This window comes from Accipiter gentilis, chromosome 2, assembly GCF_929443795.1.
Source record: "Accipiter gentilis chromosome 2, bAccGen1.1, whole genome shotgun sequence".
Taxonomy (NCBI): Eukaryota; Metazoa; Chordata; class Aves; order Accipitriformes; family Accipitridae; genus Astur; species Astur gentilis.
Window position 1 is genome coordinate 8,564,921 of NC_064881.1, and position 576,716 is coordinate 9,141,636.

General features: G+C 40.3%; 7 protein-coding genes and 6 non-coding genes across 19 annotated transcripts; 6 read left to right on the forward strand and 7 right to left on the reverse strand.

Moving 5' to 3' along the window:
* Positions 1–3,638: 3,638 nt before the first annotated feature.
* LOC126050131 (ethanolaminephosphotransferase 1-like) lies at positions 3,639–62,970 on the reverse strand. The gene is made up of 10 exons (XM_049827619.1): positions 62,891–62,970; positions 44,181–44,249; positions 37,978–38,086; positions 35,793–35,867; positions 30,921–31,189; positions 22,672–22,780; positions 12,304–12,352; positions 9,918–10,098; positions 5,821–6,003; positions 3,639–4,647 (listed from the first exon to the last, which is right to left on the reverse strand). Exons 1-10 carry the CDS (start codon positions 62,945–62,947, stop codon positions 4,582–4,584), a joined length of 1,167 nt encoding a protein of 388 aa, XP_049683576.1. The 5' UTR covers positions 62,948–62,970; the 3' UTR covers positions 3,639–4,581.
* Positions 62,971–72,029: 9,059 nt separating this feature from the next.
* On the forward strand, positions 72,030–281,186 carry SPIDR (scaffold protein involved in DNA repair). 2 transcript variants are annotated; one of them, XM_049827826.1, is made up of 20 exons: positions 72,030–72,188; positions 80,368–80,523; positions 81,555–81,633; positions 83,146–83,328; positions 86,143–86,300; positions 126,589–126,845; positions 138,928–139,028; positions 153,362–153,581; positions 208,413–208,623; positions 210,841–211,091; positions 252,261–252,419; positions 262,068–262,155; positions 264,506–264,649; positions 264,744–264,803; positions 268,397–268,595; positions 269,559–269,711; positions 275,637–275,730; positions 277,220–277,334; positions 277,838–277,891; positions 280,524–281,186. In XM_049827826.1, exons 1-20 carry the CDS (start codon positions 72,174–72,176, stop codon positions 280,653–280,655), a joined length of 2,829 nt encoding a protein of 942 aa, XP_049683783.1. In that variant the 5' UTR covers positions 72,030–72,173; the 3' UTR covers positions 280,656–281,186. The 2 variants fall into 2 exon arrangements, with proteins under 2 accessions (XP_049683783.1, XP_049683793.1); XM_049827836.1 differs by lacking the exon at positions 252,261–252,419.
* A 1,507-nt stretch (positions 281,187–282,693) lies between these two features.
* Positions 282,694–284,710, reverse strand: CEBPD (CCAAT enhancer binding protein delta). The gene has a single exon (XM_049827869.1). The coding sequence runs from the start codon at positions 284,345–284,347 to the stop codon at positions 283,256–283,258; it is 1,092 nt and encodes a 363-aa protein (XP_049683826.1). The 5' UTR covers positions 284,348–284,710; the 3' UTR covers positions 282,694–283,255.
* Positions 284,711–291,064: 6,354 nt separating this feature from the next.
* On the reverse strand, positions 291,065–379,090 carry PRKDC (protein kinase, DNA-activated, catalytic subunit). Of its 2 annotated transcripts, XM_049827806.1 has the most exons (86): positions 378,921–379,090; positions 378,241–378,317; positions 378,038–378,130; positions 377,127–377,201; positions 376,059–376,167; positions 374,123–374,235; positions 373,338–373,437; positions 372,745–372,800; positions 372,622–372,652; positions 370,857–371,014; positions 370,573–370,719; positions 368,484–368,648; positions 367,445–367,613; positions 365,152–365,201; positions 363,819–363,956; positions 363,384–363,533; positions 362,814–362,929; positions 361,935–362,094; positions 360,895–360,981; positions 360,402–360,521; positions 359,853–360,012; positions 359,308–359,414; positions 358,226–358,316; positions 356,655–356,818; positions 355,832–355,984; positions 354,496–354,603; positions 353,461–353,687; positions 352,944–353,038; positions 351,894–351,993; positions 350,798–350,931; positions 350,046–350,300; positions 348,792–349,018; positions 347,706–347,914; positions 347,434–347,566; positions 346,195–346,353; positions 345,676–345,879; positions 343,710–343,895; positions 342,629–342,733; positions 341,486–341,653; positions 341,067–341,194; positions 339,833–340,040; positions 338,522–338,700; positions 337,277–337,445; positions 336,668–336,733; positions 336,161–336,233; positions 335,790–335,938; positions 334,424–334,561; positions 334,107–334,226; positions 333,011–333,154; positions 332,644–332,795; positions 331,888–332,019; positions 331,335–331,446; positions 329,768–329,892; positions 329,526–329,675; positions 328,931–329,104; positions 327,932–328,030; positions 327,043–327,253; positions 326,272–326,461; positions 325,681–325,896; positions 324,268–324,380; positions 322,204–322,335; positions 320,877–321,056; positions 317,316–317,524; positions 316,725–316,863; positions 315,949–316,137; positions 315,214–315,438; positions 314,483–314,591; positions 313,661–313,772; positions 311,886–312,072; positions 310,575–310,749; positions 310,297–310,487; positions 308,447–308,627; positions 307,770–307,930; positions 306,015–306,226; positions 304,799–304,886; positions 303,957–304,100; positions 300,154–300,358; positions 299,527–299,594; positions 299,042–299,262; positions 298,635–298,727; positions 296,588–296,677; positions 295,262–295,333; positions 294,975–295,176; positions 294,390–294,578; positions 293,671–293,810; positions 291,065–292,622 (listed from the first exon to the last, which is right to left on the reverse strand). In XM_049827806.1, exons 1-86 carry the CDS (start codon positions 379,060–379,062, stop codon positions 292,418–292,420), a joined length of 12,408 nt encoding a protein of 4,135 aa, XP_049683763.1. In that variant the 5' UTR covers positions 379,063–379,090; the 3' UTR covers positions 291,065–292,417. The 2 variants fall into 2 exon arrangements, with proteins under 2 accessions (XP_049683763.1, XP_049683769.1); XM_049827812.1 differs by lacking the exons at positions 291,065–292,622; positions 293,671–293,810; positions 294,390–294,578; positions 294,975–295,176; positions 295,262–295,333 and having other exon boundaries at positions 296,641–297,619.
* Positions 379,091–379,181: 91 nt separating this feature from the next.
* On the forward strand, positions 379,182–392,111 carry MCM4 (minichromosome maintenance complex component 4). 2 transcript variants are annotated; one of them, XM_049827854.1, is made up of 17 exons: positions 379,182–379,357; positions 379,934–380,037; positions 380,270–380,428; positions 381,134–381,297; positions 381,385–381,480; positions 381,631–381,726; positions 381,814–381,909; positions 382,350–382,488; positions 382,937–383,157; positions 383,665–383,785; positions 385,601–385,860; positions 387,780–388,145; positions 388,490–388,617; positions 389,942–390,149; positions 390,684–390,912; positions 391,023–391,156; positions 391,543–392,111. In XM_049827854.1, the coding sequence occupies exons 2-17, from the start codon at positions 379,965–379,967 to the stop codon at positions 391,633–391,635; spliced, it is 2,583 nt and encodes an 860-aa protein (XP_049683811.1). In that variant the 5' UTR covers positions 379,182–379,357; positions 379,934–379,964; the 3' UTR covers positions 391,636–392,111. The 2 variants fall into 2 exon arrangements, with proteins under 2 accessions (XP_049683811.1, XP_049683804.1); XM_049827847.1 differs by lacking the exon at positions 379,182–379,357 and adding an exon at positions 379,365–379,784.
* A 6,890-nt stretch (positions 392,112–399,001) lies between these two features.
* TRNAA-AGC (transfer RNA alanine (anticodon AGC)) lies at positions 399,002–399,074 on the reverse strand. The gene has a single exon. It is a non-coding gene; the product is annotated as a tRNA-Ala (tRNA).
* A 491-nt stretch (positions 399,075–399,565) lies between these two features.
* TRNAA-AGC (transfer RNA alanine (anticodon AGC)) lies at positions 399,566–399,638 on the reverse strand. Its single transcript has one exon. It is a non-coding gene; the product is annotated as a tRNA-Ala (tRNA).
* Positions 399,639–402,404: 2,766 nt separating this feature from the next.
* Positions 402,405–402,477, forward strand: TRNAA-AGC (transfer RNA alanine (anticodon AGC)). The gene has a single exon. It is a non-coding gene; the product is annotated as a tRNA-Ala (tRNA).
* Positions 402,478–403,398: 921 nt separating this feature from the next.
* On the reverse strand, positions 403,399–403,471 carry TRNAA-AGC (transfer RNA alanine (anticodon AGC)). The gene has a single exon. It is a non-coding gene; the product is annotated as a tRNA-Ala (tRNA).
* A 6,690-nt stretch (positions 403,472–410,161) lies between these two features.
* Positions 410,162–447,050, forward strand: UBE2V2 (ubiquitin conjugating enzyme E2 V2). 4 transcript variants are annotated; one of them, XM_049827891.1, is made up of 5 exons: positions 416,854–416,974; positions 435,081–435,226; positions 438,449–438,574; positions 445,699–445,756; positions 445,930–446,006. In XM_049827891.1, the coding sequence occupies exons 1-5, from the start codon at positions 416,959–416,961 to the stop codon at positions 445,977–445,979; spliced, it is 396 nt and encodes a 131-aa protein (XP_049683848.1). In that variant the 5' UTR covers positions 416,854–416,958; the 3' UTR covers positions 445,980–446,006. The 4 variants fall into 4 exon arrangements, with proteins under 4 accessions (XP_049683840.1, XP_049683848.1, XP_049683837.1 ...); XM_049827883.1 differs by lacking the exons at positions 416,854–416,974; positions 445,699–445,756 and adding an exon at positions 410,162–410,289 and having other exon boundaries at positions 445,930–447,050; XM_049827880.1 differs by lacking the exon at positions 445,699–445,756 and having other exon boundaries at positions 445,930–447,050.
* TRNAA-AGC (transfer RNA alanine (anticodon AGC)) lies at positions 414,593–414,665 on the forward strand. Its single transcript has one exon. It is a non-coding gene; the product is annotated as a tRNA-Ala (tRNA).
* Positions 447,051–456,144: 9,094 nt separating the features above from the next.
* On the forward strand, positions 456,145–538,000 carry LOC126048203 (chloride channel protein C-like). Its single transcript, XM_049822865.1, has 16 exons — positions 456,145–456,395; positions 457,298–457,427; positions 463,880–463,960; positions 464,940–465,115; positions 467,243–467,335; positions 470,088–470,331; positions 473,510–473,704; positions 478,592–478,689; positions 482,101–482,201; positions 482,700–482,871; positions 484,464–484,635; positions 501,511–501,677; positions 519,694–519,873; positions 533,654–533,750; positions 534,748–534,843; positions 536,973–538,000. The coding sequence occupies exons 1-16, from the start codon at positions 456,145–456,147 to the stop codon at positions 537,222–537,224; spliced, it is 2,505 nt and encodes an 834-aa protein (XP_049678822.1). The 3' UTR covers positions 537,225–538,000.
* A 4,861-nt stretch (positions 538,001–542,861) lies between these two features.
* On the reverse strand, positions 542,862–542,930 carry LOC126051292 (U6 spliceosomal RNA). Its single transcript, XR_007509782.1, has one exon. It is a non-coding gene; the product is annotated as a U6 spliceosomal RNA (small nuclear RNA).
* Positions 542,931–576,716: the final 33,786 nt, after the last annotated feature.

The window sequence follows — 576,716 nt, forward strand, 5'->3', positions numbered from 1 at the left end:
TACCCCCTGTGAGTAACCCATTCTTCCGTTATGGTTTTAATATGCATTTGTAATTACCTTTACTAAATAGCACACCATAAAGCTTTGGTTATATATTAAATGTAAACTGAAAGGAATGTAAACATATGTATTGTTAATTATAAATAGATAAGTAATGACATAATAGATACAAAAAGTCTTATTCAGATGTATCAGTCATTTTACATTATCCACAGATTGTCGCATGGTAGAGTAGATTTTTGTCTGAATATGTGAATAACTTGACTTGCGTTTATCTTTTTACATATTTAATAAAAAAATATATGTTAAAATCTGTCTAGCTCTAGAGACTATTCAAAACATTCTAAAATAATACTTTTCCGGTTTAAATATATATTTTTGTTTCATTAGTGACTGCATATGGGAGCAGGAAGAAAAAGGCAGCTGCTTTAAAAAAAAAAAAAAATTCACTGATTCTGTGTATGCACGTAGTATCTGTTTCCCCAAGAGCTCAGCAACAGTACCCCTTCTACAAATCAAAACCAAAAATGCATGTATGTATGTGCACATAAACACAACATTCTTCTTTAGGGTAAATGCTTTCCAGTTTCAGAGTACTAAATCTCTTCTTGTATCTCAGTTTTGATGCAGCAAAAGCAAAACTCGCAGCAGCCAGGAGGTGAAGAGAGTATTATAGCAAGGACACTGAAGCTCCCAGTGGACTTTTCTTGCAATGGCCAAGTATTCAGGGATGAATCTTCAGTGCAGTGCTTAAAAGCCACCTACATTTTAGATTAAAATATTAACTTTTTTGAAGAAAAGGGGGAAACTTAATTGTAATTTCACAGCTTTGATCTTTTGCAGAATTGAGCGATGTTGCTGCTAAATCTCCAAGGATTTGAGCCTTGGGTCAGGACCTCTTTCTGCCATGGGTTGAAGCTACCTGGTTGCGTGCCACCACCAGGAGGTCAGCCTGGGCCCCCCTGCTGCTTCCAGGTATCCCTGGGGCTGAGTCACTGCCCAGCCCCACTTAGGGAAGGTTTGTGGTAGGGGGGAGAAGGCTGAAGCAGGGACCAGAGGAGACCATTTCCAACCCAGGCACTCAAACCTGGGAGAGCAGTGCTAGTTTAGTTCTCTTCATAAGACTAGGGTGGAGGCATGTCTTTGGGCTAGTGTTAATGCTCAACAGCATAAAAAAAGACGTTATATACTTTGCAGTTCAAATAGTTGAAAATTTCCTGCCATAATGTTGTGACCAAAAAAAAATTGTTGTTAGACTGTTAGGTCATCTACATACCGTTACCTGACTTCACAAAATAAATCTGTGACCATGCAGCCCTATGAACAAAGCATTTTTATTCTTGTTCATTGAACCGGTTACCACCTAAGATGGCTAACAATTTGATATATACACTGTGCAATACATGATCTGGTTTTATACTTGTCTTTATAGAGATTGTAGTGACAAGTTGCTTTAAAAAGGAAGAAGAAAGTTATTTGCCATGTCTTCATAGGGAACGTGAAAAAGCTGGCCGGAGCTTAATTTCCTTTAAAAGTGATAGCGTATTTCTCCTTAGAAAGGTACAAGTGCAGGCAGGTTGTGGCAGTTCAAGTTTTATAATTCATTTAATGAAATATTTCAAAATACTCCATTACAGTGCATCAAATCATGCCACTTCTGTGACCCTTATTTCCAACTGTTCTGTAAATAAGTGCAAGGTAGAGGGAAAAGGGAAGCCTGTCCACAGAGTTCCAGTATAACCACACTCAATCCAGGGGTATTTTTGTATATTGTATTCTAATTGTTATCTCGTCAGGACTTCAGATACTTTTGATGAATGGGTTAAATATAAGCTGCTGAAATAGGTGAGACTTTTGTGGCAGCGTATCTGGTATTAGATGCAGTATTTAACTTCATCAAACAGTGAGACTGCTGGGTGCATGCCTACATCAGAGTCGTCATTCCCCTTTAAACACAGTCAGAACTGCCTTTTTTAGCAACCCTCATTAAATAAGCAGCCGTCAGCCTTACTCTAAGAAAGAGAGTCCTCAGGCAGTTAGGGAGCACCTCTGCGGAGACCCCGTGTTCCCTGGGCATCGTGCAGAGCAGGGGGACGGCCACCCCGCTGGTGGGGAGGAAGGCTGGAGAGATGCCTCTTGTTGCTCCAGCTGCTGCCCTGGAGCTGGACCGCAGCAGTGCCGGAGGGTGCAGGAGCCCTCCCTTCCCTGCCTGAGTCTGCAGGGCTCAGCAAAATCTCCAAACCAGCATTAACAGGGTGACCTGGGACCTCTGCCTAACTCAAGCCTTAAGCTGCCTGAACTGTGATTGTAGTATGATGTTTATTTGGGGGGTGGGACCCCCCAAGAGTCAGCCTTACTGACATTGTGGTAGGTCAACTATTGTAACAGGTAGTGCAAACTTAAATTGAAGCTGTTCACGAAGATGTGACTGGTCGGTCCTCAGCTGAAAACAGAAGTTACTGATGTAAGGGTGTGTTAACTGGGGAAAAAAACAATCAGGCCAGTGATAAAGCTGGAGAAATGGTCCAAGAACTGAAAAAGGTGAACTGAAGGCTCAGCAGCTCAACAACTACGCTTCTGCCCTGCTTCTGGCAAGCAAGATAGTTAACTAGTTAATAAACATGCCAGCCTGTCAATCACATCCCTCTGTGCAAGAAATGTAATCTAATGCTTACCTTGGGAAAAGTGGACAGATTGTTTCATTAGTGCTTCAAGGCCACAAAGTCCCTCTGGCTAGGGCAGTGTATGAAAAGAGATGAACCTCAAATTCCTACTCCTTCCTCCAAGGCATGCAGAAAATCTACATATATTATAGATGAAGTGAGCCATTTACATCTGCATGCAAATGTGTAATGTTTAAAAAAAAAAAGCTTTTCTTGTCTCTCTTTCTTTTGTTTTGTCATTATCTAAAACCACAAGAATTTGTTTCAAGCACACAGGCAAATAATGATTTGCTTAGCATTCTGCACTTACAGATGAGGTTTGACTAACTAGTTCACAGTGAAATATGAGAATCCTCAAAGGTTTGTTGGCCAAATTTATTCTCAGCTGGTTACCTTTGTAGGGTTGTTTTGGGTTTGTGTGGCGGGGTTTTGGTAGCAGGGGAGGGGCTGCAGGGCTGGCTCCTGTGCGAAGCTGGTAGAACTTCCCCCGGCTCCAAGTCGGACCCACCTCTGGCCCAGGCCGAGCCCATCAGTGATGGTGGTAGCACCTCTGGGAGAACAGATTTAAGAGGGGAAACCTGCAGTGAGTGGGGGGATTAGAACGTGAGAGGAACCCCTCTGCAGGCACTGAGGTCAGAGGGGGAGGAGGTGCGCCGGAGCAGGTGGATGCCCCCGAAGATGGCCGTGACTCCATGGGAAAGCCCGTGCTGGAGCGGTTCATGAAGGACTGTCTCCCGTGGGAGGGACCCCACGGTGGAGCAGGGGAGGAGTGAGGAGTCCTCGCCCTGAGGAGGAAGGAGCGGCAAAGACAACGTGTCATGAACTGACTGCAACCCCCATCCCGTCCCCCCGCACCACTGTGGGGCAGGGAGTAGAAAATTTGGGAGTGAAGTTGAGCCTGGGAAGGGGGGGGGGGGGGGGGGGGGGGGGGAGGCGTTCTAAAGGTTTGGGTTTATGTCTCATTATCCTTGTTTTGATTTGATTGGTAGTAAATGAAATTGATTTTGTTTCTTCCCCAAGCTGAGCCTGTCTTTTGCCCGTGACCATAAGTGGTGAGTGATCCCTCCCTGTCCTTGTCTCAACCCACAAGCTTTTCTTTATATTTTCTCCTCATCCCAACCAGGGCAGGGGGAGTGAGCGAGTGGCTTCATGGCACTTTGTTACTGGCTGGGCTTAAATCACAAGGGTATATTGCTTGTTGCTACCAAAACATCAACGATGTGCTAGAAAATAAATATAAAGGCCAGCTACTGCTGTACGGAGCCTGCATTTCTGACAGATACAGGTCAGCTGAGACTCATCTTAATGCTGGGGAAAAAAAATGAGAAGTTTCAAAACCACTTTACCCATAGCTTTCTGAGCTCATTCTCTTTTCTTCACACATTCATTTGAGGTGAGGAAAACACTGAATGTGCATAAGCCCTTCAGGAGGTTGTATGGAAGAAATGAGTTGTAAGAAAATAAATACGGAAAATGAAGCAGGCACAGATGTCAGAGTGGGAAGGACATACAGGGAGGGTTTGCATTGCTGGGGTCCCACTGGTGACTAGGCCAGGCAAAACCAGTGCTGGTTATAAACCCTCAAGGATCTCATGTAACCTGGCATGGATTTACCCAGGACTTCGGACACAGTGAGTGAGGAGGAGGAAGACAAAAGCTTCAGAGAGGGTAGTAACACAGCATTAGTGAAGAGAATAAATACTAGCAGCAGAACAACTTGGTAAACACTTCTCTGCTGGACGGGAATCTTCCTCTGAGATGAAGCATCTTGCTGCATAGCTCATTGTTGCAGTGGTTTGGGTATCTGCAGTATTCTATTCTTTGGTTACTTCAATCAGATTAATTCCAACTGTTTATTACACCAGAAGAGCTGTGAATCTCCACGTCAAGTGTTACAGTCTGATCATAGTGCAGGTGTTCACTCTTGGACACGTTTCTTCAGGGAAAAGATGTAAATGTTCAAGTGCTCACTCAGCTGCCTCCCCTAAATAGAAATCATGGAGATTAGCAACCAGTTTTCTGCATGCTTCACAATTCACTATCTCTCTTCTCCTGGTCAGAGAAAGGAGGACCCAACCACACTTCTTGTGTACTTGGGGACCTACGAGTACATGGGGACCTACAAGTATTCAAGCAAGAGAGCTGTGGTCTTTACATTCCTCTTGCAGCACACTAATGGGAAGTTAAATCACTACAGACCAGATTCACAGGTGACATAAACTGTGATGGAGCTGGGACCCCTCAGTTAATAGCGAATTTTGACCATTCTGACCTCCCCTGCCTGGCCTGTATCAGTGCTGGGGTAAAATCTACTATGATGCCAATGTCTGCTGACAAAAGGCTTCTTTCAAAGAAAAATCCTTACATCCCAATGGTGTATCTTAAATGAAAAAATGTTGACCAGCTCCCTGTGAAATGAGATCTTTGCCATGCAAGGTGTTTTATCTAAAAGCAAACCCCCATTAAGATACTTTCCTAAGGATTATTTGACAATACTCTTTGGAAAAGAGGGCATTAACTGAGGAAAAATTAATTTAAGCAGTAATTCAGATGACAATAAATGACAAAACAGATACCTAGCAGACACAAAACTGTGCTGATAAGACTGAATGAACTGGAAAACAATTCATATCTCCAGCTTGGGAGATGCTAATAGAGGGCCAAGAAAAGATTAGAAATTGGGATGCCTATTTTACTTGTAGATTCAAAGCAAAGTTAACATTATTTTATGAATTCTATTTATTTCACTTTGCATTTTACCTTCTTTTTTTTTCAGTCAAGTAACCTTAGGAAGGAGAAAGGGGAAAGGGGTGGGAGGATTCATGCCATGTGGGTCAACTGCTACATAAAACCAGTCCATAAATATTCTGATTGTGATGGGTTTAAAGCTGAAACCAGTCAGCTACATCAGAATAATTCAAGCCACTGAAGCTGCTGCATGTGCGAAAAGGCCTGCAGTAAACTGACTTTTTTTTTGGTTGGTTGGTTTTTTTAAAATTCATACTGAATAAAACAATACACAGAAAGCAAGCCATAACTGAACATTCAGACTCCCGGACACTGCCCCAACTAGACAGCATAGAAACCGTTCCCAGACCCCATCTTCCCCCCACCCCAGTGCAGCTCTCCCATGGCCACTTTGAAGGCGCCCACTCACCACGCAGACCCCGTAGTGCACGTGGGCGGCCGTGACCAGCGCAGTGAACACAGCAAGCACCGCTTCTTCCATCCAGCCCAGCAGCCCGGAGATGGCTGCGTAGACCACCAGCGCCAGCGGGAAGAGGAACCAGTGGAAAAGCTCTGGCCGGGTGCTGCTCATCTGGCAGATGATCATCTTGCACTGTCGGAGCAAAAGGCGTTGGGTGAGAAGCGCTGGGTCAGCCCAGGGGTCTAAGCAAAAGTAAGTCCATTTTCTCTCCAGGTTGCTTTTGATGAGGGGAAAGCAAGGCTGGAGTTCAAAATGGAGCTTGTTTCTGATGAGAAAACTGCTATAGATACACCTTTATGCTTCACTCTCTGTGAGTCTTAAAGGACTTTATTACAAGTAATTTAAAATACACACTCCTTTTCTGGGGACAGTGTTTTGACACACTTTGCTTTATAAGCTGAAGCACATCTTCACAAAGGGGGAGTTTGTCTGACACCTCATGCTTTCACACGGGCTCATAAAGTTGTGATCCCAAATCAGATGTGCCACCACTTAATCACTGGGAGAGGAGCAGAGTGGTATTTTAATCACATGGTGTGACAGAAATATATTCTGGTTCATTGTATAGAAGGGAGGGGAGGTAGTATATGCCACTTTTAAATCCTGTTTTTCTTTTCTAGCACTGCTTCGTGTACTAAAACACTATTTTCTTGGCTTGATCATGGCAGTGGACTCCCTGGAGGTGTAGCTGGGGGCCCAGTGAAAGGGATCCCACTCAGAATGGCAGAAAAAAAATTAATATATGATGCATGGTTTAACTGAAAGCAATTAGCTTAATTTTACTGAGTTCTTGAAACGTAATAAGATGAACTCACTTGAAGTTCAGATTTTTAAAACCAGTTAAGCACAACTAAGTGTTTTACCTGGTTTAGACTCCTTAAGAAATGTGTTTCATATACACCATGTCCTTTACAAAAAAAAAGGGGGGTAGGCACATCTGAAATATTTTATCAATTTAAGTTTCACTCAAAATCTAAACGTGGTTAAAAACAGATTTTATGTATCCTGAAAACAGTAGAAGAATGAAAAATTCATTCCCTGTGCAGTGCCTGAAATCCAATGACAGTAGCAGTAGGAGTCTGACCGTAGGGGAAAAAATACTGGCTTTACTGTCTCTGCTGTGGAAACTGAAGAATGCAAAAATAAACCATGAAAAAATAATTAACTTTCAATAATGCAAGAAGTAAGCATTTGTACCTAATGTAAATATTTTTACTTAGAATACATTATCAGTATTGATTATGAATTTTTGAATAACACCAGTTTTACGAGTGCTTTGGGAATCATTCCAGAGGGTATCAGAAATTGCTAAAGCAACCTATATGCTATAATTTTTCTGGCTGAATAATTGCACCTGTCCAGACGTTGGATTTCACATAGTTCTAAACCATTATTACACCATGTCAAGTATGGTACTTGATTATTCATAAAGATTGCTTATTAGTATTTGGACCAATTCACCTTCGGTGTATCACAGGACTGCAAAACAGACTATGCTCTGCACTCCTCCCTCAATTCCTTATTCCCCCTGGTCCTGACGCACTGACTCATGCTACAAGTGAGGCAAAAACAGCATTAGGAGGTGAAAGAGCTGGCGTCTGGAGACGCAGACTGGAAAGAAAAGGTAAGGCTATGGGACTATGCCCTGTGCTTTTCCATCCCCCTCGCCTACACCTTGCAATGCTACCCTGGCCCTGCTGAATTTAAACCTCCAGCAGCTCTGGTTTGTGCCCCAGGGTAGGTCCTTAGCATCTTCTCTCTTACCATCTCCCCTGGGAGGTTCCTCCTGAGTCTGAGCTGCCCCTGCTCATCAGCCGGCCGCTATATTGGCCACTGCGGTTGTGCTATGTATGGTGATGGCTGGAGGTCCCCTCCAAGAGACTTACCCACTCCGTCCCCTCCTCCTGGACTCAAAACACGCGCCTCTGAGGGCTTCCTAAGTGGGAGCTGTGACAGTTGTGCTCTGTGGTGATTTGCTCAGACCTGGATATTTCTGAGACTTGCCCCTACGAGCAAATCTCAAAGCAAGGCCTGAGCTTCTCAGGCAAGAGTGGTTGCCAACCCGTCGGCAGTCCCACTGCTGGCCGTGGGGACTGGGAAAAGAAGTCCTCCTCTCATGGATAAACAGCTTTCCTTTCTTAGGCCTCAGAGGCATTTTTGCCTTAGTTTAGCCAAAAACGCTGGAAATGGCCTGTCTTTCTGCCCACTCCCAGGAGGCCGTCGCCTTCCCTACTTGTCCTGACATTGCACGGCTATGAGGCCAGGTCTGAGACCAGGCATTTAGCCCAGAGGATCTGCTGGGCAGCTAAATATGTTGTGAAAGGCATAAGAAGTTAAGATACTGGCAGGTAGAGAAACGTGGGCTGCAGTTTGTGGTCTACAGAACAGAAAATGGAAACCCGATGTGTCAGACTATCATGGAGAAGAAAAGCGTTGCCATGACAAGCCTTACTCTGATGCTGGAGGAAACGTGCGTTCAAGGGACCAGAGGAGGTGAAAGGAAATACAGGCTTGTTTTTCATTTTTAAAATGTTATAAATTCCAACTAACACCCATACATTTTTAATGCTTGCTTTTAAAATGTTAAAAATTTCAACTAACACACATACATTTTTAATTCATGCGAGCCTCTAACACTGCAGTAGATATTTTAGTAAAAGAAAAAAACAAGGCCTGAAGAAATGCATTGCACTCAGTGTCTAATAAACTGCAGTCTACAAAGAAACTTCTGGTTTGCCTTACTATTTTTCTTCTGCAAGCATCCTGCCACAATTGCTCTCGGTTGGTTAAGATGTATGTGCAGAACCTGCCAGCTGCCAAACTCTGAAAGCACTTTCCCCACTGGTATGAAATAATTGTATTTCTCATTACGGAATCTACACTGTTCTCTTAAGAAAAAGGGGTAGATTAGGTAATGAAAAATGCATACAATAAGATTTATACATCTGAAAATAACCAAACTTTTGTGAGATTAAGCCCCTAAGATGGAACTGTTTGTGACCCTCAGAAACATACATTTATAGGGTACATCTAGCAAACATCACAATTATGATTTCTTTTCCATCCCTGAATACAAACTTCTAAAGGGGTTATGGTTTCTCTTTTAAAATCCCACATTTCTAAAGATATCTCTCATAACGCAAGGCATTTCAAGCCTTTCACTTCTTAAGTTGGCTGTAGCATTGCTCAGTGACACAATTTTAGATGGCATTGGAGACTATTTTCCTCAAATGACACGAGTCACTATCCCTTAGGGTATCTTAGCATTAAATGGACGAACACCTTTCTACTTGGCTGCAGCTCCCTTGCCTCTCTCCTGGCAAGAAGAGAGACAAAGGGCCTCCTCCAGAGAGGAAAGCCCTGGGTTAACTGCAGTGCTCAGCATTACTGTCTGGCTCCCCATGTTGTTACTTCAGCGAAGTTTATGTTGTCTCATAGGCATTAAAGGGGGGAAATCGGTCACAATGATATGGTATACGAGAACTGATCTGTGGGCAGAGAGCCATCGCAAGGCCCCTGCACCTCTTCACATCTTTCCCTAAAAAAATGCTGTCAGTGGTTCGGCCTTATTCTGACCGGTGAAGGGAAAATGTGGGATCAACTGAACTGCAGGATACAGGAATACACGTACCACACTAATGGGCACAGCAGCAGCGCAAGACTACAACCCCCCTACTCTTGCTGGTAAATCTGTGCCTGTGTTATGCTGTCTTTGCCTTAGACAAGTCTGCATTTCGGCCTATATGTGGGGGAATATCTGTTATATTTCTGGAAGTAAGGCCTCCCTAGGGTTTTTGTAAACCCTCAGAAAAAAAAAGAACCCTCATAAAAATGTTATGCTGTGGTAGAGTAGGTATTGCAGTACTGTAAGTGTCCCTAGTCCAGACAACCGCTGTGGTGTATTTTTATAAGACAAAGCTTAACATAGAGGTAGAAGAGCTGTGTAATACTGCAGAGTTTTAGCTACAGTTTCTGTTCCCTTCTGCTTATTCACATAAAAATAGAAAGCTATCTCTAAATAGTACCACCACCACAAACATACTTACAATAACATTTGAGAAAGCAACCCCAAACATCCATAAAAACAATCTTGGTTGCTTTGCTAATATGTTGCCTGGAGATAAAACCACCCAGACTGTAAGAAGAATGAACAGCAACAGAGGTGACACAAGAGGTAGGAGTCCTTCATACAAAGAATCGTTCTTCAGTGTTTTCTTTAAATGTGCTCTGTAAATAAATACAATGATTTTATGGAGTAAGAAAATTTATCCATTCTATTTCTGCACAGTAACTTCATACTCTAGCCTAAACTCAGCCCAAGAATTCATCTTGCAATACAACTACCTGTGCAAATGCGCTAGATACCCAGACATTTTACAAGAAATTGTAGGATACCCAAGTAACGTTTATTTCTGGGGTAAAATTATACTGGCTTATTCACATAGCTTCTGGTCAGCTTCACCCACTCATCATTGCCTGGCAATGGACAACTAAGCTTACACAAAGTGAGCTGCAGTACTCTGTTGTAGTTGTCATCCAAATGCACAGCATGCAGGCTTGCTGTGAATTCAAAATATATATTTTTTAGAGGACGAAACTTCTGACACGAGGCATGAAATTACTTTAGCCAATATGCCCCATGTTTTCAGTGGCAACAGAGTCAAGCACATAGCTGGCAAGCGTTGCTATTGTTTAGGTCTAGAGGTGATGCTGCTAGAAAATTCTGTACTGTTGCCAAAGTACAGCCTAAAAGGGAGGCTTTCTTTGCTAATTACAGTACAGGAAGATTAATGATGCGTTGTGTTTTCTTGGATATTTTAAGCTGTCTTTTAAAGGTAGTACTATTAAAGGTAGTAAATGAGTATTTTCTGTCAGCTAGGAAAAAGGTAACTGGAAGATCAATAGCTTGTGCATATATCTTGCATCTTTCTCATTCAGGCAAAACTCATTGAGAGGTTATAAAAGGAGTAGGAGGTTTAATTTACTGAAGTTCACTATCATTAAACCATTCTTCATACCAATAGTTCAGAAGAGCAATTCTGTGTTTGATGTGTACTGGGAAATGTCCTGTTTAAAGTATCTGAACATCTGTATTTATAGAAACAGCTACACAAAAATCCAATAAATATCTTTCTCATTCCAAAAAAGAATATTCTTCTGATAAAATAGCAACTGAGAACAGGCAGCAGGATGAAGAAAGAGCAGAGATGATCGGAAAACTCAAATCCCTCATCACCAAATAGCTTGTGTATGAATCCTTCAAGCAAACCTGACTGGATGTTTAAAATTACTGTGCTCTCCTGTTCAGAGGAATGATAAACCCACCGGAAGACTTGAGAGAAACTATGTTGAATGATGACTTGAAAAGGAAAACACTAAACAAAAGTCCTGACATCAGAGGAAAGAAAGCAAAAACTAAAAGTTCATCAGCGTAAATGCTGCTACTGCCAGGGGCTGACATGCCCAAGCTGCTGTCCTCCTTCTTCCAGTCTTCCCTGAACCAAAGTCCCTTGCACCACTGGTCCCCAGCCCCCTCCCACTGCTGCTCCCAGCACCCTGCCCCAAAGCCCAGCCTTTCTGCGGGTTCTCAGCCTTTCCTGCCCCACAATCTCCTGACCCTCCACTCTTCCTGCCCCAAATTTGGGGGCTATTCATGCTTTTATTAAGTACACTGAGTACTGCAACATGAAAAGGGCTGTGTAGGAGCGAGGTGTTATTGTCTTATAGTCTCTCCAAAATCTGAATGTTAATATTAATTTCCACTAATTCCTCAAGACAGGCAGTGATAGTCCCTCCTCCAGGACACTTAGGACCTGAGAGACCTGATGTGACAGATGAGTGAAATGAGCTAGCAAATACTAGTGGAAGGCAGGCAGCATTAATCAAAATAGGCCATCAGAGTATAAACTGGCCACGTATAAAATTCCTAGGTGCAGCAAGCCAGCTCTTAGATGTAATCACAGCTTGCCACCTGCCTAGCTTGTATCTGACAGCAATTATCTGCAGACTTCATACAGAGAAGAGTTTTACAGAAGGATCTGGAAGACAATAAAGTACTTCATGGAGTGCAGGCTGATAAGCTACAGAATTTTACCTAGGGCAGGTAGAACTTACAAATCACATTTGACTGCAAATAAAATTCAGTGTTTTTAACTACAGAGCCTTCATCAGTTTACTATGCAGGACCAGTGAGTGCAGTGTGAGACTGTCTGGAGAATGGCAAGTGAAAGGAAAAGGAGAGGAGTTACAAACATGGAAAAGAAACCAGTTAGATTCTAAAAATTGACCAGAAAAAACTTTTACTACATTATCAAGTGGCTGAAAGAAGCTAGGCTACTTCAAGCATTACATTTATTTCTCAAGTGAGGAAACCATTAAATATGTAGAATTAAATGGGAAGGGATAGAACTTATTTAATGTTAATTAACTTACCTGTGAATGTTGTATAGTGTTTGTGGAAATGAAAGAAATAAACTGAAGCCTGGAAGAGAAAAAGATTAATATGTAATGATTTACAGTCCTGCTACACTGATGACCTCAGAGTTTTCCCATATGATAACAGAGCTAGTGTGCTATTTTAAAAATGACTCAGTATTACAGAGACTCATTAAAGGATACGAACTGAGTTTGGAGGCTTTAGGCAATAATAAAACCTTCCTCATTTTTCCAAAAGTTAGCTCCTAGAAATAGTTGCTGATACAGATTTTCTTGGGTAATGAGTGAGAAGACTGGGAAGAATTTTAAAAAGGATGATGTAGGCAGTAGGTAGGATCAGTTATTTGTCATACAGGTTCCTCTGCTGCACCCAAGAAAGATCACGGCCCCATTTTGCATGAGCTGCTCTCTGTTTATGTAGAAAAAACCCAAGTCTGACACCAAAAGCTTTGCAATGGAATATATAAAGACAATTAACCTCAAACAGTGCTACCAGGGAAATAACAGGTTTATAGTTCAATATACTAAGGTCCAGTTAATGATCTGCTTTGCTGATACAATGGCTGAAATTAATTCACTTTCACGATATGGCCATCATTTGAATGAGTGAGGGGTTTTTAACTGTTTTTTTTAATATAGCTGTGACCTTTCTGGAGCTCAGCTTTAACCCACCAAGGACAAGGAATTCACCTTTGGTGTGTCTCTCTGCACTGTTGCTGGTATTACCAACAGAGCAGCCAGCAGCCCTAGAGCTCCCTGAAGTCCCAGTTGTACCCCGTCTAACACCCACACCCAAAATACGTTGGTCCACCCAAGGGTCAAAGACCTCCAGCAAGAAGTGGAAGTTCAAGGTTTAAACAAAAAAGCCACAGTATCAGTCAGCCTAACTGAGTGGAAATACGACTTTTTTTAATCTCTGTGTTTCCCTGCAGAGCTTTTTGGTTTGGGTTTGGGTTTTTCCCCACTTTCTGTCTATTGAGGGCTTTTCCCTGGTCTGTTTGTTGCTTGGAGATTGCTCTGCATGGCTTTTATATTATAAGGCATGACGATTGGTCTTGGTGCACTAAATTAATACATAATTCCTATTTTGTTATGGGCAAGAAAAGCACTCTGATGTTGTAAACCTTCTGATTTTACCTTAAAAAAACATCTCATTTAAGAAACACAGTGTACTGTTTGTACTAGAAAAGTAGCAAACTTTAACCTCATTATTAGAAATAAGGAAAAATAAGAATGAATAGAGGAAAGAATTGATTTCAGATGACTTTGTACTGGGGCTAACATGGCATAGCAGAGTCTTGAGAAATGTCAGTGTTTACCATTCAGTCCTCATCAAAGACATATCCAAGTGTTTAGCACGCTCTGGCCACAGTGGCAACTCAAGAGAAGGAAAACTAAAAAAAGCAAGAATAGTGGAGATCAGGATTGTTGGAAAACAGAAGAAATAAAAAGGGATGCAATAGGTAATCTATTTCTCCAGTCTTTCTGGTTATCTTTTAAAGAGGAGGAAACAAAGAATTGGAAAAAAAGAATATCCAGCCTGTAAATAATTTCAGGTATTGCATTTTAACATGTTTACTTCTTGGTTTTGCTTTTTCAAACAGGTAAGATAAAGAGCTCTGCTTCTTTACCATGGCAGAAACTCCATATCAAACAGCTGAAGGATATGCAATTGAAGTAATATCGCAAGTATTTTGTAAATATATTTCTAAAATTCACAAGCTTAGTGCCTTCAGAGTGATCTGTGTTTAATGTGCACTCCCGTTTTAGCTATGTTTTCTATTAGGCAGGGAGGGCTAGTTCAATAAAATCTTGAGTTACGTACAGCAGTTCCAACATCTGTATCACATTAGAGCAGACATGAGACAAAACATTGACTCTTGAGGTTAAATCTAAATTTCCTGCTGCAATCCTGAAGTTTGATTTGTTAGCAGCAAAGCAACCGAGAGGAACAGAAATAGAGACTAGAACTAGAAATAGAATTCAAAGAGCAATGGTTGCCAACAATTTGTTATTTTTATGAAGTGCCATTTTAGTTAGAAATAACACACTGACCACAAACAATCCCCCAGCTAACTAAAAGCCACTTTCCGAATGGGGCAGTTACACCACTTACTCCTCTGTATTTTTATATGACTTCGCTTTTAGCAGAGCAAGAGCTGAGGATGCAGTATGGAAAGCAAAGGGTGTTCCCCTATTTCTTATGGGATTTTCAAAATTCCATCATTTCCTACAACATGTTGCTTTCCCATCTTTTTTTAGCTAAGGAGGCCTGGCTTGGGGGCTGCTTTTAGTAGTCATTAAGTCTGCTTTTTAATTGGCATTAAGGATCCCATTGTGCCCAGGAGCTAAACTGCTGCTTCTGCATTGCTGCCATTCCCTGCTGGTCTGGGGAACAAAAGGTGCAGGCTGGAAAGCAAACCCACTGCTGTCTCTTTGGCGCTCAGCCACCCAGGCACTACCCAAGTGATGATGATGGAGCTTTTTTTTTTTTTTTTTTTTTTTTTTTAATGTCCTAAAAGCACTTATTTTATTTTACAATCATTAAAAAATCAAGTTTAGTGCATTAGACATTTTTAACACATTACAGAAAATATAAGTACTCAAGTGTTATTAGAAGTATTACTGCTGTTCCAGTACTTTTTTTTCTCCTTTAATGTTTCCCCCTGTTTTCCAGCTGATTTAAATTCTGAGACCCAACTGTAAGCACACAGGCCTGTATTAAAGGCAGAAATACTGAAGCACAGATGGGTGGCACAGATACACACAGGAAATTCTTGTGTCACACTAGGCTGAAGGTATCAAGCCCAAATCCTTGGATTTAGGTACAATCCTATGGTCAGTCCTCTGCTTTGCACTATCTTGGCTCCCTTTTCAGAGAAATAAGCATTTGCAAAGCTCTTTATCAGGAATTATTTTGTCCATATAAAAAAAAGAAACAAAACCTAAAATACAATGCATTCAGAAATTCAGGATTAGAGACATGTCAGAAATAAAGGCATTATTATCTTGTTTTCCAAATATATATATATACATAAACACACAGATACATACATGCACATGCGCAAATATATATATACACACGTGTGTAAAAGGCATCAAAAAGATAATTCCCCTCAACTTTAGTGAGAACTTCAGATTTCATTTGGTGCTTTCAAATTTAATTCCAAAACAGTAAGATGTTGTGTGATATTGTTGAGTGAATTAAAAAAAAAAAAAAAAAAAAAAAAGCTAGCATCTAATGGATACCATGGTACATTTGTCCCCTATGTTAGTCTAGACTAACAGTGTTGTATTTAAGCTTAGTTATATGAGGGCATCTTAAACCCTCACATAACTAAACTTAAAGACTACTGAAGACCTGCAGACAGGTTGTTCCCGTGACACACTGCAGTTACTTTGTGTGGCTGCCATACCTGTGTTAATTTAGGCATTTCTACAAAATACAGACTTGCTTATTGCAGAGAAAGAGAGGGTACAGCCAGAAACAAACTGCTGACACTATTGTTGTTCTAGAAAATTATTTCAGTAGCCAACAGAAGAGCCCCAGACTGGCGGTCTGACAAAGGTAGAAACCCTACCACAGGTAGCCAGCTTCCTGAATACAGCAAACTTCACAGACTGTAAGCACGACTAAATAAAGAAGCAACTCCAAGTAGGTAGCCAAGACACCTAAACCACTATTTTTAAACAAATCATACTGCTTCAAAGGAAAGACATTTTTCTTAGCTGTTTATCTCCTCCGCACCTTTGCTATCATAAATCGCATTTGTTGGTAAGTTCCTGAGAAGTGAACCATCTTTACACTGTCCTAATAAAAGCACTGAAATATTATCTGTTAAGAATTGGCTTTTCCTGATAGTTAAAAGTTTAAAAATGAGACAGTACAATACAGGGATGTAATTTTAGGTGAACACTGCACTGGAAACTGCGGTAATTCATTCAGGAAAGTACCCTTCCATCCCTTATGTGCTCCCCCCCAAAAAAGACTCCCCAGAGCATTCCTCCCATTTGGGAGCAGTGAAGAGGTCTGTGCAGACCTTATCCTGGGCGTATTGCAGAAGTTGAGCTCCATAAAAATCAACTCTTTAAGACTAGGCAGTTGTGGTTGCCTTTCAGCCTACAGATTAAATACTATCACCCTCTTCTATCGTTCTTCAATTGCCCACACCTCCACATGGCCTTCCTCAGTATACTGTTTGGCCTTTCTTTTCCCACACCTCATCATAGTCAATGCTTGCCTTAAAGAAATGGGATGTTATCATTTACCTTTTTTAGCCACCAGACAAAAAATTAAGATTAAAAATCTTTAGGCCTCAATATTAGCTTGGAAAAATCTTTAAATACTTTTTCCATGTTTTTTCCAAATTTCATCCACATTTAGAGCATCTAGACACATGAAAATATCTTAACACACTGAATGTTTAGCACACTGATCAGTGCCTGGAAGCAAGCTTCATCAAAAGGTGAACATTTAGAAGTACTTGTAACTAGAACAGCAGCTTTTTATGGAACAGTGTGATTTTCTCAGGCATGTCTTCAGAAGAGAACTCTTTTAATTGTTTGTGCAAGCAAATAACTGCATATTGAGCTGTCCCCTAACTATAAAATCATGTTTTATTATTATATAAAATGGCAAACTTAGAACCACTTAGTAAATGGCGGGGGGGGGGGGGGGGAAGCTTAGAAAATGAGTATATAATTTTCAGACTTAATTGAGCCTGTAAAGTCTGAAAACATTAAGCAATTTAAGGACAGATGAAAAATGCACCCAAACAGATCTACACTGTATGAAATGATTTTACAGGGATTAAGAGCACAGTGTAAACATGAGCATTGTCTTCAGGCACAAAGTTGATGTATGTTTAGCATCTAAGATACTTCTTGAGTATAAAGGTTGTAAAGGGATGCATTTATCATCCTTGTTGATTTTCTACTTATTTTCAGTGTCTAAGGAAGCACACACTGCAAGTATCTCTCTTGAACTGAGCTGTAAGCGAACAGTGTTTGGAGGGATTTAGTACAGGCTGAGAAATTAGTTTATGGATGTAGACCCTTCTTTGATGTAGTTCTGTTCACACGTCATGTACACATCATTCTCTTTTTCTGGGCACAGCAAGAATTGAGCACCAGAGAAACAGCCTTTATTTGAAAACCCCAGGCTGGCTTCCAGAAGGGCTGTACCAGGTGAGCTCTCTTGATTGACTTTCTTCTGGAGCTCCCACTGCCCGTGAAATGACTCCTCACAGCTAACATCACTGAACCCACTCCCATTTGTAATTAGCATCCTGTGACACTGCTCTGCCTCTGGCCTTCAGCGCTCTGGTTTTCTGGGTTATTGTTCTGACTGGTTCAGATGAGTTACTCCAAACATGAACTCAACTGCTTTTTATATATATCTCAAGTGATAGGTGAGTATTTCACACCCTTTACTTCAACGAATTCTCATACAATCTGTCACAGCAATGCTTTAATAAATGTTAAATTGGTGACAGACACATAGAAGCCAACTCATGTTAACCACGCATTTCAAGCAAGGCTAGTCAAAGCCTGTCGGAGCGATAACATTTTGAAAACATATCACTTAACATTTAATCATTCAACTATCCATCAGTAAGGCAGAACCATCAGCCACTTTGCAATGGGAACTATAGGAAATCACTACAGAATGATTTATCCGTACAAGGCAGAAACAATTTATGATTTGACCGTGGCCTCCTAAACATATCTGACACTGAAAAAAGGACAGGCTGCTGTATGATTACCCACTGCAAGGACTTCTGTGCCCTCCTTTGATACTTAGGATACAGGACACAGCGTAAGGACAAGGCACTGTTTTAGATGGGTAACTGTGCTTTCCCGTTATGACAGAATACAAATATTTGGCATGTTTCAAATGTTGTGGCTTGGTCTCATCATCAGTTTTTTGCTGCTATTATGTTTTGATTAATGTATTTACTCCTCATTTTATATACTTAAGTAGCTCAGAGAAGGAATGAACATCAAGGAACACACACTCTGCAAATCAGCACAGAACCCAATCCAATACAAATCATAGGAAAAAATTCTGAATGCTTTGGCCCCATCTCTAAAAGAAAGTTCAAGTTTCAGATCTCTGACAGATGTTAGCACTTCATTCACATTTCATGTTCAAACCTGTACTTTGAAAATTTGTCCCAGCTCTGCCACAGGCTTCAATAGCCAGATCTGGGCACTATTGACCACATAGCGTGGACTCAAATGTGCCACCATGTCTGGATTACAGACCTGTTTGCCCCATGTGCCACACACTGATGAAGTACAACATATCCACTCCATGCTTCAGTGGTCCTTTAACCACAAAGCCTATTCTTGTGGTTGCAATTAATACAGAGGAGGAGCAGGAATCTTTCTGTGCATCCAGGACTCATTTTTCCAACCTGGCTTCCTAAGGCATAAAGCTGACGTGATAACATTTTGCTTGTTTGTGTGCATCCTACCATAACTTCAGAGCCCTCTGGTCAATTCTGAACAAATTTAATAGATTGAAAGAGATTTCCAGTAAGTTGCATGGAAATGAACAGGCAAGTAGAGGACAACAGACCTATAAATGTCTCCAATGAGGAGAGGATTGCAGCCTGAACTCAAATTTTATTAGACATTATAAAATCTATCTCATAGAGAGCAAGTATGAATGTCCCAAGAATAGGAAAAGCTTCAATCACAACATGTACCTATTACAGGTCATTTAATTGTAATGTGAGACAGAAAGTATCATCAGTTAGTCACTCTGCTCCCTGAACTACTGATGTTTACTTGTCAGTGAAAATCTTCTTATGAAGTCTATACCATTATTTGTGGTACTAGACTTTATGTGGGGAACTGACTGTTTTAAAATGCTTATTGTAAATATTTTATATTGCGCTCAACCTGACAGCACAGTGACAGGGAAGGCTAGGCATTCGTGATACCCTGGAGGGGTGAAAATAAATGATAGCTCTCACCCCAGTGCTGCCCTTTGAAGGGACCCTAGTTAGCCAGATAATGCCATGGGACAATTGTGGTTAAATCCCAAGAGAGGTTTTGGAGTGTCATCCACAGGAGCCTTCCTGAGAGCAGAATTAATTAGCTCCAGCTGAGGACACAGGCACATAACTTTAGAAAGGTCTGGCTGCTTTCATGCTAGGAGAGGAAAGACATTTCTGTCTAGCAGCCAGGACAACACACTCTGGAAACAGGAGAATGGCCTTCTTCGTTTGTTTGGTATCCAGCTAGGTGTGCGTTTTGAGGCTTCAGGGTGGAATTGTGTTCACTGCCTGTGAAAATTACAGGTTTCTGTTTGCTGGGTAGCTGAAAAATTCCCATAAAATACTACGCAGAAGTTTCTGTGCTTCACAGAGGAGTCCTCCAAGGTCACTGTTCAGCAGCCCAAGACTTGGCCTTCCTACAGGTGTTCACAGTCTGCTAGACAGTTCCCAGGGACACGCATAAAGCTCTGTCTTGGGAGGCCTTCCTAAAACATCTAATCTAAACACCGGTATTGCTGCACTTTTATGTATATCTTTGTGTGTTCTGGCACTTGATAAAAATTCCATTATTTTCAGTGAGTGAGCATCACCTGGAGATACCACAGATTCCTCTGAGGAGGTGCTTTTGCAGAGTTCATCCTTAGGTTATATGTGGGCTATTCTTTTTGTTTTTTTCCCCCAGAAACTCCAGGAAAGACATCTGAAAAACTCCACTCTTGTACATCTCATCTGGATATCTTCCCACTACAGAAGGTACTAGCTAAAGCCCAGCTGTTCTCAGAGAAGTGATGGCTCAGCAGCTGAACTCCTGCTGTGTACAGAACAGTAAAAGCACGAAACAAATGCCAAGTATTGATGGAGCAGCTACAGGTTCATTGTTAGAAGGACCACTAGTGACTACTAAATGCCATCAGATGGTTAAGGACAGCCAGTTACAGTTTAATAGCTCCTCTCGGGGTCCTGGGAAACTAACTCGTAAAAAGCATCAGAGTCTCACTACATTGCTTTGGTTTTTAACTAGCCACAAAGGCATGTAACTGAGCATGCCAGAGAGTGGGCTCTGGCATGGATCTGGCTGAGCAAGACACACTTGCTGCAGCCTCTGTAAGGAAGAGAATAATTTCATCTTCTTGGCTGCTCGGCCCTTGGTGTAGGGTAGACCAATATTTTTGCTACAGTCACAGTGGGGTCCTGCAATTTACTGCGAGCTTCTAAAAAGTTTATATATCCATACTCACTGCACACAGATTAGCCAATGACAACCACCTTAATCACTACTGCTGAGCTGAGAGCCAAACCTGTGGCGAAATGGCAGTGCTTTCTGGATCAGCGTGATCCTCAGTGGAAGGATTCTACTTTTTTAATATTTAAATGTAGTGTCTGTTTTTAAGAGGTTGACTAAGCACTGTGCCAATTTTGTAACATGGAGTCAACCAAGATAATTTCTTGCAGACTTTAAACCCATATTTAACTATAATTAAGATGCAAAAGTTGCCTTATTAATGGCATTGTGGATAGTGTACGTAAGACAATTTTTTAAAGAAATCTTTTGGCTCTTACTTATGCCTACTCTGCTTGGGACAATGATGGAAGAAATACTCAATTCTCTGCTCACGGATCCATTCTTCCAAGTGTACCACATGAGACAGAAGCAGTACTTCTTTCTAATGCTAATGGCATAGTCCATCAAACCTTGCTTTGCAGATGTTTTTGATAGACTATGAAAAAGGATGCTCGCTTCTGCAGATTTGATGACATTGACATGCTTCCCTACCACAAACCTTCCTAATATGTTGGACAGTTTGAATTAAACCTTCATCCATGGCTTCCCAAGCACAAGGGAAGCCATCAATGTACTCACTGAACGGGCTGTCGTGCGCCTTAGTGACAGGAACAAAAGCAGCGATGTGCACAGCACAGAACGAGCCTGTTCAATGGACTAGCACCTAATGCCAACGCAGGCCTAAGCTGCTGCTTCTGGGCGAGCCAGCACCCATCCCTTCTGGACCTGTGGTGCTCCTTCGAGAGCACAAATCAGTCCCTACCCCTCAGTGCCCTGCCAGCCACCAGAGGGCATGTTATAGCTACACCTCTGGCAAGCTGAATAATTCGTTGACTACTGAAGAGGCAACCACTGTCTTTTTCTCCCTCCTTCCTTTCTTTTCCTCTGAGTGCCTAAAACAGGCCTGACAAGGAAAAGACTGTACAGTCTTGGTCACACACGGTCAGTTTTATACTCTGGGTAAAGCACAAAGGACTGTCAAAACCATGTCCTTGTACACGCTGCTCATTAGAAAGCACAGCCTGAACGCAGGGTCCTTTCCAACCTGGGAACTCCGCGAAGCACTGCTGAGGCTGGAGGCGGTACCTGCTGAAGACTTCACCATGGGGAAAGGGTGGTGAGAGCACATGTCAATGCAGTGGATTCAAAAGTCCCCCCTGAAATCCTCAGACGGCTCCTAGTTAGAGTTGGTGCTGGGTAAGCACCTATATCCAAGTCCTCCATTTGGCTCAAGGACTGAAGACATTTCTAGACGTAAGTCTAGACTGTCTGTGTCAAACAGGTTTTTTGGTGTCCTCATCACTTGTATGCTCATATAAAAATCCCTAAAATTTATATGCTAATTCCTTCACCTTCCAAGCAACACATCAAAGCCGTTTTGCATACACACATTTTTAGCTAAGACTACCATGTCTTTAACTCATTAAAATGTAACTGCTCTTGTTCTCAGTCTAGCTATAGCAGTTGAAAAATGTTCAAGGCTTATTTCAAACTACACTGACAGTATCAAATAATGAGCAAATAGGCTATTGCTGTGTATGAAAAATGCATCACTTCTGTTCAGAAAGTAATTCTAAAGAAGAGCTTAGAAACCACTTGGCTTTTTTTCAGATTTACAGTTGTGCCTCCTAAGATTATTTAAATAATACCTTTATTCCTTCTACCCATAATGTTTTGGAGCATGGTGTGCTGCAGGCCAAAACATTAAACTTTTATTATCTGTAAATGTGAGCAACATTTTACCCAAGTGATATGAGGAGTTCCTGAGACTTTGAGAGCCAGCCAGCCAGCCAGCCAGCACACAGCACTGAACTGCACACGCAGATAAGGAACATTTTCTATATTATTGTGTACAACATATATGTGTATATGTGTACAACAGATAGCAATTTGGTAAGGAAAAAATTTTCCAAAATTATCTGTTTCCAGTATTAGGTCTTTTAAAGAGCTATTCATGTGGGTTTTTGGACTAGCCAACACTTACAAAAGGAAAAAAAATATATGAAGGAAATATAAGAAATATCTAATAAAAATAATTAAAAAGCAGTGCAATTTTGCATGGATCTGGACACTTACCTATAAGCAAGATTACTAATGCATCTGTAATGTAATAACCAAACAGGAAAGGCTTCTGCCAGACTTCCACACCAACAGCACCAGTAAGCAGATATGCTGCTATTAATACCTAGAGAAAAAGGATAACATATTTTCAATCCTTTACTTCTAAAGGTACAGAATTTTGCTTATCATCTTAATACAAATGCAAAAGTAATAAACCCCTGTTATTTTCCTCCTCTCTCCACTTTACAGGACCTTATGCTGTCATCCCAAAACAATTACTTCTAAGCAGTGAAGCAATTTCCAGGGTCACCAACAAAATTATTTAAAACGTAGTTCATACGATAAGCAAGTAACTTCCCTGCTAATGTGTGCACCTGTTTGAATGTGGTAAGTCTTACTGACTTACCTTTTCAAAACACCCAATTTCTAAATCCCTTCTGAATTGCAGGTCTCCCCACTGCACATGCACTTTCTTGTATTTCCATACAGACTACAGAATTAGCAATATGTGGTTAGTTTTGTAGCTCAGCCTCCTGAACGGATCGTATCAGAACAACTGAGAGGGGGGAAAAAAACATCTAAGCTCACCTGAAATAATAAAAAAATTCAGTTGAATGCGATGAAATAAAAAGAAGGGGCGGGAGCTGAAGTCTTCCCTGATTTTTGACACATAACATTGTTACAGGACACAGAAAGAAACAAGCAGTCAAAGGTCATTAGGAGCAAAGGACTCAAACACGACACTCGTGAGTCATTTAACATGCCGAAGTGCCACCAGTTTCAGTAGTGATGTAGATGTAGTTTCTACTCTCTCGTCAGAGTTAATTCTGTGATGCAGCTGAGGTCAGAAATCTTAATGCAGGCAAAACCGTATTATCTCCTATCACTGTAACCTTCACACCCATCATATTGCTTGCAGCAGCACTGCCTACTGACAGTTTATGGCACAAACTGTTGAAGCTTTACCACGTTAGGTGTGTAACGTGCAAGTGCAGTACTGAACGTGATACAGCGATTCCCAAACCCTTGCGCCCTTGACCCCACCTCCTCAGGGGACCCCCTCTCCTTTGAAACCCATTCCCTGGCTTAGCCCAGGCCACCCACTCCCTGCAGCCCCTTCTGCTGCTGGCACCCAGCTAGCAGGACTGCTGCCCCGCTCTTTCTCTAGGCTATTTTGTTTTCAGCTGTTTAGTTTTGCTATAGGACTCGTAAGGAGCTGTGTGTTTCATTTTAGATGTCTCAGCCTCCTGAACTATTCTAGACTTGAATTAACAATGAACTGCAAACATTTACTTCAGCTCTAAATTATTAACTATGTTAATTATAATGCCATTTAGAAGACTGCATGTTCATGTATCTATTCCCAGGTAACATTCAGTAACTTTTATTTTTTCTGTTCAATACAGCTTCTCACTCTGGGATGACAGATATTTTACAGTTTTAATTGTACAATAGATCTTAATACATTTTTTTTTAGAATACTCATTTTTTTACTCTATTACAGTTTTTCTTCATTTTTAACTTTAACAAACCCATTTCCAGTCTTCTAAATTAAATTAATTGCTTTAATTTAAAGGTACACTGAAGATCTTTTTTCTAGATAACAGGTTGCTTAACATCACAGGTTAGTAGCAGAACACTGATGTCCATTAAACTCCCTATTACACTTAAATATTGCTATATTTGACTTCACTTACTTCTCTGTATCTAAAGTCAAGATTCTTGCCCTATCAGTACATAACTTTAAAAAAAGTTTTGCTTGAATGGGGCACTGCAGAACTGGATGGTTGAATTGCCTCTGCAAGAACAAGCAGCACAACAGATCTGCAATGGAGAACAGCAGGTACTAGCATGAGAGTTACATCTTGGGCCACTGAAGACAGTGAGTCAAATTTTGGTCTAAATGAAGGATGTGTATAATGGGTTTTACAACTGACTACAACAGAGCTAACATTTGGCTTTCTGAAGAAGTTGCATTATGTTATCCATAAGACATGACGGATGGACTCCTGGCCCCATCAAAGTTGATGGCAAAACTCCAACTGGCTTTGATGGAGGCTGAGTTTACCCTCACACGTTGAATTCTGAACAGACTTTTTTTGTCAAGTGATAAAAGAGGAACTTCAGTATCATCTGTTAATACAGTCAGTACTTTTGGCAGTGCAGTCATGGGTATCGCTGCCAGATGTCAGCACACCTCTAGGAACAGGAGCGTCTGTGCAACGGGCTCTGTCAGGGGAATGCCCTGCACTGGGATTTGGTGATGCAGCACTCAGAGGTTGAGATTGCCTCTTATCTAACAGATGTTATGATGGAAAACACTCTTTGGCTTCAAGTTTTTGGTGTGTTGTTTTTTAAGGACTCGTAACTGAGATCCTGCTATCACTGAAATCAATAACAATAACCACTTTGACTTCACTGAGGCAGTCTCAAAGACCTCCTTTAGAAAGCTGGAAGGACGAGAAAATGGCTGGGTCCCTTGGTCTAAGGTATATTAGCAAAAATTGAAGATTGCCAAAATTATTAGACAAAAGCTAAGTATGTTAATTAGCTGTACAAAATTGTGACTGTTTTTAAAGGCACTGCTGGTAAAAAAAATAATTAAAATGTACAGCAGTCTTCCTAAGTGCAACTGAATAATTCTGCTTAAGAAAAGCCAGCCAAGTTTTTTATTCATCTCTCTGGCATCAATCAGTATTTTTCAGATATAAATCTATTCTTTAGCAAGTAAAAATAATTACAACCTTCTGTAAAATGAGAAGTCCAAATTAAGTAACACAAGTAAGGATTGTATAGCAAGTTAGTGTCAGATATATACAATCTTGGATTCCAGCTCACTGCAGCATCTGACCAGGCAAATTTTTGGCTTGTCAAGGCCTTATCTATGAGGAGGCAATATTACTTAATGCAGACAAAAATCCAGCGTGGTGTTAATTTGTAGGCGCTTTGATATGGCAGCCTATGGCTGAGCAGCAGGACAGCTGGCTTCTGAGCAGTGGCTCCCTGCATTGTCATGGCTTTGTAAATCACAACAGTCACTTTTCTCCCCCTGTGAAATCAGAATATTACTTCTTTAACATGGCATTGGGAGAATTCTATATAACCATAAGGCAGTACAACTCCTGAAAATCTCCTAGCTTCTAGTCTTTTAACTGTTCTCTAAAATACCTGACTTTTTAAAACCACCATCTCTTTCATCTCTTTCCACTACTGCAGGTGTAAGTTTTGTGACTAAAATGTTCTAGACTGTGTGTGTATCTACATACATTTTTTTCCTCCCTAATGATTTACCCTTTCTGTTTTACAAACAGGCACATTGAGTATGCTGTATGATGTACTACACGGGTTCTCATCTTTTTTTAAAATATACTGGCTATGCTTTTAAATTCTTTATGATTCTATAAAAAAATTACATTAATTTTACTGTAATATTCAATTTCACTAGCATATTCCAATAGCATTAATTGTTCATGTGTTGAAATACTTTCCATTAACACAGTGCTCAAACTGAACATCTAGAAAGCAAAGTAATTTTAAATACAAGGTTACTTTTTTCCTCTGAAAATAAATACAATGCTTGCCTAAAAAAAGTAAAACCTGACAATTTCCTACAAGTCATTTCAATAGGAGTTAACTTTAGCATGATGTGTAATTTTTCCATGTTAATTTTTTCTTAGTATTTTTTCTTTCAATTAATAGTTAAAGGTGGCAAATTTAGCCTATAAAAATATGGGGCTTATATGTTTTAAAAAGGTCATTTTGCATTTAGACATGTAGTATGTGACAGGTAAACAGCTAAAGCACCTGGAAGATTAATTAACCAAGAAAGGTTTGAGTAGAATCATAATTGAGTGGTTAAGAATGAAGCAATCTGATGCAGAAAGAGCCTGTGCACCGCAGGTTCTTCTGTTTAAATTTCATATGGATACACTATGGGGTTTCCCTCCGATAACTGAGTACTGAGTTCGGTTTCCAGATGTGTCAGGAGGTAGCTGGAAGCAGGCACCATGGCCTGGCCAGCACTGCTTCCACACCACTATCGGTTCTTTTACTTCAACAATTCCAGTACGCTCCTACCTATTGCACTGGATAATAATCAATATTATTTATTCACAAGAAAGGCTATGCTTTCCACAGACACCTCAAGTTTTCTCAGAAAAACTCTGAAATTGAGTATTTTTTAACTAAAATAAAAAGATTCTGAACCTTGATAATGTGACCAAAGAATGACACATTTGCATCTTCATTTTTCTTCTTAATAGAGACTTTTTTTTTTTGTCCTTCAGAGGAGAAAGAAGTTTTTTAAAGACATGATATGCACTTGCATTGCTTGGGATTTCTTTGCCGGTTCCTGAAAGACTGGCCGCCGCAGTACTTCCCAGGAAAAGGCTATACAAAACATATTTCAGCATAAGCTTTGTAAACTGCTTCTCAAAAGAAAACCTGGTATATGACATCCAAAAAAACCTCTTCCCCTGTTTTGACTGAAAGGAAGGAGAAAAGTAAGTTGTACAGTGCTTAAGTTGCTACCTACATCATATACTTCATTTATTTGGAGTTTCAAGGCAAGCAGAGTGTTCTCCCTGAGAGCCTAGATGGGACCATCCAAAGCCACCGGGCAGAACAGGCTGGGAAAGCATCTCAGACCGAAAACCTGGGGCTTATGGTCCAAGCATCCATGCCTTCAGGCATGACTGTATATAGCATTTCTGATCCTCTTCTTCTTATAGGGCTAGGGTAGGGCCAGAGAGAGCTGCCTGTTGCCTTTCACATTTGAAGCTTGTGCTTTTGTGCCTTTTTCGAGCTTGCCCTCTTGGCTGTGGAGAGTGAGAGGAAGGAGTGTGGAATCATCTGGGTCACTCCAGCTCTCACACAGCTCTTATTTTCACTTTTAAACTTTTACTTAAGAATACAAAGGGTACCTCCCTGTTACGCTTAAGGCAGCACCGATGTAAGCAGAGGTATCACCACATCACATTAAGGAAAAATTAGTATTTTGTTCCCTTACTATGAACTCAACTGCAGTGGCTTATGAAAAGCAACAGAAGGATTAGGGGAGTATTTTATTAGGAGAATATTACATTTTTCAGGAGGAAAATAGATTTTCTTTAAAAAATCAAGAGGATGTCTGTGAAAATTAACATATGGCAGGAAGTCTAAAGTTTTAATTTCTCAGGAAAGCTTTGTCTTTTTTTTCTCCAAGAAACTTAATTTGCAGATATTAGCTTTCTTCAGTTGGGCTTGTAACAAAAAGAAAAGTGTTTTCACAAGATCTATCCAAGAGAATTTCTCACAGAACACAGCAAAGGTTTCTTTCTTAGCCTTCTCTTCAGCCCATGACTTTTGGGGCTTCTAATAGGTGCGCTTACCCAAAAGTGTATGACAATTGTCTAGATGCTATGGTGTAAAGAGGCTACTCTCCCTGCATCTTTTTCTGCCCACAGAGGAGTCAGCAGGAGATGATAAATCCTTGTGCTGGAGGGAGGAGAGAGAGGAAGAATTTTCACTGCTGCAGATGCCTCCTCCTTGATTCTGGACCCACAGACATAACAGTCCTCTGACCAAGCATCTCTCAGACACATTACAGCCATTTTTCAAGTTTACAAACCACAGCTTCCTATAAATGTCTGTCTGCTGTAATCAAAGCTAATTGGAGTGCCAATTACAGCCCAGCTAGCATAATTAGGTTACCAATTCTGACGAGCCATCAAGTCACAGAAAAATGTGATCTGCATAAGTCCCACAAATTTCTCTATTTATAATGAGGTATTTTTTCACGAGGAACAGCAACTCTTTTTATACCATAATTAACACAGAGCCAGGGCTGTCTGTGTTTATATACAGCGGAGCTGACTCAGCAGTGGTGTCCTGGGAGCTACATGCCAGTTAAGCTTTCATTAAGGTCAACAGTTATCTGTTTGCACACTTACATCAGTTACTGAATTTCCTGAGCTTTGTGGGGATAATGAAGTCCAAAGTTCCTGGCTACCATCTATTTTAAAAGCAGAAGCAGGGGACTAGACTACCTGAATGTCTGACATGCCAATGCAATAGCATCATGTTACCAGTGAAATTATTTAAGACAGAGCAAAGAGGTACATTCATGTGGCAATCCAGCTAGGAACACCACAGAGGAAATAGTGAACTAAATGCCAGGAATCAGTCTGAAAGCAGCCTGCGAGTGCTTCCACCCTCTCTGCCTCTGAATGTGACTGTGGGAATATCTGGCAGAGAACTGGTGGGAAAAAAACAGCAAGGAGAACATCATCTTTCTTACTCATCATCAGCCATTTGTTAATGTCCTCGGTATCCTCTCCTCAAGTAGCTGAAGAGCTACCTTTAATAGTGGACACATCACACAAGTTTTGCTGAATGGGTTTACAAAACAAGAGCAAGGCAATGTTTGTAGGGGCATTAAGATCTTTTACTAAACTAGTTAGTACAGCTGGAAAAAAAGTACGTTATGTACTTTCTGGTGTGCGTGAAATGTAGTTTGAACTAATGGAAAAATACTACCTTGATCTACAAGTCCTGTCTTGTCTTTGTTCATAGGCAATCACAACTACAAAAGCTAATTTTTACAGATGGAAAAACTGACACACAGACATTTCAATAGTACAGTCTTCCACCACTGTTGATGAGTGCACTATATAGCATCAAAAAATCCTTACATCTATATGCTTATCATTTTGACTGTAGGCCAATCATCACAGAAGTTACTAGAAAGCAAGCATGCAGGACAGCAATTCAGCATCAGAGGGGAACAGGAAATAGCACTTGTTAGCACCTTGCATCCAAGTTAATCAAAGCAGTTTACAAACTTTACTGAAATTCAGCCTCACCACAGATCTGTCAGGCAGGGAAATGTTATTGCCATTATTTCCCAGATGGGAAAGCAGTGACAGAGGCATAGGTCACTACAAGGCACTGACAGAGTTAACAGTACTGCTCTGCTAGTTGATACCCACTCCCATATTTAACCACTAATACAGTTTGAGTGTTGTAGCAATCCAAAAAAGCTTTCTAAACATTCACGTGTAGATCTACAGTGATCATCTGAGCAACAAGTGAAATTGGTTTGAACATAGCTATTCCTCTCCTGCTGGAAGAACATCACTAAGAAGCCTTGCACAGACATGGCTGAAACTTGCCGACCAGCTGGCTGCCTAATGTCTTAGTCCTGAGCCAACTTCTTCTCCCAGAACCTATTTTCTAAGGGATGAAACAGATGCACCACAGCTGGACCACCACCTCTGAGTTGTTCTCAAACCACTGGATTCTGATTATGTTTACAGCAACACATCTGCAGTCATTAATCCAAATACTATATTTCCATTAAAACACATATTTGAATATTTGTCAAACTTCTTTTCAATTATGTATATTTGGCTGTACCTTTCCTCTCATGCCTGTGACAGGAAGCTCAAAAGGACTGGGACCGTGCTCTTCAGGCTGCAAGAGCCTGGCCATCTAAGAAACAGATAAGCTAGCCCAGAAATCCCAGCGCTGGGCCTTTGGCAGCGCTATGAGCTTGTTACTGCTGCTATGCATTTGTGCACTGAGGCCACCACTCACTGTGGTGCCTTGGGCGTGTTTCTGACAAGGTCCACCTCAAGGTAGGGCTGTAAGGCAGTGAAGAACTCAGCTGGGGACTGGCTGTGGGCTGATACATAATTCACGTTACTGAACACCATTCCTGGAGAGGAAATCTCTAATGGTACAACTTTGACTTTTTTCCAAGGGTAAAACTCACTTGACAACAGTCAGTGCTCACTGTATAGGTACAATCCTATTTCCACTATCACATTTGATGTAAGAGGTGGTAGAATTGAGAAGGTCTGGTATTGTATAACTGTATAACTGTTAATAAATACTACTTGGACTAATTCACGTCGTGCCTCGGAACCTAGTGTTGGTGGGAAAATTGCTTATGGCTTCAGATAGCATAATAATTTTTGTTAACACCACAAATCAAATACAGTTAAATGACATTCTCATGGGCACTATCTGACTGCTAGGCTTGCTGCAAGCCTTTTTCTTCCTGCAAGGCAATGAATCTCTGATGCTGACAATTTGCTCGAAAGCGTCCCTTCTTTGCAAATGCAGGAAATATTTCTGAATTACATTTAGGGTTATGCTATTTCACATTCAAAATCTTGGCCAAATATATTTGCTTTGAGCTCTGTTTTTCTATTTCTGTAATATTATGAAAACACTAACATAGTTAAAAAAATAAAACCAAAACAGGAATGATAAATACTTACCACTTGGCTTATATCATATCCCCAAGGAAGAAAAAGAACTCCTGTGTTATATTTCTCCCAGTGTGAACACATAAAGTTAAACAAGACAATGCTTAAATATATATACATTGTATATACAGAAACTCCAGTCTTCCCATTGTCACAGGAACAGACAGAAAAAAAAGAAAGTACAAAAATGGAGGTAGCCCAGCTATCCAGCCCATGGTCAAATAATTCTCCCAGAGGAGTACTGGACTGAGTCCTTCGAGCATGTTTCCCATCTATGGAGTCTAGAAGGATTGGGAAATGAAAAGAAAGAATTAGAGCACAACAAAAGGAGTAACTTTCTTCACATACACTTCTCTACTGCCATCTGTAACATATGGGAAAAATACATGACATGACAGCAAACTGAAGCACAACAGTCCCTTCAATACCAACATGTTAAGATTGCTTATACGATATTTGATTCAGTTATCAAGTAATTTTTCTGTCGTTACCTCAGCTCTTAAACTAAATGCCACCTTCCTTACAAGCTTTAAAAAAAGACATTAATAATTAGCTGTCCCCAGTGGTCATTAAACACTTTTATGTCAGTCCCTGCAATCACTTTCTCAAAGAAAGTGCTGAAAAATGTCCATAGGGCTTCTCCTCCGTCCATTGGTGTTGTGGACCCTCTTGACACTTCAGACCGCTTGTGGGGTGGATTCACTAAGGCATTTAGGTTGCCTGATGTTAAATGCCTCAATGACTAACAGTTACATGGCAGACCAAGGAGGAAATTTCACAACATTTATTTGTGTGTGTGTCTACATGAGGTACTTTAAAGAGTCCTTCAGCTGAAATCTTAGGATACAAGAGCCAGCCGTGTGCCCAGGTGGCCAAGAAGGCCAACAGCATCCTGGCCTGTATCAGAAATAGCGTGGCCAGCAGGAGCAGGGAGGTGATTTTTCCCCTGTACTCGGCACTGGTGAGGCCGCACCTTGAGTACTGTGTTTGGTTTTGGGCCCCTCACTACAGGAAAGACATTGAGGTTCTGGAGCGCATCTAACAAATAGCAATGAAGCTGGTGAAGGGTCTAGAGAGCAAGTCTCATGAGGAGCGGCTGAGGGAACTGGGGTTGTTTAGCCTGGAGAAAAGGAGCCTGAGGGGAGACCTTATCGCTCTCTACAACTACCCGAAAGGAGGTTGTAGTGAGGTGGGTGTCGGTCTCTTCTCCCAAGTAACAAGTGACAGGACAAGAGGAAACGTCAAGCTGTGCCAGGGGAGGCTTAGATTGGATATTAGGAAAAACTTCTTCACCGAAAGGGTTGTCAAGCCCTGGAACAGGCTGCCCAGGGAAGTGGTTGAGTCACCACCCTTGGAGGTATTTAAGACATGTAGATGTGGTGCTTAGGGACATGGTTTCATGGTGAACTTGGCAGTGCTAGGTTTGTGGTTGGACTCGATGATCTTAAGGGTCTTTTCTAACCTAAATGATTCTGTGATTCTATGATTCTAAGAATGCTTTACTGTTAAGGTGAGGTATGTGTTGATCACTTTTAATACTTAAGTGCTTGAAAGATGCCCAAATACTGTACTGGATCTCACTCTGAGGATGCCTTTGGACAATATGGTTTGAGTTGAGCTTAGAGTTCACTGCTATTGAACAGGGGAGGACCTGCAGCCTGCTCAGCTGGTGGAAAGACAGTGAACATTAGGTTTTCTTCTGGGCAACTGAACAGAATTGGCACTGTGAATGGTACGAAAAGCAAAGGAGATGGCACAAGGGAGGGACAGTGAATGCAGGGAGAAGGAGAAGAAAGGGGGTCTAGCAGCTGTAACCTTTCTTAGTTGTATTGTCAAACCATACCCTTAGCCTCTTCTCTGAGACTGTGCTGGTGCAAAATGGAAATATTTCCTTCTTAAAGTCAAGTGTAAATAAGCAGGACGAACCTCTTAGGAAAAAGTACACAGAACAAACCTTACAGATTACTTATTGTTATCCTGAATCTCAAAATAACATGGAGAATTTTCTTCTTTTTAATGTTACCTGGAAGGTACTATAGCTAACAATTATTAGCTATTGATAGCATTAGTAACCCAAAACTGACTAGAGATACAACTCAGCAGAGTGAGACCAAAGACTCCACAGCTGCTATACATCATATGCTACTTCTCCAGATTATTTGGCAGTACTCTGAGTTTTGTTTAATGTAAATATACTTCAGGGATCTAAACCAGGAAAACATGGGATTTCATTTTGTACAGATTTTAGACTATCTCCCTATTGTAATACCTAAACAGCTGTGAGATATCCTCTGCTCAAATACAAATCACTTGAGACATTTCTCACAACTCTAAAAATTAAAGATCTCATAGAGGATTTCAAATATGGCTTGCCCCCTTCTAGAGCCACATTCTCTCTCTGTTAACATTACCATTGAATTGTCCACATCTTACTGAAATGTGCAGAAAGAACACTGTATAAGCTTGAGGTTAGTTGAATACTGTTGCTATAAATTTAGAAATTCTTTAGTCTGTTAAATGATGCTCCTGAAACTTAACTAGCAAATAGGTATGCAAACATTCCTTAACAGTTTATGGTCTTTTATATTTCAAGAACATCTATCCCAAATCAGAGAGAATCCTGTCGTAGAGGTAATACCTTTTAAAAATGAGAATGATGGAAGATTTGTCTGTTCATAAATTATTTTAGGGTGTTACAAAAAAATATTCACATTAGATACTAAAATATGTACAACACAGTGAAAGAGTGGTTTTCATTTTGCAGGAACCTTTAGTTTTACTAAAAAGAGTTAGGCTTATAATGATGTCATGAAATACAGTACGTCTAATTATAATGGGCATGGAGAAAAATACAGGAATTGTATAACACAAATGTAAAATTCAATTTTCACAAATCTTTACCCACATTTTCCATGTGGTTTCACTAGCTTTTTAAGAGTGAAAATATGTTATGTTTTAGGTTTCAGTTTTAAATCATTCATGCCAACAAAGGTGTATGTTCAATAGTGGACATACACTGTCCCACACTTGATTGCTTTAGAATGCTTATGCTATGATTTTGTCTCATAAAGGGTCATAAATCTTCAGGTTTTTTAAAGTTTAGATAACTTTTAAATAGTGGAATTCAAAATAACAGCAAAGAGCCCTCCATTTTATGGAAAGGGAAAAGATACCAAACCACCTTAACAAAGGGGAAAAAAAAAAAGAGCAGCATGCTAGGGAATTTGGAGAGAGTAACTGTGTCATTAAAAAGAAGCTGAGAGAGATTAAAGCTGCATATTTGGTTAGTTATTATGGCTCTTTGCAGTCTTCCAAAGGGAAAACTTTGGCCATGCAGAATTAAATCTGAGACTAAATATTTCATGAAGTGGCTTGGACAGCAGACATAAAAATCTACATATACATTAGTTCATTATAGCTTTGACTGTCAACATCATATTCCTTGTCTTCCAAGTATTAGGAACTATAGGCCTCACTGGCAAATAACATCTACATTAAGAATCTCAGAAGCTGAATTTCCAATGAGCTTTCTAGGGTGTCATAGACTAACAGCTGCAATATGTAATTCCTGTTTATGAAACAATAGCCATTTCATTAAATTCCATACAATTACATAAAGAATGGTTTTTCACAAAAGAAACTGTTGCTTCTGCTAATGATTATAGAGAGCTGTTAGGGAAATCTGACTGGTAGTCAGCTTCAAGGGACAGTTGTCCCAGTGATTTTTATGGTACAAATACAAAGAAATTCTGGACAGAATAATTTTGGCACAAATTCGCCACTTGAATAGAAATGTCAAGGCATTTACAATGCAGAGGGAGATGTCTGCACAAGAGGATATCCTCAGGTTAATCAAGATGGCTCTACATGCATGGGTCTGATACCAAAAGTGGCCGGCATCTCTGTACAACACCGCAGTGTACATCTAGAACACATTTATATCTAGCCGGGTATCTTAGGTATGGCACACAAATGTATGGCTACACTCTGCAATGCAGGGCCTTATAAGAACTGGCTCCAAAGAGAGGGTACATTTACATAGCACAGTGCAGTCCATATAAATATACTACTGTGAGTCCCCCTCAAATTAACTCTGTTGCACCACATTGTGGAAAGACTAGTTTGGAATGAGTTAGCTTTGGAAGAGCAAGCAAAAATGCCATGCTAATGTGGATCTCACTCCCAGATATGCATCAGTTCAGGTCTATGTCTTCACACCACTGCACAGCAAGGTGCAATGTACCTAAAAATACAGTCATGGTATGACATAAAAAGTAAAAATAGAATACAAAACTGCAACTGAAGTATAGGTGTTATGGGAGAAAAACAGCAACAGGAAAGAAAAAAAAAAATATTTCATCTCCATAAGAAGCTCAGGCCTGTCACCACATTCATACCATCTCTCCTGACACGTGCCATAAGCACTGAAGCGCCTAAGAGTTTAAAACACAATGCTACGCTCATTTTCCTTTTTCTTGGCTTTGCCCTTTATTCTCCCTGTCTTTGAAAGCACACTCTGCTAATGCTGGTGTCAGGGAGCTTTTCAGAATGTCATCACTGGGGGCCCAAGATTTCTACGAAACCCACCAGCACTGACTGCTGCTACGTAATGATTTCCATTGTTCCTCTAAAACAATTTGAACTTTCAAGAGGGATAGAGCTACAGTCACAGAACCTCTAATTTATAAGAAAAATGCTGTTATTTGGGGTTTTTTAAGTCTTATGAATGTTTTTGGTGTTTTTTTTTTAATCTCAGAGAACTGTTTTAGAGAGACATCAATAATTTATCCATGAGGCCTCTTCATCTCAGTATCAGCACTAGAGAACTAGTAGATAGAACTATATGAAGACATTAGACATGTAAATAATTTCATTATACTTTACCTAAAGCGTAAGCACAGAAGGTGGTAAAAGCACTGAACAGCCACACCCAGGTAGGAACAAGTCCAGGACTGGTACCTAAAATAAATTGGGTAGTGAGTCAGTGTAACAGTGGTTAACATTAAAGAAATCCACCGAGATATGCATATACGTATGAACAAGCTGCCACTGATTAGCCCACTACACCAGACAGATTGAAATAGTTGTTTTTGATCTTAAGTCATCAGTGAGCTCTATCAAAGAAGCAGTGAGCAGGCTTGAAGCGCTTACACCATAAAGGAGAGAAGACAAAGTAGAGGTTTTTTGGTCTTGAAATGACTCTAGTATTGCACAAAATAATGATAGTAACTAGGCAAAAATTTTCATAGGTCATAGGGAGACTATCCATCTACAAAGCAGTTAATGTTTATGTAATACCTAAAGACAAAAAAATGTAGTTTTCAAGCATGATCATGATTATTAGTGCCAACGTGGGGTTAGTGTAGCACTTTTACCATACATATCTGAACAGGAAATTTTTGTCTTTAGGCTAGGACAGGTATTAGCACCCTTTTTTTTTTTTTCCTTGAAAAAAAGGAGTAGAAAGCTGAATTGGACAGAACCCAGAGTTCTGTTATTGCTCTGCTGATAGCAATAACACACGGTTATTGTTACTCTTTTAAAGCAATTAAGCCTTTTTCCAAAGAGCATTCTATTTAACTTAAACATAATCCAATAAGGACTACACCAGCACTAAACAACTGTATATGCAAAGCCCTCTCAGGTTTCTGGCACTTGGCACTGAACACAAGGAATACTTGGACTCAGAGGTGTGTCCTTGCTGAACAGGGAGATGCCAGTACCTAAAGCAGTTCCCTGACCACCTTTCTCCCAATGCCTCATCTTGCCACTCTGAAAGAAAAGATGGCAATTCCTGACTCCTAGCTGCAAATTTTCAAACTGTAGAATGAAAACCAGCTGTCCAGGAAATTAAGTCTTTTATTTCTGATCCTAGGTATGGGATTGATATATGATACTCAAAAGGCTCATTAGGTTGCATGAACGTTTTCAATCAATTGAGAAATGATGGGCACTGCTCTCGTGTGAGATCGAGAAGAGGCTTGCAAACTACACATCGAGGTTTCAACTTTAACAGACTTAATCAGCATTTCAAATGTTTTTGAGTTCAATGTGTATCTACTGGGAATGTGTCAAGATAAAATTATCCCATTGGAAGATCTGTGCTGGATGCTCTTTTATTACAGAACTTAGTAAATATCAGCTGCTTTGATAAAAACCCAAGTGTTTAAGGATGAGGCCAGATAACTACATAATATGCTGGTCCTGAAAACTTAATGCTCATACAGGATTATTTTTTAACCAAAACTGCTAACAAGTATCCCTGCCTCTAGAACTGTTGTGATAAATGTACAAACAGCTCACGCCAAAGGGTACCTCCTGAACCTAGCCACAGGCATAAGAAATTACAGGCAGCAAAAAAACCTCAAATGTAATTGTTTCAGGAAATAAAAGTGTTAAGTCTTCACCAAATTGTCTAGTTTAAAGAAAAACAAAGATTTTTTTTTTTTTTTTTATGTTAATCACCTGGGAGATGCTTACTACTTTCTGTAGGCTCCAACGGCTGGTCTAAGAAGCCCAGAACTGAAGCTGCCCGGCGCTCAGGCGCAATCACCTCCAAAAAGCTTTTGACTTGGTCTGCCTTGAGAAGCAATATGGACTTGGACTTTGAAAGTCATAATTTCAAGAGACATTTATTTAGAAACTATTTCTTCTTTGTCTACAAGCAGTCTTGAATGGGGGGGGGTAATGAAAGGGAAATTAACTTATTTAGGCATCAATTTAGGTATTAGGAAATGTGAAACCAATGAAAATTGTATGAGGAACATCAGGGTGGGTTTTGGCTGTGCATTTAAACACTGGAATACACTTTAAATAAAATGAGATATTATCAGAGACTTCAAGCAGCACATGCTCAAACCCATATTTAGGGATGAAATTAAATAAGATTTAAGATAAAATTATCTAAATTTATAAAGCCATGTGTGAGGTCAGATCCTCCTATATGCACATGGAACCTCATTAAGGGAATTAGTGCAAGATTCGAGTATCTCATACCTCCCTGTATCATTCAGAGTTATGACATAAGCAGTTCACTAATTCTGAAAAATTACAGCATGAGGATATTTACCTGAGGCAGTGTAGTCCCAGTCATAAAAAGATATTAAAAAATAATTAACTAAAATCATGACAAATCCAGAGAATGTTAACAGGTTGGGAGCAATCCACAAAGGCACTATCTGTTAAAAAAGAAAGAAAAAAATCTAACAAAAATTGTATTTCAAACTGTAAGTCCTATTTTAATTAAATACTTTGTATTTTTTATCAGGAAAGGAGAATACTGTATATGACATCAGCAACATCCAGATTTGTGCATATTTTCCCATTTTCAAAATAAAATACAACTTTCATTTCTGAAATTTATTTTCAAATGTAATACTTCTGCCTGATCTTTGTGACTGCAGTAAAAACGTCATTTAAAATGTTGTATTTCCTATGTTATACATTATCTTTATTTTCCAAGCCACCAAGGAAAGCTTCTCGCGATTGTGTGTATCAACCGAAAGAAGACTGCAGCACCCCAGTGTGGTAATTCAGCATCCATATGGCAGGTTTTTTAAAGCATTCTATTCCCATGCTATAACAAGGAACTTTCCTCTTCTAAAAAATGTCAATAAGTTCCAACTCAAAATGTCCAGACAAAATCAGACACTGAGTGCATTACACTTTTAGATTCAGAAGATCTCCCTGTTACAAGCAGCTTCCTACTTCTCTAGACAGTAACTTTCTGTAGGGTCTCCCTCTTTAGTCATAAATTATAAACACTCCATTAATTCATTTTACTTTGTAAGAGTGCTGAAAAGGACTCTCTGTCTTCACCTAAGCCTTTAATTCTTTGTCCCATTAACTGTTTTCAGCTATTCATTCCCTGCGGCTTTAAGGTATTCCTTACACTGCGACAGGGATCCATCCTTTTTGGTAACACTCTTCCCAAGTAACACAGTTTCTCCACAATATTTGCAGAAATAGCGTACACAGCTTTCTACATGATTTTTAGACAGAACATATTTGCAGAAATACTAAGTATCAACCACTAGCATCACTCAAACACAGTATCAATAAATTCAAAATATAAAAATATTGGAGGCTTATAATCAAATTCTTTGAAGTGTCTAAGGACTGAAAATGTACATAAAGTACTTTGACCCTATAAAATATTACAAAACAATATTAAAGAAAAAGAAGTTAAATAGTTTCAGATACTAATAATAGTTTTGAAATAAAATGTTTTGTTAATTTCTTTGGACTAGCTAGATGGACAGATGAATACATATTAATTTATATACAACTTTACATTTCCTCTATCCTATTACTACATGAAAAATTTGCATATGAAATTTGAATGCTTGGACTGATTAATTATCCTGACTAGATCCTCTTTTTCTACTATAGCACAATTAATAATATTCAGGAGAAATTGTGCAACTGATGCTGTACAGTTCAAAAATCTGATTCAAAAATCAGATGAAAATTCCTGACTATTTTTCAGTTATATTTCCTAGATGTTTTCTTTAATAACAATGGGGAAAAAAATAAATCTGATAGTTGCTTTCCTTATGACCAGGATTTTAAGACTAATTTTAAAATACTATATGTCAGCTCTTACAGTATTTAAAATACATCACAGAATGCACACAGCTACAATAAAGTTTTTTTAACATATCTACCATTCTGAGTCTTCAAAAGCCCAATTCTAAATCCCCAAGAACAAGTGACAGCAAATGCTCCCTGAAGCTCCTTTAGAAGAACTTCTACGGAGGAACACCTCACTGCATGGTCCCCTCTTCTTACACTGACGGCATGCTCAGCATGCAGCAACAGTGGCACTTCTCCTAATTTTGCTACCTGGGGATGCAGAAACCTTGTAAGACAGAGGCTTGGTATGAATTGCCTGCTGTGGAATTCATCTGATGTCTATGACCTTACATGAAATAAGGACAGACGCTGAAGAAATTCTAGATTGGTCTCTTTTAATCTAAAACATAGATCAAAATAGTGCGTTAAGACAACCTGTGGATGAACGATTTACATGGATACACAGATGCCATCCAATGTATTGTTTTAAAATGACTGATTTCTCCCATATGATTCATAGTAATTGTTGACTATTAAATAAAGTGGGGCGCCGTAAATGTCTGCTTTCTAATTAGGCTCATCATTCTAAATAGTCACAATGTCATTATTAAGTTATTACAGGAAATAATTTATGCTTACACAGTGTAAACATGAAGACATTACTTTTACCCACTTTCTTGCTAGCATCACGTATTTTAAGAAGAAAACCATCTTGCAATCCCTTTGGCTAGTAGACACACTATGAAAAAGTTACAGGAGATCTATCCTCAGGAAAACAGCCTCTCCTGCAGTTAAACCCCTAAGCATACTCCTTTGATCCTTACCAAACCTAATCTCTCTAGGTATTTGGAAAGTATTCCAGCTGAAAAATCCCTTTTATTATATTTAATGCCCCTTATTCTTTTGGTTGGCATTACACTACCATCATCCTGTTTCACAATTCAAAAACTACAGGGTGTTAAAGATTAACTGCTTACACACATTGGAAAAATACAGCCTGAATTTACTAGTATCCTATAGAAGGATACATTGCAATCTTTATTATCTAATTAACAGACAGTAGAAGTCTAATACATCAATGTGCTATGTGAATAATAAAACTGGAGGTGCCACTGGGCAGAATCATGTCTGCTCTCTGGCAAAACCATTGCATGCTTGAACCTTTTAAAAAACTTTCAGTTCCACAAAATACTAACAGATTTCTGTTATAATGGGTCTACAGCCATTCATGCTAAAAGCCTTAACAAAAACAGTAAATGTTTTAATATATCAACTGTCTATTTGGATAATAAATGGTAGAGTACACATATTTATGTAAAGCTTACACATATTTACATAAAGCTCTGCTCAAACTCGAAATACGCCTTAACTAAGTCACTTGAGACCACTAAAATTCTACTCATGCCCAATTCTAGTGATAAAATCAAAGTTCATAAGGCAACAGAGGGGAGGTTAATTGACTTCAGTGAAGCTGGCACACACCTGTGTATCCAAGTGGGACTTCCTCCTTTTCCTGTCATTGTCCTGCACAAATGTGATTTCTCATGAATAAAAATAGAGCAGGAATGTTCAGTTCATGTACTAGCTAAGTAATACTTTCTGTTATCTGTCAGAGAGCACATGATTGTGCTTTACTATAACATACAAATCTTAATTAAAGGCAAAAAGATGGAGCATTGAATTAATTAAAGACAAAATACCTATAGTTGCATATTCAGAACAGTTTTAAATAACATGGAGAGAAAGTTAATCATTACTCTGTAGTTTCATATAGGTGTTACTACAGTTTCATACAATATGGAAAAGCTGCCACAGACAGGAGTATCTCAGAGTACTTCACGCCCAGTATGGAATCCAGGCACGAAATACTACCCTTCACTTTCTGCTTTAGCACCAGATTCAACACATTTCTGAAGCACATAAGCCAAAAATCACACTCAAACTGACACAGGCACATCATACAGTACATAAGAAAGATGTCCTTGGAAGAGGAAAGATAGGAAGGTAATGCTCAGGATTTCCAGGTGAATTTCTAACTTAAATGCACGAATTCTTTCTTTCCTAGCATCCCCACCACAGGTAAATGAGCTGGGTTATGACAAAATATTTTCAGTTCTTACGTATGTCAACATCCCAGCTCATAAATTCTCATATCTTCTCTAATGTCAGGGTCTTCTTAATTTCTTGTAACATGGGAAATAGATCTTACAATGAATGATAATGTCTCATAACATAGGAAACACATCTTCCAAAGAATTCTGTGTTACGGAATACAGAGAAACTTGTGTTGCAGTTAGAACTAAATTGACATATGAAAGGCCAGACCCAAATCCCAAGCCTCTGTTCTCATAGATTTATTTTTTTTCTTTTTTTTTCTTGGCTCTGCTTGACTTCTCTAGAATCTGGTAAAAATAGTCCCTGTGGAATATTTATTTTCACCAGATTAGAAACTAAAAGATAATTGATTCATATCTGCAAATGGATGTATTAGGATGTCTGAACGGGGAGAAATTACTTCTCCCACTCATTAAAAAGCACACTTGTACTGCCCAGTTTTGAATTAACATATTAGGTGCAATGTTTCTTCTGCATAAAAAATTATCCCAGCTTTACTATATCTCCACATTGCAGTGCACTTTTATTTAAATAGAAATAAGATGATATATTGTAAAATGTAAATTCAATATTATATTCTATATCACAGAATATTATAGTCTAGCGCATGCTCATAACCCAGTTGTAATATGCTCACACCAGATACAAGCTACAAAAAATCAGTGATGAATAAATGCATTCAAAGCTTCTCCTTCTGAAAATAAGACTTGATCACATTTATTATGATACCACTGTTTTACTTACACTTCAAGAGAAAAAAAGTACTTTTTGGTGAACAGATGAGCAGAATTTTCTTGGACTGAGTTTAGGACAACAGTTATTGCCACACCTGGTTTCAGTATCAAGCCAGGAACAAAACCATTCCAGCAACTTCTGTTCCTACTAATATTTTACAAACAGTTAAATATTGGCCAAGAAGTTTGGTGTTCCCCTAGGTCTCACTTTTATCTCTAGGAGCAACCAAGACGACTCTACTGCAACCTCCATTACATACTGCTTTCCCCTCTGCAGCTGTGCATTCCCAGCTCCTCTGCAGGACTCTGATTTGACCTGGCAGTATCTTTTAACGTTAGAACGACTATTTCTACAAAACCTGAGAGCAATATAATTTCCCTTTAAATCCTTGTGATACATCACTGAGAATTATCCTGCAATGTGCTTGCAGCAGAAGGCAAAGCAGAACATTCATTGCTGTATCTATCTACAGTGTTCAAACCAAACCAAATGCCAAAGTACAGACAGCATCCACTCTGGTACTCAGATCTCCCAGCTTTTGAAAGAGGTTTTCAGTCCTGTGCTCTGGTTTGGGTTCTCCTCCAGCAAGAAGTGAACAAAATCATGCTCACCTAAAATTTGAGGTTTAAAAAAAAATCTAAAGAGGTCACATTTTTTACAGTATCTATCACCCTATGCTACACGGGGACAGTCAAGAATGTTCCTTTTCTTCTGGGAAAACCCTGCAACCATTAGAAGACCGTATCTCCAAAGGAAGTTTTTTGCTGATAATACACTCCCTTCAATCTGATAGCAGATGAATACCCATGGATCTCCTAAACCAAAGTGCAAGTGCACAGTAAAGCTTTTGCTCATCGACCATGCCGGACTCCGGAGCGCTGGGGGGGGGCTTTTCTACCTCATTGTTTTCCTCAGTATTATGATGGGAATGAAAACAGAGTCTCTGAACTGAATTATTGAATTCAGTTTGACATCTTTGAATTGCTTAAGTTAGGTCATATAAACACTTCCATGAAATTACACTGAGGCTATGAATGAGAGATTATGATTTTCCTGCTATATCAAGCATAAGCAATACCTGAATTATAGATCCCAAAGATGGCAAATCCAACAGCATCCTAACCACATACACCCTTTTTTGTTTGTATAAAGGTTTGTTTTCAAGTCTGCTCCAATCTAAAGATTTCCTCTAAAGAGGCAGATGCAGAAGTCATTGCTTGCTTGGCAGATCAATAAAGTTCATGTCTATTTGAGATACAGCCTTTTTTTTTTGCCCACAACAGCAAAACTAATTGTGAGCAGCTTTATTTTTAAAAACTGCAGATCATAATGCATTCAAGAGATGCCATCTTCCAATTGTTACGGTGATCATGGTAACCACTCTCATTTTCAGCTTCTTAGAGAAATGCCTAGCTCCGTTGAGCAAGCACCCTTGGGAGAAAATGAGACAGCACTTGCATAAAATCATGTGCACAGCACAGAGATAAAGCCATGCTGCTGTTAGGCAGCATATGCTGCACAAAAATAATTTGTACTAAGTAAACCCTTCAATGTCAGCAAAGCAGTTTAATGAAAGACGTAATAATGAAAGATGTAAAAAAGAAACAGATGCCTTTTGTATAGCAATCAGAAAAAAAACCCACCTTGTTTTTCTAAAAAAGCCCACCTCAAAATCCAAACATACTCATCTTAAATATAGATATATATCCTGTAATGTTTGTTTTCTCTTATACAGATGTCTTAATTTCAGCTTTATTAATCAATATGTATTTTTAAATGAAAATACATGCTGTATTTAAAACAAATTCTTACATTATCATGTGACATGTCTATTAATAAAATTCTTACCTTAATAATTTTGTTCCAGATGGGCTGCATAATATACACAGATAAAGGATTTGTATCCACAGCACTGTACTGTGAGGAAAAAAGGCAAACATGTTAAACAAAGCACTGACAAAGCATATTTTTCCATCACTGTATATCCTTCAGCATCTAAGAACAATCACTCTGAGTGTGACTGGTGTAAATTTATTTTACTCTGATGACCATTCATACAGTTTAAATTTAATTTAAAAGCACTGGCCTGGTTTACAATTACCTTGTTAGCAGCTCTATGTACTAACACAAAGGTTTAGGCTGGTGAAATGGCAAACAGTTCTGTAGTCACATTTTACTTTTAAATTCTTATTACTTTTACAAGTTATCCTATAAGACTCTGAATTTCTACCATATTTTTTATTTAATACCTTTTTTTTGCACTACCAATAATGCATAGTCTGAGCAGCAGTCCATTGCTAGTATGTGGAATAGATAGTGCCTATGGAATATGGTCATAAGTGGAATATTATCTCGCAGAGATACACAGCTTTTGATATAGTAACACAGTTGCATTTGCACTATGCTAGTTAATGTAAGGTGATGTTATTATAAAAATAAGCTAAAAATAAGCTCTAAAATAGCACAGTTCACTACCACAATGAAATTTCCCTATTGGGCAGACTTATAAAAATATTATGTGTTTTAGAAATTCCAATAAGTACATACCTGTATCTTTTGCAAACAAAATATTTCAGAAATCCGAGCCTACCCTGAACTGATGTTGTCAGCTTTCTCCTCAGAGGACAGCATCAAGTTTTATCCTGCCTTGAGATTGCAGAACACAGAACAATCTGCAGAAGAACGAACTTAACTGATAATACTACTCACAACTACATTCTTGAGCCCTGACGGGTCCACAGTGGAAGAAGAAGTCAGTCATCATTGGGATGGTACACATAATTATTGCAGAAATATTTGGACTTTGAAGGTGCATATATGGCTTATGTTGCTAGCATGATGCATATGAGTCACACAAAGATTCAGATATATCTATATACAGCATTGTCCAAACATCGTGTGCGGGCAATGGGAATAAGATAGGGATGTGTGAGACCACAATTTGTTGAAGATGTTCACATGCAGAAGAGGTCATGACAGAGAGGCTTTCATTTCACCTAACTTCAGCTAACAGCTAGTTGTTCTCTCTATAGTTAATTTAGCGACCTCTCTTAGCCATTTGAGACTGCACTCTGGAAGTACCTGTTTCAAGACATTAATTATCAAAGGAGCCTAGATACTTGTCTTAAACTTAGGCACCTTTTAGGTGACTGAAGTCTGGCAAGATTAATCTCAGTTTCAGTATCCCCATTCACCAAGCTTTTACACACACGCTTAACCTGCACACATCTGAGCTAAGAGCTTTCTACTGGACAAGTGCAAGCAGGACAAAAGATTAATGCAGCATGCCTCAGGTTTTGAATGCACAGTCTATGACTTTTCATCTAATCTTTCTGAGGAGATCAGGCTACAGAGAGCTTAAGAACTCTTCCACACATTTCCTCTCTCTATCTGCCTACAAAGGATATGTTTTAATTACTTTCTGGACAAAACAAAGCATTTGCTTAGTTATTTTGTAGTTTGTGGTTAAGTTTTAATCACAGATAATAAATGTAGTATACTTGTAAAATTATTATAACACAACTACATGCCGTGAATACATATTGGCAAATATCCAAGAGATCACCTATCAGCTACTGGTCAGACCGGGCAGACTAACTTTCCACAGGGAACAAAATGTACAGTTTAGTGAAGTGTACATCACTGATTTTTTTTCTAAATATATTGAAAGTGTCACTTAAGTGCATCATTTTTCTCTGCTTCTGCCACCCCTATTATTTAAAACATGAGACAATTCTGCTATCAACAGCTTTTCTGCCAGAACATTTATTAGAATTCTTAAATACATTACCTCAGAAAAAAATGAATTTGCAGGTAAAACTAAAGTTTCACTATTCCGTACATATTTGCAGCTCCAGATGCTTTATTTTATACTGTATCTTTCAAACATTGATTATTACAACTGATTGATCTTTTGATGGTCAAGCTTGCATGCGAATTAACCCAGTCTGAACAGTCCATGGGCTTTGCTTATATTTATGCCAAAAATAACAATAATACCAAGCCATACAATACCTCTGCCAATCAAATAGTCAGCTAGTGTTAATTCTCATGAGAACTATGGAAATCCTCTGAAAATGAAGAAAATTCAAAGTATCCGTTAGCACTGTTGAGGTTCCAGGTAATCAGGAATCTGACCAAAGTTTCTCTGTAGCTGTTGTCCATTTCCTTACCCCAACCGGTATTCAAAGACTATGTGAGGTACATGATAATTTGCTGACCAGCAAATTCAGTGAATTCAGCCATACCTGGATAACAATGCATAAAGCTCAAAATATGTGACCTTCCCTCCTGCTCCTGCTTTGGCTTTCTCCTTCTCCACCCTAACCCAAGCCTTCAAAGTCATGAATAAAATCACAAAATCCTAGTTAAATAACAACAGTAAAATGAGGCTTTCTACCCAAAGTACTCACTGGCTGTCCAGAACTATTACTTGGTCCCAGGAGAAAAAAAGGAAAAACAATCTCATTTCTTTAAAACTATTTTCTTAAATAGAAAATGTAAGAGATTATATAGGAATTATATAATTTCTGTATTTTCTTAAATGGAAAATATAAGAGATTATGTAGTTTTCCAACATAGCTCTGCATAATAGACACAAACATAAGACACAGTCAGCTTTTTGTTTGCTTGACAGTTTCCAAAGTCAAGCACCAAAAATCAACAATCCTTATTAAAAAGAAGTAGAATTACAGCCAGTTTCTGTCACCTAAAGGCGTTTCAAGACCCATCACACTCCATCCTGTTCATTCCTACGCCTGTGGCTGAACCACAGTCCTCTGGGCAGGGAAGGAACATTCAGCAGATGTGCAGAAGAATGGAAATTTGCTCTTCCCTCGTCAGTAATCTGTTTTAGCCAGACCAAAGGAAACACCCATGGAAAAAGCATTCTGCTAGTTTTCTGCCATGGCAAAAATGAAACTTGACAAATGAAATCTGCTATACAGTTTAACACCCTGCTCCCAAGAAGCTACTAAAGTAAGGCCATGAAATCCTCAGGAGTTTAATGTTCATGGCTGCTCAGAAAAGCAAATTACTGAGTAACATGCTCACATTATGATCAATGAACATGAATGCAAGAGTGCACTGAACCGGATGTAAAAAAAGTACTGCCACTTTCTATTGCATAATTCTTTCCTTTTTAGGGCACTTTTACATTAAAAGACAGAAGCGTTGGAGGTTTTTAAGTGCAAGATGAGTGCTAATCAAACACTTTCGGCAGTAGAAACGGGATCTTGGTTGTCTTATGCAAAGAAGAAGGGCTTGGATTATTCAGAAAGCTTCAGTTAATTATTTTTAAAAGAAGTTTTAATAGTTGGGAGGGAACGGCAGTAGTGAGGGAATAGGAAAAAATGGCATTAATTGACTCCATCTTACTTCCAAGCTCAAAAATCCTTCTGCTGCTTTTTTAAATAGCTGATATCTCCTTGAAAGCCATCTGCTTTCCCCCTCTGTGTTAATAATGGCTTCTAGCAGAGCTAGAAACGAGAATACAGATAGCAGACACATGCGCACACATGCATGTTGACTCAGGTGGCACATGAAGTTGTCCTTTTACTCTGCGTTCCTGTGTCACAGAATAGAATCATAGAATCGTTTAGGTTGGAAAAGACCTTTAAGATTATCGAGTCCAACCATCAACGCAACACCACCATACCCACTAAACCGTGCCCTGAAGTGCCACATCTACACGTTTTTTGAACACCTCCAGGGATGATGACTCAACCATTTCCCTGGGCAGCCTGTGCCAATCAATGCCTGACAACCCTTGCAGTAAAGAAATTTTTTCTAACATCCAATCTAAACTTCCCCTGCTGCAACTTGAGGCCATTTCCTCTCGTCCTATCACTTGTTACTTGGGAGAAGGGACCAGCACCCACCTCACTCCAACCTCCTTTCAGGTAGTTGTAGGGAGCGATAAGGTCTCCCCTCAGCCTCCTTTTCTCCAGGCTAAACAACCCCAGTTCCCTCAGCCGCTCCTCATGAGACTTGTGCTCCAGGTCCCTCACCAGCTTTGTTGCCCTTCTCTGGACACGCTCCAGCACCTCAATGTCTTTCCTGTAGTGAGGGGCCCAAAACTGAACACAGGACTCGAGGTGCGGCCTCACCAGTGCTGAGTACAGGGGAACAACCACCTCCCTGCTCCTGCTGGCCACACTATTTCTGATGCAGGCCAGGGTGCCGTTGGCCTTCTTGGCCACCTGGGCACACTGCTGGCTCCTACTCAGCCGGCTGTTGACCAGCACCCCCAGGTCCTTTTCCACCAGGCACCTTTCCAGCCCCTCTTCCCCAAGCCTGTAGCGCTGCATGGGGTTGTTGTGACCCAAGCGCAGGACCCAGCGCTTGGCCTTGTTGAACCTCATACAATTGGCCTCAGCCCATCGATCCAGCCTGTCCAGATCCCTCTGTAGAGCCTTCCTACTCTCAAGCAGATCAACCCTCTCTCCCAACTTGGTGTTGTTGGCAAACTTACTGAGGGTGCACTTGCTCCCCTCATCCACATCATTGATAAAGATATTAAAGAGAACTGGCCCCAAAACTGAGCCCTGGGGAACACCACTTGTGACCAGCCGCCAACTGGATTTAACTCCATCCAAGGGATCCAGCACAGCACCAAGTCTGTAATGGTCAGCTCTGTTACAGGGAAGAGGAAAGATGAGAGAATTAAAGTGGAGGAGGAAAAAGGGTTAAACAATAAGAAAAGTAAGAGTAACAAAAGAAAAGTAATTGAGAAAACAAAAGAGAGAAAAATGAGCCAAAGCAAAGGTTTGGCTACACAGAAGAAAGACAACTGTTCTGGAGTGGCAGAGCAGAGCCAACCCACTCATGGGTCAAAAGCTCATTCACAGTGACCAAGGTCTGCACTGCTAAATACAAGACGAATGGTACCTTCTGGCTCACATCCACACAGCTTAGAAATACCTCCCCTTATTGCAAACTGGTCACATCCCCACTTCACAGCATCTGCTGGAGGGGTTTTGGGCTTCATTATCTAGCCCTGCACACCTAACACATTATTAGCGTTGAGTATGTTTCAGTTCAAAGTATCTGAAGCAATCTGGAGACTACGTTGTAACCCAGTAATATGGCATTTTCAGAGCATGGAAGTGAGCATTGCGTGCTGTGCATGTTCAAAAATCCAAATGCCCTTGTTGGGAGAGTGCTGAAGGATGGCAAAAGCCAAAAAATGGTGTGTACTGCCTCCAGAGTGGAATATTTCAAAAACAAAGCCTAGCTATTGTCTTAGAGAGACTGACCTTCTCCGAAAGAAAAAAGAACCAGGAGTAAGCTATCAATCAGAGCAGACAGCTGGATCTTCACTGGGGTCCCTGGCCCTCTCCAGCCTTGCACTGTGGAGGTATCCCAATAATAAAATTTTGGAATGACTACAATGAAGAGAAGAATGCAAAGCATGTCTATACAAATTCAGAGTCAGGAGAGAAAGCAAGTGGCAAGAAATGTAGTTGCATTAACTGCTGTAAGATAGTTCTTTCAACTCAAGCTGCTCCTTACACTAACAGACTATTCCTTTCCTGTACTTAAATTATCTTATTCCAGGTAGCACCATACTGTGCCATACAGTCATATACATTCAGAGATACAGAGTAAAACTGTTGTGAATTATTTACATTTGAATTGTTGGCATCAAAATGCCCCCATAGGTTTTAATTTCATATTAGTAGCAACGAATTTGCAACACTTCACATTCCTGCCCAGAAATCAGAAAATTTTAATTTTTCATTAACTTCATGAATCAGCACGATTTATTATCTCCATTGTACACACTGGAAGACTGAGGCACAGATGGGCTGTGATTCACCCTAAGAGTATATAGCAAAGGATACTGCCACAATATTGATAGAGGTGTCATATTTATATACATAATTTAAGTATAAGCAATACCAGCGTATTCAAATAAAGTCGGCCCATATTAGCTCAACTTTATACTTGAGTGCACTTTTACAAAAGGAAATAAATAAGTCTGTTAAAAATGTAGAGGCTGAAAAGCTTCTTTCCCAGACAAATGAAAGTTTAAAACAGCTATATATCAGATAGTAATCATGGTTTAGGTTGCAGTATATTGAATATATGGTTCTATGATCCCTCGAATATTTCACGTGAAGTTAGATGCCTGTTATGGAAGAAGACACTAGTTGTTCCCACATGGAAAACATGAGAACCATCTAATGATATAAGGACTTGGTTGAAGAACATAAATATTGTGATACCTGCCCTTTTCCTGCAAGCAAACTCAGCCAAGTTGGGCATAGGTATGGAAGAGCCACAAGTGTACCTATGTGCTGATGTTCTAACAACTCAATGGTCCTGCAGGCTTGGGGAACTTCCTCTTAAGTCCAGCGTTCGTTGTATTTACGTTACCCATGCGAAAAAAATCTCCATCTTTTAGTAAGCAATACCTGGCAAAAGAGCAAATGATGGAAAAGGGTGAGAACATGTAAGGAAGTTACTACGAGATAACCAAGTGTTTGCCTCACAATGCACCACAGCAGATATGCCTGTGCATGTTGTTACCTCATGATGAGTATCTGATGAATTGAGGTAACCTCTGCCTAAATGTGAAAGGATAAGGTACTTCATATTTTCTGTGGGGGAAGCACCAAAATGAGAGCAGCTGAAATGCAGTAAGTTTCCCCACACCTTATTCCACATAAATTATCATTCTAGAATTAGTTCAAACGGTTACCAAACTTTTAAAGTGCTAGCAAAGTTTTAAATTACCTTTGAACCTGTAGTCATTTACATCTGTTCAAAATGAATGAAAAAGGAAGGGGGAAACAAATAATTTTCTCCTCCTCCTCCTCAATTAACTTTTCATTAAGGTAAAATTATGTTCTTCAAACAAGTGATCTATTGAAAATAAAAACTCTGCAAAGCGGTTTTCCACAATATTTGCATGATGGCACCTGGGCATCTTCTGATCGCTTCTCCAACACATATAAATGTGAGCTTGTTGTCATTTGGCCTATACTTATACACAGGGACCTACACCACAGACGGAAAATTTCGAGGGATCTGCTGATGGAAAAGGTTTGAAAAATTGATCTTCCACAGCATATATTTGAAATAAAATAAGATTTAAGCAAATGATGAGGTTTTACTGTCTACCATCTATGTCCCAGCTATCCCTCCCAGGGCCAGCACAGCACGGGTGGCCCCTTCCTTGGGTGCCCATGGGCAGAGGCTCCCAGGTGCTGAGGGCAGCAGCTGGGTCCCAGCCATGGTCCCTGGGAGCTTTCGGCCGAGCCTCTGCTGGTGGGATAGGACAGGCTGCCAGGCCCTGCCCTGCTGCCCCCAGCCGTCATGGAACCCTGACAGCTACCAATACCTTCCTACGGCTTCTTTTACCACATTTCCTCTCTGATTATGCAATTTCACAGTACCTGTGTTTCATAACTGACAGACAAGGGGCTAGGAGGAATGACGATGGATTGGGCAAGGGATATTCTCTTTTGCATTAGATGAGGTTTTTTTGTGGGTTTGAAGGCTGCAGAATGACCCTCCCAATCCAGGGCATAAACCAGTTGCTATTCAAGAGAGCTCAGTGGGAACTCTCCCTTCTGGGCAAGTTACTTCATACGTATGCAACATTTACTTGCCTTCTGTGGTACCTTACACTTCTGGAACCACACAAAAATTAAAGAAAATACTGAAATACTGACAAATCTGGTAACAATTTTCCATCCACCTTTCAGATTCCTAAATACGTTAAATAAGTCAGGTTTAATTCTACTTTATATACTTTTTTACAGCTTTGTAGATGTTATGGGACACAGTTTTGGGTTTTAACAAAAGCTTCACAAAGTGAAAGGTACGCTATAAACAATAACAGACCTATACAACGTTGTGCATGCCAAATGAATTCCAAATGTTCAGCAGTTTGAAAGTGCTGATGTATTCCGAAACACAGCCCTGTTACTTCTAATAATAAAATTACTTTATGTTGTATCATCATTTAGTTAATTATTCATAATAATGGCTTGGATTTTGTATCTCCTATTGCTTAAACAGTTTGGACTACCCTGCCTTTCCCCCCATCCATATATATATATATAAAAATTTTTATTAGGTCACCAATACCTAAGTCCAGGAGTTATAAGCGCCTAAGACACCTAAGGCTGAAGCATATAATGTATGAGTAGAAACTAAAGAACAGGGTTTGTAATTTAGCCTGGAAAAGAGTAGGTGGTAGTGGGCATGTAACTGCATCCTCAGGTGCAAATGCTTGTCTCTTTGCGGGTCTGAGGCTGTGGACTCTATTACTGAACAACTGCGCTGTCTGTACTAGGGCTGGATATAGCTGCACTGTGAGGGAAGAGGCTGCCTGAGTTGGGCTCCTGAGCAGTTCTCTCCCAACTGATTTTGCCCCCTTCAGTTCCATTAGCCTGTGCATACCTATAGCTAGGAAATATGGTTAAATTTTCCTTCTATCTTAAAGTATTCTTAGTAAAATATTCGAAACCCAATGTCATGGTTTGGGAAACTCAACCATTCTGGTTGGTATTACTAACTCATCGGGAAATTATTGTTACATAAACCGCTGTCCTGGGGATGCTTCTTCGTAAATGTATACTTACCACTCAGACCTCCCCATTTTCAGGAATCCTGACACACGCACTGGGCCACACACCACAGCCTGTCACTTAATGGAGTTATATACAATCCTAAGTCCATGAGGTCATGGGGCACATGGAGTTGTGGGTCAGGATAGGCTGCTCTTAGGGAGTCATGCCTGCTAGGGGAGCATCCCTTTGCTTGCAGAGCAATGTCATCGCCTCAAGATCACAGAATCATGGGTTAGGATCACAGGATAATTCAGGTCAGAAGGGACCTCAGCAGGTCTCTAGTTGCTCCTTCTCAAAGCAGGCTCAGCCAGGAGCTCAAATGAGGTGCTTAGTGCTTTATCCAGCTGGGCCTTGAAAAGCTCCAAGGATGGTGACCGCACAACCTCCCTGGGCAGCCTATGCCACGGTCTCACTGTGTTCTTGAGGAAAATTTTCTCCTTATATCTTTATAGCATGAAGATGTCTTGTTTCAGCTTGTGCCTGTGTCTGTTGTCTTCCCGCCATTATAAAGAGCCTGGCTCCATCTTCTCAAGAACTTCCCCATAGGTGCTGGGGGGCTGCTGCTAGATGCCCCTGAAGATGTCTCATCTCCAGGCCTGTATTGGCTTTGTGTGGCAAGGTTTTGGTAGCAGGGGGGCTGCAGGGGTGGCTTCTGTGAGAAGCTGCTGGAAGCTTCCGCTGTGTCTGACCAACTGGCTCTAAGACGGACCCGCTGCCAGCCAGGCCGAGCCAATCAGTGATAGTGGTAGTGCCTCTGTGATAACAGATTTAAGAAGGAAAAAAGTTGCGGGGACAGACAGAAACAGCAGCTGGAGAGAGGAGTGAGAAGATGTGAGAGAAACAACCCTGCAGACACCCAGGTCAGTGAAGAAGGAGGGGGAGGAGATGCTCCAGTCGCCGGAGCAGAGATTCCCCTGCAGCCCGTGGGGAAGACCCTGGTGAGGCAGGCTGTCCCCCTGCAGCCCAGGGAGGTCCACGGTGGAGCAGATCTCCACCTGCAACCTGTGGAGGATCCCACGCCGGAGCAGGTGGGTGCCCGAAGGAGGCTGTGACCCCATGTGAAGCCCAAACTGGAGCAGGCTCCTGGCAGGACCTGTGGACCCATGGAGAGAGGAGCCCATGCTGGAGCAGGTCTTCTGGCAGGACTTCTGACCCCGTGGGGGACCCATGCTGGAGCAGTCTGTGCCTGAAGGACTGCAGCCTGTGGAAGGGACCCACGCTGGAGCAGTTTGTGAAGAACTGCAGCCCATGGGAAGGACCCACATTGGAGAAGTTTGTGGAGGACTGTCTCCCATGGGAGGGACCCCATGCTGGAGCAGGGGAAGAGTGTGAGGAGTCCTGCCCCTGAGGAGGATGAAGCAGCAGAAATAACGTGTGATGAACTGACTGTAAACTCCATTCTCCATCCCCCTGTGCCACTGGGGGAGGGGGGGGGGGGGCAGGCAGAGAATCTGGGATTGAAGTTTTGCCTGGGAAGAAGGGAGGGGTGGAGGGAAGGTGTTCTGAGATTTGGTTTTATTTCTCATTACCATACTCTGTTTGATTTGTAATGAAGTGAGTTAATTTTCCCCAAGCTGAGACTGTTTTGCCTGTGACGGTAATTGGTGAGTGATCTCTCCTGTCCTTATCTCGACCCATGAGCCCTTTGTTCTATTTTCTCTCCTCTGTCCAGCTGAGGAGGGGGACTGATAGAATGGCTTTGGTGGGCACCTGGCATTCAGCCAGGGTCAACCCACCACAAGGCCAAACAAGCCTCAGTTCCTCAGCCTCTCTTCACAGAAGTGCTCCAGCCCCAACTACCCTAGTGGGCTCCACTGAACTTGCTCCAGTTTGTCGACATCTTTCTTGTATTGGGGTCCCAAAACTGGACACAGTATTCTAGATGTGGCCTACTAAAGGGGGGATAATTAATCCACCCTTACTTAATGGGCTGTGCTACTGTTAAAACAACCCAGGATGCTGTTGACCTTCTTTGCTGCCAGTGCACACTGAGGGCTTGTGTTCAGCTTCCTGCCTACCTGTGCTGGTTTTGGCTGGGATATAGTTAATTTTCTTCACAGAAGCTGGTGTGGGGCTGTGTTTTGGATTTGTGCTGGAAACAGTGTTGATAGCACAGGGATGTTTTCGTTCCTGCTGAGCAGTGCTGACACAGCGTCAAGGCCTTTTCTGCTTCTCACCCCACCCCACCAGCGAGGAGGCTGGGGGGGCACAAGAAATTGGGAGGGGACACAGCTGGGACAGCTGACCCCAACTGGCCAAAGAGGTGTTCCAGACCATAGGACATCATGCTCAGCACATAAAGCTGGGGGAAGAAGGAGGAAGGGGGGACATTCGGAGTGACGGCATTTGTCTTCCCAAGTCACCATTAGGCGTGATGGAGCCCTGCTTTCCTGGAGATGGCTGAACACCTGCCTGCCCATGGGAAGTGGTGAATGAATTCCTTGATTTGCTGTGCTTGTGTGCATGGCTTTTGATTTACCTATTAAACTGTTTTTATCTCAGCCCACAACTTTTCTCACTCTTACCCTTCCGATTCTCTCCCCCATCACACCATGGGGGAAGTGAGCAAGCGGCTCTGTGGGGCTCAGTTGCCAGCTGGGGTTAAACCACAACACTACCACAATCCCATTTGCCAGGAGTAAAGGGCTGATGGATCGCAGATCCGCTGACTATCTATGCTTGAAATGTGGGATCTATGAGAGGCATCAGAGCAACAATACAACTGAGAGAGAAGCACATTTTGGGGCAAGAAGTCGTAATGCACTGGCCTCAACAGTGACATGCTTGCTCACTATGTGAGACTAGATAGATCTTACTCTTTACTGACAGGACTGTAAGAACCCAGACCAGGGAGAGCTGGAGAAGGGATAACACTGGAAGTCAGCAACCATTTTTCAAGCAATGGTAGTTATATTAGGGATGCTGCCTAACTTGTCCTCAGGAAAAGGTTTTGTTTAGTGGGACACATTCAAACACTTAACAACAAAGCCAAAATGATGGAAAAGAACACAGAAATACAATTAAATATCAAGTAAGGGATAACAGAAGGCAGATGCACATTTGCTGCTATAAAGGGACAAAGGTAGAGAGGGTGGCCCAGATTGGCAAAAGTACAAATCCTGCTAAAAAACAAAACCTGCACACTCCTAAGGAACTGCACAGAGATCCTGAACCATCTCTATTCAAAGAAGCTCTAACATGGCAAGGAAGTTGATTTCTACGTATTTTTTGTGCAGACTGCTCTTCTACAGTTGGTAAAAGGAAACGACAGCAGGATTCTGTGCTACAACTATTTGTGTGTGTGTACAAATGTGTATTCAGAGGTGCCAGCAGCCCTTTAAAGATCAAACAGTAGACCAAATTCCCACGCAGCCGGAGCTCTGCCAGGGCGTGTACCTAAATGTCTAGGGAAACCAAAGGAACCGCTCTAGGCCCAAAAGGGCAGACATTAAAAGTGGGTTGCAGTTTTCATGAGGGATGCTAAACAGGGGTTCTGTACCACATACACTAAACAGTTGTGTTATGTAGTATCCCAATGCACCAGAGATGAGATATTTCTCAGAAAGACGCAAAAATCCAGCTCCTGCCTCTACAAAACAACCCTCATAAGAATGGTTCCCCTAGATTTATAACAAATAATCCACATTCAAATCACAGAAACATCTTTGCAATTAGTCTTCTATTAAAACATAGATAAATAAACAAAAATACGTATGAATACATAAATGTGTATACATGCATATCCTACACATAAAAATCCAATAAGCATTTCAGAACACTAACATCTCTTGATAAAGCAATAAAATGAAATTGTGGTTGTTATTTGCACTTTTACAAGACTCAACAAGGCATACAACTATTTATATCCAGCGTATTTGTCCCTAAAGTGGTCTAATGAACCTTGGTAAATCCATGGGCGTAATGCTGCACATCATTGGGAAAAAAGTCCTTCAGCAATATCAAATGCAGCATCTCTGTGATGTGATTTCATTCTGTTGTTGGATCATTAGCATATGATATGTAGAAGGAAAATAATGATTACAGAGCTCTTGAAATGCTGTATTATGTCAGCTACCATTACAACAGGATGAGGAATAAGAAATAACGTGTGCACGAAGGCTGTCTTTCAGAATTACGTAATTCAGTTGGCCCACAACTCTTCTACACATGAATACGCTGACAGAAAAGGTAAGGGTAATAAATGATTTGTTTTATTTCACAGCTTTTAATTACAATACCAGTCTTCCAATCCATCAAAGTACTATGAAGAAGACTGCAAGATTTTATTTGTAGAACAGTGGGCTGTTGTGTCACCAGTTTTATGGAAGGTAGAAAATGTTAGTTTCCATTGCCTCAAATATTCAAGGGTTTTATTAAACTGAGGTGGTTTGAAAAAACTAACTACAGCAGATAAAACTGATGATAACTGCTTTTAAGTAATACTTGGAATTAAAAATTAGGGAAAAAACCTAAAAATACTGTCTGCAAAAATACTATATAAGAAACATGGAATGTATGTACTCAACATATATAAAATTGTCCGTGTGCAATCATGTACAGTATTAACTGTCTCCTAAGAAGTTCCAGATAAATAAGCAAATGAAAGTCTCATCCTAAATTTTCAAAATCATGCAAAATCCTTGTGTTACCAGAGTCAAAAGCAAAACTCACGTTCAATCAATGTGAAGCAGAACCCTTTATGTTTCTCAATCTCATAGTTACACAGGTAGCCTTGGAAACGCACAAAGAGTTAACAGAAATCCAGTCTTCTACCTGGACCGCTCCTGAACTTCCAGAAAGTAATTGGCTAGATTATACTCGACACACTTTGCTCTTCTAGTATAAGTCCGTATGAGAGAAACAATCAAGCCTTGAAACGTGATCATCATACATCTGATCTTGTTTCTCTAACGTACCAAAATGAGGTCTGGGATGTAACCTGAGAGGTCTTCTAGTCCATCGCGCTCACCTAATGGAGGATCACGTTTAGCAGACATGCAGGAAGCAGATCAAGTTACCATGAGGTAATGAGCCAACTGCTTGCGATAAATGACGATGTCGGCAGATTAAAATAGAACACATTATCTAAAACTTTGCTAAAAGCAACTGTTTATTAACACTCAACACTAGATTATAGATCCTCCTTCAGAGAAATCGAATCATTTCTTAAGACTGGTAAAACTATTGCACAATCCCCCTTAGTACCTGTTCCAGCGACCCTTCTCGATACAAGACTGACAGAGCACCTGCCTTAAATTTCTCTTTGAGCAGGTGAAACTTACGTATTGTCTTTCTTTAAAAGGGTATGCATGAAGACTAACTGGCTGTTAGGTTCTTAATCCCACAGTACTCAGACTCTTTCTCACAGTTCATCTTTTCTAAGCCTTAATATTCCTAATGCTGTTCTGTGGATTGTAAACTGTGTGCCAAAGCAAGCACAACACGTTATTATACCTGATCAAGTACATCAGCTACAGGAGTATATGTAACCCTTTGACATATCTATGACACTTCACACTTAAGAGCTTTTTTTTCTTTATTACAACAGCTACAACGCTGCTGACACTCTGATCCCCAGGTATCTTTTTTGCAGTCTGTTGTCTCTTATTTTATGTTCAAAATGTTGATTTTGTTTCCCCTAAGCATTGTACCTTGTTTACTGCATTTCTTTGTATTGATTTCTGGCCACTATATCCCTTTTTCAAGAACATTTTAAATCATAAGCCTATTCTTCAAAGTGCTTTAGTATCACATGAAAGTTTCACAAGACTAATCTCCCTTCTGTTAATCAATGAAAGTACTGAGCAGCAGCAGAGCTGGGACAAAGAGACAGCTCTGTTAGGTAGAATCCCATTTGATAGAACCTCCTACTTTGACAGATAAATTAAAATTACTCTTTAGGGTAATGTGTTTCCATTTTACACCAATTTTGTCTTACTTACCTCTACCTACTTTTCTTACGAGAATGCAGGACAATAGCAGAAGCCTCACTGAAATCAAACCACACATACCTCATTTACTGGCCTCCCTTCTCTGCACAGGGAGTTAGTTACCATCTAAAAATGGCTTAGAGGATAGAAACAGTGTGGACATACCAAGATGAAAATGTGGAACCTTAGACCTTACTTTTTAATGTTATCTCTGATTTTTTAAAACATATTTTCCAAGGCCTATTCTTTGAGTCAAGCCTCTACAGTTTGTCCTTAGATCTCTTTTATTCTGAGAGAGGACAAGGTGTCAGAGTTTTCTGGCTTTGAAAACCTCCACGCACATATGCTGTAGAAAAGCTGATTCAAGGCAGATTTGCAAAGGAAATCCTAAGATCTCAGTGATGAGAAGAGGCAATGGCAACAAGAGCTCATCATTAACATTATTGCATTCTGGTGAGGAGGATGAAAATAAACTAAATTCTGCTTTCATTTGTACTCATCACCTAGCTGTCTCAGAACTGCTGGTTTCCAACAGAAACCCAAACAGGCGGAAAAAATGCAGCTGTGTAATTCCACAGGTGCTCCCCTAGAACTGCAAAAAGCTGATAACAGAAATATAAAAGTAGGAACGACAAGACCCAAGCCCTACAATTGCAGTCAGTTGCAGCTTTTCAGCTGTGTCACTCCAGATCCCAGGGAACAGCACAAAATCCAAGTATCAGCTGCTTCTGCACTACGGTTGCAGCAAATCAGCCGAGCATACAACTGTCCTGAAATTAGCACCTGCACACCTGCCCCACATGCAGAAAGACAGCAGAATTACCACAGCAGCAATACCCAGGGTTGCATCTGAACTGTCTCATCATTACATCTCCACCTGTTCTCAGTGCACTTTTGAGCAGAAAAAGGAAAACTGAATCTGAATCTCCATTAACATGCAGAACAAACAGGAATAGATTGGTAAAGTGCAATAGCTAAGCCCTAAGGATCCGATGCCCATGCTGTAAGGATTTCAGAAGGTTTTACACTGAACTGGTTCCAGTATGATACCATGGACTGAATGTATTGGGTGTTCTTGTGTGTTCCTAGTACATCTGGTTTAGGCTCATTCAAAGGGAATGCATTTTGTGTGCTCTGGAGCCACTCTGTGATGTAAACCAAAGTTTGGTAATTGGGGAAAACTTGCTTCAAAAGCATAATACGCATGGACCTGACGATGCTAAAGGGTGCTGAAGTCTTTGCATTCATCAGGTCTGCCATTCCCTTTGCAAAGAACTGCACGGGTTTTGTTGCCAAGGCCCTCCTCCAACTGCGAACAGGAGACAGACAGTGCCTGAGACATACAATTGGGGCATTCATGGCAGAGAAATGAGTTCAGCTGCGTGAAAATTTTGAAAATCGAACAGTATTTTTTTCAGGCCAAACTTACCTTTATGAAAGGAGTTGATTACACAAATTATTCTTTTAAGCTGCATTATGATCAGCTCCAGATCAGCTCAGTGAATAAACTGCGCAAAGTGTGGAGCATATTAAGCCACTGATACTAGCGCAAATATAATCCTGCAATGTCATGCACAATGGAGAGATGGATGCCCCTACCTAGTTTCCTTGGCACACTTCAGGTCTGGAAGCAATACATTGTTTTAGCTCAATATTGAACATGTGCTAATAAATCCTTTATGAGATTATCTAGCTCTTCACCCATGTATCCCTCCACTGTACTCTAAGCTGGGTCCACCAGGAAACACACTACAGAGATAGCCAGGTGGTTGCAAAAAGAGGTAACCTGTGTCTGCTGGGCACAGGAATCCGAATTTACTGCCAGTCCTGTTGAGTAGGCAGCAAAGGCGGCAGCAGCAACCTCCTCAGTGGGGCTGGGAAGCTGGAGAGGCAGGATGAGGTGAGGCCCTAGGCTGAAGGGGTGAATGGAGGAGATGGCAGCCAGAGGGCAATAAGAGGTTGAAGAGCATGTCTCAGGCCTGGGAGGTGGTGAGAACAAAGCTGTGGTTGTGGTAGCAGCCCTGGGCATGGGAGGGTGAGGCAGGCGAGGAGGCAGGGAGTCGATTATGGCAGCGATTAGCATCTCCTTGCCTCTCCTTGCTGCACAACTTTTGCATTTTTGGAGGACTTTAACCCATTGTGAGCAGCACTTCAGGAATGGGCAGAGCTGCCATCACCTGCCACGTCCTGCAGCAACCTGGAGCACCATGAAAATGGTGCAGATACTGCACCAGCTCGACAGCACTGACCTCCCACAGCTGTATTTCTTTGGGTGTAACCTGAGTCATTTGGGTTTATTTATTTATTTCCGAGATGTCCCTGTCCCAAGTCACCTCAGATAATAAAGAACTGAAGATTTGATTTCACCTTTCCAAAACCTGTACTTACCATAGTTTTCCAGAACATAGCTGAACGGATACTTCTTAAGTGTACTGGCTGATTCCTGTAGTTAAGAAAACTACCCAACATATTTTCCGGCCTTTGCAATGCTCCCAAGAAACCAAAGTAATTTTAATACACTCAACTAAAGTGTTTTACTATGCGATTCTGCCTTTTGGTAATCATTTGCCATTCGTAAGTACTACACAATGATTACAAGTTTTAAAAAAAAAGTTATCTTGATTCTTCCCCATCTGCACTTGTTCACAGCTACTTTCATTCCAGTGATAATGAAGAAGGTAATACAAGTGTTCCTTATATTTGTACTACAAACTCAAATATTTTAGAAAAGTTACTTAAATAATAATGTCTGTTTATGCTAAAATTAGCTTTTTATTTTTCCTCTGGTAATCTCAGTCAAGGCTGCAGTTCCACCGCTCAAGCACAGACCTGTGCAACTTTCGCCCAGTGGCCAGATGCAGCTTGCAACATGTTTTATCCCACTCAGGCTGGAGACACGCGAACAGGTTGGTACATTTTAACAAGCTGCTGTGCATAGCAAGTTCCTAGCAACTGACCTGGAGAAGGCTCTTGAAACCACAGTTACTCCACCATCATTCACTATGCAGCGAGCAGGCAGAACTGCCGGCCTGGGCAAACGGCTGGGCAGGAGCCCAGAGAAACCGAGTCCCATGGCTGGAGGCCAGGTTGGGAGCGCACGTAGTAAAAGCAGTAAGGCAAGAAGCATGGGGAGCATGGGGTAGGGGCTGCTTTAGGAAACTGAACGTCAAATAAAAGGTTGGGCGTTGTGCTGGTGGAAGCTGGCGTGCCTCCCATGCTTTCACCAGGGAGCAGGGTGAGGGGGTGTGTAGAGGGTGGCATGGCCCGATTCAGACACCTGCACCTCAACTACAGCAAGTCTGGATAATCCCCGGCAACACATGCGCAATGTCCTGGGAACAAAACGCAGGTATCTCATAAGTCTGCAACATACCATTGGTAAATCAAAATATCTAATGATCCACCCATTCATTTGAGTTCTGTAGGCCTGTTATTTGCAAACACGAGGTTTAGTTCAGACTACTTAAAGTAAGCTTTTTTCCCCGGCTTTCTTATTTATTCCTCAAAGCCAAAGCGTTCCTGCGTAGGACTAATTTGCATAGAGCCAGACAAGCACCATCGGTGCCCACTTTCTTACAGAAATACCGAATTACTCCTATCCCGTGTTTCTCTTTTAAAACGTGCAGGGTTTTTAAAAGTGTTGCTACTCACTTAGAACCCAGTCAACTTTGTTCCCACCGAGACGTGCCACTTCGTAAACACCCCGTTCCCATCCTCACGCTCACTTGATCTTGAGCAAGACCCCGGCCAGGCACAGGGCACCCTCCCTGCGGCTGGCCGCTGACCGAGCGGGCACAGGTGGGAGCCCGGCGGCCCCTCCAGCGGCGCAGGGATGGGATGGGATGGGATGGGACGGAATGGGATGGGATGGGCCGGCCGGGGCCGCACGCAGAGCAGGGCCGGGCGCTCAGCCGCCCCGGAGCGGAGCCAACTGCGCCCGTAAGCCCGGAGCCCTCCGGAGCCCCGCCACGCCAAACCGGGAGGACCAGCCCCAGCAGGGGCGGCCGCACACCGCTGCCCCCCCGCACCGCCCCCCGGCCGTTACCTTGTACCGGCGGAAGCCGTCCAGCTGCCGGCCGCTGACATACCGCCACCGCCACATCGCCCCGCCGTGCTCCGCGCCGCGCCGCGCCGCGCCGGCAGGGGAGGCAGGGGAGGGGAGGGGAGGGGAAGGGAGGGAGGCGGCGGGGCCGGGGGCGGGCGGAGGGCGGCTCCCCGGCCGCGCCCCGCGGGCTGGGGCCTGCCGCCCGCTGCCGGGCGTCCGCGGGGCCCCCCGCGTCCCGGCGCGGCGGCGGTACGCGGGGCAGGGGTGCCCCGCGGGGCCGGGTGCCCGCCGGCGGTGGGCTCTCCCCGGGCGGCTCCCGCCGCAACCGCCGCGCCCCTGGGACCGGGCGCTTCCCCGCGGCCCCGGTAGGCTCCTCCGGCCTCGGTGCCAGCCCGCCATTAGCGTCTTTTATAAACCTTTCATTTCCTCACGGTACCCGGTAGCGGGGATAGTCTGCAGCAGCCTCCGTGGTCACAGCGAGCCGTCACCCAAGTAACGTCGCGGCATCGGGCCCCTGAAACTAGTTTCCTGGCTAAAGGTGTATTAAAGATGCCGTGTTTATAGAAGGCGCGAAGGTCTGCCTGTGGAGACGGGATACAAAACAAGGTTATTTAAGTGATGTGTTCTAGAAACGGGTGACGCTGAGGATCGAGGGGTTTACTGGCATTCCTTTCCAGCAGTCGTCTGCCTCTTGCATCTCTTTATTAAAACACCTGTACCGGAGCCCTTCATACCACATCAGTTTGCAGTACGTTCTGCACCTTCTGATTTCCGGGGAAGCGAGGCTCTGGTGTAGGCAAAAGACTGGAAGACATCACGAGTAACGTTTCAGCTGCAAATGCATTTAAGCATACGGCATGACAGCTTGTCTTACCTTCACTGTACACTGTTAGAGGGAGAGTTGAAATCAGACACATCAGGGTCTGAGACCTTATTGACCAAATGGAATCTTATCCAGAAAGGAAATCGATTAAAATCCATTAATCGCAACCCACGAGCTCTTCCAGGCACCTAATGCATTGTGAGAGCCAGTGTTATTTTACAAACTGTGCAGGTTTGATAGGAATTATATACAAGTTAAAATCGCTAAGTGCAAACTGTATGCAATGGTTCTTGTTCTGTATTATTAGCTACACATTAATCACTTGAGATGTGCTTACACCTACATTCTGCTTCCAGCAGCAGCATCTAAACTTCTGCTCTTGAAAACAACCCAGAACTGTAGCACTCGCCTTCAGGTTGCCAAGTTAAAGCTTGATTCCAGTTAGGAAAGCTAAAGTGTTGGGAGCTCATATTTTTCAGGAGCCAACTCTAATCTTAGTTAGTGTTCATACCCTGGATTTTTATCTGGGATCCCCTTCACCTCTCATTGTTACTATTGCATTTTTAAGTTGTATTATGCTACTGAATTCATCTACAAGGGAATCTAAGAAAAGACGCGTGACTACTACTGTACTCGGCGCAATTTTTTTATGCAAGTAAGTTACTAAAACTGACCAAACTATTTTATAGTTATCACTTTCATTTCTTATCTCCAACACTCATAAGCCTCAAACACAAAAGCACAAATTTGGGTGAACAACTATTAGCAGCGTGATGGACAGTGGTAGAAAAGGTGCTTGCTTTTCTGAAAGCTAGAAGGTCACAAAGTATTTTTTCTCTTTGCAGGCCTCTAAATTTTTGTTCAAAGAAGATGTGCAGTCATGAAGATACAGATATAGAATATATAGAAATATAGCAGATACAGAGCACAGTTTTTATTTCCTGTTCTTCTCTCAAAACTGTATTGGTCATGAATGAAACACTTTTTGAAAAAACTGTCATAAATACTCCACTAAACAGAGAATGTAAAAGACTGCATATATGTAAAAATGCAATTTCATGATTCGTACATCAGCATGTTCTGTGTCTGCTAAGGAAGACGTCAAAGGAGGAGGCAGTGTTAGATAAGCTATACTGAAGAAAGGGAAACAGAGTGGTGACCGGGTATGGAACATCACAGAGCAAGCTATGACACAAGTAACACTTGAGAATGCTGTGGAAATTATACTGACATGTGTTAGCCTTTGAATTAAGAACCTTCTTTGATTTAGGCATCACGATTCATATGAGTGGTTGGCCCTTAAGACCAAGCACGCAGGCTAGCGAAGCCCAGGTGCGAGCAAAACCCACAGCCACGTGGTTTACTGCTACACCCGATGTTCTCTCTGTTTCCGTGCGTACCCATGTATATGTTTAGAGGTTATTCTATGGTTATATTTTTCAATCTGAGATGTTTTAGAGTTCTTTTCCGGAGAATTGTTTAAGCTGTGATCCAAGCTGTCCTACATGCAGGATTGTGGGAAGAGCAGTGAAAGCAGCCTTAGTGCTGGAGCACATTCTCTTCTGTCTTTTCAGAGTTGTAGCCTGAGTAAAGAGGAGCTCTAACTGGCACCAGCACATGCATATTATAACCTGAACAGACTGCCATTTCATGAGCTTGAATGTGGATGAGACAAGCATTAAGACAAAAGCCCAAATCAGAGAACAGTTAATTTTCATTATAGAAAAAGCTTAAGTTTTTTAACAACTGTGGCTGGGACATTTGTGACAGTTCAGACTTTACTAAGTAAACGTCCTGAACACAGCTTTCTGCAGCTCAGGGGAAATAGCTCAAGGTCAGATTTTAATCCAGTGAAATCAGCCAGGGAATTCTCAGGTCTTCAGTGCTGTTTACTAATGATGCGTAGCACTGAGAGGAAAGCAGTGATTTACTATTTTGAAAGAGCGGGCATATTCTACCACTGGTACATGCAAGAAAAAGTTAAAAAGAGCTGTTTCACAGATCCAAATGGCATTTAAAAAGAAAAAAAAAGAAACCAAACATCAAGACAAGTTGTATTTTCAATCCATCAAAGTGGTAGGCAAAAAGATGAGGGCTCAGGACGGCTTAGAATAAATGCTTGGCTTTCTGTTTTCACCCTCTGTTACACGTTATATTAATAAAGTAATAATGATGGAGCTTCTTGCATAGGGGAAACTGCCTAGTACGGCAACTTTGGCTTGTAATAATTTATGACAGTGTCTTGTTTATTCCCCAACTTAAAGCTGCCTGCTATGCAATAGCCTTTATCTGGGAGGCATCTATCAGTACATTCCTGCCTACTTCAAGAAGTAAGAAAAAGCAGAGAGAAATCATGCAGACAGCAAACCCAAAATGATCAGCTGCCAAAGCAGCTGAAGAAGGGACTAATGTGCTGGGAGGAACAGGTAAAGAGGGAGCAGTGTGGGACACCTCAGATTCCCCTCATGTGCGTTAACACAATAGGACTCAGGCAGTGCTTCCCTCCCCATCACTGCATGGGCTAGCATAAATCTATTAAAATCCAGGATGTCTATGCTGTAAAGTTCTTCTAAGGTGGCTAGAGTTTAGAGGCTCAATTTAAGTTTCAGGCTCTTTGTAAGTTTATCTTGGTCTCTTAACCTGGTTTATAACTCATGGCTATTTAACCTAGTATTAGTACTGAATGCTAGAAAATGATCACATCTATCCTCAAAAATTGCTGTATCAGTTCCAAAGCCAGTTGTCCATTTGCAGTTTCAGTTTGCCCATGGGCAGGTAAGCTCTGTGAAGGTAGACTTCTACTGGCAGTTCACTAAAGGACCTTACAGATGACGTCCAATTTTGTTTGAATGAGAGCTACTTCTACTACATCAACAACAGTATTCAAAAAACAGTTTGTGAATTTCAGAATATGGCTAGAATATGGCTAATGATTAGAAAACAAATGAAGCAACTTAAGTAGTGTAACCAGATTACGGCTTGTTAGCTATTACAGGGCTTGCAATCAATGCAAATGCAGCGAGCCACTGCTGCATCCCACAGTCCTCCCTCTGCCTTCGTTCTAGAGCACGCCTGGTGCAGGGGAAACGGCCACCACGTCAGTGGGCACTTGGCAGTGAGACATGTAGGATTCTGCAGATACGGGACATATGGCCTGGCCATAGTGGCAGGTCTAGTCCCCACAGCCTGTATTTGAGTCTCTGTGATGCTGGAGTTAGATAAAAGCGATGGATATTACGGTGTGGAGGATCACACAGCTCAGGGACAAGGCATGCCGAGTATCGTAGGGTACTCCTTGTGCTGGATGTGTCTGGGTGCCACCCTACAGCAAGGGGACAGGTGATTCTGGGCAGGTACAAGCTCCCATGTTCCCAGAAGATGCAGTCTGTATGGGGATTCTCATGATGACTTTCCTACCTGGAAAGGAAAAGTCATTTGTTCTGAAAAGAGTTATGTGTCAAAATAGAGTGAGCAGATGCTGTTGCCTTGTGCAACAGCAGTGTTTCTGCACTGATGCATGGTAACTTGCTCCTTAGCAAGTCAGCTCTTCCCAGTTCTGGCCTGTTCAGCGCACTGAACAGACTGTACAACCTTACTCTCAGAGTAAAGCAGGCACATAAAGGGAAAGGAAATTTTTAAAGATGGAAGGAGTACCAGGAAAAAAATAGGGTCTTGGTTTGGGGAAATGTAGGTAGTGGCAGGACTGTACTTTTTGGTTCTTAGCTGCTTTATGGCAAATTTTGGAATTTGGAGGTAGCCACTCCTGAGATTAACCCGTGAGACTCATCATCACAGAGGACCCTTTAAAAAGACAGCTTAATCCCCGTTTCCTGTGCTGCAGATCACAGCTCCTTAGAGGTTTGCTCTGTATTGGCACAGTGATGAAAGAAAATGTCAAACAAAATATCGCGTAAGTGTCACTAGTCAATATACTATACTAATAAATAAAACAGGCTTGAATCCATTGTCGGGCTCTGAGGGCAAGTGGCATGGTACATCTTGTGACCATGTAATTAAACTCTTTTCCAAGTCAGGGCAGCCTTGTCCATACCACCTATGGAAAACAAGTCCTGGCTTGTCCTATCACCTCCTAAACAGTGCCAGGGGCACTGCTTGGGAATACGCCAGCTGGGAGGGCCTGATCGAGGCCAGGGAGCCTGCTGGCAACTCAGCAAGGGCAATCACAGGGCAGTACTCAAGCCTGTGCCCTGGCTCCCTCCAGTCTGCTAATGGGAAAGTCTGCTGAGCACTGGAGCCAGCTCTCCACACCACTTACATGTTTACCTTCTTCCCAGCTCTGCTTTGGATTATGCCAGCTCCCTTCAGGCTGCTGTGGAGCAGCTAGCCTCAAACAGTACAGATGCACATGAATCCATGCCAATCATTAGCCTTCTTCCCCTCACTAGTATAGATATGCTGGGCTTAAGCGATGCTTAAGATGAACTTTTCAAACTGAAAAGATCTTGACTGTAGACAGCAGACCCCATCCACTTTTCAACATACTCTTCCTTCTTGGGCATGGCATTGCTTCAGGTTTTTCAAGAACAGTCTTTGTCAAGTCTTCAACACAAGGGTACACCATAGTCATGATAAAACCAATTATGCTAAAGGAGTATTAATACTGGACCTAAAAGAGGAAATTCAGTTCCTGAAGTTACTAAAATGTATTACGTGCAGTGTTATCAGTACCTCAGTAATCTTAAAATCTTGTTGAATTAAACTAACAGGAAGAACTTGGGTGGGAGTAAACTGGTCTAATGACTGAAGTTTAAAAAGTGCCATTTTTTCCAGCTCTCAATATGTGCCTGCAATTTTTTTTCACCAGTTAGAGCCAAAACAGAGTACTGTGATAATAGATATTCAGCTTCAGCTTGGAAACTCTTATTTTATTTGCGTTTATCTCATTAAACTAGAGAGACATATTATAAAAAGCAGGCAAATATGTTTCCCAAATGTTACTGTCTGCCAGAAAGTTACATACTCGTATTTCTTTTATAGCATTGAACACAAAGACATAGCAGGAGAAGACATAAAAATGTCAGCGATCATAAGATGCCATAGGCAGCAGCTTGGTGGTGAGATGCTGAGACGACGGGTCTTGCGCGCAGCACGCAGCCACCTTGTGCTGGTCGGCAACCGGGAAGCCCCTGGGGCTGGAGCCCCTCGTGGCTTTATGGGCCAGGGGCAAGGGCTGGTAAAAAGATGCTTCCCGGGTATGTTGATCCATTTAAAACCTATTTTTGCTTTTGATTCTTAAATGATCTGTTATTAATTTTTAATTTGCATGAATGTAAGAACTTGACTCTGTTTACTTCACTAAAATCTGGCATCCCCTGAGGGTTTTGGGGTTTTTTTAAATTTTTTTTCCGCAAGTTTACAGCTTGCCTTGGCATAGCCATGCATTGTACTGTGAAATGGTACAATTTAATTTATAGCGGAACTGACACTACAGCTTTGGGATTAAGAAGTCTGAAGTGTTTCATGTTGTTTCCTAGGAAACCTTAGAAAGCCTGGAATCATCAAACTGTAACACAGTCTAAAGAAGAAAATGTTATTTTGGATCTAGGCTAGGGATCTGCCTGTGATCTAGCCTAGGGCTTGGGATCACCTCTTGCCTGATAGATTCATAAAAATCCAGCTGACCCTGAAAGACAAACTGTAAAATACTTAACGAGTTTTTCCTCATCTGTCTCATCCCAGTTAAGTGGCTGGGATGTTTGTGACTTTTAAAACTTTACTAAGGAAATGACTCAAACCAAAAACCTTTCTCTATGTTTGAATTTGACATTGTCTGTACCAGGCTTTATACACTTGAAAGCTTTTAAAGCTGTAACTGTAACTTAATGCTCAGCAAGAGGAAATGAGTCCATAAACCCATGTTAGAATGAAGGACGGGCACATTCAATCAAGATGAGCAAGGTCTCCAAACTTTTTCAGTAATTTAAGCCTCCTTGTCTTTTGATTCATTTGTATAAAATACATTTTGTTTCTTTGAGGGAGAAGTTCCTTCTACACATGGATTGAGAAACATCAATGCAATCAACAGCACACCCGACCAATAAATGCTCTTTTTTCTGGACTTCACTAAAGAAATCCAGTTTTATTGTTAACAGGAATTCTATATTTTTTCAGTGATTTTCATGCAACAAAAATACAAGAAGTATAAAATTTCTTAATGTTCCCTGAGCAGCAGTAAATTTGATCTTGACCACCCCCATGGTCAATCAGTGTATCAGATAAAACAGTGAACTCAAACTATTATTTAAGCCTGTGAGAACACAGAGATGCTTGTGTTATGCAGATGAAAAAACAGTTCTTAAAAAATTAGCGAGCCAATTGCATTAATTCTGACTTCCAAAAGTATAATGCACAGAAATTTTTAACAGACTTGAAGAATAATGTACTGGCATTATGAAAATTGAGATTTTGTCAAGAAGCTCAGCATCTATTCTTTCTCCACAGAAACATTATTTTAAAAAACAATCACAGCTTTATTTTAATTCCTAATATATAGGGTGGTTTTCTGTCCCATTTCCTCTATTTCCATGTCATTTCAGTACTTCTTTGTGAAGAACATGAGAACAAATAAAGGAAATCTATTGATTGGGTCACCACCTTGGGATTCTACACAAGTAAGTTCCTCCCAGGTGTGAGCACCCTGGAGTCCTCAGAAGGAGATTATGTACAGAAAAAAAAATACAGACTCACTAAGCAGACCAGACTTCTGTGGTCCATGTATTTCTCTGAGGTTTAGCTCTAACACAGAGTGTTTAACTGAATAGTGCAATAACATACTTGTTCAAATACTAAAGAAAACCACTTTGATGGTACATAATAGAATTCATTTGTCAGTCTGGTAATTTCGGAAGAAATGCCGCAAATTTTTGGAAGGATGAGAACACTGTGCTTTTAATTCTGTTTTGAACATAACAATCAAAGGCAGTATGGGGTTTGGATCATGATGTTTCTGGCTCTCCTCTCCTTGCAAAATCCACTTTAATTAGTGGCAGTTTCATAAAGGGAATGCGAGATGGGTATTGGCCACAGGGCGCCTTGGAAAAAATACAAACTGTAAACTATAGACATAGATACGTGTAATTAGGGTTTAATAATAAAAATGCAGTCATACAGTACCTTCTATCAAAATATAAGTGCTTTATAAGTTCTAATTAAGCTATGAGATACAATTATCTCATTTTACAAAGATTTATTATTCTTAACAGCAGCCCTGACAGCCTAAATGACCTTCTTGAGAACACACAAAAAGCAGTCAAAAATAACCTATCATCTGTCCCTTTCCTGTTTCCACTGCTATCGGAAAAACCTTTTCAAAGGTCATCAGCCTTTTCTTCCCTCAGTTAGCTGCAATTACCATTTTATGGAAGAGAAGGTCTATTCAACGCAGTTTCAATTCCAAGTCCCTACATCCTGGCACTGACACTACCCTTTTTTCCCTGTAAATTTATCAGCAAAGTGTCTCGTGTTCAGACGTTCTCAGTACTTCGTTTATTTCCTTGCGGTGTTAAACAGCACCACTCTTTTTGAGATTTATTTCAGAGTGAACGTGGCTATCATGAAGGATGCGGAAGCAAAACGCAGGTTGGGGAACTCCTTTCACCACAAATACAGGCCAGTCACCGCTCTCCACACCGCCCCCTTGGAAACCAGGGCTGCCAACTCACCCAGAGCCCAGGGCAAAGGAACAGGCGACCTAAGCGGCTGCCCCCCCCCAGCTCCGCGTTGAGGCCGCGGGGGCAGCTCGGGGGGGGAAGGGGCCGCAGGCCAAACCCGCCCAGCACGGAGGGACGCGGTGCCAGCGATGGCGTTTCCCGCCGAGAAAGCCCTGAGGGCTCCCGCCGCCGGGCCCGCCACTCCGCCGAGCCGAGCGGCGACCCCCGACACCCCCCGCCGCCGCCGCCGCCGCCGGGGCTTCCGCGCCACGGCAGGGCCGGTGGGCGGGCGCGCGGAGCCCCTGAACGCCTCCCTCACAACCGCTGCGCCGTGAGGAGGGCCTATCCGGCGCCGGGGCCGGCGCCGGGGCCGGGAGAGGTGGCACCCCGCCCTCGGCGCAGCCTGCGCCTCGGAGCCCCGCAGGAAAGGAGGGAGGGGAGCGGCCGAGGAAAGGCGAGAGAAGGGGGCGGTGGCGCCCGCTCCCTCACGGCCGCCAGCCCCGCCCCTCCCCGCCCCTTCCCTCCCCTCCCCCGGCCCCGCACAGAGCGCATGCGCACATTGCACCCATCACCTCCTCGGGAAGCCTCTGCCTTCCCCGCGACGTCACCCGCGGTCCGCCACTTCCGCCCAATCGGGAGCCGCGGCTCCCGCGGCGCCAAAGCTGGAAAGGGCGGGGGAGCAGCCGCCGGCTCGGGGAGGGGAGCGGGCTGGGGGGTTCCCCTTTGCCCCGCCCCCCGCCGGGGGCTCCCCCGCCACGTGACAGGGGACGTGGCTGCCTCGTCAGGGGCGATGCCCAGTAGGAAGGTACCTGCTTGCGCGCGGGAGAGGAGAGGAGAGGAGGGGAGGGGGCTGCGGCGGGTCCCGGCCGCCCTGGCCTTCCCTCAGGGCCGAGCCGCGGCCCCCGCCGCCGGGGCCCGGGGAGGCGTCGTACGAAGGAGCGGCTAGCCGGCTCCCCGGGAGAGGGCGGTCCCGGCGGCGGGCGGCGGTGTGGCCGCGCGCGCCCCGGGCAGGCAGGCGGGCGGCGGCTGGGGCCGCCGAGCCCAGGCTGGCAGCCAGCGGCTTGCGGGGAGCGGGGCCGGCGCCTCGGGCCCCGCCGGCTGCCGGAGGAGGAGAGCTCGCTCCGGCTCGGTCCGAGGCAAGGCTTGCGTACCGGCAGCCCGCCGCGCTGGAGCGGGGGCGGGAGAAGGGGTCCTTCACCGCCTTCGTGGCGTTCTCGATGGCGCAACGTTGACCTTTCGGTCACCGTTGCGCAGTGGAGGCGCAGCTGCGCTGAAGGGAAGGCGTACTTCAGCCTTTTTACTAGGTGACAGCCGGGGGAAAAGCGCAGGGCAAGGAAAAGCATGAGAGGAAAAGAGACTTGTCAAGATTGCCGGGCTTAATGTTCTTTCGAGTAGCTTGGCTGCTTGGGGCATGAGTGGGAGCAGAGGGCGGAGGAGCGCGCCGTGCCGTTTTTTTGTTTGTTGGTTTTTTGGTGTTTTTTTTTTTTTGTGTGTGTCTCCTTAGTCTGGTAGTTTGCTCGGTGCATTTGGTGGTACCTGCAGCGTAGTAATTAGGATGCCGTCTCTGATAGGCGGTGTTTATGCTAATACTGAGGTACTGCTGAAAGACAGGCTACCAGGGTCGTTGTTTGCTATAGAGTTCCAATGGCAGATCTGGATTCTAAAGCATTTCGTTTTCCATTTAGCGTATGGATAAAATGGTGTGAAATTTTAAATATAACCACACTTAAAATCAGTTTTTATGGAAGAAAATGTCAACAACAAGCTTAAAGCAACCTACTATACTTCGTTTAAGTTACCTTCTAATACTGACACTACGCATATTTTCTCCTAAAAATTTTTGAAGTTCTTGACTAGTGAAAAGCTGCGCACCTCAGCTGCCAAAGTTTAACCAACTCTTGTTGCAATGTGACGACAGCTTTTGATAATAGTAGTTTCTTTTGCAGACGAAGATAATGTTCCTCGTTTTTACATCAATGAAAACTATACTGGCCAAGTGAAAAGACAGCAGTCCTCTCCACTTGCTGACTATTAACTAAACTGTTTAAAAAACCAAACCAACCTGATACAATAACAGCATCATACCTTTTTGTTATGTATCCTAAACATTTTGGATAATTTAATCTTGTGAAAGTTTTTCTAAAATAGTTCTGTTTTAACCATTTTGATAGAGTGCGGATTTCTATCTAACTGCTTGGCATCAGTTATTAATACAAAGAGCATTTCAATGGTATTCTTATTCCATGAGGGTTTTTTTTTCTCAACGTAAGCACATAGTAATTTATATTCTTGCTTAAATAAGCGTGTGTAGGTTAAAAAAATCCTGATGTTCAAATGGTAATGTACATCTCTCAGTCAATAAGAATAGCCTTTCATCAAGAGTAGTAAAAATCATGAACACAAAGGAAGATTTTAAATCAGTGTTTTAAAAATATCAGTCTCACACATCAATATCAACAGGAAAAGTATTTTGAGATTTTTTTTTAATTCTTTTTTTTTCTTTCCCACATGCATGCTGACAGTGTGGAAGGAGGTATGTCAGGTCATTGTGACTGTGGCCATACAGTTTAGATTTTTTCACAAATGATTATAACTTGATGAGGTCCTTTCTCAGGATCGTATGTATTCTTGCGAATCGTCTTTGGAAAATATGCAAACTGGTTTTCATAGGAATAAAAAAAATAATCTTGCCTTGAAAAAAAAAAAATACAGACTATGGTTTTAATTCTGCAACCTTCACTTAAATCCTCACTTGATGGTTTAAAATGCAAGGATGTTTTAATATTAAATTAAAACTTCACTATCTGTCCAGGCACTAAAACCAGTAATTACGCTTTCAGTAGCTCAGTAGCACAAATACTGAATTTTGCTGAAAACGAGATGCCCGTTTTCAAATTCAGTTCTATGCTGTCTTGAAATTGGGCTTTTGAAGCCCGAGACTCCTTTCCCTTAGTTTATGAGTACTTTTATGTGAAGCCGATGAGGACAGAGGTGAACGATGAGGATGGCTGTTGGTCAGTATTTGATATTTCTGTGTACTGTTATGTGATTGTTCCCTCCAAAAGTTTTTGGGGTTTTTTTAAACACAAAAAGTCTCTGGAAACTAGAGCTGCGATTTTCAGCACTTTATTGTTTGTTCTGCTCTGTTAGGGAAGAATGCAATAATTGTATTTGAATACTTTTGAGTGATGCTGAAGTGACATAACTAGCTTCTGGATTTGCATGTCAGTAGCAGGAGGAGTTCATGTAGTAAAACATTTTATTGGTGTTTTTTTTTGTCCTTCAGCTTATGTTGCTTTTTGTGTTAGAGAAGGTGAAGTGTCAAAGGAATGCCACTTGCATGTGAGGTAGATAATATATTGGTCATGTTTTCCTGGGGGTTCATTCTGTGGTTTCTGGAGCAGCCCCACGAGAGTGGGATTGTCTGGAGTGTAAAGGGCTGTGTAGTGATTAGTCTTTGAACATACAGTCCCAGTGACTTCATATAGGGTACTTCTGGGTAACAGGTATTTGGCATAAGTAACAATATAGATTGATTGAATGGAAATGTTCTAGATAGGACCATCTGTTTAAAAATCAAATCCAACCCCTTGGCCTCATACTTTTAGTAGTCTGTTGCATAATTGCTATGTATATTTATTGAATTTTCAGAGTGTGTCTCCCTTTTCCTCACAACCACACCCACGTAGGCTGATGTACCCTTATCTCACTGGAAATAACTAAAGAAGTAATGGGGGCAGTGGGGGGCGGGCATGTTTGCTTGCTGTGCCTTTTATGTGGAGGGCTTTATCCTGATTCCACTGACACCAGCAGGAGTAATTTAATTTTTTTTCCCCACTCCTTTAGAAGGACCGGCTGCAGAGACAAAATGCAATGCTTTCATGAACAGCAGTCAAGAGACAATTTCTACATGAGGTAGCCATCCTAACCTCCCCTTTTTTAACTCAAAATTTCAGAGGTCATATTTTGTCTTCAGACACTCTACACAATTTACAAGATTCTTTGCGTGACTCTTGTTTTTGTAGGAAGTCTTGATTTTTATGAGGTACGCCAGGTCTACATGCTCTAGCTCTTTTGAGCCTGATTCAGTGATCTTTTTTTTTAATACCAATATCTTGTTTCTATGCACTTAATGCATAACATTAATAAATTACACAAGATATTTTTTGTGCGCCCCATTCTTACACCAGAGGGTGTGAGATGATGATTAACCTTGTGACTCAAGATTAAGAGAACTCGCTGTTGTTGCTGCATTTCTTTGGGAATAGCATGGCCTTCAGATTAGCTTAATTATAAATACTTATTCCTGAGAAACAAGTTTCTTAAAATACTAGTTTCTCTGTTGCCTTGAAGCAGGCTGGAGCAGAAGCAAAGAGCCTTTAAAACTTTGTATTTCTGCACACCAGCCAACATATTCGTGCGGCAAAGGTTCCTGGACACCAGAACTCTGTGCCAGGGTGTCGAGGAGCCGCAGCCCCGAAGGCTCTGCAGAGGAAGGGTGGTGGAGCCCTCCCAGGCACAGGCGCCGTCCCACTTCGTGCAAAGGTGAAGAGCTGAACAGAGGCCCTGCAGGGCTGCTCTCAGCTCGCTTGCACCCGCTCCTGGGCCTGTGGCTGGCTGCCTCGCAGCTGGCCTCCCTGCTACGACAGTGCATTTGTAATTTGAAGCGCAGCGATGCTAGCTGCGTGTGAAAAGTGTGGTCACTGTGTTTCCCTTCTATGGATGGTAGTCTTCAACCAGAGGGAACCCTCTGGTGTTGTTTGTGTCCTTGAGAATTTTTCTTCTGAATGGCATGTCTCATAACTTCGTATCTATGTATATCTTTAACTCTTTTCTGTTGCACACAGTGTTCATATTGCAGATTTTTAATAAAAATGCAGTTGTGTGCTTTACATTTATATTTGCACATAAACATTACTTTATGCATGTTGAAGTGATACAGTTTTTACATGGCTTATTTTTCTTTAAAAAAAAAAAGTTTGGGATGTGTATGTATGTGTATACATGCACCCATACATGCATACAAGCAGTGCTATGACAAACTCCCCCCTCAGTAACTGTGCACTGAAGCTGTAGGTCCAATTTCCAGAGTTCACATCAGGTATTTATATGTAGAGGTTTATATTGTCAAGGAGTTTGGGATGAGGGGAGTTGTCTTCAGTGTTGTTTTTTTCATATTTTTTTTAAGGTTGTGTAGGATGTGGGAAATGGTGGAAAGGTATCTACATTAAAGGCATGGAGCTGTAAGTCACTGCTGTCAGTATCAACAATCATGAAGTCCTTTTCTTTTTCTTCCTTCCAAATGGTGTCTGCCAGAAGTTTGCAGTAGCTAAAGAACATCTTGTCTGGAGAGTGTATTTCTTTACTTTCTTGTTCTGGGACTTCAGGAACTGCTTTCAGTTTTTCTCAGTGACTGTAGTGGCTATACTTTTCTGTGTGGTGCTAGCAGAAACTCTCAGATTTTCCTGTATCTAGGGAGCAGGACGCGTGGTGAGACAAAGAGGTAATTAACCAGAGCTGTCAGCAGTACTGACAGTTCTTCAGGTTGTAATTAAGCTGACATGGTGTCAAGCAGCTGCTGGAGTGGTCCCACTGGTCCTTGCATACTTTCTTCCACTGCTGTGCCAGCTGTAGATAACTAGTGCTTCTTCCCAAAGAAGTTTTCTGCTGGTTTGGTTCCTTGTCACTGTGTCTGCACAGAGTCTGGTGAGTACCAAGTGCTTGGGAATAAGGGGGAGAGGGGACTCCAGTTGTTTCTGGTTTGTCGTGAGACCACCTGCACTGAGACATCCCCGTAGTGCTGCTCTAAAAACCTGAGCAGCCCTGCTTTTATCCAGGCTAGGGAAGTGGAGGATTAAATAACACTCTTCTGTCATTAACACTCATTAACTATTAAAACTATCTTTTTGCCTGTCACAGGCATGCTTGTGTAGTGCCTCTGAAAGAATATTCCCAGCTGTTTAAAAGTCATTCCCAGAGCCACTTCACATTGCACTCTTAAATACAAGCATAACCATCTATGCCATCTAAGCATAAACCCAGCTATGTGTTCTACTCATATTAGCATTTTTTAAAATCTTGTCAACTGTAAGGATACCTTTTGTATATGCACCCTAACTCTTCTTACCTAGGGAGAGGGAGTTAACATGTAGCTTTTATCCTGCCCATTATTATATGGCATTCCCTTCCCAAATCTTGACAGATGGGTACCACTGGTTGTACCTCAGCTGCCACATTCTGCTGTTCGTCTCCTGCATCTTATGCTGTGCTCTTTCTTCACTCTGTTGGTATTGCGCAGCATAGAGAAATAGAGGGATTCTGTCTCCAGGGTATGTAATGGTTTTAAGAATAACATGGATGAGAAATTTAACAGAGAGTAATTCTCTAGTTCTGTGTTTACTGGGCTTCCTAACAACAGAAATACATTACGAAGCCTGTTTTATGTAACTCTTTGTGGATGCGTTTATGTGGCTTTTTCACTTGTTTGCAACTGTTTCTACTTTTAATTGACTGTCAAAAGCAGTGTATTGTAAACCTATGTACAAGTTGTAATGCTGTTATTGGCACAGATACACATTCTTCAAACTAGGGTGTCCCATTTAAGAAATACGCTTAGATTAACTGCATCTTACACTATAAGTTTTTGTCTGCAAAAATATATCTTGCAAAATCATCTTGAAGCTATGAAAACATTTGTATAAACAAGGCTTCCAGCACTGGCTAAGGTTTAAAAAAACCCCAAACAAACCCCAAACCAAACAAAAAAAAATCCCAAAATTGAAAAACCAACTAGAGCCATGGCATGATTTTGAGCCTTGGTGCACTACTGATCATACTGTTAATTCTGAGCCTGGCAGAAGTCATCCATTCTGGGGGACATGGAGGTGAAGCAAACATCTCCAACTGGAGTGAGGCCTTGCTGTGACATTTTGCCACAGAACCAAAAAATGAGTCCTGATGTGTTTCAGTTATTAGTATTTTCCCTGTCCATACTTTCCTCTGTGCAGAGGCAGGAATACTTACCAAGAGGATACCACAATCTGGAGGTTCGTGTCTAAGCTCTGTGGAAATGGAAGCTTGGGCCAGCATCTTCACTGGGAGGAAAGCAGGATTTAAGTTGTGTAATAATGTTAACCCTTCTTGTTTAAACTGCCATATCCTCCTTACTTGACATCATGTTCTTATTAAAGTACTTTTGATTCCTTATTTAATACCACGTCAGATTCAAGGTTGTGTTTGTTTATATATCGATGGGAATAGTTATGAGGCCAGTTTGACTTTAGTGATAATGACCTCTTGTAGTAGCGGCTTTCTGCTGTAACTGCCCCCAGTGATTTTTAGAAAAGGCTCTTGGCAAGGTCAGCTGCCATCAGAGGGAGCTGCAAAGCCCACTTGTTTCCTCTGCCTTCTCACCATGTGACTGTCAACGCGGAAGTTACGGACACTGCACACAATCAATATGATCTAGGCAGATGCCACTTTATTGCCCAAATAGCTCAGTTTATATAAGCATTTTAGTTCCTGCTCAAGCATAAGCCATCTGTTGATTGGTTAGCATGTGCTGTCCACGCACCTAAAACAATAATTTGATAGGATAAGGCCTTCTGATCACGCAAATGGTTCCCTCCGCCTGTATCTTGTCTTGTGTCCTGTTTTCAGTCACGTAGGCCAAATTTAGTTCAGCTTTTTGTGCTTATTTCGTCAAACTTTGTAGCAACAGTTAGCCTTGTTCTACTTTTCTTGTTCGCTTCATCAAACTTGTAGCAACAGTTAATCTTCGCTACCTCCTTGAGGCCTGCTGCCTGCAGAGGCCTCTGGCTCACAGAATAATCAGTTCCATTGTGCCTGGATTGTTCACTATATGCCCATTGTTTTCCAAATACCCCACATGTGACAATGGGACCAGCTGACCAGAGGGGATGCTGCTCACTGTATGCTTTTGGAAAGTACTAGAACAAGTACTTGCGAGCACTCAAAAGGTGTAGAGGAAACAAATACACATTATCAGTTACAAAATGGACAAAAGTTGCCAAAGACTTTTTTTTTTGCATATGTTTCTTAGTTTAAAGCATATGTCACAGGCCTGATGGACCAGCCTGGCTGAAAATGTACATGCTGATTAACGTAACTTTGGAGTAATTCTTAAATATAGGTAGCAACTGCAGTTGATTGAAAGTGTATCAAAAGAAGAAAGACTTATTCAGGCAGTATAGTCAACATTTTGTAAGATAAGTTTCAGTAGCAGAGTGCGCTAAGATGTTTATCGTGCTTAAGATCAATTTATATGTATAAACTGGTGCAGAATCTTAAAGATAACTGTGGATGTGATAGCAGGCAATTCTCTCAGCTTCAGCTGTTCTCGGATGTTAAAATCTGTTGCATGAAATTAGCACTGGATGCTAATCAGCATCCTGTTTCGTGACTTATCTAATAGTCCAAATGACTTCTAGCATCCCATGCAAGGGGAATGGAACGTTTTGTCTACCATTTTGGGGGAAATGGTTGTGAAAACAAATGTCATTCTTAAAGCTGAAAGAGTCTGGAGTTTTCTGGTTGGTTGGTTTTTAATGAAGAGTTGGATAATGATTATCTAGTTTGACCTTCTCTATAACACAGAATTCAATCAGATTAAATGTGAGTTTGAAGGAATTATTTAGTTAAAATGTATTTTACTGAGCTGTTCCTGTTCAGGATAATATTTTCAGCCTCACTGGGCAGCTAACAGTTACTACAAATGTAACTTAGATCAACAAAAACTGGTGTACTTATCAGAAATTAAATTTACCCAAGACATTAGGTTTGTTATTATATGGTGTTGCATAAAAAAATGGTTGCAAGTGTTCAAGACTTTTTTCCCCCAGCTCATTTAAAATTGCAGTTTATATTTGTGAGTATTCAGAAAAAGGAGCGGTCTAGATTAAGTAAAATTCACTTGAAAAGAATTATGTGTACAGTGTTTTTAATGGGTTTGGTTTTCCATGTAGCGGAAGCGATTGTGGAACGCAGAATGCACACCCTTCCCAGATGAGACACCCCTACAGCTGAAAAAATCGAATGTCAGGACATCAGTAGCTGCTGCTTCGATTTCGGATGCGTGGCTTAGGTGTGGGGATGGTTTTCAGAGCACTTCAGTGCTGGAGGTAAAATGCTGGCTTACTTAACGGTGTAAGAAAGAGATGCAAACTGACAGTTAAACCAATTTCCATGCTTGACTGATTTATAAGATGTTGCCCTTTTTTGTGTTGTTTCCCAATTAACAGCATATTGTTGTAACTGTTACAGTAGACAAAAATGGAAAGCAAGGTTACATAAGGACATTGTCTTAACTTGTTAGTGTAATTTTCTGAGCATAATTTAATATGTTTTAGGTAGTACTTATCACTTGGAAAATTTCAGTAATACACTAAGGGATACAAAAGTAATTTGACATTTGGGGTAGAGTATTCCATTTCCTAAAAAATATGGAACAAAAAGACTAGTTTGCATCTGAAGATTTTTTGCTAGATCTAAAGAGTATGTTTGCAATAATGAATTCACTGTAGAAAATCCTGCTTTTTGATTACCCTGCAAATATGGGTCTTGATGCAGATGCTCTTTTGTATGATACATGGAATTGTGCTTGATTTTCTTTGTGTGTGTTGGTCTTGCTGGTCATGAACAGAGATGTTCAGCCTGCTCTGAGTGAGAAGTGATTTGTACTGAAAATAATTTTCAGCCAAATTGCTCTTCTGTTTCTTCTTCTGGTACTGAGCAGTCACACTGTCGCATAGTTTGTGGGATTTAATAAAATCAGAGACGGGGCCACTGAGTGCCTCTTTCTGTAACCTTTGAATAGGGCACATGCTTTATCAAGCATGCTTTTCCTGCCCACTTTTGACATTTTAATGCTGAAAACACTGGCTCTTGTTCTTTGCAAGGTTGGATGTGATTCCTTTCATAGTCACAGTAAGTTTTTATTTTCCAAAATAATGAAAAGTCACCTTTTATGTTACTGTTCTCATGCTTTATTACCTCACTCGCTATATCACAGTCTAGTAGAAGATAGAGAAACTGATTTGAAATTGCGCTACTAAGTTGTGGTGGGTGCATAGAAGTTTTGACTGTATTTCTACATGTTAAAATTGCCTTTAATGTCTTGGTGATTAAATCTCTCTGCCTCTTTTTAATATAGTCCCTGAGAGCTACTGATAAGAAGTCTAGGATTAAGAAGCATCTTGGACCACTGTTAACATCTACTGAAAGTGCAGCAGGTATAACTATTTCATGTTAGTGTTGTCAGAAGATTGTCACTTTGCTTTGCCCTTTATCAAGGTAGAAGTTGGCTCAAAATACTGGTTGCTTTCTTCTTCTGTTGCTGTAATCAGAAGCTAATCTTGATAAGAGACACAGTCGTGATGTTATTGTGATTGGGCTCCTCTATTCATCTAGAGTGCCAGAAATATATTCTGCAAAGCTGGAGGCACTTCAGCTATTGCTCTTGAACAAATGAAAGAAGCATCACTAGTGCTGTATATATTGCGTGTACTAGCAGGGACAGTATATTGAAATTCTTCACATTTTTAAGAGGAGGGAATGAAAAACAACCCTTAGCTGTCTAGATAAAGGGTGAAATTGTTCTCTCTTCTGCTAGGGACAGACAAGCAGGCATGAGAGAAAACATGTAAGTATGAGCAATAGATACAAAACCAGACCTTTGTCAACCTCCTGCTTTCAGAGTCTTCTATATGCATCTGAGTCTGTTTAATATTGTGATTAAAAAAAGAACTCTAGGCATAATAAAGAGGAGGAGGAGGAGGACTTACTGACTCCTGCCAGTTCTTTCCCTTTTTGAGTCCAGAGGAAGGGAAGGAAAGAGGGGGTTGTGGCTTGTTCAGTCTTTGTATTTCTACTTGCTCCAGCAGCTGGGCTGCTTCTGTTAGAGCTAAGTAGGTGACGTGCTACACACCTTTTGTCTACCTTTCGGGTTTCGAAATCATGCTTCTCTAGATTTCTAAAAAGAACCTCTGTGTGTTGCAGGAGGAGGGAGATGTGGTTGTGTTTCTCTCCTCTGGGCCCTCCTGCCTAATTCCAAATCCCTAGTAATTGTCTAACTTCCCATTTACCTAAAAAGCTTTAGTAGTGGTAGAAAGTGGAAAGTTCTGCCTTCCTATGATTGCTAATTCTTTATGTTCTTTGCTAAGCATTTTCTCCTTGCTTTTATTGTTAAAAATGATGAAGAAATTTATTTTGAATTTAATGTCTCACTTCAAAAACACAACAGCTATTCTTTGTTAGTCCTGAAAAGTTTAAAATTTTTTAATCTCAGGACAAAACTGGAGAGTAATTTCTACTGATGGAATACTTTTATTCATTTGTTATTCATTGTATAAAGTCAGAGAAATCCCAAACCCAGAATTCTAAGGACAGTCTTTATTTAAACCACTTATGATTTTAAAAGGTCACATGTGGAAGCATTAGGACTGTGTGTAGAGGACTATATGTCAGACAGTCATTACTTGTCCTCATTCTGCTGAAGGACAGAATGATAGCCTTGTGTAAAATGAAGTGTTAGCATTCATTGTGGAGAACCAAAATGAAAATAATGTATACATGTATAAGAAATACATGTGAGTTAATGCTCCAGTATTAATCTCTGATACCTCACAACAGAATTGATAATTTTTTTCCAGTTCAAAAATATTATAGTTTAATTTTTAAGAATTTTAAATTTAACAAAATTACATTTCTGTAACAATCTAACACTTTACAATTCTTTTCATTAGAATTTGCTGCTGCTGAAAGCTCTAAGGAAGCTGAGGGCATAATATGGACCTCTAGTGGCAGTGATTTTTCAGATGATGAAAATAAGACATTGATTCCAAGGTTACACAGCAAAAGTCAAGCTTCCGAAACAGAGGAATCACCTAGCAGACATGATTTATTGTTAGACGACAGTAGTAGTGAAGGTAAGTTCAAATGCAAGCAGATTTGTCAAGAAACCTTCTGTCAGCTTCGAGTGCTTTAATGAAAATTCTTTGAGGTCATTCTGACAAAACGACATGATTTAATCCTGTTTCAGTTAAATCAGCTGGTGGTTTTTTTCATCAATTTCATCCAAGTATGGAATAAGCTCTTAGTATAAATCAATGTACAAAAATTTTAAACCTTGGAGTAAAGGAGCATAGTTAGGCAGGTAAAGCATGTCAGTTCATTTCAGTATATTATAATTTATTTGTACCATTTCCTTCTCTGTGCTGTGGTACCGGTACTGGGGTTGTGAACAGCTTTCTCTGCCCGCTGTGTTCTGCTGGTGATACTGCTGTCTGCATCTACTGTCTAGACGTGGCAGACTTTGCAGCTGCAGATAGCATCATGTTCTGTAGCATGAGTTTTCATTTCAGTACACAGTATTCCTTGTTTCCCCTGTTAGCGGTATTGTGCAAACAACCCTGAGTTTTGTTTTTAGGATTTGCTTTTTAATTCATGGAGCAGGGGATGGCAGAGGGGAGAGAAACTGATTAAAAAGTACGGCTGAAGACAAAAAAATCTTTACTTGTGTGCTCTATTATATAAGCATTAATTAGGATAATGTATAATTTGCATTAGAACTTGTTAGAAAGTATTTTCAATGTGAAAAATAAATCAGGTTAGGTTTGTAATACATCAGCTAGATCTGAAGCATTACAGCTAGACTTAACATCCTAGATGTCTGGCAAAGTGTTCAAACACCACTGTGAGTTGAGCAAATGGATTGACTGATTTACTTTTTGTTTTGTGTGTGACTCTAGTTAAACATGCTCCCTAGGTTTAAATAAAAAATTCAAAATCTTCCTCCTTTCATCCTATTTTTGTCATTGATTTAACAGTGTCATTATCTGATCGTCATCTTTTGTAACTCCTAGTAATTTTCCTTCCTTCTTTTTGAAATGGAAGGACTGTCTATTTTCTAGACTGCAGTCTAATGCTTACTAGGAATCTTTCTAACCTGCCATTAATTCATTCTATTGCACTTGTCTCCTGCAAGTATATCCTGCAGGGTCTAATCTTTAATTATCTTTTTTTTTTTTTAAGAGACAATACACAGACTTGTTTTTACTCTTGTAAGATAGCAAAACTTGGTTTCTCTGTGTAAATGAAGAAACCCTGATGCATTATGTATCTGCCTGAAGGTACTTGAGGAAATCCAATCATTTCCTGTTTTTCTTCTAAACTCCCAAATACACTGAAAGCAGTTATTGAAAGAAGCAGGGAGGGAAAGAACTGTAATGTCCATGCTTTTTATGTAACCATCATATACACTAATTACAGTATTTTACACATGTATCTGTGTGAGTGCATATATAGGTACAGTTGTAAGTATGGTGACAATACCTGAAAAAGTATTTTTGAAAGTGACATGTCCTTTCATGTGAAGTTCACCTTTAGAGACAGAGTGTTAGTACTTGAGTGTGACAAGACAAAACTGATTGTCTTGTATTTTATTAAGGAATTTACACTGCTGTCACAAGTTGCATGCAGCTTGCAACGCAGCTTCAAGAGAAACCTTTTTGTGCTACCTGGTCACCAATGTCTGTGTTTAAAATTTCTGATGAAGCTTTCTCAGTTAGAAACAGGAATGCATTCATGTGTGTGAAAAAGCAGGCAACACCGGAGCTGTGTGTTTATTTGTCTGGGTGACTTAAAAGCTTGGAAGTTCCACGAAGAAACTAGTGATTTAGACGATAGTAGCACTGCCAATTCCAGAAGGTACTGTCACAGTTCCATGGATCTGTACAGATGCCTGGAGTGTTCTGTGGGTGCCTCCTTTCTCTGCTGCCTCTCCCTTATACATGATTCTTTTGGTGTTAGAAATGCGACATTTACAAAAGCAAAAAATGAAACCCCAAAAAGCTTTCATCCCTCCTCCAAACATGCTCATTTGTACAAATACAATGAGATTCTTCCTCTCAATACCTTGGGGCATTTGGACCTGAAAAGTGGTGAGGCTGCTACGGCAGCTCAGGCTTCCACTGGCTTCAGGAGATCCTCGGAGGTATAAGTAGACTTCTGGCGTTGCATTAAATACCACCTGGTCATGAGGATGGTGGAAGAACAGTTCTGCACCTTTATCTGCATGTCTTTGTTGATTGCCCTTTTGTTGTGGTTTTTTTGACCAAAAAAAAAAAAAAATAATTCTTGTGCCTGTTTCTATTAATTTATCCTAAACAAGCCTTTATCTCATGTGCTTAGAGGTTTGATTTGCAAACCTGTGTATTTAGCTATGGTCTTTTAGGACATGACCATTTCAAGTAGCTTTTTTCATTTCTCTGTGAGGGTTACCACTAATAGCAGATGTTAACTTACACCAAATTTTCAGCTGTTCCAGGTCGCTGTCTGAGGTATTTGTTTAGAACAGTTTTTTCTGAACAAGCGCACTTGAAAATCCAACATAACTGGGCAAAAAAACCCCTAATTAAACCCTAGGAAAACTATCAATAACTGAACTAAAAAAACCCCTACCTTCCTAAGCAGTTAAATATACTGCCTCTTTGCATTTGAATTTTTTTTTAAATGTAATTTTTATACCTTTCTTTGCAGAAGATTGTCTGCTAGTAGGATTAACTTTTATGAGAGACAGGGTTACAAAATAGTTAAACATAAAGATCAGTTGAACATACATAAAAAAAAGTTGCTTTTTTTTTTTTCTCCCAAGTTCAGGATAACTGTAGTAGTACTCTGACTTCATGCTTATGAATAATATATGGTGATTAAGAAAAACTCTTTACAATATTTTATTTTAGATGAATCGGAGCTTATTGATTGGGAGAAGGGTAGTGATTCCACCGATAGGTGTGATGAATCAGAAAAAGATGACAGCTCACTGGAAATATCAGACTCGGACTCTTGCACAAATCTTAATTCTCTGCCTGTCAAAGAGGAGAATGATGAACTTTGTAAGGTAAGACACTGTTTCAAGTTTAAGGAAAAAAAAAAAGCTTCTACTATAATTATGGAGTGTATTCATATTTGATTTCATTTAATTTGGAGGAATGTGAGGCTTTTGCTTACCTTATCTCTCCAGAAGAAATTCTGTACACAAGAATTTCAGGGCATTTTCTCTGATTACCAAACCTCAAAACCAAGCAGTGCCCCACACGTAGAGCTTGGTAGCGTGGTCACTGAATCACGGGGTGACTGAGGCAGGAAGGCACCTCTGGAGGTGGCCTAGTCAAACCCCTCTGCTCAAAGCAGGGTCAGCTGGAGCTGGTTGCTCAGGACTGTGTCTGGTTGGGGTTTGAGTATCTCCGAGGTTGGAAACTCTACAACCTCTCTGTGCAACCTGTGCCAGTGCTTGGTCATCCTAGCATAAAGAAGCTTGTTCTTATGTTTAAATGGAATTTCTTGTATTTCAACGCGTGTGCAGAAAGGGACCAAGTGGGTAGGCTTCTCGCCAGAGCTGTGAGGATCTGGAGTCTCTACAGCCCAGGGCTGCCTGTAGCCAGTTGATGTCCGAGTGTCCTGTAATGTGGTGGGTGAGACAGGTACCTGTTTCTCTTAAGAACTTTGAGATCTTGAGTATATAAAATCCAGGTATTGTGAACAGAGTGTGTTCTCAGAGCGACGATGAGGTAAGGGACTAACTACAGGACTCCCATTTCAGTGATGAGGATTGCAGGGCTCAGCAAAGGTACAGCAGTAAATACTGAATCTTATCAGCTAAGATTTGGTGGTTGGGTTTGGTGTTTTGTTTTGGTTTGGTTTTTTTACTGTAGCAAATATAACTTTATTTATAAAGAAGGCATGCTGTATCAACTATAGAAAAAATAGCAGAAATCTTTATTTAGTGTCTTACAGTGAAATGACTTGTATCGAAAGACTTCAGACTTGACACTATCCTAGGCGAAGTTAACATTTAACCTCTGGTGCTGGAGGCTGGCTGCATCCACAAGCACCTCACCAGCGAGCCCCCGCACCTGCGGCGCTCCCCAGGATGCGAAGGAGAGGCGGCCAGCCGGGCTGCCCAGCCAGCCGGGGCTGGCACGGGCGGGCGGAGTGAGGGACTGGGTTTGCCCGGCCTGGAGGAGGCCGAGGCGGGCTCTGACCCTTCTGAGAGGAGCCCAGCGAGGAGGCAAGGGGCAGAGCAGGGGAAACTCGGCTGGTCGAGGGGAGGCTCCGGGGAGCCTTGCTCGAGCAGCCCTGGCGCAGCGAGGCTGCCCTGCCGCCGCCGCCGCCGCCGCCGGGGCGCAGAGTCCGCTGAGGACACACGCTCCCTCCCGCCTGCGGGCCGCCCCGCCCCGAGCCCGCTCCTTCGGGCGGCGCCGGCCTGCCGCGGCGGCGGCCAGGCGCTCCCGGCGAGGCTCCGGCAGAGGGCGCCGCAGGCCCGGGCTGCGCGGCCCCGGCCCCGGCCGCCGATCCGGCCGCGGGCGCGCCCCTCCGGCGGCTGCTGTGCCGGCGGCGGGGAGAGCTCCGGGGCCGGCCCTGGCACGCAGGCTGAAGCCGTGCCACCGCCTGCCGACGAGGGAGGGAAGCGGGCCGCACTTCGGCCGGCGGTAGAGAGGGGGACGGGGAAGGCTGTCACGGAAGCGGATTAAAGCCTTACTAAACCCGTTTAATTTGTGTATGGATTCTTTACCAAACTCGCCGGGAGAGAGTATGGGTGGGGTGCGACAGTGAGTTCCGCTGCCGGAGGTAGAGCTGTTCCCGGTCTCCCCGTGGATCAGTCCCGCGGCAGGGTCCTGCTGCCTTTGCGGGGACGCTGTCGCGCTGCGGCCGGAGGGTCCATAAAGCGGGTCTGGACGTAGCGCATGGCAGCGTGCCGGCTGCTGTGGCGACACGTGGGAGCCGGCTTTCGGGTCGCTCGCATGGGTGTCGGTGGCAGTTTAGCGCCTGTACTTCGGAGTTCGGCAAGGGTTAGTCAAGTGTTTTTCAGGTTCGTGAAGAATTGATTTAAAATAGCTCGAGTCCTGGGCAGCAGTGTCAGAAGAGGCTGCACGGTCCACATAAACCTGGGAAAGCAGAACTGGGATTTAAGCAAGCAGTAAAAGTGGTTCTGTTTTTATTATACCAGTGTGACCTAGCCCAATGTAGAAGGAGAGTTGGATAAATGTTGTGAGACGTGTTCGTATCAGTAAGTGGTGCTCACAAGAGGGCTTTTTCGGATGCAACCATACTGTAATAAAAAGTTTTTAACCCTAAGCAGAATAGTTACGCTACTACAAAGGATGTGGGTACACTGGGAATCTGAGGATGCCTCTGCAGATTTCCCCTTCCCCCTCCCAGTTGGAGTGCCATGCTGTGGGAATTTTCATGGGTGGTCAGCCTCACCAGTAAACTTTCTTCCGGGAATTTGGTGTATGCAGGAGGGTGAATCCGCAGCGATCGCTGTGCCTGTTGCAGTCTTTGTTTTGCTTTACTTGGGATATGCTGTTTTCCTAGAAAAATTGCAGGCAAGCTGTTTGAGAGGTTTCCAAGAGAGAAGAGAAAAGCAGTGTTCACTATAGGAGGTCATTTGCTGTATGAGTATTCTTTAAAAAGGCCTGTTAATTTTGTGGCCTACTTCATGGAAGAGGAAGGAAAAAAAGCCAAATGTTGATATATCATCATTTTTTGCGGTGTTTACTAAATCTCTGGAACCTAATGGAGTGTGTGGATAATCAAAAGACCATGAAATTTATTTTACCCCACTTCAAAATATGCCAAATACCAAGAGGTTCTGGAGGTTTAGGATTGCTGCCAAAATATCTTTATGGTAGTATTTACCCATGGTAGGAGCGTAGTAGGTTTCTAATGGGAAATCTCAAAAGATGAATAACTTAATGGCTTCCCCCCCCCCCCCCCCCCCTTATTTAACAACAGATGTAATTTGAAAATTACTTTTATTCAGTGATAATTAACTATGTAGAAAGACTTCATGTATTGTTTTGGTATGAAGATAAAACTCTTGCTAATCTGTAGAGCTACAGTCGGGATTCAGTTTATGTTCAAAGTCCCTGTGCTGTGTCTTTCCTATCAGCTAGCCACCTCTGACGTGTAAAGCTGCTTGGTAGAGAATAATGAGGAAGGCAAGTTGAAGCTGGTCTTGTGGTGAGCAGCTGCTAGCTAATTTTTGGTTTTGGTTCAGTTCAGAATTTTTGAAGAAAACATGTGCAAGATATGACGTGGTCATGCTTTACTTTCCTTTGTATATTTTTAGGGGATGGGAGAGTTATTTTTTAATTGTTAACTTTCCTTTGACCTGTAACTGGTTGAATTTTTGCTTAAGGTGATGCAAGACAAAGATCTGGCAAGGCCTGATCCCAGGTGGTTTTATTCTGAGAGTTCCTCTGCTTTCAGTTGCCTGTGGTGGATGCCTAGTTGACCTTTTTCTTGGAGACTATGGTGCTAAAATAAAGATTAACCATTAATGTCAATTTTGCAGTGTATGTGTTTTCTAGATAGAGCACCATGTAATCACCTCAAAATTGATCTAACATATTTTTATGCATTGGTAATGACTACTTTTTGTCTGACTTGTGGAGAGACCTTGTCTCATGAGCTGAAGTTCCATTGTTCATCTCTGAATTATTTTCAACTTCTAAATATTTTAATGCTAGGGATTAAATGAAATCTAGTGCTCTTGTAGGTGAATTCATGTCTTCTGCTACATTATCTCCAAAACTGGGAACTTTCTCCGGCCATGTGCACTGAGTGGCATCATCTTCCGTACTAAGATCCCTCCTTAAAATACTTTCTGTAACTTAATCCCTTAAAGTAGGCCAGTTTTTTTATGGACTACATAATTTTGGTATCTCAGAGAATATGGTCTTTTATTTTTGTCTTGTGTGTTAAATCTATGTACCAGTTTCTGTTGAGTAGCCAGATTTGCTTGCTTTATAGGCAAGGCAAGTGAGACTTATCACAGAATGGTGTGAGGATAATTTTTTGCCCTTTATATTGCTAATGTGTAGGAATTAGATAGTCATCTGTACTTGCTATGCAGCATTAATAAAGCTTAACTTGTTATAGCAGACCCTCTTTATTGCAGAGCATGCTAATAAGCTTGTCTGCTGATCTTAACTTCTAATTTGGCTGAAAATTCATCAAAAAGCCACCTGGTTAACAGCTTGTTTCCTTTAAATACATATAGAATGGTAATATCCCCAAAGTATTTTGCTGTATGATGATAGGCAACTGAAAAAGACAATTGCCATATTTTATATGTTTCAAAACTCTGTTAAATGGATCACCACCATGTTCTCAGCTCTCTGTTGTGCTGCAGTCTGTGTGCCCTGTCAGTGAGCGATCTGATGTGATGTTGTTGCATCTAGTGCAAAAATCATTGTAATGTTGTGCAAAAGGTTAATTTGGGGGTTTTCTCTGAGTGAAGAACACATTATTTGAGAAGTCTTTCCTGCACATGGATGTATGTGTATGTCTTTTACCTGAGGCCTTCTCATCTATCAAAATAAGGTTCACTCAGTGGCTTAGTTCATGGATTTATTACTGTCTTGTCTTTGCTTTTAAAAAAAACCCCAACTGAGTCCTTCTGTGGTACTACATTGAGGGGGATTCAACATACCGAATGAAGTTCTGAAGAGATCACTTAAAAGATGAGTAGTCCAAGTTTTTGCTGTTATTTCTGGGTCTGCTTTTATGTTCTTGCTCTCTTGATCCATTATAATGGTAATTATAACTATCATTGGTTTGGTAATTAGAACTGAATCTAGAACTATTGTTGTGTAACAGAATTTAAAATAGGTTATCTCAAGGTAGGGAATCATTATTATGGCAAATGGAATTTGTGTCATCCTGTCAGACTGATGACTTAACACTGATAAAGGGTGATGATACGACAATGTTATTGCAAGCACTTGTCGGTCCATTACCAAAGGAAGCTTATTAGAATATGTACAAGAATACCCACAAGCTTACTCTTATTTCTAAATGTGTACTTCATGCAATAGTTCAGGTTGGAAGGGACTTCAAAATGTCTCCAGTTCAACCTGCAGAAAGCAGGCTGAGGTGCAAGGTCAGACAAGGTTGCTTAGGGCTTTATCCAGTTGGATCTTGGAAAACTCTAAGGATGGAGACAGCATAACTAGTCTGGGCAACATCCTTCTTCCTTCCCTGCCTCTCTCTTCTCTGTCTCCCCAAAACCTGGAACCTTACTTTTCTGGGTAGAACCGGTCTCTTCTAGCAGGGCGCTTCAGGTGGGCTTTTTAGGCAAGACCTATTAATCAAAAGACTGCAAGTCAATAGTGGTACAGAAGCAGATGACTTTTGCGTTCATGTCAGCAAGGTGGAATGATTTATACCTGAACTACTAGACAAAACTGAACTTGTGCACAAGCTGCTTTCTGCTGCATCCTATCTGCGGGGATGTCTCTGCATCTTCTGATCCAGAAATGAAGAGTCGAAGCTTTTTTACTTAATCACAGACAATAGTTCCCCTCTCAACTTTCTGTTTCCATGATTTGCTCAGATTATCAGAATAGGAAACAGCACATTTCTGGGTGAACTGTGGCTGTCTGTATTAAAACTAGCTTCTCTTAAGTCTCCAGTTAAACAATGACCCTGTAAATTTTAAATCGGGATCGAAGATACTAGTTCAGCTAATACCTAACTGGTTCAGATGTTCCTTGCTTTGATGGTTTAAAGTATCTTGGGAAGACTTTTCTTTATAATTCTGAGAGATAGGAGTTGAAATCTCAGTGTAGCTGAATTGGCTCATTATCCTCCTGAAGAATGACGTAGTCAGTCATATGAGTGTCTTGACACTCATTAAGTGTCTTTTCAGTGGTGTAAAAATGTTGAAAGTCCATGGTGGCTATTTTGAAGGAAATTTCTTTGATCCCAGTAGTCATACTTCCAGGTGCTTGCATGTACGTGTGTGTGCTCTTGTAGGTGATCCAGAGTGTCACTGAGGTAGCTGTACTTCTTTGTGCCTAGTTTATGAAATTTGCTGGATGTCTTATTAGCTAAGTATAACAGACTCCTGCGTACCACTTTCTGGGTGTACAAAATCTGATGGATCGCAGGAGCTACCACAGTGACATAAACAGACATTAGACCTTGCTGCCTTGTGCTGTCATTACCAGACTGTATTTTTATATGGTTTGAAGCACCGGGCTGTTTGTGCATGCTAATCCAGCCCCTCTGCTTTGTTTAATTTAAGGCTTCAGCTGAGCTCCATGTTCTTTCTTGCACAGCTCTGGAGAACAACAACTTTAAGTGCAGCTGACAGCGTTGCTATCTCGGCATCTGCATATCGAATGCCCCCTCTTTGCTGTCTTCCCTCCTTCTCCCCATGTTTGCCTGCTGTTTTTAACAAGATTCAAGTGGCCTGTGTTAGTTTTCTTGTGGCTGTGTGCCGCAGGAGGCATCTGCATTTCCTCAGGCCTGGCACCTCTTGGCGGCATGGGTCTCTTCACAGCACTGCCGAGAGTCTTCAGGAGTACTAGGGAGAAGAAAAGTGATATATGTTTTCCCTGTCAGGGCCCTGACCTCCATCTTGAGAGGTGAAGCAAAGAAAAAGGGTCTTGTCTGTCTCCTGTTGGTAGCCTGCCTGGTGCTACAGCAGAAGAGGCCCCAGGAAAGAGCAGAGCATGCATGTCTGGGAGTGCAGTGCTCTCCTCTGAAAGGAGAGAAAGGATAAAGTCAGAAGAGTTAACAACATTAATAGGAAGTTGAAGGCTTTTGTCTTTCTTGTTTCCCTGCCTCTGCTGAGGTGCTCTGTTGTTTGCCATTATGGATAATTTGCTAATAGTTTTGTACTCTGCAAAGAGCCGTGAGAACAGTGAGAAAGCTGCTGGGTGTTGATTTGTCTAACTTTGTCTTCCAAACTGTCTTGGGACTCCCCAAGCCAAATTGGAGGAGAGATTGGTTTGAATTTGGTTTAAATCCTTTTTGAAGGAAATGATGGAGAAGTTTTAGTGGAATACATAGGACCACTCTTAATCATTTCTTGTTCTGATAAATGTGCTTTCTAAATACTGTGTTCTGGAAGGAGTTCTGAACAGAGTTAGATTGGCTAATGACTTGAATTCTCTAAAAGCCTTTGGTTCAATCTTTCTTGTGGGTTGTCACTTTGTTTTAGAAATAATTTTATGATCTTTTAGTGGCTGGTTCTGTCACCCATCATGCCAGTTTGTTGCATCAGGTGAAGGACCGAACATATCAGGGAAAGTAAAATGCTTTTTTACTACCAGGCATGTTTGTTGCATCCAGTGGTGAAGAAAACATTTCTTGTCCTTTTAAGGTACCTACTGCAGTTGCAGCTTGCATCTTTTCACAAGTGAACCTTACTAGTCTAGGGGTTTGTGGCAGCAATACAAGACAGAAATACACATGGCTTTCTGGAAAAAAATACACGTGTGTAATATTGCTTATAGAATGGCTATTAAGTGAAAGTAAGTTATTTGCATGTCCAAGGTCATCCAATTCCTGGTAGAACAAGTAAAGCATGAGGTGTACCAGAATCATCCAACTACCCATGTATTTAGGCTTCATCTTAAGAGTTCATTGTTACTTTTCACAAAACAGAACTGTTCCTTTGGTGGTAAGGTGTAGTGTATACCGGCTCTTTGTAGAATCTACTGAATTGTGAAGATCTGGAAATAAGTTTAGAATACCTTAGAAAACACAGGGAGACCAAAGTTTAGAAACTATTCTATACTAACCTCGAGGTTATTAAAAAACCCCAAGGTATTCTAGTGTGCTTCTCCCTCTCTTTAATGGATGAAGCTCTTGTATATCTGTGCTTGTTTTTGTCTCATGTGGAAGAAGGCAGCTGTGTGGTTTGGTGTTGTTTTTTTTTTTTTTAATTTTGTGGGTTTTTTTTAAAGTCATGCCACTGTATCTTTTGCTTTGAAAGAATGCAGTTTGGTGGTATGGTATGGGAAGCAGGACATTAGTTCCTGGCTTCCATCAGAATGTGGAAGTGTGTTGGACAGATAAGAGAGGAGTAAATGGGAGTAGAACAAATGGAATAAAACTGAGAATGTTTATAATAAAACTTAAGAAATTTGGAGGTGGAAACTTTTGTTAGGCAGGAGTTTGGCTTTCCTGGGGACAATGAGATGGGACTGGGGTGGGGTGAAATCCCAATGTCTCTCATATCCAGTTTGGCAGGGTCTGTGTCATGTTCTGTTGGTCTTGCTTTGTGATAAACAGTTTCTATACAAATGTCTGAATCATCTGTAGATGACAATTCAGATTTACAGTTCTTTGTTATCAGGACACTTACATTCCAGACTAATAACCCTGGTGACTCATTAACCCTTTCTGTGGAGGTGGTCTGTATCGATGGGCTAGAACTCTGTAACTGTAACATGATAAAGAGGATTTTGCCTGCTCTGCAGGAATCTGTTAACACACTCTCATGTATATGCCAGCTGCATACAACCCTGCTCCCATGCTTTTTTTTTTTTTTTCTCCTTAGCATATTGCTCTTTGCCTTCAGACCAGGGCAGCAGCCTTGACTACTTGATGGTTTTGTCTTTGTCTGTCCTTGCTCTCTCTGGAAATATGCTCATAAATTGTTACTTCATATGATACCTCTCCCACTACTCACAGCTTCAGCCCGGCTTTGCTATTCCTACTTCCTGGACACATGAAGAAGCTCTTGCACCTGGCTATTGATTCACTGCTCAGTCCCAGCACAGTGGCATACTTTTTGACTCAGTCCCAGTCATTCTCCTCCCACTCTGTCTCCTATTGCCAGCATGGTCGCTATTTCACTCGGTTGTCCTTATTCACCCTCATCTGGTCATTGCTCGGTCTCAGTTTACCAGTTCTCTCTTGCCTAATAAATTTAGTTCTGTGCCACCAAATAACTCTTACCTGGTTGCAACTCTTCAGAAATGGTGGCTGCGGCAGCTCCTCACATTAGGTGTCTCACCAACGCAGTGCTGTTGTGGCAGCGTCCAGCGTTCTGCACACAACTCTTTCTCTATGTGTATTTTTCTTGTTGTTACACCAGTAGAGGAAAGCCTGGTTCTCCCTTTGTAGGAATCCCAGTGGGGCTGCTGGGAAATTTGATGCTTCTGAGAGGAAATGACTTGTTAGTATTTTGTGGACACCTTGATACCTTCCTGTGCATGGGAAAAGGACCATTGAAGCTAAGCGAGAAAAGCAGACTGGAACTGTCTGCTTGCGAAGGCAAACACGATGGGCAGAGAAGCTTCATCCTGATACAAAGTAGTCATGGATGAGAAGGGTTGAGGTTTTTATTGGTGTTTAAATACCCTGAAAAGCTGCTAAAAACACTGCAACTTTAAAAATCCACTAAGTTTTCACATCAACTGTACTTGTGGGTAGTGGTTTTGATCCTCCCATTCACAAAAAAAAGGTGCAGTGGAACTAGAAAAGCTTCAGAACAAGTTGGTAAGAGTGATCAGATGTATGGGATGTTTTCTGCATGAGAAAAATTCTGTAGAATAGAAGCCTTCAACCTCAAAAAGAGATTGCTTTGGGGAGGACAGGAAAGAAACCCATGAATCGCAAATAGGAAGAAGTAAACGAAATGACTAGGTACTGTGCAGAGCTAGGAGACATCAAGTGAAACTAGCAGGTTGATTCAACATTAAAAAGGAGTTTATTCATCCCACCATATGAGCTGCAGAGCTCCTTGCCACAGGATGATATGGATGCTGAAAGGTTACATGGATTCAAAATGAATTGGACAAACTCATGGAAGACAAATCTGCTATGGATTAAATACAAAGATCTTGCCTGTAGTTGAAGCCACAAACTGAAATCAGGGAGACTGTTCTGTGGCAGCATTGCCACATGCTTGTCCTGTTTTAAACTCTTCCGTAAACATCTGACATTAATCATTGTTAGAGACAAAAGTAAGGGGCTAGAATTATTGTTGGTAGATTCCCCTACAGCTATTCCCATGTTTCTATGCTGTGGGCTTTTTCAGTGTGTATGAATTTTGTCCTCTTTCTGTTGCCACCCTCGGTGCTTTCTCTGCAGAGGAATTGAGAAGTCGCATACCAAAAGCTGATGTTGCACATGGCTCTCTACTTGGTGCAGTGCAGTGGATACCCTTTGTAGCTGTAGTTATCTACCACCTGCTGCTCTGTCTGGCTTCTGCAGGGTTTTTTTCATGTAGTCTAGTTTATGCTTACCTCATGTTTTTAATAAAGCTTTCTGAACAGACATAGGGATGGAGAGGAGCCTTTGAGACAGCATAGATTTTGTAGAGGGTGATGGCTGTAGCCAGACTTGCCTAGAGAAGCATTTACCTTCCCTGGAGTGAGTTGGTGACATGCTTCACAGACTAAGTTTCTTTAACTTGCTTGATTGGGTGAGGGAGAAATACAAAGGTATTGGGTTTTTTTAATTGAAATCTTTCATTTTTATGAGTAATTGGAAAAGCAATATGGTTTCCTTTTTTTAAACATACGCATTTGTTGAAGTACATTTAAGCATCATGACATTCAAAAAATAAATCAGTGTTGCTGAGTTTCATTGTTAATCTGGTTTGTTCCAGTAATAAAATGAGTTGTCTAGGATGTGAAGCACTTCAGGATCTTTTGGAATGGGAGAACAGTATAACTAGCAGTATAAAAAGAATAAATAGTATAAATCCACCATACTAAGCGCGGTAATTGCAGCTCCCTTTTGGAGCATGTATGTGAATGCATGAGTGTATAATGGTGTGGGCTGAAGTTGGAGATAGGTGCATAATGCTAAAGTAATAAATAATGTGTTATTCATAAACTGATGATACAGGATTATTATACTGAAGGTTCATCTAGCTCAGGTCCTAAATTATAATAGCATTGGGAGAAAAGTGTAAGACTACATTAAATGTTGTGCAGTGGAATGGGGAGGATCTCTATTGCTGTTTAGGTGCTTTCTGAGCCACAATTTGCATTGAGATTATTAAGTCTGAGAGAGATTTTGAGTATTATCCTTCAGGAAGCAGCTCGGTCGCTTTCTGAACCAATTTAAGTTCATGGTCTCCAGACATTTGGTGGGGGTAGATACCCCAGTCTAATAATGCATTATGTGTTTAAGACAGAATTAGAAAAAAGACCTTTTAGTTGTAGCAATTGTAGATAAAGCATCATATTTCCTTTCACTTTGATCTTTGCAGACATGTACAGAGAAAAGAATTAACAATATTACAGACAGTAATGTAACAGTTTTACAGAGGTGCTTGTAAAATCAGATTATATACCAGGAAACTTCATCAACAGTGAGTTTTGGCTAATGTGTTCCTCCTTTATGTGACTCAGCAGGATCATCCTTATAATATAAGACACTTGTGTGTTGGGAGGATATAGGAGTTTTTGTATGGTGTTTACTTGCTGGCTTAGAAAGGAAGGATTAAGGCAGCTCTTTGCACTAAGGAACTTTGTCATTAGCCTCAGCTTGTAGTTATTGGAGGAGGAGGTAAGGAGAGAAAGAGATGTATTGTTCTCTTACATAGTTTGTGGGGGAAGATTGAATTAAAAAATATCAGGTTATGCAGACTTTTCAAAGAGTACAAATTTAGGATGAGGAAATAAAATGGGACATAATTGCCATGCTCATATACCTAAAAAACAATGAGCTGGACAGCAGAAAAGATCATCAGTTTAAACAACAACAAAATCAATGTTTTTACAAGTCTGAAAAAAATACAGGAGGGTGATTATTTCCATCTACTTTTTAACCTTTAGGTGCACTTCAGTCTCATTTTCCACAGTTTTTTGCCATGCAAACAGTAGAGCTAGATCTGTTTCTTACAGTATTTTTGACTTGTGCCTTATATTACTTATAATTTAAAGATTCTGTGATTACTTTTCTGTAAGAACATTTCATTGTTAAAAGCTTAGCACTAATGGGCGGGGGGGAGAAGTAGTTAAGTGGGCATCAGAACAGGGCAGAGAATTCTTTTCTTACATGGCTTTACAATTTTAGATAAATAATTCCCATACATATTAATGGCTTCTTAAATCTCATGAGCTCAGAGCAGAAACTAGGTCTGGGAAAATAACTGTTTTGGTTTCTTCAGTGTTTAAAAAAACAAAAACCAAAACCAAAACAAAAAAAAGTGAATGCATCACTTTTGTTGATAATGAAGATGCTGAGTTGATTCATCGCTTTCATATATGAGTTTAAGTGAAAAATATTCCACTTACCTCCGCGGTTACCATAGTGGATGCTGAGTAAAAATATTTAAGTTAGTTAATATCATCATAGTTCATTGTGTTGGGAGCTATGTGGAAGAAATAATTGGGGAAGTGATGGAAAGGAAAATTAGAACATGATTTTATATAATACTGGAAGGCAACATAACTTCTATGCCACACTTACATGGTGCAAGTCATTTTATGAAGACAAATTTAGGAGGGGGCAGGAAGTTGTACTATATTATTATAAAGTACTTCACATAATTTTTTGTTTTATGTATAACTTCATAACTACCTTTAGTGTTCTCAGGTTGGCATTTCTGCACATTTAATGCAGCAGTTGCTTGTGGATCATGACTTTAAAAATTTGGTTGTGAAGAAGCAAAACTTTAAATTCTCTGCATGTGAATTGCATGGGGTTTTTTTAATGTTACTCAGCTGTTACTTAATTGCCATCAATTAATCTGTAAGCATTTTGGAAAGTGGTGGTGGAAGTTTTCTCTCTGCCTTGCATGCTCCAGACATTCTGAACAGTCAGAAGTAATAATGTAGACAATAATCATTTGGCTTTGACACAGTCATGATCCTTGTCATCATCACAGAGCTGAAAAAGTAAGACTACTGGTGATATAATGTGTGGTGGTTTATTTTCACATTTTGAGCAGGGAGGGTTGATTTAAGAGACCACTGAATGCTAATTTCTGTTGCTTTGTTACCGTGCATATTTTAAATGGAAGAACAGCAAATGGATTTAATTTTTATGAGATTTGCAGCCAGTAGATCGTAAAAATTCTCCATCTGCTTGTTAGCAGCACTCTGCTCCACTTTTAAAAAGAAGAAAGAAGATGGTAATGTAGATTGTGTTTTCCTGAACTGGAATGAATGAAATGTCCTGAAGGAGATCCCCAAGTGTTGGTGGTATTATAGGATTTAATTGCAAGAAAAGTATCTTTCAATGTACTTTTTCCTCCAGCACTATGGCTTTTTTAAAATGCACTTCATTGCTCAGGCTTTTTAGCTGGCACAAAGTCATTGAACAGAGGTTGCCACTTTTTGCATTTTTTGGTACAGGTCTTAGCATAACATTCCTTAACTTTTCTGATGCTTCTTTACGTGTTGTAGCAGTAATACACCACAATGACTGGATCGGAAACCTATGGCTGGTGACCCACCTGTGGCCCCTGCCAATTACTTTCTTTGCTGACATTAAAAATATTAAGAAGTTGTACAATATTACCAGACTTCTGCAGAGTTTGGTTTAAAAGTGTTTGGACAGGGTTTTTTTTGGAGTAAAATCCATTAAGCTAATAAGTCAAATGAAGCTCCCTTGTGAAGTTCTGGAGTTGCAAATCACTTTACTGTGGAGAAGTATATCAGGGAAGAAGTATTCGCTTGCTTTGTACTTTGCTTTATGCATCTCATATAGGCCACTGTCCCAGATAGGATGCCGAGTTCAACAGGTCTCTGGCCTGACTTGTTCTTGCTGCTCTTACTTTATTTCCTTGATCTCCACAATTTCTTAATTGCTGCTTTATTGTGCATTTAAGTCCTTGGCTTCCAGAGTCTGGTTAACATGTTATCTTATGTGGCATTATGCCAATGTTTATGGGATTAAAGCAAAAGGAAGTTCTGGTGTGATGTTTACATCTAAAATGCAGAATGAATCTGATAGGTTACTGCTCTTTAGCAAAACTGAAACTTCATACCTGGTGCTTCAATCTCTCTGGCGGGCGTTAGTCCCATTATGTTCAGTTTCTAAAAAGAGTAATGCTTTAATTTTTGCTAGATAAAACCAGACTAATTGCATGCGTAGAAATATAAACAAACAATGCTGGAGAAATTTAGAAAGGAATTCTTTTGTTTGATTTTATGACCTTAGTGTAGTGTTGTAAAGAGAATAAACTGTACTGTGGAAAATCAATACTTGCTAAAACTCTCAAAAATCACACAGAGGTCAAACTAAGGCAAACTAGTGCATAATGAAACGGAAGCATAAAACTAAAGTGAAGAAAGTGGTAGTTACAGATATAAAGGAATTAATAAAAAGAGAGTAAAATTAAGACTGAAGAAACAGACTTGAAACTTTATTTAAATAAGATGTGAGTACAAATCTGTTTTAACATTGTGAAACTCTGTAGAATGCAGAAGCCTGATGGCTTGTATGACATTGTTACTGTGGTTAAAATGTGGTCAGGACTACAAGTTTGTGTGTTTGTTTTTAGAAAATACGTCAACCTGCACTAGCTTTTGAAAAAGAAAACACATGCACACACTCCCCAACCCTAAGCTGGCATTGGTAAAAATAAAAACAAGTATCTAGAAATATGTTCCTATATGTAGCTGGCAATAAACATAATCTCTTTCACTGCAAACAGTACTAACTGATATTTGATAAATTGAAAGGTCTTGAGTTTTGTATGCATAGTCAGATAGGTGCAATTTGTCTGACTCTGTCTGCATTTATTGTAACCACAGATCACGTAAATCCGGTTGTGTTGCCCTATAGGTAGCTAGACATTTTTTCCTTTCACCTATTTTCTGTGCTTTTCATCTGGTAACAAGTCATTTCCAGACCAAAGTGCTATGACGACTGACAGATCAGGTGTTATAAAACAGCAATAGAATTAAAACGCTTCAACTTTGAATATTCCAGAAACTCAAATGCAACCCTAACCTGATTCTGACATTATCCTGGTTTTACTCGCCTAAGGATGTGATTGTATTTCTCATGTGCAATTGCACTTCCTGCTCCTCTGAAGTCATGTTTTTATGTTGCTTCTGTGCTTACGACTCTTGTTTTTGATCTGTCCTAGATTCTTTTCTCTGACCCTCTAAATGGATATTTTAACTATGTTTAAAAATGGGGGAGGAGAAAGTAGGCAAACCTGTTGGATTGTCAGGTTCTGCAACATTACTGACAGTAAGTGCTCTTTATTAGCAAATGACCCAACTCTCAGATGAATAACTTGACATGTTAACAGAGCTACGAGGTATTGCTTGTTTTAAAGGAAGGTGACCCATCTGGTATAATCTTCCTTCTTTTAAATTGACAAACGGTGTTGTATTTAAGAAAATAAAAGTATTCCTCTCACCTAGATTCCCCCTCCCCCCCCCCCCCCCAATCTGGCACCTATGTAACTAGCTGTAGTTCTGTGCTGTTGTGGCTGCTTTCATATGTGTGTAGTTGAAGATTGTTAGAGATGCATTCATGGCTCAGGATTCAAAACTGCTTTGAAAATGGGGCTTTACCATTAAAATTGTTGGTGGGTTGGTGGGGTTTTCTTTTGTATGTTAAAGAAAAACATAACATGCTGCAACTGAAAGTTTTAATTCAAACAGTATGTAGTAAAGTCAGGGAATGTGTTACTCTGGTTTTGGTTCTGGTGCAGCTAATTGCATCCAATCACTTGAGATTCCCTAAACCACAGATGGAAATATTCCAGAAGTTAACAAACTGAAATACTTCCTGTTCCAGAGTGATGAGGTGGTTTAGGAGAAGGGCAGTGCAGCACAGGCCTTGCTGGCTTTTGTGTTCGGCTACAAAATATGACAACTCGTTGCTTTATCTTTTAATTGTAAGATATCCCAACTCATGGGGTTTTTTTTGGTTTGTTTTTTTTTTTTAAAGCCCCATTCACAGTCTTAAAGGGTGTAAGAACAAATGATCTTCTTGAATACATACTTTAACAATACAATAAAAAATTAATCTCGCCCTGTTTGAGCTAATAGTCCTGTGCATTTGCTTAGAGGCCGTATGCCACGCTGCGTGTTAGGAAGACAAGTAGCTTGCATGATTGTGGTAAGTGTGTCACATCCAGCCCTCAACTTTGCCCTCCTTGGAGGCTCTGGCAGTCTCCCTGTGGTTTGCCTACTAGCCAGCTGGGAGTGGCTCGAGAAAACTTCTCTAACCTGTGGATCTGGTTCTCGAGCAAACTTTCAGACTTAACAGTATCTTGGTGCTCCTTGCCAAAGCCAATTAGCAGAGAGGCGAGGGTACTGGGGCAGGCTTTCAAAGTTTGGCAGAGAACTCATCTGTAATTTTGTGACAAATTTAATTGTGTGTGTTCAAAACATGTTGCATGGGGATCACTGTGGTTTATTTTTTTTTTTTTTTTCCTTGACAACCCAGTAAACTCCTTTGTAAACATGAGACTACTGAAGAGCTTCCCTCTTCTGTGAAAATCTTCCCCCCATCTCTGCTGCAGGAGTAGGGTTTCTGGCTATGCTTGGAAGGGAATCTTGGCAGGAGTTACCTTGACAGGTAACTGCTTTGACGTTAGATGCGTATGGTGTGAACACCAGCGTATCTTTGTTAAATAAGTACGAACTGCTCCTTCTATAGGGATTTTTAAAGATAACCTATCAAGTCAAGGCATGTCGTTGGAAATTTACGTGTCTTGATATGAATTCCCTGTCATCTGTGTCATCAGCAACCTGTGTATTTCTTATTTGAATGCCTTTTCTTCCTGTAACTCACCTAACTCTGACTATGCTTTATCTCGGCTACTTACTTATTTATGTGCCCTTTTTGATCTGGTGCCTGACCATAGAAAGACGAGATTAGAAATTATTATCTCCACTGTTATTTCTCCTGCTCTGTGAAAATTTTCACTTATACATGGTTGTGTCAAATGATCGTTAATTGTTTATGGAGAGCTTTTAAATTATTCGTTCTTCAAGTAGTCCCATTCTCTACTTGGTCCTGATCAACTTTTGTGGAGTTTTTTTCCATACGTGAATGTGTCCTTGGTGTGTCCCACAGAGAGGCAAAAGAAAATGGTGTAAAATTGTATTTTTTGTATCTCCCTACTTTTTTTTTACTTTAGGATGCAGTTAATCAGAAAATGGCATTTTAAGCATCAAAAAAATATATCCACAAATCATCAAACACGTGACTTCTTTCTCATTATTTTTTTTTCATCCTTGGGGCATTAAAGCAGACTTATTTTCCCCACTGTTATAGTATTGGAGCTAATACGATTTTAATTTGAAAGGCATAAGCAGGGTTCTGGTTGGAAGAAAAGGACTTTTGAAAAGATTTTCTGTGATACTAAACAGGGACTACTAAAAGGGCCTAATCGCTTCCTTTACAAGTTTTATTGTCTCTTTGGTTAGCAGATAGTTTATTTCTATAGTCATAATAGTAGCTTGCAGTGTGTAATAGTGAAAAATAATCAGTGCAACTTTCACATATAATACGGGCTCCTGATGTTGGAAGAACTGGCCAGAGACCGTGGATCGTCTCCCAGATGCATGTGTTGCGTGTCCCATTGGAGAATCTGTAACTAGGCAGAAATGTTGTCATCTTTCGGCTGATGGATGAAGAGTGGTGGAACACTGGATCAGCTGTTAACTGATGTAGCTTTTCAGGTTTGCACTGAAATGGTGGAAGCAGCTTCAGTGGGCTGTTCAGGTAGGGAGCACGTTTGCCTTACTGTCTCTTGTATATCCCTCTAACCGTGTGGCCTGAGTGCTAGGCTGAGGATGTGTGTGCAGAAGGTAATGAGGATGAAACCGGATCCATCTTCCTGTTGTCGTGGCTGATGGCCTGGCTCGAAGGCGTTGCTGGAGGCTTGCACCGTCAGGACACTGGTGGGGTTGCAGGTGGCAGGTATGGGCCCTGAATAGGTGAGCGGGGAAAGCCCTCTCGGGAGGTACCTGTGAGCTGGTTTTGATCCTGCACCTACGGGTGTCAAATGTCTTGGTCAGTCACTGAAGAAGAGGATAGGACATCAGAGAGAGAAGAGGTAACAGATGAGAGGAGGAAAAGGGACTTGAGGCCAGGCTTTGGAGAGAAAGAGGGGGAGTCCCGGAGGGAGGAAGGGCAGAAAGGGGAGATAATAGCCATATGGTATATGGAGGAAGTACATCGAGTTCATGGTTCATTAAGTTTATTTTGCCTGTCCTCTTTCTACTTGTTTGCTTTTCATCTCATGACAGAGCATTAGCATAATCCATTTGTGAATGACATAACTGTATAACTGATCATCCCCTATAGAAGTATTGCATGAGATGCCTGCCGTGTCGCCTCTGCGCAAGGGCTGGGCGAGGAAGTGAGTCAGGGGCAGCCCTGGTGCAGCAGCCGGTGTCTGCCCTTGCTGCCTGGCTGAGTGCTGCACTGGAATTTTCCAGGTAGGGCACAGATAGAGGTGAGAGGGAGAGCGCGTGGGACGGGATTTGGACAGGGAAGGGCTTGTCCTGGGGAGAACTGCCTGTGCACCAAGCTTCTGGTACACAAGGGAGCACCAAATGGTATGAATAAATCAGGGAAAATGCAGCGGATGCATTTAAAAGTATCTAATGCTGCCGTTGCCTTCGTGTTTTATTACCTTTTCATTACCATTTTCTTTTATTAATTTGAAACATACACTGACTTTTTTTCTCTCTCTCTCTCCAGCATGGATTTCAACACATTTTTGTGTGGGTGCCAAGAACACTGTGTTCTGTTAAGTCACGGGGTGACGTAGGGTGCTGGCCGGCTGCCAACCTGGGTCAAGTTCATTCAAATAAGTTTCAGTGGCAGCTCTTGCTGCCTGAGCCCTGTCAGTCCTGCCTTCACATGATAGGTGGCTCTGTTGCGTTAGTTTTCCGAAGAGCTTGGGATTTCAGGGCTTTAAATTTTACAGGCTTTTGAATTTTTTTTAATGTTTGTGAAGGGATAAAAGAAAGAAAAAAAGCCCAACCTCGCATGAATCTGTGAGGAGAGAAAAGGAGATGTCCATGGGTTTACTGAGCAGAACAAGGTCCACAAGCTGTAGTGTGTTTAAGTGCTTTCCTTTCTCTGCCCACTGATTTTTTTTTTTAATAGTTTTTTTTTTTACCCCTGTCCTTGTAATGGCCTTTAATCATAGTGTATGCTTTGAGTCTTTAAAGCAGGCGCTACTTCTGAGGCTCCAGTGACAAAAATCCTGCTCGTAACAAAAATACATGAAATGGCACATAGTCTGTGAAAGCAGCAATGGCTGTGCTAGGTTAATCACTTCCCTTTCCTACTGGATTTTGTGTTTTGCTTTCTTAGTCCTGGAGCTTTGGACTGGTCTTAAAAATGTGTTAAGTAAAGAAATCTCTTCTTCAGGGTGAGCTTCCCCCATACAGGATTGTCCTGTGTCATGGTGTTGAAAAGTCAAACCAGTTTTCTTGGTCTCTTTATTTCAGCTTCCCTTTCAGGGGAACTGTGTTGTTGCTACTTTGCATAGTAGCATACTTTTCCTTCCTGTAACCCTACCAGAAATCACACTAGATCCCCTCCCCTTCAATTCCAGTAACTGCTCTGTGAGCAATAATTTTGGAACTACTGGCAAAATAAAAGTCTTTGACAAGCTCATAAAATCCTTACAACAGGATAGCAGTTATAATGCCAGAGACATCACTAAGAGGTCTCTAAGACAACTGTTGATATTTTAGTATTTGATGAGAAACCCATTCTTCCCGTTTGCTTCTGGGATATATATTTTTAATTAAGAATGAGCTCTCTGGGAAAACTTGGTGTTTCTAGAGAGAGGTGATTAGTTTTGAAGAGAATGGAGAAGTGAATTTACAGGTCATGATTCAGATCTGTATTAACTGTCTCTTATTTGGACAGATTAGCCATTTTATTTTTACTCTTCTTAGCTGTGCACCAAGTTTCTAGGTCTTGGCTCACTTGATGTTTGGCTTTTAAGAGAGAGAAACATAGTAGTGTCAGGTTCCCATGATTCAACACCCACTCCTGAGTTACCTGTTGGTGCTTGCTGGCTTATCTTCTCTGTGTGGGAGAGTGGAGGATGATCAGATTTGTGTTCATCACTAGGTGTCACTCACTTGCAATTACTTAAAGTATGTTTCAGGGCAAAATTAAAAGAAACAAAAAACTCTTTTGCTTCCTACCTCACCCAGATTGGGTGTGTGTGGGGGAAGGAAATGGTGTGAAATCTGGAAAAGAATTTTTTCCCATCCTTCTTTCCAATAAAACTATTGTATGTGGTGTTTTGTAGTTTTATTGCTTTATAGTGTATCTTGATCTGTATTTGTGTTATTCTTGTATAGTTCTGTTGATGCAAGATAAAACTTTCTTGTATATTTTCAATGATGTTTTCTTCACTCTATTACCAACTGTGTAAAAACATAAAGAATAGCAGATAGCATTGTAAAAGATATGGAAATTTAGCTCAAGGGAAGTGCAGTGATGGAACTATGGGATCACTTGAGAGAATGCTTGGAAGAAAAGGAGGTGACAGGACTGATAAAATTGTTCTTGGGACTTGACCACTGAGCTATGTTGGGCAAAGGATGGTGATTAAAAACTGTGCACATATAAAGATGATTTATACTTATGTTATCTAACAAATTACTTGGAATGTGTGGTGCCTCAGCTGGGTCCTGGTCAGCCTTCTTCCTCGTCAGGTGATTAGTATGGGGTATGTACGTTCAGTTGTTGAACTATAGAATTTTTCAAAATTCTAACACCAATGCTGAAAAAATAAAAGGGGGAGAGGAAGAAGGTTAAGCAGTAAAACTCAGAGCTGTTGAATGCACACCAAATGCTCTAAATATTTTATTCCAGAAGGAGAGTTTCCAGAGAGTGTACAAGTGTCCATGCGGATAACTGGAAACTGTATTGGCAAGGATGACAATTTCCTTCTGCTGTATCTCCTGCCCTTCCCCTTTCTTTTTCCTTTGAAATGTGATGTGTCTTTTATCCAGCCTGGTTCTGTCATTACATTTGGGGGCTGGGACTGCTGTGGATGAAGATGTTGCGTAGACCCTGCCTCCCCTCCTTCAGGTTCAAATGAGCTAGGTCTGTGTTGTGTCTGAATTTGTCTCTTCAGGGAACTGAACCTTCTGGAGGGCCACTGGGAAAGATTCTCTGAATGGCTTCAGTGGTGTTAAACATGGACTTGAGTGTCAGTAAAAAATTGGTGAAAAACTAAAGCTTGTCTATTGTGCATTTTCTTTTTCGCCCTCTCTCCTGTGTAACCAGAAGCGTTAGTTTAAAAGGTATAGCTATATACAGAAATTACCTTCCCTCATCTTCTCTGTGGCTATTTGAGATCAACTACTTTTCTGTGAAAGGTGACCTAAGCCAAGGAAAACCCTCCTAGACAAAAATCATTATTCCTGTAGACAAGGAGTGATGATTTGCTGAAGGTAACAATAATGAAGCAAATCTGTTGCAGGGTTGAAAATACAATGAGAAGCAAAGGAAAAGATTTCTGTTTTGTGTGTGCTGAATAAGATTGTCAGCTCCAGCCTACCCCTCTGTGCAACATATATGTGGTTATCCATAGAAGTTATGCACTAACCTATAAACAAGTACGTCTCTTAAGTTCTGTGTCAGACCCCATATGTTTGCAGTGTCTTTGTTCATATTTAGGCCCTCAAACCAGCATGAATTTCTTATGACAGCTGAGAAGAAAACATACAGCCTCCACTGATACCTGCACAGATATGACAGAACTCTTAATCATAAGATTTAGTTTCCCTTTGCAAAGATTATAGGTTGAAAGATTCATCTCCTTGTTCTATCTTGGATTACTAAGTGTTTGTGGCTGTGTGTCACTGTATTTATCTAGTCCACATGTTGTATTTGACTTTAACTGAGAGTGTGTTTGGATGAATAAAGTAGCATAATTTCCTTCCCTTCCCTTCCCCTGAAGGAGAGGTGGGTTTCTTTTAAAGTATGGCAGCTATTATGACTAACTATATAATTACACCTTTAATCAGAGTAAAATATTTTAGATACACAGTAGCCCCATTTGGCCCCTCGGTGTTGAATTGAAAACCCTCTAAAGATGCATAGTATGGCCTGTAGTCATCATTGTCACCTTTAATCTCTCAGCATATTAAAGCCACTGTGCAGGAGTGTACATGGTTGCATGATTTACTTTGGGGGGGTGGGATGGTGTGAGGGCAGGGAAGAGAGACGTTTCCGTAAATTCCATTTTCTGCCTCTAAAGCTGCAAGGGAGCTATTGCATGTCTCTTCTTACTGTCTCTGATCATCATTTTGCCAACATTCAGTGGCTTTCTTCTACTGTTGTCTTCTGTTTGAAGGTGGATGTGGCTCTGAAGATGTGGGGAGCAGTTTTTAGTTCATTCAGGCTACTGAAGGTTTTGAGAGGCTGATGGCTGTGGAAAGCAACTTGTTCAATGCATGGTTCAGAGTCACGGCCTCCAGAAAGCCTCTCTTCCTCTAAAAAATGAGCTAGGTGAACTTCTCACAGCTCCTCAAAGACCCAGTTCAGCTACTGTCTGTCCCATTTTATGCAAGCTAAATGCAGATCTCTGATTTCTGGCGTATTGGGATTAATCCTCAAAATAAGAAAAATGTACTGCTACAACAAACATATCAGTTCTGTAATTTACACACTCCACCCCTGGTGTTAATCTTATAATTTTAATAAAGACTAGTAAGTGCTGTTTCTTGCAGACCTTAATTATGCTAGCAGCTATTTTTGAAAGAAATCTTTTGCTATAGTTGAAATACAGTTACTTCCAATAATTACTTCTGCTCTGTTTCATGTTTTGCCTGATGTGTTTATTTTGCATCTTTTTTTTGTGCAAGGAGGATGAATAGAGGAGGAAAGGAAGGGGCAGATGTCACATAGTGAGGAAGAAGGGACACCACCAGAATGGCAGCTCTGTCAAATAGAGCCAGATGCATGGATTTCACAAGGTGGCACACAGGGTTCATTTTTGGTGTCATCTTTGAAACTAATGTAGGCTACATTTGGGCTAAAAGGTTAAATGTTGTTGGGAGAAGAATTGAAAATGGCTGAGAATACTATTTGAGAAGGTTAGAAAGAGCTTAGGGTTGTGCCGTAGCAACCGATCTCACACCAAAAGGCCCAGAGTTCAGATGAGCAGATATGTGGTTCCAAGACACATGTGCCTGACAGTTTTCAGGCTTAAATATGCATGGTCTATTTTACTCCATGAGGAGCAAAAAATTTTGAGCATCATATTTGTAAAACAATCATGACAAGGCTAGAGTTTGTTGCCTGTTACTGCATGTTTTCTTACAACTTACTGAATATACAAACATGGCATAGGGATGTTGGTACAGCACTAAGATAAGGTCAGTAAATTAAAACAAATATAACAAATGGGAAAGCCTTTGTAAAAATGTGCAGACAACTGCATTCAGCACAACTGTTGATGGCTTGGCCTTGAGCTCGGTGGAGCTGCTGCTCCCTGACTGCTAAGATAATGTGTATGATGTAATCATGCCAAGCCCACACTATCATGGTATTACAGCAAAAGCTGTGTCTGTGAACTGGGTCCGTTCCCATTTACATTCAGGTACAATAACAAGGTAATTGGAACGGTTTTGCCAATACTATATATGTAGAGTTACAGCTTGAAGTGAGTGTTCTGGGGCATGAAAGGCAAAGTAAGTCTCTTTTGCTGGCCAGGTACTAGAGAGCATTGTATTAAATGACCATACAAGCATGCACCTCTTCACCAGCTGCAGAAGAATGTTTTCTGATGTGATGTAAGAATGGCTATATATGATAGACCGAAGATCTGTCTAGCCCATTGCCATTTTGTGCTTGTGGCCAGACACCCACAATTTGGACATTGGATATAAATGTAGGTTAAACTAAATGGATTCATTAGCCAAATCATAATACCAGTTGCTTTGCTGCTAGCTGAACTTGCATTAAAATAATCCCTGATCTTCAGAGAAGATTAGATATTTGGATGCTAGAAAGTTGTGAGAGATAGGGAAAACTTCAGCAAAATATAGCAAGCGTTCTGGTTTTAAATACATTTATGTATTACATAACTGAGAAGGTGCATAATATAAATGTCTTTGTATTAGCCAGTTTTAAGCATCTGCATCTAGCCAGTCCAATGGGTAAATGAATAGGTCTGAATGTGACAACTGCAAGGATATCTGTTATGTCCTTTCAGAAATATGTGCAACTTGATGGGAGATTTTTGTTTGCTTTCTTTTGTTGTTCTTCGGTTGTGTGTTTGTGTTTTGTTTTTTTTTTAATCAGAGACATATTCTCAAGATATTTACATAGTCCTAAACTCAGCTTGTTTATGTGATTGCATGCAGTTTCTTCATGCAACCTTCACAAACCCTTCCTGCTTTCTGAAGTTTTTGGAACAGTTAGTTAATTCTAACTCTCCATCTTCCTCTTTGACTGAAATTTGCAATTTCCTTTCAAGAAACAACTTCCTATTGAGTACTAACTTATCTGACCGCTTTGATGTATTTGAAATTTTTTTTTTAAGTCCTGAATGCATTGCAAAATCCAGTGCTGTCTTCGCAGCTTGAATTTCTGCACTGCCTGAATTGAGGAAGTATAGAAGTGGATAGGAACTCATCTAACTAACAAATGAAAATCCAATTAAATTGTGCTTGGTCATGCAGTGTCATTGTAAAATTCCAAACTGCAGTAATTGAAATCTGGTTAGGCAGCTAAAGAGGACTGAATTGTTGCATATTTGCTGTGATCAGTATTGACTTTGGGAGATCTGCCTTCTGGGAGTTGTGTGGATTTCCAAAAAATGCTGTAGCATATTTGGAGGCAGATACAGAAATGGGCTGATTTCTGCAGTGCAGCGGATCATCATGCCAGAACTACAGGAATCTAAGTCCTGGCCTGCAAAGTAGCCATTAAACTTATTTAGATGCCTGTGTTCTGTATACAATGAACAGATGAGCTTAAGTGCTAACACCCAGGTTCCCAGCTACTGTCTTTCTGACCAAGGAATGCTTAAGCTCCCTGGTGTTCCTGGATTTTATCTAATGCCTGTTTGATGTGGAGCAGGGACTGGAGCTCTTAAGGATCCTTTGAATCTTGTGGGTTTTATTCCCTGCAGTGGCCCAGCCTTTGAGGGAGACGTAGACATGACCTCCTCATTGCTTTGTTTGGCGAGTTGAGTGCTTTCCTGAGAGGGAAGGATTTAAAGTCTCTTAAGCCAATGATTGCCTTACTAGAATTTGGGTTTCTTGCTGCTTAGGCTGAAATGTCTGGAGTGTTACAGAAGACTTACGTGTTTACTGTGGTGGATGTGTTTTTCAATGCAAGCAATGTATACAGCATGCTGTGACTGGAAATGTCTGCAGAGCATAAACCCACACCTACCGAATCAAGCCCCTAAACAGGCTTAGGTACCAACGTTGTGCTCACAGGCTTAAATGCAACATAAACCACCAGCCTGCAGAATTGCATTGCATCTGAATATGTCAAGAAGGAGTGCTTTAAGAAACTCTTGAAATACTAGGTACTCAAAAAGCTGGGTTGGTCAGGAGGCTTTGGGGACGTAAGTGGAAGATTTTGTGACTGACCTCTTGGACTTTGATGTCTAAATGCCATCAAAGTGCCTCCTGGAGTCTGAGTCTTAGCTTTTAGAGCTGAAGATGACCTTATGTATTTACATGCATAGAACACTTTTAACAGTTTTTTCTTTTGCAGTCTCCCTGAAGTTATCAGTGATCAAGAGTCTCCTGTTTTGAAGAGTTAAACAATTAAGTGCAGACTTTCAAAAGTCTTTTAAATTTGAGTGTCTGCTTATGCTGAATTCAAATGTAGATGCTTTGCAGTTCTGCTTTCCTCATGTCTGGATGCTAAGCCTTAGTGGTGCTCAATGCTTTTACATGGGACGCATGTATAAGCACCTGTGCAAAATAAGCTTGAGAGCCAAGCTGCCAGATACAGTTGAGAGTCACTTAGGAAATTTTGTCTTAAACAGCATCTCCCCAGACCACAGGAACTGCTGTTAGATCCAGTCTTAAATGTCAGGCTTTCTGACTCAGTTCTGTGCTTACACCATTAGATGACATTTTATTGTGAAGGTTCACGTGTTCAGGCAGTACTTCATAAACATCATGTGCTTTTTAAAGTAGATCCTTGGGTTCCTGTGACAGCTATGGTTTCCTCTTCTGTACCTGAAACAGGGAATTCCCCAGATTTCTCCCAAGAGCAGTTTTTTGTTTTGTTTTGGTAAGTTCTGGGTTGTGCTCTCTCCCTAGAAATCTTCTAGTTCAATTTTACTTCATCAGTCACGCGCAAACTCTTGGTGGTGGTTGTCATCTACAGCAAATACTGTTCCTCTGCTTCCACTGAAGTGGTTTTATATATCGTCTGTCAAACTACTTTAGACATCTTCTGTGCTTCTTTCTGCCAGGGTTGTATGCATAGAGAGGCTGCGTTTGTGCACTCAGTCTTCATAGTCTTGGCCATGATATGTGGTAATATTATAAAATCTAGAAAACCCATGCACATAAATCCAGTGGTATTGCTTTCATAGAAAATCTGATTTATATGCTTTTTGGATCCCTCCCTGCTTTTTAAACACCGTGCTTTTTAAACGGTTGTCAAATGAAATAGAGGGGCTTTTCTGATTTGCCTCTGGTTTTTTCCTGGACTTCCATACTTGCTGTTCAGGACACGAATAAGGCATTGATTTAATGTCATCAAAGTCCTAGTTTATCAGTATAGCATCACTTGAAACTATAGAACACCATGGAATATCGGCCTTAAGTTTTGAGGTTTTAAGTATAAGAAAGCATTGCTGCTTTTGCTCCCTATTTTTGTGCAGTATGTTTCTGTAATCCTTCAAATGTGAAGTTAGCTGCCATGAGAGTCCTACAAATATTTTTCTACATTTGAAACCAATTTGTAGAGTATGTATGCATGTGTAGCGGGTTGTGGAATGACGTGGGGTTCAGTTTTGGGGTAAGGAGGAGTGAATGTGGAGGTGCATGCATCTGCTTTCTTTGTATGCTGTTCCTCCTTTTCTGTTCAGTAAAATTTATGTTGAATTATTACAGCCTTACATAGAAGAAGTTAGTGGAGATAACTTCAGTTGCTGTTCTGCAAAAAGCAGAGTGAATTCAAGAACACCTTTAGAGCCAGAGTCCTCATAGTTTAGGCAGAACAAGCTAACAGGTTAACATTAGGTGTATAAAAATGCACACAGACAAACCTAAAATTGGGGAGAAAGGCATGTGACGTTTCCTAAATAGAAAATGACAGGTTTGTTTAAATATAAACAAATAAATGTAAATGCTTGTGCTTAGGATATAGTGGGGTGTGTGCATATACACGTGCATTGTTTCACTGAGGTGTTTGAGAGCGTGGCTGACTTGTTAATTGAATTTTCAATTTCTTGAGCGCTTTTTCTTGAAGAAGTGGTTGTCTCATCAGGTAGTCTGAATGTAATTGTACACTTCTATTTTGCATAGGGTAGGCTTTGCATTCCTTCTATAAATGCATTCCAGGAAGAGTAATACTTATATTTGGCTGTAGTGATGCAATTTTCCAGGAATTCTGTTAACATCAAAATGGAGAAAAAATGAAATAACAATAAAAAAATCACTTGTTTGATGGTACTCTTGCAAATTGGCACAAACGGTCAACTTTTGATCTAGAAACTCAGCTCCTTTTCCCTCCTAAGTGATTAGTGCATAACGGAATCTTTTTGCTTTTGGCAATTTGGGGGGAAAATGCATTTAAAATGTCTAAGATTTCCAAGTGTAAATTTGGCTGTAGTAGATGTCAATAAACATGTCAAAAGGATTTTTATCCTGAAATTTTGGTATGTGTTATATTAATGCTCTGAATCGCAGTAGCTCCAGTGGAAATCTTAAGTCAGCGTTTTGGAAACCAAGGGTTTAAATGATGCACTTGTGAGTGTATTTTTACAGTATTTTGACAGAGGAGTTTAAAACTGAGAAACAATCTTTTCTACAAGAATTAAAGTTTTTTTCTGAATCCTGAAGTTATATTCTGCTTTATGCCTAGACTAAATCATTTTGCACCATTATATGACACAGCAGCATTTGTATTTATTCTGAATTTTCTTAACTGACTGAATTTTTTGCTTTATTTTAATAACATTTATAATTAGTGTATAGTTTGCTTTTAATGAATTCATAACTCTAGAAAAAAACATTGTACCTACCATTCTGCCATTGTCTAAAAGCTTCCTTTAACTTTGGCTCTCCTTATTTGAGAAGAGTTATCATACGTTGATGGATCAGTGTAGTTACTGCCCTACACACTGAACGGAAAATACTGTCTGAGTTGGAGTTTAAATCCGTAAAATAGCAATATAGATAAACTGATTGGGGTTTTGGCAAGTAGGAAGCAAGATCTTGCTCGACTGCACTCTGCCTTATATTGTATCCTGAAAAATGACCCTTGAAACATGTGAAATTCTTTGGATTTTAAAAAAACTCGTTTTGGTTTTTTTGGTTTTGTTTTTTTTTGTGGCGGTGGTTTTGGGGTTTTAAAATTTTTTTAAAAGAACAACTCTGCTGCAATGTTTTGCCTGTCTTTCTGACAAAAATGAAATTACTGTTGTTGTGAGCTGGAGAATGCAGATCATCCAGACATCAGTTTAGGTTACTATATGCACAAGTATCTCTTTGGTGATTTGAAGCAGGGAATAGAAAATGTTGCAGTGTTTTAGCTAGTTATAATAGACTCTGGGGACCGTTCATTGCTACTGAAGTAATATGACTGCATGCCACATTGCTGTCTAACCACTAAGAAAAAAAATTCTGATTAAAATAGTTGCTAGTAAGACAAGCACAAAATTGATAAAGTGGATGCCAGCATTTGCACTTCTGCATTTAGGCAATAAAGCTGCCTGTATGAGACACTTCCTAAACATGGTGCAGCTGGACGCCCAGAACTGGTTGAGCACTTTCTTCAAAGCTGCTGTTACAGTCCCTCTCTTTTCTTAATTTGGCTTTTTTTCTCTTCCCCCACCCCAACTTCTCAGTGCTGAGTTGAGAGTTAACTGCTGTTTAACAAAAAATATTTTTATTCTATTTAGTTTTAGAACAAACTTTGGGCCAGGTTTGTGGCCCCAAACATTTCAGGAAATTGCAACTTGCACAGTATTTTTAGTTGCTTCATCCATAACATGTTAGTTTTTTATCAGAATGCTAATAGGTCACTTACAAGTTCAAGAGAAAAAGATTTGCAACACTTTTTTAAAATCCTGCTAGCTGTAGAGTTCAGTGTGAAGGACAAATATCACATAACTATTTTTACTTTGGGAAGCGGAAAATAAGGAGAGAATGTTTAACAGTATCTTGAAGGACGATTTATTTTTAAATGCTCTTCCTAGAAGCTGAATTAACTTTTGTATTATTTTAGCATTATCTTGTCAGCTTTGAGCTTCTCTTATTTTTAAAAAAAAAGAAAAGGGGGGGGACAGGACACCACCCTCTGAATCTTGCAGAGGTTGCATTTTCCATGTGTAAGTATACACTGACGTGTGCTAACCTAATAAAAAAGAAAATGACAGTTCTACATTATTTTTCTCCCCCCCTTCCTGAAGTAAAGCAAGCATTGATTTGAGAATGGAAGTGAAATTGAGCCATCACAATCTCTTGAGCTGGGTTGAGATAGTGGAGGCATGAAGCCAAAAGATACTGGTGACTGCTGTGGAAACCAACTATTGCTTTTTAAAGTGTGTTAAAGTATTCAGTCATGCATTGAGGCTCTCTTTTTCTCTTTGCCTGTAATTGAGAAGCATTACCTTAATTCTTTTTAATCTTCCTACTTTATGCAAGCTTTATAATCCTTATAAGGAATTGCTTAGTACAAATTACTGATGTTTGTATTTCAGGGCTCTTTTCTTTGCAAGTTCTCTGTGCCAGTTGTTAACCAGTTCTTAAGAGACTTGCAGTCCATTGAGTTTAATTGTTTAAGGATTGTATTTGGTTACTGCCTTACTGGGACATTTCAAGTGTGTTTTTCCTGGTATGTTTATGTGGTATGCTTATTTACTAATAAAAGTTTTAAATATCTGTGTTTTAAATATCTCCATGTGTCCTGTAATGTATGTTATACCCATATTATGGCAATCATGTCACTGTATGTAATGTAACACACGTATTACAGCACATGTGTTTTTATTCTAATCTAGATCTCAAAGGAGTTTTAACTGGCTTTCACTTTGAAATTTTTTCATATACTGTGAACAATCAGCACAACTCAATGTGTCAAACTTAAGACAGTATTGCAGCAGTTAGCACCTCTGAATCTCTCTATAAAATGTGTATTTATAACAACATTACAATTTTCAATTACAGTGCCTTACCCAATTGATGGTTACTTTATTTTCCTTCTGCTCCTCCAAAGTTTAGGCACATGATCTAAAAGAAAATCTGTAAACTTAGTGTTAGGCTCCTTTTTCTTTGTTCTTTCTCCAAACAGAATTAATTTTAGCAGAGTACATTTAATGTATTTTTTTTTAACTAGTTTTCTTGTTTGGTGCTCTTTGGCTTGCTTGGAAGAGCAATTAAATGAATCTTCTGTTTCTTCAGTCTGCATATAGGTGCTCTCATCATCATTAAAAATCAGCTTAGGTGAAGGTGGTGCTTTTGTATGTGTACACATGCTGTCATCACTAGGACAGTATTTCAGACATGGTAAGACATTTCCTGCCCTGAAATGTTTGCTGTTTAAAATAGTTTTAACAGTGCAAAAATGTGAAACAATGGTCTAGAAAAGGTAGGCTGTGGAAGGACTTCTGGAGAGAAGGGAAGGGGTTGGAAGAAGTTAGAAATGAAGAGGAGGGAAGAAACAAATAAAGTGACTATTTTAGGCTTTGGGGGCAGTACCGCAGGCGCTGTGAAGCAATAAATGGGGCAAAGGGGAGAACAGTCAAGTGAGAAGAATGTGGAGTGAGTGGGAGTAGAAGAAAATGAATGTAATGCGCTGCACTGCCCAGCAGCCTGGTGTCTCCTTAAGCTGCCAGTGCTGTAGCTGTGAACACCAGCACTGCTGGAGCTGGAAGCTCAGAGTCTGAATTTCAAGATGTGTCTGTGTACCTCTGTGGAAATTATGAAGAAAAAAATTTTCACTAAATGCTGAGCATCGTTGCAGAAATGATGCCTGTATTGCATTCGTGTGTTATATAACGCTGTGCCAAGTTGTGTTTCCTCTCTCTCTCATTTTCTTTTTTTTCCTCCCATTTTTGATAAGTGCTTTTCTGAGAGGTTTCACAGGAAACTGCAGGCAGATCAACCAAAGATGAGAAGTCAGTGTGCATAATTTGTACTTCACTGAATATCTGTGTGCGATCTCTCAGTTAGTTAGTTATTCTGGCATTACTTCCTTTCATCTCAAAAATAACATTTGCAGTTATCACCTGCTTTTTCAAAGAGAATACGTAATATGACAATCTTTGACTGTTCCCTGTTCAGTCTAAACAGTGACATTATTGTGAGAGCTATTTTCTCATGGTTTCTTTTTTGGAAAGAATTTTTTAAAAAGCTTGCAGGATTGTTATTCATAACTGTATAGGCTAAAGATATGAGAAAAACTATTTTATAAGGAAGGATTTAATTGATTTAGACCAAATGACCTATTTGGAGTAAAAAAATTTGACAAACTCTTCAGACCTATAGAAGGGCTTAGTGCTGAAAGCTTGTCTGTTTTCCCACAGTTATATCTGTTTGTCTAGTAAAAGATAATACCTCTCATTACAAGTATTTGTTCTCTCTGAAGGCTTGGAACAAAACAAAAGAGTTGCTTGAAGATGGAAATGTATTTCCTCCCTTAACAGTTTCTACTGAATCCTGCAGGTGTTTAGTCTATGTGCTTCAGGATTTAGGCCATAAATAATAATTTGGCTTTTAATCATGCCTTTCAGTGGAGTCCTCTTGTTACATCTAAGCTGGATGATTACCATAGCATCACCTAAAATAGAGACAATAAAACTGAGGTTTCATGGCCTGAATCCACTAACTTTAATAAATGAAACTAAGTGGATAACTATAAACAAAGAATGTGAAAGTAGGTTATCAAACCATGTGATAACATCTGTTTCTTGGAAATATGAAAGTAACTATTTCTGTGTCAAGAACTAAACCCTGTTTAAGTGGTATTGCAGGCTGACTACAATTGTCTCGTGTGCCCAGACTTCAGTGCATAATGTTGAGGCTTCTGTGCGAAATGATGTAATTATCTGTGTGCCCTATCAGAGTCAGGTATTTATATTTGAAAACCTGTGTCTCTATCATCTGGTGGATCCTTATCAAGATGAGAGCTCAGCTGCGTGGGATAATATGCAGTTGCGTGAGAGGAGACCTGGTTCTGTCCCTGAATAGTTTGCAAGATGCAACACGTGAAGTGGTGTCTCCCCCCTCCCCTCCCTTTTTAAGGAAGGAATGGAGAGCAAGGGTTACGGTAATTCACTTGAATGTAACGCTGGCTAACAGTATGCATAAATTGGTCCAAGTTGTCTTTAACAGCCAGTCATTTTCCCTGGGAGAAACTGAAGATGTTCTTGTATGATGGAAGAAAAGATTAGACAAAGCAGAAAAAGCACTTGTAGGTTTTTCTGTATTGACATTTTTCAGCATTGTTGGGTCTATTAGAAGTTGGTTATTACTCCAGTCACAGACTGATAGAGAGATCAGTGGTAATGAAGAATATTAGGAAGTGGTAGATCGACTTCTTAATGCTAACGCTTCATTAAACTACTAAAATGATGCTTTTAAGAGGTGCAGTTGCAGTACAAATGCTACAGATGCCAAGATTGCAGCAAGGTTTTTCTTATACTCCATAAGGTACAAATCTGTATCCCTTAACTGCTGTTGGTTAAACTTCTGCTTTGTGTCCATTTTGTAACTTAACAGCACACTGTCCCCTACTATTCTTCCCTGCCCTTGTGCATAGCAGACAACCATTTTGTTCCATCTTACCTTCAGAATGGCTATTTGATTCTACATATAAAGAGTACACTTAGAAATAAAGGCAGTGCTTCTTGCTTTACTGACTTATCTTGTATAAAAATGCACTTGGGCTGAGAAGAGAGCCTCACCTGTTTCGGTCGGCTGATCCATGCCTTAGAACAACCTGTTCTGGGAGAGGCAGGCTGGAACAGCTTGTGGATGTATCTCCAGAGGTATAGCCTGCTAAACCTGTTTGCCTTGTAAAAGCTGAGGTTTCTGCTCAGGATTAGAAGTTATGGCTTCGATTTCATCTTCCTTACCACTTGTGTATTCTTTACCTGGCTTTAAAAAAAAACACAACCAAAACAACAAAAACCAGTCGCTAAAATACCATCTTTTCATCATGTCTATAAAAAGTCCATTTTGTTTTGATTTAAATCACTCCTCTCCCAAAGTTTTTCTTTCAAAGATCAGATCTTCACGTTGGTGGTTTTTTTGTGTGTGTGCAAAATCTTATTCTAGTGTTATTTTTTTCTATTCTTGTTTTCTAAAACGATTAGTGCTGCGTGCAGGATACTGCCTGCCAGTGATGTATGTGTACAGGATTATGTGTGAGACAGCTCAAACCAAAGAAAAACATGCACGTCTCCCTTTACGGAAGAGAATGCACAGCCAAACATTCTGCCTGTAATCCTAATCATCACCTCATTTTCCACTTCAAGGCAGAATTATCTACATAAGATACGGGAGCTGATAAATGATGATACAAGTTATTTATTTCATTAATTGTTATTTCATGTGTGATATAAAACACCATTTTGTGGGCTTGGGTACTGTACTTCAACTTCCTCACTCTCTGAAGTGTAAGAGGGAGTTTTCCTGTCCGTGTCACCCTCCACACCTTTTCTTGGCTTCAGAAATCGTGCAGGAAGCCCAGCGTCAGAGGATAACTGGCAGTCAGACTCGACAGCAGCTGTATCATTCCATTAATTTCTACAGAGTTACATCAAAGCCCTTTCAACTCCTTCAGTCCATGAAAGCATCTCTGAAACTGTCCCATTTGCTTTTCTTTTGATAACAGCTATTGGTATTTTTCCTTTGAATTGAATCATACTTGGGGTGATCTTTTAAGACAGTAGCTAATGCAGCTGTAATTTTTGACTGAGCTTGCAGAATAAATGGGGTCAAACATGGGTAAGACTTCCCCAGGAGCTCTCCAAAGGGAAGCCCAACAGTGTAAGCAGTGATGCTTAAGGTTTAGTAGCTGGCCTCCTTCCTCCAGAGATAATCATGAATCAATTTCCTTTACAATAAGGCAGCACTGGGCTTCTGGATGCAATGAATCCTTTTAATTAGTCATAGAAGAGAAGTCCTAACCAGTTGTTTAAAGGTCTCAAAACACCATTAAGAGGAGATGAGGGTGCAGTCTGTGACCAAATTCTGCTTTGAATAATTACAGTGTTGCTGCCTACACTTCTCCATATTCAAGTAGATATAGCATTCTTCCTTGCTACTTGGCATAAATGATTTTGTATGCTAATAACTACTGCATTCCAGCCTAGAGGTGGTGGCATGTAGGAGATGGCAAAAATTCATTTCCATATCTGTGTGAAGGGAGATGCTGCTGGCGTTTAGCGATGGCCGAGCAGGGAGAAAGAAGCAAACCCTTTGTCAGCTCAGTGGTAATCGCTCTTGCAGAGTCCCAGAGATGCTCAAGGTGGCCGTTCTCATGCCCTTGAAGAGTGTATAGCTCTGTTTCCTGTAATGGCAGCCACAAAATGCTACTGTGTGTGCAGCAGGACAAGTCATTTCCTAGTGCACTGAACCAACACCACTGGTAAATATTTAGGACAGATCAGATGGTCTGAGCGCATGTGCTGAGGAGGAATGCTGTACTTAGCTAGGTATTATCTGAGATCCATTTTAAATATATGCTGTCTCTGTGGTAACACTGGGTGGTTGTTCCAGATACAAAATTTCGGTTAATCTGCTGTGTCAGTTTGGGCTTGCAAGTTCAAAAATATCTTATTAGTGATTTATGTCTTTCATTGTTGTTCTTTTTTGTCATATGGTTATCTCTGCCCACGCACTGCTACCTAATCTTGTAAGTTTTGCGTTCTGTTCCTGTGGTTATTCCGTGAGCAGAAAGCGTGGTGTCACCCACAGAGCGGCACACGCCTAGCTCTGCACTTGAACATTAAGTTTCTTGTGTGAAGGTATATCTGAATTTTATCTCTCTAGAGTGAAAGTAGCTTATATCTTTAATTATCTTTATAGAGCTGAATAATATCCTGTACTCTCTGTGCGCACAATGTTTGACTTGATTTTGTGTTGATTAATTAAGGAGAAACTTCTTTTCTTTTACCTTTACCCTATTCCCTATAATCCTGCACGCCAGCTTCTGGTGGAGTTAGCTTCAAGCACTCATTAGCATAGCCTGGGCCTTTGACATACTGCAGTGGTGATTTATGCTTGTGAATATTCATTGTAGCAAATCCAGTGGCTTTTCTGCTCACTCTGTTTTTTTGGAGAGTACCATGCAAGATACAAAAATATCCTTGCAACTAACTCCCTGGGGTAGAAGTTTGCTGTGTTTGAATCCCTTTGCGTTTGTGACAGCAGAGAGTACCAGTACTGCAAATGTAGCATTGCTTATCAGAAAGGAAGACTGTATAAAAGGAGAGGTGGTAGGATAGTCGCCTAAGTTCACTGTGTGTGTTTGTTAATACCAGTCAGCTTCCACCCTTCTTGAGAGCTGTCATGAGAGGGCAGTTAGGAGAAATGCAAATTAATTCTGAAAAGAGTAAGGGAATCAGAAAAGAGAAAGATAGTCCATGAGAGAACAGGCAGGGGATAATAGAAAATGCTTCCAGAGTTAGAGGCAAAGATATGTGAAAGAACAAGCAAGAAAGGAGATGCCACAAGATTAATTTTCCTCTCTATGTACAGTGATCAAAGTCTGAAACTCTCACCTACTATTTCAGTTTCTGACATAACTTGGCTCCATGACCTTGAGAAAGCCTGCTTCCCTAGGGGTGCCATCTGAGCAACCCTATTAGTTCTTCTGCCATTTGAGCTAAGCTGTAGTAAGATAATAGGAGGGAAGAAATTTATTATTCTTAGGGAAGGAAATGACAGCCTAATTGACCTCCATCTGCAAAAAGTTATTTCAGTGTCTATGTAAAATTTGATGCCACTTTTTTGTCCGTAAGAGGAGATCTGGACATACTGCAGCGTGCTGAAGCATCTTGGTTACAGCTGATGAACTTGTTCAGAATATCTGTGAGCTTTTATCAAGCATTGTATCTGCAAAGTATCTTCATACCAACTGGAAAAGATTTACAACATTTTCTGAATGTACAATAACTGAACAAGTGAAAGTGTTTGACTAATACAAAAGTAGGGTGTATATACTGACATTTTTCTGCAGAAAAGTTTCACTGAGTGATGTGTCTTGGGACGAGAGCCAAGGGGGATGAGAAACTCTCCCAACTGCTCATCTCCTTGCCTCTAATTAGCTATCACTGTATGAGAGCGCCTTTTTTAAAAAATACAGATTTATTATTTTTTTAATAGGATTGATATGTTAGCTTTCTTTTTGTACAGAAAGTTTTGTACAGTTCTGCTTTCTGTGCTGAAGCTGGAAACTTCAAATGGAATTTTAACACTTCTCATATTAACTTATTGCTGTTTTATTGATAAGAAATATTGAGTGCTTATGAAAGTCATCAAATACAGATATTTCTTGCTTCCATTATTATTGAAGTGAAAAAGTAATTTATTCAGACCTTTTAGAGGCAAATGCTATGCAGATTGCAAAGGTACTCCCAAAGAACTCACAAGGTGTTCAAAGCGAAGCAACAGGCAGCTGAAGCAAATGTCTTGAGGGGGAGGGAGAGAGTACTTTGTCACAGAAGTAACAGCATGGTATCTTATATGCTGCCTGCATGCAAAATCTATGTGCTTATGGAATGCCGTCTTCATTTCAGTGAAGTCAAGAGTTTTGTCTTTGAACAATTTGGGACAGGATTTTTCCATTTCTGTGGTTGCTTTTTGGTAATTTTTTTTTTTTTTAATAATTTAAATTGACACAGGTAATCATGTATTCTTTAGCAATCTTAACTGTTTAGCCAGGGGCAGATATTTGCTGTTCCTCATTCTGCTTTCTGTTTTTACATTTGTACCATCCTCTACATTAGCTAGTACTGGTGAGTGCTGTCAAAAATACATCATAAATTAATTTATCTTGAGAACTCTCCTTTGATGCATTTTGGTTTAAAGATGCTTGTCTTTAAAATACATGCTCCTGGATGCTCAGCTACAGTACTCACTGACTTCTTTGTTTTTCTGTAGCCAAATCTTATCAGAAAAAATGGCAGTATTCTGTGCATTTATACTAAAGTAATTTTTCCTTAAGAGAAGGAGCCATAAAAGGGGAGCATTTAGAACCTTTCAAATGAAACCAATCACAGAACAAATCAATATTCTACAAGTGAACAAAATGAGCCATGTTTGTCATTTTAGTGAGAGTGAGATTGGTTGCATTTTTTTTTCCACTCACACCTTGGACATGGAAAAGTGATTAGCGTGATATAAAAGAGGGTGTTGTGGCAAGGTCATCATTGGAAATGATAGGTAAATCTTAGTGAACAGTCTACTACCAAGTATTTGGAGTGACTGGGATGTATAGGAGACAGTCATGGAAAACCCCAGGATGGGGATGATTAAATTGGGCTCAGGGGTTGGAGGAAGGGATTGAGGTGGGGAAACTGAGCCTGTGTGTGTTGGGGAACATTGTACCTTCAGCCACCATAACCAAAAATGACTATATTTTGAAATAATAAGTGATGTGGAAAAGTCAACTACTTTTAATTTGATGCTTCTCTGTGCTTAGCAATGATGCTCTTCAGAAAATCTTAAGTGATATTACTGGGGATATTTTTCTAAAAAAACCCTCCACCTCTTGAAAATTCAGCTTCATGATGTTTAAGATATTGATAGTCGATAAACAATTTCTTCACTATTTATCAATGATTGTTTTAAAGTGAACCTGAGAAATTAAATGAATTTTTTTTTTCCAGCTGTCTACCACCATAATGTTGGTGGACATGCCAGTTCATTTACTGGATACTTGAAAAAATTATGCTTGTATGTTTTGAAAATATTTTTCTCTTCAGACTGTATTTCTGGTGGTGGCTACAGTTAAATATTGTATGGAATTAGAAGGTTGAGGGTTTGTTCTTTATTTAAGAAAATATTATTTAAGAAAAATTTCCAACTGACCAATTTAAAAAAAAAAACCACAAAACAACAAACTTCTAACAAGCAAACAAACCAAAACCAAAAACCCCAAAGTACGGTTTCCTTGGGGATGTTAAGTCTAAACAAGTATACAATAATTAATCATTTATTAGACAATCTTTACTTAGGAAAGCTTCTTAACACTTACAACAGTCAGTGGGATGAAAAGGTGCTTAACTTGAAGCACATCCCAAGGGCTTTCCTCATTTGCATTTTACTTGCTCAAAGAACTTTAGGTTTGCTTTTTTTTTTAGGTGCAGTGCATATTGTAGCAATTTGAGCAAAATTAAAGCATTCCTAAAGCAAAAGAGTGCATCGGAATGGTGTTTTAAGAATGAAGTGCTTGCTTACTGCTTTCACGCTGTTTGAAACCTTTTATTTCTGGCTCTTACCCAATGTGGAAGGAGTTTGTTTTCAGAGAAATATTGTTGCCAAGGGACGAATGTTGACTGAGTTGTGTTTAAAACAGGCTGATATTAATTACATTCTTTTAGCTATTCTCCTTCTCTGGATAACTTTAAAAGGTCCTTCCAATTTCCAGAATGCTGAGGTAAGCTCTCAGAACATGAACGCTGTGTCTCATCATTTACGTGAAGAATGTATTAAAGAACTGGCAAGAGCTGAACTCATTTTTGTGCACAGTCAAGAAATGTTGGTTTCAGATGATTATACTAATTAATAACATACAATGGCATTAGTGAATGCAGTGATTTCCCTCCCTTTCCTCTTTTATCTTTAAAGTCCTTATCTGAGCCAGTTATCAGCCAACCTGTGTGGAGAGCTGCTTACTGCATTAGACCAGAACAGGCTAATTTTTTTCAGGACCTATTCTGTGATCGGGGCAGCATGATCTCAAGCAAAGTCATTCTTTGGGGTATTCCAGTTCCCCGTTGATAACATGGACCTAATGTTTTGCATTGGATTTTGGTTCTTTCAAGGATCAGGCTGCGTTACTTATCTTGCCTCTTCTTACAGAACAGTTTTGTGCAAGCCTCCTTGAACTGGTGGTCCCAGTGATGGGACTGTTAAAATGCTCACCCCACCAGAACTTGCACAGTGTGTTGGTTTTTTTCCCAACTAGCTCCTGAAGACTGAGCCCAGTTCATGTTTTTTAGTCTTCTGCCTATTTCAGAGTTTTAGATCACTTTGTTCTGTACTAGGTAAAATGCCACTTACCAAGTATTTTTGCTTAATACTCAGTACTTTAAGAAATACTGGGTTAAGAGAGCATAATGTACATAACTGCAGAGCTTGCCTCAGGGTGCCAACCCAGCTGCCTTGCTGTGCTTGTGTGGGAGCCCTAGAGGAGAGTAAAACAAGCTGAGCCAAAGCAGGTGAATTTTCCCTGCCAGCCCTCTCTTCAGCCTTCCGTGTCTCTTCGCAGACTTGTTTTTGGGCCTTCTCATCCTCTCCTCTCATCCCTCCTTCAGTGGGATGAGTTCAGCGTGTCCTGTGAATTTCTGGGAGAAGAGCTCCAACGAGGTTTTCTAAGTCTGAACTCCTTGTCCTCCTTGTCCACCTCCAAGTCCTGCTTGCTCTCAGCCCTGGCTGCTGACCAGTGGTCAGTCCTCCCTGGAGCTCCCTGGATGTAACCTGACAGCTTATGCTCAACTTCTGAAATCTGCCTGGGAAGCTATAGGCCTGCTGGACATAAGTGAAGGCCAGCTTTAGTGGTCAAAATCTTGTTTTAACAAAAGGTTACGTACTTTTTGCCAGCTATGAGTTCTCAACAGAGGCATGTGTTTCTTCCCTTCATTCAGACGATGGAAGCCAGCTTCCTACTTACTTGAATCCCAACATGAAAGCTCCCTTTCTCTCAGCTTTTCTGCCAGTCGCAATCCCTGTCACTCATTAGCCTCTTTCTACTTTCCTGAAAACTTGCTTTAATCCTGACACCTGTCTAGAAACATCTTCTGATAGAGATAAGCATTGGCTTATTGTTTTGATAAATTCTCTGGATCTATTTGTTTGAAAAAATAAATGTTACACGTCCCAGTTGTCCCTCAAGAGATAGTCCTTATATTCAGGAGTTCATGTTGACTTACAAAAGATTAATGTGCATTTACAGTGAAGTTGTCCAGGTTACATTAATCAATAAATTGGCAATCAATTTATGGATTACTAGAGAACATTTATGACTGCCAACATAAATCCATACTATCTCATTAGCATTCTGTTTAAATTATATTTTTATTTCTTTAGACAACTTCGACAGAAATTTCTGAGTATTCATCGGACAATGACAGTGTGGGAGAAGGAGAGATGGGCCTGGCGACCACTACTCCAGGATTCACTAAGACATTACGGCCGAGGTCAGGAGTGGACACAGGGGAAGTTACAGTACGACCGGCCAGCGAGTGGCTGAGGTCTGCGCAGGCCCTTCTCAGCACCCCCGGGAAGCAGGCGGGCAAGGCCCCCCGAGCCCCCACCGATTCCACGAAGAAGACGAAGCTACTGAGGTAAATGCAATTTCCACCTTAAGGAAATTTTTTTTTTTCAAATTGTAAGTAAAAGAATACTTACAGAAGAGTAGGCGTGTATTTCAAGGATAAACATTTTAGAGATGCAAATTCCAAAAAACTTAGAAGAATGTCATTTATCTGTAAACAAGCAAACAAGGCAAGAAAGAACTCAGTTCAGTTTTAAAATCTGTGGTGAAAGCTCTTGATCTTGAACTCCTGCGTACAAATCAATATGGTTTTTGCACTTCTAATAATGCTTCTAACAACAGTGCCTTAGATGTGTGAGTGGATATACTTCTGGTTTAGTTTGTAATCATTTCATTGCTTTGTCCCTCTCCAGATAGTCTGCAAAAATGCTGTACCTCTTTTTTTTTTTTTTTTTTTTTCTCGTTGTCCTCCCCAGATTTGTCAGGGCAAAATTATCCAAAATACTGTAGGAAGGGGGTGGATGAGCAATTGTACTGAATAGTGCAGGACAGAATGATATTTAGGCAAAGGTGAGATGTATTTGTTAATCTGAAATTTAAATGTCTGTGACTAAATTAAATACATTAGAAAGATATCTAACTGCTGAAAGAAAACAGCCTGAGCAGTGGAAGCCTGTTGTTCATGATTCGCTACTTCTAGCTAATTACAGTGCAGAAATGGTCACTTCCTATATTGAATTAAGGTATGCCTCAAGCTATGGAGACTACAATGACAATCTTCACTTTGGTTAAACACCCATACCTTATTTTTCTCTTAAAATGTTCTTGGCTATTTGAAAATGCTTACAGATTTGAAAGTCCTAATTATTGAGGATCTTGTGCAAGCAAACTTTATTTCTTGTTACTTTAAAAACATAAAGACACAAGTGTACTAGGTCAAACCAAAGCTGTAACCCCCAAAAATGCCTGTTAGTGGACAAAACCAAGTATCTGTGAAGGTAACAAGAAAAGGACAGCTTCATTTGATGACCTCTACTTTCAATAATCTTAGTGCAAAAATTTTATTTTACAGCGAAGATACTCTGAAACAAGCGTATAAGAGAATAAATAGCTTTAAAAACAAACAAAACCAAGCCAACCACAACAATACAGAATGTAATCTGTCCAGAGTGGCCAGAGGAGCAGAGCTTCAGGGTTTTTCACTCCTCCATCCTGTGGTTCCACCTTGGGTTGCTTTGGGAACAGTGAAGCAGGCAGGAAATTCCTCAGTTATGAGTTTTGTTTATCTAGTTATTTTGCTTGTCCAGGTAGTTGTCATCTTTTCACTCTTCCTGTTCAGGGCATTAATTCCATGTGTCTCTCTTTCCCATTCCTCCTTTTACTGTTGATGGAGAACATTTTCATTGGTGTGCTAACAGTGGATATAAGAGTCTGCATCCTCGATAGGAAAGCTCTGGTTTTCAGTGCTGTGGATTGAAGGCCAGTTTGGGGAAAGGTTTGTCACCTTCTCGACTGAAGTGACAACCCCGTCTTTCTGGTTATATAGCTAAAAGTTACATGGCAGTCGTTGGCTTGTCCTTTCTCCTTCCTTCCCACCTTTGCTGCAGATTGAGGTCAAGCAGAAAAAGCAGTGAGCAGGGGAAATCATCCTGCAAGCTGGATCTGGCCCGCAGGCTCCCACTCAGACCATTTGGAACTTCGCAGTAGGTGGAAGAGAGCCGAAAGCCTCTGCTTAGCTGGGCTTTCTTTTTCCAGGCTGATGCCTAGGGAAGCATGGGTCGAGCGGAGATGGGGCAGGTGGTAGAGCTACCGTCTTTCTATGTGAATTCCTGCGAGAGAGGTTCTACTCCAAATCTAGACCGTATTAAATATGCTTACTTCATGGAAGAGTGCTGATGTAGGTAGAATAGACCTCCTGTGGGTTTTTTTCCACTTTAAAGACAATAGAAATTATTTCTGTTTTCATCTTTCTTTGCTGTTTGAGATGAATAAAGTCGTCAAAAACAGAGAGATTATTTACAAAAAATTTTAGCTTATATTTTCTGAAAAAATCTTATACCATGTGTAACAGTCTCTTCCAAATTCTTAAAGCACACTGCAGTCTGCATTTATATTTGCATTACCTGATTGCAGCTATGCTTCTATTACCTCAGTGGCTTCATTTTTCTATGCAACATCACAGAAAACCTCCTATCATCTCCCCCAAACCCCAACCAAACCCAAACAAAAAAACAAAGAAAAGAGTCGTAACAGTCTGTGGAAAAATTCAAATAAGCTACTTTCTACTGTCCTCTCCTCCTGGAATCCTCCTGAGGCTAAAATAGAAATGAGTAGTTGCCTGGATGGGAGGAAAAACTATTGTTTGTTTGATCCTATTACGGATGTAATTGTCATACACTACAAAAATTAAGATGTAACCAAACCAACAGAAATCTTCAGAAGTAAGCTGATTATGGATGACTGAAATAAATTCTGCTGATCCTAGTGTTAGAAATTTCGGTGTCAGTTCAACACCTGTGAGTGGAAGTAAAATGAGAAATCTATCTATGTCCCCAAAAGAACATGCACAATATACAATGTTGCTTATGAGGAGCGAAATTTGAAGGGGCATCTTGCAATCCTTCTGTTAGGAGTTAAGTTGGGTTTTGGAAAGTGATTAGCATCTCCAGACAAGAAACGGGTGACAGAAGCAGTTCCTCCCCCACCACGCCAACTGACTGGTCTATTCTGTGCCCTTTTGCCAAATTCTCATATGTATTCATGTATCCCCTGTAATGTTAGGTTTTGTTTTCAAAATTGTCCTAAGATTGTTCTTTCCGCCACGGTCCACAGGGGAGAGCAGGTAGTCTGTATGGTGCTGTTTGTCCTTCAGGGGTGTAGGTAGTCCCAGGCAGGTTCTGAAGCAACCCGAAGGGCAGTACTGTAGGAGGTGCCAGTCTGTCATGCTAGTGGCAAAGTATCATCTCTTCATTTACAGCCATCAATACCACTGTTCCTGGACGTCCTCACCTCAAACATTGGTTTTATATGCCACCTTGGGTAGCTGCCTTCCTTTATTTAAACAAAATTGGTGATGGATGAAGCGGGAGTAGTATAATTTTCCCAGTTACGCTGAGAGATAAATGTCATCGTACTGCATGCATGAGCTACTAAGAGAGTTGATAAGGAAGTGCTACTGGTGGTACTTGATACTGAGGTGAATTGCCTTGGTGATCAGGCCAAGAGGTGTTGGGTTAGACGTTCCTGCCCTTTTATTCCACCACAAAGTTTCAGTTTCTCAGCTTGAGTCAACAATGCATGGGAAAATATTGCAAGTGATTTGCAAACCTGAGGGAGGAGACTATATACTGCAGATAAGTTTTCAGGAAGCTCTTCTTTTTAGATTTGGAATTCCTGTTAATGGTACAGGGTGAAATGTCTAAACTGCACTAGTTCCAAGTCTCTCAAGGTTCCCTTGTGAAAGAAGGGAGAAAGGAAGAGTATCAGAGTTTGTTACATAGGTTAAACAGATAACTGGGTTCATTCACTATTTATAAAGAAGAAAACCAAAATGCACACACTCAGCTTTTCTTGTCTACAAGTAAACCTTTCTTAAAGGTTTTATGAATTGTTTGCTTTTTGTAGTAAGATTTTATTTCCATCAGGAAAAAAACAAGTCTGGGTTTCAGTGCAGGAAATAGATATCTTAAGTTATATAATGTTAACCCTACTTTTCAATCTGTCATGTTGCAAGAGATTTTAGCTGTGAAGAATAGCTGCTTTAGCTTTTTGTTTGGTTTTTTTTTTTTTTTTAATTTGAGTGGCTGGTTTTAGTTTAATAGTAGAAAATTGTGGGAAACTGTTTAATTATCTTATATCTACTTGTATGCAGACCACTTACAGATCTGATCTGCTAAAATTAACTTTTGTTATCAAAAGAGGAGAAAATTACAGAATGTCCTGGTGCTACGTGCGGTAAAATGAAACCCAGTTGTCACATGAGGCCAACTGAGGTCCTGAAAATAAAGGAAATTGCCAAGGGAGGAAGGAGCTGGCACAAATGAAGCAGGCTTTTAATCTAAAATTGGGTTTGTTCTTTCTTACATCCATCCACAAGTAACAGGAGGGTGTAACAGCAACATACTAGCCCTTTTGACCATCATGTTCTTATGGTGATTTAAACTATTGATTAAGTTTTCCCTGCTAGTGAATTTCTTGTTGGATTAGGAGAATATAACCTAAGAATATCATGGCTGCACTACAGATGTACCACTTGCAATCACTGGCAATGTACACGGGCAAATTATTTTGCGCTTATTAAAAGTTAAAATGTCTTTCTTTTTTTAGAAAGTGTGGATGGTTTCACTGGGTCAGATGTTTGGTGTTAACAGGCAAAAAACAAAACACATTAAGTAAAAAAATGCCCACTTTCCTTAAAATGACAGATTTCTCCAATTTACTGTATTTTACTGATTGGAATGGTTTAGCAGGGTACAGTTGTTCCCCATCAGAGAGAAGTCATTTTGGTGCCATGTTTAACCATGGATCTTGCTTTTCTATGCAAGATCTCTGCTCAGGCAAGCCAAAACCTTCAGAACTCTGAGGGGAAGGCTCTTCCCTTATCTTGTGGGGCGTGGCTGTTCCTCCATCAAAACTGGTTCCTGCAGAGTCTTGATCTTAACTTTGTTACTCTGCTCTATGATAAATTGTGCATGTGAGCCTGGCACTTGATTTTTCTGATTTTTTTTTTTAATTATTTTTTCTTTTTTACAGATATATACTGGCCAAAACCCAGATAACTTATTTCTGGGAAGACTCTCCGTATTAAATCATCTAACTTCTGCTGAGAGTCTCTGCTGTAAGAGAAGTAGGACAATCTGAAATTTTTTTTTTCTATTAAGGAGTCTGAAGAGCCAGAGAGCTGTGGTAAACTTCTGGGTTTTTTTTTCAGTGGCTGGTAAGAAGGGGTGGTCAATGTTTTGAAAACTATGAAAGGAGCAGGCCCCAAAAGCTTACATATTTCCAAAGATGTTCCTAAATTATTTCAAATATTTTCTGTGAGATAATTTGGCTAAGCAGAGGCATGGGAAAATCAATCACTTCTAAAGTTTTACTTAAAATCTTTCACTGGAGTGCACCCTCCATAAGTTCGCAAATGGCACCAAGATGGGCGGGAGGGTTGATCTGCTTGAGGGTAGGAAGGCTCTACAGAGGGATCTGGACAGGCTGGATTGATGGGCTGAGGCCAGCTGTATGAGGTTCAACGAGGCCAAGTGCCGGCTCCTGCGCTTGGGTCACAACAACCCCATGCAGCGCTACAGGCTGGGAAGAGGGGCTGTTGGGGAAGAGGGGCTGGAAAGCTGCCCGGTGGAAAAGGACCTGGGGGTGTTGGTTGGCAGCTGGCTGAACATGAGCCAGCAGTGTGCCCAGGTGGCCTCAAAGGCCAACCGCATCCTGGCCTGCATCAGAAATAGCGTGGCCAGCAGGAGCAGGGAGGTGGTTGTTCCCCTGCACTGGGCACTGGTGAGGCCGCACCTCGAGTCCTGTGTTCAGTTTTGGGCCCCTCACTGCAGAAAAGACATTGAGGTGCTGAAGCACATCTAACAAATAGCAATGAAGCTGGTGAAGGGTCTAGAGAGCAAGTCTCATGAGGAGCAGCTGAGGGAACTGGGGTTGTTTAGCCTGGAGAAAAGGAGCCTGAGGGGAGACCTTATCGCTCTCTACAACTCCCTGAAAGGAGGTTGGAGTGAGGTGGGTGCTGGTCTCTGTTCCAGGTAACAAGTGATAGGACAAGAGGAAATGGCCTCAAGCTGTGCCAGGGGAGGTTAAGATTGGATACTAGGAAAAACTTCCTTACTGAAAGTGTTATCAAGCATTGGAACAGGCTGCCCAGGCAAGTGGTTGAGTCACCACCCTTGAAGGTATTTAAAAGATGTGTAGATGTGGCGCTTAGAGATATGGTTTAGTGGTGGACTTGGCAGTGCTAGGTTAATGGTTGGACTCGATCTTAAAGGTTTTTTCCTGCCTGAATGATTCTATGATTCTGTATGGGATGTAGAAAGTGCTCACCCACCCTGTTCTCAGCAGTTACGACTATAATCCCTCTTACATCTCTTCCTCTGCACTGTCTGAGGCAACTAGGACCTGGAAACCAAATCTCACTACACAAGAATGATGAAGCTTTGGTGCCTGTGACAAAGAGCTATTTCTGATTTGCAGGAGTAGTTGTGGTATAGTGTCCAGACCTACTTGGAAGTTTAATTGTTAAAGGTGGTATTGAGGATGTCTCTAGTACATGCTGGTTGGAATTCACAGCTGAATACTGTGATTTCTCTAGATAGTCACTTGTGTCTAATGTGGTTGCTGAAATATACCTCTGGCTCTCGCTGTGCTATGGGGTCTCACAAAAATCTATCTTTGTTCCACATATGTTTTATGGAGATGACCTCCTTTGTGGAATGATTGAAAAAAGAGTGGTGAGAGACTACACAGACTCAAAAAGACTTTGGGCTTATTGAATTCTTTTAAGAGAGGCTCCAAATCCTTGAATCCTTAAGACTCTAGAACAGGCTTGCAGTATGTCTGCCTTGTTGATTTGGCTAGTGTAAAAGAAACCTCTCTGGATGGGTACAACAGCTTAGAGCGTTGAACTGTGAGCAACTAGTGTGCAAGAAAATCCAGCATCCCATGCAGTTTACTGAATCACTGCATTGCCTGTCTACTTGGTATTTTTTTCAAATAAATGTGGAAGGTCTTTTCTCTCTGTTTTTTGTGTTGGCAGATGCAAATGGCCCTTGATAGCTGTCTGTTAGAAATTATCATTTGTGTTATAGTACAGATCTTCCATTTTCCTTTCATTTTAGGTGTGTATCTCGGATGCCATTGATTTGACATGGAAATTGTGGGTTGGCAGAAACACTGATTCCTTTCCAAGGGAAAGACCCCAGAACTTATAGCAGAGTATAACTACTTGACTTAAAATTATTGCTGTCTACTTTGGTCTGTGCTTATTCTGTCACATAGGAAAAGAAATTGTGTTATGCTTTGATTCCAGAAAAGTAGCCCACATTTAACAAACAGAATAATGCCAGCTATCATGGTAGTGGTGGTTCATCCAAGGTAAAAGTTTATAAATCTAATTGTTGAGTCAGAGCTTGAGTGGAACTGCTCTGTAAAGCTAAAATTACTCTTTTGGATCCCTTCTTACTGCATGAAGTCAACAGCTGCTCTTCTGCACTGGAGAGGAGGTAGGCCTCTGTAGAGGAGACTTTTGCTTGTGTGGCCAATGTCCTTCAATCGCGTCTTTCATATGTACCCATGCTATTTTGTACACTAAAGGAGTACTTGCTAGTGACTGTCATCATTCAGTGTTGTGTATTATTTTGGAAGTTGTAAAGTAGCTGATAATAGCTGATGGGTTTGCAGTGTTGACAAATTAAATGCCACCATACTTAGGGATTATTTTTTCTTCTTTAGCAAGCACCCCATGCAGTGGAAATGGACAGCTGAGTGTTGAAGTCAGTTTCTTTACCAGTTAATTTGGAAATATGAGAGGAGTTCTGTCCTTGCTTTGAAAAGAGAGAAGGAGAGAAATTGCCCACTCCTGAGATGGGGGTATATATTTGTGTAACCTATAGTGTTCTGAAATACATGGAGTACTGAATATAGTGTATGTGAGGAAACAACTCAATAATGAGATGCTTAAGTGTTCACTGTTCTTAAATTCAAATGAAGTCTGGAAAGGAATAAAGTTGCATGAATGTTTGTTGCACTTACTTTTGGTAAGTACCCTGCTGAATGAAAACCTTAATAAATAAACACAGATCTCCAGCACTTCAGAAAGAATGAAAATTACTTTTCAAAACACAAAAATTACTTTTCAAAACACAGCCTACTCACTAATGCTCTTTCTCCCCCCCCCCCCCCCCATTAGCCTCATTGGAGTTGCAGGCTAGGGACCAGCAGCCTGAGAGTCACAGATCAGGCTCAGTGTTACCTTTTGGTGATACTTGTCACATGGTGGCACAAAACTCTTCAGTCTTGCTGTTGAAGTTTGTGGAAGTGGGGGGAAGGGGGCAACCACCAGAAACTGAGCTTTTGTACTAGATGCCGAGTTTTCTTATGGTCATAAAAGCTGTCTTTCATGTGGATGTTGTTGGACATGGACAGTAATAGCAATGTATTGTTTTAAATACAGTATTTCAACAAGCTCAGATTTATTACGGAAATAGGACGTGGATTTTGTGCTTGTTAAATCTATCTGCCTTCAGGGATTTAAAGGAACAAAATGGTTGTACTGAAAGTTTTGTGATTAAAAATAAAAAGGTTGTGGGCAGTGGAGATTGTATCTGAGCAGTTTGGCTTCACTGAACAGCTTTTGCATTAACAACTTGCCAAATGTGTTCAATTTCCTCATATTAAAACATTTTGGGGGCAAGTTTGAAGTGCTGGTCAGTAAAGTATGCATCTCAAATTACAGTTTTTGTTATTTAAATACAGTTTGTCAGTTCCCTTGATTACAGAAATTGTACATTAGTAATCAAAATATATTTGCCAATTATACACACACACACCAGATGTTGGGTTCATCACGGAGGACAATTAAATGCATCATAAGGGCTAGATCTGTGCAAAAGAGGGAACTGAATATCTTTTTCTAAACTTTTTGAAGCGGCTGGATGCAATAAATAAATACAGACTGCAGATTAACCAAGACCTGGTACTGTAGAATTCAGTCTCCACCCTTGATGCCAACAAACCTCCCATACCTGGCAAAATTAAGCCAAACAGTTTCTGCAGCCTCTAAAGCTGAAAAGCCAGGAAAGCTAGGGTTTTTTTCAGAGGGATAATGTGTAGACAGTGAAAAGTGAATATTATTCATCTCTACCTTGTATTACCAAAATAAGCAAAAAGTTAATTCCATATGATAGAATCTATGCCAAAAAAATGACTGTTAGTCCCAGTAAACCCAGTTAACTACCAAAGGCTGAATATAAAAGCTCATTAGGTATTTAACAAGACACAGATGTGCAATTGGGAATAAAATAATAGTAATTTTAACCATTTAGTTTTTTTCAAAACATGGAGTTGGTTCTTACACTGAAGCCAGCATCTGCTTAACACCACGCTCTGCTTTGTGTAAGCTTTGTGTAACTCTGTCTTAGTGCTCTCTGCACAGCCAGGAGTGGCTCTGGCTGTAGAGTTGACAGTATATCACAGCACATACACAAGTGTTTTCAGCAGTGTGGGCACCTGTACTGTATGAGGAGGAATTAGTAGTTTTCAAATACCATTGTCATCAAATGTTAGAATATGTAACAGAAAGCAAATTTTTCTTTGTTTTATGTGTTTAAGCTGAAAACGGACTTAATCCTCCTGGGTTTGGGGTTGTGTTTAAATTTTTTGTTTCTACCTTTTAAAAGAAACAAACCATAAACTACCAACTCTCTCTCTTGCCAAAGAAATTGCTTTTGTGCATGGCATGTCCTTGAATTGTATTTACAATTTCAAAATGTATGAAACAGTCATTATAAAAAAAACAACAACCAAACCAACAACATTTCCAATGACCAGCTGAGAACCTCTCATAAATACATTCTTGCTTATATTTTATATTCTGCAACCAAGCAGATGCAAAATGCTTTATGATGTTTTTCTGTTTAAACTATTTTTAACTGCATTTGGAAAGTGAATGGAAAGATGATGATTAATAAATATCAGTGAATTTTATTAGCACAAAGGGCTGCTAAGGAAAGGCACAGTTTTACTTTTCATGGACCTTTGTGATAACTATTATCCTAATACAGACATGGTTAGTAAATTAGTAATAAAATTGTGTCAGTGAGACCCTCCCTGGTAGGCATATCAGGCCTGAAACAGGAATGGTGTATTACTGTTGTGTCCAATAGCCACAAAACCAGGAACTTGCTTTCCTTCATGCTATAGGGTGTTTCTGCCATAGGTGAAACAGTAGTGGGCTGACAGAAGAGTAGAAACTGATTGACTGGACACAACCATAGCCTGTTCAGGGAAAGGGGGGGAAATTAGGCTGTGAGCCAGTAGTAGCTGCTCTCTTGTGCAGGTACCTTAAGGCTTTCTAGCATTATTTGAACAAAGAAAATTTTGTTGTCTGTGGAGGGAATAGAGGAGGGGTTTAGAACACTTCTGTTGAACAGTTTTCTTTCAGCAAAGCAAGTTTTTGAGCTACTAGCCGTTTTGTGTATGGCTATAGTCCAACCATGGAGTTCAGTTGCAGACTCATGCATGCAAGACTTAAGCAAGTGAACTGAAAATGCATTTAACTGCTGCTTTTCTAAGCCTAGCTGAGCTGGCATCTACCTGTTCCACCACGGCTTGTGTAGACCAGGCAGCCGAGCTGAATTACAACTGCATCTGAGAACAATTCCCTGGCAAGAAGAGAAACTGGGCAGACTATGCTGGAGTTTGTATAACTGTCTTGCCCACAGGTGTTGCAGGGCAGTAATGCTTGAGTACTCAAGTTTTGGGGGAAATGTGGCTGAGCAGAGTGTGATCAGCAAAATAACTTATCCTGTATGAAGTTCTGTGCTTGACCGTGCTGCTTTTGGTATCAAAGTTTCCATTGCACTTCTCTGTATTAGTTGCCCTTGTGTCTTAAAGTTCATGTTGAAAGCACAATTAAACAAGGTTGTTAAGCTTACCTGGAAGCTCGCTGGAGCCCAAGATTTCCTAAATATTTTTGTTTGTTTTCCTCCTTAATATAGCAGTTTTTATAGGTTCTTTATTCTGGTGGTTTGGGGATTTTTTCCTCCTCTGAAAGAGTCTGAGTTTCTTTCTTCCCTGCCTGAACCACACCAGCCATACAAAAGAGATGCAGTAATGTAAACTACAAAACTTTTATAGATCATTCTAGGTCAAATGTGGCTCTTGTATTTCAGAGCGTTCATTCTGTGATCTTTACTAGCAAGATGTTTAGCCATGCCATCTAATAATTCTTGTGATAGTTATGATTTTGCAAAGTATATAGTTGTTCATTAGAACTTCAGCTGAGACTGCCAGCTGCTTTTCATATAACCTGTTGACTTGTCTGCAGGTGAAATTGCTTAGTAACTGCTAACCAAAGAGAGATTTTTACAGCCTACCTGAAGTGCTGCTTAGTCCTTTTAGCTCCTTTTTGGTTTCCACAGGTGTGAGTCTTCTCAGTTTCACATTTGCAGTGTGAGCTTTACCAAGCTATTTGGCTTTTTTTTCTAAACCAAAAAATTCTATTCATGTGCACAAATAACCGTAAGGTGATTGTATATGCTGACTCCTAAACCAGTTTAACCCAAGAACACATTTCACCTTAGTAGAAATCTTTATCGATATACTTGATAGTACTTGTTGTGGAAAAACTTACGCTATAAGGAAAGAATGAAGTAGGTTTTTATGCATATAACTTCTTTGAAGCCAAGGAAAAATGCTGAAATACTCCCACAGTAGTCCAAAGCTCTTTGTAGTAGCCCAAAGACAGCTTCCAACACATTTGTCTTTTTGTTCTTGAAGTGAGAAATTATGTCTTCTGGCTTTGAATCCAGGGGTAGGAATTGCTTTAGTGTTACCTTAAATGTATTTGTGCTAGATGCCACTCCTCTGCTCCTCACCTTGGGAATGCTAAATTAATTTCATCTTGGAGAGTGTTCAGACCACTGAAACTGCACACTTGACCCAGCTTGTGAAATGAATCATAGGGTCAAGTATGGGTAAAAGAATATTTTTGTGATCACTCCTTGCCAATAGACAAACAAATCTGTGAGGAAAAAAACCCTAACCTGTTATAACTGGTGGTTACGCTGGTTTGTTTTGAATTCGCAATTGTCTGTAGTGCTGTCAGGATACATGCATAAGTGCAAAGAAAAGTTGGGAACTTTCGTTAAAATCCTTGTGTTAGAGACAGGACTGAAAACATGAAGGTTTTGGACATCCAGATAGTGAAAACTTTTTATTGTGTGTATTGACCCTAAGTGTATGTTTTATTGGAAGTATATCCATTGGAAAATCAAAATTAGGATAACTAATCTGCAAAATGTAATTTTACTGTATGTTTCTGTCTCTAAGGGTCAAAGCATACATATTCCATCTGTCCTATGGCTTGTCACTTGGTAAAACTGAATACTAATTCCTGGCAAAATTGAGCATTCCTTTATTCTCTGCAGGGGCGGGCTAGCTGAGAGGTTATATCGACTGCAGAACAGAGAAAGATCTGCCATTAGCTTTTGGAGGCATCAGTGTATATCAGATGCTAAAACTGCATCAGGTAAGAAGCACTATATGTGTACTACTATGTGAAAGTGTACACTTACATGTGTGTATATATGGCCCACATAGGGCTACAACTGAAGTTTATATTCTTTGTGGGTTTTTTTGCCTGACTTGGTTTTAATACTCTCTTGATTGTCTGCTGAGCTAATATTGCATTTCAGCTAAATATGATGGTTTATAACTTCTCAGTCATCAAAGTGTTTAAATGTAAGGGCTAAAGACCTTGTTTTAAACAGCCTCCATCTAGACTCTTCACAACTTGATTTCCAGCATCACCTGGGGAATGGTGTTTCCAGCAGGTTGTAGGACAATTCAAGGTTTAATTTATGGGTGTGCAGATGGGTTTTTGGTTCTTGTTGTTTCTTTTTAACCACCTTTTCCTCTTTCCTTGTTCATTTTTCTTTGGTTTGAAGTCAGCCGTATTCATGGATAAGTGCTGAAATTGTGAATGACAGCAAATATGGACATACAGAACACAACCATGAAATGAGTGTGAAGCGTAACTACAGTGGGCACTTCACTTAAGAAACAGTGGGAGTTACGCAAATTAGAAGTGACTGATAGCACCACCTTTCAGTAGTATTTCTTGAGAGATAATGGATTCATAGAGTTTAAGTGTAAAGAAATGGTTAGGTTTTTTTATCAACTTGTGTGTGTGTGACTGTAGGCTACAAAATTTCAAGTATTTATTCTGTACTAAGCTGACTACTTGTTTCTGAGCACATATTAACTTCCATTTATTTTTCAGAAAGTCCTCTGGTCTTAATTTGAAAACATGCCCATGAGGGAATCTATCACTTGCCTTGAGAGTTTGTCCTTAATTCCACTCCCAAATTTCTAAAAGTGGGTTTTCTTCCAAATCTGAGTTTGTCTGGCTTCAGTTCCCCTCTTTTGTTTCTTGTAAAGCTTTTCTCCATTAGATTAAAGAGCTCTTCAGTATGTGGTGTTTTCCTTCTCTGGCACTTGCATAGCAAAATCATGCTGCGTCACAATTTTCATAAGCTAAACAGACTGAGCTCTCTAAGGCTCCCTAAAGCATTTTTACCAGTCTTCAAGTGATTTGCATGGTTTTTCACTGCACCGTCTCAAACTTTTCAGCATGGTCTTAAGGACAAGGAAGCTACTCTGTATGCATTCTTCTAGTTTTACTGTCATCAAAACCATTGGCCAGGTCCAGTTCACTACTCAGCCTCCTGTATGTTCAAGGCCTGTAATAAGTGTTTGAATCTGGTTTGGGTTTGGTCACAGCGTGATGCTGGGACTTCACGTTGAATTGATTGTCCCAATATGATTTCATAACTTCTGTAGCTGTTGTTTTCTGAGATCCAGTTTCCCACTCTCCAGCTACCATTTGTGTTTCTTCTACCTAAACACAGGGAAGTATTTGTGCTGTATCCAGGTCTGCTTCATTTGAGTATGCCCAGCTAACCATGCAGTTCAGATCATTGTGTATGTCAAGCCTGTCTTCTTTTAGTTGCGAATTTGCTTGAATTTGTGGTATCCACACAGTTTCTTATATTATTTTTTTAACTTGTTTTTATGTCATTGATGAAACCATTTAATAGCATGAGTGTTTACTTTCAAATCCTGCTGGAACTGCTCTTACTTAGTTTTTTTTCCACTGATAAAAAGCTCAACTGTAATTCAAAGTTAGTTACCTTGTCATGGTTTAACCCCAGCCAGCAACTAAGCACCATGCAGCCGCTCACTCACTCCCCCCCATCCAGTGGGAAGGGGGAGAAAATCGGGGGAAAAAGGAAATAAAACTCCTGGGTGGAGATAAGAACGGTTTAATAGAACAGAAAAGAAGAAACTAATAATGATAACACTAATAAAATGACAACAGTAGTAATAAAAGGATTGGAAAGTACAAATGATGCGCAGGGCAATAGCTCACCACCTGCCAACCGACACCCCGCCAGTCCCCGAGCGGTGATTCCCCGCCCCCACTCCCCAGTTCCTAAACTAGATGGGACGTCCCATGGTATGGAATACACCGTTGGCCAGTTTGGGTCAGGTGCCCTGGTTGTGTCCTGTGCCAACTTCTTGTGCCCTGGCTGGGCATGAGAAGCTGAAAAATCCTTGACTGTAGTCTAAACACTACTGAGCAACAACTGAAAACATCAGTGTGTTATCAACATTCTTCGCATACTGAACTCAAAACATAGCACTGTACCAGGTACTAGGAAGACAGTTAACTCTATCCCAGCTGAAACCAGGACAACCTGAAATACTTTTTTTTGCATTCCACTTAAAGGGTACACTACTGGTAGTGAAAATGGTTGTTTTTCCGTAAGAAGGTTGTATCATTTTAAGTTACACCCAAACTGTTGGCTAAAGCTAGTCTCACAGTTTCTCACTGGAGCTTTAGAGGGCTTACATCCCGTGGCCACTTGCACGCTATGTGTTCAACATGCCATCCATGTGGAATGGCACATTATATTTCTGACTTTAATTCCTTACTTATTTTTCCAGTCACTTTGCCTAGCTCTGATGTCAAGCTAGCTGGTCTCCAGTTATTGTAGGTCACTTTGTTCGCCCCTTCTGAATACTAGCAAAATATCATCATCCTTTCAGACTTCTGGAATTTCCCCAGTATTTGAAGACTGACCAGAAAGTAACATCAGGGAACCAGAAATGTCTTCAGCCAACTCTTTTCAGAAGTGCCGTGTTGAAAATTATACAGGCATGCTGACTTAAAACCACTCAAGCCTTTTGCATGTTGTTGATCCTCCACCTGAGTTACTAATGGATAGGAGGTTACTTCGTCATTCTTAGGACAAGGACATCCTCTTGTTTCTTCTGAAATATGGAACAGAAATGGATATTGAATAGGTCTGTCTTTTTAATAAAATGAAAATTTTTTAGTGTTCTCTATAGTAGTGGATCTGCAACATTGCTAATACGCTAATATTCTTTTTGTCCGAGCTTCACATGTGTCAGTACAAAAATCTTGTGTTTGCATGGTCACCATTTTGTTAGACTTTAACTCCTAGGCTGAACTATTCCGTGCTAAACATCTGCCTCTGGCTGAATTCCTTTCTTTGATGATGCCTCTTTCTTTCAGAAAATGAGTCAGAATTCATTAGCATTTTATGAGAAAAAGGCGATGGGAAAATACCTTGTTCTATTCTGAAATACATATAAAAAATTCTGATGAGTGTCTTCAAGACAATTTAGTTTTGGCAGAAGATGAGCCATTTCTGGGATATGCCTTTTGTCATCATGGTGAAAATCTACAAGAACTTGGGCAAGTTAGAAGTCTTTAGGACAAACTACTGTTTTACTTACCCTGTGAGCATTTGCTAAAATTTCTGAAAGATGCTGAACATGCCATAATTTAGGAATACACTTCAACCTCACAGCCTGAATTTAATTTTCAATTCCCAATCCTTATTCCAAAGGATGAGGATGATAAAATAATCATTAAAATAGCTGTGATAATATTTGGAGGATATTTTTTCATTTAGGGCAAAATTTATTTTTGATGCTTTTGTTCTTAGAATGGCCATACTGTTTCATGTCACCAAAATAAAATTGGTGTTTGGTTTGGAAAATGTTAGTCGGAATGGCTGAAATTTTAGTAATGTTACTAGATAACCTCGTAATTGCTTCTAGTGTGGAAATGTGAAGTTTCAGCACAGCAAATGCATACCACTTTTAGCTTTCATCTTTTTAGGTTCATATTAAGGGTGTCTCACTAATTTGAGATTCTTCTTGGATTTTGTTTCCCCTCTGTTTTGCCCAGTAATATTTCTAAACCACATTGTTTCCAGGACTGTTTCTGACTGTGGCAGCAGCAGTAGAAGAAAGAACTTCTCAAATGACAAACTCAAATGAGTTATCAAAGGAGCCTGAAGTTTAATGCGGAGGATTGAAGTAACTTGCTGGGAGAGCTGTCATGTCGTTTTGGACATCCCGTAGACATTCCCGTAGAAGTTCATTGCTAAGGCAAAGGGGAGCAATTTCAAATGAGATCAGTTTGAAGTCCTCCTTCTATTTGAGAATTAAGGAAAAACATTTCCAGAAGTGTGGGCTGTTCCCCCCATTAGGCATTTCGTGTTACAGAATTTTATGCCTTCATTTTGCAGTTGTTTACTTTTATGTTGTATCAATGTCCATGTTATCCAAAACCCCCTTGTTTTGGTTTTATTTTTTAAAAATTCCTTTCTGTTTGCTCCCCTGACCCCTTTCTGTAAGTAACCATTGTGGTTTGGCTGCCTCTGGGTCACTGGGATGAATCACTACTCCAGAAAAGAGCGCCTCCTTTCAGCACGCACTTTCTGGTTTTTATACAGTGCAGGGGGGGTCTCACTTTTGGCTGACTCACTCTGCAGGGTAGAAGATATCTTTGTGCTTTCTCCATTTTGACAATTTTGGGTCAAAATTGCGTTCGGTAGTTTGTCCCCGTGTTGTGATAGGCACTCACTAAGGATGTGCGTTTTTGCGAGGTGATTGGTATTTCCACTTCTGTAATCAAGCTAACCATATCAGACAGAGGCCTGAAAGAAGAGAAGACCAAAGCTTGCCCATGCTACACAGTGTTGGTTGGATGCTTGCTGTGGTTTAGTTCTAATGGAGACAGATGCCAGGCACATTGCCACAAATCCAGGTGTTTTTTTTCTTGACAGATGTAAAAGGAAGGCTGAGAGGTGTGCAGTCCCCGCAACAGCAAGTCTCTGCTCAGTCAGGCTGATGGTTTTGAGAGTACTATGTGCAAGGGCTTTTAGACCACTTGCAAGCTTTTTCGTGTATGCAGGGCTGCAACTTCCCCATGAAGTTTCCTGTTTGGGCAAAGAGGAGATGTGGACAGTTGAGAGAGAGAAAAAAAAAAGCAAAAAAAAAAAACCAACAGAAAACCAAACCTTTTTCCTGTGAACATCTGCTGGTTATATGGGGATTGCATGATGCAGAAGAAAAGATAGTGCTTTTCTGAGTTACATTCAGACAACTTTCCTGTCTATGGGATAGGACACTAAAAATATTTGAAGCAAACTCATCTAGATTCCTTCTGTAACTTCTGAAGTTTTACTTTCTATAGATTTTATTTTCTGTTGTTTTTCCTTTCCTTGCAGTTATCATCAAAGCAGTTTTTTACCTGAAAGCATGTTATTCTTTAGCATTTGTAATCTGATACAAGATATTTGGTATTTGTTGGCCTGAGATTAAGATTTGGGATTGGATTACAATTGAGTTTTAGTAATAAACCGATAATAAACCCAAACCATTGATGTTTCCTTCCAAACTGCTCCTTCCTGTCAGAGGGAAGTGACCTTCAAGGGGCAGTAATTCTTCAGTTTGCTGAGGCAAGTGGAACACACACATGAGGGGAGGAGGGTGAAGCCCTGGAGATGAGGACAGGGTTTCACATGTAACACCACATTTTCAGGAAGGCTGAAAGGCTTACAGAAGAGGACATAAAGAATCACTCCCTCCTTCCAGTTCAGTGACTAGTTAAGGTGATGGGAAGAAAGGATTTTAGCAGCTTGAATGCCATGAGACCTGCACAAAAGTTTCTCTCTGTGAATGAAGAAAACAAGGGTAGTACTTAACAGGGTTTCCTTTCACCATGCAAAAATCTTCTATACACACGAAAGTCTGAGCTTTGCTAGTTGTTGCTTATTTTCTTAGTTCTTGATAGTTTGTTTTATTACTTAAGAGTTAATCCTATAAATTAGAGACATGGCAAGTGGCCAGATTTATATTTGGTGGTTTTTTGATTTTGTTTTTATTTTTGGGGGTTTTTTTGCTAGCCAACTGTCTGAAATTGTTACAGCATTGGGAAGGAAAAAATCAAATGTAAACTTGTCTTTTTCAAACAAGAATTCTTTCTATTGTTTTTGTTTTCTTATGAGAATCAATAATGGCATGCACAGTCAATTTAAGTAGTTTACATATGTTCTTACAAAGAATGTATAATGTTTAAATCACAAATTCAACAACCTTTTAAAAATTAATATAGATGAGGCAAGAAGCCATCATGCCTGCAAGACTTCGTGTGTTTTTGAGAAAAATCTTTTTGAATGGCTTCAGAAGTTACCAGCCCAGGAAGAATAACAACATGTATAGATCAGAATATCAACCAGATGGTTTTGTACAGGTTGTGAAAATGCTGGAATCTTCACCTGGTTTTCAACGTTGACTTTGGATTGCAAGGGTCTGCTTGGTATCTACCTGCTTCCCAAGTTTGTTATGCCTGCACCTGCAATCTTTTACGTGAGGTAGGAGGAAGAACAATAATGGGATGCCAAGCAAAAGCATGTTGTCCTTTTGATTTATGCCTGTAATTTGACATTTTATACCTTTTATACTTGAGAATGAAAGTAAAATTTTGTGGCCTGAGCCAGAAAATGTAGGCTTGGCTATTCTTCCACTGCAGATAGTAAGTGCTGTCCCAGGAGGGTGTCTAGCAACTGCAGTTTTGGAATCCACATTAGACAATTAAAAGTTAAATGATGTTAGGATGAAATAATGCCTCTGAAAAAAATAACTGATGGAGACTAACATGGAAGTGTGTTGCTAGTTTGCTTTATTAAACAAGGTGTAAAGTAGGGTTTTCTTTGTTTACTTTGTACTTCCATAATGTGTATCTGATCCATCCATCAGAACCAAATGCAGAACTTGACTTTCATTCTTAGTGCAGTAAGTACTATTCCCAATGTCAATTGCTCAAGATTCTTTGTACTTTCCCACTATACTTTGAAACAGTGGGAAATGTTATTTTATAAAAGCTTTTAACTAGGATTAGTAGAAATTTGACTTGAGTGTAACACCTGTATTTCTTATAGTTCATATTTGTAAAGAATTTGCCAGTTAAGTAAAAGTTAAATTATAACTTTTCAGCCATGTTCTTTAGAAATGTCAACTAATTATGTCAGATACAGTACAAATTTGCTTCTAAACTGCAGTTCATATATATGATTTGTTTGATAGCTCTTTGAGCAAAAGTAACAGTAATTTGTTTTTCTTAAAAATATCTATCCTTCTCCCGTATCATTCAGATATCATTAAGATCAAGAATTGTGCATTGTGACTGTTTAGCTGGTAAGAACAAATACAGGTTGTCCTGACTGCCTTTGCACAAAACAAATATTTGTTAGCAGTTTTGCAAAGATTAATGTGACTTCAAGCAACCTCATCTTCCCTTGGGTTTTCTTATACGTTTGTCTTGGTTTTTTTCAGAAAGATTTACTTGCATGAGTATCTTTTTTTTATTATTGATATAAAAGGAAGGTATTGAGGTACTCTTCCTTTTGCCTCTTGCCCTGCTTGTTTGGTTTCTTTCATCCATGTGACTTATGGGGTAAGTCTTGTGGCTGAGGAGTTTCTCTGTTATTTTGTCATTCTTGCTTTGCATGATAGTCCACATGTATATTACTGGTAGATGTGTGTGTTCTCTATTACTGGAGACTTTTTACTATCACAATAATAATAATTTCCATTCTGCTCTTCCATGCTTGCATATGAGTAGGGGTTTCCCCCCCTCCCCCCCCAGAATGCTCAGTGGAGCAGAGCTGTACACTGCTTGGCATTTTACTAAACTCCAGTTTTCTTCTGTGTTTGTAAGATCTGTTCTGTATGCTTGTAGTTCACTGTTTTCTGCATTGGTACTGTGGCCTTTATGAAAATTTATTTCTACCTTGTGTCATGTATGATTGTTACATTCAGATGCACATATCATGTCCCTCAGCCCTGTGGGTGAGATGCGTTCCTTCAACATTGCAAGATTTTTAAATTCTCATGAAAGAATAGAAAATTGAAGAATTCAGGAGTACCCACTGTCATAGTGTCAGCCTGCCTTTGGTTTGCTCTTGTGGTGGTGTTACTGTTGTTACTTATGCTGAGCTGATCTGCATGGAGGTGCACTTGCTATCCCAGCTAACACATTCAAATCATGCAGAACATGGTAAATTACCCTCTGCCCTAGCTTCCTCTTCAGGACCTGGGAGGTGTCGCATACTCCAGTGCCTTGTCCTGAAGCACTTTTCCTCACCCTACAGGTCTCATAGGCACTGCTCTGCTGCGGGAGTCCTATCAACTGACTCTAAAGAGAGTTGTTCCCTTTGAGAGCTTTCTGTTCAAGGCTACAGGTGCTCTTTTGGAACACTTGAACAGTAACATTTTAGTAAAAGTCACTTGAGTGAGGTGAAACTGCATGTAGTCTTATTGATGTCAACATTTGATGGATTTCTGTATATCAAGTCCCGTGGATCCTCTCCCTGCAGTGTGTTCAGCTTCCTGTCACTGTGTAGCAAGAGAAACATGAAATATGCAGTACCCAAGAGATTATAATTTCTATATTTTCTCTTCATTTGTCTTCCTTATTGGTAGTTGTGGAGTTACTAAAACAAACTTTAGAGTTGTATTTCAGGCACTGAAGCCAGAATGTCTGAACTTTTTTTTTTGTTAATTGTGCTCCTTGATATTTTTCCTTTTCTTCTCTCCAAACTACTTTTTGGTAGTTAAGAGTCAAAGCAGACTGGCTTTCTTCTTAGCCTCCCTCTTAGGCTGCCCATGGCATGGCCAGTACATCATCTGTGACTATGTACATTTGGTATTGGTGTGGCTTATATATATGCATTTGCTGTGAAGCCACTTTGTTAGATCTGAAGATTAAGGCCTTCACTCTGCCAGAGACTGTAGAGTCATGCTGAAGTTTTCAAAAGGCTCAGGATCTCAGGGTCCATGATCTCCAAAGGAATGGGGACTTTTTTTTTCTTTTTCTTTCTTTTTTTTCCAACTGTCCTGGAATTCACAGTAATGCAGAACATCTGCAAAGTACAGTGTCAAAACGTGGTATATGACATGGTGTATGACTGAAGGGCAGCATCACCCTATGTACTGAAATAATAAACAGAAATGAAAAGAACTAACCAGGGAAAATGATGCATTCAGCATGGAGTGTGTTTGTTCATCTCCCGTGTGCTTGAAATATCTTTGTGGACTGAGCTACTTCATGTCTGGGTTGCAAATTGGAGTGAGAGACTGACATCCCAGAGGTCACCTGGAATTAAATAATTAACTATGGACATAAGAGCAGATCTGGTAGGTGGTCATACCAAAAGTTCCTCTAGCTTACGTTCCTGTTTCTGGCAGTGACAAGGGCTACCAAAATGCCTAGGAAACATTATAACAGGGCTAACACTTGATGATATTTCCCCAAAGTATTCTCCCAACAGTCTCCCAAAGATCACTGACTTGGGAGCTTTCTGAAACAGAACTAGTGTCTGTGTTCTTAGTAGTTCTAAATATTATTTTTTTCTCCTACCAAGTAGTTAGTGGTTGTTTTTCTGAACCATGCATACAATATAGACCTGTTTTGATTGCACAATTGTGAAGCATCAGGCTTTTTTGGAAATCATGTCCAAGGTCTTCGCCAGGTTTATTCCATTACTGCTGTAGCCAAAAAGACCTTTCCCTGTGATTTCAAAGGTTCTGCTAACAGTAGCAGTGAGATGTTGATGTCCCATTTGCCTAGGTTTGGATCAAGATTTCTTCATCTGTCTCTGAGGAGCCTGAAGATGTGGCTCCTGTGTGTGCTGGTGGGGTGGTGCTGAATCTGCCTGTCCAGCCCCCTCATGGCAGGGCTGCTGGATGGCTTTTGTCAGAGCTTTCTGTTTCTTGGCAGGGAGGTGAGGGAGGTTCTTGTCAATCATAGAGAGGCTTCACCAGAGATACTTCCCTGCTTAAATGGCTTGTTCCTCCCACCAGTCAGTCTCTGCTGCTGGTTTCACTCATTGTAGACCACTTGTGAGGTCTGAAGCAATTAATTTGTTTGATCACGGTCCATCTAGCTATGATTTCTGTCTCTTGCCTTCCAGTGGGTGGCATTTACCACAGCCTTTCTGCAAAGGGCTGATGTGACCTTTACGGGTGGAAACTAACCCAGCTCATCACTGGTACCTGATTTTTCTTGTACTCTGACCCTTCTGTGACCAACGTTTTGCATCACTGGTAGCCAGCATGTTGCTGCATGTCTTTGTGAAGGCTTTTCGTATGGAAAATTCTGTTAGAAGTGAGGGAGCATCACAGGCCCTCGTGGCTGATTTCCCCTCCTTTTAAATGGTGCTCTTTAGAGGAGGCACCTTGTACATCCCCAATACCTCTTCAAAATTCACGCTCAACCAGATTTATCAGTGCCTTTCTATCTCTCTTTGTGGCACCTCGAGCCTTGTGTATCAGGGACTGAACTTATACTTCAAGCCCCTGGGATGAATAAGCTCTCTGTTTATACTCATGGAGCCAGATCTTTCAAATGATCCTTGAGCCTGTGTCAGTGGATGTTTTCTCTGACTTTCCAGCTGACTCTGTGTGAAGGCTATGGAGAGGTGCTGGAATGGGCAGCTGCCCATGCCAGGCTGCGTTCCAGGACCACCGAGCTGCAGCAGCTCTCTGTCATCAGGAGCTCAGAGCGCCCAGGGCTTTGCTGAGAAATGCACCTATGTCTGACACTGATCAGGCAGCTCTCTGGGTTTCCATCTTTATCTCCGTCAAGCATTGTGCTGTTGCAGAGGCATCTGGCACCAAAGAAGAGCTTTGTTAAGCAGGCCTCAAACTGCTGCTTGAGCGGAAGATTTCTAAATGCATTCAGGCAGCTGTATGCTCACTCTCGGTGAGTGTGCATGTGGACTTGTGTTTCAGTGGGAGAAGAAATGTTACCTTCGAGTAAGTAAACTGAAGGGTTTTTTTAAACAAGCATTCCATAGGTGCCTGCAGTTCTTATTCCTTCTCTTTTTCTCAGGGTCCTTCCATTATATAGCGTTAATGCCTGGAGTCGGTGGTTGAAGGATAACACTAGGTATGCTCTGACCCATATTTTCATTACCATAGTGTGGTGCCTATCTATTGTGGACGCTGAGGCTCAAAAAAGATGACAGAGAGTCTGGCCAAGAGCTGTAGAACATATATACTCTTATTGTATCAAATGTGCCTGTGGACCATGCACCTTGAACAGCCAGTATCTTGGTTCAGTGACTTCATCTTGCCTGTCTTTCCTATGTGCTGAAGGAGCTTCTCCAGGAAGGTCCGGCCTGGGCACTGTAGAAGTAACTGGATAGTGTTTGAAACTGGCATAATCCAGCCTGGCTGGGCTGTCACCAAAAAGAACCATCCTCCCTCAGCCCTTCCTGCCCCATCTCTCTCCATCACTTGTTCCTTCCTCTCCCTTGTATCTGCTTGTGTGCTTTGGTAGCTTTGCAATTAGCTGGATTAGCTCATTGATTTTGTTAAAAACTAATGCTGAAGAAAGAAATTCATGAGAGCTCTAGACAACAGAATGGGAAATGAAGGAATATGCAGTGTAGGAATGGGCAGGATTGCAGCACAGTTATTGCTTGCGCCTTGTTTAATACGTATTACTGTAAGGTATTCTTCCTTGTTTAAGATTACTATGTATTGCCATGAAGCCTGCACATCTGCAGGTTTTAATTTCTTGGGCTGTAATTCTGTTTTGCAAGTGAAATTAAGTGAATGAAGACTTCAGCAAGGACTGAGAACTTCTGTTAGTTATCCAAGGGTGAAGGAGAACATTGTAAAACCTTGAAGTAAGCTTTTCACACGGATGAACAAACAAGTAAACTTCTTTGGAAACTGTAGAAATTGCAGTGATCCAGCCCATCTCCTCACCCACAAATTCTCCCTTCAATGTGCAGCCACGTATGTTTGATTTATTTTTGATTGACATAACAATACAAGAGCCAAATGAATTAAAAATGAAGCTACATTCTGAACTTCGGTGTTTCATCACATGCCAGGAATCCAAAGTGCTTTGCCATGTTGTTCGAGAGAGCATTCTATCATCAGCAGTAATAATAATTTCTGAGTAATTAAATTAAACTATCTCTGTGCATCTAAATAAACAAATAGATTGTGGTTCTGTAGAATGTGCATGTGTGCCAAGTGTGAGACTTCACTAGTTGTTGAAATTGTGCTGCTTTTAATGTAGGAGCATTTGGCTTCATTTAGTATCAGCTCCCAGTGTTTCCACCAACTTTAAGGCTGGCTTGCAAGACACTCTAGTACCCTGGTAGGGTTTTTAGCACCAATATCTTTTAGAAGCTTTCATATAGTTACAGTTCTTGATTTACCTACTATTTTTAACTGTTTTATAGTCAGAGATATTTAAAAGAAAAATGTTACTAGGTTTTCATTCATTGTTTTCAACCTGCTTTATCAGCTGAGTAACGTACTCTGCTGACCACTAAGAATTGTCATAAAATTCTGTACGTAAGAAATGCGTAGTTCGGAAGTGATGAACAGTCTGTCTCGTGAGCTGTCTTGGTACTTTTTTTTTTTAATAAATTGTTGGTGTGTTTCAAAATTGAAGTTGATTTTTTTTCTGACTTGGTTTTTAAAGTGGTTGAAAATGCAAATGTGCAGTATGTCTAGAGGGGTGAGGTAAATGCTCAGTTACTTTGAAGGCTGAGAATTTTTGTGGTTGGGAGAATTTGTTTATGAGTGCCAGATGACTTGGGGTTGACAGAGGACTACAACTGTAGCTAGTCAGGCAAAACAGAATTCAAGTGTGAATATTCTAAGTCCTTGCCTTTAGGCACAGAAAACTAGTCCATGCTCACACTTGGCAGAAGTTTGCATGTAAGCAGACCTTAACAGAGTGCAGTGAGTATTTGGAGTGGCACTGTAATGTTACAGCTTTCCCTGAGAAAGTGACAGGGGCAAGGACTAGTAGCGGTGGTAACCATCTCTTTTCATCAGCCAGTCTCAAAGGATTTGGCAGAAAGGATTGGTTCTCCTACTCCTGCTTCTCAGATCTGGAAAAGGAGGTTGGGCTGTAATGGCTTGGACAGAAATGGCTTGTGTACATCACATGGGGAACTTTCTGGTGGAACCCTTTATCCTGCTGGAAAATACTGTTTCATGGGAAGCAGGATGCCTTGCAGAAGCATGTACATGTGATGAAAATTGGGTTCACATAAAAGGGGTTTTGAGAACATTTCAGTTTTATATTTCAAAATTACTTTATTTCAGTTTCAGTATAAAATGTAATAAAGACTGGGGAGTACAAAACAGTGACAAAATATTTTCTGTTTTTGTAGATTTTAACTTTATTTAATAAATCTGAAAGGATTTAGGGCCCAATTTCTTTGGTTTGGGCTTCTTAAGGGTTGGGTTAATTTTTTTTAAGTTTCTCATAAACTAAACCTAAAATATTTTGATTTATTTTCCAAGGGAAAGGCATTCACAATTGTGAAATGGGCCTTAAAATAAACAAACAAATAACTAGTACAGCTCTGCCGTTAAGTTCCAGTATCACGTTCACAGTTCCTCCCCTGCTTCTTCTTTGCTGTGGGAAGACAATAATTTATATCAGCTGTTTTTCTTGGGATGCTGTGTTCTTCCCAACAGAACTTGTGAATCCAAATGGGTAGAATTGGGGCTCTGTTGCCCCTGTCCTCTGGCACCCTGTCTTTTCCCACTAACTGCTTGTAGCATTTGGCAGGCAGATAATGAAAATTCTCGCCTCAGTGACCAGAGTGAAAATCTGAGCGGAGCTAGGTGAGAAAGAGAAGAAATCTTACATAATCTTACAGTACAGACTGAGGTCTGTCTGAGTAGCTGTTGCCCTGTGCAGACTACAAAGGGAGATAGGAGTAATTTTATTTCAGTGCAAAGCTGTTTCTTGTTCAGCATTGACAAAAGTGCTTAGAGCTGAACTGTGGGGGTGCTGGTATCTGTTCATGTTGCTTTAAAACAGGAGACCCTTCTGCATCCTGATTGCCTACTGATAAAATAGATGATCATTTTTGCAATAATTAATTTTAGGCAGTGCATCTATCTTACTCCTTCTTTCTCCACATTCGTCTCTACGTGAGTCATCAGCTTTTAGATGCTCTGTACCTAACAGGTACTCTTCTAACTTGGTCCCTGACAACTGTTGGTTTGAGAAAGTTCAAGGAGGGCAAACACAGCTTCACTTTTAACACAGTGTGATTATTCTGTTTTAAAAGAAATTTATTTTGTGCAGTAGCTAATAAAAAAAGACTGAACAAAGTGAATGAGTTGCAAGATCAAAAAGTTCAAACATGGTGGGAGAGGGCTTCTTGTAAGTTTGTGAGTTCATTGATGTTTGGAAGAAGTGCAGGTAGGCTTTTGTCTGCACAGTTAATAGTATCTATAAAGAAAAGAAAAATGACCAGAAAACTTTAATGTAAGTCTTTTGGTGGGGCAATGTATTCCACTCATATGTGGATTTTTTGCAGTCAGACAGATCTGCAGAGAGCAGAGGGATACACATCTTCAGAGTGCCAGAATTTCTTTCTCCTTATCCAGACTTCGCATTTTTATTTTTCTCTTCAATTTACTTTCCAGATAAATCTGGTGTCTTAATTGTGAAGATCTTAGAAATGTTTGAGGAGTGTACAATACAAGTTGCCATCTGCCAGCAGCTGGAACAGTCTCCTGCTATGCTTTCGTCTGAGGATGTTGTCATCAATGCAGGAGAACCAATACTCAAAGTCCTCTTTGCGAAAGAGACAGCAGCTCACCTGAAGAGCATGCCACAGGATGTCATCCACATCTACCCTCCATGGTGAGTAGGAAGAACCAGCCATGCTTGCTGTAGCACTGTAGAACAATGTGGGGTTGGTAGAATGTTGGCTGCATTGTTGTAGGGAAGACCTTGGGGGCTAGGGGGAGAGCAGGGCTCTCCTGCGGTCATCTGTCTCTGGCAGCTGGAGAGACTTTGACAGATGCCTTAAAGATAGCTCAGATAACAACTAAATGTGTATCGTGATGCCTCTAGTGTTGCTCAGGGCCTCAGTTTTGTTTTCGCTTAATATTTTCATGTTTAGAGGGATAGAAAGGCATGAGCAATGTCTTATCAATGATAAGGCCAATAAAGTGCATACTTTCTGGTAGCAAAGTAGTTCAGGAATGCTCATCTGTTGCTGTGAGTATGGGTATAAAGTTTCAGTGGAAAAGTCTGTATTAACTGTATAGTATTCAGCAAAACCAACATGCAGCTAAAAAAATGGGGAAAAAAACCCTAAGAAAAGAGGGACTCACATTATTCTTAAGGAATCAGTAGACATCTTTTTGGTAGTTCTGTATTGCTGCTGCTGCTGCTCTCACTGTCTTCACTTCCCCAAATCCCTCTTCAGTGCAACCCTTTTTGGAATTTTTTAAAATGTCTGGTCTACATTTGTAATTTTTTCTGAATTGGATTTCTTTCCTGATTTTAAGGGGTAGCATAAAGTGATGAGATCTCTAGTAAAGCAGCTAGCTGTTGGTGGCTGTAGGTTGGAAGGTCTACTCTTCATAAAAATTAAAGAGAACTTTGAAGTGGGAATATTACTCCTCTTTTCACTCTTCTCCATCCAAATTATAAAAGAGGAAATACTTTCTTCTTATGTATTTCAGCATTCATTACCTGAGTTTTAGCCTCCAGCTGCAGTAGAACCCTGCCTCTAGCATTTGACCATATCCTTTTGCAAAATACTTTTTCCTGTTTTGCAAAGGTCTATATCTGGTTGTTATCTTCATTGATAGCTGCAAATCTTTTCAGGGTTCCCCAGTTTGTAATCTTTTGCTTCTAAAATGTTGTTTAAGTCTTTCTGGAGGCGATTCAAAAAATTAAGGGAGGATACTTAATTGTGTTTTATTGTGGCTACAGATACAACTATTGATAGTGTAGATGTAAATAGATTGGCAGCTAAGGGAAATACAGTTGAATATTAATTAAGTCCTAGTCTGATATGAAGTAAGTCACTGCTTTTTTTTTTTTCTTCCTCCCACCCTTAAGGTACTAATGTTTGTTCTTGTTTACATTTTCCTTCAACAATCTTCTTTTCATGCTTCACATTTGCTTTTGTTTCCCCCTGTTTTCTTCTTGTTTCTCTCTCCTACAAACTTCCATCTTAGTTCTGTTTTTCTCTTCAGGTTTCCTCTGTTGTTTTTAAACCACAAGGCATTGCATTTATGCTGCTGTATCTTTCTGTATAGACCCTAACCTACACAAAGATTTTTGTACCAGCAAACCCGTTTAGTTAGGGTATGATTCAACTTTTTTTTTCTTATCCTGAATGGTTACTGTCAGTATGCTTAGCATGTCTAAGTCCCAGACTGCTCCAGCTTGTTCTGTGTCTGCTCTGGGAAGATGTTAACTCTGCACTGATATGATCCTTTCCAGACTACAAGCATCTGTAACTGTACTAGTGTAGTCTTCTCATTTGTTTAAATTCTAAGATGTTCTGGACATAAAACTCATTCCTATATATATGTAAACTGACATTTCTTGAGAAAACTTCATAGCTATCTGTCTTCCCAGAAATATCACTTTTTATTTGCTTTTGTTTTTTTATTTTAGTAGGATGCACTTTTCATGTAACCAAAAAGTTATTTCATAAAACCAGAATGTTTGGGCAGAGGATATGTCTGCGTTGTCAGAGTTGCTTTCCTTACCTATGTGGCTCTCAAGGCACTTTATAAAGACATTAGTCAATAGTGGCAAAATTGCATTATATCTCATCTCTAGTCCTATTTTCTATCATTTTGGAATTAATCTTAATGTCATCGTCTCCTTGTTTAGTCAACCAGAAGTCAAAAGAAGTTGGGCTAGATACTGTTAAACTAAACTTACTGGAGGCAGGGAGGGGGGAGGATGAGGGATGTTTTTGTTTTAGATTATTATTTGGCACTTTTAGTTTACATTAATTGGAAATTGGACTTGTACACTTAATGGAAGTTTCCTCTGTCACATTTCCAAGCTTCTATTCTGTTAAGCTCTTACTTGAGAGCTCTGAATGATGAAATGTAGTTTCTCTTACTCTGCATTGAATTAGTACTTTTGTCTTTAAAAACGAATACTGTTTGTGATAAAATGCCTTCTTGTCAATTCAAATGTGTGACTAGCGTAAAAACAAATTAACTAAAACTAACCCTGACATGGTGAAATAAGCATATTTATGTATCTTACTGGTATCACCAGTCAGAAGCAAAAGGGAACAAAAAAAGAAGTAGCTGCGAGGGGAGACAATCCTTGAATGACCTGTGTGTACTTGGGACACACAGCACACTATGCATTGTTGTCCTGCATTTTGAGATACTTGTATGGTAAGGCAGAATGGGATGAGATGGAGTGATTTATAAGTAGACTGCTTCTGCTGCTGTAAAGTAATGTCCTGAGAGTATAATTTCTCAATATCTTTAAAATAACACCCCAGAATTATGTTCTGACTTTGGTTTTTGCTTTCTGACCAGGCAGCTGAGTGAGTAGGTAAGATGCAGACAAACAGGCTGCTGGCTTCTGCGTGTAACTATTAGTGAACAAAATTTGAATGCATCATTTTGGAGCCTTTGTAAAATTAGACTTTGCTTTTGTAACTGTATTTGTATGTGTTTTGAACTCAGTGCACAGCTTGGTACGTGAAATGTCTCTGGCGGTAAACTTGCATAAATACTTTGGGAAACAGTTTTTAGAGATTTGTTGATACGTTTGTTGGTATTTGTTTGCATACAGAATCCCATGATACTTCAGCACTAAAGTACAAGCAATTTAATTTAAAAAATAAAACATTGACAGGAGGCTGGTTATAAGAATCTTATCAACCTGGGCATTGCTCATGAGAGTGGTCCCACCAACTTTCAGAGGAACTTTGTGTCAGAGTAAGAATTTGCAAGACTGAGCCCTGATTTCTTTACAACTGGATATGGATTTCTTTGGGTCTAGTGTCTTAAGGTATATATTTACAGTCTTAAATGAAAGGGTTTTCCTGTGAGAACTGTCACTTGCTATAGCAAAAGCAACCCTGATAAGCTGATTAACATTTTCAAACCAGCATGTCCAGTGGAGGAAGGAGCTCAGCTGCCTGGCCTCTGAGCCATCTGATGGGAGCCTGCTCTGAGGTTATATAGAAGTATTATTGCAGTGTTGTATCTAAATAAAGCCTATTAACTTGGACACATCACATGAAAACGGTTGCGTGTTTTGGGCTGGAGCTGGTTTGTGTCTGGGCAGCTGGGAACACAACAGGCAAAAGAACTCAGCCCTGCCTGTCCCTGCCTGCGTAGGCTTGCCTTCAGTTGTCTTTGCAGTACCTGAGCAATTTCTTGGATAAAGATTTTAAATGAGCACCTCATAATTTTTACAAACTGAATCTGAATCATTAAGTGTTTTGAACAGCTGGAAAAGGAAAAGATCATTACTGAGTGTAATTAAATCGATTACTAAGTCTTTATTTACTTTGCAGAAATACATATCCAGCAAAAAGTGAACACTGCTTGATACTACAAAGACATGAGAGAATGGGAACAAAGGCTTCCCAGTTCTACTGGTGGTGATTTTGTGGCTTCAACTTACCTGGGTTTTTCTTGTTTGTTTAATTGTAAAAATGATAGAAATAATTTATCATACCTCACAGAAAGTGATAAGAGTTGATATTTTTAGACTTCAGGATTCATTTTTCTGCTGATAGCAGGGCTTTTAGAATAGACAGTTTCCTTCAGATACTCCTGCCTCCTGCTCATAGTTATGCCTGCAGTTGAATATTCAAGATAAATTAACCTGAAGAAAATGATGCAGATTTGAATTCTTTTCCTTGCCATTAAATTTAACAACTTTGAAATTTTTTTTATGTATTTCTGAAGTTAAACTACTAGAAGTATGTTGAGACTAATACAGTTGTTGGCAATAGCAATAAACCACAGGTCACATTTGATCTGGACAGGCTCAGAGATCAATCCCTACTTATTGAATGTGATGGTCTGGTATGAAACCTCTAGTTCAGGAGGTTCATATGCTGCTGATGACTGGAGGGCTGGGACAGTATGAAGGGGACAGAACCACTTTGTGTTCTGTTCTTACATTGCCTGTAAACATTGGCTGTTATGCCCTGCAGAAGACAGGATCCTTGGCTGGATAGCCGCTATTTCCTATGCAACTTCTCTGTGCTTTAAAAAAAAAAAAAAAAAAAAAAAAAAGAAGAAGTTTATTTTAGGAACTCAATATGGTAAGTATATAAAACACAGCTCTGTGACATCAACAAGCAACTTCAAAGTTGTTATTTAGTTTCTCTTAACCTATGAAACCAAGGGGAATCATAATTACTCAGCTTGGAAAGTGTTCTAGTGCCTGGTGAAAGTGTTTAATGTGGACTTCCCATTTCTACTTGCATTATACTGGATTCGGACCCTCCTTAATGAAAGAGGTTTAGAAGAGTTTGAATTATTTACTGCCAAGAAGAGCTCATACAAAACATTGCTGCAGATCAGCTGATATACAGTGATGAAACCTTGTGTCTCAAGTCCTTTAAGGTGGGCCAGTGGTGGAAGTTGCTGTAGAAATATACAAGCAAGCTCTGAACAAGTTTATGTACAGGAAGCAATCTAGCTTTGTGGACTTATGTATTCTTCTAGTTTAGAATTACCCTGGACATGCCATAGTCTGTTTTGTTGGCTCAACAACAGGACTTAAATAAATGGATATGTTACTGTGATTTTTGCATTGTCTTACTTAATACACTGTCTTACCTTGCATGGCCTTACATAATCTTGGTGAGCAATAAGAGTACCAACACAGGGAGGTAACATGAAATAGGTGTTCTGAACTAGTGTGACTGGTGTTAAAGAGGGTTTGCCTTCCATTTGATGAAGACAGAGACTTTTTATCACTGTTGCTCTCACCAGTCAAGGAAAGCATTTAAGAATATTGTTACAGAATACCTCCCTACCACAAGAAAGATCATATGAAAAAAGGAGGATCTTGGGCTTCATGTATTAACGAAATGCAGAAATGACCTATTGCTGCTCTGTAAGAAGGAAAGCATCTATATCCTTTAAAATTTTCTCATTCCATAGAGGTAAAATACAAATATGAATTCAAGACATGTATGGAACATCTTTTGCATAAATTCAGTTTCTCTACTTACTCCACAGAGAGGCAGCTTCTTTGAATGCTTGATTGATCAGTTGGACAAAAATGATCTATGTTCACCATCTTCCTTTCATGAAATCCAAGCATTTATAAATAAATATATATATACATACGCATACGAATATTCAAATGGATGGAAGATGGGGGGGGGGGGGTGGGGGTGGGGGGGGGGGTAAGATCACCAGTCAGATTGTTCCCCTTGGAAAGATGTTAGCTCTGCCTTTGCATTCTTTCTTTGAAGATGTTACAATAGCAGAGTGGGAAAACCCTGATAAGAAGGAGGAGGCTCACTCAGGAGATAAAATTCTACAAAACTTAAGAGCTGTAAAGCCAGTGTGGGCACTATTTCTGAAGTACATACAGGAATGGCCTTGGAGCCAAAGATCAGATCATATTATCTGCTTCGAATTGTTTCTCAGAGATCATGCAGTTGTGAAAATTGAAGCTCCTTTCAGAAGAAGCTGAAGCAGCTGCAGGTTTCTTGCAAGTGTTTATATTTTTTTTGTTAGGATATACCTTTCTTAGTGCATTCACTTCAAAAGAGGCGAGTTGTCTATTGAAAATAGGAATACATATACTTTTTGTGAACTGAAAGTTTTCTCTAACAGCTTTTAATGTAATTTCTTCAATACTTCTGTTGCTTTATCCATTTTGACAGAGCAATCCTTAGGGTTTTACTAATTTTTCTATTTTTAAAAATAAATTTGATTTTTTTGTCCATCCCCTCATGTAAAGGGAGAAGGTTGTATGTGTAGAGCTGCTCAGCTGTATCCTATTTTATGTCTCTAGAACTAGAGACATTAAGCCATTAGTATTATTTGTGTTTGTTCACCTTGCATGTAGAAAATTGAAATAATACCATTTCTTAGTAATCAAATGAATGAATAATTATGCTCCTTCATAGGTGGATGACATAACTGGAAAAATACAGAATTACAAACCTTTGATTCCAAGAGAAGAACAAGTCATTTATGCCATTTCTGTGATTTGTCAAAACCACCTGAAGCAAGAGATACCTGGTATTTCGGATATGGGCTATGTCTAATAAACATAGTAACATGATTACACTTCTACAGTGAGATAGACTTGTTTATTTTTATAACTATGGTATAGATAGATGTATTATATGAATGTCATACATAATATGTTAGTACCCTGAAAAACAAAGATGAAAGAACTGCTCTCTGTGAAAGGGGTTTTCTATGGAGAAAAGAATGGAAGCATATTTGGGGAAGATGGGAGCCTCAAGATAGTAAATCCAGAGTTCTGTAGAAGAATAAAACTGGATTTTTAAACATGACCGTCTCTCTTCTGGGCTAATAGCTGATGGTATCTCGACATGCTGAAAAAGGGGACTTTCCACTGTATTGTACCAATGAAGTGCTGGGTTTTGTTGATTGTTTGCTTTCCACCAAATCAGAGGGGTCAGAAGTGAGTGGTGTGTTTGTGAAGCAGAAGCTTGGTTTTTAGATCAAGGTTGAAATGCATTGTTGTCAGCACAAAAACCTCCAGCAGGGGTAGAATACGTCTCTCTGTCCAGATGGATGTCTGAATTGGGTATATGCAGTCAGTTGTTACTCTCCTGGCTCACGCAAGCAGCGAGGGCTACCCAGGTAGCCTGCACAGAGCTTGCCTAGAAGGAGCATTTAGTATTGTTCTTGGGAGGTAATTCTGTGTTCTGGAGGGTGCCTTCACCAGGATGACTTTCTTCAATATGGGCTCTTTCACTTTTAAGAATAAAGGAAGTGTAGAAAAGAGGCAGTGAATGTAAATAGCCTGGTTTATGCTGGGGGTGGTGGTTTTCTACATTTTTGTTAAATACTGGATACCATCCAACATTAATCCTACTGCAATTATTGTAGTATCCAGTTAATGGAAGAATCTTAATCACTTCACTGTGGTGCTTATGTATCAAGGAATTAGCATACATTTTAGTCCATGGGTTTTAGGAACAGAAGAGGAAAATTATGTTTTTAAACATCTGTTCCTTACAGTCAGTGATGCTTTTTACATTTGAATTCTTAAGTTACTGGAAAGAATATTCAGTGAGAATGAAAATGTCCTTTCCTAATAATCACAAAATACTGTCATCCTGAAAATCTAATAATGTGTACTTTTTTTTTTTAATGAAAGGTCTGTACTTGAAACTTTCCAGCTTTTGTAAGTGAGGAAATTCCAAGCATTTTGTAGTGACAGATACTGTTAGTGGGTAGTTGACCACTGACGTCAAAAACAGAGGATGGCAAACAGCTTTGTTCAAGTCAACGAAAAATGTACGGTCTTGGATAAACTCTGTGTTAGCAACGGAGCTATCAATGATATACGAGCAGCTTCACATGAGTTCCCATGTGCATTCAATCCAATGCTAAATTCCAGATCTTGTTTAATGAGCAACTGATGGAGCCAAGACCTGGCACTGCACAAAATCCTGCAGTCTGCTTTATCCAGTCATGAAGGAAAAACAAGCTAAATAAGTTCAGATGAACAAGTTCAGAATTACTGCAAGGTTATTAAAAAGTTGTGATTTGTATTCCTCTGCTAATGTTTATGACTAACACATTTGGGACATGTAAAACAATACTTAATTTGTAAAAAGACTATGTGCCAAAATTCCTGCAGTAGTTTAACCACTAAAGAGCAAGTTCTGACTGTGTGAATGGGTTTGTTTAAATGTTTTTAAGATTATCAGTAATCAGCTAATATTTTTTAAAAAATTTGCTTTTTGAAAAATGATTTCTTCTTGTTGGATTGCTGTTCAGCACTCTTACTTTGTGAAATACAGTGTATTTCCATAGTTCATGGTGGAGAAACAATTTTAAAGTCAAGTGCCATACTCTTTAGCAGGTGTGATTTGCTACTGCAATGGTGGGTGTGTAGTTATGGTAAGATTTTTACATGTAGTTCTGTATGCAGTTATGTTGGGCTTTGAATATGCTGGATATTTTATACCACAGTGGTTTTTCATGCTAAGCACACTTGTGTCCTTATGCAAATTTGAATAGGCAAAGAGATAAAGTGTGAATTTACCAAATTGTCATGTCTGGTGATTCCCTTCAACATGAAGATATGCTTTCTCAGACTCCTCCTCCTGAATGTCATATTTAAGTGTAGGTAAGCAAACGTTAATTACTATACTCCTAGCAGAAATAATAATTAAACCCCCAAGTATTTCAAAAGGGGAATGTTGCTTTCAAATATTTGGAAAAAATTGGAATGTTGCTACCCAAAATGCAGTATTTAAAACATCTCTGCTATCCTGGGGGGGCAGAGGCATGGGGGGAAAGGGGAGAACAAATTTTGCTGTTGCTTCTTCCAGGCAGATTGCTTTCCTTTCAGTAAAAGCTCATGGAAAAAATGCCCATGGTTTTATGTATTTTTGGCAGTAAGAATGTACTTTGGTATATAAAGCAGTTCAGCTGTGAAAGATTCAGTGCAGCCTTTTGTGTGTTTGATGAAGCTTCTCTTCCTACCAATCTTCTGAGTCAACATTAACCACGCAGATTGCAATGTATTACTTCTCCCTGAGTGGTAGGCTCCTTTGACAGCTTCCTGAGATGTCTTGAAAAAGTATTCCTCTTGTTACTGTCCCAGTATGGCCTTCTGGCAGACCAAGTTTCTCCCAGCAGAAGTATCAGAACAGTATCCGTGACATTAGAAGTGGTGTACAACCATTAATTTTACCTTTGAGGGATGCACTGTGTGTTTTGAAAGCTAGATCACTGATGCAGCTCCAAAAATATCATACTTGGCAGTATGCGGGAAGGGGGTTTTGTGTGTGCGTGTTTTTTTGTTTTGTTTTGTTTTCCTCGCTTTCACTTCTTTGGACTCTTTAAATGGTATCTGTCGTCTCTCTCCCTGATAGAGTTTAGAAGCCACTTTTCTGTGGATGGTTCTGGTTTTGCTGGTTCTTTATCTCCCACTTTTTTAAGTCTTGGATTTTTATTTATTTTTTTTTTAATAAGTGGTACATGTTTGTTGTAGTGCAGATCATGATGATGGGCTTTGCATCATTGTCCACAGTTAGTCTCCATGGTCCTTGGCAGGTGTAAAAGAGACAACTGCATGTTTACCTTGAAGTGACTGCTGCTGTTCACAGCACATCTGTTAGTGCAAACCCAAGCCTGTCAGCATCTTCAGATAATACCTTGTAATTTGAACTGAGGCTGTGAAGAAATACCCCCTTTTGCCATCTTCAGAGTATTCTTGGGATAGACATTGTAGATCATAACTTTACTTAACTACTGCAGAGAAACCTGGCAGAATATCTACTAGAATGCTGCATGCTAGAACACAGTGAAAGCACCGAAATTGAAAACGCTTTCGATTCAGTAGAAAATGATAAATTGCATTGATTGTATTTGTGTTTTCATTTGTCTTCCCAGCATGGCACAGCAAGTCTGCCTTTTGTGTTTCCCGGAAACAAATTACTGCTCCAAGCTGAGGTTCATTTTTGAGAAACGTGGGCAATGCAACTATGTGAGATTTGTACATTACATTTGTGCCTCAGCAAGTACTGCTTGTCTTCTGGTTCCCTGAGCTTGTCACAAATACTAATTTAATAGGGCTGGTACTATTTTTATGCATTGTGAATGTACAGATTGAGGAAGAGATACATTTTATTGATATGGGCTGTTGCTGGAATTTACAGGGTTGGTCGGCTTAAAGGAGCCCAGATTTACAGTATATCTGTATCATAGTTGGTCTTCAAATTATTTGAAAACTTTTTATATAGAATAGCATAGTTCTTTATTATCTTCCCAAATATTTCTTACCTTCCATCTCTCACACAAAAATAAATAAGCTGCCCAGTATTTTGTCTTTTTGCAGCCTCCTTTGGCTGACACTCATGTCTTGTGGTTTGAGAAGTTGTGCATGAGGTGATTGTTTAATTTTGCTGAGAGGTATTTGACTCCAGGAGTTCACTTTCCAATCTTGCTGTATAGCAGGGAGCCATTTGCTAGCTATACTCAAAACGAAACCTATTTTAAAAGTAAACATCAACATACCACATTATCAACTTGTAGAACAGTCCACCTAAGCCTTGAGAATTGCCTTTGGCTGCTGGTCTCTTCAGATATGGCTGTAATTTCCTGATTTTTGAGGACTGCTGCTCAGAAGGAGTAGAATCCCATAAGGTTTACTGGTTACCCGGAAATTGCCCTTAGCACCAGCTCAGCTTAGAGGAGAAAACAAGGGAGGGGAAATTATTTCCACAACCTAAATATAAATTACACCTTTTTTTTTGGGGGGGGGGTGGGGGGTGGGAAGGGGGGGGGGGAGAAAGGCAACTTTTAGATCTATTTATTTTTTAGATTAGACTACCTATAAAAGTATTCTCTTCCTGTGTCTTCCAGTTGTTAATTCATCAGGATCCTTACCTGTGATCACAAATCTTTTTCTTAGGCAAACCCTACACATTGAAGATTGCCTTCATGAAGGGGTCTGAGATTTGGAAATATATGTAATCTTACATGTAAAGTCTCTCTGTGTCTACTTAGATTAAACTCTCAACACCCATTTTCTAAATTCATATAGGTATTACTTGGTTGTAGTGTTGATTTTTTGGAAGCTTTTCTTGAAAAGTAATTTCCTACCCCACATTATTGGCTGCGTTGATGTACTTTGGCTATGTCTAGGTAGAGCCATTTTCCATCCAGAATGTGGACTAAATTTATTAGTTAATGTATTAAATTTATTATTAGTTGTAGTTTGTTTATTTAACTGCTATCATAATGCTACTGCTTTATTAACTATACATGTATTGTGGACAATTCGGAGGAAAATATTCCCGGCAAGCTACCAAGACAAAATCCAGCCTTACTGTAGAATGCCATCAGATATTAAAACTTAGATAAAATGCACATATTGACATGTGTAAATCCTACATTATGAAAACATAGAAGCCAGAGTAGCACATGTGGTTTGTTATCACCCTTGACTGAAAGTGGGCATGACCGGAATCAAATGTGCTAGGGCTGGAGTCTGGAATGAGAGGTCCTCCGTCTGGGCATCGAAAGAGTGGTAATCTTCTCTTAACTTCTGCTTTGGCTTTCCTCAGCTTCCTAGGCTATTTTGGAAGTGATGCTAGCGGTCGCGTTGGCAATGCACTCAATACTATCTTTATTTTACTATGTGGTGCAGAATGCTTTCCCTTGATTGTATTTCCCTTCGGTGTTCTGTGCTCGTTGTCCCTCGGTGGTACCAGACCAGTTGTTCTTGGGACTGTGCTGTACACTGAATCAATTACATCCTTTGCTTTGAAAATAAAATATTTTAAGTGAGGGTCGTTAAGCAATATGGTTTGCAGCGTGGTCTTGCAGTGGCAGCGAAGACCCAACCAAACAGGCGTGCAGCTGGGCAGGGGCTGAGCCTCGCAGGGCAGGAGTGTTCCAGGTGGCGTGGTGAGCATTATGGAAAGACGTCTATTTCTCCTTGAGAAATCCCTGCCGACAGGAATCACTGCACGCAGCGCAGTGGTGGGCAAACGCTTTTCTAAATAGCATTTCCGCAGTCATTCCCAGGTGCGGGGGAGGGCTGGCCGAGTCCCAGGGTGCCAGGACCCCAGCTGGGCTCGGTGCCTCCCGCCGCGCCCGCTGCCCTTCCCTTCCCTTCCCTTCCCTTCCCGCCGGCTGCGGAAGGTGGCAATGTTGTCAGGAGAAGCCCAGGTAAAACTGGTCTCCGGTGACTGATCTCTCCAAGATAGCCTCAGCGCTTATGTGTCCAGAACTTTTTCTGGAGTCAAAGTTTCACGGCCGCGAAGTAAGGGTCTGCAAAAGGGGGATCTGTTTAGGTTTGTGCGCCGTCACTTTTGCACAACTTTTAATAACTCGGTACATTATCTGTTCTGAATGTAGGGATGTGCCTGATACGTTCATTGCACTGTTTACACAGCTTTGTCCTCCATAACACTGAAGAAGGCTGCGCGACATTTAGTGTAACGCTCTTAAAGACTTCTGCCATTGACCTTGCATGCTGACGAGCCATCCTCCACCCAGAGAGCGAAACTAATCTCATTAACTGAAGTTTCATTTCTGCAAAACACTTGTAAATGTTTCTGAAACCCACCGTAATTTTCTGCACCACCCCCCACCCTCCCCCCCCCAAGATGCTTACCAACTTTGCTTTGAAGCGAGCTTGCTGGGGAGAAACTGGAGAACTTCCCTGGATGTCATGAGTTTTGTTAAGAGCTACCTCCTGGCTGTGACAGGCTTTTAACCTGTTGGAAGCCTAGCAGACCTGTTTGTGGGGATGTTTTTCCCTCTCCCTCTCCCTCTCCTCTCCTTAACTACTTCAAATTAGCCTCTCTAACTTTTATGTCTTGTGATTTTTAATATTTTATTCTGTCTAATGCTAATTCTCTACCCTCCAGGGAAAGTACACAAGTTCTTCGTTTATGTTATCCCATTCCTTTCCTCTTGACTCTCGTCTCTTGATTCTGCTGTAGTAAATCCATCACTGATTTTTAAATTATCATGGAACCTTTCAACATTTAATTACTCGGTTCACCTCTCGCTCTGTGTTCCTTACCAAGCCTCTCTGACAAGATGTAATGGATTTAATCCATTTAGGAGGTCACATGGGGCAAAAAATACAAATTCTTGATGTACTTTAAGGTAAGCAGAGAGCAAATAGGATGACATTACCTTGTAATCCCCCACCCTCGTACTTAACTTTATTTGCAACAGAGATAACAATTTTTGTTGGACGTCTTATCTAGTTACTTGTTGTTTTTCATAAGGAAGGATGGCAGAGTTTAGGTGCGTAATGCTGTACAATTTCTAGGAGTTCAATTAATCAGTCTGTGAAGTTGTATCCGTGTATATCTCTGTGTGTGTGTGTGTGTGTGTGTGTGTCCCTCCTGACTGGTGTATTTCTTGGGGATGTTACTCACTGCATTAAATATATGCTGAAGGCTTCTGGTATTGCTTTGGTCTCTGTTAAACAAAGATTGTTTTCTGGGTAGCAAAATCCGTAGCTGTATGGATACTTTACCTTTCAGAAGCCAGCTGGGGTTTCGAGCAGTTTGTCTGGCAGAATCTGCTATATTCTGTCCCTCCAAATCAAATGACAAGCCAGTGAAAGCTTTATTTGAGAAATCTGTTTTGCTGAGCTGTGTGGGAGACTTTTCCTTTTCAAAACTGAAATTGGAAAACCAATAATCTCCAACTCCAAAAAGTAAACAATTTAAGATACGGTGGGTTATTACCACCATAATTTTTGTAATTACTTCTTTTTGTAGTAATTGCAGTAGCAGTCGTCTTATTGCTTTAAGAATAAAGTGAATATGAAGAAGTACTTCATCTTGGGACTTTTCTTTCTTTAAGCCCTGCTTAAGTGATGTGGTCTCATACTGTTGTGACAATAAAAATATGGCTGTCCAAGCAGTAAAGCTAAACAAATTGAGGCAAAAGCTTCGTGTTCATAAAATTTTCACATTAAAGGAAGTAGATGCTACGTGCAAATATAAAATGTGGAAATAAACACATTTAGAATTTTTGTTTTCTCTTTCCAAACCAAAGGGAAAGAGACTTCCCTGTGATTTCAGAGTATTGTTAACAAGCCCTCATAGCTATTAGGAGCCTGTAACAGTAAACAGCTTAGTAATGACATAATTATATCAATAAACCTAACATCAAAATAACTCCCAAAATTTATGTACAGATGGTTCCATTTTACATTACAAAAGAAGTTTTCTGAAGTCCATTTGCCTAAACCAAAGTTTTTAATAGAACAGTGTAATGATTTGACCTCAGATCTGTGTATCCTTTTTTTGAATGTAAATATGAATACCAAGGCAATTAACTTGGTAATTTACCCAGTTGGACTAAGTTGAAGTTCTGTAGGTAGGTATTGCTTTAAGCGCAGTTGGCATGCTGTCTGGTGCATGCTGATGGGCTCTTGCTCAAGCGTGTATCAGCCCTCAAAGTGTCTTAGTCCTAGGGATACTTCACCCTCAGGAAGTTTTGTTTAGATAAGTATCTGAATTTTTTTGGGTACCGAAATCTGGAACGCGGCGGTGAAATCTGATGAGCACAGGCTCTCAGATCTGAGTCAGCAACAGGGCTGGACCCGCTCCTGTTGTTCAGCACTTCCACTGCCAGGTCCAGCCAGCAGCAGAAAACAGAGACTCATGAAAAGAAAAACCAGAGGGAGCATACTACAAAAAAGTACGGAGGACAGACTTGAAAACAGAGTTTCTGTAGGTTGTGTGTGAAGATGAGGACCTGTGAAGAAATTGCTACCTTCTCCCAATACAGCCTTCCAAAACCTCAGGGAGAGTTTGGTTCTCAGAGGGCTCTGCTCTTAGCCCTGTGTAAACAGGGCTGTGCATCATTAGCAGCTGGTGTCTGGGGGGCTGTTTTGCTTACCAGATGTAAAAGTGAACCTATGAAGTTAAGGTGTTGGGGTTTTTTTCCCCCTGCTTCTGATCCTTTGCAGTTAAAAGTATTTCAGGTGTTACAGGGCACACTGTTACCAACTGAAATTTTAGTCTTGGAGAAAAAGTGTTATCCACTCAAATGGCAGTGTAAGCAAGAAAGGTACAGAAAAGTAACCAGGCGAAGAGAGTCAATGTATTTTTCTTACTGATGTCTGGGTATTACTCAATTTTTTGATCTCTTTTTCTCTGTACCCATTGTTTTCTAAACCTTGGTACTCATGACTGAATCCCTTTTCTGTAAGTTCAAGAAAAGAAGGATGCTTCTCCCTCTAAAACTCAAGTAAACTGCTGTGGTTCTGCCAATTGGTAGCAAACATATATATCACTGTGTTACTCTGTGTTACTCTTTTGGTGAAAAATAATCTTTTCATTGAAGTATCTGTAGTCTTTGGAGGCTGAATTTCCAATGGATGGAGATAAAATCTCTTGCTAGGTTTTGCCAGGAGAAAGTTGGCCATGACTGAATGGCAGTGCGTTCTTGGTACAAGGCTTGTGAGTCACAGGTTCCTGAGGCGGCCTCCTGAAACACACCTGAAGCCTAATTCTGTGTACCATGCATAGAAGGAAGTTCTCACTGTGACTTCATTGATGCTTTTGGCATCCCAGTGTTATTGCTGGTGATAAAAGAATAATAGAATGAATAAGCAGCTAAAACACAGGAGAAGAGAATGAATTTAAGCTTCGGAGAATTTAAGAACACACCCCCCTTCTCAACACTTCTGTATGCTGTGCCTGTTGTAATCCCCATCCAAACTTCAATACTAGGGATTAAATAGTCAAACATTTTAAAATGTTAATATTTCAGAAGTTCTGAAGTCTGCTTTTCAGAAGTGACCTACTATGATTTGCATGTATTTACATTTTGATAAGATAAAGTTTATTTAAAAAAAAAAAAATTCTGAAGAAAAAATGGAGAACTTTTAAATCCCTAATATAGAGCTGAAAAAAACCTGTGTGTAACTATCTCTGTGTGTGGCGTAAAATGAAAAATAGAAAATGGAGAAAAAATGTCAAGAACCAAGAAGTGTATAATATTCTTCAATGGCTGCAGGCCACCTTAGCTTGTGCTTAATTTTAGAAGGTACTGAGGACATATTTCACTTTGCCTTTTAGCTTAGAAAATCAACTAGTTCTACTGAGCCACTACTTTTATTTTATTTAGGCGATAGGATATTTTTCTTATATTTCCTCCTACTTCTGTTTTTCAGTGATAGAAACTTCTTGCACTTTCCTTTTCTCTCATTTTGTTGCAAAACATGAAAAAAGTTACCATTTTTAATACTCCTGTATACTGATGGCTGTCTGTTGACATCAGTGAAATTCAGTTAAATTGATATATGTGTATCTAAAAGCAGAGATCAGCTGGTTTTTTTCAGTAGCCACTGGCTGCAATGGCTGCAGGAAGCTGACTAGTGCTTTTCCAGGTCCCCATCAAGTTTTATAAAATAAAATGAATGAATCTTCTTGTCACGTTCTCCAGCAACACTGATTTGTTTATATGATACATCATTTGAATATTAGTGACCTCTGGAGAAGAGGGCAAAAAAGGTGGTTTTGGGTTTTCTAGCTGGTCAGATGTGGCCGGCTGGGGTAACCAACACTTGCAGGCTTCCTACCAGGAAAGCAATGTGTTTACTTAGCATGCAGTTCTTCAGAGAGCAGGTTTCCTTAAAAAAGTTGTAGATGGCATGAGGCTGGTCAGAGGGTAGACATTTGTTTGGCCTTTTAGTAACAAGTCCTTACATCAAGAGAAAACCCAAACATTTTTTATTTCTTAAATTGCAACGGATGGAGTGAGAAGCTAGGGAGCTGGGACTGACAGATGATCTGCAGGTTCTGAAGCCATCTGGATCTTGATGCCTAAGACTACAGCTGAACAGATAACCCTAAAAGCACATAGCTGCTTAATTATGATTAATATTGAAAATGATGCAACTGTCTTGCTTAGTGTTTCCAGATTATTTTTTTTTCATTGTGGTAAGTCAACATTGAGAAATTTATATCTATTATGTAAATATTTTGGGGGAAAGTGATATATGCGAACACTTTACTACCACCAGTCATACTCCTTAGCTGTTCAAGATGAGTTTTGGCTTCCTTTGTGTTCACTGGAAAATAATGATTAAACTAATATCCATACATTAGGGTTTTGCTGGTTTTGGAGTGATGAAATTATGTATTTTAAACTTCTTGTTATTAGAGACACATGAAATGGAAAAGTGGTTCTTGAAGAGCTCTTTCTTCACATCCCCTAGAAATGAAGATTCTTCCACAGTCTCTTTTTTTTTTTTTTTTTTTTTTTTTTTTCATATTCCCTAACCTACCTTCCTGCTCCCTTAGTGTGGTAGAATTGGGGAACTCTCCTTTAGCTTCATGATGGATCTGGTAACCGCTACTGTTTCTTCTTACTCTTCACTGTCTTTGATACAGTTATTAATTAAAATATACAGAGACTTTTTTTTTTTCCCAGGCAGGACATTTTATAGAATTTTAAAAATTTATGTCCCAAAAATATCAGACTAACTGGACTAAACATATTGAAAGGAGTAAACTCACTGACTGCAACTCAACCAAGAATCTCTCTTGTATAATTTTAGCTAACAGTTAGTTTAAGAGTAGAACAAAATAATGCCATTTATTGTTAATGTGTTCCGATAAATGAAATTAGAGATGTGCAGAGTTGAAATCCTACCCTACCTGTCTCATTTTATTATGCATTAGAAGGTAGATATTGTATAAGAAGAGAAAAAAACCTGAGAAGTTCCATGTTCCAGAGCAGCCTCTGATGAAGGCTGCCTGCCTAGGTATCCTTATCACGTCACAATCTCTTGGGAATGTCTTTAAAAAGTGAAAAAAACAAACCACCCCGCAACAGTGCGTCACTGTTTTCCTTGGCAGGCTTCTGCAGCATGCCTTCGTGTGAAGAAGCGAGAAGTAAAATGAAAGAATCATAGAAGTCGGTGTCTAAGCAGATTTAAACCTACCAGGGACCTGAAGTTTATCCAAAGCAGAACCTCCTCTTTGAGGGCAAGACAAAGGGGTACGTGGAGCGGCTCTGGAGTGGCTTGAGCCCACGTAAGGACGCCTGGCTGGGGCCCCATCGCCCCTTCCTAGGTTTATTTAAGCTCTGTATTTCTGGGGAAAGCAAGTAAGCACCAGGAACGACATGCAGTCTCTTAAATAAGCGCCCGTTTTTGCAGGCCCGAAAGCTGGGTGGCTGCCGTTGCCGCCTCTCCATCCACTTGAAGGGCGAGGAGCTCGGGGGGTGACTCAGGGCAGGCCGCAGCTGCCGGCAGGGCCCCGCCGCGGGGCCGAGGCCTGGACTTCACGGGCCGGGCGGCGGCGGCGGGCCGTGGCCAGCGGCAGCAGCAGCAGGAGGAGGAGGAGGAGAATGAGGAGGAGGAATGCTCCCGCCCTGACGTCAGGAGCTGCTCCTGGGAATGTTTTGCATTCCTCTTCCTGGCAGTGGTCAGGTGGCTTCCAGCAAGAAGGAAGGAACAGCCGCTTCCAAAAAGAAAAAAGAAAAAAAAAACCCCAAAATTAAAAAAAAAAAAAGGGGGTGGGGGGGAGTGCGCGAGGAGGAAAAGAACACTTTATAATAAAAGTATTGTGGGGGAGGCACTTTTATTAAAAGCCAGATTGGGAATTGGAACCAGATGTTCTGCATTCGAAAGCTGCACGAATGTTAAATGCGTTTATTAATGACTGTGATGGCTGAGGTATTTGGCTGTCTGCCTCACTTTAATCTCATTGCTCTGTATTTAAAAACAGTTGAGAAAAACATTTTTTTTATTTTTTTTTTTTTTTTGTACCCAACTTTAGGCAGCTTCCTCTATACAAATGTTAATTTAAAAAAAAAAAAGAGACAAGATTTTTCTGGGAGAATAGCCACATGTATGAAAGCAAGAAGCAAGTAGGAAAACAGTCTACATTTGTCTTGTTCTTCTGTTAGTTTTAACATGCGTTTTGTGCTGAAAATTAATGTCTTTAAATTCGGTTTCCGTCTTGATTTGTGGTTGTTGGATAATGCATATGATGTAAGCTGGAGAGGTCAGAACATGCAATTACTCTTGTTCACAAAGTACTTCCTATTCCCTTAACACTCTCTCTTTAATGTCCCTGTCAGAGTGTGTGTTTAAAGCAAAACAAGAGTAGATGCTCAGTCTGAGGTAATGTAGGAACGGCATTCACCACAGACAGTACTTGTGAAATAACTGCTTTATATCTAAAGGCAGACCCAAGTGCATGTTAAATCCCAGTTTCAAGAGCAGCGTCTCCACCTTGGTGGTTGTACGCATTTGGGGTGTTTGAGCACTGAGAGCTTCCGTGGGGGCTTCTGCTTGGTGCCCCAGTGGGGACAAGATGCCTGATAACACCATAGCCTGTACAGACACAGGCAGATTTGGGGTGTCTCCCAGGCAGGCGTGCATCCTTCTCCCATCACAAGGCTCAGGTTGTAAGATTTTCTGTGTAAAGCAAGGACTGCTGGAGGGAGAGAGGGAGCTGCGGTCATGTCTCCCTTCAACTCACAGGCATGGCGATGCCCTAAATCTGTGGCTGCTTCATAATCTTGATTGGGGAAAGCAATCACTTTCTCCGTACCCCACTGGAGAACTCCCTCTTTACCTCGTGGGGCATGGCTCTGGTTTTCAAGAATTCAGACTTCCTCAGGCAGGGGACAGATCCTGCCCAGGGCTGGTGGAGTAGAGCTGCTTCAGGATTGGGCTAGGAAAGCTCATACGATTTAAATTGCACCATAGAGACTTGCCAGCATCCTTGTCTGATGTGTTTCGTTTTGTTTTGTTTTTTAATTTTTAATAATTTTATGTGTTCCTATTCATTGGCACTGCATGAAGTTGTATTTGTCTGCCAACTGAGGAGTTAGCCGAGCTTATTCCCTGGCGTTGTATTCGGGGGGAGCTGGCGGAACGGGGGGCGTTTGGTAGTTTCTGTGAAGTTTTCTTGAGCTGTGTCCCCAGCTCAGGTGAGGCCCGTGACCGCCTGCCTGTTTCCTGGTACAGGCTGAAGTGGGCAGGCGGCTTCCTGCTACAGGGTGGATGCTCTGCTGAGGAATTTCCAGAAATGCTGAGAAGTGCTGACTCACAGCTTACAGCCCGTCTGGGCTGAGGGGAGGTTTTCAAGTCCTTGGCTGAAGCCAGCAAAAAATGTTGCTGTAATGTACTGTTTTATTTTTAGCAAGGGGGGAGGCTGTGTTGCTTAGGATGAAATGCTTGCAAGTGGTTTCAAAATGACAGACACTTTTAATATTTTTTTTATTTTCTATTTTTAGAACTTGGAAAACAGGTTGTTTTGCTAAAATACAGACACTTCTCTGTTTCCCCAGTAAACGGGTTGTTGTAAAGGAGCCTTAAGGAGTTCATGCATGAAGGCTTTTAACACCACTGCAGTTCAAAATGCCTTTCAGGGTAGGAGATACTGAAGTATTTGAGACTGAAACTCGCTTGGCACCTACTTGCATGTATTTCTCACTTCTGCTGAGGTGGGATTGCAGCTCCAATTGTTGGAGCTGAAATGTAGCCAGGTATTTGATTGCTGCTATTAGAAGATCATTGGAAGAGCCTGGTGCTTGGGTTTCGTCCTCCCTTGGTTTTAGCAGTCACTTCACGAGTAATTGGCTGTGCGTTTTCTTTCTTTCTGAACAGAAAATGCCCTATACTGTTTTCTGCTAATGTTAGCCAGAAACTAGAGTGAGGGAGGAGTCATTTTCAACTGTACCACCTCTCAAAATATAATTTTGGTGATTAGATTGCAGGGGCGAAGTTCAATTTTTTTTTTTTTTTTTTTTTGCATTCAGTATATTTTTTTAAGGTATTCTTGTGTGTGCTTATTGTTTTTCTGTGGAACAAGCACTGAGGACTTTGGGATGATCTCCAATGTATGCACTGTCCCACAGAGTGTCATAAATGGAATACAAATTTGTGAAAATTCTTTTACACTTGCTTCTAATTTCTAAAATTTTATATTGGCTATTCTTCATTCACAGCTCTGTACCTCTACTTATAGAGATGTTTAGAACCCTTTTTTACATCTTACTAGTGAACTATGTAACAGTGAATGATCTGCAGACTACTTCTAACCACAATGCAAATAATTTTTGAACCTATAGTATAAACCAGCACATTTTGCACACAAAACACGAAACCCATACCTCTTATACCAAACCTACAGCATCTGGCTTGAGAATAACTGATGCACAGCTTCCCTGAGGAATTATGTTTCCCTCATGTAGGTGGATCATGTTTAACTGTTCTTCTCAGTTTTTGCCCTGGGCCTGAGTCATGTTAGGTGTCCAGCAGGGTCCTCATCTGACAACAGCAAAGAGAAAAAGGATACTTCTGTGCAGGAAGTATAGGAACATAGGAGAAGGCTGTTTCCATGATGTGCAGTGAGCTCATTTATTAGCTCACCACTGTGAAAAAGTCCCAGTCTTAGTCATTTTAATGGAAATACAGTTCATGAGAGCTGATGATGATTTTTGTGGACAGAAATAATTGTAGGCTGCACATGTATCACAAAATTTCCCAATCAAATCCACTTTTACTAATGACTAACTTTGCCAGCTACCTGTCTCCAAGAGAAAGCTGTTTTCCTACTCGTATCTGCCAGTTTCCTCCAAGATTTTATAGCAGCTGCATAATCTCTTTTAAGAGTTGCATAAGCATCTTTTCTTTGGTTGTGTCCTGGCACCCACCACTGTACTGGGAAAAATGATATAGGCCTTACATTATTTCTAGCCACCTGTCGGTAAATTCAGGACAAGAGCCATGAACTAATAGCCTTGCTTGTGCCCCCTTTAGATAGATGTGTCATCTGACCTGGGTGGACATGCCTCAACTGGACTGCCTGACTCCAGATAACCCCTTCTACAATCCGCTGCTGCTTGACCCTTTTCTAGTTTGGATGAGGCACAGAATGTACCTTTTTGCGAAGATTCTGTCCCCAAACTTTAAAAAAACATAAATTATGCATGAATGTTGTCCAGCTTTCCAGGAAACATGTTGGTATGACATGTGTCAGCGTAGTAAGAACATCTCATTTTACGGTCAGCTTTTTGTAATTGAATCTGCCCTAGTAGAATCCAGGAGTCCTTTCTAGTAATATCATACTTCACAGACTGGTTCCTGTCTTTAATACAGACATGCCCTGCAAAGAGCTTTCTGTTTGTGGCAGTGTAAGCTTGTGCCTTCTCAGATATCTTGGTCTCCTTGTGCTACCTGTTCTGGCATAGCTTTCTGATCTCTCCACTCTATGATACGTTTTGCTGCTAGTTGCACTGCAGTCTTGGTAGCTGTGTGAAATCTCAGCGATTCGTGTCTATGCTTCGGTTGTCATGCTACTTTTTGTTCTTGTGTCATTGTCTTAAATTTTGCTTTTGATCTTGAGGAATTTCCTACACCCTTCTTGTACCTTCACTTAGGGTCATCATGACGACCTACTTTGTGATTATAGTGGGTGCCCAAAAAGAGCAAGAAAGCCAGATTAATGGTAAACCTTGAGTAGTCAGCTGCTTTATCATTATCATCATTTATGTGATAGCATTATCATTAATTGTCTCTTGCTCAGTTTGTCCATAGTAGTCTCTGTTGGTGTTCAGAGCAACTCAGTTCACAAACTGTACTGCTTATTACTTCACTGTTTGCTGGGTAGGGTGGATCGTACATTGATTTCTATGTAAAGGTGAGATTACAGTGGTAAAAAATAAGGCATTTTAAAAATTAGTTAGTCAGAATTTGAGTGTCCTAAGTAGCACAATTAAGCCAATCCAATTGTTTTAGTAAAGATTAGAGGAACCCTTTGTGAGAAATTTTAAAGAATATGCACAGTAGACACAGGTATGTGTGTGTCTCTCTATATAAATGATAAATTTCAAGAATGTAGACTGATAACTTGGTGTACTGATACTGCAGTTTGAATCAGCAAATAGAAATCAGCCACATTTTGTTTGAACCAATAAATAATCCAGACAGACTGAGGACAGAAAGATGGAACAGGTGGTTAAGAAAAAAATAGCTTACCATTATTTCGTGAAGGTCTCCAGCTCTCTCAGCCTCATCTCAACTCCTGGTAAGTCTCTGCAGTTCTCCTAGTTCTAAGTCTTCTCTTTGAGTTTTAATCTTTTTTCTCTTATTTTCTTTTGATTACCATCATGATTCCATGGTGTAATCAAAATTAGAAGCCGGGTCACAAACTTATCATTTAAAACTTAAACTAAATCAAGGTTTGTCTCTTCCAATGTAAAAAATGTGATGTTAGTCTACTTCGGGATTCCCATATGTCTGTCGTGGCCCCAGTAATCAATATGTCAAAAAATTAATACATCTTCAGCTGTCAAGAAGACTTCTGCCAACATTGCTGGTTGTAGGCTGGTAAGGGCTTCAGTATTAACACATATTCACATTGAGAGCCTTGTGGAGTATGGAGCTTCAATGCATAGCAAAATCTGATCATCTCTGTGCCTAGCACTGCTGGGTACCGTGAACATCATAGTTTGGTGATTTCCTTCTTGTGCCATTGATTCCAGAGTCCATTTCAAAATGTCTGCGCTGCTGTATAGCTGGGAAAACTTGTCTGTCTTTCTGCCTTCTTGGCCTTCCACAGTAATACGTCCTTCTGACATAATGAACCTGTCAAAGGATGCAGGTGGGATCGCGTGTATAGAATACAAACTTGCCAAGGAACAGGAACATGGTTTTGACACAGTCATGTCTGTACTAGCATGTAGTGTGATGTGGTAGGAGCAGCTCTGCGGAGTAAAAGTTGGTGTGGGAGATTTGGTCCTACTATATGCATTGTGGGCTTTTACTCAAGACAGGCTGTAGGCTGGTCATGGTGGACCAAATGCCTTTTATCAGTGCGACCACATCTTCAGGTTTAGTTTCATCCAAAAAGAATCCATTATGTGAGCTCAGAAGGCTGCTCCAAAATCCAAACCAAAGCACAGGGAAGATTGAGAGATTTGCCTCAAAAGCGCACCACTGATCTGAACTGCAGGGCTGGTGTGGACACACCCATGGATGACCAGACATCAGACCAATCCATCTTGCTCAGTTTGGCTTGGTCTGAGAATTCCTATTGTCATACATCTACACAGATGCACAGCTGTAAACAGATAAAACCCAGACAATAAGCTGCTTTTTTAACACTAAGAAGAAGAAGAAAAAAAAAGTGGATGTTCAGCTTTGAAATACCTGGGTGTTGCTCAGTCTGGTGATGGTGACTGTGTAGCCATTGTTGCAGCTGACAAAGTTCTGGACCTTGTCCTGTCGCATCCTTTCTCTTCTGGGGTCTCTAAAACTGTGCTAAAATACTAACATTGTTCCCTTGTAGCTGGTATGTATTAAGTTGAAAAGAGGTAAGTTTTCATTCCCATGGCTACCGTAGAAATCTCTGACAACTTGTGCTGTACCGTGTACTTGATGGTACAGCAAACAGATACTTGGAATGATAAGTGGGGAAACCAGTCTTAAATACTGTAACTTTTTATAGAGGAACAAGTTCGGAACTTACCACAACATGGACACCTAGAAGAAACTTGTGTATGTTAGCTAAGGAATGTATGATGGTGGTCCTTTACCCTGTTAATGTAAATAAAGAATTTCTATTTTTTTTCATGCTTAATTTCGGTGAAGTGATAGGATAGAGCTATCACCTAGATAGAATAAAGTGCACACACCACAGCAATTGCAAACTCTTGATCTCCCCAGCATCCAGCTTAGGTGCTGAGGTTTCCTTCCAGCAGAAGTAAGCAGGCTGGACTTCTGCCTTGTTCCTCTACAGGGCCAGGTTAGAGCTGGGAAGTATAAGCAGGCCAGAGCAACAGGTTGGTCAGACCCAGTCCCGTTTGGGCATCTTTTAGCACACTGTTACAGCTTGCTCTTCTGAATAGAAGCTGCAAATGGCCAACTTGTAAGTAGCAGGTTTTTACAAACATTTTTTGTATACAAGTGAAAAACTGAGCTGTCAATATGTATGTCAGTATATAATTGCCTGGAGACAGGGTTGCAGTAAGCTTAGGTAATAAAAACTGAGCTGAGAAAACAATTGGTGTACCATACGGAACGGATGGTTCCTTTATGAATTTTTCCTTTTCCTGTTTTCCTCTTTCCATAGAGAATACGCATTGCGTTGAGGACAGAGAAACAAAGTCTTGGAGCTTCTAGTATGCCAGAGACTTTGTTCTGCTCAGTGAGGAGGGGTGCAGTTCCCAAGAGAGAAATCAAATACAGTAATTAATGTTCTTCCTTCATGTGATGGATACCGTCTGTATTTAGAAACATCTGAGCTTGCGCTTGAATACAAGTCACGTAGCATTTTTATTGGTATAGTGAAGAACTTGAGTGTTTTTATTCATGATACTTGAGGCTTTGCTCCCAGACATAGTTTAGAAATGCGTGACATTCCTTTTACGTTCTGAAGTGAAAAGTGAGCCAGGGTGAGCAGGAAGGACATTCCGTAGCTCAGTGAATCTTTTAGCAGTTTTTCATTGTGTCATATTTGTTTTTATAGAAGCAACTTCAAACTAGGGCAATATGAGCAGCAAATTAGTTTTTGCCTCATATAAAACCAAACATGATCAGAATCTGCTCATCTGTAAGGGGATATTCATGGAGTCAATCATTGTCAGGATATACAACTTTCCTCTTTTGACACCCTTACCTCAGACTGGTAAAAATATAGTACCTTCAAAACAAACAATGCTTTTAGTTTTCCTTCCTTCTTAGCTTCCCCTATTTCCCTAACAGTGAAATGCTAGTAACCTCATTTCAAATAATCTCTGTGTTTGTATCCGTGTCTCTTACGGATGGGATGTGGCTCCAGTAATTCTGCTATGTAGCAAGTTACTTCCTATAGAAGTCATGTAATATATCTTCTCATATTTTTATTTCCCTTTGTTTCATAATATAAACATCAGCAAATACTATCTTGATTAATCCTCTCCCTGTCCTCCATCTCCTCTTTCCCTCTCCCTGTTTTGAGGAAGAACGATAAAATGCAAGTTTATTCTTTTCCAGCCAAGGACTATTAGCTTCTGTGAGGAATAATGTTTCTTTTATCTTAAACATACTTGTTTTGTTTTGTTTAGTTTTGACCTGCGTGGAAATAATTGTTATCTGAATTGATACACCTTTTCTGTAACCTCTCTGAATTGGTAAGAAAGAGTTAGTGGCCTGGAACAAAGATTTTGGGAGATAACATCAAATTTCTTAACAATATAATATTGCAAATGGACAATTCCATGGTCTAGCAAATATATGTTAAAACCCCCCGATTTTGGGGTCGAGAAAGGAGATGCCAGCTAGCCCAGATACCTAACTGTGAAAGCACGGGGTCAGAGTTTTCACTTTAGGCAAACCTAAATTTAAGACAATGCATGTAACCTCAACTCTGCCAAAGCCCTCCTGGGTTCACAATTTGTCCAGGGACAGAGGAGGATCGTATGCTGTGGCCTCATACGCTACCACTGTGCCCTGCTACTCTATGTCATACAGTTGAATGTATGCCAGTCACATGGTCAAAATCTTATCCCCTTCTCTGCCGGCTCTTGACCTGACACACACTTGAATGTCTTGTAATATAAGGAAGGAGCATAATCAAAGACTACTAGATGAGGAAAAACAGACTTTGTGTTCAAAATATCCTTTACATTCCTTACTTCATCTGGTTTATGCCACAGGCTTCCCATAAAACCTCCAGCAAGTTATCTGTTGTGAGCCTTGATTTGGCCCATAAAAAATGAAAATAACGGTGCTTCTCACTGCATTACTAGTAAATAAAATCAATGTCAGTGAAACACTGGCCTACTGGGTTTGAGGGAAGGCCAGAAAGGGAGGAAAAAAATGTCCCCTTTCCTTAGGGAGTTTGGATGAGCTGTGTCAGAGGCTGCTGTAGTTCTGAAGAGCAGCAAGACACTGAGCAAGATGCTTCTGGCTACTTCTTTATGAGCTCTGAATCTTGTGCTTCTTCTCTCTAGTGGCGTGTGCAGCCATGTCCTTAGGAGGTATTTTTGTTTATATGGAATGTGAGAATATAGGACACGTCTAAATTTGTTTACTGCCAACTAGCCAGAGAAATTCTCTTTGGATTTAAGAGGAAAGAGGAGAACTTCAGCTCAGACCAAGCAATTTGTGTTGTAAGCAGCTAAAGAGAGACTAATTAAGGAGAGGGTAGGTAGAACATAAAGCAAATTGAATGTAGCATGTATGGTCTGTGTCAAATGGGTAAATAAGGATGTGGTTGAAGACAGCCAACATAGCTTCACTAAGGGCAAATCATGCCTGACAAATTTGGTGGCCTTCTATGACGGGGTTACAGCATTGGTGGATAAGGGAAGAGCAACTGACGTCATCTACCTGGACTTGTGCAAAGCATTTGACGCTGTCCGGCACAACATCCTTGCCTCTAAATTGGAGAGACATGGATTTGATGGATGGACCACTTGGTGGATGAGGAGTTGGCTGGATGGTCGCACTGAAAGAGTTGCGGTCAATGGCTCAATGTCCCAGGTGGAGACCAGCAACAAGTGGTGTTCCTCAGGGGTTGGTACTGGGACCAGCACTGTTTAACATCTTTGCCGGCAACATGAACAGTGGGATCGAGTGCACCCTCAGCAAGGTTGCTGACAACACCAAGCTGTGTGGTGCAGTCGACACGCTGGAGGGAAGGGATGCCATCCAGAGGGACCTTGACGGGCTTGAGAGGTGGGCCTGTGTGAACCTCAGGAAGTTCAACAAGGCCAAGCGCAAGGTCCTGCACACGGGTCAGGGCAATCCCAAGCACAAATACAGGCTGAGTGATGAGTGGATTGAGATCAGTCCTGAGGAGAAGGACTTGGGTGTATTAGTGGCTGAAAAACTGAATATGAGCCAGCAATGTGTGCTCACAGCCCAGAAAGCCGACCATATCCTGGGCTGCATCAAAAGAAGTGTGGCTAGCAGGTTGAAGGAAGTGATTCTCCCCCTCCACTCCGCTCTTGTGAGACCCCACCTGGAGTACTGTGTTCAGCTCTGGGGTCCCCAGCATAAGAAGGATGTGGACCTGTTGGAGCAGGTCCACAGGAGGGCCACGAAGATGATCAGAGGGCTGGAAGACCTCTCCTATGAAGACAGGCTGAGAGAGTTGGGGTTGTTCAGCCTGGAGAAGAGAAGGCTCTGGGGAGACCTTATAGCAGCCTTCCAGTATGTAAAGGGCACCTACAAGAAAGCTGGAGATGGACTTTCTGCAAGGGCCTGTAGTGATAAGACAAGGGGTAATGGCTTTAAACTGAAAGAGGGCAGATTTAGATTAGATGCAAGGAAGAAATTCTTTACTGTGAGGGTGGTGAGGCACTGGAACAGGTTGCCCAGAGAGATTGTGGATGCCCCATCCCTGGAAGTGTTCAAGGCCAGGTTGGATGGGGCTTTGAGCAACCTGATCTAGTGGAAGGTGTCCCTGCCCATGGCGGGGAGGTTGGACCTAGAGATATTTAAAGACCCTTCCAACCCAAGACATTCTATGATACGTTTTAAAGCAGAAAATCAATACACTGTGAACTTTGAGGCTCATGTATAAATATCTGTTTTACTGGCTAATGCTGCATTCATTTTCTTTCTCTAATATTTTCTGAGTATTTACCAATAACCACTTTTTTACCAAAATCTTCAATGTAAAAGCCAAATATTTAAGATAACATGTAATATTCAGAATACTGCTGGATGAAATCATCATAACAAACCAAAACAAATAGCTCTTAAACAATTTTTGAAGCTTCTTCAACTGGAAAGCCTTTCTTGTGAGAGAACAGCTTTAATAGCCAGGTGTGAAAAGTGCATGAGGGGATAGCCCACCCTTGGTTTTGAGCTAGGTTTCCTGTTAAAGCGGTGGTGGAAAGTGTTCTTCCCGGAGGAGGATGTATGCCGTTCTGCTATGTTTGCCTGAAAAAGCTGAATCCAGTCATTGTGTCTCTATTTTGGCTTCTTTCCCACTGTGAAAGTACAGAGCAAACTCCTGCCTGCTACTCCCTGTGAGCGCGATATCCTCATTAAAGATCAGGGAAAAGAAAGGGGAAAACCCAAGAAGGTGACCAAGTTCATTTACATATTGTGCCAGGGCCAGCACATGGTTCAACACGTGATACAGTAGTGAATCTTTTTGGTGAACTTGCTAAAGCCATTGAGAGGCATTTCAAACTGCAGAGATCGAAGACTGAAATTTCTTATTCACAAGCAAGAGTGAAAGTGCTTTATAACTTAATTACATAACATAAATAACATGTTTTGCATTTAGGAAAACAGAGAGCTGTGGCAATATTTGATTTTTATTGTTTTGTTCCTGTTCTTGTTATTACTATTAATGCTTGAAGTATTTGATACTTGTTATCACTCTTGTCTTAAAGGTCTGTGTTCCTGGGAGTCTTATGGTCTAGCTGATGACTTAGCTAGGTGGAAAGGGCACTGAGAAGCACCTAAAATGAGCTCAGTCGATGTTCATCTTGTGCTGTGACATCTGCTTGGACACTTTTTTTTACCTTTGAAACTGGATTCTTTTACAGTGCTGTTTAACTCCATTCCTGAGTAGAGAGCCCTGGCTACTACCTGGAGGTGGACTACATGCTCTTGCCATTTTGCCTGTACTGTCTCCAGCACACATCACACCCTTCTGGGAGCAGTTTCCATTCACCAGCTCTGCACCAGTGTTTTCCTGGGTTGGTGAACTGAACCAGCTCACAGACAAGTGCGGAGCAGGTCATGGCCCTCCCTTCATAGAATTATCTAGCCTTATGCTTTTGTCTAGCCTAAGAATTTTTTTCTGGATGCAGAAAGGATTTCAAGAAAACATTCGTATCTTCTTTTCTGAATTTACTCACATCCTTTTGACTGAAAGTTGACTAACCTGTTAACAACTGGGTGACACAGAGGTGGAGTAACCTCTTAATATGGCTTAACATCAACCAAGCCAAAAAAAAAGGCCCTGTTATAAAATATGTTGCTTAGCACTATAGCAGACTTATACTTATGAAGACTGTAGTTGTAGTTCACCCTGTTTAAGAATATATTGCATTAGAATAATAAGCATACTCACACTGATATAACTATGTCTGTATAGTGAAATACAACATTGGTAACTGAAGTGGTAAAGGTACAAGTTCATGTTGACAGATAAGAGGTTGAAAGGCATGCTATACAAGCATACTGAGCCTCAATATAGGTATAGCAGTTGTTCATGCACCCAGATCTTACAAGGTCCATAGTGGGTTTGAGGGCCTTCTAGAGAAAGAGGGTAGTTTTGTTTGAGCTCAAGGAAGATGGAGCTGAGAGAAAAAACCAGCAGTATCACACATGATGGAAAAAAGTTTTCATATGCAAGTTTGGTGAAGCAAGGTAGTTCCTAACTTTTCTGTCCTCATAATTTTTTACTTTCAAGGATACCTTCAGGGGACATACATCACTAAAATGATTGTTTCTGTGTAAGAAATCTCCCTAGTTTCCTGGAAAAAAATTAAATTCCAGGTCTTGCATGGCTGCACATAACTATTGTACTGTCTGGTCTACTCTACTCTCAGGCTGTTTTGCATGTTTTTGGTGTTTCTCCATATACATAGTTAATTTTCAGTATCAGTTCTTTTCTAATTTGGAGCATATATGAGAGGGGGGGAAGAGTGAAAATTCAAAGTAAAGGAACTCTGTTCTCCACGTATTTTTAGTTACTTTGAATGCTAATTGATTTTATACATCCTTTAAGAAACTGCATCTCCTGAGACTTTTCAAAGAGCTGTGAGACTTCCCTCTGCTTGGACTTAACTGAAAATATGAGACGTGTTTATTATGATCTCAGTTGTTCCTTAAAGGTCAGAGCACCAGTTTAATTTATGACTCAGCACTCTAGTTACTAGAGTCTAGGTAAAATGGAGACTGTAAATAATTTTCACCACCATTTCTTAATTTAGAAGCTATGCGTTCTATTTGCACACAAAAAATGCTTGTTTTCTGCAGATGTGTTAAAATTTCAGTGAAGAAACTATAATTTTCTCCACTTTGTAACAACTAAGTAAAGAAGAAAGGAATTCAATCACTGCTTGTTTTTCTTTGTGGCCATATACTTTAAAATAAGTCATCTAGGAGGTTGTATTTCAACAGATGGATTTTGTTTCTGGTTGTTGGAAAGCTGAATTTTTATCTTCTTTTTGGGAAACTGTGTCTGAGTTTAAGTAGAACTAAAAGTGTATCACAAAGATCAAAACTTGGACGGAAAGGTTTAATCACAAAATGGTAAAATACAGTTAAAAAAAGTCTGTGTAGGCGGATCACAGAATCTCAGAATTTTTGTTTGTTTTACGGTTACCATTAAAGCAAAACATCATCACATTTCTGGGAATCTTGTGTGATCAAGGATTATAACACTGAGACCATGTTTATATTAATTTCTCATTGAGACTTTTAAAAGCGAATGCTTATCTGTTATACGATTAAAGTTCCTGTTGCCTGCTACCAACCAAGCACATGCCTAGCAATTTTTGCTCTTGCTGGATTCTTTACCATTACCATGAAAGGAGCTCCCTTCCTTAATATCTTTGTTTTGAACGAAGAAGTTCAAAGCTGGTGGCTGGATGACAGTGAAATGAAGAAATAGCTTTAAACCATTGTAGTTGACCCAATTCCAAGTTAAAGATAAACCTTTCCGATTTACAAAGTATTGCATTTCAGCTTGGTCTGCTTTTTCAGGAGTTTTGTCTGAAAAAAAATAAAATGTGAAGTATAAGCTCAGCTTGGTTTTAAGTAGAAAAGCTCAGAAACGGCAGTTGTCAAAGCTCACTTTGGCTGTACATGGTTTTGGCCCGGGCAAATAAGCTTTCTGCTGAGGGGAAAAAAAAAGAAACTGAAATCCTTACCAGCGTTAGCAAGCCCCAATATGGGGCTAATATGTGTCAACCTCAGCAGTGTCAAGGGTGCTTGCTCAGAGAGAGATGGGGGTTTGCCCAGTCCTGATGCTCTGGCTGATGGTTTTGAGAAGCCAGGCTCTTCATTTCCAGAACAGAAATCCCTCTTGCAACACAGCACTTTTCTACTCTCCCTTGAAAACTTGGACTCTGTAATAGGGGCGTGCTATGTTGCTTGTGAGGTATGCAATGCCATGGTTTGCTCCTTCACCACAAAGGTGGCTTGAGAAAAATCTGTCCTTGTATATTGTCTCCAAGGCTTAAAGTGTCTTTAGATTTAGTAAGTCCGTCTGCTAGGAAGAAGCTGATGGAAAAGTTTGTGTAATAAACTGTCAATAGCCAAACTGCAACATTTGCAATATGCAGCTATTTGAACAATTTCACTGTTCTGTCTTTTTTCCTTGTACTAGTGAGGGAGGGATATTATTTTTTTTTTCCCTGACCCAAATGTTCTGGAGTTTTTTCAGCACATATTGAACATTTGGCTTCAAAAGGACATCAGTCACTACTAGAGGTGTAAGATGGATTCCAATGATAACTATGTGCTCTCAGACCTTTAAAAAAAAATTAAAAATAAGGCATTTTTTTTAATCCAAATATTTTGTAGATGTCTCACTGCCTGATACTGGACCTTGAGGCATCATGTTATCATGAATTATCATGTTAAACCTTTGGGTTAAAGCTTAGAAGGATAAATGACCATGCCTGTATGTTGGATAATTATCTTAGTGGAAATATATGTGAACACTATATATGGACTTAATGACAACAATGTAAGTTATACTATTGCAACTTTGAATATAAAGCAGCACTATTTGTCTTGCACCCTTTACTCCCCATTTCCACTGGAGCTGACTGATTGATTGCTTTTTGCCTGCCCTCGATTGTTGGTTTGAGGAGCAGTCTGAAGCTTGCTTTGTTTTCCTTGCAACTTCTCCCTTGGGCTGCTGCATCCCTTTGTGCTTTATTTATTGCCAACTTGTTTGATTAGATTAAGGAAGGATTAAGGGATCCAGTACCCTTAACAAAAGGCAACCCATCATTTATAAATGTGTAAACTTAATGTAATTACTTCTTAATTCCTTGTGTTAAATAAAAAAGGGGATTCTTCAGCAGATAAACCCTGACAGGTTTTTTGAAACTCAAATGAAGGTAATTTGCTGACTCAAAGATGTGTATGCCGAAGATGCTGTCCCCCACAAAGCTCAGGTTTTAGTTGATATAAAGAACTGCGGCTACTCTGATCTCCTTGCAATCCAGATAATACGCCTTGTTAGTCAATCTGAACTAATTTCTCACTATTTCTGACTTCCCATAATGAAAGGAGGTTTTGTCTCTGCTTGGACAGCTTAGGATTTGCCATTAATTGATAGGTCAACTCTCTTTACATTAGCAGTGGTAAAGGATATAGTAAGGAGATTATTCGGCTTCTATTCAAAAAGCTAATGTTTAAAAGCCCTAGCACCCATTTTGCTTCTATCTCTACCACTAGCAGAGCTGTACTAGTAGTAATTCTGGTAAAGAGTGGTCATAAAAGCCTAGCAAAAAAAAAAAAAAAAAAAAAAAAAGGTAACTTCCTGCCTGTAGGCTCAGTTGGCCTCCTTGCATTTGGGGTTTTTTGGTTTCACAAATTAAGGTAAAAAACTCGTCAAAACAAAGGAGTAAATTCGAATCTGTTAGACATTGAGGTAACATACTGTGTGCATCTGTGTGCAGTCTATTCTGTAGGTGATTTAGCAGCATCTCAATGAGCAGAACCATTTCTGTGTAAGTCCTGTCAGTTTCAATTTTATAGTATTTTACTATTTGAAAGTTAGCATCTTGATTTCTAGATTTCTTGTAAGTGGTTTTTCCTGCCTCTCACGTGGAAGAGGAGTTGAGAAGCATTTCTCTGGACAGCACCATCCCCTTACAATTTAGTAATGCATTAGCAGTAGAAAGTTTCACCTACTTTATTCTTTTGTGGTTTGGCATGTGTTATTTTTCTTCTTTCTTTCTTTCTCTGGCATTGTTGTCTACATTCCATATTGTGATTGGGACTGTTTATTTTTATGATACCTCACAGGTCTGTAACTGGCTAATTCTGAGCTGGCTACCTGCAAGAAGCTGTCTGTGATGATTAGAGCAAACAGCAGGGCTTTGCTTACATGTCTCTGCCAGGCTGGTGTCAAAACACTGGTATCAGAAATGACGCCAGTTCTGTGGCAAAGGTTTCTGTTGTCTGTCTTTTTTTTTTAAACCAAAGACTGTGAACATGATCTGCTAAGAGGCCATCAAGCTCTTGCTATGATCACTCACTTTTTACCATGGAATAAACATGTACAGCTTCTCTGTCATCCACAAGGCACTTTAAAGGAGTTGCTGAAAGGTTCAGAGCACTGCCTTGGGTGTAATGATGAGTTTCCTTATATCGAGTTCTATTTTAAAGAAGAGAGAGTGTAAATCCTTGCTGTAAGAAGACTGAAATTAACTCTGGATAAATTATGAATGACTTACACTGACTGGAGATTAGGCAGAACAGTTGGAGAAAAGTACTTAGATTGCAGTTTTAGTGTTTGTGCTACCTTGCTTCTGTGACTTTTGCTAGCTTGGGATTGGGACTATTTGGTGCTTCAGTTTTCACAGGAACTAGGTTGCATTAGAAGAACAATGATGGAAGCAGCTATTGCATGCACGGGCAGCTCTTGGCTGTCTACCACACCTGCAAAGGAACAAGTTGCAATTAGCATAAGCATTGAAGAGCACGTTTTCTTTGGAAGTTGGCTTTTGAATGTATTCGTCGGTGTGGCGGTTTTTAAGGCAGTAAAGAGTATGAGGTAGAGGACAATACATTAGAGGAGTTCACTGCTAGACAGGCGCTCTGACACCTGAGGCGGAGGCCTGTGGTACACCCTCGCCTCGGCTGTTCCAGCCTTCTCCGACTGTTCCCGCTTGTTCCTGCTCCTGCACTACGGCACTTCTGCCAGCCTAACGATGACGGGGCTCTGCCATGACCTGGATCTGACCGGGGGACTGCTCCAGCTATAAGATTTTCTCTTTTTTCTTTCTTTTTTTTTTTGAAGGCAGGGTTTTTCATTTACTTTGTTTTTCAAGTTGGATGAGTTCTTCATCTGGTTTGCAGCACAACCCACAGACACGTCAGCCTAAAATAGAGATGGGGGTGGACTACAGGGTGAGCGTAATTGTGAAGCCAGAGCTTCCTTTTCTGTGTTGCTTTAGACAAATTACCATCCTCTCTACCTTCATTTCTCATTTCATGAGATAAAGGGAGAAATACTTTAATTAAAGCAGGAGTTACGACACCTGTTTATTAAAACCATTGCGTGAGTTTTTTAATTTTTGCGCAATACTCTAAAATCTTCAAGGAAAAGATACTGTTAAAGAACTAGGTATTGCTTTCAGCTGGCTTAGCACCTGCATCTTTAGATGTTGATGCAGTAACAGTTTTAATTTTATAAAGTGCCTTTTTCAGTAGAGGAAACATCCTGCATTCTTGGACACAAAACTACCCATGCTGGGTTTCCAGTCGTCATGCCAGTAACTCATTCTTGTCCTGAGGACTGAAGCTACATGCTTAGAAAAATGTTCAAGTGGTTCAGCAAATCTATCTGTTTAGCAGAGATTCAGAGAAGTCATTGATGTTCTCCTTTCTGTTTTGAATGTACACTAAGCATGATTGCCCTCTTAAAATCTGTAGGACTAGCTTAAAAAACCCTCTAGTTCCCTGATTTTCTGTGGCATATCAGCTACAGTGCAGCAGTAACATTGGTGAGCAAAAAAAAATATTGTTTAATAGCATGAGATACAAGTTTTTGGAGTTAAATTGCCCATACCTTCTTAAAACATTGTTTCAAAGTGAATGGCTGCAGTACAAGTTTATTGCACTTTGGAAATGCAGTTCCTGAGCTGTACTGCAGCATTTTTTATTACAGTGAGTTAAGTGAAAGCATTGGAACTAATAAGTGTTTTCAGTCCTAAATGTGAAAGTCTTTATTTCAGTTTATCTTTACCTCAGTTTCCTTATGCACTTTCTTTGTCTGGTAGAGGCCAATACACCCACGTATGTCTACAAACAATCAACAAAACGATGAACTGATGAAGGCGTTTCTCTTGAAGGCGGGGAAGGGAGAGATTGATATAACCAAGGCACACCGATACTAACAGGCTCATGGAGCCATATAAATGTGTAATTAGTGAAACGTGAAACTTTATGCTTAACATTTGGCAACTAATATATCTAGTGTGCATTTCAGTAGACTTTTGTTGAAAATAGGCGTTTTAGATTTTGTGGGGTTGGTTTCAGTGGGGAGGAGAGAGTTGGCAGAGTGTAGGCGATTAAGACTCTTGCTGTGTGAATAATACAGAGCAGAGGTAGTAGTTTGATAAGGGTGGAGTTAAAATTCTCCTTAAGCTGTGTACTGGGCTCTTAAATACTAAAATATGACTTATGTTATACTCATGGTAACTTTCCCTTTGATGTATCCAGCTGAAGACTTAGACTTAACCCTATCTTTGTGACTTATCTACTTGCTAAGTTGCGCGGGCTCAAGAGCAAACACTGTCAAGAGCCATGGGAAAAGCACTGTGTTTCGGTTTGTGCCTGCATATCTTTCTCAACATTTATTTCTGTGAAAGCTGCAATTTCAAAAATAAGATTATCTGAACAAACACTGACAATTGCTTTTCTTCTTTGTTGCATTGTAGTGGCGTGAACCTAAATAATTCCCCCTCAGTTCAAGAATCAGCCACCCTTGTGTTGAACAGTCAGTGAGAATCTGGAGCCAACCCCAAAGTGAAACAGGCAGCTGTTATTTTCTTCACAACATTAAGTTTCAGTCATACAAATATAGTAGGATCAAAAATGAAGAGAAATTGCAGAAACAGTCATAATGCACATCCTGAACTTCTGATTTTTGTCAGATGAAAAAGTAAAGAAATTTCTAGTTCATGGTATTTGCTAGCATTCCCAAAAGCAGACAAGGAAAGACCCGGTTCTAGGTAACTAAATGAAGGTACACATGTAATAAACCAAGCCCTCTTCTATTTTCCATCGGCTGGTACGGGGCTTATCTGTGTTAAAAATTCAGGTTTCTTTTTTGCATTGGAGCAGTGAAACTCTTGATGCAGCCTCTCAGTTTGACTGCCCATGGTTGTAAAAAAGGCAGCATAGTGGTGGAACCTGGGGCTGAATTAAGGCAAAGCACCCTTACCTGCATTGTGTATAGCCATACTAGTATAAAAATCCCTAGGGATAGCTATGCCTCCAAGACTTAGATTTTATTGCATTATATTAATTTTGTTCTGTAAAGTAGTAATTTTGTGGCTGATTTACGTTTTGTTTATAAAGTAAAAATAAATTATTTTTATTTTGTTTCTTAGGCACCAAATAACTCAAATCTAAATCTTGCCAGCCTAACTGATTAACATTGTAATAGCGTCTTTGGGATATTAATGTACGCACTACCTTATCTTGTGCTTTATCTGACCTTTATCTGTTGATTTTAATATGCTTTGTGGTTGCTAGTGACGTGTTTTTGTTGTAGACAGTGAGGGATTTTGGCTCCTGTTTATTTCTCTGGTTTATCCCCATTCACTCTGTTCTGTCCTCTCAAAGAAATAACTGCATTAAGTGGAAAAAAACCAAGATAAACTGTAGCCCAGAAGCACGATAGGAGTCATGTCTGCTTGAAGTGTTCAGAAAGCATTCTGCGAGTACAGTTACCACTCTAATGTGGATTGGCAGTGAAAAAATGAATTGCTTAGCCTAAACAAATGCCGAAGAATCTTTTTTACCCCTTTCCAGCATAATTTACATCTCTGACTTATGTAAAGTATTTGCATAGGGTAAAGTTTAGCTGTTGCATATGCTTGCAGCATTGTATCGTCTTGCAAGGCTTAGGTTCTCGTGATTCATATCACTAAACCAGTAGAAAACTAATCAAAAGCTGGGGAGGGGGAAGAGTATGACTTTTTGTTGTTCTACTCATTAAATTGGCTCAGCAGGATCAAGTACATCCTAGAGTGGAAGGGAGGCAAAAGGCAGAAAGGGAGCGAGGCGACCGGTTTCAGGGGATCGTCACTCGCCGCTGCCCGCTCTGCGGGTGGCAGATGCCCGCTCACGCCTGCCGTCTTGCTGGAGATCATTGCCCCGTGCCAGCAGATAGTGGAGATGGATGTGTGAAAGTCCTGCATGTATATTAGTGTGAAATCTGAGAGCTGAGTGGAAACTGATGATTTCAGGCAGTTCATGCTAACCTGGCTGGCTTTGCACTGAAAGGATTAGAGCTTGGCGATGGGGGTGGTAAAGTCCTGGCGGTACCTGGTGCTGAGCAGCTGTGGGGGGCAGGTATCCTGTTCAGCCACTGCAGCTGCGTCTAGAAACAGCACACCATATGCTCCTGGCTGTATTACAGTTCTTGGCTGTATGGCCATGACTATAACCTCTCTATAGCTGCCATGCTGTTCACTTCTTCAGAGTCACTTGTCTGCGTGGGGCTGTGCTGAGCACCAGCGTTATTCCTATTTGTGCAACCGTTTGTCAGTTTAGCTCCCGCAGTTTGGAGATGTGTAGGAGAACGTGGAGTGTAGTTCTTCTGCACGATAGCATGCTAGTTTCTCAGTGCATGTTTTCATTGATATGTGTGACATCTGATTTGGCTTTCAGGGACATGGAAGAACCCGTGTGGTTTCTCTGAAAGTGATTTAGTTCAATTTTCATGCAGTTCTACTACAGTGTTCTCACGGTAGAAAAGTAAAAGGCAGCAGAAATAGGAATGGAGATCTCTTCTCTTAGCTGTGTCTCTCTATCCGCAAAAGTAGGTGATGAGAAGACCTCCCTCGTCTCAGCGTCAAGGAGACAGAGATGTGGAAGATCTCCCTCTTAGGCAAGAGGTACTTTTAATTACAGGAGGCAGGGAGCAGCTTGTAGTAAGGTTTCACTATCATTTTTTACAACCCATTGAAGCCTCCCGTGATGTGATGGAGCTTGCGATGCTGAGAGAACCTCTGCAGAAATGACCTCTGCAGAGCTCATCTCTCCTGCTTTGGCAAGGGGATCGCTGGGTTACAGATTGCCTCTGTGCTCTGTGGGCCCTGCCTGAGCAGCATGGCAGGCAGCATACACCTCCAGGCTGTGCAAGTATGGCCCCCCAATCCTTCTGTAGGAAACGGAGAAGGAAATTGGCATTTCTGGAGTGTATCTCCTCTCCTCTTAAGGACATCAAATGAACCCCTTCCTGAAGTGGTTTGTTTCTGCTTATCAACCGTAAAGAGAGTCTAGGGGACCGGTTGATAAAGTTAGCCAGATAAATCCCAGTCTTAAAATGTCTGATAAATGTTTTAGGCTTGGAACGTCTCCAGCTATTTACTGGTATCTAAGTGTCTAATGTAATAATTTACCTTTCCCTGCAGACTGTGTCACTCTACCCACCCATGTGACATAGTATATTTTAAACATTTAATTTTGTGAGTATACTGTAGCTGAAGTGAGCAGCAAACATTCTTACCATATACCTAGTATACATGCTGTATTTTATTTTAGATACACAAATAAATTGCTATTTTTATAAGCAACCATTTTCTTTCTTGGTACAAATTACTCGGGTGAGCAAGGCTTCTAAGATTGCATTTGGAAAGACTGCTCCTTTGTTTATATTACCTCTTTCTGTTTACATATGCTCCCAGATTTAAGGTATTATAGCTATAGAGAAAGAACGGGCTAATTGTAATGAAAAAAAACGATAGGACAACTGTCATTTGTTCAGCTGGCATGTAGTATATGTGCTACAGATCGCTTTATCATGCAATTGTGATGTTAGCAAATTCTCCTTAGCACCCAGCTTGAAGAGTTGGCAAACTATAGAATAAACTTATTAATGTAAGCATTTTTTGTTTGGATGCAATGATTATAATTTGTTCTTTTGAAGAATTACATTCATGTTACATCCTGCTCTTAGCAGAGCTCATGGCAGTTGCAATTTGTCAAAATTTGCCTTCTTTATGAACTTTGGTTTTGCTGACAAATTAAATTCAAAATTAAAACAAGAAATTGAGTTTACACTCTTTTGCTGCCAGGATCCTTCCCCAAAGATGGTTAGCCTAAGCATAAAGTTCTCAGGAGAGACTCATATCCTCTTTCTTTATAAGAGGTGTTTTAATGAGCCACCTGAAGGCAGAGAGTAAGCAAAATTGCTTCCTTTTTTCCATCAGGATTATCACTTAGGGCAAGCATTTTCAAACAAACATTAGAAGGCCTTTGCTATGTTTACGGTTAGGGAGGAGGGCATCCACAGGTACTGTTTTTTCCACATGTAACTTTTATATCCAGTTTCTGTGAAAAGCATAGAGATATTTCTGTGGCTTAAAACATACTCATATGTATATGCCAGTAGACAGAATTGCTTTTATCAAATAATGTGAGCCCTGTAGCAACCTTCATCTGGCAGCAAGGAGCACTGAAAGTAAAACTAACTGAATTGATTTTCAAGGTAAACAGGTGAGGTTGAGGGACATAGCAAGGGAATTTATTTATTTATTTACTTATTGTAAATTATACTAATCTAAATGGTAGTAATTAATTCAAAAAACTATGTGAAGAATGCACCGGCCTCTGGAATATATTTTCTGTATTGAGCATGAGATACTGTGGTTACGCATACCTGTGGTCCTTGTCCTGCTGGTCTCTGTCTGACCTGCATTTGCCATACACAGGTTCCCTGTGCATGTATCAGGATAAAGCTGAATTGTGTCCTTTGACTGGGGAACCGGGCAACGCTCATACGTCTCAATGTCGAAAGCCCTTTTGTCATCCAAGGGTGGCTCTGTGTTCTGTTCTTTCTGGAAGTGCCATCCCTTTCCCTGGCTCGGAGGGGAAGAGTGTGAAGATTGCAGTGCTCGGGGGGATCCCAAGTGGGACCATGAGCTTTCAGCTGCTGAGTCTGGTTTTGTGGCTGTGCCTGTTCAGCTGGTGCTTAATCATAACACTGTTAATCATAACTCTGCCTTTGAGATCCGGTACCACGGGGTGATGTTCGCTCGTTGTTGGAATACTGAGAGACAGCAAAACAGCTGGCAAGAATCTTTCTGGGAAGAAAGAAAAAAAGCAAGAACAAAACAAAAAAAGAAGGCAGCATTCAATACTGAGTCTGTGTTTAGATGGATTTTTTTTAATTTATTTTAAATTTTTTATAATCTTATCACCTGCACTGTTCTCTATATGTCTGCATCTGTTATGGTAGTGAAAGATATAATTACCCTTTCAGAACGTGCAGCGCACTTGATACTGTCCAAGCTAGGTGCGATAGAAGCATGGTAAAGGTTCAGCCTCAGAGATGATACAAGTGAGCACAGAGGCAAAGTGTTTGCTTAAAATTTTACCAGCCATGCATTCTGCTGCATGAATTACTAATTTTCAGTATTCTGTTGCTATGTTTTCTGGTCTAGCATATCTTTTTTTCCTATCTATGCCTACTCAAATAGTTGCAACTATTTTTGCCCTTCAGGTGGACCTTGTTACCATTACAATGTTACTGAAACGCAACAACGATCTTCATGCATCTGTATTATCTAAATAGAAGTAAGCCAAACTTGTGCATAAGCATATATTTTGTAATGGATGTGTAATTTTACCACATTTTGAAAATTGTTTGATGGCTGTTAGGCCTGGGTTTTGGTGATTTAAGAACCTGAAAAAGGTAGCTTGGAAAAGTCTGTATGAATGACTGCTAAGCTGCCACAATTGTGTTTAGTGTGTGTCCTTAAGCCACATACTCTCTGACAGCATGGAAGAGAAACTCCCTGCATGACTTCAAGAGGCTTTCTAAACTAACGTGTGCTCTCCTAATCAGACATAGCCAGACATTCAGGGCGCCCTGTAAAGGCCACCTACCTTCTGAAGTGAGAGGGGGAGGGTTTGGGTTAGGAGGGTTTACGTTTACGGAGAGCTATTGTGGGTGGTATGTATTTCGGTGCTCTCTATTGGGCAGACACTCTTGGGTTTATTAGAGTGTTGATTTTTTTCAAAACTTTTTTTTTAGCCTTTACAGAGTAGACTTAAGTAAAAATGGCAGTCCCAGATCAAGTTTAGAAGAAAATAAAGTGAAATCCGCTTGCATCTCAAGCCTTTCATGCATTCTGTGACACGTTTAGAAAATTAAGGTATACTCGTATACATAGCCATGCAAACATACATTTAGTACTGTCATTATGCGGTCAGTTCTTGCCATGGTCTGTGGCAGCAGAAGGTATTATACTGAACACTGTCATGAAGGGATGAGCTTGAGACATGCTAAAAATGCACATAGTGCTTAACTGCTCTTCACGATCTGCTTTTCTGTTAGGCTATGCCTTTATTGGCATGGAGGCAAAATGTGGTGGGTGTGATGAACAGATGAGCCCTATCAGATGAGATAGTAGTTCTGCCTATCTGGGTACCCTATCTCCAGGAGTACATGTTGGTAGGAGAATAGAAGGATTGGGCAAACACAGACGGATTCTTCCCTGGATTAACCTGCCAGCTTTCAGCAAACTTTAGTTCAAGGACTTCCAAGGGCAGAGGTTGCATTTCTGCACTTGGCAACATTTATTTTAAAATGCACTTAGGCAAGTTTTTATGGGAAGGACAGTAAGTTAGAGTCACTTTAAAATGAGTGCTCCTGTAGTTGAATCAGGCTTTGAAATGAGATTCTGTAATGCTGTTTGGCTCCATATAGCTGGTTGCCCAAACAATATCTGAACGACGAAGTTGTGTTTAAATAAGGTTCTTTGTAAGATTTTCAGCCCACATGTACGTGTAACCACAATGTAGAAAACAGATATGAATGTTTTGGCAGATACATAAAGAGGGTGGTGGTGTAGGAATTTGGAGGACAACAATGATAAAGAAGAAACGGAAAGACAAGTGATCGAGGGGTAAGATTCTCTGAAGAAAAAAAACAATATTCTCCCCCCAGATTTAGGACACCGACGGTTTTGCTGTGTACGTTCAGTATCACAGGTGTAAGGCTGTGGAAGGCGAGTCTCCCGCGCGTGCCATTCACCTTCTCAGCAGTTAGCCGGTGGGACTGCCGACAGCATTAGCCAAAGGCCGAGGGATCTGAGCCTCTCCTCCGAGACGGCAGCTCTGTTCTCTGGCCGGCGTCCCAGGGGTGCTGGAAAGCAATGCGGTCTGCACAATCTCTCTGCCTCTTGACCAGAGACGGTCAGGGTCATAGACGTGAATATTATCTTTGTGACGCTTCAAGCAAGCAAACAGATAATATTTTTTTTTGAAAGGAATGTTGCACGCAGTCAGTTGAATGTAAAAACGCCGTGTCAGATCTTTCACGAGCTGTTCCCTTGAGGGGATGTTGCGCCAGCTCACCCACCCGCCCCGCCGCGGAGGGGCAAGGCAAGGCAGGGTGGGGAAGGGAGCGCACACGCATGTGGGTGCACTTTTGTGTGCGTGTGTGTGCGTGTGTGTGCACGCACATACTAGAGTCACGGAACGGCCTCTTTTCCCTTGATGAGTCCCTTGTGTCTTCCCTCTGATGGTAACTAAGCCAGGGAACTCCTCTTTTTTCCTGTATCGTAGTCCGGGAATTGTGCCCTGGACGTTTTTTCAGCTGAGCACATTTACATACAGGAAATCAGCCCAAAGGCTCCAAACAGTATTTGTACTAGGCAGTTTTGCGCTGGTTTCAGGTGTACTTTTTTTTTTTTTTTAAGCGACTGATAAAGGGGAAAATCCAGAACACAGGTAACTTTGCTTTAAAAACAGGTGTGTAAATAGGTGTTAAAATACAACATCCTAAATATATTTACTTGCACAACTTAAAGCAAGAGTGCGCTAGTATTATTGCATTTATGTATGTTTTTTACATGTCCTGTTTAGTGATGCGGTTGAGCAAGAGAATCATTTTTATTTAGGGCCATCTTGAATTGCACATGAATATGAGCGTGAAGCTCTCTCCTCCCTTGCAGAGTGCCAGCACCAGGAGGAGCAGTGCAGGAAGGGCCTGGCATGGTGGCTGCAGACCAGGGCGTGCTCCTTGGGAAAGGAGGCTAAGAGAAGCTGGCCCTTGACCTGGCTGAACAAGAAGAGGACACTCTTTTAAATAAAAAATAAATTAAATAAATAAGCAAGCAGGGAGGGTCTTGCCACCAAAGTGGGAAAAAATGAAGAATTTCAGCGTATGTAGGGATGAGTAAGAGCTGGCACAAACATGTTTCTGTGGAGTTAGAAGATGGTTTCTTACCAACAGTACTTCAGTTGTAGTCAGAACAGACAGGAGGAAAGGCAGGTAGTTTTGCTGGAGCCTGATCGTTTTGTCGAAGATTTTTTTTCTCCTGGTTTTACCTGTGATAGCATGTGACTCAACTCAAAAACAGGGGCTGGTTTGATCCTGTGTACATAGCACAAAGCCCGGCATATTGTACAGTGATATTGTGTTTGCTGTTATTTTAGTGAAGCTACATGTAGAGTGAAAATTATAGAAAAGAAAACCAAAATGCATGATGATTCCTTTATAAGAAGTCAGTCAGCAGTCCTTCTTTAGGTTCATATTTCTCAGGTTTTCAAATTTGGCTGAAAAATCCCTGCTTCTGAAATTTGGTATGCAGTTTCTAGGCCTGAGAATAGGGATGCCATCCTTTGTTAAACAATATGGGATATATTTAAGCCCCTGATTAGATTACAGTTGTTTGCTTGGGAAATATGTGTGTAGGGGAGTTGGCTCACCCTTTATTGTATAAACATTTCTCTGTACTGGCTAATTTTGCTATTGTTCTTGGAACGTCATTCTCACTTTAAACTTCAGGGTTTTTTGCTTTGCCAGGGCCAAGATTTCCACGATGCCACACCTTCTCCCTTCTGTCTCTCTCACAGGTTTTCTCCAAAATCTGTATGTTTTCACAGGTGTTTTCCCACAACTTCAAAGGCTTTGTTTCTGCTCTTTTCAGGAGGGGACGGCTGGGTGCAGTAGTGAGAGATACCCATGCTCCAAAATGCTCCTTTCCCTTGGAAGTGTGTTGCTTCTGCAGAGCTCTTTAGCTGAAGTGGGTTTTCCAAGAACCAGCCCTTCATGTGTGACTGTGTGTCACAACCTCATTGCTGCCAGGACTCTTCCCAGTTTTTAAAGATTATTGATGGCCCCTTGTTTTGGTGGGTGTGTTTGTATCGCGGTTGTAGAAGTTTTACAATGTTTATGATACTGCTTCAAGCAATGACTCAGGTTGCAATTCTGTTTTCGTAGGTCTTCTAGGAAAATACAGATCTCATTCTTGTTCTGAAAAAGTTCTTCTTAGGTTTTATTTCTGTAATGATTTGTCTGGTATTTTCCCCTTCTTTCAACTTGGTTTATAATTAGTTTCAAGGAGCTGTATTCATATGACTGTGCAACACACAGACCTGTGGTAGGTAAACTTGGCTTATTGGGCTGGTAGATGTTGAAGTATTTTAAAGAAACATAGAAGTAGAGCTGTGTGTACTTTTTTTTTTTTTTTTTTTAAATAGTAAGGGCTTTCATCTTTCCACTATACCTCTGTAATTTTCTTCTATCTGAAGCAGAAAAGACTGTTTTCTTCTAGAAATAAATATTCTTTGAGACGGAAAAGTAAACCTAGAACATGCAGAAGCTGTGTAGCCTCTGAAGGCTAATGGGATCACAAAAAAGCAATCCAGGCGTTCATCCATCTCATTGCATTATTGAGTCTGCTCTGCCAAGTCACCAGCCCTCTTACACAAATCCCCAAAAGAAATTCAGGCACATAAGAATAGTGTGATACAGTACGAAAATTCTCCCAGACATGATCTGGTGACTAATTGTCATTGCAACTGTTCAATGAAATAAACCAAACCAAAAATCAAGCAGTGATCTGGAGACCGGCAGCATAAGATTTCAATATTAGAATTAGAAGGTTTTACTTGTTCTGTAGAGTTATGTCTTTAAAGTAATGCAGGAATATTAAGATTGCTCTTGATTCAAAAAAGAAAAAAAAGACAACGTTAAGGAGAATGTTGAATTTAAATGTTATTTCTCAGAGGATTTTCCCTTGTTCCAACTGTGAGAGAGCAATGCCATGGAATCCATCTATTGCGATTTAATGGAGAAGACATGTACTGTTACATAGAAGCAAAATGCAGCTCTGGAAGTAATTCTTGTGAGTGAAACTTTGAAGTACATACACTATTGACAGCTGTTTTGCACCCTGAAAAGAAGAAAGGTATTCTGTTTATCACTGAAGAGCAGTGTTTCCATGGCAGGATGAGCCGCTGGGCTTCCCTTGCTCAGGAAGTTTCACTTGGGCTATATCTACACCAGGATGTTTCAGTAAAAAAGCTCCCACTCTGGCCACTGGTGTTGCTGTCTTGTCACTGATGACTGTGGTGGGTGGGTTACTGCAGGCAGGACTTTGCCTAAAACAGATTTCTGTGGTACCTGGCTTATCCACACCACCTTTACCTTTGTCACACAAAGCAGCAAATACGGTGAAAAAATTTATTTTTCTCAGCTCAGTAAAGCTGAAGCAGACCACAGGGCAGGTAAACTTGGTCTACAACCTGCCTAAGGACCTCTGGAGCTCTGCATGGTAGCTCTCTATGCCAGGGGTCCAGCCATTTCCCTTTGCGTGGTGCTGTTCACTGAGACCTCCAGGCTGCTGCCCACCTTCTGGCTGAAGCAGAGTTTGACCAGCTCAGAGAGAGTCTTCTGCTTTGCTCTTGCACTCTCTGGCACTGAGCAAGCTCTTGCTACCTTTTGTGATCCCCTTTGTGTTACCAGAGAACCCACAACTACTGCTACTTTCAGCTACTCTCCCTGTACTAATGTGCTGATAGCACTGGACTTGTCTGTATAAGAAGTGACCTCACCTGGCCAGACCAGAATTTGGTCTTGCTCCATGTCCTGGCCAAGAAACAATAGGTAATGCCCAGAGGTGAGTACAAGAGCAAGAGAAGAGTACAAGAAACAAGTCTGATGGGAGTTTTGGTTGCTTTGTTGTTGTGCTGTCATTTGTTTTGCTGGGGTTTTTTTTAGTATTAGGTTTAGTAATAAAATACTTAAATAAAATCAAGCATATGCATATATTGAGCTGTCTTTCTGAATACTGGAGTTTGCTCAGGGATAGGTATTTGTTCTTGCTATTGTGCATGTGAAGACACTTGTGAGCATGTATGCAAGCATGGACTTGTAAAAAGTCTTTGCCAATAGCAAATGCCAAACCTCTATGGGAGACAGGGCTACTGTTCTTAATTATTAATCTCTAAAAAACATTGAACAATGTGTTCTAAAATGGAATTTATTTGTTAAAGTTTCTCTGATAATCCTCCAGACTTGAACCAACCAACCAAGTACCCTGACTCTCTATACCTCGGTCAGAAATTCTGAGCTCAAGTTCTTCACTCTAACACATGGCCCTCAGCTGCTTGGGTGGATATTGCAGAGCTCTTCTGGCCTGAGAAGCAGCTTCTCCTGATACCTCAGGAGTGGTGATGCTGTGTAACGGTGGCAGACTGGCCACACTCCTTACCTTTCCACCGCAGGCAGAGGAGTTGTTGGTATAACCTGTTGCTTCAAATCTCCATTGCATCATGGTGCCTACGAAGGAAATAAAGAATTGGACACGTTCTGTACAACAGAATAATATGCGTGTTTCCTTCCTCTTCAACGGCACACTGTGGTCCTCACAATCCTGTGGACCCGGGAGTATGTTCATCCTCCCATAAAGTGCTGTAGAACTAGGGCTGGAGGAAGGATTTGACCTCTCTTACTAGGAAATTGGAGGTAAATGCAAAGTGCACATATAAAATGATGGACTTGGGATTGTTAGTATATACGACTGTGTTTTTAGTGTTCTGATAGCTTCATTAATTTGTCAGCTTAGTTTTCATCTAGTGATCAGAAAAAATCTATAGAACGGTAGGACTTACTAGAAATGGAGTCAGAAACATCATGATGTCACTGTAGAAATTAATGGTGCATTTTTAGGTTGGAATTTCAGTCTCCTGAATCAAAAATATGTACCAGAAGTGGAAAAATATCAGAGAAGAGTGACAACGAGAGGTATGGAGCAGCTTCCCTGTGAGAAATGACTAAGATGACTAGGGCTCTTCACCTTGAAAAAGCAGTGGCTGGGGGAAGATGTTATAAAGGTCTGTATGAGGAAGTGCATTGAGAAGGATAATTGTTCGCTGCTTCTTAAAAGCAAGAAGTGAGGGGGCAGCAATGTAACCACTAGGTGACAGATCAAAACAAATAAAAGGAAGTGGTTTCTCACATGCATGTAATTAGACTGTAGAGCACTGTGGATGCTGCAGGATGTTGTGGATGCTGTAAACGTACAAATGGTCAAAAAGCAGGCACATAAGTTCCTGGAAAAAAAGTCTGCCAAGGACTGTTAACTACAAAGATAATACTTCTGCCTTAGAAAGTCCCTAAGCTGAAAGTTCTTAGAAGTTATTAGAGAGTGTTCTGGAGAACTTTCACTACATGCTTGCTTTTATTTTCATAGTCTTCATCAAACATCTGCTGGTTGCTGCTGCAAGCTAGAGTATGGGGCAGATGGGCCTCTGATTTCACACCAGTATGGCCATTTTTGTTATCTCTGACATTCACCACAAGTTTTACTATGATGTCACTTTACAGGTTGCTTGCTTCCCTTTTTTCTCTCCTTTCAGAATCCCTCTGACATATCCTTGGACTTTCTGGTGGCTCCAGCCATCCTCCCTCAGCCACCTCAAACCCTACGTGCAGTTTAGCACTGTGAGCAGAGAGAAAAAGTCGTGTGACTAATGAGCTCGTGGCTAGTCAGACACAAGTTGATATATGGGGTAAACACACAGATTGGAATTCTTTCATAACATCTTGATTATGAAAAGATAACCATGATATTTATATCTCCCTAGTTACTTGTAACACCCTCATACTGGGGGGGGTGGGGGTGGTGGTGTTTTGTTTTGTTTTGTTTTGTTTTTAAAGCAACTTTCTCATTTAATGCTTTATTGTGTGCAGGTTTTTTAATAATAGAACTTTACATCTTTTAAAATTTTTTTTTGTGCCTGACGTGTTAGGTATTAAAAATATCTCAGCATCACAGTTGGAGTAGATTTTTAGGAGATTCTCTCAAAAGTAGAGATTCCCCAAACAAGCTCAAGAGATTGTTTTCATGTCAGTTTGTATGTAAGCGCAGCCTGTGAGTGGAATTTTATGTTTGGTGGTGCCAAAGGTCAAGCTTTGTCATGATAAATTGTGGTCCAGAATGCTAGAAATTTCAGGTGCTTTCTTCGTAGCTGAAGCATGTGGCTGGAGAGCTCCGAGAAACTTCCCTACTTTCCAGTCTTGGTAAAGCCTGGTATTACAGTAATTTCCTGGAGGTGGATGAGATCTGCTTTGATATCCATCGGTGCTTTCCTACATCAGAAGACCTGTACATCCTCTTCAGTTAACACACGGTGCACCTCCCTGCGGAGGTGAGAGCACTGGGTGTGTGATATAATAGTGCATAATGTTAACCACAAGCTTTTTATAGCAGAGCTCTTCTTAAATGTGAAAATTTCCATACAACTTTTTTTCATGCTACAGGGTGTCACATTTCAAAAGGCAGTACTATGGCAAGCCAGTGGTTAGTTCATATGATTACTTCGAAATTAGTAAAATGATACAGTGATAAAAGTGTTGGCTTTCTGTACCATAATTTCTTGCTGGAGTGATTTCTTAGGTTTACAAGTAATGTTGTTGCAAAATACAATATTATTTTGCAGAAAGAAGTTGTGCTGCAATAGAGAAGATTTTTTTTTCATTACTTGTGTTGTTTTACTAATTCCCTTAGTGTCTGCTTTTTACTTATGGTTGAGTGACAAATGGTAACAGATTGGGTTATAACAATATGTACATTTAATAGGTGTGTATTCTTTTCTTTGTGTCTTGTGTTCATGGAATAAGTCCTCAGACAAAATATTTTTCCATCAGGGTAACAAAACAAATATCTAGCTATTCACAAATAAAATGCATCATATTCTAAAAGTAGACATTTTAGACACAGTTTGAGTAGATTTTTATTGTTACATCTTCTGCAGACCTGCTATTCTGAGGTGCTGAAGCTACATTTCTTTGGAAACCTGACACAGTTTAGAATTGTGTATTTGACATATATGACTCTGGACATTGGTCTCGATGGTTAATATTATTTCTTCATGGAGAAAAGAGTACAATCAGCCTTGAGAACTTGTCCCACAATAAGCTGTTGCTTTGAATAAGATAATTTCAAAGAAAGAGATAACCAGCTGATTTTTGGTTTCTATCTTCGAGGTTGGGGCAGTGGAAGAAGTTTTGCGTTATGAAAGTGTGAGCTCGCAAACACAGTATTCATACAGATCGTTCAAGTGATGGTAAATGACGCTGATGGAGTCTCACATATGAGCGGTGAGATTACTCACTCATGGATGAAAATTCTGTGTTTGGGCAATCTCTAGGCATGGCAGAAGGTAGATCTGTTCCAAATGGCTTTTTGATTTGCACTACATATTGGGGAGATCGTTATTATCCTTGGGTGGTAGGTGGGCAGAGATCTGTCTGGACCTGGGAAATTTGTTGGGTTTTTTTAATTACTGTCATTATTAGGTGCTCAGGCATTTCTTGGACATGTTACAATTTTTCACAGGTAAAACATTGCATATGGGACTCAACCCCAAGCAAGAGGCAGCATGAGCAACTTCCTCCGTATTGGACAAAATAAGCAATTCCTAGGAAGTTAGGGATGGGCCCTGTATGGTGTCCCTATGGGGAGGATTCGTTATGCTTCTGGGCAGCAGTGTAAGGCTCTGGCACGCTCTTATCCTGCATGTACTACTACTGTTCTACTTGGTGGGTGTTAAATCTTCTTTACGCAGAGATCATTGTTCTGAGACTTGAAATTAGCCTGTTTCATAACTACAGTGCATGTTGTAGGTCGTTGAAATGCTAAGAGTGTTCAGTTAATGCAATGTACTCTTCAAAAAGATGCTCTAGGCATTTTACACTTTGTAAAAGAAAAGAAAAAAAGTCCAATAAAATACCCAGGGAGAGCAAACAAAAAAAATGCATTCTCTAATTTAAAGTGATCCAGAGTCATCTCAAGTTCATGAACCAGCACCGCTGTCTGATGTCAGCAGAACTGAGCGGAAGCGTGTGGTTTGTGAGCTAGCTGCTGCCATAGAGTCACAACTTCTCGCTGGCGGAGCCTGTGGATAGGCTGTGCGGGGCAAACCGCAGTGCAAGCCTGCCGACTATTCGGCAGCAGGATTAGGACCCTGCCTCAAGTTGAAACTTCAGCTACTTGACACCGTGCCGTGCTGTAGGTTTCTGCAGTGTTTTGTATTGCGAATGGTGTGATAGACCACGATTAGCAGAGAAGTAGGCAAGGACATCTCCTGCTTCTCCTCTGCCAGATAGCCATTTCATCACAGGAGGGAGGAAGAGAAAAAGCAAGCCACGTCCTTGGAGAGAGAAGCAAGCTGCTGCTAGAAAAGAAAAAAAAAAAGAACATTATTGCCTCATGTTCCTGCAGCATGTGACCAGTTACAGCAATTGCTGATTGTCTACATACCAGGAAAAAAAATGCCCTGTAGTATAAAATGTTCACAGTCTCTACTTCAGGTCATTACAAATGACCTTTCCTCTAAAGGCAGTTATTAAGGAAGTCAACTACTAATCCAACATTTAAATGTACTTTGCTGACCAAGAAGAAAATCAGAGAGTACACGAGAGGTTCTTTTTTTTTTTAAGTCTGTAGTGAACTTCATTTTATTTCCATTGTCTCTGTGTGCTTTGCTGAATGAGGTGATGTTTCTCATTCTTTGAAAATAAGCTTTTAAATATAATGAAGCAGATAGGAAAGAAGAAATTTAAGAGAGGTCACAGAAGACTTGAAATGCCCATTTAACGCTTTCTCTGTTAACAGGATGCTACAGAGTGTACTCTGTGTTGTACGGAAGAAGTAGGGCTACTTCTGGCTGTAGAGAATCTGCAGCTGGTACAGATACAGGAGGTTGAGGTGGTCAGTTATGGTGTCTCAGGCACAGGGGCAACACATGCAGTTCAGGACCATAGGGATTGCTTGGGGAAATGATTTTTTTTTCCCAAACTGTTCCAGCTTGATTGGCTTTCTTTGCCCTAGTCTGTATCTTTCAAGCAGACAAAAAGAATTAAGGCATGTGTGCGTGTGTTGCTAACATGGTTGCCTTTGTTGCAAAGAGAATGGTATGAGCAATATACAGTGGCAATGCAGAGTTTTCTGCCATGGTCATGATCAAAGTTCCCATCCTGCAGAGCTTGTTTGAGCTAAGCAATACTAGAAAGAATTTCTGGAAAAGGGTAGAGTTTTCATTCAATTAATTCATATTATATTAATAATTATATTATTTGTATTGAAGAATATATATATAAAACTTTTGAATAATATATATCATATTATCTTTATTACGTATTATATATCAATAATATACATTATTTTATATATTATATATTTATATGTATACATAAATATAAAATACTTACGTTTAGCCACCCACCTGTACAAAAATAGTGAGCTTATTACAAATGGTTTTGCTACTTCTTTCATTTCAATTGGTTATTGTTTCCATTGATTGCTGGTCCTTTTCATTTCCTATTGGGAGGAATCCATCCATTGAGAAATAGGGGCGATTTAAGTAGACTGCTGTGATTATTCTTCTGACCTAGCTGAAGAGTAATGCTAAGTCTGTGGATACTTATGCAGGTCTAGAACAAATGATTCCTTAAGGAGAGTGTTTTTAGTGAACTCATTGCAGGTAAGAAATGGAGGGCTTCTCCTCAAAGTGTATAAATGTCCCTTTTTTTGCTTTGTGGAAATGCCAAGTAGACATTAATTTATGCATGAGCCAAGAAAGCTCTTGGTGGTTAGAAAAGTACTCGAGGCATGTGGAATGCATGGGCATAGCAAAACCATGGAACACGTAATTTGGGTATCAATAAAGCCTACCTGCCTTTAAAAAAAAAAAAAGCTGATCACATATCTGCACAGGAAAATAAAAATAAAACCATAAACCTCAGAGTTCCTGCGAATGATTTGCTACTAACGTCAGTATTTTTTTAGAGAATGAGATGATTTAGATCAAGCAAACATTCTTCTGACATTAGTGACGTAACAGTCTCGTGTTCAGAGAGATTTCCTGTTTACTTTGGGTCTGAACATAGACGTCTCAAGAAAGTAGGTGCTAAAATTTTCATTCCACATCTGCATATAAAGACAGCCCGAACTGTTCTGAGATCTGCAGCAAACTTTATATAAATTTTTGTTCTTTAGAAAAAAGGGGGTAGTGACAGTTTAAAAATCTCATAAGAACAGAGATGTCTTGGTTTGCTCATGAAGTTAATTCCTCAGTTTTAATCCTGTAATGCAGAAAATTATCAGGCAATGTCCATTTGGCAGCCTTGTGAGCTACTGTCATGCTCTTCTTAACTGGGACCTTTGTTAGCAAATTCACCTGCATTCAGGGGACTCGGTGTACCTTGGGGATGACTACTGCTCGCTTAGATCTGAAGAGCTCACCGATGGCAGTAAGGCATTGTAGTGAAGTTCAGTGCTCAGTTTTATGCTGTAACTTTTCATGAATTTTCTATTTCAAATCATAACTTCATGATTGTTCACAGATAGAAGTAATAGATCTTTTTTATAATTTAGTGTATGATTCATAGTTTTAAGTTGCAAGCTTGGTTTTAGATGTATATTTTTTTCTAAATGGCAGAGATCATCTTCCCGTTGCATTATTTTCCTAATTATAAAAAACAGGGATTATATTTAGTAACTTGCTGCAACTCTTCCTATGCTTTTGAAAACATGAATGCACTCATTTCCGTTTAGCTATCCATTCCCTAGAGAATGAAGGAGTCTATTATAAAACAGACCATGGTCAAGATCTTGTATGGACTGATATCAGAAATAAGTATTTTTGTGTGGTTTGTTTTCGTTTGTTTTGCTTTTTAACTTTGTATGGTTGCATTTTGGCAAACAGTGTCATAGATTTGAAAACTTGCTTCATCTCTGTAATACGACTGTTGAGCAGTCTAGAGACTGAAGTCCTGAGGTTACTTCTGAACTCAGGTCAACTCAGCTTTGTTGCCAAGGCAGGAGGCCTTGTTTTACTCCCAAGCGATAAAAATCTAATAGTAGAAAAAAACCAGCCTGCAATAAAGTCACTAAGTGAATTTTGTTTCTGTTTTGATGGTCTCTAGAAAATGAGATTACTTGTTGTTTTTGTTAGCTGACTTCATTAGATTTGTATCCTGTGAGCATAAAAAGCGTATTTCTAAATGTACGATCATGATACTAGCGTATGAAAAAATCCCAACATCAAGACATGCTTTGGCATTAAATTATCATGTGTTTAGAGATTCTGCAGTTGTTACCTTAACCTGCTAGGTGAAAAATTGCTGCATGTGAAGCTGTTTGGGAATTTACATTGGCACTAGAAACCAAAACTGGGTCTTGGAGAGCACATTTATGACAGCAGCAAACACACAGGCAGAATAATATACAGCATATCATAGGAAAAAGCATAAGACTTTGCTTTTAGAAAAAGAAAGGAGAAAGTGGAAGAATACTACTTGCTGCTGGCTGCAGTGAGGATGAATTCGGGTTGGTGGGAAGCACTCACCAGAGGGCTGTCCCAGTCTGCAAGGGCCAGGTTGGGTCTAGCAGAGCCATCGCTCTGAATTAACACAGAGCAGGGTTAATAATCTTTCTTTCATGGCTTTTACTTCAGTAACTGTATTCAGGGGTTCCTGGTGCTCTTGGTTCTGCGCTGACAACGCAGAGACACCAAGTAGCATTTGTGTGAAACCAGATGGGGTTCATGGGGCTCATCAGCTCAGCCGGCTTCCAGGTGTAATTTGTCCCTGGATGCAGTGGAGCTCTGCTCACCCAGGGCTATGCCTGAGCTAACAGGGCTGATCCAAGCTGAATATATCTATGGGGTGGGTTATTTGCAATTTGGATAATACACCTTTTGAGTGTTTTAGTGATAACTATAGAAAAAAGGGGAAAGAAATACAACACACGTTTTAAAATAGTGCTTATCAGTAGTTTAACTTGTAATGGATCTGATGCCACTTAAATTATTTTTTTCCAGGCAAAAACTGCTTCTCAGAAATGCAGATGTTCCTGTTATCATGCATACATATTTTAGTCAGAAGGTGATACTCAGTGAGCATTCAGAAACAAGAGAGAAGACATACGGTCTTACAAAGATGCTTATTAGGAAGAATATTCCATCTTTGGCACAGACATTCAGTCTAGATGACCCTGATGATGAGTTACGCCAGGAATCTTCAGATAATCAGGTAAGGTCCGTTTGGTTCACAGTTTAGCACTTGGTAAGAAGTTGGTGAGCAGATGTTCGGGAATCATAACAACAACAACAACAACAAAATTCTGAATTACTGACCTGTTCAGTTTCCACTTTCATTTAACCAAGGCTGAATTATATGCAGTGTTTATTTTAATAATATTTTCTTAGTGGAGGCTTTTGGCCCATCCAAATGCTGAACTGCTGTGAGGTTATTTTGCTGAAGTCTCACTACTGTGCTAAATAGTAATTGTAGCTTGTTTTTTCATTGATTTTTCTCTTATTCTTTATAGCTGAATAGCTAAGCTGTATTTGAAAGAAAATCTGTTTTCTGCTAACTCACTCAACTTATTATTTCAGAGAAATATTCCCTTTTCCCACTCCTATTTCTTAACTCATTTCCTAATCGATCCTATGCTTTCTTTAAAGCATCAATTGGTAACACCACCCCCCTTTCCCGCCCCTTCAATTTGTTTTCTTTCCTATTTTGACTTTGTTTATATTAAAATGACAACTGACTGTGCATCTCTCTAGCTGCTGTTGTACAAGCTGAGGTATTTTAAGGGATCTGGTTTTCTGACAGTCTGTGCCAGCACTTTCTGAAAGTAAGGCTCTTGTAAAGGCTCTATATTAGCCACCCAAAATCATTCTTAATATTTGAGAAGCTTGACCCTACAAGTCTGATGAACAACACTGAGTGTCAACATTTGTATTTGTCTTATAAATAAGTCCCATTATAGGTCTGGGAATGAAAAAGTTACATAAATCAAATCCTAATCTCCTTTCTTGCTTCAATTCTACCTTGTAAAATGCTTCTACTGTGGTATTAAAAAACCAGAACAATTTACTTGTTCCCCTCATGGTTCCTAACAACAAAACCACTTCATTTAGATCTCAGTAGACAAGTTTTATTGCAACCGCTTTGTAGACAAAGGGTAGTGTCATACCACAATTTTCTTTTAAATAATGCAAATGCTCACTTTCTACTGGTGGATAATGCTTATGGCACAGTCTGTAATACTCTGAAAACCTTTCTTGGCGCACCCAGCTTTCTATAAAAACAGGTTTCATTGTGAAAATAGAAATTTGGCTCGTGCTGGGAAGGAGCCTATATATATAGACTATGTTAGTCTATACTTGCATACAAGTTTTACTAAGAGAGTTTTATTTTAAAATCAAAATTAATGACATTAATTTACTTCTGGAGGAGGCTCCAGGGAGACCTTATAGCAGCCTTCTAGTATCTAAAGGGGCCTACAAGAAAGCTGGAGATGGACTTTTTACAAGGGTGTGTAGTGATAGGACAAGGGGTAATGGCTTTAAACTGAAAGAGGGCAGATTTAGATTAGACATAAGGAAGAAGTTCTTTACTGTGAGGGTGGTGAGGCACTGGAACAGGTTGCCCAGAGAGGCTGTGGATGCCCCATCCCTGGAAGTGTTCAAGGCCAGGTTGGATGGGGCTTTGAGCAACCTCGTCTAGTGGAAGGTGTCCCTGCCCATGGCAGGGGGGGGTGGAACGAAATTATCTTTAATGTCCCTTCCAACCCAAACCGTTCTATGATTCTATGAAATTACTCATTTAGATTAAGGCAAAATGTAGCATAATTTTATTCATAAAATTTATTTCAAAAGTTTGGAAGATTTTATTCACAAAATATGTTTTGGAAGTAGCAAAAGAATAAATTAAGGTTGGTACTTCTAATGTTTTATACTTTTCATTAATCATCTAATTCTTTTACACTGAAACATTTTACATTGAAATGTGTAAGTCTGAGGACTAACTTACTGTTCTATAAAACTAGACACCTGTTATTTTCAACTTAGTCTGAAAGTCCAGAAGCATTCAAGATGGATTTTACCCCTTTTTTAGAAGAGAAAGGAACAGAACTTCAAAGAACTAAAAATGAAACTCAGTTCAAGGGGGAGAATCATAAATACTAGTATCAGTTCTGTTTTCCTGCTGGTGTCACCCTCATCTCTCATGGATTTAGCTCAATCCAGAGCACCAGTTAAATACAAGAGAGCACTGTGTGCTTAGTTCTCTTGAGTGTTCGTTAAAAATCCACAATAAGTTAGTTTAGGTGCAGTAAGTATTTTGAAATGGATTTTGCACTTTTTTGCAGTGATTTTTCCTGCTGAAGTTTTACTCTCTAGCACTATATAGTTTCCAGGTCCCCTGAAATGTTTCTGTTAATGGGTTTTCCTTCACCAGGTTGCTTGTGCTCCGCAAATCCATAACAACTGTGATTCAAAACAGCATCCCTTAGCACGGAGTGCTGTTAATGATTCTCTGCTTGAAATGGTGGAAAGCCAGGGAGCCGTGGGATGGAGAGAAGCACAAGTACGAGTCGTTATCCAAAGGGTGTACTGTTTGCCTGCAAGAGAAGGTTACACAAGCCATGTTCAAGGAAACAAGCCTCTTTCTGCAATACCCATCATAAATTCAGATCCACCAAATGTTAGGTGAGTAATAAGTTGCATGGGAATTTTCCTGTTGAGGTTGTGATATACGAGAAACCGAAGAGGAGGGAGTTTGGAAATGTTGTTCTTAGTTGTCAGCTCGCAGGGAATAAGCACACTCAGCAAGGCGCTGGGCTCTTGCTGGAAGTGGTGTAGTTTTTTAATAGGTATAGCATGACACACAAGTAGTCCTGCCTAGAGGAGGGAATTATCTGGCTATAGTTTATGTCATCAGCAGATGATAGGAAGATTTAAAACAAATTAATGGGAGGTTTATTTAAAACCAGTGATGATCATCAACATCTTACACTGTTCCTTGAGTTTCACAGAATAACTGTTACTTCCCACTTACCTATTTCAGTCTCCAGTATGCTCTGCTAGTAAGTTATGCTTGTAGAGTGGTCTTTTGAAACAAAAGAGAAATACATAGAGACATGGAGAAACGAATGGCTTTTCTAAAATGGGGATTTTGCACAGGTGCCATTAGAGAAACAGGTGTACACATGCAAACTTCCATTATGAAGCCACTGGAAAAAGCTCCTGTTGACTTCTGGAAATCTGGAGGTCACAGCAGTTCAGCTCCTCTGCAGTAAAAGGTGATCTGGTGTCAAAACATTAACACCAATGTAGAAATCTTATATGCAAAACTGATGAAGCATACAGCTGTGGGTTCAAACCAGTGGGTTTAGCCTCTTCTGTTTTAGTCTTTGCATCCTAACACTGGTCTGGTTTTGGTGTAGGGAATCAAGAATGGGACCTTGTTTTCTTAAGTACAAAAGATGTGCCAGACACAGTTTTCCCTTATGACCAGTACTGAACGGTTGAATCCTTTCCTTCTCCTTTTATGATTCTCAAGGTTTGAGACCAAAGACTGATTTCAAAGTCTTTCTCGGCAACTCTGGGTCTGAGATGACTGTGTCTATTATTCAGTTCACTTCCTTTGGTTTTGCACTAACTTTTGGTTCATGCTGGCTTAAAATTTTGAAAGGTGAGATACATTCGATTTTGTTTTCACACAGGAAGATTATTAAAGTGAGTTACAGTGGCAGAGCTTATATAAAGCTTCTACCCTCAGCGTTTCAGGACATTAGGAGATCTCTCTTCCTGCAGAGTTTAGGACCTGAATGGAGATGTGCAATTAGTTTAAAAGGTCCCATTGAGAACTCTCCAGATGTAATTTGCAATAGGCTTTGAAGGGATTCTTCAAAGGTTTGAAGAATTTGAGTTCCTCTAAGCCACCCTGCTGGTTAGTAGTAGCACACTCACAGGTCCTTCTTCCTGAGGTTTTGAAATACTGGAATTCTCCCAATTCTTGCTACCCTGTAAGCCACTGGATACTTTACAGCACTCATTGATCAATAAAATTCCTCCAGAAGGAATTTAGGAAGATTGTTCTTTCCTAAAATGCAAGCTCAGTTATCACCCACAGGAAAGTAATTATCAACAGCCTTGTTCCCAGTGTTCTTTAAAAGCTTCTTTACATATAATAGTTATATTGACCTTAGATTGCATTATTTTTAAAAAAGTATTTGGTACATCTTGTTGTGTGAACTCATTGCTTTATATTTAATTCATTCTTGTTATAATACGTATTTTTTAAAAGAGTGAGAGGAAAAGTACCTTACCAGCCCCACATCAATATGTGATTTTGAGACAGTATTCCTCCATGGAGCTTTTCTTCCAGAGGGCTACATTTTACCAAAAGTCAGGGCAGCTGACAGTCTATTATTCAAGCTGATTTTTAACAAGATCAATTCTAGCAGAGTTCAAATGGTAATACCATCTCCATATTTCATTTCCAATTTTAACCAAAAGTACACTTAACTTGCAATCACACAATTTGAGGTAATTAACCTGCCTGAGCCCACACCCTTCAGAGGAATGGGGTGAAAGAAAACAGAAATCTCATATTGCACTTCTTATGTCAAACTTGAAATAGAAATAAAATAAAAAATTGAGAGTCCGTTGCTTCTGAATACGTGCTGTAGCTGAGTATTCTCATGTGCAGTTGTTAAACTGGCCTCTTGGAAGTTCCTCAAATTTTATAGATGTCCCAGCTCAGAAAAGAGCTTGGTTGCTGTTGTTCGCAGCTATCAGACTGTCTTTTGGATCCTGAGGAGAAAAATCAACTCACTTTCTCTTTTGCAAAGAGGAGAAGGAACACTTCTTTTAAAGACGGAGGAATGGAAAACACTTCATACTGCTTTATCAGCTGCTATTTCCATGGCTGATAAGCATCCACATGAGACTTTTCTCCTCTATCAAAAATGTCTCTGTCTGTCACCTGATAGTGAGCTAAAGGGTCCAACGCCCTCTGGCAGTCCTTTGAACCAACTGATGGTTCATTCTTTTGTAATTAAAATACCCTCTTTTTTTCCTTGCAAACTTCGTTTTGTAAAGTAAAACTGCCATGAAAGTTTGTATTTTATAAGGCAAGATGAGTTAGATAATTCATTGTTTCATAAACAAAGGTTGCTAATTAGATATCAAGGTAGATGAATAGTTAATTGATTTGTATTTTAGATAGGCTGTTTTATTGTGTATCTTCTTTTGTAGCACTCCCCAATAACCTAGATGTTGTTGCCACAGGGAAGCATAAAAAACACAGTGAGCTGAAAAGAGGCATGAAATTAAATGTGGAGCAGGGGAAGTGATGCATTTTGTTCAAGTTTCTAGGAGGAGACTGGCAAACTGTGGGAGAAACCTCTATTTTCATTGTAAGGAAATGGATTCATTTAACTGGTTAGAACTAACACCAGTAAAGCATAGAAATTACAATAATGCCTATATGCATCTAGCTTTTATTGTTCATAAATATACATTTATAGAATACAGCCTTTTACTGATAGACAAATGGATACGTCTGATGGGTTTAAGTCTGTTTAGCTGAAGTATGTAAAGCATTTTCGGAGGACGCTGAGAAATCATTACAGAGACTGACAAGTTCTCCAGCTTCTGTCGTACATAAATTGGTCCCACGTGCCCTGCATTGTTGTTGAATTATTTGCCTTGCCCCCCATAATTAACTGCTCTCACAAATGGACGTTTCGTGCTGAAGGAGTTTATGGGGGGAAAAAAAAAGAAGAAAATATGACTCGCTGTGACTGTCTGCCCATTTCCAGCATTCCTGGCATACTTTTTCCTGCCTTTTCCCCTCTGATGAGAGAGATACTTTTGCTAATGACACAACACATGTTTGTCTAAACCCGATTATTTTGACTCTTTTTGACAAAGGCGTGGCTTATACATACGAGGATCCCAAAGAGACTCCTGTCAACCTGAGCTCACTGGCGCTGAGGTGTCTGACTCACTGCGTCGGCCTTGTACTTTGTGTTCCTGGGATAAAACAGTGTATAATTTGGATTTTGCTCTTGCCAGTATCTGTTTGTTTTGAGCGGGCCACGTGAGTTCAGTAAAAAATAGAGCTGGTCAGTTTTATGACTTAAAGGACAGGGCTGGCTGTGTGGTAGTTGGTGAAACTAAAATAGATGTATTTTTAGGACTATTAGGCAGTTAAACTGGTCAGACTGCTCAAAAGATCTGGGTGAGGAGGCTGGACTGAAAAGGGTGTTGTCTATTAAGGAGGAAAAGCTAACCACTGCTAATATAAAACAATGCCAGCTATAGCTGTGAATCCACATTTTAAAATCTTTGTGGGTGACTAGAGAAATTTTCCATTCGCTTCTCTTGGCATATATTTTGACCTACTTCCTACCTGAATGTTAGCACTCTAGCCTGCTGTAACTTCTATTCCAAGAACAAAAGAAAGACTGTACTTAACTTTAAAAAATAATGTGATCTGCCTCTATGCACTAGTCATCAATAGTTCTTTCGGTTTTTCTCTTCATTTTGTTTTCCATTTGCCAGATCTTAGAGCAGGGAAAGGCCTGCTACCATGCAAGCAGGACCCTTGGGGAGCAAAACATTTGTAAGAGCCGAGGATTTGTTTGAGTGGATGGAAGAAATAGAAGTGTGGGGAAAGTCACATTTCTCTTTCTGAGCAGGCCCCCAGAAACATGATAGTCAGTTGCTGGGATTCATTACACTCTAGCAAGTTGTTGCAAGTTTCTGAGTAGTTTGTTCCTACGTGATTCTGTGTAAAACAGTTTTATTGGCAAGTGGTAATCCTGTAAAACTAATTCATTTCAAAGTTGGATTTCCTTTTCTCCTCTTTTTCTTCATCTAATGATCTTTGCTGTTTATCTTAACACAAATCTAGTCAATGGGTTAACCTGTCTGGCAGCATGCACAGCTAAAAGTTGAGTGTCAGGTGCTGCAACTAGCATTCCAAGTAGGTGGACTAGTATATTGAAAAGTCACCCTTCTGGTACGGAAAACCTAGATTAAATTTTATAAAGCATATTGAACTAAAACAACAACAACAAAAACACCCTGGAGGTCATCTTATTTGAAAAGAGCCCAGATTGGAAAGGACTGTCATGAAAGATCCATGTTCACAGATGCTAACATCTGTCAGAATGCTTTTTGTGGCTGACTTAAATCTGTTTACAGCATTCCATTTGTTTTTTGTGTTTTTTCAACAAAACATTTTAACTGGAATGGTCATAAATGCAAGTTTTTAAATATTACATTATGTTTCTGGGATGTGATTTTTCAAGTGGGAAATAAACAGGAAATAGGTAACTGAAGTGCAGAAGAGAGTACTCCGTAAGCTAGAAGTTTTCTCTGATTTCCCCTTTTCAGATACTTCTCAGAAGTGAAGATACAGATACGTGCTTTTAATATTCTTGCAAAGTAGTCTAATTGCTACTCGACAGACTTGTAATAGTTCTCCTAACAGCTGTGGTTCAAGGTCTAGTAACCTGTTTCTGCTTTGAAGTCTCTCTCTTTTTGTTGGTTTTTTTTTTCTTAGCAGTTAAGACTCCCTGACACTTGGATTATTCCTTTTTGTCCCCACCCTGCTCTATTTGTAATTCTCAAACTGGAGCCACCAAAACAGAGTGTAAGGACAAAAGGCTGTTGGAGAAACAGCTTTAGTATCACATTGTCCAGCTGAGATGTTAAATTATATTATATATTTAACACTGTAGCTTCCCTATGCTGTTGCCCAGATAACCCTGAAAGTCTGTTTTCCTTGCTGCTGATGCTGCAGACGGATAGATGGAACTTGGGCTTCTTCCAGTGCCACTGTAGTATAACAATTTGTTCATTTGACATTACCGTTTATTTTTCAGTGCTAAATATTTACATTATCTTATTCTGTCCAAGGGCAAGGTGAAAGCACTGTTATCTGATATACTCTGTACAAAGAAAAAAAAGGACCCCTCAACATACACCACCGTTTTTCAGCCCTGCACCAGGAATAGGTGATTAAACAATTTGCCATTGTTCTAAAATAAGTCAGGGCAGTGGTAAAAGCTGCTGATATAGAAAAGAGTCTCAAGAAGACAGTAGCCAGCGTAGACCACAAGTATGACAGGGATGCAGTCTCTTTGGGAAGCAAATGGGCAGGAACAGAAACCAACTGTGAGGTGGCCAGCACTGTGTGTGCAGACTCCTGTATGCGTCTAGCAAAAAGGAGACGCTGGTTGCTAGCTTGTATTTCCTCCATATACTCAAGTGCTTAGACTGATCAGTGAAGTGCCCATATGTTCACAGAAGATAGTCACCCTCCCCACCCCCCACCCCGCCCCCCAAGCCTGTTGTTGGTCAAGAAGGAGGAGTAGCTCTACTTACCAATGCATTCCTCACGATAGAGAAATTGCAGAGATACGTAAATAACATAGAGAGACAGATAAATGGTATGGAAGCATCATTATGTAGAGGTGTGTATTCACCACCACTTACCTTGTAAGCATACCTTTTCACACCTCCCACATCTGATGATTGCATACAGGGCTTTAGAAAGCTGGGGAAGCTTTATTGCACCTGAAAACCTCATTTCCCACTGCTTTCTGTTTTATGGCTGTATCCACCCGATTGTTTTCAAGGGAATATGTAAATGGGGGGAATGGGAAGAGCAACGTGGTCCCCATATGTTATCTTATAGTGGAGACCAGTCTAGGGAGTAGAAAGTGAACAATTTGAAAAGGTAATTTTTTCCAGCCCTTGAGCCACAAGCAAGGTATGTGCTTTTGTACATTTTCTGGTTTAAACCAGGAATAGTAATTTTCCAGCACCTCTTATTTGTCAAGAAATATTCTAAGATGGCCTATGTAAAAGGTATGGAATCTTTCCCTTGGTTTCGACCTTTCTTCCTGTTGAAGTTTTGTATCTCTGAAAGTTATGTGATTGACAGAACTGAAAGCAGAAATCCTCCGTGTGTGTTTTACACCTCCACCTTTCACTGACTACATGACTTCAGTCCTGACCTGGAGGAAATATTAAAGTCATGCTGGAGCTCTCTGAAACTTTTATAAAAGCCAGATTGTGTCTCTGGGATTTATTTTCCTGCTACTGTGGAACAGAAGACAAGGACCATGAGCAGTGATAAATGTTATAAGTGTCTAGATGGACATACGTTGAGCTAATTAACAGTTGGGAGAGAAATTTAACCACCCAAATATTGCACATAATTTCTATGCAACTTGGGCAGGTAAACACTCTGTGTATGCATAACCTTAAGTATCTGCATAGATCAGCAGATGTGCAAAGAAACATCAGCATAGATTTAATACAATAGCAGGTTTCCGAAAAGGAAGATTCTTAGAAATAACTTTTTGTCATCAGCTTTGTAAAAGCTTCTGTTTGGATATAACAAATCAGTAGTCCTTGGAAAGTTGTTATGAAGATACTCTTACTTTTTTGGGAAGAAGGAGGTCTTTTGTCCCAGAGAGTATAGAGTCAGGAATACACTGTCCTATGTGGTTTTAAAATTATGGGCACACTGAAATCCTCAAACTCGCTTCAGTTAATGCCTCAACCCCCTCTTTGGCTAAAGAGGGCTTCACAAGCTTTGGAGAACATCATACTCCTCAAACGAGAAAAGTGATGAGGAAAGGCCTGGGATGAACTTACTGTGTATTACACTTCACTTGAGTGGAGTGGTAGTTAAGAGAGATTTAGTTATTTCTGTAATTTTAGTCCTACAGTAAGAAAAAAGGAAATGATTCACCTGATGCATACTGCCTGATATATGTTCAAAATAGTTTCATAAGTCACTGGATTTAGATACTTGATTTGAGGCCAGTGTTTGGCTGCAGTGTGAGCTCCTCTGGACAACTTGCTTTACAAGTGCTTAAGGCTAGGACTGAATGCAAAATATATTTCAGAGAGGTTTCACGTTTAAATGGACCGAGAATGATGTCATGAAGTTGCAGAGTATAATTTTTGGTCATGTTTGTATTGTGGGCTGTGTTTCGTTCAATATCCATGATAGCAGGATTTTATATACATATTTTAAAAATTGTTTCTCTGTATCAGTGGTTTCCCAACTCTGGCACTCTTACTTTTGGTGACATGCCAGTCATTGAGAAGGATCTCACAGAAGCAGCTCCAGATCCTGCCCTTCTGGAGGTGCTAATCTGAGCCATCAGGCAGTTACCACCAGCCAACTGTAAATATCTTTGTGCAGCTGCTTACTCCAGCTCAGAGGCACTTACTGATCTGTGCAACTAGAGGTGCAAGGGCTACCTCTGAAAGCTGATTTCATATGGCCACCAGAGAGTGGGGTGAGGGTATTGACTACTCGAGTAGCCTTCCTTGTGTCTGCAGCAGTGGAAGGAAGGAGGCAGGATGGAAGTGAAAGCAGCAGGCAGGCTCTCCCTGGCTTTGTGCTGGGTCCTCTGCCCAGGAAATTGTTGTCCGCTGTCTTTCACGTACACATGAATGTAGATAGCAGGTGGGAGCGAAGTCCCAGTGCAAGATGCAGTGAAGTCTCTACAGCGTTTCCACTTTCCATGCATTTGTGCTGCAACTTGACACTTGGAACTTGTGCTGTCACTTGCATGATCTCATCTTGTCTTCTCTTGTACAGCATCATCATCCTGACCTTGGAAGATGGCTTTAAGGAAATTATTATAAAAGTATAAAATTATTCCATATTTCTCAGTAGTTTCCCAACTATTCTAGACCAAGGGCAGCCACATACTTAGGAGTGCCTGCCTGGCAGGTGGGGTACGGTCCCTTCCGCAGCTGTGCAGCCGTGGTCCCGATTCAGCACGTGCTGCAGGAACTCCACCAGCAAGGAGACGTTCACTTCTGTTTCTGAGTGAGTGAACAGGGGAACTGCAAAGAACGCACCATTAGTGAGGTGGAATAACAGATCGCACTGGAGGCCCAGCTTCACAGAGGTGGGAAGTGTAGTTGGGATCATGGAAGTAGAGTCCCAGGTGTGGGAGTGTGTGGTAGGTCATGGGAGAAGGAAGTAATGTGTGGAGCTGAGGTCCTCATAGGAGGAATATGAGAGCAGTCATAGTGTATTAAAATACCATTTTGTGCGAGTTACCCTTCTGTCTGCTCATTAATTTCCCTTGAGCCTATGTAGTTCCTGCTATGGATTTCCTCTCTGAGGCAGCAACTCTCCTCACTATTGAACTCAAATATGATCTAGTCATGATGGCTACAGATGTTCTTGTCTTTGTCCTATAATGATGGGATTATGCATTTTCCCCTGCCTCTGAACAAATGCCAAAATTTGTAAATTCTGTTCGATGTGAGGAAAAATGTGCAAGGAAATTAATTTGATTGGAACAAGTAGTTATGTCACATCTTGAGTACAGAGCTATAAATTCACTGACCATAGTAACTTAATGTAAATGGGAAGTAGAAGAGCTTGTTAGCTAAAACATTCAGTGCCTAATCTTTGCAAGAGTGTTTTTAATATCTTTATTTCTATTTAATTGTAAGCGTGTATTTCCTTTGCAAGGGAGCTGAAAACTGCCAAAACTTTCTTGCTGCAGCCTGGGCTGTTTAGTCACGTTTAAAAATATCTGTGATAGGAGCTCATCTATACCTTGGTGCTTCTGTGCATCTGAGCCATCATCCATATTTGGACTACCAGGGTTTGGGGGAGAATTGTAGCAATAACATCCTGAGAAAACAGGCATTTGAAGTAGATGCCTCAACAGTCAGGAAAATCAATGGCTCTCAGACTGTTTGCACTTCAACAGTGTAAGTGGGGAGGGACTCTGCTAAGCTTGTGGATTTGTAAGAAATTAGTTGGAAATCAGGTTATACACACTGAGGAGAAGGGGGAGAACTCAAAGGAAAAAGAGGTGCCATGTCTGATTTAGAGGTTGTCACTTCAGGATATCAACAAACTGCAATTGGATAATTTATTTCTAAATACTTGCAAAAGGTTGCATCATGCTGGATAATATCTCTATGTTAGAGTTAGGAAACTCCTGCATAGACAAATAGATTCTATTCTAACCTTCGTGTGATCCCCGTTAAATACGTAGAAGCTGGATTTGAGGGTGGCCCACCTGGTTGCAGTTGCTGTTTGGGTAGTGCAAATCAGAGGAAGTTAAAAAAGTCGTGCATTGAACAAAATCATGAGAATTAAGAATCATGATATTTGGGAATAAGATAAGCTTTTCAGAAATGTACTTTTGAGTGTTTCTAAGCTTTTCGGGTGAATAACCCAAAATTTCCTGTTCAGCCTCGTGTACAAATGGATTTCCATTATAAAAAGGAAAAAGGAAAAAAGCTAGGTATGATTCTTACTTATTGGTTGGACTTCAGAAGCTGAGTTTTTAACACACACACATCCAGTATTTTGAAGTGGAAAATAAATCTGAAAACAGGCAGTACTGTTGTGAGAGTTCTTAGGAACCAGCAAACATGGGAATAGACGGAATTGCGATTAGCCTAGCAGAGTGGATAGCAAGGACAGCAAAGACCTGAAGGGTTTGTCTCTCTGAGGTCACCTGCTGAAATACATAGAAGCAAACAGTGACAAAGTAACTGCTTTCAGGATGAAACTGACTGTTTTAAAATAGCAGCTGAACAGTCCAATAGTTAAAGAATAATGAAGAATGTGTGTGTGAGCAGCACGGTTGAATAAAAATTGCCGAGTGTTGTAGCACTTCAGTATCCTGATGTTTTGGTCTGAATTTGCAACCCTGGAGTTGCATGCATCCTTTTTTCCACTGAGTAGAAATAGCTGTTTTTTCCTGTTCTGTGTATGTATTGGATAAATCTGAGTCTCTTTCTTTTTTCTGCAACTTTGTTTTATATTCGGCACAATAAAAGTCTAAATCCTGTAGTAAGCTTCGAGCGCGTGCAGCACTGAAGTGTAAAGTGTCGTTTCTCTCTTCTGTGTGTGTCGCTGCACGCGTTATTTATTTACTGTAACTGAACTCATACCAGCAGTAGGGCAAAGCACAGTAATATTGCAGCAAAACACAGTAATACATTGTAAGAATCGGGCCGTGTTCAGCTTCAGTGCGGACTGACATTTTTACGCCCATAGGTCAGTCCCTTGGTTAAGAGATATTTCCTTCCTTTATCCGAGCCGTCACTAAAAGCCCAGGGCTCCGGGTTGTGGGAGGATTTTCTGGGCGAGCCGGGCGGCCACGTGGTTTGTCTCTCCCCCTGCGTCCCCCATGCTCAGTGTGTCTCTGCACACGCTGTTCGGTAAACAAACTTTGGAGAACCAGAGCAAGCTGGTTCAGAGCAGCAAGTTCATTCACACAGACCACTTGGAAAGTGATGCCTTTGCGCAGCCTTGACGTACGGGCTGAGGGAAGTGGAGAAGTTAGTATTTATGTTTTCATTAATGCTTTTTATAGCTGGGAGCCAGCTGTAGCTAGTTAGCATTAGCCTAGGACATCTATTAGCGTGCAGATCTCTTACGCAGGATAAAGGGCTTCTGATGGAAACAGAGTTGTTACTCATGGTACTCATGCCTGTGTGTTTACATGAAGGCTGTTTGTGCTGACATAGGATATATATTAGAACAGCATGCACCTTTTTAATGAACTAATTTTCCAGGATTCAGGAGCATTTTGTGTAAAAACTTTTAGTGTAGCAAATCATGAGATTTGCCTCTTTAAATGCCGTTTTGCTTGTTTAAAAGCTATTATTTTTAAATAATGCTTTGCAGCTATGCAGATACAAAAAGTATTTACTGTTTAGATTTTGGGATGAGTTGGGAATAAGCAGTGTTCCTACAAGGCTTGAACACACCAGTTTGGACTGCTAAATTTTTTGCTATGAATGATGTAAGCGGCTGGCAGTAGCACAGGATGAATTGGACCTAAGGGTTTGGCCCAGAGGAATTGATGGCTCAGCTATCCTTCTCTGGTTTCTCCCAGTTCTTGCTTTTTCTTTTTTTTCCCTCTTCTTCTGGGAGATAGTTAGTCAGAACGGTATTTAAAAATAAATAACAAGAGCAACTGCAAAACAGAGAATGAGGAAGGCAGAAGAAATGTGGGTTTTAGAGCTCAAGTATGACAAGCACCGTGGTCTCTGGTATTTGCCTCAATACAACACTTTCCTTTCCTGGTCAGTCAGTGTTCCCCAAACAATTCTGACAGCTCCACTTGTCCAGGCAACAGCAGAGGTGCCTAAAGAAGTAGGAAATTTTGTCTTATCCTCTGCTTTGCATTTCTGTAGAAGGTGTGGAATGAGCTTATTTCTTTCTCATAGCTAATTTAGTAATTTTAATAGTTAAAGCTTTGGAATGGAAAGTTTCAGGACTGGCTTCCCTCTCAAGTTTTCTTCTCCCGAGGAAGGTAGATTGCACTGAAGACCATCATTACTATTCCTCTTCTTCCCAGGTCTTTTGCCTCTACTTGCACTGTGTTTTACAGAGACTAGAGAAGATTCTTGAGCCATTGTAAAATGGTCTAAGCATGAATTCCCATTCCTCTTATCTTTGTCACAGTCCCACCGATTGTCAGTGATGAACTCTTCAAGTTGAGGGGAATTCAAGAAGTTCATTGTAAAAAGCTTTAGTTTGCCTTGTTAAGCCTAGCCTCTTCATGAAAAACGTTGATTACATCAGCCATCATCATGTCAGAATTATACCTTTACGGTTCACAAAGAGAAGCTTTATAATGCTGTTCTTTTTCATCTGCACAACCTATCTGTATGTGAAACTGCTGAGTAGTCCGATGCCAGTGTCAGCTCACAAGGCTGAATTGCAGTCTTACCAAGACAAAAAGTCAGGTTATCTCCCAAAATTGAATCACTTCTACTAATCTCCAGTTCAGATAAATTTCCTCCACCCATCCATTTAGGTACACCACCCTTAATGATCCACTTGAAAAGAATGTGACAAGCTCTCGAAGGCCCTGTGAGGCTGTGGAAGCACAGCTCATGAGTTAAGCGTGTTCAGTGCCTACAGCTGTACCCTCAAAATACAGGTGAGAAAACTTGTATCAGCAGTATCTAGACTTCCCCACAGAGCATGTTCTGTGATTTGGCTCCCTATTACCTTTACAAATGTGGGTCAAGGCTCAATTCATTCCAGTTTCAAAGTCAGTTAGTCTTTTGAAGGCCAGAAGAATAATTTCTTACTCGGGCAAAGTCAGCTAATCTTTTGAAGGCCAGAAGAATAATGTCTCACTCAGGCAAAGTCGAACTTTGATGTGCTTACATTCTTCCTTTTAATGCAAACCAGAAAAATTGTGCTGGAATGTTTTGCACCATTCGGTAAATCTGCTGGAAACTTTTGTTCATTGTGATCTGATAGAAAACATTTTTGTTCATATTTACTATTCTCCTAAATGCTTCATAAGCTTTTTTTATTATGTATGTGGAAATGACCTATGTGGTGTCATCACGTGCTGGCCCTTGGGCTTGTTTGAATTGACTGTTCTGCCATTCAGGGTCCTTTCTCATTTGTTCCTCATGCTCTTGTGACTGAAACTAAAACCTCTGTGCAAGAACTTAGCTAGAGGAATGCAGAGAATTGGGAAAAGCAGTTTTATCCAACAGAGTTTTCCCACAAAGATGGATGGGACAATCAGCATTGTGCTGCTAGCTTTGGATATTGTGAGCATAGATCAGTGTATCAGACACTGTATTACAGGACCGTGTAGACTAGAAAGCAATGTCTTTCTCCTCCAAACATTTGGCAAAGGTGTTTTTAGTGTTTTCTCAAAGTCCATGCTTCTGTGACATCTAATTTAATACAGCCAAATTAAACATAGCCAGATCTTGACTGACCAATCCTTTCCCTGAGTCAGTTGTCTGTTCTCTTTAATTTATGTGTCTTGCTAGTTTTTCCAACACACAAAGAACATGTGTTTGGAGGTAAGGAGGCATTTTTGACCCTGACAAGGCACCTGGTTACAGCACGGATTTTCCCATTCCTCAAATGCTGCGATAGTGTAGGATAGTACCTAGTTATGCCCTGCAACCAAGCAATATCTTTTTGACCAAATCTGGCAGGAGTTTTTCCCTGATTTTTTTGATGGCTTTTTCTGATGGCTTGAGGGTGGTCTTTTTCTTGTGTGTTCTGTCCATAGCATCCTAATGAGGCAAATGATATGTGGGAGGCATGGACAGGAGAGAGATAAAGCTGCAGTTTCTGTCATCAGGCAGTACTGGGTTGACAACTGCTAATTTTATCTAATCTGTTCACCATATACCTTACTCCTTATGCTGAGTAATTGCCAGAAAACTCCCTTTTCTTGGCCCCTTTGCAAAAGAGCTTGATGCATCTTTTCTCTTTCTATATATGTATTATGTTAGTATATTTCAGATCTCAGAAATAATCATGTTGCCTGCTTAAAAAAAGGAGATGGTTGTCTTGGCCTGCAGATGTACAAATGAAACGGATGCTGAAGAAGAGGGAGCTTTAAGGAGGTACTGGAATCGGAGACCTTGTTGGTGTGGTTGGGAAAGCCATCTATACACACTACAACATTAATAAAGATAAGAGACAGCAGAAAAAATTAACACTGATTTCTGTAGATTATTTACGTGGCCTATCGTTCTCCTGGCCCCGATTTGTTTCATTCATCTGTTAAAATTTGCTACAGAATGTGAGCAGTCTAAGCAAACTGCTGCATATCTCATGTGCCTAGTCTGATGGGGCACGAACCTGATGAAGGTTTCTTGACATTTTTGTGATAATTATCATGTGTACCGTATGGCAGAAGAGTGAAAAAAAGTCTCTATTATTATTCATGTGGTGCCATTTACCAGTAACAGTTTTTCCTTTCTATTTCTATTTGGAAATGCTGAGCTGATTTCAGCTTCTAGACTGATCTGAATTGATGATCTCTGCTAAAATGTAAGTTACAGTGTCTGTAAACCAATTGTCACTTCATGTTGAGCACTGAAAACTATCAAATGGAAACAGTCTTTATATACCAGTCTTTATATCTTTGACAATATCTTAATTACTCTTTTTTTTGTCCCAGTTATCAGTGACCTTTAACTACCAGTTTCCTCCACCAGTCTAAGTCCCATTTTCTCAGTCCTGCACGTTAAAATCTAAAAACTTGGATGTTTTGTTCTCAGCAGTACCTCTTCTAGCATATTTGAGTGTGTTCTTGCAAATAGTCAAACTCACAGGTTTTCTTCATCCTCTTGTGAAGAAAGGGTTGGCTGACCAGGCTTTTCTAAGTGGGGAAGGAGAAGGGAAGGTAAGATTGGAGGAGTGTTTCCATACTGGGCACTTTAGGTCAAGGATGAATGTACAGAAAGGTGTTGAAATCTTGGGAGAAGCTGCAGGCAGTGAGAGTGATGGTCTTGTTGGGCAGCTTCCCATGGGAGTTGGCAGGATGGTGATATGTTTAAAGGTGGTAGGGTTAATTCTTTTAATGAGCAAGTGCTCAACTATGCTTCCAGTCACCAGCTCTTCTGGCTTGCGTCTGCTAAACTATCCAGTAGGGGAGTGGGAAAATAAAAAAAATCTAAAGCAAGCTCTTTTTATTATGAAATTATGACAGTTTTGGTTTTCAACATGAGTTGTCCTGAAAATTCAGACCCTTCAACCCATGTCCCCACTCCCTTCCTTCACTGCCCCAGCAATGCAGAAACATGCAGATAATCGTAGTTTCCCTCTTTGCTGAAGGCATACCTATATGCAGAATTGGCAGGGAGATGAATGCCAAATAGCTGGGGTGCACATTTAAACTCTGTTATTTTCCCACAGGAAAATTATTTTGTTATGCACATCTGAAGGGATTTTAGTCTAGCTAAGGGTTAGTGCCAGAAGGTTGTTCAGCGACAGCTTGTCCAGTATTTTTCCCACTAAATGCTTCTTGAGTCACCTTCCATCGGTGCTCTTGGTCTAGGGACCGAGAGTTCACTATTTGTCTTCACAGCAGCAGCACTCAAACTGGGTATCGCAGATTTCCTGCCGAGCCCCCCGCTTCTGAGAGGCAGGAGAGAGGGAAGACCACCGGAGTGTGCTTGTGGAGGAGGCAGGGGTGCCAGTGCCGTAGGGGAGTGGAATGGAGGGGACCTTTGGGCGGCCAAGGCCAGGGTGGCCATGGGGGAACGTGACCCCGTGGGAGACTGCTGCGCTCGCGGGGCTGGGCACACGCACAGGCAGAGAGCAGGAGCCCAGAAAACATGTGGCTCCTGCTGTTGCTGAATCCCATCTTGCCAAGTCTCCATGGAAGCCTCTAGTATGGGTTCAGTAGCTCCTGGCAGCCAAGGGCTCTCTGCATTGCTCGTTTGTCCTTTGGCTAGAGCTTGTGAAGCACAGCTCCATCAACAGCTTATCACGTGCTCTGCTTGTCTCCATGAAGCTCTCCAGTAGCACATGCCCTTTCTCCTTTCCCCTACTTTGCGAACTGCTATTTCAGAACACCCTACAGTTTGCTTGGCTTCTTACCGTATGTAAGTGCATTCCCTTCGCAAAGAAGTAAAAATCTATTATTTTTAAGACGTGACAATTAAGGTGATTACAAAATAGCTGGAGGGAGAATGAATTCATGTTACATCACTGGACCATGCAATATCTCAGCAAAGACTAGTTCAGTCAAAATGAAATGTATTTGCAAGCATGTGTAGTGTTTGTGAGCTGGAAGCAACCCCTGCCTGTAGGTAGTCTGATATTTTCCATTATGAAAAATTCTTGTGACCTTTTATTTGCAAAGCTGTTTCAACTCCATTGTTTGCTATAGACTTTTGATGTTCAAAGGGGAATGCCCTCAAGGTAGGAAAATGCCTTGTTTTCTTTGGCAGCAGCTATAGCTGGCTCTACCATGGAAACAGTTGGGTTTGGAAAGGGAGAAGGGGGAGAGAAATAAGAGGTAGACTTTCCTTCTCCAGCCCAAGAAGTTCATGCCACCCGAGGCAGGAAATATTTCAAGACGAGAGACAGAGAGCTGAAGTAAAGCTCTTCTCAAACCATCCTCCAAATTAGGGCGTAGACCACGCTGGTCCAGCTGCCTCTGTGGGGGCATCACATGATATTTCCCATATGTGTGAAGCAGCAGCTTGGGTGGCACTTACCTATAGTCGGACCCAAGGCTGACAGCTTTCCACTTTTACACAGCAGTGGGACTCAAATGTCCCCCACTTCAAATGGTAACAGACTGTTCAATCTACAGACCCTGCTAATACAAATAGATATTCTCTAACCATATGTTGAGAAGCACAGGTGCAAAATACTCAAAGGGGATGTAATACCAGATTTTCTACAGTGCAGAATACATATACTAAAAACTGAATCTGTCATCTGTTGATTTCAGAGTACTTAACCTTGCCACCTTCAGATTCCTAATGCAGGAAGGTTTAGTAAATTTTATTTATATTTGCCCTATGGATAAAAAAAAAAAAGTACTTAGAATGTGTGGGTTTATATGTATATCTATATATATGAATGATATGTATAAGCTGTGTGTTTATTCTTTCTAGACCCATATTTTCTCCCAGAGCAGCACAGCCCCTAGCAGTTCTGATCTTTCAATCAGGCTGCTCTTTCCATTTTCTGCTGTTTTGTCAGCCACGGATTTCTGTTCTTGCAGTGCAAACCTGAGATTTCTATACTAGTTAAGTTTGCAGTCAGTATAGTATTTATCTGTGGACTTTAAAGTCTTATCTTTCTCTCTGTCTCCCCAGTTCAGTATTATACAATAGAAAGAGATGAATATTGCTAAATAGTCACTATTTGTTTGCAGAATTGATGTGCCATGTAAAGCAAATAATTGCACATACAAATAGTACTGGTGCTTACAGCTATTTCTCTTGCATACGCAAATAAAGGATTTGCACACTTGTAAGGTCATATTTTGCTTACATAAATGATCTTATCTTCTTGCACCCTGTGTAGTGTGGTATTCCAAACATTGCAGGGAACATAAAAAATGTCAACACTATATGCAAATCATTTTGGCATGTGGCATACAATATGTACCACTTACAGAGCATGTGGAATAGGGCAGTACAGTGATTAAAATTTTATTCAGGAATTTGTATTACTTTTGACTGTTTCATGTTTAAAGCAGTTTGTTCATTCAGGGTGAATAAAAGTTTTCTCTGAAAAAATGAATGAGGCTGGGCTAAGGAGCTGCTTCTCTGAAAGGAGCTGAGAGATTAAAAAGAACCCCCAAAAGTAGCATCGGAGTAGTAACAAGAGTCAAGGGATGTTGGGCAATGTGGGACCACTTTTTGAGGAGTTCTGCTGGAACTGAAATGCTGCAGCAGTCACTGACACTCTTTAAAAAGGTGAGAGCAGAATACTCTGTGCAGAGGGTAGGCTTGAGATCAGCATCTCCTATTCACCCTGTATTGAAAAGGTATAGAGGACTCTCTAGTTCTTGGGTCTGATACAGGAAAATAAATCCCAGAGTGTGTTAAACTGGGAGGAGTGGAAGAGGGAGGAGGGGAAGGAGAAGGTGGGAAAAGAAGAGCAAATGAACATTTTTTTTTTTTTATTGTGGTTTGACAGGTGTGCCTAGGATTAATTGATGCGGATTGGGTTAGTGGTAATTGAGTAACAATTTATTAATCAGATATTAATTAATTCTGACCAGATAATGAGGGATGGTAGGAGAAACTGTGTATTTAAACAGCATGGTTTTGGTTGAGAGCAACTATCTATTACTTAAGGGGGCTGGAGAGAGGGGGCTACTGGACATTGCCGTTTCACTTTGTTTGTCAAGAAATTCTTCGAACTCTGGTTTAGCCATTTTTCATGGTGGATTGACCTGAGATTTGACCTTGCTTCCTTTTTGTCCCCTCATCTACTCTTTCGGAGGTTGTGTGCCCCTTCATTGCTCATGTCTGTGGGTTGCTGGGATCTTCCCACTTTAAAAACACATCTCTTCATGTTACTCTCTTAAGTTGATACAAACCACTGGCCAAGAGTGAGTAGTTCTTTATGAGTAACTGAAGAAACCCTCCTTTGAATAAAAGAAAGTGTTTAAGCTTATGTAGGTGTGTCATGAGAGGAGGGGAAGGAAAGGTAAAGTGACCCCTATGTGAAGATACTTTCCTCTTCTTAAAAAGAAAAACAAACCTTTCATCATGTAGGCCTTTTTAAGTCTTGATAATATTGTCAGGGTCTTTTTACTTTCTTCATCTTTCCACTGGTAATTCTGCTAACAGTTGATGTTACTGATAGAGTGTCAAAATACAAGAATTGAGGCAATTGCATTAAGGGAATACTAAAAAAAATAAATCCTTATAATTAAGTTTTTCCTGCCATGAAGACTTATAGCTACCTTCTTGCTTTAATCTAGCATAATGATAGTAATATTAAGCTTTTCTGATTGTATTTAAAACTGTCTGGTGAATGTTGTAAACAAGTTAAAAATTTCAGCTTGCCATTAGCTTGTTAGTACATTTAGCTTAGGTTGGCTATTTAAAAGAGAGGTTAGGGAAGAAACTGAGGAAGGATGTTGCTATTCGAATACTTGAAGTAATAATTCATTTCATGCTCTAAATAAATGAGGAATTTTTAACTAGTGTACATTTATTTAGGTTCAGATTATCATTTATGAGTTGCTTGACATTCCAAAAACCAGGGGACAAAAGACTCCTTATACATAATTTTAAAAGGTGTGGCAATCAGGTAGGACTATCTGTTTCACTGTGTCGTAATATCTTGATGTTTTGTTAGAGCATTTTACCCTTTTATTGTTTCCTAGAAGAAATACAGTAAGCCACATGTAAATAAGCTTTTCATTTTTAAAAAAAGACTTCATTTTGGCTATATTTTAGATATATTAGGAAATAGTTAACTGGGTTCTGGAATCTTCAATAAACTGAAGTGGAATGTAGCATTTTATCATTCATCAGTAAGAAGCTGCAATTACTGCACCAACTTTTTTGAACAAATATGATTAATGTTTGAAGTCACATGACTAATAATACCATCTAATAAATACCCCCAGTTTCCCTGGGAAACAGGCGACAGTTTGACTAGTGCAACAGTCAAACAAGCATGGTACTTGAGTTTTTTTGAGAAGGATCAGTCATTTAGCATAGCTCAGTTCCCAGAAAAAAGCAGTTTATTTTCCTCCTGTCAGTTCTGTTCTTGAATTATTTTGTGCTCTCCTCAAAGGCCAAGCTGTATGGTATCTTGATGCATAGCTGTGGTGGCACACAGTGCTGTGAAACTAATTCTGCCATACAGTTCTTGTCTGTTCTTTGGGAAGCTTAAATATTTAGCATATTGTTCAATTGGACTTCTGAGGAGCAAAATTTGCTTTGTAGTTACTGGCTTTCCTTTTCAGGTATGACACCATTATCCACAAACAGAAATCTTCTAGATGTTTGCCTAACATTTCAGGAAAACGTACGCCCTAGGTTTTGCTATACTGCTGGTGCCCCAGAATTATTTTTGAGCTACATTGGGGATAGGAGATTGCATCAAATATTGGAAGTACTAAGAGAACTTTGGCCCTACCACAATCATGATAAAATTTGGAAAAGCTGCCTCGTCTTTGCAGCCTGACTGGAAGGAGCTATGGGGTTGCTTTCAGAGATTTGCCCATTTAGTGCAAACTCTTTTGACTTCAGTCTTGACAAGTTGAGAGGGATCAGGAGAGGAGCACCCTTTCTAAGGAGCCAGAGAAGAGCAGCTTTGAAAATTATTTGCTGCTGGGGAAAGCAATGTACTGTTTGGTGTATCCACGCGCTCTACATTCAGGAACTGCTCTTGGGTTAACTGCATGTTTGGAATAGGTCTGTTTCATGGGCATCCTACCCTACAGTTGTTGAATTCAGGAGGTGTAAATGATGCAGGTTTAATCCTGGAATAATAATGTGAAAGCCGTTAATTTAGTGATAATGCAATCCATCTGCATGCCCAGAAAAGCAGGACATGGCATTTGGTCTCTCTTAGCTGAGAAGCCATTTGGCATGCATAATTTTGTAGATAAAAGGAAGAAGAGGAGGCAATCTTCTAATTTTTTAATAGTTCAAAATCACATAGGGTTTAAAGTGCAGCAGGGGTGCTGTATGTCTGTTTGGATTTTCTGTAGAGAAAGTTTGTATCTTACTTTGGTCAGAGGAGGAAGAGAGGTTTGATACCCCTGATCCACATGCAGTCAGGCCAACATGTTCCTGCTTGTAGTTAGAGTAACGTTCTGTTCTCTGTACACACTGATCAAAACATATCTGATATATGTTCTTAGGTGTCCCTGTAGATTTCTCAAACTTAACTTAGACAAATGAGCTGTAGTGCCGAGTGCTAAAGCCAGGAGAAAAACCTGTATTCTGCCTTTTGCTACAACTGTGCATATTGTCCTCTTGAGCCTCAGACCCATCTGCAGGATGACTTCTTTCACCAGGGTGAATAAACTGTGTTTCGCATTTGTTTAAAATTCTGAAATCTTCTGCAAGCAGAACATGTTTCATATTTAGAGAGAAAATCTTCAGATGGGCTTCATCTTCCAAGAGTCTTTTGGAGTAAGAACATTTAAAACATTGTGTCATAAACTGAATTGCAACAAACAGCTCTCAAAGGCTACTGCAGTTCAGTGAGAGGTTTGGGAAGTGACCAGTAGTTATGTATTACATCAGGTGTTGTAATAAGTATCATTACCCTTGTAAGTATTTTCACTTCCTCTGTAATGCTCAATCTAAGTGCAAGTGTACATAGGACCAAAATAATTGCTATTATCTCCATATGATGGAGCAGCCTATTTGGTATGCATATTCACATATGGATAATGCTGTCCCTATCAGAAAATAAACATAGTATTAGTTTGTGAAGGATAAACGGTGGAGGAAAGATTAGTCTCCCAATAATAAAAGGTCTGAGTGCCTGTAAAAAAGAAGCATAGATATCTCATTTGCCTTGCTGAATTTGATAGTTAAAGACCACCTTTAACATTCTGTAGAGGGGTTGTTTTTGTTTTTATTTTGCGTGCTACCTTTGTGAAAGGAAATATTTAATAATTTTTTCCCATAAATGTTTACCCGTAGCTCTCCCAAATTAAGAATGTCTCACTCTACAGGAATGTGAACTAAAAACCAAATAAAGCTTGTAGGCTTCACAACACAGTAATTCGTGCCAATGCTCTGGCCTATGCTTAGTGATGACCCAGAGTCTGACAATTTATATCCATTTAGTTCTTTAAAAACAGCAAACGTTATTTGTGTTCTTCTTTTTTCCCCTTTAAATCAGCAAGAAAGATGTTGCTGTTTTGTCACTACATCCTGATTGTAAAACATTCAAATAGGTAGTATTTTGCTTATTATGAAAAAGTAAAATAAAAATTTAACTGTAATTCTTGCAAGTACAAAGTGATGAACTAAAGGAAATGGTGTTTGCAACAGTCTCATTTACCAGCTGATCTGCCTCGGTCTGAGAAAAGGAAATGCTAAAGTTAATACCTTAATTTTAACACAGTAATTTTTCACTCTAGCATGTTTCAACAGTTCCAGATATCACTAGAGGATTTTTTAAACAAATTTTTTGTAAAATTGATTTAGAAATAAAATAGTAAGTCAGTAAAGCAGACCATTAAATAGCATCCACATTTGAAATTTTAGGTGAGTTGAACAAATTCAGTAAACTATATGGAAGATACATCAGAAGAAATATGAGTCAGAAGTATAGTGGCTGGCACTTGAACACAAATTGAAATTCGAGTTTGAAAGCTTGGACTTCACATTTGAAGACTGTGTTTTAAATATTCAGTGTTAGTGAATTAATTCTACTAGGGGAAATTAGGTTATGTGTTTGTGTGGTTTTGTAGAGTATAGCTGCAAATGCATATTGGCACACCGAAAAGACTAAATGAACTTTAAAATATGCAAAAGAATAGACTTTTTGTAGGATTTTAACATGTTTTCCATTAGACTGGCTTTCAGTGTTTTTGAAGTGTTTCTGCTGTTCCTTTTAGGTAGCTTACATTTTTAAACTGGTCTGTCTCTTCTGCAGTTGTAAAATTAAAATGGGATATTGTTTCTAATGATACATTGTATGCTATAAATCACGTAAATATTCTGTGTAAAAATCATTCTTACAAGAGTTATTCTTACAAGGTGGGGGATTTAGACCAATGTTTCCATCAAAATCAAGCCAAAGGACAAACACTTGAGGCAGAGGGGTAGTGATCGACCTTCAACCAGTGGCAGAAGGCCCATTTGGTTTTCTGCTTCATCTCGGGTATGACCGAAGCTGTGATCTCTTGTTGAGGAAGTCTGTGGTAAATTATTCTCTCTCCCTCTAAACTGGCTTAAAATTAGTCTCACTCCACGTCCATCTCCCCACCTCTCCTCTCCCTGGCAAGCTGTCTTGTCACCACTACATGCCAAGTTGTCCGTTCAGTTGAGCTGGAACAGCTGTTTGTGATGCTACGTCAGCAAACTGATGCAAAAGAAAAATAGAATCATAGAATGGTTTGGGTTGAAAGGGACCTTTAAAGGTCATCTAGTCCAACCCCCCTGCAATGAGCAGGGACATCTTCAACTAGATCAGGTTGCTCAGAGCCCTGTCTAGCCTGACCCTGAATGTTTCCAGGGATGGGGCATCTACCACCTCTCTGGGCAACCTGTTCCAGTGTTTCACCACCCTCAATGTAAAAAATTTTCTTCCTTATATCTAGTCTGAATGTACTCTCCTTTAGTTTAAAACCATTACCCCTTGCCCTATTGCAACAGGCCCTATTAAAAAGTCTGTCCCCATCTTTCTTATAAGCTTCCTTTAGGTACTGGAAGGCTGCAGTAAGGTCTCCCTGGAGCCTTCTCTTCTCTGGGCTGAACAACCCCAACTCTCTCAGCCTTTCTTCATAGGAGAGCTGTTCCATCTCTCTGATCGTTTTTGTGGCCCTCCTCTGGACATGCTCCAACAGGTCCATGTCTTTCCTGTACTGAGGACTCCAGAGCTGGATGTAGTACTCCAGATAAATACCTTTATTTTTGCATCTGAGATTTGTTTGTTAAAGCCAGATCAGTTCCCTGATCTGATTTCTCGTGCTGCCTCAACCTGTTTTGCCATCACATTTATGAGGGAGGAGGGGGGACAGCGTACTACAGCTTAGGACTGGGGAATCAATTGTGTGGGGCAGATACACCTTGCTCTTGTATCTCCACTGAATACTTCCTGACATGAAACTGGTTTTTAGTCTGTGGATGCTAAATTTGTGGTCTTTTTAGTTTGTGAATGCTAAGTGTTGTTACCACCTGACAAATAGTATTTTCAGTCTGCAGGTTTGATGTGGAGATATATATATGTGTGGAACTATATATATATCTACAGTTGCATATGGAAAAAATGTTTATTTTAAAATTTTGCAGTTCTTGCAGAGCATGAAAAATACAGAATTTTATGATTTGATAGAAAAATCCTTCAGTGAACATAATTTCAAGTCATAGTTAAGAAGACAAACTACAGAAAACAAAAATTATCTTGAAATCTACAAAGCACTCAAATGCATGTCACGGGAAGCTGGACATTTTCCTAGCTGAATCTGGTCATTAAAAAGTTTAGTTTGTGGGGACGTGTAGGTGGAGATGTTAATATTTCTTTCATTACTCAACCAGAAATTTGAGAACAATGTAAAAAGTTTGCTGTTTCCTGAGATTGCCTATGTTAAATTTCAGCCCAGAACCACTTTTGACATCACAAATCTTACACAAAGCAAGTTGAACATGAAAGGTTATTTTATCTGTTTCTAGGCAGACCAAGTATTCTGACCCTGAGCACTGCAAATTCTGATTTCTGTTTTCTTTGAGCAGTTTTACTTAGATTAATATAGCCTTATGTCATAGTAAGATAGTAAATGTCTTTATTTCTTTTCACATGGCATTCTTCTGTGTCTTACCCACATACTGCAAACTGGCCTCGTCACAGATTGTGGTATTTTGATTTGATTATATGGAGGTGTTGGAAAGGGCTTGGAAAGACAATAGAAGGGCATTCCTTGCCTTCTCCTGCTGGCATGGTTGCATCTCGGGAAAACTTCTGGCTAAAACCCGGTGAAGTGCAAAGCTTGTGTGGAAGTTTCTTACTGTACATTAAAATGCTGCTGCAGTGCTGAAAGATAATATTCTTGCTTTCTGGGACCATCACTTTGTGAGCAGCCATGATAAGATTCTGAGTAATTTTGTGTGGTGTGTTAATACGTGGTACTTTATCACTGCCCAGTGTAGGCTTCAGGTAAATTATTTTGAAATTTCCATCTATATGATGTATGTTATGTGAGAGTTGGAACTCTGAGAGGTATTTCTGTAGTGGAACAATCTCTTTACCTGTATACCAACATGCAAAGTAAGGAAAGCATGAAGCTTCTTGTGATGAATTCTGGAGAAATCACTGATGCTCTTCTGGCAACACACAGCTTTGTTGGCTACCCAGTAACCATTCTTGTATAATTTTTATAAACCACAATTTACCATTTCTGATTTTTCCAGCTAGGTTGTACACTTGTAAAACTATGTGATGAGATACTTTTAATATATGCCAGATAATTTCTAGCAGTTTTTACTTTGGGTATTTAAAGTATCGAAGGTAACCTTTAATGTCCTTGGAGATTTTATGGCCACTAAAGGAGAAGTAAATAGGTAAAGAACATATCTTAAGATTCTGATGTAAATACAGTCTATTTTAATATTAATTATTCCTCCCAAATTGTGTAGCCTGGTCCCTTTTTGCACAGTGAACAGGACAAATGAAACATAGTCTACTGATGCTTTAATTGTTTACCAATTTAATGTTAGTCAAGTCAACCTGCAGGTAAGAAAACTAGGAAGGACATAAAGTCCAGAGGATCCATTCCCCCTTGCTCCATTTCACCCATCGTGATACTGAAATCATGCAACCCGTTCCACAACTGCAAATACTCAAATTTTGAACCACTTCATAACTCTTAACACAGTGATCAGGGTTAGGCAATCTTCTCTGGCAACTTTAATAAACTGAGTCAGTACAACAAGAAGATCCGTGTGGTAATTATCATAATTTAACAGTTGTAACAGTAGTTTCTATTTGTGTGTTTCTAAACCTGAATAAATAACACATCATAAGCATTGTTAAGTAGATGAATTGACTCTTTTGTTCTTCAGGTAGGCAAAAATAGAGGTGGTAAGGACAGTGCTTTTCCCAAGTGCTTGTCCTTCCAGGCCAGCATCAGCACCCTCTGTCTGGGTGTTGAAGTAGTTGTTCAGAAGTGATGAGCTGTTCCTACGATTTCATTTTGGAATAACTGCAGACAGTGTTTCTCCCTGGCACCTGGCAGCTGCTTGCTTTCTTACCAAGGTTTATAAGCACTGACGCTATAGAAGTTAACCAGAGTCCCAAGATAAATCTGTATCGATGCTTTAAGATTTCTGTAACTCTGTTGCTGACTCATGCATGTAAAGCAGAAATAACCTCTGTTCACTTTCAAGTTCTTTTCCTACCCTGCTTACCATCATCTTCTGTTAACAGGTGTATTTTAGCTAGAGAACAATATTGCCCACTAGGGAAATATAACTGCCTTCTACAAAACATTCTTGCCACTTCATCGATCGGATGTTGTTCATATACCTGTATTTGCCCCAGCTCCCTGTCGCTTCATAATAATAACTAAATAATAATTAAAAATTATATTATAAAATATACAAAGAATACACTTTTTATGTAAGTCCCAACATTTAATCTAGTAGGATTAAAACTAGTGTCCACACTGTGGTGTGAAAAAATGAGGAATACTGGGAATGTTTCATTGATAGCTAATATTGAAATTTGGGGTCAGTATGTGCAGCAGTGAAAAACACGTGTAGTATGGCAGATTGGGGAGAAAGGGGAAATGAATGTGGGAAGACAGGGAGAGTTATGAATTCAAATTAAACAACTGTAGGATGAAATTAAATGTTCTCTTGGTGCCTCATCCAAAATCAGATGATACCACATTTGTTTGCCCTACAAGAACATAAATCTTTGTCTGTGCTGTAGAGAAATAACTTTTTGGAGTACAAAAATGTAATTTTTCAAAAAACATTGAATATGTGGTATATGATTTTCAGCATTAATTTGGCTGGCAACTGGGAAGGCATTAGCCTTCCTAAAGAAAGCCAGTTCTTCCTACTGCCTTGTTCTGCTACTTTTCAATGCTTTCTCAATCTTCGAGCTTTTCCTTGGACATCCTGTCTTGTCATATCAAGTCACGCTAAGCTGGGAATGTACCCCTGAAGCAAAATGCTTTTTTTTGTGCTTTTGTGATTACATATTTGGCTTAACACTATATGAAAAAAAAAAGTGTATTTTTATACATGTGTATTTGTTTACAACTAACTGTGCTTACAGAGATGTCTTTTGGTCACGAAAGGAAAGTTTGTGGTGAATTAGACTTCCGTACAAATTTTAAAAAATCCAAAATCTACTTCTGTGTGTAGAACATTTTTATCATATTTTGTGGGACTGCCATTAAACAAACCTGTTTAGGTAACTGGCTTAAAAAGACCAGTGAAATACGGTTCATGCCTGTTGCCATTTCAGAGTTCAAATTAGTGATAATGACGCACCCAAATGGGGTACAGGTTGTAGTTACCACCTTTTCTCCAAGAAAATTCTCACGAGTGCTTCTTCCCCTTTGCATTGGAAATGCACGTAAGCCACCTTTGAAATCCATAGGTGCAGTTACACTGTAAGATTCAGATCAGATCCTGCGGTTGCTGGTGGGAGTCAGCACCGCTTCCCGCCTGGCAGGGAGTCCAGGTAAGGTCAGGTCAGGTAGGGTAAGGCAGCAGAGGAGGCTGGAGTAAGCCCCTTTTCTTAGCGAGGTGCAGGATCCTCACTGGACTTCTCCGGCAGCTGCCCCCAAATACCCAGTCGCTTTCAGGTGCCTTCCTCTCAGGTGCATCCGGAGGCAGCAGTCTCTTCTCGCGTTACCTTGTTCAGGGTCAGGGCCTGGACCCCACCAGGTAGTCCCCCAGGAGGACAGCCATAGTCACGTTGGACCTCCAGGGATGGCGCTGGCAGTCTGAACCTCTGGGTTTTCTGTAGAGACCCAGGCTTTTTTATTTTGGCTTTCTAAATTTAAAAATTACCTTGTTTCCACTAGGTTTCCACTTTTCCTAAGCTTTAATAGGCTATTTTTAGCAACCAGGAGGAGATGTAAGCACAGAAATTCACTTCTGTTTTGTGTAAGTTCTGTAACTTAAAATCTGCGCGCAGGAGAGGTTTTCTTATAGCTTTCCCTACAGTTTTGCTTTCGCTTAAAAAGAAGTTATATGTTCAAATATATTTCTTCAGCTATTGTGAGAGAAGGGGAAAAAGATACATATTGCATTTCCATCTCTCATCGTCCAGCATTGCTTCTACTTACAGGCATACTGGATAATTACTCTTTGGTATGCTGGATGATTATGTTTTGTCAAAACAAAGCCTTGAAAATTAATGAATAGTTACTGCATTACAGTTTCAAAAAATATTTCTAGGAAAAAGGGTTGGAAATTTTTCAAAGAAATAATTTTCTGTCAGATCATCTTGTAAAAAAATGAAAACTTCTTAGGAATAGCTTGTACAAGCAATTGAAAAATTGTGACGTTGCTGAAATGCTATGTTTTGAAACAATGCCATTTTCCTACTCTGAAACCACTTGTTTAGAAATTCCATTTCAGTTATGATTTTTTAACTTAGTTTTTTTTAAATTGGTAAAACAAAGTGCTTAGATTGATCCAAGTGGGTTTCACTTACTGTGTTTTCATTTATTTTATTTTTGTCTTCTTAATATTTTCACACTTCTTGCAGTGGTGGAAGTTAGGAAACATGTTTGAAAAATGGCTGGTCAGAAAGCACATTTGTTTAAAACGTAGGCATTTTGTCTCCTATTCTTGAGAATATCATTTGGAGGCTTTGTCTCTTTTGTTTTAGCATATTCCCATGTTTTAAATTTAGGCTCTTTTTGTGCCTCATTTTAGGAGTCCATGAGTTACGTAGTGTCACGTGATCCAAAATCGAGGGTGTCTGACATTACCTGGCAGTGGAGATAACACCAGGGACGTTGTGTCCCATGACATGCGTGAAAATGTGGCCCTATATTTGTGTGAAATATCATCATTTTTACATGCTGGTGGTTCTCTGCATCTTATATCACACGTCTAGTAGGAAGGAACCCCCTTGAAAGCAACCTTCAGACCTCCTCCTGATGGTTCCTGAATGCTTCGTTCTGGGGATGGGGGTGAAGCCAGTTTGGAGGAGCAGCCTAGTAGCCTGGTTTGAGACCCTTTGATGCAAAGAGATCCTACTCAGTGGAGAGCCTGAGAGGGAAAAACGCAACTGCTCATGCTGACAGTGCTCTGAAAATAAAAGTGCTAACCCTGTTGCCCATGGTTAAGAAGGTATAAGCAGCAGCGACTGACATTTAAATGGCTACGCCAAACCTTTGGTCTGGTTTTGTGACACTGATGCTCCAGTGAGGATCAGGGCTTGTACCATGGTGTATCAGATGCTCTACAGGCATGCAGAAGAAGTAATTCCTGTCCTAATGTTTCCTCAGTGCGGTACTGTGAAGTCTCAATTAGAGAAGGACTGTGTGACAGGAAAAAGAGGATGAGACAACAAGCGTGACAATACAGAATACTATCAACAGGAAACTGCATGTTTTAAAGACAAAAGGTATCTTGTTATCTTGGCTGAGATGTTGTATCTCCTGCTGGCCTGCAAAGTGTGACAGCTCAGGAAAATCCAAACGTTTGGCTGTGCCTCTCCCTTCAAGTCTGTGCTGAATCACATCAGAGGCTGTAACACCAGCATGGTGGTAGGAGAACAATGTGCTATTGTTGATATTCTTTTGGATAAAACACAAAACCAGAATCTTAACCACAGAATATTAAATCACCTCTTTTGGCATGAATAGATAGGTTTACTAAGGGCCCTAATCCAGTTCTAATTTACATGATTATCTTTTGTCTCTCTAAACTCTTCCTGTAGTTCTGTTTAGATTTGGTCCTCTTTTTTCTTTCCCTTGGAATATAAACAATGAGAACAAACTATGCTGTATTTCTATTTGAACAGATTCTTACTTTCAGGACTGTTTTCTTTTTATAGGGGAAGGGAAAATCAGAATCAAGTATACCACACTTCTAGTTTCTCGGTATTTGACCAGGGTTATTATATGAAATCCAGTGTAACGACTGATTATGTCATTACAATAAAATAGTATTCCACATGCATGAGATATAATACAAAGACTATCATCTGTGCAGGGTTATGGTGATTAAGGTGCTGCAGTAGAGGTTTTTTTCTTTTAGGACACTTCCCACTAGCAGACGTCGTATTTGAAATCTCCATATGCACCCAAAGATAACCAAAGTAATGAAAGAAGTGAGACATTCTCTATGTGGGTTTTAAGATTACCCAACTAAATGCAAAAAGGGGGAAAAAAATCAGAATATGGCAGATTTAAGATTCTTTTTTTTATGTACTGTGTGCTGTGTTCCAAGTTCTGATCCTGCTAAAAATGATTCCTTGAAATTATGGGAAATTTTGAGTGTGATGTTTATAAAATTACTCCAGTGTTTGATGCTTGACCGGTGTTCAGTTTAGATAGTTTTAAAAGAGAAACATGGAATTTGCATGACTGATGGAATGACATCAAGGTGGAGGAATGCTACCGATGCTGCCCAGGTGTTTTCTCTGCCTACTCTATGGCATGAAAGGAAGATCATTGAAATCAATGGAAAGATGTTAATTTGAGTGAGGTTTGGGTAATGGCCGAAATCTACTGCTTATTTAAAAGTAATTTATAAAGCTTTGCTTGACTTATAATGGAAAATGGGATTTCCCATTTTGAAAAGTTCAAATGGAAGCTTAAAAGGGTAACAGAACTTTATTTTTTTATTTTCAAATTGGAAAACTATTGCCACCTGCACTTCCCTTTCAGCAGCACTTGTTGTGTCCATAAATTCCGATATTAAAAATCTGAATGTGTCTGGGGAAAGTGCACCATCAGTAATGCCATCCATGGGATTATACTAGTGTTGCCACAAGCTGGCATTTTTCCCCCTAATCTCTAACTACCAGAGATACGGAGGACAGCGAGGTGTAAGAAAGGAAATGGAAAAGAGGTAGTATCAGAGACCATTTCCTCCTGATCTTTGTTTTCTTCACCTTCCACGTTTTTCTCCTGCTGTTGCTTCATCTCCCAGTGATCTCCAATCGATTCATCTCTCGTCTGCATTCCTCTTGGCTGATGCATTCCCTCCTGAAGTGTAGGGCGTGATGGTGGCCAGCCACCGTGGGGTCAAAACTTGGGGAGCCAAAGGGAGTCCTCTTTTGTACATGGATTATAACTGCACCCTAAACACTTTAGGTTTATTGCTTTCTTCTCCTACGCCCCGGAGCTTCTCCAACAAGCAGAGACCGTAGCACTGCCACATTCACCTCTGGCTTCCTGAGAGAGAGGTTTTACCAAAGTATATTGCTTCTCCCCTGCAGTCCTGCAGCTAACAGCCACTCTGCTCAGAGCCGCAGCACCTAGGCGTAAGTTGGGTCCTTCATAGATAGCGCTGTGGACTGCCCATCAATTTGGGGACAAATTTAGCGGGCCAAACCCACGATCCTAAGAGAGCAACCATGCTTTTCTCATGCAGGTGCAGCACTGGGAGGGAGGGGGTTAAATGACAGGGTGCACTTGGAGCAAGATGAAGTGTTCAACAGCAGTCCTGTCCTGCCAATACTGGCTCTTCCAGTCTTGGGTGGAGGCATACTCGCTCTTCCAGTCTTGGCTGGAGGCCATGGTGGGCGAAGTGGTGGACTAGGGGGGATAGTCCTGAGGCTGCTCCTCTGGGGTTCCAGCCCCAGCCTGCTGACAGCTGCCTCCCCAGCCCAGTTTCTGCAATGGGAAATAACGCTGCTTTGTCCTGTTCTGTCCCTTTAGAGCTCATGAGAGCAATGTAAATTCTGCAACTGCTGTAAAAGATTTGAAAATAAAGGCAAAATAAATTAAGATCTCAAGGCAGAAAAAGGATAACAAATATAAAAGTTTTGCATGTAAAATGTTTTTAAAAAATAAAATCTGAAAATCAGACTTTCGTTCCCAGACCTGAATTTACATTTTTGCACTCGATGACATCGGTTGCACAGCAAACCCAGAATCTTAGAGCTTGCAAGATGAGTAAAAATAAAACAGGGAAATATTTTCCTTCTCCTCTTTCAGTTTTTCAAATCATGTATTTTTATGATTATAAATAGCTAAATCAACAAACTTTTACTGACTGGGCATGTTAAGCACACTTTCGTTGTTGACTTTCAGAACTATTTAAACTCCTGAGTGCTAAAAATTTAGAATTCCCTTTGGAAAAGCTTGTAGCTTTCAGTGGACTCGGTTGGAGTCCCCAGTAAGAAGTAGTTAATAGGTAGACTGTGGTGACTCCAGCAAAACAAGATAATCAATTCCATCTGCTTTTCTAATTAATCAACCTTAATATTGAAAGTCAGAGACATCATGAATTTGCACAGCAAGCATATATTTTGGAAAGGAGGGTAACAGTTTGTTACCTCGGTTGCAATCAATTAGTCTGACTCCTCTCTTCTCACCTCCCCGAGAAAACCTGGGAACAGCCCCCCCCCCGCCCCGCTCAGTAGCTAATCTGTACTCCGCAGGCACCCTGCACTCTGGCTGCAAGGACACCAGGCATCCTGATTTTTTTTGTTTTAACCAGTTTTGCTTGTTCTTGTCAGTAAAGGAAGAGTTAAACGGGATGAATAGAACGCTCTGTTTGGGACTTCAGTTTTCCAAAATAAAATATGTAAGTGAGGGAAAGGTTTCATTCAGTTTTGGCATCGCTTTGTTAAGTCACTTTAAGCCAAGAAAGATTGTTATTCCACACTGTTTGCCGATAGTAGAAAGTTTACATATCGAATTCTTGTTTGTTTTCTTGAAGGAAGAGAAAATCAGTATGAATTTAAGGGACAGATCTCTTAGTTGCTTTGCAGAAGAGATTGTTCTGTTAACAACTCATCAAGAAAGAAGAAGAAGAAAAAGATAAACAGGATTAACTGTTTACTTTAAGTGAGCCGAAGTCTGGTTGTTTTTCCGAAGAAGAACACAATGTACTGTTGTATCTGGTTTCCAGAGTGGTGTTTATCATAATTCCTCGTGCGGTGGTTGGTAGAGTGCTGGGAAGGCTCTCCGCCCACTCGCAGCTCGCTCCCTTTCCCTCTCCCATTGAGGCCTCCGGCCAGGACTGCGAGATGGAGCGAGCTGTCCTGTGTGATCTTTACTGCCTGACATGAGCTGACATTGACCCAGAATAAAATAACAGGGGCCGTTTCCTAGAACTCTCGGTGGACTGCTGAGAACTGCTACCATAACTCTTGTAAACACGCGACGCACACACACAAACACGCTCCCTCTCCCTCATTTAGAAACACACCTAGGGAAGGCAGCCACTAAAGCAAAGAAAAACAGCGTGAGTGAAAAACAGAGACGGTGGACCCTGCTTTTCTTCTTTGCTCTTTGTTCTGCCCTTTATTTTGATGAATATTATATTTTTCTGCTAGTTCGGTGAGATGATGTGGCATTGGAACAGCAGAATGTCTTACTGAATGCAGACACAGCTCTGTAAGAAATCCCGCAGTGTTATATTTCATTTACCTTTCACATGCACTGGGGAAGCACCTGTGCAATGCTATACTGCCAAGAATGCGTTTTAGGATGTTCTGTGCTTGCTGAAATGGGCAGTTATTTTTTTTAATACTCACTTCATGTTGTGTTTTTTTTTTAAATAAAATCTTCTAGGATCCCATTCATGGTCTGTGTGGTTCAGAAGTAAATCTGGTGAATCTGCAAATAATATGGTCTTGAAAGATAAGGGACCCCAGTACCGTTGCTACAGCGTTCTTGCTTCGTTCCAGATGCTGTAACTCAGTAAAGCCCTTGCTGTGGGTTTTGCAGGGGGAGCTGAGAGTTCTGTAAGCCCTGTAGCGCAGAAGAAATGGGTTGACACTGCAAGGAAGCCCTCTCTCTATATATACATATGTATATATAGCCTCCTCCCCCAACTCAGATGGCATCTAGCACATAGAATAGGCTTTGTGGACCTGCCCTCCTAGATAGCACCATATTATTCAGCTATTGCTTTCAGATCGCCCTTTGAAGACAGGACTTCTATTCTGATTTTTACATATAAGGAACTGAGGTGTGGAGGAAACATAGTGCGGCAAAGATGATGCGAAATGTTGGCAGAACTAGCAACTGAATGCTGATACTCTCGGAAAGGAGAGTGCTGAGCACCTTGCAAGAGAAAACCTTTTGGCGGCGCCTTGACGACTGTTAGAATTCTTGGATGCCAAAACAATAATTACAAAGTCTTAAGATTAAAAAAATAAACAAAGAACCCCTCCTCAGATTCATAGATAAGTACTTTAAATGGCTGGGTGGTAATTACACGTTATATTTGGAACATGATTTTTCTATTGGAGATCATCCATAAGAGACTTGCAGTTTTCAGCTGACCCTGTAAGTTTCTTAAATGTACAGTTTTACTCTTGATTAGTAAATCATGACATACGGGAAAAGAATATTTTCTCTGAATTGTGTACAGAAATAACCATGGGATTCCATGCTGAAGTAATGGTACACGGAGGAACCTGACGAGTGTGTGCATTATTGTTTTTTTACCAACTACAGTTAACAGCATAGTGACCCCAAAACAAGCTGGGATAATCTGATGTGCTTGCTTTTTTGTTACCACCCAAAATTGTTTTTATTTATGTAACAAGCTGTATGGAATGGATCTTAGCAGAAGGACCATAAATTATGTGCAGTGTGGTGTGGAGATGCCTGGGGGATCTGGGGGGAGGAAGGCTTTACTGGTCTGTTGCAGCTAAACGTTTATACAAACTTTTAGGCAGTACTTAGGAAGTTATTTTTCCTTAACTTTCTGTGTCTTCCAAGCCAACCACCACTATAAATTTTTACTTACATAGCATAATTACTTTGGACTTAAACTATTAATATAGAACAACTTCAATACTCATTTATGGATCCGAGATACGTGACGCTATCGGATGATACTGGAAATATTTCTCAAATGCAACTCTGTAACTGTTTGAAATTATAGTTTAGGCTCCATATTGTGTTTGAGTGGATGTTAGGAATGTCTTTTTATGGTTTTAAATGTTTTGTTTACTTTTGAGTAAAATTCTGTGTACAAATAAAACACACACATCAGCAGTTTAATTTGAAAGTGCACTTAGACACAGTGTCAGATGGGGAGTTTAAAAAGTTCATTTGGTGCCACATGAAAACTTCATAGAAGAAATGGTTTGTGCTGAAAAAATTGTCACGTGTGAAGCCATGGTTGTTATTGCAAGTATGAAAAGCTGTCTGGTTTTTGTGCTACACCCGTTCCGAGAAGTCGTAAGTAGTTCCCACCAGGCAGGTGGTGTTCCATGTTTTGAGTGGGAACATTTACAGTGCTGTGGAGCTCCATTCTCTACATGCATGTTCTGCATTAAAAAGGTAGCCCTGCTGATACGTTTGGCTCATATAGATCTCTTCCTACGCACAAAAGCCATTTCTCACAGAAGTGCTGCTTCTTCAGGTCATAGACAGAAAATAATAGGTGGAAGGATTAACCTGAATGAAAAAATGGAAAAAGCAGTCAGCAGGCAGGGATTCATGTAAGACCTTGTGGAAGTTGCATTTGATTTTCCAGTTTGTATTGAAGTAAGTGATTATTCAAGGAAGTGAATAAAAATAAGCAAGTTATTTTATAACCTTTCTCAGTCTTTTTCATTTTTTTAACGTATGTATAAAAACATAAGGAAAACCAAGGAAAATCCAAGATAATGGGCTTGGTATAGTTACTGTAGTGAGTTATTTGAAAAGTTTGTTATATAAATACTCTGTTACACGCTTGCTAAGAAGTGCCAGCAAAAAAAAAAAGATCCTTTTCCTGAGACCAGGGAGACCTCTGCTACGTATTTTCTATTTGAGATGCTGAGATAAGACTTGCTCATTGCCCTGGTGGTGCTCCTGTCACATGTGCAGTGTCCATCAATACTTCTGCAAGGACAGCCTGTCTCTTGCTGGAGGGAACTGGTGTGTCTGGTGTTAACTGTGTGCGCTGCTCCTGCTCTCTCAGGTCCACCACTCCAGAACCGCCTTCTCCTTTCTTTCCTTCTGGGTCCTTCCACAATTACTGAATAAAAATGTACATGATCCTGAACTCCACTTTTCAGAAATTTTAAACCTCCAGTTTTCAAAGAAAATGATTGCTATTTTGGTCATCTCAGTGCTTCAAACCAGAGCACAGCCCAGGTGCTAGAAATGTCTATACTTGGAGTCATGACCAGAATTCTTCTTTGAGCTTGACATTCCCCTTATAAACTGGAAGCAGCAGTGCTTGTGTTTTCCTGTGTACCTCTGCAACCTATGCATAGAAAGGGCTAGTCATCATCATCATTAATTTTTACTTGTATCATTCTATACATACTTATGCTCTGTAGAACTTCACTCGCTATTTAGTGACAGCAAATGGCATGGATTTTGAGCAGAAAATTCTGAATCTTGTGTCTCCCTAAAGAAGGCTACAGCGGGTACGTACTTGTCAAAAGGGAAGGTGAAGCAGTGTGTGATCTGGTGAATACAGTGCTTTTAATAGGGAAATCCTGGTAGTGTTGCAGGGGGGTAGGGGAGATGGATGGATGTCCCTGTGTATTTAGACCTGTGCCCTGAACTTTGATTTTTTTGAGACAATATAGGTATGGTGAATGCAAGGAGCGCATAAGGTAGGGATAAATTAAATCCCAGTAGGGTGGTGTCCTGCAGGTTACAATTTGAATCTGAGCCATATTAGCAGGAGTTAATCAGCTCCACCTTGAGACTTGACCAGACAAGTTGCTGAATTGGAGTTGTGTAGGTAGTGTTGTGCCTCTGGTGATTAAGGGAGAGGGGGTTTTTTGTTTATGTGTGTTTATGTACGTGTGCTTTATGCCTCTGCTAGGACCGCACCTCAAAGAGATAAGAAATCCTTCTGACAAACAAAGCAGCAGCAGCAGCTGTCTCTTGGATGGCTAAGATAAAGAATGAGCAAATGTCAGAGCTAATACAATCCAATTAGTTTTCAGGCATTTCCCCATTCTCCCCTTTCCCTCCCTTCCAAAGAAAGAGTAAGTAATGAAGTCCCTGCTGAGCACGGCCAAGGTGGTGGTGGCATTTGCCTGGCCGTCTTGTTCCTCATGCTGTACTGCACAGCTTAGCTATGCACGCAGAAGAGCTGCTGTGGGCCCTGCGGTTGTCCTCCTACCCAAGGGTAAAACAATTATTTGTTAGTTAAGATCTGTTCATGACAAATTTCTGCTGCTTGTTTTCACAAGACTCAGTAAAGACAATCCCTGTGTCATCAGTCAGTTCTGGCCTCCGTGTGCTCTCATGTCCTCCGCAGGCAGATCTTCTTTTTCTTATTCTTTTCCACTAGCCGCTGAGGAGGCTGGAGGTGACCAAAGCTGAAGAAGGTTTTTGTCACCCTTACCTCTCCAGAAAGTCAGCTGCCCGGTAAAAGGCAGCAGTATGGAGAGATAAGATTTTTTCATGCATAAGAAAGTAATAGTAAAAGAAGGCTTTACCCTTTACCCATGAGGAGTGACTAACTAGGAGAAGGGCATGGCAGAGTAATCCTGTAATCCTCTCCAGATTTCTACTGGGAGGCATTTTGTCCTAAAGATCAGCACAGTCATAGAAATAATGCACAGTAATCAGTCTCATCTTCCCCCAGCCCCCATCCTTGCTCCTGGCTATTAGCAAATTAACAAAATCTTCCCAAGGTTTTGCATGAGACTTACTATGTCATTACTTAAAAAAAAAAAAGAAAGAAAGAAAGAAAGAAAAAAGGCTAATCTCTGCCTCGCTTCTTATCATTCCCTATCTTCACCCCCTTTATTATTACCAATGAGTCATACTTCACCTTTTCCTTAGTCTACATCTCCCACATTCACTCTTCTACCGGCTTTCCTGCCAACCCTTGCTCCTGGAGTGAATTCTCTGCTCCTTTGCATGAGAAATTTCAGTTTCCAAAACCATATTTTAAATTCAGGTCTTACACAGGGTTGCATCCTGTTGTCCCAAAAATAAACATGGCCCTTATTTCCTCCCTACATGAGCACTGCTGATAAAAATGGAGATGTTGCCCCTCTTTTTTTTAAAAGTTTATTACTATGTATACTGACAAGGCATTGGTAAAGGTATGTTCAAGCTGATTAACTGATTCAGTACAAACACCACATTTTATGGAAAAAAAAGTATTTGTGATAGATATGCACAAAACATAAATGCTGAATTCCTGGGGGCAGATGCTAATTTTGGTTTTGCAGCTTGTCTCATAATTTAGATGTGGGTTTTTATCCTGGTAGTGAGCTTCAAAGGGGGGAAAAATCATGGAACAAACTGTTGCTTTAATCACAGTTAGACTTGCTGCTAAAACTTAATTTGCAAGAACATTTGCTGCAGTGTGAGAGCAACACTGTAACATGGGAAAATAAAACAAATGTACTTTTCTGGGAATAAAGTGAAATCAAGGAAAAAACCAATGCTGGTGAGGAAGTAAAGGCCGTGAATCAACAGCCTCCAAAAGCAGCTGAACTACTGTTAGTAATGCTAACAGCATCTGCAAAATCCATAGGAACAGAGCCAGTTTCAGAGAACATGAGAATAGTTCTCCGAATGCATCTCTGAGTCTGCTGGGGGATTCAGCTAACTTCATGATAGTCATTAAGTAGGAAAATCAGTTGTCACTCATCATTAAATACCTATAGCATTACCTACTAAATTAGTGTGAGATGGATCAAATGACGTTGAGAATATTTCAAGTTTTTTGTCATCATGCATTTGTACTGTTTTAAAAGTGTGCTGAAGCAGGGAACGTGTGTTCGTGAAGTTCTCTTCATAGCATTAGTTTGGGATATTCCTCATCTTTTAGGCTGAAATTGGGCATTTGAAGGTTATTTGTGAAATTCTGTCTTCCAAGTGAGTGAATATATACCTTTCATTTTAAAGGCATGTTGCAGAGAAACTGTGACTACCTTTGGGATACTGTTAGAACAAGTGTAGTGTAGTGGATGTCTGCTCACGTGTATGGTCCTAATAGAGCAAAAGTACTTGGAGTCTGATGCAATAAGTTCTGCTGCTCTGTGTTTCTTCACGATGCCGATAATCATGAACGCCTCACTAGTGCGAATGGGAACAGTAGTGATTTAAGCCTCAAGTTACACAGTTCTTCCTTTACTTCTGTATATCAAGCTTGGTCATAAGATGACCATTCTCCCATCATACGACTTGGGATGTTGTGCTGCGTACGCTAGACAGCTGGAGTGGGAGCTTCAGCCTCCTAAATCCTGCCTGGGAAATACATTCTTGTCTAGAAGTAGTACTCCATACAAATAGGAGTTTACATCTACAGAGTTAATTTTCAAGGAGCTGATCTGATGATGATAATTATTTGGCTACAGTATTTTTTTGGTCAGATCAGTTTCCTATCCTAGCCATTTATGCTGCCGCCACAAAGGGATGGAAATCTGTGGCCAGGGATGTGGGGAATTGAGAGTCCCACGTCTGACAGCAGCCATCTCTTTGCTTGGCTTAAAAGGACTGGGAAAATGCACTTTTAGTGGCTGATGTCTTCAGCACCAACCAAGCTAATTTTATTTGGGCAATTAATAGGTCCCAGAGGACTTAATATGAGCCTGGTGCCAGCTAGTCTGAGACTTACTTGTGTTCACTTATGTCTCACTAAACATGTGAGAAATTCCAGTGATCAGTTAAGAGACTGCTGAACTGATCAGATCTGAGACACTAACTCAGTTGGCCCTTGCTTGCTCCAAGATACAGAGGCCTAATTTTTCACAATTAACCATTACTGAATGTTTTGTTCACACAGGCAAAACTGTGTGCTTTGTTTTTCCTGTTGCCCTCAATCTGATTTTCAGAAATGTCCAGAGCATATTAGCTCCATTTTTCCAAACAAAACAATAGCATGAGGAGGTTCAGTCAAATCAGTTAAAACTCAGGGGAGAGTTTTTAACTGATTGCAATGTCCTAACATGGAAAGTGGCAGGCAACCGTAGTATTTCTGCTTCTGGGCTGTCGTGTTCATAGCACATCAGTCTTTGTTCTGTTGAGTTGGAGATGATCCTGTGATACAAATCTAGAAAGCATCTCACAGATTGTTTTACACAGAAAACGAAAAGAGTGGTAGATCTGTTGAAGACACGGGTTTGTATTGTTAGGATAGTCACCGGCTTTCTAGGCTGGGAACACCACTCATCCCAGAGATGAGGGTACGTATCCTTCCAGCCTACAGATCACATCAGCATTTGGTTTCCTCCCATTTGTCATTACTTAGGGTAGAAGCAGTGTTTCATGTCTCTAGAGGACTTCTTAACCTTGGCAGGCTGTGGAGGAATTGTACCTAAGCTTTCTTTACCTGTTTGTGTGGGACCCTTGTAGCTAAAGATACAGGGAAAATACGGGACCCTTCATTTGTGTTCAGTCCTACTATTCCCTGCTCCTCAAAATCAGCACCAGAATATGAAAAATGAGGACTCTCAGCTGGGGCTTGCACAGCTGCTGATGTCTGAAAGGCTTTGGGGTTGTATCCTGTGTTGAATACAGCCCCCTTAAGGGTGCAAGCCAAAGTTAGGCAGTTCATAATGAACAAGGAAACTGTGCTTAATGGTCTTCCATGTGCCTAAGCTTCCCTGAGAAGAAAATATATGGATTTCTTCCAGAGAAATGTAGGACCTCATTTCATTTTAAATGTTTTATAAAGATATAATGACTACTGTTGAATGCTTTCAGGATGCGTATGTTACGTGATGTGCTTCAAAAGCAGTTGAAGTTGGCTTTCTGTGAACAATGATGCAGCTCTGGAGAAGGTAGTTTTGGCATGTACCTTTGAAATGAAATGAATTCTGCTGCCTAGTGCACCCCTGAGTTTTATTATTTAGAAATAATGATGTATGCGCTACTCTCAAAGGTAATTTTTGTCTCCCTTTGAAAAGTTTCCATGCTTAACTGTCTCTTTCTGGGGCAATTAAGCCAATCTTGTAGACAGCAGCCTCCTTCTTTCGGCACTGTATGACTCATGCTATCATGGCTGCTCATCTCAGGTGCAGAATCTTGTGAAATGCATTTTTGACTATCTAAAGGTATGACATCCACTGATTTTGCCTTATCTGCTATGACAGTAATATCTTCTCAAAATGCCAGCAAGTTGGTTAAGCAATACTTCCCAGCCCTACAGCCCCTACTTCCATAGATTAATCAAATTGTTTGTTTAGCAGGTTCTTTAGTTACCTCCTTAAAATAGTTCCTCTGGGCTTCTTCATACCCAATATCGAATATACTAATCTGCAGTTTCATGTTAGATTTTTTTTTTAAAAGGAAAAATTGACGTTTCACTCTTTTTTGTATCCTCAGGACTCTTAAAAAACTTATAGAAAATATAATGCTAGCTTTGCCAGTTTCAGTGTTGGTGATTATTACTTGTGAAATATGTTGCTTTGTTTACTTCTAAGCAGAATTTTTACATTTATACACACACACATAGACGTTTGCATCATTGCTCTGTCTACATTGCAGAATTCACCTCAAGTAAGGCAAAAACTCAGTCTTTCTTTATAAGTACACAAACCACATAGTGCATAGCAGTTAATTTATCTCATCCCCAGCGCAAACCCCTTATGTTTTTTCTTAGTCACGCTTTTCTATTTCATGGCCCTGTTACGTCCTGAAAATACACATGAGAAAACCTTTAATGATGTTGGTTTTGTTTATTGACACATTATTTGGTAGGAGTTCTCCAGATAATGTAGAGGATAAGCCCTGTCCTGAAGCTTGTAATATAGTTCTCAGAAATTTGCTAACTAGTTTGTTATGAACAGAAGCCAATGAGTAATGGAGAAATGTTTTGCAGGTTATGCCTCCTTGTCCAGGATGCCTATGGTATGTTCAGTGAAGTGCAGTTGCAGTCCCTGACTTTTGCAGATGACGTTGAGCAGTATTGCAGGAGATGGGAAGGAAAATTCTGCTGCTTAGCTGGAATGAAAATTTTGCAAAGAACTACAAGAGGAAGGTGAGAACAATTCATGGGAGAATGTATTGCGTGCTGTGGCAGGCAGAGGTGATCTGCCTTTTTATTCATTTCTGTGATCAATATTCTCTGGAACAACTGAATCTGGCTTTGTTCAATTAAGTGTCCTCATCGCCATTTTTGGGACATCCAATAGTAGTACTTCAGCCAACCATATTCCAAAATAAGCATAAATAAGCTAACACACAAATACACACTTAGCAGAGAAATGAATAGAGAAGAATTACCATACGCAATATTTCATATAAAACATGAGTGTTTTCTTCCTTTTCAGTAGATTCAAAGACTTCAAAACATTAGTTCACCTCACTTTCATTGCAGAACTGTTTACTACAGTATGTTTTTCTACAGTGCTTCCCAGTATGTGTTGAAGTTTCACGCACAGACTTTCCCTTAGTATATGAGAGCTTAATTCAGTTAAGTCTATATGGTTTTGGAAGCACAGTTTAAGTTTCTTTAAAAAAAAAATAAATATCTTGCAAATCATAAAGCCATTCTATTTTGGAATAAGAATGTCCACAGTTTTATAGAAAAATCCGCCCAGATAAGTAACAAATTGACTTACCGTACCTCTCAGATTTTGCTTATTTTGTGATTCCTTTTACATTCTTTGAATAAAATAAAATATCTTTAATGAAGACAAAAAAATTAAACAGATCAAGTATCTTATGGAGTATCTTTCTAAGGCAAGTGATACAGTGTTCACGTGGGGACCTATAAAAATATGATTAGATTGGTTCAATTCTCAACATAATTTATTCCTACAAGTATCCGATCTAGATAAGCCTTTGCTGTTAGAATGGCTGTGATATTTCTGCTGACACTTCTTTTTCCTTTTGAAAAATGCTGTTTCATCAAAACCAGAATGTTTCATGGAAACATTATCTATTTTGGAGAGAACTTGGTTGGGAAGATTTTTTCAGGTCCAGAGGGAGTGAATATTCTTTCTCTCATTCTTATTTCATGAAAACTTTCAGAAAGTCTCATTTTTGTTTCATATTGGAACAAAAACAAATTTCAAAGCCTTGAAATGTTTAGCAAAATGGAATTGTTGTTTTCCAGCCAGCCCTATTCAGTATGCTTTTCTTTTTATGTACTTGCAGTGTTAATTTTCAGATCCTTTAGATTTCAAGCCTACTTGCATTTTTATGGATCTTTAATAACAAACAAGTCTTCTTATTTAATTATTTTGTTGGCTTTTTTTTCAAGATACATTTTTTCCAAACAAATTAAATAATAGCTTTGGAATTCTGGACACAAATGAAGTTTTACAACTGGCTGCTGGTGTTTCCAGTACTCTGCCTAGCTAATAAGAGACAGACTTCTTCTAATGTAAATTCTGTTTCAAAGCACCAGTAACTTACTTCTGGCTATTCTGAGGACGATTAGAAGACACACTACTGAAAATGCTGGTGGTTCAGCTGGAGCTGTGCTGGTGGTAACCCTGCTAGGAAACATTAAAAGAAAAAGGCTAGTGTAGCTTCAGGGACAGTGCAGTGGTTAAAACGTGATTTCATTGTACAAGATGGGTGGGTGGGGGAATTGTTCAGGGATTTATTTTTTTCTTAATTGTTTTAGCCTAAGTTCTGCTTTATAACTTGTTATTACTTTTAAGTGTTGGGACACATTTTGTGTCATTCTAGGTGTGATGGAAACCACAGTAAAGCCATAGCTGAAATGAATATAAGGGAGTACTTATTCACACAGAGCATAATTAGACTGTAGAACTCATTGCCACGGGATAAATGGGTTTCCACAGCCAGGGGTATATCCAAGCACATGATGGGATATGCCTGTGAGTGCCCAACCTTGGCTTGCAGCACATGAGTGAATAAGAACTATGTGGTCTGCCCTGCAAGAAAGACTGCTGCCTTTTTTTTTTGAGAACACCAATTACTTTTTGGAAGGAGGTGGCTTTTAAACTGTTTGTTTCCTGGAGTCTGACAGTGGCTTTTAAAATGGATAAAAGGGAATAAAATGTAGGAAATATGAGGGAAAAGTCATGACTTTTTTTTTGTGCCTTTGAAGCACATGATCTGGAGAAAGCCAGGAATGGCTAATAAGATCCCATGTGTCCATGTTGTCCCACAGTCACATGGATTGTAATCTTTCTTATAGAGACAGAGTGCTCCCTCAGTACCTCCATGAGACAGAGGAGATTTTCGTTTAAGAGATGCAAGAGATTCTCAAGCTTTTTGCATCAGTGGACCAATGTTAACGTTACTGTTCAAAAAATTTCCCAGGCCATCATCCATCCTCATCATCAAGTATTTAATTTAAAGTACTATTTAACATCATTCTAGTAAATTAATTATGTAAGCTGAAGTTACATTTCAAGGACTAAAACCCTATAATAAAGAGTATTTTACATCCAAGCAAAAACGCGGCTGTAAACCTGACTTGATGTTTGGAATGGACCTGCACTGTAAGATGTGCTAAAGAAACTAAACCCGTTTCTTCTCCTGGTAAGAAAACACTTGTGTTCCAAAAGAAAAGTGGGATGAGAACTTTCACAACCGTGTTCTGTCTTGATGAAGATCAACCCTGTGAAAAATTAGAATTATAGTAATTTTACATTGAGAGAAACACTGTTAATGTTTAATATTGTTTTTGAATACCCATGTGCTTTAACAAGTACTAGGGTCTCGTACTAGGTCATTTGAAGGTCTTTCATTGAAATAGGTGATTTTCAGAATAAGTCCCATACCCAACATGAAACGTACTTCCCAAAACAATCCCTGCAAGAAATCTTTCCCTTTGTACTCCAGTAGAGGAGGTGGTGTTTCTCTTTGCAGTCCAGTTTCTGGCAGTCCTGTAAGACAGGTGGGCATGGCTGAGTCACGGCAAAGTTGCCATGGCTTGTTCAGTGTCTTACTTCCAGCAGTTCTTCTAGTCTGTTCATGAGGCTGTTGAAGAAGGTAGGAACCAGTGTTGTAGCAGATGAATTAACAGCACAAATGTGGTTCAGTATCTGTTTCTTGACACCTTTTCTCTTCACCCTCTCATTCATACTTGGTCTCCTAGCCTTTCCTACAACTGTTCCCTGAAGTGCACGCTTAGTATCAGTGAAAAAGAAAGACATGGTGGTTTAAAGAGAGAAGGCTGAAAAATGTTCATTGATCTGCCACTGGTGGTGTTGGCTCCTTAGAGATGTATGTTCTCTCCCTTGTCCTCCCACTACCTCAGATGTCAGTCTTATAAATTCAGCCCCTTGAGAAGGAGGAAGCGAGATTTTGACGGTGTACTGCTGGAGGCAGGAATATAGGTTGAGAATCTATATGCAGGACAACTAACACGTAACCCCCCCTATTTTAATAGATCCCAGGCATGTTTCAGGTATGTCTGGTATAACCAGTAACTAGATGGATGCAATTAGATGCAGGGACTGAGCACTCACTAAAATGCCTCAGGAATAACTTCTAAATTGTCATCGTCTGCTGCTTCCTACCAGAAATTAATTTCAATGAGCTGGGATAAACTTTGTAGTTGGATATCTGTCTTTGTTGACAAAAATATTACGTTTTTATCCCTGACTGGAGTTCTACACAGAATAATAATTTGGATTTTGACAATTTGTGTTTTTCACCTGATTTGCCAAGCACCGAGTTGTTTCACTGCTGAGTATAGCAGACTGACCTGCCTCGCCTATTTATGCTTTCTTATAAGGTAGAAATATGAAGAGTTTCTATTCAGCGGAACAGAAAGATGACACCAATTTAAAAATGGAGGGAGGAAGAAGAAATGCTCTTACGTAATACATAATTAACGCAGGGTGTCAGTATGAATTTTGACCCTAAATTGAAAAAATGCTTAACAAGTTTCAAAAGAAGATGCAACTGTTGCATGGACAGTGCTAAAATCCACACCTACGTTGGACAGGATAAAACACTTTGAAGGATATATCAACTCATAAGCTTTGGCACTTGACCCTACTTTTAATTCATGGCAGGCTGTACTATCTGTTGCATTTTCATCTAAAGTAAGTAGACTCTGAATATTGAGTTCATCTTATGTTTCCCTGAGAAATTTCTGTTTTCAAAAGTTGGTTCTGTCATTTGTCATTTTAAACTTTCAAATGTTAGGCACTGAAATGTGAAATCTCCCTCTATTTGTCTGTAGTGTTGGTGACTATTGTGCCTGAGGGTTTTCTTTCTTCTTTTTTTTCTACTTATTTAAGTCCCATACTTCTCTGGCCTCTATCTCTCTCCTTCTTCCTCTACTCTTCACTGTATACTTTCTCTTCTTTTTGCTTTACACTCAGAGAAGAGGATGGCCGCTAACTGCTACACAAGAAAGTGTTTCAACTGCTGGACGTTGACAGGAAATGTAATAGTAAGAACTCTCCACCGAGCAAAGAAGTCATAACTTCCTTCCTTTGGTTTTCCCTCCTCCAAAAAGACTGCCATCTAAAAGAGCCACCCACGTCTCTGAGGTTTTGAGGTCCTGAAACACTTCAGTAATTGCTGTGGTTAAAAGTTGAGTTCTATTTAAAGCATAATTTCAGTAATCACACTGAAGTTTTGAATATTTGCATTACTTCTTTATTATTTTTGATGACTGCTTATGTATCAGAAATTAACTTTTCCTGAGTTTTGTCCTCTTTAACAAGCACGGACTGCTGCTTGTATCTTCAGTGCTTCTGTCATGAATCTGTTTAGTAACCAGCATTGGAGAATAACATAGGCGTATCCATATTGAATCAAAAGTACTTTTATATTATAATTTCAGGGTTTTAATGTAGTATGTGTAATTTGTAATGTACTATAGAAAATTGAGTTATTCAAGTGTGTCCATAAGTTATTCAACAAAATAATTTCATATATCCAAACAAAACTTAGGGGAAAAAAGCCAGCAACCCTTCCTCCCTGTTTGTATTTTGACTGAGATGCTGGTTTAGTAGGCTCAGATTTTTACTTTATGATTTTGTTGCTTTTATTACTCAAGTCTGAGAAAATATGGTGTTGCATAGCTTGTGCACTGCAAGATCTTAATAGGTCAGTTAAAGGGAGAGCTAGCCTACAGTATCAGCTTTATATTTGGATTGCTTGTCTTTTGCTAGTTGAAGCTTATGCAGTCTAGGTCATTATTACTGAATTTCTTTTTAGTTTTGTGCAAGGAGATGTTTCACAGAGGGCTAGGAACTGCTTTATTTTTGAGTTCTTCGTAACTGAGACTGATACTGCCAAAAGAAAACTGTTTCAGTTTAGACTACAACTGGGAGAGAAGGAGAGGAGGAAACAGAAGTGCCAAGTCTTGAGTCCCCAAAGCAAAGCTGTGGAAGACGTTGGAGGAGAATCCTAGCACATTTCTTCTTGTCTCCTACTGTAAAGCTTACATAGTCTTTCTTCTTTTCCTAGTTGTGGGCATTGTTTTCCTTCTACTTTCTTTGATATTGCTGATATTTTCTCCCTGTAGTAATTTTCCCCTGAACCAGTGGTATGATAATTAAAATTTTTAAATCCCCCAAACTATAAGCTCTAATGTTAGGAGTTGAATCAGGCATGTCACACGCAAAGTTCTTGGTCTGGCACTGTAGGTGAAACTTCATGCTTGTGAGAGAAATAAACAAAATCTTCTTATTAAGTTATGAAATAAGTTGTCAGATCAGAGTCAGTGAAATACAGTTTTGAAACATCAAAATTTGAAGTTTTTTGACTTCTGTAATGTGGATTAGAGTAATGAGGATCAGAGTAAATGTGATGATGCTGTCGATACTGGTTTACCACTGTACTGGGTGTCTAAATATAATTACATTTTTTCTCTTTATTTGTATGTTTTTATCAAAAAATCATAGAGCAAACGTGTGTGCATGTGTGCAGATATGAATGTATGCCATTTGACTGCAGTGGAGGGCAAAACAAGCCAGGAAGATTAGAAGCAGAAGGTGACTTCTGTCTCTTGCCGAGCTCTGAAACTGAGAAGGAAGGTGGTTAGGTGAGCAAATGAAAGCAGGTTCTTCTGTACAGGGCAGCACAGTCATCAGCTCTGGCAAGAATTGTGGGGAGGGAAAAGTAAATGCTAGTTTATTAGTATCACTCACTATCTTCCAGTAGTTTTTCTATGGAGTAGTTTAAGATGATTTGTTAAATAGGTCAGGATTAATTTCTGCATGTATATTTTGCATTTTCTTAGGCATGTATTTAGCCTGTTTAACAGTATTAAATCTTTAAAAGTCTCCGATTGCTGTCTGGGTACACAGCAGGCAGTTTGCATTTATGGATACAGAGAAAAGATGTACTAAAGTTCAGCAAGGAAAGTTTAAGTTGAGACGGATTCCTTTTGAGCACATTGGATAGTAAAAACAATTAAGGACACTGAAAAGAATTATTTTGCGTATTACATGTATATACATGCACACACATATATATAGAAGTATCATTATATAAGCGAAGCTTGAAGATGCAGATTTAGAGAAGAGTACCGCTGTGTAGAGGACTGCCTGTCCATACTTCTGTGGAAGTCTATACTATAACACTCCATTGGAGTAACTGATGGCTTCACTGTGGTGGTGATAAAGAGTGGACATCTACATATTCAGTATGGGACAAAAAGTTTTTTACCAAACATAGATTTCAGTCTGGCACGGAAAGTAGGGGGTTGAGTCTGCCATTTAGAATCTGATAGATGATTTCTGTCCTTCTCCTGGTATGGATCCAGTCTTCTTTTCTTTTTTTCCAAAGAAAAATTGTAGAATATTACAATAGAGTCCTTGTCTCTGAAGTAAAAAAAGCGTTAGTCAAAATACTTTACATGTTCTTTTTTTATCCTTAAGCCTGTTTCTTCTCACTTTTTACTCTACTTTTCCTTTTTTAGAAGTCTGTCCTTTTATGATCAAATTATTTAATTATTTTTTTAAAAGCAATAAGTAATTACACTCACAGAGCAAAATTTTAAAGTTTTTATTTTGTCTTCTGTAGCCAGAGAGGCTCTTTGTGCACATGGGAGCTAACCATGTCCCTTCACTGTAGCACAGAGCCAGCTGTTCATCCCTTGTCCTGACTCTATAACTGAAGAAGGATACACATATTGGATAAAATAAACCCATTGTTCAAGTCGGATTGAAGTGGGATTTGAGTGTGGCTGGGGCAATAAAGAGAATGAACTTTATTCTTTCTGTGACGATAGTGATTTTCTACAGAGGAGAACACAATGTCTTGCCATTTCTCCACTGTCATTGCCCGCACTTCATTCCCCCTTCTGCTAAGTCGAAGTCCATAAGAGTAAAGAGGGAGTTAACCTTCTGGAGGCGTAGAAATGGGTGGAGCAAGAGGGGAGCTCCTCACGGGACACTGACTGATACGGTGACAGCTCCAGGAGAGGACGTCCTGTTGGTAGACAAGGATCCAAATCCTTTGGGTGGCAGGTGTCACTGCCCTTTGCCTGACTGGTGTCAAAGCAAAGGATGGGGCCAAGGCGTTCAGGAGATGCTCTCTACACAATGCTGCTCCTCTGCCTGTTTGTAAACAAATACTGTCATTTACTAATAATTAAGTGCTCCTAGTTCAAGCAGTAGGTGTCCTTCTCCAAAAGGACACAAGTAGTAGAAGAAAATGTCTTAGATATTCTGATGTGGGGCAGCAAGCTGGAAGAGAGCTAAAGGAGAAGGGACAACTTCCTGTGCCCTGTGCAAACTTAAAAATACAGACGAGGGATCAATGTAAGCTCTGTGTGGAGAGGTGATTATATCTGCACTGCAACAACATAGCTTAGTTGCTCTAAGGTGGCAAGTACGCGATCTCTGTGTACGCACACGCAGAGTTTGTGGTATGCTCATACCCATGCTTTGTCCTTGCCGTCATGCTGCGTGTTGTGTGAGGAAGGCCACTTGTGTAACTGCCCGAGTTGTACGGGAGGCTGTGCTCTCTTTTTGTAACTCTCCTTTTTCATGTCCCAGTTAGCAAGACCAGTTTGTTCCTCTGGGCATTGGCCCTCCTGTGACCGTAGAGAGGATATCATTCCGTATGATACAAGACAGAAAATCTCGCCCCAGCCAAGGATTCAAGAAGTGGTCATTTGCTGTAAAGTCTCTTTAATACCTAAGAAGTGTTGCTTTGTATGTTGTAATGTTCTCACTGTTAGTTGTAATGTTCTCACTGTTAAAAACAAAACACAAACCAAAAGAAGCCCAGCCTCTGAGCACAGCCTTCTCCTTTTACAGACTTGGCGATGATGCCATATAAGTGAGGAAGTTCATTTCTGTAGAAGAGCAGCACATTTGTGTTTCTGGTCTGTTCATTAGCACAGAGAACATGACTACAGGTAGCGACATCATTTTTTTAATCTGCCAGCTTGTTACCTGAATCGTGAACCACAAGCTTTATTCCACAAGAACCACTCTGAGATTTGTCTCCATAAAACTTCTTACAGTGCTGGTCCAAAGGTGTCACTGTTAACACTGAATCATGGATGATACCTGGCGCTTTATGAAGAAACGTGGGAAGAAGTTCACTGCCTGTAGACACCCAAAGTCTAAGCACTTCAGGATCCAGAGAATGACTAGGGAAATAGAGAAATAGATAAGCAGAAGTGAGCTAAAAGCAGAACTTTAAAAGGAAAGTTTCTGTGACCCCTTGAAGAGAAGCAGCATATTGCAGTGTGCTTCAGCCCTGTGCCAGAGTATGCTGTTTCCTTCTAAACAGTTGAGTTCAGAAGCTAATATTACTTTTAGCAAGGTTTGGACTTCATTTTTTAGAGCTGTTTCAGAAATGGTGGCTTTCTTAATTGGAGGAACAGATAACTTGTTCTTGGAGGCAGTGTGGGGTTAAAATCCAGATCTCTGCTTCGACTACACAGAACAGAGAACTAGGACAAGATAACTGGGAGCTTTAACTCAAAAATGCATGCCTCCAAGTTGGTTATCTGTAGCTATTTCCCCTCCCTCAGCTGTTTTCTTGGCCTCTCCCTCAGATGTTCCTGCCTGTCCAGCAAGGATGCCATATCAGCTGACAAGGCAGCCACTGAACTGCTGCACATGACAGCTTTGCTTGCTAAATATGCTTTACCTTTATATGCTGGGCTGTTAATTTTATATTTGTTCTAAATTAAAAGTGGGAAGTGTGCGAAATAAATAAATACAAATCATAACTAAATGAGCAGCTGCGTAGGAAGGAGACCATCCTCAGCACATGTACTTAAGATAACAAAATCTTGTCTGTTTCTCCATATCTGATAATTGCTGACTTTCCTGAAAGCAGTTACAATCAGCTGTTAGAGAAAAGCAAGAAATAAAAACGTTAGAAGCAAAACTTTTTTTTTAAATCTATCAGTTAAAATAGTTAAAAGCTCTTTTTTAAAAGAAGTTGTACTGGTATCTGTGTCCTTCCCAAGCTAGCATTTACCCCAGTTCCCCTGAATTTTATCATGTAGCAGGCTGTTCATGGCAAAGGATTAAATACGACTTGCTTGTCACTGAATGTGATACATCCCTCCCTCCCTCCCTCTCCACCCTGCAGCAGAAACGATGGAGATTTAATTAGACCAAATCAAAACCAGCTTCCAGAAAACAAATATGATTTAAAATTGTTTTCATAATCATGCAATGGTTTAAATTATATTTCTTAATGAATCTTTTTAATATAACATATAACACTGGAAAACATTTTAAACCTGATTTTATTGGTCTTTTTGAAGGGCGTTAGGACTTTTTAGTTTGATAGACAGCCTGTGGCCTCCAGTAGTGCCTGTAAAAGTTGCTGGACAAAGTCAAGCCTCTGAAATGGTAAGTCTTGTTATTATGGAAATGTATTTTTTCACTCACAACTACTATTTTTGTTGGTAGTGAATCATGTTTACTTTGGGAATCAGATTCTTTCCCTCTCTTTAGCTACTGAGTTTTGTTTTACTGGTTCTGGCAACCTCCTAGGCTAACCTGAAGCCCTCTGGATCAGCAGCACCTTTCCAAAATGATACAATTAGCCCCTTATTAATCCTCTAGAGCTAGAATGGTAGGATGTCCAGACAAATTACTCCTCTCCTCTCCTCTCCTTGCAGGAGGAAAGAGATATTAGATAGCATGGAGCCAGCTGAGAAATCTATATACAAGGATATTAACTCATTCTTTTGAAGTACTTTTCAGTCTTAGATTTGAAAGCACTTTTCTGAAGATTAACTTCTGTGAAGCCAGACTCACTGCTGGAATTGGGTCTCTTACTAGTTAGGATGACTTTGACTGATACTTGTCGAAGGATGAACACAAAAATAATCTTCTAAAAAGTAATGCATGTAACTGTGATTTTAGGGGGTGGGGAGGTATTAAAATGGATTTAAAGTGTGTTACTGTATATTTGCAAATCTAAAATTGCATCTTAATTTTCCTTTAATTAGCTTCTGTATTTGAAAAGGAGTTCTGTCATATCAAGTGTCATTTTGGTGATACAAGGTCATTTGAGAAGCTTCTGGGTAGCCGAGTACTTGTGCTGTCCTGCTGTTCTTGTCCTGCTGTTCTTGTATAGGCTGTTCTTTGGGGAAGAAGTTTGTGGTATTAAAAATTTGTGTAAGAGCCTGGGGGAGTCAATCAGGATGCAAGTTCTAGAAAAGAAGAAAAAGCTGGAAATAAACAAGTTTCAAAGCCAGAGGGCATTAAAGGTGGATATTACTAGTTATTTCTAAAGTCTGAGAATCTTTTCTCTCCAATGTACAGTGTTCTTTGCATTTTGCCAGGGTTTATGTTGAAGAATAAAAAGTTCACTCCTTGATTATATATAAAACCAAGACTGAAACTGAGTGAAATGGCTGTTCTCACCTTGACTTTCCTTTTCATCCAGACGTTTTGGAAGTCTGAGGGGAATGCGTTGTTTTGTGCATTAAAATATTATGGACAACAGAATGAGAGTATCCATGGATGGAGCAAAGCTCTTAAATGTTGTTAGCGTTGTTATGACTCTCATTTGTTCTTCATTTTCTCTATTTTATTAGCAATCTAAAAATGGAGGAAACTTTCCATAATCATGCACTTTACACTTCTGTCATGGGTTTGAAATACTAATTCATTCCATGGAGGATCACAACTTGCATTCTCCTGCTGCAGGTTTTTGGCTGAGTGGGTTTTTTTCAGTTGAGATACAATTTTCTTGACACAAACTGTATAGTTTTATGCACAGTTTTATGGAAGCAGTTTTATACATAGGTACATAAATAATATTGCCAGCATGCTGATAATGTTGTTCGGAAGACATCTGTGGAACTGATTTCTTTTGAGCCATATGTACATTCAAATACCTTCTTTAGTGCTGTCAGAGGCAAACAGAATTTGGGTATCAACTTCTTTTGCTTTTTTTTTTTTCCCTTATGCAGATTTTTTTTAATGGGTGGGCAGCTGTCTTTAATACATTCATATTTCTTTTATTAAATGAAATGCTTTATTAACAACAAACATCGCTAGAAGAATATTTTACCATATCCACAATAAAAATTATTTTCTAGCATTGTCTTTTTTTTCCTGAGAAGCCTTTCTAGCTTGGGACCTCTTTAAGTGGTGATTGATAAAGTTGTTACGTCATGGTACTTTATAAGGGGGGAAAGAAAAATCTGGCATAACACAAAAAGAGCAGTTCTTGTAGCTGTTGCATTCCTGTTCTTCATTATCTCCTTGTGCTGTCCTGGATTTAATTTGGCAGCTTTAAAAGTTCAGCAGCTGTTTACTATCACAAAAACCCACCCACATGCAAAAGTCCCCAAATTTCAGAAAGGTTACGGATGTTAAAATAAAAGAGTAATCAGGGCACTTCTACCATGTAATAAAAAAATGTAAAACCACCAACAAACACCTTGAAATAGTCGCAGCGTTTGCCAAGTGTGCCAAATCATGAGATGTTTTTGTGATGAGGGTCAATGTCAGATTATGGAAAGAATGATATGCACATGCTGATTTCACTTATAACTTGTGAATGTTGGTTTATTAACTCAACTTCTACTTCAGAGAGTCGTTGGTGTTAACCATATAATTTTGTTTCCCCATCCCTCTTAAAATGTAAATAGTATGGTTCGTTTTGGCTATTACTATAAAACCCAACTGGCCAAATTAAAGTGCTTTTTTTAAGGTCACATATCTTTTCCTTACTTTTTAATAGATGACAACTAATCTTCCTCCTCCCAGCTTCTGTTATATTCTTACTACTCAGTCTGGTGAGATACATGTGGAAGTGGATGAGGAAGAACAGATTTCTAATTTGTACCAGCCACCAGCTGTTCATGGTCTAAAGGAAATTCTTCAGGTAATCTGCTTTACAAGTCAGATAACCAATACTTTGTTCCACTGGATTTCTGGTATCATGTTTGTCTCATTCCCTTTTTTTGTGCTATTTTCAGATCAGTGGTTGTAATGAACGTTGTAGCTTTTGGGCGCAAGTGCTGTATCTAAGGCTGCAGGTAATCTTTTTATTTAGCAATGAATTCAACATAAAATCAACATAATGTTTATGTGAAGAAGCCGGCATTTATCTTGTTTAGGGGAAAACCCAAAACCTTCCTGGATGATCTTCAAGAGTTGTATAAGCAGAATTATCACCAGGTCTAGAAAGTGAATTATTTCTGGATAAATTGCTATCTAACCAGAGATAATAGTGCACCCTGGTAAGGGAGCTTGCAGGAATTCCATTGAGACTTGATTTATAGCTAAATGCTATCCTTAGATACATAGTGAAAAGTTCCTAGTCAGCTGAGTGTCTGGAGACAGAATTTAACAGATGATGGTTATATAAAAATACAGTTTTGCTTTTTGCATGTGAATGTGTGGACTGTTTTTGTTGACTTCAGTAGAAGCCCCTCAGGCAAATTTGGCTTTTATGGTCCCGTTAGTAGAAAGGAGGAACTCTTGAGGTAAATACATCTGCCATCCATACTATGTTGGAAACCTTATAAATATGTTTTATTTATTTGTTTCTGAATGATGCTACAGTTTTCTTTCAAAATGTTGCTAACTCCCTCAGTAGTTAAAGGAATTTTTTGTTGCTGATTTATTTATTTTTTCCTGGCGACTGGATCCTCAGTACAGCCAGCACTGAATTCTGGTGGAGAATAATTTGCAATTGTCCATCAGCTCCACAAGAAACAAAGTGTGAATCAAAGCATATGAACCAAAGACAAAGAAATTCCAGAATGGCCAGCAAAATAGCTGGAGATGCTTCCCACCAGTGTGAGACATAAATTTAATTTAGGTCTTGCCCTTTTGCTTCAAAAGCCAATGAGTTATGATTTGATTTTTAGGCAGGGAATGCTTTTAACTCCCAAGATGAGGGGTATTGCTTGTGTTTTCTCCATGCTAAGTGAGAATTTAACAGAGTATTTGTAAACGTGAAATTAGGGCTAGCTTGAAGGGGTCTTTAGGGTGCTAACAGAAGGAAGGACACATACATGCCTAAACTTCTATTTCCAAGAAACCTGTTCTACTAAAAAATAAAATAAAATTACAGACTAGTGGTATCCTAGCCAAACATTTTTGTATTCAGGAATGTCTACATCTGAGATGCTGTGGGTCATCAGTATTCTTGTGTAGAAGCACTTCATCACTAAAAAAGATGAAGCATGCAAGAACAGATGTGATTTTGAAGAATGGAAGTTTGTCTAGCAGAAACAAAGGTCTGTGATTTGTTCTTGCTACTAGGAGGTTTTTTAGCTGTTTTTTTAATGGCTATTCACTTACTGAACTGTAAGCACTAAATTTTCGTAAGTGAGCAACATGAGTGCTCATAAATTTTTTTGAAAGTAATGTTGGAAAAGCAATAGAAGATATTCTTCTGCATAACTTCTGGATGACTGCTGGATAATGCTTCTGGATAATGGCTCTAGGAATGTAAAGGTATTTACCTGCTCTTGGTGTATTGCTTGCCTAATCCTGCCAGAAGGTGGTCACAAACAGCAGCTTGTTTACTACAGTTGCCTTTGCCAAGAGGACATATCCTTCACATGCAAAATCATCAAGTCATACTAAGTGAGGAAGGGACTATGATTTGGTTTATTTTGTAGATTTATTATTATTAGATAATCTGCTAAGTGAGCTAATTCAAATGTACTTTAAAAAATAGTATTTATTCTATGTAGCTACAGTATTCTGAGATACTTCACTTGTGTGAAGGAGGAATGGAAATATGCTTTTATTATTCCTCAGAATCTGTACTGTGGTACAGAAGGAATATGAGGAAATATATTCCATCTGTGGTTAAGGAGCTGTCCTTCCTTATAACTCAATCCTGCTGCTATTTGTCTGTTGTGTCCTCTCTGTTCAGAACAAATTGTCACACATAGCAAGATGATGATTTTATACTAACTTGTGATTTTTGCTGTTATTATTATTTACTTTTTGGATGATTCTTCTGAAAGCCAGCTTTTAATGTGTTAGTAATTCTCACGGGACAGCTGTAAAAAATCTTTCTTTGAAGCTGTCCTAATGCTATCTACGCAGAGGAGGTACTCAAACGTATGTAGTTACTATGCAAAGAAATATCATCAATGCAATAGGCAGCATATATTGTATTAAGGCATAACCATAATATCTGAATTATGAATTTTCCCAGTCAGTATTTACAATTACTGCATTTCCTCCAAGAGCTGCTAGCATGAAAAAAAAGCTGATTTTAGTGTGGTTAACAGTTTCAAGGTTTGAATTCAACCAAAGACAAAAAGTTGGGGTTCTCATTGCATTACCTTAGGCTAGAGACATGCAACTTTGAGAATAAAATACTTACATGATACGTGTCTCTCCAATCATTGTAGAATTTAATTTTCATTTAAATGTTTTAAGTATGAATTTTTAATCAGCAGACTAATTAAAAATAGTAACAAAAACTTTTTAAATTAAGAAAGTAATTTAATCTTAGTGAAATATTTTAAAATATTAGAATCTTAAAATTCACAAGTTGCTTGGACTGGTAAATGTGAAATATGCTTTATTATTAAACCCATTTTTTCTAAAGCCTGGGAAAATTCACATACACAGATATTATAAAAGCTGTGTTTTTTAAAAAAAACAAAAACAGAAGAGCACCAATCGTCAAATTGTAATCCATCTGATTTTGTTAGAGACCCTGGAATAGGCACTGATGTGTATGTAACGTCTGTACTGTTCATCATCCCAGTGTCAAAAATTTAAAAAACTACTGATTTTGTGATAATTATTTTCAGATATGAAGGCTGAGATGAAATGTAGCTATTTTGGTTGTGACGTTGGTAGCTGTGATATACCGTAACTTAGTCACACCTTTATACCAATCTTAGGCAGAAAACTTACATTGTCATTGCAGATTTCTCTGTCTCTTACTTATGTGTTGTCTACTTCCCTATTTCTATGCATCATTCACATATTTAGAGATGTTTGTTCAACTGAAAGAAAAAACTCCAGCTTTGTAACACTCTACTTTGTAACTTGCAGTAGCTATTAATCAAGGACTGGATAGTAGCTATTAAACAAGGACTGGTGCTCTTGGGAATCAGATACCAGTACATGGAAAATTTGCTCATGGAGGAATAATATTAGTACTAGCAATAGCCTTTCTTTTTTTTTTTAAGGCAAAAGTTATATAAGTCTTTGTTCATAAAAACAGCCAATTAACTTTTTCTATATATATCATATCTATGATATAAGTATATAATACAGATTATATACAGTATGTACTATACAGTATATAGTAATTTTTAAATAAAATATATTTTCAAATCCCTTTTACAGTTCAAGTGAATTTTGATAAAGTATGATAGTTGGTAGAGATAGAGCCAAGATTCCAGAGGGTCAACCTCAGAAGGTTAATTTAAGGTAGAGATGTTGGTGTCTGCAGTAATGAATAATGAAAAATTCCAATAAAGCTTTGATTCATTATCCTGTACAAGCCCTAAATGTAATAATTTCTGACAGTTTTATTAGTTATTGAAATATTAGAGTGTTATTTTAGTCTTTCCTTCTACTAAAAATTAACAACTCAATTCCAATTTTGTGGGGTTTTGTTTTGGTTTTTTTTTTGAAATTGTAGGCAAAACACAGTGTTCCTATAAATCAAAGAGAGATTTCGTTGTTTGTGACTGACTCTACATTGCAAAATGTGGTTCATATGATTCCAAAAGTTGTTGCTGTGTCAGTCGCTGCATCTTGTGTTCTCAGTACGGAAATCACAGAAGCTCTCAGTGTTGCCTCGCGACTCGTCTTCTTCAAGGATGTGCTGTGGGGAAATGGTAAGCTTTATGTGTGGTTTTAAAGCAGTTGAGATCAAACTGAAATAGCATCCTAATCTCTGACACTGCAATACGTGACCTACAGAGACTTTCATTCTCAGATGAAGGTGAGACATTCTAAGTTTGGGAAGAATTTGAAAGGGGTTGTAATTATAGCTTTCCCATAACGTTTGTTTTTTACATTTTTGGCTTAATCTCCAAAGTAAAGGAGAGATTCGGTGATCTTACTGTACGTCCACCAATATTTCTGTCAGTCTTCCCTGATGGCTGTTGAATCTAATGACCAGTGTCAATCAAATTTACTTGCTGATAGAAGACTCAAAGACTCGCAGTTGGACTAGATGATCGTTGTAGGTCCCTTCCAACTGAAATAGTCTATTCTATTAAGCAACTTGGTTTCATTTGTTTTGATATTCTTGCAGAAACTTGTTTTATTGAGTTTACTACCTCTATAAGGAGTAAGAGGGTGCATCTAGAGACTTGCATGTCCCTTGGTCACTTTCAAAATGTAAGTGGACTGCAAGCACGAACCTTTGTAAATGGCTGTGTGTCCTGAAGCAAAAATCTCTGCTTTGGAGAATGAAGCATTGCATGCACCTACTCTTTGTAATCTTTGAAACAAAGTAAGACCACCTGAAGGGGTGCCCAAGCTTATTACCAGGGCATAGACAGTAACAATGTGTTTGCAGGGAGTGCGGTATGATGAGGTTAGAGTGGAATTGGACTCTCTTCTGCCATGTTCGAATTTTTAAAACATGTTTTTTGCCTGGCAGTTGCAAAATGTAATGAGAGCATGATACACGTATCACTGAAAGCAAGGTATTTTGTCATTGAGAAAACCTGATGGAGTCTATCCATCTGTTTAAGTAGCTGGCAGCTGTCGTTGTCTTTATTGGCCATGACAATTAACATGGTCACCTTTTTCCTTGTTACTGTACTGAGTTGAAATGTCTTTGTTGGCAGGTAGGATTATTTGTGTTGAACGTACTGTTCTCTTATTACAAAAGCCTCTTTTGTACTCGGCTGCCGGTGCTGACCTCAGTGAGCTGACTGGCCCTGTCAGACTCGATGAGCTGGATTCTACAACACAGGCCAACTCCATTTGTGCTGTAAAAGGTTTGTATAGCCTTTCCTGAAATGAAGGTGGTTAATTATTTCTGCCCACTTCAATCTTCTAGGTCTTTGTACTGATTTCTTGCACAAACAGCATGGAGGGATAAGAAAGCACAGTATTCCTGTGGGTCATTACGATATTTATGTTTTTATAGTTCTTTGTGGGCTCTGTTTGCCATTTGCTGGCCATGCTCTGCTGCCACTCACTCATACTTCAGAATAAATGTTTGATGCACAATCTGTTTTATTATATTCCTCCCTTCACCATCTTCTTTCAGGCAGGGGCCTTCTGTTCACACCAGGCTTGTTGAGCTGGTGACAGTAAGGTATACTAATATTTTTTAGGCAGATGGATAAGATACATTAGCCAGATCCTGAATGGTAGGGGTTAGTGTCTGATTTCCCTGGAGCTTTTCTGCAATGGGGCAATTTAATATTTCACCATAGTCATTTAGCGTAAGTTGGCTAATATTTGCTCACCAGCCACTTTGGATCATTGCTTTGTCTAATATTTCAGTCATACCACTAACCATGCAGAAACATTTCTTACAATGTATTTTCTAACAGTTCCTAATCATGCAGAAACATTTCCTATTTGTGTATTTTCTAATGCTTTGCCCAGTCAGCTTCTTAAACCTCCCAGTTTTAGAGTGCCTATAGGGAAAAGTCCTTAAAAGCCCAGTAACTCTTGGCTTTTAAAGACAATTTCCTTTCTTAATCTAACTCTTATGCTTCTGGTAGCCCTTGCAGAAAATTCTTGATACTGTTTTACATTTACACCTTCAAGTATTCACTGGAGCACTTGAAATGAGCTTTAAAATAAGAGCAAATAATGGTTACAAATGAATCCTTCCAGCTACAATGCGATGCACTGAAAAGACAGTTTGAAACCACGCAAAGCTGTTACTAAACATACCTTCTCTTATGGTAGAGCCACAAGTTAGCAGTGCCTCTGTGATTAATATATAAGCACCTTGCAGTGAACACTAACACTGCATAATGAAAACCAAGCACAACTAGAGGCACTTCACTCAAAGCCTTGGTTGTTATGTACAACTCACATCGATATTGTGAGTTACTTGAAAGGTATTTCTGTCACTGGGTGTGAAATACTTTTTGGCTTTTTTTAAACCTCTCCAATACTTATGCTAAGCATTATCACTTCTCCATTCTTAATTTTATAACGAGGTATGAGAAGTGCCTGTCTTCTTTTGTCCCATTGATAGTGTATGTAGTAGGATAAAGCAAAAGCTCTTTTTCCAGTGGAGCAAAGAAAATACACTTTTGTGATCTACTGTGTAAACAAGTACTTACTTTATACACATGGGAGGTGTCACGCTTTCCCTCTTCTGTATTACAGGTGGAAGAATGGCAAAAGGAGAAATTAATCTTGCAACCTTGTCTTGCTTCATCTGAAATTTGTCCAGGGTAGCTGTTATCAGTATGTTCCCACACACTTGGACCAATATAGAATATAAAGTGTCATCTTTATACCTATGCTAAAGCTTTATATAGATGACAACTCTCACTTTTATGTGTAACTAAAATTATTTAATAGCATTTAAGATATATATCCAGTGTTTTGGGATTTGGTTAGTTATTGCCTACATCTTTCTACTGAAGAACTGAAACTAATAGCATTAACCCTACTTTGTTAGTGGGAGAATATGTATTTGATAGGGTAGCCCATAAGGAAAATTTATCCCCCCTAAAGTTCACTCACTGTCTCTGTCTCTTAACTGAGAGAGTTGTTAGTCTGGCTTGCGCGATGAGAAGCAATATTACCTCGTTCATTCTTTTTCTTTGTGCCCTCCTTTCACTTCCTGTACTTTTGGTCACCTGCGTATGCTGTTCGTGGGCCTCCTCTCAGCTAACACTCAAAAAGGCTGCAAAGGTTTTACTCTTCTCCTTCTTGAGGTAGTGCTCCTTCCTGCTCCTTTGCGGTCATGGCTGCTCCTCCGCAGTCGTGGCTGCTCCTCCTGGCTCAGGGATTCTGCAGGCTCAACCTTCCCTAGAAAAACTTCTTTTTAACCAGTGAAAAATGCAGGGGATCGTTCAAGTCCCCATCCACAGATACAGCAATTGGTCACAGTGTCAGAGCCTCCAGGTGTGCCGGGACTGGGGAGGGACAAAGGCGATGCTGCCTGCTGGGTTTTAGGCAGATCGATCATTTTTTGGAAGGTGTATAAATAGGGTAAGTTAGGTTGGAAGGAACCTCTGAAGTTCCTCCAGTCCTAACTTCTGCTCAAGGCTGGGCCCTGAGCAACCTGGTACAGCTCTATAGCTGGCCCAGCTTTAAAAGAACAATGTGGCAATCCAAGCAGATCCACCAAGTTTGTCAGAAATCCTTGTTTCAGAGAGGTCCAGTCATACCAGCTCCAGGATGGAGTGTGTTGCTCTTCAACAGATGCATGAACGCCTGAGGTTGCTTTCTACTGGAAAGTTTATTGCTCTTCTAAAGATGAGTCTGTGGTTCTCACCTGTGAGTCCAGAGTTAATAGATTTATTTTCTTAAGACTATGCATTGCAAAGTAATTTCTAACCTTTTTTTGGTGTAGAGTAGCAGTCAGGATGACTTAAATGTTGGCAGTTCATACTGCACAGAACTGTTTTTCCTCTTAACCATGCTTATGAGCAAATTCTAGTTAGTCCAATATTACTTGATTAATGATATTTGCCCAGTGTATAACTCACCACCAGTGACTGAATTTTGACATGGGGTGTTTTCATACCCAACACCCTTACTCAGGGGTGTTTTTTTCCCCAGGTTCCGTCTTAACAGTATGAACAAGATGGGGTCAATCAGCTTACCTAGGTTTCTCTTTTTGATTGAACTTTTCCCCTTCCTATCCATTAATCAGGGTAACTGATTGGAAAAAACCCATACACATTCATTTTTTTGAACGTTTCAACCAGAATGTTACTTTTAATGCGCAGCCCTTCTTTGCATTCCTCACCAGAGGCCTGTTTTTCCAGGTGTCATCCTATTATCAGTCTCTTCTTAATGATGTCAGCCACAACCGATAAAAATAGACTAGAGGTAAAAATTGAATTTTGGCTATGTGCATTTCCATTTAAAAGCAGGATCTTGGGAAAATATCCAGAAGGTTTGTGAACATCAAGCAAAATCCAGAGTCTTGACAAAGATGTTGTGGTGGGTTGGCCCTGGCTGGATGCCAGGTGCCCACCAAAGCTGCTCCATCAGTCCCCTCCTCAGCTGGACAGGGGAGAGAAAATATAACAAAAAGGTCGTGGGTCAAGATAAGGACAGGGAGAGATCACTCAGCAATTACCATCACGGGCAAAACAGACTTGACTTGGGGAAAATTAATTTAATTTATTACCAATCATACCAGAGTAGGGTCATGAGAAATAAAACCAAATCTTAAAAACACCTTCCCCCCACCAATCCCTCCTTCCTGGGCTCAACTCCACTCCCGATTTTCTCTACCTCTTCCCTGCCAGCAGTGCAGGGGGACAGGGAATGGGTGTTGGGGTCAGTTCATCACACCTTGTCTCTGCCGCTCCTTCCTCCTAAGGGGGAGGATTCCTCACACTCCTCCCCTGCTCCAGCATGGGGTCCTTCCCACAGGAGACAGTTCTCTGTGAACTTCTCCAACATGGGTCCTTCCCACGGGCTGCAGTTCTTCACGAACTGCTCCAGCGTGGGTCCCTTCTATGGGCTGCAGTCCTTCAGGCACAGACTGCTCCAGCGTGGGTCCCCCACGGGGTCACAAGTCCTGCCAGAAAACCTGCTCCAGCGTGGGCTCCTCTCTCCACAGATCCGCAGGTCCTGCCAGGAGCCTGCTCCAGTGTGGGCTTCCCACAGGGTCACAGCCTCCTTCGGGCACCCACCTGCTCCGGCGTGGGGTCCTCCCCGGGCTGCAGGTGGAGATCTGCTCCACCGTGGACCTCCCTGGGCTGCAGGGGGACAGCCTGCCTCACCAGGGTCTTCCCCACCATGGGCTGCAGGGGAATCTCTGCGCCGGCGCCTGGAGCATCTCCTCCCCCTCCTTCTTCACTGACCTGGGTGTCCGCAGGCTTGTTTCTCTCACATGTTCTCACTCCTCTCTCTCTCCAGCTGCAATTGCTGTTACACAGTAACTTTTTTCCTCTTCTTAAATCTGTTATCCCAGAGGCACTACAGCCATTGCTGATGGGCTTGGCCTTGGCCAGTGGTGGGTCTGTGTTGGAGCCGGCTGGCACTGGCTCTGTCAGACATGGAGGAAGCTTCCAGCAGCTTCTCGCAGAAGCCACCCCTGTAGCCCTTCTGCTACCAAAACTTTGCCACACAAACCTAATACAGATGTGCTGCAGTTTCAGCAGCTTAAACTTGAGAAATGACTTTGCATGCAGGATGCACAAGGCTGTCACTAGATTATTGCATCTGCTGCTGCCTTCACTTGTTTTTGTTCTGACTTCAGTGATCTCTGGTGGTTTTCTCGAGGGAACTCTATGTTGTCATCAAAATAAACCTCTCCACTAGACATAATCTCGTCAGTGTGATCCTGATTCATTTCCTTCACATGTACTTGTATTAGTTGCACACTGGCACCCTGCAGCTGCAATACAGCGCACAACTGGGGGAAAGTTAAAAGGCTTAGGAGAGAAACAGATCTGTCAGAAGAGGGGATTTTTTTTGTTTTTAAAATGACTTTTTAACAAAAAAGGAAACATATTCAGCAAACTAATCGGTAGCTTTCTTTTCCATGAACAAGGGAAACATGCCCACGCTGTGGCAGAAAGCATCTTACCTTGTAGTAGCAAGTGCTGATGGGAAACTCTCAATTTACAAAAACTGAAGAATCAAAGTTATTCCTGTAACAGTCCAAGGGGTTAAATGCACAGAATTGCTTATTCCGTCAGTGAAATCCATGTTGTTTCGTTACATTAATAGAATTTGGGTCATAAATGTTGTATTTGAGAAGTATGTCTCCTGACCTTCAGACGTGCTGTCCTTTGAATTCTGAAATAAAATTACGGTTTTGTTGTTTCTGTGTAGTTCCCTTCTTCCTGTCAGTCCTTGGCCCAGGAGAACCAGGAAAGCAAGGGATTAACACGCTGTCTTACAGACCAGGCAGTGTAAATGCTCCCTAGTCTCCAAGGGTTTCTTTTATTGAATGCAGTATAAATAAAACTGTGAGATTCTTGCTCAATAGGAGCTGGAATTTTTAGTCTATACTTCTGTCGTACCAGTGAGGGTTTATTTTAGTGTAATTTCATCCTTAAAGGTGATCGACTTTGTATGCTTCAAGATACTTAGAAGTATTTTCTCCATAAATAATGTTTATAATTTCAGCATATCGTTATCATAATACATTCTTTATTGGCTTCTCATAGAACACTGAATATATTTTTTCTTGCCAAAACTAGCAAGGCCCTTTATATTAGTCCAAAGTATCTTTGGCATTCCCTTCTTAGGCACACACTTAAATCTGTGGGCCAGATCTAATCTCTGTTAAATCAGTATAAATGAAGAATAACTCCATTGTTAATGGAGTTTAACCTGCGTTGTTGTTTTCGAAAGGGATTGGGTCATCTTATTGGTTTGTGTTTCCTAAGTGTTGATATCATGCTGTCTGACCTGATGATTTTTATAGCTATTTATTGCCAAGGAAACATCAGAGGAACAGAAAGAGAAGAAACAAACAAAAACAAATCAGAAAAACAATAAAACTCAAACCAAAAGAGCTGAACTTGTTTGGAAAGTTTATTATCAATTATCTACCTTCTGGTATTTTTAGAATGTAACACACTTTGCCATACTGGCATCCCTTGTTGGAGGGACAAAGGAGAAAGGGGGTGAGATTGTTGGAAGAGCTGATGCTTAAGCTGAGAGTCAGAAAGGACCAAACCTGCTGTGAAGCCAGGAGCGACTGTGTTTGCTAGCTTACTGTTAGTATTTTGTAAGAATTTCATCTTCTGCAGGTACTGTTGTTGGAGTTAATGAGAGCACTGCTTTCTCCTGGCCTACATGCGACAGATGTGGCAATGGAAAGTTGGAACTGTGTCCCCAGGACAGGTGAGAGTCAGCATGCTCCGGAGCACTCCAGGTGTTTTGCAGATGTAGCCATAACAGCAATAGGTGATGCAATGATTCCTGCAGGCACAGGCTGCACTTTGTTCCTTCCTAGAACTAAGACGTAGTATTTTTATTGCTGATGAGCTGATAAAACCAGCAAGGTTAGATTAATTTATTAAGAAAGATACAAGTAGATATGAAATGGTTTAAATTTGCAGTTATCACATTTTTTTCAAACTAATCTTAAAGTATTGCTTACAAAGATTTCGTAGCCCACTGCGTTATAACATTAGTTTTAATAAACATCCATGTAAATCACAGGTCTGATTTTAAGGTCCTTTAAAAGTAGCTTCTTGTGTTTGTCTATGCTACCTTGTTACCTCGTGTACCACCAATTCACCTCATTTTTATATTGAACTGTGATCTTTGCTGTAATTTACGTAAGTGTGAAAGAGTGGCGTTTCAGATGTATTTGATTTATAACCTTTCTAAAAAGGATGTTGAATAATTCTGGCAGTACAACTGTCCCAAATGTGAAGACTGATCCCACAGGACCTGTTACCACGTGAAATGCTAAACCTGGGGTCACACTGGCATGTTCTTGGAAAACCTTCCCTTCAGCTGCTTAGCCAGCTTGCTCTTGCAGGGTCTGAGATACCTGAGGGGATAAAAACACAAGAGGATAAGAGAATAGTCAGAGTGTAAAAAGAAGGAAAGGGGGGTTCTTCCTAGTGGAAAAGCTTACAAAAAGCATAAGGAGAAGTTGGGTGGGTTTGATCCCGTTGAAATAGAGAACATTTTCCTAAATATGAGAAGCTTTATGGCTTATGCTTTGTTATGTATAGCCCCTGGGGGAAAAAGGCTGAAAATAAAAAAAAATTGTCCTATATTATACTGTCATGCAAAAAATAAGGATGTGTGTACATTCACATTATAATGTAGTTCAATTAAAAAAAAATATCTACTGTGAAGGACACTTTTGCTTCATTTGAAGAACAACGTAGCATCAATATTTGTTTAAGACATTATTCCAACGAGCTCTTACAGCTGAGCTTAATTTTATGCATATGACTTAAGTATGTGCTGAAAATGTTGAATGTTTGCTGAACGAGGGCCTAAATCAGTAAGTCACTTGGGCCAAATCGATAGTACAAATTTTCTTTTGCCATAACTTTTAGAAGGTTATAAGATTAATGTTTGCTTAAGGGGAGCGACTATAAATAACAACCTTCCCCCATGTTGCCAAAACTTATAAAAGGAAGATGCTTTTGCTAGAAGAGTTTAGGTGCTCCAAGAGAGTTATTTAGCTCTACCAACAGAAGAGTTCTATTGGTTATTATCAACTGAATCTCTGCCAGGGCTTTCCTACTAGAAGTCTATCGGCAAAGTGTTTTAGAGAACAAGCTAGCAGGTTTTTTGTGTGTTTTGATTTATGACTGATAGCTTTTCCATTTTTCTATGTTTTTCCATCATTATTTGCGTGTTTCAGAGGATTGCTATATTGCAACCAGTGCTCTGAAGTTGTCATTTCACCGGTTTTGAAAATGCAGCTGGAAGTCTTCTTGAGTTGTCCATCTCGATCTCAAAGTACAGTAAAAGTAAAGGTATGGCATGAAATAAGCTTTGGTGTATTGAGTATAGTGAGGCTAGATATGTAGACACACAGGTACTCTAAGCCACGCTTTTATAAACATCTCTGTCAGAAGACAAATTAAAAGATCCAAGAGTACCCCATAATTTAATCTGATACTAAATTTGTGTTTCATTGGACTAAGGACCCAGTTCCCAGATCTTACTCAAACCATACAGTCGTCGAGTTCACCCTGAGGTTTGCAAACTCTTTTATGGTCCAGCTGAAGGGCTTTGTTGGGTTGGGCCTTGGGAAACTTCAGTCTCCACAGCCTAAAAAGAATATGTATTTTTAGGCTCCCATTCTGAACATCTTCTGTGTCACCTCTCCTCTGCTTTCTCTGCCAGGGAAACAAAACCATTCTATATTAAAATGATAAATCTTTGTTCAATGTGACTGTTTTAACCCGTGAACAGAACCTCTTTGCACACATAAGACTTTTGTCATGAACAAAACCTGTTTATTTTCTCATTCCAGCTGTTACAAAGGACAATCTCTTCTCTCCTGATGTTCTCTGCCAATGAGGATGGGGTAGGTATAATGAATGTTGATGAAAGAAAGTTAAACTACGTAACTTAGTGTAGAGGCAGAGTACAGGAGACATGAATCGGGTGGGAAGATACTCGAATCACACAGAAATGAAAGGGATTCCTGGAGGTCATCATCCAACCTAGCGCTCACACTGGGCTATTGCCAATGCGTAGGTGGGTCAGCCGTGACTTTGGCTGGCAGGGTCTTGAAAACTTTGAAGGATGGAGATTCTGCCTTTCCAGGCAGCTCGTTTCAGAACTGCACTAGGAGCGGTTGGGGATTTCACTAGAAATAATGAATTTTTTTTTTTCATGTCCAGCCTGGGATTTGAGTGGGCTGGACCCTTTGGCAATCCCACCTTCCACCTGCTGACGCTTTGCTATCGCGTGACTTTCATCAGGCTGACACCCCCTTTTTTAGAAGAGGGATGCTACAGGTGGGGTATGTAGACAGCTTTAGCTCAGCTGCAGACCTGCAGAGCTATCTGCAAATAGGACTATGTCCAGACATTCAGAGCTGTGACAGGCAGTGCTGGTCTTATCTCCATTTTCTGGCTGAGGATCCAAAGACAGCAAACACAGTTCAAGCATCCCACCTTTTGGGGCTGGTCTTCTAAGCCCTATAAACCAAAACTACTTTCTAATAGTACAACCATGAAACTACTGGCAGGCAGTAATAGTAGAGGAATTTGCAAAATGCATGCAAGATAGTACTTTATAATTGTGTGAATGAAATACACGTAAGCCACAGGGATCCATGGGCCGAAGTACAGTTTATGTAATCGTGAAGTAGTTATTCCTTTAATCTGAGATATCAGAAGAACCTTGACATTTGGCACAGTGACCCAGATTTATCACAGGTGAGGGAGGCACCTGGGTAGGTGCCTGGCTGGCATTGGCTGCCGGATGGTCAGCAGCGAAGGAGCGGCACCTTCAGAGTGTGATTAAGTCCAATTAACATCCTGAGATCCCCCGTCTCCATTGCACGTGGAAGGGAGCAAAGGTCAGCTCGTTGTCTTGTTTAATGATCCTAGTTAAATATCTTTGCTTAGGTGACACGTGTCGGGGTCATTTTGCTTTCTCTGTCTTGTATAATCTTCTAGCATTTTGCTATTACGTGCTCCATGGTTTTAATGGGACTTACGGATAATATTTAAAGTGGAATGCTGCTCTGAAATCGTAAATTTTTTTTCTTATGCTGGAGGGCGTATATTTGATTTAAGCAAAGAGATACAAGAAATTTCCAAAATATGTTTGCTTTCTTAATAGCAGTTAAGTCTTGCTAAGTTTTACAGAATGTGTCTGGTTTGGTTACAGACTGACAAAACGTAGTTCTTTTTTGAGTTAATAGAATTCAAACAACCTCTTTTTCATGTTTCAATTTTTATAATGCTAGTATTTAGAAGTCTGGCAAGTTAGAAACAGGGGGTTTTTTCCCTAGCTGAAATGCAGGGATAATTTTTTCCTTTTTTTTCATGAGCAGTTCTGTCTCTGAACCACTGCATTTTAAAAAGCAGCACAACTCGGCGAAGATTAATCACAAGAAATACCACTTGAGGTGGCATTTTTTTGCCAGTGCTGCTAAAGTTTCTAAGGGTGTAGCTTTGTAATCACTTCTTTTGGCAGGGAGGTTGGTTTTAGCCGCCACTGCCCCTGGCCACTTGTTCCTTACCTTGTGACAACCCTTCTGTTACACCAAGAGAGCTGCTTGTGCGGCTGCGCGATGAATTGGACGGCAGAACTGGGCTGGAGTAAAAACAGTCTATGAAAAAAGAAGAGAAGGGTTGTTCATACCTTGAATCGGGCAACAGATGTGGGTATCGCATACCGGTACAAGCGCACAGCCCAGATGAAAGCAGGGTGCATGGTCAGAGGCTGGTCGCAGGCAAGTCCCACTGAGGAGAGAAATGGATGTAAACCTGCCATCTGAGAGAGAGACTCTCTCGGGCGACGTATCGGCTATCGGTGTTACCAGTTCTTCTGGTAACGTGCTCTCTCATCTTAGAGAAATCATCCCAGCCTCACATCCCTCTCCTCCACACAGAGTCCGTCTCTACAAATTCGCTCAGGCGCAACTCATGTGGGTAAACTGCCACTCGGATCGTTAGACAGAGGGACTGTGTAGGCACCAGTGATCGTGAACGAGGCATGATACAACACACAGTAAAAAGCTGGGGAGGGACACGCATAAAAGAGTTACAAAATATTTTTTCCTCTAGTGGATCTGTTAGCGAAGGTAATTGATATATAATATGTATATATACATTGCTAGCACATGTGAATTCCTACCAGTGTCAGAAAGCTAGATAAAGGGAGCACATGCAGCTTATGCTTCAGCAAAATTGAGTTCGAAGTCACAGTAGCTGGTTTTGGTGGTGGTGTTTTTTTTTTAAACAGCTCAGTTTTGAAAGCCTGGTAGGGAAGCAGCACTTTACGCAGGAGTGAGATCTAATTATTGAAAATCTAACATATTCATTCTTTCCATCAGTTCTAACGCACCTTTCTTTCCGAGTCCTTAAAAAAAATTGTCTGTTGGAAGAGGACCTTGCAGCCTGCATCTTCCCAGTCGAATGCTGCTTAGAACAGAATGTCCAGGACTGTTTGTTTTAATCAACATGCTTTTATCACTGCAGAGTTATGAGGTGCAGAGCGTGCTGGGAAAGGAGGTGGGGTTATTGAACTGCTACGTCCACTCCGTAACCAGCCACCCCAACTGTGTTGCACTGGAGGAAATTGTTCTTCTGGAAGCAGCAGCAAGACACTGAGCTGAACTCTAGTCAGCTACTATAGTATCTGTGGACTTTGTGATGTGGTTATCTGTTAACTAGTGCCACAGATAACATATAATGCAAGTGTGATAAGTATTAAGATAGTTTATTAAAACTGTGATTTACAAAGCACATTGTGCTAACGCTGAAAAAATATCTATATAAAAATTTCTGTTCAACCTTCTGAACTCTTCTTTTTCAGATCAGTTCAGAATTTAAGAATACGGTTCTTCCTTTGACACGTTTGCTGTTTATGTACGTAAAACATCTTGTTCTGGAAGTTTTGAATGGTTGTCAATTTTTTTTGGTAATATTGTATTTATTATGTGTCGATGGAAAATATTTTACTGATATTTTTGAAATAAATACTTTGCTATAGGCAGTGAATGTTGGTCTAAGCTGAGTTTTATCAGTGGATTCCAGACGTACCACTGGCTGCAAAACACCGTCTCGTGTGCTAATTCTGAGTTGTGGCATTTGTTATCACCTTGCAATAAATGTTATAAAGACAGAGATTTGAACAAAGCTTATATTTTGAAGCGTCAAGCTTATATAAAGTTAATGTTTTACAGCTCACTGGTCTCTAAGCAGAGAAGCAGTGTGTTATCTGTAGCTTACCACAAAGCGGGTGTCTCATTATACAGTTTCTGTTACGGGTAACGAGCAAACTGCTTTGTAGGCCACGTAACTTTCCTCACCCCGACTGTACAGAGGCATGGATTACAAATCAGATAATATCAAAATCTCCCCATGTGTGCGTTGTTTGAGATGCAAGAATTAATGTTAAGCGTTCAGTCAGAGATTAGGGGGTTTTTCCCCTTCCCCTTTCTCGGTATTTAAAAAACCCGTACAGGTCAGAGGAGGAGGAATGAATGGTTTTGCACAGGTCCAGTGCATGACTAACCCAGCAGAAGAGGAACAGCAAACTTGTTGCTACATTGATCGTTCCTGCGGCCGAGGCCGATAGTGGAATGTCAGTTATTACGTCACGATTACTAAAGGAATGACCCAGCCTTTGAATCCCCATTTTCCCCCCTCCTCCAAGTCTTTCAGTCTCTGACCTGCCCCCCCCCCCCCCCCCCCGCCATAAGGAAAAAGGGGATGTCGGCCAATTCCCGCGTAGAGGATACTGCCCTGTACGCGGCCAGGGTCGCCCCTTCGAAACCAGCAAGACTTTTCTCTCTCGCAAAGCACTGGCTGTTGGAGACGCTTGTGGTACCAGGCCGCTTTTCTGCCCGCGCCCTACAGGTGCTGTCATCTTTGTGCGCGCACGCTACCAATATTCACGCAAGTTGCCTACCCTTCCGTAGTACCGTCACTCAGTCAGGGATCAGCGTCGTTGCCTGCTCTCGCCGTCACTGGCCGTGACCAGTGAAAGCGGCCAGCTCCTGCCCGTCCGTAGCCCACAGCGGGCTGAAGCGCATGGCTGCAACAGCATCTCCTGTGGGACCGCAGCGGCTTCAAACTTAGGAGCACGTTAGCGTAGGTGCAGCTTTGCGTTGTCTGGAGTGGAAACCGCTTCGAGAGGGTTTGTTGGGGTTTTTTTTAACCAGGAATTTTAACTAACAGTGTTCTTGTGTGCACGGATGCTGCTTTTTTTTTTTTCTTTTTTTTTTTAATAAGGCTATGTTTCTGGAAGAGTCCTGGCCAAAGAGCAGCCCCTCCTGCGGTGCAACTGCTGCTCGGCCCCAAGTGAGCTCAGCAGCAACCGCTGACTCAGCATTCCGGCACGGCGATGCAACAGCTCCCGGGGGGGGGCAACAAGACTTTGTAACCACCACGTGCAGGAGTCCCACCGTTGCATCGCTCTTAGGCTGCTTTGGGGGGGGGGGGGGGGGGGGGGGGGGCAAAATAAAAAAAAAAGGTGCACCTCACCCCCCCCCCCCCCCCAACCTCCCCGTTTCGGATGCTGGAAGCCCCCCCCGTGCCCCCCACCACCACCACCACCTCTGCGAGCGGGCAGCAGCTCCCGGGAAGCGCAACTTCCCCCGCTGCCGCCCGCGGCTGTCGGGACACAGAGCAAACGAGAGCAGGGTTGATTTAAAATGCTTTTTTTATTATTGTTGTTGTTGTTCTTAGAAACGCTGTAAAAATTGATATAAAAGGTCGAGCATGCTCAGTCTTTTTTTTTTTTTTTTTCGTCCTACTGTCTAAAATACATGGGGTTTTGAATCATTTTAACAGATGTACCATAGCTGCATCGGTATGAGTAAAATGTAGAAAAGACGAAAACTACCATTACAAAAATAATTTAAGGGGAGAGAAGAAAACAAACAAACAAACAAAATATTTAGCTTTTTTTCCTTTTTTTTTTTTTTTTTGCAAGTTTCGCGGTGAAAGACGCAGGCATCGCCCCACGTCGCTACAACATCCAGGAAGCGGCCGCGGCCGGCAGGTCCCACGGCGGCTCCGCGCCTCCTCCCCGCGCCCGGCCCGGCCCGGCCCGGGGCGCCGCGGCCCGGCCCGGCCCGGCGAAGGCTCGGCCCGGCGAAGAAGGCTCGGCCCGGCCCCCTGAGGTATTTGTTATCCACGGTCTCCCGGAGTCCGTCTCTCCGTCCCCGCTCCCCTCCCCCCCCCGCCCCCCCCCCCCGCCCCGGTTACCGGCAGTCGGTGCCCGAGCCGGGCTGCAGGAAGGAGGCGCTGGGCAGCTGCTTGAAGAAGTGCCGGAGGCTGGTCAAGTCCCGGGTGAGCTGCTCGATCTTCTTGTGCAGCTTCTCGTTCTCGGCCGAGAGCTCCAGAAGCTTCTGCTGCATCTCCTGGTTGCGCCGCTTCGCCTTGTCGCGGCTCTTGCGCACGGCGATGTTGTTGCGCTCCCGGCGCTGCCGGTACTCGGGGCTAAACCTGTCCACGCACTTCTTGCCGCCGCGCTCCTTCCCGCCGGGGGCCGCCGCCGGCGGCGGCGGCGGCGGGACGCCCTGCGCCGACGCGGACCCGCACCCGGAGCCGGCGGCGGCGGCGGGGCCCGGGGAGCGGGTGCTGCAGCTGGAGGGGGAGCTGCTGCCCGGCGGCTCGGGGGAGGTGGGCGGCGTGGGCTGGCCGCTCAGGTTCATGATGGTCTGGGCGCAGGTGGCGATCTGCGAGGGCAGCAGCGAGGAGGAGAGGTCGCTGTCGCTCCAGTCCGGCTCCTGCTTCAGGGCGCCGCGGGAGGAAGAGGAGGAGGAGGAGGAAGAGGAGGAGGAGGAGGAGGAGGAGGAGGAGGAGGAGGCGGTGCGGGGCTCGGCGCCCAGCAGGGTGGTCATGGCAGCGCCGAGGTCCTTGGCGGGGTCGCGGCCGGCGCCGCCGCCCGGCGGCAAGTACTCGCCGTAGTCCCCGCCCCGCTCGGGCTTGTGGTTGCTGTTGAAGAGGTCGGCGAAGAGCTCGTCGTTGCAGAGCTCCAGGTTGGGCACGGCCGACATGGAGTCAATGTAGGAGCTGAAGTCGATGGCGCTCTCGTCCTCGTACATGGCCGGGGCGGCGGCGCTCAGCTCCGCCAGGTTGGTGCCGCTGCCCGCCAGGCCGCCCCCCGCCTCCTCGCCGCTCATCCCGCAGCCGCCGCGGCCCCCCGGCTTGCAGGCGGGACCCGGCCCGCCGCCGCCGCCGCCGCCGCCGCCGCCGCTGCCCACCTTGGCGTCGTAGAAGTTGGCGGGCTCCAGGCACCAGCTCTTATAGCATGCCGGCAAGTCCAGGCTGTAGAGAGCGGCGGCGCTCATCGGCGAGCGGGACGCGGCGCCGCACGGCCGCGGCGCGGGGGCTCCGGGCCGCGGGCACCAGCCGCCGCTCCGCGCCGATCGCAGCTCCAGCCTCCGACGCGGGCAGGTGGGGAGCAGCGGGGCCGCTGCGAGCGGGGCCGCTGCGAGCGCTGCCGCCGTTCGTCCCGCCGCCGCGGGGGCCGCTGCCGGTGCTCCTACCGCCGTCCCGCCGTCGCCTCGCCCGCCCGAGGGGGCCGATCCGGCCGCGGGTCACGCACGCCGCGTTCGGCGATGGGAGGCGGGGATGGGGCGAGGGCGTCTCTGGACCTGGGAGCGAAACGCCCGCTCGGTCCCTTCTTATACGGCCCCGGCCCCGCCTCCTGCCCCAGTGACGGGGAACGAGTGTTCCCGGCACCCCCGGGGACCCGGGGGCGGGAGCGGGTGGGGTGCGCGGCCGCGGAGGCTGGGCTCCCGCCGCGGAGAGCTGCCACCTCCCGGTGGAGGGTGGCCGCGGTCGGGGGCGGCCCCCCCCCGGGGGGGGGGGGGGACGACACGCTGCCGGGGAGGGGGGGCAGGCGCCCGAAAGGGCGCCTGCCCCCCCTCCCCGGCAGCGTGTCGTTCCCCCCCCCCCCGTGGGGAGCTGCCCCGACGCCGGTACCGGCCCCCCCCCGCAGCGCCCCGGCTGAGCGTTCGTTTTCCCTTTTCCTGGCTTATTTCCACGCGGGCCAGCGGAAAAGGCTCATCTTTACACCCCTCTCCTCCCCCCAACACACTGCCCCGGCGGCGGCGCCTTGGATGAAGCGATACGGGAAGGATGCTGCCTGCCCCACGCGTGTCTCTCTGTGTATCGCCCTAGCGCCCTCCCGAGGCTCCGCTCCTCCCCGCTCTTCACCCGAGAGGGCTGTAAATTCACCCCCCCACACACACCCCCCTCCCTGCTCCTCCACCAGTGACAGGGCGCCCGCTTGGACCTCTTCTTGCAGGACGCTCCGGTGGGAAAGGGGTCTCTAAGGCATCTTTAGCTGCTTCGCGATGCCTGCGTGACATTAAGCCTCTTTAAAAACTTACGGTAAGTAATTATGCATTCCCCCCCCCCCCCCCTCCGCATTCAATAAAGTACTACTATTAAATTGGCAAGTATCAGAGAAATGAAAATATTTTCATTTCAAATACGTGAAATGTGTAAGCAAGTTTTCTCGTTACAGAACAGTTTTTAAAACCCTGGCTTTACCCCCAGGTGCTCTACTGACCGGATTACGGAAGAAACACACACAAAAAAAAAACTTAAAAAATTCTCTTTTAAGATTTATCTACTTTTTTTTTCCAGAAGACCCGGCTAGATTTATGACGCCTGGGTCGGACTAGCCCAGCCGCTGACTTTTCGGCCCAGCACTCGGATGACACTGCTGTAGTGAAGCTGAGCCCCGCGGAGCGCTGTGCCGCTCGGAGGTGGCTTTCTGGGGACCGTGGGTACGTGCCGGTCATGCCGGGCCTGCTGCCTTGCTCCGGGCAGGGCTCCATCTCCCGCTACCGCAGCTGTTGCAGTAACGCAGCTGTTTATCAAAGGGGTGTGTATTTTAACATAAATAGTTGGGACAGGACTGGTACATGCTCTCCCTTTGGCCGTAAACTCCTCGTGGGAAGGCTTACGGGATGAGGACAAGTGCGCTCTGACTGGCAGGTGAGGTTTTGCATCCGGCAGGTGAGGTTTCACATGGAGGGGATTTGCTTTGCTTTTAACTCTAGTGCTGCAGTTAACCCTGCAGAGATGCTGAGTTTAAATAAACTTGATTTGATTTGCTCATCAGAGGCTTGATCGTGCAGCTTTTATCTACGTGAGCATTTAGCGCTGAACTTGACAGTGACACAAGAAGCGTTGCTTTTTTTTGCTTTTTTTTTTTAGTGCAAACAATATTCCTTTCCCATATCGTCAAAACCAGTATGTCCCCAAAGCCGGTTCTGCGTGTTGTTACTTTCTGCCCTCCAGCACTGGGGTATGTTCACGTGGCATGACTCTGCGCCACCTGCCCCTGGCCTGGCTGTCCGGTGGCAGGGAATCGCGCCCCTCGTGTGCTGCTCCTGCAGCTTTTTTTCCTCTGCATGAAGTGCGGAGAGGTGGGCGCGTGAAGCGCGGGAAGGCGGTTCAAAAGTGCAAGGCAGTAGCGACACCCACTCTCTCCTCCTTGCTCTGCCACGGGGTCTGTTGATTGCTGGAAGGCGATACGTCTCACCTGTTGTAGCCGTAAAATTATGGTTTGTCTTGGAAAGCATCTCATTTAACTGTACGTGGAACTGTGTTGTGCTTTCAGCTCACTGAAGTCCTTCTCCCGAAAGGGCAGCTGGTCATCAGACGGTGTTGGCATGCAACTGCGCCAGCCTGAACAGTCTCGTTTAATGCCCATCATGTGTTACTCCAAAAAAGAGATGCAATTCCCAGCCAGGTCACCCGGCCCCCACTGGGCACCCTGCCCTATGGCAATTAGATTCTCAAAATCCCTCAGTAAATGGTGACCTGCTGGGCATGGAAACCCCATGTGAGCCTCAGTGTCTGCCACCCGTGTCCCACCTACACCCCATCACAGCGGGTGCAGCTTTGCTTACAGTGTCTTCAGGACCTGGAGGCGCGTTCAGAGCTCTTGGTCAGACCTGTCGACACCTGACCCCCCCCCCCCCCCCCCCCCCCCCCCCCCCAAAACCAAGCGGCGAGAGCTGTCCCCCTGGAAGGCGAGTTAGTCGTGTTTGTTGCTGAGCCTGAGCCGTGTGACTTCAGGGGGTTTCCCCCGTGTGCTGTGCAGGGTGTGAAGCCCTGGGGTGGTAGGACACCCGCAGCGAAGGATCCAGGAACACGTCAGTAAGTGATTCTTGTCGCTTACCAAAGCACCGGGCTGGAGGCAGGACGATGTCCGTGCTCTACTGTTTCCTGGGGTGGATTCGTCTGGCGTCTCGGCAGCTGAATCTGTTCCCATCTGCATCGGTAATTTCGTGAGCAGTGAAGCAGAGACAAGCCCTTGATTCCCTCACTTGTCCTGCTGAGTACCTGACCCGCTGAATCGTGGCTTGTCTCTGGGATCCAGGAAGTATAAACAGCAATAAAAAACATTTTGAGCATCTGAATTTCAGAATAATTTCTTTAAAACATGTTTGAGGTTCCTGCTCCAAATCAAGTGAAGCGGAGGATTTCAGCCCGGCGAGAAAGGGCAAGAAATCTTTCTCCAAGGAACCTTCACAGAGAAAAGACAAAACTTTAAATTACTCTGGAATGCCAGCTGTGAATCCCAGAGAAGCACCAGGACCCTGAGCCCTTCAGGGACAGGACTTACATCACACTGTATTTCTGACTAGGTTTTCCTCATAAATAGGGGACAGGCCACTCAGGGAAGGTGAGGGAATGGGGCAATACTTCAGGCTGCCTTTAAATCCTCCCCGTCCTCTCCCCGGCATGCTCGCCTCTGGCAACCCAGCCAGATGTGCAGGACTTTTTGGGACAGCGGGGCTGACAGCCTGGTGAGGCTGGGCTGGTCCTGCGGATCCTCCGGAGCCCTCCTCTGCTCTTGGGGTGCTGCGGGGCCGAGGCAGCGCTGGCGGGACGCCGGCTCCTGGGGGATTCGTGGGCTGGGGTAAGGCAGCCGCAGAGCAGGACCACGGGGGGGGGACACCTCACGACATGGGGTCTCACAGGGAAAGGCTGGCTGGATGGTGACAAAGAGCCAATTGAGAAGGGGGAAAAAGATGGAGGGGTCGTCTGCCTGGTTTTCTCCTCCCCCCCCCCCAAGAAGAAGCAGGAGTGCGGTGATCGTTTCATTCGACAGCTAGAAGCCAGGAAGGGCACTTGGGGGCTGACTGGGGAATGGGACACGCAGATGAAGAGGGGAGAGTAAAAAAATCCTGCCAACACACTCTAGGGAGGGACAGTACCTCCTCGAGGCTGGCATTGGCTCTCGTAAGCAGTGACTGCCGGACAGACCCTCCCTACTCCCTCGTCCCACCTCTGCCAGGGCTCGTGCCTCTCCCTTGTCTTGAACCACTGGGACAGTATTTTGCTGGTCACTTGAGCTCACTTGGGTCAGTTCATTGCACTGATCCAGCCTGCGGCCACCCCACTGTTAGCGGCCAAAGAACTTGCCGGTAAGTGAAAGGATTTTTCTTTTTAGCTCTTTTAAACTCTGGGCTCTGACGCCCTGCAGGCGGTTGAGCCCTGGCGGTGCCAGCCCGGGCTGGGTTGGTTCAGCTGCAGCCGTGGCTGCTGAACTGCCGAATTAAGTCTTCCCGGGCTCCCAAAAGGCCACGTGCTGCAGCAGCGAGATGCCTCAGACCCTGTGCTCCTCGTTTTCTCACGCTCTTTGGTGGATGCTCTGAACTTTTTCCCAATACAGGTCTTGCATGAGTTTCCAGCAGGGATGAGATTTGTGAGATCGACTTCACAGCTACGTCTTCTGCCTAACCAAATGAAATCTTGCACAGTATCGTTTACCGTGAGTTTAATGGACAGGTAGAATGAGTGTTACCCTCTCCTGTCCCATCAAAAAAGAAAAAAACCCAAAACGCCCAAGCAAATAAAAAAGCAAACAACCTCCCCTGTAAATAATGTGGAGACTGTAACTGAATCTTTTCCAGTCCCTTATGGCCACTCCTTCCCAAAACATTTTGCAACAAAAAAACCCTGAACACCCTTTTCTGGACGCTGTTGGTTTAACATGAGATGTAGCTTTGCTACAAGAGTTAGTGACACCATTTGGTGCTGTGGGTGGCTGCCAGGGTGTGACCTTTCTGCATGGGTGCCATTTCTTATAAGCAGCATAGCTTAAAAATGAGATTTTTAAACCCCAGGTCGTTTCCGAATGAAGCACATGGTGTAAAGTGACTTGGCAGACCCCCACACTCAGTATTTGTGAGGGGGGGGGAAAAAAAAGTTTTAAAGCAGCAGTAATAAATCCTTATTTTAACTCCTTGATTTTGAAAAAGTTTGGGGAGAAGTGCCTCTAAATGTAGACGCTTACTTACCTGACTTCAGGAAGCGGCTGGCCAAAGCCCTCAGCGTGAGGCCAGAAGAGCTGTAGGAAAACCCTTATTCCACGGCTGAAGATGAGCCTAATTCATTGCTCTTGTGGCAAGCTCGTGGGTTCCTTCCCGTGCCCAAGCGTGTGCTGGTGCTGTACTGCATCTCAGCCACAGACCCCTCAAGATAATACTTAAATCGGGGGGCGGTGGTGGGGACTAAGGGAAAATCCTGAGCACAAGCAGCAGCATGCAGGACCCTCAGCTGGGGAAGGAGACTGCAGGCTGCAGCTGCAGAGCTTTCTTTCCTCCTGTGTTCAGCAGTAGTAGTATTTTTGGTTAGAAGCAAATTGTAGGATTGACAGGGATAGTAAGGACTAGCTTAAACATTAATATTATTCTATACACTAAGAAAAACCTACTGAGAATATATGCTAATAGTTTACACAGCTTTTTAGATGCAGTTAATGAACTTCCAGATACAGTGCACATCTGGTTATTTAATCCGAGAAGGAAATAACTCTGCTATACTTGCGGATAGTTACCAAGTCTTGTTTTGTATCATGAGACCTGAAGCAGTCTCCGACTCTGAGCCGCACATCATCTTATTCTTTTCTGGAAGCCTAACAAACCCATCCCGTAAAGCACCGAGCCCAGCGACTTGAGGTTTTCGTTGCGTCAGTGCTCTCCTTGCTGCTTCACGGGCTGGCTTCAGCCTTTCCGTTTGACTGCCGTATCTTACGGAGAGCAGCACTCTTCAGTCAGGATCAGGGATAGCAGCTGCGATTTACATATGTCAGAGGTTATTTTCAGGCTCGCTCAGCTGCACAGGGAAGGCTCCGTTAGGGCAATTCCGCTTGCTTCGCAGGGGATGTCCTTCTGCTGATGAAAACCCAGCAGCTTTGTGCTTTGCTCCTTGCCTGACACCAGAGCTTGCCAAATATGCCACTAGTAGGACTGATGGAGCTGTGGCTTTAAATTACAGCACTTATTTTAGGGCCAAACCCGAAATTTTAACTCTTTTAAGCATCATGGAGACGGTCTAAATTCTTTTGCACCATCAGGGCTACTTTCACCCGTCTTGAAGGCTTTCACGCCTGGCCTGAGGGCCTTTCCCTATGGACTAAAGGGAGAGGAGGGCAGGGGACAGGGTTCACCCACGGCCCCCTGCCCCTGGAAGGGCCCGGCTGCGCTCTCCGCTCCGGAGGCCAAGGAAGCCTGGGTTGGCGCTGGAGGGAAGCGTGCTGCACGCACAAACATCTCCGGCTGCTGAAGGTATCAAAAGTCCTACGAGACGAGCCTCGCCTCGTTAAACTATAAACCTAAACTTTGTCCTCGGCAGTACAGGTCAAAGTACCTCGTAAGTATCTGAGGTATGTGCCAAAAGTGCAATTAAACACCTCGTACGACTAGCCACTTGATTTTCAAATGTCCCCCTCACCTTTTTATGTAGCTTTTTATTGTGCATTAGCTTTCTTCTATTTGTAGAGTTGACAACATGAAAGCTGAGTGCCCCACCTAACTAATCTTCAGTCATAGCGCCGCCGTCTTTATTGATACCAGAGATTAAAAGAATGAAAAGCACCAAGACATCTTGCACAAGTGTATGTAAAAATAGACCATATCACACACACTTATGGAAAACCCGCTGTCCATTATCACCTGTATAAATGGGTAAATGTGGATGTTTTCTGTGATTAAAATACCCTAAATTAACTTCTGAAATGAGGTACACAGCTGAAAGTTTATTTTTATTTTTAAATAGATGTTTCCGCTACAAAAATACAGCCAAACAATATTTTTAATTAATAAAATCTGATAAAAAGATTCTGAATTTCTTGATTCATAACACTACTGACATAGAGAAATGAGAATATTTAGTAAGGAAGGCAACAAACAGTAATTGTTGCTGGAAAGTATATGAAACAAAAAACCTCCCTCCCTAGTCATTAGGCCTTAGTGAGTAGTCTTCCCCGTGCCGAGTTTTTCATGGAGCTGTACCCAGGAGGCAGATTCCTCTGCTCTCCAGCTGAAAGAATCCTTTGAGACTGGTGCCAGTGGCAGCCCTCAGCAAGACCAGGACTGCCCCATAGCCATGGAAGCAGGAGGGAAAGCGTGTAAGGCAGTGAAAGGGCAAAGACTAATTTTTATTACACCTTTTATGATAATTATTAAAGGCCTCAATGGAAACAATCTCCTACAATGAATTCTGGGTAATAAACAACAGTAATATTTCAGAGAACTCTCTTTCCCCCTTGCTGTCTGTGCTGCACTGCAGTTGCCACCAAGGTTACCTGAAAATTGGCTGTCGGAGCAGAAGAGCCACATCTGGCACAACTTCCCCAACGCTGCTGTGCCGCAGTTACAGCAAAAAGCTTACAGTGCTCTGCTGTGGCTACTTCTGGCTTTGGCCAAACAAATTAACACAACATGAGGAGTACAGGCTTCTGAAGGACAGAGATAACACAGTATAACCTCGAATTGTTAAAAAACAATCTGCTGGAACAAACCGGCATGGTCTCATCATTGCTTTCTCATTATCGAATAATGAAATAACACCTAAAGTATCTGGATGGTTATCTAGAGCTATTTAATTTTACCATGTCCTTCACTGTTTCAACTGATACAAAAATCTTCTAGTTTTAATTACAAAATAACATATATCTGCAGAACGGTTTCAGTTGATTATCATCAAGGTCTCTGTAAAAGACAAAAGCACAGACTCACTACGAGGATGCCTACAAGCTCACAGAGTATGGAGTCGTGCTTTCCTCTGAGTGATCTTAGTGCCTTTCAAGTTAGTCTTTAAGCTCTATAGCCTCTCCAGTTCTTTCTACATTGATTTTAACACAAAGACAATAAAGCTACTTTGTTGCAGAACCATATATATATAAAATCATGTCTGTTTGAATACAGCTTTAATAATAATAAAAAATTTTCCATCTTGGTCAATTTAACAGATTATTATAAAAGTGGTTAAGAGGTTTTGTTTTGTTGTTTTTTTTTTTCTTCTTTTTGGCCTTAAAATTCTGATCTGGTTGCAGCTGTGTGTCAGGGGACACTCCTCCTGGTGACTGCGCTTTAGAGAGCAGTCCCTCACATCCAGGCTTCCCATCCTTCCCAGACTCTGCCAAGAACATTGGGGTCTGTCGCTTGATCGATCAGGCATCTCACTTGGGTTTCTTCTGAAAGTCCATCCTCTGGCTCTTTGGCTCTGATATTATGATCAGTGCTACCACGGGCAACAGCTGCAAAATCATTATAGGAAGGGGACTTCTCATGGCCCAGGCGTAGTTCATCACTAAAATTGAGAATACAAAAATAAGCTCTTAATAAAAGAAACAAGCAAAAAATGTGAGATGGATTTTTAAATATGAAACAGTACTTGAACACGATTCATCCAGGTTTATTTTTCAAGATGTGGAGACTGTTCGATAGCTGTAGAAGGCTTGGCCAGTGAAGACTGGTGATTTCAGCTGTCCTTTACTAGTGAATACTTACCATGAATATTTCAATCTTGTCAAAGGTCTCTAACTGAAAGAAGGATGCAGCACTTCACATCCAAGCTGTTATCTCCTTACCCACTCTGCTGATTTGTATCTGCAAGAAGTATTTTGCTGCCTTTTCCAGTTCAGCCTTGACCGCAAAAGGGACTCCTCCCAAGTTCTCCACTTTTCAGTATTTGTATGGTTTTAGAACAGGCTTGCTTTCTTTGCCTCCCCGCCCCCCCCCCCCCCCCCCCCCCCCCCCGATTAATCCAAAATGTCTTTTTAGAAGAGGATGGAAGGGATTAATTGTACTTTAACTGAACTTTAAAGACATTCTGGCTTGAGCCAGACTTGACTAGACGGGACATAAATAACCTCAGAATGCCATCAGATTCGAATTTGATGTTTTTGGGAAGCAGCTTACCTCCATGCCTCCCATACAGCTGGTTCAGGCTCCATTACAAGCAACTGTCCAGCAAAAGCATATTGATTTAAATACTACCCTTAGCCTAAAAGCTGTGGAGATAGAGAACATAAAAGAACAGCGGTCTGAGGAGTGAGAAGTTAAGCAGGCTTACAGGGCGGGGATGTGTGTGTTGCCAGGAACAGTAAAACTGCTCAGGAGGCCTGAGCTGGAGCAAGAACACTCACAGGGAGATATCTGGTGTTTTGGCTGGCAGGGTGATTCAGAGAGCTTGTATGTGGACCAAAACGATTCTGACAGGAGGTTTGTTGAAATTTTGCCCTGACTGCCTCTTCTCTTTTCCTAGCTGTGATACTATCTGAAGAGAGCAAAATCTGACACAGGAGACTGCCAAAGCTCTTAGTGGAGTAGTTTAAAGCAAAAGGAGAGCATCTTACCAAGTGATTGTTGCTGGATTGGCACCTGTAAGCTTTCTTTTGACATAGCTGACTTTTTGCAAAGGGTACCAGTTTACTTCAGATGTGTTTATTTCCTTAATCCACGTGCCTCCTTTTTTCAGCTGTCTTTGTTCAAAGTTCTGAAGAGGAAACAAATTTTCCCTTTTTATTGTAAATCATATACTTAAAAAGACCTTTAAGCTGCCAGATCATGGCAAGTCAAGCCAGTAACTCTTAACTGCAGATGCAATGGAGGGCGAAGTAACGAGATGATATCTAGCCTGCCTATGACTTAAAATGTCATTTACAACTGGAGTTAATGAAGTGCAACTAATTTCAGTATTTTTTCTGTGTACTCATTAGTTTTATACGTACAGTGGTGTTATGCAAATTTAAGAAGCTCAGTGCAAAAAGTTGAAAATATTTCTGCTGCTGCCGTGACATAACATCATCAAGAGATACCCACATTTTTAGGATTATCATGCAGATAAAGAACAGTACACTGATAACAGACATGTACTACTATTTTTGTCCATCAGTATAGAATTCTGTCATTTAAAATCCTTTCAGTTCAGTTTCTCTGAGAGCTCAATATAAAAAGAAAGATAAAAGGAGCACTGAGAGCGAGCTTCAAGAAATACTTCCGTTTTGAGGAATTTTATCCTTATTGCAGTTTAAGAATTTTCACATGAAGAAAAAGGAGAGAGGAAAAATCCCACCTTCCAGTCCAAAGAAGGCTCTTTTACAAATACATCCATTGTGCTGATGAGGAGATCTGGATCTGCACGATAAGCCCTTAGGGCATGCACCATCACACTGTAAATGAGCCCCCACTCTTTCACTGGCATCATCAGGTTAACAAACTGGCGAGTCAGACGAAAAGGCATCAACTCTGGCACACTCAAAAACTAGCCAAGGAGAAGAACAGTCAAAAGAAAACAAGAATTAAGAAGCATTGGAACAGAAAGATTGGAAATAAATATTTTGTTCTTTTTAAGCTTTGAAACCCTCTTTGTCACTGAACTGAAAATAATGTGCAACACGGTAGAACAGGACCAAGTTGTGACATCAAAGCTTTAGTCATGAATATTTAGTGATACTGGTTGAAAGTATGGCTGAACTACACAAAACACCACCCTATGGACTCTGTGAAACTCTATAGCTCCCTGCCTACCTGAGAATATCTGGAAACAGAGAATTTATTCTATTAACTAGAAATAACTTGTAAAGACTATTTTGCATCAGAGTGATGGCAAATGAGGAGCATCAAATTAAACGTAACAAACTAATTAGAAAACAAATACCTGTGTAGCTGAGCCAAACGCACATCCAAAGTCTATTCCCACCATGCCACCTGTCTCCTTGTTAATCATGAAGTTGGACAGATGTCTGTCTCCAATACCAAGTATCCAGTGGCTGATGCACATCAGTGCATGAGAGCTGGCAAAATGGGACCGCAGAGACAGGAAGGCTTCAGGAGATGTACTCATTTTCAAAAAGGCTCGCCTTAACAAAACAGAAGTCACTTGTTGCATACAGATAAAACACTAACATTCGTTTCACAATGTGCAGTCATTAACAGCACACTTACCGCAGCAGGTCTTCTGGAACACTGCTCTCCCTTCTTTTGAAAGACGTAACTGTTTCTGTGCGGCTAGCATTTCTGCAAGTTAATGAAGGAATAATGTTAGCTATTGAAATAACAGCCCGCTGGACGTTAAAAGTTAAGATGATCACATCAGCACATTGGTTACCCCAGTAAACAGTACAGCAAGCCACACAGAGAGTTTGCCCAAAATTTTTCATCTGATATTAAAAACAGCCCCTCATCTCTTTTTCTCCCAACAGTTACTTCCAAGACTGACATTTCTTAATAGAAAACAGTATGTAGTTTTGTCTAGTTTCCCCCAAATTAAGTCAATGGATTAAGCTTTAATACAGCAATACAACCATGCTCTTTCTGGCTGGATAGTCTCTTCCAAGCAGAGAAACTAAGACCCATATTAAATCTCTCCGCAGCATGCAGAGGCTATACTGACACTAGAAAGTAGTGCAGCACAAGGGGAGGCAACAGAACTAAATAGCTGGTGCTGAGAACACCCATGCCGTAGACATCTGGGGAGGAAGGGCGACTGCTCTGGCCTAGCCCATGTCTGGTCCTGGGAACCAAATGCTCGTGAGAGCTGGAATGTGCCGGGTGCTCTCCTTCCAGTTTAGTTTTGTCTGAAAGGAGCAAAGCTGCGTACTAGGGGACAGCTCTGCAATGCAAGCCAATGTGAGGTTAGTGGGGGTAACTGGGAATTTACTTCAAAAGCACATTCTGGATCTGAATACAAGTATTAATGTAGACACATTCAGTTAAACGAGTCAAAGTTTTTCTTTAAAAAGCAAGATGCTTGCTTAAGCAGGTTATGAGCTCATCGGAAGTGCTCCACTGGAAACTTTACTTCCCCCCCACTACAGTGCTAGATCTAGGCAGGTGTGGAAATTCCTCTGAGAGGATGCTCAAGTCAGGACCCAAACCATCAAATATTCTTAAATTCTCAGTGAATCACAGTGATTTTCTCTGTCCAACTTCAGCAGGTGCTCTGGCTCTGAGGCAGCCTACCTAATTACCTAATCAGGAAGAAGACACCTAGAAAATAAAGTTGAAGAGGAGCATCTGCTTCTAGACACTTTCTTAAGGAAGTGAGCAAGCTTCTGGAAGCACTCCTCTGCTCTGGTGGGATTTTGGCAGTACTAAACTCCTCCTGCAGAGCATCTCCAGTAAGGCAAAGCAGCAAAACGGGCAAAAATCAGATCTAGCCAGCGTATTATAAATGCAGATCATACATTTCCTGGAATTTCTACAACTCTGTGTGTGTGTGTGTACACTCTAGCTTCTGTATTTTACACGCAGTTCTCTTTTAAAACCTACCTGTACATAACATGGTATCGAGAGGTGCCTTGCACTTTCCCACCCATCTTGGATAGCCACTCAGAATAGGTAGCACGAGGTCCTTTTTTGCTAGGGACAAAAAAAAAACCCCAACACACCAACAAACAAACAAACAAAAACCGCTGATGATTTCTCTGTATTATCTTTCCACTCTGTACTCAAATATCCACAGGTTGTGTGCTGCTACGACCCATTGAGATTTTTATGCACAGGAGGAGTCAGGAAGCTACAGTCTATGTTAATTTTAGTCTTGCTATGGAAATGAAGTTTATACATTCAGTGCATATGCTGATCCATCCCATCTCCTTCCCCCCAGCTTTGAATACACTTCAGTCATATTTGACAGAATGCTAGACATCTCAAAGGTGTTAATTTGTCAATGGGTACTCTGAAAATTAGATGCTGCCTTGAGAAGAAAGACCCAAAATAATTTCTCCAGGGAGGGAAAGATACTTTTAACACAGTCCTGTATCCATTTGAGAAGCATTACGTAGCCTACCACAGTACGTGCTGCCATTTGTCCATCCAAACTGGTAGGGAATGCAGGAAGGCAGTCCATTATCTCCTCAGTGTGTAGAAGAGGGGAGGAATAGGGGCTTGGACTTAAGGTGTTAAATCCATGAGAAGCAAGTCTTCATTAGTTGCACTGCTTATAGAATAATCTGATATTTTTCTCCCATCTTAACTAAATATACTAGGCATTAAACTTCTATTCCAGAGAAGTAGCAGCTTAGCAGAGCACCTGCCTTCTCTCTTCCTTCCAAAGCATGTTCTGAGATACAGAGATCCTTTCCATTTAAGAAGTATTTATAATTGATAGACTGCGTAGCCCATTACTTCAAGATAAACAAAAGGATTTCAAGACTTCAGAAACTTACTTCTCCCACCCCAGCCAAAATATTGCCAGCAAGGTTTTCATCATAATTTTCCTTTCTGAGTGCTGTCACTCAACCATGGCTCAATATAAAGTGTCTTAATTGACTTGACTGAAGAACATACAGGAAAGTCTGTCTACAACAATAAAATAAAGCAATTTTTTTTGATAAATCATTAACTGTCTTTAAAAAAAAGACACTGACCTTCTACATTTAGTATATTAGAAATTTTCTCCTCTCATGAGGTGGTTCCATGTGAGTCCTCCTCCACTTTCCCAGTCAATGAATTGAGACCAACATAATACCGCTGCTGTTCACAAAAGTGAACTAGACAGCAGGAACGCAGAAACTGTAGCAGTTGTTAAACTGCTCACAAATCAGTTAACTGCAGAAATAAAGACTCTCTGGAGTCCACCCTCCACACTGGAGGTTCCTCCAGCCTGCCCCATAAACAAGAGAACTAGTAAAAATAAATGGTGACGAAAACACTTTGACAAACTCAGAGATAACCTACTAAGAACAATGTTGGTAAATAAAATTGCATTTCTAAACTGCAGGATAGAAACAGGCTGAAATGCTAGAATTAAATCAGTTTTACAAATATTCATCCTCCAATTACAATCAAGAGAAAGAAAGCTAATTTATTCAAACCCAGCATTTGTATAAAGAGAGTGTTCTTTTACAGTTGTGTTTTGTGCATCTGCTGCCAATTTCCCCCATCACTGACTGACTCACTGCTGAACCCAGCTTCTGAATAGCTCCATCTCTGCTCCCCTCCCCTCCCCTCCGCTCCACTCCCCCCCTCGCTGACCTACGTCCATTTCCTGCCTGATCAAATCAAGAGATCAAAATCCTTTGCTTGTAAAAATCAATCTGCTGATAAGGAAATGGGGATGATAATGACGACGCACATGATTATAAGCGTCTTGTTTAAACAAGCTGGGTGGAGGATATTCCAGGTACGATGGTACTCATTAAACAAACAGTTGCCAATTACTAATTTGGGTCAGGAAGTACAAACTGCCTCCTTGCTTATAGGTGCTATTATTTCACTCTTTTTAAAAAAAAAACACCCTGCCACAGGATTGTCAGTATCAAAAAACCCGTTAGTAGTGGTCTCTATTACAGCAGAGAGCTAAACCAAGCATCACCTATTATAGTTGATGTCTTCCTCTTCAGACATGCTGTTCTTAAGGAATTCTTTTAAAGTACAAGTATTTTCCAGCCACTTGATGAGTCCCAGTCTGGAACAAAGGATGTCAGAGATGTGAACAAGTAGCTTAGAGTTGAACTTTACAGGAACACCACAAATAGGAAGCAATACATTTTAGTGTCTGCTAAAAGAAGGTTGAAAGCTACCAATTTAAATATACACTCTGAAAAACAGTTTCCAGACAAAGCAATTTCAACGTTGTTTAAAAGGAAAATTGAAAAAAAAATTAAACCAAGACAAAACACTCTGAACCAGAATCTGGCACATAGAAATCTCACTTTCCAACATCCCAACAGTAATAGATGTTAACATAAGGATTTCTGTCCCTTCAAGATAAATATCTACCTTGTTGTCATGGGGATGACCTGGTAAGTTTTTAACTGCATATTCCTTTGGCTACACGTAGCATCTTGGGACAGGATAATGTTCATTACATCAAACAGCTGCTCAATACGTTGGTCTTGCCGCAGGTCTTCACCACCTTTCACAAGAAAAGGATACTCCTGCTCATCACTACCTCGGATTGTTATACGTTTTGGCTTCCTCAAAGATTCCATTACACTTATCTTGGAAAAAGACAGGAAAAAGCAAAATATTTGTGACAGAAGACTCGGCCTTACAGAATCATCACTGAAATTAAGCTTATCTGTCATTCTTAGATGGCATAATCAAGTTGCTCAGTTACTACTAGAAAAACAAATGCCCGCTGCAGACCTTCCTTTATGTGCTGCAAGATGCATACACAAGCCGCAACCTTGCTATTATCAAATTCTTCAAATGGAATATGGACACAGATTTATACCACACAGGATTTTGACTCAAAAACATACCCGTTCATCAAATCCAGAGATTTTTGCATGGTACTCTGGCAGTGGTTTCCCTCTTCCGTCATACTGACCTGAAGTGGTAGTGGAAAAAACAGAAGAAGAGAAATTACAATCAGTCTGTGTAACTTTTTTTTTTTTTTTTTTAAGGTGTGTTTAAGAATAGAACACACTTCCAAATATTTTGTTAAATCGGTAAAATAGTAACTATGAAGAAAATATTTTAAAATGCATAAAAATTCATCATGCACATCATATGATTTTATCTCTGAATTACTAATATTATTTCCTTGTTAAGCTGTTAGAATTGAAGCTCTTAATGGTTTCAGAGGACACATCCTTTTTGAACTAGATTTAAACATAACTTAGATTTATATAGCAGATTTCCTAGAGTCAGGCCTTTAAAAAAGTACTAAAGTTCTTAGGCAAGAAATACAATTTTAGATACAATTTCAAAAGTCAGGACTACTGCTTAAGAACAGGTTTCAGAAATGTTGAAAGAACAGAATTATTTCAGATGAAATCTACCTCTGCGTAAGGCCACACAGAGGGGCCATACAGCCAACATAAGAAGGAGAGCTCAAGAGCAGCAACTTTGGGACAGTTCACCATCAACACCGAAGGGGAACTTACCAGGAACCTCTAGTTCATTCCTCAAGAACTCAGCTCTGAATTCACTCATCCATGGTGAATATTCTTTCAGGTTTCCAGGTTCTTCATAGGTTTTGTTCATTTTTGAGAGGAGAGAAGTTACAATCGCATCGAACACACCAGCCTTCATATCTAACAGTTTTGAACCGCCTTTGCCGAAATGATGGTCGAAGTCCTTCCCAAAAGCCTGAGGTTCATTTATAGAAAGGAATCCTGTTAACACAGTGCTAGCAACTCCCCCAAGAACACCAAAACGGCACCTTCCTGTCTACACACACAGCTTCATCTGAGCTCCTAAAATACATCAATCATCCTTCCACTCCAGTTCTTTTTTTCTCCATTATTTCTAGTCTGTCAGAACCTTTTCATTGCCTGTTTCGTAGGCCCACCAGCTATCATCAACAGAAATATCTGCATTTTACCAATTCAGTGATATTAAAGATCTGTAGAATTAGATCATAAACTTTTTTGCCATGTCAAAACCAGAAGCTTATCCCTTTTTACCTCCTCTAGCTGCAGTTGGATTCTGGGTGAGCATATCAATAATGCTGCTCATTAAACTTAATATACATGCCTCATCTGTTTACAAAAATTTAAGATCAGCTAGTGAAATATTAATATAAAATACAAATATTGAAATTTGTACCTATTAAACAAATTCCATCATGAATCTAAATATAGGATTTAATTGATGCGCCAGTCTTTAGATTTTCTCACACTTTCAAACTGCTGCAACAAAAACCAAAACCCCCTCGAATGTTCAATTTACAAACGGTAAAATAAAATACAGATAGATAAGTCAATTAATCTTTTTTCTCCCTCAAATATGAATATTCTGTGCTTTATGGAAGGTGTGTTTTTTTGTCGGATTTTGAGTTTGGTTTTTTGTTTGTTTGGTTTTTTTTTTCTTAAACTAGCAGTAACCATACTACATAGCAAGCAAACACAGCTTAGCTAATTCCATATATACCCTTTTTGCCAATCAAAAGATATATTATATGTATACATAAAGCATGTCATAGAGCTTCATGTATTAAGAGAATTTTTTGTGTCATGCTAGAAAATATCAATTTAAATATTTTATGCACTATCACATTTATTATTCGTGATTTGCTTTGAGATAATTTTGGGTGCAAAATATATAAACCCATATTTTTCAAGTATTTTAAATCTCCTGATAAAGGAGAAGTGCAAAGACATTTCATACTGAGCCATTTAATAAACAAAGTTAAGTATTATCTGCAAGCAGTTAACTGAGTTGACTTCTTGTGTTGATAATTCAAGGCTCTAGAAAAACCAGATGTCCCCTCTTGGACCTCACTGGTATTAACGGCTTGGAAAGATATGTAAGCTCACTTGTTTTTTCAATGCCTGATCATTTTTCTCCCAAGCTATGAAGGACACAGCTATTTCACTCAAGTAAATGAAAATACAGAAAATATTATCCTTCTGAAGAAGAGACTGCTACAGTCAACATATTTATCACTTTAAATCTATTTCCAGATGATCACTCAATTGCTTTCTCTGTTCTGTTCTTTTACTTCTTCTAAAATTGAAAGCATCAAATATTTAACAGCCTTAACTCTGTATTTTAAATAATACAATCCATCAACAGTGTTTAATTTATACATTACTGGAATTTCATGTTAAAAATAAATGCAAGATTCTTATTGTTTAAGTTACAACTGAAATTCTAAATAAATAATACATATGAAGATTACAAGCCTGAAGTACTCCATGTATTAGAGCAATTTAATGTGTTAGTCGAGAGGTACAACTTTTTTTTTTTCCAGCAAGGCCACTAGAAACTATACAGTTATCCTCACAGCACACTTTGTTTCCTCATGAATACTGCATCATGAAGGCAAAGAGTTCAGAGTCTGTGCACCATCACCCGGACCCTCTTCTCCTGCAGCTGCTAGTATGTGAAAGGAATACTGCTCTCCCTCTTCCCTTCAACAGAGGGGAACAACCACACCACCCCTCTTCCAGCATCTCCCTTGCTCTTCTCTCCCTATTTGGTTAATTCAGTAACAATTGAAACTCCATCAGCACTACTTGCAGTATCGTCTACGACTGCACGTTTCAGCTTTTTAAAAGAGCCATGGGTTTTTTTGTGTAAGTGGGCCAAAGTGCACACAAATTATCCCAACAACCACATGCAGACTGCCTTTGTCCTCATGCCTCCTAGGTCCCTTGCTGTGCTTGTACCTTGTATGGCTCAACCTACAGCTGCTCCCCTCCTTCTACCCCACCCTGACAGCAGCACATCCTGCAAATTCTTATCCCTGTACTCTTAAGTTTAAAGTGATTATCATCAGAGACCCAGCTTATCTTGCAGCAACATGTTCAAAGGGCTAGTATGCCCCTAACTCCTAATTGCCTCCTTTCTGCTGCTCTGTCACCTGACTTCTTCCCAACTCCACCTTGTGCTCATCTTCCACCCTCCTTGCTCATGGGGAACGAATCTCCCTAGGGACACTTGGCTAAGTTTATCTAATACTAACGTGACATAAGAATGGCCATATGGGAGAGACCTGGATTCACCTAGCCCTGGCCACAGGGTTATGCACATACAGTACAAGCATACAGCCAGATTCTACAGAGGTATCATTCTTCTGGACTCCAGCAATTTGCAGCTCAGGGATTTCTGGACCCAGAAGTGTGCATTTGTATGTAAAAGCTCTCAAAGCATTTTCCCCCTCCCCATGCTATTGTCTACTTGCTATTCGAACCCATGAAAGCATCCATAGTAGCCTGAGCAGGAGTTCAGCACTTAAGTGTGTACTGAATGAGGAAACACTTCTCCCTGTTTGTTTTGAACATGCCACTTCCATAGAATATTTACTTCATGCTTGGCAATCCTGATGTTGAGAGCTTTATTGTTATCTGGCCTCATTCTATCTTTTCCAGTTGTAGGAATGCTGAAGTTGCTTCTTGTGCAGAGGTTACTCTGTACCTCCGATTATTCTTGCTGCTCTGAACCTCGTCCAGTTTCATTACACCTGTGTTGAGAACTGCGGACAAGGACTACACTGTTCAAGAAGCAAGAGTCAGAGAAGGCTGCTATGTCAATGTATAAATCCATGTTTTAGTCATTATTAAGAATAGAGAACAACAGCCAATTTTCTTTCTTGACTGCTCTTGAGAATTCACAGCTGATGTTTTCACAGAACTATCACAAATCAAGATTTTGTTCTTGAATTGCAATAGTTAGCTCAATCCCAAAGAATTTATATACGAAACTAGGGTTTGGGGTTTTTTTTGCCACATGCATCACTTAATTTTTCTACACTGACTTTCACTATTTTAGATGTCAGCCAGTTTTGTAAAGTCCTTTCTCTAGTTCTTCATAGTTGTAACTCTTCTGAATAACTTACCCTAAATAACTTCATATCAGCAGCAAATTTGAGTAGCTTAATACAGCAAAACACTCTAAGTGCTCATACGTCCTTGGCAGCAGGGAAAAAAAAAGCAAGGCCAGATTCTTGTGCAGGTTCACGGATGGTCAGAGAGGCCCAGGCCCTGAGAACCTGGCAGCATGCAGGACAGGGGAGGCAGAAGCTGTGTAAGAGGGAACATTTAGTCCTGCAGGGCAGTCAGAAGTGGAAGTTGAACTACAATAAGTCCATAGCTTCTACCAAAGAAATCTCAGTCCTGTACTCCTGACTTGATCTCTTGTCTCATCAAGTTCTGCAGCACCTGTAAAAGCTGTGATCTGGTCCCCTCTTTTTGCTTTCTACAAAAAGCACACAATGCCAACACTACTCAGTAATCACACATACCTGAATAAACCTTTTCCTCAGCAATCCATGGCCAGGAGTCTCTAAATTTCCCAAATTCTTGTACATACCTTCATACATTTCCTTAAGTTTATTTTTATTTCTGTGAGCTTTTACCAACTCATTTCTGACATCCCCAACCCAATCCTGCAACAGAAAGAAACAGATGAGTACTGAGAAAAAGTGTACTGACCCTTGCTCTTCAGTGATCTGCTCAGATTGCATTTGGGTTACTGTATTCACTGATAAATAGTCAATTAACGTGTCTTTTGACAATCAAAAGGCTATGGAAATATTTCCCTTTCATTCTGTCTCTCAATAAAATGTTTCTACTTTATTAAGATAATTATGTTTACTACCATAGGGTCTAGTGCAAACTAAGAAAGCCTCTACAGGGCCAGGAGTGGTACCAAACACAAGACGAGAATCCTTTGGACAACGGGGTCAGAATGTAGACAGGTAAGGCCAGCAGAAAGCAGGGAAAGGGCATAAGAACACAAGTAGTCAGAAATTATAGAGATGGCCACAAACGATAATTCTGTAACGATTTCAGAATGATTAAGGAAGACTGACCATGGGGCAGGGCAGAGACCCCGAAAGAGAAAGCTGAAAAGGGTTAGTGTAAAACAGACAGCTGGGATAAGGGAGGAAGACCATTGCCAGTGAAAGCTGCTGACAGCACCCAACATCATCACCAGCTGATTCTGGGTTGAACCGCTTCCTGTGGCTGTGGTGTCAGCCGAACTGCAGGAGGCTCCACCCAGCACTCTCTTTCCTAAACAGAGGGTGAGGAACGAAGGAAGGGGAAGGGGAAAAAACAAACAAACAAACAAAACCCACTTTACCTTAAAAAGCATTATGGGATTAGAGAGCTGTTCCAGGGAGCGTACAAAATCTTGAACTACTCCTCCTCTGTCCAACTTATTCTTGATCCTTTAAAAGGAAAAAAAAAAAGTGCATCACAACACAACAGGAACTACCATTGCCACCTAGCCTGCAGATAAGCAATGATCCAGATTGTCTGGTATATTCAAAAATCTGGTAAAATAATCTAGGGGTAGGTAGGTAGGTAGGACTCCCTCAGAATTCTCTCCTGGGCTGTGTGACTGTTAATATATTGACTGTCCTTGCCATGCAGCTCCCAGTTTTTTAATTAAGTATCCCACTACAAAAACAGGAGCTTGGTGAGGGAGTGGAAAGCATACTTGCCACAGAAATGGGCGTTAACCAGGCTATACATCCTGTCACGACAGTTATTCAAGGGCAATACAGTTCGTGAAGCACAAGAAATTCAGCAGATGTATCAGAGATTTGAAAAGAATGCAAAAAGACACCTAAAATTGTATAGTGGTTCTACAGCACTGTGATAAAAGTTGACTTCTGCCTGGGGATTAACTGAGGTTTTACTGCATGGCAAAACGGGCAAGGGAGGGCTTGTAGAGGAAGGCGCATGCTACACACTGAATCAGCAGAGAAAAACATAATCAAGGGCTGTCATTCCCCAAGATAACATGCATCCAATTCAATGGCCCTCTCTGAAGTCTGGTAGGAGCATCTATTCTATTTGAACATATCTGCTTTTTCTTGGTATTGGAAAGATTGTAAGTGTTCAAGCAAGCCTTATCTTCATCTCTGATGGGTACTGACTCTTACTGCTGTGAAGTCAACTACAGTAAGAGCCTAATCATGCACCAGATTTCCCTTCTACCTCAGCAGAGCAGGAGAAGGAAGAAGAAACTTTGACTACCACAGAATTATGAGGAGAAAGGGGTTGCCTCTTTGTGGTTTTTTTTGTTTTATCTTGGAAAAATTCTAACTTCCCACAACCTGGGGACTGTATGTAATCAACACTTTAGGCCACCAACCTGAGTATGTCTAATACTAAGAGAGCTTATGTATCTGTTCTCCCTGTGCCTTTAAATGAAAACACAGTGTGCATGAGATTACCCTCTAATGTTTCTCATGCCCCCTAAAGAAGAGTTTGTTTAGGAAAAATAAATAAGTATCTCCACTGCTGAATAAAAAAAACATACAAAAGGGCTACTCTGATTTCAAATTCACCTTTCTACAAACTCTCTGTTCTTACAACCAGTTGCAGTATCTTTGAAACAGTAACTTTCACTGCTGATCATGAAAGGGTAGATGATTGCCTGGGGATAGGTATTTGCGATCTCTTCAACAGTATGTTGCACGGCTACTGCTTCATCCTTGTCAAGTAGTGCCATCATCTGGCTAATCCACCCAATGAACTGCCAACAGGGAACTGAAGAAAGCTGCAAAAACACAGATACTGTTTCAACGTTGGTCCTCCTCGAAAATACCAAACATAGCAAACAAATAAAACTTCTGTGGCCCAGCCTGACCAACAGAAACACATGAAAAGGAAACAGAATATCAACTAGGTTGCATGAAACATCCCCCAATGAAGCAGAGATTTCATTATTATTATTACTACTATCACCACCACCACCACTGCTGCTTAATAGATTTTCCATTATAAAGATCCGCAGTTTGTTGATCAAGGTGAGGCTTTATACTCAAACTTGTGGCTTTTCTGTCTGGATGCAATACTGTCATTTTTGATCACCACATGCAAACCACTCAAAAACCTAAAGGGATAGATCAAATGCCATTTGGTTGAAGTCTTGATACGAGTAAAAAAAGCCAGGAGGGGGAACACTGGAACTCCTGCCACAGTTTTGTCCTTCCTTCAACTTTAAACAGGTTTGGGTTTGCTGACAGATGTGAATTTCAGTAAAGCACTCCCCCCAATATACTTCATGCTCACTTCTCTCCGCAAACCATGTAACTTTTGAAAGGAGTACTACAATATATTTTCCTGTGATAGCCAGAGGCCAGACTCCAACTCCCTTCCTGCTGTCTTGTCCCTGTCTACCCTTCCTAATAGAGTTTAAGATCAGTTGCCAGTATTTATCTCACAGAAAGACAGAGGAGAGGACAAAGAACTGCCTGGTGAACTCCTTTCCTGAGTAAGATTTGTCCACTGGACCAGGTGTCAGGTTCTGTCTGAATCATCAGAGTTTCATGTGGCTACACCTTGTGCACCTGAGCCATTTATGCTACTTTCTCAGTTTCTTGGGATAACTAAGCCGTGTTTCTGTCTCTCTTGAGTTCTTCCTCCGACAGGGCCTGGGGCTCTGCGAGCACCAGCACAATGACATGGGCTTGAAAAGGCGGGCAGGCCAAGGCAGGAACAGGCATGAGTCAAAGAGGAGCTCTCAGCTTATCTGTCCCACCACAGCAGGGAAGGCAGCCTGGCTCACAGTATCCTGCTGTGGAATGGCAATGGAGGGACAGGTCATGGAAGGGAGGAAGTTGTAAATACAAAGGAAGAAGCTGTAGTAATCTCTGAAGTGAATGAAGCAGAACAGGGAGAGGTGGGAGACATGGAAAGTGAGTCTGGAAAAGCTGCTGGCTTCCTGCACACAGGAAACTCAGGCTACAGAAATAAGATACGTTCCTCACCCTAATACTAACCACCTTTATCAGCCCACCTGGATTGTTCTGAAGGGAAAAAAAGCCCCACAACATAGGTTTTCTCCAGCAGCTCTCAAACTAACATTTGGAATCAGAAAAATGATAAAAAGTTAAACTTTTAAGAAAAAAGTTTCTGTCCATATGAATTAGACTCAGCAAGTTAGAGAAAAGACAAGGAACAATGATGGGATAAAATTTATCTGATTTACCTGAAGCAAAACTTACCAGTCTAACCTCTCTATCCATCCAACCTCCACACCCACCCTTTAAATTCAATTTATAGCAACATTTACTGCCAGGAAAATGGAAACAACTAACCTCTCGTGTCACTAGACCCAATGTCTCTGCTGGGTATCTCTCAATTATTTGCAGCAGTCTAGGAAATCTCAGCCTGGCTTCTCTGGAGTTCAGTTTTAAAGCTTTTATCATTTTCTCCACCACAATAGCTGGGAATAGCTGCAGATCTGCAGTGTTAATTTCTGCCAAGAGACGTTAAACAAGAATTATCAGAAACACCATCACTTGTTCCATGTCTTTGATCGTCTGGAACATCCATCTTTACAATTCAGTATTTTTTTTTTCAGTGTATTTTGTATTTTTACTTTGTTCTCCTTCCCATCTGTTTGAACTGCACACATCTGCAACACATGTACTTGGGGACTGTAAGGATTAGCTTTATCAGGAAGCTGCATCACTGCTGGTATCTTGCCTGCTTTAAATACAGCACTGCTGTGGTCTGGGAAGGAACAAGGGAAGCATCTGCTGGATATGATGTATTTCTCATAAGTGAGAGGGAGACTACAAGTGATTCACTAGTACCAAAGCTAGCAGTAATAGCGGAGGCAAAAAAGGGAATATAAATACTGTTGAACCGGAGGACAAACTGTTCCATTTAAATTCAAGCTGTGTTACTCAGGGAGATCTCTTGGGTATCACAAAAGCTCACGTATCACAGATAAATCCACCACACATGCTTAGGAGAAATCCTGACTAACCAAGCAAGCCTTCTTCTTCCCTGCGCAGATGCTGGTCACAGAAACCGACCAAAGTCATATATGCATCAATAACTCCCATCAGATCTACATGTTCCATGGAGTGGGACTGCACCTCCTCTTCGGACTTCCTCGCAGCACTGCTGAAACATTGAAAAGCCTTCTTATTCAGACCTGCCAGTACCTGAAATTCAACCGTAAGAGAAAAAAAAAAAGACACGTTAGCAAGAAGCATTCAACAATTATTTCTGAAACTGGAGCTTGGTTGCAAGTCTTGAGTGGATAAAACTGTATTAGATATTACAAAGCTGATACAAAGGAAAAAAAAAGGCATGTTATTTCTAGCAGTAACTTCCAGAATATTAATTTCCACAATTTTCAGTGGAAAATTTTAACTAATTTTAACTTACAATTAGTCTTTGGACATGTTATGTTGAATTTTTGTAACTGAAAAGAAGTTAATGTTACTAGAGTTTTTGCAGTTAACAGAAAACATTAAAAATGCTATTTTTTTTTCATATTGACATATCTGCAACATCTTCACAACAGCTACACTTAAGAATTTGTGTTAAAAAAGCATGCATCAAACTATTCCAAATCTGATGCCATTATTGTCATATTGATCACACGTTTGTAATGCAGCTCATGCAATGAAGGACTTGACAAGATCCTTTACAACTGAATGTTTATGAATGAAGTACGTATGTTCTCATATTGCCAACAAACTTACTAACCTGACATTTTAGCTATCGTAGTTATTAAACAATATACAAAATTGCTGCAGAACAAGTTGGAACAACTGAAAAACGCTGTAACTGAAATAAAATACTTTGAATTTCAGGTAGGTAGAGGGAAACTGCTAGCGTCACAGTACTGCTTAATACTAAGCTAAAATAAGGCTAAGGTCCTTAATCTTACAGAAGTATCTGGTATCCCAGTCTGACTCATCTGACACAGAAGAGCTTTTATGCTCATCTTTTAGGTTTCCTTAAGAAGAATGCTCCTAATAATTAGCTAATAAATGAAGCTTAAGCATTTGCTCAAGTTTCTACACACCCGAAAATTTAAAATCTTTTTTGCAGGAATCTCTTCTTTATCTGCTTTTCTTTAACAACCAAAACCCAACAAATTAAGAACAATTTTTTGCTATTTTATACTGATATGGATCATATCTAAGGGTCTTCATGGTGGCTTTAGGAATTAATAGAAAAAAGTTAGCAGTGGTACTTCAAATTCTTACTCAAAAAATTTGACAGACAAGAAGTTAGTGCCACAGCATCTGGGACAACTGACAGCATATACAATTTCAGATGCAGCACAGTCTGTCACTGTATTCTTTAAATGCGCACCTCCCCAAAACAGGCAAAGATGACCTGTATATACTCTGTCTTAAAAACCCCTCTCCTCTCTATCACTAAAATTATTTAGATAAAATAAGTGTATCAGTATCATTACCAGTATTATAAAGATCTCTTTATGAATAAGATAGTCTGACAGCATGAAGCTTAGAAATGCCCAGATGAAATAAAGGCATTCTTTGAGGATCATGTTCCCACGACTATGTCTTTCCCCTTCACACAAAAAGCAGGAACAGAGAAACACAAGAACACTCTCCCAATTAAAAAGGCTTCAGTGCTGCAGAACTCCAGGGGAGCAAAAACCAGACAAAACAGCAATCACAGTTTGTTTTTTTTAATTTATTTTTTCTTCTTCCTCTAGCTGGTGTTCCTGGACGAATCACTGCTAATAGCAGATGGGTTTCACATTCTCTCTATCTATCCGTATCCATCACTACCTATTGAAGTAGTGATCACAATACTGAAATAACTAAAAGCTTTTCCCCTCTTATTTACCTTTTCAGGACTCTCAAGACTTTCTCCTGATAGTACTGATATTTTTCCAGCCTTTTCTTCTTCGATTTGCTCAAGGCATCTTGGATCCTGACTAAGAGCATTAGCCATTATGTGGTACGTAGTACCCAGAAGAAGATTTTGGTTTCGGAAGGCCATTATGTTCTTGCTAAGATAGTCAGATTTGGTATCTTCTGTTGGAATTCAAAAACAAAGTTGGTAATGTGACAACAAAGCAGCTTTGTATAATAAACAATGTGAAGCAAAGAGAAGGCAGTTACCAAGCAGGCAGACGGCTTTTAACACTGAGAGCACGCGTTCAGGACAACTCTGGTTCCGGCTGCAACTATGCGTAAAGCGGCAATAGGCATAATTCCACCTCACCAGCCAGTCTTCCCTCATTTTGGCTTCTTTGCGTAGGTTCTTCAGAAGCTTCTTGGCAACTGAGAAGCTGTTCTGTATTCAAATTAAGATAGAATGTTCAGATAATGTATCTGAAGAGGAAAGAAAACCTTTCTGCAACCAAATTACGGGAGGAAGATTTAGGTAACACAAGTAAAGCCATAATAAAATGAAGAGGGGTCCACTGCTTTTTGGGTCTCATATTCAAAACCAGATTTGCACTAATGGAGAAATTTGAAAAAGGAAAAGAGAAGAACAGAGGTTTGACAAACTGAAGAAATTGAAAGCATTCTATCCACATGACTAAACAGGCACTACGAATACATATGGGGAATGTAACTTCGTTTATAATACCATTAAGCAAATCACTTACGTTTGTGTATTGATGCAAAGTTTTATATAAGTAACATTAAAGGAAATCTTATTTTTCATTTACTCCTTTAAGTGTGTATAGTCAACAGAGCACTAACATTCTATCTGGTTATTACAGTGCTCAAAATAAACTCTTGTCACTGATTGCAGATTTCTGCAGCATCTCAGAAGATGAGGGAAACCTCGACTTGCATATTATTCGTCTTGTCTCAAGCTTGAAACACCAAAGGCCCACCATCAAAGAAGGCTATGTTACAACCATTCTAACTGCCAGATCCGAAACAAAATTTTTAAGTCACTTAGCTTTAGTTCTTTATGTAAGTGTTAACCTAAGAGCATTCACGAAAAACCATACCCCCCCCCCCCCAAATCATAAAATGTTTCATCATTGCTGATTGAAATAAATGATATAGATTCAATCTGAATTTGATTTGTTTCTTGTACAGAAGAGATTATTTGTAAATGAGAAACCATAATGTTTGTTTGCAAGCACTCCTTCATTTGAAGACTGAAACATTTCAGGTACTTTATTTATCTGCCCTCTAGAGTGTCAGAAACCATCTGTGGATCAAAGGGGCATTCAGGCACATTTCCAGTAATGACAAATTATCATCAAATTTGTAATTAACATTTATCCATTTGTTTTCTTTCACTGGGGAACTGACTTTCTTGAGTTTTCAAAATGTCCTGGACAGCAGGGTCAAAAAGATAAAAGGTCCGCCCTGGGAAAAAGGTGCCCAAGACCACCTAACAGGCTTTTCCAGCTGTACTTCGTATGTATTCTCACAAAATTGGAAGCTATCAGACAGTACATTCACCTGTTTCCTGGCACTTTCTATCATCTTCATTTTCATGTTAAATTTGCAGCTTTTAATCATTGAGGAAATGTCTTCACCCTGCTGATCCACTTCCATTTGGTCATCAGCACTGTATTCATCCACCTCCATACTATCATCGGCCTGATCACAGAGAAGTTTCTCCTGCAGTTTGTCAAGAAAGAAACACCTGCACAATGACAACAGGAGTACAAATCACTCTGGTATGCATCCAATGGAATGAACATTCAGAAGTGTTGATCTGCCTGACAGTAAACAAAGCTAAGAAAAAATGGCAGCCTATAGCGATCACCTTTAGCAATGGCTAAAGATAGCCCTCAGTTGGGAAAGTCATAACCAGGGACAGGTTGACCCTGAGAGCATTCTAGAATCTTGAATTGATGAGATTAAGTATTAGAAAACGTCCGTAACAGAGTGGGATTTTTTGTTAGTTTGCTCTTTTAAAATCACAGCTACAACCTCCAAGTTCACCAAGCCGTAACTTGCATTCCAACCTGACAGACGTACGAACAAACAGGAGTCTCATTTATATAGTGTAACTGCCAGGCTGTATTTTATGTCAACCTGCAATTCAAACATATATCACATGAAACACATGTAAACATTGAAATTTGTGTTGCAGAAAAGACCAGCAACCGTACTCAATTTTTGAAAGGGAACTGCCATGAATCAATGCTAAATCCTTTTCATTCTACAACTAGTCCTATCTAATTTAATAGCATCTCTTACTATGTCAACTGTTATTCAATGCACAGGATAGCATTACAGTCTGGAGTGGAGCTTGGCACATCCTTTGTCTCTAATTTAAGATGAGATAAACACTTTTATGTGCTTTTAGAAAACCTTTTAAGGCACTGACAACTCTTCATGCCATGAATGTTTTGAGACTTTGTAAAGGATTAAAACCATACCAGGTATTCTGCATAGTATTTAACTGCAATAAGCTCTTCTGTAGCCATGCTTTCCTGACACCAAGAGGTAATAAAATAAGTTACAGAGCAGAGTGGGTATCAGCAGTGCTGTTGAAGAAGCTGTCCCCCAGGAAAGGTGAAAGAATTTGTAGATTTGCACTGGAAAAATGGATTGGGATGAAGATAGATACCATAGGGAGGACAGAAAACTTTCAAATTCAAAAAAGCATTCCAACTTCTTCGGAGCTAATCCAAAGGAGTCTCTGGAGAGCCTTTGTTCTTTCTAGCAACAGTTGCACAGCAGAAGTCTCTAATTACAGCACTGGTCATTAACTTTCCTATAAACACATGAAGCACTGACAGTGACAGGGCTGGGCTTATTTTGTACACTCCCTAACTTTGGAACTGCCTACAAAGTTGGTAAGTATTTTCATTTGTAACAGACAGGCCTTTTGGGTGGTGTTTCACTGAGCTAAATGCAGCTAACCTACTCAATTACAAGTGGATGTGTTTAAGGGCCGCCAAAGTGGGCTAGGTTGCACAGCACATGTAGTCACTAACGCAAGAAAATGCCTAAATTAACAGTTATGTTTCCCTATCAAAATACAGTTTATCCCCTGGCCATTTCTCAACCTCCTTTTGCTTCTCACCACAAGTTAGTCATACAAAAACTAGTTCTACTGACAGAGCTATTACAACTGTGAAAAAAAAAAAAAAAGTGTCATACACCAGATCAACACTCCCCCCCCCCGCCCCCGGCTATGAAAACAAGCAGCATTGGAAAAAGCACCTCTCAGAACTCAACAGGCAGACAGAACTAAAGCTAACCCAGGAATGTAATTTTACCGATTTGTAATGATATCATCCCAGATGTTCATAGGATCCATTTTAGCATCTGGATATCTGCTTGTCCAGATTCTGAGAAGTCTCTTAAGGGAAGCCTGTGAAGCTAAGTTACCTAGAAATCAATTAAGAATACTTTAAATGCATCTAAATCCAAACAGCATGAAAAAGGCCTAAACCAAACATTGCAATTTTTCTGGTTTGAATGTAAAGACTATAAAACAACCCACTTGAATTTCTGGGCTTGCATTAAACACACTACTAGGTGATCACGCTGCTTTTGCTTATTGCTGAAGCACAGGAGATTCAATAAGGACATCAGTGTCAACTGTCACAGGATATCACCACTGGGTAGGTACCTTTGCATACAGGAATATGCTGGAATATAGTGGAACTGTTAACTAAATTTAATATATAATTTGGTTTATGCACATAAACTTGTATTTCATGCCTATGTCAGTAGCTATATATTACATACCATATCCACCTTTTATCTCTGGTAACCATTATTTGCTACCAAAAGTGACACCAACAAAAATCTTAGTTTAAAACTATTACTTACACTTTTAAAAGAGATACTTAAGTCTTATTTCAACAGCCAGGCTAATAAAACTTTGCAATAGAACACAGAATTATCTTCAAGCCTATCTTACGTAACTGCAGTAATTCTTACTGTCAATAAGATAGTAAGAAGTTAATTCCAGACCTATGCTCCTTCAAACAGGACTTCAGTCCTCTAAGTGTGGAAACAGAAATTCAAATTTCAGGAAACCATGAGTATTTAATACAATGAAAGGAAAATTGCTTAAGAAAAAAAATCTTTACTTCTCTTGGTCATAAAATTGATGAAATCCTGTATTTCTGTCAAAGCTTGTACAGACTGCAGTTTGGTCATTCGACTTTGATGTAACAAAGTATCAATACTGGAATAGCTCTGAAAAGAAAGGGAGAGATTTCATATACAGAATTTACAACATGGTTCAAGTCAGTGCTCTACCAACTATTTATCTGATGCTGCTATATATTATGGTCTACAGCCCAACCTTTTACAAGTAATTTAATAGCCTGTAATCTGAGAGCAACTCTGCTTTGGACAAGCATAGAGGCATATTCTAGCTGCAATTCCTATCCTAGGTTTTTGGATAGTCCTACAGTCTAATCAAAACTTGGTAATAGAAGGAAATTGTAACCTCTCAATGTAATACTCTCTTTTCAAGTTTGTTCTGGGGACAGGAGGCTTCTGAAAATTTGCATGAAATAAAACTGCTATTAATCTGCACAAACAATTACTCTGAAAAATTTCTAGTGGATGAAATCAGCAAAATAAAACAAATTAAAATGGGAGGATGCACTCCACTGGCTGGCTCACCTCCCATCACTGCAAGCGGTGAATTCAAAGGAAGTTTTGTCATATGATTGGAAATCACCTAGATTTCATTGTATTTGGGCAAGTGTTTCTCTCGAGAGTATAATCTAGCAGCAGTAACAATAACAACAGTTTCATTGTTCATGAGTTTATACAGAAAAATCATATCAGAAATAGCAGAGATTGTTACCTGCATGAAGATCTGTATGCCATTGCTAATGTAGTATTTGGCTCTGTCAAAATCATCTTGCAGGATGTAAAGGAGACTAAGCTCTTGGCTGTAATGCATTTCTATAATGGCTTTCTTCTGTTCTGTCTTCATTGCCTCATCAATAAAAGTCAGCAAACTCTGGTCATTTTCCCCGCTGAGAAGTAACTTCAACTTACTGCGTATTATATAGGGCAGATATGTCTCCTACAAGGTGAAAATATAGTCTTTATTTCTAGGAATGGCATATTAGATGATCAATTTTTTGTTGTCAGTGGCAGATCAAACATATTTTGAATGGTCTTCTTAAATGTTTTCCCTTTAGACAAATTCCAGTTTGCTAAAAAATCACAGCAGCTTGTTCTGATAGGCTCAAGAAGTTGTTAGCAAATCCTATCAGTTTGAAAACCAGTGGTTTGGTAACTCGTAAAACATGAAACAAATAAAAGTGATAAAAACAACAAAAACACTGCAAGAAGATGATGATGATGATAAAGCTGGTCCTGTATGATCAGCCATAGACTCAAGGTAAAAATTAAACATTGTAAAAACAGCAGAAGTAATGGCTTCAATTATTTTATATATCAGACCCTCTGCTTATTTCCATAATAAAGTAACCCAAATAATGCAATTGATTTCCACCCACAATCACATTAGCATAGGACATCCCTGCAGAGATAAAAACAGTGCAGTATCAATGAAGTGATTTCTAAAAACCTGAAAAAATGGATCATTCCATGTTTTGCTTAGGTCTGGAGGTTTTCCACTATCGATATTAACAGTAGCACAATACTCCAGAGACTTCCACTCCGTGAGGTGGTCATAGCATTCCAGAGATGCAAGTTCCCAGAAGTCCTTCTCCGCTTCTGTTGGCTCTTCATCTTGCCAGTCTTCTTTAGAGAGTGCCTAGGGAATGAATTTGAGGGGGAGGAAGGTTCTCAGCTGGAATCTGACACTATTTTCAATTCTAAGTCACCAGGAACTTAATAATAATTCATTATCTCATAAAAGTATCTATTCATTTACCAGAACACGACAGCAATATTAAATGCAGAAAATGCAAGCTAGTCAGTATTTACATATAAATTCATTTCAGTTAGCCGTCTTTGGTAAATCTGCGTTTTTAAAGAGCAAAGACTTTAAAAGAAGGTTAAACAGATCCTTCTTCATTTTTACCCACTATAACTCAGATTTTCTTTGCTATGGACATGTGCAGTTTGCTCTCTTGGGATGGTAATGTGCCCATGGTGTTTTACTTGTCTGCCTAGGTGATCGTACATGTGAAGCTTTGTAACCAACAGTAAAAAGTATCATGCTTACTGCTCTCTTGTAACTGCTCACCTGTTCCCATGTCTTTACAGACTGAACTATCGATCAAACAAAACACAAGGACATTTTAAACGATATGCTGCTTGTCAAAATGTTTAACATTGGCTTATTAGTTGTAAGTCATAAGAGGTTTATCAAACAAAAAAATCTTGTTGTCATTTTACCTCATCGTAATATTTAGCTGCTTGAGCATAATCACTCCTTGCTTCTGCCAACAACGCTTTCTGTGTAATTTCTTTAGTACCAATTTTACCACTGAAAATGCCACGAAGGACATCATAATCCCCAAGAGATCGGTAGAGCCTATTAAAAATGAAAAGGGAAATCTTTTAATTAGTTGAACAGAGGTATATCAATGCAAACATAAGCAATTTAAAAAAATAATAATTCAATAAGCAATAATACTACTAGCTTGTAATAGTAAAAAAATATTGATATTTCTTATACAAGATCATAAATACATATTTAACTATATAATCTTCATCTTGTAGGGTAATACCTGAACTATGAAAACTCCTCAGTTGAAAAATCTATGAACAAAATGTTTTTCAGCAGTCTGATAGCACCATCGGGATGCACAGCTGTTAAGTCTAACTTGTCTAACTGAAAGATAGTAATTAACTGACAAGAAATTAAAAGCATATCTATTTCGAAAAAAGGGAAAGACTAAAAAAAGAAATCCCATAAGCCATAAAGGCAGAGTTCTTCACAAGGCAAACCTAAATGGGAGTAAATTGTCTCAAACAAGAATTTACTTAGCAAGTTCAATCCATCTGATCACATCTGGGGGAAGCTCTGCCCTCCCACGCATCCGCTTGGATGGGGGCTCCTCTGCAGGGGACAGAGCCATCAGGGCGTGCTCCAGAAGAAGGATGCCCACTGGTTGCTGTAAACTTGCAAGGCAGCTTGTGCTCACGTTAGCTGAATCCAGTTCTAGTAGTTCTCTGTGCCGGTAACTCATTTCCTATAAAATAAAACAACAGGTGTCTACTTGGTCTAAAACTATACTGATAGTTATCTTTTACAGATCACCTATTTGGTATCCCTTTTCTTACAGCGCAAGCTTTGGAAATAAACTGTTAACATCTCCAGAAGTTCCTAACTCTGGGAAAACCGGAATATTTTCCTTCTGTGCTGTTGCTCTTCCAACAGAGAACAGTAGAAAATAACCCCTCTACTTCGTCTGTCTCCAGGGCACAGGACAACTCTCTCGACAGAAACTCAGGGGAAGTGGGGGAGAGATAGATGGACACATTCACAGCCTCAATCTTTCCTTCTCTTTGTTGGCAGTGTGGTGCCTGCTACACAACATCTGCATTTCACTTAACCTATTGAGCGGTGCGCTTCTGCCATAAGCCAAAGGAACAACTAACCACAGTTTCTTCTCTGAGCTGGAGGCTTTCTGTCCACACACTTACCCAGTTTTAGCATACCACAGCTTCCTGTTAGACTCATTTAGTACTGTACTCATCCAGTTCTGCCTGATTTGAAGACATGACAATATTTCTAGCAGATCTTTACTGTATTTAACATTAGTCCAACTACAGAATAACCTCTTTTTCAGGGATAAACATTCTTGTTTACCTGAAGGTTTTTTTAAATACTTAAATCATTATCCCGAATACAGGTAAATATATCAAGAAAGTAGTAGATGAGTTTATTAAAGCCAGGGGTTTTTTTTCACTCAAGAACCCACAGGAAAGTTGCAATAATATCTTAATCAAACAGAAAGAAAAAAAAAAATCTACAACATGGAAGAGAGGTAATATAACTTTCATTACAAGAAACAGTACTGAGTTTTAGAACAGACATTAAAGTTTTATTCTTGCATCACAGTATGTTCAAGAACACTAAGTGAAAAAAAATTGCTATTTGCAAATTGCAGCAGGAGACTGTGAGAACAACCAAGCTACAGTTCTTTGATAAATGGCAACCACCACAAAACCTGCAGAATAGGCATCTGACATAAGCAAACTCATTACACTATTTGTATAGTTGAGACTCTCGCACCAATAAATTTGTACTCAATAAAAATCAGAAAAAGAACAGCTTCTTGTACCTTCCTGAGTTACAGACCAGGTGTATCCCAATGAGGAGTTAGCATATGCTTCACTTGCTATTCAGGCAATTTCAACCAGCAGTTTCTATCAAAGCTGTACATGTGTCCCAGACACTCCCACGTACAGGCACACATTCTTTAACTGACAACTTTTGTGGTTACACCAGGGATTATGCCAGGGACGCAGCACGCACTGCACAATCTAAAAACTTAAGAATAGCTTTGCTAACATAAGACCAAAAGCCCTTTCTCAGGGATGCCTAGGAGAAAGTGTAAGAACCATGCAAATATAAAGGTATGTCCAGAGAATTAATACCCTCCAAAACTCATAATTTACAGACATCATCCCACATCAAAGTAGGTATCTTTCTATTTAGTGCATTTTGGTGACTATTTGATCACTTACCTTCTGAAAGCAGAGGGAATATTCCCTGCTCTGTATGCAGTGCATTCTGCCTTTACTTGCACCACATGTTCAAAGATTAGGACAAATGGCATCCAAGCTGGCCTGACAGCTAAAATACTAATAAGGCAATTATATGTTCTTCAGAGGCCAGGTATCTCTATGGAGTCTATGTAAACTTTTGTCATGGGGTTAATTTCTTTCTTAGTATTTCAGCTGGTTTTTAATCTCTCCTGAAAGCCAATCCCAGAGCCTCATAGTTAATTTTAAGATTATACCTGTTAACAAAACCAGCTCTTTTTATCACCAAGTTACTCTCCTGATAGGACTTGAACCTGTAGAAGACTAAAAAGTCAAACACCCAGAAGGAAACGGCAGTGAAGTAGGAAGCTTTTCTGAAACAAGCCAATATTTATTATACTGTTGGTATATAGGAAACAGAAGCTGTATTTCCAAATGGCCAAGTCATTAGGACAGCCTTTGTGAGCCAGATGATAGCCTCAGCACTGTATGCTCTTGCTCACCCTCTTCCAGCTCCCTCTCTTGATCAATATGAACTCAATTCTCTGTTGGGGAAAAGACTTGCTCTCGCTGTTATGTAGGATGCCCAAATACACAGGCTGAGGCTTGCCTTCATGCTGCTGTTCTTTTGTTATTGAATGGGGATGGGAATGAGATGCTCTTACCGCTGTTACAAAGTCTGTATTTTTGACTAATTTTAACTTACCTATTTTTTTGAGTCTTCATTTTACGTCTATTCAGAAACAAAGTAGCCTGACACAACGGTGCCATGACTAGGGTCTAGCAGACAGCATAATTCAACACAAAGAATAATATCAAGACAGAGAACCATCAAATGCAATGTCAAGAGGGAATATTAACAGATAGCTATTGTGAGATGCTGGCTCAAAAAATACCAAGACAGCCCAGAAAAATCCCCATAGCATTTGACCTTTTATGCAGCTGCACTGAAAAAAAAGTAAACAAGAAACTACATTTTTTCAGATGCGTAAATACAAGTACTAAGAAACAAAGTTTGTCACTGTTTAAAAAGCTAGTCCAAACTAGATGTCTCTCCTGTATTACGAATGACATCTACTGTCACAGAGTATTTAAATTTCCATAACAGAAAAGCAGAAGCCATTAACTGCCACTCAAAACAAGATTACTTTGAGAGCTACAAATCAGATGTGACATTAAGATTGAATGTTAAAATACAGTGACAAGTATGTAACAGGTGCTTGGACAAGTTTTTTTTTTTTCTTCCTGAAAATTGGGCTAAAAGGTTAAGTTCACAATCTATTTCAGGTCAGTATATTCTCATAGCAGAATGGCTTGTGTCACCAGTGAAACGGCTGTGGTGCACCCACTTACTCTTTCGTGGGACTGAAAATCCCCAGACAACTACTTCAGGGGACTAATTTGAAAAAATAAGTGAGAGGCTAACAACAAATAGTCTGACAGCTACAGATATCCTCAAGACATCAAAGTATTCCTCAGTAAGTACTTCCTAGAAATAGGAAGATAAGCACATGACACCCACGTAACCCTTTCAGTTGTTGTGGCTTTCATTTAAAATCAAGTCTCTTCTTGTTACTGATGCAATTAAAACACTAAAAGGTGACTCGAACTCTACAGATCAGAAATTGCAGAAACCTTGAAAAATCAGTTCAGAGGCATGAATTACCTTGTTCACCTTAACAAGAAACACTTGAAATATCCATTTGGTTAACAATTTTGTTTCCATCTCTGTCTAAATTTCAGTAACAGTATTTAACCTTCACTACCACTGGGTTTATCACACAGGCAAAGACATTATATTCAGTTACTTTCATGCCATAGAGCAGGATTTACCTGGATGCACGCAATGAATGGTGGAAAGTAAGACAGGCTCATACTCAGGAAATTATTGAAGTTGTTCAGCAGCTTCTGGATGATGGCTTTTTTCTCAGAAGGAGTTTTAGATTTTTCTACCTCATGAAAAATTCCACCAAACAAACTGCTGAAAAGCTGCTTGGCAAATGTTGGATCTTTCTGTAAATTACAACAAAAGCAGTAAGGCCACTGAATTTTGCTGTGACACAACAAATAAAATTAAGAAATACGACCCACCTTGTACCTAATCCCTATGTGGAGACTCTGTGGGAGTGGAATAATTAGTTTGGCACGCGTCACACCTATACTGGGTATTACTGTACTACCTATTCAAATCACATCTTAATTCTACATAAAGAAACTCCAAGACAATGTAGATTTCAGGCCAGAGTGTTGGTGGACAGCATGGAATTTACTATTTTCACATATTCACAATTCCCACTACAGGAATCAGACACCCAATATCATCTTATGGACACCACTGCCAGTAAAGAGGGTTTCAGGAAAAAACAGAAGACGTCAAAGTGTGAGGAGACCCAGACCTAACACTGAGGCAGCTAACACAGAGAGACAGACTGTACAGACAGACAGTTCCATCTGAGATACAAAGGCATTTTTTCAACCCAGAAACACATCTGTATGTGTAACATAATCCTATGCATTCTGGTCTATCATGGAACTGGAGTTTGGTCTAACTCTTGATCTGATGCTATTCAGATAACTCATGAAGGTGCTACCTCCTCTACATAGATATAAGGGACCCTCAAAAGAAAGTAAATACAAAGGTAATCAGGAACACTGTGACTTCCCAAACACTGTAAAATGGGACAGATTCAGCCTACAGTTTCTGCTGCTCTCAGGTAGGAAGAAGAACACTGGATCAGCTTTACTGAGTAGTCTGAGTCCAGTCTTAGTCACAGTAACTTTATTTGTATTTTTACAACTCCACTATAGCCGTATTAAAGAATAAAAATGGCTGTTTTGTCGCTGTACAGTGAGATGTCCTTTGCAATAATGTCTGTAAAGACCACTACCATTTGTTTCTCAAGCAGAGGAAGCCAGAGGCAATGGACAGCAGCTAATGTCTCAGATCCTCCGTTTTCAACTCAACTGCTCAGGTGAAGCAAGCTACAAGGCATCTTCTCTCATCACTACACCAGCCCAGGGGTAGGATAAACAATCCCTCAAAACAGACTCTTTAAATGCGTATCACAGTGGTTGACTTTGAAAGCAGTTGCCCAACTACGTGTCATTTTCCCTACACGAACAGAAAACTTCACAAATGACCTTTGAAAAGCAGACAGACCTGGGCAAGGCCCTGCAGAGGGGCAATGAGACTGCAGTATTCAATCTGGATGTCAGGAAGGTCTCCTACTCGGTAACTTCTGTACAAAGTAACCTGGGCATCATGCTTCATCTTCAGCTCAGATTTCATCTCCTGAAATGCATTGCTCATGTTAAAAAAAAGATAATACTACTTAGAAAGACCTCTATCTAGATAAGACAAATTAAGCAAGAGCATTTCTGAAGTGTTTTGTAAACTTTTGCCATACTTGTTAAACAAATACCTTTTCTATAAAGCTGTAAAATGGTTAAACCCAAAATTATCTTAGTCAATTAAAAACTCCAAAGTCTTGTTCATAGACTTACTTCAGCAATTAACTTTTAATATGAATGCCTTGTAGTTCCTGCTTCCATACAGGTAGTATTTAAGTCATTTTTGAAGAGAATGATTATGACTGACAGCTAGTGAGCTGCTATGATTTAATAAGTTACTGCCTGCCAGCTGAGCCACAGTAGTCCATAATATGATGGGTCTTAGCCTGGCCCAGGTGCAGAGTAAAATGAAGTTCCTAAAGCTAGTGTGTTTTATTTCACACAGAACTGATTCCTAGTAAAATTTAAACCAAACCATAACAACACTTTTGTAAGCTGCAGTTGTTAAATATAAGCCTCAGCAAAAGGCAGGGCAGCAAGGAATACATTTAAATTGAATAAGAGCTACTACCAGATATAGACAGAACTTATCTCTTCCTCTGTCTTTCTTCCTTTTCATAGCACTGATATGCTGTAAGGAAATCAGCAGTAAATTTAGAGGTTGGGATTTTATTTTTAACTACTACCATTACCAGTTAAACCAGCAGACAATGGGTGAATATAACCATTGGTAGAATGGAAGAGGGAAACAGGAGAAAGCTTGAAGATTTTTTTCTCTTCTGTAAATCCTTTGTAATATTGCTGTTTGAGCCCGTTTTTCCTCTGCACAACTTCAAAGGGATATTTTCAAAAAACTTTCAAGAGAAAGATGCTGGGAGAAATTAGGACTGTTAAAGCTATTTCCAAATACTTTCTTGCTCAGGACCTACTTTTTCCTGTTTTGCCCCATCAGGTATAGTATTAATGCAAGCCACCAAGTTCCATTTGCGTTTAAGTGCAACAAATCTCTTGAAAGGTTTAAGAGGTCCTGATAGCATTCATAGCCTCTTCTGGTCTTTTACTGCGGAATATCACAGGGGGTTTTGTTGGTGTATTTTGGACTGTCATACAGAACATGTTTACAGGTTCTCTCTTGCAGGGTAGGAGGAAATGGTAGCTTTAGCCTGCAAGTAAATATAAATTGGCTAAAATAGGTGTTTGTGTGGTTCTTCCAGACGGAAATTCTGTTTACAGAGTTGTCTGCAGCTGCAAAGAATTATAAGAGTGTCTCAAACTGGTAGCTCTCAATCCTGGGTTCCTTTGCTTTTGGTCTAACTGCTATCATTTTTGGACGATAATCTATGTTATTTTTAGTAACATGAACCTCTGAAAAACTGTTACAGAGCTTAAAAATACTTAAACTTATTGTAAGTACATAACACAACCAGGAAACCCACATAATACTAAGTTTCAGGCCTTGATAAACACTCAGCAAATTATTATTACTGACGTTCCTTCAGGTTAAAAGTACGCAACAGTTCTGGTTAGTCCATGAGCTGTATCGCGTTTTTTAGTTCACCTTCAGACACTGGATAATGTTCTCCAACTACTTCTGCAGAGCACTGTAGCTTCAAGGTGCCTAGTTTCCAGGATGACAACTGTAAAGAGCTTCCCATTGCCATTGGGGACTCCATCACATAAAATCACTTCATACACATTAAGTGGTAGACTGGAAGCATTATCATCCAGCTCTTTTCTCACTCGTGCTAAGTAACATCATTTAACTTTGAGCACATAAATAGCATGATTTCCAAATAAAACCTTCTAAAGCTCTTGAAGTAGCAACAAGTATCTTACACCTACCTTTTCTTCACAGAATTACTTCTAGAGATGAAGTACAAGACTGCAAATGGCATTGGGATTTAAGGTTTTAAACTTATTTGAATTGACAAACCTTTTCTCTCTTCTGTTCAGCCACACCTTTTCTAGCATAAATCAGACTGAGTTTCTCTTGGTCTTTCAAGAAACGTCTCCGCAGTCTTAGAATTTCTGCTCGTTCTTCTATACCTAGGGAACACACGATCATGTCCACAGCTTTTCCTTTCTCAAGCAAACTTCAGATTTAAGGCAAGAGCATCATATAACAACAAACATCACCTTTTTATTTACTAACTTACCAGCTAGTCTCTTAAGTTTCATATCCAACAACTCAAGGCAAGGCCTTTCAACAAGACAGCAAATTAGAACAAATGAAGGTGTTCTTAGGAGAAGAGGTAATAAGCATTTACAGAACATGGATGAGTATAGGGGTCAAACTATTGTACTGGGAAAGGCAATAAAATTCATGGACAAATTTGTCCCATATGACAGATTTATTTCAAGCTCTCAAAGGCAAGTATGGCATTTGCACCATATTCCATAAAGTATATAGCTTCCTACATAGAAGAGGTGTTAAATATATTCAAAGATTGGGTAATAAAAATACAGTAGTATATTTTTTAAGTCACTATTTCAGAGCTGTCACTGGATCAACTCCTGCTCAGGACAGTCATGGAGAAAGGCGACTTTACAGATTGCTCACTTCAGTCCATTTCCTAGGAAAGAAGAATGAGCTAACTAAAACATACCACTATAACTGGTATTGTCCTGGTAGAAGACCAGGGACTGACTGGAAGGTAGACTGATCCCTCTGTTTCTGTACTTCAGCATGGTCCATTCAAAACTGCCCTGAAACACCTCTCAGGTATTGAAATGGTCTATCTTTATAGCTCTCTGCCTGAACTCCTACTCTTATCCTTCCAGTCAAAATTTTAATGACAAAGTAGGCAAGGGTGAAATGGGGAGGAAATGGGGAGAAGGAGCCTAAGCCATTCCAGAACAGTACTGATATTTTTCAGTTATCAACTAAGTGGATGAAGGAGCAGTCTCAGAAAATAGCAGGTAGTTTAATGACAGATTGCAATATGTTGCAGATCATGTCAGCACAGCTGAAATTGTTTGGAAAAAATATGTTTAAAGAGATCTCTTCTTTAAAGAGAAAAGCAGTTAAATTTAAAACAGAAGGGACAGAACTCTGACATTCATGCTACAATTATCTTAGGGAGAGGTAGGAATGCAAAGATCGCATCAGCTGGTTTCTTATCTAGTCAGTTCTTTTGTCTAGCAACATATAGTTTTGCAGTTCCTAGCACAATTCTAGCTTTTGCCACACATTACGTATTGCCACGCAGTTCTGAAAACAAAATCTCTCAAATTGAACCTCAATTAGAATATATCAAAGATAATGGACAGTCAGCCAAATAACTGACAAAGATTGTCTATAAAAATGTTGTATTTACAGAGAAATTGCATCATAAGGCTTACAGACCTTTAGTTTTGCTGTCCACCTCATCTCCAGGCAAACCCAACCTTTTTTTCCCGAAATCCGGCCCCACTGGTTTGAAGGTTACTTGTTTAAATTTTTCACTCTGTTTGTTAACCAACAGCATGGACGAAGACAAGGATTCGGAAGATGAAGGAACTGTATACTCTGCTAACGTGTCAATGCTACTTCCAGTTAGCCAATTAAAAGAACTTCTGCCACCTGTAAAAAAAATAAATTGTAAAAAAGCTGTGACATATCCACATATAAATCAACTGAAAACATCTATGAAGCAGGTAATTTTCCTTCCCCCAAAATATAATTCCCCGTGTTTATGGGCAGAACAGATTTCAAGCTGTTAGGTAAGAAACAAACTTCTTTTACATTAGGCAGAACATAAAATACATATGAGACTAACAAAAATGTGACTGGATGTTTTTTCTCATGACGTCAAAACCCCCCAAAAAAGCCCTTGAAAACAAAATATTAAATGCATTTACACCTTTACATTAAAAATTCATATGCAACAGAAATGAACAGAATGAAAACATTCCCATAGCAAAGAAGAAAATTCAGAAGACACTGGTCTGGACTTACTGACATGCTGTGTAGGTGTAAATTCATATCGCTGTTGGGTAGCCCTCACTCGACCACCAACTGACCCAGAAGCTGAAAAGGATCTTTCTTGTGATAAATTCCTGTGGATACTCTGAGAAGCTTGAGTCTCCACAAACATAGGTGTGAGCACAGTGCTTTGATAACGCCAGCTGGAATTAATTACAAAATCCTATGAACACAGAAAGATTTTAATAAGAACAGTAAGAATGGAAGCTTTTTGCCTTCCTTCCTTGATACAGGATAGCAGAAATTAAAGCACAGAATTTAAAACATTATCCCAGGTACGGGGGCAGAACTTGACTATAAAAAAACCCCAAACGCATAAAAGTTCTCCACAGTGAGCTTTTTTGCTGAGCTAATTTGGGCTGGTCAGCTGAGGACCGATTTACAGCTCTTATACCAGTACTCCTTTTTCTTCACAATTTTTCTCCAGCTTATGGTACTTCTCTTGACTACCCTCTTTTTTAGGTATTTCAGAAGTCTATACATCAACCATACCTGGTATATTTAATTATTTTAGTTAAATCTTTTTTTTTTTTTTTTTTTTAAAGAAAGCCAAATTATTGCCCCTGAAAAAAATCAAACTTCTGATACTGTGCATAACCCATGACTGTTGCATCTGTTAACTATGGAGTACAAAACGCAATTTCAAAAATCTCCTTCGCTACGCCATTCTTGTCCAAGTGGTAACTACATTAAGGAATAGAATTTGACACATGCTTGCAGGCAGGATAACAAATTACAATTCACCTGAAATTTGCATTCAGACAGTGGATGCTCAAATATTTTTCTGGAATAATCCGGGCTCTTGCTAGTCATTTCAAGCAGAAAATTTGTGATTAGACTCAAGTACTGTGTTTCAATCTTGGTGGAATATAAAGAATTTAACAATGACAGCATGCGATCAAGAGTATTTGTGGGTAACCTTGTCTCATCACTCCAAAAATTCCTAACAATTAATCTGTAAAAGCAAGGAATAAAGTTATTCATGGTTATCTGCTACCAGAAAACACAATGCTATCAAAAAAGTCAAGCTAAAAAACCCAAAACCACAGTAAGACTATAAAGCCTTCAATTAACTCTTTCATGCCATGGATCTTCCATTGAATTACACCAAATTTTTCATTCATCTATCATGCTCTAGGGCCATTCAACTAATATTAAAGGTTTACTCTGTACTCTGAAATTATTTCTATTGAGTTGTTTTCCTCTTGAGAAGTGCTATGGCTGGAGAAGCACAGAGATCTCCTATCTTTTGCTTCACCAAAAAATTACAAATATCCAACATCCTCCAACATTTAATCTATTTTTGTGTGTTTGTGTATAATGAGGGCCTTCTTGTTTTTCAAAAACACTAGAACATTAATGCAGAATTAGGTCTAACATACTGGAACAAATTCTCCATGGCTTAGAAGTTTGTTCAAAAGCTCTATGCTTCACTTAAATTTGGTGTAAAAGTATGGGACGCAATTCTATAAATTAACTTACTGGAAGAAAGGGAAATAATGTTATCTCACTGCTATGCTTTAATATTAAAATACTTAAAAAACCTCTAAGGATCAACTCTTTTGTTACAAACAAAGAAAGAGCAATTAGGGATTCATTACTTCAGACAGTCCTGACAAAACTGTTTACTCACTGCAGTTCAGCATTCTCATCAATTAGTCCTCGAAGCAACACTTCTTTTGCCAGTTTGAGTATTTCCTGAGAATCACCGTCTGTCTGGCTTTCTGGATCACTGATGGTAGGAGAAAAATGTCTCTTAATGACTTCTCTCAAACAATCCATAGTAAAATAAGAGGATGAGGATGGTGGGAGAAAAGGAGGAACTTGCCCTTCTCAAAAATCTCAACTCAGCATGACAACACCGCATTTTTTTCATAACATGAGGTCTTAATTGCCAAAAATGTTTTGCCTCTCCACTACTTAGAAAAGAAAAAAATCAGAAATCTAAGTCATACATGTTAGGTATTTATTACAAAGGCCAAACAGAAGTAATTCTGAGTTTGCAAAGTTAAAACTGAGAAAAAGGCAGAGAACTAGCTTTTCCCAAGTGATGATAGAGTAAGAATTGACTATACTTTTTCTTCACAATAATTATCCATTCAAATAGTTAAGTTATCTTGGGAAAAAGCACATAATAGAACCCAGCTATGTTAGATGATTCAAGAGCAACCCACTCGTCAAACTGAGTCCATGCCTGTTCCCTACTCTAAGCGGTCAAACAGAAAGAAGGCCTTTATACTACCAGACTGAAGGGATCCAGATCATGCCAAAGGGCCTTAATACACCTTCTACTTAGAAGCAAATTTCTCAAGGGTACAGTTCTTACTAGTTACAAATTCCAGCAACAAGAAAAAGTGGAAGCATCAGAGCTAAGACCTCTTATGCCATCATGCTGTGGTGATGCAACACCTCAGTTCTGGGCTAAAGTTCAGGTCTAAGTATTTGTCCCTTAGTGGAAGTGATAAAATTGCCACCAGAGGCCAGAGCTACTTAGGGAAACCACAGGCTCTATTCTTCTGAGAACTGGAAAAATCCCACACTGAGGGACATGAAGTTGGAAGACAGTGTTACAAGCACTTTCACTCTGCCTGTGAGAAACCACTGAAAGACAACATCTGGAGTGAATACACACCTGTAATTATCATAAATCCACATCAGAATATCATACATGCGCTGTCGACATAGTACAGAAGGGTGAGAAATGAACCCTGTCACTCCAGGAAGAAGCTCTTTAAGTTCTAGTGGTTTTAGTTTAGATAGCATCTTGTACACTATATCCAAACAAACCCTTTGCCTTTCATCATCCCTAAAAAGAGAGGGGGAAAAAAAAAGAATAGTTACATTGCTTTTCTCTTCACTGTTACACACAGAACCAGAAGATCAGTTTAGGTTTTAGCAATAATATTTAGTTTTGCATAAAGGGCTCTGGGTAAATACTTTTGAGTTCAACCTGAGAGTAAGAATATAACTGAAGTAACACATACTACAGAAATTCACATCGCAGTGGTGTTTCAGCTTAATGCTATTTAGGGGTTTTTGTTTGTTTTTCACAGTGAGCTAACCATCGTAACTCCCAGATTCCATTAGCTCAAATTAGGAAAGCAGTGACCAAAAAGTGAACATGAATTATAAATGCTTCTGAATGTAAAATTGCTGTGGCCAGCACAGAAAATATTATCAAGAAATTTAGACTATGCATCCACATTTGTAATCACATGACCACTCACCTATGATTCATGATCTGGATGAAGTCTTTACTCTTTAACTGCAAGTGAAGATCAGGTACTTCTTCTGCCCGGCACATTATTACTTCCAGACAGCAGGTTTTCATCACACCATGAAGTTTGGGTATCAAAAAGAACACTGCGTTCATAAACCTTAACATAACCAGAAGCCAACAAAGAAAAGCAAGTTATTTTCTATTATTCCTCTAGATCTACAGTGAACATACATGTAAATCATGACATACCTGTCAGCAAGGGGTGGAAAATTCTTAACAACTTTATTCAAGCATTGAATAAATTTATCCTGTTGGGTGTTCTGATGATGTTTTAATTGTCTTATGACACAATCATAAACTGGATCTTCAAGTACCTGAAAATGAGAAAGACAGTAAGACAAGCATAGACTTAATGACACATAGTTCTGCTGCTGTACTGTTTCATTCTAGTGCATTTCGCTAGGCAAGATCCACCGGCCTCGTCTTGACATTTACGGTGCTTCATGGCTGCTGTACGTACAGCTGTGCCTACCTGGAACATGTGATTACCTGCTTAAACAATGCATTTGTGAGCTTCCTTTGATTGGTTTGGAACCAACAGCTTAATTTTGAAATACAAGTTCCTTAGTATGCTTATATAAATAATAAGTAGCTTCTCATTCGGTATGGCAGACTTCCAAGTAATGAACATAAAACACCAGAAATTTTTAGTGAAAAGGTGAAAAATAATCAGCAATCTTCACTTATTGTCAAAGAAATAAGCTTTGTATAGGATAAAACATTTGCAACATCTTTGCTCTTTTATTCAAAATACTGCTTATAATGGAGCTTGGAAGACTGAAAGAGAAGACTGCAGGAATTCAATTTATGAAATATGCTCTACAAACTGTGAAAGAACAACCAGAATGCAATTAAGTGAGGAAAGAAGCAAGAATAGTAGCAAGAGAAGTAAGAATAACCTACATCAGACTAATAATCCACCTAGCCAATATCTCAGTATTTTTTTCTCCAACAGGAGCTGCAGAATGATATTTAGGGGGAGCACATGAGCCCAGCTGCATACTGTCCTCCTTTTCTCTCATACAAGCCAGCACACATCCATCATTAGATTAAGGATCTCAGAGTGTACATTGTTGTCTATTGTTTTTAGAAACTGTTCATGGATTGATTTATTTTTTTGGTGCATGAATTTGTGTAATTTCTCTTTGAACCTGCTGATGCTACTTACCCCAGAACCTCTTCTGGCAACAAATTCCCGAAATTCACTAACTGTTGCATAAGAAGTACTTCCAGTATCTGTCTCAAACTGATTTCTGTGATCATTAAGCACTATCCCCTAGTTCTAATACTGTAGAATTTAGTGAGTAAGTTTTGCATTCACCTTATCCACTACCTAGAAAATACCTGGATTCAAAGTTAAATGAAATACCTTTAAATTTTACAACACCCTCAGACACAGATATTCAAAAGGTAGTCCCAAACCTACCAACTTGCATTCCCCCCTCCCCCTCCGCTTTAAAAATCCCCAACTTTAAATGTACCATGCCAGTGTTGCTGGTTGGCAAAAGCTGAACAAAGCCTCAGAAAGAGACCATTCACTGTTAGCTCCAAAACAGCAGGGCAAAGACTCTGCACTTCGTCTGCTCTCAAATTCTTTTCCTCTTGAGTTAATAGTTTAAATCTTTAATTCGATCTGTTGGACAAAGACTGTTGAGTTTTAAATACATTTGTTTTTGGAGCTGAATTGAGTAGTCATATAAAAGATGTACATAGCATTAAGACAGGAATGGTCAAACACACAATACAGTTCACTTACATTTTCTCTCTCAGCAATGTAACGAAGAGCGAGTCCCAACACTTCTGCTGCAGCTGCATAAACTTCTTTATACTTTAATAACCCCATGTTGCTGGTCAAAGCCTGAAAATACCTAACACAAAAGGTAGACCTGCTGTAAGCCACTACTCCAAGCATCCAATTTTAAACTGAAAGAAAAAAATTCACCTGAGCTACCTAGGGGAACAGTAACTGCTTTTAAAAGAGCTGAATGCAGCACAACATGGATTTTCCACCTGCATTGTTTCAAATCCCTGCTTTAGCAATTCCCAACTTTGTTAAATCCCATGAAACTGCAACCCTGGGTCCACTGTAAAAAAGCTTACATCCTTCTCCATATTTTCCAAAGTAAGTGTGGTTTGCAGTTTGCAGCTAGAAAAGCATTACATCTGACAGACAATAGCAAAGGCATGATGGGACAAACGATTCCAACAAGCAATTCAGCTCCCATCCAGCTTCATACTGACAAGTTAGACTTGCTCTCTTTGTCTTAAGCTTTTAACAAAATCACTTGCCGAAAAGTTGCATTTCTCACCTGACACGATCTATTTCACACTTTGGGTCAAAGGGAGGTAAATTGTTAGCAAGAACAATTCCTAGCAGCTGAATTCCCACTGAATTGTCCTTTGTATCAGGGTCTCCACGAGAAAACTTTTCAAATATTAAACTGTTGGATAAAAACATACAAGTAATTATATACATGAAACCCCCAAAATATACACACCATAAATCACTCACTCTCTGTGTATATAGACACATACACACATACAACCCCACCAAAACCAGCAGAAAGTACGTATATATGCATATACACACCCACCAAAACCAGTATAAAGCATATATTCAGAAAGAAGTATTTAGCTTCAATGAAGAAGTCTTTGCACACAAAAAATAAAACCAAACCAAAAACCTCAAACCTAAAGAGAGATTGTAAGCCCACACAAATTCTCTGCAACAAGTTCAGGAGCACAGCAGGTCACAGAAGTCTTAGTAAGAGTGCACCAATTTTCAGTGATAATACCCAAAATTTCAAATAAAACATAAGTCTTTGCAGATATTACTCCTGCTTTTGTTGTTGCAGTTGTAATCCTCTACATGGTCATCCCTGGGTCTCTCCTTGTTTTACAAATCAAGTTACAACCTTTGGAGAGTTCAGTTCTGAAGTTCTACTGTCAACTCTAGGGACAAAAAGTTTACTATTGCAGCTGAATTTACCTTTTCATCTCCCTTGATAACATTCACTTATATTCTTGAAATATTGATAAAAGAAAGCAACTGTCTAAATGCTTACCTGTAAGGTATGGAGAGACAGTTCTTCCAACACTCTATAACTGTCTTTATGATTTCCAGATTGTGTCTGAACACAGCTCTTTTTTGGTGAAAGGCATTCCTCATGAAGAATTCAAGCAATCTGTTAGCTAAAATCTCATCTTTAATATTCCCCTACAATAAACAGGAGCAAAAATAAACATAGTGACTCCAACATGAAGACATATATTGTTTTATGAAACAAAGCAAGAAAATAAGCTAATTTTGAAGTTAATTTCTAAAAGAAACAGTGGACTCATGTAGAAAATTATTATAAGTGCATAATAAACTCACTCATTCCTTATCAAATATTCACAATAATAATAAAAATTAATTTCACATTTCCTTACTTTGGGAGTGGTTACACTTGTCCAGGAAAGGATAGTAACTACTATTTCCACTACCATGTAATGAATCCCTTCTCCTCCATTATTCCCAGAAACAACAAGCTGCAGCAATGGACCAAGCCACTGCTTTGCATAAGGTCGGAAAACCTAAGAAAAACAGAAGAATCAGTGATCAAGTACAAATTATCCAACCATTCAATAACTTGTTATTCAATAATCATTACAGGTTAAGACTGCTAAATCAACTGCTTATCACTTTGCTTAACCTCTGAAACAACAACTACAAAAATTTTAAAATAACTTTAAAATAAAAAGTATCCATAACTACATTCCTCAATTCTGCTTAGAAACTTTTAACCAAATATTCACATAAATTATTTCACTTGGGCCCACATAATATGGCTCTCACGCAGAAAACCTGTCCCTAAAGGATTTGAAAGAGTATGCCATTCATCTACCCTTCCATTTCAGACAGCTTTACTAAGAAAGTAGTATTAAGAGGGTATAAAGCTTCTTGAATTAATTCTGAAATTCAGCCTTTTTGTATTTTGTATTTGGAATATTTCAGACAGAAACATTATACTTTAAAATCAGTATATGAAATAGGGCGAGAATGTTTTACACAAGCATGAGACTTAGAAAACGTTTCTTCTCAGGCAAAGACACATTATGGTATCTTAATATCTTTCTGCAACCAGAACATCATTTAGCTCTAAGGGTTTCCATAAGACTCATTTGTGACCATTAAAAAACCATTATATTTGCTTCTGCAGAGATGGCAAACATAATCAGCCATACCTCTTGCCCAGTATCAATGAATCACTTACTTATAGTTTACAGAAGACACATATTGAGGACACCCACCCTCTACTTACAGAGATAGAGTTTGCGAGAAAAAGTATTTATATTACATTCAAAATACTGACACTACCTGGAATTTTGGGTTATGAATGCACTCCCTTTTATCATGGCAAACTACTCAATTTGAATGCCCCAAAAGTCTCAGCTGATGAAATAGTCTACCCCACAAGAATTACACAGTTGATATTGTAATACAATTTGTTATGTGAACAGAAAAAATATGACAAAAATTACTCACATCCTCAGTATTAACAATAAGTTTTGCTATGAAGAGGCGAATATTTAGTGGTACTGATGGGTTTCCTAATTTGCCATGCAGAAATTTCATCCAAAGAGGAAGATCTACTGGAACTGTCCCCTGAAATTTAAGAGATTACCAAAGTCAACTCACTCCTTGGAACACACAGGCTTACCAAACCAAAAAGCCTCCAGCTTGAGCCACACAGGTCTCATTATAACATAGCCAAGAAAATTAATAAATGAAGGGATTCAATCATGATCCCCTTTTTTGGTATAATTAGTGAAAAAAATGCCAACTTTTTGGTTAATACTGGCCTCTTCCACTTTGGGTGTGATCTGGTTCCTCTGCATATGTTTAATCAGAGTGGTCATAGAAGCCATACATTCATGTTGGTTGAGTTCGTCCATTTCCAGTTCCATCTCATCATTTAAAACCATGTATTCTGTGGCCTCCTGAAAAGAAAGTGTTACTATGATTAATAACAACACTATTTTTCAAAAAATCTTGATAATGCCATGAGTCATTCTGATCTTATCTGTGTTCACAGATTTGACTATACGCTCAGTGTGCACAACAGGAAATACATCAAATGTGTTGTTTAAACAGACACCTCCCAAATATATGTACCAGCTGTGCCCATCTTTTACTTTGTGCTGATAGATGTCAACCTCATGTTACTCTGACTTTACTACCTGCCAGGATAGGTGTGGCAACTGCTGGAAGCAAGAAGAGTTAGCTGAACCTCACAGAAATTATTTCATTTCATAGCTGAATGAACATGTTAAAACCTTTGACAGGGGGAAAGCCTTATTTTTACGGATGTGCTGTTTCACACTGCCTAGCAACCACAGCAGCTCTCTCTCTTGCTACACAGAGTAAATCACAAAAGAAAATTGTTCATAGTTAGAAATTACAACATTACTACACAAAGCAAATAGGAAGTGCACTTCTCCTTAGCTTCACTGCAGCTAAAATACCTCCTTGCTCCAAAACTTGGAAACAGTTTATCTTTACCAACATTAACAGTTATTTTGAGAGATTGCATCTTCAGTGCCTATGACACTTTTACAAGCTTTCTTTCTGTTTTATAGCAGATATCTATCCTATCAGTATTACTGTTGATGAGACACTTCTTGACTGCAGAAGGAACACAACTTCAAGTCTTGGAAAATATTAGATGCTGTTCTTCCAAAAGCAACACTTAAATACAAGGTGCCACAACAGAGATATAAAAATAACACCATGTCTGATCATTTATTCCATGCATTTGATACAACCAGCTTGGTCAAGTGCCTTCCAAAGACCGAAAGAAGGAAATGAGGAATCCAGGTGCCTAACAGCAAAATACAACCATCACAGGACAACCCAGGATAACCCTGAGTGCACACAAAGTCACAAGCCACCTTCTTACACCCAGCCTGGACTTCACTCACTCAACTTTAGAAACCCAAGGTAGGGCATTGCTTTTCTCCTGCTGTAGACAGTGGAGAGAGGGAAGAAGAAAAATGACAGACGGAACACAGCTCAAGTCCCCTCCCTCATCTTCTGGAGGAACCCATCCTCAGTCAAGTAGAACAAACATAAGAGACTGGAAATTTCATTCTCAACCCCAACAGACATACGTAATTGCTAGAAAGCATAAAACGTTTCTTCGTCACAGCACATAAGTCGCTAAATTACCTTTCTCCTGAAATGAGTGCTGCTAGCTGTAACATCTTGGGAGCTGTAAGAAAAACCTTGCACTCCAGTAGAAAAATCAAACTGACTCATTTCCTCACTCAAACTGCTATCCATCATGTATGATGCAGAAGCTAAATACTTGGGTTCATCTAAATAGGAAAAAGAATAGACCATTAATCAAGGTAATTACAAGAAACAAAGCTTTATTGGCCACTAAAACTTGAGGATAGGTAGAAATTGGCTGTTAGATGAAGTACATTGAATGCTTTTATTTGTTCCTGCTACTGTAGAAGCCAATTAGCAACACATCAATGAACAATGTATGAAAGATGAGAAGGCATTTTTTTCATAGTCATAAATGACTTTCATACCCTGATCACTATTCCCTGCATCTCTGGCCTCCTTTCTAATAGCAATGTACCGCTTCTTCCTTTCCAGAGGCACCTAAACAGCAACAAATAGTTTGAAAATTAATTTAAGGTTTTTTATTTACAGTTTATTTACAATTATTTATTTACGGAACTGCCAAAAAATTATCAAACCCATTTAATATAGTCATTTACAACATGGGATTTCTGTTCATAATTAATGCTACAGAACAACAGCTAAATTACTTATTCCTACAGCTGTTCATTACCAGAGTAAGTGTGCTAAAAAGTACATTAAAGTCACATGCACTGCAGGTGCGTTCTGAATTTCAAGTCTGGATTTCTCTCAGAAAAATCTATTTTAAAACATTAGAGGAGTACTCAATTTTTTATTCACTATGGAATCCTTTTTTTCTCTATGTGAGAATTGACCTGGTCTACAGTGACTACACTGTTAAAGCCATACTAATTTTTTATTCAAGAACACTAAAGCCCAGAAATTCCACTCACCTCAATTTCTACAGGAAATGTATACTGACGCTTCAGGTCTATCAAATTTTCCAAAATCAGCAAGTTCTGCAAACCGAAGCACGTTTGGAAATACCAAAATTATAATGCTGCACACAATAACAATTCCTCTGAATGTATTTTATTTCTTCTTAAAAACAACAGATTAACATACAATATAGAAAATACAGCACATTTTCTCTTCTAGATCAACGCTTTAAAGAAAATTTTGCTATTCACCTACTCAAGAATTGACAGCACAGACAATGTGCTCTGTAAAGAGGGTATCTCTTATTGAAGTATATTCTAAGCACTGGAGAACTTAAATGAGTTTTCTTCCTCGTATTTTAGAAAACTGAGAGTGGAGAGAAAACAGGGTAAATATATCACTACTTCACCCATTCCCAAACAGATGGTAAAACCTTCATCAGCAATTCAAATTGCATGAAGGATGCAAGAAAGTCAGCTATGACTTCTTCTACTGCCTCACTGGGTAATTTGTTAATATAATTGCATATCATTCAGGTTTGATTCTTTGATTTATTGCAATCAGGTAAAGTCACTTGCATCTCATGCTCTGGAAGCCTTCTAACAGCAAGAACAGCTTCTCACCTTTTCTGATTTTTCTGTAAAAAGAAAGCCTTGATAAAATTTACTTTCAGTGAAGACACAACTGATAACAGCAATAGCACAATTATACGCTGCACAGTGATACTGTCTCCTCTTCTCCAACAGCTGACTCTCTCCTGCCATGTTTTCTGTAAATGCATCATAGCATGACCTTAAAATACAAACAGGCAAGAAAACACCATCAGAAGTCTTTTTTTTAAGAAGCACAGGAAAGGCCCCAATCAGAGACCAGTGAATCAACAGAATTTCAAGTGATCTTTATTATTATAGCAATATCAGCATTAAACCACCTCAGACTCATTCAAGTTCTCCACAGGTATATCATGCTAAAATGGAACCACTCAGCAATAACAAAGTCAACTTCCCCAAGTATTTATGCAGCAGTCCTTAATGTCAGGAACATGATGATAGGCTATTTTCAGATAAGATGGAGATATGTTTCAACACATGCATAAATCTCTCTCATGGCCCTTTCCCAAGAAATTATGGACAAGCATGCTAAGCTATGCTATAGATTAGCCAGAGAAAAGCAGTTTAGATGCAATTTTTATAGGTCTTGTGCCAATAGCCATTTATAGATCTTCTGCAAATCTGTCAAGAAATTCTTTGAAATCCTCATAGGACATAGTATTGTAAAATAATATTTAAACAAAACAAAAAAGAACATTAATTCAAGCATCTTATATTTTTTTCCAGAATATTAAATAAACTAAATAGTATTAAATAGCATATATATTATTAACCTTTCGTCCTCCTCTGCAGTGGTGATTAAACCAAATTGCACCTACTGGGTGTGCTGCTGTATTATGAAATTTAAATGAAATCCATCCCATCTTCTCATCAATCGTATAAATACCTATCTTACAGCACAGAACCATACTCGTAAAACTGTAAGTATACTGAAACTGAAATTGTGAAAACACAAATTAAAGGGCAAGAATCATATTGAAAAGCAAAATAAAAGCACAAGCTTAACAAATAGAAAAAAAATTGGCAAAAACAGGAGGCAAAAGTTATCGTGACATAGGATTATAGTCTATGCTAGAGATCATTCTATCAATGCAAATTCAATATCGTGTATTCCATTTAAAAATCAAAAGCTACATCACAGATTACATTTACCCTTTAACAAAATCAATCTTCTGCTTTATATGGCATACTTAAAAAGTGTATCTGCCCAAAACCTCATTAGAAATTAAAAAGAAATAAAAGAAATAATAGTCTTACTTTATTAGTGTCTTGGTAAGTTCATTTCCTTCTACACTCATGGAGCCACAGTAAGCCTGGTTAATTTTTGAGTCCTTGGAGTAAACATCCTCTTTTGAAAGACGCACATACATCACTTCTAGCAGCTTGTAATACCCCATTTTCTTGGTGACTTGTGTATCAAAAGCATATTTATTGGACTGGAAACAAATAAGCAAAACCTCAGAAAGAGGTTTCCTGGATCCTTCCCTTCCTAAGTAGCTCCACAGTTACTCTAGTTTCTACTGAACAGCCTTCAGCTTACTTCGACCTTCTAAAACAGAGAGAAGAGCTGATGATAAGATGACTAACAGATTCTGAGTTCCTGGGTAAATACAGTTATTAAAATTATGCTGACATGCTCTTTATGAGGTAGGCTGTCTTAACTACAATTGGCCTAAGTCATTATAGTGATACTGGAGTAAAATAAGTAGAATACCAAGTAAAAGCTCAGACTCATAACACCTGTAAGCAAAACATACATACCTGTCACCATACTGGATATTGTTCATCAGTTTCTTTATGAACCTCACTTTGGTGACAACATTTGCAGCAACAGAAACATGTACTTAAGTCTTGGGTTTAGCTTTTTTTTTAATAACTATTACTAAATTTGGATGATTTCAGCATCTTGTTTGTCCTGCTGCCTTTAAAGAGCTACATCAGCAAAACCATGGGAGTGAAGAACTACAGCAAGAGCAGAGACCTCCACTGACAACAAAATCACTGCATGTAACTATACTCTAAATTGGAGAATAGGCTGTAAACAGAGGAAGGAAGATCTGTGCTCCTAATCCCTTGCTGAAGGATCTTTGCAATGATTAGAAGAGGCATTTCCTTCTCTAGAAGTAAGGCACCTAAATTAAGAGCTTTCATTACAGAGGTTGAATATCTCTCTCCTACAATGTAATAACAGGCTACAATTTTATACAGCTTTTATATTTCAAAGTTAGAATGGGTTTTTGCTTTTGACAGAACTCCAGACCCCTTTAGATATATATAGGTAACTTTCCAACTTCAATTTTTATACACAGTAGATATGCAAACATAGATGAACTTCAAAGGAACAGTGTGTTGGGGAATAGAGAAAAGTTTCTCAGAAATAATCAAACTATGTAATTGGCACAAACTTCTGTTTCAAGATACAGAAAACTGCAAAGCAAATGGTTTCAGTTAGTGTTTCCACTCAAAAGTTAAGCAAAATGTACACACCAATGCCAATACCAACATTTTATTAGACCTTCCTCAATCCTAAAAAAAAAAAAAAAAAAAAAAAAAAAAAGTAGTTCATACCTTTGTAAACCTGGAATTAAGTGTATCCATAGCCTGTACTATAATCTTGCTAAAGAATTCTCTCAGTGCATCCATGCTGCAGTGCCACAAGAGAGTGAGGAGGGAGCGATCCATAAATGCTTGACGAGTAGTATTTGAAAGAAGGTCTTCACTCTGGAACATTTTGTGAACAGTGTCCAACAGTATCACTTGTTTGTCAGTTGTGCTCCTAAACAAGATGGAAATCTCAAGATGAAAACTCTTTTACCAGACTCCATTTATGTCTCAAACTGCCATGACATTTAAAATTTTTATTGTCTGCATTCAAACCCTCTTGAGTTATCATCCTACAAGACACACAAGATCAAGTTAAATTGCCACTTATTGTGGAGCTCTCCAAAGAAAATCTCAGCTTCTTACTCTCCAACAGATAGTAAACTTGTTTGTATATCTTTGTTAGTTTAATCCAAAAGCAATCATTACTTTTCTCAGTTCCTTTTCGCTGACCAACCTAAAAAAAAAAATAAAATTTATCTGGTACACGTGAAGGATAGAGGCAAACAAGAAGGAAAAAAAAGGAGGCTTCACTATTATCAGGTCCTTCTGTGGCCAATGAAGAATTCCACTATTAGATGAACTGTTGTTCTGAATAATTTTATAAAAGCTAAAATTTCAAAAATGGGATTTGGGCATAAGGTAAATGACTTTGTCCAGGAAACTACATGCTCCAAAATAGTCACCACTTAATAGTCCGTCATGAACTGGAATGCTTGGTTTGGAAGAGACTGAAGACCTCTTCTGTGGACAGAGCATGTTTGTGTCTACAATTTACCACCCTTGAAACATTCAATTAAATAAATGTGGTGGTATATTTTCAAAAGGGTTGAACAAAGTAATTCACTGTCAGTTTTAAGTGCTATTAACTTCAGTAATCACGTGGTTGTACAGGGATAGCAAATACAGGTATGACAATCAATTACTATCTTCAACTAAATTCTGCCAGAACAAGCTAATTCACAGAAGGCTTTACGAAATTTGCCCAGGTATTGGAAGTGTCATGTAAGAGTTGGTGCCAGTTGTTGACACTTCAAAAATATTTTGGAAATGTGAAGACAAAAGCAAAATCTGAATTAAAAATATTATGTAAAACTTTATGGTGTAAATCATCACTATAAGGACAACATAATAGAAGAAGCACATTTGCTTCAGCAAATATCAATGAGAACAAGAGCAAAATCCAATAGACTAAACTCACCTTCTAGAAATTCTTTTGAAGCTGGCTTGAAATGAGCCCTCCATGAAATGTCTATGGTCCCTACAGAGGGTTTCTGTCATCAACTGCAACAGCATTGGACTCTGAGACAATTCTAATGCATCTAAAAACTGAAAAAGAAGTAATGCATAATATAAAGAGCCACACTGGATCAAATCAATTCAATCTAATTATGTAATTAATTTTCAATGCTGATCAGAAGCAGATGCACAAAAGGATATGTTTATTTAATGTGTATCTGTACATGAAACTTCTGGATAAAGACATAACTCAGAAACAGAAAAGTCGATTTCCTTAAGTGAACTGAGTGTTACCCTCTTTAATTCCAGATCCTGTGAAACATTGTTTCAAGATTTCAGTTCATTCAGGCTTCTAATTACCTATTTGTTAAAAATACTGACCTTCTTAATGCAGTCTACATAGTTATTGTGCTTCAAGGTTCCCTTGGGAAACTCATCAGAGCTCATTGGAAAATTGAAAGCTACAAGTTGATCAAGAGCGTTCTTAAGGTCATTAAGTTTTTCTCCAGTCAAATTAGTGAAGAAGGGGAGAATTATCACTGCTTGGCCCTGAAGAAAGAAAAAAAAGCAGCATCACACTAAAAAATAAATTATTCTCTAACTATAAAGCAAACTGAATAGAACGACAAAATAGCAGCAGTGACTGTGCTTAGTGATCCAACAGCTCAGTGTACTGATAAAGATATATTACGTAGCTGCTCATCTTTCAGGTGCTAGTTCAGAAAACAGCTTTGGTCATTGCTGAGTTAAAATCTAATTAATTTCTCATGGCTGACATGGCTATGAGTAAGACCTCATCGGTTTTTTAAGCAAGCATCCATTCTCACACAAGTCACTGATTTAATGTACCACCTGTCAGCTAAAGCAAGATCCCAAGCTTTATTTATTTCAAATGTACACGAAAGTACAAAACACTGTCTAGCTAAAGCTAGGCTAGCAGAGCAGCAACCATGCAAAGTTGTTTCTCAAGTACAAAATTTTTCACCTTCTAGTCCAAACCTTACGCTCCAGCTTCTTTTGAAACTTCCCTTTTCAGTATGCAGTACTCTATCTCCCTCTCCTGACCAAGCCACATATAGCAGTTAATCCATTAGCAATGTTGCATACTTGCAGAAATGGCCATTAAAATCATGGCAGATGTTTGTAATTTGACCTGTAGGAAATGCCACTCCTTACTAAAAGCCTGAGTAGTTGTCATTTCTCAAATGAACACTTTGGAGTTCTAAACAATTTGCAACCAACAGTAATTTTTTTCCTAAATATTACAAGCCTTTCATCTGGGCAAGAAAAAAGAAAAAGAGCACCTAAATCAAAACATGACACCTGTGACATTGCCTTCTTCCTGAAGAACAAAAAGGATGATTTACAATTTTTAGGATGTTGAACAAGAGAATAAAAACTGAAGTGGTGTCCATGTTACCATAGAAACTAAGGTAAAATTTAAGCCTAATAACAGGGAATTTCATAAACAAATAACATTCTAATCTGAGGAGGGTGGGGAAGCTGCTGTAGTGAGCAATTTACCTTAAGATTTAAGCCTAAATTCTGATCAGTAAGTAGACTGGTATAGGTATTAAAAACAGCTGTAAATGCTTCATGATTGGTATTGAAAGAAACAGAAGAGTCTATCTGGAATGACAGAAGAAGTAAAAAAAATTAGGATTTTTTTTTTTTTTTTTAAATAATCAGAGATCATTGTATTAATGAGCAATAAAAACCCATGAGCTATAGAATTGTTTATTTTAAAAAATACACTAAATTAACAGAAAGCACATATGGAGCAATTTTGGTTTTAAAAGGACTATCAAAAAGAATTCTAAAAGCTTCTACACAGTACAAACAAAATCATAATGTTGGATATTTTCCAGTTCAGAAAGATATTAAGCTCCCTCCCAAAGCCAGATTTCCTACTGGTCACTTCACTGCCAGCTAATACAGCAATACAGCTCACATTCTGTATCCTAACACATACCTTTAAAACAATTCAAGTTTAAAATAATTAATTATAAAAAAAAGAAAAAAAATTTCTCAATAAGTGATCTTTGTGTATATTTGCAAACAGCTATTTTTACAAGTTCCTAAAAAAAACCCAGTAGGGTAAGTAGATAGATTATGTTTTCAAAATAAATAAAGAAAAAGATGACCAAAACCCCAAAGTAACAGAAATTAAAGGTCTTTGAAATAAAGATCTTTCTGCAGTCTGTTGATATGGGTAGAACTCCTCCATTGTGACTTGCTGGATGCCAACATAGCAAAGAAAGTTATTAGAGGCTGTACAGTTTCAAAGCTTACTCTCTGCACTTGTTCCCATTGTCCAGAAGGAAAAGAGAAAGCTAAAACATAAGAGCAGTTTAAAAAAAAAGGGATGGGGGAGGGGGGGACAGTCAGAAAGAAGAGCAAAATCTAGTAATTTCTGCCTGTCCAAATATTTTTTGTACTTCGCAAATAAAAAAAAAAAAAGAAATCAGATTCAGATAGCCTTAATTTTTTTTCCTTTTTTTTTCCCCCCAAACATAAAATATTAGAATGAAATAGCATTTCTTTAAACAAGATACAATTCCCACAGAATTGCAAAGCTACCTGGATTTTATGAAGCAACACATACCTGCAGAACTTTAGCCAGCAGGGTCAAGACTGCCATTTTGCTCTCGGGAGCTGAACCTTTGGCCCACCAGCTGTCAAGTTTCTCCCAGTTTCTTAGTACAGTTGTGACCAGTTTCACTCCTTGCTGCTTGCGTACAGTACGCTCCCTAAAACTCTGATCTAACATGCCATTCAAAATGCTACCAACCTGGAAGGAAAAGCAACAGGTAGATTCTTGCATCCCAAATGAAAGCATGATGGGAATCTCTTCATTGGTATGAGCAATCATAAAAAAAACCCCAAAGCATCACATAGCAATGCTAGATTTAAATCTCAAAAGGATACAGAAGTCCCTCTGCAGAAAATTAAAAGCACACACTTTAAAAAAAAAAACCAAACCAAACTTCTATCCAATTTACTCGTTTCATTCAGAGTACAATGCAGCAATTCCCTCCCATACATTTTGTATGAATATGGAGAAATAAATGATAATCCAGGATAACTAAAGATCAATACTTGAAAATTTTAGCTAGTGTGAAGCTGAGAAATAGCACATATACTAAATTATTTCCATACATTTTGAAAAGAACAATAAACCATGGCATACCAGACAGGAACTAAGTATGTTTCAATCTCTTTTCTTCAAAAACTAATGGTCATTGACTTCCAAACCCAAGCTCTACATTCTGTTCTCGAATAGTTGGCAACCACCTAACAAACTGGATTTCACCAGATTTGGATGGATACAGTAAAATAAGCCTTACTTTTTCTTCCTGTACGTTACAAATGCATAAAACTAAAAAGAATATACATCTTCTCAAATGTAATCCATAATATTTTTTTTTAAGAAGTCAAAGACAAAAAGCAGACAACAGAAAAGTGTGTATTTGACCCAATTTGGCTATTTACCTTAATTAAATTAATGACATGAAGACTTTTAACGCTACTGCCACACGTAGCCAGTGTAAATTAGTAGCCTATAATTTATCAGAGATACTTTTAAATGTAAATCTATTGTGGCACACTCTGCACTGGAAACACTACAAAGTCATCACAAGAACCAGCCTTTTAAAACATATATACATCTTTCTACAATCAAATTGAACAATTTCTGGTATCACAAAAAATTATGCTCCCAGTGTTTTAAAATGTTACTTGGAAGTAACACCTTTAAGCATAACATCTTGGATTAAAAAAAGATCCAATTATTTTTTAAAGGATGATCTCCTTTCCTGAACATCTTTTTAAGCAAAAGGGAAAGTGGACTTTTGACCTTTCTTTTTGACCCTTCTGTTGGTCAGAAGTACTGAGAGAAGGCTTCTCAATTATAACACATTTCCTTCGTGGACCTGAAGGTGAGCTCTGCATTAGTAAGTAGTGTGGACCAACAGGAGAAAATCTCTTAAGCAAAACAAATAGTGCTGAGACCAAGTACATGACAACTACCCTGTATTTATTTCAGGTCACGGCAGGCTGTGTGTGTGTGTATGTCTCTCTTTTTAATACTTTGACCTAGTTCTGCTCAAGTCTTGAGGACTAAATGCCCACTAGTGGTTGGAGTTAATCTTCCAGTTTAGTTTTATCCAAACCAAATCCAGTCCACATGCTCTGGGACCACCCTGCAATCAAAATCAAAGCACAGTAAATGGGAACAATCAGACTTCCTTTGAAAGGACATTCTTGATCTGAAGTATTATGCAAAAAAATCCTGAAATTCATAGATTTCAGTATAGGTAATAGGTAAGCACCTTCCACTCGGTTTGGCATGAGATGACATACAGCCTAAGTTATGTCAGGTTGCCAGAAATCATGAAGGTAGCACCAGTAGGCCACGACAAAAAGATAAAAAAAATAATATCAGTGTAATGCTGTCCAAAGTGCCACTAAATGTACTTTTTCCCCACTATACACTCTGTAACAACAACAGAAAAAGTGTTACTTCTAACATTCCCATTTGACTTTGTCCTTTTAAAGAAGTAGTCCAATACCATTTGGGGATTGTTGACAGATGATTCCATAAGCTGGACTATGGTCACATCCAGGTTTTTCAGCAGCTGTTGATTAATGGTTTCTGAGAACAGGCTGTAGAAATATTGTCCATGAGAGAAATTGATCAGGTTCTCCTGGGATGTTCCTGATAGTGGCACAGATAACACTACTGTGTTCAACAGCAGACTTACTAGCTCCTCACACTGTGAAAATTAATGTACAAACACAAAAGTTATCTCAAGCACATTAAGTTTCACTAATTTCTTAGAAAAGCGCATGAGTTTTTTTAAAGCTCCCATCCCAAACTGTTTTATGTTACCAGAAAGAACAAAAAGCACAAACAGAATACTGAAATGCTTGTTATCTACAATTGTCACTCAATTAAGCCCGAGAATCATTATAGCTCCTCTGTAGGAGTGTGAATAAACCAGCAACCTCTTCTACCCAAAATATAGGTAGAAGACTACTGATGATGAGTATTAAATGATGATTATTAAAACTGGAGAACCATATCCTACCTGGTCATCAATAGCAAAGGCTAGCTGTAGGAGTCTATCAGCTAATTGCTTACTACTGACATCTAATGATGGAAGAGATATCCTTTCACCCCCAGGTGCAATGCCTTTATAAACAACTGAAAGAAGCTTAGAGCCAACTGAGAAATGAGGCCCTTCATCCTACGGAAATAAACAAACAAACAAGTGACAATTAATATAAGCTGAAAAAAATAACGTAAAGGTCTTCCAATCCATCCGTATAGCTAATTAAAACACTTGAACTCCAGGTCATTTTCTTATAAAGTGATGCAAATACACCATGACAAGACACCTTTCTAACTGAGGAACAAGATTTTTAACAAGACAACCCTGTTGTGTGCAAAGTTCAGAACAAACTAACAGTAATTTGAAAATCTTCAAAAGATTCTGATCCTCCCCCAGTTTTTTTTCAGGTTACACCATTACTACAGAAACAAAATGAACAGCTTAGTCAAAATGGGTGGGCCACAAAAGGTAAACCATGCAGCTCCTTGAATATCACCATCCTACAATCACAGCTCTAGCTTTTGTTTAGACATAGAGGATGGGTGGCAAACACCCCAGAGAAATTATTTTGTTACTTGTTAAATATAGCCTTGCTCACCAGTAGACAAATTTTCTCAGTCCTTGTGGCTGTTGCATAGCCTGTTTTCCTTCAATTGCCCAAAGTAAAATAGAGATTAACTACTTAGTAGAAAGAAACTTAGTAAAAAGAATTCGAGTAATATAGCCTAGATCACCACCTCCCAACTGCTCTCTGTACTGTTTTCCTGCAACTCAGACACACTATATTGCCTCCGACCAGCCAGAAGGTATTCCTTTTCTAATTTCCTTCATCACTTTAATGTTCTCTGTTTAAAAATTGTTGAAAAATTCCTCCTTATAGGATAGTAAATCCTGATTTTTTGAGCTTTCAGTATTGTAAAGCTCACTAAAAGGAAGTTTTAGGTGGATTTTTGTTGCCTCCAGTCCCTCGAAATTGGAGAAAGACAGACATAATTATCAAGATCGTTCAAATCTCAGTATTGTGCTACTCAGATTTGTAGAATAAACATAAAACATTTAATTCTGATCCCATTCAACATCAGCTCTTCACTATTGATTTTGTTTTACACAACTTCTTCATCTGATCTGTTCTCTGTTTTCATACTGGCCTTTTACACAGGAAAAGCTCTTTACTGTATAAAAATATTCACCGTTATTTTCTGGATAAACAATTACCTGATTGTGAAGAACAGAATGAAGCAGGCCAGATTTCTGGAGTTGCTTGCAGGCAGAAAGGACAGCACTAAACCTAACTTGATCAAAACGAGCATCTGAATTAAACAGATCAACAGAACAAAGGTCCTCAAGGCTAATGAGGAAAGAGAAGCAATAACATTACATTGGTGGGGAGCTCCATGTACAACCATACACAACATTCTTTACTTCCCATTTTTCACAGTGAGTGGCATTTGTTCTGGATTCATGCTTACCAGAAAGCCCCTACTTACCTCTGCAGTGTGATTCTTTTTTTTATGCACAGTCTGAAAGATTCCTTATAAGGAGATTTCATCAAAGCTTTCATGAGTCTCACTGAAATATCCGGGAGATTTTTCATGACTTGCACATCAGCTGTGTTAAAGCCTATGTGTGATGGATCACACACTGTCATCACCAGAAGCTCTATAAGGCTTGCATTAAGCAGTTCCTTCTCAAGCAGCTAGAAAGAATAAAACATTAAATAAAAGGTTTATTTAAATATTCATTTAGATTCCCCTATCTTATTCTTCATAGCTTATCACTAGTCCTTCTATCTAAAATGACACCAAACACGGAACAGTAACTATTCTCATTAAGCAACATTCTTTTTCTCTAGGAAAGGTCTGATTTTCAATCAATCGTGCTAATACACAGAAATTAAGTATCTATAAAAATATACATAGGATATATGCTATCTCAAACTGCACATAAGATCTCTAAGTCCACACAGGCCTGTTTCAGTCTTGATTATACACGTGTAATCACCCTGAAATCCAGATGTACACCTCCGTGCACACTATTAGAAATTTACTGAAAACAAGAGACAGTCACAGTCTCAGAACTAAACTTGGCAGTGTAAATTTTGTAAGAGACTCATAAGTACTATACTTTATATAGTTAAATAGAGTTTATATTGCATATACTGAATTCAAGAAAGAATTGCCACAATCTACCCTTCTGCCTTTTAAACAGCTATCACCTCCATACATTTAAGGCCATCAGGAGTCATACAGGAAAAACTCACTGCAAGTACTCCACACAGAAACACGACCTCAGTCAACATACAGGAATCTTATAGTCAATATACAACTGGAATATACAGGAAATATTGATTCCTCTAATCAAAACCACATCACCCACTAAAATTCAACTATGCAATATAATTCTTTTCACTTACATGTGAAGACGATAACAGTTTGTGACACTTAGACATCAATTTCACTTAAAGCACCACTGAAGATGCTGTTCTCCATTGAACTAACCTCACAATGAAACCACAAATCTTTAACTACATATAAAATTTGTACCTTTTATCCACTACAGATTTCAGTGCATACCTTCCAGAAATCCTGCTGGCACGTTTCCAGAATCATGGTGACAAACTCCATGGTTCGGACTATAATGGTACACTTGCTGTAATTATACACATCTCTCTCTTGTGGACTGAACATACTGCCTTTTGAACTGCAATCAAAGCATTGCTCTGCTGTGTGGATATCATGCAAAGCAATAGTTTCAAGGAAGAACTGCACAGCTTCCAAGAATGATGATCTTTCATTTACACCTAAGAAGAATCATACTAAGTTGAAATGATACAGCAGCTCTCAACTTCCAAATACATTGTGTTTGGAAGAAAACATTCAAACTGAGATAAACAGAAAGCCACCATGTCTCACACCGGTGTTTTCTGAAAGTCCTATGCCAGTTCCAAGTATTAACATTCTGGGCAGTGGAGGGTAGCTTTCTGCTTAATGATCATTACAAGCACTTATTAATGATGAAGATTTATGTATGTGTAATAAAATGGATACAATTTTTAAATCCCTAGTTTCAAATAATTTAGCCCCATGCTAACTGCATCCAACAATGACCTTGCAGTATTGTTTTAAACCAAGATGGCAATGACACTGCCAGACAGACTACCTGGAACTTGTAAAAAGCTTCGTATATGAAGTAACTATGCAATTGTACTACCAGTGATAAAAAGCATTTTGTTTAGACCTGCATGAATAATTAAAAGGAAAACTTTTTGAGAGATCCAATGGCTACACAAGGTATTACTATGCACCTGATCAAAATTCAAATACAAGGCTTTTGGACCTGATGCAGTTGAAGCATCAGGAACTGAAGAAACTTAACATGTACAGGGCTTGAAGTGAAAAAGGGGAGTTCTTTCACAGCTTTCTTACAGCTCCCTCCAGACTTTAATAAGGAGCAGGTAAACAGCTTTGGAAGGATTAAAAAACCCCAAACAAACAAACAAAAAAAAACCCAAAAACAACCTATCGCTCTCCTCAGCAGAGGGAAATCAGCTGTACAGAATAATTTTTGAAGATGAGATAAAGTAAGTTGCTGGTGAGTGGATGACTGAGACACAGAAATAAAAAGGTATATTTCTAAGACTAACTGTTAACAAAGTACTTCATCAAAAAACATCCAGTACAACTGTCATTGAAACCTTTGGGAGTGTCTGTAAAATTCATCAATTCTACATTTAAGAAAAAAGCTTTAAGTCCAAGTTAAGGAATTAATTTTGGATGGGCTTTGTGTAACAGACGTGAATAAGCCTAATGCAATAGTTAATCACTTACCCAGTATTTCATGAGGTTTGATCATTCGCAGCTCAAAGAATGTATTGTAGCAGTCCAGTGCTGCTAAGAACATATCCATCCACCGCATGACAGTCTGTAAACTGAAGGGCTCCTGCATACCACGAAGAGTTGGCTGAGAAAGGATCCCAGACAGACTTTTGGCATCGCTGCCACCTCCTTCAAATTTGTTAATGAGGAAAGAAACTCCTTGTTTTTTCAGAATATCTGCCAGCCAAGAAGATGGAGACTGGTTTCCTGATAGAAATAAAACCAGAAACATAAATTCTCTAGGAAAAACATTTCAAACTAGCAAGGAATTAGAGAAAAATGGACTGACATGACCAAACATTGTGTTTTAAACTGAATCTTCCAGCGGAGAATGTATTGGTTCTCTTCCCACAAGAAACAGGCCAATTTGTGAGACACTTGCACTAGTTCCCAGTCAGCAGATACTGCCTTCATAGCTGGATACAACAGCAGTTCTGGGCCTGTAAGTTCTCCTTCCTGCCTGGAGGGAAGTTCACAATAAAACCCTCTCTGTGCCCACAAACATCCCACAAGCCTTGAGGCTCTCACATTATTTGATTTCCAATGTGTGCAACTACTCAAGTTTCTATTTGACAGCACTAAGTGAACATTTACTTAAAAAAATAATTTTTCTTGTAATTAATACTTTGCACAAAAAACATAGAGGGAATACTGTGCCCAGGATTTAGAAAACAAAGACAATAGTGCATTGTGACTTAAAATACCTGGTAATAAAGGAACAAATTCATAGAAGAGCTCCATGGCTTTATGTCGGCACTCTGTCTGAGGTCGTCCACACTGCACTAAGAGCCACATGACAACATCCAGAAGACACACTGACTTAGTAGCTGGAAATCCTCTGCACAAAAATATTAGGGATTAACAGTCCTCTTGACAACTACCAAGAAGCCATAGTCTTCCAGTTGAAAAAAATAATATCAAAATGCTCCATGAACATTATGTATATCCTTTTATGTATCTAACCACAACCCATCTGCACTACAAGGAAGAGCTCTTCTACAAGCACATCTTGCACTGCCTTCCCTTCTCCTCTCTCTACTTTGTATCCCCAGAGCATAGTCTTTGTGGCAACAATTTAAAAAAAAGAATCAGGTCTCTTTGTAACACTCAGAGACAAAAATGGAGATTAAAGTTCAAATAAGCCTACATAGTTTTTCCCCATTCCTAATCATCCAGTCTCCTAACCTACCAAACACCACACCAGTGAGCTAACTCTCTTTACTCCACTTGCCTGTTTATTTAGGATCACATGATAATTCAGGTAAAAAGGGACCTCAGGAGGTCTTTGGTCCAACCTCCTGCTCAAAACAGGGTCAGCTATGCAATCAGACCAGGTAACTCAGAGCTTCATCCAGCCTGATACTGAATCCGTTCTTGCTTCTTCCACCTTTTTTGCTACCTCTCTTTAACTGCTGATCATCCTATTGCAGCTTGTTCTCCTTCTGCTAACACTTAACAGCAATAAGAAAAGACTTCAGAGGACTTTCCTCCAAGTGCTTTGTAGCAGCAGTGCTAATGTTATTATAAACACCGCTGTGAGGGAAATATGCTTTTTCTTCTGCCTGTCCTTACCAAACTAAAGCAAGCTCACCATGCTGGAATAAAGAATGACCATCATGATCCTCTAGTATCATGTCCAGCACTTCCCACTAGTAGTTCAACGGATATATCAAGAGATTTGCATCAGCAACAGTCACAGGATGAATTCCTCATTCAGAATCCCAAGTGTTTAATGGAACTACATACATTGTTAATTAAAATGCAGTATTAAAAAAGAAAAAAAAATGGCGAACTGCTGACCGTGGTACTCGCCGTTTTCCTTCCTCGTTCAGAGAAGGTGCTTTATGCTTGATAATGCGCATCAGGTGATTAATAGCATCACAACATTGTTGAGTGGTACCTATTAGAAAGAGAGAATTGACAACTATAAATACATGCTAGTAACTTGGTTAAATGAATCAAGGTATTAGCACTATAGAAATGGTGCAAGAGACTTACACACAGGATAATGTCTACCAGCTCCAATACTCTGTGCTTTACAGTAAATTTTTCAAGGCCACAGAACAAAATAATGAAAAAGTAGACAGGCCAACATGGCCTTAGCCAACCATGAGGCCTCTGCTATAAAACTGCATATTCTACTTTCTGTGATCATGCTTAGAGAAACTGTATAATTTTCCCATGTGAATATTTCTTCTGGGGCCACTTCTATCATATCCTGAACTGTTTCTCTGAAAGAAATAAAGCTTTGTAACATCAGTTTTTGGTTTTATGTTCTAATTACTATTAATTGATGAAAGTCAGAGCATGAAAAAGAAAAAAAAAAAAAAGAAAAGCAGGTTTACTGAAGAATCATTAGTACTGTGAAAGAGGTCATAGATTCTTCACACAGCTACATACTGTTGTAGAGAAGAATGACAAGGCAACCAGGAAAGGGTATTACAAAATGGTGGTAATCTTCCACAGAATATATAGAAATGTCACTTTTTGAAGCACTGTGTTTGTTGTAAGAGAGTAGACTTGAAGATTCTCATCAAGCTACATTTTTACACTATGTAACTGCAAAACCGAGACTCAAATCAGAAGCACCGCTAGCATTTCTAGTGTTACTATAAAACTGTAAATCATCGTAATGTGAAAAGGTTCTTTCTCCTGGGCGCAAATTCTTCCACTTTTATATGTTGCAAGCAGTTGATTCAAAGAGTTCCTAACCAGTCATGAAAAAGAATCCTTCCTTTGTTGCAAAACTAAGCACATTCACTTCTCCTACAGTTATAGTAGTTTTTCTTTTTTAATCCAAGATTCAACAGGATGGCTTTTTTCTTCATTCCATAGTTAATTATAGCTCACCTAATGACTTCTCATCTTTATGGGCTAGGGCCAGGCTTTCCAGAAATACAACCAATGCTTCAAATACAAACTGCTCCACCAGAGAATTTTCTTCCCTTTAAATAAATAAATTTGATGAGAAACATGAGTAGAAGAAACACTAAGTGTAAAATTCTAATGAAAAAAACCAAATTAAACAAAGTAAAATGCTGTAGAGACAAACTGCACAAGGTGTTTGCACAAAAAAAATACATCCAAATCACTCTAAAAAATAGCAATGAAATTTGCTGACACCTTTAAAAGGCATAAATAACTTCCCATAAACTTGTGATAGAAATTTAAATTTATATGCTCCCCACCTGCAGAAAGCCTAAACTACAAAATTATAATTAAAAATTACTAAGCTGAGTAACTCAATTTGACAGCTATCATATACCTTAATAGAATGAGTGTCAGTTTTGAGTTCTACACTTAATTCTTTTTATCTGCTTGAACCTTTAGTCCAAGCTAGTTACTATTTCAAGCTCTGTTTGCTCACCTAAATTCTCTATAGATGCTGTTAAAAGCAAGCGCTGCACCCAGTCTCTTGAAAGCACTGGGATGAAGAGCAAGACTATACAACCGTTTAAAAAGAGACTTGGTGTTTGCTGGGCTTTTCTCCTGCTGTCTTGGTGTTGTCTGCTTAATAGACCATTTCAAAAATTCTCGTATGCACTGACCACAGAAATCTCTCAAAGTGCTGTCAACTGGATCCACTATGCCAGTCTGAAATTACACAAGATTATTTCGTTACAAGAATGAGAAAAGCCTCGCCATTGTCTCAGTGCAGTATTAGAGCAGCTTATTTACACAGTATTATTTTTAAGTTAAAAAAGTGTACTCACAGTTTCCCAGATACAACAAAGCTTCAAGATTACTACTGTCAAGGGAAGGGCAGCATTTCCAGCCCTCACAGCACTGGATTAGGCCTCAAAGATCTGGATTTGTATTCCTGTCTCAGTTACCAGTTTAGGAGTCTTGTCTAAGTCACTTCATTTTCTGATGGGCCTGCTTCCTCTGCTTTAGAAGTGGTGCAACAACAGTCTCATTTACAAAAAGTACAGCAAAACTTCCTGACCTACCTTGCCTCCAACTACTTCAGCTCAGTGCAAAAGCCAGTTTTAAATTTAAAGCTTCTGCACCTGGTGAAAGCAAAGAAACTTAGAGAAAAATTAAGCACACAAAGGCAACTTTCATTTAGGGGCGGTGTGTGTGAATGTATTTCAGTAGTTCCTTGTATATACTGATGATAAAAAGAGTGTTTCATTAATCCTGTAAAGATTCTAAAGATGCTACACCTGCATTTTGAGAATGCCAAAGAAATAGAGAAATCCATCACCAAAATATTGGTTAAGAAACATTAAATGGTCATTAAAAAAATAAATAAATTGATAAAACTGTTTTCCTTCTTTCAGACAAATAAGGAGCTATTATATCTGTTTGTGTGTTCCTGGCTCTTTCAGTAGAAAATGATGCTAGTTAAAAATAAAGTCACACAGTTACAGAAAAAAGAAAAGAAAGACTTATGACCTACCAAGATAGCTTCCAGGAATGCCACTGTATCTTGACTCTCAAATTTTTTGTTGTTGGTAAACCAGTGAATGAGCTGCATGACTAAAGGCTCATACAACTGCCTTGTTACCTGAAAAGAGCAAATGTTGACTACATTTCTAAGATTAATACATTTCTATGCTATTTTGCTATTCAAAATATGTAAGAATAAAAAAAGTACTACTTTGAAAAAGGGTCTATAAAATAAATAGTCAGCTTCATATTACATTCCGATATCAAGGATTTAAAAAAAAATAATAATCTGGTTAGCTGCTTTCTATTCAACTAGTCTCACAAGATCTCCAAGCTTACTTTCAATAAGATCCTCTGAGACAAAGAACGTTACATGCCATGGACTGATATAGCAATAAACAGCCATGGAAACATGGAAGTTTGTTTTTAAGCTGTATTTTGATCTAAAATATCTCTTCATCTTTACCATATAAATTTTTTTAACTTCTTGGATTTCAACAATTCTGTTAAGTCAACCTGATTGAATACTGTCATACTATAACATGAAGGGAAGAACCATTAAATATACTTATATATACATACTTATAATACAGTGTGTATGCCTGTGTGCACTGGTTTGGACCAATCCAGACATTATTTACCTATGGTTTATGTTCAGCCATACGCCAGCAAAAGGGGTTTCACTTAAACTGGTAACACAGCTTCCTGTATATTTTAACAGAACACAAAGTCCCTTTGGTCTAAAAATAGAACCCAGATGCCAGGGTCCAAATGGCAGTCTGAAAAGGCACAAGACCTGTAATTTCAGTGGAGCTGAACCTATCTGTCTATTCTGTTTTGTATAAAGGAGGAGAAATACCAAGTTCAGATGTCTGAATTAAACATATCATCCTTAGCTATCAATGAGTCAGCTACAAATTCTCTCCCAAATGCTTTTCTTGTGGGTTGTAGCTTTGCACTCATTCAATATTGAAATAATCAACTTCACCTCAAATTAACTTATTAAAGAAAAATATAGAAATTATATAGAGCGACAAAGAGCAGCTACCACCACAAACTCTTTGAATGAAACTTCAAACTTGAAACCCTCATGTATTTGTACACTCCTCAGTTACTCTGAATTACACTCCATTATTGAAGTCTTTAAAAAGGCTTCCACACCCTGCCCCTGAAATACTATTCCTAAAATAGAATTTCAGCTTACAAAATACATTTGGCGGAGGGGAGAGGGGGGAGGATGGAGGAAGGCGATGTGTCAGGATAACTTCTAAATAAAACTGTAAGTTAATTCCCACATTTACAGGTATTTTCAACAAGCTAAAATGCTTATAAATCAATCTGTTTACCTGGTCTACATCACAAGCAAGACGAAGCAGTACTGGAAATAGTCGCTTATGTAACTGATACATGGGTGGGGGACCCTGAGATCCTTCTGGCATCTGAGATGCTCTCCCCAACATATACGTGACTATGCCATGTAGCAACTCACATGCTGCAACCTGAAATTTAAAAATCCCTTTGGTTATGCACCCATTACTTTCACAGAGAAGACAACATTGTGGGCAGGAGAGAATAAGTCACAAGAAAGGAGGTACTTGAGAAATCACTCCAATCTCTGCTAAATCACCATTCCAGGAATGGATCATGTTCATGGAAATAATTTATGCACATTCTAGCTGGCCCTTCTCCCCATATTTTAGTCTATATCATGGGCAGTTGCTTTTCAGCTGGAGAAAATTCACCACTGGATAAGCCACCTACCATGGTGTTTCCAAGGATACCTCTGTTCTGGACAATCTTGGGGTATCAACATCCCAATACAGCAAAGCAGCAAAATGTTTGCTTAAGTGCTCTGCTGGACTGGGCCCACAAGTTCATAAGCTAGGCATGAGAAGGAGGCCAAACAACACTGAAGACTGACTAGTTCAAAAATTTTCATTTCTATGTTAAGTCTAACTCTCAAAGCACAGTGCTGTCTGATAAGAGCTTAAAGCAACTTCTGCTCTTTAGGTTTTAAACACTCAGAATAATGTCGTCATGAAAGAGCACCAAAGAAGCACATTGCTACCTATGAATTAATTAAAACAGGTCTTTCTTAACAAGGAAGACATTATTTTATGCAGTATTTATCAGCCAGCATAAAGAAAGATGCAGAAAAAACATCAATACTTTTGTTTGCCTGTCACTTGCAGAAAGAGCCAGCTCAGTCACACGAGGCAAGAATAAATCCAAGTAGATGACAGGCTTCATATCTGCAAATGGTACAGCAAAGCTCAGACGCTTCTCAGTGTCCCAAGATACACATTTCTTCATCATCTCTTCTGCAGAGGAAGCTAATGCATTTGAAAAAGATTAAAAAAGAAAACAAACAAACAAACAAACAAAAGCTTTATATAAGACACATAGAGAAAGTATTTCTGTAGCTCAGTCAAAAAATCTGTAGCCTTCCAACTTCAGTTAGATTGCCATGTAATGTCAATGCTTTATAAATTACTGGAAGGTAAAAGTACCAGAAGTATGTTAGATGGCCAGTAAACAGATGTTTAGCCACCACATGGAAAAATAATTGCAGGCAACATTTCAGGAGACAGTTGCAGTAGCCTCCAGTTTCATTACAGGTAAGTTGGAGACAATTATAAACCCAGAAGACATTGAATCACACTTGATTTAAAATACTTCTTTAAAGACATCCAATATACTACTTTTGTCTTCTTGTGTTATAAAAACAACTCTTGAAGATCAGATCAGACAAGAAGACCCAACATACAGACTCCTCCAGTTGCACAGAAAATTACTACATTTATTGCTATGCCCTCCAAGGAAAACTGCCATACTTACTCCCTTCTCTCCCTGTATTCCCATTTTTGTTAATTGGTTTAACAAAGTCTGACCACACTTTGTATTTAATTTCCAAAGAATAATGCTGCTTTCCCCACAGTACTTCTGAATAAGCAACAGAGAAGCACTTGGCAGAAACAAAATTGATTGTAAAGGCAGAAAAAACAACTGTAAGCATGAAAAGAAAAGAACAAAACATCTATACAACTACATTAGTTTTTAGACTGAATTTTGCACCGAATTTATCCCTTGAATCCCATGGTCAGGTAGTTACACTATACTTTCCCATTTTTGTTTTAATTAGATTTTACGGTGTTTAATAATTAAATTATAAAGCCTATTCACCGACTGAACAGAGAAGAGCAGAAAATTTTTTCTTTTTTTTTTTTTTGAGGAGGCACTCAAATTGATCTCTACTACCTGGACATACTAAAGGCATGGTGCACCTTAAACTCACAAGTGAAGAAGAAAGCTTGCCAAGACTTACACAATTCACAGGCTGCAGTTCTAAAAAACTGGATTAAGTAAGAATTGTAGTAAAAAGGTGCAAGTACTTAAAGAGTTACAAACTGGGGCAAAGTTTTAAAAAGGCTTTGAAGCCGGAGGGTGAAGGGGAGGAATAAATAAAACTATATACTTCGATGCATGTATTTATTTTTGCCTTCAGCTGAAGTTTTCTATATACTTTCTGCATTCCATAGTAAGTTTGTGAATACTTTGCTCTTCTGAACTCCAGAACTGAACAAAAGCAATTTTGTTTAAACAAGAGCAACACAAAACAGCTTTCACTGAAAAGCTCATGCATTCTCATGAAGTGATGTTGAGACCTCACTCAAATCTACTTTGAAAGAGAGACAACAGAGGCATGTAAATATTTTTATTTACATTGACAGGACACTCACCTGTAATTAAGTTGTGGTTGATCTGCCCTCCCAAAGATCCAAGAAGGCGTGCCACTCTAGTCCTTACTGCTCCCGAGGAGGAGCTGTCATCCTAAATAATTCAAAAGATTTATATTAGTGAAGGAAGAGTTACTTCTATGTAGAAGTAACTTGGTTTCCGTAGTAAATGGAGGTTTTATGGCTCTTATTAACATATGGATGAAGGCAAAATGAAGAACCTGTGGGGAGAAGAACCACATCAAACGAGAGAAGAGTTTTGGTTCAATAAGCAAAAGAGGGCAAGACTGGAAAGCATTTTCATCACATTTTGTGGGCTTTCAATTGCCATTTCTCAAGTAAAGGTTAAAATTTTATCACCACAGATAACACATAGCTACAGAATGACATAATAGTCTAAAAAGTAAAAGTTACTCTCTATTTGCTTTAAACCCAGAACTTAAACTTTAGATATTGTATCTATATGTAAGCAGCCAACCGAGTTTCATAAGCAGCCTGTATGGGATGTAAAATTTACTCATTCTGTTTAGAGACCACGAGGTCAGAAATAGTTTTATATAAATAGGAGTAACTATTAGTTTCACACTGAAAAAAGGTTTATTCCAAGTTTGTTCACTGGAATATGCAAATAAAACTACTTATTTTGAGCTACTTGAGAAGACACTGGTCAAAAAGATATGTATGTTTGACTTCTAAGACTATGAACCTATCCACAAGACAATTAGAAAAAAGTTACACTCACAAAATGGTATTTGTACACTGCACCACTGCTAAACTGGCACCTGATTTTAGGTGTAAGGGTTAAATTTTTGTTTCCATAATGCATCAGTCTAGCAGTGATGCTGACTTACAGCATTTCTTCAGTTCCCTTTCCCTGCTTCATTCCCATTCTCACTCTAGAATATGACACTTTTCCAGCTGTGCTGATGTAACAGCTTTTGGAGGCACGCTATAGAATGGGATTCATTGAACTGATCTAAGGTAGAAATAACCCTCAGAAAAAAAGTATGCATGCAAGAAAGGAAGACAAACAGTGCAAAGTGATTAACTCACATTTAATTCTAAAAAGAAACAAGTGTTCTTACCAATGAAAAAGTCTTTGCTTTTCTTAAACGCTGGATCATAACTTTATTAAATCCCTTCTGGGCTGCTCGAGAAAGTTTCCTTACTTCCCAGTTATTCTGGGATTCAACTGATGAACAAAAACCCAGCATATTAATATTAGTTTATTGTACAAGCACCTCATGCTCCTACTCATAGTTTCTTTAAAAAAAATCCACCCTGGTTTTGTCCAGTTTTATTTTTAAGATGTGGTAATTGTTCATTCATTTAAAATCTTTATTAAGGAAAATAAGTATCTGTAAGTGAAAACTAAGCAGATTTAAGGATACAAAGGACAAATCACAGAGAAGTGGCATATAAAATGGCTAGAATTAATGATTGTTCAGCAGTAGCAAATAAATCCTAGTTTAAAAAAAAGGTAAATTTTGGGGTGTAAGGGAAGTTATATTCCAACCACAGAAGCACACAATATAGACAAGAAGTACATCACATCTGTATCGTTAGGCTTAACGATGAAAAAATTATTTTTTCTCTCCCTTAAGACAAACAATTTTTTGCCTGTATGTACCTGTAGATGTAGAGTTTTTCAAATAACCATCAAGAAGAGGTAGAACATCCTTGTAGTAAGGTTGCATTATATGTCTGGGGATGTGAGCTGACCAGTCTTCCAAGGCATCCAGTCCCAGATCAGCCATTGGGGTACAGCTAAGGCCCAGCTTAAATGCATTCTACATGTCAAATGTAAAACTATCAGTCTTTCATTTTTATTGACTACTACTATTTAAAGGTTAAAAAAAAAATTCTTTAAAAGCATTTAGAGTACAATACATCCTCCTTCTTAATAACTTTTGTTTGCTAAACATCTCACTCGAGATGTTTACAGGAGATATATATTATATTGCAACACAGACACTAATACAGTCAGCTTAGTAGAAAAGCAAATTCTGACAATTTAATTGTCTATCCAAAAAGTCAAGTCATTTGTATTCTATCTCACTGAAGACAGTAAAAAACTTAATAGTTATCTTAATTGCTCAACAGGATACCAACTTTGGTCCAGAATTTTTTTGCGTGTTTTCGTAAAAAAAAGTATTAGCCGTACATCACTTTGACCCACCTGTAGTGCGGGAATATATGCTTTGATGTCAAGCATGATTATGTCATGTGGTAAAGAGAGCAGAAAATTCAGACAGGACGCCAACAACTCATCCTTATACTGTTTCATTTTTGCTGCAACCTAAAATTCAGATAAACAGATCAAGAACAATCATAAGCCTTTCAAGATCTTGATTTAGCCGTATCAATATCCATGTAAAATAAACAATTCCAAACCAATAGTGGAATCTCATTCACTTGCAGTCAGTTACTGAAAGTATTTAATGGATGATTATACAGTTATTTCTCAGTTGCACCTGAATAGGTGACCGATATACCTCTTCCGACATTAAGTAAAAAACACAGAAAAAGGTCTTAAACCCCCACTTTGCTGCATAATTCAAAGAGATGGAACACTTCCATCATATACATAAGATTTCTCAGAAGATACAATTTTGATTGAGTCATATATTTTTATATTCAGACTAGAAAAGTTAGCCAGCAAAATCACTTACCTCTTTTCCAAACTTTACAAACAGTACAAAGCAAGACCTCTTCTCTGGGTCTTCAGGACATTTTCTGAGACTCCTTGGACTGACACTCTACCAAAGAGAAACCACAAGTCAACAGTATTAAAAAATATAGTACACAGTACAAATATGAAGCCCAAGTTCAACTCAGAATATACATTACCGTCCAACGTGAAACTGGCATCAGTGAAAACTTGAAATGTAGGTTTGTTCTTCTAGCTTAGAAACTAACATTAATAAGGTGTGCTGAGGGTCAACTTTTTGGAATATACTTAATATAACCCAAATAAGCAAGATACATATGACTGAAAAATAACTTTTCAATGGCTTAATTTTTTCCTTGTCCACCCATCTAACAAACCATAAAAGAAAAAAAACATCTTTAACAGTGGATGTCTAGGTGGCAAGAACACTGGTGGAATAAGAAAAGGGCAATTCACAACAGCATCTACAGTACAAGCATCTATGCCAATGAGTTCCCAAATTTGCTTCACTTGGTGCCACTACCAGCAGTGGCAGGGACAGTTCTGGGCTCTGTGGTGGGCTACACACATAATGGGATGAAGCACCATCACTTTACAATAGCTTCGATACCGCAAATGGTGCATCCACCAATAGAGCATATTTCCTACGGAAATCAGTAAGTGGAATACAAGTATACCCCAAAAGTTGAGTAATTAAGCCATACATGTCGCTGCTGTTCTTGGTAGATTGTTTCTGATATCCAAGCCATCTTCTGTACCACGTGCACTGCAATGGTATTTCCCATCCCTCTGTTCACCCAGCTCAGGATTTTGGAAAGAGCATTACACATGGATGGTGTCTCTTCAGAAACTGGGCTTCTAGTCTAAATTTTCACTTTCTGTGTGCTTGTAACTATGGAGGCATAGGATGCTATAAACATTTGAAATAATGGGGTAACAGTTTCGATGAACTATTTTCCATAGTGCATAAAAGACTATATATAAGAACTGCACCATCATTAACACAACATGTTCCCCCTACATCAGGAAAAGAGATCTCACCTCAAAGTATTTTATTTTCTTGGCAATTTTCATTGTAACAGAAAGTAGCTTGTAGAATCCACTAATAAGAGGTAGTCTCGTTGAATGTATAATAAGCTCATAACCAAAGGAATACACCCAAGGGTTAAAGTATTCAACATGCTTCTCTGGAAGTATTTCTCTAAAACAGATGCATGGAAACATCCCAGAGGACCAAAGGGGAAAAAAAAAAAAAAAAAAAAAAAAAAAAGAGAGAAACTGAGTATTTGTTTCATTTTTTTCAAACTTTCAAGCCAGTCAGCATGAGAAAGAGAAGTATTGCTATAACAGAGCATCTCCAAAAATAGCGAGGGAATCATTACATGCTGCCTTCTGAGGCAAGCGTAAGAAGATTTTTATTTTGCTTACAGTTCAAAGCCATTTCTTCCTCAGTATATTTATACAAACACACATACTCACGTATCACATTTCATTACTGAGACTACAGTATTGCTAAGGGAAATCAACTGGACCTTGACAGGCAAACAATGCTGTGCCTTTCACTTAATGCCCAACACTACTCTATGAAGACTGTATTTCTGGTCTCTGAATTATTTAGGATATATGGTCAGTATAATACTAAAAGTTACAACGTATACTGAAAAACAATTACACCCAAATAATGAAAGTGAATGACTTGTCTCCTGTACTCTTTTAAAAAAAATGAGCTGATGAGCTAGTAAGGTTTTACCTATGACCCAGACGTCTGAAGCACACTTACTGTCTCCCTGCTAATCACCTTGTGCATTTTGAAATATGGTATATGGTCCCAAGTCAGAAAGAGGCATCTTAAATAAATCTCACTTCAAATTTCTTTCAATCACTTTGTAACTTCCAAATTACATAAAAACATATTAATACCTGCAGAATTCCACTAGATTTATAAAGGCAATAAAGTCTGTTGGCTTCGTTGGCTGAAGGTTTGAAGTAGGGTCAGAAGTAGGCCCAACCAAAACACTGTCAGTTTCATTTTCATCCTGAAAATAAATATTGAAGGAAGAACACTGGATCTGTAACAACATAGAAAGCATTTACACTTTTTTCCCAGATAAACAGCCTGTCTCTTCTTCTTTTTCTAGATGCTACTAGCTAGTCTGATACAGACAAAGGACTAATAATTGACACATCAATAATTCAAAGAAATAATAAGGGATGTTTGCTTCTGAGGAGAAAGCAAGCAGGAAAATGAAAACCACTAGATGCCAGAGAAGGGAGTCTAAAAAGATTCTGTGAACTTCTACCAATGCCAATGTTTCCATCTCCTAACACTGCAACATGATATTCAGAAATACGAAGTAAAACATTTTGTCTAGTATGAATGTTACTTTAAGGACACTATAAGGAGCTATCTAAGCACCATAAAAGCAAAACAGAATGTTATTTTGGTTCCCCCACAACAGCACAATTAACGGACAAGTCATCAGTTCTCACCTGTTCATTAACATCCAGTTTCTGAACAGTCAGGTCCAATTTCTCAATAATCTTCAAAATAGATTTTATAAGTTCATCATATAGCAAGCGATTCAGGGACTGCAGTGGTGAATTTGCAGTAAGAAAGTTTTCATCTTCAAAAACACATTCCTTTGCAGGAGAAAAAAGTTATGTTTCAAAACACCAATGAAAATTATTTCTTGAATTCACAAACCAAGATCTGAATGATCCAGAAAATCCAGCTTTACATGCTTCTCAGCTATGGAAGCCTAAATTCATGGCTGTTTAATTCATTTATCATCCACTAAACCCAAGTAAAACCAGGAAACAATTCTTCCACAGCATGACATTTGGAAAAAGTCTAGGACTAGAAAAGCAGTGGTAAGACTCAGGACTATGTTTCCTTTTGTATTTCCACATTAACTATGCTTTTACCTTCATTGTGTCACAGTTCAGTAGACTTCTAAAGAGAGACAGATAGTCCTTACATGTTGGTACTTTCCACCTCCCTGTCCCAACCTCTCCAGCTTCACGGGATTCTTCTGCTCCAGAAGCTTCCTTTCCCAAAAAATCCTGAAAGTACACAATTATTTTTCAGAAACACTGCTGTGGTGGGTTGACCTTGGCTGGACACCAGATGCCCACCAAGCTGCTCTATCACTTGCCTCCTCAGCAGGATGGGGGAGTAAGGGGGAGGGGAGAAAATAAGATGGAAAAAAACTTATGGGTCAAGATAAAGGCAGTTTAATAAAGCAGAAGCAAAGGCCGCATGCAGAAGCAAAGGAAAACAAAAGATGGATTCTCTACTCCCCATCAGCATGCGATGTCCAGCCACTTCCCGGGAAGCAGGCCTTCAGTACGCATAGCGGTTGCTCCGAAAGACAAACATTGTAATCCTCCCCCTTTCTCCTAGCTTTTATTGCTGAGCAGATGTCCCATGGTCTGGAATATCCCTTTGGTCAGTTTGGGTCAGCTGTCCTGGCTGTGTCCCCTCCCAAGATCTTGCCCACCCTCCCAGCCTATTGGTGAGGGAGGAATGTTGGACAGACAGCATGATGCTGTGTGAGCACTGCTCAGCAGCAGCCAAAACCCTGGTGTCTTACCAACACCTTTCTAGCTACAGATACAAGCACAGCTTTGTGAGGGCTGCTATGGGGAAAATTAACTCCACCTCAGCCAGACCCAATACAACTGCCTATGTAACTACCTGACCCAAGCTAAAACATAACGTAAAATTACTTCTGCAGGTAGAAACACAAAATGTTTAGCTTAATCAATCAATCTGAAAAGAGCACAAAACAACCAGCTCCTTTCAAAAAAACCTCTAAAGTTCTTCTCCTTCTAGTTATCAGTTATTTGAGAAACTCTGTAGTTATCCTGCTGCACAGGATTAAAAAGCTCCAAAATCCTCCCTTAACACAAACATTCAGTAAAACTTTGAAAGTGTCCAAAATTTCTTAACCTGGAAGAAAGTTGGGTGACTTTAATTACAACCTACTTTGTTACAGACAACCTGAGCAAACAAGAACTGCAGAGAACAAAAGTCTATTTCCTGACATTGTTTTCACTCAGTACAAGAGGCACATCCTCATTATGCTGAGCAGATGTAGGAACCAGAGACTAATAACAACTGGGCTACAATTCAAACTGGACAGTACTATTTTTGTTTCTTTGGACCTTCCCCTGTTTACTGGGCTAGATCTTCAAGAACTGGAATGCATGCTTTAGGAACCTAGATGAAATAAGTTTGTTTAAACAGTTATTTTACCTTTGAAAACGTGATCGGCTTGGAGAAGATTCTGATTAATCCCTGATGCACTGAAACAAAAAAAAATAAATTTGCCTGAAAAGACTTAAAAAGGCACAGCACCCATATCACTCATGTTAGCAATGAATTAAATCAGCCTTTTATTTTCTATATTCTGTCAGGATGAGGGAGCGGCAAAAGAACACCGATTTTTTCTTAAGGACAAACATAACCAAACCCAGAGCCATAACTCTAGGATGTTTCACAGGGAACCAGTTTTGAACTTGCTTCTTACTACTGTTTCTCAATACTGCTTTGACTTTTTCCTGACTGAATGCAGTGATCACCAAGGCATTGCCCGTAATGCACATATTGAAAAAGGCAACAATTCCCAATGACTCTCACAGACATAGACTTAGGCTCTCCCTTCCAGCATGGTGCTTGGGTGCACCACATTCCAAATCAAGAACATGAAAAACAATGAAAATGCCACAGCAACAGAGAAAAGCCACTGTAAATAACAAAGAAATTAAAAATATTTTCAGAAAATCATTATAATGAAATGTCAGCATGCTGGAGGCTACTGGAATTGTCAGCTACTGTCGTGGTTTAACCCCAGCCAGCAGCTAAGCACCACACAGCCGCTCATTCACTCCTCCCCATCCAGTGGGATGGGGGAGAAAATCGGGAAAAAAGTAGAAGAACTCCTAGGTTGAGATAAGAACGGTTTAATAGAACAGAAAAGAAGAAACTAATAATGATAATGATAACACTAATAAAATGACAACAGTAGTAATAAAAGGATTGGAATGTACAACTGATGTGCAGGGCAATTGCTCACCACCCACCAACCGACACTCCGCCAGTCCCCGAGCGGCGATTCCCCGCACCCACTCCCCAGTTCCTAAACTAGATGGGACGTCCCATGGTATGGAATACACCGTTGGCCAGTTTGGGTCAGGTGCCCTGGTTGTGTCCTGTGCCAACTTCTTGTGCCCTGGCTGGGCATGAGAAGCTGGAAAATCCTTGACTATAGTCTAAGCAATACTGAGCAACAACTGCAAACATCAGTGTGTTATCAACATTCTTTCCATGCTGAACTCAAAACATAGCACTGTACCAGCTACTAGGAAGACAGTTAACTCTATCCCAGCTGAAACCAGGACAGCTACCAATGCTGACATATTCATTATTACATTCGCAGGACTGTATCTGACTAACCACATACTTGGAATTTTCATTTGTATTATGTACAAGTTCCAGAGCATAAAAAGATTGTATTTCTAATAGAGATGACACTCATCCTACTGTCTGTAATATTTTGTACAGGTAGCTGAAAGGGTATTTGTCCTGGTTTTGTCTGGGATAGAGTTAATTTGTCTTTCTAGTAGCGGAGATAGTGCTATGTTTTGGATTTAGTATGGGAAGAATGTTGATAAAACACTGATGTTTTCAGTTGTTGCTAAGTAGTGTTTAGATGAAGTCAAGGATTTTTCAGCTTCTGATGCCCAGCCAGCAAGAAGGCTGGAGGGGCACAAGAAGTTGGGAGGGGACGCAGCCAGGACAGCTGACCCAAACTGGCCAAAGGGATATTCCATACCATGTGACGTCATGCCCAGTATATAAACCAGGGGGGAGTTGGCCCGGGGTGGAGCAGGGCGGGTTGCTGCTCTGGAACTAACTGGGCATCAGTTGGTGAGTGTTGAGCAACTGCATTGTGCATCACTTGTTTTGTATATCCCAATTCTTTTATTCTTATTATTACCATCATTATTGTCTTCCTTTCTGTCCTATTAAACTGTTCTTATCACAACCCACAAGTTTTACCTTTTTTTTTCTTCCCCTTGATTCTCTACCCCATCCCACTGGGTAGGGGAGGGAAATGAGTGAGAAGCTGCGTGGTCCTTAGTTGCTGGCTAGGTTAAACCACGACAGTATTGAACAGGTTTTTGTACATTTCTTTCTGTGAAACCCCTTTCTCCCCACAATCCTTCAGAACAGGAACGTCAGTCTTGCGTCTAAACAGATTATCACAAAAATATATTCTCCTGCCCTTGATGATAGCCACTCTGTCATCCAAAACAGTTGTTAAATGTATTCCTTAAGTGATTTAACAATGGATATTGAAAAATAACACAATGAGAACCCTAAATCTCCATTATCAGAGGACAGAACAAGCATTTTTGACCCCAAATGGCTATTCCACATACCTCTCTCAGAACGAGTTGATCAATTTAGGGGTAAAAAACAATAATCTAAACCAAAAACCCACAACTCCCAAAAAACCAAAATGAATTCAGTATCACAGACTCACCCACAGTGCTAATAAAACTCCAGAGAACTGGACCTTTTCCTGAGAGGGCTAGAAATACCTTTATTATAGATCTGCAGCACAATAACTGCATTTTTTCACTGTACTGCGGAAAACTATTGATCTGCAGCACAACTAGATGTTCAAGAACTGGAGTGTATACTTCAGGAATCTAGAAGAAATAAAACCAAAACATCCATCATGCAAAGACAATGATTATAACTCAGTATCGATGTGAAGAATTATGCTAAATTATTTCAGCAAGACACTTCGTTGCAAGAGTTTACAGCATGACCTGCTCTGAAAACAATGAAAGACTTAGCAAGTCAATTCATCTTAGATATATAAAAAAAATAAAAACAAAACCAAAAACACGGAATAAGAAAGTTTCCTGGAACACACTATGGAAAGTAGCTACTGAATAGATTAGTGCTTCAGTAGAACCAGTCTTAAGCTTATTAGAAAAGTACCAATTCAATTAAACAATAACAACCCAGAAGTATAATCTGTTCATCCTTAAAAATCTGAATACAGAATGCAAGTGAGTCTCTTCCCTGCCCCAACCTTACTTTCCAGCTCCAGCTAGGATCCAGAAAGCCCTCATTAGAACACAGACAGCATAGCGTCAGAGGAAAATCAAAGTTATCAGCCTCAGAGAACATGCTAAGTGTCAGTACCGAAAGAAAAAGCAGCAACAGAGTGCTATAAACACGTAAAGAGAAGGATAAGGGTAGGTCCAAATAAATAGCTTCGCCTAAAATAAATAAAAACCTATTCACATTTGGCTATCTTGGTTTTCACTATAATGCACTGTAGCTTTTTCTTTATTCAAATAAAATCCAATAAAGTATTCTCATAATATTCTTCCCATCCCCTAGAAGCTAAATGTCATCGTATTTCAGATAAAGGAACACCTTCTATCATAGGTAAGTTCACAGATAATACCTCCTTATACATTCATAGCACACCCCACCCCCCCACCCCCCCCCAAAAAAAAAGAAAAAAAGAAAAAAACAACTGGTACTTTAGATACTCCACTTACTGTATCTATATGGAATATCACACTTGCAATGGACTGGAGGAAACTTGGTAGCTGATACAGATGGTCATCCATTGTTTCTGCTTCTGTGAGGTACATTTGCTTACAACGCTGAAGGAGCTCAACATACATGTCATCAACATCCTTAGAATGTATAGCTTTACAGGGCTTAGAGAGAAAATAAAACACTGATTTAGCAGCTTTGTACAGCCAAGCAAACATATGCTGTAGCACTAAAACCCAGCCAAGCCTTCACTGAATCATAATAAGAATAATCTTTAAAAATTTTCCAGGAACTTAATACATCTGAACACACTAAGTATTCTACTTGGTACATGGATGAGAAACATGGTACCTGCAATGAACTAAAATAATAGTTCACTGATGCAGTGTAATTTACTATAAGAGTACTTGAACTTTCAGTGACATATGATATCAAATCCAGCCTAAAAAGCATGGCGTTTGGCTGTAAATATCTTAAAAATAGCATTATAGATGCTAATATTCACTTATATTTTGACCTAGCTGCATTAAAGCAGTAAGTGGATTACCTTAATGGGGCGTAACCAATAATCATTCACAGGCTACTGCTATTTAAGATTTAACCCAGCAGCTCAAGTGCTGAACTTTTATTGTGCTGGGATCTGTAAAGAGGATAAAAACTACTCTTAAACTAATGAAAAAGCAGAAAGCAACCCAAACAGTACTAGAGGGTATGTAATAATGCTTACAGATTTCTATAGAATGATTTGTAAATCACAGTATTTAGCATGAGCAAGGGAAAAAAGCAGTCTTTGTGGAAAAGGAACCAGGAACAAGGTCACAGGCAAGAACTGTAGTAGGGAATTAACCATGGAAAAAGAATGGACTGATTTAGATAATGACAGAATACAATAGTTAGGCTGAAGGTTGAATCTAGTCTGTCTAAAAACATGCTGACAAAATTAAGACTACCCATTTATCATTTGTAGAACTGCAATTATTACTTTAAAGTTATTGCAGTGATTAGACAGCAGAATAAATATTCTGCCTTGAAACTGAATCAATCACTGAACTTGTGTTCAGGCTAAGGTCACTACTTGCATTAGCAGCAAGACTCTACTTCCTTACAACCTAGCATCTGATGCTTGGCCAAGGTTTAGTCTAAACACACTAACAACTATTAGTGTGTCTTAACATATTAAAGATTTATAGGTATTGGAGCATTAAGATCCCTTTTTCCTGTTAAGATCTGCAGTATTATGTCCATATTTACATTATGCAGTTTTAATTAACTTCTTGTGCTCTGTAACAGACATTTTTAAGAAGGTTCTTTCAATTCAGTAATTTGAAATACTTCATTTTTTCTGGAAACAATACCTTTAACTGAATTCCTTTCCAGCTCGTATCATAGAAGAGGAAGACTAGGTTTCAATAAAGCATGTTGCAGATACATAAACACCACCCTTTCTTTATAGAACCTTAACTTTATTGTTATATTGCCATATTAATTGACTGCTGACAAAAATTGGAAGCTGGTTCTTAATAGTGCTTCCTGACAAACATACTTGCCCTTCACGTATGTATATAAGCATAGTTTAGTTTTTTGGTTTTGTTTTTTTTTTTTAATTTGTAGTTGTTTCACAAATTACCTCCTAGTGTCCTGCAGTCAGCAGTGCATTTTGGATGTTCTGACAGATTCCTGCTCTGTAGGAAACATACCTGAACTGCTTCCAGAGCAGAGCTGGCCTGGATTCTACAATCCTAACGCAGACAGATCTAATAAGGTATTGTCTGTACTTAAGTGATTAAGCATATCCTCAAGTTTTGTGACAGCTGTATATGAAGGCTCTTTTTTTCCCCACTTCAAAACTAGTGCACAAGCAGTAGTAACTACAACCTTCAATGCTGCAACTGGTCCCACTAAATACAGTACGCATTTCAATAATTTTCAACCACAATGTGTTTTACAGTATAGTTAAGTTCAACACTTAATCCAGAAACAGGAGCATTCCCTATATAACAAGCTGTGTAAAATTGTAAAATGAATGGTATATGAATTCATTCATCCATTCAGTACGCTCCTTTATCAGAGTAAGTTTCCTGCACATACTGCTGCAAAAAGCCCATATCCACGAATGGCAATGGACAACTCTTTGCTGCTCGAATCTGTTCTTCTGATGATTCCATAGAACTGCTCCATGAAGAACTGCAACTTGCTCTTGTGTAGCTCTGCATCCTTAGCTACCATTAAAGAAATCTGTAAAGCAGATACAAAAGCAAAGAAAAGAATTATTTATTAAACAGATTCACTTAACTTCCAAGCACCAAATATTCCCATTATTCAAGAAATTTGACTTCGTTTTAGCCTCAGAGATCCCGGTAAAGTTACAATACCTGCTTGAGGAATGATTCTAGTGCAGAATGACTGGCTTTCTTCAGCTCCTGATTTGTGTGGCCACACCATTTACACATTGCTTCAAAGAGGGTCACGTAGTTGTCCAGGAGCAAGGCACCAAACTGAGCAGCATGCCAGCTGAACAACTGTAAACCAGCTGTAATTTAAAAACAATTCTCATTAAAACCCAAACTTATATTCCACTTTCCAAAAACAGACCAGACTATAAAAGTCCACATTATGACTTTAGGTAGGTATACCTACCATGACTGGAGGGTATGAAATGTATTCTTCTAGCCATTACAGTATCAGTATCCAAACATTAAGAACTTAAGCATAAAAATAACCCTCCAAAATCCTCTTTCCTAATGTACACCACTATAGAAAGCACAGCTGTGTTCTGAAGTAATTTACTGTCCTGGTTTCAGCTGGGATAGAGTTAACTGTCTTCCTAGTAGCTGGTACAGTGCTATGTTTTTGAGTTTGGTATGAGAAGAATGTTGATAACACACTGATGTTTTTAGTTGTTGCTAAGTAGTGTTTAGACTAATGTCAAGGATTTTTCAGCTTCTCATGTCCAGCCAGCGAGAAAGCTGGAGGAGGCACAAGAAGTTGGCACAGGACAGAGCCAGGGCACCTGACCCAAAGTGGCCAACAGGGTATTCCATACCATGGGACATTCCATCTAGTATAGGAACTGGGAAGTGGGGGCGGGGAATCGCCACTTGGGGGACTGGCGAGGTGTCAGTCGGCAGGTGGTGAGCAATTGCCCTGCACATCATTTGTACATTCCAATCCTTTCATTATTGCTGTTGTCATTTTATTAGTGTTATCATTATTAGTTTCTTCTTTTCTGGTCTATTAAACTGTTCTTATCTCAACCCACAAGTTGTACTTCTTTTGCCAAATTTCTCCCCCATCCCACTGGGTGGGGGGGAGTGAGTGAGCGGCTGCGTGGTGCATAGGTGCTGGCTGGGGTTAAACCACAACATTTACATTAACAGTGAAAAAGAAAGGAACTTTACTGGTTACAAAAAATAATGCTTGATCACACAATTCACAAGGATTTGGTTTCTGTGGTCAGGACGTATTGTTCAAGTCCCCTCCTCCACCAAACTGTGATGCAGACAAATAAAGAATTCAGAATGCAGGTAATTTCACAATCCCCCAAAAAAGCATAAATGAAATTTCAAGATCCTTAATAAATTCTTTTTTTTTTTTTGACAGACTATCCTTCAAGAGCTGCCATGGGCCTAGTACCCAAACCTTGCATTTTTGCGATTTCTGCATAAGCCACTCACATTTCATAGACCAATTTCTCATTTTCTTCATGAACTTCCATTTGTTCCAAATTCTTCCCCTTCTTCCAGTGAAATTCCCCTTCTCTTCCTATTTTTTTCCTTTAACCCAATCCATCGTCTTCTCTTTTCTCCTCATTTGTTACATTCCTCTTCTTTCTACTCCTACCATGATTCCCTTCTCATACCCGGGTTTTGTATGACTCCAGAGGGGTAAACGGCATACAGTGTAATGCTGCTGTTCATAAGCTGATTAGACCTTGCCTAGTTTAACCAAATGCATGTTTAACTCTTTAGATTCCAACTTAAAAGTACACCAGCTTTGCTCCCTGATCAGCTTAGAATACTGAAGACTAGAGCCATCTGAAGACAGCCAGTAGAGAATAAACAAATCCAGACAGAAGACACCACTGTATGTATGTATGGTATCCACCTCAGCACGAACTGACATAATTTACAATCTTACCTAGTTGTACTGCGTATCGCTTCTGATCAACCTGTAATATCAGAAAAGGTTTGTTATATGTGATTTTTTTCTTCATCAGGGCTAATTCGTTTATGCAGAACAATTAACATGTGGCAGATTTACCTGTGGGCTGATTGCCTTCACTGCAAAATCAAAAATCTCCTTTGCAGTCTGCGGATCTGTGAAACAATCCAGTAATGAGTATTTCACTATTGACACACAAGAGGTAGACTGAAGACAAAGATACTTTTATCCAAAGCTTGGTATGAAGTAGTAATATGGAAAGCCTTGCATATCTCATTTTAAGAGGCAGAGACACTTTTTCCTGAAATACTCTTAAATCTGAAAAAAATTGTACATCTATACTCATTGATTTTTCTGAATACCCATGTTTTAACAGACAAGTCTCTTGTAAGGAAAACACATCTCTGTGCAAACCACATTCCAGCTTCAGTGTGGCGTTCTCAGCTGCCCAATCACTGGTAGAAAATAGCACTTCAAACATTTATGTACAAAAACACACTGATGAAGCCACTCCACACAAAGACAGACAAGGACCATGTAAGCTGGATAGGCCTTGCTTTTGCATAAACCATCTACCAGTGGGAAAATTTTCACTCTGAGTTCACAGCGAGAAATGGTGCTGCTTGCTGGCTGTATAATGATTAAAATATATCCAATTGTATGACTGTCTTTCACACAGAAAAAGCACATACCTTCGTCCACAGATTTGGTAAAGTTGTACATGAGTGCAACCAAACCCCTCAGACATCCTGCTACAATAGGTAGCTTGGGTCCCCTTGTAGCTGATGTCATCTAAAAAAAGTGGGAATTGAAAAAATATATCCTCAAGCTAATATAAATTTACACCAAGGTTTCCCAGTTCCTGTAAGTGTAGATAAAATAACACATTCCAGCTTAATACAGTTATGTCAGCACTTGCAACTATGAACATAAGCCCACAGCAACATCTCCTACTCAGAGGTTTCCTATCATTTGGGGGGGGGGGGGGGAGTTTAACTACAGAAGCATAATAAATCCTTTGAAAAGCGTGAAGTATGTTCCACCAAGAACTTGCATAGAACTTAGATAACACACACTGTCTTAAAAGTGCAGAATATAGGAAAGTACAGTTCTGCAGAACTGTGACATTTACCTGAAGTGCAAGGATTTTGCAGCTAGTAAAGATCAAATCAGAAACTACCAGTGCATGGCACTGTAACTTTTCTTGGGCTCTACTGCAGGGATCATCACATGCCATCTTTTCTCACAGTAAATTGGTTAATTCATTGTCACTGATAGCCTTGAATTTTTACTTTGAAAGCTTCTCAGAACCAGAGAACACAAACTTTAACAGTCCTTAAGGAAGCATTTATAATTGTCCGGTTAGATTCCCTACAAACTGTGCTAGTTACAATAGTATTCCAACATACAGTGCTACACACCTCAAAGGAAAAAAAACAAAGCAATGCAAGAGTCTGAAAAGAAATTCCAATCATACCTGTGTTTTAAGCTCTCCCAAATAAGCTCGGAATAGCTTTTCAGAATTGTTAATCATGTCACTAGGCTGGACCTCTCCCAAAACTCCCAAAAGCTCATAAATCTTCTCCAGTACTAGAAAGTAATTTAATATTATTAAATATTAATTACTGAAATCATTACTTTGACATTTCCATTGCAATTCCTATGTAACTTGCAACCATGAGAAAACCATCCCTGATGGTTTAATTTTAATTGGTGATTAGCCTACAGGAAAGACAGCTCTTTATGATGTACATATACATACATATATACACATATGTATCTACATACTATGATGTGAAATGCATCCTCCTCTCACATTAATAAGTTAAACACATTTACTCTTTTTAAACATGGCTTAGAAAACTGATTAATAAAGGCCATATCCACTGAGGAAGCATTTACTACTAATCCAAGTTTGCTACTGGCCTTGAGGTTATGCTGGGTCTTTTAATTACCATCAGGGTTAGAATCATAGAATCATTTAGGTTGGAAAAGACCTTCAAGGTCATCCATGCCCACCAAACCATGTTCTGGAGTACCCCGTCTACTTGCTTTTTGAATACCTCCAGGGATGGTGACTCAACCACTTCCCTGGACAGCCTATTCCAATGTCCGACAACCCTCTCAGTAAAGAAATTTTTCCTAATACCTAACCTAAATCTCCCTTGCCGCAACCTGAGGCCACTTCCTCTTGTCCTGTGTCCAGCCACCTGACAGAAGAGACCAGCACCCACCTCACTACAACCCCCTTTCAGGTAGTTGTAGGGAGCGATAAGGTCTCCCCTCAGCCTCCTTTTCTCCAGGCTAAACAACCCCAGTTCCCTCAGCCGCTCCTCGTAAGACTTGTGCTCCAGGCTCCTCACCAACTTGGTTGCCCTTCTCTGGACACGCTCCAGCACCTCAATGTCTTTCCTGTAGTGAGGGGCCCAAAACTAAATACAGTACTTGAGGTGCGGTCTCACCAGTGCTGAGTACAGGGGAACAAGGTTGGTTAAGGCCAACAGTTTCTATGCTTGAGTTTAGACTAAAGGGTTCTACACAGGCACAGCAAGTTTTGTGAGGGCTAGTCCTGTCAAGTCAAGATTTCAGCTGTAACTAGCCAAGATGATCAAACTAGAGCTCATATTAGTATGTTTAATGTCATAAGTAACATAATTAGGCAAGGCAGGAACTGATGAGCTCACATTAGGGGTGAGCAATGCAGGAACTATCACACTAAAACAGCAGCTCTTAGGACAAAACTGGCCAGGGGTAGAATAAGGTTACAAAGAGCTTTAGCAACTGAGTTGGGGTTTACATGAACTTTGACAGGGACGGGCAGCCTCTACTTTTGAAAAGAGCACCCACTAGAAGGACCAGGACTACTCTTAAGGCTCAAAGTTACAGGGGTATGTGCTTGTATAGTTATAAAACAGGTATAAGAGTAACTTCAAAAGTTCAGCTACACCAGGTTTGAACTGAACTTGGGGGGGGGGGGGGGGGGGGTGGAGGGGCAGGGCAGGAAATCTAAGATCCTAGCAAAGTTAAGTTGGTTAACAACAAGAAAGCTGGAATTACTTTCAGGATTTAGCATTCAGGAACTAATAACAACAGATTAAACATACAAATACTCTTATGTTGGGAATCTTAAAGCAGACTTATGCTTAAATTCAGTACGAACTGCCACTACTAAATCCAATTACATGATTTCTCCTGCATGTTAGCTCATAGATATATACAGGTCTGCTAAGAAGCAGCTAACTGCATGATCATGATCAGAAGACCTAAACAAATTTTATTAGCTCTAAAACATGACAGTTACCATTTTTAAACACACTTGCCATGGGAATAACAATTATACATTTCCATGGGGTATAATTCAACAAAACAGTGTAAATAAAACAAAGGACATTGACAGAAAAACTAAAGCCTACCTGTATCAGCAACTTTACTTTTTGTGGCAAGTTCCCCATAAAATTTATTAAATATCTCCCCAACTTTCATTTCTTCCATCAGACAGGAACGTCGTAAACTTTGGAGCAACTAAGATAGATTTAAAAAAAAAAAAAAGAAAATTTAGGAAAATCATTAATATCACTACAACAATCCTACTTGGTCTAAATAAAAACACAGTTCAGATGTGTAACTTCAGCTTAAGTATGCTATTCAAAGAAAGAGATTTAAGGTGACCGGTCCAGGAAAAGAATATTGGCATGAAATCTACTTGAACAACAAACTACCTTCCTACATAACTATAAGCATAAAATTTATTATTTTTAATGTATATTATAGATCATCTAGATGAAAATTATATGCAGTATAGTTTTATATATACATATATATATATCTATGTATATAAAAACCCCACAAGAGCATAGGCTTACCAAGTCTGCAGTAGCCTTTATTGTATTTCTCTCCCTGCTGCTATAAAGCCAATCCAATTCACAGAACTGACTCAGAATAACTCAGAAAGGAGTTTTGTTTCTCATAAACAGAACTAAGTAGGTGCAAAAGCATTTGGAAAACAAAGGTCTAATGCATTCTAAGGAAGCACGTTATGAAATTACTGTCTCACATAGTAATAAAACTTCTGAAAAAAAGTTCTTTTCCTCCTCCACACCTTTCACATACTGTGTTTAATATATTATAATATTATGTATTAATACATAGTATTTTGAAGTAAGAATACAGTTGAACTGCAAAATTTCTCCTTAAAGAAACATAATAAAGAGGGTGAGAGAAGATCTGCAACTGCCCACAGAACAATCGAGTCTTACTCTAGTAGATGAAGGAATGACATGCTCACATTGAAGTAACCTACTGGAGGCATATCAAAGACAATCTGTTGTTAAAACATATCTATTACTAACATCTAAATATTACACTATCACTATTCTCTTGCTACTGCAGACTGCAGATTTTCTGCATGATATAGAACAACTATAGTAATACAGCAGATTTTCTATTCTTTCTAGAAACGAGATTTACAAAATGCATTTTACCTTAATCAGAAGTTCCAGAGCTGGGATTTTACATTTGGCCGCTCTCTCTTTTGTATAAACACCAATACAAGTTTGCTAGATAGGAAAGAAAAGGGAGATTATAATACTCCTAAGTAGGGAAGCAAATTCAAAGATAACAATGTATTCATCTACCTCTTTAAAGTATCTGTTCCTAACAAGTTTAAGGTTTTTAAAAAAGACTAAAACAATATAAATATTCAGTCCTGAAAGTCGCCTTGCTGACAACACTGCAGTACTGTCTGACATAATAACAAACCCCAGGTCAAGCAAAGAAAGTGCAGTTTCTGGAATAAAAGTCACATACAGCAAATTTTCTGCCTCTGTACTATCATTCCTTACAATACATAGCTACTAATTTGAGAACAGAAAGTGCACTGGTGCAGTCAAGCCTTTCTATGCAAAACAGTATTATTCAGCAATCTAGGTTTAAGGAACCTCATTTTTAGAGGTAGTGCAGTTTCCACCAATTTCTGTATATATTGCAAAAGTAACAACTTCGCAGGAGAATTTTTTTTTTAAATCGGTATTTAAAATTAACCATCACCTATAGAAACATTTAAAATACTATGCTGAAACTATGAATTTAGTCTGTATAAGTTAAAAGTAATAACTATTATTTTCAGTATCAATAACTTATTTTCAAAATTAATACCTATTATGTTCTATAAAGATAAGTTAATAAAATTAAGTCCATAGTTGAAGAAACAATTCCACACTTCTCTGTTGTATGAATTACACTTTAAGTCAATCAAGTTATTTCAGCTCTAAAAAGAGCACTAGAGAGGAGCAGGGCAGACTGGGAGGGTGAAGGATAGTTACAGTATGAGATCCACCAGAATCGTTTCAACCATTTGGCAAAGACCTTTAGGAAATAATTTTCCTTTACCCACCTTAATATTACAGGCATAAGGATGAACTTTGTCACCAACTTTTTCCATAAAGACACAAAGAAACTTCAATGCTTCTTCCCTGCAATCTCGAAACTGAAGCGTTACCAAAAACAAACAAAAAAAATTTAGTTTTAACGTGTGTAGTGTAACATGCTGTTCATGTAACACTACCTCAACATTTCTTTCAAAGTTTGCTAACTTACCTCCTCGATGCTGAGGGATCTGTGGATAAAGACAAGTAAGCCATGCTCTTGGGAAAACACCAGAGACAGGTGCAGCGCTGCAGGGAAGCAAAACAACTCATCAGGCGGTTGGTTTCCTTTCTAGAGCAGGCAGGGCTGGACACCACTCAGCCCGTCACCTTGCACAGACGGACACCTGAACACCTTGGACAGGACTGACGTTTGTCAGCAGGAAAACCACAGCTTAACGTGGGCACCTCCGACCTCCCCACAGACTCGGGCCCAGGCTCTGCGCCTCTGACCTGACGCCAGGGCCGGGCCAAAGCCAACCTGGGGGCAGGTCGGGGCAGGCACCGCAGTATTTTTACCAAGGTAAATGGTTATCTGGGGCAAGAGACCGTCCACTCCCCCGAAAGCAACCCTTTACGTCAAGCCAGCAGCCCTCAAGTGTCGTGTTGAGCGAAGAGCTGGGCGGGGACAGACACAGACACACCCACCCCCTTTCCCGCGGGACCACCGGTCTGGTATGTTCCCCCCCACCACTGACGAGCCCTCCTCAAGCCGAGCAGCTGCTGTTTTAAAGTCACCAGCGAGGGAACAGCCGCCCAGGCCTCGCTCAGAGCCCCTGAGGCCCCCCTGCCCCTGCCCCTGCCCCTGCCCTCTGCCTCCACGGCCGGGCCGGGCCGGGCCCGAGGGCGCACCCTGCACGCCGCTCGCCAGGCTGGTGAGGCAGGTCTCCCCCAGGCTGCGGAGCAGGCTGTAGCCGTGCAGGGCGGCGCTGGCGGCATCGCCGAGCTGCAGGCAGCGGTGCAGCTGGTGCAAGCACTCCTGGACGCCGGCCATGCTGCCCCAGGCCGGCAGCACAGGCAGCGGAACGGCGGCGGCAGGAAGCGGGCGCGAAGGGCCCGCCCCCGGCCGGGTCCAACACAGCCAGCCGGGGGAGGGGGGCACGGACGGGACACGCTGGGACATCAGGACCGGTCGACTCGGGGCCGGAGAAACGCGGGTAGACCTCGGCCAGACCGTTCCGAGGGGAGGGAGGCGCCACGGGCGCCACGATCGTCTAACGGGCGGTGGCAGGGAAGAGGATTTGAGGGCATTTTTATGTCTCTTGCCGCAGGATCGGCTCACTACAGTAGTAGGTTCCCCCCTTCCCTCGGAGAATGGGCTGCTCCGACCTCCCCATGCCTCCCTACCAGACCGCAGGACTAGTTTTGCCGCGAAATTCGGTCAGGCGGGGGCGGTTCCATTCTAGGCTGGGGGTGGGAGTGATTTGCCATTGCTGAAGACGGCCTCCGTCTCGTAGCACAAGGAGTACCCTGCAATGTACTCCTGTAACTGTTGTACCAGGTCGAGCAGGCCGCGACCCTCACCTCGGGGGCCCGGAGGGTTGACCTCCTTCCTCCTTTCCTTCCCCGTCCCGCATCCCCCCCTTTCTCCCTCTGTTGGGCGCTGCCGTTGCGATCGCGCCTACCCATTGGCCAGAAAGCCCGCGAGAGCGCGCGCACGCGATTCGGTTGGCGCGGAATTTCCTGGGGTGGCTGGAGCTGCTGGGGGCTACAGAGGTGGGTAGGCGCGCGCCCCGGCGCTGGGCGGGGTTCGTTGCCCTGCTCCCCCCCATCCCCGACAGCTCCGCGCTCGGCGTGTGTGAGGAGGGAGGGAGGGGGGAAACCCGCCGGCCGGGGCTCGCGTTCCTCTCGTCGACCCCCCGCAGGTAGGACCGCCGCGGGAGCCGGAGCAGCGCCATGTCGTCGCCCGTCTCCACGCCCAGCCGCCGCCGCGGCGGCAAGCGCGGCCGGGGCAGCAACCCCCCGACTCGTAAGTGTTTTTGGTGGGAAGGGGCCGGCCCTGGGGCGGTGGGTCGGCGGCCGGAGCCAGCCCGCGGCTCTCGCCGGCGGCGGCGAGGTGGCGGCCGGAGGGGAGCGGGCGGGGGTCGGCTGCCTGGTGGGCTCTCGCCTCGTTGTCCGCCCGCCGTGCCCGTCCCTCGGTCCGCCGCCGGCGGCGTTGCGACGATTTCGACGCCGGCTGCGGGCCTGCTTGTGTCTTGCAGCGCAAGATGCTCGGTCTCCTCCTTCGCAGAAGCGTCGGACAGAGGACTCCACCTCCACCGGAGACCTGCAGCCCATGCCCACCTCCCCGCCCGCCGACCTGCAGAGCCCCAGCGGCCCCGATGCTCTCTTCTCCAGCCCCCCGCAGTTCCGCCACGCCGGTACGCCGGGGCCCGGGCAGGCCGCGCCGGAGGACGGATCCGGCTGAAGAATACTCTGGGAGCGAATGAGTTTTCGTCTCGAGTTTCTCACTCGAGCTTGGCGTAGTGAGCAGTATGGGAAGGGAGTCGGTGGCAGGGGTGCGGATCTGCTGGTGTAGCTTCAGGTCATCGTGGGAGTATGGATCGGGGATTCTGCCTTATTCTTCTGTGTATTTCTAGAAAGGATAAACTTACTAACGCAGAAAGAATTAGAGGGATTGCCATAAAAAGCCTTTCTTGCTTTTATAAATAGGATTGGGTTTAGTCACCATAGCTGGTAGGTGTCGCGTGACTTGTTTTACAGCCCCAAAAATACTTAAAAATGGGTTTCGTCTAAAATGCTGCGTTTTGACTTTTTATGCTTGAACACTAATGTACTTTCAAAATGCAGGACCGCTTTAAAGTTTTTCTAGCAAAGCTTTACTAGAACTTGGGATCTTTCAGAAGAGATGTTAATGCAAAGAAAAGTTCTAGGTACACTTGCAGTATCTTTATGTTTTAACATAAGGTATCTTTTGTTTTAACAAAACACTGGAATCGATTGGCGCTACTCATTTTATGACAGTGGAGGTGAAAGAATGATGAGACGAATGCACAGGCTGAATTTCAGTCTGCTCTAAACGTAAAATGTCTTGATAATCACAATAAAACTTTTTTTTTTTATAGCTATTCCTCTTGACTTCGATATCAGTTCACCTCTGACTTACGGCACACCCAGCTCCAGGGTAGAGGGTACTCCACGAAGTGGCGTACGAGGAACACCGGTTAGGCAGAGGCCGGATCTCGGGTCTGCCCGTAAAGCCAGACAAGTCGATTTACACTCAGATGGGGTAGGCAGATGCCTTGGATTTTGAATCTGACAATTTCCTTCTAAACAGCTATGTATATTTACACATGCTTAATTTGTTTCCATGCAGCTGGCTGAGGATGTAGCAACTGAGCAATCTCTTGGACAAAAGCTTGTTATCTGGGGAACAGATGTTAACGTAGCCTCATGCAAGGAAAAATTCCAAGTAGGTTAACAACTTGTTTTTTCCCTTTTTTAAATGAAAAGCTGTTTTGATTTAAACAAGTATTAGTTGAATCTGATAAAAAGTAGGCGTTTGTACTACAAAATTCTGCTCATCTTTCCTTTCTGTCTCCCTGTTACCTCTAACATTCAGAGATTTCTTCAGCGCTTCATTGATCCACTAGCTAAAGAGGATGAAGACATTGGCTTGGATCTTAATGAGCCACGCTACATGCAACGACTTGAAGAGGTACTTGTAACACAGTGAAATCTATAACTTTTCTGTTTTAGTCTTGCATGCCATTGAGCTAAAGATTTCTTTTCAAATACCTTGCAGATTAATATGGTTGGAGAACCATTCCTGAATGTAAATTGTGACCATCTAAGATCATTTGATGAAAATCTTTATAGGCAACTGATCTGCTATCCTCAGGTGAAGTAGTGCACTTGTTTTCTGGCTTTCAAGTGGCTCTTTCATATTTCTGGCTTTTAACTTGTTTGTTTAAATGCAATATGTACTTTGTACGTTCAGCGTAATCTCTGTGGTTTCTTTATTTTACTTAAAATAAAATGTCTTGTTTCATACTAGTTAACTGCAGATATTGCAAGGGTACCTCATGCATGCAAAACTAGCTGGTAAACTGCAGTGTCTGGAGTCTTGTACTTCCCCCCCCCCCTTTGCAATACCCAAGTGAATAAATCCAACCTAAACAGCAAGTTTTCTGTTATGTAGGAAAATGCTTAGCTGGCATAACTTTTAGTCATTCCTGGCTGATCAGCAGCACATAAAATGCTTTACGCAAAAATATTATATTCTATGTTTTTAATTTTTTTTAACTTGTCAGCTTAACTGTTTCTAATAATTTTACACAGGAAGTTATCCCAACATTTGACATGGCTGTCAATGAGATATTTTTTGATCGTTACCCTGATTCAATATTAGAACATCAAATTCAAGTAAGGCCTTATAATGCACTGAAGACTAGGAATATGAGAAGTCTAAATCCTGAAGGTAAACATTTGATTACCACGTTAGAAAAGAATCTTAAGGATTTATATAAACTTACTGAATGTTAACATAGAATTACATGAAGACCATATAAAACTGTACTTGTGGTCCATCCAGACCAATGTCTTTCATTTATGTAAGTCTGTTTCAGAAGCAAATGCTTTAGAGCTCAAATGCAGAATAATCTATCCATAAAGGAAATCTTTCCTGGCATCAGCTACTCATGTTCTTAGTACTGCAAGTGCGAAGGATTCTTTCTTTTGTATAAATACGCACGTAATTTAGAATATTTGTACTATGCACTTATGATTATTTTTGCTTTGTCTTAAACAAAATACTAGTACCTATCCAAATGTCTACCTCCCACCTGAAAACTAATGTAACCTGAAATTTTGAAGGTTATTTTAAATTTTAAGAGTATGAAGTCATGACATGAGTCTGTATTTTGTAGATATTGATCAGCTTATCACCATCAGTGGTATGGTCATCAGAAGCTCCCAGTTAATTCCAGAGATGCAAGAAGCATTCTTTAAATGCCAGGTTTGCGCTTTCACCACCAGAGTAGAAATCGATCGTGGCAGGATTGCTGAACCATCAGTATGCAAGAACTGTAACACAACGCACAGTATGGCACTGATTCACAATCGATCCATGTTCTCTGACAAACAGATGGTATGTTGCACTTAGGTAGTGGTTATAGTTTTTGCTCCTCCACCCCCCTTATTCGCATCAATAGCATTAATGTATGTTATCTTGAGATTGAATGTTTTGAGAAGGGAAAAGTGTTTTGGAACATGAAAATGGGTGAGACAACGTATCGAAAGGGTAAGTCTACTTTGGAGAAAAAATGCATTAAAAGGATGAAATGAAGTTATGTACATATCTTAAATGTTTCTGTATGGAAGCCCCTTTATATATAGTATGTCCACTTCTATCTGGACTAGGTGAGCCTTGTCTGTAACAGCATTTTAGCCATACCAGTAACAACTGGCAGAATTTTCATTTTCATCGTATCTTTTTATTAGTAACCAGTTTGCTGTTTGGGTGGGAGTTTTTTGTTCTTGAGCAACGTTCCTGATTCAAAATGATGCTGAAGAGTGTGCTAATACAAGATTCTGTTGTATGCTCTGTGGAAAAGTTTTGCTTTTTTGAAACTATGACTTAAGTGCTTTTTGCTAGATCAAACTGCAGGAGTCTCCTGAAGATATGCCAGCTGGACAGACCCCACATACGGTTGCGCTGTTTGCTCACAATGACCTTGTTGATAAAGTTCAGCCGGGTGATAGAGTTAATGTCACAGGTAAAATGTGGTTTGAGTATTTGCATCCTACTTTTTCACTGATCTTAACTGTCTATAAAGGGACCTGATGGGACGCATGTGCAAGTGCTGAGGGAGCTGGCCACTGTCTTTGCAAGGCCATTCGGTTATCTTTGAAAACTGATGATGACTGGGTAAGATATTGGAAGAAATCCATTGTCCCTCCTAGGACAAGGAGGAGACCTGGGGAACTATAGGCCAGTCAACCTCATCTTGACCCTGGGAAGGTGATAGAACCAATAATCCTGGAAACCATTTCTAACAATATGAAGGACAAGAAGGTGATTGGGTGTAGTCAGCAGGGATTTACAGTGGGTAACAACCTTCTACAACGAGATGACTGGAGCAGTGGATGTTGTTTATCCTGACTTTAGAAAGGCTTTCATCGCTGTCTCCCATGACATCCTCATAGATGAACTGATGGTGTATGGGTTAGATTAGTGGACAGTGAGATGGATTTAACTGGCAGAACTGCTGGGCTCAAAGCATTATGATCAGTGGCACAAAGTCTAGGTGCAGGTTGGTCACCATGGGTGTACCCTCAGGGCCAATACTGGGGCCAAACACTGTTGGATATTTTCACTAATGACCTGGATGATGGGACAGAGTGCACCCTCAGCAAACTGGCAGACAAAAGCAAAACTGGAAGGAAGCAGTGCTTGATAGACCAGATGGCTGTGGTGCCAGCAGCTTCCTGGGCTGCATTAGGAGGGGCATTGCTAGCAGGTCAAGGGAGGTGGTCCATCCCCTGTATTCAGCACTGGTGAGGTCACACCTGGAGTACTGGGTCCATTTCTGGGCTCTCCCAGTACAAAAGAGATGTGAACATACTGGAGTGAGTGAACATAGTAGAGTGAATTCAGCAAAGGGCCATGATGATAACTGGAACCTCTGTCATATACGGAAAGGCTGAGAAAGCTGGGACTGCTCAGTCTGGAGAAGAGAAAGCTCAGTGGGATCTTACCAGTGTGTTTATAAATACCTGATTTGGTGTTGGGGCAGGTGGTGGTGTCAAGGAGACAGAGCCACACTTTTCTCAGTGGTACCTAGTGGCAGGCAGTGGGTACAAGTTGAAATACAGGAAATTGCACGTAAACATAAGAACTTTTTTACTGTTTGGGTGGTCAGGCCCGGCACAGGTTGCCCAGAGAGGCTGTGTGGAGTCTCCATCCTTACAGATGTTCAAAACCTGACTGGACACAGCCTTTAGCAACCTGTTCTAGTTGACTCCAGTTTGAGCCCATGGTTAGACTAGACGCTCTCCAGATTGTCTGACCCTGATTCAGTCACTCTGAGAATGTAGGTGAGGAAGAGGCAATATCTTAAATAGTGTCTGCTGCCAGGAGAGTCGTAACATAGAGTAAGTCTTGTGGTATTGCAACCACATTTTTATAAACCACTTTGCTTTAAAACAACTGCTGTACTGCTAGTTGTTAGAGATGCATTAGAAATCTATTATTAAACTTGGCACTTATAAAAGGGGGAAATGGTGACTTCAGACATTAGTGCAGGACTTTCAAAAAACATCAAGCCTTAATTTTTTTCAAAAATGCTTATGCATTTTCCTTGTTGAGAACACTTGTGATAGGAACGTTAAACATCGTACCTGCAAAAATAGGGTCTAGACTACTTAAGTGTGTTCCATTGACTTCTACATGTTTTACTCACACTGGGAGATAACTGACTAGAGTATTCAGGCTGTTTTGAAAAGCTTTTCAAGGGAAGATGTAAAATTTTCAGGTTTTGGAATTATTATGTTTCTTCATATCTAATGCTGTGACTAAAAATTGTATTCAGGTATCTACAGGGCAGTCCCAATTCGAGTTAATCCAAGGATCAGCAACGTAAAATCTGTCTATAAGACCCACATTGATGTAATACACTACCGCAAGACGGATGCAAAACGCCTGCATGGTGTTGATGAGGAAACAGAGCAAAAAATGTTTACAGAGGAACGTGTGGAAATGCTAAAAGAGCTTTCTAAAAAAGCAGACGTATATGAGAGACTTTCTTCAGCATTGGCCCCAAGTATCTATGAGCATGAAGATATCAAAAAGGTGAATAAAATTCTGTATTTCTCTTGTAAGAAACAAGTACATTTGTAGTTACTGTTTGCTATAAAAATTTCTTGAGGCTTCCAAATTCAAAAAACTGTATCTTGAGCAGTCTTAAAACTCCATGGTCTTGTCAGGATGGAGTTGGTTGTAAGTGTATCATAACTCTTTTCATGTTATTAAGGAGTGTTAGAGGGAAGATAGTGAAAAGGTAGGAAAGCAGCAGAACTCAGAAAACTTAATTGCAGTATTCATCTTGGACGTCTCTTGAATGTTCAGATTACTAGTGATCAAAAAAAAAGAAAAGTAGCTATAACATAGAGTGATTGCTGAAAAGAGGCATTCACAAGGGAACAGTAGCTTTAAAATGACATGTGGTTGACCCTGACTTACGGATGTTAAAACAGTTACTTAGATGTATCTAAGAAGTGACTGTTCCAATAAATGTTCAGCAGAGGTACTAAACTTTATCACTGCAAAAACTACAGTCAGTAGTGGGTCTCAAGGTAATGTCAGACACCAAACAATCCTCTTCAAGTATATTCTTTTTTTTTTTTTTTTTAATAGATTTATACATTATCACATTTCATTTCTGAAATGGCTAGAAGTTGAATTCAAAACCATACAATGATTTCCTGATGAAATGGAAATACAATAATGACAATTCCATTTGTCGTTACCTCCTCACCACAGTAGTAAGGCCCATCAGGGTGTAGTGGGAGGAGTTGAGGAAAGCTAGGGGACCCTTCATCAAGGCAGATCTTCAGGTTCTGACAAAAATCTGTCCACAAAAACATACAAAGTTTCTATCTTTAATACTTGAAAGTGCTTTAAACCCACATGCATTGAACACCAATACTCTATATTGGGGACCTCAAGGAAAATCAAATAGGGCAGGTCATACTTCTTAGAACTACTGAACAGGTTTTACTGACCTCCACAAGTTGTTCTAAGTGAATAAGAACAGAACTAATACAAATAGCTCACTCCATGCCTCTGCAAGGTTTGTGTGCTATAAGAAATTGTGCATAGGCTTTACGTGGTGTACAGGTTTCCTTGCTGTTTCCAGCTGTCATTGTCACTGACTTATCACTTCTTTTCATTGACTTTCTAGCATATATATGCTGCTTGATGAAAAAAAATACAAAAAGAAAACTGGAAAATGGTGAATTTTTAATCTAGTAAATTTGAAAAAATCCTCCCTGATCATTCTAGCTAACTGATAAAATTACAAGCATATGTTTGTACTAATAATTCCAGTACTTTCAAAATACTGGAAGTTAGTTACTCTTATTTCTTTACAAACACTGCAAGCATATGCTTTCTTTAGGAAATATAAAGGAGGAAGTGTTAGTAAATTCCAGTGAAATAAAAGACCTTAAACTTCATCTTTCTGGGCAAGTAAAGAACTTTTAAGTAATGTTGTGTGTGCAGTAAAGCAGTTTTCCTGAAAAGAAAATGATACTTGATTAATCTTGACTAAAAAGCTGATAAAAATGGCACTTTTCTAATGAAACGAAAGAGGTAATAGTACTTTGGTCCTAGATTAAACATAGCCTTAGGGAAAACAATAGTCTATTCTGGCTTTCCTATTGTTAGCAGAATTTGTTATCAAAATTTTGATTACATAAGTTTTGGAATAGATTTGAAATTAATCTAATTTGGAACGAATCTAATTTCAAACTTTGATTAGAAGCTGAGTTCATAGGACCTAGCAGTTTAACTATATGTTTGTAATTAACTGGAATTGAGGGTATCTATAAAGGATGAGCCCTTTTAAAGACTTCTAAAAATAGTGTCAAGTGTTTTCTTTCATGTCTGAATTGTGTTACTTTTAGCAGTGTTTCAGTTCAACAGTTGGATTTGCTCTGTTGGCTATACAAGAGATGATGTTTTGATTTTTAAAGAGAATATTTTTATAGGGTATTCTGCTTCAACTTTTTGGGGGATCGAGAAAGGATTTTACTCGCACAGGAAGAGGCAATTTTCGTGCAGAGATCAACATTCTTCTCTGTGGTGATCCTGGCACTAGTAAATCACAGCTGCTCCAGTATGTGTATAACCTAGTTCCTCGAGGCCAGTATACATCTGGCAAAGGCTCAAGTGCAGTTGGTCTTACTGCATATGTGATGAAGGATCCAGAATCACGGCAACTGGTTCTTCAGACTGGTGCTCTAGTACTTAGTGACAATGGCATCTGCTGCATTGATGAGTTTGATAAAATGAATGAAAGCACAAGATCAGTACTACATGAAGTAATGGAACAGCAGACTCTCTCCATTGCAAAGGTAAGCACCTGTTTAATTCCAGGTTCTTTACACTAAGCATGGTATATGCTAAGCAGTTGAAAGTGAAAAGTTACCAGAACAACAAAGGATTACACTTTGTTGTTGTTGTCAGTGGATCAATCCTAGATTATGTAATAAGTCATTTACAAAAGAATACGGCTTTTGTCGCAAACTGTAGTATTTCCAGATGCTTTTGTTCTTGCTTTACTCTAAAAGCATTTTGCAATGCATTTTTTTACTACAGAACCCATTTAATAACACTGGTGATCTCATGAAGTTGGGGGAAAAAAGTCTTGGTGGCACATAGTTGCAGCTGGCTTCAGAAATGTTTTTCATTTTGACAGGCTGGAATTATTTGCCAACTGAACGCTCGTACATCTATCCTAGCAGCAGCTAACCCTATAGAATCCCAGTGGAATCCAAAAAAGACTACTATTGAAAATATTCAGCTTCCTCATACACTGTTGTCAAGGTACAGAACTCCTGCTTGCATGTCTCATTTTTATGAGATGTTATACTTCCTCTTGTGAAGATGATTAAATATAGTAAAACAGAACAATTGTGTTCCTTGTAGTGTAATGGAAAACTTTAATAGCACTTACTTTTAAATGCTGTTCTTACAGCTTCTATGTGAGCAGAGAACTGCCTTTTTAGTATTTGGACATTGACCTTGAGCAGATGTAATGAGATCTGTAGGATCTCTTTACTTCTATGTTGTGTTTTTCTGTTGTTTCATAATCATCTAGAAGAGAGTTGTTTTGAAACTTACAGTATTGATAATGTCAACAAAAGCTCAGGATGTTTTTCTTAGCTCTATAAAACTTTTAAAGTGAAATGCTGATGATGAAGGAACTTGCACTGGAGGTGGTAGAATCTGAAGATCTGTGCCTGCTTCATGTTCTGTAAAATTCAGTTGGGGAGTTGGCAGTGCTAGCCCTTTGGGCAATGGTTGTTACAGCAACATTCAGTGTCTGCTGATAGAAAATTAAACTATGTGCTGCAGTTGCATCTTTTGAGGAATTCCCATGCTAACTGGAAATTGGAAGTACACTGATGGTATACTGGGTATTCCAAGAACACTTACAGCTTTGATTTCAATTAAAAGCTGCTTAATTTAGCTGCTTAGTGACAAATGCTACCTTAGTACAGGTGTACTGCATGAAACTAGGATTAAGCAGCATCTCAATTCCACCATTTATAGGATTTAAGCTTATGAAAAGGCATGATTGGCTCGCTAAAAATTATTCATGTCTGCCTATAGTTGAGTGTAGTTGAATATATTGTTTGTAAAATTTATAAGCCATTTTCTTCAGGATTAAACTGCAAGTACTTTTAAAAATATATTTATTTATTTACTTACAGTTTTTATATGCCTAAAATAATTATATAGGTACGTGCCCTGTTTGCTGTTGCCTTTCAGGGCAGTTTCTTTAGCAGCAAGTTCTGTGTATTTGGTGTTTGTGGGGTTTTTTTTGTGTTGTTTTTTTTTGTTGTTGTTTGTTTGACAGTTTTTGTTTTCTTAAACAGCCTTGAACAGGGGATCTGAATTTTGTGGAATGCATCTTGCTTTCAAAGTTTCAAGTCCATAGGATGAAAGCAAATCCGCTATGCTGTTCTGTACTTTCAGAATTCTAGAAAAACTTATCTTTTCAGTTTAATAGTGTAATTCCTACTTAGAGTAGGAATTAATAATCAAATAATTTCTACCTGTACTTGTTAAGTCAAAACCCCTAAACCAAACTACTTTAAAAGGCAAAAAGGTACGCACACTTACAGTGGATTCTTATCCCTTTCAGATTTGACTTGATCTTTTTAATGTTGGATCCACGTGATGAAGCTTATGACAGACGTCTTGCTCGCCATTTGGTTTCACTGTACTACCGAAGTGAAGAAAAGATGGAGGAGGAATACATGGATATGGCAGTATTGAGGGATTATATTGCATACGCTCGTAGTTACGTAAATCCCAGGTTAAGTGAAGAAGCAAGCCAAGCCCTTATTGAGGTAAAGGAGTTGCTGTTAATAACGTTCCAAGTCCTTACTGATTTGTCAAAAATGGCAAAATCCCCTCTTGTGTATGCTTCCTATTTTCATATAATTTTTCTAGAAGACTCTTCAAACAGCTCTAAAAATCACCAGCGATCAGTGTAAAAGTCATTCTGCACTTTGTTAGCTTTCAGATGTGTTTGATTTGGTTCTATTACATTAATAAAAGCATAAAATTCTACTGAAATGAAATGTGTCAGTACAGACAGAAGCACTATTATGTTAAGACTAGTCCTAAGTTTTTAAAGTGATTCAAAACTTGACTCATTATTGTGGCTTAATTGCTTTATAAGGGAATTGTGTATACGTGATGTGGTTATCCTTCATTGCAGAAGAATTGTGAAGGTATATGAGCAGAAATAGTGTTTGGAACAGCTTGCCAGAATTGCTTCTATCTGAAATAAGAGGTGGGGGATGAAGGTGTTCTGGTTTCAGCTGAAAATAATAGATATAACAGGATTTCCTGAAATAGTCAATGATTCTTCTTTTCAGGCATATGTGGACATGAGGAAGATTGGTAGTGGCAGGGGAATGGTTTCTGCATATCCTCGACAGCTTGAGTCTCTAATCCGACTCGCAGAAGCGCATGCTAAAGTACGCTTTTCTGAGAAAGTTGAAACAATCGACGTAGAAGAAGCAAAACGCCTCCATCGGGAAGCACTGAAACAGTCTGCTACTGATCCAAGGACCGGAATTGTGGACATATCCATTCTCACTACAGGTTTGTGTTTTCATAGTCATAAGGCTGGGATGCTATTGGGCTTTTGTAATTTTTAAATGTAACTGTCCTCCTTAGTTTATTTCTAAAAGGTGTTTTATTTCTTTTACAAGGAATGAGCGCAACAGCTCGTAAGCGGAAAGAGGAGTTGGCTCAAGCCTTGAGGAAGCTTATCCAGTCAAAGGGTAAAACACCAGCTTTGAAATACCAACAGCTTTTTGACGATCTCCGAGCACAGTCTGATACAGTAAGTTTCCTGCTTTGTTTTTACATTTGCTTAATTTTAAAAGTATGGTGACTTTCTAAATCAACATTATCTTGTTCTCAAATCACATTATGGAGGGAAAGGGAGACATTTAACTTTTTCAGCTGACATGACCAGAAAGCCAGTTCTAACAGATAAATGAGCTGAATCGTTGCTGTATCGTCGTTTATTCTGGCTTCTGAAATAGCAAGCTCAGCTTCAGGGTTCTGGGCCAGATTCCATATTACAAAAAGAACATACTAAAGCTTAAAAAACCTGATAAGGAAACTGGTAGGAAGTAAGGTATTTTTACAGTCTTTTAAAGTATTCCCTCCCCCACTCCCCCATCTTTACTTGATTTACTACTTTTTTTTTCTTTTTTTTTTAAGGCTGTCACTAAGGAAATGTTTGAAGAAGCACTTCGTGCCTTGGCTGATGATGACTTCTTGACTGTGACTGGAAAGACTGTTAGACTGCTGTAAGTTAGCCTTTCCTTGCAAGCTAGCTGTCACAGCTTTATGTTGCCTTGCCTTACTTAATAGTGTCGGTCTGCAAGAACTTTCAGATTTGGGACTATCATTTTGCTATGACAAGCATAGCTTTTCCTTGCAAGTCAACTGTCATGGCTTTACTTTGCCTTACTTGCTGTATTGCCAGTCTGCAAGACTTTGAAGATTTGGGGCTATCGTTTGGTGTGACAAGTGTAGTGGCGATTAAGTGACACTTCTGTCAGCACAAGAGATTATGAAGAACCTAAAAAATCCTTAGCTGAATAACGCTATTTACATTTTAGCTAAATCTAATTACTAATATGTCAAGTGCCACGTATATTTATGAGGTTTTGTAGAACATGTCAACAATGTTGTATGTATTTCAAATTGAATTGTAAAAATTCATCTTAAATGACTTTTTAGTAGATGCAATTTGACTACTAGTATTGCTGTAATCCAAAATAAAGTTATTGGACTTAAAAGGGCTTTTTAGCATTCATTTCTGGTGAAAATGAGCCTATCCTGTGCTGAGCACTTTTCAGTCTAGAATTGCGAATTTTAGGAAGCTTTCTGAGAATGTGAAAGGAGCTTTGCTTCCCCCCCACCCCCCCTTGAGCGTAGTTTGGTAGTTTCCTCAGTGTAAAAAAGGCAGATAGATTCTACTTGAAAACAAATATTCTTACTACACATTTAAGCATGACTGGATAAATTCAGTTACCCATCTTCGGTGTAATCTCATGTAATCAGTCCTGAAATAACAAGGTCCAGTAACACATGACTGGAGAATCTTCCCTCATTCTAGGCAGGGCAGATGCTCTCAGCCATTGCATGTCAATAGCTGCTATTTGTTTTCACAGCTTAGCTAGCAGAAGAGTTCCCCCAATTCACTTCAGTGCAGACAGCACCAGGCTGATCTCAACTGCTCACTTAGGCCTTTTAAGCTGAAGTAAGTACTCCTATATTCTGTGCCACTGCTTCCAACAGAAGGGAAGCAAATTTCCCCCATGTGAAAAGGAAGCACTTTAAAACCTAGTTTTTCTTGCTACTGGTTCATTGTATGAGCAAGATAGTTTAACTGTAGTTGAATTTTCAGCGATTTGGTTTTTTGGTACAATGGAGGAACTCTCCATCTATCCTAGAGTTAAAAATACAATGTATGCCAGAAGCATCAGGTTAAGCCACAGCCATCTATCTAGTCTTGTTTATTAGTACACAAGTCACAATCGTCTCATCTTCGTGGCTTTTATGGGCTGGAAGGACTTAGTTCATGTTGTGCTTTTCTGTAGAGGAAGTCTAGGTTCCCTACTGCAAGGCTTAAAAGTTAGATACAGGTAAGCTGAGATCTCAGGAGCTTGACACTTCTCAAAAGAAGAGTCTGTAAAATAAAATTCCAAACTCCCTTACATACCAGAATAATAGATGCTCTAGTGGCACTTGTCTCACAGGATTATATTTTCTTCTTTGCCATGTTACTAGTTATTTTTCTTAGAAAACAACCATGTCCGGACCTCTTCTTTCCTTCCCCACTGTAGTATACCTTTATTTCAGAGTTATCTGCCTTTTATGCAAGACTGATACAGTTCTAAGCAAGTACTTTTTACTTTTTGAAAGCATCACTTGCATGCTTTTTTCCATTTACATTGCTTGGTCCTTGAAGTACTACCTCAGTTCACAAACCTTTCTCTCCTGTTTTTCCACTTTCATAGCTATAACAAGACTACCTTCCTAACTACTTGGTACCTCCTCTTGTCAGACAAAACACCACCATGAAATTTTCTTAAATATGTTTTTAAGTTTAAGAAAGTTGATTTAGTGTTTTGAAAAAATACATAATTCAAATAGTGATGCATCTGGCTACGCCAGCAAAATTCCTCAAATTAAAATTGCTTGTCAGTATGGAAACTATTACTGTAAAACAGAAATTGGGTCCTTCATCTACTTGCAAATTCTAAATGTATATTGAATTGCATAGCCACAAAATCAAATGTTCTAGGAAACATAAGAAAGTTTTGTTTGTAAAAACAGATTTCAGCTCCCTTTCAATTTAAGATGACAATTCACCATCTTTTTTAAAGTAAAACACTACGAATTACTCTAGTGTTTACAGGGTTACTTGCAGAATAATCCCACTAGGTGGCTCTTAAAGCCTGTATGTAGTAGTTGATGATTTGTTTTCAGTCCGTAGTGGTTTTTTCAAATAAGCAAGGACTGCAAGTGCCACTCTAATTAGGTAGATACAGAATAGAAATGCTTGTAAACAGTCTTTTGGTTAAAAAAAAAAAAATCTGATTAAAATATCTTATCCATATGCTAATTTGAAATGTATACAAAGCGAAAGGACAATGAAAGTAATTTACTTAGACTGAGAATATTTTCCTTACTCTATGCAATAGTCTCAAACTGTATATCATAATTTACTGCTGTATTTACTCTATGCTGTTAGTAGTTACAATTAAGCTCATTTAAAAAACTTGAGTCAGAGGGGAACCCGGGGAAAGCATTCCTGCCAGAAACTTGATATTCTTAATAACAGAAACAACAAAGAAGAAAGGTATTAAAGTCCTCTGTACATTCTACAAGAGGCATAATAAAAAAGCCTACTAGCAGCAATTATTTGTACTAAGTCTCTTTGACAGACCATAGCTTAAGTGACCTGTTGTCTTGTCTAACACTATGAAAAGAAGCTCCTGGTGAAGTAAAATTGAATGGCACTCGTGTTTTTCTAGTACAGAATGCAGTCACCAGTTACTTGGGTTTGGGTGAGGACCCAGTACAAGATAGACCAAAAAATGTCATTTGCTACCCCTGTTACTGGTTTCAAAGCTAGTATTTCATTTCTCTGCAAGCACAGATTTGATTGGAAAGTGACTTGATCCTAGTTATCACCAGTTTTTTCAGGTGCTTCAGTAGAACAGTTGTACACTCCTGAGAAACATGTGTCAAGATTATCCCCTGCCCATCATAACTGAGATGATATACTCACTCCCTAAGACTGTTATAGTTGGCCTCATCAAGCTTCAGTCCTATTTTTGGCAGTCACTCTGGAATTGCAGTTTTGTCTTCTTAGAAAGCCCTTAGGACTTCCAGGCTTATTTCAGGAAAAGAAGAAAGTGTACTGAAGACTGTATGTCAAATAGCTGGGCAGGGAAGTGATTCTATCCCACTTTTGCACTGCGTTTATCTAATTTCATAATTAGTGCTGCTGTGTAACTTGCTGTCCAGATAACAGCAATATGGACTGAAGAAAGTAAGCATTCCGCATTTTTTTCTGATTCGGCAAGACCACCTGTAGCCTTGCAAAAATACACACATAGTTTACTTAAAGAGCATGGGATTCATCATCTCTGAGGTAGTGATAGTCAATATGGAAGCTGTCATCCAAGTTTCAGTTTGCATGGCTGCCTTACAATCACATTTACAGCCAGCCTGGCACCAGCTTGAATTATTTAATGCTCAAACCCAAAAAGCTAGTTAACTGTAGGTTGTAAGGTTTCTGAAGTATAATTTGTCTATACAATAAGCACGACCAGACTCCCCTTGTGACTGGCATCTTTTGGACTCCAAATTGATTAAACAGGAGAGTTGTATTTGCTGCTATGAAAAGTATTTTAGAAGAAATAATGAAATCTGAGCCGGAGACCTACTAATTATATAATTACTTTGTAGAGCCCTAAAGCATTCTCTCTGTCCCCTGTATTTTGATTGCAGAGAAAACATTCACTTGGTTTGTTCAGTGACTCCTGATCATGTCCCACCTCTTAAATGGATAGGGTAGGAGTAGGTTTGGATTGCTTTTGCCTGAATTTGAATCCCTTTTCTAATGAAGCACAGAGTTTCCAATTACTGTATTTTGTGAGTGGAAGTCTAACCAGGGAGCCGCTGTAATGCCTGCATAATCTGTTTTGAAGATCTTGCTACATCTTCAGGGTACATGGTTTCTTTTATAAATGTGATTAAAAACCTCACATATTTTTGATGTGGTTTTGTAGTCCAACTATCTCTTAACTGTTAACCATACAATTTTTTTTTCTAGTATGAAGCAGAGTTTTTACTAGTGCAACTTACTGACCAACTTGGATCAGATTTGCAATGCATCTAGTTAAAACTCCTTTGTTATTCTTGACCAAATATCAAATACTTCAGACAGAATACAAGAAAACCATAAGAAGGTTTCCTCTAATAATTAAAACCTTTCCTAGCTCTGAAGCAAGAGCAGCATAGTCCTTCTTAGCCTTGTTTACTGAAATCTACTAGGTACAATAATATATAGGCCCTTAAAAGTACAAATAACTAGGTGTAGGAAAGCTACTAAACTTTCTTATGTGCAAGATATATCAGAGAGTATCTCTGATGACCTCTGAAACAAATGTTAGGAAGTAGAGGAGCTTTTCATCCTTCCTCCATTTTAAGAGGTCAACTTTATTACAGTCCTTGTGCAAGTTTTTTTGTGGCTTGTGAGCTGTTACCTGTCTAATTCTTAAATATACTAAAAAGCTTAAACCAGTCATCAATAGTTCTGAACACCTCAGGCACCAAATAAAAAAAAGGTGATAAACTGGCTGTTCCTAAAATTATTTTTTCTTGTCATAGTCTTTGATACTGCCCAACGCTGTAGTACTCAAGTGTCATTTCCTTCCTTCATCCCCTAAAGAAGTAACCACAACAGACCCCTTGGAGTTTGGCACTTCTCACCCAATGAACAAATGGTTGGCACAAGCTTACCGAGTTGGGAGCCAGGGAATATTTCCTTCCTGATTCTGGTTCTTAGTCATAAGCCAGGAGCACTTTCCAGTTGCCAATCTCTTCTAGCAGCACCAGATCCAGACTCGAACCAAGAGAATGCAAATACCATCCCAGAGCATAACTGCACATTACTACATACACAGTTTCAAGCCAGAGAGAATTAAGAGACAATTGAGCCTATGTATCCAGGCGCATCATGTCCATCCAGTGAGCTGAGCTTCCAACCTCCAACAATATAGGAAGGCTAGGCTGGCTACCTGCATTGGTATTTATGACCCTATCTCAGTATTAGTTACATGTTATCTTTGCTTTTCAGTACATGTGCATGTGGGTGGGAAGATGAAGAAAGGGGAGGTACCTCCATAATCCAGCTAGTTCTTAGCCCATCTTTCCGTATGCAAAGAACAGTCATTAAGCTCTTAAGCTTGCACTCAGTAACAATGAATCTCTAAGGCCAATATATAGGCAGATTTTTTTTTTCATTAATTGGGCATCTCCTTACAGTATCTTTCTAAACAGTCTTGGCAACATCTGCTTGCTTGACAGTTCCACTCATGTTCCATCACTGTATAATGCCAACATACCAGGATCACACAGTTCTCGTCACTTTTAAAAAATAATTGCCTCTCTAACCCTTATTAGAAGAGTCTCTTGTGGAATCTGCATGATACATAAACACTCCAACCAAACTGAAATCAATATAAACAAATGAATACAAAGTAAGCATAATTATGGGCCTGATCCAGCTTCTCAGCAATGCAGGGGCTAGCTGTAGAAATCCATCTAAATACTTACTGTTCTCAGTTTCCTCTCAATAACTGAAAAGAGCAGCCCCAGGCTGATCAGAAAGCTAAAACAGCCTTAACACTGTTTTAACTGCAAATGTGAGAATGACCACAACAGGTAAGCTATTTTCCCTGAGATAAACAATAATGCTCCCAAGTGTGCTTTTTTTTATAGAAAAATAAAATGCTATGTAGACCTTTCTCAGCTGTACAAAGCAGCACAGCTGCTTTATATGGCCTGTTTTATTTAAGTGCAACAAGCAGGTTAGAGTCCTTGCATAACCCTTTGGGCAAAACTTCAAGATGGATGTAACTGAGATATACTCCAAACTGTGTACTCTGCCTTCAGTTCATGACAAGTAAGAAGGAGAAAAAAAAAAATCAATCTATTCACTTATTTGAAGAGATCTTGGAATACTCAGTGGTCATCCGAAAAGAAGAAAAGGTATTCTTTCTCTGAAAAGGCTCATCATTAGATATTCCTGAGAGACAGATGTGTAAGTTATCTTCATCCATGCTTCTTACAACAGTTGATAAGAAATCACATATCAAAGACAATGATCTGGAATCATTTTTTATAAGGCAGCTTTACTAAAGGATGTTGGTGGGACAAGAACCCACTGCCGACACAGTGTGTACTGAGAACAACCCTGCTGAAAATTAGTGTGTATGCAGTAGGTATAAGCATGTCCCAGACTGTTGTCAGAATGAGGGCATTTGGTATGACCATTCTAGGCATCTTCTGTCTACTAATCATATTGAAAGTAGTCACTGAGACTGGTACACTCTTTTTTAGGTATGCCCAGGAGTTCAAGGGAAAGGTTAAGTTTTCAGCCTCCAAAGTATAAGGAGACAGGCCAAGAAGTAGAATAACAACAGTCTTTTGCTAGTTCCACGTATATTTTCTTCCTCAGCCATGAACAGAGAGATGTAAGGAAATGAGTAGGCCGCCTTGCACACTGTAAGGTGCTTTGTTAACACTCAAGACAACAGATTTAGCAGCACAGGTCACTAAGATCTAAAAAGCTGCACTTGCTGTGCAGCTGCTTCTAAAAGGGTCAGGGGGAAGCGCACCATAAAGAAACACACAACATCTGGAGAAGGATCAAAAGGAGAAACTAATAAGGTGTTAGGGAGTCAGTGAATCAGTTTGATGGCTGAGGTTATCTCTGAAGCTCTAAGACAAATGTGGCAGGCATTAGCCTCTTAAAAGCAGCTCTGCAAAAACAAAAGCAGGAGAGAATGCTAAGGAGCTCAATTATAACCTGCACACAGGCCATAGCTAAAAGACATAGTTACTGTAATGTGCTTTGTAGGATACAGACTTGGGAAAGAGGTGACAACTTTTACCCTTAAAATTGAATTGACTGATCCAGCTCATACTACAGCTTCACAAAGATGCTAAATGAAAAGAAGATCCTATATTTCTGGACAGGCCACAATGGGGAGCTGGGGAAGAACAGGCATTCCTAAACTGCTATTTTCCACTGTCTGATCAAAAAGACATGCTGATTCTGGTCTCTAACCATCATTTGTCCATTGTTTTTCATAAAGCCTAGAAAAATGCCATATTGCAGTTCTCTTTTTCTGCTAAATTTGACTTAAACTGGCCAGGAAGAGTCAACAGTTATGACAGAGGATTGAGATATGCAGTTATATAAGCCTGATTTTAGTAGTAAAGCTCACAGAGGAAGGAAGGGAGGAAGAGAGGAAGGAAAAAAATCAGGTTTACCCCACGTAAAACAAAATCAACATTTTACCAAAATAGTACATACTTTGTTTTGGTAGTTTCTACTTCTAAGTATAACAGTTTTTATTTAACAAAACACTGGAGAATGCGGGCATCGATCCCGCTACCTCTCGCATGCTAAGCGAGCGCTCTACCATTTGAGCTAATTCCCCTCCCTCTTGCTGTTGACAGGGACCACAAAACTGTGATCATCTGGGTGTATTTAAAATTGCAGTTCCACACATAAAATAGTTTTCTCTCTTGCTCTGGTCTCTAGACACAAATGAAAACATTCAATTTCGACTCCAAAACAGGTGTCAAATAATGAATTTGTAGCATTTCATTTAGTATTTTCAAATGAAGTAGTAAGAAAGAAGACAAACCACAAAACCAGGTGTGTAAAATAAAAGTTCATTACTTGCAATTCATTAGAGGAAGTACTTTCCAGTATTTGGTTTTCTCCCCACAAAAGTCAGTTTCTATTTTTTTTTAAATATTACTTAATTGTTTTAATTTATTCTAGTCAAACATATGGCAGGATTTAAGAAATAAACCATGTACATCTAAAAAATAAGAACTTATTTTACTTTAAAATTCCTGTTCAATACATGAAAACATATTTTGTAGTTAACTGGTTTTTCTCCAACAATAAACAATATACCAGTGGAGAATGCGGGCATCGATCCCGCTACCTCTCGCATGCTAAGCGAGCGCTCTACCATTTGAGCTAATTCCCCCCACACTATTCTGACTGCAACCATGTCTTTTAATAACCACAAATACAAACTGCCTTCCTTTTACTGACTGTGCCTTTATCATGGGTAGTAATGTCAGAGCAACCATTCAGAACACTTAGTACCATTTGACCTTGAGCTTGTCTTTTTTTTTTGTCCAAGATGACAAACTCCACAAGTACTGTGATAAGGCACTTTATGCTAACTTGCATGACAAATTCACAACCTGCAGCCTTTCAGTGCCACCCAACTCGCACTAGACTTCTCTGAAGAGGGCAGCTGCTGCTTCTATGTTGAGGGAAGTCACATCACCGACAATGCAGTGCAGCAGCTTGAAGAGAATACAAAACTCGCACTTGCCCCAATGTCCCCTAAGAAGACCATCTAGAAAGCAAAAGTCAAACCTGATTGGCTTTTATCAGTTTACATTAGTGTTGCCAAAGAGATGCATCAAAGTCATCTGTGTTAAAGTGTCCTCGTTTCAGCTGGGATAGAGTTGTCTTTCTAGTAGCTGGTACAGCGCTATGTTTTGAGTTCAGTATGAGAAGAATGTTGATAACACGGGTGTTTTCAGTTGTTGCTCAGTAGTGTTTAGACTAATGTCAAGGATTTTTCAGCTTGTCATGCCCAGCCAGCGAGAAAGCTGGAGGGGCACAAGAAGTTGGCAGAGGACACAGCCAGGGCACCTGACCCAAAGTGGCCAATGGTGTATTCCATACCATGGGACGTCACATCTAGTATAGGAACTGGGGAGTGGGGGTGGGGAATCGCTGGCTTGGGGACTAATGGGGCGTCGATTGGTGGGTGGTGAGCAATTGCACTGTGCATCATTTGTATATTCCAATCCTTTTATTATTGCTGTTGTCATTTTATTAGTGTTATCATTATTAGTTTCTATTAAACCATTCTTATCTCAACCCACGAGTTGTACTTCTTTTCCCAATTTTCTCCCCCATCCCACTGCGGGGAGGAGTGAGCGAGTGAGCGGCTGCATGGTGCTTAGTTGCTGGCTGGGGTTAAACTATGACATAAAGTATGTGGACACAAAGCCTTCACAGCTGAAATACCCTAAAGAAACGAAAAAATGGAATTAATAAGGTCAGGTTACTTTCAGCCATGTAGGTAAGGAAGTTCTCCCAACCAAGTGGAGAAATTAGAAAGTTTTACTCATCATCTTACATGAAAACTTACCAATCACAACAAATTCAAGAACACAAAACAATGGGCTGTCAATTACATGAAATACACATTTTAATCACTGAAATAGTACTGTTGCAGAGGTCTTTCCTCACCCTTATCTGACTTTGGCATCAAATTTTTTCTGTGAGCTGAATTGTCCGAGCTTTAGGCCTTTTCAGTGGCAGCAGAGTGAGATTTGGGGGTGAAAATGGAGAGAGGTAATCTTCTGTTTTCTTACTGACTCAGACTGCACAGGGTAGATAAAGAAAACTGTACAAAGAGCTGAACCTTGTGAAATATGATATGGGAAAGTTCCCAGCTGCAGACATGCAGTGGGCCATCCCTGAGCCTAAGATATGTGCCTGTGAGAAGGACTGAAACCACTTCTGCATATTTGTTTTCCCCTTAAGTGTACTCCAGTGAGGTAGATACAGTCAGTTACAATATACTGCAAGAAACAGTAAGAACAATTTTTTTCTGTTTTGTTGTGCAGAGATTGAGGTAAAGCAAAAGAATATTTAAATTCTAGGAGAACGTTTGCAGTGATACTGTGGTTTTAGTTCCACATGTTGGCCTGAATCTGGATTGTGATAGATTTGAAGTACTACCTTACTTTAGACAAGCTGTAACTAGCTGATGCTAAATTTCATAATTTATTTTCTTTTGACTGGATGCTGCCATCCAGTAAGTTAAATCCATTAGGGAAAACTGCCAGCACATGTACTGTTGGATTACTGCACAAATTTTACTGCAGTAGCAGAACTTACTTTTTTTTGCATTTAAACAGAAAGTGAGAAATCTTTTATTATATCTTTTTCATTGCCTTTGTTGTTTAATAGTATGCCAGTGTAACCACTCTCACTGTAAACTACGTTTTCCTTCTTTAAATCCAGAAAGCAATCCTTGATTTAATAACCTGGGAATAGAGCTTTGCCAATGTGCTTCTTACTGAAAGTCAGCTAGTGTAACTACACTTGAATTTTTATATTTCTGAGATGTTTGTAGTAACCCCATATATTTAAGATGCAATACTATTTTAACTGAATCATCCAAGTCAATACAAAAAGGTAGAAATACCTAGCATATAACTTAGGAAGATATAAATGAATACTTTCTCTCCATGAACCATGATAAACACGAACTTTTAAACCATTGCATTTACCATTTACATACAGCTAATTAGAAAATAAAGTTGGAAAAGAAAATAAAGACTTGGAAAACAAGAAGGAAAATCTCATTGCCCTTCAGTGACTTTTACCAGTATACTTTCTAGACTTACAAGTCTTTTGGTATCTGCATTGTAACAGAGGAAAAAAAGTAGTTCTCTCTCCTTCCTCAATAAACACTAGAGGAGGCTTTGTTCAGGAAAGTAAGTGTTGTTTTATCAAATTAACATAGCAGAAAATGCATTGGTATGCTTCTCATGTGTCAAGTGAGTATTCTGACTTCTAAGCTAACAGGCTTTCCACATAAATACAGTGATGATTCAGTGTTATTAAATTAGCAGACTGACTCAACAAAGTAATTATATCTAAAGCAGCCAAGCTCTGATTCAGCAGAAGTAAATCCACCCCTCATGTTATCAAGCAAGGGGAATTAGCTCAAATGGTAGAGCGCTCGCTTAGCATGCGAGAGGTAGCGGGATCGATGCCCGCATTCTCCAGTGTTTTGAGAGACTGAGAATTTACAGCAGCGTAAGATTTTCTTCCATAAATTGTTTGGGTTTGTAAAAGAAAATATATAGCTAGTAATATATACCATTTCGTACAGCAAATAAAACGGGAAAAAATCTCGATCAGCAGACTACACTTGTGAACTCTCTGAAAAATTGTATCTCCACAAAACGACCTAATACTAATGTTATTCTCTCATACAGGAAATAAAATTCACTTCTGTCCCTTACAAGTGCATTTAATTTTAATGTAAGCATTTTGTTTGTTTTTAATTACATGAAAAGTTAGTGAAATTCTCTATAAGATGTAAAAGTATGTAGTTGTCTACATAATTATCAGCTCACCATAGAATTACTGTCTCTCCAGCTACCTTGCACCTGCTGTAGCTAGGATGGGCATGACACACTTGCTCCTAACCTGAGTTTCAAGCGACATTCAATCTCTCATGATTTCACTCAATTTCTTCCTCAAGCCATTATAAGAAAATAATTCGTACTTTAAAAAAAATGTTCATCTTTGATCAACACTAACAATTTAAATCATTCATATTGTGCATGTGCTTCTTAAAATTGACTAATTTCAATCCTTACAAAACTGTTACAGAAAAATGCATCTAAATTTAAAATAGCCCCACAAAATAAGGTAGTATAAACAGGGAACTAATATTGCACCACAGCAAAAAATCAGAAGAAACAGCGGTATCTGTCAGTGTGCTTGTGTTTCATTCTTTAAAACCCATTAATAGGAATTTATTTCTTTTTTTGTACAGGCAGTTACACTAATTTTAGACAAAATAGAAGTTTACAAGCCTCTCTTTTCCAAAACAGCAAAAAAATTACAACTGGTAACTGATAAAAATGAAGTATTGGTCACAGTAGTGTTACTTAAAAGTAACACGGTTAAGTCACAAATGGAGAATGCGGGCATCGATCCCGCTACCTCTCGCATGCTAAGCGAGCGCTCTACCATTTGAGCTAATTCCCCCTGTAAAGTACAGTCTTTGTTCACTGTCCCTTCCTACTTTCGCGTTTCTCACTTACAGAATAACCCACAAATTATGCTGAAATTTGCTCTGCTCTCTCAAGTACAAACAAAACTTTCTTTCCCAAATCACATTGATTCTCCACCCAAAAATCACACTGGTACCTGGGCAGTAAGAGCCCACTGCTGGAGTTCTAATCCCTTACCGAAGTTACCTGTAGGCAGTAACAGAACACAACTTTCTAGTGAAATGCAGAAACAATTAGCTCTTTCTTAAAGCACATTACTTCTGACAGCCTTAGAGGGAATTTTGCCTAACATGAAATCTGTACTCCTTGATGTAACAGCACGTGTTTTATTCAGCTGAGCTGCATCTGGATAACAGGTCTGTGTTTCCAAGCAATTGCAGATTTATGTTCAAACCAAACAATGATGACTGCTTAGAGAAATCAGGATATATTTAAAGATTATATTTTCTAAAATAGACTTTTCCTATTTGTAATCCCTAGGTGGACTAGAATCAGATAAATTACCCATTTCCACATTTTACAATATAATAGATGTGACTGAATAGGTAGAGTTCTTCCAGTTCTTTCTTTTGTGGCAATGAAGTCTGGGCCCAAGTTAAAAAAAGGAAAAAAAAAAAAGCACTCAGGCAAATGGAACACTGGAAAACAAAGTAATAGTTCACATTATTTATTTCCATCTCTCAGGAATTCTTAAGGTGTGACTACATCACCAGATAAAGACTCACACACATACATGTAAAAATCAAGAATACATAATTAAAATAATAATAATAAAAAAAATCACAGCTATAATGAAACAGCAGTGAAAATGCTGTCCAGTGGTTTTGTTTCAGCTCTGCAAGATCAGAGTCAGAAAACACAAAGAATGTAGGGTCTCCAATGTTTCCTGTTATTTGAAGTTATGTACTAAAGTCTTCTACCTTTGAAAGTGGCATTTCGAGAAAAAAGAAGTAACTGTTTATGATTTCACACTATCATAAAATAGAAATAAAGTAAGCAAAAGAGATCTACTTTGCTAGATCTGGAACATGCAGATTTGTTGACCTAATGTGACTTGACACATCACCACCACCATGTATCAACACACTTCATGTGTTTCAGCTTCTTACTTCCTCAATCTCTATATATTGTCATTTAACTTGGAGGATTGAAGACATATCCTGCATATTTAGATTTGCACAAATAGCTGCTGATTCAGGGTGCTGGGAATTATGGTCAACTAACTGTTCATTAGTCAGAAAATAACACTGAAATAGATAAAAAAGAAGAAATACCAGGCAGTAATGGAAAGACACACAACTGACCCCAAGAAAACGAACCTTGGGGAATCCTTGTAAAAAGAGGAAGGGGAATTTGAGTGAACCCTTCAAAAATCTTGTAAAGTCTGGGACTTTCTTTTGCTTTGATTCTTAAAAAAAAAAAAAAAAAAAAAAGGCAAGAGAGAATTGTGAACTTTTATGTAATACTGTAAATGTAGTACATCTTTGCCTTTCTGGAAAAGAGTATCTGAAATTAAATTTATTAAATAACTTTAGAAACAACTCTCTTGCAGTTTCTTTCTTCATTTGCCCAAGATCCTTTAAGACACATGAATCACACTGACATATAAAGATCTTTCAATTCTCTCCTCTCCAAGGACTTGGTGATCTCAGAAAGTACAATAACCAAACTCCAGTCTTTGCAGGACATCTAGGTTAATACCCAAATAACACATATTTGATTTTTAAATAAATGGGATTATACTTGCATCCATGAAATAAACCAGAGTATCAAATTTTAGAACATTTTACTGAGCCAAATATTTAAAGAGTACATCCTAAGTCATCCTCTGCATATACAGTTCTTGCCGTGCCATATATAATTCAACAATAACGTCTGTGGAAGTTCTCTGCAGTCAGCAACTCAGTACTTAGCCATAACCAAAAGTTACAGTTCAGAGACAGTGGAGGTTTATTAGACAGTATCAAATCCCTCAAAGTCAACCTGTATGTAATCATGCTTTAAAAATATTTGACCATCCTAACTCTAACACAGAAAACTTTTTGTGTGGCATTTCCTCCAGACTGTCACCTGTTCAACCCTGATAATTAAGCTCTTTGCCATTGTGCTCTTCCAACTTAGATCAGACTTTCAAATGCATTACCCAAACTCTTTTTTTTTCTCCAGAAGATCCCAGACAGCATGGTATTGTGGCATTAGGACTAGCAGAATCTCAGAAAGGGAGGAAAAAAGGTGGTAGCGGAAAAACATTTAAAGCAGAACATCTCAAGTTTACATTTGTACATGTATGAATGGTTTTACTACTGTAGAAAGTTCTAACTGTAGAAAGGATGGGGATACTCTGTGAAGATACTTCTGGCTTTCTAATGCAACACCACTCCCTCATTACTTTTCTTGGAGTTCCATTCACAGCATAAGACAATTTCTGAATGACTGTGGGTTTTTTCTGAACCTTTGGCTTTCTTGTCTGAGTAACCTACATCATCCTTTAGCAATACAAGTCCCTTCTTCTTTTCCTTTGCCCATTATGGTATCTGTAATTTCTGCCACCATGAGCACAGAACTCTTAAATGTAGACAAAAGATTTCAGGAACCTCACAGCACGACGTGGCTAAGAATATGCAGTGCTTCAAAAGACAGCACAGAAAACCTCTAAGCAGCTTAATTAGGGGAAGCCCAAGTAGGCCTGCAATTGCAAATTCACTTTTAAGATAAAACAGCAGCAGCAGTTTAAGACAAATACAGCCTTTTTTTTATCCGAAGGTACTCTGGTATTATTTTAGGAATGTAAACCAGTTATCATAACAAAAGGAATAGAAAACAGAATCTTCTAGACAAGGCAGGAATACCAAAGAGGTGAAGAAGCAGCAAGATGCTAATTATCACTGACCAGAGAAAGAAGAGATAGAATTCACAAACTAGCACTCCCATTAGTTATAAATCACTAACACTAACCTCACTTTCTGAAATCATCAAATGCTGCTGCAGCATCCAAGATGCCAACTCCCTCTTTCGCACCAAGAGCTCTGAAACATCCAGAAGTTCCTTTGCTTAGTCATATTTTAACTAGAAACACAGCGGTTCTGGTTATGATGAAAACATTCCAGAACACCAGTGACTAAATCCCACTTTCAGAAGTGACTCAGAATTATACCACAATTATGGCGCTATAGATTTCAGTACACTACAGAAACCAACTAGCTTTAAATGAGTTGGCTTGATTATTAAAAATTCCACTCAATATTTTACCCTGTTTTAGTGAGAATGCCTTCTGCTCTCTTTATGATTGACAAAAATAGGTGATCTAAAATCACTCACAGACAAAAAGCATGACTTTCCTCCAAACAGGAATACATAACTCTAAGGTTTGCACTTCAAAGCAATTAACACCCCACCCCCCACCCCCCCCTTACAGATTTTCACTTGTGGTTGGTTGATTGGGGTTTTTTTTCCTAGTATTCCTTCAGAATAGAAATCACTGAAGTCTTAAAAACACCTATGTTGTAAACCAACCAACCAAACAGAACCCTTCTAATTGTGTTTGCATTAGGCTTGTATGAACACAGCCCAGGCAGGAACAAGGCTTCATCATGCCAGCTTTTGAATGGTAAAGCACATCTACATGGCTTCATTAAGGGAAGCACCAAGCAGGCTTACAACTGCACACGAACTGGCAAGTACTGCTGCCCATGAAACTTTTTAATTTGTTACTAATCAGTGGTACTCTTCAGGCTTTAACACAGCAAGTGGGGGAAAACTTACTTGAAATCAAACAAACCCCAGAACTAGCTATAAATTAAGCAGTGACAAAATAACCTAAGGACAGCTACAATATGTTCCATTCATTCTTCTACAGAGCCTAACTTTCATGTTGATAGATTTATCATTAAAATGAAACAAATAATTATGTCTCCAGTTCTGTATCCAAAGCTATATTTAAAGCATTGAAGGAAATGTGTTCTGGACCTCAGAAATAATTTTAGAGAAAATCAGTATCAAAATATGGAATTAGGCAACAAAACCAACACCCTCCTTTGGGAAAAGCAAAGCTAAACAAAAAAACAGTACTGTAAATCACACGAAAAGCCACACAGCAGGTCTTGAGTCAGAAGAAACCTCCTCCCAGAACTATTGCTGTTCTTTATGACCACAATAATAAAAAAACTTGATTTGTTGATGAAGATTTTACTGATCTTTCACAAAATTTTACTTCCATTTTACTGTCATTCATTGTTTTATATCCAAACCACAGGACAAAAACACGCTACACTCCCTCCCCCCCTCCCCCCAAACAACTAACCAACCAAAAAAACCAGAAAAAAACCCCCTACTTTTAGTAGTATTTACCACTGCCATTACCCTGTTTGAGGAAAATCAGTGCAGTCCATCTGGGAGGTAGTATCAAGACAGTACAATGCTGTAATATTGATCAAGGAATCAATGCTGGAAGCAGCTTAGCCAGGCAACCTAAGTAACTTCAGTTAGCATTAGCAGCCACAACAGAAGCCTGCAAGGACCCAAATAATTCATGTTAAATATGCTGCTTTTGTAAGAAGTACAAAGCCATAATGATCTTTCTGTGTATTTACCAGATTGGCATTTAAGTTAACCTAGTGCTAAGGAGGCAGTGAGCCGACATCTCAGCTCAGAGGGAGATCAGACTATCCTTTTATGCTACTCTGGAATCTCTATCTGACCACACAAAAATCACCATCGTGGTTTCAACCCATAACAACCCAAAGCTGAAAACTGAAGTACTCAGCAAGACATCCAAGTTATCATTCCCTTTCTCTAAAAGCATCAATGGTTTTTAAATTTCTGTCTAGATAATCATAAGGCTTCCATATTGGCAAAGATTTCATTATGTTTCCAGATGGGAAAACTGTAAGTCATATATTAATACGATTATGCATTTTGGTCTCTTTTTTAGGAAAACGGCTATATTCACATCACCACTTCCTCCTCTGATTTTTCTGGAAGACCTGACATCTCTACCAACTTCATGAGGGTTTCAAAAGAGTTTCAACATCAGAGGGCTTATGTACAATGCCTTCCTTGAACTAAGATGGCAATATAGAAAAACTGTATTATTCATTTTAGATACCATCCAGCTTCAGATACTCCTTCCAAACAGTTTAATAATAGCCAAAAAAAGGCTGTTATAGAAGCCGTGAGATTGACTATGCCTGAATCCAAATGGATCTGCAACCTTTGTCTTCTAAATCACCACTGTAATGATCCAAATTTTCTCCACATTCCCTGTTAACTCCAGAAAGGAGAGGATGTGTGCTGGTTACACCTAGAGCTTTGCACAGGCTGTCTGGCTAATCAGCTATCACTAAACAGCACATACAGCATTTTCCTCATGTTCTTTTAAAGGCTCTGCAGAGCCATTGATTTTCACAAAACACTGGACATTTATCTTTCAGATTTTTAACCATTTTTCACTTCTGGTGCAAAAGCTACCAGGGGTGGGAGTGACAAAGATTTCCCTCATTTAGAAGAAGACTGAAGAAGATTTAAGATTCCTAAATCCTGTGGATTTTACTAAGGGGCAGAACTATCTATTCACTAAATGAGAATTTCTCCAGAATAACGCAGTAGTTTTAAGAACAATAACCTCATCCAAACAAACAAAGCAGAAAAAGACCTAAGGAGCTGGTTATATTGAATGAGCTGAAAAATATGGTTGGCTGCAATGTTCAAAGATTAGAGGTTGAAGGTACACACAACTCAATGAAATCCAGTGTATGTTTAGCATTTGATTACTTAGGTCCATATGAAAATCTGAGAGCTTGTCTTTTTTTAATTTATACGCCACCACACTATAGTCATTTTAGCATTAGAACAGGGAAACCAGACCTATCAGTAGAAGAGCTGTGTTCACTGATGAAGCTACCTGCTTACAGTGTACTCAAAACACAGGTATAGCACAGAACCATCACAATCAAGCCGAATTAAAACCAAAAAGCTTAAGTTAGCACCCACTTTGACAAGTTCTTCATCCCACGTCATCCTCCTCCGATTTGATTCTTCCACTTCTTTCTTGGGCTCAATGATGCACTCTTGAGTGCACTCTGGCTGAAGAGTATCAGAAAAGAAGGAAAACAACAGCTACTAAATTTTTACTAATAGAATGTAAGATTTGTGTTGTAGCAGGCATTGAGAACGATCGAAGGAGAGCTGGAGCCCGAGCCACGGTAGCGCAGGGCAGCAGTAGGAAGCGCCTCAGAAGAGCCCACAAAACTACCCCCTCTCCCGCGGAACAGCACCACCCGCTGCACCTCCTCCTTCAAGCAGGCACCCCCATGACCTCAAAACGAGTTTTCGTGAGACCCGCTAAAGCAACCATCACGACCAGAAAAACCCTGAGTAAAAGGCTGCAAACAAACCTCCTCCGCCGGCTTTGTCTTTCGAGGGTCTCAGCCCGCACTCGCTCAGGTTGACAACCCCGGCCCGCAGGTTCCCGCCTTCCCGCCCCCTCAGGGCCTGCCCTTCCCCTCAGGGCCTGCCCTTCCCGGGCACCGAGTGCCCCCGCCCACTGCTAGAACCTTCTGCGGCGGCGTGTGCTTCCCCCCCCCTCCCAGGGGCTACGCGCTGCCTCGGGCAACTGCCGTCCCGTGTTGTCCCCCCTCCCCTGCCGTTTGTTGTTGTTTTGTTTTGTTTTTTTCCTTCTTTAAATATAAATGGCGCGGTGAGGAGGCTGTGCTGGGAGGTTTGCTTTTGTGTGAAGAGGGGGATGCTGTAGCTCGGTCCCCTTCCCAGTCCTTCAGGCTGTCGTTGGGATGGCGGGTGAGTCTTCAAAAGAAAAGCCTCGCCTGTATGGTGAGCCTGGCTGGTGGCCAGCTCTGGCGTTCCCTCCTCAGCCAGCCGGTGCTACGCTTACCTTCTGTATCAACGAAGGGAGAAGGCAGTGTTGGAAAGAGCGGAGCTTGTTCTAGATTTCACAGGTGCAATGGTTGTAAGTAACACCTGAGTGCGTATGCCTTTAAATCGAATTTTTTTTTTGGACTGTAAATTCATAATTGGGGCTGTGCTCATGCGTTAGCCTAGGCATGGCTTTTGAGGGTGGAGGTTGGAAAAAGTAATTAAAGCTATGTATATGGGTCTGTGTTTAAGGAGGGCAAAATTCTTACCTTAAAACCACATTCCTGGTAGTTTCTAGCACTTGAGAGCATGACTTTCAAATAACTTACAAAACATAATATATATCTTCCTGTCATTCTTTTTTTTTCTTTAAGAGATTATAAAATTGAAGGCTCTTTTGCAACTGTAAAAGCTTTTCCTTTCTTACGAAAAGATCGTGGCCTCTGAACCTTTGACACCAAACATCAGGTTACCTGCTAACAAAAAAAGCAGTTTTATTAGAAGATGGGAAAACCCACCTTTGATTGATCCTGCTGGTGGGCTTGGTGAAATTCTGTAGGCTAAGCTGCTCCAGCTTGCACCCTCCTTCCTCAGTTCCTTGGGGTCTCTGAAGCTTTGGCAGTAACCCATCTCCTGTGCATTTGTAATGTTGTTATCTTTGCATATTGCTAGACGTTTTTCCTGAAAAAAAGTAGAAGGAGGAAAACCAGGAATTCAAAAATCCCTTTCATCAAGAGCTGAGCTACTTTCCTGATGGCAAAAGTCTTTCTGTAGCTCGAGTGCTCCTTTTGCTAACTGTTGTTAGTAAAATTACAGCTACACATCTCAAATGAATAAAAGGTTATGAAAAAAAAAGTTAATGGTATTGGACAACCTGAAACAAGATCAATGCAGACTTTGAATTGTTTACCAGTAATTTTAAACTATAGCAGCATTTGAACTGATAGTAGCCATCTCTGAAGAACTTTCTGTGAGGAAACCTTTATCTTTTCTGAAAATAAAGACAAAGTGGGTTTGGTTTTTTTAATCCTTTTATTTTAGAATAACAATGCTCAACCAGGAAGTTACTCAGGAATGCCTAGTCTAAATATGCTCTTTGTCATCACTGCTAAAAATGATTGACCCTTACCATGGAATAATTAGTGTTGTTTAGCTACCTCACTCTAAATTCCTACAGATGATCAAGTAAGCAGGTGCTGTTTAGGCCCAGATGAGAGTCCAAAGGTGATTGATTCTGCATAAATAAGATCACATAAAAACCCCCATGTGCCTTATTTCAGTTGCATTTTCTATCATAGTTTCTAATACAAATTAAATGCTTGTGATGTGAAAGCTTCCCCAAGTGAGAAATACGGTTGCAGCTTTTGTAGCTTTCTTTATAACTATCCAAAGACTTGACTTCTGTGTTGAATTTTTTTGCTTAAGTCTGGTTTGACAGTTAGGTGCAGCTGATGATGCCTTCCAAGGGTCTCCTTAAGCTTTGTTACCAGTAGTTGATAATTGTTTTAATTAACTTTGAGAAAGAACTAGGAGTTCTTGAGACATGCAAAGTTAAAATGTTTTCTACCTAGTGTTTTCAACACAGAAAACATGCTGAAGCATCTATGCATGTTCTAGCCGCTGCCATGGAAAAATGAATTTTTTTTATATGGCCTTGCTTCAAGTTTTACAAATACATCAATTTCATGCTGTTTTTAATCTTTAAAACATTCTACAAACATTAAAAAAACCCAACTATATACAATCATTCACACACTACCCCCCCTCCATCCCCCCCCTCCCCCCCCCGATTTATTGTTTTTAACTCTGGCAGGACTAGTTTTAGTATTTAAAAAAAAAAAAGCATCTGACAGCTTAAACTTAGAGATGGCCATAAACTCACAGCAGCTTTATTTCTGATTATTACTCTCACTTGCTCCATTCATGCTCTTAGAGCTGACAACTATGTTTTTTTTCTGAATAACATTATTCTTTCTTCCCCTTTCTATTTTCTTGTGGCTGGCACCATCAGGAAGTCTATACTGAATCAGTGCTGAAGCTTGTCAAGCACTGAGTGAATACTGTCATACAGAGTAAAGACAGTGGGTTACCTTCAGTTATTCCTACTTTGTGTTGCCACCTGCCAAAGAATCCAGCTCCTGGAACAACTGAAGGGAGCTCCATCCAAGCTATGGGTCATGTGTCAGGGCTAATGTACATAAACCAGCAGATCCAGTGTCGCCAGAAGCCAGTAAGATGGTGTGAAAACAAGCCTGGCCACTTAGAAACCAGTCAGGTGGCAATCTTAACTCTACTCACACTCTGGTTTGATTTCCCCTTAGCCTGGCTCAGACTTGGAGTGACTTATTTAGCAAAGACAATTTAGCGAAGAGTTGCTCTCTGGTGTAGTGCAGAAAGCACAAGAACAATCTAATATGTAAATTAAGATGTTTAAGTAACAGACTGTCACCATGTGGAAGACTATAGGCTATATAATTTGGCTGTATGTGCAAGAGTATATATAGCTTGTGGAGAAGAGCATGAATGCATGCTACTATGTCACATCAGGTGGAGTTTGTAAACTCTCCCTGCCCTACAGAGAACCAGGGTGCCAGTGCTCTTGCTGGGTACATTGCTTCATACGTGGTAGCAAGCTTAGGTTTCAAAGAGATACCCGAGAGTCTTCCGCTGTTAAAATAACACGCAGGGGAAGGACGTAAAGTGGAACTCAGCCTGGGTTTATCCAACTACGTGCATGTGCAAGTTGTTACGAGCTCCTTCACGCCATGGTTGAGCTCAGGTTTGATAGAGGCTGTCTGTTGACAGCTTGCTAGTTAGTCCCTCTCCGGACCCCCTGATCACCCCCCTCCTTTCATCTATGCTTCGAGCTGTGTGCTGGGTTCAGGGAAGGAAGCGGCGGCGACGGGGCGGGGGGCAGGGAGGGATGGGAGAGAGGTGGGCGGGTGGCAGGGGCATGCGGGAATACCGAGGGCAAGGCTTTGGTGGCAGGGGAGAGGGCAGTTCGGAGGAACGAGGGAAGCAAACGCAGCCGTGGAGCGGCGGAAGACGAGGCCCTGGGCCAGGTCCGTGGGGCAGCGCAGCTGCAGGAGATGGCCGAGGCCCCTCCGCTCCCCGGGCCGGCGGGAGGCGGGCCGGCCTAGCCCTAGCTGCTGCTCCGGCGGGGGCGGGCAGCGCCGCTTGCTGGGGCGAGGGCGCTGCGCATGCGCCCCCCCCACCCCGCCGCGGCTGGAGGCAGCCGGTGTGGCAGGGGTGGGCCTGCTGATGAAGCTGGTGTCGGTTTTCCAACTTTCGGACAAATACCGGAAGGAGGACTTAATGCAGTCAGGAGCTTTTTCCAAGTATACCAGTTGATACTAGGCTAGTAGTAGCAATCGATAACTGTCTCTCTAGGTAGGCGTTTTGAGTTAAATACTTGCTGTAGGCAAGTAAATGTAAATATTAAAATGTGGCCTATTACCATACATTGTTATGTTCCACGTCTATGATGTAGGCTTTATGGTCTGTGTCAAGGCATGCGAGCATTTGTCATGCTTGGGTGTGTTCGTTTTCCAAAAAGTCGGTGTTTTAAGGCCGTTTAAAGTAGTGCATTAATTATAGGAGAGTGTATTTGGTGAGGTAATAAATAAGAAAAATAGGGTAATAAATAAGGAAAATACAGATACATTTTAATTTCACTTGACTCTCTCACCCCAGAGAAGCCAGACTCCTTCCAAAAGGATGTGTGTGTGTATATACACCCACAAATATATATACATATGTATAAGCTTTGACTACAAAACTCTGTTTCAATCAAGCATGTAATATTTTTCACTTATTAAACATTTTCTGAGCCATTTTTTTCATGTGTATGCCTTGAAAACTGGGAAGAACATGGGTTTCCTTGTTGAATTTGAAACAGTTGTTCAGTAATGGTTGGGGTTTTTTTATGTAACACATCTGGCTTCTCGTAAATAACTTGATCTGTTGGAGAGCTTCTTGTATGAAAACAGCTAAATAACAAGGACTGTGCTTTATCTAACAAAGATAAAAGAGATTAATAAGATTATTCTGGTAGTGTACATGCTGAAAGAGGCATCACGTGATTCCAGCTGTGAGTTGCAATCGGTTGTTGGTGAGTGGAAAGAATGACTCAGCAAGGAGCAATGGATTTATAATCAAACATAGTTGTATTTAGTGCTTGGCAAGTCTAGAGTGTGTAAGTATCAGTTTCAAAGTTTTTTTTTCAGGTGGGGAATTAGCTCAAATGGTAGAGCGCTCGCTTAGCATGCGAGAGGTAGCGGGATCGATGCCCGCATTCTCCAGTATACATTTTCAACATTTATTTCATTATAAACTAAACAGCAGCATTTAAAAATATTTCCTATTTACACTTATTTTTTCTTGTATAACGGTGTAAAGAAACCTGAGAGAATTGTAATCTAAAAAATGTTAAAACATTGTTTTAAATGGTTTTTTTCAAAGTCATGTTTGTTCTTCTGCATACAGGGAGAAAAAAATATAGTCTTTGCATGAAATAACAACACTTACTGACATTTTAATACAATAATAAACGACATGAACAAATTGTAGAGAAAAATAAATGAGGCATTTTTTTAATGTGCCCTTAAACCTTTGGTTTATGATTTCATTCAGTAGTTAAATTCATATTTGATATTATTGTTTAGTGTATAAGGAACAAAATTTTGTATTTCTGCTGTAATACTCATTATTTTTGTTCTGTTTTGGTTATGTAGGCTATTTATTAGAAACAGTGGGCTAGAATATTCTATAACTCTTGTTAGTCTTGGTAGCAAGATTGTGTCCTTGGCTCGTGAATTTTCACATCTGTGAAATACCATGGGAATTTTCTCTGTAAATCTATGCTTGCACATTTTAAGTCTTCATGAGACTTTTTAAAATTCTGATTTAATTTTCTTACTTGCTCATTCTGGTATTTAACTGCTTGTACTTTCGGGTTGAGGCAGCATGAGGAAATGAGCAAAATGTACTTCCTATAAATACAGTGAATTTGTGCAATCAGGATCTAGGGAGTACACATATTAAAACACATAGAAATCAGGAAACAAAAATTATTAATTGAGTTTCAAGTTGAGGAAGGAGGAGATACTGTGTGCATGGATGTGTGAATAGCTCCTGTGGAGAAAGTAAGGGAGCTTGGAGATTCTCCCGTGACATGACAAGAAGGGAGTTAACCTCTGGATGGATGGGATAAAAATTGAATCTGCTCATTTCTCTCCTATCCTCCACAGACGAGAAAAAAAGAGGTATTATGACTTTAAGACTGCTAGATGCTTGTTAAAACAAAGACTATTGGAGAGAAAAGTGTTATGGTCTCCAGGAGTTCTCCCTGGGCTCAGGTAATGATTTAAATGTCCATTTGCTTGGAATGAGATGCTATAGTAGTTTTCTATGTGATTATTATTGCTTCGATGTTTTCTGTGTTTACGATACTGCTTAGTACCTGACACTTTCTGTGCTTTTAAAGAGGATGAGTAATGTTGCTCTTCTCAGCTAACCAGAGGCAAGTTGTGCACTGATGAAATGAGAGAATTCAGCAGGGCTCTGTACAGGTGCAGTCTGCAATCATGCGCAGAACTTCTATAAAAAGTTTTTGCTGTAGTGATTATCATCGCCTTATGATGAGCAAGTTGCAAGCAGTAGTTGTATTTCGAATAGTTTTTCTTTTTGAAGAGGCTGAAAGGTAACTTTGTTACCATGTGTAAGCACTTGATTGTTGGGAAGAAAAGGAACGTAGACCTTTTAATGTGTTCGGCTTCTAGTTGTCAGGTGTTTTTCCTCTCGAGTTCAACGTTGCAAAAACTTGCATTTTTTTCCCAGTACGCTTACCACAGCATTGGAAGAGTGAAGCAAGCTAGCTGTTAGTTCCTCACCTAGACCAGCGACCTTGTGCTTTTTTTCCCTTTTGGCCCCAGTTTTATTTCCTGTGGTTGCAGTTACTGTTGAAGTAGTTTGTTGCTGCTAACCGTAAGGTGGGTCCTACACCTAGCGGACGGGCGTGGACAGAGATGGACGGTGGAGTCCGCTGCGTGCTTTCAGAGGCCGATGGAGCATAAGTCGGCTTTGGCTTGGTAAGCCTGCGGCCGTATTTGTATCGCGCCTCGGAAGAGACGCGGGTGCGCTGTTCGCCGCTAGCGCAGGATCACCTAGAAGAGAAGGACGCTTCCTTCTGAAAAAAACAGCGCACGGCCATCGGGTGGCCGTCGTGCCCCTTTCCGGCCGCGGCGCCGGCCTGCGGATGCGGTTCCCGGGTAGGAGGCGCTAGGCGCTGCCGGTAGCGGGCGCCTTCGGCAGACCTCGGCGCTGGCTCCCGGGGCCGGCCGATCCGGCAGCTCCGGGCTTGGCGGGGCAGCCGGAGCTGTCCGGGAAGGGGCCGGAGCTGCGCGGGAAGGGGCCGGCGCCTCGGGGATCGCCCCCTTCGGCCCCGCCCCCTCCCCCTGGGCCCCGCCCCCGCTGCTCGCGCGCCCTTCCGCGCTCCCGAGCTGCTGCTGCCCTGTGGGAAGTGACGCGCTGCGTCAAGCGGAAGTGACGGGCTTCGCGTGCAGGCCCGGACCGGTGGGGGGGGGTTCGGACAAGATGGCTGGATCTACAGGTTTGTGAGGGGGGCTCGGTGGGCCTGGGGCTGGTGCGGGAAAGCGGGCTGTTGGGCTCGTGCTCGGGAGGCGCCCCCGCAAGGGCCGGAGGGGTCTCCTTTCCCGGGGGGGGTGGGGGTGGGGGTGGCGAGCTGCCTGTGACGGGAGCGGGGAGGAGTTACCTTCTGACGGGGGGAAGAGGGAAGCTACAGCGGCGCCGGGCCGGGCTGTGCTCCAGGCACGATGCTTCCCGTCTGTAGGGCAGTGGCACCCCAGTGAGAGCCTGGCCTAAGGGGTGAATGGTGGGAGAAAGGGCTCCGGTTTCCGTAATGAACGTAGTGGGGTGCTGATGAAGCGAAGACTTTGGCTGCTGAGGGGTAGGAATGGATAGATGCGTGTGCGTATAGGGAAGGGAGGAGATGTCACTAGCCTGGTAAAAATGCTGGAGGGAAGGGATTTGTACTAAAGATTTGTACCAGTGTACCATCTAGTGAGTACAGAAGTCGTGGTATAGTAGTACCTAAAGTAAAGGATTGACTCTTTCTCCTCTTGATGCAAGGGAAGAGGGGTCAGACCTGTGTTGTGCTTTAGGGCAAAGGTACTTCAGTTTGATGGCGACTGCAGCATGGTGGGGAAGAGGAGTGAAGCATCTTGCTGCCTTTCACTAGACAGACATTGGAGCCAGAGGGGCTTTCTTGTAGGCAAATGGAAGGGCAAAGAGCTGCAAGTCATCTCGGGAATCCCGTATCGGTAACCAGTATAGCATGTGTTGAGCATTTGCACGGCAGAATATTGTGGAAGGTGGAGGTAAAGAAAAGGACAAGAATGTTGCTTCAAGTACTAAATGCAGAAGTTTAAGCAGCACAATTATACTGTCTCAGTTTCATTTCATGAGAGGCTTGAAATACAAAAAGACCTTTCCCCAGTACAAAAAGGTGAAGTCTTCACGGCCTCTTTTCCCCTCCTCTCACCCCTGAGACTTTATAAGTGGGATTGACAGAGCTCAGGATAGAGGAGTGACTTGACCTCAGTGGTCAGTCTAGGGTGAACGTTGGCCACTAATTTATACTTCTGCTCCCAATCCACTGGATCATTGAGCGATTGAGACTATAACAAAACAGAAGAAACTTCTGTGTATTGAAACTGATCTTGGTACCTTACTGTTTATTTTGTGAGAGTGCTTGGGCAGATTTTATGCAGTAGGAGAGTCCGTTCCACTTGGTAATGTGACTTCAGGGATGTGGGATTTACAGAGTGGTATTTGGTAAGGTTGCAACAAATTGGGGCATAGAGTAGCTCTTGCAACTCTGTGAAAGAGCAATCCAAAAAGATACATTATTGCCTATGATAAACTGAGCTAGAATGGATGTATTAGAGAAACTTTAAGTATTTATTTGGTGTGGATTACTGCATTTTATTTTGTTAAATTTATTGACTTCCTGGTGTCTCAGTTTAAAAGGACTTTATTATTAATTTTATTATGCAGCAAATCCCAAAGACTTCAGCTTATGTCTGGGTTCTAGCCTGGGATTTCATATAATGCACAGGAAGTAAAGTTGGTTTAGGTCATGTGCATTGAGTACTGGCATTAGACATCACAGTCTATTCAGTCTGGCCTAGTGTAGAATATCAGTTACTAAAAATTTGTAAAGAAAGCTATTTTATTCCTGCAGAACATTCAACTCTATAAGAAGAAGTATTTTTTTTTTGACTAAACTTTCTTAGTTTTACTGCTATAAATGCTCTTCACAGTCTTACATGTGATATTTTAAAATCTCCTATATACACTTACTCAGTGTGGTTGTCCCAGAAATATAGCCACATCTAAAGTTCAAAAAAAGTGGGGGATGTAAAAAACTATTTATACATGTATCGGCTCCAAACAGTGTAAAGTGCTAGTACTGCGTGTATGCATTGTTCAAGAAATGAAATCATTGTAGTAAAATGAAGCGAGCAGACAGAATCATCAACAGAACTGCTGGGAAAATTAGTCAGGGCTTCTAAAGCAAAATACTTATTCCTGTGGAGAAAATACTGTTGGCTTTTTATTGGTATATGCATAGATTTGGGTGGGGGAGGAGGGGTGTTCGTTTTGTTCTTTCCACATATTATGCAGAAATTTAGATTTTTAAGACTTCACCCAGAAGAACTGCTCTTGCTAGGAAGCTGTGTTATACTCATTTGTGGAGGAGGGAAGGGAATGATTTGCTATAAACGTAAGATTTAACTCTACCTAGCTCTGTGAATTTAACCTGCTTTTGCTATAAAGTTCAACCTAATCCTTATTTATTTCAGAAAAAATGAATGTTTTGGTTGCATGAAGTCCAGGAATGAAATTCTAGCCCTAAGGAAGTCAACAGCAAAACTTTTACTAAGGTCAACTGTCTTAGTTTTATCCCAGAAATTCCTTTCCTGGGGTCATTAGTTCTTTGAACAATAACATTAAAAAGTTATATGCCTTTAACAACAGATAATTTAGTTTGAAGATAGCTGACTTTAATGTGTGCTAAGGAAACTGTGTTAGTCAGCGTTGTGGTGTTGTTAAGTATCTTACCTGCTTTCTAGAATCACCTTTATTGACTAATTTTACATGTAGGTATTGCATGTCCTAGAAATGGATGTTTGTAACCTGCAGTTTGATTGATCTTCTGGTATTGTAACTCCTTCTGCTTGAAGCGGGAGCTAGGTTGTTTGTGTGGGTACTGCTGGAGGTCTGGGAAAAAACAAGTCAATTTTTTAAAGAAGAGAACAGCTGTTGTTGGTATAATCAGCCAATTTCATATTGGTTAGCTGGAGATTCATTCTATTAATCTCTTTGAAAATACAGAGTAGAAGATGTAATTAAACATAGTTTCAGGTTAAGAGAAATAGTTTACCAAAGCATGCCATTTAAAATCTCTTGTGTAACTTGAGAAAAAGAAATAGGTCAGTAACATCATTAAAAGGAGTTAATTCAGGAGTTAATTTCTGCAGTTCCATAATTTGGGGTTTACTTAAAATTACGTTATGTGTATAGAGCATAGATATATCTATCTAAAATGTGGATATTCCCTAAAAGCAGTGATCACTTCACTAAGTGGTTAGAATTTATGAGTGAAAAGATGAAAATTAAAGCAGCTGTGTCTAATACTGTGCTTTAACCATGGGCTGCTAAAGCTTTTGTCTACTTCCTCTTCAACTGAGAGCTTCAGTAGCTTGGGAGAGGGTGAATAGGCCTAAGTTAATGAAAATTCCCCTTGGTTTGCTGAAACTCTGCACCCAGGGAAAAAAATTGACTGATGTACAGTCAGCAATTATATGTGATATTCCTGATTTACTTCTAATATGCAGTCACAAGCAACCTTTTTTGAAAGTGTGCTTAATGTCTTCGAAGGAGCACAGCTAGATCCCAAAAAAGTATTTTTTTCTGTAAAATCCATACTTCTGATTTCCTGATATTCTAACCTTTAAGAATGAATTGACTTCTTTGTGTGACTTGCGTTGCCCATGCAAAAATATATTTCCCTTTGAATTTATATATGATCAATTCTTTGAAAAGAAATGGCACAATGCTCAATGTCAGTGCCTTGTTTTCTTAACTTTGGTTTTTCCTTCTATTTGCAAACATTTAGTGGTGGTGAAAGCAGTTCTAAGTATGCATGACTGCAGTTGTAAGGAAACTGGTATTAAAAATGAAGGGCTGGAAGTGGCCTTGAGTGCATTCAGTCTAAATCCCTAAGCTGTGAAGGAAGGACTGACTGTATCTTACCTGGTGATTGGAGTTTTTGTTGTTGCTTTTGTTGTTGCTGTTGTTGTTTTGGGGGTTTTTAAAAACAAATTCTTTTGTTTTTAAAGCTTTTTTTCCTAAAATCCTCCATTGAAAAAGATTCCATAGTGTGAGATAGGGTTTTGTAATACTTTCCCTTAAATACTTTGCAACTCTTACCCATTCCAAATCAAGCTGATGTCTCTCTGTTCTCTGCTCAGTGGGATAGAGATTGATGGATCACCATACCCTGTATGGAGACTCCTAGATATTAAATGCCACTCAGAGGAGTACTAAAGGAATTTATTCATAAGTGGGAGGTAGAAGTAATTTTTTAAAGACTATTTTTTCCATACAGGAGATGGTATAATTTAAGCTTTTTATCTAGAAAACTTGTGTGTTAAACTCTGCACAGGTAGGTAGGGTTCTCTTTTCCTCTGACTTGTTTGATGCCTGTTTCTTCCCTCTTTTTTTTTTTTTTCCTTGTGGAGGAAATAGTTGTCTGGTTTTTTTTATCTAGTATGTTTTACCTTCAAGGTTGTATTACTCCCACCCTTTTTCTCTATTATGCCTCCATCACATTGTTCACTTATCCAGAACCTGTCCAAGAAGGCAGTTTAAAAACTGTTTAGAATTTTACAGTCCTCAAATGTTGTTCTTTGTATTTATAATGTTAGCTCTGTAAGCACAGGCTTCTTGAAGCTGCAAGCAATCAGACAAAACAAAAGAAGTAATATACTGTATTATGCGAGGCAGCAAGCACTCTGTGTGGGGCATTTTTCCATCCTGTCCTATGCACAAGGAATTGCAACTGTGATTGTTCTGCCTGCTTAAAAACGTCTTGGCAAGCTGCAAATAATTCAGATGTGCTTCAGTTGGGTTGAGAACAATGTAGCTTACAAATGACTTTTAAACTATATATAGACCATCAGTTCTTTCCAACTTTGTGGCATATATAGGCAAGATACTCTATTTCTTGTCGGAGCTTTGCCTGTACCATTTTCCTGTCTTTGTTGCTGGTATTTTACAAATCTGTCTTTAAATACAAGCCCCAACTTAACATCTTTCTGCCACGAGTAGCTGTGTGAGAGTATGCTCACAGGCTAAACATCTTCCAAGATAAAAAAGTGGCCTACTTCATAATCTTCTATTTATTTAAGAATTTGTTTGAAATTGAAGGATGTTATCAGGCATAGTATTAAAGCCCGTTATCCAAACTATACTGTACAATCCTGGAAAATTTTAGCCAGGATGAAGATAACAACACATGTGGTTTCAGGAAGATACGCCTTTCAGCAGTTGGAGGCAGATGGTCCATACTGTAAATCTAAGTATGGATAAGAAACCTTCTCATGTGTGAGTATTAGATTTCCAAGTCTTATGAATAGTTGGTGGAGTTGAATTACATGCATATTTGTTAGTGTTTGTGTTTGCCTTATGGAAGATTTTTCAAAGGCAGTGTTAAGTATATGCTGTGAAACTGTTCAGGCTCATTTTGTTGACAGACCCTTCCTCCTCTCTCTGCCTACTCTTACATGTTTTTTCCTAGACTATAGCTTGTACTTCATCCTGACCAAAACTTTATGTAAAGTACTAGATCAATTTCAGCTACTCATGTCAGTTAGGTTTTGTTGCCTTGCTGTCTCAAACTAGCCTGTGGGAGCCTCAGCACAGATTGTGGAAAGACAAGAAGGTGTTATGGGGAAAGAGTTCAAAATAGTCTTGATTTAAGCTGTACTCAGAAGGATTTTGCTATATGCTATCCTGCCCAAAAGAGTGTTTTTCTTTGTATTTGTCATTTGGAAGACACTAATGAGATATAATTTGAACAATATTTTGAGTAAAATCAGTACATCAGTGCAAAAACTTATGATTGTGAAGTTGTCAGACTGGTTCTGAATAACATGAGCTTCTGTTTTACAGCCTTTACAAAAATGTGTGGTGCTTAAAGTACATGACTCTAAATCATTTCTAGTTAGCATTTTGGAACAAATGAAACCTTCAACACTTAGAATTTCAGAGCTTTAAATTAATTCTTTATTTCAGAAGGATGAGAAGCTTCAACTAGATTTTAAAAAAAAAAATCATCAGAAAAATTACGCCTGACATCTAGATAGACTCAGTATCCCTTTTTTAAAAAATTGTTGCATTAGACACATTAGACACTGCACAAAGAAAAAAAAATTCCTTCCTTTCATTGCACTTGTGACTATTTGTAACTGGATAGTTAAGTACGTTTGCAATTTGCTTGAGTAAATCAAAACCATTTTTCCCAGTACATGTAAAAATAGTGTCCTTTACTGAGGATACCAGTGTACTCTTAGTGAAATGTCCAGTTTTTTTCATATAACTTAGAACTTTTTCAAGGAAGAAATTGTAAGCTTGCTTTCTTCTCACTGAAGTGGAATATGTAATCATGTAAATATTAAATAATTTGAACTTTTGAGTACCATGGCATAAAGAAAATAGGCTGAAATATGATTGTCACAAAATAATGTAGAAAAATAATTCAATGGCACTTCTTGTTACTAAATATGTGGTGGCGAGTACATTTGCTCATTATATACATTTGTGTATGCCTATGTGTATAACTGAAAGAATAACGATGGATAACATTATTTGTTTTACATAGATAAAGGATCTTTATGTTTTCCACTGTGGGTGGGTGCTGAGTCATGTTGGAAAGGACCTTCATAGGAGTCTTAGAACAACTGTTTGCTAATCAATGACTTGTAACCCGTTTTAGACGGCTTTACAGCTTTGCTAAACTAAATCCTTGATGCTACTCTTGTTATCTGGGTCACACATTGTATTCTTACTATTTATTAAAGCAGACCCTGTGAAAGCCATTTGTTTCATGACGAGATATTGGCCTCTGATGGGTTCCTCTAGTGTCCCACTCCTCCTGTCCCTTTATCTGAATTTTTTTTAATGTCATCATACTTTAAAAGATAGCTTAAAAAGTATGTATTTTAAATGCTTTTTCCTCTCTGCCAGCACAGTCTCAGCTTTAAAACGAGACTTTGAAAAATTGAGCCTATATGCCATTATACCTTTCCTTTAGCCTTTTTTGCCTTTATGTAGCTTTATGTTCTTAATAGTGGGGTTAATTTGTACTAAACAAGTTTGGGGTCTTTTTTTAGCTTCTGAGGAGAGAAATTGGAAAGATTTCTTTGTCTGATAAATTCTTGATTCCTTAAACTGTTACATCACAATATTGCTGGTGGTTTTTGAAGTGACGGGTATCTTTTCTAAACGCTCTGTACTGGCTTCCTGCCTTGCGTTGTTTTGTACAAAATTGAAATAGTAATAAAATTCTCAATTTGCTAAGCATCACAGTGTGTCATTTTTCATAATCTATCATTTCATGTACTAAAACATATGGGAAGATAGTTGAACCATTTAATCTCATCTGTGTTTCACTCAGTGGTTGCCTATAAAGAGTTAACCTTTAAATCGTAGTCAGCCTTCACCAAAACAGCTTGGGTGTCAATTGATGAGCTATTTACTGACTTAACTGCTTAGTTCCTGTACAGTTTTTCTTATGGTTAGACACAACTGGACATGCAGTGTCTGACATAACTAAAGTCTGGGTTAACAGTGGTCTTGTTTATAACAAAAAATCTTGCACTTAAATTTATCAGTCTGTATTATATCTATGCTATTAATATTGATGCAAATTTGTAAAATTAGTTTTAAGCAATTTACACCAATTTTCTTTTGGGACTGCAATCTACGTTAGTGTTTTTTATACTATAGTTTTCTATTGGTGTGATAACTACTTTTTGAGTGTTTTTTGGATGAGGTATTTTAATTACTTGTATGGAAGCTTTTCAAGATTTTGGGTTTTTTTTTTTTGCTAAGAGCTTGCTTATGCTTTCACTGTTTTGTAGTCTAACAACATTTGTATCTGTAGTGGAGCAAGCTTCTTCATTAGTGCAATTTATATGAGTACCATTAGTAATTCGGTGCCAGCAACTGTACTCAAGATGAGCGTATTTGCATGAAAATGCAAAGATAGAGTGAAACAAACTGCAACTGTTGTTTAATCCTTGCTAACAAAGTTGAGTCCAGTTGGAGTTTCTCTCAGATCTGGACTATGTTCTGTGGGTATCTCTGTGTGCTTCTTCTCACTGAGGTAACTGACATACATATGACTGCTCTTACACTTTGTTACTGTTGTACCTTGTACAACTTTAGGATGTTTAGGGTATTGTTGCTACACAAAAAATGAGAGTGAAGAGGGCATGTGGAACTTGGACTGCAGGAGATGGTGAATGGAGGTTTTTCGGTGAGGCATGAACCTTGGTAAGATGGTGCAGAATGGGAAAAATTTGCTGGCATTTGTGGGAAATGGCTTGTCCATGGATGCTGGTCAGAGGATGGAGCAGCTCTCATGAGTCAGATAATTAAAGGCAGCCACATCTCCTGCTGCTGCTTTTCTGAGAAAGGTGAGTGAAGTGAATCGGGTGACAGTGGGGAGCAGGGAAGGAGGGGGAGAGAGGAGTGGCCATGAGCGTGGTTAGAAGTGAATAAAAACTAAACAGATACAATATTTTCTTGGAGGATGTTGACCATCACAGGAGTCCTGTCTGCAAGGCTGCCTTCAGTACATAATCTGATGAATTATGGAACAGAGTTGGTAGAACTCAGAATTACTAGGAGCAGTTAGCTCACTTCTTTCTGATTACCTAAGAGGCAGGATAAGAGAAAAGAAGGGAGAACTTAGGTGAAGATGTCTTAATAATGGAGTTATTTGTTCTGCTAGTAATTTCTCACACTTAAAAACATAATTAATAAAACCTAAAATTGCACGGACTTTTTCCTATGAAGTTATACATTTGGAATGCTCACTCTGCTGGAGAAGTCAAGTTCAAGGTCTTGCCGTTCTTAAAGTGAAACCAACAGCAACTGAAACACATTGAATAAACTGATGTCACTTCTTTAGTCTTAAGAGATCTCTCACTTCACATCAAGATTTGTGGTTTAAGCCATTTTAATATATGTTTGTAAATCAGATATGTGTTTATGACATCCCAACTGCTAATGCCTAGAACTATAGAAATTAATTTCTTCCCTTCCCACCCCCCAAACTAAACAAACTTTACTACTGTTCATATATTGAAAGCTTTATTGTGATTTTCTGGTGTCTAAATACACTTTTTTTTTTTAATTAAATGTAAACTAGGGCATTGTAAAGCAAACTGGTATTACCACCTCTCCTTCCTTGTGACGCTGTCCATCACCATATACTATGTTCTCTGTTTTGTGAGTGCAGCTGGTAAAATATATGTGAAGGATAAATGAGAGAATGGATACCACCAAATGCTTCTGAGGTGGGCTTATCCTTGAAAGTGGGACCTGACAGGTAGTGGACCATACTTGTTCTTACGGCCTTTCCTTCCCGAGTTAGTAGTCTGCCTGCCCCTAAACGTGCAAGTAAAAAGTAAGTTCGGTTTTCCTTTGAAGACCTGTATTTGGCAGGAACCCAAAGTATGAGATGGAACAGCTTAAGTTGTATTAAATGCAAATTTTACCACAGTGCAATTAGAACTACTGCTGAAAAAACAGGTCCATATGCAAGTATCATTCTCTTTTAGAATGTATCATTTTCGAATATTATTGCTGGTAGATAACTGACAGTGTCTTAATGTTATGAATATGCATAATGAAATTGAAAGTAAGGGGGAAAAAAATCTGCTTCTGTAAATCTTTGTTCTGTCTTCAATAAAATCACTGGTTTTTTTAAACACTAGTGTTTGTACCCTACCCTAAAGATATAAATACCCCTGGACCCTTCCAGACCATTTCCCCTCAGCCAAAACGTGCATGCTGTATTGCAATAAATGACCAAGGCTTCTGCTGTATTAACATAGATTGTCATTAGCTGCCTTCTTAATATAAGCTATATGTAGAATGTTTATGACTGTGGCTAGACTCAAATATGAATGAAATTGTTATGGAAGTTCTTTTCATGCAGCCTAACTTTAGTTCTGAGCTGTGTCTGTTAAGATACCAACAAATGTAAGGTTTCACTTAAGTGAAATGAATAGAAATTATCACCAATGTAATTCTGAAAAGGAATATTACTTCAGTTAGCTTTAACCAAAAGGTAGGTTTTATGCTGAAGGTTTGTAACTTTCACACTGCTGTGACTGTTCCTTGGCTTCTGCTGGGAAATGTTCCTCAGCAAGAGACATATCTTCATAAGAAAAAAACAAAACCCCAAAACTGATGAAATGCATAGTTTAACTTTCAATGCAGTTCATAGTATTGCACCTCCTTGAAGTCTTCCAACCTGTGTGCTTCCAAGTATTTTTTTTTATTTTAAATACTGTAAAAGACAAAAGTTAACTAGTTATAGAGTTCCTACGTAGTCAAATACATCATGTTTTATATAAATATATATATGTCTAATTTTAGTTCTGCAAAGAAGCAGAATAGCCCATTCAGTTCTTACCAGCTCTCCTGAGTACAGGTGATTAATTCTTGTGAGATGGGCCTTTTCTAATTTTTTAGGATTGTAGCAAAACCAGCTCTAAAATATGATAAATATTGAACACATTGAATAAATGGCCATTTGCTCTATATGCATTCATTGATGTACATCTATTTACTTGAGCTGTGAAAACTTACTTGCTACTCATCTCTTTCCTTATTAGTCATCTTGTTTAGTTTGGTTGGTTTTTTGGGATGAATAATTTCATTTTACATGGAAGTGGATTTTTACCTGATTATGTCAGACTTATTTTTCTGCTTGAACTTATTCCTAGAAATTTTCCACAGTTAAGCTTAGTTAGGTTAATCTTCATGAGTTTGCAGATCTAAACTGCTGTTGCTTACAGCTTTGCCAGTTGCAGACAGTAATGACAAGGCACTGTTCAATTGATCTGACACAATGCATATTTCAGACACTAGCAAAATGGAGAAGAAAGCATTCAAGATTGCTTTTGGTTTTCAGGGGTTGCCCATGATTGATTTTGGAAACACAGAGTGCTCTGGGGTCTCTGTTATCTGCTGTCATTTTATGTCATGTATCTGTACTGAATGGCTTTAATAAAGTCCTCCTGTATTCTGTTATCATTGATAGAAATGCATCTGTTTGGTTTTGTGTGACAAAATCAGTGATGACTGGAATGTTCCTGTGGAAAATATACTTGCATGGTATGGATATTTCATCCATACCTGCTAAAATTGCTTAGTACCTTATTCACCAACCTGATCAATGTATACAGGCAACATACTGCTGCGAAATACCTTCATTTCACCATTTAAGATAATATAGTACTTTCCCAGTTTAAACTCAAAACTGTTAATGCAGAATACTCTATTGCCCAAATTTCATTGCTTTGGGACATACTTGCTGAAGGAAAGTAGAGAAAAATAGTGTAGAGTAAATGTACCTTTATGAATACTACTGATAGACAGAATTATGAATTTGAGTTTTACTGAAATATATCGAAACTTGGTTGGAAAGCAGTTCACAGAATTCGAATATACCCATAATTCTAAGACTGCAGAAGTTTCAGTTAACAAATATCAAGATGTATCAAACCCATTTAATGAACGTACAGTTTTCTCAGTACAGGCTCGCTGTCCATTCGGTAGTGCATCGTTAGGTTGATTCACAGATTGAGTTCCGCAGCAGCAACTGGATGCTTTCGTAGTTCATGGAAAAATATGTATAGCTTTTCACTGAAAATGTCTATTTGCCTTGAACAAGAATCATGTTGTTCTCTTGGTTATTGGAAACAGTGCTTTTACTGTGTATGTAGTAATGTTCTTGATTTAAAACAAACAAAAAGTTCAGTATTGAATTGCTGCATTCCACTACTAATGGTGGTGATGGCGTTCTTTTGTAGACAAAACTCCCATGTCCAACTTCGTTAATAGGCAAGCTACTAGAAATACTTTTGGTTTTTGAAGCCAGGTTACTGTGATCAACCTCAGATAGTTATGATGTAATTACAGTAAATCTGGTACTGCATAACCTGATAGTAGGTTCCTGATAGTAAGTCAGCCATTTTTTTTGGTGTGTTTTCACAGAATATTTTACTAGGCAAAAGAGTATGTGATGTGAGCAGGGTAGGGTAACTGGCAAACAAAAATATAGATCATGTTTTTTAAAATTAGGTTTTTCAGAGAAGAGTGTCTTCCAAAATTTTAATTCCACAGGAATATTTTTTTCAGCCAGAACAGAATATGTTAGCATGTTACATGCTCTGGCCCTCTTTCCTTTCTTTTTTTTTGTGTATTGCCCATTTCAGGGCTTATTTAAGGCTTTGGTTGTTTTATGTTCTTTTTGTGGGTGTGTGATGTGGTGGTGGTGTTAGTACAGTATTTCAGTTTCTTGCTTTATTTTGTCCAGGGCGAGATGACTTCTGAATTATTCAGGCTGAAAGGAACATGTTATTTTCTATGTATTTCTCTTTGGAATTTTTTATTTCTTCCCCTCCCTACCCCAGGAGAAATTGTATTATGGCTTAGAATTTGCAAGGCTGACATCCCTCCCCCCTTCCCTGTCCTTAAAAAATACTTACTTTTCTGCCAGTCTGAAACTGTTCAATGGGGTTTGAGAGTTTTTGTTACCAAGCTATACATGCTTTTTCAGTTCCCATTAGCTGGAAGTTAATGGGCAAAAGATAACTCATACATTCAAAATTGTTTATGCTACAGACTTTTCCTGACATAGCTATCTCAATCACAAAAACCAGCATCCCTGACAGTATCCTAGAAAAAGGCTTCTGGTATGGATGTAACTTTCAGGAATGATTGATGCCAAAAGCTAAGGAAGATTTTAAGACAAACAATGCTGGTATGGATATTGTAATAGACAATTATTATAAAAAATAGTTGTGGATATGACAGAAAACCTCACACTTTAGGCTCTGAGCCAATCTATGAAGAATTAGGGTTATGGCTCCCTTTTATAAACGGCAGGGAGACGTGTAGAGTGTAGGTTATCCCACTCTTGCCTGTTACGTGGCAAAGAATCATTTGATGTGCAGGGAGCTTGGGACTCCCAGCTGTATTTGAAGGAGTGTGTCTATGTGAACCGTTTAAAAATGTGATTTAGTGTACCCCGTGTGCTCTGTCAAATTTGACATAAGTGCAATTATGTATTCTGTCTTCATGCTGATTAAATCTCTGTACTAGTGGGTGATCTGGCATTACCAGCTGTGGAACTGTGTCTTGACATACTAGCAAGAGCAGGTCCATCCAGGCAATTCCCCTTTATTGCTCCAGTGAAAGTTGTTGGTCCTACTAAAGGATACTGAAGATTCCCCCCTTTTCTTTTCCTGATTTTTTTTTTTCAGGTTATGCAGATTCTGGATAAAAGCATAGCTGTGACTTCTTTTCTAACTTGTCCTGTGGGATAGTATACTTCTTGCTTTTATTAATTTAGTGGTTTAGAATGTGATGACTGAGGTAGCTCCATATGTATGAAAGTAGACCCTCCTGCTTAATTTAAGTCTTTATTTACTGATTCTGCTTTTATTCTTTTCTCATTGTTCCAAGGTTTTAAATTCGCTGTTAACTTCATGGATTTCCAACAGGTAACCAGTTTCTGTAGTCCAGTTTCATGATTAAATTTATAAATTAAAAACTATTGATATATGTAAGCATGAGTGGGTGGTGTTTGTTTTGTTTAAGTGAAATATGTTTACCTCAACTCTTTGTGAAAACTTGGTAAATACTGTTTGACAGTTCCTGTGTACCATTTTGGGGGGTCAGGAGGTATTTGTCAGTAAAATCCCTAGCAAGGTAAGCTTTACAGATAAACTGAAAAGTGGTTGGGGGGTGGTTGCTTTTGTTTTGTTTTCTAATCTTGATGAACCCAGCTGTATTTTCACATGGAGAGCCTTAGTGCATCATTGCAAATAGCTGGATGCAGTGCTGTACCTAGCCTTTAATCACAGCCTACTCAGTGGAGCGTACCACTCCTGCAGCTCTGCCAGTGATAAAATCGCATGACTGCTTTAATCCCCTTCACTTAGGAGGGAGAGGTTTTAGCTGAGGGATGTCTGTTGCAGGGAGTAAAAACAACCTGTCTTCACTTGTCTGAAGCTGGTTAGTGGTCCCACCAGCAAGTGGAGTTGGGGACAACAATATTTGGCAGGCCCCCATGGTGGTGAAAGGCTAGAGACATTTCTCTCTTCAATTGCCACTACTTGTTCCAGAAGGTATACCTGAGGTCTGGTAGTCAGCTGAAGAATGGGGGTGGTTTCTGTAATTTCCTGTTGCTGATGAGCTGCAAACTAGGACAGAAGGATGTTGTTTCATTGTCCAAATTCTGTAAATGGAATACTGATTCATACTCAGAGTCTGTCAAGGAATATTTCAAAGTTTTTAGCAAATATTTGAAGAATTGTATTGTCTGGATTAGAGACAAAACTGCAAGTTGCGTATGCGTCATTAACATACAGTTGTGCCCTCCTGGTATATGTGAAATAGTGAGAAAACCAAGAATTTTTTAATTTATACTAGGAGCAAACTTGATTTCCAAAAGATCCAGACCATCATTACCTGATACTCTAGATAGTAGGTCTTGCTGTTGTTTTACTGGGAAGAAGGCACCATCTGTACCAAGAAGGTACATGTGTTCTGTTCAAGCTAGGTAGATTTGTATTATGTAAAAGTTACAGCATGACCGAAGAAAACATGTAGAGTGCAATAGTGTGCGCAAATGCATGAGTGGATGCTCAGGGCAGCATTAGCATTTAATTCCAGTTCATTTTGCTGGTAGTTTCTAAGACTGTAATTACAAAGGTAAGGTTTTGTGGTTTTTTTTAACCCACTGTGTTAATTTGTTAAGTATTCCATGTCACTTGTCAGAAATCTATCAACAATGGTTTTCTAATAAAACATTCAGTAGTGACTTCAATTGAAGTTTGAAGTATTGAGGATAAAACATTAATAATATATGCCAGGGACATAGAGGCAGTTTAGTAAGGGGTGGTGGTGGTTGTTTTTTAAGCTAGGAAATAGTGACCTGGTAATCCTTTGTTGCAAAAAACTCTAGTAGACATTTCTAATTAAGATGTGCCCAGCTTGTTGCTCTGCCCCTCTGATATCAGTTGACAAATCAGGGTATCTCTTTGGAAATAGGGTAGGAGAGGTTGTTGTCCAAATCTTAAACATAGAATTGCATAAAAAGAAAGATCTTGTGCGTTTCCTATGAACTCATAAATAAAAGTATAGAATATGTTTGTGGAAGTGAACTAAATACCTTAAATATAGAAGTGCTCTTATGAAATAGTGGTTTTACCTTAATTTATACAATCATTTCTGGTGTCCCCAACCCAAATGTTTTAGGACTGTGTAAACATCCTGTTTGAATGTATCTTTGGTCCAGTTTTAGCTGAGAATGAACTTTTTTTTTTTTCTGGGAGTTTTTTAATGGGTTGGAATCTCAGGATAGTGTGGGGGTTTTATTTGTTTGGTTTTGTTTGTTTGTTTTCAAACACTGGGTGTTTTGATTCTTATTTTTAACTTCAGAGCAGTATTTTGCTACCTAGTTCTAGCACTGATACAGATGTTAGTGTAGGGAACCCGGCACTTTTCTGTCAGATGTTTTTGTCTCTTTCCAGAGACAATCTTTCCAGAGTTCTAAATTATTTTCTGGAGATGTTCTGGAGATTTCCCAAGTCCTTCACTGCTCCCCTTGGACAGTTAGGGGAACTAGTGAGCACAGACAATGTAGTGGAAAAGATGCGATGAACACGGGACAATCATTCATAAGGGGTTGTTATGTTCTAGTAACTGTCATCTACAGTTTTGTGTGTTGAGTACACAAAAAGCTCCCTCATCCCCACACCCATGGTTTTGCAAAGGACAGCACTGAAAGACAGCAGTCAGCTCTGGCATTTGTTGATCCTTCTTCCTGAGTCAATTCAGTTGATTAACTGGTTGGATTTGATTTTTGCCTAGAGGAAAAACAGCTTTTTGCTAAATTAGTGTGCCTGGTTAGTGCAAGAGCAACAGAATTTTGGGAGAAGGCATGGAATGTCTTTGGCAATGAGCAGTTGAGTCATCTCAGCTGCACTGAAAGGTGATAGCAGGTGATCAGAAATACTCTGTTTGCTACTGTCTTTTATGTGCTTTTTAGAGAGGTAAACTATAAATCAGAAGTTCTGCAGTCCAAGCAAGAATTCTGAGAAATGGCGGATTTAAGCCACTGGAGAAGTCCAAGATAATAATTGGATGCTAAAGTACATGGGTTTTGGGGGTAGGGGTTGTTTGGCGTGGGGGGTGGGTGTTTGAGGTTCCATGTACCGGGCAGAAGGTAATCAGTCATGTGATGCAAACCAAGAAGTTTAGTAAAAGTTTATCCTCCTGGTTTAATCTTTCCAAATTTTTTTTTAAAGATTAGTGTTAGCCTCTTACTGGCAGACTCCATTCCAGAGCATGTACGAATCTGAAACAAAAGTAAAAACCTTGTGCTCTGTAATGTGATAGAAGCATGATTGTCAGTTCCCATCCCTAGTCTGAATTAGATATGTAAATGTACAATCTAATGTTAATAAGTCAGGATGGGACCAGAGGAAGGGGCAAATGAATTTCAATGAAGCTTTTTAAAAAGGATCTATGCTAAAGTATTGAGAAATGGTCTGCTCCTTGATGCATTGTGCTAGTCCTTTCAAGTAATTGTATGTGAACTCTTATCTGTGAAAATAAGCTACCTGGGTAGTTTAACTCCATTAAAACATATTTTTACATCAAGATTATCTGAGTTTTTGCTGCCATGGCTGCACTTTCATGCTAGTACTTGTCAAATCTCTGTGTGAGCTGGGCTGGTTTGTTAAGCTGTCAGGAGACTAACCAAAATGTATAATTTTCTGCTCAGTTAGCAAGCTGAAGTAGCTCATTATGGGCTCAGGTGAGTGGCAATACCAAAGCAGGAAGGAAAGTGAGGCCATACATGAGCGATTTAATTTCCTTGCAGTGTCCTCATACTATGCTCTTAATGCTTTTCCCTGGGAATTTGGAGAACTTAGAGACAGTTGTTTCTGCAATTTTTAGAAGCCTTTCCCTAGTGCGTGTTATTTAAAAAAAGTCTAAGAGAAACTGTATTTATGCAAGATAAGCTATTGGAATAGTTGCTGAAGGGTATGTTTATCTATACTGGTCCATATGCATACGTATTGACTAAATAACCTTATTGTATGCTATAGGTCTTAATTTTTTGCATAGAGACAGCTTGGAATACAGACTAGGGTAATGTAAAACCTGAAATTCCAGTGACTAAACTGGTATGAAAAACAGCTTTCTTTGACCCCCATCTTTTTTGAACTTGCATACTATGTATATTCCTTGCTAACAACTTTGTATGCACCCAGTCTTAGAGTTTTAGTTTTATAGAGTACCTGGATTCTTCCAGTACAAGAAAGGATCTCTACTAAAAATCATGAAAAACACTATAGCTGTAAGTAGCTATAAGAAAAAATATGTAGCTATAAGCAGTTGTAAGAAAATTAGAAGTTTTATTGTATTGTAAAATTGCTACCACATACATCATTCTGCATATTCTATTTTAAAATAAAAGCATACCATGATTGCATGCACGAGTGTTAATTTTAATTAGCTTTGTTCCCTACATCAGTGCTGAAATACCATTTTAGCTTCTGTGATGTAAAGCAATTAAGCATCCACTTGTTTAATACCTATCAATATCTGTCTGTTTTCATGTACAATAATCAAAATCCAGTAATTATGGTTCAGTAAGTGAATATTACTTGACTCTCTTCAGAAGCAGTTCATCTTCATATGCTGTTGTGAATAAGTCATTAACAACTTAATCAGTGTTTCTGTGCTTCTTATTTTTTTTCTCTGTTAAGTGGGAATAATAATCACTAGATTAAAAAAGACTTGATTTTTAATTTGTTTTCAGATATTAAAGTGGGTTTTTTAAATCAAATGAAATCAAGTGAAAATGTTTCACTTACAGTTTACATTTATTGAGATAATTTGTGTTAAATGTTGCATTCTTTAATTATTTTTGGAAGGAATTTGCTATATCAATCTTATGTGTATTCTAGTTGAGTAGAACTTGACAGACAGTGAATTGATTTTGAAACATACTGGCTCTAAACAGTACTGTGCTTGGGAAAGACAGTCTGAATTAAGCCATCTCAAACTAAAGAGAGCTCTCGTTTTCTTTTTTATAGTCTGTATTGCTATCACTTGGTAGTAACTAGCTTCCAGTGATGTGGTTACTTGCTTCAAAACAATTTGAGTGCTAAATAAATTCATGCAGGAAATACTTGTTTGGCTTTGAAAGTATATTCAGCAGTTGCTAGTGCATAACATATGACAGCAATGATATTGTTTACCTTTTCCTTAATGTGAGCAGTATTAATTACATTCTTCCTTTCCTCTAGTTAAAGTACCTCGTAATTTTCGCTTGTTGGAAGAACTTGAAGAAGGACAGAAAGGAGTAGGTGATGGTACAGTAAGCTGGGGCCTTGAAGATGATGAAGATATGACACTCACCAGATGGACAGGAATGATTATTGGGCCACCAAGGGTAAGCGTGATAAATTACAATGTTTTTCTTAAGTTTGTAGGCAATAGAAAATGCAAAAAAAAAAATGTTACTTTGCTACATTGTAAAGGAATTAGTTAAGATTCAATGTATGAAGTTATACAAACACTGTATATTCCTGTTAAGAATTCATCACTTCCTGGCACTTTAGTGTTTCCAGTCTGGCCTCCCCCATTACATGTGTCTTCAGCTGTCTGTATAAGCCAGTTGTAGTTTGAGACTTACTACTGAGTTGGGAATATATTCAGTCTGTACTTCCACCATTACTGCACATAAGTGTACAGTGATAGTACAGTAAACAGGGTAACTGTCTTTCCACAGTTTATCATATGTGCCTAGTAATTTCAATTCTGTAGTAAACTGGCAATATATTTTCAACTTTCACAAGTTTTATCAAATACTCTTTCAGTATAGCAGTTTATGCATTTCAGTTGAATTATGCCTAAAGACCAAGCAGTTTTTAATTATGTCTAGTAAGATAAAATACACAAAGTTCAAATCCTTCTGGCCTCTTAAGTTCTGTAGAATGTCATCTAGGCTATTAAAACCTGCAAGACAAGTAATCATCTCTCATGTCTTTTGAGTATCAGCCTCATCAGATACAAATGGACACATCTTGACTTTTGTGCATGCTTTCTCATGAGTTAAATATGATACAAAAGATCACTGTGTAAATCAGAACTTTAAATGAGTATATGCCAAGTAGCTCTAAGTTAGCATGTGTCTTTCACTGCTACCATGAGGTTACTATCGTGTGTGTCCTTCAGTGCTACAGGTCTTATTGGAAGAATTATCCAAGACAAGAGATGAGACCAGAACTTGGCCTCAGTGAAGATAATGTCTTCCAGAGTAACAGAATTTCAGAGTTAGATTCATTGTAATTCAAGCTCCTTTTGGAAGTCAGTTAGTTGCAACTTGCAGCAGACTGTTTTGAACATCTGCATAATTGTGCTGAGCTTCTAAGATTTGGGTACATTTGAGAGAGAATCAATTTAAAATATAAGCGTAATGATGGTGTGCTTTGGATACTAGGTTTTGTGGAATCACAGTGTTTGAATACATTTTGAAGAAAGTTTGTAGTCTTACGTGTTTTGAAAAGAACTTGCAAATGTGAGCTAAATAAAGTAGTGTCTCCCTGACTCTCCAAGCAGCCTCCAGAACTGCCTGTGACTGGTTTCTGGTTCAACCTAAGGTAGATTCCGAACACATCTTTGAAGGGAGCGATTATTATGTAGGAGCCCTTACGGTTTAAAAAATAAAAATAAAAAACCAAACCAAAACCAAACTGGGATGCACTTTTAATTCTGGTCATTTTATATTTCTGTCATTTTATTTTCTTTATGAAGGAGTGCATGCAAGTAATATTTTGGGCCATTTCGGGGACATGCAGTCTTGTTGATAGAATGACTTGCAGTACATGGCGGTTGTAGAAAGTGAGAGCCAGTGGTGGCACCTTGAGAAGAATTTTGCATATCCAGTTTCAGGGTCTGTAGAAGATGGGTGTTTTTGGAATTGGCTGAGTTATGCAGACAGTGTGCAGTTAGGCAGAACACAGAGAAAGTTGAAATACTGTCCACAGCATGAAGTTCTTCACATACGTGGCTTCTCTAGAGCTGCGCAAAAATTGCTTATCAGGTTTTTTTCTTGCTTTGTTTGAAGGGAGGAGGGGAAGATTCGTTTTGGATTAAAGGAAACACTTATGTGACCCCCTAAAAATGGAGTTTTAGGCTTTTGGGGGAGCTGGCCAGGGCTGCTTGGCTTGCAGTGAAACAGTGACTTTAAAAACTGAGCAAAATTGAGAAGCCACCTAGATGGGAATAAGGGAACGAGAATGAGTGCTGTTCTTAGGATTTTTCAGAGTTGTGAGCAGTGTGTGTGTGTATATATATATATTTTGGCCTATTTCTACTGTAACTGACAGCATCACTTTCTGGGCAAGGAAATTGTTTTATCTGGGTGAATAATGATAATTTTTATTACTGTGTTTTCTTGTGATGGTAGCAGCTATGGTACCTGTACCAGGACAAGATTACTTTTATTGGGCCTTTAGTTTTTAATGGGAAAGAATAATAGAAAACCTTTTTTCTAACAAAGGGTGTCCTGCTTTGCCTTGTTTCTTTATGATCCACTTGCTGCTCAGTCTCTGTGGCTTCTCAAAATTATGGGACACGGTTAGGGTGCTTCAGTAGTCCTATTTCCAATCTGCCTTTTAATTGACCACAGAGTGGACTGTCATTTGATAACTTGACTGTGTGGTTGATACTTTTACTTGGAGAGAATAACAGCTGGCTGATGGAGAACAGCTTAAAGATGTTCTTTTGGAAAGCTGAGAGGCATGTTACTGCTTTTGATTCATGTTAGCTGTATCTGTTATGCCAGTGGAAAGACAGGTGTAGAAACTGGGTTTATCTTCCTTTTGGAGCAGAGGCGTGTGCATCAGTGACCAGCAAAGCCACTGATACCTTTTATTGTGCATGGCCCACTTGACAAGGTTACAAAAAAGAACCATATTCGTTTTAATTGTGCTTTCTCAAAATATATTTGCACTTAGAATGATCTGTTCCATGGTCACTTCGGAGTGATGTTTTCTGCAAACTAGCTGTCACTTTACTGTCCAAAGTTCATAAATACTCCAATAAACCAAGCAATCCTCAGCTGTGGAAGTTTTAGATATCTTCTGGAGTGTTAATTACTTCCAGAATATGTTTTTTGCAAATACTATTTTCATCTTGTTCTTGGTTGTGTCTTAACTGTTGGGTTATTGGCATCTTCATCTTTCTCCATTTCCAGTTTTTTTTGCAGTGTTAGATAATTTTTTACAGGGGAAAATGGTAATTTTCCTAAAAATTATTGATTTTCTCTCAGCCCCCTACTGTGCCAAAGTTGTTTTGGGAATGCAGGTGGGTAGGAAGGATAATAGAAAATATGAAGTAAAAGAAGAATTGTGTTCTGTTAAAACTTTTGTATGGTATAGTCAGTAAGTAGTGTAATTTATACATATTCGTCAAGTAATCAATATAACCAAAACAGTGGAATATCAATCAGTAATCCAGGTACATTCAACTGGTATGTAATATTAACAGGTTTATAATTATTTCATATTTCTTAATATTTATTCCTCTTGCCTTTGCTTTTCTTTTCTTTTTAAATTTATTAATATTCAGGTTTCAGTAAGATGCATTAGTCTGTCTCTTTGCTTTCTAGACAAACTATGAAAACAGAATATACAGTCTGAAAGTAGAGTGTGGACCTAAATATCCAGAAGCACCTCCTACAGTTAGATTTGTAACTAAAATTAATATGAATGGAATAAATAATTCCAATGGAATGGTAAGTTGAAATGGTAAGATCAACCATGTTGTTAATCTGTACTATAAATTATTTCTGTGAAAAACCCAGGTGAGGAATATGCATGTTGGACAGAGCTTTCATATTTAAATTTTACAATATAAGTATTTGGTTTAAATCAAATTTTGGTTGCCTACTACTTCAAATCTTTAGGTATTTACAATATGTTAGTGGCTTTTAGTGGCTTATCAATGAGATGAGCATTATTTATAGTATTGAAACAGTTGTTTCTTTTAAATGAAGCTGAAGATTTTAGTTTTGAACAGAAAAAAAATAAGTGTTTAAGCCATGTGTAGGTATTTCCCTTGTAATACTCTTGTAAAAGAGGATTAGATTGATATTGTAACAAGAGTATTACAAGCTTCATCCGATGTTTCTATTAATTAATGGAGGTTATTACTGATGAGTCTTGCTCTGGATGTAGTAACTTACCTGGAATGAACCAATGTATTTAAACTCTTGTTTTCTTTGTACTGGGTTTATTCAAATCCAAGGTGATTCTGAGCTTCAGTCTTAAGATCTTTTGATATAGATGGTAATCACTTTCATTTTAAAGATCAATTTGCCGTAAGTTACTTTCACTGATCCTGCACTTAGAGGGGGATGAATTCAAGTACATGAGCAATGACAGCAGCTCAAGGAAGCTTGTTACCCCATTATTCACTAGATACTTTAATCCTGTGACTAAGTCTGAGGTACCCCATTGCTCAGTGAAAAGAGGTGTGAGCCATCTTGTATTTACAATGGTATATGCATATATCAGCAGGAAATACAAGAATATATCGCACTTGTCTGTGTGTATGTTTGTTTTTAGTGAATGCAAAGTAATCAGTTAAGGTAATACTTAAAGGTGAGTCAGAGCATCTTTGGATTTTAAATATTTTGCAAGATCTAAAAGAAAGATGGACTTGCATTTGTGTCATTAACAGTACTGAAATGTGAAGCTTTAGCATCAAAATGACTGTAGCAGAGGGAGAGGTTCTCAGGGGTTCATTTGAGCTGTTGTAGGTGGTAGGGTGGTGCACTAGCCAGTCATCCAAAACCAGTGGACTAACACTTCAGAAATAATCTAAAATTAATTTGGAGGTACTTCTTGCATAGCTAACAATTGTAGTCTAACTGAAGATCTTATTAAAATTGCTATCTAAAAACCAGCTGTTGCCCTCCATCGCAACTGTGGCTTGTTGCCTAAGTATATGTGTCTGTTAAGAGGTTGTGACTAGCAAAAGCTGCCAATCTGGATGCAGCAGAGCTTTTGGTTTGTTTGTAATACTATTTTCAAACCTCTGCCTAGTAACATGTATTATTCTGAATCACTAAAGAAGTATGCTCTCATTGCTTCATCTGTGCATGCCTCAGAGTATAGGTGTTGGTTTCTGGAAGCAGAATCTCAGACCTGCAGAGCTTGAATGCTCATGTTTACCGGGCCATTTGGCTTGAGCTTCTGTTTGGAGAAGTCTACACTCCCTCAGCTTGCTGAAGAGCAGTGTGAATACCGTGACAGGAAATATGCCTGATCGTTATAAAAGCAGTGTTAAAATCCTGTCATCACTACATGAAAATTTGGGTTTAATAAGTTTATAAGCTTGTACAAAACCTTCATTCAGTTTTTGCCCCAACAGTTTTATAAACAAGTATATTTTATGAAGGATTTGCTATGCAAATGCATAACTTGTCTTTTTAATGCATTTAAATAGGACTAGATATTATTTTTAATGAAAACAGTTTTCAAAACTAATGAATTTAAAACACATTCATTATGTAATTTTTTGTGTCCATTGTCCTGATAACCTAAAATGCAAGATATTTTGTCATTGTGCTCACTAGAGTTGTGTTCACTACAATCTGTCAGATAAACCAGGGGGCATGTTCAGCATCCTGCAACAGTTGCCATTGCTGCTTCCTGTTTTAGTACCTTCTTGTTTCTTTCAAGCCACTCTTCCACTTTCTGATCCTCTTTCACTTAATAGATCATAAGCGGTTTGCTGCTGTCGTGGTTTAACCCCAGCCAGCAGCTAAGCACCATGCAGCCATTCACTCACTCCCCCCCACCCAGTGGGATGGGGGAGAAAATCGGGAAAAGAAGTAAAACTTGTGGGTTGAGATAAGAACGGTTTAATAGAACAGAAAAGAAGAAACTGATAATGATAACACTAATAAAATGACAACAGTAGTAATAAAAGGATTGGAATGTACAAATGATGGGCAGGGCAATTGCTCACCACCCACTGACCGACACCCCGCCAGTCCCTGAGCGGCGGTTCCCCGCCCCCACTTCCCAGTTCCTGTGGGACGTCCCATGGTATGGAATACACTGTTGGCCAGTTTGGGTCAGGTGCCCTGGTTGTGTCCTGTGCCAACTTCTTGTGCCCCTCCAGCTTTCTCACTGGCTGGGCATGAGAAGCTGAAAAATCCTTGACTTTAGTCTAAACACTACTGAGCAACAACTGAAAACATCCGTATGTTATCAACATTCTTCTCATACTGAACTCAAAACATAGCGCTGTACCAGCTACTAGGAAGACAGTTAACTCTATCCCAGCTGAAACCAGGACAGCTGAATTCTTTGAGTGAATGACAGGGTTTCATCTTCAGACAAGCTCTACTATCCATGCTTCTGCATGCACCCTGTTTTTTGACATGTGGCCAGCTTGTCATCACATTGCTTGTAGATGTCATGAAAAAGTTGGTGGCTTGCAGAAAAGAGACCTGAGATAAACAGCCACTGAAATTGCATGTCCTAGCAGTGTTATCACAATACTCAAAACATTTGTAACATTGTTAAGGTACACTTTACACAACATGTGTGCCAGTTAACACCTAAGGAAAGTAGGGCCACCAGCGTAAGTTCAGAGGGTGATAATTTCTCTTGAGTTGGACTGTGAATGGTAGAGATGGGAGATGGGTATGTGCTAGAGTTACCAGGGCTGTAAGGAAGCTAGTCTTGTACTGCCTTGCTGGCAGTGGTTCTCAGCCTTCTTGACTTACAAGTCCCTTTATGCTTTGCATGAAAAGTGCACGTGTGTCATGAATTTATTAATACTGACAGTTACAAGTTTACTGACTTTTTGTTTGATTTTTCTGAGAGAGCAGTTTTGCTTATATGTAACTTTTCCATCAGCAGCATATCCTCAGGGCTCCCAGAGATCGCCGTTCGATAAATTTAGTGCAAGAAAGGAGAGGGCTACTTCAAGAGTATTTAATCTCAAAAGACTAAACTTACATGCTCTGAGTCACCCTGTTAAATTGCCTTTTCTTATCTGCAAGTTAGTTTTTGTGGTTTTCTGCTTTTCAATTTGCCTATGGAGCTACTGCATTTCTATACAGAATTAGGGTACTAAGTTCAGAAAAGCTAGTCCAAGTACTTATGTAGGGCTGGACAAAATGCCTTTATGTGCTAATGGCATTACTGTTGTAAAACTGTACTGAAATTATCATTCTTAATGCTGCGGGGTCTTTTCTCTTGGAGACTTGTGTATCCTGTATTGGTAAAACACAGGTTGCATTCTGAAGTGCTATTTATTTTGCCGTGGTCTTTTGAGGATGTCTGACTTTGGCATCTGTGAGAGCGCTCTTCAGCAGTCTATCTTCCAGGATTTGCAATCACTTTTGTTCATCTAGATACCATTTACAGCTGGAAATACTTGTTTCCTTTAAACTCGCTTGGGACTTTGTCAGCTATAAACCTGTAAACTGTTGTCCAGTTACAGCTTTGAGTATGTTTATTGTAGACTAAGCAGTTTGCTACTTCTTAAGATATTGGGAACGTTATGAACACTGAATACTTTGCAACATTGTGTAAAATTATTTGTTTTAATTTCAATTGTTTAGAAAAAATTATGCATTATACATATTACTTCTCTTGCTGTTCTTTAAGGATTTACAGTGAGGTACCCCCAGAATAAAATAGTCTTCAGGTTGCAGTTTTCAGCTTTATTAGCTTTTATGTGACCTTGAAACTTCTCCCTCTGTGTCCCAGGATGTGTCCTTGAATATTACATACTGCTTTTGTGTGATTTGAACATAGATTGTGTCATTCTTCTGAATTTCTTACCATTGTTCTTCATAAAGTGAATTTATTGTGCACTAACTTAGAAATAAATTCTGCAACACAGAAAACAGAACCTGAGTCAAAATCTTTACTGCTGCGAGATGTCATGAATAAAGTTGGTGACTTGCAGAAAAGAGACTTGAGATAAACAGCAATGAAAATGTCATGTTGCAGCAGTCTTTACTCAGAAAACATTCATAACGTTATTAAAGCAGAGTCTACAGTCTGCGAGTTTGTTGTTACAAATTCCCAGCCAAGAAAGAAAAGCTGGAGGAGCTTACTTGTAAGTGATCAGGTTTCATATTCCAGTACAGCCAGTGTACGTAAAATTGCATTGTTTGAACAGCACTGGTGACTGACTGCTATGTGCTGTAACTGAGGCAGATCTCCATGCTTGAGAGAGCCTACAAAGGCAAAGTTGAGGAGAAGGAAGATATGAAAGCAGAATTGCCAAGCTGAAGATAGACATTCATTTGAGGAGTTCCAGAGCAACTGCTTTTCCAGCCATTTTTGGCTAACCCAGTCTTTATCTGAACAGATAATTATTTTAGATTTTGGTAGGTTTGAGAAAGAAAACTAGACCTACCTTTTTCTTCTTATCCATGTTGGTTTACCAGTGGTCTTCTAAAACAGTTTATTATCATATGGGCTTTCACCCCTAAGTGCACATCTTTCCTGGTTGGGAAATCTTCAATGTTTCAACCATTACCTTGTCCTAGATAGTCGTTTACTGTGGCTTTTTTCCCTCTTATTTTTCTCAGGGAGATCATTGATTTTTTTTTTATTTTTTTTGGCAGGTCAGTGACACGTAATGTGATCTCTCCTCAGCCACTTTAGTAGAAAGTATTGTGATTCAGACTAAGATGGAAATTTTTTAACTACTGGTCTGCCAAAGGACTTAAATCAAAGCATTCAGGGAGTACTCTCACATTTTGTTCCATTTTGCTAAATTGAAGAGGATGTCAGGTTAGCTGCAGAGAAGTACTAACAAATGTTAATAAGTGTGTCTGTGTGTGAGAGGGGGGAAATAAGCTCTTAAACATCTGCAGCTATGTGCTAAGGGAACATAAGATCTGAGCCCTCATTTCTTCTGTTACTTAAATCCCATGAAGTTTTTCTTCTTTCTGTAGGACCCCATGAGGAAAAATGGTGGTCTCCTGCATTTTGCATAGCATTTTCTATATGGAGAACAATTTTGAGTAGTGTAATGTTTACTATTCTAACTTTTGACGTTAATTCAGGTTGTTCCTAGTTTGCTGGGTCCAGCTCGTTGGATAGAAACTCTGGAGTGTCCTTCTTTAATCTTATCTAGAAGGATTGGAGAGGAAGAGATATCTATAAGAGCTTGTTACCTCAGAACAAAGATTCAGGCTAAATGATGCCTTACTTAAGCTGCTACTTGATAACACAGGTGATCTCATCAGAATTTCCATTTTACTCACTGCTGGTTTTATCTAATAGTCTGCCTTTTAAGAAAAGAGAACCTGTCTTCCAGTTGCAAGGATTATTCTGCTCTGATACTGGCTCTTACCTACCACATTAAAACAAATACCCCTTTAAAAAAGAAGTAGTAGCAGTCCAGGAATTACAATGATGGTCTGACCAGTGTTACTTTCAAAACCTTCCTGGATTAGGTCATACACTCATGCGTATTTTAAGCTGGCATGATCTTGCTGCATAATGGACCTTTCCTTTTGATGCCCTTTTTCTTCCTAATTTATTAATGTTTGCGATAATAAGTAATCTGACTGTCTTTTATACTGTAGTTTGATGATATGCTGTCTTTGGCAGCTCTGCTGACTTAAAGGGGTTCCTGACTCAGAGCAGAACATTATTTGTGTGAAAAGAAATGCTTATAGTGCTGAGCTGTGAATTGGATGAAGGATCCTGCTTAGGGACTTCTTTCCAAGGTGTTTTTTTAAACTGGATGGGTTCTGTCGATTCAAGTCGGAAAGTAGCTCCATATACATTTCATGGTTCACCTGAGCTGATAGGCAGTAGTAAAGGAACAGGGCCTTGTGAAGGGGGAGCAGAAGTTTTTTGGGTTAGTATTGCTGCCCAAGCCAGCATGTTGTTAAATTTTGGGCTCAGTTTCCTCCTGCAAAAAGGTTTAGTCTCATCTGGTGTTCTGAAAAGACAGCCTCACTTCAAACAATCTAGAAATAAAACATCTGTCTTAATGTTCTTATTTCTGATTCCAGTGTTGTTTTTTCTTTCAGTTTGCCCAAATTAAGATGGGATAAGAAACTTCTTGATGTTTTATGCTGCCTAAATCATAAAGCAGTGGTTTCCAGCACTTCTATAGCCATGTGGGCTGCCTGTGCTACTCTGCCAATGGAATTCAGTAGCATACAATAGCCCTATTCCTGCCCACGGGCCTGCTTTGCAGTTGCACATCTGTACGCCCCTCTGTCTTCTGAAGTTCCTCCTTGCAGGGGCTGGGTGGCCAGGACTTACCTGCTGCCAAAACAATTCCCAAGCTGACTTTCAATTGCTGACTTTCCTATGGAAACCTCCCTGTTATAATATAATTGTGTAAATTGTCCCACAGGTTTTATAAACGCATAGGAGAAGTCCCATGTCCTTTCCTTTCAGTTCATATTCAAATTGGTAAGTGACGTACAGTAATCTTCACGGCTCCATAAGATGACTTACTGTAAGAAGGATGCAAAGAACTAAGAAATGTCCAAACATTATGAATCAGTTATTTCAATATTTCAAGCCATTTCTTAGTATACGTAGTGACTCTATGTATCAGAAGCATCATGTAATATCGATGTGAAATAAATCACTAACAATACTTGTAGCAAGGGAAAAACAAGGGAAATTTTCCTTTAGAAAGTTATTTTACGGACTCTCGTGTGGCAGGTTCTTTTAAAGAACTGAGGAAAACCCAAGTGTACGTATTGGCATAATGAAGATGATTCTTTTTTTTCTTTTTGGGGGGTAATTTGAAACAAATTAATAAATTTTACAAGATACGGCTCCAGTTTTGCAGTGAATGGTTTGCTGATCTCCTCCTCCCCCACCCCCTTTTCCTTCTCACTAATACTAGTATCAGCACAGATGGAAGGGTCCACCTGCATGGATCTTATTGCAGAATATGTATCTGTGTAAGTATATGATTGTTTTCCTTAAAATATTTTATGAACACAGGGACTTTATGCCACAGAGAAAGTGTCAGGGAGTGCTTAGACCCTTTCTTAGAACAATTAGGTCAATAGCAGTTATCTATGTAGAGATTTTGTGTTTCATCATAACTTATAACTCTCTCTTCTATTTCCAGGTGGATGCACGGAGCATACCAGTGTTAGCAAAATGGCAAAATTCTTATAGCATTAAAGTTGTACTTCAAGAGCTAAGACGTCTAATGATGTCCAAAGAAAATATGAAGCTTCCACAACCTCCAGAGGGACAAACTTACAACAATTAATTTTAGCTGATTCTCAAACTTCTGTCTTAAAACAACAACCTTCTACTCATGTTAATGTCTTGATTAAATCTCACAATGCAAACACCCACACATTAAAAGAATTTCAGCTGGTATACATGACCTGGACATTTGTAAGAATATATATAATATATGTATGCCCAATATGTTTTCAGGCACTATGGGAGAAAAAGGCAGCACAATTATTTTTTTTTCCTCTTATCAAGGCACTGTCATTTAAGCATAAGCCTGAAATAGCCTAAAATTGGAATTCAGGTTTTACAAGATGAAAGCATGACAGAGAGTGTCAGATTGCTGTGGAATAATATATGTTTCTGAAAATAATCTCTTGAGAAGGCAAAATATAAATGGCATGCTTTATCCATCTTGCTTAGTAAAAGAGCTGCAGTTAAATTTGTTTTAAAGTAGCAGGTACAGTGAATACCGTTGCTCATCTTGTTTAATTTTGCAAGGGTGTGGGTGCCGACTACTAGTAGTGTCACAAAGTATGTTCAGGATTGTTTTGATACCTGTATTTATAAAATGGGGGGATTGATTTCTGTTAAGCAGCTCCTGTGTGTTACATGTATTGGACATGGCAAATATTTGTTTACAGTCTTTGTTCTAATAAACCATGCATTTAAGTTTTAGTGAAACAAAGGAAATGTATGGATATGTGATTGAGATTAAAGTTAGTCCTAAAATGTAAATAAAATGTGGAAAGTGTCTGAGGCTGTGCCATTTCTATAATAGTGATGTAATATATGTACAGTAACTTGCAGAAGTAGTGGAAAGCCAAACATAATACTGCTGCTGGTTTTACATGCACCTTTTATTCTTACCACTTTTGTATGCTTAGTTTACTTGAGAGGTCAAGGTATTCCATTTGCGGCAGGGGAGTAAGTTCTGTCATCTGTAGTACCACTTCTTTAGACAAGAAGTCTCTTGCACTGTATATATATATAGAGATAGATATAGATATCTATAAAATACCAACCCCAAAATAAAAACAAAAAAAACTTGCCTACCTAACCTCTCCATCACCTCCCCTCCAGATTCTTTTGAGAAATAAGCATAACTTCCACTTTGCTTACTTGACCTCTGAGCAGTTTTCAGACCACATTGCTGAAGTCTGTCCTACTTCTCAGTCCTTTGTGGTGCTTTTGCAGTTGCTGCCTTGATTCTTGCTTTCTTGCATCTTTTCCTCTTTTATGTTTCTTGCCTTTTTTTCTTGTCTGTTCCACTTTTGCCTTTTCTGAAACACACAAAAAAGAAGCTTCGGGAAGCTTCAATAAGAATTGCACCTGTGGTACAGATCATCATATTTCCATCTGCATTCTGTGTATCATATGCCATGACACCACTATCTTCGTAACTAGAATGCTTTCTGCCTCTCCTGCAATTGTTGGTCTGGTTTTTTTCAATGTATTCTGTCTGGTGGGAGCTCTGGTTTTAGTTCTGTTACTGATTTCTCATAAGAAAGTAGTTAATGCCATCCTTTTGGAAATTATACCTTCTTTCCCCACCCCCCCCCTTGGAAAATGCAAGCCTTTGTTTATTTTGGTGAGAGCATGTAACATTGGGAGCAAGTCAGCTATTTGCATTCAAAATTTTATTTAGTGGTTCTTTTGAAAAAGTGAATATAAACAAAAGCCATCAGCAGCCAGGTAACTTTCTTGGATATGCCTTTGCCTATTTCTGATGTAAAGAATGAACGTTTAAAAGCAATAAACTAGGTGTTCTTTTTTTTTTAATGGAAAGGTTTAGTTAGTATTTGTCAGTTTATGCTTTTTAGACAAATTGGACACTTCCAGAATTGGTGGATTTGTAGCTGCCAGCTACCTCGTGTCTGTATTTATATAACATATCGTTTGTGATGGATTGGCTGAAGTGCATTGCAACACTTTCTTACTTGATTTGAATTATTTTTATGCCATTAAATCTTTTTTTTCTTACACTAATACTGCTACTCTATATTTAATCAGTTAAAATAATGGAACTGTACAGTTCTGAGATGTGAATTTTGGGGAAATTTCAGCATAAACTATTGAGAGAATGAGAAATACTCATAGACTATTACATGTTTGGTAACCTAATTTAAGAGACTGACTTATTCATGGAGTATGAAAAAGGGCTGGTGGTTTGCTTGTTTGTATGTGGTGCAAGTTGATCCTGCAACAGTTACTCCTCCTTGTCTGTAGTCTTAACCATTTGTATCTGTGAAAATCTGCATATCCAGCTGTAACCAGATAATGTTTTGCAGAAGGAAAAAAAAAAAGTGGAGGAGGGAGTTGACCTGATCTCTGACACCAGGGTATGTAATGTAAAGGATGACTGTAAAAATATTCCTGCAGTGATTTTAACTGTTGGTTTTCCATTCTGCTCGCACTGGAACAAGTCTAAGTGTAATTAATTACAAAACTTTAAAATGTCTTTGACTACTGCAAAAAGACAAGAGCCTCCTCCAAGCTCTTATTACCTGAAGAAGATTTTGAAGCACTGCTGCTTATTATTCTCCAGAAAGGTTACGTTGTCTTACAGGTATCCCTGTCTGATCAGTGTTCACTTAGTAATATGTTTTCTCATGTTCTTGTGGTTTCTCTTAGGTAACCTACTTAGATGCCAAAATTTTAATTTTCCTCTTGTGTTTAAATTGTGTTATGTTCTTTTGGCAAGATTTGAATTTGCTATTGTTAGCAAGTGTGGATTTTTTTCTTCTCAAAACTGTATTTGTACATCTTGCAAAGTAAAGCACCATTTTAAGCCAGTTGTATGAGGGGCAAAGTGCAAAAGTTCTAAATATAATGGTTTTTTTCAAATTGCATTTGAAAACTTGTATCATGTTGGTGGTCATCAACTGTGATTTAAACTAGTGTTGTGCTCTGAAGCATTGCCAAGGTTCTTGTATTTTGGTTGTTCGAGGGAAGGATAAATTTACTATGAAGCAAAGAAAAAACCCCAAAGATGGTATAATTTATGCTTCGTAAACCTTAAGATATAATGAGCAAGCCTACAGAAATATCCACGTTACAAATAATGTGCCTTACTCATTGATAATAAAGTACATGAAATGTTGCAAGGTGTGCACCTACCAACTGCCTTGATTGCACTCATCTTCCTGAAAGCAAATTGAGAATACTTGACACCCAGTGAGACAGAGGCAGGAACGAATCCCTCAACTATTATGAAATAAATGCATAGTGCACATTCCTCCTAAATGTTTGTTATTGTATAGGGGATACCTAAAGGAAAATTTTAGTGCATCCTATGACAGTTGATCAGCTATGATGATAATAAACTGTGTAATTTGGACAAGTATTTGTGTTTTACATGGTTACTTATATGGTGAGTTTGTGGAAATGTATTTCTTATTTAGTAGCTTTCGGGACAATAATTCATGGCCTAAAAATATTTATTACACTTCTCTTACAATATTTTTTTGATGCAGAAGGCTTATTTAGCAGGCCACCTGGTAATTATCCTCTGACAGAGGCAGGGTGTCTGACTACTACTTGATTTTATTCTGACCTCTAGTTTTTGAAAACAGCCAGATTGCCCCAGGTGTGGCTAGTCTCAACTGCTAGAGAAGGAGAAATAAACTGATATGAAGCAAGTCTAACTATGTGTTACTGTAACAAAAAAAGATTGCTGTTGGTCTTCTTTGTTTTATGCAAGTAAAATTCCAGATAGAAGTGAAGCAGTGGGAAAAAATATGTTTCTCATAAATTTTCCTCAGTAATGTGTTCAGAACTCTTTCATGAAGTCTAGGAAGATTTCTGAGGTCGGGAGGTATTGGAGGAACATGATGAATACCTGTGGTCTTTCTTTAATACTAATTTTTTTTAAAAAAATAAAGCTTTAAAACTAATGCATCTTGTGTTAACTTTACATGAGGACACAATTGTGGAAGAGAGTTTTCTGAAAGAAATCATCTGTTCTGGTGATTGTGTTATTCCTGGAAACAGTGTGTTATACCTTTTCTGTTGCAGGCCCAGCTGATCAGGGGCTAAAATCATATGAAGGATGTATTGCCTGTAATACTGGAAGTATGAAAATAACTTGGGCTGCTTTAAAAAAAATACAAAAGAAAACACTTCACTAGCTGATCTCAGCTTTCACAGGAATGAGTACTCAATTCAGTGGTTAAAATACCAGCTTTCTACATTACCTTAGTGTTAGCGTGGTTTATAACCTTTTTTTAACTAAATGGATGTATACCTTCAGCTCAGTTGATGAACAGTTTTAAATGTATCACATTGTATAAAATACATGCCATATACCAACTCTCAAGTAGCGTTCCCATATTCAAAAAAGTATGAAGTTTTTCAGTCTTTACCATTTTAAAATAGTGAGAAATAGAAAAAGCCTTTTTATTATTTATACTAGTACTAAACTGTATAAAAGGATAACTTAATGGATGATGTTGCGCAAATAACCAGTGCTTGGGATCTCTTGATATAATGCATGTTTTCTATACAAACTTATGACTCTTCACCATTTCTTAAAGGAAGCATCGCAACCTTCTGCTTTTAATATATGCAGGATGGATAAAATGTAAACATGGTTTTATAATATATAAACTATGCAGTTTGGGTTTTAAAAAAATATACTGTATGTGGTTAACTCAGAAATACTAAAGGAATGGCTAAGCAGACATAAACAAAGAAGGAAAGAAGGTTTTCATCAGCTGCTTTTTGCTTGTTCCCACTATGCTCCCTGGTTATTATTACAGATGTGTAGGTATGCTGATTTAATGCATTGGCTGTTTTCATTTTGAATTATTATTACTCCTACTACTATATTGCTATTATATTACTATTATCTTTTTAAGCATGCAGGAATGAGAAAGGGAAGGGGGGAAGGGTTTGATATCCCTTTGCAATTTCTGATTAAAAATTATAAAGAAAAGAAGAAACCTGGTAAACACAACTGTTACTGACTTGACTTGAGAATAGACCATGAAAAATTGGCTATTTTTTCCCAATTGTCACAGGAATAAAAGCTGTTACAATTAGGATGAGAGCAGCTCAAATGTTAGAGCTATGAAGTTATCCTGCAGATGTGGAAGAGGGTATTTGTAGCAGATCTTTCCAGTGTCATGAAAATTGGGTTAATATGGAAGAAAGGGTTGAGCCTTGCGGAATGACTTTGGGAGATGAACCTAGCAATTGGAACTCCTTAAATTCAGCCTGACAGGACTTTAATCTCTTTCACTTTTTTTAAGATAGAATATTCCTGCATTTAAAATTGTTAAAAACTGTGGTGAAGTACAGCAGGTTAAGATGAGACTCCCATTTCTTTTAGGTTTTGATATGCAAACTTGCCACCATGAGGAGCTGTGTAAATGAAAAGCATGGAAGTGTGTGATGCTGGGGGCTGGCTCTTTAGTTCCCAGGTTTATCTAAGTGATTGGTGATCAGCAGTTTTAAGTTTAAATGTATGTGTGTAGTTAATAGAGTCAATACTATCAATGAGAAAAGTCTATGCTAAACGCTCTTTGCTTTTGTGGTGGTATCAGGTGAATTGCCAGCAACCCTCACCCCCCACGTTTTCTGGCCGACAGTTTCTTCCACCATTTGTTGTTTGCTGGACTGCAGCAGTTTCAGGAGAGAGCATTATTTCCCATCTCTGGGTGGTGTGTCACACTTTGAACTATGGGACCGTCCGCTTCTGAGAAATCTCTAAACTCCTTGCCACAACATCACAGTGTCAGGATTCGTGGAGACAGACATAGTCATCTTGGTTTGTGTTTTCTGAAGCCATTTCCTGACATATGTACATTTTTTTATGTATGAAGATTCGCAGATTACTTTCATGATCTTGTAAGGTACTGCTAACCTGTAACAATATATTAGATTTGTTACAGCCTTATCAGAAAATGTTTCAAACATCTATGTCCTTACAGTCAGCATCAAATGTACGAGTCATTGCATTTATAGCACAATTCTGATGCTAAGTTACTACCGTGCTTCCATTTCTTAAATGCTGTAACTTTGAAGTACTGAAATGTGTGAAATGAAATTTTATAGCCATGATGTTTCTAGTTAGCAGTGATTTTTATATCACTATTCAATCACAGTGATATTTATTTGCTTCCTTGAGCTGTCATTCAGATTGCGCATTAAACAGTCATTATTTAAAATCTTTGAGTGTCACCTCAGTTAGTAGTGTGGTGGTTTTGATCTTCAGGGTGGGATGCTGTGAATAGAGTACTGCTTCGGAAGCTCTTCATTCTACTGCCCTGCTTTCAATCTGTTAAAAAAAAAAAAAAAAAATTCTGAAGTGCTCATGTTCCTTAGAGTAGTAACTATTTCTGGCATTTCAAATACTCTTTGCTTCTACCTTCAGATTTGTTTGGAATTGTGTTTTTCATTCAGTGTAACAACTTTGACTCTCAATCTCTAGTGCTTTACTGTATTTTTGTGATTTTATGACTATAATATCTGCATGATAATTAGTATTAAAACAGAAGCCAACAAAAATGGTGCACTGCTTCACTTGACATGCACAAATCACATACACTGCACTAACGAGCCTATAGCTGAAGACAAGGGGGCAGTGGAGAGGGAAGGAATTAATATAATTTAAGTATATACGACTCCTGACACCATTCAAAAAATACGCTGTTCTTTGGCTACATAAAACTGGGGCGCCGACTAAGTATTTACTTGGTTTTTGCATACCTGCTTCTACACAGCTGAAATTATGTTATATAGCCATCTACATATATGGGTGACTGGTAATTTTGCAGAGGTAGGAGTCGTTTAGTACAACCATAGCAAGAATTAGAGTTCTGTTGTAGGTGCTTTTATGTATAATAGCTGGAATCTGATTTATGTCTGTACTATTTAAAGACAAGTGGCAAAATGTTTTGGTATGAAATACAAGCTGAATTGCTAATGCTGTTTGGTGGGTAGTTCTTATTTGTTGCGGCTTGTAATTTTGCATTTTCATAGTATTGGTTGGGTTTATTCCACCCTGGTCTTCTAAATTATAAAGAACGCACGCATGTGCATGCATGCACACACTCTCACAGAACATTTAGTCAAAATTGTGTTGTTCCTTCTCCCCAGTTATTTGGGAGGGGAGTTAGATGGGGTAGCTCAACGCTTTGTGTTGGACTGGTCAGCTAGTGCTAATCATGTGGTAGCTGCATTTCGTCTGTTCACCGCACCTCACCTCTAAACCAGATCACCAAGAAGGAGTGGTCCGATCCTTTGCTGATCTTTCTAATTTCAAGGGAGCTACTTTCCAGGTCCTAACTGGAGGCAGCCTAGCTCAGCCTGCTTATGCTTACCAAAGAGGGGAGCGCCATGCTGGTGTCTCCCACCCTCCTTTACTCTGCCCTCGCCCTTGTGTGAGGAGTCCCCTGGTCTGCATGGAAGCTGCTTGGGAGTGGGGCAAGGAGCTCTGTGGCTCGCAAACGGGGTCTTGGCAGCTTGAAAGCGTGCTTTTTCCCTTCATTGATGTTTTATAACTCCCAACTAAGTGAAGTTCAATTTATAACTTGAATCTTTAAAGCATTTACTCAAACAAGTGTGTAGCTACTAGATTTCTGTGGTGATAAGCACAGAATACAGACTCCTCCTTTCCCTCCTTGTCTCCAGAGCAGCAGTTCCCAGTTAGGCTGTGATCCCTGTGACGTTAAGAACACTTGTAAGTAAAGTAGCAAGCCTTGCAGGAGCAGGTATCAAAGCCAGAAATGAGTGGAAAGCTTGGGAACTGGTCACAGCCTGGGTTCTCTGCTCTCCTGAGTGGGAATCTTCCAGTACTGAGAGAGTTTTCTTTCATCATTGCCTATTCTTGCCTTTGTCCATGGCTAAAACTGAGCTATGGAAGCTCTTGGATAAGCAGAGAGATCCTTCTGTGATGTTTGGAGACGAAAACTTATTGCAGAAAGCAGGCAATCCTTATGCACACTTTACAGGACTGATAATACAGCCTCCAAAATACTTTGCAGAAGAAAGATTAAAACTCATGTTTGCCCTTGGAATGTGTATGGGGGAGCATATTTAACAATGACAGCCAAAATGCATAGGTTTGGGGTCAAATTCTGATGGGGCAATTTAGCAGTACGTATTTCTAGCACAGGAATTTCTGGTACAGAATGCTTTTATCGCCCCAATCTGCATTTGCCTTCTTCATCGAAGTATTCTGAAAATAACTGTTTTTCTTTAAGGAGGAATATCTCTTCAAGTTTTGTTGTAGAATAATGAATGCACTGTGAATGTGTGTGTATGTGTTTTGCAAGGCCTTGTCTGTCCTCTGTAGAGTTCTCTCAGTGCCTGAATCTCTGGGATGCAGCTGTGCCCCCCCACAATCTGAAATATCTCTGCTTTTTGCCTTCCAGCTTTTGGAGCCTGGCTGTTTGTGCACTGCTTCTCAGAGGTTCATGAAATGTATTTCAGATGAGTAAGCATACTGGTGGGCTTAAGTTAACTATAGAGGAGTCTGTGCAAAAAAATAATTATGGGTTAAAGTTTGAAAACTCATTCCATATTGTTTTTTAAAATTTGAGTACATGAATGTGTGCCTCTGAGAATTTGCAGTAGAGCTGAGCCACTGCTGCAGAGACTGGGTGGGATTCGTGTCTGATGGAAGAGAAGTTGTCAGCTTCGCTGTTCTGGCAACTAGGGACAGCCAAGACAAATGCTCAGATGTGCTCTTATGGCTGGTGATGGTATTCCTGTTTGAGGAAAAACAGCTGTCCTGTTTACATAACAAATCATCGTGACATGGAATGAGGTGTAACTGTGTTGGTTGTGAGCAGTGTGACTTACCCTCATCCCTTTCCCCTAGAAAGGTAGCTTTATTTTCAGGTTTTTTCCCCCCCTTTCTGTATTGTTCAGTGAATTTTTCATTTCTGTTTATGCTGCAATCTGTATAATACCCAGATCTATTCACATACACCAGCTTGATCTAACACAACTAGAAAATTACATCATACAGATTCCCATGTTCCAGAAAGAAAGAAATGGGCTAAAGGGAGACCTTTCGGTAGCCAGACTGGGCATCCCTGAGCAAAGCAGCGACGGGGTCCTAAGCTCTGCTCAGGTGCCTGCTTTTCTCATCTGAGCTCTGTTTTCCCTTGCTCCCTTTTAAACTTGGACTAGTTAAACCCAACTTTTGTACAAGCACAAATTAGCAGTCTAATATCAAGACATTTTTGTGCTTAAACCCCAAACTAAGGTTTTCCATGTGGCTTGTGTAAAGAACTTTTTTGCTCTCTTGCCATTTAGTACTCACTAACTGATAACCAAGAACTATTATGTTTCCTCATTATTTGAGATGAGACCTTTCCAAATTGGTCCATGTGCCAGTAAGTGGAGGGCAGCAGCAATCTTTCTCAACTCTGTCTCCAGTAACCAAAAACATGCCTCGAAGGTGACAAACGCACAGCATGTTACCAATTTTTCTTTACAGTGAATATTTGTCATGCATCAAGTCTTCTTGTGCTTTGAACTGCCAACTTGCAAACTACCTTGGGTAAAGTGTCCAAGCTGTAGTGAGTTTGGTAGTCTAGCAAATGGTTTTTATCCACCTAAAAAGAAATTTGACATGTAAATTCAAAGGAAAATGTATTAGAGAATAAGCTTTTTTAGGGTGCCTATATAATACTAAGAATTCAGGGTTTAACAGAATGTCACTGCAACCTAGATTTTGTTTTATTTAATGAAATTGTGTGATTAGATTACTGGATCAAGATCTTTGGGCAGCCTAAAGCACAGCAAGCGATCATCTCTTTAAACAGACAAAGCCTCTGTGGCTTAAACATCCCTGTCCTCTTAACAGTCAGCAAGGAGCCAGTGTGATAATCTTGCTACAGTGGTCAGTGTGTTCTTGGAGTGACTTCCTCACCAGAGAGCTCCAGCTCGGACGAGTTTTCGTTGCTTTGGCTGTGCTGGTTCTACGCATACCCACAGCAAACCAAGGGCAAACACAAACTAGCCAAACTCCGTGCCATCCACCCTCGCGTGGTTTTCCACTCCTCTCTCTTTCAGTCTCAAGAAGACTGCTCTTGGGCTCACATCGTTCTTATAAACTTCCCAAAGATTCTTGGAGGCGGCTGTAATGTCATCACTTTTTTCCCATAGGACACACATGGAAAATGGTGAAGAGGAGATCTTAATGGCAGAAGATCATGGGCCTGATTTGATTAATTCTCAGGATTTTAGGAGGCAATGCAGCATCATCAGAAGCAGTTTAGCATATTCTCACTGCAAGGAGGAGGAGAGAGAACACCTGATAACCCATGAGAGTTTGGATTATTTGCCTTCGCACAGTGAAGTTTATAAGAAGTGGCTACAAGAGAAAACATACAGGTAAACTTACCTTAAATACTGTTAAATTACCTCTAAGTTATGGGTAATTTAGACAATCCAGGGACATGCCTGATAGCAGAAGGAATAAAGAAAACATTATTTATTGTTTCTGTATATAGGAAAATATTTTATTAGCATGTAGAAGGGGGCCAAGCAGCAAGCGACTGATGAAAAGCATTTTTTGAAAGTGCTTATGCCTTTGCTCTTGACAAATTATTAAATAGGAAAAAAAAATAACTACTCAATGTATACAGCTTAAAAGGAAGCGACTTTGCAGAGGTGTGGGGGAATGTTATCTTATTGAGACTTTTCTTGAAATTCACTGCCTCTTAGTGTAATCTGCAGGAAACGTAGTGTTTGAATCTCAGTAGAGGTGCTCTAGTCCGAGGTGATACTTTTCTAATCAGAAATTATTATTGGTGTACAATTATTATTGTAAGTATAAGTTTAGGAAAGACAGAAACTAGAGGTGAAGGTTTGCACATTTGTATGATAGGTGCTCAGTGCATTAGTTGCAGCAGAAGAAAACAGGAGTTACTTTGAAATGAGTTCTGAGTGCTCTCCTGAATGTTTATTACTGAGTCACATAACTGGATTTTGAGATGGCATCAAACAATCAGCATCTGCAAGCACATTGCACTGCTACTTATGTATTAAAAAACCAAAACCAAAAGCAAAACTAAAAAAAATCCAACCATGTTCCTTACCCAAATGGAAATGGCTTTCACCTGAAGGTAGAGTTTTGTTGAATATACACTTTTTAATAGTGGCAAAACTACCCACTTATTCATGCAGTCACGGTTAATAATCAAAATGCTCTAAAAATGCATGTTAGTGAGAGGAAGCATGGTAATTAGTCTTGTGCTATAGGCTGAGATGTAACTCTCTTTTCCTATTTCTAGAAAAGAGTGGGATCGCTGGCTGCTGATGGGGCTAATCGGAACAGCAGTTGGGATGCTTGCATTTTTGATTCATCAGATAATTGACTCTCTCATCAAATTGAAATGGGACCTGATGGAAAATTACCTGCAGGTGAGCAAGAGAAAGTCAGAGTGACCTCTTCTGTGTGTGTTTGTTAGAAAATCCACATTGTAAAGTTTTAACTGACTACAGGTGCTGCCTGTCTAGGTGGGTGTGGACATCGGCCTGCGGTGTTTTGTGTAGGCATGCTTTGGTGTCCTTTGCTACAACTTAGCCTGTAGTACAGTATAATATCTGATGGAGTTCTTGTCATAAGATTAATGAAGGCAGTCTAAAATATTGTGGCCTTCCTCTTCCTCCTTGTACATAAGGGGCATGTGCTTCTTCAGCTTTGTTGATGCCCAAGGGAAGGGATTAGGTTTCTCTTAAGGTACTTAGTGAATGTGTACCTGGTATCAGATATGTTATTTCTTTCTATGTCTGGGGCAGCTGTCTTTTGCTAATGCTGTGATAGATTATTGTGGAATGATTACTTTGTCCTTGATGGGTACCATCACCCCTGTAATAACTGGAATGGTGGTGGTAAAAATCACTGAATGGTTAAAATCAATGTTGTGGGCTTATCCATGCCCCCATGCTTGACCTCATGCACAGCCACTGATGCTTCAAGGGATACCTACTGCAGCATGGACTTATCCACAGCCACAGATGCTTCGAGGTGTACCTTCTCTAGCGTGGAATTATCCATGGGCCACAATCCCTTCTGAGGCACACCTGCTGTGGCACAGACATAACCATGGCCACAGATGCTTCGAGATGTACCTGCTCTGGCGTGGACTCATCCACAGGTCACAGTCCCTTTGACTCGAGTTCACACTGGAGTTCCAGCCTGTCCAGTACAGCAGCACAGGAACAGCAGCGACGCCCTGGCCGTCTGCCAGCCCAGGCGCGTCGCCATTGCTGTTATCAAAATGTTCCCCGGCACAGCAGAGTAAGACGATAAGTGGTACAGCAGTACAGCAAGCAGCGAAAGCAAAAAGCAGCCACTTATGAGCACCAGACTCTAATATACAGTAAGGCAAGCAAGCCCCATGGCAAGCACTGGAGCCTGCCATTTAATAGCTAAACAAACATAACAGCTATAAATTTGATCTAACACCTTCCAATAAAATCTGTCGTTATCTCAAGCCCTTTGAGCCCCATATCGGGTGCCAAGAAAGATTGTCACAGTTTAACCCCAGCCAGCAGCTAAGCCCCACACAGCCGCTTACTCGCTCCCGCTTCAGTGGGGTGGGGGAGAGAATCAGAAGAGTAAAAGTGAGAAAACACGTAGGCTGAGATAAAGACAGTTTAATAGTAAAGCAAAAGCTGCACACACAAGCAAAGCAAAGCAAGGAATTCATTCACCAGTTCCCATCAGCAGGTGGGTGTTCAGCCATCTCCAGGAAAGCAGGGCTCCATCACGCATAACGGTGACTTGGGAAGACAAACGCCATCACTCTGAACATCCTCCCCTTCCTCCTTCTTCCCGCAGCTTTGTATGCTGAGCATGATGTCTTATGGTCTGGAAAACCCCTTTGGTCAGTTGGGGTAGGCTGTCCCGGCTGTGTCCCCTCCCAACCCCTTGTGCCCCCCCAGCCTCCTCGCTGGTGGGGTGGGGTGAGAAGCAGAAAAGGCCTTGACGCTGTGTCAGCACTGCTCAGCAGGAACGAAAACGTCCCTGAACTATCAGTCAACACCGTTTTCAGCACAAATCCAAAACACAGCCCCATAGTAGCTACTGTGAAGAAAATTAACTATATCCCAGCCAAAACCAGCACAAAATGTTAAGGCATCTCTGACCCTGACTGCTTGTTTTTCTCACCTGTAGAGAGAAGGTGGCAAAATTTTCACCTGTTTTGTGATATCTGTGGTAGATAGCATGAATACCGAAGAGCTTCTTGTGAGAAAGAGGCTTTGAGCTTTTCTACCAGCTGAATCCTGACCAGGGAGGGCCAGGCATCCTCTCAGCCGGTGCTGGGGGGAGCCTGTATAACCGTGGAGCATGGCGTGCAGCCAGCAGATGCAGCAATTTGTGCAGAAGGGGGCCAGGGTCTGGGCTGACAGTGCTTTTGTGCGCAGCAATGGTGGCAAGGAGCTGCTGGAGATGGTCCCCAGCACCCAGGGGAGAAATTACCCTGGCTCAGCAGAGGCCGCAACCCAGAGCTAGCTCCTGAGGGAGGGTGCAGCTCTGCAGGTCTGGGGCTGCGGGCAGTGCCTGTGGCCTCTCAGGCTGGAGCATGGCAGATGAGCTCCTTGTCTGCACAGATACGGTGGGATAGCGGATACTGCTGGAGTGCTGCGTTGGCTGGGTACAGGCTCTTTAGGAAGGACAGACTGGGATGGTTAGGAAGGGCAGTTGCTCTTTTTTGTGAGAAAGCAGTGGGAATGGATGAAGCTCTGCCTTGGGACAGATGAGAGTCAGCTGAGAGCTTGTGGGTCAGGGTTAGAGGGCACACCGACATGTGTGATGTTGTAGGTGTCTGCTATAGAGCACCAGCTCATGAAGAATTAGACAAATTTGTCTTCAGACAATTGGAAGAAGTCTCATGGTCACTGGCCCAGATCCTCATGGGGGTCTTTAGCCAACCAGCCCAGTATCTGCTGGAAGGACAACATAGCTGGGCACAAGCAATCCATGAGGTTTCTGGAGTGCATTGATAACAACTTCCTGATAGATGATCAAGAAGCCAATGAGGGGACCTGCTCAGCTGGACCTCATACTTACAGACAAGGAAAGACTGGTCAGGGATGTAAAGGTTGGGGGCAGCAGTGACCATGAGATGGTGGTGTGCAGGATCCTGAGATGAGAGGGGAAAAAGCAGGGTCGCAATTCTGGACTTCAGGAGAGCACTTTGGTCTGTTCAGGGATCTTCTTGGAAGAATTCCAAAGGAGACCATCCTGGAGAGAATAGGAGTCCAAGAGGGCTGGTTGGTTTTCAGGTTTATCTCCTCCATGTGAAGAACAGTCCATTCCAATGAACAGGAAATCGAGCAGAAAGTGGCAGGAAGCTCCTCACAAAACTCAAACATAAAAAGGAAGCATACAAGAGATGGAAGCAAGGACAGATGACCCAGGGGGAATACAGAGACACTGTCTGAGTGTGCAGGAATGGGGTTAGGAAAGCCAAAGTGAACCTGGAGTTGAATCTAATAAGGCAACAAGAAAGGAAGGAGATGTGTACAGGTATATCAGCAGGAAAAGGAAGACTAGGAAAAACATGGGCTTGTTGAACTGGGTAGGGGACCTGGTGACAAAGGACTTGGAAAAGGCCAAGGTACTCAATGCTTTCTCTCAGGGAGGTGGCTGATGTCATTGTGAGGCCACTCTCAATTATCTTTGAAAGTTCAAGACGATCAAGGAGAGGCTCCTGAGGACTGGAGGAAGCCAGTGTCACTCCTATTTTCAAGAAGGACAAGAAGAAGGATTCAGGGAACTACAGGCCAGTCAACCTCATCTTGACCCTGGGAAGGTGATAGAACCAATAATCCTGGAAACCATTTCTAACCATATGAAGGACAAGAAGGTGATTGGGTGTAGTCAGCAGGGATTTACAGTGGGTAACAACCTTCTACAACGAGATGACTGGAGCAGTGGATGTTGTTTATCCTGACTTTAGAAAGGCTTTCATTGCTGTCTCCCATGACATCCTCATAGACGAACTGATGGTGTATGGGTTAGATTAGTGGACAGTGAGATGGATTTAACTGGCAGAACTGCTGGGCTCAGAGCATTATGATCAGTGGCACAAAGTCTAGGTGCAGGTTGGTCACCATGGGTGTACCCTCAGGGCCAATACTGGGGCCAAACACTGTTGGATATTTTTGCTAATGACCTGGATGATGGGACAGAGTGCACCCTCAGCAAACTGGCAGACAAAAGCAAAACTGGAAGGAAGCAGTGCTTGATAGACCAGATGGCTGTGGTGCCAACAGCTTCCTGGGCTGCATTAGGAGGACTGTTGCCAGCTGTCATGGTTTAACCCCAACCAGCAACTAAGCACCATGCAGCTGCTCTATCGGTCTCCCTCCCCAGCTGAACAGGGGAGAGAAAATATAACAAAAGGCTCGTGGGTTGAGATAAGGAGAGGGAGAGATCACTCACCAATTACCCTCACGGGCAGAACAGACTCGACTTAGGGAAAATTAACTCAATTTATTGCCAATCAAACCAGAGTAGGGTAATGAGAAATAAAACCAAATCTTACACTTTTCCCCCCACCCCTCCCTTCTTCCTGGGCCCAACTCCACTCCCAATTTTCTCTACCTCTCCCTGCCAGCAGCATGGGGATGAGGACTGGGGGTTGTGGTCAGTTCATCACATGTTGTCTTTGCCGCTCCTTCCTCCTCAGGGGGAGAACTCCTTACTCATCCCCTGCTCCAGCGTGTGGTCCCTCCCATGGGAGACATTTCTTCATGAACTTCTCCAACATGGGTCCTTCCCATGGGCTGCAGTCCTTCAGGCACACACTGCTCCAGCGTGGGTCCCCTGCAGGGTCACAAGTCCTGCCAGAAGACTTGCTCCAGCGTGGGCTCCTCTCTCCACAGATCCGCAGGTCCTGCCAGGAGCCTGCTCCAGCACAGGCTTCCCATGGGGTCACAGCCTTCTTGGGGCATCCCCCTGCTCTGGTGTGGGGTCCTCCCCGGGCTGCAGGTGGAGATCTGCTCCACCGTGGACCTCCCTGGGCTGCAGGGGGACAGCCTGCCTCACCAGGGTCTTCCCCACGGGCTGCAGGGGAATCTCGGCTCTGGTACCTGGAGCACCTCCTCCCCCTCCTTCACTGACCTTGGTGTCTGCAGGGCTGTTTCTCTCACATGTTCTCCTCTCTCTGGCTGCAGTTGCTGTGCTGCAGCAGCTCCCCCGCCCCCCCCCCCCCCCCCCCCCTTTAAATCTGTTATCTCAGAGGTGCTACCACCATCGCTGATGGCCTTGGCCTTGGCCAGCGGTACGTCTGTCTTAGAGCCGGCTGGCATTGGTTCTTTCAGACATAGGGAAAGCTTCTAGCAGCTTTTCCCAGAAGCCACTCCTGTCACACCCCACTACCAAAATCATGCCACGCAAACCCAATACACCAGCAGGTCAAGGGAGGTGATCCTTCCCTTCTGTTCAGCACGGGTGGGGGCCACATCTGGAGTACTGTGTCCAGTTCTGGGCTCTCCAGTACAAGGGAGACATGGATGTGTCCTCTACTATTCTATGAAATCAAGATAATGAAATAATCCTGCTAGCTGCTGAAGGACAGATCTCAATCACTTCACAGAAATGCAAGGGAAGACTTATTCTGTGGAACAGATGGAGGCTGAATATATCAGAGGGAATGTCCAAGAAACGAACAAGTTTAGGTTTTCCGTGAGGAAAGCATATATAATTCCCTTGCAATATAATTTGCCTGGCGTTTCTTATATACAAACTATGCGTAAGTTTATAAAATATATAAACAGTGGATGAATACACATGCATACATGTATATATGCATTTGTATGTATATACACACGTGTGTATATATACACACTAAAGTATAAATAAAGAATATATAGAAAGAAACCACAGTTTGACTCCAGGGCATCATAACAACTGTTACACGCACTGTTGGTCCTGTTATATTATAAAATTTGTCCTATTGTATTGAACTAATACAGAGGGACAGGAGGCAAGCTCTCACAGGCTCTGACATCAGTACACACGTGTAATTCCTGCCCTGGAAGACCTTCCCATCTATATATCTCCTTCAGCTGCAGATGAGCAATACTCATTTTCGTGCACTTTGCTTTGCTGTTTGGCTGCGCTGCACGAAGTGCTTATAAAAGCCTTGATGGGACATGCTGCCGGCAAGGGTGCAATGGCCGGCTGTAATGCTGTGACCTCAGAAATGCAAGGGATGTGTTTGACCTGCGCACACAATGAATCACAGCTGAGCACTGTGGAAGTCAGCAAAGTGTGTGGGAACTGAGGAGTTCTGGAGACAGCATGGCTGCGGTCAGCCCAAGCACAAACAAACAAACTGAAAACCCAGTGAGACTGAAATGTGTTTTTTAAATGTGAGAAGGCCTAGTATGAGAGATGTCCTTTTGGTTAAAATAAAGCAAGAAATAGCTTGCTCACATATATTCTGTCTACTTATAATAGCTGCAAATTCATAAAGGTAATTACCGATATAAGACTTTGAAGCCTCCATCCAAGCAAAATGTCTCCTGAAGACACCACGTAGTATTTTCTTGTGCATGTTCTTAAGGTCCTTTAACTCTGCTTTAGACCTGAAAAGGGCCTTGATGAGTAACAATGTATCCTTTATAGTGTTTTTGAGAGATGGGCAAGAAGTCCTGGAAAAAACCCCATGAATCTGAAAGTCATCATTCACCTTACTGCTACTCACTCCTGTCCTTCTAAGGAGCCTGCACTGCTTCTTTTGGTTTTTCCCTATGGTCCACCTTCTACCTGCAGTAATCTGTGGGACAGAAGTTCATTGAAAAGCAGGATCTGGTCTATGGGTGCCGATGTAGTAATCTATTTGTCAACCGGACAGGATGGGAACATCCACATGACGTGGCTGTGTGCGCTTGGGTCTGGGCTGGCCATGGTGGTTCTCTCTTCAGGCTCAGTGCTGGTAAGTGTTGCGTCCCCTACGTAACAAGCCTATAATGCTGTGATAAACTGGATCTTTTGCTCTTCCAAATACTGGTTAATTCAGTATTTTATTTAACCCCCCCCCCCCTCTGTTATACAACCCAATTGGAGAGGTCTTTCTTGGCATTCAGCCTAAAGCTGGATTCCACTGCCCATAACTTGTATAAAAGTGTCTGGGGTGAAATCAGTGGTGGTGGCGATGCAATTTACACTTAGCATGTGGTGTTTATAAAATAAATACAAGTGGCAGCTGGCGTAACTTGTGAAAACTCAGTGTTTGGAAGGGGCCTAAGCCAAAGACCACCACTCCATATAAAAGTTACTGTTGGTTTTAGATTGATCTTTTAGCTGTGCTATGTGGGTATTGCTTGTAGCCCAGATCAGTACTTTTACAAGGCAGCAAGGCTAAAACATTGACCCTTTCTGTCATTTACTGTCCTGCTGTGTTCAATTTAATTATAGACAGGCAATTAACAGCATATGTGAGAGAAAAAGTGAATGTTTTACTGAACTTACCCCAAAATCCAGCAACAGTAGGAAAAGAGAGTTTGCTGTTATATGTGTAATAACTGACCAGTTTTAAGCTATCTGAAGCCTGAACTGATCGGACAAATCATACAGGTTCACACGTACACCCTGCCCTGCAGACTGCCTGTGCAAAGACAAGAGGCTGGTTGGCTTCAGGCATCAGAGGGGATGGCAGGCAGCTGGGGCAGGGGCCCTCGTCAGTCATTTTCTTCTCTCATTACTCTCAGTACACATACAGCAACACTTTGGGAGCTTGAATTTTTGTGTGTAGCTGGAAGTTATATGTGTATCTATGTTATCTGTCAATTCTGGGAAAGTTTGTTTCTGAACAGAGCAAGGTGAGGGCTGGACTTAAAATCCATGTCCACAGATGCAATCTAACACATCAACATGCTTGTTGACTGTCTCTTTTCTTTTTTTTTCCTTTGCAGTTCTTTTGCCCAGCGGGTTCACCATCTGGCTTGCCAGAAATCATTGGGTATTTGAATGGCACTTCTATTCAACATCTTTTCAATATCAAGACCTTTTTAGGGACATTTGCCTCATGCGTGCTGGCTGTGGCCTCTGGGCTCTTCTGTGGGTCAGAAGGTCCCATGATCCATTTGGGGTAAGAAATAGCAGACAAAAGTTCAAGCTATCAGGCTGAGGGTATGGGTTTGCAATGTCTGTCTTGGTGGCAGTGCTGGCTTAGAAAATACCTTGCCTTGGGAGCTCTTTTCACCTGTTCTGTCCCCTCCGTTGCATTAGCACGACTATTCGTGCCATGCAGTGAAGAAAAACATTTTTTCGCTGCATGTTTTAAATACTGGCTTAGTTCCCTACTATGATTCCCTGTGAGGCTTGGCAAGCAGTTGTCTGGACAACGGTAGCCAGTTTTGTTTCTGAAAAGCAACCAGTCCCACAGCTATGGCCTGCTGGCTGTTTTGCATCCCTTATAACTGCTTTCATCTATGCAAAGCCTGTATGCAAATAAAGCCAGTCTCAAGCGGCTGTGCGCAAAAGGGGCAACAATTTTACAGCTACCTGCAGAAGTGCTGTAAGTGGCTGTGCAAGGTGCACAGTGATGGACAACCAGTCCCTTGGGGTCCATGTTTCCAGCTTACAAACATGGCAGCTGCCAGTGCCAGATATGGGTGACCACAGAAACCAGGCGCTGCTTTGCAAGCTCTGCAGATGGCAGATTGCAAGTCAGGTTGGAGCTGCTTCTTGTTCATGCAGTAGCATAATACTACGTTTCTAGGTAGGGAAAAGTAGACTTCATAGTCTTCTTGAAGGAAAATGTTTTTATCCCCCCTTGCTATATACAAAGAAAGAGAATCCCCACCACCCTATTGCGGTCTGGGACCTTGTGAGAAGGGGAGAGGAGGGTTGCCCAGTGCCGCTCAGTAGGTCAGAGCAGTTCTTAAACTTTACTGTGCTGCGATACAGCCAAACTTAGTAACTGTGGGCCAGATTTTGGGCTCTGCCGTTTTGGTAAGTGACATGATTTCCTTTATTCACCATTTAGAGGAGAATCCTGCTGTACTTTATTACCATTATTAAACAGTATCTTGAGTAGAGATGGTAAAATTGGTCTCTGCTAATATGATGTAGATCATTTGTTGGCTGGTTTACTGTTTTATTTTTGATCCTTTTTGGTTTTGGAAAGTATTCATCCTTGAGGTTTGTTGTCTTCTTCTTCACCACCCTGACCAAACCTATCCTCCTCCCCAGCACCCTCTCACATTTTCGGTTACTCTGTGGGTTTATATTTATTTATTTACTTGCACAGAGGTGCACTACCCTAGGGGATGACTCAGATGTTCAAAAATAGGAGCACATGGTTAGTCAGAGGCAGCCACAAACCTTCCAGACAATGATTACCAAGGTTTAGCTCTCCCTTTAGGTTTCTTTTGTTTTCATTGCTTTCAGACATTTGTCTCCAGGAGCTCACAGACTGCAGCTGTGATTTTTTTTTTTTTTTTTTCCTTTGTGCTGGGTTGGTAACAGTGATGTATGAGCCAAAGAATTAAATCATATTTCCATGAAGAAAGTCAGCACAGTATTAACGGGATGCCTTTTCAAAACATAGGAATTAAGAGCTAGTTTAATTTAATTTAGCTGGAACCCTCCACCATTTTTATTAAACATAAACATGCGTAAGTTGCTAAAAGCCTCTGAGAGATTCGTTAAGGCTTCTAATTTAAGTCTTGTAGAAAAGTCTTCCAAGATTATACAATGAATAGATTTTTCATTTCACTAAGGGTTTGGATTTTTTTTCCCTGCATTTAAATGTAGTTTGAAGTGCTGCCTGGGAACACACTGTAATAATTTAAATTATGACACATCTTCTGTTACAAGTGGGGCTGTTCTGGCTCCCATGGTCATTAACCTGGGAACAGATGACTGAAATGATGGGCTATAGTCTGACGTGTCACCACATTTGGGCAGACATTAAAATGCAGTTCTTCAAAAGGCATTTCATGGTCTATCATCATAACACTCCTTGCAAAAGAGACATTTAAGTCTCTGAGTCAAGAATCTGAAAGTCTTTAGTAGCCTCTTTGCTTTATGTCAATGGAACTTTACATATTTAAAAGACATGTTCAACATTTTCCATGTTTAAATCTGTTGAAACCAATCTAGATTTGCTGCTGCATGCCAACTAAGGCTCTGTCCTCCCCCGCCTTTAACCATGGCTGATTTATGAATAATTTACCAAAGAGTGCTCTCAATTACACAATATCACTTTTAGTGCCCTCCTGGGTTGTGGCCTGAGCCAGCTGCAGTTGGATACCCTCGGCGTCCACCTCCCGATCTTCACCAGGTTTCGGAATTCAGCTGATAAGTAAGTGATGGGCAGAGCTGTGGGGCTCGGGGGTGGGGGGAGCACCCCACAACCTGCCCTTGGTGCCCCGTGGGTGTCTGGCAAGTCATCAGTGAGCCCATTGCATCTGGAAGGGAAATAGAGATGCTGCTCCAGCAGTCTGTCAGCCTTCCTGCTGTTTGTCACTTTGGAATGGGGCAAAAGCCACCCACTCTAATTAAAAGAAAGTTAATTAAACAACTTTAAAGTTCTTTAAAAGAAAGTTCACAAGTTGTTTTATTGAATGCTAATGAAGTAATACAACAATACTGAAGACCTTTTCCCATTGCCTTCTGGGTTGTATAAGGAGGGAGAAAAATGCAGGATTTTTACACGTGGACTTTATCCTCAAATTAACGATGCTGGCCCAGGAAAAAAGAGGTGATGGGGATTGCTCAATGTGCACAGGGGGGCCTTGCTTTATTTTTCTAGTTTTGAAAAAGTAAATTGTTTGTGACACTTTTTTAAATCTGGCTCTTCTCTACTCATGCATGTTTGTGAGATAACTCTGGTAAGCTCCCTCTTGTGAACAGTTCTACTGAAATTAATGAGATTAGTTTCCAGAAAAAGAAATTGCAAACCAGTTTATGTCTTCTGGATGGTATTTATTTTCCTATTGACATACAAAACCCTACACGATACTGTTTTTTTTCTAAATCAAGGAAAAAAAGAGAAACTTGTGTTGATTTCTTAAAGAAATACAAAAGATTCAAATGAACAGCCACTGTGAACTATCTGTAGCTTAAAGAAAATCAAAAAGGACCAAAGGGAAGATGCAGGATCTCCTTTGCCTTTAGCCTTTTAAGATCAGTCATTTAAATACATCTGACACATGCTGGTTAAACATAATGTTAGTCATGGAAGAAATCAGCAATTGCGGTAAGAGAAACAGTGAGAACTTTTGTTTTCTCTGCAGGATCGGTTATAGTATAATTAGGAAGAAGCATTAGCTTGCAGTCAGGAACCATCCTGGGAGAGACAGGTTGTGTGGAAGTCCCCATCACATAGAGGGGTGTTGGTGAGCAGCGGAGACAAATTTCAGTTTAAGCAAGACCTTGCTTCTTTACAAAGACCGGGATGAAAGACTCCCACTCCCCTGGTATCTTTTGGAGTTAGGTAGGCTCAAGAGATGTACCCTCTCCCAAGTACTGTCACAGGCAGAGCAGTAACTCAGCAAGTGTTAGGATGTTGAAGGATCTTAAGGCATCCCTCCATTGGGCAGCTGTAGCAGATGTGTAGAAGGGGTCCAGTTTCATTGTTGATACTACTGGTGGGACACGTAGCATGTACAACTGACTGGAGCAAGAAGTTGGAGACGTCCAAGCAAAGCTCGCCCAGCTTTTACTGTGGTGTGCAGTACCTTTTGAGTTCCCTGCTGCTGGAAACAATGTCACTGTGAAGATACATGTAAGTACAAATGCATGCACAAGAGTGTCTAACTCGGCATTTGTGAGTTGGGAAATATGAGACATAAAGTTGCCTGTGTAGCTTTACTGGTGGGCTTTGTTAACGGCTTTGAGATGAACTCTCTAATCTTTTCCCTTATTTTCTGTCCATTATACTCATTGCCAGCCATCTTTGTACTGATAAAAATTGTGGACACCACAGAGAAGTCAAAAGGGCCCACTAATGTTTAAAGTTGACTCTGATCTTCTGAGAACTTACCATTTCTTAATATTAAAAATACTCAAGTGTTTTGTATACTTGTTGACTTCAGCTAGTACTGAATGCTCAGCATTTCTGCAAATTATCCCTGAGGTCTCAGGTTGCACATCCAGAGGATGAAAGTTTTATAAGCTGGTGAGCGCTAGTGATTAGTGCATTATATGTATCAGCATCACCCCAGTATCCTAAAGGCTGGACTTGAATCTAATTTTCCAAGGCAGAATACAAGCATAATTTTATTTCTTCTTTCTATATCATTCCCTCTGTTTTGCACACCATGGCCTTCCTTTAAAATGTAACATTTGTCTGATGCAGGATGTTGTTTTCATGTAATGAAATGGGTGCTTTGGAAAGAAAATTACCTTGTGTGTGGGAAAATAAATAATAATAAGTTTATAAAGGAAGACTGCCCATTAATGCCTTTCTTTACAACACTATAATTATTTTTCTTTTTTTTTTTTTTTTTTTTTTTACTTCTTTTTTTTTCTTTACTGGAACTGGCTCACAGTGCAGATCTCTGCCATTTGAGCTCCTAGTACAGCTTACCACAACAGAAGTTTGTTCCTCTTTGGGGTGTATGTGAGCTCCATGCCTTTACAGGGAGGGAGACAAGGCATATACGTTCCCTGTGGATTTCTCAGATATTTATAGACGGAGGCGGCATGTTGAGCCTACAGGGTCCAGGGCTGTACTCTCATTGTCTAGTGAATCCCAAACTTCCTTACCTTTTTTCCCTGCAGTATTTCACCCCTGTGACTGCACTGCTTCAAGGGTGTGAAGTGGTATGTCTGCCTGGTGTTAGGCTGGTTGGCACCAGTTCAGCAGCTTGCTGGCGTGGCGCAGTGGTCCCCACGCGATGTTATAGGATTGAGGGTTTTGTCAAGACCAGAGGTCAAGATGGACAGGTCTAATCCCAAATCCTAGAGGTGAAAATAACCCTAAAATAAACCCTCAGCTCTATAAATTCAGCCCCCTAAACCCAGCTTTGACAAGAAACGATGTTTATGGAGGTTTTGTGTTTCTGTGTTTTTTCCTGTTACCCGAATTTTGACTCTTCTACCTGTTGCAGGCGCAGTTTCATTACGGCTGGTGCGGGAGCAGGCATAGCTTCGGTATTTCGTGCCCCCATTGGCGGGCTCTTGTTCACGTTAGAAGAAGTGTCTTCGTTCTGGGACATCAGGCTGGCCTGGCAAACCTTCTTCTGCTGCTTGATGGCTACCTTCACCACGGATTTACTGTCCTCTTCTCTCTGTGCGTTTGTTTACAGAGGTCACTTTGGATTTTTTGAAGCAGAGAAAAGAATTATATTTTGGGTACGTACTGTGTGGGGGTGGGAGGAAATAGATACAGGGTTTTAGGCTTGCCTCTTTCAGCATTGTTGCTGGGGGCGTAGTGGGGAAGGGGGACGGAGAAGGGGAAAGGATGGTATACGTACAATTACCAGATCAGTGGATATGGAAGCATTCACACTTTTTATCTGGTAATCACTTAGATACAACACAGAGTATTGTATCTAAATTAAAGCAAACAAATAGACAAAGCATCTACTGTTTGCTTATTAGCTGATCATATAAGTTACCTTAATAACTTTCTGTATTGGTGCTGGATAGGAGAGGGATAGTTCGAAGTAAAGGAGAAAGCAGAGAAGCTCTTAAATAAGGTGTCCTCTCCTTCTGTAGTTGGCTTGAGCTCTCTATTGTTGCTGCAGGCATTGCTGTACTGTGCCCCTGTTCCTTAGTGCTTAGAGATTAAACATTTGAAAACATAAAATCACTGTTTGTTCCTCATTGCACAACAGAGGTGACCTTCAGCCTCAGCTGCCTTTATTTTATTCCTTCCAACACAACACAATCTTTGAATTTTACCATGTGTCCACCTAAAAATAGTTGCTTTTATTATGATGTCTTTTGCTCATTTTTATTGCAAGATGATTCCATAGTGATGTGCAAGTACCGTGATCTTCACTTCTTGCCTCAATGTCCTTCTTTGTATTTGACCTGGAGATCAATTACAGAGCTAGAAATAAAACCCTAGTCTTCTGAATCCCATTCCACTTTTTGCTACTAAGTAAATTTTTCCTAAGGTAATTCCCTGATCAATTTCATTGATCTCTGAATTTCTTCTGGCCTGTGTCTCTCTAGCAATGCATAAACCAGACATTATGGGATTTTCCACATGTAGGCATACCTTGGTTGGGAAAATGGGCAACATTTTTTTTGTGTGCACGCTGACTGATATAATGATTTTGCATATGGTGTGCAAAAGTATTTTGGGTATATTTGCTTTACCACAAGTTTAGCTGGGGCAAGTGGAGAAGATGTTGGTTTTCAACCCAAATCCTTTTTGTGGACCAGCTCATAGTGCAGTCCCCAAAACAGTTGCAGTGACACATCCAAGAAGATAAAAATTTGTGGCAGAAAGGTGAGACTACATGAATAGGGAAGAGGTCAGGCCTTCTGAAGCTAGATTCGTTGCTGAAGCCAAAGTATTGTGTAATGAACAGCTGCATGCACAATGGAGAGTAGACTCACTTCAGTTGCTATTTTACAATAAGCATTGCTCTTTTAACACTCCTTTCAGGATGTTTTCTGAAAAGAGCAGTGGATTCTGTCTCCTTCTGTCTTCAATTAGTGTCATTAGAGGGAAAAGGTAGCTAAAATTTTTATCAACATGATTTCTGGCAGTGTTCAATAGTTTTTGGCTCCCAGTGTGGTACAGATAACAGGAAACATTTTCATTTCACTGAACACGGGGCTCAGGGGAAATTTTGCTTCTTTCATGTTTTGTGGCATTAACCAACACAGTTTACAGTGGATAAACTCTGAGTTTAGAGCTTGTGGCTTATGTTTCTCAAGAAAACTATTTGTTTTCTTTAGTTCATTCTACCTAGCATAATGTTAACAAGGAGCACAATTTATTGTACTCCAGAGCATGAGATTTTCAGGAAGCTCTACTTTATTTTTACATAGACCACTGGATTATTTGTAAACGTGAAACTTGCTCTGTAGGTAACAGATTTTTCTTGACGATTGGCCAGAGCTTGTGGTTGATACTACAACAAAAAGAAACAATGCACTGTGCCACCTTTAATTCCCAGCGAGTGGAACACACGCTTGGTTTTACCTTTATTGCCACACACATGCAGTGTAATGTGCATCTATTACTTTAAAACAAACATCTCAGTGTATCTTTCCCTCAGGTAAAATGGAGGTAGGGAGAGAAAACAATAAAACCATGTATGTCCATTTTTAGTTTTAATCAAAGATTGGAACTAAGTAGAATATAATACAAGATATTTGGATCCTGCAGTAAATAAAACTTATTTTCTACTTCACATTAAGCTACTTGTCTCTGAATTCTGGGATTCTCCCTCATCCAGACCTGGTTTCCTAGTCTGCATCACCTTATGGACCAATTCTTCAAGCTTGGCTATATTTTGACCCTGGCATTTCTCATCTCAGGAAATATCACCAGTGCTTAGTACAGCCACCTGGTGGATTTGTTAAAGTCTAGGCTTGTTGTAGCAGGAACAAGAATAAGATTAAAAGTCGAGAAGAAGAGGAGGAGGAAGAAAAAAGAGTTTGAACAGTAGGAGGGCCTGTGCACTTGCTCAAGCAATTTAAGGAAGGCTGATAGTTTCTCCTGTCAGCTACCCCCAAGATTATACTAGTTTAGGTTTCTGCAGGCAGCCCTTGACATGTGCCCTTACTGCTTCTTGCCAGCTAGCTTTTTGAGCATTTCCTGATCTCTTACTCTGTCCAGATCCTAATCTTGACAAAAAACTGTGTAGCTCTAAGCCTAGGCTAAGGAAATAGTATCTTCACAGCTTTGAATAGATTGCCACTGGTCTGTTGACCCCTTTTTGTTGGCTGGAGGATAAAATTAAAACATGATATTGCTCTCATCCTTGCTGCCTGTTGAGGAATCAAGCAGAAAATTCAATTATTATTCCAGCTGCCAGATTATATTCTGTGTTTGTGATTTGTTGTTCTGTAATTTGTTCCAGATCAGCATCAATTTTCAGTTTTGCTTAAATAAATTTACTTATAAATGATCTCAATGCACATGGATGCAGGTTGACACAATAAATCAACTTTCCCAGATTATGTTGTAGATATAGACACAGTGAGAAAAGCTCTGGTTCAGCAGAATCTTTTGAAGTGTTCATTAAGGCCAATATGTCATTTTATTTGGACGTAACCTGAAGTGCTGAGTGCTTGTGGTAACTGCAGTGCATCACAGAGATTTCCGCTATGTGTGCCAACACCAGTGTCTACCTGCTGGTTCCACTCCTGTGAGGTGTGCAAGAAGAGTACACCATCTCTTATGAGATCAGCTTTAAATTAATTAGCTGAGCTCGCTAAACCACAAGGAAAGATTTATTTCCTGTACGGGAATTACTTTGTAGTATCAGGTTTTGTAAGAGAGGGTGCAATATTTCATGTCACTGGCAGGATGCTCAGAACATATTTTCTCCTTTCTTCGACTCAGGTTAAGAACTTGCTGGACGTGAACGTCTTGGCCTTTGTTCCGACCATCCTCCTTGGAATGCTTGGAGGTCTTCTGGGAGCTCTCTTTGTTTCCCTAAATATAAAGATTAATAAATTACGTATGCAGTTCTTTAATTCAATTCCAAAATTATCCCTTAGAAAAACAAGCAAGCTGTTGGAAACTGTGCTTATCCTTGTAAGTAAATAATATGGTTCTCTTGATTATATAACATTTACAGTGGCTTATGAGGGCAGGTCATAAACTGGCTGGATGGAAAAGTGAATCTGACCTGCTGGTACTCAATAATGTCCAACAGAGTATACAGCAAACATACGGATTTCCAAAGTACATATAGGTATTTAATGTTGGTGGGTGTATAAGAATGGAGAAGAGATGTTTTGGTTTGGGTTTTTGTTTTGGTTTTTAATGCTTGAAGTATTTTACCTGTATAGTTGCTCTCCCACTGCTGCTCTACTCCGATGATACTACATCAACTTAGTGACATGTTGCAGTTACATTGGTGTGCTTTCGCATTTGTTCACAACCTGTGGAGGGCTGTCCCAAGTAGATTTCATCCATTTTTCTCCATTTTTCCTTGCTAGTGATTAATCCTCTCATTACCCCACACAGCTTGCTCATGTAGCAGAACCAGGTGGACATCCTCCTCCACGCCTCTGCACCTGGGCGCTTTTTCAGCTGTTACATTGGAAAAAACAGTTAGGAGACTGTTATCATAACCATATGCATTTTTGCCTCAAGACGACAAAGGTGATCTTTGCCCGTTGTGAGAAGAATAGATGCATGAAGAATAAATGTTGTAGAGGGTTTAAAAGTTATGGATAGGTACAGAAAACTTTGTGGAGCTAACTGTGTATCTGGAGTCAGTAATCCCTAGTTGTTACTGATGGAGGTCAGCCTGGAGCCTCAGATGTCCTGATAAGGTGGGGTTTTACCTCTAGGCTTTGGAGTTTCCATTTGGCATTGTATGGCTTTGGGGAGGGTCATGCCATTGGAGTGAAAAGGGTAGAGACAATAGGTTTCCATGTTTTGAACACTTTCATAATTTTCAATTTTTTGTTTTGGTTATAACTTAAGTATGTTGTTAAATGTGGAGGAAGGAAACCTTCAGAGCTTTTGTACTGTACTTTTAGTGAATTGTGCAAATTTGGGCTTCCCTTCAAGTTTGTCTAGTGAATGCCTGCTTGTCATAATTTTTCTTTTTTTCCACCATTTTTGAGGAAGTCTTCCTGAGTAGTCCTCAGACCTTTTTAGAGTCTTGAGATGAACTTTCTTTAGGGAGATCGGTGCACACCAAAGCCCCTTTCTTCTGCCCCTTCTTAGGCAGACTTGCCAGTATGTTTTATGTATGCTCTCTGTCTATATATTTATATATACACTATTGTATACTTTCTCTTCCTTCCCTCCTGGAGAGAGGATCGCTCAGTTGTAGACCCATGGGTCACATAGATGCTCTTCCCCTGTCAGCCCAGACATGCGTTCGGCAGCCTCTACTCCCAGCCAGCAAAAAGACATAAGCTTCAGGGGAAAGCAATCAGCTTGGCTTTCATCAGTGACCTGGATGATACTGGGAGGAAAACAATTAGTATTTTAAATACAAGAGGGGAAGCTTTTGGAGCGGAAAGTGCCCCATCGGTTGAGGCACACGGTCGAGTCTCTGCAGGCTCTCCACAGATTGGTACAGAGACGTGCACGTTTCCCATAGGTTGCGCTATTTTTCCTCTCCATAGGGTCGAAAAGAGTGCCTTTCATTTAGTCCTTTGGAAGCCGTGCCTGCTATGACAGTCCAGCTCCTTCTCTCCTCTGCCTGCTCCTGCTCGTTGCTCGGAGCAGCATCCTCCTTGTTGGGTTCTCTGTTGGCACGTCGGAGGTGAAACCTGACCTCCGGCGGGAGGAGGAGGAGGAGGAGGAAGAGGAGGAGGAGGAGGAGGAGGAGGAGAAGGAGGAAGAGGAGGAGGAGGAGGGATCCCCGTGGACGGACTGCGCTGGAGCAGGCTTATGCCATCGATGACAAGTGGATTCCAGCTCCTCTTAGCGGCAGAATGTCGGCTTTTCAGTTTGCAGCCGTGTTTGTTCAGCACCTCTCTGAGGGGGAGACACTTTGAGGAAGCTCACTTGAAGCTTTTTCCTTCCACGTTTGAAGGAATGGGTGAGGTAGGTAGGGAAAATGGGTGTTCTCAGCTCTAGGGACAGTCTTTCCACTGCCCAGCCTTCCTTCGTTGTGCTGTAAGTTTGCTCCAGGTCTTGCAAAGGATTCGGGACTTTGTGCTGTTGAGGACTGCGATGAGACATCCTAACAAAAAACCAGTCTTCAAACCAGCGCAATGAGGAGTAGAGTCCCACGGGTGACTCCCATTAGTCCTGTGTAAACTCCACGGTTTCCAAAGGACCTCTGTTTGTGAGAGGTCAGGTTTGTAACGATTATTATTTTAACAATTTGGGGCCGGAGCTCTGGGTTTGACAGCTGCTTCCCCTACCATTGGAAAAGGTTTGGCTTTCTCATAGTACGTTACAAAAACCTTGCATAAACTACTCAAACACATAAAACCCACACAGTTCCTTGTCACTTTTCAGAAAAAAAGACAAACCAAGCCACAACATAAGCCAGCAAGACCCAGCATGTTGGAAGATACTGTAGGATTAAACTTAAGATCAGCTAGCAAAGATTTAGTGTCAGATGTAAAGAAAATGTCTCCTAGGAGTTATTTTACGTTGTTTAGGAATGGTGTCTTACTGACTCCAAAAGTTCATGGAGCAGTTAGCACCTTGCCAGATCATACCTGAAACTGGGAGAGAGCAGCATGTGTTTTGTAGGGCTGTAGTGCTTACAAGAGCTTTTCTGTTTATGTATTTTTGTCTTCATCCTGTAATTTAAAAAAAAAAAAAAACAACCTGTTTTTTTCATTAGCTTTGTAGCATGAACTCTTATTCAGACTGTTTTTCCTTTTTATTAGCTCTAGAAGATCCTGCTTAGGTCACAGTCCTTATTTTATTACAACTTGGCAAAAAAAACCAGCAGGAAAGAAACTGTTTGATCTGAGAGAGAACCATACAATTCTTTCTTTTTTTTTTTTATAAACTCACATAATCAGGCAACTGAAAGAAACTGTGTCACAGTGACTTTAACCAAAAATAATCTTGTATAAACCAGTCTGCATTTAAACTTGGAAAGAACCCATCATGGTATCTTCCACACCCACAACATAACCCGGAGTACCATTCCTTTGACTGGAATTGAATATCTAATCTTCAGGCCATAGATTAAGCAAAGCCGTCTTCCTAAGTGACCTTCTGCCCCTTGGCCTGCGTTTGCTTCTCCTCAATTCATCACCTTTCTCTCTGTGAGGAAATCACAATGTAGATAATGTTTTGCCAAGAATCTGGCAGAGCTATCTTTCTATTTTTTTAATCACGTTGACTAATGCTTCTGTTCCAAAAGCTCAGTGTTTCCATGGGCAGGGTGGACAATTTAAGGATATATGCATACATACTTATATATTAAGCTGTCAAAACTTTAAAAGGTTACTTGAGAGGATTATATTTTTTTTCTACCTAGCTGTGAAGATAGGCTACTGCTTTAAATATGTAGCCACTGGCTCCAAGCTAGATGTCCTTCTAGCTCCCTTTGGACTTTGGCAAAAACTTGACCTGGGTTTGAACTGTCCTAGAGTTAAGTTTTCAGAAACAAAACCTGACCTAAGCTTTGTGAAGACTGAACTACTCCCAGTTTCATCTATTTCTTGTAGATGCTCTCAGCCCATAAGCTTATAATCTTTGAGATACAGGGAAACAAAGGCTTGAGATATGATTGTCTGACAAATTGTCACAACTGCACACAGCTGAATCTCAGCTTGAGGGTTTCTATAAATGTGCTACCTGAGCTGTTTTATAACAGTCCACAGAATGCATGAAACCTTGTGCTTGGAAAATATGTTATTATTATGGTTGTGTGTTACAGGTTTTTTTGCCAGATGTCCGCTGAAATATTTTCTAATTTTTTTTTTTTTTTTTTTTTTTTTTTGGTGGGGGAGGGGTGTATCTTCATTTATTTAGAAATGTAAATTGAACTCAACTAAGGTAAAAACCCATTAGTTTTGAATGAAATACAACTTGTTATATGTTATATTGAACTGTGTTATGTTGAAAAATATGCATAACTGAAATACAGTCATCTCATGTAAAAACTTCCTTTGCTTTTGATGAATGCAAAGCAGCCAGTGAAAACACCTTCTGATGTGCTCTATTTCAAACATTTTTGGTTTTATTCATGTTTACTTCAAAATGGGTATATGGAAAACTAGTAGAAGGACCTGATAAATTCTCTTTATCCATTTGGGTTGCAATGTCTTTGTCTCGACTTTATAGTATGTAATCTGCTTTAGGCATTATAGCTGTCTAGTATTGCTAGGATGTCTAGGAACTTCTTTCTGTTGATTAACTGAGTATTAGTCCTTTCATAACATCCTCCTTATAAGAGAAGGGAAGCAATAAGTTTGCGAGTTAGAAACGAGTCCTTAGTTGTTCGTAATGACTAGGGACTTCAAATTTGCATAAATCAGGAAGTAATTTAAATTGAAGCAGTGGGTTGTTTTCGACACTCAGCCTAATTTTAAGTACCAGCCTAAAAACTAGGTCCTTAATGAAAGACATGTAGATCCTGAGTCCTTGCTGTTCACAGGTTGCAGTCTCGGGTCAGCAGCCTGCAAGGAGCTCTGGCTGGCCGCGTCTCCGCTGCCTGCCATGGCGCGTGGTGGGGAGCCTGGGCACGCATAGGGCATCCCGCGTGCTGCAAGTCTTTCTGGAGGTAGCAGTGGTCTCTGGTGGCTACAGAGTTGGAGGCAATTACCTAGCTGCAACAGCTGAGACCCTGAAGTTAGATGAGATGAATGTGGGCCTTACTCATTGCTTATGAGCAAATGCTGATCTTCTGGGATATGTAGGCAAGACAAAAGGACTATTTCCTTGTGGTAACTGCTGGCACTAGTGACTTTGGACACTTTTTTTTCTGTTTTTGTCTGTTTCTACATCTCATGATAGTCTGTTTACTTATTTTAATGCCTGCAGGTATGTACAACAACTGTTACGGTATATTTACCGTATTTCTTTCCTTGCACGCCAGTCATGAGTGTGAGAAACTACCAGCTGAGAAACAACTCAGAAACGTAAGTGGGGAGAGTCGCCAGGAGCATCTCTGTGTAAATACATTAACCATTTCTCCCAGTTAGTTGTTACAAGGATTTGGGAGGGAAAGATTCAAAGGTGCATTAGAGCTGAATGTTTAAAAGGAATTCATGTAGAGACAAGAATCACACTTAATCTTTTAATCACTGAAATTTAATCACACTTAAACTTTTCTAGTGAGAGGCATTTGCCATGATGCCAAATTAAAGAGAAAAAAAAAAAGGAGAAAGAAAGAAACAAAAGGGAGTTAAAAAATGAAAAGAGCCTGAAACATGGCTGTATGTATCATGCAAGCAGTTTTTCAATTTAGAATCCTAGTTTTGTTTTAAAAGGTGCATAGGCCTTATAGATAGGTATATAAGACTATAAGCGACAGGCTGTGCTTTAACTGGAAAGCTGGAGCTGCAAACTGATTAAAAACCTTTGTTATTCTCAGCTTCAGTCAGCTACTATTGGCTGAGGGACACGATCTGATCAGTCGTCTGTATAAGAACACCACTAGGTAATACATCAGAGGCGCATGCCACTACAGCACAAACTGTAGTCCAGGGACTTAAAATGACAAATATTTTATTAATAAACAGGCAGGGAATATGTGGCTGAATGGCTAGGGATTTTATGGGTGATACAGTTGAGGTCCTTGAATCTGATACAGGTTTTGCAGTCAAAGTATCTTTCTTGAGAAATACCTATAAGGAATCCAGAGGAAATAGAAAAAGAATTGCTCAGATTGAGGTTAAATGATAGCTTGATTTCACGGTCACTGCAAATGGTCACTACCAACTTGTAGTTTTACAAATTAAGAAATTTGTAAAATTTATTGATTCCTCCTTCCAAGTGGGAAGCATCATATATATTGCATAATATGAACTGTAAATACTGAATAACTTGTCATTGGTGAGTGGACTCTGAACAGCTTATTGAAGTATATAGAAAGCAGACATACTTTTCCATTCTTGCCACTAATTCTAGACTGTCATTTGACTTGCAATACTGGGTTCAGTAGTGTTTGCTATAATATGCATTTACATATTCTTTACAAAAGCAAACTTTGTCACTTACTTAGTACCAGGACTTGGTGACCGCAGCTATTTGAATTGCTACAGGAAAAGCCTTTTTTCTCACCCTAACATCCTTTTTTATTTTAAGGACTAAATGCTTGCAAAATCTTATTTTTCAAAACAAAACTATTTTTGCTCTAAAGGCAAACCATCCGAAACCACGATAATTTCATGGCTTTTTTTGTCTGTCTCTGAATCAAAAATAGTCAGGCTGATCTAAACTAGAGCCTAAATGGTCGTAGTGCCAATTTTTTATTTGGTGTGGCTACAAGTTATAAGGAGTACATCCTGTTGAAAATGGATAGATCTGAAGGGTTTTAAGCACCAAATTGTCCTGGGCTTTGCAAGGCCATGCATATGCTGAAGGTAGTCGTGATTATGATTGCAGTCTTGAGACTTTAGCTAGGATCATTTAGATGTGGCTCATCTCAGCGTAATCTGAGATTCTTATTCAGTGCTCCAGGGACAGGTAAATATCACTAACCTTTGGAGATCCAACAGGTTAGTAATAGTCACCCTTGCTACTTTAAGATATCCAATAAGAACTATATAACAAAGAAATTGTAAGATGCTTAATTTTGTCTTTGTAGGTATCCAGCTCGGTGCAGTGTATGTTTTTTCTTCTAAATCATGACAGTGCAAGAGCTGCAGCTCCAGATGGGGCTGTATGTGGCTATGCCAGTATGACAGCGCTTTCTCCTAGCGTAGTTTATCCTCATGAATTTACACAGAACAGTACTTTCAGTAGTGTTTTGTAGTGCTTCCAGCAGGCCTTGGTATTCCTAGGAGAAGGAGGAATAGGAGGTCGTGGGGAAGCAGGAGGAGGAGGTAAAGAAGTGATGAGCTTCTTCCATTAGCAGGTTTTGGTACAGCACACATATTCCTGCAGCATGCAGTGTGGCAGTGCAGTCTTCCCATTGGCACCAGGGAGAAATGTGTCTCTATTAAATATAATGATTTCAAATGGAAAGAGTTAGTGGTACAAAAACCTGTGTGTAAAAAAGTCCTACATCTCCATTCTCTGTGATTTGTTCTTTTTGCTCAACCATGTATTTTAATTGTAGAAAAACTTTCTTCTGTTGTTTTTGTCTGTTATTTTGGCATTGCTGCAAGCTTCAAATTGCCTCTCAGATGTGCTGTTATTTATATGTATGCACTCCTTTACTGGTAGTATAGCCTTTTGTATATAACTTGAGGCTTTGCTGTAAGTGGGTTACACAATCATATGATTTCTAAAGCAGGATGGAGTAAATAAGTTTTTTGTTCTTTATTGACCAGTATGAATTTGGAATATATTCTTGTTTGAGTGGTTGGATTAATGTAAAAAGCAAATACAAGATTGGTAAGTATCTTGTGTTCCTTTGGTTGCCAATCTGGGGTCTGGAAGAAATTTTCTTGCACTAGGTGTTGGCTGCATTTTAAGTTTTTCTTGTAGTTCTGACCGGGGATCAGGTGGGTCAAATACCACAGATCTCATGTTCTTTGTTCCCGAAACAAGTTCATATTGTTACCGTTTAGGTTGTGGTGATGTCCAAAACATGCTGGGTGCCTTCCAAGCTGGAAGAAGGAAGTTGTACCTGCTTGGAGAGTGCAATTGCTCCAGATGACAGAGATTGAGAAAATGTCCAGGAATAGTAGTGCTGTACAGAAAGGCTGGTCATGGTCACCACGATAACCGGCAGTCTCAGTTGCAAGATGTTGAAATAACTGGTGCCAGTATTTACCGAAGGAGAGCTTTAAGAATGTGTTGGACAAACATCTTTTAGGTGTGGTTTGGGAATAGGCTGTGCTGCTGTGGAAGAGGAAACCTCTAAGCCCTTCCAGCTCTCCATGGCGCTCTCCTGTGCAAAGCTTTCTAACTGCAAATGCATCTGTCAGCTTGGGATGCTGTGCTTACCCACTGAAGTGTTTGTCAGGGGTGATAAATTTTTGGTCTGCTAATCCTCTTTTATAGAGTTACAATGATATGTGTGGACAAGGAGATCAAGGCAAGGCTGGGCATTTTAATCAGATCTTTTTTTCTCCTGTTTTCTGGTTTTAGGCAGTGTAGTGTGATTCCTGGTTTTGGAAATTTGGGGTTTCAGCAGCAGGAGGTTTATGCAGAGGTATATAAGTATTAATAAACCAGATTTATTAGTTTAGTAAAATAATTAATAAACTGATCTAGTAAACTAGATTTATGCGTTAATAAAACAACTTAATTGAGAGATGTAAGGGAAAGTAGGCTTTTTGTGTAAAATTTCTATGTAATAGACACATTCTGTACAGGGACTAAGGTAAGTTATATTAATCCATTTAATAATTTTTGTTTGTTTGTTTTTAATATCTAAGCATAAATCAGTTCAAGAGGGAAATTTCAGAATATAGCTGTTCATCAAGCACATGGATTGGTCCAGATGGAGTCAGATATTCTAATCAAACCTTCAATCAAGGTAAGGGGAGCCAAGTGATTGATACGTGGGAACAAATGGAATTTATGTAACTTGACGTGATATCCAAGTATATTTACTCATAATGTAGATTTTCTTCAAAGTAATGTAGCGCTCCCTTTTGAAGGATGTATCAGAACTAAATTCCAAATTTGAGCCAAATATGCTGGGAAGTTCCTGAGTTATTACCTCTGAAAGGAATGGGGAAAGAGTCCTGCTGAAGTAGTACAGTTGCCTTTCTTTGGCTTAAATGGCTGCAGTTTCTTCTTGTTTATACCGAGATTAACATCACACAGACCAGACTGGAAAAAACAAATGTTCCTTGTTTTCCTGAAAGTGCCCCACATGCTGAAGCTGTCATGTAAACTCCAATTAACTGATCTCTGTACTTTGCTGATTTTTTATCAGGTTTAGGCAAATAAGAACTACTACAAACTGTATTTTTGTAAAGGATCCCTTTAATGTTTTGTATCTCTCTGCATCTATTCCTCTGTGTTGCAGCTGCTGCTCTTCTAGTTGAAAATGGGAAGCAAGGGATCACATATCTTTTTAAACGTGGGACTCATGAAGAGTTTGGATACACATCCCTCTGCACTGCTTTGGCATTTTATTTCATCCTCAGCTGTTGGACGGCAGGTTCTGCTGTTGCCAGTGGCCTAGTTATTCCTATGCTGTAAGCTTTACCCACGTTGGTTTGAGCTTCCTGTACAAAAGGCCTGTGTTGAGTAGCAACAATCTGAATTGTAAGCTGAAAGCTTGGCATTAGCAAAGCTAGAATTGCTTGGAGGAGGTTATATAGGTGGAACAGCATGGTTTGCCTGGAAAGAGATGCTAAAATTGTGGAAAAGAATGAAGAAAAATCATCTGAGAATAGCTGTGGAAGGCCCATAGCCAAACCCGTGTACTTTCCAAGTATAGATCATTTGAATCCTTTGGGGACCCAGAGAGAGTCTCGGCTGCTGGCTCCATCTCTGTAACTGTAGAAAGACGGGTTCAGATCCAGACTTTTCATCTGTTTCTTATGCACATAATAGCCTGAATCTTAATCTTGGACATCAACACCCTAGACTTTGGAGAAAACTGCAGTTAGGTCTTTTGTTGTACTTTTTAGAAAGCTGTGGTAGACTAGAGCAAAGTTCTTACAGTAATGTTGAGAGGTTTAATGTTCAGCAAGCAAGGAGTCATGGCTGGAGAGTGGGTATCCAGCCCAATGCAATTCAAATACCGAAAAAACGAAAAAGAAATAGTTGTGTGTACAACTTTCTGCCTTTGCCATACCCCTGAGTATTCACCTCCTACCCTCCCCAAACTGTTGTCTAAACAGATTTTTAATATGCAGTATTTTCTGAAACATGGCATACTCAGCTGAATAGATAGAGATAGTCAAGTCTGTCAGCCAGCACCTGTGTTTCTGACCCGATAACCTAATTTTTGTAACCATTCTAGAACTACTAGAACTGCATCCATCAATAAAATGAATCAATTGCATGAATAAATGGGAAAAAGTTGGGTAATGGTGCACGATGATGCTCCCCAAATCAGATAATATATATCATATATATGACTGTTGTATAGATAATAATTATTCACCATTTCTGGAAGGGGAATGTCTGTGTGAATCCAGTTCATTGGCTGATCTTTGAATCTGTATATTTAATTCCTTGCATATGGAATTAAATGCTGTGTATCACACCAGCAATTATATGCCCAACTGTGCTAAATTTTGTTTTTGCTCTTCAGTGTAGCTTATAGTTGGTTTGAGGACTCCTGAGTTCTCTTCACAGCTTCATTCCTGGTTAGCTGTGGGCAGGTCATTAATACCTATTACTCCATTTTGCCCATTTGTTATATGGCTGTAATATTTTACTTGCCAGGTTTATGGGGCAGAGATAGACTTAATTTTAAGAAAATATATAAGGATGGAGCTCTAGAAGTGCAGGCTTTTTATCTGAAATATCCCAGTGTGTGTATCTGTGACCTATACTTTTGACTATATTCCTCTAAAGTTCATTCTCACTTGGCTTTGAAGGACATTAAGACATGCCGACAGTCCTTTTTCTTCAAAGTATGGTAAATCTGGCAGTTTCGTGCTAGTGATTGGCACTAAGTAAATGCTCATACTAAGGAAGGATGCTAGAGCTTTTCTTGAGAAAGGAGTTGCTACAGAAATTGACAAAATTAATCTGGGATCAGCAGAATATTAGAAGCATTTCTAGAAAACACTGTCATTGTCAAGAGGACTGCTCTTTTTCTTCTTGCATACAGGTACACAGGAGCTTTGTATGGCAGGATAATTGGTTTGATTCTCGTTTCCATTTTTGGTGTTCAAACTAATGAGTATGGAGCATGGATTGATCCAGGTCTCTTTGCTGCCATTGGAGCTGCCTCCTTTTTCAGTGGTGTGTCAAGGCTAACCATCTCCCTCACTGTGATAATGGTAAGTATGTTAAGTTTTCAGGTATTTGTGTGGCCAAGATCGAGTTGAGCTTTTGCTGCTGCAGCTAAATGAACCACAGGTGGTGTCCCATGCACATTGAACCACAGAGAAATAAATTATTGGCCTGGCTATTTCTAGCTTGCCTGAAGAGGGGGTTTTTTGTTGTTTTGTTGTTGTTGTTGTTGTTGTTTGTTTGTTTTTTTTTTTCCTGGGACCTTTTATTCGTGAAGTGTAAGTTTGGAAATAACACTTTGACTGAGAAATCTGACTATCTGTTTTCCTATTTTTTAAGTTTTTGGAGGTTACAGAAATGATAGTGGCATCGGTGCTTTACAGACAAGAAAACAGAATATATATCTTTTGCTTCTTCTGGATTACAAAAAAATAGTAGATCACACTGCTTGGCTTGTGAATTGACTTCTGTGAGGGCTGAGGGCCTTTTGCAATGCACCTTTTTATGTTGGGGCTGAATATGGCCTTCTGGATGGAGTAAGTGAAGGTTTGCGGTAGTACAGTCAAGTGATGCAATGGGAAGCCTCCCAGGTCTCTCTGGTAAATTTATGCCTTATAGATTTCAAAAGTTTGAAATTCACTTGGAACACATTTTGTATTTCTGTTTGCTGCTCCCCTCCTTTTATAACAGAACATTTTGAGTCTGAACTACAATACTTTCCAGGCAAACCTCTGAAAGCTAAAGGATTTGCAAATGATACTCTTATAATTAGATAATATTCTTTGCTTTTCCTGGTTGCAACACCTGGGGAATGGTGAGTTGCAAGGCACAGCTGAAATCCAGCTTAGTCAATAGAGAAGTGATGTTGAGGTCACAAGGGGGAAGCTTTCACCCTTCCACGGCAGGACATTCAAGTCCTATGAGTGTTACTGTGTGTGGATATTTCACCCATGACTAAACGCCGTCTTGGCTGCCTGGCTGGCTTTGCCCAAAAGGATCTCATTAAAATCTTTGCAGATGTCGGAATTCACCCGGAGTGACCAAGCCAGGATTTTCCCTCCTAGTACACTGTTGCGCAGTGTCTGATAAAGCAGCTGTTTATCAGCACTCACTCCGAATTAGGTTCATTTTAGTGATAGGTTGTGTAAATTGTGTAGGAAGCATTTTTTTGATGTTTTAGCTTGAAAGGTATTGTATGTGCGTAAAATCTTCTCTCTTGTGAAACAATAATTAGGTTGATTATGGAAAAACTCCTCCTTCAGTGTCCTCTTGGTACTTTAGCACTTACTTATCCATTAAGTACAAATGCACTCTGATATTTTTGCTTCTATTACTGCCATTATGCATCTTTTGGAAGTTACTGTATGATTCGTTGGCCAGCTACTAAGTCTGTAAGACTTGAAGGGGGGAAAGTTGGTGCCTGAACACTAGGTGTAAGTTTTCTGAAAGCCCCAATTACCACTAAATGTATGTCTTTTCCAAAATAGACCTGAACTTTCTTGCAATGGCTCAATACATTTTAAATACCATTGCATTAAATATAATTTGTAAACCATTACTTTATGGTCTTGTTGCAGATAAAGTCCTTAGTGGCAAAAGCAGTTGATTGACATCTTTCTTAGCTTTGTGCTCATGAGGCTGTGCTTCATCGCAGGGAAGTGAGAGGTGATTATGTGCCAGAACACTTGCTGGTCTTGGATGACAAAACTGCATTTCATTCGGCTCCAGTAGAGAGAAAAAGCCTACATTTTATTTGCTTCAATTTCTCCCTGCCTTCCCCATTACCTGCACTTGTTCTTTTTTTTTTTTTTTCCCCCAAGTGCCTCTGTGAGCATGCATCTACGGCATATGCAAAACAATAGCTGGAAGCTGTTAAGAGAACTGTAGGAAACACAGTTGAAAAGGCACTAGAAAAATGAGGATTGCATTGCAATGTGTTCTGAATTCCCCTAGGTGTCATGTTATAACTCTTCTGCGCCTCTTTCTGCAGAGACAGATTGTGTTTCAATTCATGTTCATCCAAGATAAATAGCTCCATTGCTTGAGGAAATATTAATTTTTGAGGAGAAAAAAGGTCTTGGACATGACAATGCAAAAACATAATTAAAAGGTTGTGCCCTCAAACCATAAAATGCACATATTTTTCCTATATTGTCTGATGGGTTCAAAAAGAATTGAGAATGTTTGCTTTGGCTTTTCACACAGCCTTCCATTTGGAAACAGTTATGAATGTGGGACTTACAGTGAACAGGTTTGTAAGATGCTTTTCTTTTTTTTTTTTCTCATGGCAGACCCCACAGGCATCTCCCTACCTCTTCTTTCTTGGCTGCCTCTTCCTACCCCCCATGCTGACACTTGACCCTCATCCTCGGCTCTTTGTGGCAAACGGTAGAAGTGGTGACATTTTCCTTGGCAAGTACAAGGACCAGCCTTATGACTTGCCTTCCCACAGCCTTCTGTCTCCCACGTCTTTTTAAAATGTCATGTGTCCTGAGCTTGCTGGCCTCAGGGTGCTCTAGATTTGGGAAGAGGAATAACATCTTCCTACAGTGTGTTTTGTCTATGGGTTATTATGTATTTTTATTGTTCCTTTTGTATTTTTACTTCTCAATAACACTGCCTCGCAAGGGTTAAAGAGGAAAGGTGGCACTGGGCTAGCCTAGGATTAGTGTTCTTGTCCAGTACTGGTGATGCCCCTGTGTGCAAGCTGAGAGAAGCTTGATTTGCACCAATTTGGATCCTTTGTCCTCTGAGTTTTCTGTCTTTCTATTACACATGACAGAAAGTAGTCCTGACACCCCTTCCTTGCCTCTTTCTGTTCAAACAGAATTAAAGCAGTATATTAGTTTATTGGCCTATTTTTTTTCTCCAAGAAATCTCTTCTGATGGATATGGGGAATGCAATTAATTCTGAAAAGGTTAAGACTCAAACCCCTCCTCTGAGTGTGAAACACTGAAATGTCAGGCTTTTGGCAGATGTACACTAAAGGAGAAAAATAGAGTATTCCTTAGGATTTGGAAGGGGAAATGCAATGTTGTTATGTAAACCAAAGGGAAATCTCAGTAGGGGCTTAAATAGCCTAAGGTTTGTCCTTGAGTCTCTTGCTAATGGCGGGTGTGGCTGCTGTGAATGAGTTGCTTGTGCCTATGGGCATGATGTTGGTACTGAAATAAAATGACCATCTGATGGGGTTCAGAGCATTATGAAAAGTTGCTTGTTGATGTCTGTCTGAGTCTGCAATACAGCAGAAATAACAAGCCGTATTCATAAGACAGTACTGAAGACTCAGAGATGAGGTTCGTTTGTGCTTTCTGCTCTCTGATGCCTACATCAAGACAGGCACGCTGGCAGAGCACTGTATATAATAAACTACACTGCTGTAAGTGACCACTGTCCTGTAGTTAGGAAATTTGGTATATGTGTTATACACATTCCATTAAGAAATGAAAATGAACATTTATTTTTTGCATAATTTGGATGCCTCAGTTGTAGTGTATACTTCTGACATGCTTCACAGCAGTGTTACAGGTCATCTTGAATAAGTGCAATAAAATAGCTGTATCGGCAGGTAGCAGCGATTAAACCCTAACCTCTCCTCTCTCTTTCTTCAGTACTTCTAATTTAGGCAAAATGTGCTTACCTCAAATTATAGGCGGGATGTATTGTTGCAAATGCTGTGGCTACCCTTCTCCCTTCCTCTGAGAGAGCCACTCTCAAGAAGGTTAAGTCCTTCATGAGAAATTTAAGTAGAGCATCAGCTCTGGGCACTTATCGTAGATATGACAGACACATCTTGTTTTACAGATGTGATGTGAGAATACAGCACAGACAACCACCCAATCCAACTAACTAGAAGGAAGTTATAGGAAGAGCAGAATGGTGATATAAGATGTTAGAAGAATAAGCACCAGACTTCTAAGATACATGTAAAATCTGCCTGGTATCCAGTGCAACTTTTTCACAAGAGCGCTGTGTTGCTCAGTGGTTGTAGGTTGCAAGATGCTGCATTTTGAACCATTTGCAGTAATGATGATGCAACCAGGAAGGATGGTTTTGAAAATGCTAAACCAAATATAAATTCTAAGTCTTTCCTTGTTGAGTGGAGGTGTCAGATAACATCGCATGACTGGTGCTTGAAGACCAAAGAGTGAAAACAATCCCGGCTGCTCACAGCATTGCTTGTCTGTGTTGCTTCTAAAGAGACCATCAGAGGGCCAGGAATTCTCATTGATTTATATCAAATCTCTCTTGAGTGAGGCCTGATCTAATGGATGACAGCTCTATTCTACAGGCAAAGATGGATAAACTGTACATGAACTGGGCAACAAAATTGTGATATGTATCGTGCTTGGATTAAATGTAATTGTTAACGGGTGTAAATTCTGGGATTTATTCTTGTCTAATGGTATGCCAGAAAAAGTCTGTATAGCTGTGCCTTTCAGCATGCTGGGAGTAGTTGGACTGTGTTATTTTCCACTTCAGCTTCCTCCTCTGTGGTGCTGGAGAGCCATGGACTGGATTGCCAGCAGCCGTGTTTGGGTCTTGGTTGGTATCTGGTTATGCCTTGTAGCATTTCTGTGAATTTCCCCTGCTCACCTCTGCAAATTATTAATACTGTGCTCTTTTGAGTGATTTTTGTGGGCATGTAATTAACTTACATGCTGCTTTTCTCCCCCCCCCCCCCTTTTTTTTTTTTTTTTGGCAAGATCTTAAAAAGTTTAGAGGCAGATAGACTGTTTCTTAGTAGAAATGCTGGGTTGCCTGGTGAACTGCTTTTCCTGTGATGTTTTGCATGTCTGTCAGAACATGAACAACTTTTCCTGAGTTTTCAGTTCCCGCCTTCCTGCTGCCCTCAGTTACCTATTGCTGTTTCACTTGGCTGCTGGCAGGGCACGGTCTCCCTGAAAAGGGAGGGAGGATGGCTCTGGCGGTGCCTGTGCTCCTCGTCACGCGAAGCAGTGTCCGTTTGCCTTGGGCAGCACCCACCTCCATTTGGGTGGGGGCTGTTTCTGCCTCCTGGACCTCCTGCTTTTCCTCTTTCCTTCCGCTCCTTGAGCGGGAAAGCAAGGACGGAAGCAGCTCACGGTACGAAATGTCTCGTATGGCCGTTCTCCGGGGTTTGTGCCCCTCTGGTTTATGAGTGCCTTCAACTGTTGTGTGGGCAACGAGGAGAGCCTGCAAAGGGAGCTGGCTGTTACTCAAGGAGGTGGTCCTGTAGAGCTGGCAGGACTTAGAGGTGCAAAGGGTCTTCAGTGCAAACTGGCCCTTGTGCGAGACTTGTTCATGTACTTGCGGTCTTCTTGGGTTTTGCTCTAGTAGGAGAAGGGAACAATAACAATACCCTTGAAACAGCCGTCTTTAAAACGCCAGCTACAGCCCAGATGCATTTCTGTAATGCATAGTTTCCATCTAGTTTGTCTTACTTTTTTTTGGTAAATTGTTAAATGCACAAAATGAATGCTGCCATATTCCAGTGTACTGGTGCCCTTATGTTCTTCTCGAAAGGAGAAGCAGCTGACCCCGAAGCGACAGGGCTCAAGAGCTGTGGCACTGTCCTGCTCTGGGCTTCAGAAAATGGAGGCTATTGGTTTCGGTCCATGACAGCTCTTCAGGGCACTTCTTACAGCATGAGTAACTACAGGAAGCCGGATATTTTGCAAGATGTCAACTTGAATGATTTAATCGGTCCTTCTGGTCTTAAAAGCAACCAGTCTTGTTTTCGGCACATAAAATGTGGTATAACATCTGACTAGTTGAAGAGAAGGGAGTTCCCCTCCAAGTTTGTAATGCCATCCAAAGTGCAATCCTTTCCTTGATAAGGATCATAGTTTGCTGAGGTGTGAGGAGAAAACGTCTCTGAGTGCTGAGTACCCTTTTGGCGTACCAGCAAGCAGGAGAACAAGCTGATTTGAAATACATGAATTTCTTGTTCACATGAAAAATATTATGGTCGAATGAGATCAATATGAACTTATGGTCAAATACAGTAAGATGTTCTTCAGTGCCTAGCTTTGTGGTGGGAGTGACTATAAACATGGAAGTCTGCAATAGCTTGTTTTTTCAGCACCACCCTGGTTAGAATGATTTCAAAAAATTCCCTCCTACTTTATTTTTGAATGAAAATGAGGCCTTCAGATTCGTTTTTAAAAAAAACCTTGGACATTTCATCAAAAAGCTGAACATATGAAAAACAGAAATAAAGAAAAAATATTTAAAATGTCTTGCTATAAGCTTTGTCGTTTCATGCTAACATTTTTCTGTAAAAAATGAAAATTTCCCATGAAACACCAAAGAGACTTTCTTTGTACGTTCAAGGAAGGAGGGGGCAATACATGGTGCATGGTGGGAGACGTAGTTTAATCTGAGAGGCCAAGCTGAATCCAACTTTAAAAATCTCAAGAGACACTAAAATAGCATTCCAAATGAAAGCTGTTTGGGTTTTAACTGAAAAAGTACTGCTCTATAGGGATGATAAACAATTTGTCAAGTCACTGGAACATTCCATAAAAAATGTATGCTTGTAGGGAAAAATGAAAGAAAACCCTTTTTCTTTCTGGATGGTAGCCTTGTGAACCTGGCCCAAGAAAGTCAGAACAAGTCCCCTCTGATTCATTCATTCATCATCTGTAAAGAAGAACTGCAACTATGAGGCAGTTGGTTAGTCTGTAGGTAATTCACAAATTAGAAGAGAATCCAGCTTTATCTCTAATATAGCTGTTTCAGCTTTGGCACCAGGATGTTATCAGTAAAATAAACAGACATGACTGAATTGTACATGGATTCAATTGGCACTGAACTTTTAGAAAGTTCAGTTGTGCATCTGAAATACTGAAATTGAGACTGCATCTCTGTTTTAAATACACACATTGGAAATGAAGTTGTAATGTGAGAAGATAACATTTTTATATAGTCATTTTTCTGGCTCTAGCTTTCAGTAGCTTTAAAGGTATTTTATAAATAAAGCCATCTCGTGTATTACAACATACAATTGTACATTTGGGACATGTAATACAAACCTTAATGAAAGTTCATGAGAATTTAATGTGCAGAAGTTATTTTTAATTTGCAGTATCTTATCTGTTTTTAATTTTTTTCAAATTACAAAATGCAATTGGGCTGTTTTATGTACTAATTCTTTGCCAAATTTAATTTGTTTCCAAATTAAAGATATTTTTCAGTTACATTGTCACGAAAAGCATCTGAAACCATTAAGTTTTGTTATATTTTTAACTTTAAAGCCTTCAGAATGTTGCCAATAGCGTTTTTTCCAAATTTTGAGAAAATGATTTATCTCTGGGACAAAAGCTACCACAATAAGCCTATCTCTTTTTTTCCAGCCTGAGGCGTTTATTATCATCTTGAATTAAAAACCCCATGTAGCCGGGTTCTCTGATGAATGGGGGCTTGGGGCCAGAAATCCCCGTTTGATTATTGGACCCAGCTGAAACAGGAGCAAGTGGTTGCACAACCCAGCAGCTGCTGGGCTGAACACCGTCTGTCGGTGGGAAGGAGGCTCCAACTGCAGGTCCTGAGAGAGGCACATCCCAAAGGAGGAGTATGGCCTCCTTTCTGCTCAAGATGGGTAGAACAACATGTTCTGTTGTTGCGGTCTCAATGTTTTCCTTGGTGTTTTGGAAGAGGAATAAGACGGGGTCCAGGACACACATGGTGGTGCACTCTGGTGAAAGGTGTGCTGCTGTCGTGAGCAAGACTGAATGGAGGCAGGCACGGAGGGGAAGCCATGAAAAAGCATGTGGAAAAGTAGAAGCACTGCAGAAAAGAGGAGCATAAATGGTAGCCAGCGGGACCTGTCCTAGCGCCGGCTCTCCTCTCATTTTGACATATGAAAGAGCGATGACAGAAAAACTCTTGAGTGCCTGATGGCTGTGTCTCAGGCAAGCTTGCAGAGCCAGACCTGAGCTGCTCTCTTGCATCTCTCAAAAAACCAGAACAACGCCCCAAACTGGCAGTGGCCACCCAGGTTGTTGTCCACTGGTGAGTTATGCAGCAGCAGGTGACTTCTGCAGTTGCTGGTGCGACTTGTGAAACAGCAGCGCCTGGCTTTAGAAAGGATGGAGTTGCACAGCTGTGGAGATAGCTGGAGTGGGGTTGTCTGGTGCTTTAGATCATACAGCATGAAGACTGACCTCAGGTTACTCTGGTTATACTGCTCCCATCTCACACTCTTCCTCAGCCTGAGCCTTGTTCAAAGAAAAGAGAATTTATTTGGAAGGCCTGAGGCATACTTTTCCCTTTCTCCTCCTTGTTTAGCAGAGTGTATGCAATACTTGGGAGGGAACAGACAAAGACAAGGGAAAGAACTGACTGTAAAAAATGAATACATCCTCATGGTGCACTTTGGCAGCACAGACCTTGGGACACCTCTGATCGTGCCTTTCTCTGACTTGGTCAAGATGGAAAGGCGTGAAATTTTGGACATTGGGCTCCTGGGGCGAACACAGCCCAGTGCTCTGGAGACAAAACGATACGGAGCACACAGTTGCCTGTTGGGAGAGCCACTCCTGTGTGAGAGAGTATGAGAGGCTCGTGACAGGTCATGTCAGCATCTGTCGTGCTACATCGGTGTAGATGACAGAAGATTTTGACCCTTGCTTTAGAATGAGTACACATGTACGTGCTCTGGATCAGGGAGCATTTTTTGCGCTGCTGTTTAATAAGGCATGTACTGTGGGGTCCTTACTAGAAAAGGCAGGAAGGTGTATGTGCCCACTCAACGGTCAGGTTCAAGTTCTTGTCTCCTTAGATGCTTAAAAATAGTTCAGTATGGTTACTGCAGCAGGGTTACTCAATACTGAATTTAGCTTTGGTCAGGACTCTGCACAGCCACAGTCTTCATTTTAACTCCCCAGGAGAGAATGCCACATGGTTGATTTTCCACCTGATTTTGGTGGGGAAAGGAAAATCTTTTGCAGAAGCTGGGACAAATGTGTAGTATTCAAGATTTTTCACATAATGTTTCCTTCAAAGCAGGCAGAGGAAGTGCTTAATTATTTGGAAACTCATTTGGCAGGTTCTTCCCAGTGCTAGGCTGTTTAATGCATCAGCCCATCACACTTAAAATACTTTAGGGCTCACTTACCGTTTTTGATTACACCTGAGATGGTTCACAGAAGTTGTTTTGACAGGACCTAATTTTCTGTTACTAAGCTGCCTGGTTTTTTTTCTAATGAAGAGTTTAAACCCTAGTCAAAACAATTTTTCAAAATCTCCAAGCCTACAGTTATTCTTAACAGGGTAAGCATTCGCTCTGCTTACACTGCCTGTCAGGAGGAGCCCGGTGTATTTGAATGGTATGTTTACTGTTATTTCAGAACATGATCGCAAGTGATATCACCTTTTTACAAAGAAGGGGAGATGCAGAGTAGTGTTGTACCAATCCTAGTCTTATTGAAGTTAATCCCAAAATAATGGGAGTAACAATGCATAATCAGCAAACTGTTAGATACATTAAATCCTACTATTTTCTATTGAATTTGGTCCAACTAGGGGAAGAGCACCGTGTGTTTTTTGGCAGTAGCTTGTCTGGAAAATGAAATAAGTGAAACTGTACTCTCATGGAGAAGGGGACAGGGAACGGTTTCAGGACCTCAGATTTCGTAATGCACTTCTTTAAGAAACTGGAGGCTCAGTGAATGAATACCTGTGCTCATTTTGAAAGCAACAAGCTTTTGTAAGTTTTCTGTTCTGATATTTAATGTCTAATCTCTTACTGAAGTTAGAGCTGAAATGAAGTTTGCAGCCTGTGCCACAGAGCGCTTATCAAATAGCCTCGGCAAATCCACTGTCCAGTCTGCAGCTGTTGTAGTAGCAGGGCTATTTCTTCTCCAGCCTTTTCTAGACCTTAGGAGCTGGGGCCATAAGAATCGTGGCATTCTGGAGATGTTGGTTTTAGCATCGCTTTAATACGACAGAGATTCATTGCAGTTGTCTATCTTATTTAAAAAAATGCTCGTGAATCATAATTTAAAGAATTTTGCAATGCTGTGGGTTAAAAAAGTATAAGGTTGTTTAGCTGGGTTATTATACAGTACAGTGCTTGTTTTGAAAAGATTTAATACGTGAGCCTGCTGAATGTTTAGGCATATTCAGCAATGCACATACACAATGCTGCTATTTTTATGAATAGAAGGTTCACTTGACACAACATGCACCAGTATTACCTTCCCGAGACACAGATTTGGGCGGCTTTGAAACCTCCTTTCAGGGTTTGGTGTCTGTTAGGTGCGTAAGATAAAGAGCCAGATTACAAAAAAAAAATTCACTGATAGATATCTTTCCAGGGGATCTTGGCAAAAGTTGCTGCTATCACCTATACTGTTTCCAGTATCACTTGCATCCATTGCCACAACCTGTCAAAACAGGTGTATTTATAGGCCTTGAGGGACTGAAACAAGAAATCAAACATTTGCATAGCATCTTGCATCCAAGTTCCCAAGGACTGAGTCTCAAAGGATTTTGATATGTTTCCAGGGATTACTTAGCTGTGCTGGGTATTTCTACATTCTCTTTAGCAATCTCCTGCTGCTGTACTAGGTCTTGGAATTAGAAAAAATTGTTCTCTCTTTTAACAAGGAAATCATCAACAAAATGCTGGTTGGCTTCAGAAAAACTCACCCAAATATTTAAATTCACATAAGAGAAAACTGGGATGAGATCTCACTGAACATTACAAATTAAGGTAAATTAAGAAGCAGTGCACGAGCGTGATTAATTAGAACTACTTTGCTTAAAGAGAAAAAGTATGTGCCCTCTGCTAAGATATTTTTTTGTGCTCTGTCTTGGCAGTAATTAAGCTCTAGGGTGCTAGAGGCTGCCTACTCCTTGTAATGGCCTGGAATAGTTAATGGGGTTGAGCTCTGGAAGAGGAAGAATCCCACTAATTGTGCAATCCTCCTGGCACTGGGGTTTGGCAGGACGTCCTCACAGTGAACCTACGCGGGGTGTGCCGCCCTTTGTAGAGTGTGATGCACAGCTTCGTGTGCCTGAGGCTGCAAAAAATAATCATTTTCAGCAGTGTGAGGGAACTTGAATGCATAACTTTTTAGGGCTAGCATGACAATCGTGTCTTTTTAGGAGATTTATGTTTACTGTATTACAGCATCCCACTTTTCCAAAAAATTCCAGCAGTGATGGTGATGAGTGATAAGGAGATACAGTAAAGTGAATTAAGTTAATGGATGTAGTCCTAGGACTTTAAAGGATTTCTTTAAAGGTGAAGTGCACAGAAAAGGAATATTTTCCACTTAGTTTTTAAGGCAGAGATTAATGGAAGTTCAGGGAGGGAGTATTCAGCTGGATCAATAAATGAAGAAGGTTCCTCTTTTGTCATAATCCCAGATGATCATAGCGGACCATGATAATGGCATGTCAATTCATAGTTTGTCAAGACATTATTAAGTGGGAAGTAAAGTGACTCAAATGTTCGATGCCCAGGTAGCTAAAGGCCAGCAGATCATAATCCAGAGATTAAAGAAATTGAAATGCGGATCTCCAGTGTTTATGAAATGGCTGTGACAATACAAATAACTTCATCCTGGGAGACGTTATCTCCATAAACTCCTATTCTCAAGAAAACTGCATGAACAGCACTTTTACTGCTGTGAATAGGGAATTGTTCTCTCCTTCTCTTCTTTACGTCAAGCGATCAGATTGCAACCTTGTTGGCATTTGCTTGGAGAAAAAAATGATCAAAAGTTTTCTGCTGACTACAAGCCCTCCACCCTTTGGAAATGTTCTATTGACCGTGAATGATTTTTTCTTGGTGTCTTTATCAATAGTAGCAAAAATTTCAAATGAGAGAAGTTCTGTTTGTATGTGAGAGAAATGAAACGTGCTTTCCTGGGGGAGTGTGTACCCTCCCACAAAATCTGGTGGCGTGGAGACTGGGAAACGGTGCCCAGAGATGGTGCTTTGTGCCAGCTGCAGCCTAAACTCCAAAACTATTGGATTGGGCTGGTAGTACCAAGACTTCATGTCCCTTGCCATCCACTCCCTTTTTAAACTCACTCTCAGACATATTGTCTTGTACCTTTGTCCAGTAGCTGCTTGTTTTTTCCCAAATATTTTCCAAATTCCAGGCCCTTCAGTTCAGTTAAATGCGTGTAACCTTGTGAAGAATGACAAAAATATTTCTTTTGGAGAGTTTGCTTCTACCAAGGATGATGGTCTTTATATCATGGGAAGGAAGGAGATTTTGTCTTTTGGGTTTTTTTCGGTTTGCCAGACAGCCCTTCTATTTGAACAAATCTTGAAAAATGAATTTGTAGGCTGCAAGTAGCAAGAAAGCTCTCTTGCTAAGTGGATTTTCAGTAAAAGAAAGAAAATTCATTTGCACTATGTAGCTGGCTGATGATCTTTTCTTTTACATTATTGGAAATAACAAGGGTTCAGGGAACATTCACTGTATCAGCAGCCTTGCATCTAATGAGGTTGTTTGGACTCTGTTCTCTGAGCTGGAGTAAAACCTTTGAAACACGTTAACCACAATTTGATTGAAAAGTGGGGGAGGGTTTTTAACAGTGAGCTTTAAGTAAACTGCATCTTTTTGAATTTCCTGGGCAGCTGCCTTTCTCTCTTTGATGTACCGTGCCTGGTGATGCTGTTAATGAAATGCATAATTATGTGTTATATAATAAAACAGAGCTAACATGAAGGTGCCTAATAGATTATAATGATGTGGAGGCCTGAGAAACTCAGGACCGTGGGGGTTGTTGAAAAGTGCCTCCGGTGACAAAGAAGATATTTAAAGAGGTTTGAATAACTGTGCTAATAAATTAATTGTGGTCTGTGTGTGTGTGTGTGTAAACGACATTTTTCAAGATTCTGTATATAGAGAGAATATTGAAAAAAAATAAGTGCAATTTACTAGGCTGCTGATGTATGAAGTGTCAGCGCCGAGTGCTTCCAGCGCCTATTAGTGCTGCTGGCTTTGCATAGACGGGTGCCCTAGGCAAAGACATTTTTGGCACAGCCTGCTGCACCCGTAGGATCAAAAGGAAAAAAAAAATCTGGCAATATGCACAGAGAGTAAATTGCATCCTAAAGAGCAGCCCCTAAAATGCAGGCTTGGAATGAATATCAGTAAATGAAACATCACGTTTAATGGCTGAAGAGTTGTAGGCGTTTGGTGGCTGCCCCCAACTTCCCCCCTTCCTTTCTCTGCTTTTGTCACCTTTATTTTATCTCTCCCTCTGTAACACTCTGTATAATTTGTTCCTTTCTTAAATTCTTTAGGAACTGGTTTGAGCACATAGGTATTTTTAAAGGAGCAGCTGCATAACCTTCCAGCCCTGGACCACATGGGCTCCCAATGGTGCTGGGCTGTGGCTGGGCTTGCTTGGCTGCTGTTCTGGGCTTACAGGGGCCTGTCTGCTGGGAGGATTAGTATGCTGGGAGCTCCGGTGTGAATTTACACCCTGCTAGTTACTTGGCACTAATTCCCTGGGTGGATGCTTCTAGGACCTACCAAGAGTGCTTTTGTGCAGGTTAGCTTTGAGAGTGCTTTTGCGCCAGTTAGGCGGGCTCCTTTTTGAAGGTGAAATATGTTGTTTTTCACTTCCCAAGCACCAAGGGTACCCAAATGGGCAGTTAGTGCAGAGCAGCTAATACGCAGTAATTTCACACCCAAGCTCACCAAGCACTAACTTCCTCGCGCAGCCAAGTCCCAAGGCTCTGCACTTTGTCTCTCTCAGCAGGGAGCAGATGGCCCTTCTCTAAACAGGGACTACTAATAAAGCCTTACGAAGAGCGCATACGTGTGTGTGTAGGTTTGTGTGTGTCCATATGTTTATATAAGATGACTTGAATCTATCACAGTTCTTGGATTAATTTGTGCGTCCTGGATTTTTATCACGATACCCTAAGGAGAACTTTGCTTCTGCGTGGCCATCATCCTTGTCATTAGTGGACTTAGATTTTAGCTACAGGGTTTGGGCAGGTTTTGATGTATTCTTCCTTTTTCTTTGGCACTAAGAGCAGCATACTTTTTCTTATATGAGTGACTGCATCTTTTGTGTGTGAATCTTTCTTCGTTGCAATTCCCTTCCCCAGCATTTCTTATTTGATCTCTGGAGTTTATTCTTGCATTTGATATGCCTTTATAGCTAATAAATGTTCTCCCACAACTCAAGAACCCCCAGTAAGAAGGAAGTAAGGTTTTCTCTAGCTCTCCAAATACTTGGATGTGAAATCAAGTCAATTTTTTAATAAAACTTGTGCTTTAGGCTGGGCTTCATAAATAACTTGATCTATAATTAGTATACAGCTTCACCTTATCTTGAGGTCACATAATGGGTTAAATTTTCATGCAAAGTTTTCTTGAAATTTTATAAATTATTTAGCTGTTTTTCATGCTCATGCATCAAATATATCATTGATTTCTAAGTCATCTGCAGATTTGCTTTATGCTTTTGCTCTAGTATTGCCTATTTCCAAGAAAATTTCATATCACAAATATTGCCTCTCCAGTTTCCATCTGTGGTAAGAGTTCAGGACAATTCTATCAGCTCTATTTTGGCCAAAGTTTAAATTTACTTACAAAAGATATTGCTCAAAATGCTTTTAACATGTCTTTCTTTAATGACCTCAGCTGTACTAGCTTGCCAAAGATAGACAGCATTTCTGCTCATCAGGCGTTAACCCTTGGAAGAAGTGAAGTCTGACGCTGAACTCGGAGACACTTGCTCCGAGCGTTCAATGCGCTGTTGTAGAGAGGAGCCACCCCCCACCCCAGATCCCAGCACTCAGGAGGGCTGCAGCGCTGGGGAAAATCAGCACAAGCCTCAGAGTTTCTCAATAGCAGATGTAAAATGCTGCTGAATGCTTGTGACAACGAAGGGTGAGGGTCTGGGCCAGGCCGGCTTGAGTGTTCCCGCTGGATGATGGGAGGGTAGGAAGAAGGTATAAAATGGGATAAAAAACAAGGAGCAGAGCCTGGAAAGACAGGCTCTGGTTCTTGCTGGTTCTTGCTGTTCCAGAGATATTCTGTACAGGTTAGAGCAATCACTGGAGAGCGTTTTCTAGAGTTTGAGTTTCAGGAGTTTTTAAATTTAGAGTTTTAGTGCTTTTATAGCTTTTTAGAGTGTTTTTATATTAATTTTTCATGCTGGTTTTGTTCCAGAAGAGTTCCCCATAGCAAGATACTTTAAAAAAAAACCAAACCTTAAAAGGAATCCACAATAAAGGAGTCTCCATCTGTGTGAATGAGTTGCGGCAGATATGATTGAGCAATTCTTAAAATCCCACAGTTGCTGTTTTCCTTTCAACTGACATGTTCCTGGTGTTTTTAAATAAAACAGTTGAATACTAGGTTTAAAGAGACATTCAAAGAATGCTGTGGTGTTATTAGAAATCCCTGGCTATGTCCAAGCAGAAAGGACAGTTGCATGACCCTGTTGTACACGGCTGACCATGCCGTATGAGTCCCTTGTTGGGATATACTGTAAATCATCCTGGCTGTTATCTTTCCAAACCCAGAACAGAGACAGAAGGAGGGTGAAAGTATAAGCCTGGATAAATTTGCTACCACTTATCAGGCAGAAATGTGTTTATTGGCATTCTTTGAATGTAGATTCTTGGCGTACTTAACAATCTCTAGCTAATGAGGTCTATTAAATAGCAGTGTGCTGCCATTCACTTTGTCTGAATTGGAGAGAAGTTTCTGGGCAAAAGCCTCCTAATGTTATGAGGAAAGTTTGCATATTTAATCCCAGGATAATTGCTAATGAATATCCCTTTTTAATAGGATGCAATGGTAGGGGAAATAGTGGGAAGTGAAAGGAGATAGCAGGTTTTTTGCTAAAAAAGTCTTATTAAGGTAGCGTAAAGAGAATATTTCTGTGCAGTCATTTCCACCATGAAAAATATTTGACTTTATTGTGAGTTGGGCATAAAGAGTATTAAGTGCATTCACATTACTCTTCACTGTGAATCCTTTATTCAAAGGCAGTTGTATTGGTGTGCTTTGTTAAGTCACTGCCACCACAGCTGTTAGGCGTTTCCAGTAGTAGGTCGAGTGAACTCAGTCTACCTTTATGCTGCAGTGAGCTAACAGTACTGTTACAGTGGCTGTGTCCAACCACGGAGGTAAAAACAAATAGCTGAAGGGGGATAAAGTATTAAGACATGCTACACACTTTGCCACTCATCTGACTATAGCCTCACTACATAGGGAGAAAGTGCAAGTATACTTAGGAAAGATGTTTTAGGGGAGATACCGTAATTTGTGCATATGTTTCTCTATAACCAGCGCTGCAGTGCCGCATTCATAGTTTTGTGATCATGGGGACAGGGATGCCTGCACCATGCCTTGTACTGCCGAATGTTGTTCAGCGTGGTAACTGTGTGATGTTCCTGCTGCCTGATCTTCTGAGCTGGACTTCTGCTGAAAGCTTCTTGTTCCCTTTTCTGGCATCCTTCAAGACAGTGTTTGTACAAGAAACTTGTTCTGTCAGGAAACAGCAGTAGAGGAAAACAATTTTATATCTCCTGAGCTCAGCGAGCAAGAAAAAAATATTTGGATTCGTTTGCATTTTTTAATATTTGTCACAATGCCAAGCTATTTTAAGCAATCTGGCTATTCCATCTTTACTTGCCCTCCTCTGATACTTCAAAATTATCACAAGCCACCTGAAATATAGGAATCAGATGTGAGTTTTAATGTAAGTGCAGTGCTTCAAGCTGATAGGAACGGGAGGGGGAGCTGTCACTGCATCAGCCAAGACTCTCTGGTGGAAGTTTTGATTGATTACCTATCCCTGGGAAAAGAGGGGGAGTGCCTTTCCACTTTTAGCAGGCTGAATTGCTTCCCATTCCCTCGTGAAAGAAGTAGGTAGTCCTGTGCAACCATTGCCATCATCTCCAGATATATGAAATAAATGGAAATGTTCTGTTTTCTCCTTAGGTAGAGATCACAAATGATGTCCAGTCCTTGCTATTGATAATGCTAGCTGTCATGGTGGCCAAGATGGTTGGTGACTTGTTCAACGCGTCCCTGTACAGTTCCCTCCTGAAGCTGAAATGCATTCCCTACTTGGATGTGGAACCTTTTGTTCGTCACAGGAGAAAATGGTGAGGTCTCTTATGTTGCCAATCTGTAAGGTTTTTGTGTCATGTTCTACACGGGGACTGTGTGGGTTCTCTGAGACCTGGAACTTGGAGGCACAGAAGAGTAAAAGGAGACCCTGATCCTGAACAACATCCCCACAGTGTGATGTGCTGTACAAATAGAACAAAAGAGACTCCCTTTCTCTCCAAGTTTATGGTAGGATCTGAATTACCACTGTCACCAGAGTCCTGAGAGCAGTAAGTGCTCTGTAATGCCCAGTTAGATGCTGTTTATTAGTGGTCCAGTTGGTCCAATGGATAACCTAGTAGAGGTTTTCACAGACTGTTGTGACTCTTTCTTGTGAGCAGATGCCATAGAGCGGAGGAACAACAAAAGGGTATGCAGAGTTCCTTATGGTGGAGTTTGCCTTACCCGACCTCTGGATGCTATTTCTGAGCTTCCTGTGTGTTTGGTACTGTAAGATGTACGTTGTCAGGCAGCAATTCCTGCCATCCAAGGATAGAACTTTAAGACAGGTAGGATGAATTGTCTTCTGGGAGTGCCTCCACTGACTAGACTAAATGAATAGCTTGGGAAAAAGTTACGGTTTTTATTTTTTAACTTATGTTAATCCAACCTGTCCTGTGTATCTTCCAGTGTGTGGACCAGTATCCAAAACTTCACTCTGTTCATGGGCATTTATAAAAAGTAGTAAGAACTATTTTCTCTCCTAAATGAGGGTGCTGGGTCTACATTTATCTGTAGCTAGTGAGAACTCTGTACTATTGTCTTCTATAAAATAATTAGCAGAAATGCTGACTCTTTAAGATATTGTCTAGGGATGAATTAGGTAATGTAGTGAAGAAATAGAAGGAAAAATGAATTCATTTATTTACCATAGAAAGACTTTTTGTTTTTCTTAAGGCATATTTGGGTAGTACATATCCAAAACCAAAGCTATATGCAGGACACTATAGCTGTCATTTCTCCCAGTATTGAGGTCTAGTGGACAATCTCTTAGTTTCAAATGACATTTTAGAAGAATAAGATATTGGTGACTCATTCTCTCCACACTTTATAACTTTCTTCCAAATGTAGCCATATCTGAAATTTTTTAGCAGGCACAGTGAATGCTGGGTATAATCTAACTGTATTTGACATGAGAGGAAAAAGAGCCAGCAATGTGGTAGGAGGAAATAAAAACAATCTGTGACATTATGGATGACTTCTATATGTACCATGGCAGATAAAACAGAGGGGAAGAAGTCATAAAGTTTCCCATGGTATTCCAGTTAGATGACAAGTCCATGGAAAGAATTATAGCTGCTCTCCTGGTTCAGAGTGAGGTCCTATTCACTTGAAGTACAAATATATATATATATATTTATATATTTATATATATATATATAAAAAAAAATTTAATTTCCCTCCCACTCTTTTCCCTTTCCTCTCCAGGAACATTAAAGAAAGTCTCTGGATAACTTGGTCACAGAGTATAATGATACTCTGAAGCAAAACGCATAGTATCACAACTTGGTAAAGATTTTATAGCTAGACACTTTACAGGCTGCCAAGTTTTAGTGTATATCCTCTTAGACATAGTCTGAATAGACTGATACACATCTGAACTGGCAAATGTAGTTGCTAAGCTGGTCTCCGTCATATTTGAAAAGCCTTGGCAGTCAGGTGAAGCCCTCAGTGACTGGAAAAAGGGAAACATCACACTCATTTTTAAAAAGGAGGACCTCAGGAACTACCAACCAGTCAGCCTCACCTTTGTGCCTGGTGAGATCATGGAACAGATCCTGCTGGAAGCTATGTTGAGGCATTTGGAAGACAGAGAGGTGATTCAAGACAGCCAATGTGGCTTCACAAAAGGCAAATCATGCCTGACTAATCTAGTGGCCTTCTACGATAAAGTGACTGCATCAGTGGACAAGGGAAGACCTATGAATGTCATCTACTTGGACTTCTGTAAGGCCTTTTATACAGTCCCATACAAAATCCTTTTAGCTAAATTGGAGAGACATGGGTTTGATGGATGGTATATTTGATGGGTAAGGGATTACCTGAGTGGCCACATCCGAAGAGTTGCAGTCAGTGGCTCAATGTCCAAATGGAGATCAGTAACAAGTGGTGTCTCTTAGAAGTCCGTATTGAGACAGGTACTGTGCAATATCTTTATTAATGACATACAGTGGGACTGTACCCTCAGCAAGTTTGCAGATGACACAAAGCTGAATAGTGCAGTTGATACACTTGAGGGAAAGGATGCCATCCAGAGGGACCTTGAGAGGCTTGAGGAGTGGGCCATTGTGAACCTTGTGAAGTTCAACAAAGTCCTGCACCTGCGTTGGGGCAATCACCAGTATCAGTACAGACAGGGTAATGAATGGATTGAGAGCAGTCCTGAGGACTTGGAGATATTGGTAGATGAAAAATTAGGTATGAGCTGGCAATGTGTAATTGCAGCCCAGAAAGCCAATTGTATCCTGGGCTGCAGGAAAAGAAGTATGGCCAGCAGGTCAAGGAAGGTGATTCTCTCTATTTACTCTGCTCTCATGAGACCCCACCTGGAGTACTGCATCCAGCTCTGTGGTCCTCAGTACAAGAAAGACACGGACCTTTTATAGCAGATCCAGAGGAGGGCCACAAAAATGATCAGAGGGCTGGAACACCATCTCTCCTGTGAAGACAGGCTGAGAGAGTGTGGGTTGAACAGCCTGGAGAAGAGAAGGCTCCAGGGACACCTTATAGCAGCCTTCCAGTACCTAAAGTAGGCCTACAAGAAAGCTGGAGAGGGACTTTTTACAAGGGCATGTAGCGATAGGACAAGGGGCAACAGTTTTAAACTAAAAGAGGATAGGTTTAGATTGGGCATACGGAAGACATTTATCATGATAAGGGTGGCAAGGCACTGGAACAGGTTGCCCAGAGAGGTTGTGGATGCCCCATCCCTGGAAGTGTTCCAGGCCAGGCTGGATGGGGCTTTGAGCAACCTGGTCTAGTGGAAGGTGTCCTTACCTGTGGGGCGGGGGTGGGGTGGGTGGAACTAGGTGATTGTCAAAGGTTCCTTCCAACCCAAACCATTCTATGCTTCTGTGATGCTATGGAGGCAGCCCATTTCTTGGCCTCTCCAACATACTTCTTGTATGCTCTGTTACCTTGTTATCTCCTCAAACAAATGAAGGTTCACCATTCAGCCACCTTAGGCCTCCAGGATCTGAACTGATCCCTAGATCTGTCTTATACCTTTGGGATCCCAAACCCTGAATATTGACTCAAGGGAACTCTGGATTTATAATCTGCCTCCTAAAGTAAAAAAATTATAACTGAAACAAATCATGAAGCCTAACATGCAGTCTTTGTAAGAATTCCAAAACCAAGATCCCATTACTTTACCTACCATGAGAAATACACAGGTTAAGACAAGACAGTTAAAAAAATCAGTCCCTGTACATGTTTCCTTATCTCTGTTTCCTCATTGCTTCTGAGCATCCTTGAAACTTGAGTCAAAATTTTACAGAAAGGTGACGGCCGTGACTTTTCTTTCCATGTGTTTTCCCTGCGGACCAAGATTTCTCATTTGTTTTCTCTCTGACTGGTCCTGCAACTAACAAGATGCTGTGGGAGCCTGCCTATCTGCTTTTCTAGTCTTTCTTTTATCTCAGAGTGACCACCCAGAGTATGTGAGGCTCTGCTGTTTTTAAGTTCCACTTATTTGCTACACTTCAGGAGTATTTTTATCTTCAGATGCCTACACCCAGATGTAATTTTGTGCAGGCTATCCTCTTTCTCTGGTTGTGTCAGCTTGGCTCAGGGTTTGCAACCATGTTATTGCTGCTCTGGGAAAGTGTAGGTGACACAGTTATGTGTGTGGCAGGTTCTACATCCTCTTTGTTCCATATTAATTATTCTGTAAGATCACAAAATGTATAAACTGTGCATTGCTGGATTCCCCAAATCATAACAGGGACAGGGGTCCGCTGTGTAGGAACTAGTAGCTAGCATGTGTTTATAAACAGGTGATAAATTGTATTTGTGTATGCAGAGTGAAAAATTTGGATAACAGCTTGCTTAAATGCCATGGAAATGCCACATAAATTGGGATCCTTCTCCAACTGAAGCTGAAAAGCCTTTGGAAAACAGTGCCTGGTTGGTGCAGGGAGGAAAAATGAGAAACTCAAGAGAACACATGTTTTTAGGTCCTCAGCACTCATACTGTTAGAGAGAAAGTGCAGATCTTCTCTTTCCCAGTACTTCATCGGTGTTAAGGATGAAAAAACCTTCTGTATTCAATCATTTGTTGATTCCTCTTGCAGGGCTGGATAACATCCCCAGGCAGAAGATGTGTTAGACACTGAACTGAGAAGAGAAAATAGCTTTTATATTAACAAGATGGGGAGTGGCATTAAGGTCCAGATCCACAAAAGAATTTAACTCCTAACTGCTGCAGAAATCAGTGGGTACATGAGAAAGCTAAATTATATACATGCTCACTATGAAGACAACTCTGTAAATACTGTTATATATGAAACTGGTAGAAGTGAGACCTAGATCCTCAGTGGTACTTCACTACCTAATCCGTATTTAGACACTGGCATCTCTGGATGCCTTTCTTCCTGTGGAGCAGAGAGGCTTGAGATTTGTTTTCTTAATACTCATTAGTTTTTTGGAACCTCATTGATCACACTGCCGGTTGTATTCTGTGCCCTGGGTGATAAGGCTCCAAACACAGCTGTATCTAGTACAGGGCTGCTACGGTGCACCATGATTTCCAGCTACATCGCACACCACTGTAAACACCCCCCTTATAAAATCTGGTTCACTGGAACACTCAAAGCTGCTGGCTGCCAGGGAATGTTCTTTAATGAGGGTAAGGAGTACTTGAACACATCTATGACTTGGCATCCCTTCCTGCTTTTTATAAGCTACTATACACTTCAGAGAGAAAATATCTTAGAGGCTACTTTTTAATGGGACAAGTTTACTTAAGAGCTGAGTGGAGCTGGTGCCAGTAGTTCTGTTTTGTTCTAGCTTAATATTAGCCTTGTCAAAGTTCTTATAGCGTCTCCTGGGTGTTTCTGTATTGCATACCATATAAAGCTGGTTTTGGGAGCCAACAATTTTGGCTGGAATATATATTATAGTGTTCTCATTATATTTTTTTAAAGTCTATCAGAGGTGGCCCTATATTAAAGATCCATGGGGCAAGGCTGATTTTTTTTTGTCTCCCTTCTAGTTTTGCCTTAGCCCATACCACAGACGTTGGATCCAGAATTTGAGCCAACCCAAGTTTGAGGGTTATTTGGGATCCAAGGTCCCAGTTTGGCCTGTTATAAAATTTGGGGTAATTATCGACCTTTTTAGATGAGGGCTTTGGATTTTGAAAATCACCGGACTTTGGGGGGGAGGGGGGTGCTTTAGGTTTGGGCCTAGACTAGCAAGCACTACACTAAAAGATTCCTTACCCATTTTGCTGACACAAGTGTTCATTCAAAGACGACTCACCGAGATGCACGTGGTGCATCCCGTCTCGCCTCTTTGAGAAGCCGGTGCGTTTCATGGCTGCTTGGCACTTTCATCCTGAGAGGCATCATTAGGGGGAGGACTTGGCAATGTTTTCACATCAGAGGGCATCCAGCCCATCTTTTGTAGAGTGTTTGCGGTGGAAGCTGGATCCTGTTCTGGCTGCACAAAGGAAAAAGGGAGGGGCTGTAACAAGGCCACGCTTTGTTTGAGGAGAACCCTGGCTGCTACAGAAAAGATGGAGGGAAGGTGTTGAGATGTGGGTGAGATTTATTAAAATTACATTTGGGCTTTAAGTTGCCTCTCTGTCAGGCTTAAGCAAACATGGCAAAGAACCGTTTTTAGTCCCTTTTTTTTGGCCTACTCTCCCATGCTGGGTTTTGAGTTTAGTGTGATCCCATTACCTGAGAAGCAACTGTACAAGCCATAAATGGCAGTATTGATCCCCTGACTAAAATGCTGTGGCAGAGCCAGATGTCACTTTATGTGCGTGGAACAACAGCAACACGGCCTTGCTTTGTTTTCAACGTGGGGTTGGTGGTGCCCATGTGGGATGGGTGAAAGGACTTATTGCTCCCTCCTGCCTCTGCACCACAGATCTCTGTAGGAAAGTCTAGCCTGTCTCCTTTTGCAATCCTTTTAAACTGGCAAGAGGCTGATACTAGCTTGCTTCACTGTGCTCAAGCCTTCAGGCTGTGCTTGGCTCCAAATTATCCAGAACTGCTCCTAAAAAAAAAAAGTGAAGACTTGGTGCACATGAATCTGTGTGAAGAAGGTTGTCTTAATCTGAACATGAATGGAAGGTGAACTTCCAGCTGGGCAGAGTTACTGATGTATATTAACCCCAATACTTACATTATTGATGCATTTTTTGCTCTATGACAGGTGGTGGTAAACAAGGCTACTTAGCTTTGTAGTTTCCAGGAGATCTGATTATCTCTCTTTACAGGATTTTGGGGAAAAACAAGACTCAGTGACACTGAGTGATCTACAAAAGTGACCTAATGGGCCTTTTCAGGCTTAATCTTCAGCGACTGGAGACACTGTTTCGTCAGATTTTTTTACTGTTAAATTTCACCCAAAATTTCATATTTAGCATGAAGTGATTTCACTGTCCAAATTTGAATAACATCTGTTACGAAAAAGTCACATGCAGACAGTGTAATCGTATTAACATGAATATTCAGATGAGACAGGAAGAGGAAGGCCATATGGAGAGAAACAGAAGACGAAGGAGTGACTGTTCTCTTTTCGAGTCTGCCCCATTTCCGTATGTTACTTTGGCCAAACCAATTTATTTTTCAATCTTCTAATTTACAGAAGGAAAAATAGTGCTTATATACCTCTTGTGAATTTCAGCATCTGTTGTCTTTGCCAAGTATTGTCAAATTCTTAAACAAAAGGCCTCATGTAAAAGGCAAAATTTCTTGTGAACTCTAGAAGATGATTTTTGACCTGGTCTAACTTTGACTATTTAATGAAGCTACTACCTAAAGGTACTGCATGAATCAAAATGACTATATTTATTTAGATTGGTAGAGCCATATAAAGATGCCCAAGATTCTGGTTGCGTTACTGTTTATTTTTAGAGCAGAGTCTGAACAAATAAAACAAATTACTCTTCCCATGCTACAATAAATACCAGCAGATATAACCCTTCCTCCAACCTAAAATAAGCCTTTCCTACCCTTAGCCGTTCCCTTTCCTAAAATGTCCAGCATGAGAGCTGGAGCTAGCGCTGTGCCCTCAAGGTTAGGAGCTGCAGGCTTACACAGAGCAGTGGATGAGGAGCAAGCGTGGAGCTGGCCAAGAAGAGGGCCAGGGGAGACCCGGCCAGCAGCACCCTCCTTTGATAGAAAAGGCTGGAGGCTGAGTAGTAGCTCACTGCTGACCTACTGCACTTCAAAATGTATTGGTAGTTACCGCAGTTCTCGTAACCAAGTATGTACAATAGAAGCATGAATACAGAACAATATAATGACAAGGATAGCGAAGATGAGCCAGCAATCTGTTTGATTGAAATCCTTGGAGGACCTTGTAAATACTTTAATGTTTACACAGGGCCTGTATATTTGCACAATTACCTTTCCATGAGTCCAAAATGTTTTACACTGGAATGTTTTCAGGCTCTAAGAAATTATATTTTCTGATATGTCTGAAAAGTGCAGGCTCAGGTTCTCTATCGCCCCATTTTTTTCATAAACAATTAAAGCTGGATTCCCCCCTGCCCCTGACTATGCAAAATGTAGATGGCAAGTTCTACCAAAATTATCTACTGATTGTGATCACGGTATGCTAAGAAGAAAATGTTTTGAATTTACAAGTGCATGTTGTACTGTAAATTATTAGATGCAGCTACATGATCTTCTTTTATTATAATTCAGAAGTGGTGACAAAAATGGTTTTCCTGTAGCGAGCTTTTTAAGAGAAATAGTTATAAGAAGTTTGAAAGACTGGTTTGGTGCAGTTGGTCACAACCTTAGGGAGAAAGTTTGGAGGCTTGAACAGGCAGATCAAATACAGTGAGTTTTGAAGCAGCTATCCTGTTCCTCTGGTTTCTGTCACAAGGCGCTTCTCTTGCCTGTCCAAAGCAAGGTTCCTGTTAGAGTGTGAATGGGACTGTCACAGGGCTGGCAAACTTGCTGCAACTATAGGGCATGCTGTGATAACGGATGGGAACTTAATATGAGCTTCTGGTTCTGGCTGTAAGGTCCATCATGAATCAGCTGTAAGGTCCATAACAAGTGTAACACAGTTCCCTTCAGCTCATGAAGAAACATTTCCACAGACACTAAGTTGCTGCTGCAGCCTGTCTGATGTTGAGGGAGGGATAACAAAGCCACACTGACTTTTGGTGTGTTTCCCATTTCTGGGGACTCCCATGAAACCGAAAGAGGTGACTTCTGCACACTCTCCGCAGAAGGAAAGGCGCTGAAGCAGCATCTGGAACTAATCACCTGTTTTTCACAGCTCACTGGTGGGCAGCAAGCGAGCCGCTCCGGCTCCTACAGGCCCTTACGTAAAACATGCACACAGTGACTTTCAGCTGTGGGAAACTTGAAACGGCTTCTGCTGGCCCAGCAAGGAGGAGACTGACTCCATTTTGGCTCACCTGGGAGGACAGGCTGCCTGTATGGGTACCACCGCAGCCTTCAGATGTGGTAGCACGCAGGTGGAGCTCACACATACACACAGAGAGAAATCGCATCCAGCCATCGGATGGGGTTTTCCACTAATTAGTTAAGTCTGCTCTGGTGTCTGGCCACCATTTGGCAGGTACTGACAGTTTCCACTTAGAGCCAGCCAACCTCACCAGAAAGCCAGCTGTGCCGGCAGAGTGGCCAATCTCATGAAGATGTCGTTGAACAACTGTTTGAACTCATTCAAGAAATGGTGGGTCTGACTCGAAGTGGGCTGAAATCCCATGGGGGTCTTTGCTGGATAGGGGAATACAGACATCCTTTTATGCAAGAGTTACACCTCAGTGTTCCCGAGTAACATGTAAGGATATCATCTTCATTCTGGCACTGGGGACTGCTTCCAAGTTCACCTTAAGCTGAAATGGATTCTCTTTGCTGTTCACATATATGTCACTTTTTCTGTTCCTGTGAGTGTTGCTACATCCTCATAAATATTAGTAGTTTGTCATAGTGGTTGCCATGATGGAAAGAGTTATTTATTTACAAAGAGGAAACAGATGGCACAAAATACTTTAATGAATTTCAGCATGTTTGAGAAATGAAATACCCATTTTAGAAATAATATCAGTTTTGCGAAGCTGTTAAATGCTATTTCGTGCAATCACAAGGGAGGCTTGTTCTTCAGTACACTGAGTGTACACAGAGCCACAGCAGAAATAAGGCAAAAAAAAAAAGGCTCAGAATGGAGTAGTTTTATGGAAAGTCATAAAGCCATGAGCATAGTTTTATTAGCTGCTGCCATTCAATACGTGGAGTTGTGACAGTAGGTGAGTGGGAGATGAAAGCGTCAGCAGATGGAAAAAGCCTAAGGAAGCTGAGTCCTGGTGTTGGGGATAAAGAAGGAGAGAGAGAAAGCAAGTCAGACACACAAAATCCATTCCCAGAATTTCGGGTGCATATATTGACTGTGTTTCATTATAAATACACCGTCAGGTGCAGGGAGATCGCCACTCATTTTCTGGAAGAGTAGATAAGTAATACTAGCATTCATGATCTTATTTTTAACTGGGATGTAAGTACACGCGTATTCTCCACTTGCAGTGGTGGGTCCTTGCCGTAAGTCATAACTGACGAAAAAACATGTGCTGCATGTGAATGGTACTTAGAGAGCAGGGGGGTTAGTTAAATAGGTATTTTTTTAAAATGATGGATATACGTAGAAAGTTGTAGCTTACAGTTATTTTTATGAAAAAATAATTATGGTTCCCAATGTGCTTGTGGTGTAAGAAATGGGCTAGATTTGTTTTAGAAATGGGAATGCTGAAGTTTGAGGGCTTAAATGCCTTTCCCAAGGAAGCTGATTGTACAGCTGGAATGAGAAGTGCTTTTGCTTGAAATCCTGGTTTTAAGTGTCAAAACCTTCTATTTACTGGACTGGGAACAGGGTATAATCTGTATCTCCAGATACCCAATGTTATGTTTTAATAACTTGACTACACTTTTCCACTAGAAAGTGCCTGATTCTTGGAGAGACCGAGCAATTTGAAATCTTTTTCATATTTTTTTCCCATCCATTTTACTTAGTTTACTCGTTTTGTAGTGTGTTAGACCTAAATCTCTGTACCTCCTTTTGACTAAAAGGTCATCTGATAATCTGTGTCTGATTATTAAAACATATATTGCTGTCACTGTCCATTCCCAAAGATTTTAAAGCCAACATTTTTAATATATTAGTCGGTCCTTTCTTGGACCAGGCAGAGTGGAAAAGCTAAGGTGGCTGGTACAGTACATGAGGGTGGAGGCCCTGAATGAAGCTTTTATAAAAACTGTCTCATAGGAGCTTTCCTCTCTTCTTTCCAGTTTGGATTAGTTTTTTTGGCATGCGTTTACAAGAAACTCATCATGTCATTGCATTCAAACTGCAAGAGCCAGCTTAGTATTTTGTGAATTTCCCTTGGAAATTGCTCTGCAGTGATCTATCCAGAGAACATGCACTTTCCTGTTTCTTTGGTTATAAGCAAGATCACAAGGTATTTATTTTAGTGCTCAATTTACTTGCTTCTCTCACTTTATTCCTATGGAAGTTTGTTTGAAACATTACTTTCAGTTTAAATAGCTTGTACTGGTATCATTTTGAGAAATTACTTTCTTTGCCTCTGATTATAATGCCAGGGCAGATGGATTTAACACAAGCTTAACACTTTTACTTTTTTTTGGGGGGGGGGGGGGGGGGGGAAGATTCCTACAGGGTCAGATAAGAAATTTGAAAAATACAAGCATAGCTGAATCATTCCCATTCTGAATACAGTAATAATAAGTAGTATGTCCACCAGGGTTAAGGGTTAGCCCATTAGACATCATGATTGGTAATCCATCTTTGGATCTTTGTGTACATTTACACACATTCATATGTGTTGTCTCTAGAACCAGCTAGGCGTTGCTTGCAGGGGTCCTCCTTTCCTGACCATTCAGCTGAGCAGCCTCGGTGGGAGGGTGTTTGCTCCCAGCCCCCTGAGAACCTGTGTGCTTCAGCATCCCCCGTGTCTTGGAGATCCCAGGTGAGGGTTCAGATCCCCCATGGCTGAGGTGAGAATCCATTTCAGAACACTCACCTTTCCACCAAATGTAGTCTTCTATAGGTCATGTCTGTCGGATGCCTTTCTTCAATGGTCATGGTGCAGTGCCTTGTGTTGGACTCGCAGTGCTGTCGATATACGTGTAAGGGCTGAGAGCAGGTGTGTGCCAGACAGCTGCTTGTTTGGACTGAGACATTTCCACACACACTACTAATCACGTGGGGAAATGCACAGTTCTGAATAGAAACACCAAGTGTGTTCAGATGCCTTCAGGTTTGGGTGGAAGTAGTGAGCAGGCACCGTCAGTAGCTCTGAATGTTTAGATGCCCGTACTCCCCTTCGTACTGACCTGGCTAAAGTAGGCTGCTAGTTACAATCTGTAAATTTGGGTTTGGACTTGCACTGTGAAAACTAAGTCAAGAACCATGACCTTTGTGTTTTTATATACGGTTTCGCATGTGGTGCGCTGAGGCCGTAGCTTTTAAGCTGCTGTTTGAGTAATTCCAGCATGTGGATCCACTCACATGATCCTTTACCTGCTTGTCCCAAGGTGTCATGCACAACCTAATTCATTTTTTTAAAGCTAAATGCCCTCGTATAAACAGCTACATCTATGCAAAGTGGGTAGGAGCTATCTTTTAACTTAGTAGTATTTTATGCTGACAGTGCTGGTGGGAAAAACTTCATAAGGGATAAAGGAACAGAAAAGCAAACTCTTGGCAGAAAAGCCCCAAACATTCAACATTCCCCCCCCTCCCCAATCCATCTCTTTTCCAAAACACAAAGGCTTTCTTGTCTGTTTCCTTTGTTTCTTTTTTGTTCTGCAATTTTTCAAGCATTAGAGAGAGACAGTTTCCCAGCAGATTATGAGACCTTGTGGAAATCCATTTGTCTTTAGCATACAGTAGTTGCTGAACATATATAACTTTCAAATCCTCGCTGGGAAATAAGTGACAGAGACATTCAGCTAACCCAAACAACACATTTCACAATAAGTGCTGTACTATCAAAAGGCCTTTAGACTGAATAGCTAAATGTCCCCTCATTTAAGGATATTGAGGGAGCCAGGACCAGGGGATGCTGGGAAGCTTGTCCTCTTACAGTCAATGTAAATATTTGTAGATATACTGAACGGAGACTGAACTCTGCCAAACTTTTGGCTCCTGATTTAACTAGAAGAATTTCTCACTCAGTTTAGTGTTCAACTAAAATAGAGACAGCAAGGAGTCGTAGGCCTTGTCTGCCATGCAAAGTTCCACTGAAAACTGATTTTAAATTGATCTAATTAAACAAAAGCATATCACTAGCATGCCTGCACTTACATCAATGCACACGGTGATTTTATTGGTTTAATTAGCTTTAAATCAGTTTGAATGTGTCTATTTCAGGGGTTAGCACTGAGTGGAGCAAATTAATTTTAAAATTAATTTAATTTAAGTCATGTCCTTTTCCAGCGTAAGGAGGTTTTATAGAGCTTTTTGTTTCCCTTTATTGATCTCAGTGGTATTTTGTGAGCATACTTAAAGAACCATTTTTTTCCACAGAATTCACTTGCAAAACTACTGAATTCAGTCATCTGCACATGATTAACATTTCTGTAGTACATATATACTCTTCTGTTATATAGTGAGATCAATATTGGCATGTAACTTTTGGATAGCTTTTTCATAGTTTGCTTTTACCAAACAACTTGTTGAAAAGAAAATTGGTGGGCCTGTGACAAGTATGTAGAAATCTTTTTTTTATAACTTTAAGAAAAAAAAAGAATTTGTATTTAAATGTAAGCAATTTCCTGCAATGTTGTGAGTTTATTCACAGTGGGATTTCTTTAAAGATGATAGAGCGAAAGAAAGCTAATATAAATAAACTGTATTTATAATGTAGTAGCAGCTCCGGGTCCTCATAGCAGTGTGGCTGGTTCTGTACTAGAATGAAAATTATGAAATAAATCTGTTCAGTTTTTCTGGCCAAATGAAGTGTATTTTTTAAAAAAAGAATGCCATAGTCTCAGAAGATGCGTGAATAGTAGAAACTAGGGCTGAATAGCTCTAATACTTGCCGATGTTTATAGCACAGGTAAATAATTTTGATGACCTCCAACCTGATGATGTTCACCTAAGCTAACCAGCCTGGCCTCTCAATTGTTTGGAGTCCTGACTATGCTCAGACTGAAAATCACCACAAGCATTAAGCAAACCTCAAAACAACCTCCTGAGAACTACTTATACAAGATGCAGTGGCCAGTCAGGGCAATAAAACAATGGTTTACAAGAAGCCCAAATAAAACCTAGGGCTGTCCTGAGCAGGACGGCCTGTGGCGAGTCAATGGATAAACATTCTCAGTGCAGAAAGGGGGGGACGGGAGGGACAGCTAAAAAAGACGAGGGCACATGTGTGAATAAATCCAAGCAAGCAGCGCTGCTTGTGTTCTCATGCACCTTGGTCCTTGGAGTGTGTTTGAGTTAGGATTATGCTTCTCTCCCCCCCCCTTTAAGTCCTTTTAATAATTTGAAACTTGCATAAAATATAGAGTAAATCCTATTTGAAGTAAAGTTCTCTTGTACTGCGTGTTGCCTAAGGAAACCTCCATGTTATGATTAGATCTGTTATGGTTAGATCCTTAACAATTTATTTCAGTGGGAAAACTTCCATTGGATTTAATAGCAACAGGGCCCGAACTACATTTCCATGAATCATTTCGAGACAGTTTACCATTCAGGCATATTGGCTTCCTACCAAATGACTGTTTTATTTAGGTCATAAGGCAGATAGATTGTCTTCATTCCATGTTATATCCAGTCTCATGCATGTGCTCTTGAAAGGAACCTGAAACTTGGATATCATAACTTTGGTGAAATAGCCTTAATACTGTAATACATTACGCTACTAGAGTGAATTACATTTTTGGACAAAATGTTCTCACATGTCCTATAAAAGAAAAATTTACGTGAGATCTATTTTAGTAGTGTGGCTACAGCTCTGTGTCTCTCCTTGAGGTAAGTCTAATCATGTAAGAAAAATCTACTTGATAAAATCCAAATGTAAGTACCTCTTGTTATTCCATATAAAAAAGCATTCTCAAAATGGTTAATGAAATGTCCTTGCTTGAAATTGGATTGTGAAACCGAGGGCTTTGTTGCATAAACGCAAGCGTGCAGCAGCAGTGGCACTCACCAGCTAAGCAAAGTGTTCTTGGGAGGCATCTGGGCAGGCTTGTAGTTGTGCAGGAGAAGGGACCCACCGACGGTAGGGACCCTGCCCGCAGGGGCTGATGCCTGGGCACGGCATACGTTTGCTGTCTAACTGGCCTGTGGGCAGCACAACTGCCTGGAGGGCTGCAAGCACGGCCTGGGCAGCTGGCATGGCTGTTGGAGGTCAGTGTGCATGTAGGTGCCTGGGATGGTTTTTAGGCTCCTGTGCACTGTTTATACTCTCCTTCTGGCTCTTCTGTGAGTTTCCTTTGCCATCTTTGGATCTTGGCTGCTGCTCGGAAGGCTGATTTGGTAAAGGCGTGTTAAGCACCCATTTAACAACAGCCTGAACTCCCAGCCACACAGAAGGAGAGGCACCAGGAGACCTTGGTAGGTTGTGGGTGGCAACTGGAGACTGCCGTGATGGGGAAGGCTAGAGACCTGGGATTCCTGGCAGTAAGAAAACGGCTCCTTCTCCACATCCAGATCTGCAACTGCAGAACAGGTTTAGTGCTCTGGACGCATGATTTAGTGACAGCAGCCATATGTAAGACACTCAATGCCTTGTTTGCTTCACTGTCTACCAACAAGGACTCCTAGGTCTCTAAATTTAGTGTAAGGATTCAAGGAGAACTACTAGCAGTAGCTAAGGACTGAGTGAGGGATTACTTGTGAAAACTTGAGCAACAGTAGTCTATGAGACCAGATAGGTTGCATCTAAGGATGCAGAGAGCACTGGCTGATGTCTTTGCAAGTCTGCTGTCTTTCATCTTTAAAAGGTTGTGGAGACTGGGGGAGATCCCCAGTGATAGGAGAATGATGAGTATTGTGCCTGTGTTCAAAAAAGACCGAAAGTTCATCCTAGAAAGCTACAGGTCAGTCAGCCTCACTTCAGTCACTGGGAAAATCATGAAAGTGAGTTCTCTTGGAACAGATTTCTGGGCACATGAAGGAGAAGGTAGTTATCTGGAAGAGTCAGCATGGATTGACCAAAGGTAATCCATGCCTGACTGACCTGATTGCCTTCTATGCAGAAATGAGTGGGTGTGTGGACGAGGGGAGAGCAGTGGATGTCATTTACCTTGACTTTAGCAAGGCTTTTGACACTGTCTTGCATCATGTTCTTGTATCCAAGATAAGATGTTACGGTTTAAAGGCTGAACAACCAGATGGTACAGTAAATGGTTGGGTGGTTGGCCTTAAAGTGTGGTGGTTAATGGATCATACACTGCCTGAAGGAGAAAGGCCCAAGCGCATGGTTTGAGCTCATGGCTGAGTCTACCTTCAGCAGGAGGTTGGACTAGAGAACTGCTGAGGTCCCTTCTGACCTGAATGATCCTTGATTCTTACAATCCTATAGATGCAACTCCAGTTTGGCTTGTTTTTAATTCTAATTTATTGGTAAAGGCTTTCTTTAGCCAATTCTATTTAAAGATGCCTTGGCCTTGTAACAGTCTTTAATAAAACAACTCTTTTGCCTGCTTGTCTCCTCCACCCCCAAAGCAAGGTTATTCTTTAGAGCAACAGACAGAAGACTCATTGAAAGAAATGTCACTGACAATGAGCAGTGAATCAGTGCTACTCCTTAGTATGTTCTTACATCCGAAAAAGCTGGCCAGTGATAATGAAAGGCGTATAGTTGATGCAGACAATACAGATAAAGCCAAGATCACAGAAGTGTGTAACGAGTTATCCCTCGCTTTTATACAAATGACAAAACCTAAGGATGTTTCATGGACTTCTGCAGTAATGTGGAACATTTGCTTTCTGTGCAACAGAGCAAAACTGTGAAGTTGTGACAACGGAAAACTTATGTATGGCTAAGAAATACACTCTAGAAAATGCTGGAATGCAACAGTGTTCACATTGCTCTTATTTAAAAATCATTTGGGGTTTGCACATATTTCATGTAATTCAGGAAGTAGCTATTATCATTAATCATGTTTTCACATTGTGTCCACTTTGCTAGGTACAGTACTTTTAATAGTAATACAGTGTATAGTATTTCTCGACAAAGCTTAAGGCAAGCAAATACAGATTTTTATCTGGCCTATGGAGATGGAAAAAAGGCAGAAGATGAACAGGAATCTACTCATTTAGGAAAAATAAAATTCCTCTGGTGGAGTTTTTTACGCAACAAACAGCCTCAGCGGCACATTTCTGACAGCAGCTCATCCTGAGCGGCATCTGTGGTTCCCACTGAGTTCCATCACTTGTACTGCATCAACTGGTAGCACTCAGTGAGATTAAGAATGAAAAAATCGATCTCTTTGGGATTTTTAGATTCTGTTTTCAGTAGTTGATACTAAATTCTGCACTCTGCCATTTTGATTTGCAAGGTAAACTACCGCTCGTTTTAACTCAGAAGCAAAATGCAGTTCAGACAGGTTCATATTTCCATAAGTTTGTGTTCTGGTCCCTTGAAACATGGATCTGTCATAAGATGGTGTTCCAAATTTTCATTGCCTACAGTCTGTTTCATATAACTGGGGGTGGGTATGACGTGATTCGACACATATAAGACTGTTCTTTTTCAGGATTCATTTAAATCTATCCTAGTTTAGAGAGGAATAAACTTGTTTCACAGCTGTGTAGGTGCCATGTATGAAGTGCATTGTCTTCTCAGTTCAGTTACTCTTAGGCAGGTGGTCACATCACAAGCCATCAGAGTAACTGATGAACAAAAATAGCCTTGTGTCTCTCAGGAGGGAGGACAATAATTAACAGCATATGGAAAGAGTTGCTTTTACCACAGGGATGAAAGGTACATTGGTAAAACAGGATGTGGGCAAATTTATGCTCCAGTTGTCTCTGTGGTTTGTGTCAGTCTGTGTCTGAACAGGAGATTCTGGCTTATGGTGTGTCCAGATGATAGTCAGAATAATTAATGTATTTTTTTGAAAATAGGTAATATAAAACGAGCTCAAAACTAGAGCAGTTCATTGGCTTCAGTTGTAAGAATCTGGCCTACTGTAATTCCATAGAAATTACTCCTGAATTTTGCAGAAAGTATCTTTATTTTTCATTTCACCCTACTGTCAGAAATAGTGGGTACACCTGTTTTTCAATTTTGTATGTTCATATTTCCTGAAACTTTGCCTAGAACCTGAAAAGCGTTAGAAAATACTGGAAAAGCCATATATGATCTGTAAGCTATCTTTGAAGGGCCTATCCTTCTAGCTGCTACTGCTGCAAAAAACCGTATTGCAATGATAAGTGTAAGCCTGAATTTCTCCAAAGTGCTTAACTTTAAACTATTTGATATCAGCCAGAATTCCAGAGGATTTCAGCTTAGATTAAAAATCCTTTTTTAATGTGAAAAGTCATGCAAATTGATAAATGAGTGTTATGATATCCTGTCTAGGATGACCATGTCATGCATATGGTTGAATTTATCATGTATCTCACACAAAGAAAGGCAATGCTTGATAAGCAGTTTTATTGGGTAATTAGTTTTTTTACATGTGCAAATAAAGCAGATTGGTTTCCATCTTGAAGTAATTTACTAACACATTATAAACTCGTCAAACGCTAACATGGTACAGTATGCCTCATTTCCTGTTTACTAAATAATCCTTTGGCTGTCTGCTTTGTGTCTTTCAGGTTGAACCTGGAATTGTTCTCTGCCAGGGATGTCATGGAGCCTGGCGTCAGAGTCCTTCACCTGAAGGAAAACATTGCCTCCTTGGCTCGGCTTCTTGCAAGTACAAGCCATGGTGGATTCCCAGTGGTTTGCAGGCCCAAGCCAGACCATGCAGAGGTGTTCCAGGGAACTATTAAAAGGTAAAAGTGCTATCAGATTCATGTCATGTGATGTTTCTGGCCATTTATCGGAATTTTTCTCTTTAAGCATCTGTTTGTAAAGATTATTTGGGATGGATATGGAACTTGTTCCTACTTTCTTTAGCATGAAGAGCAGGTGTCCTTTAAAGAAAGGACCTAGGTCCTTTCTAGTACAAGGTTATCTATTGCATCGGGTATTTATGGAAACAGCACCAATGAAATGATCTTACAGGAACTGCAGAAAAAGGGCATATTGCCCTTCAGAGCCTTAAAGGTTCACTGAAACAGTAATATAAAAGGATTTGAATCTAGTTACTCATGAAATGTCCCATGCCAATTCAAAGCTGGCCCGCTCTTTCATCACATTTTTTTTCCATTTTATTAGTGTATGCTTTTACAGGAAATGAGTTAACATAAATCATATCACAGACGAGATAAGCAACAAAGTCACTGGAAATAACATGCTAGGGTAAACAAGAATTAGACTAAAGGAATCCTTGCCATATGAGGGACTCTCAAAAGCATATAAAATCTCCTGATAAATGAAGTGCTTATGGTACTGTATTTCATATGACTACAAGACTGATTTCATCCCTTCAGGAAGGTCTCTTAAGCCTGTCCTTTGAGTGGTGATTCAGCAGTGGCAGAGGCAGTGGCTTAATTTCCACCTGGAGTATCCTAGAGGAAAGGAGAAGATGCATATGCAACTCCTACTGCATAGGACTTCACACAGCAAAGCCCTATGAATTATGCTTCCAATAACTGTAATACAAACACATGGCCGGTTTTGTATTGTAATATCATAATCTTTCATAATTTACGTGGTGTCTTTTGAATGAATGACCATAGTATTCTACATCTTTTCTTGTAGAGAATTTTTTTTTTATCCACTTCTGGTTTAATGCCTTAACTGTGTGGCATTTGGGAGCTATCTGTGAGCAAACAAGGATAAAAGCATTTTCTTCTGTTGGTTTGGATGGGGAAAAATGTTATCTGTCCACCATCAGTGGAAATTTGGTTAGGACTTGTCTGCTTGCCTGCTTTATAACAAATTTTCAAGGATGAACTACTGGCAGCTGGATCACATGAACTTAACTCATAGCAATGTGGTCAGCTGCCCTTCTGGAGCATGAAGATGGGAAGGGTGTGAATGTTTACTAAAATTGTGAATTTGCTCCATTGACAAGTGAAACAGTTTGAATGAACCTTTTAGGAAGAGAAATACCTGCTCGGAATGAGAATTGTACAGTGGACATTGTTTGGGTCACAGTGGCCTGCAGGAGTAATGACATCAATAAATGCAGTATCATATACTTGCATACGATATGTATTCTTGTTCCCTCATGGTGATGCTATCATAAACATTATTAATAAGAAATGTGCTAAGGCACTAAACCCCAAGTTTCTGAGTGATACTCTGCATTGTGCACCAATCTGAAGATATTATATAGCACAAATTGGTGTGCTTTTTTACTTCTCAGCTGCCTACAGCCATGAAACTAGAACACACACTAACAACTGATACAGCCAAAGTTCCTTTTAAATTCAATTTATAGTCTCATCATTTCCTTATTAATTCAACAAATCACCTTGCAGTGAGCATCCCAGGCTGCTGAGGAGTATGCTGACTTTATGTAAATACCCTTGTGCTTTGTAGTGCAGAGCAAAGTGTTGTGGAAGAAAGCAAAAAGGGGGGATGGAAGGCTGATCACTAGCACATTCCAAAGAGAGGCACCTTTAGAGAAAAGCTGATGCTACCTGACAATTCTGGTAGGCTTGTGGTTTGCTTAATCCCCAGAGAACTTTTATGGTACATTTTGTTAGAGCCTTTTAAAACGGATGAATGAAAAAGTTCGTTTCCCTGCCACTTTCAGCATAAATGAGCTGTTGTTAGACTGTTTTGAGTAAAACCAAGATAATGAATGTTTTAAATGGTTGACAAAGAAGTAGCAAATGGCTTTTTTGGCCAGTCGCTTGCTCGCTCCACTGAAACCCATACAGAGATGTTGTCTGGGAGCAAGCATTGCATTCTGGGGTGCTCTGATGACACCCCTTCTTGCCCCAGTGCGTGTCCAGCAGCCAGAGTACTTGTGTGATGAGTTCTGGGTGCCTCGTCCCCAGCGGGGACCACGGGTGACTTTGCTGTTCTGCTGTTCTCACCAACACCAGGAAGGGAATGCTCTGCAACCATCCTCTGAAACAAGCCTCCAAAAATGTGATGTGTCATGGAACTAGTGTATTCATAACCATAAGCAGTTAGGATTCGGGTTTTCCATGTTACTCATAAAATTACAGCTCTTGCAGCACGTAACTGTTAAGACCAAGATGAGAAGTGCTGTGAACTTCTTAAAGGAGAAGGATGCTGTTCAATCTCCTACCTTATGAGATCCAATGTAATCCCATGTGGGGGTGACATGACCACAGGCAGAAGAATGATAAGTTATTTTTCCATCTAGTACATCAATAATGTTAAAGTGGAGGAAATGTGGCTTGCCTGGCATATTTTAAAAAAAGGTGGCTTGGGGAAGATGCAAAAAGTAATTGCCATGGTGTTTTCCTTGCGAGTTGCCTTGGGCATTATTATTGATTCTCAAACGTGGTTGTTTTGTTTTGTTTTGTTTTCTAGTACAAAAATGTTGTTATTAGGTTAAAAAGAAGGGGGCCACAGGCTAATGAAGGAAAGGAAGCAAACAATCTGCTAAGCTTGCATGAAGGCAGCAGCAGTTCATAACTTTTTAATAACTGTTTCTCATTTATGTGTTTTTTCTGTAACATTTCTTCTCATGAAATAAGCATGGATGAAACACTGTAAATTTGGACCAAATGTAAAAGTTATTCAGTACCTGCCCACACTTGGAAACTGTAGTGATGAGAGTTGCTGTACAAGGACAAAGTGTTGTTATGTTTCGTAATACATACGAGTGATTCTGACCCTTTGAAGAGAAAAGGTCAATGTCAGTTCTTACACAAGGAAGGATTGTGGCCAAGCAATGTTGGCTGGAACTTGCATGGGCCTACAAATGCACCTCAGTGCTGGCCTGTAGCAAACACCCAGATATTCCTATTTTATTAAAAAACCCCACAAATAACCTCCCCCTCCCCCCCCTCCCCAAATCTTCCAGATCTCCCTAGTGGGGCCAGATTTTTCTCCTACTCTTTGTGATCTGGATGGTTACCCACTGGGGACCAAGATGAGATCACCAAACACGTTTTTACATGGGTGACCTAAATCTGAAGCTGTTATCTTCCCCAGTTGAGTAAGCAGTAGAGACTAAAACCAAAAGCAACTACTAAAGAAAACTCCTTGGCTTTAAAATTGTTAAAGAGGAAGCAAACTGTAGCTGAGAAGCAAGTTTCCAAAACAAAGATCTCCTTGGAGTAATATTTTGACACTTTGCCATAGGCAGAGCTCTGTGCATGCCTGGGAAACCCTTGCAGAATTCGGTTTGAGGAACGTGTGGCTGCTGAACTTGATGAACAGCATTGATGGGGGTGATTGACTTACTGTGTGCAACGCAGAGGGTTGAGGGACTTGCCTCCCCCCTTCATTTCTCCCACAGTAATGATGATACTTGCACATCAGAATAAAACAAGCTATTCTTTTGCACTGCAGCTGAAATGCCACCACTGTCTCCCCCAGCGACTGCAGGAAGGGAGCAGGGCTGTTATGAATGTGTTAGCCCAGAGTCTGCTGAGAGCTATAAATGTCATGCTCTAAATGGCATGCCCTCCTGGCTAGGTGGAATTCATTCTTCAGAGAGACCTGAGGATAGGACCACTGCCTTCCTTCTCAGGAAGTTTCTGCCAGACACTGCGTGAGGTTATAAATGCATATTGAGGAGATGTTGGGAGGTCCCCTGGCTCTCTCTTGCCTTGGCTGCTCTAGTCTGTGGCTCCAGATCCTCCTCCAGAGGGAAAAGATAGAGTTATGCTTCTGCCTAATTTCTGTGAGACCAAAACTGAAAAAAGCTATTTTTTCACTTCCACATATGTTACAATGTACTGGTGTAGGGCCATTGTGGGGCAATGAAGTGGTTCTTTGACATGATGAAGAGATTAGACACATCATCACTTGTGTTTTGCTGCTCCATCTTCTTTGCCAGAGGTTACTTTATAATGTAAACCACAGTAAAAACAGAAGACATAGAGGATTTGAGGAGGAAAGCTGTAGGTAACGAATTTCTTTTCCCTGGCTGTGGACATGGCTGGGATAGAACATGGAGGGCGATGATAGCTCACGGTCATCAGCAACGTCTTTGCTGCCGTGCTGTGCATCCTCCCATGGATGATCACTTCCCTCCACATGCATCTGTAACGCTCATGTACTCTCTGATTTCTTCCACCAAAATGGATGACAATGTGCTCTTTACCTAGGTGCTTTTATTTTCTGAGATGTGGTTTATGGCTTATTATATGTAGGTTTCCTGCATATTTGTGACTGACGAATACCATGTTCCTTCCAGGAACTGTTCTGATGTTGGTGGCTTTTCTTGCTTTTACTTCACTTTGCCAAGGAAAATGAAGGAGCAGGGTTTCCGTACTGCAGTTAAATCCTCCTGGTATTCACTGAAGAAAAGCAGGTGGATGCTGGTGTCTTGTTAGGCCAGGATCTGTCCCCTCCTTTTCCTTTGAGGAGAAGTGCGGCAGAGAGGCAGAAGCTGGAGTGCTGCCCGGCAATCTTAATTTCTGCCTTGAACACGTCTATGAGACAATTTTTCTGGAGAAACTACTGGGCTGATGAATACCACTGAGTAGCCTGTTTGGGAATTTTACCATAAAAAAGAAGCCATTTTGTTCATGCCTGAACCTCTCAGATCTGTACAATACATAGCTCTCCTGTCATAAGGCTGAAGGCTGGATTCCTTGTTTTTGCCTTTGCACTCTTACCTACACAGCTGTTAGCCATTGCTCTGCATTTTGTTTGTCTACCTTTTAGCTGAAGGAAAATTTTTTTTTGCTTGATTTAATTTGATTGGGAGAAAGTAATTATGCAGAAACCACAGTATCTCTGACTGTAAGCAAGACTGTACAAAATATATCTGTCTAAGCAGAAATGGGTAAAACTTGGTTTTCTGCTACTTCTGTGCAGGATGTGACATTTCTGGCATAATGTCTGCATTTTTGTGTGTATTTTTTCACCTAAGAAACCCGTCTCTTCCCACCCATCAAGTTTACTGAAACTTCAGCATTTGTGGTTGATGGAAATTGTTATTTTTAGGCCCAAAAGAAATTTCAATAAAAATATTGTAGGTAAAGTTGTAAAAAATCCTTGTAGTTTACCATGTTTGTTTGAATTGTTTTATTACACATTTTGATATGCTGTATGGGAGTGTATTGACTGTGTAATTGCCTTACTCAAACTAAGTTTGTTTGATACAAGTGAAGTGTTCAGAGTGCCTAATTCCCGTTTTCAGAACAAAGTTGGGAATCTAAGATCCTTTCAAAAAATAGATCTTTGTGCTCTAAATCAGAAAAGAAATGTCTTCAAAAGCTGTGGTCTTTGTGCGGTTGAAAAGCTACCAAAGCTTGGACTTCGAGACATGCCTAGTGACTGGAAGCATGGCTTCCCATCTGAAGACATTTCACAAGGTGTAACATTCCGGAAAACCAATTTTATCGCTCTTAAAATAAAGCGTAATTACTTCTGAAGGTCTTGTTCCGAAAGGTGAGTTAGAGCCTGCTCCTCAGCGTAATCACGCCAGTAGCTCTAAGTTTTGTGAGCTTTCCGTACAAATGCCCAGCTGGGCTGAGCCAAAGCCGCGCGGGCCGGCAGAGCGGACACCCCTGGCCAACCCAGCGGGACCCCATCGCTGGCACAGGGCTGGATGTGGAAACTTCCTTCAGTGAGGCCGGGAGCGCTGGCGAGGACGCTGAAGGTTCCATCTTTCTGCCTCAGAAACTCAGGGGAGGTCGTAAACATCCGCTTGGTCAGCCGCAAACTCCCCGCTCTAATTTCTCGCTCGAAGGATGTCAGGTCTAATGGAGCCGGACTGCCAGAGCTGCACCTGAGAGGAGGATTTGTGCCTCGGGTTAGGCCCTGGTCCGGAGCCAGAAGAACTGCCAGTGGAGGGAGCCAAACTACATTTCTCTTTGCAATACTTATTTAGCTGCTCTTCTTGCTGCACTGCACTTTCTGCTTCCTTCGTGGCAGGAGGAAGCCAGGTACAGAACAGTGGGTGCTCATAAACCTCCTACTCGATGGTTCTGCTTTAATTTCCCTGCTTGTAAACTGGTATGGGAAGGGAGATACTCTGCTTTCCGCAATCAGAAGACATGGTAGAGCAGCTGTTCCCAGTAACAGTAATGACACTATTGCTGAGACAAACATTTTCACGATGATGCATGGGAACACTAAATCCAAACCACATTGTTTAGCTAATGCATGCTTTCACTCTGCTAAGGGGGAATGTCACATAACTGAAAGTAAATTGAAGAGATCGGGGTTTAGAAAATATGACAAAGTTGAAAACTTAAAGCTGTATTACACAGTAACATCCTTTAGCAGAGAAATCATTGATCCAAAGTGGTGTGTGTACGTGTATTTTATGGCAGTTTATTAGGTATGACTCGCCTCTGGTCAGTCCAGTGAGCAGAAACTGTTGTGAGTCAGGAATGCTTTCTGCCAAGCACCTCAGTAAAACTGAGCATAGCATATTGATATGTGCTGTGGGAAAGGAGACCTAGCATTGCAACATATCGTAGATATGTCAGGCTGTAGGTATGGTTTCTGGTATTTTTCTTTAATCTGCCCTCCCAGTTGGGACTAATGAAACACTGCTCTCAAGGCGTGTGCGTGCGCGTGTGTGCGGAGTCCACACACACTTGTTTAATAAGGCAATACCTTTATTTTTCTTAGCAAAAGGAGAAGTACTTGCCTTCAGTAAGCAATGCAGTGCAACAGCTTAGGGATAAATGGAAAGTTAAAGATGAATTGAGACCTGAAACATCTAATTCATAAATTAATTACTGAGCTTAGCAGTATCTACCTTACTATTGCAACAGCCTTGCTGCTGGCACTCTTGAAACAATTGATACAGATTTGAAAGCTTCTTGGAGAGCCTTTTCCTTCTGGCACTGTTGTGGAGAGGTTGCTAAGTTTAGATCACAGGAATGCAAAGTTACTCAATCAAACACAGAAGGCTGCAAAGTTCATGCAATAAATGGAGATAAAAATGAGGTTTTGTTTCTTACTAGAGGATCACGGACAGCTTTCCTCCTTCCTCCTCCTCGTGGCTTTGCTGTAAGTTTTGGGCAATGGTGATTCTACCAGGTCTAATCAAAGCTAGAAACACTGTTGGCAGTGGTTTGAAGGCTGCATTTAAACTCAGCCAGCAAAGAAGAAAAAAAGGGGAGGGGGAGCACATTAGGGACTTGAAAACTATTTTTAGGTGTGTGGACTAGGGAGCTCACGGCAATATCAAAGTTCTTTTGTGATTACTTGATTTTCATGTTAGAGGGTAGAGTCTGTCAGCACATTGTTTGTTTTTACTGTCTGGACTCCTGCTTTTGAAAAGCTGATCCAGTTAATTTCAGTGATACGCTGTACAGTAATCTTGCCTATTAAAATAAATGGAATCCAGCACTTTCAACAAAAGCCCTCGACATTATGATCCTCCCATGTATTGTCAGGGTCTTGGGGCACTGCAGCTCATGAATAACACAGATGGAGGAAGGTTTATAGAGTCTGTGGCAGTGGTTTTATTTCGTATCCGAAGTGCGAAAATTTTCTTCCAAAGAACATTATATGATACTTTTAAAATTAGTAGGCCTGTTTGGCCATACAAATAATTGTGCAGGTGCGGTAGGACTTTGTGACAGAGCCCTTTGGAGGGAAAACTGGAGTGTTGCAGAGGCTGTGTGCTAACTCAAAAAGCCAAATTAAAAACGTATGCAGCCTCGCTGCAGCATGTGGGTGGCTTTTAGGCAAGTGCAGAGTGTTGTTAAATGTTGAAATCAAATATAGGCATGGGGAAAACTGGTGCGTGAATGGAAAGACTGATCACATACTTGTCCTGTCATTTAAATGTGTGGTAGGTTCCTCCGAAATTGAAAATCTGCCTGGTAACAAGCCAGCTGGTAGGGAAATACAAATCTGATCCTAAGTCTTCATCCTTTTCTAAAATCTAGCCTTACGGTAGGTTTGAAATGCTAAATTTGCTTTTGCAATTTATTAACAGCTGCCTTTGCATTTTCATGTTGAGGCTGCGGACTTACTGCCTGCTCATTCACCCTGATGATGGTGCCCATAAAACCAGGCAGCTGGCAACTTAAGTAATGAATATTAACCTCAAAACATAGCTCTGAGGTGGAAGAAAACCCTGGTTTGTAGATCTGAAAACTGAGGTACAGAGATTAAATATTTATTCAGCATCCTTTGAAAGGCTGTGGCATGGACAGGATTTGATCTTTGCTCTGGAAAACCTCAGTCCAGTACTTGATAAAAACCTTTTGATCATCTTGTAGGTAAAATGCCAAAAATTCATGCAAAACCCCTTCTTGGTTTGAAGAACCAAATATTAAGTAAACATTAATGATTTATGCTGCCTTACCTGAAACAACCCTGTAACCCTGCGATTTTGCTGTATAAGATGAAGATTTGGTGGATTTTAGAACAGTTCCCGGTACGTGATGATCTAGTCCTTATCCACTGTCTAGCTCACCACATACAGAATACTCTTTTTTTACCAGTTAAAAAAAGGCCCAATGCTATGTAAAGCCAGGAAAAATGCATTTAGTATAGTAGTGGTGATCTTACCAAGAACATAATGTAACAACTATTCTTAAATAGAATTTACATTTTACAGTCCATGTAAAAAGTTACTCTCGTTGTGCCCTTTTGCAAGAGTTGCATGCCTATGCTAGACCTTCTGCTGAGAGCAGAGCAGCAATCAAATCCTGCAAGATCCTCTAAGCACTCCTTTCATTTTGACTGCTGTGACAGTTGAAGGTGCAAGACACTAAGTCTTAGCTGCAGCAAGTTTTCAGAGACTTGTTGATACTGTAAAATAATTTACACTAGCCAGGTATGAGGATGAGGAAGGGCCACGAAGAGAGTTTCAGGGTGCGTTATTTTAGTGTGCCATTTATTGTTACTTATTACTGTTCTTCTGTCATCATTTTTTCAAACTGACTGACATAAATCAAAATTTAGTAATTGATGTCACTGGGTTTTAAACATATTTGAGAGAAGCCACGAGACAGTAGGTTTTTAATACATGAAAGGGACATTTGTTTTATTCTGGTCAGAATATGTTAATCACTGGTCCTCACTGAGTTGGATATTGGCCAAAACATCAGATACAATCAACTCAAGAATGAAAACAATGCAGGTACCTTTGGTGGATTACTGCAGGAGAAATAAGCCTAAAGCTCTCTGAAGCAAGCTAAAAATGATGGTTCAGGTTCTCTAATCCTCCCTCATCCTCCCACCCCACTGTGTAACTATTTTATCCATTCATTTTGGGAGAGTCATGCCCTGAATGCTTTTGCCAGTGACATCACCTTTTAATCTTCCTTCTGTTCATTTGCAGCTACTTTGGAGCTGCAGTTTCTTTTATGTCACTCCCCCAATATTTAGAATTTGTAGTTTCCTCAGATAATAGGCCATCTTGACAAGAAGAGTGACACAATCAGCTGTCAGATACTTTTCATTCCTGACTTCCATGCCAAATCTGACATGTGGATATTGGGATAATAATGTGTTATCTTAATTAGGTGTACCTTCATGATGAATGCTTTACAACAGATAGAGCATATGAAACTACTGCAGTGCCTTGCCAGGGTATCTTTGAAATGAGATTCCCTACTTAAGGGTTTTCTTCCTTCTTAAATAAATAAAGAGTAAACGAACAATTGCAGAGTCCAAGTCTGAATCCTAGTACTTCCTGTTAAACCTCACAAAATAGTGCAAGAAACATGTTTGGTCTGCTTTCTAAGGCTTGATGATGTGATAGGAAGGATGTTGTATGTAACATCAAAGAGTGATGTTGTTATACCTCTGAAGCATGACTTCTGGAAGTCCAAGTGAAATAATGTATGTTCATTTTTCTCCTGAATATAGCAGTTTTTAATAGGCTTGGATTCTTATCAGAAATGTTCCAATGATTTCCTTCATTGTGTTTGCGTGTGCTTTTTTTTTTTTGACTAGCCAAATTTCTCTCACACTTCCCAAAGCCCTGTTAAGTGACTCCCTGCTGGGTTTAGTTAAGAGCGGTGCCGAGCAAATTGCAAGCTGCCAAAACTGGTCAACAAACCAGTGATGAGCAAATGTTTCTGCTCTTTCAGCTCATGGTGAATGTTGCTGTTTTTTTAATTCCAGCCCATGATGTTCAAGTGGAAAATGGCGAAGTCTGGACTACGGACAGGCCTGAACAGTGTTTTGGACCTGAGCATACAGAGTCTGGCAAAGGATCAGGGTGGATCATAACTTTCGCACTTGACATCTATATATTCATGTTAGGATTAAATTCTTGAGAGTATTCCTGGCCCAGTGATCATCCTTGAAATCAACTTCTTGGAGCTGTACATGATGATCTCGGAGCAGAATTTAGATCTGTGTATTTATATCTCACTTAGAACAATTACAGACCTGTTTGTGAAAGACCATAAAAAGTGAACCTTTCGAGAGCCCTGCAGAACAAAGTGTGTAACGCACCAAAGGTAATTCATAGGGCATGACTGGATTAATTTCTTTTCTGTGTCCTCTGCTGTAGTGAGTATATTACGAGTATATTGTGTTTTCCTCCCTTTCCTCCTCCAACTGTAGCCTGAGGGGAATAGATCTTGCCTGTTGTAACACGCCTGTACTGTTCTTTTTAGTGTGTTCTCTTCGTTGTCCTCAAACCCAAGTCCATTAATTGTTTATGTGACATGTCCATATGCTGGCACGCACATGGCAAGAGGCTTAGGGCAAGCCAGTGACTTTCCCAGGAGGGGAAACATGAGCCCAGGGTGACATATTTCCTCAGTGGAATTTTCTCAGCAGTTAGCTCTGCTGCAGTGTTGTGTTCTCCTTAGTAATCTGAAAGAGATTTTATGATAACCAAAGCCAGTCAGATATTAAACTGAAAAGTTTCAGAAGTTATGAAGCATACTGAATTCCTTGTTTGTCCTGTGAATGGGATGTGCTTTAAAGGTCAGAGCAGGTGACAGACTCCTAATGTTCCTGGCTGTGCCACTGATTTTCTTTAGAGGTGATGTTTTTCCACAAGTTATATTCACTCAAGTCTTCACCTGTAAAAGGATGATACCTCTATCCCAGCCAAAGGCATACTTATTTATAAATCCCACTGAGAAGCTTAGATGAGAGAACAAAGCCATGTCTGCATTAACAAAATGCAGATTTCAAGACTGGATCTACAGAGTGAAACAGCTGGCTGTTTCAGGAGAAAGGGGACTGCTCTACAATGCTAACCAACTCATGGGAGGTGGAGGTGATAGGATAGGGTCCTTCAAATGTGTGTTCCAGATCAGAGATAAAATGAGGAAGTAGATGCTCCCAAAGTATCTTCAGCTGGAGAAAAAGTGGACTATATAAAAGACCCGAAACACATGAAACTGCAGTTTAAATACATTGGAAACTAGTTTACTGTTCCCTCTTCATGTGTGAAAGCTCAATGGTATTTCATAACAAGTTTACTAATTTTTTTGGTACTCTTTACAGCTTTGATTCAGCTTCATCAAATGCAGGACAAAGAAGTATAGAATAGCGAAGGGGAGACTGTTTGGAAAAAAATAATAGAACGACAAATAGCCTGCTGGTCAGGGCAGCCAGCAGGAATGGGGTGGGACCCTGTTGTACAGATCCCTGTTTATTCAGCATGGAACCTCTCCAACAGGAGAAATTAAGATATGCCATACATAGTCACTAATGTGCTTGTTATGAAGGAGAGTGTGGAGAAAGGGTTTGAACCTAGTTCTCCCATATCCTGTCCCTAGGGAGGGCACTAATCACCAGCTTTTGCATCTGGCAGGCATGTCATCTTAGTGCAAGTCCTCTGCTGTGGAGTGCTAATCCCACCTTGAAGCAGACTAATCTTTCCCAGGAGACATTATGTTAAACCTAGTATTTTTCTATAACAAGTTTTGGTTTGAACAAATCAATATTTTAGGATACAGAAATATTTATTTGAAAAAATCCCAGCTTATACTTGGTGTTCCAGTCACAGAAGCCACTTTGTACCTCATTTGTATTTCTCTGATGCCCTAATGAAGATTGTGTGTCTGCTCTCCTCTGGGTCCCTCAAGCACATTGTTTAGCAGTGTGTTGCACATCTTTGTACTACTGTAGTAGCTTCTAGTTATAATCACAGATCAGGGCTAACATGATGTTAAGTACGTTGCAAAACAAAAAGCTTTGTGGTGGTCCCCAGGGTGTTTGTTATCTAAACAGAAGTTAAAAGGCTGGAAGTGGATAGTGTGGATGGAGTGTGTGTAGGGAGCAAGGAAACACTAAGATATAAATGATAATTTCAAATATATTGCTTGTCAAGGCTTTATATGTATAGTGCAAAAGGGGAGAATAAAAAAAGGTTTGAAATGTTATAATAATTGATAAAGATACCAATTTTCACATAACTAATTCAGCAAGTGTAGGGATTGGCGCTCGGAAGATCTCGCGATGTACGGAAAGAGAAGGGTTAAGGGAGGCGGGATGACCGACAGACAGTATGTAAGGGCGTGACGCAGTTGAATAAACGCCATTTGCAGCATCCTCATATTGGTGTCAGTGCTCTGTGGCCCAGGGTATGGTGGACCCTGTGCCGAGTCCCACGGGGTGATCAGACGAATGTCTACAGCAAGAATATTAAATATCATAATGAACTCTAGAGTGCAGTACTGTGAGAGAAGGTTTCACTGATGATTTAAAATATGACATGAATTTTTTGCAGATCTTGTGTTTTAATGTAGATGTTACTTAAGAAGGATGTGGGAAGGAACAACAGTCTATCTACTTATATTCAGATAATTGTATTTGCTTACTATTTGTATTGTCTTGTTGGGTGCAAACTAGACAGTGCATGAGCTTGTCCTGCCAAGCAGGTTTATCTGGGTCAAGAAGAACATGTAGGATAGGTGATGTCCTTTAATCTAATTAGCCAAACCTAAACCAGAGAACACCTGTATGATGCTGCTATTGCTGATGGAAATTTAGGAAGGGGAAATATGTGGTCAGACCACTAATACTCTAGAATCATAGATTATCTCAGGTTGGAAGGAACCCCTAAGAATCATAAAGTTCAACTTCCTGTTCCTTGCAGGACTACCTAAAACTAAACCATATGACTAAGAGCATCATCCAGATGCTCCTTGAACTCTGACAGGCTCGGTGCCGTGACCACTTCCCTGGGGAGCCTGTTCCAGTGACCGACCACCCTCTCGGTGAAGAACCTTTTCCTAATGTCCAATCTAAACCTCCCCTGATGCAGCTTCTTTCCTATCGCTGGTCACCAGAGAGAGGAGATCAGCACCTCCCCCTCCACCGCCCCCCTTGGGGAAGTTGTAGACTGTGATGAGGTCACCCCTCAGCCTTCTCTTCTCCAAGCTGAACAAATCAAGTGATGTCAGCTGCTCCTCCTAAGTCTTGCCCTCAAGACCTTTCACCATCTTGGTCGCCCTCGTCTGGACACGCTCTAATAGTTTGATGTCCTTCTTATATCGAGGTGCCCAAAACTGCAAACAGTACTTCAGATACCATCAAATATCTGATGCTAAAGCATTGCGTGCTTGCTTTTTAAAATTTGTCCCTTATAATGAATGTAGTCCTCTTCTCTAACCTTAGGTTAGAGCTGTGCATGCTGCTGGAGAATGAGCACATCTTTGAACCACAGACAAATGATGAGAGTTTCTCCTCCTCTCATCCTCTCTCCTATGAGAAGGTAACCCCTTTTCTTTCAGTTCTTTCCTTGTTTAATCAGCATATGTTTTGGGTGATTTAGGATGAGCTCTCCACGAACAAAGAATTGATGTAATATATATGTGGTAGAGATAAAGAAGTGGTCAGGTACAATTTAAATTAAAGGGTGACCAGAGACCTCCCAGGGACAGCTGTCATAAACTATCGAGTCTGGAAGTTGTGCAAGACTGCTGGCACAAAATTTCCTTGCTCAGATAGGGTGTTCAAATCTTCTCTCTCAGCTTCTCTGTGCATAGCAGAATTATTATAATATTTAATTCCGTATGGGATAGCACCTCTCTGAATGATGAGTGTTTATAAAAGCTTTCAAACTTGAAAAGCATGTAGCATTCTTCCCTTTGATAGATGACTAAAGGATTTTTAGGAATAGTAAACATTAAGCGTGGTAGAAGAAAATCATGTGTTACCAAGGCAGGACTGGTAATGTAGCGCTGAGTAATTTATACAGGCACAACTGGAAAGTTGTCATATATTACTGAAGCTTGGTCTGCACATGGGAATCTGGCTGGCAAAACAGTGTTGAGAAGGAGCAGGGCAATTATGGGATGAGGTGCCAGGATGCAAACAGGTACTCCTGTGCAAGAGGGCTGAAGCTCAGCTGATGGCTGATACCAGTTTTATTGCATTTTTCTGCACTATGCTATCATGTAATTACTACTTAGCGTGTGAATTTTCACAGCGTGAAAAACCTCATCCCTAAGCCAATATAACTTACATTGTCTTAATAGAGATACAGTTACACTAAGGAAAAAAAAAAACTTTTTGTAAGTTAAGAGTGTTTAATTTTAAACTGCTAATTTAAGCTTTATTGGCAAAAGAATGTATGAAGTTTGGACAAGCTCTGCCAGTGTAGCTCTGCTAGAAAACTTTTTCTGAAGAGTCCAAATGGAAAGCTTTTGAACCTTGGGTTCTAACGTGCAGTGCTGAAAAAAAGAGAAATGGATTCTTGCCTATTCCAGATAACAGTGGAGAAGCTGCCCAATCTGTCGCGCCTAACCATGCTGCTGAATCGCTACACTACAGATCCCCGGTATCAGCAACTCTTCATCAATCTGGTAAGACTGAAGCCAACTCTAAAAACAAACATTTCCTCCATGAACAATGTGTTTGTTATATTTTCTCATTTGTTTATGATGGCTGTGTCAGCCGCACTGATTTACATAAACACTGCCAATCCTGGGACGTTACATTCTCAACAAAAGTAGCTGAGTACAAACAGCATTCCGAAGTTTTAATTCATATTGTATAAACATAACAGATGTTGATAAAATGAGCCAAAAAGAAAATACAACAAAGGAGACCATTTCAAGGGGGCTTTTGATTAAAATACATTCCAGATTGACAAAATGATACAATGTTAATGGAATAGATCATTTAAATGTCATTATTTGGCTCTTATAGTCCTATAAAGCAAATATAAAGCAACACTTTTGAGATTTTAGGCTCCATTACAGTACAGTGCCTATACATCAACTTATAAATAAAGCTATATTTCTTTCCCCTTTCCTTTTTTTTTTTAATCCCTGCTGTGACATTGCCACATTTATTTCCTAAATACTGTACTAAAATACTGGTCCAAAAGCAATAATGTGTTTGGTATATTGAATAAGGCCTAAAATAAATATATTATAAACAAAATAAATGTAGTTTCTGCCTTGGTGAGTTTCCAGTCTACAGCATTGAAACTGAGGTGGGGGGACACTGGGAAATCCAGGCCAGAGAGCCCAATTCAGATGGGTTTTATTTAAAAAGATGCAAAACATGCTCCTGTTTACTCATGTGTAAAGAAGATGGGACTGAATTTGAGATCCATCTAGTCTGAATTTCTTGCTTTGAGAATAGCTGGAAGGAGAGAAAAGCTACAAAGCCCACAATGCTCCTAATATTCATTATCTAGTTTGGTTTAAGAGTTTCCTTTTAATAGAAGGAGAAACTGAGGTGGAGAGAGGACACAAGGCTTTCCAAAGTTCAAGAGGAGGTCATACATAGGAGTAGAAGCCAGTTCGGCTGAGACCCAGTCCAGTGCTTGCACCATTGGGACACACAACTTTTTTGTTATGGGAAACCTATTGAACTCAATTAGTTTTAACATTGATAGCTAACTTTTTAGTACCTTATGTGATCCCTGAAGCACAAAGTTTAGTATCCCTTCCAACAACTTGCTATTATCACTCATGAACGCTCTGCTTTTGATATCCACAGAAATATCCATTGTGAGTTCTTGGGTGTAATGATATCCTGTGGCAATGAGTTCCACAGCAAAATTATATTTGGTATAGAAAGAGGAAACCTTTTTACCTTTAATTTTTTTCCTCCTTATGTCTTTGAATGTCTCGTCAGTCCTGTACATGAAAGAGGGATAAGACATGTATCCCTCTATACTGCGCATTTATTTATATTATTTTATTATGTCTTTGTTTCATTCTTCCTCTGTCTGGGAAAGCATACACTTGGGAAGCGTAATACACCTTCTTTGACAGAACTGGCCAAGTCATGAGAAGGATACTGTAGAATTATGTGAAAAGTAAAAACTTAGTGAACACCTATATAAGCTATAAAGACCAGCTTGGTTAACAATAAAATGGTCTTTGGCTCTGTTCCTATCAAGAAACAGTTATAACCCTCATAGTTTTCAGTGACCAGAGTTTAGTACTTGCAGTCCCTCTTCTTCTCAGAGCCATAAGATTGTTTTCTTTGTCCTCTTCCTCGCAGTCTATGTTTCTGTGTGAATTGACTTTTATAAGCATTTACTGCAGAATATTACAGGATGTCATAAATGGTTGTGTAATGAGATAGCAGCTATAAAAAAATCTTAAGACTTAATAAATATTGGGGTCACTGACTATTTCCAAGTAAAAACTCAGACCATATCAATGGAGCTCAATTTTGCTTTTCTGGCCTGTTAGATTTGGGTACATTCCAGTCATAACAGTTTATTTAGAGCGAACCTGATGGTTTACCAAAAAAGAAAGTGTTTTTTTACTATGGTATTTCCTGATGCTTTAGGTATAATTGGGAAAGGGGAAGAGTGAGAGAAGAACTAATGTTCTTATTGGCTCCTGTCCCTCAAGCCTGCTACCTCTCTCTCCCCTGCCTCCTTCCTCTGCCTTGCCTTTCCACTCCCACGGCAGGGGTGCACTCGTGCTTTTGTGTTCTCCCTATGTCTTCTCTCTTTGCCTTACAGGACCCATACATAAACAAATCCGCCATGTCAGTCCAAGCTCATTTCTCGCTGCAACGCACCTACATCATCTTTCGCACCCTGGGGCTGCGCCACCTCACTGTTGTTGACCGGCAGAACCGAGTGGTTGGGGTGATCACCAGGAAGGACCTGATGCCTTTCCCACCGGGGGAGAGGCTGTGGCCCCAGCTGGCACCACGGAGCCCTGATGTGGGTGAGCAGCCCCTGGATTCAAGGGCATGGATGTGTTCTTAGACTTTGTCGCTCCTTTTTGAGCCTATGTTCTTCTTCAGGAAAAAAAATAATCAGAGCTTTTCCACTTGATCCCTCCTGGAGAAGAGATGCTTAAAAGCTGTTGTATCTAGACATGTGGGATTCTAGCCCGGAGCCATGTCTCTTCAGCTGTTTGGTAATTGCAAAATTCATTAATTTAAATGCTTGTGAGACAAAGTAAGAATTCATGTGTTTATGGAAGATGTACATAAAATCAGTCATGAAGGACGGATATCAAGAACGCTTTTGTCACACTGTGTCTATGCCTCCCAGTGAAAAAATGTCATAACCATTAGCGGCAGTTATGTTGGCAAAGCCTTTCAGTGAGGACTAAATCTTCAACCTCTGAGTATCTGCCTGTTAAAAAGGAGAATGTTTCCATATCAGTGTTTTTATGTGGAAATATGTATGTTTAACTGAGAGGAAATATTGCCCTGAGAGAGGTGGGCAACTGAAAGGAACAAGGGATTGGCCTTTCTTATCGGCCTATGTGTATTAGCAATTGAAAGGGAGAATTGTATGTAAGAGAAAGATATTGACTGTGGGGCTCCTGCCAAATTCCCATCACACTTCTTAGTGAGAGAAACTTGACATGGTTTTCTGTTGCCTACATTTCTTTCAATTTTTTCAACTCCTAGAATAGGCTCTCTTTTTCTCCTTCCATCTGATTTGATAACATTTTTAGTTAAGCTCATTTGCAGTGAGGTATGGGGCAAATTCTAATAAATGATAAATTGTGAAGTAGTTTTTGTGTGTATAGCTGCATATTTACAAAGCACAGATTAAATAATTCTTCATGATTTTGGAGTCATACAATGTTTGACACCTTGGAAAGTGTTGTTTGTTAATAAATTAATGTGAACAATTTTTTGGATAAAGACGCTTTTAGATTTCCTTCTATGACTATGTAATTGATGTTTAATTTTGTTCTGTTAAATACCAGAGGGATTCCTACAGATTTGGATATTAAAATCAAACATGTACGAAGGAATCCACCACTATTAATGTTGTTATAATGAATACCAAGGAAAACTAGTAATAATTTACTGGTTACAAAAACTTGCCAAAATTCCTGAAAGTTAATTTCTGGTATTTGAATCATGCAGCTTTGAGTCTCCTATGAATCAAAGATTTGTTGGATTTTCTCCTGTTTTCCCTGCTGGATCTTGTCTTTATTATCAATAATGTTGCTTTTGTAGCACCACAGAGAATGCACAGCACTTTAAAACTTAAGCGTCCAGTCAATGCAAACAGCTGGCAGACCAGAAACTTAGGAAGGTACATGAGAAAGGCTCTTTAAATGGTCAGTTAAAATATGCCATATGCAGGGTAAGAAATGCTTTGCAAATCATCCATCCAAGAGACATGGAGGTGGATGTTTATTTAGATCCTGTTACACTTAGTGGTCTTTTGTTCATTAGTACACTAGTAAGGTCATTGTCACTATTGATCTATGCCTTACCTACGTGAAAAATGCAAAGTTTTTCTTGAAGGAATTAGGGTTTGTGTGCTAGCAGAACAAGAGATCTAATCTAGAAACGCCTAGCGATTTCCCCTTAAGGCAGTAGGAATCTTTTCTCTTGATAACTGAATCTGAATAACCTTGCCATGATTTTGCATATTTGGTTCAAAGCCCTTTGCTGATTTCCTTTTCCTTGATTTATTGAGTACACAAAGTATCACCCTTCTAAGACCTGAGTAATGTAATTTCTTTTTGCTTACAGTATCTGTGGCTAAATGACTCAGTACAAACGATAGTTGGGGTGTACTTTGCAGAGTATGAGGGCTGGAGAGAGCCAGGATATCCGTAACTCATTACACAACTTTGAACAGGTCACTTAAATGCTTGGCATATCATTTACTCTGCCTTTAAAGTTGGAACACTGATATGGATCCACCATAGTTACTGTGAAGAATACATGTGTGAAAGATACTATAGGAATATAAAATATTTATAATAATATTTTTTGCAGGCCAGTTGTAAAAAGCAGTGTGGGATTTGTTGCCCCCCCCCCCCCCCCATCCCCGTCAGGAACAAGTGTAATTTCTAAGGAAAAGTACACACAATTTACATAGAACTTCTCGTAACCATGTTGTGATCTGGGTGGGGGACAGCATGCTGCATTTTCCATACATTGTTACCTAGTTCCATTGCTAGATGAGTTTTTTGGTAATATATGTGTGTTTGTGAAAACACACAAAACAGAATTCCTTCCAGGACTTCCTGAAACAAGTAGCTCCCTTATATTCTGGACTCCAGTGACAAATCCATCTCATCACAAACCATAATAGCATAATACATATAGTAAAGTGAAAACAGATGAAATTGGTAGGAAGCTTTTCATTAATATGTGATTCTCATGATCCTTATATAGAACAGGTCTCTAAGGAATGGCAGTAACAAGTAGTCATATAATTTGATTCTTTGGCACAAGATACTTTTGTTTTTCTCCTTGTCTGCTTATAGTGCATGATAAATGTTCTGTTATTTCTTCATATGGTTTGAACTAAAGACTAGATAGAGCAAAGATGCTATTTTTATATGAAATACAGTTTGTTTATGAATTTTCACAGTTTCTGAACACAAATCTCTGTGACAGAGATAAAGGGCTTCACAACAAAATTCAAATCATTCGCATTATTTTTGGTTTGTGCTATATACATCTATACCTCTTTCATCTCACCCTCCTTTTTGATGGTGTTTTCCTAACACTTCTCTCTTAAACTGAAATATGCTTTAAAACACAGGGAGACTGAACTTTAGATCTAGGTTTGAAGTACAGCCATGCAAAATTCCCACCATTCAATTAAAAAAAATGCTTTCACATTAGAAACATTAAAACATCTGTGCACTACATATCCCTATGAATGAGCATAAACTATTGTTAGAAGGTTTTTGTGGTATACAGCTTTAATGTATAGTTTTACAGGTATCCTGTAATGTCTATGTGCTTGTGCTAATGTATGTAACATTGGTGGTGCTTTTCCTGTCATGTGATACTTACATACTTCAGAGTTAAGTACCTAGTGTTTCTGAAGTGTCTGCTTTATCGTGCTGTAGAACCTTTTAACATTTTCTTGTTTTCCAGTTGATTCTTGCTTACATTTTTAAATGGGATGTTGTCCTTCAATTTTGTATTTATTTGCTGACCATGAACAGAAAAGCCTAAAGGAGGGAAGGGAGATGAAGAAATTCTTAGTATCTACTTTATATAAAAATGATGACTTTAAGGATGCAGAGACCAACATTGCTAAGAGTACTAGTAATAAGATATGGTCTATCTTACCTCAAGGCTGAGATAGACTTGAGCCAAAAAGCTAAACAGGAATGGAAATGTAACTAGCTGTACTTTGCAAGAGCAGCGTCTGGAAAATCACTGATGAAGAAGTGCTGCAAAATGTTACTGTTGTCTCTGCTGCCCCTTTTCACACAGCTTTAGCTAACAGAGCTGTCAGTGTACCTCTGGTGATCATGAAATCACTTAATGAAATGAAGTGTAACCAGCTCTCTACTAAACTAGTGGTTAATTAAGTGTGACCATCAAGTGATGGGAACCATAGCAGTATACAAGGGAATGCTTGTTCATTCCTGAAAGGCCTATTAAAGTAAGAGGAAATATGTGATCAGCACAGTTGTCTGAATGTCTAACACGGTATGGCGTGGGAATGCCAGCATCAGAGTTCAAACACATGAGGAGTTACTGCTGCTTACTTGAGGTACTGAACAAACCAGAATAACTTACACTATGTGATTGTAATCAATGCCTAGCACACTTCTGAGAGGCCAAAGCAATGAAATCGTTGACTAACTTGCAGTACCTCATTTAACTGGCGACTCTTGCTTGTCCAAGATCATAGATTGTGTGCAAAGACTCAGCGTTCTGCCACTGAGGCTACGCTTTACTCCATGCCAGCAGACAAACTGTGAAGAATTACCAGTTTCTTCATATTTTATTTTGAAGGGGTTACAGAAAAGAATTTATATTTTTGTGCAGTTTATATTTGCAAAGAGCTCTGTACACGTGAAGTCTTACAGCTTCTGCCGTGATGTTGCTATAATCACCCCTCTTGTGTATGGTGGAGCTGAGATGTGGATATGAAGTAGCCTACCGAGGATCGGAAAGGGAGTCTGTGGCAAATCTAAGAGGAGAACTTCAGACTCCTGACTTTTTTCTTCTCAATATGAATCTCTTACTTGTAAAGTAGTCACAAAAGTTAGCACTAAGGGAAGGCATGGTAAGTTGGGTGACTCACAAGTCCTCTCACATTTTGTCAGCTTTCATATGCAGGAGACAAGTGTTTGTAGTGCGATAGGGCTGTCCCTGGTGTACAGAGCAAAGCCACCCATGCAACAGGGAGGGCTGTGAAGACTGCACCTGTGCAGGAGGCACTGTGGTCCTGTGTAAGTGCTCTCAGTGACAATGCAGCCTGGAAGCCTCCCTGACATACAGTGGGTACAGCTGGTCAGCACAGCAAAGTATGGGACCACTGCTGAGTCACTGCATTGCAAATGCAGAAGGTATGGGCTTCTGTGAAAGCATGAGATGGAAAACAATAAATGCACAAGACGTGACGTGTGTGGTGTGTGTGACATGAACATGTATGTGTGTGCTCATATGCAGGTCAGGAACCTAATCTTTTTGTAACTATCATTTGTAATTTAGAAGACAGGCTAAGCACTGGATGAGGATATACGTTTCCTTTTAGGAAAAAAAAAAAAGGGGGGGGAAACAAACTATGTGTGTCTTGAGCTTCATTACCCTACAGTCATACAGACTACTACCTGTAGAAGCCTTTTTAATCCTCAAGGGGTAAGCAATAGGGTAGGCATTAGTGTTGATGCAAGTTATGGGTTGAGAGCAGGGCACAGAGGTAAAACAGACAGAAGGGATTTAAAATAGCTTGGTGAATCAAGTGCCCAAGGTAGTGGTGTCTTGCAGGACATAAAAATAAGGAGTAATATTTATCTGAAATGCCAACAACAGTATAAGACATAAACATTATTCACAAAAATGCCATGACATTTTTTAATGAGTCTGGGTGGGGCGGATCTCTGACAGATCTTTCTACCACCTTGTATTTAAGGTGAAGAATATCTAAAAACATCAGCTCTTTGAACCTAGAAAGCTGAGTTTCACAGAATCACAGAAGAATTTAGGTTGGAAGTGTCCTCTGGAGGTTATCTAGTCCACCCCCCTGCTCAGAGGAGGTCTAACTAGATCAGTTAGCTCAGGGCCATGCCCAGTCAAATCCTTGACACCTCCAGAGATGGAAAGCCCACATCCTTTATTCCAGTATTTGACCACCCTCATGGTAAAATATTTTTCTTATATTTAATTAGAATTTCCCATGCTTCAGCTTGTGTCCATTGCCTATCATTGTGCACCTACAAGACAAGTCTGGCTCTGCCTTCTCTGTACCCTGAAGTCAGGTAGTTTCAGCAGTCAGGTCTCCTCTGAACCTCCTCTTCTCCCAGCTGAATGGACTCATCTCTCCAAACCTTTCCTTATATGCCTGTGCTCCAGCCCCCTGACCAGTCTGGTGGCCTGCTGCTAGACTTGCTCCAGTATGTCAATATTTTTCCCGTACTGTGGAGCCTTCCCACCACCCCCAAACCAACTTGTGCAGATGCCATGCTAATCTTCTCTGTATCATTCAAATTTTAGTATGTATGCTGCTAAAGAGAATATGATTTCATTAGAAGATAAGCTAGAACAATGAATTTTTTTAAAAAGAAGAAACCTGGAGACATTAGAAATGAAAGGCTTTTAACCCATTTCTGCCTTCTCCCCCATTACCCAATGTGTCCTTATGTTCTGGTCTTTTTCTCAGCCCACAATTTTCAGTGGCTTCCTGCACTGTAAGGAAGGCCTTACAATCCCCTCTCAGCCTCCTGGGAGAGTTATTTACATCAGCTTGGGTCCTTGGTTGCGTATGTCTCCTCTGCCCCTCTCAGAGCTCTCCTGCCTCTGCTTGTGTGTTTCTCCGCTCTGTCTGACTTGCTCTGCACTCCAGAAACTTCTTCCCTGAAAAGCTGCTCAATCGCTGTTGGAACAGCGCAATTTCCTCCTCCTTCTAGAAGATGCCCCCTGAGCGAGTGCAGCCGCATTGTTCTCTGCTGTCTCTTGAAAGGAACATAATGCTTATTAGCACAGAGTAACTCCAAACGAAGAAATTAAAATGATACACTCAACATGTTAACGGAAACATCCGCAACATTGTTTTGAAAAATTATTTATTAGGGTCTGGCCATGATTTTGGAAATTATTCAGGGTGGTTTTGTAACAGTCAAAAAACGTAAGGTGCTGTGTGTGAGGCTTTGGGGTTTGGACATATTTTTCCACAACTCTTTACATTTGTTGGTGAGAACATACAGCTCTTTTGACAGTAGGACTTGGGTGGGCTGATGGTTGCTGGATGCTGTAATAGGAGGTTGGCAGCACACAGAATGATAAACTTACTTGTCAACAGCCTCTCTGGCTTTCTTAGGATAGGCTGAGCTTTGTACCTCTGCATCTTGTTTCTCATGTAGTCCTTGGTAATTTCTCTGGTATGGGTTAATTGATTTTGCATTTGTTTGCTGTTGTTTATATGTCTGCCCAACATGGAACCCTTCTCAGCCACAGACGCTCATTTTGTATCTATTATTCCCTGCTTCGTTATGTTGCTTTCCTCAGCAAGAAAGAATTCTCCTTAAATTGTTTGCATGTTGGTGGCAATGGAGATGGAAGACCAAAGAAAATAAGAAGAGATCCACAGTAAATGTTGAAAATGGGGTGCTTCCAGTGTGTGGGATGGAAAATAAGGCTGCAAGCACTGCTAGGGAGATCTTCAGTGAGGTGATCTCAGAAATGACAGCCAGAAGAAGAGTTTAGAGAGCACCTCAAGAGGAAGCAGACCTATGGCTGCATCTGCATACAGTAAGGCACTTTCCCTGAAAAGGAATCTACTGGCATAGATGGAGGCCAGGTCAAAGGGCTCTGTAGGGCCCTTTTGGCATCTGCGCCTGCATTTCCTTCCTGTGAAACCAAATGATTGTGTAGGGTTGGTGCTCACTAAGGTTTCCTGTGGCATGGAGTTGGGATATTGAGCTAAAACTATGCTCGGGTACTGCAGGACAGATGCCTTAATGACCCATCGGTTCATAGTTCATTTATGGCCACTTACTCTTTGGTATTGTAAGCATTTTGCTGTTTCTCTCTCATGCAGCATCTTTTTATCTCCTGTTAGTTGTGTATTAGTTGCAATGCAGTTTTATTAACAGCATTTTTCCGCAATGAATTTCACTGTGTTATTTTCTTTCCATATTTCTGCTTTCTTTTCTTTATAGTTTGTTGGGCATTATTTCTTCATCCTTGCTACTGATTGCCTGTTCCTCATTGCTTTGCATGAGAATCCTTTTGTTTGCAGAAATTCAGGGAATTTTGCTTGCTTTACTTCAGAGCCTGGATATTGGCATAGAAAATGAATCACTTTTGATCTCTCCTTGTTTTTCCTTGTTACAAAGTAATTTTCCAGACTTGTGCCAGGTTTTGAGTGCTCCTGGTTTCACTTTTAAAACAGAGAGCTCTGAATTTCCACTGCCTGGCACTGCAGGTGTGGTCAGAATGGCTGCTTTGCCTGCCCATTTGCTTGCTAAATACTACACAGGTCCAGCCCAAGTGGGCTCAGAACACACCTCTTTCAGGCTACCCGAGGCAAGGTCACAGGCCCACTTGGGTGAGATTTCACCTATTTCGTTAGAGTTTTGTGAACTTGAGTAGAGAGGCATGAAAGGTCTCCAGAAATAAACACAGCAGATCAGGGGCTGTGTGCAGTTTACCCTAGTGGTTTAATATATTTTAAGATTAGAGCTAGCATTTTGCGAAATGCTGTTTGAAGTTGTTAATTAGGTTTGCCTGAACAGACTAAAACAGACAGAGCTAACTGGTTAAGATTATAGCTAAAAGATCGTGACCTCTCACTGTGAAATGTCTCAGTATATGTTCTTGTTTAGGTCTGTTCTTCCGTTTTTGTTTTTTTTTTGAGGAGGCAGATAAAGCATGCACCGTATCACTGAGATGGTGAGGAATATGTTTTTACCATTTGGGAGTAGCATCCCTATCTCAAATCCACTGTTGTTAATGGGAGGGTTTTTTTACTAAATGCTTCTGCATTTGTTCTGCTTGCATTTTTGACAGGAGGAACACTATCAGGCCAGTGTTCAACTTTTTGTGAATAAAACCTAATAAGAAGCCCTTTTGTAGCATCAGAGCATCCATAGGTACAAAGTAACTTAATCAACTCTCACAATCCACGCAGTTACTGGCAAACCTGATTCATTTTATGAATAATTTTACTTGGACCTTAGTGAGAAAAATGTTCATATGAACAGCATGAGCAACAACTTTCCAGACAAAAACATGGAGGAGGGAGAGTATGTAAAGACACAGTCTGTGGGGGCCTGTGACTTCATCGCGCTTCACACGATAAAGAGGGTTCACTTCAGGAGCTGGTAACGGGACGGAGACTTGAAAGGCCAGGCTACAGGAAGCGGGGACGGTGAGTCAGGAAATGGCAGCCTTCCCTCCGAGTCATCCTTGAACCACTGCCCTGGTGTGCTCATAGTGGGAATCGGATTAGCAGAGATGCCGTTCCTTCAGAAGAGATTTCAAACTTGGGTCGTGACCATTTGATGTCGTTAAGCGTTACGTGCCGTTTCTTCTCGAGAGCACGGATTTCAGATCCCGCATCTGGTCTGATCTCCAGCGTGGCTGCCCGTGTTTTGCAACCGCCCCTCTCCGTGGCGTGCGCGGGGGCACCGTGCCTCCTTTCCAGCCCGGCTTTCCATCCCGGTGCCGCGAGCCCTGTGACGCACCCGCCTGGCTTCTTGACGAAGCCACCGCACGGCCGTTGACCCAGAAGTTTCTTGCACGGTTGTTGAATAGCTGTAATTTCCTCTTACACGCACGTTATTTTCTGTAACGGTTGATCGGCTTACCAGGAAAAGAAGAGATCTCTGCTGGGGGGGGGCCGATAGCATGGTTTGGTGATGGCGGGGGTGCTTATCGGGAGGGTACGTGCAGTGACCGCTCAGGCAGGCAGCAGCGAGCCTTAGGCCGCCGTTGAGATCACAGCCTGGAAAAGGCACCTGACGGGGGGCGGGGGGCGGGGGGGGGGAGGGCCGCCTTCGTACCTGTGTCGCTTTTAATTAACAGGACGAAGCGACGCTTCGTGGTGCACTATGGCCCGAAAGGAGAGCGATCGCACCCGGGGCTGAAACGCCGCCCGCGCCAGCCCGGGAGACCACCGAGCGACACCAGCCGGCGGGGCAGAAGGCCGCCACCTGCTCGCCCGCCCCCCCGCCCGTCGCGCCGGCCGCCTCCCGCCGCCTCGGCCCCGTCCCCCCGCCGCGGCCCGGAGCTGCCGCCGGGCCCCCTGCCTGCGGGAGCGGCGGCGCCGGCAGCGGCCGCTAGATGCCGCCCTGTCCAACGGCTTGGCGGCGGCGGCGGCGGCCGGGCGGCGGCTTGGCGGCGGCGGCGGCGGCTCGGCGGGGCCGCGGCTGCCCGCTCGGCCCCTGCGCGGCCGCCCGGGGAGCGCCCTCGCCGCCGCTTGTGCCGAGCCTGGCGCTGGCGGTGCCGCCTTTCCGCCCCAGGGAGCAGCGCAGGGGGCCGCGTTGCCTCGCGGTGTTTTCCGGGGGAGGCAGCTGGGCCAGCGGGTTTGGGCCAGCGGCCGAGCCGTGGGGACGGGGCCAGCCCGCGGGCGGGGGCCAGCGGCCGAGCCGGTGAGGGGGGCCAGGGTCGGAGGCAGCCCGCGATGGGCAGGCGGGGGCCAGGCATGGGCCACCAGCCTCACGGGCGATGGGGCCCACGGCCGGGCAGGGCAGGGCTGTGGCGGGGCTGGAGACTCCGACAGGGACTAACGGCTTCGAGCTGCGGTGAAGTGGGGCTCCTGGGCCACGGGTAGGGTTGGGAGTGGTCCCTGGTGCGGCTGGGCAAGGCCACCGAATTGAAGGGCCCGGGGCCCTGGCCCTGGCACTGGCAGGGATTCGTCAGGCGTCTTCGGGGAGTGCAGAGCTACCAGCACAGGGGTCATCTCATGGTGTCAGAGGGGTAGGTGCCAGTGACGGAAACCGAGTGCTCTGTTCATTAGAGGGGTTCTCAAATGATCTTTCTTTAAGGGAAACTGACAACAAGCAGCCCTCAAATGGATTAGAGCAAGTAGTTTGGATGTTGAATTTCAGTAGCAATTGACTGCGTTGCCCTTTTGAACCTTGCGTGTTTCAGTTTTCCCTCATTGAGTATTCTTAAAAGAACGGATGCATTGGCTGCATGCATGGTTTTTGGGAGCAAAATCGTCTGAAGAACACAGCACCATGCTGTAACAGCCGGCTGGCTGTGTGCATTCATTGGGGAAAAAGTCAAGAGCAGTCCACGCTTAAGAATGGCTCTCAAGGAGGCCAAGGCCACTGAGATTTTGGGATTATTCATATTTCAAAGCCAGTTTACAGTATAAAATTGTTTAGGGGCTAAAGGAATATAAGCAATTGTCACGTGCAGTTGTTTTTGTTTGGTTGGTTTTTGGTTTTTTTTTGGAGAGAGGTTTGTATTACTTAAAAATTGCTTGCAATTGCTAATTTAGCATTTGCATGAAATGCTGTATTGTCTGGACTCCTGTATTTGCAAACAGAACAGATAGCAGAAGTGTAATCACTTCCTGCACAGCTTCTTGGCTGCGACCTGGACTGACCCCATGAACAGCAAGTGAGGATGAGCAGTATTGGACTTGGATGCTTTTTCCGCTATCGCTGGTGTGTTAACCTAGGAAAACTGCTTGGCTTCTCTGCTGAGCTTGCCACGTAGTTCTGTCTATAATGTAAACATCTGTCTACCAACTGCACTGAAACCACAATTTCATTTTGTGTAGGCTACCGAACAGCTGTCAGATGGGAATAACTTTGGTTATCGCATTTAACCAATGTCCTAGATGCAAGAGGTTCTGAATGCCTTTATCCTTGCTTGACTTTCCTGTTTTTGGACTGGATCCTTCTCAGCTATATGTTTTGAGACTCTTACTAGGCTTTTAAATACCCCCAAGAGTGTGCTGGATGTTATCCTCCTACAGAGCTCAAGTAGATTAGACAGGAGCATTGAGTTCATTGGATCACTATGGATCCATTCAGTTCTTCTGTGCACCTCCTATCCATTAGTGTCCCATCTCTTAAGAGATTTTGTGATATTAGTTTTGACAGGATGCATTATGCTGTACAAGGTTATGTCTTAAAATCATAGAACTATGAAAAGAGGATTCCCAGGACAGCATCACAAGCAACTGTAATGGCAGATGAGCTGATATCTGAGAATTTATTTCTGTCAGCATGGGCATGTGTGTTGCTTTCAAGGTGACAGTAGGTTATGAGTGAACATACCTGTGCAGCAAAATATACCATAGACTTGGAAATGTTTGGTTTGGAAAAAGAATGCTCTTCACATAAGTGAGTATGCATTTGGCAAACAAAAGCTGTGTTGAGCACTCACCAGACTTTTTGAAGTCAAATGGGAATTTCTTGCACTTGATCCTGCAGAGCAGGATGTCCATATATATGAAGGAGCCTTGTAACGTTCATTCTGAAGTTAGAGAAACAGCCTAATTGAAGAGATGCTCATACAGATGGTTAGGCTTCAAGGGATTTATTTGGCTGAATACCCCAGAAGTCATCTTTAAGTTCTCTGTGACTCATCCAGGCTGTCTGAACTTCTTAAGCTGAAGAGAGGAAGCGATGAGCAGGTTCACTTATGACAGAGCTTCCTGTTTTGCCTTGAACAGAAGGTGTTTAGAAAGACCTTTTTCATGATGTTCTGGTGATCCAAGTTGAGTTCAGTGACTGGGCAAAAACAGGAGAGAAAATGCTGGTTGTGGGGTGCCATTCTTGCCAAACCTTTTCAGCCTCCAAGGAAGGCTTATTTTGGCAGAATGTTAAGCGATGCTTTTTGGTTTTCTTTTCATTTGGGGAGGCTGATGGGAATGATGCTCCTCCACAGGCACTGAACTATAAATATTTGACTTTTATACAACCAAAATGTCTCCGAGTAGACACGGAATAAGTGGCGAAAAATGAGCTTTTACCAAACCTGTGGAATTCATTTGAACTTTGCCAGGTGTTTGGCTGTAAGACTGTGAGGTCCCATATTTAACAGCTCATATACTTTGCCAATAATATGTGAAGTGTTTCATTATCTTATACGCTGTAGTTGGCACACATCAGTTTGCAGGCAAAGAGCAATGGTTTATGATATTTGTGGATTCCATGTGCTGTTGTAGCCATGAAATGATGTGTGGTATATGATAAGACAAATATATAAGAATGAAAGAGCTCATATAGCAAATACAAGATACTTTCAAGTCTATGATAAGTAAAACCATAAATTGTTAAGTAACATCAGTATTTTGATTTTTGTCTCCTCTTATAAATGCCAGGAGTTAAAAAAAAAAACAAGTAAGAGGCTTGCCTTCAGCTCACCCAAGATGTTCAAGGAGTACTTGGGACAGATGAAGAGCTATTTTATTTTGAGGCTGCAAAATAACCAGGGCTTTTTAGGGTGTTCATCCTAAAGGCCACATTTTTCACAAATTAAAGCTTAACGGACCAACTGCATACTCACACCAATTCCCAATATCCAGTGAAGTATTTCAATCAGTATTGAAATAATTACTGCAACATTCTGGTTGGACAAAAAGGTCTTTGTGTGTATTTTTATGGATTTTTTTTTTTTCCTCTGGTGTTTTCTCTGTTTTCCGAGTTTTAATTTTTCCAGAAAGAAATTAAAATGCTTGAAACTTTAACCTACTTCTAAGTAAATCTCTAATTGAACAAGTCTTTAATGTGTTGCTTTGCAGCATAGCAAAGTGTGTAAGTGTGCACTTCTTTCTTTATGTATAAATGTTTTGCTGAGGTAGGGTCTAAGGGTGAAAACCAACTGACTATTTACACCAGCAGCTCCCCAGGCATGGGAATCTAGTGTGTTGCAAGAGTGGCAATGTTTGCTGTGGCAGTGGTTGCAGCAGCCTGTGTGGTCTGCCCTCCTGGCCTTAGCAGCCTGTCTGGAGAACTGGCAGGAGTGAGCTTCCCCGGGAGACCTCAGTCCCCGGGTGAGCTCTCTTAACAGCCCACCAAGGAGTCACAGGGCTGCTACCCAGCTGTAGTGAGCAGGGCAGCTCAGGGAGATCTGCTGTGCCTCACTGATTGTAATCCAGAAAAAACACAAGCCCCAGGTATCAAGAAGACCGGGGAGGAGAAAGTTAGGCTATGGAAAGCAGAACAGGTAGCTTCTCACTATCCTGTCTTCTGCAAGAACTTTGGCAGAATCATGTGTTTGTGGTCGTTCTGCTGGTGCTTAGGATCTCTGTCAGATGCATTTTCTTTAGAGAGGTAGTGAACCTTTGCATACGAACAGGAAAGCATGTCATTTGTCTGATGCTGAATTTCAATATTTGTAGTATTTTTCCCCTTGAGGTGGTTTAGGAGTATAGAAGATGATTTAAATGAAATTTTAATTTTTATTTCTAGTGCATTTTCTGTGCTGTAAACACTGAATGACAAGCTGAAAGGCAGTCCCATCCCCTGGAGAGACTGGAGCCATCTGACCAAGAAATGATTAGACTAGTCAGTGGGGAAGACAAGGTGGTGGGAAGACATGGTAAGAGTAATGTTGTGTATATGTATCTAAATTAGTAGATTGTAATACCTGGCTAGATGCAGGTCATCACTAGAAGAGTGTATTTGAAGTAGTCTGAATTCAATGGTTTCTTATTATCAGAGAAACAGGCAGTTCTAGATGATGCATGTTTTTATTCGTGTTTGAAAGAAGCAAAATCTAAGAAACTTCCAAAGAGCCCAAATCTTTTGAGGAAAATGGTGAAAATAAAGCTTTCGACTGAATCTGACTTACTATGCTGACACTTTTGTGGTTAGTCTCACTTCTAGTGACTGCACAGATACCATTCATTCATATTCCTGACATGACAGTTGTGAAGCCATTTCTCTGGCACTGATGATGTACTGGTAAAACCAGAGGATTCCTGTATCAGCTTTCTGCATTTGCTGCTTAACCTCCCTTTTGAAGAAGCTACCATATTTGGAGGAAGTAGCATACACAGGTCCAGATTCAGCAGTTTTTTGGCTGATGGCAATTCGATATGGCATTATGCAATTTTTACTCTCCCAGCTTCCACAGTGGAGTTCATTATTTTCTATTTTGTGTTGGTTGTCTGGATTCTTCATACATTGAGTGGACAGAAACTTTCCACAGAGATAAAAAATGATCAGCAGTTTGACTATGGAAATCTGTGTTTAAAACAGGCATAGATTTAGAGAGGACTTAAGGAGTGTCCTAACTATTAGTCTGTCATCTATTTTTGCTTGTTGGGCAGAAAATAATTCAGTATTGTCTAGCTTTTAGTGATAATATATCATGATTAGGGTGTTTATGTAGGATAAGGATAGCAGAAAAATTCTGAGAAGGCTTGCTGGTACATTTCTTAGTGGTCTAACCCCAAGTCTGGATCAGTTACTGATGCCCCCTGAACAAGGTGGGAAAACCAAACATACCTGTTTGGGCCATATGAAATGTCCTCTAAGTAGCCTTTGAAAACATGAGCAGAAGGTAAATTTTGGTTATTATTAATGAGCTGGTTTGATTTTGAACTACTGCTTAAATGAGAGAAACATCAGATTATTAGTGTCTATCAGTAATCACCTAAATGAAATTTCATTAAAATACTTGTGAATAATTAATAAAATGAAATCATTGATGTTTTATCAAGTCTTTGTCTAAGACCTTAAGATAAATCTTGTGAAAATATGCAGTTTGCATGAATTGAAATAGAAAAGCCAGAATGCCATCTGCCTAAGACAAACCTGTACAATGCAGAGAAGGAAGTTACAGTTTAGGATAGCAGGAATTTGAGATATAATTTCAATATTCTTTCATCTTTGTTCTAAGACATCAGTTCATGTAGAAGTAATAAGGCACATCTGTATTTCAGTACACATCATTTTAGGTCTAGGAGTGCCAAGTGTGGAAATAAATTTTTCTTAGGTTGCATTTTAATCAGGATAAAATGACGGTTTTAGAGTCACACAGTGTGCATTACAAAATAAGCAGTGCTGCTTCAGCACAGCTTGCATGTACTGTCAGAAAGAGGTACACACTCAGAAAGCAAGTGACAGCCCTGAAGTTATGGTGATACTGTAAGGCACTGGTATACAATGGTTATCTTCTATGTCATTCTTACAACCTTGGCACACATGGTTTATGCTCAAGAATTCAATTTCCTTAGTTTTATATTTTTACAGTCCTTAAAATCTGCCATATATCCAAGGATGAATATAGGCAATTAAAGAATTTCATAAAACTTAGTATCTTATTAGAAAGCTGAACATTTGTATCAACATTTTATTTACAATACTGTCCTCTCAATATATGCTCACAGCTCTCCATTGTTGTTGTTGGGAATTGCATATGCTGAAGTCAAGCAGTATTAAGCTTTCACGAGCAGATAATTAACAGATAAAGCAGATAAATGTAGTATCTCTGTGCTCTGTAAATTAGATGTTGGTCTTAAAGAGGTTTCTCAGAAGCCATAGTTATGGTTTTTTGCTTAGCTAAATTTCATATTCTTACATGTTATTTTTTTATCTAGTCTATAGTTTTTGAAAACATCAATATGCTTTATGGTGACTGATGATTTTTGTTTAAACTGCTTCTACACATTGCTATGAAATAATCTTCTATTTCAATGTAACTTGGAAATATGATCCATTTCTTTAGGTGTAGCTAATAATGCTCTGGACTCTTACTATTGTAATGGTGTTAATTCTTCCCAGTCTCTGTTCTGCTCGTCTGGCTTGCGCAAAGAGTTTAAAAAGGGCAGGAACCTAAGACCACCGGCATTGCAGGGAAATAACATCTGAAAAGCTCCCAATCTTACAGTCTGCCCTCCTGCTGATGAAGAGCAATAGCAGACTTGATACAGGTTTATTTGTGGACGGATATTTTCTAAAAAATAACAAATCAAAGAAATAAATCAGTGCAGATCTTATATGACATTTTATCTGCTTTGATTTGTTGGTTGCTGTAGCATGGCTGATAGAAAAGGAAGTACACTTCCTATTTTGCTGCTGGGAGCATGCTTAAGCTTGTTTCATTTATTGTGGTACCTTCCTGTCATTTTGCTTATACTTCCAAACACATTCTACTACTTTTATTTTTTTTTGCTTTTTTTTTCCAAATCCACAGATTTTATATTCATCAGGTCCTACTTAGTTTAACTTCTTTTTTTTTTTTTTTTTTTTTGCACCTTGGGTCAATCTTGCAGTTTCTATTTAGTCCTTACTTTGGGGAAAAGCCTTAGTGACTTCAACAGGTGGTCTCCTGAAATCAGCTCTTGTTATGCTGTATTGAGTACATGATGTCTGCTAGAGAAATGCAGCTGAAATCACTGTGCTTGTTTGTCTGGTTACAATCTGAAATTTTATGCCAAAATCTATATCGCCAGTCAGGCCCTCCAGAATTGCTCTTCAAATTTGTTTTATTACTGAAGTCTCATTCAGCTACTTGCATGATGGCTGAAGCAGTAAAGGGAGACTGCAAAGTCAGTACCCTCCTTTCAGAGCCCAAAGAAGGAGACATAGGAGTATATTTGTGACTCTCTTGACAGACAGGTTAAAAAAAGTCTACTATTGATTGGCTTGTGTGCTGCTTCAGCAGCTGAAAGTTGCCTTCTTTATTCAAATGATGGACTGTGGGTCGAAGAAGTCCTGTTCGCATGTACACATAATGCATGTGCTGTAGGATTGGGGGAAATGAGATCCTATGTTTGTTTTTATATCCAGAATCTGCTCTGTTACGTTGCCAGGTTCCTTACTAGTTTCCTTGAATGCAGAAGCGTGTCTGTTTTGCAGGTGTTTTGCTAAAATTATGTTTCATTGTAAAGAACAGGTCTTATCCTGTTTGGTTTGCCTTTTTAAAAGCTACATTCACTTGTGGAATCGTATAAGCAATTATTAATAGCCAAACAGTTAACAGTAAAACAAAGACATCCATGTCTTTGATTTGGATTTAAGTCTTCGAATAATCTTTTGCTGAGCCGCGCAAAACACTTCTATTGTGTGATCATTTGAATCATCGCTAATGAAGTTGACACACCCATGATTTTGGTTTTAGCTTCGATACCTGGAGGACTTACTGAAGTGGCTGGAGGGTTTGGTTGTGTTCCACATCTCACAGCATCATGGGACACTGGGACAGTAGTTGCCTCAGGGAAGCAAGAGAAAGTCAAAAGTGGCATCATCACTGTTCATCTTCACTCCCACTTTGATTCTGCTCTGGTTCCTTTTAGCTTCTCACTTCTTTTCCTCAATGCAACAGCAGGAGAGCATCATAACTCGGTCTGTGCAGAAAAAAAAGACTAAAGATGGCTTGATCTCCATTTTTTAAGTATGTATCTGAGCGAAAGTGGGTGATACTTCAGGGTTCTTTACTTTGGCAAAGAGCGTTTACAAAATCTAAATACTGGACATTTAAAGCTAATCAGATTTAACCTGGGAATAAATTGAAAAATAAGTTAAGCAAGGGTAAGTAATTATTGGAAAATTGCTAAGGTATATAGTCGACTATCCATAAGGAAGTCTTTAAAACAAGGTATCTTTCTAGAAGATATGTGCTGTAAATTAACCAGAAGTTATAGCCTGTGTGATCAGGAGACTGTTCCAAATGCAGATCATGGTTTTTGTTAAATTTCTAGGTCGTACCACAGAAAAGCAGTAAGGAAGAAGGGACTTGTTGTTTCTTTTTAAGTTACCAATACCTGTCAGCTTTTCTGTCAAACAGGTCTTATTAAAAATGGTTTGTATCTTGACGAGAATGATAAATGTTTAAACGCTGTGGGGTTTTACTGTATTTCATTCTTAACTGAAAAGATAGGCTCTCTTCAGGAAAAAACCAACCATGTTAATAACTTCTAATTGTTCAAAATTGTTAAAGTGTGCTAGTTTGCAGTGTTGAGAGACTTTGCTTAGGTTGTAGGGTAGGAGAGGAAAGCTCTCTCCCTCTCTTTAAACTGTCCAGGTCCTGACCTCAGATTCGGGGGCATGCCTTGCTGTGCAGAAACCAAAGACAGTGATGTTAGTATGGGATTTTGCTTGCAAAATTGTCTTCCCTTCCAGATGGGAAGGACCTGGCATCATCCTAGCTGGTGTCACTGTGATGGCTGCAGGACTATATCTGGCTTCTCCCACTTCTATGGAATGTAGGCAGAGCTGACACACCAGCCCTCATCAGCCTCAAATAAGTGCCCTAAATTTATTCAGCCCTCTGGAAGCATCCTGTTTGTGTTTGGCATACTTAGAAGCTCAGAAATTATATTAGTATAAGTATGCCAATAGGTAGAAGGAATGAAAGCAGCCGTAATATTTGAATAGAAAACATACAGGAATAACAGAATAGCTTTGCTGGTGGAGAGGTGGAATGATACTTTAAAATTCAGGTTCAAACAAGCTAAATAACTGTATCACAGTATGCCTGTGGATTCCAGTTAGAAGGAATATTATAATGTTATGGTTACAATATTGATTACTTGGTTGGGCAACTAGCAATGAACATCATATGATAAGAGAGAGTAAAAAATCACAATAATAATGAAAAACTTTGTTTCTGTATAGATAGTGTAAACATCATATGGGCATATAAAACAGCGCCTCTTTTTTTTTTTTTTTTTTTTTTTGACACCCTGTATGACATTTCAGAGTAAATGGCCAAACAAGAGGAGAAACAGCTTGTGATTTAAGCCTAAGTTACTGTGCTGGACATGGTACAAAAGGTAACTACCAAAGAGTCAGTGCAGTAGTGATTGCCATGTACTGAAGCTCAATATTCTTGTGGGAGTGAAAGAGCCACAGAAGTATTAGGTAAAACTGAGGAAACCTCTCTGAAAGGAAATTAAAACAGTCAAAATTCTAAATTCCTTGAAGTGCCATGAAGTATCAGGGGTGGTTTTAGGGTCTTTTTGATAGGTAGTGTGCATTTTCTCTTGAAAATTAGTTTCTAAACAGACTAAAAAAAGAATAAAAGAAATAAAAAGACATAATTGAATATGTGGAAGTCATTCCAAATAAGGAACATACAAAAGAGAATAAACTTTCACAAGGTTCATATCAAAACATAGTAAGGTACACCCAAAAAAATTCGAAGAAAATTGTGAAAGACATAAAGGTAAATAAATTAACTCTTCTATTTCAAGCACATTTGAAGTTGAAACTCTGCTGATGTATCTCTAGAATCAGTATATGAAAGAAATGTGATAGCGTTGTACTGATATTCAGTATGGAGGAGCTTACAGCTGCTACAACATTTTTTTGCAGGAGGTGCAGCAAAGAAATATATTCAAATTGAGGCAGAATAGTTTTAGGCTGTGTATAACAAATTTTTTATGAAATTCTGAGGACAGATGCTGCTTACCCAGGAGTTTAAATGACACAAATATGAAATTGCCAAATTGTTAACTGGAGTATGCATCCTAGCTGTTACTAGTAGAAGAATGGAAAGTGGCTGTTTGTGTTGCCAATCTAGAGTGTCTGACTTTGTAGCAGGCAAACTGTTAGAAGCTAAGTAATAAAGATTAGGTGAGGAGACACAGGGACATGTATCATTAAAGATTGCCGTTGTGGTTTTGTAGCCCTGCTTCACTATTCTACCAATTTTTCTGAAGGAGTCAACGTAGGGCAGTTGGATGCTATGTGCTGCCTCTCCAAGAAACATGATTCACCACCATCGCCATTCATCTTATAAAATTACTGGGTTGTTCAGTAAGTGTGAAAGTTCCCTTCTGAGAAGGATGTGAGAAGTAAAAAGTTAAGTTTGCAGAGTAAAGGGATTTTTCCACTAGGGTCTTTCTAGATTAGTCTGCGTACATGGGCCTATCAGTGGATTTATGAGAGGATGAAGGACAAGGTTGGCTCATTCAAGCAGGAAAGTCCTTTGCAGGGCAGTAGAAAAAGGTCATAATGCTTAATGACTGAATGATAAAGTGGCAGATGAAAATCTATGTTAATAAATGCAAAATAATCCGTTTAGGGAGAAAACCAGCTGCGACTATGTTATTCAATGCTAGACTCCACATTAGCTCTTACTTTTCAGGGAAGAGACCTTAAATGGTTGCAGGCAGGTCTATGCAAATTTTAGCTCACAGCCAGTCAAAAAGATAAATAAATTTTAGGAATGAATAGGAAGGGGACAGACAACTAAAAAGAAACCATCCCTGACTTTGCTTAAATAGAGGATACATTTCTTGTTATTTGTAACAAGCCAATTAAATAGATCTTCATTTACTTAAGTACTGACTGATTTCATAGGAAGCCAATCCAAATTTAAAAAAGCAGGCTCAAAGGGTGATTAAAGCATCAAAATGTCTAAATGAAACTTTTCCCCTCAAAAATTAAGTTTTTCGAAGTCACTTTGCAAATTGCTTCTCCAAGTCCTTGCAGCTGTGGGATTCACAGTCTCCGTAAGTTGGCTATACTTAAAAAGTGTCATGATTCATCTGTCATACCATAACTACCAAGAAACATCATGCTGTTAGGAAAACAGTCTAGTGAGCAGCCCACAATGCTGATGGAGCCATTTCAATATCTTTTAGCATGTAAAGTGGCCTGTAATCATTGAATGGGCAAACATCCTCAGGTTTTTTGACATGTAATGGTATGGAGTGATGTTTAATAATGTTTTATGTTAGAGGTTGCAAGATAACTCTAAAAATCAATTTGTAGCAAATGACACTTCATGTACAAATCATTAGTTTAAAGACAGAGTATTCAATGTTAATTTTTATTATGGGTCAAAGAGAAGGAAGGTGCAAGGTGAAAAACAGAGGTAATTTTTCTTGTGAGAGGAACAGAGGTATATAGTCATGCAAATGTCATGCGTATTAGCCAGAATTTTGTTAAGAGTTACCTTAGATTTATTTTCTCATTCCCATGCTTTCTGGGACTTGAAGTGGGAGGGTCATGTCTCCCCCTCTTTCCTGTGCAATAAGTAGTTAACAACATGGACATTTTCAATGTCCTGGGGCAGGCCTTTGAGTTAACAATTAACATAGGAGAGACACCCTGTCAGTTATTGTTTCAGCCTCTTTTTCTGCAGACTGACAAAAGTATTCTGGTTCATGTTTGGCAATTTCACACTCAGAAGGATTTCTATTAGCCAAAAAGGTCTAAGTTGTTATTATTGTCTTAATGTCCGCATAGATTCTGTAGGCTCTGGCAGAAATGATGAGGACAATTAGCCTTCCCTGTGCTTGAGATCTGTTACACAAATTTAATCCTTAACAGTATCCACCAGTTAAACTACATAAATATGTCTAATGTATCTATATATGCATATAGATATAATGAAATCTCTATCATTTCTTACTGCTGGACTGCCAAAAGTTTTGGAAACCCATAATGATGTCTGTTGCCTTAGCAGAAGTTGCAGTAACTCTATTTATTTAGCAGTATTTTTTTGGATGGGCATATTGACTGCTGTAAGTGACATCAAACTCAGGCTGAAAGTTTCCAAACTGAGACAAACTCTGCCAAAACAGAAAGAATTCTGTTATTGTTGAGCTCTAGATGCCTAATGTGCAACTCTCAAACAGCAGTGCTATGTTTTGGGAAATACTGATCAACTGGGACCCAGAAGCAGGCAACAAAAAGACATTGCTGGCTCCAAATGGCAAATTCCCTTCTCTGAAAGGGCAAAATGAAAGGAGGTAAGGGATATTTACAGAGAGTGCTTGTTATTCCTCCTTCTTTATGCACTTCTAAATATGCAGTTTCCTATTTGAAATAATTTCTCAGCTAGGTAAGACTTCTATTTCTTGCAACTGATCAAACAAGAGGAAAATAAAGAGAGGAATAAGACCAGCATGGCTAGTAAGAATGAGAGTGATTCTCGAGCATACCATCCAACTTTGATTATATTTTGCAATTTACTGTAAATACTCTTATGATACTTTCATATTTGTGGGGGAATTCTTCAAACTTTTGCTCAACTAACTTCCATGGGAATTTATATGAATAATGACCTCTGGATTCTTGATGTGGAAATAATTATCCTTCTACTGGATAATACCTTGTCAGCCTGTCTAGTACTACCACAGATTTCTGTGTGTGGTAAGCTAGGCCAAGCCTTGAGAAATGAAGCTGCGTCACGCTGCTTTGCTTTTCTTCCATCCTAAGGACTGTATACTTCTAGAAAGGGCAAACTTCATTCCTAGGCCTGGGAATGACTGACCAAATCACTCACCTTTTTTCTTCTTTTCTTTTTGCTCTTTTTTTTCTGGTTAACATCTTAGACGTGTTGTTCATTCGTTCTTTTTAGTGTCTGTCTTGGAATAAAAATCTACGAAGAGAAAAACCTTCCCTACTTGCATCAAAATGATAATATTTCCAATAAATGCTCATTTGCTTCCTTTGCTCACTTTTTTTATTTAAGGCATTACCAAGGTGTTGTAAAGGATAACTCATGATTGGGAGTCTGGGGATGTACGTTGTGACATGATGACGCTGTCCAATCTGAGATACGAACAATGTAGACTTTGCTGCTGGCACTGTGCTGACTGGTAGGGCCGTGCTTCTCGCAAGGCCAGCAAATGGAAGAGGACAGGTGCTGAGCACCACAGTTCTGGTAACAGCAGTGGCTGCAGGGCATGTGTGCTCCCAGTCTTGCCTTCAGGGGCATAAAAGCTCACATGTAGCTAGTCAAGAAACAGACATGTATCAATAAAATAAAGCCAGGGTGTAATTAAACAATAAAACATGACAAACAGTGCATTTCTAGGGAATTACAACATGCCTTGGGTGGAGTTACAAGGCATGAGGCCAAAGGTTGGATGGCTTTAATCACCCAAGACACACAGAAAACCCCTAATGCCGACAGTGCTAGAGAAAGGAAGAGTGGGATGGTGTGGGCAGTCTTTCTGCATACGGTTTAGAAGTCAAGTTTTGAGTTTGTCCTGTTTGGGTACAGGACTGTCTGTCTGTCCTGCATGTGTTTTGCTGTGTATGGCCTCAACTGGTTAACCTACAAGACTGCAGAATGACACTGGCACGTCCAACCAGATAGTCACTTGTTCAGCACCCAAGTAGATCTAATGTGTGGAGCAGAAAGTTCTACCCTGGCTTAAGGCAGTTTTTTCCAGCCTGTGTGCCTGGGCTGGGATTTCCATGAGTAGAGTTCAAGAGCAATGCGAGCAGCTGCTAGGTCTGGTATGGGGAACAAGGAACCGGGAGAATGAGAGGATCCTTGGGATGCTGGAAGCTGGACTGTTGAAGGGGGTCTGTGCTGAGGCTAAGGCTAGGGAGCCTTGAGATGACATATCTGGGGTAACAGACATCTTGTGACCATGGACTTGGCCAGAGAGGTCCAGAGGATGAGCTGGAAGCCAGAGTTACATTGTCCAGTGAGGTGGGACAAATGCTCTTCAGTGTGGATAATTAAAATATAATTGTGATACCACCAGGTGTCCTAATGGCTACTATTGTAATTCTGTACAGGGGGGCTGTGAGATTTCAAGAAGCTGTGAGTGGGATGGCCAGTTTCTTCTTCTTCATGCTGATCTGCTCCAAGTGACCTTCCTAAGGATCTGAAGTTCTGCCCAAGAGGTAGGTATGAGGCGATGCTTGCAGGTGTAGTGTTTCTCTTACCCTGTGTTCTTCCTCTTTGTTATCTTCTGGCATTTGGCTGGAGGGATAGAAGACTTCTGCAGAGACAGAAGAGTTTTGCTGAGAACCACAGATGGCAGCAGGATGTCATCTCTCAGTGAGGGGCAGAAGCTAAATCTGGCATGCTTGCTGCAGTGGCAGCTCCCAGGAGGGTGCGGGAGTAACAGGCTCTTGGAGAAGAGGTCTTGTGAGGTGGGAGTCTTTGTGTCATGCTGGTAATAAAGTGTTCAAAGACAGAACATGCTGATTCACAGAAATTAAGACTGTTTGTGGGAAAGGGTTGGCTTTCACAAATATCTTGACTTGAAAACTATTGTGGAAATAAAGTTTTGGAACTGTCAGAATGTTTTGGTAGTTTCTAACTGAATGGCTTTCTCATTCAAAGTTACTTTTTGTTTTGAAAATTAAACTTAATAGCATATTGAAGAAGTTGCATTGAAAAGATATGTTTTGAAATTGTCAAAGCAAAATGTTGTCCTTGAACTCCAGGTTTTTTTCCTTTGCTCTAGGTCTTTAGCTTTGAAAATTTTAATGATTTAAACCTTTCCTCTCACCTTGAAGCGTGGAAAAAAATACTGATATCTAGAAAACTCTTTACAAGGAAACCTTTTCTCTCTCAGCTTAACATAAAGTACCACTTTAACATGGAGTAGGCCCATTTAAAAACAACAAGTTTCTAATAAATTCACTTAAAAAATAAATAAAACAATTCTATTGCTACATAAGCCACCTTTTATTGCTGCAATTAGTCTCCCACAAGTACAACCAGGTTCTCTGATTTTAAGCTTAAAATGATTACTGATGATTGTAATGCACTCAAAAGAAACCAAACACAGATGGTTAAATTTGAACAATGTTTTTCTCACACAGTATTTAATGTTCAAGAAAGTCATAAAACAAAGAAGTCCCAATTCAGTACTGTGCAGCATGTCCTGCTGATGTGTTTATTTCTGTTGCCTGGATTTTAATCACTGGGATGTGCTCACTTCAAATGTGATGCTAAACATTGCCTGTTATTATAATGCATTTCCCAGGAAAGTGCATTCTGACTAGCATGCAAAGCGCAGGAGAAAAACATAGGAGGATTATTTTTATTTTTTTTTTAAACTTGGCCTTAAGAAAAACAATGGTTCATTCTTTAAAGCCCTGGATCCTGAGTCCTATTTATACTGTTACCAGTTTGGCAAAGGGAAAGGGCCTTCCAAGTGAGTGTGAATTACAGTTGTACCTACAGCCTCGCACTGCCAGCGGGCCATACTCTAAGTGTGAATTCAGCTCCTCACAACTCAGTGTCATACTTTCTGCCCCCACCGTGCCAGGAAGCTTCATGGCGTGGCTCACAGCCTTACCAATGTGCTTAGTCAAGCTTGCAGGGCAGAATCCCAGTCCCCATCTGCTCTGCACCGACGTTAAAGATACCACTATGCTTTTTCCTAAGCGTAGTGGTTTGTTGCAGAGTTCTTGACTATAATTATGTCCCACAGTAACCGTTGTGCAGCAAGACATGAGTCAGTTGACTACTTCCAGTCCAGCAGTGGTTGCGTTTTGGTGGTGATGCAGATTTCTGGAGCAGTGAGGGTGTTATATAGTGAAGCCTTGTTACTGACGTTGTTAGGTTAGCTGGGCTTGCTGGTTAAGCTTGTGTGATAGAAGTGCTTCTCATCACGGTGATGTTGGGGTGCCATGGTGACATAAGATGTATAGAACAGATATGATTGCTTTTTTCTTTATTTGTAACATTATTGGCACCTTTATAGTACTATATATAGGTTCAATCTATTGCATTAAAATGATGGTGGATGGTGAAGGTAGGTGGAAGGTAAAGCAGAATAGCTATGGAGGAAAGGTGGCAGCTTTCCAGTTAGCCCATATTACTGAAACTAAGACAAAATACTTTTTTTTTTCGCTAGGACTGGCTAGAACCTCATCATCAGCTCTGAATCAGTCAAGCACAAACCCGATTCATTCTGTGACTCTCCCCACTTCTACTGCCTTTCAAGTATTTTTTACCTGGGAAACTTTATGACAGTAGTATCTTGCAACGTAAAACATTATTGTCCTACACTGTGTGCTCAGGACTTTATCATTACAGCAGAACACCAACAGCAGCAGGTTGGCAGATTTGCTGCTGAGCTGGTTGGGTGCCTCCATGTCATTAGTCCATGTTACATGTGTTACCAAAGCCCAGCATTCACTGCTTAGCATGGAGGTACAGAGAAAGAAAGGAAGCGCTGTTGGCAGACATCATCAGCTAGTTCTTGTCTGCGATTTCATGATGTTTAAGGCACAGCAGAGCTTTTTTCTCATTAGTAAGAGTCAGTATGCAGAAAACAGATCTCATGAAGTGCTGGTGTACTGTGTCACCCTGTTCCATCCTCATTTCAGCATCACCCACTTCTGCCTTGCCTGAAAAGTTACACACTCTGCAGGATGCCTTGGGAAGACGGATTGTTTTCATTTGCAGAGAGGTTTGCAGCAGAGCACTTTTAAAATGACATTGTAAGAAATTGCTACAGTGCAAGACCTGCTCTGTCTTTTATTTATATAAAAAGAGATCAGGGTTAGGATTTCTAGTTGGAAGAAACCCATGATTTTACTAGGACAGGGGGGCTCATTCTTCTCTCTTGGCATACCATGCTCTCTGCAATCTATTTGAGAGGCAATAAAGGCGGTAATAAAGTGGCAATCAAAAACAACGCTTCAGTAGTCCTGATCTGCAGTTTGTGGGATTTCATTTGGAACTTATTTACCTAACCCCCTCCCACACAGCTATCTGTCTTAGGCACCTCCACGAATCTCCTCTTTGGAGTACCTGAGGCCATCAGAATTTTGAATTTAGTTCTTTCTCACAGCAGCCTGGAAGGCTTTGTTGTTGCGAAGGGGAAATGTAGAGAGGTAAGGGTATATGAGCACTACAGGTATGGAGTACAGAGATGGCAGTAATGACTCTGGAGCCAGGAGCAATACATTTGTGTCAGTGCCACATTATACCAGGTTAACTGACCCTCTGAAGAAGAAACCTGTATTTCTCATGGATATGCTGGGGCTGGGGGACTGTCCTGCCACCAGATCTGAGTGAGAACTTCTCCGTGTCTCTGCACCACGCTGTGCTGCACTGCAGCCAAACGGTGCCCAGGGGGGTCAGAGCTGTCAGTGTTTGGGTGCTCTGAAGTGCAAAGTAGATATGTCTGAGTGACTTACCTCACAGCAGCTGAACGTACCTCCTGAGGTCCCTTCCAACCTGAATTACTGTATATGATCCTGTGATCCCTCGTTTCACAGAGCTATTGCTGCAGCCACTAGGCAATCCTTTCCTTCACCCCACAGCTGTAGTTAGCTGGCTACACTGACAGTAGGACAGTACCTGACACTGACAGCAATGCTTCTCACCTGGTAATACAGCTGAGCAAATAGTTCAGAATGAAGTTGATGTATTATCTTTTATTGGCAGGCATATAATAAAAGCAAGATATGTATAAGCTGCTCATATTTTTCTCACATTCATTATTTTACATATTTTAGAGAGCTGTCTTTCACACATCTTTTCTCTGTGTGTTGATTATGAACCATTCTGTGAGCATCACCAGGCTTCTTGATTGCTACTTTGTAGTTAGGTACTAGGACTTTGATGATCTTGTTTCTGACCTAGCTGGGACAAGTTCACAGCATTGCTGGCATTGATAATCCTGAGTGGATAGGTTGGATGCTTTCTCTTATTCCTCAGGGTGGCAAGATTGACATATACTTTCTGCAGGTTTTCATGCCAGTAGATACTGACCTGGATGTGACCAAGAAGGGCTGAAGAGAGGACTGAATGGTCATAAATTCAAAATTACATACACAGAAGAGGCTTGTTTCTCAGTTTCCTCTGTTTTACATTATTGCTCTGGAAGTCCTTTTCCTTTCCCTCTCTGTTTTTGCACATATCTTCTGTTGGGCAGGAACATATTTAAAGGGAAGAGCTGAACAGCTAGTAATAGAAATACTGTATGTTTTTTGTATGCATAGGTAGTTTTCTGTCTCTGGAGGCTAATAGATTTAAGGTCCTAGGCTAATGGTTATATACACAACTGATGGAAAATTGGGACACAGTTGACCATGATTGTGAACTTATGCAGAGCATTTCCTTCAGTTTTCACTCTTCTAGCGTAAGTGTGTGATTCTGTGTTCCTTGTTCAAGCAAAGTCCTGCTGTGCAGCTGAGTCAAGGTAATGGGCTGTTGCCTGAATGAAGACTGCAGCATTTAGAAATATAGGGCAAAGCAGATTTTCTACTCTTTATTGACTTTCTTCCTCACTGTGGGATTTGAGCACATCCCAATCTTTAATACATTTCTCTTTGTAACATACTTTGGGATGGAGGAAAATGTTATCTTCCCAAATCTGCCTATAGGGAATTGACATGGGTAGAGGTGAAAAACTTTAAAACATTCAGGTTTCCGGTGGTACAGATGGGACCTTACTTGGGTGCCTCAGTCTCATAGCTAGTAGCTAGACATTTTTTAAAATGCCCCTAGAGACGCCTCTGAAAATCAGCAACGTGGCAGAGCAGGGACTTGAACCCACCCTGGTGTCCCGGATGCTTAGCTAGTGCTGCAAATGCTGGTTTATCCTTCCTGTCCTAACACTGTACTTAGTCTTGTCACTGCTGCCTTTGATTTAGAAGGGCCGCTCTGAATAGCCAGACTGTACTGAGGGTGAGTAATGGTGGTGAAATTGGTCTGTCTTTTTAGTAGCTGATTTTTAAGCCTGAAAAATCTGGCATCTTCACAAATTGTGAATCAGTGCATCCAGCTACAGATGTTATCCTCTGCAAGTTGAGGATCCTGTACCCAGCTGTACTGCTGTTGAACTACAGAAATGCTATCTGAAAGTGATTCCTGTTTCTGTGGCATCCAGAAGATACTTGCTTTCTCTTTGTAGAAGCAAAAGATCAGAGAAGGTAAAAAGCAAACTAGACTAACACAAAGGAAGGGGAAAAAATGTGTTCAAAAGACCTCTGTCTCTCCCCGGCTTCCTGCTCCCTCCCCCTGCCCCCCGCCTCCTCTTCCTTCTGTCTCTAAGGGTTAAATATGCAAAGGGAAAAAATTGCTAGACTTTATGTCTGTGCTTGGTGGGAACTATTAAATTACGGCTGGATGTTTTTAATTATGCCACACATAAATGCCTGAACACAACAGTGTTTTAATCCAAATGTGAGCCTCATTTATGTGTGTTCTGTGTTTGCTCTGAAATGCACTGGCTGGCACTTGTTTGTGGTGGCCCCTTTGTGGCATTGTAACAGTGTAGGGTTTTCCCCCCCCCTCCTCTTTTTTTTTTCCCAAGTGCGAGGATGGGAGCTAGTGCTGGCGAGGGGGAAAGGAAATGGGTAATAAAACAGAGAGCTAAGCGGCTCACTGGAGCCAGCGATGCTGGGATCTGGTTAATTGCTCCGAAATGAAAAAGATTCGGGGGTTTTCATGAAATCCCATAGGTGCATTTGCCAAGCCTCAAATATTAGATTGAATTACAGTTCCTAATTCCTCCCCCCTTTTACCCACAGCCATGTGTCTTATTTCTTCCTAAGGGTTGTCCACTTTTCAGAGCAATGAATATAAGAGGGAAGCTGAGTAAGGACTGCCTGCTTGCTTGTTTTACACCTTCCCCACCTACATCTTTTCCTAATCCTACCTTTTATTAAAAAACAAGAAATCTCTCTCTCTCTCTCTCCTCCAGTGTATCCTGATCTGTTTGTGGATTTGAGGTTGAAATGTTGCCTATATATTCTGCCTCGCAAGGGACTGCGGGGAGAGTGTACCGAGGAAGACTGTCTCTGTCCCTTGTTCTCTACACCCACGCACTAGCTAAGCATAATATAATCCTTTTCTGCATAGCCACCAAGACTTGTTTTTTTAAAGGGGCTTTGACCTGTCCCTCTCATTTTCAGGAATAATTTTACATTGGCAGTTAGTTGTGCCAGCATTTTTACTATCCCACAAAGGGATTTTAGCACCTGATTTGTGGGTGTAAGGGGACTTCACTGGGAAATTACATCAGTGGCGTGGCTCAGAGGAGTAACTGTCTCTGAGATCAAATTCTTAAATGGTGGGATTGGCACCCACAAAACTGAAGCTGGAGCTGAGACTCTCCTGCGTATAAATTATATCCACAAATCAAGATGCAAGCCCCTTTTCTGACAGTTATTGTGTTTTGTTAACCAGTGAACAATGTATATTTTCTCAGCCTGGACATTTCAAGATTACAAAAAGTGCACCTTGGTTATTCAGCTGGTATCTGATCCAAGTGTTGTTTCTCTTCTTATGAGGAACTGGAGATCTTTCCTCTTTCTTCCACCCCGGAGCTGGGAAGGCCCTCTGAGTCATCTAGGTCTGTCCCAGCCTTGGAACAGACCTTTCTGCTGGAAATTTCTCTGGCATGTTTTTCTGAGTTGATTGCTCTGGTGTTCTCAGCATCCCCCCACAGGTAGGGAATTCTGATGCATTTTTTCAGGGACCTTTTTTTTTTTTTGCCTTTTGTTTTTGTTTCAACCTTCTTTTTGTGTTTTGGGTAAAGGCATTCCTGCATGCCAGCCCTCCGTCCTCGTGGAAGTTGTGGTTTCCTACACGCCTGTGTTATTTCTCACCTTCCTCATACCATTTATCAGTGGAAGCTCCCCTGGAAATGTGCGTGTGAAGTGTTACTTCAAAATTTGCATGCACATTAGCGATTAAATGTAAGTTCCTACTTTCAGTCAGCTGTGATTATTTTAAATAATTAAAAATTAAGAGCCCCCTTTCCCACTCAAAGGGAAGAAGGCTTTGAGCCACAGTTTAGCTGGCAATGTCTACCCAGCTCCTCATGCAGCCTCTGCTCTTAGGCGCTAGTCTGGGCTGCTTAGCTTAAGAAAGCAGAGCAACTAAGGGCATGCTCTAGTAAAGCATGCTTTGATACTTCTGCTGTTTCCTTGTACGTGATCTCATGATGCATTGCTGTGGGGAGATCTAACTGTTCTGCCAACTTGTTTTCAAGAACTGTTTTCAAAGAGAATGGTTTTAAATTGCTCACTTGGGGGGTCATTTATTGTCTATTTTTTTAGTGCTGGGTCCTCAGGCATTTGAGGGTGAAATCTCTATTGTTCACCCCACCTCCAAAATGATCAGAAATCACGGATTTTTATTTAGCCACCCACTGTCTTTTGACCTGAATACTTCAGTTTTTATTTCCCACCCAGTCCCTTCCTAATGTTAGCCACAGTCTTCCCATCTCGCTCTCACCCTGTAGGGTAAGGAAATGTGGTTTCATCCATGAATGACATTAATGCCATTGTGTGAATCATTAGTGGATCCAGCATCACAAGCCCTAGGGGATCAAATACTTGCAAACCACTAGAGAGAGATTCTAATATCAAATACGTGGCAGGAATCATCCTAGCTCGAAGAAAACAAAACAACCCTATTTAATACCCAGAGAAGGTCACGGTGCTTAGCGAGAGCAGAGAGCTTGTGTAATGGCCTTGAAGGGCCCAGTGGCAACCATCCTGCTTCTCCCTTCTGTCTGCAGCCCCCCTCCCCTCCCCTCCTCCCTTTCCAACCAACTAACCAGTTTCTTCCCACTTGTGGCATATAATGGCAGTATTTGAAGCCCTGACAAGGCAGTTGCCTTGTTCTTCCTCAAAACAAACAAACAAAAAGTCAAGATGAAGCATGATTAACTCAGAAAAAAATTAATAAAGACAAAACCTGAGCTTTTTGGGGAGGGGGTAGGAGAGGAAGAACTGAACACCTGCTGCACTGCTGCCATCTCCATTGCCCCTGGAGGCTGCTGTTAATTCTACCTTTGCTGGTCTTTGTGCGGGTGTTTCTGCTTTGCCTTAGCCCTAGGTAGAAGAGAGCACAGGGTTGTCTCGCAGCCCAAGGAAGAGCACAAGATGTAACCTTGTGGCTGCTTGCTGGCACCTCCAATGATCCCAGCACTTAAGTATGTGTTCAAAAAATTTTTTTTTTGTCTAATGGCAGGTGCTCACACTCGAAAATTTTGGCCAAACATCTGCTGGGATGTAAACACACAGGGCATATTTGTCTGTTGGCTCCTGCAGTATGCATTACCTGTGTAAGAACAGGAATACTGTGCAAAAGCAGAGGAAAGCAGATGGGAGTGCTCTGTTATGCATAACAGGACACAGACTTCCCTTAATGACCTCATCCTGGTAACCTTGAAAAGAAAATTCAAAGGTATCACAAACTCCTTTTCTGTGGAAACAATTATTCACAAATATCAAGCATCAATACTTCACATTCACTGCAAAAATTAGGCGGTTAATAAATACGGGCAGTCTATCCAAGTAATTAACTGGCATAGCTAGAGCCTGCTGTGAAGCAAGTGGCAAACCTAGAGATGTGTAATCCATCTTAAAATAGCTGTTGAAATATTTGTGTAAAATTGTATTTTTTTCAAGCACCTACATTTCATTTCTTTTCCCTTGTGCCCTATGAATTAAAATATTGGAATATGGGAATCTCCAGTCCCAGAGGGTGGTCGTGGTGGCAGAACTGAAGGGAGGGTTAGTTAATTTTATCAAGTATACAGAACAAGCTTGAAAGAACTTGAAATTAGCTAGGTTGGTTGTAACTATATTCATGTCTGAAACTCTTTGCAAAGTAAACCTGATCATTTGTATTGGAGTTCTTACACCCCATCTCCAGAGCTAACAGGGGTGACAAAGCAATGCGGAGTGGAAAAATTAAAGTCACTATTCTGAGAAATATCAGGTAACACTCTGAATTTTCAAAATCTTCAATGCTGACAGCTGTAAACAGAGATTCTGTAAGTTTACTTTTTGAAGCTCATTGCCATAGTGAACTTGTTAGTTCTCTGGTAACTATGAAGGTTTTGCCAGCAGTGATGTCAGACTCAGAATTAAAAGTATGTGTGGAACAGATAAGATAAAAGGTGCCTTTTTTCTTCTTTGAACATTGAGAGTTTTCTGGTTGTAGTTTCTGGAACTTGTTGAAGTTAATACATGATAACACAAACTATTTTGGGACAGGGAAAGATAATCCTTCAGGCACAACAACAAAAAAACAAAATAAAGAGAAAGCACCTCCCACCCAGACCCTACGTATATGGAAGATTGATTTTCTGTGTGCATGATTAAATAAATATCTTCATGTATTAAGCAAAGACTTATTAAAAAAAAAAAGAAAAATGATAAAAATAATGTTTAATCCATGCATATGGCTACTACAGAGTCTTTCTGAATAATGGATCTTTTCCTGCACATCAGTGTTACTACAAAACTGGAAAAGCATCAGAGGAATCTTTCGCTTGCTGTATGAGCCTTGGGAAGTACTGAGATGAGGCTAGGATATGTTTTCCCAAACTGTGAAACTTTGATAAAAAAAAGGGCTGAAAATGGCTGTATAAGGTAATAGATAGGTACAAGCCTTCACTGGTGAAATCTCTGATCAGGATCAGCAATGTTCCATTATTTATCAGGAACTTGGAAATGCTACGATGTTTTAAAAATTCAACTAGATTCTGTCCCTAACTGGATATCTCTCTACATAATGTATCTTTTGCTATTTCTACAGTAACTTATATGAACTATAGTATAAGTAGTGAAAATACAAACAGTAGCCAAGACATTTTAAAGTGATAACTTCTATTAATAAGGTACAACATAGACTTCAAGGTCTATGAGCATTCCTTAACAAGCAGAAGCTTATGTGGTAACTGAATAGTTTCATGGTTTCTAAAAAGCTGTTTAAATCAGTGGACTTAAAGCAACTCCTGTCAAAGTCAGAGGGAATTTTACCAGTGGAAACAGAATTAAGCCCCAAAGAGATCATTTTTTCAGCACCTTTGCAACTTTTCATCTGGCACCATTGAAGGCAATGGAAAGGTTTTAATTGACTTTGGTGCATAAAGGGATGTTAGCTGTGTAACCCAAGATATCTCACATGTGCCAAAGAATAAACGAAATTTAGAATGAGACCAGCTTTGCTGTAATGGTGATGATATAATACTCAAGAGCAAACAACTAATAACCTCTTCTTAAAACAAGAATCCATCATGAATGCTCTAAGACCAAAGGGAAAATTTGCCTCTGGCCTCTGGGATTCCCTGCTGGGCAGTGAAAAGAGGAGCTATATCATGCAGAAAACTATGAGGAAAGAGGGAAAGCCCTCAGGGGTAAAAAGCCTTTTTCCTCCTTGCCCCCCCCCCCAACTCCACGCATAGCTATCTTTACTGCTTGTGCACAATTCCATTGAGAAAAAACAGTTCATGATTGAACAAACTGAGAAAGTGCTAGTTCAGGTGGCCTCTTCTTCCCTTTCATAGATTAATGGCAACTGAAAATGAAAGGATTATTTAAGGCCACTTGGGCAATATTAAGTACTGCGATTGTGTGAGTCTAGGATCACATGTAGCCTGGAAACTAAAGGCAGCAAACCACATTAGGTTAGTGTAGGTGAACACCTAGGTTATGAAACAGGGAGTTCTTGGATTTGCTTGTCAGTAGTTCAAGAATTCCCTGTTTTGAGGATGGAAATGAAGTAAATGGTGGTTTGCAGTCAGCCTTTCTGTGCTGGGACAGGAGCTGCCTTTTGTGTGTCTCACTTTGGCTTTTGCCTCTCTCTGTATCAGCCAAAGGTTCTACCTGCTCTGTATCTCCAATTCTGGACCAGTACAAGTGTGCCAGTGTCAATTCATCGTTGCTGTGAGAAAGCTGAATTGGAGAAGTGAGCTTTATATTAACTTGCTGACATGAGATACATGCTTATTCTGTTACCACATGGATGTGAGTTGCATAGATGGAAGCTTGCTGTCAGACCTCTCAATGTTCATAGATTTATTATCTGACAATTTGGTTGTGCCCACGGAGCTTTGCATTTATGGGCAATCGTGTCTGTAGGAAAGGGTAGGAGTATGAAAGTGCATCTCTCTAATGTAAAGCAGCATAGAAATCCCTGAACCACCATCAGATGAGCTAGCTTGGGATCTGAAAGCTTTGGTATAGCTCTACAGCTGAGATAATTAGTCCTCCTAGGGATGGGGGAAGGACCCAGGGCTAGTTTGCTTTGGTGCCATACAGCACTAACATGACTACTGCTTGTAAAGTCTGAGCTGGTGATGATGCATTATGCTGTGTCAGAATGAAGCTGGCAAAAATTTGAATGGATCTAGATCTGGAAATCTCTTTGCATTAGATTGTTGTATGAACTGACATTTGTTTGGATGAGTTAAGTGAAAGGATTTAATATAAGTCTGAGAACTTCCAACGGTATCTGGGAGGCCATTGGTCTTTCCAAGCATGTAGTACCCCTGTAGAGGAAGAAGCTTCTCTGATACTGTCTGGAAAATGACTGGAGGAAAGTAAACAGAAATAAGCAGTGGAAGCCCACTGCTTTTTTTTTTTTGTACTTGAGAAAGTATGTTGGTAGATGGTCTCCATCCCAAATTGTGCTAACTAATTCTGCAGTCCATGCACCCCTGTGCTTCAGGAACCTGGTTGCCAGTGGTCATATGTAAGAGCTTTCATCTGGGATGGGCATTACACAGTGCTGGTGTCATATGGGACTTGTGACTCTCTTCTTGCACAGACTAGGAATTCTTTACTTTGTGGAAGATAAAGGCCAAATCACAGATCGCTCCCAAATGTACTGGCCGTTACACTGTGTGTTCTCCAGATACAGCTCTGGGTTCTTGAGAGTTTAGAACTGACCTTGTAAAAGGTACACAGAAATGATTTAGATGAGCAATGGGGAGTGGGAAGAACGGACCTCTGCACAGAATACTTTGTGTCTTCCCACCCACTTCTTTGTCTCTAGTAAACCCTTATTGCTTCTTTCTTCCTTGTTTGTTACAGTTTTGGATGTCTCGCTGCATTGATATTTCCAATTCTGGATATTTTGAGTCTTACTAAGAACAGAAAAAATGGGTGGAATGAGAATTTCTATGATTTTCATGTATAGATGGTGGTGGTGTTCATGTTTAGCTGTCAGTTAATAAAAAAGCCCCTGAACCCCAGGCTAAGGTTTTTCAAATGGGCCCAGGCTCACTTTCCCCTTTTATCCAACCTTTATTCTTTCAGGCTAGGAGACATTCTTTCCTATGTGTGAAGAAGTGATTGGTTTCCTTCCCAGTCTGGATCTACAGCAGTCTCATGAATTATTTTGTCTAAGGTCCTTGTAAAGAGAAGCAGGAATTTTTGTTCCCCCTCCCTCATGCAGAAGTGCAGGTTTTGTTCTTGCTGTCTCTGCTTTGAGCAGTGGGGAAGAGAAATCCCTTCCTGGCAGTTGAAAAGGATAGACAATTCAGAAATATAAATGTGTAAAGGAGGGTGTGTGTGGGTCATTCTTATATCACACCGGTGTAAATCAGCAGTGGGGTCAGAGTAATGTATGCTGCATCACTTGGTGGGAAACCTACTTGCCCCCATGCCCATGTTTTCTCACAGGAGTTTGGCTCAGTTATGTCCCAAATTCTTGTTGGACTGCTCTTCTCATGCCAGAGTATTCTTTGGAAGGAAACCCAGGCCAAAATAAAGCAGAGCCACACTTCAGCAGGTCCCACAAGCAGCAGGAGGCACAGAATGGAGACAAGTGCTGTGGAGAGTCCTACCCCAAGGTTTGGGCTCAGGGAGCACCAGACCCAAGGCTGTGGCGTCTTTAGAAATGAGCGTACTGGAAAAAGGATAGCCATTTCACTGGCTATGCTAAACTTTACACAGCTAGTGCTAACTATAATACACTCTGAAAACTCTAATAACAAATTTTGGCTGGATTTATTAGTTGTAGGAAAGGAGCCAAGTTAGCTCTTACTCAGTCTTGATGTGTTTGGAGCAATCTCATCTTTATATGTCTGGAACTTTGTTTTTCTGACTCGGTTTCTTTGTATCTTCAATAGTTCTTATCAAACTGTAACAATGACATTCTTTCTCTAACTTGGCTTAGGGTCAGAAAAGGGGCTCTTAATCATACACATTTTGTTAATGGGCTTTTTTTTAAATTTTCTTATTCAATTAACAAAGAATCTCTAGTCTTTAAAATTTGCAATTAGCCTTTTCCTACCTACTCAGGAAGTGCTTGGCTTCCATTTTTCAGAGTAATTATAACTTTTCCATTAATTTGGTAGCTGTGATAGCACTTGCCTCCTCTGATGCATGCACTCACCCACCCACCCGCTCACATACAATGACATCTTTAAGGGGGGACATAATGTGTCCATAGAGGTAAACCTGATAGCGACACGTACAACAGAGGCCACCTAACCTCTGGTGTAAGTCACAGCTCTCAGTTTTTTGTAACTTTGCCCATTCCCCTTGCAGAAAACTTCTGTGTGTGTCAAGTTGACTTTTACACATGGAAGGTTTCAGTGAGGTTGGTTTAACCCTTATCAAGAAGGGAGCAAAGGGTAATAATAAGTAATTTTGGCCTATGACAGTATTATTTTCTCTCTCTTTGTTTCTTTCTGTCTCTGTTTTTCTGTCTCTGTCTCTCTCCCATTTATTTTCCTGAGAGATCTTACATTTTCCTGTCCTGTAAAAGCCCCCACAAATCTAACTGACTTAGGAGCAAATTATCTTTATACCTGCTCCTTGGATCACATCAGATGTCTGCTGCTAAAGTTCCTGAATGTTTTTTGTACAGATCACGCAGCTGGCTACGGTTCAGTTAAAGTTTACAAAGTTAGCTAAGGATGATCTCCTATATTAAAGGCAGTGGTCTAAAATACTGTTAGAACTGTGATGCATCTTTGGATCTACCACAGACTTTGTATCACAGATGTCAAAGTGACTCCATAGAATATAGGGAAGGTTATGTATAATTTCTATAAATTTAAGCCTCACTAAAATATTGTTTCTAGGAGATATGTGGATATTACTGCCACGCTTAATGATGGTTTTGTTTGTAATTTTAGTTATTAGTAACTTCTTCACTAAAAGCAATGACTTTGGCCTATGATAAGATTATATACCCCTCCTCCGTATTTTTATAGGGCATTTAGCTATCTGTTGGCTGAGATAAATTTAATGAGAATTTCTTAAAGATGCATGAGATTTTTGTACTTTCAATTATGAATTAAAGGCATAATTAAGATTTAGATGCTCTGAAGTTGTGTATCCTCACTGAAATGGTACCTTTTTGTATCATACTACTCATTCTATTTTATAAGTAATTATAATTATAAGTAATTTGATCAGGATGAGTGCTCATTTCTGAGTTTTGTTTTCTGGAGCATATTTTATGGTAAGCAATGATACATGCTTTCTACTGTAACACCTTATAACTGCAGTGGTATTTTTTGTGAAAATAAAGATACACCCGCAGTTGTATCTGTACAGAGTACATGTATATCCAACAAAAGCAAAGTGTGTGGTGTCAATATGTATGTACATAGCACATGTATATGATATACATTTGATTTATCGTAACATCTAGCTGTATGTATAGTACCTGGGCAAGGAGGCGAAAGATCCTGGTAATTCCAGGGCCTGATTCACCACTGCACTGCGATTGCTTTGCAGTGCTTTGGTCATGCAAAGTAATTGTAAACCTGGCTTTACTGGGCAGTTAAAATGGGTTTACAGCTGTCTTGTGTCAGGAAGCTGAGCAAAGCAGGCAATGAATCTGGCACAGCACTCCTACTATTTTGGTGCGGTGGAAGCCGCTCACCAGGCAGCCTTTCCACCAAGCTGCCTCACCGCGAGCGGAGCAGGGTGATAGTTGGAGCCATTTCTGTTTCCACAGTACGATACAATGTGATTCTTTGAGACCTTCAGTGGCCTTCAGCATGTCCAAATTTGATTGTAGGAGCAGTCCTGCTTGCTTACGGGTCTAATCCTACTCAGCGGGAGCGAGTACCACCACCCTGTCTGCCTCCACTCTGCACAGAGCAGCGTGGGCTGTGGTGGGTTTCTGTGCTTCACTGCCAGGGTGGCTGCTTTGCCATGATGCCTACCAAAGTATCTGCATCATATCTGCAGTACAGAATGGGGCTGTGGACTCTGCAGGGGAGGGAGAACAAAGCAGGTAGAAATACCCCTGCCCACATTGCTTTTCAGCATCGGTTTCTGAACAGCAGTGGTTTTTCTTCCAAAGGGTAGCGCTGGAGGGCAATTGGTGCTCTTGCGCCCGATAACTCTTCCTTTGTCCTGCTCAGCTGTTCCTCCATCAGTGCTGCCAAATGAAGGCTGAGCTGTACTACAGCTCACCCTGGGTCGTCCAGGCTCTCAACTGCAGCGACTTGCTGCAAAAAAAATTAAAAAAAAAAGCAGAAACGAAATAGGAAAAAAAGTTACATGAAACATAATAAATAAGTGCAAAATAAAAATACACACACAAGACGCTCTGCACACAATAGCTGGAAAGCAGGAGTGCAGCGGTGTTTTCCTCTGTCAGTGGGTCAGTGTGTTCTGTAAGCACTTCCATCCTGTCGAGTCCCTGGTTGGTCTCCACCTGCTAGCCGGCTCACTCGAGAGGCAGCTCTGACCTGGCCGCTCCCTCATTTTGCTGGCGCCAGCGGCTTGATGGGCCTTGCACTTTGATTATTTGTGTTAACAGTTAATTTAGCACCACGGACACGTGTGCCAAAGCTGCCTCCACTTCCTGCAGCCTTCCAACAAATGGGACTTTTATGAGATGCCTTTCACAGCTCCCCCGCCTCCTCCAGCTCAACTCCTTTGCCTCTCTTCCCCCCCCCCACCCCTCCCCTGCTTTCCCTCCCCACCCCGCCGTCTCAATCTCAGCTGTA

What these genes read in the sequence shown, in the direction of transcription:
- LOC126050131 (XM_049827619.1), bottom strand. Translation starts at nt 62,947, where the DNA reads ATGTGGCGGTGGCGGTATGTCAGCGGCCGGCAGCTGGACGGCTTCCGC. An exon ending in CTGGGACTACACTGCCTCAG is followed by an intron (nt 35,868 to 37,977) that starts GTAAATATCCTC and finishes AATTTATTTTAG; the next exon opens with GTACCAGTCCTGGACTTGTT. An exon ending in GATATGATATAAGCCAAGTG is followed by an intron (nt 22,781 to 30,920) that starts GTAAGTATTTAT and finishes CTTTTTCTCTAG; the next exon opens with GTATTAATAGCAGCATATCT.
- SPIDR (XM_049827826.1), top strand. An exon ending in TGCTGTATCTAAGGCTGCAG is followed by an intron (nt 264,804 to 268,396) that starts GTAATCTTTTTA and finishes TTGAAATTGTAG; the next exon opens with GCAAAACACAGTGTTCCTAT. An exon ending in CTCCATTTGTGCTGTAAAAG is followed by an intron (nt 269,712 to 275,636) that starts GTTTGTATAGCC and finishes CATCTTCTGCAG; the next exon opens with GTACTGTTGTTGGAGTTAAT.
- CEBPD (XM_049827869.1), bottom strand. Translation starts at nt 284,347, where the DNA reads ATGAGCGCCGCCGCTCTCTACAGCCTGGACTTGCCGGCATGCTATAAG.
- PRKDC (XM_049827806.1), bottom strand. Translation starts at nt 379,062, where the DNA reads ATGGCCGGCGTCCAGGAGTGCTTGCACCAGCTGCACCGCTGCCTGCAG. An exon ending in TACACCTACACAGCATGTCA is followed by an intron (nt 325,897 to 326,271) that starts GTAAGTCCAGAC and finishes TTTTTTTTACAG; the next exon opens with GTGGCAGAAGTTCTTTTAAT. An exon ending in GCATACAGATCTTCATGCAG is followed by an intron (nt 314,592 to 315,213) that starts GTAACAATCTCT and finishes CTTTCTTTTCAG; the next exon opens with AGCTATTCCAGTATTGATAC.
- MCM4 (XM_049827854.1), top strand. Translation starts at nt 379,965, where the DNA reads ATGTCGTCGCCCGTCTCCACGCCCAGCCGCCGCCGCGGCGGCAAGCGC. An exon ending in TGTTCTCTGACAAACAGATG is followed by an intron (nt 383,158 to 383,664) that starts GTATGTTGCACT and finishes GCTTTTTGCTAG; the next exon opens with ATCAAACTGCAGGAGTCTCC. An exon ending in CCTCATACACTGTTGTCAAG is followed by an intron (nt 388,618 to 389,941) that starts GTACAGAACTCC and finishes TATCCCTTTCAG; the next exon opens with ATTTGACTTGATCTTTTTAA.
- UBE2V2 (XM_049827880.1), top strand. An exon ending in TGATTATTGGGCCACCAAGG is followed by an intron (nt 435,227 to 438,448) that starts GTAAGCGTGATA and finishes TTTGCTTTCTAG; the next exon opens with ACAAACTATGAAAACAGAAT. An exon ending in TAAATAATTCCAATGGAATG is followed by an intron (nt 438,575 to 445,929) that starts GTAAGTTGAAAT and finishes TTCTATTTCCAG; the next exon opens with GTGGATGCACGGAGCATACC.
- LOC126048203 (XM_049822865.1), top strand. Translation starts at nt 456,145, where the DNA reads ATGTCATCACTTTTTTCCCATAGGACACACATGGAAAATGGTGAAGAG. An exon ending in TGGAAACTGTGCTTATCCTT is followed by an intron (nt 473,705 to 478,591) that starts GTAAGTAAATAA and finishes TAATGCCTGCAG; the next exon opens with GTATGTACAACAACTGTTAC. An exon ending in TTCCAGGGAACTATTAAAAG is followed by an intron (nt 519,874 to 533,653) that starts GTAAAAGTGCTA and finishes CTCTAACCTTAG; the next exon opens with GTTAGAGCTGTGCATGCTGC.